Source organism: Somniosus microcephalus, chromosome 1 (assembly GCF_052327205.1).
Source record: "Somniosus microcephalus isolate GS21.2 chromosome 1, FLI_Smic_1.0, whole genome shotgun sequence".
Lineage (NCBI taxonomy): Eukaryota > Metazoa > Chordata > Chondrichthyes > Squaliformes > Somniosidae > Somniosus > Somniosus microcephalus.
The window spans coordinates 139,441,417-140,018,132 of NC_140987.1; the positions used below are offsets into that span (position 1 = coordinate 139,441,417).

At 48.7% G+C, this 576,716-nt stretch overlaps 1 pseudogene; it reads left to right on the forward strand.

The window, feature by feature from the left end:
- The first annotated feature begins 129,245 nt into the window (after positions 1-129,245).
- LOC147124381 (uncharacterized) lies at positions 129,246-429,821 on the forward strand (annotated as a pseudogene).
- The last annotated feature ends 146,895 nt before the right edge of the window (positions 429,822-576,716 follow it).

Here is a 576,716-nt window from a genome sequence, read left to right on the forward strand (position 1 = left end):
CTTACCCAACACCATATCCCTAGAGATACTAATTTCTGTCAGCTCCTCCCTCTCATTAGTCCCTATGTTTGCCGATATTCCTGGGAGGTTATTTGTGTCCTCCTTTGTGAATACAGAACCAAAGTATGAGTTTAATTGGTCTGCCATTTCCTTATTCTCCATTATATATTCTCCCGAATCGGACTGCAAGGGACCGACTTGGGATTTTACCAGTCTTTTCCTCCTGATATACCGATAAAAGCTTTTGCAGTCTGTCTTTATGTTTGCTGCAAGTTTACTTTCGTATTCTATTTTCCCCTTCCTGATTAATCCCTTTGTCCTCTTTTGCTGTATCCTGTACTGCCCCCAATCTTCCGGTTCTGGTGCTTTTTTTTGCCAGTTGATATGCCCTTTTTTTTGATTTTATGCTGTCCCTAATTTCCCTCGTTATCCACGGTTGAGTCACCTTTTTAGGTTTATTTTTATGCCAAACCGGTATAAACATGTTCTGGAATTCTTCCATTCTATCTTTGAATGCTTGCCATTGTCTCTCCACTGTCAATCCCCCCAGAAACACCACCCAATCAATCTTACCCAATTCCCGTCTCATACCCTCGTAATTCCCTTTATTTAAGTTCTGGACCTTAGTCTCTGATTCAATTTCCTCACTCTCCATCTCGACTGAGAGCTCGATCATATTATGATCGCTCTGACCCAAGGGGCCTCGTACAAGAAGATTGCTGATAAGTCCCTTCTCATTGCACAATACCCAGTCTAAAATGGCCTGATCTCGAGTCGGCTCCTCGACATATTGGTCCAGATAACCGTCCCGAAAACATTCCAGGAATTCCTCCTCCTCAGAATTTTTACTAATTTGGGTAGTCCAATCAATATGTAAATTAAAGTCACCCATGATGACAGCTGTGCTCTTATCGCACGCTTCTCTAATTTCCCTTTTTATGCCTTCCCTCACCTCCATATTACTATTTGGAGGCCTATATATCACACCCACTAACGTTTTCCTCCCCTTGCTATTTCTCATTTCTACCCATACAGATTCCGTTTCATCCGAGTTAATATCCTTCCTTTCCATTGCATTAATCCCCTCCTTTACCAGCAATGCTACCCCACCTCCCCTACCTTTTTGCCGATCCTTCCTAAATATTGTATATCCCTGGATGTTAAGTTCCCAGCCTTGCCCACCCTGCAGCCACGTTTCTGTAATCCCAATCAAATCATACTTGTTTACCTCTATTTCCACAACTAATTCATCCACCTTGTTCCTAATGCTTCTAGCATTAAGATACAAAGCCTTCAGGCTTGCTTTTTTCACACTCTCATTATGAATTAGTTTGGCCCTTTGTGTTTCTCTCCTTTGCTTATTGCTTCTCACCTTTCTACCATCTATTTCTGACTTCATATGACTTCCCTCTTTTCCACTACCTAGGTTCCCATCCCCCTGCCAAATTAGTTTAAATCCTCCCGAACCGCCCTAGAAAATATTACCCCGAGGACATCGGCTCCCTCACAGTTCAGGTGTAGACCGTCCCCTTGGTACAGGTCACTCCTCCCCAAGAACTGGTTCCAATGCCTCAAGAATTTAAATCCCTCTCCCTTGCACCACTGCTCAAGCCACGTATTTAGCTTATCTATCTTACTCTCTCTAAACTTATTAGCTCGTGGCACTGGTAGCAATCCAGAGATTACTACCTTTGAGGTCCTACTTTTCAATTTAGCTCCTAACTCCCTAAATTCAGCTTGTAGGACCTCCTCCCTCTTTTTACCTACATCGTTGGTACCTACATGTACCACGACAACTGGCTGATCCCCCTCCCCCTTCAGAATGCTCTGCACCCGCTCCGAGACATCCTTGACCCTTGCACCAGGGAGGCAACATACCATCTTGGAGTCTCGGTCTCGGCCACAGAAACTCCTATCTATCCCCCTTACAATTGAATCCCCTATCACTATAGCCCTATCCCTCTTTTTCCCGCCCTTCTGTGCAGCAGAGCCAGTCATGGTGCCCTGAACCTGGCTGCTGGTGCCTTCCCCTGATAAGTCATCTCCCCCAACAGTACCCAAAACGGTAAACCTGTTTTGGAGGGAGATGACCGCAGGTGACTCCTGCACTACCTTCCTGCCTTTACCCTGCCTTTTGGTCACCCATTTACTGTCTGAGCTAGCCTTTAACTGCGGTGTGACCAACTCACTGAATGTGCTATCCACAACATCCTCAGCATCGCGTATGCTCCAGAGTGAGTCCATTCGCAGCTCCAGTGCCGCCATGCGGTCCGCTAGGTGCTGCAGCTGGACACACTTCCTGCACACATAGTTGTCAGGGACAGTGTCCCTGATTTCCCACATGGCACAGGAGGAGCATGACACGGGTCCGAGCTGCCCTTCCATGACTTAACCCTTACAATACCCTTTTATTTACTACGATTTAGCTTAATTATTGAATTCTACTTAGAATAAGTTTGTGAAAGTACTCACCAACCAGTCACCTACCTGTTTTCTGGTGTTGTATTTTCACTGCCGCCTCCTGTCCTGGAACCTTTTCCACCTAGGTTAGGCTCCTGAAATAAAATAAATTGAACCTACCTTTTCAACTTCCCCTAACCCCTAAAAGGTTAGAGGAGGTGGAAGGGTGGGAGACACTACACTGTAGTGTTTCGGGTTTAGCAACAGCTCCACCTATATAAGAGTTACTGGCCTCCTGCTCTCCCGACTGCACCAGCTGTGAAAGAAAAAGCCCCCGAAAGGTGAGCTTTTAAACTCACCAGTTACTGGCCTCCTGCTCTCCCGACTGCACCAGCTGTGAAAGAAAAAGCCCCCGAAAGGTGAGCTTTTAAACTCACCAGTTACTGGCCTCCTGCTCTCCCGACTGCCCCAGCTGTGAAAGAAAAAGCCCCCGAAAGGTGAGCTTTTAAACTCACCAGTTACTGGCCTCCTGCTCTCCCGACTGCACCAGCTGTGAAAGAAAAAGCCCGCGAAAGGTGAGCTTTTAAACTCACCAGTTACTGGCCTCCTGCTCTCCCGACTGCCCCAGCTGTGAAAGAAAAAGCCCCCGAAAGGTGAGCTTTTAAACTCACCAGTTACTGGCCTCCTGCTCTCCCGACTGCACCAGCTGTGAAAGAAAAAGCCCGCGAAAGGTGAGCTTTTAAACTCACCAGTTACTGGCCTCCTGCTCTCCCGACTGCCCCAGCTGTGAAAGAAAAAGCCCCTGAAAGGTGAGCTTTTAAACTCACCAGTTACTGGCCTCCTGCTCTCCCGACTGCACCAGCTGTGAAAGAAAAAGCCCGCGAAAGGTGAGCTTTTAAACTCACCAGTTACTGGCCTCCTGCTCTCCCGACTGCCCCAGCTGTGAAAGAAAAAGCCCCCGAAAGGTCACAATCTATATGAATAACTGAGCAGAAAAGATTCAAAGTAGAGTTTCTAAGTTTGCAGTTGATAATGGCCCAAATATTCCAATCCCTACTGGTGTGTACGCGCTGTGTACCCACCCGTAGGGACATTGGAAATGCCGGTTTTAGGCATACACAGCGCATGGGCTGAAAACCAGCATTTCCGACCTGTCAAGAATGGTCTTGACAGATCCTCTGGCTGCCCTAGAGAAGGGCCTCTGCGGGTGGATAGTTCTGCTTTTTGGAGAACCTCCGCCCACAGAAAACCCTTACAATTCTTACACCTGGTAAAAGCAGGCGTAAGGCTTGCTTTTACCAGGATAAGAGATGAAATTAAAAAAAAAAAAAAATTTCATTGATTTATCATTTAAAAATACTTTAAAAAAAGGTACGTTTATTTTTAGCCCTGTAAAAAACTTTAATTATTTTTTTCAAAAAAATAAATTTTTGTTTAAAATACTTAATTTATTGTAATTTCAAGTCATTTTAAAAATGTGATTAAAAAAAAAATGTATTTAAAGTTTTACTATGTTTTTGGGGTGATCTCCATTCATATATTTGACAGGTCTTCCTGTCAATTGTATGAAGGAAGATTCCCTTCTTTGATTGGCTCCCCATGGCCCACGTGATCCCAGGGACACTGTGAACTACATGTGCCTCTGGGATACGTGGGCCCTGCACACTTGGAGTTTGGAGAGGCCCAGGAGCGGAAGCGTGTGCCTGTGGTAAGGGCGTAGATTTTTCCAGATCGCAGGCCTCTGTCCGTGGGAGGCCTGCGATCGGAAAATACAGGATTATGAATCTGGAGAGAACCAATAGTCCAGACCTTTAAAAATGTCTCTGCAGTGTGCAATAGTGACAAATATAGTCAAACTGAATACTATGGTAATTTACCAGAAACATCTAGTCCAACTCCAAGAGCGCATTATTATCTTTATTTAGTGCATCATAAGATGACTCCTTGAATATTGTACTAAACTTAGATTATGCATAATTCTGTGCTTCTGAACAGGCTTTGTGGCAAGCTCTTCCAGGTGTTGGTACTGTTTAAAATGCTTTAATGATGCCCAGAAACAGCAACATTGCATGCATCAAAATAATTGTCCATTAAGGATGGAGGTTACCAGTTTCCAACATAGGTTTATAATAGGGATACAATTCTGCATTAGAAATAATGGGGGAGAAATTGGGTATGTAGCGCCACCTATTAGCGCCTAAAGAGGGCAGTCAGTGGCTGGAGCGCCACTGGCCGCGCCTCCTGCGATATTCAGCGGGGGCACTAATGGTGGCGTTAGCCTGTTGCGCTGCGCCACCACTGATGATGTCATCGGTGTGCGCAGCGCCCCATTAGCGCCTCGGTCGTGATATTTGGTAGCGAACGCCGCTGTAGCGCCGTTCGCTACCCGCGCCCAGTTCATGGGGCCTTGCTGTGCTGGCAGTGGCGCAAGTTAAGGTGGAGGTGCGGGGCGGCCGCCTTTTTCGGTGGCCGCCTGCCAGCACCTCCATCCCCGGCCTCCTGAACCCACCCCCCACGGCATTGCCGGCTGTTTCCCGAGAGCCCAGCACTTCTCCTCGGTGCCGGGCTCTTTTGCCGGCACTCGCGATCGGGGATCGCGCTGTTGCAGGCCCCTCCCCCTTAACAATGGGAGGAAGGCCTGCAGTACCGCAGCATGCCATGCCGCAGCGTGTGGCGCTGCGGCATGTTGCGCTGCGATATTCAGTTTCAGCACCCTAAGGGGGACGCGGAGCGCCTCGAGCCTCGCCCCGTCTCCCTCTAGGGGCGCTGAAACTGAATTTCTGACGTTCGTTAATGCTCCGAACGCTGCGCAAAAATCAACGCCCAGGCGAACTTGGCGCCACTTTGGCGTCTCAACCCAATTTCTAGGCCATATGTTTAGTCATTAAGCAACTATTGGTGCAGTGAACAAATGATTTCTCATGCATGGACCATATTGCTGATGCCTGAACTAGCCGGCGGAGATGGAAAATTTTAGAGTACAAGATAGCTAGACTATGCGGAATCAGTGGTGGGTACTCCTAGTTTCACTGGAGCAAAATGGAAATGTTATGGAGAAAAATTAATTATTACATTTTGTAAGTTTGCCATCACTCCCAACAATGGTAAAATGCCAAAACCACTCTCTGTCTCTGTGTGTACCTGTAGTTCTACCTTTGTCCAAATATGCGCAGGTGATTTTCCTCCTATGCCAGTGTGTATCTGTGGTTTACTGTCCCTATAAGTATCTGTCATTCACTCTCTCAATGCTGCTCCTCTATTGACAGATTGATTGCTTCTGCTCCTGCAAGAGGTCCATGGCTCAGCATCAATTGAGCTTTAAAGAATCAATGGCCAATATCAAATTCTTGTAACATTTTTAAACACGACAAACTCAAATTTTAAATTTGCAAAAATATATGTGAATTTGTGATGGGATGCCCACCCTGAGAATGTTTGTTGCATGCTGCATACATTTGTGATTTAGAAGTACTTGAATTTCAACAGGATAAAGAATGCATCTATGCCATGGTTATAGATATGTGAAGAGAAAAAGATTGGTGAAGTCAAGCGTAGGTCCATTGCAGTCAGAATCGGAGGAATTTATAATGGGGAACAAAGAAATGGCAGACCAACTAAATACATATTTTGGTTCTGTCTTCACAAAGGAGGACACAAATAACCTCCCAGAGATGCCAGGGAACATAGGGTCTAATGAAAGGGTGGAACTGAAAGAAATCAGTATTTGTAGGGAAATGGTGTTAGGAAAATTGATGGGACTGAAGGCCGATAAATCCCCAGGGCCTGATAATCTACATCCAAGGGTACTTAAGGAAGTGGCCCTAGGAATAGTAGATGCATTGCTGGTCACCTTCCAGAACTCGATAGACTCTGGAACGGTACCCATGGATTGGCGGGTAGCTAATGTTACCCCACTATTCAAAAAAGGTGGTAGAGAAAAGGCGGGGAATTATAGACCGGTAAGCTTGACATCGGTAGTGGGTAAAATGCTAGAGTCCATTATAAAAGATGTAATAACAGAGCACTTGGAAAACAGTGACTGGATCAGACAAAGTCAACATGGATTTACAAAAGGTAAATCATGCTTGACTAATCTACTGGAATTTTTTGAGGATGTAACTGGTAAAATAGATAAGGGAGAACCAGTGGATGTGGTGTATTTGGACTTTCAGAAGGCTTTCGATAAGGTCCCGCATAAGAGATTAGCGTGCAAAATTAAGGCACATGGGATTGGGGGCAAGGTATTGACTTGGATAGAGAACTGGTTGGTGGACAGAAAGCAAAGAGTTGGAATAAACGGGTCATTTTCCGAGTGGCAGGCAGTGGGGTAACGCAAGGATCGGTCCTAGGACCCCAGCTGTTCACAATATATATTAATGATCTGGACGAGGGAATTGGATATAATATCTCCAAATTTGCAGATGACACAAAGCTTGGGGGGAGGGTATGCTGTGAGGAGGATGTCGTGAAACTCCAGCACGATTTGGACAGGTTGGGTGATTGGGCAGAAACATGGCAAATGCACTACAATGTGGATAAATGTGAGGTTATCCACTTTGGTGGCAAAAACAGGAAGGCAGATTATTATTTGAATGGTAATAGATTGGGAGAAGGGGAAGTGCAAAGACACCTGGATGTTCTTGTACACCAGTCGCTGAAGGTAAGCATGCAGGTGCAGCAGGCGGTTAAGAAGGCAAATGGTATGTTGGCCTTCGTAGCAAGAGGGTTCGAGTACAAGAACAAGGATGTCTTGCTGCAGTTGTACAGGGCCTTGGTGAGACCTCACCTTGAGTATTGTGTGCAGTTTTGGTCGCCTTACCTGAGGAAGGACGTTCTTGCCATGGAAGGAGTGCAGCGAAGATTCACCAGGCTGATACCTGGGATAGCAGGAATGACGTATGAGGAGAGATTGTGTCGATTGGGCTTATACTCACTGGAGTTTAGAAGATTGAGAGGGGATCTCATCTGTAAAGTCTGTGAGTTGTTTAGTTAATTAATACACAGACTACCAGAGTAACTTAAAACAGGACTTTACTATTCGAAGGTCAGGGCGAATCTGCCAAATAAATCCTGACACAGCACTTATATACCGGTGTGGTCACCATTGGTATTACAGTATACAGAAGCCAACAAAGTAGTGCCACACCTAAAATAGTTCTCTTAAAGGTGAACGGTTACATACAATGGTTTTCTTAAAGGTAGACGGATACATACACTACAACCCTCCCTTTTTAGCTTACAACATACTTAGTTCCCCATTAAACATAACATATATTCAACTTCATGTAAAACAATTCACAGGTATAATCTATGCGGGAAACAGTTTACAGATTCAGTCTCTGCGGGAACAGTTCACAGATTCAGTCTCTGGTCTTGACTCGGTCCGAACAACATCTCTGTGGTGTAGCCGGTTCACATTGCTAGCGTGACTCATCCAATAGTCTTTCCCTTGACTTAACAGCTTGAACTTCCGTCCTGCTGAACCAGTAGTGCTGACTTTTACAAACAGCTGGACTGCCTTGGTAATTTTTCCTACTTGCCAACTGATTTGGCTCCCTTCGTAGGGCCCACGTACATGATCTGGTAGAAGTGATAATGATTTAGATGGTTATCACCTTCTGCTTATTCTTTTCCTTTTCTGCTTCTTGGAGACTCTCGGGGCTCCCTTATCAGCTGCCAGCTGTAGCGCCACCATCTCCCTATGTTCCTTAGACTTTAAGTGCTTCATCCTGATTTCTGCACTTTGGGAGTTTTCATCACAAGCTGGGCAGACCAAGTCCTCGTAATATTCCGTGTCACTCAACAGGTCATGGTAATATTCGGTGTCGTCCTGAACTAGTCTAGCGAGAGGACCTGCTACTTCTTCCTTACCCAACTGGACGTTAGCCGACTGTTGTTCCCTCCCTAGACATCTTTCCTGAAGAGACTTCTTCATGCGTTCATATTCATCCCACTCTTCCTGGGTTTCCTGCAAATCCTTCACTAATGACCTCATTTGTGATTTCAACACTTCCCCTTCCATCGGGGATTGATTGATCGGGCTATTCAATCCTTCTACTGGAGCAGCTGTTTCAACATTCTGTTGTTCACATAGACGTGATTCAGCGTACTTTTGGCATCCCAGTAAAATCTGTGTTGCAACCTCAGCTATTTCCATAACTTTTGAGAGCTCCGAACTCCTTCCCTTTGAAGATTGAAGCTCGTGTTCAGATTGTTCCCATTGCAGAGTCTTGTCCCTCAGCATATGAAGGAGTTGGCTGACCGTTAACTCTTCCACGGGAACACTGTGGATCAGAGTCTTCTCCATTTCATCCACCTTTTCCTCCAATGCTTTCACCTTCTTTTCCTCTTGTACTTTGGCTTTCAGCGCTCGGAGAAGTTGCGCCTTGATGCTCTCTAGCTCATGTTCAGGGGCCATTCTTACAGTCTCTGTGTTTCTTACAGTTTCCTTTTCTTCCACTGAAAGGATTCCCAGTTGAATCTGTTCTTCAAGTTGTTGAACCTCGGTCATTGCCGCCTCATATTTGTCTTGGGTTTCCTTCAATATTTTTATGAGTTCTTGGACATCTTGTCTTTCATGTTCTGCCATGTCTTTCACCTCTAATTTCTCATCTATGGATGGAACTTCTACCGATGAGTCTGTCTTGGCCTTGAGCTCATCAAGAATTTCCTGCAGCCTTTGGACTTCTTGCTCATGTTCAACCTTTAGTTGCTCATATGCTTCTACTGAAACTAGCTTTTCGGAGGTTGCCGAGTTAATCCCCTCCAGGATTGTAGCCTGGGCCTGTTCATACTGTTCCTTCAACTTCTCAAACTCTGCTTGTAAGGAGTCGTAGAGAAGAACGGGAATAAAATCCTGGCTTCCTGAAGATTCCTCTTCATTTGCTCCTTCCTGCAAATATTCTAACTCCTGAACAGCATAAGGGAGATGTGATCGGTAATTGGTCACAATGGCTCTATGGTCGCTCTCTGCTTGAGCTAGCTGCTTCTGTTGTCTTTCCAGATTCTCCCATTTGGTGTCATAGAACTTTTTCATTGTTTTCACCTCTTGTTCGAGATGGTAACTCACTTGTTCTACTTGCTGCCGTAATTTGAAATAAAGTTGAGTCCGAGCTCGGTGTTCGTCAGTCATGGATATGTCCGTAAACTGAACAGACTCAGAATTCTCTGTCAAACTATGTTGTCGTTGTTCGGTGGAGTTCTGTTCTGAAACTTTGTTCTTCTCTGGAGCATAAGCCTTTATGCATGCTTTCGTTCTTCCAACCTTAGTCGGCAAGTCCATTTTAGCCTTGTCTTTCATATTTGGGTTGGTCTTATCGTCATCCGTTTCAGAATCTGAGCTGATTGTCTGCACCGAGTCCTCACTCGTTATGGCTTTTAGATAGTGCCATTCCATGTCTATTTTCTTGATCCACTCCCGTCCCAGAAGTGGTGGTCCTCCCTCAGGTAGTACGTATAAGTTCATTCTTGGGTGTTCTTTACCCCCATCTCTCACCTTGACTCTTATCTTCCCCATGGAGTATACTTTATGCCCCGTGTATGTCTGCAATATGAACTTGGTATCTCTTAAGGGTATATGTGAGAATAGCCGGTGGTAATCCCTTCGATTTATGACTGATAGAGCTGATCCAGTGTCCAACTCCACTTTCACTTGGACTCCAGCTATTTTTAGCATGACCCAGATAGTTTGTAGGTCAGCTTCCTTACTCACATTGTGAATTCTCAGACTGCCCAGCTCCTGGCCGTTTGGGTCTGAGTCCGAATTCTGTTCGTCTGAACTCTTCTCAGCCACCTTGTGTACCTTGTTGTACTTTTCCTGTGATGGCTTCCTTTGGTTGTTGGTCTTCTTCCCTGACCGGCATACCTTAGCTATGTGACCCAGTTTGCCACATTTCCTACATTCCTGGTTCTTAAACCAGCATTGGTTCTGGTCGTGTGTTGTCTTCCCACAACGACAGCATTTTGTTGTACTCGAGGTAATTCGATCCACACTGAGTGCCGCTGCCTTTAGCTGCATTTCCGTAGTTCCCTTCGCTGCGGCTTCGTGCGATGCTGCAATAAGGACAGCCCTGTCAAGTGTAAGGTCGTTCTCTTCGAGTAGTCGCTTTTGCGTTCCTTCCTTTGACAACCCGCACACGAACTTGTCTCGCAATGCCTCTGTCAGATTCCCTCCAAGCTGTCAGTGTTTCGCTAGTCTACGCAGTTCGACCAAGTATTCTGCGTTGCTTTCGTCTTTCCTTTGCGTTCTCGCATAGAATTTGAATCGTTCCGCCAACATCAACGGTGTGGGGCTCAAGTGATCCTTCAGAACAGTCACAATATCATCGAAAGTCTGATCTGCCGGTTTAGCTGGGGCTAGTAGATGCTTCAAGAGCCCGTATGTCTTCGCGCCCATCGAGTTTAGCAAGGTTATAGCTTTGTCATCTTCTTCTATTTTATTGGCCTCACAATAGATCTCAATGCGTTCCACATACGTGGCCCAGTCTTCTACCTCGGAATTAAAATCGTTGATGTTACCACGCTTTGGCATCTTCCTCTCTTCCTGATAACACCACGAATTATTTCTTTAAATTTTCTTTTATTTTTTTTTTCCAAGATGGCGGTTCCCGCGAAAATGGTGGTTTCCCGCGCTTATCTTTTCTCCCCGCCCACTTCAATGGCGGTTTCCCGCGTTTCTTCCCTAGCGGGAGGGGTACACTTTCCCCACGGGCGACGGCCGCTGGCTTTCAGGTTCACAGCCTGCGCGTCGGCTTCAGGGCTTTCCCTTTTCTCGGCAGGGCAACCGGCACTGGGTACACCCCGTTGACGGCGAACAGTTTCAGCCGCTGGGCTGGCTCTCGCTCGGTTCCCCTTGCTCGGGCTCTGTCTCTCTCCCGCTCGCTCGGCTCTACCGGCGCTGGGTACACCCCGTTGACGGAGAACAGTTTCAGCCGCTGTTCTGGCTCTCGCTCAGTTCCCCCTTGGTCGGCTCTGCCTCTCCCGCTCACTCGGCTCCCAATCGTGCCTCCCAGCCCTCTCGCAGTCCGGTGCTTCCCTCCCCAGCTGCGGCTGAGTTTATCTCTTCCCGCGCCTATGCTCCCGGTCGCAGCGCTTCGTGGCTTCGGTCGCTGCCCGGCCTTTTTCCCCGGTCGCGGTCTAGCTGTCTCATGACGCTGTTGCGTCCCCCAGCCTGTCTGTACCGCGGCTTCCTTGCTCCACGCTGCCCCAGTCTCAGCGCCTCTGGACCCGACTTCTGTCCGGCTCCTTTCCCCCTCGACCGTGGTCGAGTGCACCACCCTTATCCTCCGGTTATTCTTTTTACTTTCCCTTACTCACAGTCACCGTGGCCGCCTTGCTTCTCGTGCTGATCGGCTCACTCCTCACCGTGGCAGAAGGGACAGTCAGTGCCTGTTGCTGATGGAAGTCTTTGGCCTAGAAATTCGGTTGTGGGTCCGCCAGGGCTTTAGCACCCGAAATTTTGCGCCGGCGTTAATGCCGCTGCGCCCGACGAAAATTCGGTTGCCCCGGGCCCAGACGGCAGCGGGCGCTAATGGAGGGTTTTTGCGCCTCACAATGGGCGTTCAGTGCAGTTTTGAGGCGCTAATCCCCCGCTGCGGCACCCGAGGCGGTGCGGCAGGCTGGGGTACTGCAGGCCTCCTCCTTCTGTTAAGGAGGAGCTGCCTGCAGCCGACTGCTGGCCGGTCGATTCGCCCGACAAATGAGCCCGGCACCTCGGGGAAGAGCCGGGCTCGCGGGCCACACACATCAGTGCCGCGGGGGGGTGGTGGAGGAGTCCGGGGAGGGAGGTGCGGGCAGGCGGCCGCCGGGAAAGCGGCCGGCCGCCGCTCCACCTTTATGCGCCGGCGCAAAGGTGTGTAACATCCCTTTCAACAATCGTTGGTTGCGGCTGCCACGGGCGAGGCGGCCGCAACTGAATTTGGGCTTGGGGCCGGGTTACCACGGCAACCGGGACGCTGCGCACACCGATGATGTCATCGGTGCCGGTGCAGCGCTACCGGCTAATGCCGATGGTAGGGCCCAACGCAATTTCGTTACCAGCTATAATTCCGGCGCAAGACCCTCTAACGCCTCTAATTGGGCGCTAACCCCACCGAATTTCTAGGCCTTTGTCTCTAACTTCTTCTTCCTTTCTAGTTCTGCAGCCTCGAGTTTTCTCCCTGCAGAACGACGAGGGCGGTTGCCTCTTCTCGACGCTCGTTAACTGCTTCGGAAGTATTGTTGCCGCAGGGTATGATCTGACTCGTCGCCACTGTAAAGTCTGTGAGTTGTTTAGTTAATTAATACACAGACTACCAGAGTAACTTAAAACAGGACTTTACTATTCGAAGGTCAGGGCGAATCTGCCAAATAAATCCTGACACAGCACTTATATACCGGTGTGGTCACCGTCGGTATTACAGTGTACAGAAGCCAACAAAGTAGTGCCACATCTAAAATAGTTCTCTTAAAGGTGAACGGTTACATACAATGGTTTTCTTAAAGGTAGACGGATACATACACTACATCATCGAAACCTATAAAATTCTGTCAGGCCTGGACAGACTAGATGCAGAAAGGATGTTTCTGATGGCCGGGGAGTCCAGAGCCAGGGGTCATGGTCTAAGGATAAGGGGTAAGCCATTTAGGACTGAAATGAGGAGGAATTTCTTCACCCAGAGAGTGGTGAACCTGTGGAATTCTCTGCCACAGAGGGCGGTGGAGGCCAGTTCATTAAGTATATTCAAGAAAGAGTTGGATATATTTCTTAAGGCTAAAGGGATCAAGGGATATGGGGAGAAGGCAGGGACCGGGTACTGAATTTGGATGATCAGCCATGATCTCATTGAATGGCGGAGCAGGCTCGAAGGGCCGAATGGCCTACTCCTGCTCCTATCTTCTATGTATCTATCTATGTATGTATCTATGTTATGAGGGATAAAGGAGTCCTACTGCTTACACCAGTCGCATGAAACATTAAAAAAAAGTCTGCCTGCCACCCATTTCAGTAAATGAGAAGATTATTCTGGTAGTAATAACTTTGGTTCAAATTATATTAGAGAAAAATAATAAGCTCACAGTTGGGTAATGGAGTTGAGGCACAGGTCAGCCATGAACTAATTGCATGGCAGAACAAGCTTGAAGGGCTGAATGGCCTACCCTTGTTCATGTGTTCACCATTATTTTGTTTGATTTTTTTTGAGAAACATCACTTAATACCCAGTATGGAGATCCTCAAATAAGGGTTCTCTTCTGCTAGGCTGCTGATGAAAAATAGGAATTTGTATTGCAGAGTGGATCCATAGGAAACAGCAGGCCTCCCGACTTCAGGCTGGCCAGAGAGCTGCTCCATGGAATCCTGACATGCTGAGCTCCCAGTTAGTCGTATAATTTCCCAGGTTCTGGAGCAGCCTTTTGCTCACTTTGATATTGGGACTATAGGTCTGTTCCATGATACATGACGATGTTCCCTGCCAGTGACATCGTTGGAGCAGTCTAAAAGCAATGGAAACATGGTTCAAAGGTTTCCATACTGGCAATTAAATTGATGTTTATGCAAATTGTTGTCACTTTGAGTCTCAGTCTGGTCAAAAATACACATAAAAGATAGGGCAGAGATAAAAACGGTGATTTAAATCATTTTATTTTGTATTTTGCATGAATAGTATATGTGATTGCTATATGTATTTTGTGATCAACCACCTGTTGGATAGTCAGCTAGATGGCTGAAGGCCAGCTACTACTTAAGTTATTTTTATTTTACATCATGGAAGCATTTGCTGACTTCTTGCCAGGTTCTACAGGTGGCAAACATTGAACCTGCTGTTGATGTCCTCCTGGGCTTGTTTTCTGCATGTAGATTGGGGATATGTGGCTAAGGTTAACATTGCCACTCTGCCGACTAGAATATTTTCCAGGATGGTTGACACCTCAGTGTTAATAAAATGCTCTTTTCTTGGCAGTTTCTGAGAACTCATTTCTTTCTTAGAGGGAGCAGGAAGTTAATTTTCTATTTATCAAACTTTTGAACTGTGATACTGGTGATGCTGCACTGATTTATTTGTTGAACTTTATGAAGAGCAGGTTTCATGGGAAAATCAGAGGAAACTATATTTATGTTTGTAAATTTTTCACCTTGCACAAAAACAAGACTCAAATGGCCAACACCAGGAAAATCGCCCCATTTGTTACTGATCTATTTAAAATCGAAACATTTTAACTACAGATAATTTACAATTGGTACAGTCAGCATTAGATGTACAACAGTCTCTATCCAAGAATTGCACTGTAGCCGCTATAACGTTTTGTAGCAGAAGGTGATTATGAATAATTGAATGGTCCTTATACCATCTGTCCAGTGAAAGCGCCAGCTTACAAACCTTTCCATGCCTAGCAGCTTAGGACAGACAAGTGCATTCATTTAAAATTACTGAAGTTCCTCACACGATAAACATGAAGCTTCATGTGCCAAACCACATTAAATTAATTTGATCTACACCATGCATTTTGCGCTCCACTGAATGGAACCAATTAGCCTTGCTGTTTGTACCACTTGTCCTTATTAGACTGATAAACCAATACTGCAAAATAGTTCTACTGAACAACACTGTGGTGCTATCATCAACCCAATAAGCTGCACAGAAGTCATGTGATGTGTTAGACTAGAGTGTAGCAGATCAGTTGACATCCCAACCCATTACCCAACTTGAAATCATTCTTACTATGTTTACTTCCACAAATAGCTTCAATCAAATACATAGGGCTGAAAATTCAGTAGGGTTAGCGCCCCATTTGAGGCGCTAGAGGGCCTAGCGCCGGAGTTATGGCCGGTTTGTAAATTCAGTGGGGCCCTGCCATCGGCGTTAGACCAGTTGCGCTGCGCCGGCACCGATGACGTCATCGGTGTGCGCAGCGTCCCGGTTGCCGTGGTGACGGGCCCCAACGCCGAAATTGAGTTGCGGCCGCCTCGCCCGTGGCAGCCGCAACTAACGATGTTTTAGCAGAGTCCTACGCGAGTTAGCGCCGGCGCATTAAGGTCGCGCGGCGGCCGGCCGCTTTCCCGCCGGCCGCCTGCCCGCACCTCCCTCCCCGGACTCCTCCACCCCCCCCCCCGTGGAACAGATGCGCCTGGCCTGCGAGCCCGGCACTTCTCCGAGGTGCCGGGCTCATTTTTTTCAAGATTTCAATGGCCAGCGGGCGGGTGCAGGCAGCTCCTCCTTAACTGAAGGAGAAGGCCTGCACTTCCCCAGCCTGCTGCACCGCATCGGGTGCCGCAGCGCCGGAATTGCGCCACAATGCGGCAGTCAGCGCCCATTTCGAGGCGCTGACACCCTCCTGTAGCGCCGGCAGCCGTTTGGGCGCGGCGCTACTGAATTTTTGGCGCGCGCAGGGGGACTTAGCGCCGGCGCTAAATTTCCGGCGCTAAAGCCCTGGCGCGGCGCCAACTGAATTTCTAGGCCATAATATTTTGTCAGTGCCAGCTAGCAAACTAATACAGCAGCCATAAAATAAGGTGTCAGAAGCCATAAACAACAGCAACTTACATTTATATAATGCCTTTAACATGGTAAAACTTGCCAAGACGCTTCACAAAAGCATTATTGGACTAAATTTGACACCAAGCCACATAAAGAGATATTGGGACAGGTGACAAAAGGCTTGGCCAAAGAGGTAGGTTGTAAGGAGCGACTTAAATGAGGAGAACATAAGAATTAAGAGCAGGAGTAGGCTATGCGGCCCCTCAACTCTGCTCCGCCATTCAATAAGATCATGGCTGATCTTTGGCCTCAACTCCACTTTCCTGCCCGAACGCCATATCCCTTGATTCCCCTAGAGTCCAAAAATATATCGATCTCAGCCTTGAATGTACTCAATGGGGGCGATTTTCTCACTGGATGCGAGATGGAGGCAGGTTTCCGTTTGTGTGGGTTTGAAACCCGCCTCCACTGATAGTTATCAAAAATTTGTGATTTTCCCCTGATTGGCCAGTTGATTTCCGAGGTGTGGGATGCACTTGTTCAATTAGTGTTTTGGGACTGAAACCCGCCTCTGTTGACATCACTTTTCCAGTCTGATTTTATGGCTTCTTGCTCCCTTGGCTCATTCCACAGGATTTCTGCGTATCCTGCACCTCCTGCAAAATATTTTGAGAAACCACTGTGTCCAATTCCAAGCAAGGACCTCCCCGAGGCTCTCGGATGAGGTGCTGCAAAAGTTGTTTGCGGGGGTAACAGCTAGCATGGAGGTGCTCTTCCACTCATCTGGGAGGAAGAAGCCTACCAAATAAATCTCTGTGGGCACAGCTGACAAGGGATATAACCTGCAGATCTGTGTGCAGATTGGGAGAATGTTTATGTGTATTGATGAAATCCCATCCCTGTTGGAAAGCATTAAAATGATTTGAAGCCAAAATGTTGGCGTTATGGCATCTGTTCTTTCGCCTTAGGCAGCTCCAAATTATGACCTCCGCCACACTTACGTTGTCAGGTTGGTGGCCAGAGTGAAAGGAGGCCAGAGAGCCATGTCCATTTTCAATGATGTCCTAGGATGGAGCCAAGGACATGTGCAAACTTGGGCAACTTATGCAAATCTGGCCAGGATAAGTGCATCCCTTGCATCCCAGGCAGCCATGTGCTCGCATGCTGCCACTGCCGCTGGTCGATACACCGGCGCTCTAACCTCCTCCTGCTCCTCCTCCTCCACCTCCTCCTGCTCCTCCTCCTCCACCTGCACCTCCTCCTCCTCCAGATCCTCCAGATCCTCCTCCTCCTCCTCAGCCTCCTCCTCCTGCTCCTCATCCTCATCTGAGGTCCATGCAGAAAGAAAATGAATGGTTCCTGTTATGTTCATAAATAAATGGACGTTTTCATTATGAACAGCTAGCTTGAGCTAGTCATTTATTCAGCCATGTGGACCAGTGTACAGGCATCCATCTTGACTACTGCCTTGTGGGTAGCCCACTACTAAACATACAGCTCCACCTAGTGTACCATTCTAGAATGACATGTTACTGATCATTACATCCCCCTTCCTTAGAGGTTAAACAAAATCAATATCAATCAATCATAATGACATAAACATCTTCTCAACAGTCAACACATTTTCAAAGCTTTACTTGATGAACTCTAAGCTTTTCATTCTTTTATTATAGTTTTCTTTGTAATCAAAGGTTTAGTCTATCAGGCTTTTTTACTTCACGTGTGGATCTTCTCAGCACAGGTAAGTCTGATGTGTTTGTGTTAGATTGTTCTGGTGGTGAGTGACAAGATTCAGTTGCGGCATTGTCATCGATTTGCTCTTGGATAGTTTCTTGTGTTTTCAGGAGGGAATGGTGGTTCCTCCTGAGAATCTGTCCTTCCTCAGTTCTAACAGTGTATGACCTTGGTCCTACTTCCTCAAGAACTGTAGCTTTCCTGTTCCATGCATCTGGATCCTCAATCCTGACAACATCATCCCTTGTCAATGGTTTCAGAGTTTTGGATGACTTGTCATAGTGTGATTTCTGTTTCAGCTTTAACAGTTGAAGTCTCTGTCTCAGTTCCTTACTCTGCTTTTCTTTTGCACAGCAGGGTAGCGTGGTGCGCAACTTGCGACCCATTAGGAATTCAGCAGGTGAAGAACCACAGTCTAAAGGGGAGGCTCGGTAGCTCAGCAGGGCGAGATAAGGATCAGACTTGCTTTCTGTTGCTTTCTTCAGTAGCTGTTTGAGAACATGAACACCTTTCTCTGCCTTACCATTCGACTGAGCATACAGAGGACTGGATGTGATGTGTTGAAAGTCATAATGTGCTGCAAACTGTTGTCACTCCTTACAGTTGAAGCACGGACCATTGTCGCTAATGGCAATCCTGGGAAATCCATGTCTGGCGAAGATGGATTTAACATGCATTATGACAATGCTTGCTGATGTGCTTGAGAGCAGCGCCATCTCAGGATAGTTAGAATAGTAGTCAATCACTATAAGACAGTCTTTACCATTCAAATGAAAGAGGTCCATACCAACCTTTTGCCATGGTGCTGTTGGTAAGTCAGCTACTATCATTGGTTCCTTTGCTTGTTTGTTTTGGTGTTTCTGACATGTCTCACATATGCCTATCATGTTCTCAATGTCCTTATTTATGCCAGGCCAATAAACAGTGTCTCTTGCTCTCCTTTTGCATTATTCAATTCCGAGGTGTCCCTCATGAATTCTTTTGAGCATGTCTTGACATAGAGCCTGTGGAATGACTATTCTGTTCTGTTTTAGTAATAGTCCACTTGCGACACTTAACTCTGACCTGATGTGATAGTACTTTGGACAGGAACCTTTTGGCCAACCATGATGAATGTTCTCTATTACTGTTTATAACACTGTGGCCTAGAAATTCAGTGCCCTTAGCACCGATTTTGCGGCGCTAGAGGGCCTAGCGCTGCAATTGGCGCCGGTTCCTAAATTGCCTGGGGCCCTTCCACGGCGGTAGACCGGTAGCGCTGCGCCGGCACCAATGACGTCATCGGTGTGCGCAGCATCCCGGTTGCCGTGGTAACCCGGCCCCAAGCCGAAATTCAGTTGCGCCCGCCTCGCCCGTGGCAGGCGCAACTAAGACTCTGGCAACAGAATCTTCCCCCAGTGTGCGCCGGCGCATAAAGGTGGAGCGGCGGCCGGCCACGTTCCCAGCGGCCGCCTGCCCGCACCTCCCTTCCCGGACTCCTGCATTCCCCCCCCGCGGCTCTGATCAGTGTCTCATGCGAGCCCGGCACTTCCCCGAGGTGCCGGGCTCAGATGTCGGGTCAATCCGCCAGACAGTTGTCGGCTGCAGGCAGCTCCTCCTTAACAGGAGGAGGAGGCCTGCAGTTCCCCCGCCTGCCGCACCGCATCGGGTGCCGCAGCGGGGGATTAGCGCCGAGAAACCCAAGTTCACGCCCGTTTTGAGGCGCTAAAGGAGGGTTTTAGCGCCCGCCGCCGTCTGGGCCCGGCGCACCCGAATTTTCGTCGGGCGCTGCCACATTACCGCTGGCGCAAACTTTCTGGCGCTACAGCCCTGGCAAGACCAGAACCCAATTTCTAGGCCACTATCTTTAACTGTTTCTTCTGCTATTTGCTTTGATTTTGTGTCTGACACAGGCAGCGCAGCAGTGACCATACTCACATGAACATCCACGTCTTCCTCGGTAGAGCTCACATGACTCATTGTGGGTGCTTGGGATAGTGCATCTGCTAACACTATGTGCTTGCCTGGTGTGTAGATCAGTTCAAAGTCATATATTTGCAGCTTCATAATGAGTCGTTTAATCCTTGGAGACATCTCATTCAGATTTTTTTTTATGATGGCAACCAGTGGGCATTGGTCTGTCTCAACTGTGAAGGTGGGAAGTCCATATATGTAGCCATGGAACTTTTCTAGCCCAACTACCAAGCCTAGACATTCCTTTTCAATCTGGGCATATCGACACTCAGAATCAGTCATAGACCTGGAGGCATAGGCAACAGGCTTCCAATCTTCACCCTCTGCTTGTAGCAAGACCGCGCCTAGGCCATCTTTTGATGCATCCATTGACACTTTGATTCTCTTTGTTGGGTCAAAGAAGGTGAGTACAGGTGTGGTTGTCAGCACTGCTTTAAGGTTCATCCACTCTTGTTCATGTCTTTCTGCCCATGCGAACTCATTTCTTTTATGTAGCAGGTCTCGCAGACAGGCTGTCTTGGCTGACAAGTTAGGAATGAACTTTCCAATGAAGTTTATCATCCCCATGATGCGTGGCATTCCTTTTTTGTCAGTGGGTCGGGGCATTTTGAGTATGGCATTTACTTTTTCCATATCTGGCTCTATTCCTTTACCAGATAGATTATCTCCTAGGAAAGTGACTTCCTGGATGCCAAACTGATACTTGGCTTTGTTGAGCTTCAGTCCATTCCGGCGTATGCTCTGTAGCACTTTAGTCAGTCTCTCATTGTGTTTTTTCAGTGTGGAGCCCCAGATGATGATGTCATCAACATAGACCCAAACTCCTTCCAGACCTTCAATGATGTGTTCCATCGCTCTATGAAAGATTTCAGATGCAGATATTATCCCGAAAGGCATTCTGAGGAAACAATACCTGCCAAATGGTGTGTTGAAGGTACAGTATTTGGTGCTCTCTTCATCCAGTTTTAGTTGCCAAAATCCTTGTGAGGCATCGAGCTTTGTGATGTATTTGACACCTGACATTTCACTGGTGATTTCTTCTCGCTTGGGAATCTGGTAGTGTTCACGTTTTATGTTTGCATTTAAGTCCTTTGGATCCATGCATACTCTTAGATCATTGTTCTTTTTCTTTACACATACCTTGGAGTTAACCCAGTCTGTTGGCTCTTCGACTTTCCTGATGACTCCTAGTGTGGTCATTCTGTCCAGTTCTTTCTTGAGTCGGTCACGCAGGGGTGCTGGAACTCTCCATGGAGCATGTACCACTGGCTGAGCATCCTCCTTTTGCTGGATCTTGTAAGTGAATGGTGGAGCTCCAAATCCTTTGAACACACCCTGGAAATTACTCACTACAGAATCCACCGAGTCATCTGGTCTGCTTATGGCACAGTTTATACGGTAGACTCTCTTGACCAGTTCTAAGTCCTCACAAGCTTTGTCACCTAGTAGTGAATCAAGTCCTTCAGCCACAACAGAAAACATGAGATGATGCACTTTGTCTTTGACTGTCACTTTGAGTGTGCATACACCTAAGCTATCTATTTTCTGTCCATTATAGTTCTTCAGTAGTACTGACCTTTTCTGTATTTTGGGCTTTTCTTTCATATTTTTAATGTCACTCATACTGATTAAGTTTGCTTTTGCCCCAGTGTCTAGTTTCAATGTAACTAATGCTCCATTTACCTGCAGTGGCATTATTCATTTGTCCTCTTTTACTGCATTAACTTTATGCTCAGCTTTGTCCATTCCTGAGGGCTGCACATTTTCTGTATCCTTTTCGATATTGTCACATGACACCATTCCTACAAAAAATGTCTCACTTAAATCAGTGTCCTCAATCACATTGACTTGTTGCCCTTTCTTTGTTTTTACTTTTGAAAAGCATTGTTTGGCAAAGTGATTCTTTCCATTACATTTTGTGCACATTTTCCCAAACGCTGGGCATTGTCTTGACTGGTGGTGGTAACCACAACGTTTACAATTAAAAGTTCCATCCTCTGGTTGCTTTGCATTTCTGTTCTGCCCACGTTTCTTTGCCTTGTAGGACACAGCACCGACAGCAGCACTGTCATTCACTACAGTCGCATTATTATTAATTTCAAACAGATCTGTCAACTCAAAACTGGGCATCCATGAGGCGCTGTGGGCCATCGGCAGCAGCAGAATTGTATTCAACCACAATCTGTAACCTCATGGCCCGGCATATCCCTCACTCTACCATTACCATCAAGCCGGGAGATCAACCCTGGTTTAACGAAGAGTGCAGGAGAGCATGCCGGGAACAGCACCAGGCATACAGAAAAATGAGGTGTCAACCTGGTGAGGCTACAACACAGGACTACTTGCATGCCAAACAATGGAAGCAACATGCAATTGACAGAGCTAAGCGATCTCACAACCATCGGATCAAATCAAAGCTCTGCAGTCCTGCTGCATCCAGTCGTGAGTGGTGGTGGACAATTAAACAGTTAACAGGAGGAGGAGGCTCCAAAAATATCCCCATCCTCAATGATGGTGGAGCCCAGCACGTGAGTGCAAAAGACAAGGCTGAAGCATTTGCAACTATCTTCAGCCAGAAGTGCCGAGTGGATGATCCATCTCGGCCTCCTCCTGAGGACCCCAGCATCACAGATGCCAGTCTTCAGCCCATTCAATTCACTCCGCGTGATGTCAAGAAATGGCTGAAGACACTGGATACTGCAAAGGCTATGGGCCCTGACAACATTCTGGCAATAGTACTGAAGACTTGTGCTCCGGAACTAGCTGCGCCCCTAGCCAAGCTGTTCCAGTACAGCTACAACACTGGCATTGGTGCCGGCGCAGCGCTACCGGCTAACGCCGATGGTAGGGCCCAAAGCAATTTCGATCGCGGCTATAATTCCGGTGCAAGGCCCTCTAACGCCTCTAATTGGGCGCTAACCCCACCGAATTTCTAGGCCATTACCTCCAACCCCATGAGCCCTTATCTTGCATAGCAACCTTTTTGTACAGCACCTTATCGAATGCCTTTTGGAAATCCAAATAAACTACATCCATTGGTTCCCCTTTATCTACAATTTAAGTTACATCCTCAAAAAACCCTAATAAATTTGTCAAACATGATTTCCCTTTCATAAAACCATGTTGACTCTGCCTAATCATATCACTTCCTTAATAATGAATTCCAGCATTTTCCTGATGACTGATGTCAGGCTAACTAGCCTGTAGTTCCTTGTTTTCTCTCTCCCTCCTTTCTTGAATAGCGAGGTTATATTTTCTACCTTCCAATCTGTTGGGACCATTCTAGAATCTAGGGAATTTTGGAAGATCACAACCAATAAATCCACTATCTCTGCAGCCGCCTCTTTTAGAACACTACAAGAGGGGGGAGAGAGGTAGAGAGGCGGACAGATTTAGGGAGGGAATTCCAGAGCTTAGGACCTAGGCAGCTGAAGGCACAGCTGCCAATGGTGGAGTGAAGAAAGTTGGAGATGTGTAAGAGGTCAGAATTGGAGCAGTGCAGAGATCATGGAGGGTTGTAGAGCTGGAAGAGGTTACAGAGATAGGGAGGGGCAAGACCATGGATGGATTTAAACACAAGGATGAGAATTTAAAATCAAAGTAATGCCACACCGGGAGCCAATTTAGCTCAGAAAGCACAGGGGTGATGGATGAATGGAACTTGGTGTGAGTTAGGATATGGGCAGCAGAGTTTTGAGAGAACTCAAGTTTGTGGAGAGTATAGGTGAGAGGCCGGCCAAGAGAGCATCGCGATAGTCGAGTTTAGAGGTAACAAAGGCATGAGTGAGGGTAGCAAAAACTCAATGTGCCCATCTCTCTGAAATTTGATGGATTTTTCCATGATTGAAAAGTGCAACAATTTGCAGGAGTAAGCCTTTGCTTAAGAACTGTCATGGTTATTTTTGTTAAACTCCTGCAGTCATACATCTTGGAGGCTCAAAGTTAATGTCATATAAGAAAAATAAATATCTGCTTCACGCCATTAGCTTTGCCATCACAAATCTGCAACTATCCTTACCGAGGACAATCTAACATTAAAAAGAATAAACTGAACCAATCAAATTGCTCAATATGGGTTCTGAAAAATCTTTCATCTGCCAATTTTCTTCTTCGGAAATTGGAATGTCCAGCTGCTAAAATAAGAATTGCAGCATAAAAAGTTGTATTTTCCAAAAATGTGACTAATTTTTCCAAATGACAGTTTTTTCTTCCTTCTTCAAAAAAAGGTGTAAGAATAAACCCGGCAACTACATGAACAGAGAGACCTGGGGGTATATGTGCACAAATCATTGAAGGTGGTAGGGCAGGTTGAGAAAGCGGTTAATAAAGCATACAGGAACTTGGGCTTCATAATGGATTTTACTTACCGAGATGCATTGGGGGCGGGACTGCTGCCTTCCCGGTTCTAGTCCCGCCCTCAGCGATGTCTGACGCACAGACGCTATTTTCCCCTGATTGGCCTTGTTAAGCCCGCCCTGCGGGCTTGCTGGCCAATTAAGGGAAAGCCGGTGTCAGATGATATCAGTTGATGATGCTTCATCTGCCGGTTTTCTTAAAGGCACATGAACCATAAATTTTTGAGATGATTTGACAGAGATTGACAGCATTGAGGTGTTGTCAAACACTGACAATCACTGTACACAGGTGAGCCCTTGTACCCAGGCTCTCCAATGACTCTCTCCTTAGGATAAAACAGATGGCAGCTGCAGGTGAGGGAACAGAAGCGATCTGTCACTTCTCCCATTGAGGTGAGGCCACACAAACACTTCAAAGCTTGTCACCTACAGAAAAATCTAAACACATTCAAAATGACTTTCCCAACCTTTCCTTACCTCTGATACTCACCAGTGTCCCATTGCATCATTCACAACACTTCCGCAGCTGTCATCTATACACAAACATTACAACAGACTCACAGCACGCCTCACTTACCCTGGGGGAGTTTCCGACGTCGGGAAGCCTGCAGCAGAAGTCTAAAAATTGGAAAAAGCCTCTTAACTGCCTGTTAACTACCTGTAAACAGGCAGTTAAGTGGCTATAATCCTCTTCCTGGTGCTAGGTGTTGGGTCCCTGTGCAATTCGGGGACCCGACTCCCAGGAAGATTGATTGGAGGCAGGTTGGGAGCAGGTTCGGGACCCGCTCCCATTCTTTTTTACTTTCCCAGCAGTCCCGCCTCCAAACCCGCCTCCAAACCCGCCTCCTCAGGCTGGTAAAACCCAGCCCATAGAGTACAAAAGCAAGGAAGTTATGATGAACACTGATCCGGCCTCAACTGGAGTATTGTATCCAATTCTGGGCACCACACTTTAGGAAGGATGTGAAGGCTTTAGAGAGGGTGCACAAAAGATTTACAAGAACGGTTCCAGGGATGAGGGAATTCAGTTACATCGATAGACTAGAGAAGCTGGGATTGTTCTCCTTAGAGCAGAGAAGGTTGAGAGGAGATTTGATAGAGGTGTTTAACATCATGAGGGGTCTAGTCAGAGTAGATAGAGAGAAACTGTTCCCATTGGTGGAAGGGTCGAGAACCAGAGGACACAGATTTAAGGTGATTGGCAGAAGAACCAAAGGCGACATGAGGAAAAACTTCTTTAAGCAGCGAGTGGTGAGGATCTGGAATGCACTGCCTGAAAGGGTGGTGCAGGCAGATTCAATCATAGCTTTCAAAAGGGAATTGGATAAGTACCTGAAGGAAATAAATTTGCTGGGCTACGGGGAAAGAGAGGGGGAGTGGGACTAGCTGAAGTGCTCTTGCAGAGAGCCGGCACAGGCTTGATGGGCCAAATGGCCTCCTTCTGTGTTGTTACCATTCTATGATTCCATGATTCTATGAATATCTGCATTGATGTTTTTCTTCAGACTTCTACCCTTCTCAGAAGCCTGCAGCTATAGTTATCTCACTACTTCTCATTTTCCATTTTCAAGTAAACCATTTCCCATCCATTTATGTTCCCCAACCCCCTTTAATTTACCTGAAGCCCCATGCTCTCACTAGCAGCCCAACTGGGCCTCCTTCCCCACTAAACCTCCACCACTTCCTTTAACTGGTTAGTTACTTCTGAGTGGTTGTCATTCAGATCAATTACGTCAAGTTCTTCCATCTTCACCTTGGCTTCACAATGCAAATTAAGAATCCTTCCCTTCTGAGACTAAATAATATTCACAGGGCATGCTAGGATTTGCTGTTTGCAAGCTCCGAAAAGCCCATAAGCCTTTGACTTAACTGAGTTAAATTTTGTATAAAAACATTACATTTTGTATAAAAACTTCAAAACAATGTAAACCATGAACCTTAGGTTTGATTTGAGGTAGATTATCGGAATAACTATATTGAAACTTTTTTTTAATGCAGCCGACTTGTGCTATATATACTGATTCAGAAACTGATCCTTTCCACTCTATAGTCATCTTCTCACCATGTCACTGCAGCTGAGGGTGAGCAGTTCTGATCACTGCAACACATCATAGAGATCTGTACCAATCTCTCAACTCTTTGGCCAAGCTCATCAGTTATACTCTCCAATGTGGATCTAACTTTGCAGCCAAAGTCTTATAGCAGAAATCTGAGCAATCATGAAAGATGCTAAGACTGGCATACTGAGGGGTTACATTGCAGATGATCCTGGAGCTGCCACTCATTCCAAGGATTCCTCCATGCTTTCAGTGCCATTCATGAGCCGTCCACACATGCCTGTGTGGAATCCTCCACATTAGCCTCCATGTGTTGCAGGCTGCTTGCGCATCTCCCAATGACTTGAACAATCTCTCATGCTCCAAAAGCGTCCTTCTTTTAAAACCTGGATACCTCTCCTAGCAAGACAATGAGGCAAATTGCATGGCAATACATGACCGAGCATATGAACATAGTGTCCACCAGTTAGAGGAAAATTGGGAGATCTAGAAGATGCATAACCACCCTCTCCTCTCTATTCCACTGGCTTTGGCCTCTTGTGCATTCTCTCCCCCCACCCTGTGCCCCACGGCTGGTGGCCATGCCTTCAGCTATCTGAGACCATATTCCCAAAAGGCTGGGTCAATTAAAATTTTCATGTCTGCGATCGATAGATGTTAGGTAAGGGTATCAAGGGTTATGGATCAAAAACGGGTAAATGGAGTTGATGTACAGATCAGTCATGATCTGATTGAATGGCCATGAACTGATCGAGGATACTGAATAGCCTGCTCCTGTTTTTATACTCTGATATCCTCTCCATCACCAAGGCCGCCTACTTCCACCTCCATAAGATCACCTGTCTATGCCATGGCCTCAGCTCATCTACTGCTGAAATCCTCGTCCATGACTTTGTTACCTCTAGGCTAGACTATTCCTATGCTCTCCTGGCCACCTTCCACTTAAGTTCATTCAAAACTCTGCTGCCCTGGCCTACAATAACTTACAGCACCTTTAACGTAATAAAACATCCCAAGGTGCTTCACAGAGCGTTATAAGAAAAAATTGACACTAAGCCATATAAGGAGATGTTAGGGTGGATGAGCAGAAGCTTGGTCGAAGTGGTAGGTTTTAAGGAGCGTCTTAAAGGAGGAAAGAGAATTGGAGAGGCAGAGAGATTTAGGGAGGGAATTCCAGAGTTTAGGACCTAGGCAGTTGAAGGCATGACCACCAATGGTGGAGCATTTAAAATTGTCTATGTTCAAAAGGCCAGAATAGCTGGAGCGCAGAGGTTAATTGGGATTATAGGGTTGGAGGAGATTACAGAGATAAGGAGGGGCGAGGCCACGGAGGGATTTGAAAACAAGGATGAGAATATTAAAATTGAGGCATTACTTAACTGGGAGCCAATGTAGGTCAGCAAGTACAGGGGAGATGGGTGAGCAGGACTTGGTGTGAGTTAGCACAAGGACGGCAGAGTTTTGGATGACCTCAAGTTTATGGAGGGTAGGACTAGGGAGGCCAGCCAGGTGTGAGTTGGAGTAGTTAAGTCTAGAGGGTTTTGGCAGCAGAGAAGTTGAGGTAAGGGCGGAGACGGGCGATATTACAAAGCTGGAAATGGGCGGTCTTACTGATAGAATGGATATGAGGTAGGAAGCTCAATTCGTGATCAAATATGACACCAAAGTTGCAAACAGACTTGACCAGCCTTAGATAGTTGCCGGGGAGAGAGATCGAATCAGTGGAAAGGGAATGGAGTTCGTGGCGTGAACCGAAGACAATGGCTTCAGTCTGCCCAATATTTAGTTGGAGGAAATTTCTACTCATCCAGTGCCGGATGTCGGACAAGCAGTCTGATAGTATATAGATGGTTGAGGGTTCAAGAGAGGTGGAGGAGAGGTAGAGCTGGGTATCATTAGTGTACATGTGAAAATTGTAGGGTTCTCAAAATTCCCACATTCCCCAAAAGTTATGCATAAAGGGACCCTGTTTGGACAAGTTATTAAAAAAGGGTACCCAAAAGAAAATGGCTTCTGAAACCTCGTGACCGAGGCCAGCAGGATTTTAGAAAGCAAGGCCCTGCAAAAGGCAGGCCCATTCAAATCCTGAAATGAAACCTAATATGCATGGATCTGTGTGGAAGACTTTGTCATTTTTCTAAAAACCAGACAGCTAGGTAAACACAGAATATGCATCTTTCATCTCGAAACAGTTAACTCAGGATAGACGTAATCTTGAGGCCATTAACTTTTTGCATATATAATCGGTAACCGCTCAAAGGAGCCACCAAGCCAGAAAAAGATGATTAAACATTCATAAATGACAAACAGCCAGGATATTGAAGCCGTTAAAACCAGGAGACAACCGCCCCAAAAGCAATTAAGGTGAATGACTGTAAACACTTTCGACGAGCCCGCCAAAAATTAAACAAAGAACTGACCTGATTTGGCACGCAGATAAGGGAATGGAGAACTTGTATAATTATAGGCCCACCAGTAGCTCAGGATGTAGGTACGCACACACACACGGCCATCACAGGAGAAGAGGGCCAGCCATCGGGGTATATTGAAGAATAGAGCCAAACAGCAAGATCGAGGTTCAGCACGGCATAAGAGGGCCAGCCATCGGGGTACATTGAGGAATAGAGCCAAATAGCAAGTTTGAGGTAATAACTGAGGACAATTAGACCGCAACTGCAGCCTTACATGACTGAGCCGACTCTGAAGGCCACCAACCGAGCCCAGCCTCAACGAAATCCAACGACCACCACCAGAAGAACAACCATCCTGCAAGGTAAAGTACCCAAAAAAGACTTTACACTGCAAACTGAGGAAAAAGGGGGTACTTTACCCGGACGACTCCACCGCCATGCCCTGGGACCACGTGACGACGGCAGGCCCCAAAGGACACAAAGAGAGAACCCCAAAACCACAACCGGCTTAATCGACAGGTTTCGAACTGTCAAGGAAAACCCATTGGTGAGCATAAATCACTGGCCCCTCTTAGCTCAATCTAGTTAGGTATTGGGGGTGGGACAAGGGTAGGGAGATTATTCATGTAGTTGTTCCCTCATTGTGCCGTGTGTTCCCCATTCCCAACTAAGTGTAACTTTGTATGCCTGTAATTATTCTAGTGATTTTTCCAGTATTGTAATATTGTTGTGCCTTTTAATAAAATTACGGTTTTCTTGTACCAAACCAATTGTCTACTCTATTTCTGTATCGCCGCTTGTACCTAAGTCCGGTGTCTAGAACCCAGGGGTGTGGGAGTGATTCAAACCGCTCAGAGACAGTCAGGGGCAGAGCTGACTGGGCACACGCCACCCCCTACAGAAATGGCGACCGCGGCAGGACACCGGCAACAGGGGTGCGATACAGTAGACAATGGTTTGGAAGAGCAAACCATGATGGAGGAAAGGATTTCTGATTATGTGATTAGTAAGGTGAATATCACAAAGAAGAGGATCACCAATCTGTTAAAGGCTGGGCGTCCGGTAGATGCTGCAGCTAAGTGGACAGAAGGAAAGGAGCACAAGAAATCCCTAGAGAAGGCAGTCTGGCTGATGTGCTTCAAAAAGCAGGTCTAGTTCTTGGACAGACTCGTTGCAGCACAGGCAGCCGAGATAAGGGAGTCAGCCCTGGAGGTCCAGGACAAGGCTCTAGCAGGGGAGAAGTTACTGGTAGCGTTGCAGGCCCTAAACGAGGAAAGGGTACAGTTAATGGGGGAACATAAGGCCAGGTTGGAATACCTACAGTGCCAGGTCACTGAGGTCAAGAGCAGTGAGTTGAGGTTGCGGGAAAAGAATGCCCGCCTAGCGAGACAAGTAAGAGAGCAGGAGGAGAAAATAAAAGAAGTAAAGGCAGCCTATAAGTTGGCAAGTGAACAGGGGTTTGAAGATGCAGATCATGGCCCCTGCAAAGAACAAATAGAAAATCTGAGCCTGGCCCTAAGGAAGGCAAAGGGCATGGTGTGCCTCATAAGCCCGAAGACAGGCCAGGCGGATTTTACAGGGAACGAGGGGAGAACAGTTCAGACACCACAGGTAGTGCCAAGGGGCGACCCGGTTGAGGAACAGGAGGTCCCGCGACCACCACCCATAGCGCCAGGTTTTAGCGAGGTCTGGCAGCAAGGGGGGTGAGGTCAGGGGTAGAAGCGGAGGTGGAACAACCGCCACAAGAGAGGCTGGAGGAGCTTACTCTCCAAAGAGAACAGCAGCATTTTAGTCTGCTCAGCACCATCGCATTCGTTGACGCTGGCTGCCTGTTCCACTTCCCTGAAGTGGACTGAGGGGTCCTCTTTTTCGGTGAGCTTTGGGATATGGCTCACCATAGCCCTATGCTGTTGGGTGCTGTAGGATAATACGAACTGGTTTTGGAGGGGTCCCTCTTCCTCACCACTAACGGGTAGGCCGAACCTCCGATGCCGGGCTGGGCACATCGGTTCTCGTTCCAGCCTCTCTTGTGGGGGTTGTTCCACCTCCGCTTCTAACCCTGACCTCACCCCCCTTGCTGCCAGACCTCGCTGAAACCTGGCGCTACGGGTGGTGGTTGGGCAGGTATGAGGCACTCAGGGATGAAGTTCTGGAGGCCATGGGGATGAATGAGGGAAGTCCTTTCTCCCGTGTGGAGAAGACAGTGAAGCTCGCAGGGGAAACCCTGCAAGCTTTCGCGGACAGGTTATGGCCGGTGTACCGGAGTGCCTGTCCTGGGGCACCCAACCGGGCGTTCCTGAACCGGGATCAGCTGGTCCACTGGCTCCGCTGCCTGGTGGCAAACAGCTTGCCACAGATCCGGGCCAAGGCGGAAGTCTGGTTCGACCCTAGGAATCCCCTGACCACCAAAATTATGGTGATCAGACAGTTGACCCTAGCCTATAAGAATGGTAGGGGAACCGATGCACACCCACCTAAGGGGAAGGTGCATGAGGTAAAACCCGGACAGGGTAGAAGGAGTGGCATCAGGAAGGGAATAACCCTTCGAGCACAAAGCTCAATTGCTACGGGTGTGGGAAGGATGGACACTGGAGGAAGGAGTGCAAAAACTCTTGGAAAGATAACAAGGGAAAGAATTCCACAGCCCCAGCCCAAAAGATAGAGACAGGGATTCGTCCCGCTGTGGCCCAGTCATTCTTGGACACCATGAGGTCCCTATTGACTGGCCAGGGGAGAGTAGCAGCCGCTACCGGTGCTCTGACCCCGTCAGCCCCATCAAACCCACAGCCCTGACTAGAGCCAGCGCAGCCTGTTTACCTGTGTTCCCTTTGGTACGATGTATGGAAGATGTTGTGTATGTCCCTTTAAGGGAATAACTGGTCTCAGACTGCAGTACCGGCAGTGACCATCCCTGTATAAAAGGCCCTGGCAGGCTTCTGTATTTTCAGTTTCCAGATTGTCTCCATTCAGTAAAGACTTGTTAAACCAACTCCTGCATTCCGTGTCTCCATTAACACACGGATTTAATACTGGTGACAAGTAAGAAATGAACTTACCTGCAACTCGGCAGCACCTCAGACGACGTTATTGAAGGTCAAAGCCAGAAAAAAAAAAAAATAATCCAAAGAAACTCGAGAAACGGGCGTCGACCGTGGGCAACCGCCCTCCAAATCATCGGATTGAAAACTTGCAGGGGAGACTGTCAAGAGCCAGGCTTGGTTCCCCAGTCTGTGGTTTCCCAGCTAATCGGGCTGGTGGCAGGTAGTGCACTGATCCTTCCTGGGCTGCGGCGGGCTAGAGCTCGATCGGGTGGCTCTGCAACGGGGCCGGGCAGCGAGTCGGGAAGCAAAGAGAGAGAGAGAGGGTGGAGCACACAGGGCGCGGCCGGTGCTTCGCAGCCGGGCAGTGTTCGGACCTAAGAAGAGGGAGGGAAATGTCCCAGAGGGTCCACTCCACGACGGGAATGGTTAAAAATAAAAATACCGCGGAGAGCGGCGTTGGCAGCAGCGGCAGCGGCGGGAAAGCGCGGGAGGCGCCAACTTAACTCGGCGGGGAAGAAGGAAAAGCGCGGGAGGCGCCATTTTGATCCATCGGGGACGAAGGAAAAGCGCGGGAGACGCCATCTTAGGTTTTCAAGATGCCAAAGACTGGCGCTATCACTGCCTTCGATAATGCAATAGAAGACTGGACCACGTATGTGGAAAGAGTCGAGGTATATTGCGAGGCAAACAAAATAGCCGAGGAGAAAAAGGCATCGGTATTGCTAAATTTAATGGGCGCAAGAACGTACGGCCTATTGCGGGACCTGATTACTCCAGCCAAACCGAAGGCGAAGAGTTTTAACGAAATTGTTGCTATCCTACAGGAACACCTAAATCCTACACCGCTGCTGATAGCAGAAAGATTTAAATTCCACAGGAGAAATCAGCATAAAAATGAGAGCAATGCTGATTACCTTATGGAACTACGCAAGCTATCAAAGCACTGCCAGTTCGGAGCAGGACTGGCAGATACCTTATGGGACAAATTTGTCTGTGGACTCCTGAGTGAAGGGACCCAGAAGAGGTTACTCTCAGAGAAAGAGCTGACGCTAGCTAAGGCTTTCAGCGTGGCAGTATCGTACGAAGCAGCAGCAAGGGGAGCTGCGGAAATACAACAAAAGCCACAGGAATACGGCACCCATGAAATGACATGGGGATTTGCAAAATATTATCGCTGCAGCAGAACAAACCATGACCAGAAGGACTGCTGGTCCAAGGACAAAATATGCAGGCAATGCGGAAAGATGGGACACATTGCACGAGTTTGCAGGTCTGAGAAGAAGACCAACGACAATAAAAAGGCTACTAAGGAACCGTACAGGAAAGTACAAAAGATGACGGACAGTAGTTCCGAAGACCAGATGAGCGATAGTGAATCCGGGAACAAGAGACTAAGCTGTCTCAAACTTCACAACGTAATCGCAAAAGAGGATCACCGAACCATTTGGGTCACCCTCACGATAGCAGGGTCTCAAGTCAAAATGGAATTGGATACAGGATCAGCTCTAACCGTCATGAATCGACGAGACTACGAGCGGCTATTCTCACACATACCCTTGAGAGAGACATCCATTGTCTTGAGGACGTATACGGGGCAAAAAGTATACCCCAGAGGCAAAATAAGGGTGCCTGTCGAATACAACGGCAAGAAAATACGGAAATTGTATCTCTACATTCTGCAAGATGGTGGACCACCGTTATTGGGACGTGAATGGATCAGAAAGATAAGTTTAGACTGGCACTCCATTCAGGCACTGACGGTGGCTGGTAAAAAGGATGATGACGTCACTCCTGGACGATTGTCAACAATCTTAGCTGACGCCAAAGAGGTATTTCAACAAGAACTGGGCACTCTTAAAGGCATAACCGCCTCGATAAAAATAGAGGAGAATGCAATTCCCAAGTTTTTCAAAGCAAGACCGGTATCATATGCAATTCGCCCAGCCGTCGAGGCAGAGCTGGAGAATCTGGAGAATGCAGGCGTGTTACCTAAGGTAGACTGGAGCGAGTGGGTGACACCCATCGTTCCTGTCATGAAGAAAACGTTAAACAATAAGTCTGAGGAGCCAAGGAAGGTTCGCATCTGTGGGGACTTCAAGGTGACAGTGAACCCAGTCCTTCACACAGTACAATATCCTCTTCCAAGGATAGAAGATATCTTCGCCTCACTATCCGGAGGGAAGCGTTTTACAAAAATTGACCTAGCGCAAGCATATTTGCAGATGGAGGTTGAAGAATCCTTTAGGAAGTATCTCACAATAAACACTCACAAAGGTCTTTACCAGTATAATCGACTGGTATTCGGAGTAGCATCAGCTCCGGCGATATGGCAAAGAGCGATGGAACAAGTCCTGCAAGGGATTCCGAGGACTCAGTGTTACTTGGACGACATCCTAGTGACAGGTGAAGATGACAGTGAACACCTTGCCAACCGAGAGCAGGTGCTCACTAGACTACGTGAACATGGGCTACGAGCCAATCGCCCCAAGTGTGAGTTTTTTAAGAAACAGATATCGTATTGTGGCCACGTGATTGATGAAGAGGGGTTGCATAAGTCCCTTGACAAAATTGAAGCGGTAGTTAAGGCTCCAGCGCCTGAAAATGTGTCACAACTGAGGTCATTCCTCGGATTGGTGAATTACTACCATAAGTTTTTGCCGAATTTGTCCACAATTCTGCATCCACTGAACGCCCTACTACGAACGGGAGTAGCATGGAAATGGAGCAATGAATGTAAGCGGGCCTTTCAGAAGAGTAAGGACCTAACCACTTCAAGAGAAGTATTGGCTCACTACAACCCATCACTACCGATAAGACTGGCGTGTGATGCGTCTCCCTACGGCATTGGGGCGGTACTGTCACATAAATTCCTTGATGGTTCTGAGAGGCCGATAGTTTTTGCGTCACGCTCGTTAACTTCAGCCGAGCGTAACTACGCCCAGATTGACAGAGAGGCCCTCAGCCTGGTATGCGGGGTGAAGAAGTTCAATCACTACCTGCACGGTCAGAAATTTACTCTACTAACTGATCATCAACCTCTCGTCTCCATTTTCAACCCTCAGAAGGGCGTACCGATAATGACGGCACAACGGCTACAGAGATGGTCCCTTTTCCTAGGGGCACACCAATATGACATCGAGTACAAAGGAACTAAACAGCATGGGAATGCTGATGGATTGTCACGCCTACCGTTGCCAACGGTGGAAGAAGAACTGGCAGTGGATCCAGTGGAGTTATTCCACTCAACTATTGTCGAATGTCTCCCTGTGACGAATGCAAACATAGAAAAGGAAACACGAAATGACCCGACACTCTCCTGTGTCTATGATTTAACGGTGAAGGGATGGCCAGCACATGGCGAACCACTGCTGCCAGCATTCTCGCCGAGAAGAGAACAGCTGTCAGTGTGCAGAGGAACCTTGATGTGTGGATCCAGAGTAGTAATTCCACCCAAATTGAAGGATAGAGTGCTCAATGAGCTTCATGAGAGTCATCTGGGAGGGGTAAAAATGAAGAACTTAGCCAGAGCGTTTGTGTGGTGGGCAGGAATCGATAGAGAAATCGAAGAGATGACCAAGAGCTGTACAGGATGCCAGAAGGTCCAAAACGCCCCACCACAAGCCCCTCTACATCCATGGGCTTGGCCCTCATCTCCATGGCAAAGGGTGCACATTGATTTTGCTGGTCCCTTTATGGACTCGATGTTTTTAATTGTGGTGGATGCACATTCAAAGTGGCCAGAGGTAATAAAAATGTCCTCAACCATCACAGAAAAAACTATCACAGTCTTACGAACCATATTCGCCAGGAATGGGCTGCCTGAACATATTTGCTCTGACAATGGACCACAGTTTGTGTCTGAAGAGTTCCGGAGGTTCTTAAAGAACAATGGTGTTAAGCATTACACATCCACCCCATATCATCCAGCCACTAATGGATTGGCCGAAAGGTTTGTTCAAACATTCAAGAAGGCTATCAAGGCAATGTGTAATGAAGATATACCCCTACAACACAAGGTGGATAACTTCTTGTTTGCCTACAACACATGCGGTTACCAACCAAACTCCAGCCATGATGTTCTTCAATCGAAGACTATGATGCCGCTTGGATTTGGTTAAGCCAAACGTCAGAAGAGATGTGGAGAGCAGGCAGTTTCAGAATATGAATGAAAGGCCGACCAGGAGTTTTAAGATAGGTCAACCAGTTTTGGCTCGGGACTACCGCACAGAGAAATGGCAGCCAGGAACGATCTGTACACGGCAAGGACCTCTAATGTATACCGTGGACGTTGGAGAGAGCATTGTAAGACGCCATGCTGACCAGATTCTAGAGTCACGGGAAAACGTCAACTCCACACCACGATCTGATACACCTGGCGATGAAACCGACGTACCAATTGCATCTACCGCAGAATCTATGATATTGGAAGCAGATGAACCAAACAACGACATTGATCCCGACTCAACCTTGCCAGAAGAACCTGATACCCCAAAGAGGCGTTATCCAGACAGAATCAGGAAGCCTCCTCAAAGACTGAACTTATAATTGGTTAACCTCAACCAATATATCTAGCAACCATAATTGTGATTGTAATTAGTTATCATTTAGTTGTTAAATGAATGTTATGTATTGTTTATCTAAAAGGGGAGGAATTGTTGTGTATGTCCCTTTAAGGGAATAACTGGTCTCAGACTGCAGTATCGGCAGTGACCATCCCTGTATAAAATTCCCTGGCAGGCTTCTGTAGTTTCAGTTTCCAGATTGTCTCCATTCAGTAAAGACTTGTTAAACCAACTCCTGCATTCCGTGTCTCCATTAACACACGGATTTAATAGAAGAGACCCCTTGTTGAGATGGAGGTAGAAAAGGTGAAGGGGACCTATCTGTTGGATACGGGGGCATCATGCACCATTGTCCATTCAGCTAACCCCACTACCTCGCCTCTATCTAGCGGGGTCCCATACAATCTGCCGGGATGCACAGGCAGAGAACAGGCCGGCTCATTTTCCATCCCGCTCTCCAATCATTTGGGTTCACTCCGCTCTAAGTGGACCTGTATCCTAATGAAGTGGGAACAGGAGGGTGGAAAAGGGATCCTGGGAGCCGACTTTATTGTAGGCCACGGGATCCTGGTGGATTTAAGAAATAATTGCCTATGGGGGGCAAGTACAGGAAAGGAAGGCAAAGTAGTAGTCTTCCCAGGGAAAGAAGGGAAGGGGACCCTGTGCACCATGAAGCCCAAAGAGGGTTATAAGCTCAAGCTCATGGTCAGCAATACCCCAGAGGAGTTCCGGGCATTTGTGCGAGCCCACCTAGCCACATTTGCCACACACAAACATGACTGCGGGAGGGTCAGCGGTTTTGAGGTCAACGTAGATGGGGACGCCATGGCACGACCACAGAAACAGTACAACTTCCCCAGGGAAGCAGAGCCAGACATGGAAGCAGCCATGTCCTCCCTAGTACAGCAAGGGGTCCTGAGACCAATAGCCACCCACGTAAACTCTCCACTGTGGCCGGTTAGAAAGCCAGACAATTCCTGGAGGGCCACGGTGGACTATCGGGTGCTCAACAGCAACATCCCAGCCTGTGCACCCACGGTAGCAGCAGTTGCCGAACTGATAGGAAGTATCCCAGCATCCGCGACCACTTTCACGGTGCTGGATATTTCGAACGGGTTTTGGTCTATCCCTTTAAGGAGGGAGGACCAGTACAAGTTTGCCTTTACTTTTAAAGGGCAACAGTACACCTGGAACTGTTTGCCTCAGGGTTTCCACAAAAACCCCAGCATCTTCCATCAGTGCATAGCAAACAGTTTAAAGGGCTTCAGTCAGCCCAGGCAGCTGGTACATTATGTTGATGACCTGCTCCTCTTCACCGATTCGAGAGAGGAGCATGGCCCACTACTGGCCGAACTGCTGGAGTTGCTCAGTTTTAAAGTAAACCCAAAGAAAGCGCAGATCGGCCAGCAGGAGGTGAAATTCCTGGGCCTGAGCATATGCGCTGGGGAAAGGGCCATAGATAAGGCTAGGAGGGAGGCGGTACATTAGTTACCAGTCCCCAACACAGTCACGGGTGTGAGGTCGTTTCTAGGGCTGACCGGGTACTGCAGAGACTTCATTGAGGACTATGCAGCCACAGCAGCCCCTCTGCTCCGACTCCTACACAAGGGAGTGGACTGGGCTTGGATGAGGGTTGCCAGGCAGCATTTGTCAGGCTCAAGGTGGATCTGCAGACTGCACCAGCACTAGGGGCCATAGATGAGGGGAAAGAATTCTTCCTGGAGGTAGCAGCCAGCGGGGACAGCCTGAGTGCTGTGCTGCTCCAAGCGCAGCATGGCAGGCTGAGGCCGGTGGCCTACTCCTCCAGGATACCCACGGATGTGGAGAAGAGCTTGGTATATCCTGGAACAGCCATAGAAGGGGTTTGGGAAGTGGACATTTTAATGTGTATACCTTTAAGGGGAACTATCTTTTACAGCTCATGTATACTGCAATACCGGCAGTGACCACACCTGTATAATCTGTACAGATCAGTTCCCGAGTGAGCCACGTTGAGTAAACACCTGTTGTACTGTTTCTCCTGCAGTCTGTGTCTTATTATACACAGACGCAACATTGGCGACGAGGCAAGTTCGAACCTACCTGCAACTCTGCATCACCTCCCGGGGATTCGTTCCTGGAGATCAGTGGATTGGAGGTCAAGGCCAGAGACTCGGGCGTCGACCACGGGCAACCGCCCAGTCATCCAGCAGAGACTCGAGAATTGCGGGGGAGGCTGTCGAGAGCCAGGCTTGGCTTTCTAGTTGAGGCGGTCCAGTGAAACGGGCTGGCAACAGGTAGTGCACAGACCCTTCCCGGACAGCGGCAGGCTAGAGCCCGACCGAGTGGCACAGCAAAGGGCCGAGCAGCGTCGACGGGGGAGAGAGAGAGAGGGCAGAGCGCACAGGGCACAGCCGGTGTTCAGGGGCCGAGCAGCTTCGAAGAGAGGGAGAGAGAGAGAGGGCAGAGCGCACAGGGCGCAGCCGGTGTTCAGGGGCCGAGCAGCATCGGAGAGAGGGAGAGAGAGATGCACAGAAACCCGCGAGGCGCCGCCATTGCCACGAGGACCGCCGAGAGCGGCGTTGGCAGCAGCGCAGGAGAAGCGCACAAAACCTACAGGGCGCCGCCATTGCCACGAGAACCGCCGGGAGCGGCGTTGGCAGCAGCGGGGGAGGGAGGAAAGCGCGGGAGATGCCATTTTAAGTCATTGGGAGACGCCATTTTAAACCACACCCAAAATGCCGAAGAGTGGCAGTATCACCGCATTTGACAATGAAGCCGAAGATTGGACTACATATGTCGAATGAATAGAAGTGTACTGCAAGGCAAATGAGGTGTCAGATGACAAGAAAGCGTCGGTATTGTTAAATTTAATGGGTGCAAAGACGTACGGTTTATTACGAAATCTAGTAACCCCAACGAAGCCAATGGAAAAGAGTTTTGAAGACATAGTAACGACACTACAGGAACATTTAAACCCCACACCGCTGCTGATAGCAGAAAGATTCAAGTTTCACAAACGGAACCAGCATAAGGATGAAAGCAATGCTGATTATTTAACAGAACTGCGCAAACTATCGAAACACTGCCAGTTTGGAGCGGGATTGGCAGATACCTTAAGGGACAAGTTTGTGTGTGGGCTTCAAAGTGAAGGAACCCAGAAACGGCTTTTATCTGAAAAGGACCTTACACTGGAAAAGGCTTTCAGCATTGCGGTATCATATGAAGAAGCAGCACGGGGCGCTGCAGAGATACAACAGAGGCCGCAAGAATATGGCACAAACAAAATGTCATATGGAACAGAGAAGTGCTATCGCTGCGGCAGAAGAACGCATGACCAGAATGATTGCAGGTTCAAAGACAAAGTGTGCAGACAGTGTGGAAAAGTAGGACACATAGCACGAGTCTGCAGGTCGGGAAAGAAAACCAGCAATAAGAAACCTACCAAAGGAAAGTACAAGAAGGTACATAAGATGACGGAGAATAGTTCAGACGAACAAAAGAGTGATAATGACTCCGAAAGTAGGGAACTGAGTTGTCTGAAACTACATAATGTGATCACAACGGAGGATCACCGAACCATTTGGGTCACTCTCAAGATAGCAGGAGTCCAGGTAAAGATGGAATTGGACACAGGATCAGCCCTAACAGTCATAAACCGACAGGACTACGAGCGGCTATTCTCACACATCCCCTTGAGAGACACAAAAGTTATTTTGAAGACGTACACGGGGCAAAAATTCTACCCCAAAGGAAAAATAAGGGTGACCGTTATATATAACGGTAAGGAAGCACCAAAACTAGACCTGTATGTATTGCAAGATGGAGGACCACCATTACTGGGACGTGAATGGATCCAGAAAATACAACTGGATTGGCATTCTATACAGGCACTGACCGTGGCTGACAAAAAGGATGACGACGTCACACCTGGGCGACTGTCAAAGATCCTAACTGACATGAAAGAAGTGTTCCAGCAAGGACTCGGAACACTAAAAGGCATGACAGCGATGATTAAAATTGAAGAAAAAGCAAGCCCAAAATTTTTGAAGGCCAGACCGGTACCTTATGCGATCCGCCCAGCCGTCGAAGCAGAGCTGGAGAGTTTGGAACGTTCAGGTGTACTGTCCAAGGTAGACTGGAGCGAGTGGGCTACACCCATCGTCCCTGTGATGAAAAAGTCATTGAGCAGCACGCCTGGGGAACCAAGGAAGGTTCGCATCTGTGGGGGCTTTAAGGTAACAGTGAACCCGGTCCATCACACCGTACAATATCCACTTCCGCGGATTGAAGATATTTTCGCCTCGCTATCTGGAGGGAAACGCTTCATTAAGATTGATCTGGCCCAGGCATATCTGCAAATGGAGGTAGAAGAAGCATCAAAAAAATACCTCACAATCAACACCCATAAAGGTCTCTACCAATACAACCGGCTGGTAATCAGGGTAGCATCAGCTCCGGCTATTTGGCAGAGGGCAATGGAACAAGTCCTGCAAGGGATCCCAGGGACCCAGTGTTATTTGGACGACATCCTGGTCACGGGCGAAAATGACAGTGATCACCTTGCCAACCTGGAGCAGGTGCTCACTAGATTGCAGGAATATGGGCTCCGAGCTAACCGCCCCAAATGCGAGTTTTTTAGAAAACAGATCTCGTATTGTGGCCACGTTATCGATAAAGAGGGGTTACATAAGTCCCCAGAGAAGATTGAGGCAGTAGTCAAGGCTCCAGCACCGGAAAATGTGTCACAACTGAGGTCGTTCCTCGGGCTGGTAAACTACTACCATAAGTTCTTGCCAAATTTGTCTACAATACTACGCCCACTGAACACCCTACTGCAAACTGGGGTGCCATGGAAGTGGAGTGACGAATGTAGACGAGCTTTCCAGAAGAGCAAAACACTAATCACATCGAAAGAGGTATTGGCCCATTACAACCCGGCATTACCAATTCGGTTGGCATGTGATGCATCACCCTATGGCATTGGAGCGGTGCTGTCGCACAAATTCTCGGACGGCTCAGAGAGGTCAATAGCCTTTGCGTCACGATCACTAACCTCAGCCGAGCGTAACTACGCCCAGATTGACAGGGAGGCCCTCAGCCTAGTGTGGGGAGTGAAAAAGTTCAATCACTATCTGCACGGGCAGAAATTCACCTTGCTGACTGATCACCAGCCTCTTGTCTCCATTTTTAATCCGAAGAAGGGTGTTCCGGTGAGGACTGCTCAATGACTACAAAGATGGGCACTTTTTCTAGGGGCGCACGACAATGAGATTGAATATAAGGGCACGAAACAGCATGGAAATGCTGATGGGCTATCACGCCTGCCACTGCCTACTGCGGAGGAAGCACCAGCAGTGGATCCTGTCGAAATATTCCATTCGACTATAGTTGAATACCTACCGGTAACTAATGCTTGTATCGAAAAGGAAACCCGAAATGACCCGACACTGTCTCGGGTATATGATTTGACAGTGAAGGGATGGCCAGCACATGGCGACTCACTGTTGCCAGCATTCTCAACAAGGAGAGAACAGCTGTCAGTGTGCCGGGGAACCTTGATGTGTGGATCCCGAGTAGTAATTCCACCCAAGTTAAGGGATAGAGTGCTCAATGAGCTTCATGAGGGTCATCTGGGAGGGGTAAAAATGAAAAGCCTAGCCAGGGCTTATGTGTGGTGGCCGGGAATCGATAAACAAATCGAGGACCTGACCAAGAGCTGCTCAGGATGCCAGAAAGTCCAAAATGCACCACCACAGGTACTTCTACACCCATGGGAGTGGCCCTCATCTCCATCGCAACGCGTGCATATTGATTTTGCTGGTCCATTCATGGACTCAATGTTTTTAATAGCCGTGGATGCGCACTCGAAATGGCCTGAGGTCATCAAAATGTCCTCCACCACCACGGAGAAAACTATTGCAGTCCTACGGACCATTTTTGCCAGGAATGGCTTGCCAGAACAGATTTGCTCCGACAACGGACCACAATTTGTGTCCGAAGAATTCCGGAGGTTCTGGAAAAAGAATGGGTAAGGCATTACACATCCGCCCCGTATCATCCAGCCACAAATGGATTGGCTGAGAGGTTCGTACAAACCTTTAAGAAGGCAATAAAGGCTATGTGCAATGACAACATTCCGCTGCAGCACAAGGTGGACAATTTCCTGTTTGCCTACCGGAATGCGACACATGCAGTCACCAACCAGGCCCCAGCCATGATGTTCTTTAACCGAAGGTTAAGATCTCGCCTGGATTTGTCAGACCAAACATACGAAGACATGTTGAGAGTAAGCAATTCCAGCACATCCATGAGAAGCCAACAAGGAGCTTCAATGTAGGGCAACCAGTCTTGGCCTGCGACTACCGAACAGGAAAATGGCAGCCAGGAATGATATGCACACGGCAGGGCCCACTAATGTAAACAGTGGGCGTTGGGGAGAGCATCGTGAGACGCCATGCTGACCAGATCCTAGAGTCACAGGAACAAGTCAACCCCATGCCTCGCCCATACGTACCTGGTGATGAACCCGACGTACAGGTCGCATCTACCCCAGAAACAGTAGCATCGGAAGCTGATGAATCAACCGACGACAGGGGGTCAGAATCGCCTCCGCACCAAGAGCAAGACACTCGGGAAAAGCGCTATCCAGAAAGGATCAGGATGCCTCCCCAAAGACTGAATATATAAATAGACTATTTTCAGCTAATGTTGCATGTTAAAAGTGTTAATTGTAATTAGTTTGATTTTAATTGTTAAATGAGTGTTATGGTACTGTTAATCTAAAAGGGGAGGAATTGTAATGTATATACCTTTAAGGGGAACTATCTTTTACAGCTCATGTATACTGCAGTACTGGCAGTGACCACACCTGTATATAGCACTGAGTAGGAATCTGTACAGATCAGTTCCTGTGTGAGCCACGTTGAGTTAACACCTGTTATACCATTTCTCCTGCAGCCTGTGTCTTATTATACACGGACGCAACAGACATAGGTTTGCGAGCCGGGATACACCCCACAGGCCGCGAAATCTATATGGACGGCTCCAGCACAGTATCTGCTGGAGAGCGACTCACAGGGTGTGGAGTTTATGACCCAATGGCGAACATTGCCCTGGCAATTAAGCTCCCCAGCACCATGAGCGCCCACCAGGCTGAACTGTCCATGGTAGTGTACGTTGTTACACACCCCGAAATCTTCCCCATCCCGTACACGATTTGCTCAGACAGTATGTTCACATGCAATTCATGTACGGAGCACCTGGCCATCTGGTACCGTCGTGGACACACCTCCGCTGACGGGAGACCCCTCACAGTAAAACCCCTGCTGGAGAAAATCTTAGCAGCAGCGGGGGAGGAAGGGGAGCTTTTCATCCATAAGGTGAAAGCCCATTCCTCCGTGGAACCCTGTAGTCAGGGCAACCAGCAGGTTGACATTTTAGCTAAGGAGGGTGCCCGCTGTTATGTCTGACATTGGTGATAGGTACTTGATTGCCTTGCCTGAGCACATGGAGTTTGATAGTGCTGTTATCGTTGTATTGTGTCTGACATTGGATATAGGTATTCGGTTGCTTTTGCCTGGGAGAGTGTTTTTGGATCAGCCATTAAAAGCAACATGAACTGAGCTCTGCATACGGCCTCTGGATTATCTTTGCAAATGTAACACCCGCACCGGCACTTTCTGGGACCCATATGGATCCAGACCCATAGCAGCTTTCAGGGGTAGGGATAGAACACAAGGGAGTGCAGGGGTAGCTTTAGCCCCAGACCTCAACAAGGTCCAAACCCAAGACCCCGTCCTCAAGGCAGTCCTCAGTGCAGTGACTGAGTGAAAAAGGGTAGAGGGCCCTTACGGTACAGCCGCCCTCTCTGTGAAAGAAGGCATGCTGTTTAGGGGAGAACAATGGGTAGTACCACAGCAGCACCAGAGGGAATTCCTTCAACTGGCCCATGAGCGTCCAGGAGCAGAGCATCCCGGGCCTGAGACCACCTGGCAGCGGGTGGAACAGGCGGGATGGTGGCCAACTCTAGTGAAGATGTCCGCGAGTTCTGCGCCGGCTGTCTGGTGTGCGCAGCTAATAACCCTGACCCCCACAAAAGGTACCTATGGAGGGTAGAGGGACCATGGCAGTCAATACAGGTCGACTACATCGGGCCCCTGCCCACCGCCCAGGGAGGCTATAAGTACTGCCTAGTCCTGGTAGATGTGTTCACGAAATGGGTAGAAGCCATCCCCTGCAGAACAGCAACAGCTCTGGGTACAGCCGGGATCCTGATCCGGGAAGTGTTCTCGCAATGTGGGCTACCACAGTATGTGGAGTCCGACCAAGGGAGTCACTTCACCGGGCAGGTCATGCAGAATACCCTTATGCTGCTCGGCATCGAGGGGAAGTGGCACGTTGCCCACAACCCGCAGTCGTCATGGATTGTGGAGGGAATGAACAGGACCTTGAAGGAAAGGCTGAGGAAAGAGACAGTGGACTCGCCTAGAAAATGGGCAGAAGTTCTACCGTTGGTCCTGATGGGAACCTGGGCCAGCCAAACCAAAAGCACGGGGTTCTCCCCGCACGAGCTGATGACTGGCAGGGTTATGCGGACCCCCACCCATGTACTAACCCCAGTGCTCACAGAAGGTCAGCTCAGGGAGGTAAACTGGGACAGGTTCGCCTGGAACCTCTTTGAGCACCTTAAGCAGGTCCACGGGCAGGCGGCCGGGAACATGGGAAAGCAGCATCGGAGTAACCGATTGCTGTTAGAACCCCGAAAACACCACGAGTGGGAAATAGGGGATCAGGTTATGGTGAGGAATTTTGCTAGGGTAGGAAGTCTAGAACCGCTATACTGGGGCGCTACAGCATCGTAGTCAAAGCCAGCCCCATGGTATATGCCATTAAGATGCCTCGGCGCACCAAATGGTTCCATATTAATCAGTGTAAACTGTTTAAGCCCGAGAGGAGAGAACCGCCAGTTGGGATAAGGTCTGAGGATAGAAATCCTCAGCCTGCAGCAGGAGCAAGTTCACAGACAGGCGCTGTGGCTTGCTTAAGGGGCGGGGCCACCCCGCCCACCGATTGGGACACTCCCCCACTCTTCTGGGATTCAGATGAGGTGGGACCTGAGGGCAGAGACTCCGCCCCCGACCAAGGTTTAGGTGAAGTGGGACCTGAGGGTGGGGACCCTCAGCCTGCAGCACCAGGCTGCGAAGAGTTACCTGCCCCTAGCCCAGGTCCAGGAGAGGTAAAGCCTGAGGAGGAAGATCCTCAGCCAGCAGTAGTGGAAAGCCCACAGACCGCACCGGAGGGGGCAGTGGCTCGGGGTAAAGAACCACCAGCCAGAAAAACCCCACCTGCCAAAGTCCCCAGAGGGTCCCCACGGACGCCCCAGCCAAGGAAACCGTGGTCACCGGCTCCCCGTTTTAAAAGGGCAGCGTCCCATCGGTCTGAGGGCAGAGGTCCCCAGCCAGCAGCCACAGGCTGCAAGGGACCGAAAGTACAGGACAGTGCGGCCACACCAAAGGGAGCGGTGTGCCGCAGCCCAAACAGGAATTAGGCTGGCCGCCCGGAGACGGGCGGCGGATGTATATAGTTTAGGTAATTTAAGTGTAACATCGTTAAGTTTGGGTGTTTAGTTTAAGTTTAAACAAGGTGATTGGTAGTTTTATATTAGTAGTAGTATTGTTAAGAGTGTGTGTATTGAGTCGAGGTCGCAAGACTCGACTATGCTTCACCCAAGCCAAAGAATCTCCTCGGGACCTGGCTGTATGCTCTTGTGTCTCTTTGCAGGAGAGGATTTCAGGATGAAGGGGGGCATACTCCTACTCGCCCTGATAGGAATGAGCATTGGAAAGTGAGGTGACGTGGAGGACTCCCACGTCTATGGGTGCTCAGGAGAGAGAGCACCTATAGTTACCGATGGAGGTGGTGAACGGGATGTGGAGGAGCTTGCCATCTACTTCCACGAGGGAAGGTGGCCAGGGTGGCTGGGGTCCAATTCGACGCAGTACTCCAGCTAGACCGGGTTCACGTACGGGGAGGCCTCCCTCCTGTGCCCCAGGGTACAGGTCATTGCCACAAGGGTCAGCATCACCGTAGGGAAACGTGTATGCTTAACATGCAAGGGACAGATTCCTTTGGATAGGTGGTGGTGGCTCAGAAAACTGAGCAAGGATATGGGAAACCCCACAGTCAGGTGGGAACGGTTGGTGAACAATACCCATCGGACGATTACAGGGACTCACGGGGGATTGAGTGTGTGCTGGGACAAGGGTCAGGGGATTACTAACGTGGTTGTTCCCTCGTTGTGCCATGTGTTCCCCATTCCCAACTAAGTGTAACTTTATATGCCTGTAATTATTCTCGTGATTTTTCCAGTATTGTAATATTGTTGTGCCTTTTAATAAAATTACGGTTTTCTTGTACTAAACCAATTGTCTACTCTATTTCTGTATCGCCGCTTGTACCTAAGTCCGGTGTCTAGAACCCAGGGGTGTGGGAGCGATTCGAACCGCTCAGAGACAGTCAGGGGCAGAGCTGACTGGGCACACGCCATCCCCTACAAAATTCACATTGTGTTGCTGGATGATGTCACCAAGGGGCAGCAGGTAGATGAGATGTAGAAGGAGTCCAAGGATAGATCCTTGGAGGACACCAGAGATAACAGTGTGGGATCTGGAAGAGACTTGGTGCGAGTTAGGCTCCTGGTTTCATTCTTATCTTTCTTGCTGTAACCAAGTCCCATTCACCCATGGTGTGCTCGCTGACCTACATTGTCTCTTGGTCTGGCAATGCCTCGATTTTAAAAATCTCATCATTGTTTTTAAATCCCACCATGGTCTCACCCCTCCCTATCTCTGTAACCTTCTCCAGCCCTACAAACCTCTGAGTTTTCTGTGCTGCTCCAAATCTTGCCTCTTGTACGTCCCGGATTTTAATTGCTCCACCATTGGCGGTCATGCTTTCAGTTGTCCAGGCCCTAAGCTTTGGAATTCCTTACCTAAACCTTTCCACCTCTCTACCTCTCTTGCCTCCTTTCAGATGCTCCTTAAAACCCAACACATTGATCAAGCTTTTGGCCACCTAACTTAATATCTCGGTGTCAAATTGTATTTGCTAACGCTCCTATGAAGTGCCTTGGGATGTTTTACTATGTTAAAGGCACTATATAAATGCAAGTTGTTGTTGTTCCTATGTTCTTATTATTTTCTGGGAAGGTTGTATACTATTTGCATTCTGATGGAATAACAGCCCTTCCTATTTAATTATAAGAACATAAAAATATAAGAAAAAGGAGCTGGAGTAGGTTATTTGGCCCTTCAAGCCTGCTCCGCCATTCAATAAGATCATGACTGATCTTTTACCTCAACTGCTGCACTATCCCCATATCCCTTAATTCCCTTCATTCCCAAAAATGTATTGACCTCTGTCTTGAATATATTCAACGACTGAGCATCCACAGCTTTCTGGGGTAGAGAATTCCAAAGATTCACAACCCTTTGAGTGAAGAAGTTTCTCCTCATCTCAGTCCTAAATGGCCGACCCCTTATTCTGTGACTGTGGCCCTGTGTTCTAGATTCCCCAGCCAGGGGAAACATTTTCTCAGCATTAACTCTGTCAAGCCCCTTAATAAGAATTTTATGTTTCAATTAGATTACCTCTCATTCTTCTAAACTCTAAGGAATATAGGCCTAGTCTACTCAATCTCTCCTCATAGGGCAACCCCTCATCCCAGGAACCAGTCCAGTGAACCTTTGCTGCATGCCCTCTAAGGCAAGTATGTCTTTCCTTAGGTAAGGAGACCAGAAATGTACACAGTACACAGTTATGACTCTATTACTCTACTCCCGGTGTGACCTCATCAATGCCCTGTATAATTGTAGTGAGACTTCTTTACTCTTATACTTTAATCCCTTTGTAACAAAAGCTAACATACCATTTGCTTTCCTAATTACTTGCTGTATCTGCATGTTAACTTTCTGTGATTCCATGTACAAGGGCACCCAGGTTCCTCTGAGTGCAAACATTTCCCAGTCTCTCACCATTCAAAAAATATTCTGCTTTTTTGTTTCCCTACCAAAGTGGATAACTTCACACTTCCCCACATTGTATTCCATTTGCCATGTTCTTGCCCACTCAGTGAACCTGTCTATATCTCTCTGCAGACTCTTTGCATCCTCCTCACAGCTTATTTTCCCACCTAACTTTGTATCATCAGCAAACTTGGATATATTACATTTGGTCCCTGTAATGATCAGTAACATGTCATCCTAGAATGGTACACTAGGTGGAGCTGTATGTATATAAGAGTGGGCTACCCACAATGCACTAGGTTACCCACAAGGCAGTAGTCAAGATAGATGCCTGCACACAAAGTCCACATGGCTGAATAAAGTGACTAGCTCAAGCTAGCTGTTCATAATGAAAACGTCTAGTTATTAATGAACATAACATGGTAGCAGGATTGGTAAAATCTGCTGAATATTGTGAAACGCGACATGGAGAATTTGAAGCCACCGGAGGGTTTGAAACTCACGGGGAATGTCGACTGCAATTGGCGGACTTTCAAACAACAATTCGAACTCTACATTGCTGCCATCGGGTTCGGCACGAAGCCAGATGCAAGGAAAATAGCGTTACTGCTCACGGTTGCAGGCCCACAGGCGATAGAGGTATTTAATACGTTTCTATTTGATCAAGAGGAGGACAGAGAAAAAATTGACGATGTGCTAAAGAAATTTGATTCACATTGTTCTCCCAAAAAGAACGAAACCTATGAGAGGTACGTGTTCCATTCACGGACACAGCAGCAAAATGAGACATTTGATAGCTTTGTGACCGATCTGAAACTGAAAGCACAGACATGTAATTTCTCTGATCTGAAATCAGCCATGATTCGTGACCAGATTGAACATAAGAACATAAGAAATAGGAGCAGGAGTAGGCCAATCGGCCCCTCGAGCCTGCTCCGCCATTCAATAAGATCATGGCTGATCTGATCATAACTGCCAATCTACTATCACAGAACCATCTCCTGAATCTAACAGAATTAGACACATGAAATAGGAGCAGGATCAGGCTACACAGCCCCTGGGCCCGCTCCGCTACCCACAGGGCCATGTCTGATCCGAACCTAGACTCATGTCCAAATTCCTGCCCGCTCCCCATAAGCCTTAATTCCCTTTATTTCTAGGAAACTGTCTATTTCTGTTTTAAATTTATGTAATGATGTAGCTTCTACAGCTTTTTGCGGCAGCATATTCCATGGACCTACCACCCTCTGAGTGAAGTAGTTCCTCCTCATCTCAGCTTTGAAAGAGCAGCCCCTTATTCTAAGACTATGCCTCCTAGTTCTAGTTTCACCCATCATCGGGAACATCCTCCCCGCATCCACCCGATCCAACCCGTTCACAATCATATATGTTTCAATAAGATCGCCTCTCATTCTTCTGAACTCCAATGAGTAGATGGGTATTCATGATAAAAAGGTCAGGGAACGTCTGTTGAGAGAAACCGAACTAACATTGGAAAATGCTGTGAAAATATGCTATGCCAGTGAGCTAGCTCAGAAGCACGCAAAGACTTTCAGTGAAATTAATAATGGTGCGACTGTAATGAGTGACTGTGCTGCTGTCGGTGCTGTGTCCTACAAATGGAAGAAACATGGGCAGAACAGAAATGAAAAGCAATCGGAGGAAGGAATTTTTAATTGTAAACACTGTGGTTACAAACACCAGTCACGACAATGCCCAGCATTTGGAAAAATGTGCACAAAATGTAATGGAAAGAATCACTTTGCCAAACTGTGGTGATTATTCTTTATGTTTAGTAAGAAGTATTGTGATTGGTTGTTTGTTTCCTGCCTTGGGATATATGCTGTAATCTCATTGGTAGTTGATGTCATGTGATTTGTGGTGGCCATCTTAAATTCAGTTCTTTCCAGCCTTTAGTTGGGACTGGGTGTTGAAGATGTGCTATCGGATTTTTAAATGAATAAAGCCTAGATTAGAAAGGCAAATCTATTCTTTATTACAATTTATTAACTTTATGTCAGAATGGAGCGATATCTTCAACCAGAACGATTCAATGCTGACCCTAATTCTGCAGGAGTGGATGATAAATGGAAACATTGGTATTGTACATTTAAAAACTTTTTGGGCGTGTTGGATCAAGAGTCTCTAAATAAGCTGAATATGCTGATCAACTACATTTCTCCGGATGTGTATAAGTATATTTTGGACTGTAAAACTTACGAAGTGGCTATTTCTACATTGGAAAAGATTTTTGTTAAACCAAAGAATGAGGTATTTGCACGTCACCTTCTATCTGCCCGTAGGCAGCAGGTGGGAGAATCTTTGGATACTTATTTACAAGCACTTCGGTGCCTTAGTGTTAACTGTAATTATAAGGCCGTGACGGCTGAAGAATATAAGGAAGAATCGGTACGGGATGCTTTTATTAATGGATTACTGTCTAGATCAATTCGTCAGCGGTTGTTAGAAAATAAGACTTTGGATCTTAAGAGTGCTTTTGAGCAAGCTTCTACATTGGATGTGGCTCAGAGAAGTTCGGATTCTTATGCTCTTTTTAATCAGCCTGTGACTGTGGTTTCGGCAGTTCCGGATGAAAAGGAATTATGTGGACTTAATAGGAGTGGTTTACTAGATTCTGAAACAGTTTCTACTTCAGCGGCTGTTGCCTCTAGGGTTCAGAAGTGTTATTTTCGTGGGAACGTCCGGCACCCTCGTCTGAAGTGTCCTGCTCGGGAGGCTGTGTGTAGTAAATGCGGCAAGAGAGGTCATTGCGCATGTGTGTGTAAATCATCAGGTTCAATTACCTCCTCTGTGACTATTCAGCCTTTAGATAGGGCGTTTATTGCATCAATTTCTGCTGCATTTGCTCATGGCCTAAACAAAGCTATAGTTACGGCCCAAGTTAATGGGTTGGAAGTGAAGGCCCTTATAGATACGGGCAGTACCGAGAGTTTTATAAGTCTTCAGTTTGCAAAGGAGAAGCATTTGAAAATTTCGCCTGTTTCCTATCAGGTGTGTATGGCTCAGACGACTCTCACTTCACAAGCAGCTGGTTGTTGCCTTGTGAAATTGATTCTTCTAGGTAATACGTATACTGATATACGCCTATCTCTTTTGCCTAATCTCTGTGCGGATATTTTGATTGGTCATGATGTGCTTCAGTTACACGAGAGTCTCAGTCTTTCATTTGGAGGGACTAAGCCACCTTTATCTATTTGTGGATTAACCTCTTTACCCATTTCTCCATTATCACTTTTTTCCAATTTGATGCCAGATTGTAAGCCAATTGCTACCAAGTCAAGAAGGTATAGCAGTCAGGATAGAGAATTTATTAATTCTGAAGTTCAACGTCTCTTATTGGAAGGAATCATTGAACCTAGTTGTTCGCCTTGGCGGGCACAGGTAGTTGTCACGACTAACGAGAGACATAAGAAACGAATGGTGATAGACTATTCCCAAACTATTAATAGGTATACTCAATTAGATGCGTACCCTTTGCCTAAGATTGATGAGCTTATCAATAAAGTATCTCAGTATAAGGTTTTTAGCACTATTGACCTAAAGAGTGCTTATCATCAGATTCCTATTGTTAAGAAGGATCAACCATATACGGCCTTTGAGGCTGGTGGAAAGCTGTATCAGTTTTGCCGAATACCATTTGGTGTTACTAATGGTGTTGCTTGTTTTCAACGGGCAATGGATGCTTTTATAAGTGATAACTCTCTCTCTGACGCCTTTTCATATTTAGATGACATCGCGGTGTGTGGCAAATCAAGGGTGGAGCATGATTCTAATTTAGAAAGATTCCTTCAAGCTGTGGAAAAAGTTGGTTTAACTTTCAATAAAGAGAAGTGTACCTTTTCGACCACTGAGGTAAATCTACTGGGGTACATTATCTCGGGAAACAAGATTAAACCAGACCCAGAACGTCTGCAACCATTGATTGATTTACCTTGTCCTACTAATTCTAAGGCTTTGCAACGAGTTGTTGGACTGTTTTCTTACTATTCTAATTGGATTGCAAATTTTACACAGAAGATCCAGCCTCTTATTCGGGTTACGACATATCCTCTATCATGGGAGGCCAGGACGTGTTTTGATAATTTTAAAAAGGATATCCTTGGAGCAGTTGTGCATTCTATTGATGAGCAGGTTCCTTTTGTGATTGAGACGGACGCTTCTGATTTTGCAATTGGGGCTACTCTGAACCAAAATGGAAGACCTGTGGCCTTTTTCTCACGTACCTTGAACAATAGTGAAAAAAGGCATTCTTCAATAGAGAAAGAGGCGTATGCAATAGTAGAAGCACTGCGTAAATGGAGACATTATTTGTCGGGGCGACATTTTACATGGGTAACTGATCAAAAGTCTGTGTCCTTTATGTTTGATGTCAAACGTTTTGGAAAGATTAAGAATGATAAAATAATGAGGTGGAGGATTGAGTTGGCATGTTACCATTTTGATATAGTTTATCGTCCGGGGAAGGATAATGTTGCTGCTGATGCACTGTCGAGGGCTTATTGTTCTGTGATTCACGGAGATACGCTTATTAATCTTCACAATGCCTTATGCCATCCTGGGGTTACGAGGATGATACACTTCGTACGCAGTAAGAATTTGCCCTTTTCAGTTGAAGACGTCAAGCGGATGACTTCATCATGTTCTATCTGTGCTCGGTGTAAACCGAATTTCTTTAAGCCTCAACGAGCTCATCTTATAAAGGCTACTTCTCCTTTTTAACGTTTGAGCGTCGATTTCAAGGGGCCTCTTCCTTCAACTACTCAAAACCGATATATATTTACTGTTGTGGATGAGTTTTCAAGGTTCTCTTTTGCTTTTCCTTGCGCAGATGTATCAGCTGCTACAGTTATCAAATGTCTGACTCAACTTTTTGTCATCTTTGGGATGCCTGCGTATATCCATTTGGATCAGGGAAGTTCTTTTATGTCTTCCCAGTTGAAGGAATACCTTCAGAGTCAGGGAATTTCTACTAGCAGAACTACCCCGTATTATCCCCAGGGTAATGGACAATACAATGGGGTGATCTGGAAGGCAGTTATGTTGGCTTTGACATCCCGGAACCTTAAGAATACACAGTGGGAAATGGTACTGCCTGATGCCCTGCATTCCATTAGATCATTGCTTTCAACGGCTACTAATGTGACCCCCCATGAAAGGCTCTTTAACTATCCACGGAGATCTACTACAGGATATTCGGTACCTTCATGGCTTACTATGCAGGGACCTGTGCTGCTTTGACGCCATGTTAAATTGTCAAAATATGATCCTTTAGTGGAGGAGGTGGAGCTGTTGGAGGCAAATTCCCAATATGCTCATATTCGATTCCAAGATGGGAAAGAAAGTACCATTTCAATTAAAGACTTGGCTCCTTGTGGTGGCCAGCCCTCTTCTGAGGATATTAACAATAGTCATGATTCAGATAATGTGGATGCTGTTACAGATACTATGAATATTTCCAATCCGACTGCAGATAATTATACTTCTATTAGTCAGCCCTCGATGGATGTTCATGACCGTCCCAGTTTACCTCCTGATGGGATTTCTAATCCGGAAACTGTTGAAAATCGGGATATGGATAGCCTTCCTGCAGAAGATACTTCTGTGTCTCCTGGTGTGGGAGGGCAAGGAATTTCACCAAGGTTAAGAAGGTCGACATGAACAAGATATCCGGTCGACCGATTGAAAATGGACTTTTAAATTGATAGTAATGTTTTAAAATTGTTGAAATATTATATTATATTGTTTTAGTTGAGAGATACTTAATACTTATGTGCAATGTTACTATTTGTTGTTGCTCACTTAGTATTGTGTCATGTTGAATAGTTTTATTCTGTCTGTGCATAGTTTTAGTTGTAAATAATTAATTATAAATTGTAAAGGTTATTTAGGTTGGAGTATATTTTAAAAGGAGGGGTGAATGTGGTGATTATTCTTTATGTTTAGTAAGAAGTATTGTGATTGGTTGTTTGTTTCCTGCCTTGGGATATATGCTGTAATCTCATTGGTAGTTGATGTCATGTGATTTGTGGTGGCCATCTTAAATTCAGTTCTTTCCAGCCTTTAGTTGGGACTGGGTGTTGAAGATGTGCTACCGGATTTTTAAGTTAATAAAGCCTAGATTAGAAAGGCAAATCTATGCTTTTCAAAAGTAAAATCAAATAAAGGGCAACAAGTCAGCGTGATTGAGGACACTGATTTAATTGAGGCATTTTCTGTAGGAATATCATGTGACAATATCAAAAAGGATACAGAAAATGTGCAGCCCTCAGGAATGGACAATGCTGAACATAAAGTTAATGCAGTAAAAGAGGACAAATGGATAATGTCACTGCAGGTAAATGGAGCATTAGTCACATTGAAACTAGACACTGGGGCAAACGCAAACTTAATCAGTATGAGTGACATTAAAAATATGAAAGAAAAGCCCAAAATACAGAAAACGTCAGTACTACTGAAGAACTATAATGGACAGAAAATAGATAGCTTAGGTGTAAGCAGACTTAAAGTGACAGTCAAAGACAAAGTGCATCATCTCATGTTTTCTGTTGTGGCTGAAGGACTTGATTCACTACTAGGTGACAAAGCTTGTGAGGACTTAGAACTGGTCAAGAGAGTCTACCATATAAACTGTGCCATAAGCAGACCAGATAACTCGATGGATTCTGTAGTGAGTAATTTCCAGGATGTGTTCAAAGGATTTGGAGTTCTACCATTCACTTACAAGATCCAGCTAAAGGAGGATGCTCAGCCAGTGGTACATGCTCCATGGAGAGTTCCAGCACCCCTGCGTGACCGGCTCAAGAAAGAACTGGACAGAATTACCACACTAGGAATCATCAGGAAAGTCAAAGAGCCAACAGACTGGGTTAACTCCAGGGTATGTGTAAAGAAAAAGAACAATGATCTAAGAGTATGCATGGACCCAAAGTACTTAAATGCAAACATAAAACGTGAACACTACCAGATTCCCAAGCGAGAAGAAATCACCAGTGAAATGTCAGGTGTCAGATACTTCACAAAGCTCGATGCCTCACAAGGATTTTGGCAACTAAAACTGGATGAAGAGAGCACCAAATACTGTACCTTCAACACACCATTTGGCAGGTAATGTTTCCTCAGAATGCCATTCGGGATAGTATCTGCATCTGAAATCTTTCATAGGGTGATGGAACACATAATTGAAGGTCTGGAAGGAGTTTGGGTCTATGTTGATGACATCATCATCTGGGGCTCCACACTGAAAGAACACAATGAGAGACTGACTAAAGTGCTACAGAGCATATGCCGGAATGGACTGAAACTCAACAAAGCCAAGTGTCAGTTTGGCATCCAGGAAGTCACTGTCCTAGGAGATAATCTATCTGGTAAAGGAATAGAGCCAGATATGGAAAAAGTAAACGCCATACTCAACATGCCCCGACCCACTGACAAAAAAGGAGGACAAAAAAGCACGGTGGCATAGTGGTTAGCACTGTTGCCTCACAGCGCCAGGGACCCGGGTTCAAATCCGGCCTCGGGTGACTGTCTGTGTGGAGTTTGCACATTCTCCCCGTGTTTGCGTGGGTTTCCTCCGGGTGCTCGGGTTTCCTCCCACAGTCCAAAGATGTGCAGGTTAGGTTGATTGGCCATGATAAAAATTGGCCCTTAGTGTTAGGGGGGATTAAATACACGGGGTTATGGGGATAGGGCTTGGGTGGGATGGCTGTCGGTGTAGGGACCGGGTGCTAGGGTTTGGATGATCAGCCATGATCTCGTTGAATGGCGGAGCAGGCTCGAAGGGCCGAATGGCCTACTCCTGCTCCTATCTTCTATGTTTCTATGTTTCTACGCATCATGGGGATGATAAACTTCATTGGAAAGCTCATTCCTAACTTGTCAGCCAAGACAGCCTGTCTGCGAGACCTACTACATAAAACAAATGAGTTTGCATGGACAGAAAGCCATGAACAAAAGTGGATGAACCTTAAAACAGTGCTGACAACCACACCTGTACTCACCTTCTTTGACCCAACAAAGAGAATCAAAGTGTCAACGGATGCATCAAAAGATGGCCTAGGCGCGGTCTTGCTACAAGCAGAGGGTGAAGATGGGAAGCCTGTTGCCTATGCCTCCAGGTCTATGACTGATTCTGAGTGTCGATACGCCCAGATTGAAAAGGAATGTCTCGGCTTGGTAGTTGGACTAGAAAAGTTCCATGGCTACATATATGGACTTCCCACCTTCACAGTTGAGACAGACCAATGCCCACTGGTTGTCATCATTAAAAAAAAACCTGAATGAGATGTCTCCAAGGATGCAACGACACATGGGGCCAGTAATTCCTGTCCCAACGCGTGAGTACGGACGGGGTACTCACGCGTGGGCTGGGAGGAATTGCCGGTTTTCAGCATGCACAGCGCATGCGGGGAAAACCGGCATTTCCTCTCCTCTGACCCAAGGGGTTAAGAGGCGGAACGTGTGCAAGGTTTCAGGTAGCGCGTGCGCGCTGAACTTCTCTTTTTTTTTAAGAGTTGCCCGTGGGGAAAAGACTCCGGTTTTTACGCGTGGAAAAAGCAGCCGTAAGTAGTTACTTTTAACAGGTAAGTGGTCTATTAAGTAAAATTAGAAATTTTTTCCACAGTTTCATTTTTTTTGAAGGCTTTACAGTAAGGTACGTGCATTTTTAGCCCCAATTCTTTATACAATAATTTTTTTCAAAATTTAAAATTATTGTTTAAAATAGTTTTTTACAGTTATTTATAGTTTATTTAAGTAGTGCGATGTTTTTTAAAATTTTCTTTCAAGTTTAAGTAGTGTTTTGGGGCCAGGAGTTTTCATGAGTTTGACAGTTCTTACTATCAAACTCATGAATGAACTTTTGCAACCTCCCATTGGTTGCCCAGTGCTCACGTGATCCCAGCCAGCTCATCGCACTAAGTACGCCGCTGGGTCACGCACGCACAGCGCGGCAGGACCTGAAGTGGGCCAGTGACAGGAAATGCAATGCGGGCCAGGATTGAAATGTCAGAGCGCCGGGTAAGTGCACATCGGGGGCTTGCACGCGCGGCAAGCCCCCGAACCTAATTTCTGGGCCATTATGAAGCTGCAAAGATATGACTTTGAACTGATCTACACACCAGGCAAATACATAGTGTTAGCAGATGCACTATCCCGAGCACCCACAATGAGTCATGTGAGCTCTACTGAAGAAGATGTGGATGTTCATGTGAGTATGGTCACTGCTACGCTGCCCGTGTCAGACACAAAATCACAGCAAATAGCAGAAGAAACAATAAAAGATACAGTGTTACAAACAGTAATAGAGAACATTCATCATGGTTGGCCAAAAGGTTCCTGTCTAAAGTACTTTCACATCAGGTCAGAATTGAGTGTCACAAGTGGACTATTACTAAAACAGAACAGAATAGTCATTCCACAGGCTCTATGTCAAGACATGCTCAAAAGGATTCATGAGGGACATCTCGGAATTGAAAAATGCAAAAGGAGAGCAAGAGACACTGTTTATTGGCCTGGCATAAATAAGGACATTGAGAACATGATAGGCGAATGTGAGACATGTCAGAAACACCAAAACAAACAAGCAAAGGAACCAATGATAGTAGCTGACTTACCAACAGCACCATGGCAAAAGGTTGGTATGGACCGCTTTCATTTGAATGGTAAAGACTATCTAATAGTGATTGACTACTATTCTAACTATCCTGAGATGGCGCTGATCTCAAGCACATCAGCAAGCAGTGTCATAATGCATGCGAAATCCATCTTCGCCAGACATGGAATTCCGAGGATTGCCGTTAGCGACAATGGTCCATGCTTCAACTGTAAGGAGTGGCAACAGTTTGCAGCACAGTATGACTTTCAGCACATCACATCCAGTCCTTTGTATGCTCAGTCAAATGGTAAGGCAGAGAAAGGTGTTCAAGTTCTCAAACAGCTACTGAAGAAAGTAACAGAAAGCAAGTCTGATCCTTATCTCGCCCTGCTGAGCTACCGAGCCTCACCTTTAGACTCTGGTTCTTCACCTGCTGAACTCCTAATGGGTCGCAAGTTGCGCACCACGCTACCCTGCTGTGCAAAAGAAAAGCAGAGTAAGGAACTGAGACAGAGACTTCAACTGTTAAAGCTGAAACAGAAATCACACTATGACAAGTCATCCAAAACTCTGAAACCATTGATAAGGGATGATGTTGTCAGGATTGAGGATCCAGATGCATGGAACAGGAAAGCTACAGTTCTTGAGGAAGTAGGACCAAGGTCATACACTGTTAGAACTGAGGAAGGACAGATTCTCAGGAGGAACCGCCGTTCCCTCCTGAAAACACAAGAAACTATCCAAGAGCAAATCGATGACAATGCCGCAACTGAATCTTGTCAGTCACCACCAGAACAATCTAACGCAAACACACATGCAGGCTCTCATGAAAACACATCAGACTCACCTGTGCTGAGAAGATCCACACGTGAATTAAAAAAGCCTGATAGACTTAATGTTTGAGTATAAAGTAAAGCTTTGAAAATGTGTTGATTGTTGTGAAAATGTTTATGTTTATAGAGCACTAACAAAAGTGTTATTAATATCTTTATCGTGTTTCTTGAAAGTTGATTGATATTGATTTTGTTTAACCTCAAAGAAAGGGGGATGTAATGATCAGTAACATGTCATCCTAGAATGTTACACTAGGTGGAGCTTTATGTATATAAGAGTGGGCTACCCACAATGCACTAGGTTACCCACAAGGCAGTAGTCAAGATGGATGCCTGCACACGAAGTCCACATGGCTGAATAAAGTGACTAGCTCAAGCTAGCTGTTCATAATGAAAACGTCTAGTTATTAATGAACATAACAGTCCCCTCATCCAAATCATTGATACAAATTGTGAATATCTGAGGCCCAAGCACTGATCCTTGCGGTACCCCACTAGTTACAGCCTGCCAACCTGAAAAAGTCCCTTTTATTCCTACTCTCTGTTTTCTGTCTAATAACCAATCCTCAATCCATGCTAATATATTACCCCCAATACCATGAGCCTAATTTTGTGTAATAACCTCTTTTGTGGCACCTTATCGAATGCTTTTTGAAAATCCAGATACACTACATCCACTGGTTCCCCCTTATCCATCCTATTAGTTGCATCTTCAAAAAACTCTAACAGATTTGTCAAACACGATTTCCCTTTCAGAAAACCATGTTGACTCTGCCTAATCATATTATGATTTTTCTAAGTGCCCTGTTAGCACGTCCTTAATAATAGATTCTAGCATTTTGCCTACTATTGATGTCAGGCTAATTGGTCTATATTTCCCCATTTTTTCTCTTCCTCCTTTCTTAAATAGTGGGGTTCTGTTTGCTGCCTTCCAATCCTTGGGGACTGTTCTAAAATCTAGGGAATTCTGGAAGATTAATACCAGTGCATCCATTATCTCTGCAGCTACCTCCTTTAAAAACCTAGAATGCAGGTCATCAGGTCCAGAGGATTTATTGTCACTTAGTCTCATTACTTTCTCCAGCACTAGGGGGGCAAAATTTGGTTATGCCCCATTTGGGGGCGGTAACTGAATTATCGCTGGAGATTTAGCGCCCAGCGCGGAAGTACTGCCCCGGCCGCTAAATTCGGCATACTGCCCCAGTGAGGAAGCTGAGAGCTATCTTGGGTGCTCCACTTCCTGTCGGGGCGGTGTCGGCGGCGCAAAGCACGGTAGTGCTGAAGCGCTACGCAGCAGCTCCACAGAGTGCTGACGTATTTCAGCGCCCCTCCCCTTCTGTTAAAGGGGAGGGACGCTGCGAGCTCTGCAGGGTCTCCGATGGCCCATACTAGTGCACCAGGGCGACATGGTGCCATGGCTGCAGCCCGGCACCGAGATGCGGTGCCGGGCTGTGCAACAGCGGCCATGGACCATGTCAAGGGCCGCCACGGAGGGCTGACCTTGAGGTCGGTCAAAAAAATAAAATGATGGCACGGGTCACGGCCGCACCTCCCTTTAATTAGCGCCCCATGAGCGGAGGTTGGCCCGGCTTGCGACCCGTGAGGCTGGCGCTGACACCGCCCATGGCAGCCTTGCAGGGCGCAGCCAAATTTCTGCTGTGGTTCAGTAGGGGTCATGGCGGGACGCTAAGGGGTGGAGATGCAAGGTGATGACATCATCACCGGCGGCACAGCAGCCTGGGGCACTACCGGGGGTTGCAGCACTATCGGCTAGCGCTTCAGAAGTGACCTGATGAATTTCTCGGGAGGCCCGCCCTGAGGCGCTAACGGCAGGTGCAAAGCAGACGAATTTCACGGCCGATGTCTTTACTTATACTAATTTTTTAAGTTCCTCATTCTCACTAGAGCTTTGGTTCCCCATTATTTCTGGAATGTTTTTTGTGTCCTTTACTGTGAAGACAGATACAAAGGGCTGGATTTTGCCAATGGTGGCGGGTTGGGGGCGGGTCAGGTGGTTGGCGGGTCCCGATCCCGCGTCCGCTGTTGGGCAGGAGAAATTTGTGATTTTCCCTAATTGGGCAATTGAATCCCAGCGTGTGCGAACCCTTGGCACAATTAGATTTTGGACCTGAAACTCGCCTCTGATGACATCATTTCTCCAGCTGCATTTAACGGCTCCAAGTAGCCTTGGTTCATTTTCTGCCTATACGCTTGTGATTGCTTCTCTTCATAATAGTTTTGCAGCTAGTGGAATGTCGACTTCAAGGTCCAAGGCCTCACCACGCTTTAATGATGACTCACTCCATGCTCTGGTGGAGGGAACCAGAGCACAAAAGGAGGTGCCCTTTCCATCCTCTGGGAGGAAAAAGCCTCCTCAGCAGACCAAAGGTGTGTGGCTGCAAGTTGCCCAGGAGGTCAGTTCCAGATCGAAGTGCAGCAGAACCTGGCTGCTGTGCCAAAAGAGGTTGGATGACCTTATCCAAACAGGCAAAGTGAATATAGCATCACCTTTACCCACATCCTGCTCCCCATCTCCTCTCAGCCCCTTCACTCTGCATTGTCAACCTACTCCTACACATCCCATTTTACCATAACATCCCTTGTACCTGTAACCATTCCCTCGCTCTCTATGTGCACAATCACTTATCTATTCGACTATGCTGTCCTCAGACTCCCTATCACTGTTATGCTATGACAACAACTAACAACACACAGGGAGGGCCCTTAGTTTTGGGACCTCACTCTATCTTTGTGTCCTTCTACGCATCTATGCTATGGATTATCAACACTCACTCCATCATTCTCACACAAACTCCACTTGTGTCCCTCATTGCATGAAAAGAGAGCCAACAATAAGAGATAAAGGGCGAAGACTGGAGGAGTTCCAGCCTCAATAGCCCATCTTACCAGCGCAGAGGAGGCGGCCCTAGAGATCGCTGGTGCCGGGGAGGATGTGGAAGTGGGGGATGGACAGACAGGCACATCAGAGCAAGCTGGTGACAAAATAGTTTTGCATCTCTCTCATTGACATTGCATGAGTGACTGATATGGTTTCTAATGCTCAAACAGGTTGACTTATGATCATCTGCACTATTCCATCTGCATGCTACATTTATATCACATGTCTAACTCATGTCTTTACTCCCCACAGGACCATCGACAGCTCCCCTCCCCATGGTCCAGGAGGAAGAGGCTGAGCCAGAAGACTCCTCAAAGGAACCTGCAATCTCTGAGGGTGCAGCATCAGCTGAATTAAGCGCACCCAGCACCAGCGCAGATACGCACACCTCGATGCGACCTTCGGGACATAGAGTAGTGCTGTCACTATGTGTATCACATCTCACAGGTGAGCATCAGCAGGGACAGGAACAGCAGTGGAGAGACCTCGTCAGAGGCCACAGGGTGCTCCCAGCTCGGCTCTGCTGCATGTGGACCCTGTGCCTCTGGGTCCATCCAGAAGGAGAGCGGTGCTGGAACTCCAGGAACAGGTGCAGGAGTCTCTGGTAGGTTTTGTCTCCAGGGTCACTGCGAGTGTGGAGCGGATGGAGGAGTCCAACGCTAACATGAGCAGAGCCTTTGTGGAGGCATTGGCGAATGGACAAATCACCATGGAAAGGATGGCAACCTCTGTGGAAAGGATGGCTACCTCCGTGGAAAGGATGGCTACGGTAGAGGAGAGGATGGCTACAACCATGGAGGAGCTAAGTTGCCAGAGTGTTGAAAACATGGTCATTGTTCAGAATAGACTGACATCTCTGGAGGAGCGATGGGCAGCTATTGATCAGAGAAACCATACCTTCATGGAAGTCCTCTGGAGTAGGACTGCCAGTGCAGAAACGGGTCCTCATGGCCCCCCTGATGTGCAGCAAGGTGCTGTCAAGCCACTTGCTAGCTCTGAAGTTGGGCTGACCCATGATGGGGATGTTGGTGGCAGAGAACAAGGAAGTGGGGTCTCCTCTCCAAGTGCTCACACGACCATGCCACTGCAGAGCCCTCGGTCAGAGCTTCACCAGAGTCCTCACCCAACTGAGGTGGGCATCTCAGCCCCTGCACAGCCGTAGGAGGAGCAGACTGTTGGCGAGCCCTCACAGGCTCGCAACCCCAGAGGACGCCCGCCAAAGGTGTCGAAGCAGGAGCAGCATGAGAGTGAGCAAGGGGCCGCCACATCTGCTGAAGCCATAGGGGAAGCACCACGTAGGAACACGCGTAAGAGGAAGATAAAGCACAAGTAGTCACAAGGGTAGTCACTTGGGTGTTTTGTTGTGTTTGATTGTTAAATGCCATCCTTTAGTCAATGTATTAAAATGAAGCGATGGCAAACTGTTGAAGTTTTGGACTATGTCATTTGGGAAATGGAAGTTCCACATTGAGGGCTCAGGGCGAATTGTATTTATCATGATGGTGGTCAGAGTGATAGGAAGTTCTTGTCCATTGTCTATGTTGTGGTAAGAAGGTGCCAGGCACATGTGTTTGAATGGGCAACTAAAGTAAATCTGGCCAAGATGAGTGCATCCCTTGCATCCCGGGCAGCAATGTGCTCGCCTGCTGCTGCAGCTGGTTGATGCACATCTGCAAGGTCTTCGTTCTCATTCTCCTCCTCCTCCTCCTTATCCTCATCTGAGGAGGTTATGCGATGAGCCATTTGTTCCTCAGGCAGCTGCAAGCCACGATGCTGTGCGACGTTGTGCAGTGCACAGCAGACCATGATGATTTTGGAGACCCTGGCTGCTGAGTACTGCAGGGCTCCACCTGATCTGTCAAGGCATCTGAATCGCATCTTCCGCAAGCTGATGGTTTGTTGATGATGGATCTGGTCAAAATGTGGCTGCAGTTATAGCGCCCCTCAGCTTCGTTGGATGGCCTCCTGAACAGTGTTATTAGTCACTTCTTCAGGGGATAGCCCTTGTCTCCAAGTAGCCATCCCCAAACTTGGTTTGGCTGACTGAAGAGTGGAGGCACACTAGACTGCCACAGGATGATGAATCATGGCAACTGCCAGGGTACTTAGTGCAAACATGCAAAATGTCCTTGTGGTTACACACTAGCTGCATGTTGAGGGAATGGAAGCCCTTGCGGTTGACAAAAAGAGCTGGGTTGTGATGGGATGCCTTAAGGGCCACATGCGTGCAGTCTACGATGCCCTGCACCCTTAGAAAGCCTGCCATATTTGCAAAGCCAACCGAACATGCATGGTTATACTTGCTTGATCCATGGAGAAGTGTATGTAATTGTGCACTTTTGCAAAGAGGGTATCGGTAACCTGCGTGATGCAAGTGTATGCGACCGACTGGGAAATGCCGCTGATAGAAACATAAACATAGAAGGTAGGAGCAGGAGTAGGCCATTCGGCCCCTCGAGCCTGCTCTGCCATTCAATGCGATCATGGCTGATCATCCAAATTCAGTACCCGGTCCCTGCTTTCTCCCCATACCCCTTGATTCCTTTAGCCTTAAGAAATATATCCAACTCCTTCTTGAATATATTTAATGAACTGGCCTCCACCGCCTTCTGAGGTAGAGAGTTCCACAGGTTCACCACTCTCTGGGTGAAGAAATTCCTCCTCATTTCTGTCCTAAATGGCCTTCCCTTTATCCATAGGCTGTGTCCCCTGGTTCTGGATTCCCCGACCATCGGGAACATCCTTCCTGCATCTAGTCTGTCCAGTCCTGTCAGAATTTTATAAGTTTCAATGAGATCACCTCTCATTCTTCTAAACTCCAGCGAGTACAAGCCCAATTGACCCAATCTCTCCTCATACGTCATTCCTGCCATCCCAGGTATCAGCCTGGTGAATCTTCGCTGAACTCCTTCCATGGCAAGAACATCCTTCCTCAGATAAGGTGACCAAAACTGCACACAATACTCAAGATGTGGTCTCACCAAGGCCCTGTACAACTGCAGCAAGACATCCTTGTTCCAGTACTCCAACCCTTTCGCTACGAAGGCCAACATACCATTTGCCTTCTTAACCACCTGCTGCACCTGCATGCTTAACTTCAGCGACTGGTGCACAAGGACACCCAGGTCTCGTTGCACTTCCCCTTCTCCCAATCTATTGGCATTTAGATAATAATCTGCCTTCCTGTTTTTGCCACCAAAGTGGATAACCTCATATTTATCCACGTTATATTGCATCTGCCATGTTTCTGCCCAATCACCCAACATGTCCAAATCATCCTGGAGTTTCTTGACATCCTCCTCACAGCACACACGCCCACCCAGCTTTGTGTCGTCTGCAAATTTGGAGATATTACAACTATTTCCCTTGTTTAGATCATTAATATATATTGTGAATAGCTGGGGTCCAAGGACCGATCCCTGCGGTACCCCACTAGTCACTTCCTGCCACTCAGAAAAAGAGCCGTTTATTCCAACTCTTTGCTTTCTGTCCGCCAACCAGTTCTCTATCCAAGTCAATACCTTGCCCCCAATCCCATGTGCCTTAACTTTACATGCTAATCTCTTATGCGGGACCTTATCGAAGGCCTTCTGAAAGTCCAGATACGCCACATCCACTGGTTCTCCCTTATCTATTTTACCAGTTACATCCTGAAAACATTCCAGTAGATTAGTCAAGCACGATTTACCTTTTGTGAATCCATGTTGACTTTGTCCAATCCTGTCACTGTTTTCCAAGTGCTCTGCTATTACATCTTTTACAATGGACTCTAGCATTTTCCCCACTACTGATGTAAGGTTTACCGGTCTGTAGTTCCCCATTTTCTCTCTACCAACTTTTTTGAATAGTGGGGCAACATTAGCTACCCTCCAATCCATGGGTACTGTTCCAGATTCCATCGAATGTTGGAAGATGATCAGCAATGCACCTACTATTTCTAGGGCCACTTCCTTAAGTACCCTAGGATGTAGGTTATCAGGCCCTGGGGATTTATCGGCCTTCAATCCCATCAATTTCCCTAACACCATTTCCCTACAAATACTGATTTCTTTCAGTTCCTCCCTTTCATCAGACCCTATGTTCCCCGGCATCTCTGGGAGGTTATGTGTGTCCTCCTTTGTGAAGACAGAACCAAAATATGTATTTAATTGGTGTGGTGATTATTCTTGTTTTATAAGAAGCATTGTAATTGGTTGCCTGTTTTCCTGCCTTGAGATATATGCTGTAAACTTATTGGTTAGTTGATGTCTTGTGACTGGTGGTGGCCATCTTAAGTTCAGTTCTCCACAGTTTGGTGGAGACTGGGTGTTTAATATGTACTGCTGGTTTTATAAGGTTAATAAAGCCTAGCTTTTGAAAGGCAACCTACTCTTCATTTCAATTTATTAACCTTTTGCTATAATGGAACGATATCTTCGACCGGGACGATTTAATGCTGACCCTAATTCTGCAGGGGTGGATGATCAATGGAAACATTGGTATCGTACATTTAAAAACTTTTTGGGTGTGTTGGATCAGCAATCTCTAAAGTTGGATATACTAATCAACTACATTGCTCCGGATGTGTACAAGTATACTTTGGACTGTGAAACTTATGAATTGGCTATTGCTACGTTGGAATTTTTTTTTGTTAAACTCAAAAATGAGGTATTTGCACGTCATCTTTTATCTGCCCGTAGGCAGCAGGCGGGAGAATCCTTGGATGCTTATTTACAGGCACTCCGGCGCCTTGGTGCTAACTGTAATTATAAGGCCGTGTCTGCAGAAGAACATAAGGAAGAGTCGGTACGGGATGCATTTATTAATGGATTACTGTCTAGATCAATTCGTCAGCGGTTATTAGAAAATAAGACCTTGGATCTTAAGAGTGCTTTTGAGCAAGCCTCTACATTAGATTTGGCTCAGAGAAGTTCGGATTCTTATGCTCTTTTTGATCGGCCTGCGACAGTGGTTTCGTCAGTTCCGGATGAAAAGGAATTATGTGGACTTAATAGGAGTGGTTTACCAGATTCCGAAACAGTTTCTACTTCGGCAGCTGTTGCCTCTAGGATTCAGAAGTGTTATTTTTGCGGGAACGCCCGGCACCCTCGCCTGAAGTGCCCTGCCCAGGAGGCTGTGTGTAGTAAATGCGGCAAGGGAGGTCATTACGCACATGTTTGCAAATCGGTTGCCTCCTCTGCGACCATTCAGCCTTTAGATAGGGCGTTTATTGCATCAGTTTCTGCCGCCTTTGCCCATGGCCTAAACAAAGCTATAGTTATGGCCCAAGTTAATGGGTTAGAAGTGAAGGCCCTTATAGATACGGGCAGTACTGAGAGCTTTATAAGTCTTCAGTTTGTGAGGGAGAAGCGTTTGAAAATTTTGCCTGTTTCCTATCAGGTGTGTATGGCTCAGACGACTCTCACCTCACAAGTAGCTGGTTGTTGCCTTGTGAAATTAATTCTCCTAGGTAATACGTATACTGAAATACGCCTATCTGTTCTGCCTAATCTCTGTGCGGATATTTTGATTGGTCATGATGTGCTTCAATTACATGAGTCTCTCAGTCTTTCTTTCAGAGGAACTAAGCCACCTTTGTCTATTTGTGGATTAACTTCTTTATCCATTTCTCCATTATCACTTTTTTCCAATTTGATGCCGGACTGTAAGCCAATTGCTACCAAGTCAAGAAGGTATAGCAGTCAGGATAAAGAATTTATTAATTCTGAAGTTCAACGTCTTTTATCGGAAGGAATCATTGAACCTAGTTTTTCGCCCTGGCGGGCACAGGTAGTTGTCACCACTAATGAGAGACATAAGAAGCGAATGGTGATAGACTACTCTCAAACTATTAACAGGTATACTCAATTAGATGCGTACCCCCTGCCTAAGATTGATGAGCTTATCAATAAAGTATCTCAATATAAGGTTTTTAGCACTATTGACCTGAAGTGTGCTTATCATCAGATTCCTATCGCTAAGAGGGACCAACCATATACGGCCTTTGAAGCTGGCGGAAAGCTGTACCAGTTTTGCCGAGTACCATTCGGTGTTACTAACGGTGTCGCCTGTTTTCAACGGGCAATGGATGCTTTTATAAGTGATAACTCTCTCTCTGACACCTTTTCATATTTAGATGACATCACGGTGTGTGGCAAATCAAGGGTGGAGCATGATTTTAATTTAGAAAGATTCCTTCAAGCTGCGGAAAAAGTTGGCTTAATTTTCAATAAAGAGAAGTGTATCTTTTCGACCACCGAGGTAAATTTACTGGGGTATATTATCTCGGGAAACAAGATTAAACCAGATCCAGAACGGCTGCGACCACTGATTGATTTACCTTGCCCTACTAATTCTAAGGCTTTGCAACGAGTTGTTGGACTGTTTTCTTATTATTCTAATTGGATTGCAAACTTCTCACAGAAGATCCGGCCCCTTATTCAGGTTACGACATATCCTCTATCATGGGAGGCCAGGATGTGTTTTGATAATCTTAAAAAGGATATCCTTGGAGCAGTTGTGCATTCTATTGATGAGCAGGTTCCCTTTGTGATTGAGATGGATGCTTCCAGTTTTGCAATTGGGGCTACCCTGAACCAAAATGGAAGACCTGTGGCCTTTTTCTCACGTACTCTGAACAATAGTGAGAAGAGACATTCATCAATAGAGAAAGAGGCGTACGCAATAGTAGAAGCACTGCGTAAATGGAGACATTATTTATCTGGGCGACATTTTACGTTAGTAACTGACCAAAAATCTGTGTCCTTCATGTTTGATGTCAAACATTTTGGAAAGATTAAGAATGATAAAATAATGAGTTGGAGGATTGAGTTGGCATGCTACCATTTCGATATAGTTTATCGTCCAGGGAAGGATAATGTTGCTGCTGATGCGCTGTCGAGGGCTTACTGTTCTGTGATTCACGGAGATACGCTTATTAATCTTCATAATGCTTTGTGCCATCCTGGTGTTACGAGGATGATACACTTCGTACGCAGTAAGAATTTGCCCTTTTCAGTTGAAGACGTCAAGTGGATGACTTCGTCATGCTCTGTCTGCGCCCGGTGTAAACTGAATTTTTTTAAGCCTCAACGAGCTCATCTTATAAAGGCTACTTCTCCCTTTGAACGCCTGAGCGTTGATTTTAAGGGGCCTCTTCCTTCAACGACTCAGAATCGATATATATTTACTGTTGTGGATGAGTTTTCAAGGTTCCCTTTTGCTTTTCCTTGTGCAGATGTTTCAGCTGCTACAGTTATCAAATGTCTGACTCAACTTTTTGTCATCTTTGGGATGCCTGTGTATATCCATTCAGATCAGGGAAGTTCTTTTATGTCTTCCCAGTTGAAGGAATACCTCCAGAGTCGGGGAATTTCTACTAGCAGAACTACCCCGTATAATCCCCAGGGTAATGGACAGTGCGAACGATACAATGGGGTGATCTGGAAGGCAGTTATGTTGGCTTTGACATCCCGGAACCTTAAGAATACACAGTGGGAAATGGTATTGCCTGATGCCCTGCATTCCATTAGATCATTGCTTTCAACGGCTACTAATGTGACCTCCCATGAAAGGCTCTTCAACTGTCCGCGGAGATCCACTACGGGATATTCGGTACCTTCATGGCTTACTATGCAGGGACCTGTGCTGCTCCGACGCCATGTTAGACTGTCAAAGTATGATACTTTAGTGGAGGAGGTGGAGCTAATGGAGGCAAATTCCCAATATGCTCACATTCGATTCCAAGGTGGGAAAGAAAGTACGGTTTCAGTTAAAGACTTAGCTCCTTGTGGTGACCAGCCCTCTTCTGAGGACATTAACAATAGCCATAATTCAGATAATGTTGATGTCATCACAGATACTACGAATATTTCCAATCCTATTGCAGACACTTACAATTCTCTTAGTCTGCCCCCGATGGATATTCATGGCCCTCCCAGTTTACCTTCTAATGGGACTTCCAATTCGGATACTGTTGATAATCGGGATATTGATAGCCTCCCTACAGAAGATATTTCTGTGTCTCCTGGTGTGGGAGGGCAAGGAACTCCACCAAGGCTAAGAAGATCGACACGAACAAGATATCCGGTCAATCGATTAAAAATGGACTTTTAAAATAATTTAATAGTAAAATTTTAAAATTGTTGAAAGTATTATACATGTATTGTTTTAGTCATAAATAATTAATTATAAACTGTGAAGGCTGCCTAGGTTGAGGTATATTTTAAAAGGAGGGGTGAATGTGGTGATTATTCTTGTTTTATAAGAAGCATTGTAATTGGTTGCCTGTTTTCCTGCCTTGAGATATATGCTGTAAACTTATTGGTTAGTTGATGTCATGTGACCGGTGGTGGCCATCTTAAATTCAGTTCTCCACAGTTTGGTGGAGACTGGGTGTTTAATATGTACTGCTGGTTTTTTAAGGTTAATAAAGCCTAGCTTTTGAAAGGCAACCTACTCTTCATTTCAATTGGTCTGCCATTTCTTTGTTCCCCATTATAAATTCCCCTGATTCTGACTGCAAGGGACCTACACTTGACTTCACCAATCTTTTTCTCTTCACATATCTATAAAAGCTTTTACAGTCAGTTTTTATGTTCCCTGAAAGCTTACTCTCATATTCTATTTTCCCCTTTTTAATTAATCCCTTTGTCCTCCTTTGTTGAATCCTAAACTGCTCCCAAACCTCAGGATTATTGCTTTTTCTGGCCAATTTATATGTCCTCTCCTTGGATCTTATGCTATCCCTAATTTCCCTTGTTAGCCACGGTTGAGTCACCTTTTTTGTTTTATTTTTATGCCAAACTGGGATGAACAAATTCTGTAGCTCATCCATTCGGTCTTTGAATGTTTGTATTGCCTATCCACCGTCAACCCTTTGAGTGCCATTCCCCAATCAATCCTACCCAACTCGCTCCTCAGACCATCGTAGTTTCCTTTATTTAAATTTAGGACCCTAGTCTCTGAGTCAACTACTTCATTCTCCATCTTAATGAAGAATTCTATCATATTATGATTGCTCTAACCCAAGGGGCCTCGTACAACAAGATTGCTAATTAATCCTTTCTCATTACATAATACCCAGACTAAGATGGCCTGATCCCTAGTTGGTTTCTCGACATATTGGTCCAGGAAACCATCCTGTAAATACTCCAGGAATTCCTCCTCCACAGTATTGTTACTAATTTGGTTAGCCCAATCAATATGTAGATTAAAGTCACCCATGATGACTGCTGTGCCCTTATTGCATGCTTCTTTAATTTCCCTTTTAATGCCATCCCCGACCTCCACCTTACTGTTTGGAGGTCTATATACCACTCCCACTAACGTTTACTGCCCCTTGGTATTTCTCAATTCTACCCATACAGATGTCACATCATCAGAGCTAATATCCTTCCTTACAATTGTGTTAATCCCTTTTTTAACCAGTAATGCTACCCCACCTCCCTTTCCTTTTTGCCTATCTTTCCTGAATATCGAATAACCCTGGATGTTGAGTTCCCAGCCTTGGCCATCCTTGAGCCACGTTTCTGTAATCCCAACCAAATCATGTTTGTTTACCTGTATTTGCACAGCCAGTTCATCCACCTTATTACGAATGCTCCTCGCATTAAGACACAAAGCCTTCAGGCTTATTTTTTTAACGCTCTTAGACCTATTCGAATTATTATTTACTGTGGGCATGTTTGATTGAAACCGTTGATTTCTCTGACTGCCACTTTTGTTTTTCGCCTTTCTTTTGCTTTTATCCTTGTTTCCCTTTCCTCTGTCCCCCTGCTCAGGTTCCCAACCCCCTGCCATCTTAGATTAAACCCTCCCCCAGAGCACTAGCAAACACTCCCCCTAGGAAATCAGTTCCAGCCCTGCCCAGGTGCAAACCGTCCGGTTTGAACTGGTCCCACCTCCCCCAGAACTGGTTCCAATGTTCCAGGAATTTGAATCCCTCCCTGTTGCACCATTACTCTAGCCACGTATTAATCTGAAATATACTTCTATTTCTACTCTGACTAGCACGTGGCACTGGTAGCAATCCAGAGATTACTACCTTTGAGGTCCTATTTTTTAATTTACCTCCGAACTCCCTTTATTCAGCTTTTAGGACCTCATCCCAGTTTTTACCTATATCATTGGTACCTATATGCACCACGACAACTGGCTGTTCACCCTCCTCTTCCAAAATGTTCTGCAGCCGCTCTGAGACATCCTTGGCCCTTGCACCAGGGTGGCAACACACCATCCTGGAGTCTCGTTTGCGGCTGCAGAAATGCCTACCTATTCCCCTTACAATAGAATCCCCTATTACTATAGCTCTACCCCTCTTTTTCCTCCCGTCCTGTGCAGCAGAGCCACCCCTGGTGCCAGGAAGTTGGCTGCTGCTGCCTTCCTCTGATAAGCCATCCCCCCCAAAAGTACTCAAAGTGGTGTATCTGTTTGAGAGGGGGATGTCCACAGGGGACCCCTGCACTACCTGCCTACGCCTAGTACTCTGCCTGTTGGTCACCCCTTCCCATTCTGCCTGTCCAATCTCTACCTGTGGTGTGTCCAACTCCCTAAACGTGCTATTCATGACGTCCTCAGCATCGCGAACGCTCCAATATGCATCCAAACGCAGCTCCAGCGCCGCAATGCGGTCTGTCAGTAGCTGCAGCTGGATACACTTCCTGCACATGTAGTTGTCAGGTACACAGGAAGTGTCCCTGAGTTCCCACATAGCGCAGGAGGCGCATACTACGTGGCCGGGCTGGTCTGCCATGACTTACCCTTTAATTAATTGAAATTAAATTAAATCAAATCAATCCCACCAATTACACTACAGTTAAATGGTTTACCAACAATCTCCACTACACCAGACAGACCTTAGCAACTATAAACCACAGAGTTAAAGTTCAAAAAGAGAGAAATACTCACCAACCACTCACTTACCTGCTTTCTGGTGATGTCACACTTTGATTACTTTTTACTTCTCTCCCTCCCTCTGAGCTCGGAGACTACAGATTAGTAAGCCTACCTGGTCTAGGAGCCGCTTTTTAACCGCCGCCTCGGTCGCCTCGTTCCCTTGCAGATCTGCCTGCCTGCCGCCGCTGCTCTGAGGCTTACCTGGTCTCGGAGCCGCTTTTTAACCGCCGCCTCGGTCGCCTCATTCCCTCGCAGGTCCGCCTGCCTGCCGCCGCTGCTCTGAGGCAAATTCCTCTCTGACCCATCTAGGCGATCGAAACTCTTCCAGGAGATCACTCTGTCCCTATATTTTCTACAGTACATACCTTCTGTAAAGGCGATCTCCACTCCAGCCAGGAATAGGAATAAAACCATCTCCTGAAATCTAACACAGAATTAGAACACAAGAAGTAGGAACAGAACCAGGCTACATGGCCCCTGGGCCCGCTCCACTACCCATAGGGCCATGACCATTCCGAACCTAGACTCATGTCCAATTTCCTGCCCGCTCCCCGTAACCCTTAATTCCCTTTACTTCTAGGAAAATATCTATTTCTGTTTTAAATTTATTTAATGATGTAGCTCCCACTGATTTCTGGGGCAGCAAATTCCACAAGCCTACCACCCTCTGAGTGAAGAAGTTTCTCTTCATCTCAGTTTTGAAAGAGCAGCCCCTTATTTTAAGATTATGCCCCCTAGTTCTAGTTTCACCCATCATTGGGAACATCCTCACTGCTTCCACCCGATCAAGCCCCTTCACAATCTTATATGTTTCAATAAGATCGCCTCTCATTCTTCTGAACTCCAATGAGTAGAGTGCCAATCTACTCAACCTCTCCTCATATGACCACCCCCTCATTCCCAGGATTAACCGAGTGAACCTTCGTTGTACTGACTCGAGAGCAAATATGTCTTTTCTTAAGTATGGACACCAAAACTGTATGCAGTATTCCAGGTGTGGTCTCACCAATACCTTGTATAACTGCAGCAATACATCCCTGTTTTTATATTCTATCCCCCTAGCAATAAAAGCCAACATTCCATTGGCCTTCTTGATCACTTGCTGCACCTGCATACTAACTTTTTGAGTTTTGTGCACCAGGACCCCCAGATCCCTTTGTACTACAGTACTTTCCAGTTTCTTGCCATTAAGATAATAACTTGCTCTATGATTTTTCCTGCCAAAGTGCATAACCTCACACTTTCCAATATTGTATTCCATCTGCCAAATCTCTGCCCACTTACTTAGCCTGTCTATGTCACTTTGCAGGTTTTTTATGTCCTCCTCACTCAATACATTCCCTCCCATCTTTGTATCATCTGCAATCTTTGATATTTTACACTCGGTCCCCTCCTCCAAATCGTTAATATAGATTGTAAAGAGTTGGGGACCCAGCACTGACCCCTGCGGAACACCACTAGTTACTGATTGCTAGTCTGAGAATGAACCATTTATCCCAACTCTCTGCTTTCTGTTAGAGAGCCAATTCTCCACCCACGCAAGAATATTACCCCCAATCCCGTGATTTTGTATCTTGAGCAATAATCTTTTGTGTGGCACCTTGTCAAATGCCTTTTGGAAGTCTAAATACACTACGTCCACTGGTTCTCCTTTATCCACCCTGTATGTTACTTCCTCAAAGAACTCAAGCAAATTTGTCAAACATGACTTCCCCTTCATGAAACCATGCTGAGTTTGTCCTATTAAATTATGTTTATCCAAATGTCCCGTTACTGTCTCCTTAATAATGGACTCTAACATTTTACCAACCACAGATGTTAGGCTAACAGGACTATAGTTTCCAGCCTTCTGCCTACTACCCTTTTTAAATAAGGGTGTTATATTAGCAGTTTTCCAATCAGCCGGGACCTTTGCTGAGTCCAGGGAGTTTTGGAAAATTATTACCAATGCATCCACAATCCCTACCGCCACTTCCCTCAAGACCCTAGGATGTAAGCCATCAGGTCCAGGGGATTTATTCGGCTTACGTCCCATTATTTTACCAAGTACCACTTCCTTAGTGATTTTAATTATATTTAGCTCCTCTCCCCCTAGAGCCCCCTTTTTGTCCAGTGTTGGGATATTCTTAGTGTCCTCTACCGTAAAGACTGATACAAAATATTTGTTCAGCGTTATTGCCATCTCCATGTTTCCCACCATTAATTTCCCAGTCTCATCCTCTAAGGGACCAACATTTACTTTAGCCACCCTTTTTCTTTTTATATAACTATAGAAACTTTTGCTATCCGTTTTTATATTTTTTGCTAATTTACTTTCATAATCTATCTTCCCTTTCTTAATCAATCTTTTAGTTATTTTTTGCTGTCTTTTAAAGACTTCCCAATCTTCTATCTTCCCACTAGATTTGGCTACCTTATATGCCTTTGTTTTTAGTCGGATACTATCCTTAATTACTTTACTTAGCCACGGATGGCTATCTTTTCTTTTATACCCTTTTTCCTCAGTGGAATATATATTTTTTGGAAGTTGTAAAATAACTCCTTAAATGTACACCACTGATCATGTACCGTCTTACCCTTTAATCTATTTTCCCAGTCCACTCTAATCAATTCTGCTCTCATACCTTCATAGTCTCCTTTATTCAAGCTCAGCACGCTTGTTTGAGATCCAACCTTCTCACCCTCTACTTGAATATGGAATTCAACCATGTTATGGTCACTCATTCCAAGGGGATCCTTTACTAGGACATTTTTAATTAATCCTGTCTCATTACACAGGACCAAATCAAAGGTTGCTTGCCCCCTGGTCGGTTCAGTTACATACTGCTCAAGAAACCCATCCCTAATACACTCAATGAACTCATCCTCAAGGCTGCTCTGCCCAGTTTGATTTGTCCAGTTAATATGATAGTTAAAATCCCCCATAATTATAGCTGTTCCCTTATTACAAGCCTCAACTATTTCCTGATTAATACTCCGTCCAACAGAGTTGCAACTGTTCAGAGGCCTATAGACTACGCCCACTAGTGTTTTTTCCCCCTTATTATTCCTTATTTCTACCCAAACTGTTTCACTATCCTGCTCCTTTGACCCAATATCATTTCTCTGTATTATAGTGATTCCTTCCTTTATTAACATAGCCACCCCACCTCCCCTCCCTTCCTGCCTGTCCTTCCTGATTGTTAAATAACCTGGTATGTTTAATTCCCAGTCATGGTCACCCTGCAGCCATGTTTCTGTAATGGCCACAAGATCATACTCATATGTAGTTATTTGTGCCATTAACTCATTCATTTTGTTACGAATGCTATGTGCGTTCAGATAAAGAACTTTCAAATATGTTTTGTGACACTTAGTTCCTGTTTTTTCCTCTTTTACTACTTTACCTTTTACTCCATACCTTCTGTCCCTTCCTGGCACGTTCTGTTTTTTAATTTCCCCACTGCTACCTAAGTCTATGACCTTCTCCGTTGTCATTTCTGTTATTTGCTGTCTAGAAACCTCCCCCCCAGTAATTAGTTTAAAGCCCTCTCTACAGCCCTAGCATTGCGCAGATGTCATCGACTACCTCTCGCAAAAGTCTCAGCCTCCTTTAGCACTGCTGCTCAGTCATGTTGAGGAAGCTCATCCTCATCCTGTAAACCCTGTTTTGGAGGTATCTCCTGTGGCGACGTGCTTCCCTGCGCTGGCGTTTTCTGCCCTGTGCACCATCAGGTGGGTGAGCAGCAGGTTGGCATTCCTGTTGTTGTTGCTGTTGGTGCTACTGTTGTGTCTGGTTCTGCTGCTGCCCTGGTTGCTCGTCCTCCAAATCTGAGGACCAGGATGAAAGGAAATAAATGGTTCCCATACTGCTGGTAGATATTGCCATTGAGGAAGCGCCCAGTTAATGTGGGGAGAGGGTTTCCCAGGAGGTCACAGTGGCGATGGATCTCAGCTTCACCACTTCCAAGATTAGTGGACCTGCAAAATGTTCTCCAAGACCTGAAAAAACAAAGTTCTGCCAACTGATCCTTGTTGACAGCTCTGTTTTTATGGTGGAGCTGCAGCTGTTAGGAAGCCAGCCACTTGTCAACCCGACAGGATTAACTGGCGTGTTTCAGGAGAGATGTGCAGCATGCTGGAAATGTGGCAAAATTTGAAAGGCCTCTCAAAAATGGGATTATAGAGGTACTTTAGTGGAAGTTAAGTGCCTTAAGGGCTTATCCCGTTGCCTGAAGGCACGACCGAAGTGGACTCTGCAAGCCCAACTCTGGCAAAGTTGTGCGGAGGTGGATTGACGGCAGGATCAGAACCCGGCATCAGTTTTTTAAATTTTGCTGCTAGTCCCACCTCCAAACCCACCTCCTCAGGGCTGGTAAAATCCAACCCCAGGTATTTGTTTAATGTCTCAGCCATTTCCTTATTGCCCATTATAATTTCTCCTGTCTCTGCCTCTAATGGGCCCATGTTTACTTTCACTAATCTTTTCCTATTTATATACCTATAGAAACGTTTACAATCTGTTTTTATGTCTGTTGCTAATTTACTCTCGTATTCTTTTTTATCTTTCCTCATCAATTTCTTGGTCCTCCTTTGTTGAATTCTAAAATCCTCCCAATCCTCAGGCTTACTACTTTTTTGGCAACATTATAAGCCTCTTCCTTTGATCTAATACTATCTTTAACTTCTCTTGTTAACCATGGTTGGACCACTTACCCTGTGGGGTTTTTGTGCCTTAAAGGAATGTATATTTTTGTAAATGATGTATTAATTCTTTAAATGCTAGCCATTGCTTGTATGCTGTCATACCTTTTAATGTAGTTTCCCAATCTACCTTAGCCAACTCGCTCCTCATACCTACGTAATTTGCTGTGTTTAGATTTAAGACGCTAGTTTCGGATTTAACTAAATCACTTTCAAACTCAATATAAAATTCTATCATATTATGGTCACTCTTCCCTAAAGGCCCCTTTATTACAAGGTTATTAATTAACCCTTTCTCATTGCACAATGTTAGATCTAAAAAAGCCTGTTCCCTAGTTAGTTCCTCAATATACTGATCTGGAAAACTATCTTGTATACATTCCATGAATTCGTCCTCCACACTATTACTGCAAATTTGGTTTGCCCAGTCTATATGTAGATTAATGTCCCCCATGTATTACCTTTGTTACATGTGCCTCTAATTTCCTGCGTTATACTCTGCCCTACATTACAACTACTGTTTGGGGGCCTATAAACAACTCCCACCAATGTTTTCTGCCCCTTGCTGTTTCTTAGCTCCACCCAAACTGATTCTACTTCTTGATTTTTGGAGCTACGATCCTTTCTCTCTACTGTCTTTATCCCATCCTTTATTATCAGGGCTACCTCTCCTCCTTTTTCATTTTGCTTATCTCTTCTAAAAGTTTAGTATCCTGGAATATTTAGTTCCCAACCTTGGTCACTTTGCAACCCCATCTCCATTATGGCTATTAGATCAAACCTATTAATTTATTTCTGCGCTATTAATTCATTTATTTTGTTGCAAATGCTTCATGCAATCAGATATAGTGCCCTTAGCTTTGACTTTGTTCTATGTTTCCCTGATGTCACCTTAGTCACTGATGCCCTATTACCTTTGTTACTCTCTCTGTCCCTTCCTGACCCACTCAGCTAATTTTTACCCAAAACTCTACTCTGCTCTAGAGCATTGACATTTTTCTCACTGCTTTTAAATATTATTCTATCCTGAATCCTCCCACCCCCACCCTCGCTTCATTAGTTTAAAGCTTATTATTGGCGAGTGAATGAGTATAATAAATGATGCCTTGTTTTTTAATTACAACTCTGTGAAGCGCATTGGGACATTTCACTCTATAAAGGCAAGTTATTGTGGGCTAAATTCGATAGCTGCCTAAAACAGGGCGGGTATCACGATGCGCGTTTAGTCCATGCCTGTTGAGTCCGATGCAGGCAGCACACAAACTTCATTCTGCCTGCTAATTAAAATGATTGCAGCATTGTTTTTCAGTGGCTCAGCGCCTCAGAAGGGGATCAAGTTCATGTTAGGCTAGCATCACTTCAAGCTAGCCAGCACTTTTTAAAGCCAAACTGCACCTCTTAAAGGAGAGGTGCATTGTGGCTGGAGCAGGTGCTGGAAGTGGTTGGGGAAGAGAGCGTGAGCAAGAAAAACACTGAATTATGGCAGAACAGGGCAGAGAGCGTGCTCTAAGGTTCTCAGATGCTACACTGAAGGCCTTGGTGGAGAAGGTGGACAGAAAGCGCGAGATCCTCTATCCACAGGAGGCCAGGAGGCCCTCCAGACAAACTCAAAGGAGGCAGTGGGAGTGGATTGCCCTGACAGTCAATGCCAGAAATCAAGCCCCGAGGACCTGGATGCAGTTCCGCAAAAAGTTCAATTACCTCACACGAGTGGTCAAGGTCAGTGAATTCATCTTCAAATGCCATATCCCACCAACTGCAGCAGTAGCCTCACACATGGGTGTGCTCAATGCACCACACCCCCATCACTCACCTACCAACAATCACTATCAATCATAACTCATACCTCACTTTCATAGCTTCATCTCACCCTCACACACTTACCACTGCTGGAAGCCTCACACCCATGTCTCACAGCTGGCACACACAGCCAGCTATTCAACCTTGACAGGCAAATCAAGCAATCACATTGCACCACACTCACTGACACACTTCCCTCTCTCTTGCAGGACAAGTTGGCTGATAACTGCGGCAGCAGGGGTTACCCGCAGGGGGACAGGCATGTCTACATGACCTAACCGCCATGGAGGAGACAGTGCTGGAGTTTATTGGAGCGGCCGTCGCTGAGCCCGTAGCCAGCGGCGGGGCTGAAACAGTCGTAGATGACGGTATGCTCATACGTTATCTTCCTTCTCACATCCCACTTCCTCCCTCATCCCACAATCTCTCCTGATTTACAAGCATAAACCTCTTGCTTTCCCTCTCTCCCCTCACCACAACTCTACCCTTGTGCCTTTCTCTTTCAGATAGCCAAGATCTGCAACCTAGCCAGGCAGTGGTGGAAGAGCATGAATTGGAAGAGAAAGGAGGCAGAGATGCTGAAGACACAGCATCATTGCTCGATTTCACAGACGCAGTCACCAGCTCAGATATTGACACTCGGCGCACTTTAGAGGATAGCTTAGATGTGGGATTTGTACATACTGAGACACCGGGCGCAGGACAGGGGGGGCAAGCATGGAGCACGTGCCAGCTCCCCAGAGGTCGAGGTCGCACATGAGTTCTGCTGCAGAGGACTCCGATGAGCACTTCGATGGAGCAGGGTGCACAATGAAATGTTTGGTGCCTGCCAGAAAGCCTGCGTGCAATGTCAAGGAGAATGGAGGAGTCCGGCACCAATTTGGCATAGGCATTTGCACAGAGCTTGGAACCCATCCTTTTCAACATGATGGCCAACTCCATTACCACCGTTGCGGACCCAACCAGGATGAAGCGTCTAATGGCCGATGTCTCAGCTTCCATTGAAGAAAAAGAAAGACTTGCATTTATATAACGCCTTTCATGACCACCAGACATCCCACAGTGCTTTACAGCCAGTGAAGCACCTTTTGAAATGTCGTCACTGTTATAATGTAGGGAATGCAGCAGCCAATTTGCGCACAGCAAGCTCCCACAAACAGCAATATGATAATGACCAGAAAATCTGTTTTAGTGATGTTGATTGAGGGATAACTATTGGCTAGGACACAGGGGATAACGCCCCTGTTCTTCTTTGAAATAGTGCCATTTGATCCACATGAGAGGGCAGACAGGGCCTCAGTTTAAAGCCTCATCTAAAAGATGGCCCCTCTGACAGTGCAGTACTCACTCAGTACTGCACTGGAGTGTCAACGTAGAGTTTTCTGCTCAAGTCTCTGGAGTGGGATTTGAACCCACAACCTTCTGACTCAGGGGCAAGGGTGCTACCAACTGAGCCAGGCTGACATACATTGCAACACAAGCAGAAGCCACCCAAAATCTGGGTGCTACAGTGGAAGCTCAGCCTTCTGTGCCACGTAAGCTCAGACTGTTGCCATCGTGGCTGCAATTACCAGTGAGAACTTGCAGGGTGACGCAACAGTCTAGCAATCTGTCCTTCAACAGATTACTAGGATTGCTGAGGCGCCGCCCCGGGAGAGTGGCAGTGGCTCCGTGGAGCACGAACATGCTGTCCTCTTGCAGGATGACAGCATTTATCCTCCCACCACTACCACTCCGCCAGTGCCCTTGCTGTTGCCTGTCAGCCAGCCAACCCAGGCTGCTGCTGCCCATGTCGAGATGGTGTAGTCTGAAGCCGGGCCTTCTCGTACCAGATTTTCTTGAGTTCGTCCTCCAAGTCTCCTCCTCTGAAAGTCAGAAGCCTTGCACCAGCCATGCTGCAGCCACTGGGGTAGCACTGCGTAGAAACACTCGGACAGGCAAAGGTACACAGAAGACTTTGGGCTAGAAATTCATTATAGCCAAGGAATGGGTGGGGTCAGTAGAAAAGTTGGAGAATTAGCGCCAGGCGCAAATGCTTTAGACTGCACGCAAAACTCATGCTCACTGCTCAATAAAATGATTGGAGACCTAAATCAAAGGGTGGACCAATATTGGGTGCAGTCTAATCGCAACTCATTATTGCCACAGGCTTTTTTCGCTTCTTAAAGAGGAGGTTCATTGATGCTGGAGCACCTCATTCTCAGCATTGCTGGTTGTGCTGCTGCCTCAGCAAGCAGAAGAAGAACAAGGAGAAGGAGCCGGAGAACTGAACCAGGTGTGCTCATAGCAGATCCCCGCCCCAGGGAGAGAGCCCACAGATTCTGTGATGAAGCATTGGAGGCATTAGTTTTCACTGTGGAGAGACGGAGGGCGGTGCTCTACCCAGCAAGTGGCAGGAGGCACTTGCCACAGTTCTTCCGCCCCATGTGGAGGGAGGTAGTGCAGCACGTCTTGGGCAGCACTGTGGTCCGCAGGACCCACACACAATGCAGGAAGAAATGTAATTACCTCACTCGGTTGGTCAGGGTGAGTGAGTGCTTCAACAAATGCTACATACCACCAGCACTCATCCACCAACAAACTCTACATACCAACATTCACACCCACATCTCACACCTTGCACACAATGACAGCTATTCAACTATGGCAGGCACATCACCCAAACACATTGCTCCACAATCACTCACACACTTTCCTTTCTCTTGCAGGCCAAGGTGGCGCACAAAAGGAGGGAGCAGGAGCGCACAGGCGGGGGACATGTCAACACCCAACCACTGTCTGTGCTGGAGAATCAAGTGCTGCAGATTAGTGGGTGCCAGGTGGTGGGTGCCATGGCCACTGGCGACGTTGACCCTCTTGGGGACAACAGCAGTATGTTCATCCCAAATCCTTCTTCACACATCCTGCTTCCCCCTCACCCCACAAGCGTTTCACACTTTCCAGCTAATCATGCTGTGGGCATGCATTAATCCCTTCTTGCCCTCATCCCCTCACCTTAACCAGACTCTTGTGCCTTTATGCTTTCAGATAATCAGCAAGCACCTGAGCAGCCTATCCCTCAGGGCACGGTAGAGAGTGAGGCAGGAGAAGAGGAGGAAGAAGAGCACACCGCGTCACTGCATCCCTCACCCGCAGACACCAGCTGAGATACTGGCACTACGCATTCTTTAGAGGCTAGTATAGTAGCAAGATCTGCACAGGGTGAGGCACCGGGGATGAGTGGGCTGCAACAAGGCCAGGGGGAAAGGGTAGCTTGGGAGCCAGCTCCCTGGAGGATGAGTTCACGCACGAGTTCTGCTGCACAGGACTCAGATGAGGACCTCAATGGGGAGGCCTTTAGAAAAAGGGTGATGGGCATGCACACGGAGATGATAGGTGCAATGGCAAGGGTGCCCTAGAGCCTGTCAGCAATGGTAAGGAGCGTGGAGGAGCCTGCCTCCAACATTGCACAAAGCTCTGCGCACACCATGGAGCCCATCATTTCCAGTCTGCAAAGGATGGTGGACTCCCAGAGAGACCTTGGCGACCCAGACCTGATGTCGCGTATGATGGGCGATCTGGCAGCTTCCATTGCAGCACAGGTGGAAGTGATGCAATGTCTTAGTGCTGTAATACAGTCTATGCTTGGTGGCATCCAATCTCAGACTGCTCTCATGCAGTCTCAGCTTGATGCCACACAATCTCTGACTGCTGCCATCGTGGCTGGGTCTACCACCGTTGACCGGGGCTTTCACGGTGTCGCAGTAGGCCAGAAACCTGTGCTCCAACAGATTGCTAGGGATAGTGAGGTGCTGCCCCGGGGGAGTGGCAGTGGTCCAGTGGAGCAGGAACCTGCTGTCCTTTCTCAGGATGACAGCGTTCCTGCTCCCACCATTGCCATGTCGCCATTGCCCTTGTCGCTGCCTGTCATCCAGCCAGCCCAGACTGCTGCTGCCCATGCTGAGGTGGTGCAGTCTACAGCCGGGTCTAGCAGGTCCAGAAATAACAACAGAAAATGCTGGAAATACTCAGCAGGCCAGGCAGCATCCGTGGAGAGAGAAACAGAGTTAACGTTTCAGGTCTGGGGCCCTTCATCAGAACTGGAAAAAGCTGGAGATGTAACAGATATTAAGCAGGTGCAGAGACGGGGGGGGGCGGTGGTTAGGAGGGGAGGAAGGAGTAGAAAGAACACCCTGTGCTTTTGTAAGAGGCAGGAAAGATAAAATGTTGCAAATGGGAATGGCAAAAATCATACTGCATGAAAAATGGGGGCAGGGATAATTATCTGAAATTGTTAAACTCAATGTTGAGTCCGGCAGGCTGCAAAGTGCCCAATCGAAAGATGAGGTGCTGTTCCTCGAGCTTCATTGCAGCAATGCAATAGCCCGAGGACAGAGAGATCAGAGTGGGAGTGAAGCGGTGAATTAAAGTGACAGGCGACCGGAAGCTCAGGGTCACCCTTACGGACTGAACGGAGGTGTTCCACAAAGCGGTCACCCAATCTGCGTTTGGTCTCCCCAATGTAGAGGAGACTGCATCGTGAGCAGTGAATACAGTATATTAAATTGCAAGAAGTACACGTAAATCGCTGTTTCACCTGGAAGGGGTGTTTGGGGCCCTGGACAGTGGGAAGGGAGGAGGTAAAAGGGCATGTGTTGCATCTCCTGCGCTTGCACGGGAAGGTGCCAGGTGAAGGAGAAGGGCTGTTAGGGGGTGATTGAGGAGTGGACCAGGGTGTCGCGGAGGGAGCGGTCCCTTCAGAATGCTGAAAGGGGAGGTGAGGGGAAGATGTGTTTGGTGGTGGGATCACGTTGGAGGTGGCGGAAATGGCGGAGGATGATCCGTTGAATGTGAAGGCTGGTGGGGTGAAAGGTGAGGACAAGGGGAACTCTATCGTGGTTCTGGGAGGGCGGGGCAGGGGTGAGGGCAGAAGTGCGGGAAATAGAACGGACACGGTCAAGGGCCGTGTCAACCACGGTAGAGGGGAATCCTCAGTTGAGGAAAAAGGAAGACATGTCGGAAGCACTAGTATGGAAGGTGGCATCATCAGAACAGACGCGGCGGAGATGGAGAAACTGGGAGAATGGAATAGATGGAAATTGGAAGTAAATTGAATGAACTTATCTAGTTCAGGGCGAGAGCAGGAAATGGCACCAATACAGTCATCGATGTACCGGAAAAAGAGGTGAGGGAGGGGACCTGAGTAGGACTGGAACAAAGAATGTTCCACATATCCCATGAACAGGCAGGCATAGCTAGGGCCCATGCGGATTCCCATAGCAACACCTTTAATTTGGAGGAAGTGAGTGGAGTCAAAGGAGAAGTTGTTCAATGTGAGAACAAGTTCAGCCAGGCGGAGGAGGGTGGTGGTCCAATTTCCATCCTTCCCTCACCTTCACATGGTCCATCTCCAAATCTTCCCTTCCCTTCCTTGACTTCTCCGTCTCCATTTCTGGCGATCGGCTTTCAACAAACATCCACTACAAGCCCACCGACTCCCACAGCTACCTGGACGGCACTTCCTCCCACCCCGCTTCCTGTAAGGACTCTATTCCATTCTCCCAGTTTCTCCATCTCCGCCGCATCTGTTCTGACGATGCCACCTTCCATACTAGTGCTTCCGACATGTCTTCCTTTTTCCTCAACCGAGGATTCCCCTCTGCCATGGTTGACATGGCCCTTGACCGTGTCCATTCTATTTCCCGCACTTCTGCCCTCACCCCTGCCCCTCTCTCCCGGAACCACGATAGAGTTCCCCTTATCCTCACCTTTCACCCCACCAGCCTCCAAATTCAACTGATCATCCTCCGCCATTTCCGCCACCTCCAACATGATCCCACCACCAAACACATCTTCCCCTCACCTCCCCTTTCAGCATTCCAAAGGGACCGCTCCCTCCGCGACACCCTGGTCCACTCCTCAATCACCCCCAACAGCCCTTCTCCTTCACCTGGCACCTTCCCGGCAAAGTGCAGGAGATGCAACACATGCCCTTTTACCTCCTCCCTTCCCACTGTCCAGGGCCCCAAACACCCCTTCCAGGTGAAACAGCGATTTACGTGTACTTCTTGCAATTTAATATACTGTATTCGCTGCTCACGATGCGGTCTCCTCTACATTGGGGAGACCAAACGCAGATTGGGTGACCGCTTTGCGGAACACCTCCGTTCAGTCCGTAAGGGTGACCCTGAGTTTCCGGTCGCCTGTCACTTTTATTCACTGCTTCACTCCCACTCTGATCTCTCTGCCCTCGGGCTATTGCATTGCTGCAATGAAGCTCAACGTAAGCTCAAGGAACAGCACCTCATCTTTCGATTGGGCACTTTGCAGCCTGCCGGACTCAACATTGAGTTTAACAATTCCAGATAATTATCCCTGCCCCCATTTTTCATGCAGTATGATTTTTGCCGTTCCCATTTGCAACATTTTATCTTTCCTGCCTCTTACAAAAGCACAGGGTGTTCTTTCTATTCCTTCCTCCCCTCCTAACACCGCCCCCCCCGTCTCTGCATATCTCCAGCTTTTTCCAGTTCTGATGAAGGGTCCCAGACCTGAAACGTTAACTCTGTTTCTCTCTCCACAGATGCTGCCTGGCCTTGCTATGTATTGTGTGTTCTCCTCCCACCTGTGGTGGCGCTGTCACAGGAGATAAATGGTTGGGTACTCTCTCGGTTAAGCTTAGCTCTCTTTGTTCGGAACTTGCCAGAACTTCCTTTCCTTCCAATAAAGCACTTCATGTTTGAATCTCTGAGTTCTGAGTCCTAAATTGTGTCTAGGTAGAAAGGTACCGACACAACAAGTGGCAACGAGGAGCGGATGAATCTGCGTATGTTACGGGTGCAGTGAGTAAACAGAAAATTTAATTTAAAACGTGAGATGGCTACTATATTAGGAAACATCAGTGATTTTGATGAAAATGTGGAGCAATGGAGCGCATATATGGAACGTTTTGACTATTTTGTATTGGTGAATGCGGTGGCAAATGAAAAGGTCATGCCTACCTTTTTGAGTGTAATCGGGCCGAAGACTTTCAATTTACTTCGCAGCCTCGTGCAGCCAGATAAGCCAGGAACTAAAACATATAAGCAACTAATGGAAATTCTTGGAGCACATTTTTCACCAAAACCTCTGGTTATTGCTGAGAGATTTAGATTTCACAAACGGAATCAAGAGGAGGGGGAATCAGTGACGGTGTTTATTGCTGCTTTAAAAAGGTTGTCGGAACACTGCCAGTTCAAGGAGGTGCTGAATGACACCATTAGAGACAGACTCGTGTGTGGTCTGCAAAATGCAGCCACACTGAAGCGCCTTCTTACTGAGGACAACCTTACTCTTGAAAAGGCCATTGAAGTTAGTGTCTCCATGGAGATGGCGGACAAGGAGGCTCACCAGTTGAGTTCAACAGGGAGAGTTCACAAGGTGTCGTCTGAGCCTAAAGGTGCGCGGAACAGCACATGTTACCGTTGTGGGAAAACGGGCCATCACGCTAATGACTGCTGGTGTACGGAGCTGGAATGCCGAAATTGTGGCAAAAAGGGTCACATTGAACGCGCCTGCAGAGGTAAAAAAAGAACAGACAGAGCTGGGAAGCATGGAAGCAAAATGTCTGTATTTGGACAAGAGAGGAAAAAGAGTGTTCATTCAGTGCAGTATGATGGAACAAGCAAAACAGAGGGGAGCGACACCTCTGAGGAGGAAGAGGTGCATATACTGACGGTTGCAGGTGGTTCAAATGGCTACTGGGTGTCACCACTGGTGGAGGGACAATCAGTGCGGATGGAGGTGGACACAGGCGCGGCCGTGTCCCTTGTTTCAGACACTGTCTACAACAAAATGCGAAAGCATCTTACCCTTCAGTCAACAAACATTGTGCTAAAGACGTATACCGGCGAACCTGTGGCCATGAGAGGCGTCATTGAGGTGACAGTTAAATTGAATGGGCAGACTGCAAAACTGCCACTATATGTGGTAAAGGGAAATTACCCATCGCTACTGGGACGTGCGTGGCTAGAGAAAATCACGCTGGACTGGCCTGCAGTCCGCATGATGTCAAAAGGGGAGTCAGCTCTGACTGCAGTGTTAAACAAACATGCAGAACTCTTCAATGGGGAACTTGGGAGCATGAAAAAGATCAGCGTGAGACTGGACATTAAACCTGACAGCAAGCCAAAGTTTCACAAAGCCCGACCTGTACCCTATGCAATTAGGCCAAAAGTTGAGGCTAATTTGGAGGCCTTAGTCAAGAATGGAGTCCTGGAGCCTGTGAGCGTGAGCAAATGGGCTACACCCATTGTTCCTGTCCTGAAAAAGAATGGATCTGTTCGAATCTGCGGGGATTTTAAAGTGACTATTAACCCGGTGCTGTCTGTGGAACAGTATCCTCTTCCCCTCATTGATGATCTTTTTACGGGCCTGGCCGGAGGGCAAATGTTCAGCAAAATAGACTTATACCAGGGTTATCTACAAATGCATGTCGATGACAAATCAAAGAAGCTGCTGACAATTGTGACACACAAGGGGCTATACAGGTACTGCCGCCTTCCGTTTGGAATTACGTCGGCCCCTGCTCTATTCCAAAGGGCAATGGATCAGATTTTGAGTGGACTGCCAGGAGTCCAGTGCTACCTGGACGACATCCTTGTCACTGGGACAAATGAGGAGGATCATCTTCTGAACTTGGATGCGACACTATAACGACTGAAAGAGTACGGACTCAGAGTTCGTAAAGACAAATGTGAATTCTTTCAGTCTTCAGTTGAGTACCTGGGGCATGTGATTGACGCTACTGGCCTGCATAAGGCGCCGCCAAAGGTCAAGGTGATCGTGGAGGCCCCAGCAGCCCAGAATGTGAGCCAGTTACGATCATTTCTGGGGCTACTTAACTACTATGGGAAGTTTATTCCAGACTTAGCAACATTGCTGAAGCCGTTACATCAGTTGCTATGTCAAGGCAAAACATGGAAATGGACTGAACTGTGCAACGAAGCTTTCGCCCAAGCAAAGAAAGCATTGCTGAATTCGGAGGTCCTGACAAACTTCGACCCAAAGCTACCCGTGCAGCTAGCATGTGATGCATCACCATATGGTGTGGGAGCAGTCATATCCCACATCATGCCTTCGGGTGAAGAGAAACCTATCGCCTTCGCATCACGCACCTTGAACAAGGCCGAGAGTAACTATGCGCAGATCGAGCGCGAGGCCTTGGGAATCGTTTTTGGAATTCGAAAATTTCATCAGTACCTGTTTGGGAGAAGGTTCACACTCCTGACAGACCACCGTCCATTGACTTCAATCTTCGGGCCCCACACCGGAATTCCGTCTCTCGCTGCAAGCAGGATGCAAAGGTGGGCTTTACTGTTGTCAGGACACACATACGACATCAAATATCGCAAATCAGACTTGCACGGCAACGCAGACGGTCTCTTGAGGCTACCCTTGCCTGTTACTCCCCCAGAGCCTCATCAGATAGACATCTTCTACTTTAGACAAGTGGAGGGAGCACCTGTCACTGCAGTTCAGGTGCGAAGGTACACCCGCAACGATCCAGTCCTGTCTGAGGTAATGGACGATGTCATTCGAGGGAGAGCGATAGGAGATTCTCCTAGTTTGAAACCTTACGTTTCAAAAAGAAATGAGCTCTCCATCCAGGCAGGTTGTCTTCTTTGGGGACGCCGTGTCATCATTCCGCCACCTCTGAGGGAACCTGTACTGCAACAACTTCATACAGGCCAATTGGGATGGTTCGGATGAAGGAAATGGCAAGAAGCTACTTCTGGTGGCCAGGTCTCGATGGGAATATTGAGGAGAAAGCCAAAACATGTTCCCCATGTCAAAGGGTCCGGAATGTTCCACAGCTGGCAACCCTACACCCCTGGGATTGGCCTGCAAAAGTGTGGCAGCGAGTACATGTGGACTTCGCTGGTCCTTTCGAAGGGAAGATGTTTATGATGGTTGTGGACGCTCGTAGCAAGTGGCCGGAGGTCGCTGTGATGAGGTCTACCACGACAGAGAAGACAATTGAGAAACTTGGTGAGATGTTCAGCCGTTATGGCTCACCGGAACAACTCATAAGTGACAATGGTCCACAATTTGTATCACAGGAGCTTGCAACCTTCCTGCATGTGAATGGTGTCCAACACATCAGGTCTGCGCCCTATCATCCCTCTACTAACGGCCAGGCAGAAAGGTTTGTGCAAACTTTGAAGCACGCCTTGAAGGCATCGCAAGGTCAGGGCTCAATCCACCAATGTCTGAACAGCTTCCTGTTGTCCTACAGGAACGAGCCGCATGCCACAACCAAAACTTCCCCCGCTTCGCTCATGATGAAGAGGCAGTTGCGGACAAGTTTTGACTTACTCAAACCTCCAAGGGCAGAGCAGGTTGTCCATTGTCAACAACAAGCTCAAGTTGAAAAGAGAGAGAAAAGAGCCAAGGAGAGAGGGTTTCATCCGGGAGAGCAGGTCCTAGCTCGAAACTACAACACTGGACCGAAATGGGTTCCTGCTACGGTGATCGCGCAGACGGGCCCTGTGTCTTACACGGTTGAGACTGCTGAGGACGTCATCTGGAGAAGACACACAGATCAACTGTTGCTAGGAGCAGAGACAGCCACAGAGGCTCCAACGGCTGGTTGGCCTGAACTGTTTCCGAATGATACCGCAAACCAGCATCCTTTGCCACAGTGCTCTTCTCCAACACAGGAAGTCAAAGAGACTGTTCCACCTGTGCAAACTCCTGACTTTCAACTGACACAGGCACCTTCTCCATCCAGGCCTGCGTCAATGCCTACTGCTGTGGAAGCCAGCGATGACCGCCGGTATCCTGTCAGAGAGCGGCGGCCTCCAAGATGCTTGGATCTGTAGGCTTAGTGACTTACCCACAAGACTGGGGCAGAATAAACCCCAGGGTAAAGTCAGGGTTTGAGGCAGTCTACCTCTGCCCTAGGTTAGCTGAGTGTATTGAAAGTAACTTACCTATTGAGGAATAATGTGGACCTTCCATTTAAGAGGGGAGGAAATGTTATGTATTATGTGTTCTCCTCCCACCTGTGGTGGCTCTGTCACAGGAGATAAATGGTTGGGTATTCTCTCGGTTAAGTTTAGCTCTCTTTGTTCGGAACTTGCCAGAACTTCCTTCCCTTCCAATAAAGCACTTCATGTTTGAATCTCTGAGTTCTGAGTCCTAAATTGTGTCTAGGTAGAAAGGCCTGCTGAGTATTTCCAGCATTTTCTGTTGTTATTTCAGATTTCCAGCATCCGCAGTATTTTACTATTACACTAGCAGGTCCAGAGCTGTTCGAGGGCATCCTGCAAGGCCATCTGAAGTCTCCGCATGGACACTCAGCAGCCTTCCACCAGCCCTGCTGCAGCTACTGGGCGAACACTTTGTAGGAGCACTAGAGTAGGCAAAAGCACAGTAACAACAGGCACTAAGGGATTGCACAAGGGTGAATAGTTGATATTTTTGGTGTAAACATGTGTTCACTTATTTTTAATAAATTTATTAATTCAGTTTGGAATCTTTTGTGGTGTGTCTCATTTCAGCTGTGCATTGTGATATGGCCTGCGACAGGGATGGATTGATGGGGATGTGGTGAGCAACGGGGATCTGGGGTTCAATTCATTCGAACTGCAGTCTGATTAGGCGGTCACGGACCACCATTCCAGAAGGCCGATTGAGTGGCTGCCTCCTCCCTCACGCCTGTTCCCCCTCCTCCTCCTCGTCCTCCTCGTCATCTTCCTCATCTTCCTCTTTCTTCTCGTTCTCCTCCTCCTCCTCCTCTCCCTCCTCCTGAGGTGATCCCGCAATCCCTGATGGCAAGGGCTGGGCCCTCATGATGACCAAGTTGTGGAACATGCAGCAGACCACAACGAAATGGGACACCCGTTCAGCCAAGTACTGGAGGGCTCCTCCCGAGCAGTCAAGACAACAGAACCATTGCTTTAGTAAGCCAAAGGTCTGCTCGATGATGTTCCTGGTGGCAGCATGGCTCTCATCATATGAGTGCTGGGCAGGAGTATTGGGGTTGCGGAGGGGAGTCATGAGCCAGCTGGAGAGCGGATAGCCCTTGTCTCTGAACAGCCGTGAGCTTGACGTGGTGGCTGGAAGAGTGCTGACACCCCAGTCTGGCGCAGGATGAAGGCATCGTGGCTGCTGCCAGGATAGCGGCATTGATGGTGAAGATTCGCTGCGCCTGGTCGCACACCAGCAGTACAGTAAGTGAGTGGTAGCCTTTTTGGTTACGGAGGATCTCAGGATTGTTATGCGGTGCCCGCAAAGCCACGTGGGTGCAGTCAATGGCACACTGCACCATGGGGAAGCTCGCTATCCTGGCAAAGCCACATGCATGTTCATCCTGCTTCTCTCTGGTGATGGGGAAGGAAGTGTAGTCCCTTCTCCTACTGTAGAGAGCCTTTGTGACCTCCCACAGTGATGGACGGCGAACTGCGAGATGTTAGCTATATCTCCTGTTGCAGATTGGAAGGATCCGCTGGCAAAAAAATTGAGGGAGACGGTGACCTTGACTGCCACTGAGAAAGCTGTGGTCACCCTGATCTGAGGCTGGAGGTCTGGTTGCAGGAGGTGGTCACAGAACTTGGTGAAGTGGAGCCTTCTAATACACTGCTCCTCACTTAATTGGAGGTAGGAGAAGTGCTCTCGGAACACCCTTGGAGGGTAAGGCCTCCTGTTGAGAGGTCTGATGACCTTCCTACTCCTTCTGGGCACATGTTCCAATCATTCTCGCTGCCTCCGCTTCCTCTGCCATAGATCCGGGAGGGCGAGGTCGACTGCCAGTAAAGCCCCCATTAATGTAACCAAGTGTAGCAGTTTGATTCTTTGAAGAATAAATCTAGCTACGTTTTAGTTGCCACAAGACTCCTGATATAAAAGAACCTTGAAATTACTGAATTAAACTGTTGCAGTATGTGAAACTGACAAGAAAACACTGAAACTGCAATAACCTGACAGCTGCGAGTCATTACTGATGATCCCTTTACATAACATCCCTGGAGGTGGCTTCCTGGTGCTTCATGCCAGCTCTCCCTGTCATTATTTACTCCAGGCACTAAGGTAAGTGGTGAGAATCAATTTAGCAAATTGAGCAGTCAGTGAGCATTGCACACTCACTGACATCACAATCCACCTGCCATTGACGTTCCTGGTGATACCCCTTGCCGGCGGTGCTATGGGGGCATGTGGCGCTGGATTCGTCTTGCCCCGGTGATATTGATCTAGCACCCCATTAGTGCCATCTTCTGGCACTAATGGGAGGCGCTGAGGGGATGAATTTTCCCCGCTAAGGGAATGCACAAGGGTCATTAATTGACTTTGTTATGTTGGATTGGAATGAATCATTTATAAAGTATGTTTGGAATGTTTGTTTTGTGGTGGCTTTCATTTCAGCATTGTGGCCAAGAGGATGCTGTGATGTTCCGTGATGGATGGGTGGTAAGGTGAGGAATAGTTCAGCAACGGGGATCTGGGGATTCATTCAGGGAAAGTGGAGTCCGAATGTCCGGAACGTAGATTTGCAGGCTGCCTCCTCCCTTCCTCCTCCTCTTTGTCCTCTTCCTCTTCCTCCTCCTTTTCCTCCTCCTCCTCCTCCTGAGGTGGTCGTGGAACCCATGGTAGCAAGAGCTGCACCCTCATGATGGCCACATTGTGGAGGATGCAGCAGACCACCACGAATTGGGACACCTACTCCGGGGAGTACTAGAGGGCTCCTCCCGATCGGTCAAGGCAACAGAACCGATGCTTGGGCCCCTCGATGGTCTGCTCAATGATGTTCATCATGGCAGCTTATTCTATGAGTGTTGGCCATGAGTGGTGGGGTTGCAGAGGAGAGTCATCAACCAGGATAGCCCTTGTCGCCTAGCAGTCACCTTCGGGTTTGACGTGGTGGCTCGAAGATTGCTGGCACAGTGGACTGGTGCAGGATGAAGGCATCATGACTGCTGCCAAGAGAGCAGGCATTCACCATCATGATGTGCTGGGTGTGGTCACACACCAACTGTACATTAAGTGAGTGGTACCCTTTGCTGTTATGGTGTGAAGGAATCAGCCAAATAACCTATTCAGAAAAATACACTATCTTATGAAAGAATTCTGGCCTTATTAAAACATGACAAACTGGGTTCGGAAATTTAGAAACCTAACGATGAAATAGTTATGAAAGCACTCTGGCTATTGAGATAAGATAAGTTGTTGACCCTGAATAAATAACATTATTGAAACAGAAGGTGCATGGCTCCGGCAAGCTGACCTTTTGGGAACAAAAACAATGGTCCATACTGGATTAAGATGTTTTAATTGAAACTTTGTAAAGATGGCACATAAGATAAGGAACATCTGCCCTCGTAACAATGACATAAGATAAGGAACACCTGCCCTTCACACCATTTTATATGGTCAACCCAGAACACCTGGAGATGAGACAAGATTCTGGAATATTACAAGCTGATGTAGCAGTAAGAATTACAGACGTCGGCAGAAAGATGAATAGGGATAATTAACTTGCATCAGCAGAAAACCTTAAAGGAAATACAACTGAAAAGGGTATAAATATTAAAGTCTCAAATGGGATATCAGACTCGCTTTAATCGGGCAAAGTGATTCTCGACCACAGAGGCAGCTCTCTGGTCTCCAACTCCTTGTACCTCGGGGATCAAGGGTATTTGATATTGATGGATATCCTGTATAGAAAACTCTAAGAACTGTAATATTGTAGCGAAGTTACGATTTAAAATTAAGATTCTCTGTTAATAATAAGACAGTATTTTTTCTCTTTTTAGAACTGTTAATGTTGCGATTGACTGATTCACCAACTGTAAATTGCATGTCGGTTCTTTTAATAAATCTTTATATATGTTTAGAATTGTCTCACATAAGTCTTCTGTATCAATAACTCGCGAACTCAATCTCTGTACACTCTTTGGTGAAGAATTACAGAATTCTGAAGGAGTTCTCCGGACCCTCATAATATCCGGGACATTACAGTCTAGCTAAACTTATTAAAAGCGCTATCTGAAGGATGGTAACATTCTCGGGTTGTTTCTTTCCTTTTGAGAGAGATGGCACGGACCTTTAGACCCAATTAAGCGTCTTTAGGATTCTGCTACCTCAAACTTTAGTTGAAAGTGAACGTCTGAGAAATACGCCTGATCCGGGATAGCCCCAGAAGGGCTAGGACTAGTAAATATCCCTTCAATGGAAAATCTCACCATTGAGATGCGGTGCCCGCAAAGCCAAGTGGGTGCAGTCGATGGCGCCCTGCACCATGGGGATGCTCGATATCCTGGCAAAGCCACGTGTGCGCTCCTCCTGCTTCTCTCTGGTTAGAGAGAAGACAATAATGTCCCCTCTCGTAGAGTACAGAGCCTTTGTGACCTCTTGGCTGCAGCGATGGACAGCGAATTGCAAGATGTTTGCAATGCCACCTGTTCCAGCCTGGAAGTATCTGCTGGTGTAAAAATTGAGGGCCACGTTCACCTTGAGGACCACTGGCAGAGCCGTCATCGCCCTGCTCTGAGGCTGCAGTCTGGTTCCAAGAGGTTGCAGAGTTCTGTGACCACTGCTTTGGTGAAGTGGATCCACCGAACATACTGCTCCTGGCTTACATGCAGGTAGTGATTAGTTTATATTTGTATGCAATATGGCATGATTTCATTTATAAATTTGTTTTGGAATGTTTATTTTGTGTTGGATTTTATTTTTGCCTTAAGGCCAAGTGGACGCTGTGATGGTCAGTGACAGAGAGAATATAAAGTGTAGGACTGTTGGTGAATGTGGAATTAGGGTTACGTTTAACAGTATCGCAGCTGAATGAATCGGTCATGGACAGGCCAGCCAGAAAGGGGCTGTCTGGGTTGCCTCCTCCCTTCCTCTTCCTCCTCCTCCTACTGCTACTCAGCTGTTCACCATATGGCTGGTGGCGAGGGCTGTGCCCTCATGATGGTGAGGTTGTGCAGCATCCAGCAGACCACCACAGAACTCAACACCCACTCTGCCGAGTACAGCAGGGCTCCTCTAGATCAGTCCAGGCAGTGGAAGCTTTTCTTCAGCACTCCAGTAGCATGCTTGATGATGTTATGTGTGGTAGAATGGCTATTGTTGTATGCATGCTGCCCACATGTGCGTGGGTTGCGCATCGGAATCATGAGCCATGTTGTTAATGGATAGCCCTTGTCTCTCAGTAGCCACCCTCTGGTTTGTTATGGTGGCTGCTGCAGAATGAAGGCATCGTGACTGCTGCCAGGATACCGGGCATTGACCTGCATGCTTCGCTGAGTATGGTCACACACCAGCTGGACACTGAAGAAGCGGAATCCCTTTCTGTCGCTGTACATATCAAAGTTTAGATGCTGCACCCGCAAAGCGACGTGCACCCTGCACGATGGGGAAGCCTATTATCCTTGCAAAGTTGCGTGCTTGCTCCGCTTGCTGCTCTCTGGCCAGCAAGAAGGAAATCTATTCAGCTGTCTTGGAATACAGAGCCTGAGTTATCTCCCTTATGCAACAGTGCATGGCAAACTGGGTGAGGTTGCAAATATCTCCAGCTCCAGCCTGGAAGGAGCCTGGCACATTAAGGTTCATGGCCACCATGATCTTCACAGCCACTGGCAAAATGATTCTCGCCCTGCTCTGAGGTTGCAATTGTGGCTGCAGCAGGTGGCAGGTTTCAGTGAGGACCTCCTTGATGAAGCACAGACGTCTGACACACTGTTCCTCGCTGAGGTTCAGGTAGGAGTATTACTCCCTGAACAACCTGGGCCGATATGGCCTCCTGCTGAGAGACCTTTACCTCCTTCCTCCTCCCTCTGCCAGCAGCTTGTTCTGCTCTGTATTACCTCTGCTCATTCTCCCTGTTATGCTGTAGGTCAAGTGGAATACCTACTACTGCACCCATGTCTTGGAGCAAGTGGTCTGTGCAGAATCTTTGAAGTTAGGACAAAGTCCTTCAGCACCTGCAACGCCATTCCCTGCAGACCTTAGCAACTTGAAATAACTGTACAAATCACCAAACACTTCTACAAACAAGCAACAGCCAATAGAAATCAATCAGCAACTAATCTGCAAGTTGGTGATGATCCCTTTAAAAAACGCTGGTGGGGGTCCTTCCTGCTGCTGAACACGTGCTCAGCTGTGTGTGTTTAAGAGAGGGCGATAGCTGGAGCACTGGCATCAAATCACCAGTGTACGCTGATTGACGTCATTATCTGCCTGCTCTGCATACTTCCGGCGCACGCTCCCATTGTCTGTGCTAATGACCTGCCCAAAATGGCGTCTGGCATGCCCAAATAATGGGCGTTATGGAACCAAATTTTGCGGCCATAGTTGTTTGTTGTTGTACCTTGGGGAAGCCAACAGTTTTGAAAAATGTAAGCTGTATCTATTGCTGTTGTGGTGGCCACTATTCAAGTGCAGATAGTTAGGGCCATGGTAAAACTACATTTCAGTTACTTCCTTAGTGCAAGAGGGTATTGTGAAGTGGCTTATTGTTGTAATGGGTGTAAAAGGGTGTAAAAGAAAAGACAGCCATCCGTGGTTAAGTAAAGAAATTAAGGATAGTATTCGACTAAAAACAAGGGCATATAAGGTAGCCAAATCTAGTGGGAGGATAGAGGATTGGGAAAGCTTTAAAAGACAGCAAAAAATAACAAAACGATTGATTAAGAAAGGGAAGATAGATTATGAAAGTAAATTAGCAAAAAATATAAAAACAGATAGTAAGAGTTTTTATAGTTATATAAAAAGAAAAAGGGTGGCTAAAGTAAATGTTGGTCCCTTAGGGGATGAGACCGGGAAATTAATGGTGGGAAATATGGAGATGGCAAAAACACTGAATGAATATTTTGTATCAGTCTTTACAGTAGAAGACACTAAGAATATCCCAACACTGGACAAACAGGGGGCTATGGGGGGGAGGAGCTAAACACGATCAAAATCACTAAGGAAGTGGTACTCGGTAAAATAATGGGACTCAAGGCGAATAAATCACCTGGACCTGATGGCTTACATCCTAGGGTCTTGAGGGAAGTGGCGGTAGGGATGGTGGATGCATTGGTAATAATTTTCCAAAACTCCCTGGACTCGGCAAAGGTCCCGGCAGACTGGAAAACTGCTAATGTAACACCCTTACTTAAAAAGGGCAGTAGACAGAAGGCTGGAAACTATAGACCGGTTAGCCTAACATCTGTGGTAGGTAAAATTTTGGAGTCCATTATTAAGGAGATAGTAACAGGACATTTGGATAATCATAATTTAATAGGACAAAGTCACCATGGTTTTATGACGGGGAAGTCATGTTTGACAAATTTGCTGGAGTTCTTTAAGGAAGTAACATATAGGGTGGATAAAGGGGAACCAGTGGACGTAGCGTATTTAGACTTCCAAAAGGCATTTGACAAGGTGCCACACAAAAGATTATTGCTTAAGATAAAAAACCACGGGATTGGGGGTAATATTTTGGCATGGATAGAGGATTGGCTATCTAACAGAAGGCAGAGAGTTGGGATAAATGGTTCATTCTCAGACTGGCAATCAGTAACCAGTGGTGTTCCGCAGGGGTCAGTGCTGGGTCCCCAACTCTTTACAATCTATATGAACGATTTGGAGGAGGGTACCGAGTGTAACATATCAAAGTTTGCAGATGATACTAAGATGGGGGGGAAAGTAGTGAGTGAGGAGGACATAAAAAACCTGCAAGGGGACATAGACAGGCTAAGTAAGTGGGCAGAGATTTGGCAGATGGAATACAATACTGGAAAATGTGAGGTTATGCACTTTGGCAGGAAAAATCGTAGAGCAAGTTATTATCTTAATGGCAAGAAACTGGAAAGTACTGAAGTACAAAGGGATCTGGGGGTCCTGGTGCACGAAACTCAAAAGGTTAGTATGCAGGTGCAGCAAGTGATCAAGAAGGCCAATGGAATGTTGGCTTTCATTGCTAGGGGGATAGAATATAAAAATAGGGAGGTATTGCTTCAGTTGTACAAGGTATTTGTGAGACCGCACCTGGAATACTGCGTACAGTTTCGGTGTCCATACTTAAGAACGGACATACTTGCTCTTGAGTCAGTACAAAGAAGGTTCACTCGGTTAATCCCGGGGATGAGAGGATGGACATATGAGGAGAGGTTGAGTAGATTGGGACTCTACTCATTGGAGTTCAGGAGAATGAGAGGCGATCTTATTGAAACATATAAGATTGTGAAGGGGTTGGATCGGGTGGATGCGGTGAGGATGTTCCCGATGATGGGTGAAACTAGAACTAGGGGGCATAGTCTTAGAATAAGGGGCTGCTCTTTTAAAACTGAGATGAGGAGGAACTACTTCACTCAGAGGGTGGTAGGTCCACGGAATATGCTGCCCCAAAAAGCTGTAGAAGCTACATCATTACATAAATTTAAAACAGAAATAGACAGTTTCCTAGAAGTAAAGGGAATTAAGGGTTACGGGGAGCGGGCAGGAATTTGGACATGAGTCTAGGTTCGGATCGGTCATGGCCCTGTGGGTAGCGGAGCGGGCCCAGGGGCCGTGTAGCCTGATCCTGCTCCTATTTCGTGTGTCTAATTCTGTTAGATTCAGGAGATGGTTCTGCGATAGTGGATTGGCGGTTAGGATCAGATCAGCCATGATCTTATTGAATGGCGGAGCAGGCTTGAGGGGCCGATTGGCCTACTCCTGCTCCTATTTCTTATGTTCTTATGTTCTTATGCCTAGAAAGACAATGGCCCAGATATTTCGATCGCAGGCCTCCCGCAGGTGGAGGCCTGCGATCTGGAAAAACCTGCGCCCTTACCTGAGGGCTCCCGGGACACGCATACTTCCGTTCCTGGGCCTCTCCAATCTCCAAGTATGCAGGGCCCACATATCCCAGGGGCGCAGGTAGTTCGCAGCATCCCTGGGATCACATGGGCCATGGGAAGCCAATCACAGAAGGGAATCTCCCTTCATACACTTGACAGGAAGACCTGTCAAATATATGAGTGGAGGTCACCCCCAAAACATAGTAAAACTTTAAATTAAAAAAAGTCACATTTTTAAAATTACTTGAAATTGCAATAAATTAACTATTTTAAACAAAAATTAAAGTTTTTGAAAAAATAATTAAAGTTTTTTACGTGTCTAAAAATAAATTTATCTTTTTAAAAGTATTTTTAAATGATAATTAAAAAAAAACATTTTCCAACTCTTATCCTGGTAGAAGCAAGCCTTATGCCTGCCTTATGCCTGCTTTTATCAGGCGCAAGAGCATTCTTGACAGATTGGAAATGCCGGTTTTCAGCGCATGCGCTGTGCATGCCTGAAACCGGCATTTCTGACGTCCCTATGGGTGGGTTCACAGTGTGTACACACCCGTAGGGATCGGAATATCCAGCCCAATGTTACGTACAAGTTGAGAGTTGTGGTGGCCTTCATTGGCACTTTAGTGGAGTAGAGACTGTTATTCTAGGTCTTAGTGGAAAATGGCATATCTCAGTCAGAAACTGCCTGTTGAGAATAAACTTCATGATTTACTGCTTCTCCATTATACCCACGCATTTGATTCTGTTGCAGCATAACTGCTTCCTGGCATAATTCTGTGAGTTATGCACCTTCAATTTCCTCAACTATCATTTTGTCTTGCTCCTGCTATAGTAAGAGATATAAGGCAATGATTGCTCTTTAATAAAAGAGCTCAAGTCCAAAATCCTGCATGGGTACACTACAACAACAACAACTTGTATTTATATAGCACCTTTAATGCAGTAAAAGGTGCTTCACAGGTGTGTTATAAAACAACATTTGACACTGTACCCCATAAGGACATTTTAGGGCAGATGACCAGAAGATTGGTCTAAGAGGTAGGTTTTAAGGAGTGTCTTAAATGAGGAAAGAGAGGTAGAGAGGCGGAAAGGTTAAGGGAGGGAATTCCAGAGCTTAGAGCCTTGGCAGCTGAAGGCATGGCCACCAACGATTAAAATCGGGGATGTTCAAGAGGTCAGAATTAGAGGAGCCCAGATATCTCGGAGGGTTGTAGGGCTAGAGGAGATTACAGAGATAGGGAGGGGTGAGGCCATGGAGGGATTTGAAAATAAGGATGAGAATTTTAAAATCATGGTGTTGCTTAATCGGGAGCCAATGTAGGTCAGTGAGCACAGGGGTGATGGGTGAACAGGACTTGCAGCGAGCTAGGACACAGGCAGCAGAGTTTTGGATGACCTCAAGTTAATGGAGGTTATAGAATGTGGGAGGCTGGCCAGGTGTGCGTTGGAATAGTCAAGTCTAGAGGTAACAAAGGCATGGATGAGGGTTTCAGCAGAGGATGAGCTGAGGCAGGGGCAGAGTTGAGCGATGATCCGAAGATGGAAATAGGCAGTCTTAGTGATGGCGTGGATATGTGGTCGGACACAAGGTTGCAAACAATCTGGTTCAGCCTCAGACAGTTGCCAGGGAGAGGGATGCATTCAATGGCTAGGGAACAGAATTTGTGGCAGGAACCGAAGACAATGGCTTTGGTCTTCCCAATATTTAGTTGGAGGAAATTTCTGGATGTTGGACAAGCAGTGTGACAACCTGACAATCAGACACTAGAGGAGAGGTTGCGTATTCTAACCTTCTAGACTATCGTTTATGGATAATTAAGAATGCTTGTGTTTTGCAAATTTCAAAGGAACCAGAAAGGGTGACATTACCTAAGTATTGAGCCTCTACTCTGCCTCTTGCTCAATACTTGGTTTTTAATATGGGTGGAATATCTAATGTCACCTCCATTTATTAAATTTATTTAATTTTGTTTTCCATACATTTAACTGCATCTTATTATTCTAATTAAAAACTCATCTCTCATTCTGATGTAGTGTTAGAAATATATTCAGCCTAATTAATGCTGTCAGTCACTCTTATTAGCAGAAAAGTTATATTGAGTTCACAGGATGCTGAAAGTACATTATCCTCATTAGGGAACTTTACAATGTCAGAAATTCAAAAGCTTTTATTTATCTATTTTAACTACACTGGTTAGTTAGAATCATTCCCTGCTAATGTAAACCCTCCCCTAATAATTAGCCATGTAAAATGTGAAGGACTATTACAGCTAACTGAAAGGCAAACACTGCTCTTGCTTTTCAAGTTTGTCTGTATACAGCTAATGGAAGCTAAAGTCAAATCAATTATTCCATCTATGCAAAATATTTCTTTTAAATATATTCTAACAATGCATGAAATTTACTAACTTCAGCAGATAACCTGATCATTGATTTATTCTTTACAGAACAATGCAATTTTCAGTAATTTACAGGAAACTTTGTGTTATCCGGAGGCTAACTGTTCGGAATGCTCGAGCCACCGGCAAAAATCAGGTGCCGTTTTCGTCAGGTTTTTTTTTCTCGTTGCTTTTTTCCTCAACAGTCAAGCTCTGCAAGGTCTGCTGAAGCTGTTGCTAAGCTACAGAGACGCATGGACTGTTTCGAAGCTGCAACAGGGTTTGTTGACAGATAAGGAGCTCAGAAGCTTCCGTATCTTTCAACATTAGCGCTGGAGTGTCTGGCAGTTTTGAGGGAACGGCAACAGCTCGGTCCCGTCGGTGCCGGAAACCACAAAGTTTCCTGTACTCAGAAAAATAAATCCTCTGCCAAATGCTCTCAACCACATGTTGCAGTTTTGTTGACTGCATTGCCTTTGTTCTTAGACAAACACCAACATAATCTTGTGGTCTAGAGGGTCTGGGGGGGATACTATTTCTCATTTTCATGCAATATATTCTGAGAATTATTCATCGTAACCAACTGTTTTTTTTCAGCTTTGCTATGAAGCTTTCCGAGGAATTCTCTCACCTAACAAATCAATTTTAGCCTTTTTTAATGACCATAAATTCTGTGGAACGTAGCAAGGTATTTTTTTTGTATTTTGTTTTCGGCCTGGCACTTGGGTAATATTAAACAATAATACAGGCCAAGTCATTTATAGTGTAAAGTTTTACAGTACAGTTATAGAGGACCACTTGATCCCAATGGTGTAATCCTTTCCAGAATATATATCATGGCGTCTAAGCACTCCAGGTGGTAGAAAACGGCTGTGTTGCAAGCTGGATATCTCTACAATACAATAGGCCATGATTTAGATACTTGATTTAACAATAATAATATGTAGCAGTTATTCAACACCTTGTAACTCAGAGGTTAATAAATATTAGGGTGTGAGAAAATCATTGCCCAAATGCTTAATGTGCTTGTTATGTTTTTGGATTCATTTACTCTTTTTACTTTAGATATTTTTTGGCTTCAATGTTTCAGACTTCTCTTGAAGGTGAGCCCAAGGGGGAAAAATTGGGTCGTGCCTGCTTAGCAAAGTAGCGCCCCAAAAAAGTTAGCGCCCCCGCGCCCAAAATTCACCGGTAGCGCCCCAAGAGGGAGGCTAATGGAAATGCCCCGCCTCCCTCTTGGGGCGCTGCGAGTGAATATCACGGCACGTCGCGCCATGGTACTGCAGGCCTTCCTCCCCTTATTAAAGAGGAGCGGCCTAGCGCAGCGCGACCCAGGGCCCAGCTGGGCCTCCAGGGATCGAAGTGCCGGCACTCCACGGGGGAGGCTGCGCAGAAGGTTGGGGACGGCAGAGGGGGCAGGTGCTGGCAGGTGGCCAGCAACAAAAATGGCCGCCCAGCACCTTCCCTTTAATTTGCGCCGCCCTGGCTGTAGGTAGGCCCCCCTGACCCTGTTGGACATAGCATCCGGTGGTAAGTCAGGGGGCGCTACCGAAGATCGCAGCCGGGGTGCAATCGGGGCGCTACACACGGCAATGACATCATCGCTGGCGGCGCAGCTCCACGGGGCGCTAACGGTTACCACCGCCAATAACCTCCCACTGAATTTCATGGGAGGCGTTAGTGGCACCACACCCACATGCTAGTTGCTTTGCGCCCTGTTAGCGCCCTAAGAGCAAATCAACCACATTTTTCCCAGTTTCCTATGTCCTTGAGAGTACTTACACTTCCCTGTTATCTAACAATATTGCTAGTCTACAGGGATCAATAAACGGAGATCCTTTTTTAGAATCCTTTAGCTACTAATTCTATGGTGTCTTCAAGGAATCCTCTGTCTCTTTGAAAGCAGAAGAACAACACTACACGAGACCTTGCTTTGCCTTTAATTGCCAAACAAATGTATTAAACAGCAATAGAATGAGTGAATAATAACAGAGCTATGGCATATATATTTACAGTAGTTATTACACAATATTAGCTCCTTGTATATGGAAAACAATAAATAATTTAAAACTTCAATGCTAAAACTATGATTTCCATTACTCTTCCAGTTGCTCATTTTATATTCACATCAACTACAGAATTTGTCTGGTTTATCAAATACTCTGCATACTCTCCATTCATTAAACTCCCCTTAAAAAACTCAGGGGCTAATTTTCACTTTAGGTGTAGGAGGAAAACTAATGGATCATCCGCCATTATACACCCGGCCGGTCTTTCCTTTCTACTGAAGTTAATGGAAAGGAAAATTGGGCAGGGTGCATGACTAGTCACCTATCCACAATCACTAGTTTTTTGTCACTTCTGAAATTGAAAATGATTCCCTCTAGATCCAACTCATTGGAACGATTTTAACTCTACCAACCCGGTGGAAACCGCTTGGATGGCAGTTAAAATCACCCAAGTTACTTACCCACCTTGGAGCTGCTGGGAGCTGACAGGTTTGTATCTTAACCTGCTCTCCTGAGCAGGCAGCAAGGAGACCTGTCTATAGTAGGCGGGGTCCTTTTTAACATATGCATGTCAGATGCTGATGATGTCATCAGGATCTGACTGCAATTTTTACCTGAGGCCTAAGCAGGAAATGGCAATAAGTTTTCCACCAGGCTAAACCAGCGTGGGAATGGATTGGGGCCAGAAGTGCCCAAAAAAAGTATGTTCAAAATCTTTTTTTTATATATCTCCTTGTGGGGCCAGGAGGAGGAGGAGTGGCCTTTCAGGCCCCACAGGGAAATATTATGCCACCCCTACATGGGCAGGGAATCCCTACGGTATGGCCCGGCGGCATATCCTGCGCATTTCCCTGGTCTTGGTGGTGAATGTTTCACCCATGTGTCCTGGTGTTGAAAGGCCTAACCAACAGTCATTAAAATGGGACCACTGCTGGCTGCTCCTAAACTGCCCTAAAACTTTTCTCAAGTTATATTTTTGTGGAGCCAGGAGGAGAGATTGTGCTCATCCTCACACCACAAAAATACTGAGGGCCACTGCCTGTGACATGGAAATGAGTTAAAATCTGCCCCAGTATCTCTGACAATGAAGCACTCCCTCAGTGTTGCACTTAAGTGTAAACATAGATTATGTGCTCAAACACTGGAGTGCAGTTTGAACCCACTACCAACTGAGCCAAGCTGACATGTGTAAAAAGGAAACGCACAGTGTATAGTACTAAAAATATTGCAACATGTAGGCCTAGAAATTGGCTATGGCCCAAAAACGGGCGGTGTCATTGCTCAGCACTATTTAGCTGCGCCGGGTCAAAGTGGTCTAGGTAACATGCAAAATTCGTGCTCATTTACATGATTATAGTGCTGATCTCAGTTCTAAACCCGCTGCTCATTGGCTTACCACTCAACAAATGGGCCAATATCGGGTGCAGTCTAATAAAAAGAAAGACTTGCAATTATATAGCACCTTTCACAACCACCGGATGTCCCAAAGTGCTTTACAGCCAATTTTTGAAGTTTTAGTCACTGTTGTGATATACAAAACATGGCAGCCAATTTGCTTACAGCAATGTGATAATGAGAGAAAAATTGTGTTGATTTGCGGCTCTCGTTAGCACCCCTGGGGGTGCAGATCCCCTAGCGCCCGGGCGCGGCACCGCTTACGCATCCCATGAAATTCAGCGCCGTGCGCATTGCCCCGCTCAGGCCCTGACCGCAATCTTGGGTTGCGTCCCCTGACCTGTCATTTTTCTTTTGGCCGACTGCCAGCATCTGCCCCCTTCCCCTTTTTTTGGGGAGGTTTCAGCCGCGAACGCTCAGCCTGGCATTCCTCTTGAGTGCCTGGCTATCTTCACAGCACCCTGCTCCCCGGTGGTCCAGCAGGACCTTGGTGCGTGCAGCGCTAGCCCCTCCCCTTTAATCAGGAGAGGGAAGCCTGCAGTACTGCGGCACTACTTGCCGATGCGCGTGGCGCTGTTGCACGTAGTGCTGCGATATTCAGTTGTAGCACCCCAAGAAGGAAGCGGCACGCTTCCAGTAGCACTCCACCTCCTGCATGGGGCACTACAACTGAATCTCAGGTGGAGGGCTGCTAATTTTTTGGGGCGCTGGTGACGTTAGCGCCCCAGAAGGGGCAAAACCAAATTTATCCCCGAATCTGTTTTAGTGATGTTGGTTGAGGGATAAATATTGGCCAGAACACTAGGGATAACTCCCCTGCTGTTCTTCAAAATAGTGCCATGGTATGTTTTATGGCCACTTCAGAGAGCAGACGGGGACTCAGACCAACATCTCATTCGAAAGACGGTACCTCCCACAGTGCAGCACTCTCTCAGTACTGCACTGGAAAGTCACCCTAGATTTTAGTGATCAAGTCTCTGGAATGGAATTTGAACCCACAACCTTCTGACTCAAAGGTGAGGTACTACCAACTGAGCTACTGGCATTACAATTGCAAATAATGTTTGGTCTAGGCTTTCTCCACTACTTAAAGGTTAGGTTAGTTGATTCACCGGCACCTCATTGTCATTGGATTTGGAGCACCAGTTGGATTCAGTTGAATTGCAAGAGATGGCTGAGCAACAGCAGAAGGAAAGAGCTAGACGGTTCTCAGATGCGGCTCTAGATGCACTGTTGGTGGTCATGGAGAGGAGGTGGGCTGTCTTCTTCCAGCAGACTGGCAAGATACCATTTGCCTATGCGTCTAGAAGGCTCTGGCAGGAGATATCTGAAAACGTGCCAGCCAACAGTGTCGCCTCCAGACTACGCATACAGTGCCGCAAGAAATTTAATGACCTCACACGGCAGGTCAAGGTGAGTGAAGGCTTCAGCAAATGCCATATCCCACCATCTGCACCACAAGTCTCACATACTGCTCAGTGCACCTCACCCCCATCACTCACCTACCAAGAATCTCTACCTACCAGCACTCAGAACTCACAATCATAACTTCACGTCACCCTCACAACCTTACCACTGCTGCGCGACTCACACCCACATCTCATACCTTGCACACCCTGACAGTTAGTCAGCTATGGCAGGCACATCACACAAACACAATCCACACAATCTGACGCACTTTCTTTTCTCTTGCAGACTAAGATTGCTCACAATCTCTGGGAGCAGCAGTAAACGGGCAAGGGACAAGCCACAATACAGGCCTTGAGCTAACTAGTGCTCGACATCATTGGAGGGCAAGTCACTGAGGCCGTGGCAATGGACGAAGTTGAAGCCCTTGGGGACAACAATGATATGGGCATACTTATTCCTTCTTCTCACATCACACTTCCCCCTCACCCCACAATCTCTTTTCACTTACAAGCTGCTGATGGTGTATGCATGGATATCTTGCTTCCACCTGTCCCCCCTCATCACAACCCAACTCTTCTGCCTTTCTGCTTTCAGATTACCAAGAACTGCCAGCTGCAGAGCCTGTCCCTGAAGTCATGGAGGAGAGCGAGGGAGAAGTAGACAAACTGTCACTGCATCTGACACCCGCAGACACCAACTCACAAACTGGCACTGCGTGGAATTTAGAGGGTCGTGTAGATGCAGGAACCGCACATGATGGGCTGGATTTTAATTCAGGGGCGGGTTGGGGTCGTGTAATCCGCATTTTGTGTTATCCACACGAATCTAAATCGATGTGGGAGATTGATGCGAATTTAACTTAATTGGCCAATTGAGTTCCAGCGTGTGGGAACCCATGGCAAATGAGGTTTTCCAGTCTGAATGTCGCCTCCGATGACGTCATCATTGCTGCTGCATTTAAGGTCTGCAACAAGCCTTGCTTCTTCTGCAGACTGCCAACCTTTTGGCCTTTGCTGCTACAGGGACCCGGAGGCAGAATGGCCAGTGAAAGACCTAAGTCTGCTCCAAGATTTGACGATGTTGCCCTGCAGGCTTTAGTGGAGGGAGCAAGAGCTCATAAGGAGGTGCATTTCCCTTCATCAGGGAGGAAGAAGCCTCCCCAGCAGACCAAGGCTGTGTGGCTGCAAGTGGCAGAGGAGGTCAACTCCTTATCGGTAACCCACAGAACCTGGATATAGCGCAGGAAGAGATTTCATGACCTTCAGCACACTGGAAAAGTGAGTATTAATTTCCCATCACCCTCAATCTGATCCCCATTGCCTTTCCTCACCAGCACTCAGTTTTAGCAATCTCTTCCTCCACATCCCACTTGACACTGACATCCATGCACCCTTACCCATTCCCTTTCTCTCCATGGTCACATTCACCTAACTATTCGACTATGCAGTCCTCACACTCCCTATCACTGTGATGCTATGAAAACAACTGACAACACACAGGGAGGGCGCTTGGTCTTGCCACCTCACTCCATCTTTGTCTCCTTCTAAGTATCTATGTTATGGAATCTCTACACTCACTCCTTCATTCTCATTCAACCTCCACTTGTCTCCCTCATTGCAGGAAAAGAGAGCTCACAATAAGCGAGAAAGAGCGAGGACTGGAGGAGGGCCACCCTCAATAGCCCACCTCACATCCTGGGAGGAGGCGGTCCTGGAGATTGTAGGAGTGGAGGATGATGCGCAAGTGGGGGACGGACAGACGGGTGCAACACAGCAAGCTGGTGACAGAGTAGCTTTCCATCTCTCTCATTGACATTGCATGAGTCGCTGATAATGATTCTGAAGCTCTAACAGATGGACTAATGATCATTTGCAATATGCAATGTGCATGTAACCTTGGCATCACATCTCTGACTCCTCCGTTTACTACCCCACAGGACCATCGCAAGCACTCGTCCCCACTAGCCAGGAGGAAGAGCCTGAACATCAAGACTCCTCAGAGGAAGCTGCAACCTCAGAGGGCGCAGCGTCAGCAGAATTAAGCACACCCAGCACCAGCGCAGACACTCACACCTCGGTGGGACCTTCAGGACATAGAGTAGTGTTGTCACCTGGTGTATCACAGCTCACAAGTGAGCATCAGCAGATTGTGGAGACAGGGACAGCAGTGGAGAGTCCTAGTCGGAAGGCGCACGACTCTGCCAGCTCGGCTCAGCTGCATGTTGACCTCTGCCTCTGGGTCTATCCATAAGATCAGCGGTGCTGGAACTCCAGGAACAGATGCAGGAGTCTCTGGCAGGTTTTGTCTCCAGGGTCGCTGCGAATGTGGAGCGAATAGAGGAATCCATAGTGAACATGAACAGAGCCTTTGTGGAGTCATTGGCGCATGAACGCATCACCATGGAAAGGATGGGAACCTCCATGGAGGTGATAAGTCGCCAGAGTGCAGAAAACATGGTGAATGTTCAGAATAGAATGACATCTCTGGAGGAGCTATGGTCATCTATTGAACAGAGAAACCAGACCTTCATGGAAGTCCTTCTGAGTAGGACTGCCAGTGCAGATACGGGTCTCCATGGCCCCCCTGATGTGCAGCAAGGTGCTCTCAAGCCACTTGCAAGTGATGAGGGGGACCTGATCCATGAGAGGGAAGTTGGTGGCAGACATCAAGGAACTGGGGGCTCCTCTCCAAGCACTCACAACTCCATTGCCACTGCAGAGCCCTCGGTCAGAGCCCCACCAGAGTCCACACCCAACTGAGATCAACATCTCTACCCCTGCACAGCCGCAGGAGCAGCAGACTGTTGCCGAGCCCTCACAGGTTCCCCACCCCAGAGGACGCCCGCCAAAGGAAACTGAGCAAGGGGCCTCCATATCTGCTGAAGCTACTGTGGAAGCACCACGTAGGAGCACGCGTAAGAGAAAGATGCTGCACAAATAGTCACAAGGGTAGTCACTTGGGTGAAATTTGATGTTTTATGTGGAAAAGCCATCAGATAAATAATGTAAATAAAAAATCTGATGGTTACTGCTGTAGTTGTGGCATGTGTCATTTCGCTAATGGGACTTCCACATTGAGGGCTGTAAGAATTCGCAATAATTTACAGTTCTGAAGATTAACTTTTTTGATTAAAGAATCCCTGGGCGATGTGCCTTTAAATTTTTCAGGGATCAAAAATGGCCGTCAGACTGCATGGTTGAAGACAAAGGACTTGGAAAACAGCTTTGTGTGTCTGTGAAGAAAAGGTTCAATGGCAGTCAAATCTGTCAATCAAAGGGGAGTTTCCCCCTCCCTGCAGAGACAATCGATGTTTGTTTACAGGAACTGCTACTTTGTGTACACAAGGGATTATCCACTTCAGACTGCAGTTTCGGGTGACCACAGAACAATGGCCTTCTGTTTACACTCCTCCCAAGCTGTTTACATAGTAATACAGCTCCATTCAAAACCCATTAGGATGAATGGAAATGGTTCAATAGCCCATCACACACAATGAAGACACATCCAAACTGCAGCTTTACATTCAAAGCTCAGCACAGAAGAGACATTTGAACTAAGAAAAGGAACAGTTTAAAATGAATGGGTTTGGATGAATTACCCATTATTGGACAATGGGGCAGTTGGATCCCTTTTGTTTTAGCCCAGAAACCTCCAGAGCTGGGCGGGCCCAAAAAGGGGGTATAAAAGATAGCTTTCCAGAAGCTCTCTCGCTCTCTGGCCTTGCCTCCGTGTGCCTCTACAGCGTGGGAATCTGCCTGTGGAAGCGAAACACCAGCAGTTTACTTTTAAAACACTGGGGTGTTTTTCACTTCGGGGCAGTGAAGATCTAAGTTCGCAGGGCACAGAGCTGGCATTGCAGTGGTGAGCATATATTTTTCTGGCCTTCCACAAGGCAACTTAGAATAGGCATAGGGGTGGGAGTAAAGTGGGAATTTCGTTAGAATTGTGATTTTAGTCAATTTCCCTCGTTGTGTCCATTTTTTCTCCCCTATTTAAGTAAGACAGTGTTGCACCTAGCAGGGAAGTGCTATAGTGAACACTGGATTCAGTAGTTAAACCTGTATTAAAAGGGAGTAGCTGTTTTAAAGTACTGTATTTAAAACTGTATTAAAAGGGGTGTTGCACCAAGCAAAGGAGTGCTGTGGTGAACGCTGTTAGCTGTTTTTAACGTAACTGTATTAAAGTGCTGTGTTTTTAAGTAAAAGCCACTAACCTAAGGTGCTGTAGTGAGTAAAGGGTCTTTTAAGTAAAACGTACTGGATTTAAAATTAAAGCAATGTTGCACTGAGCAGGGAGCCCTCTAGTGGACACTGAGTGTACTGCGTGTATTAATCAAAGGAGATTTGCACTGAGTAGGGAGACCTCTAGTGGATACTAAGTGTACTGCATTTAAGCAAAAGTGTTGTACCAGGCATAAGAGCCATATTGATTATTTAAAGTTGTTTCTTTCTTTTGTTTTCAATAAATACTGCTCTGTTTTGCACCCAAACCATGAGTCACGTTGTTTTCTGTCCACATCGCCACCAAATAAGTCCGGGGATCAGAACTCAGGAATAGGGAGCGCTTCGAAACCGCAAGGGGGTCCCTGGAGCAGCTCAGAGGCTTTTGACTGGCCAGTGACAAATAACCCCAGCCCCGCTATTAATTCCTTACAGGGCTTAGGATTACTTGCAATTGTCAGTATGGTGGTCAAATTGCTAGGAATCAGCTGGTTCTTGGCCATTGTTGATGCTCAGTGAAGAAGCTGCGAGGCAAAAGTGCTTGAGTGGCAGCGCTAAGCAAATCTGGCCAAGATGAGTGCATTCCTTACATCCCGGGCAGCTATGTTCTTGCATACTGCTGCCGCTGATTGATGGGCCTCTGCAAGATGTTCATTTTCGCTCTCCTCCTCCTCCTCCTCCTCATCGGAGGAGGATATGTGAGGAGCCACTTGGTCCTCTGGAATCTGCAAACCACGACGCTGTGCCATGTTGTGAAGTGCACAGCAAACCACGACAATTCTGGAGACCCTGGCTGCTGAGCACTGCAGGGCTCCACCTGATCTATCCAGGCATCTGAAGCGCATCTTCAGCAACCGATGGTTTGCACGATTGTGGTTCTGGTGGACATGTGGCTGGAGTTGTTGCTCTCCTCAGCTTCATTGGATGGCCTCCTCAACGGCGTCATTAGTCATGTCCTCAGGGGATAGCCCTTGTCTCCAAGTAGCCATCCGTTAAGTTGGTCTGGTGGACTGAATAGCGGAGGCACACTAGACTGGTGCAGTATGAAGGAGTCATGGCAACTGCCAGTGTACTTGGCACAAACATGCAAAATTTCCTACCTGTGGTCACACACCAGCTGAACATTGAGGGAGTGGAAGCCCTTGCGTTTGACAAAAATACCTGGATTGCGATGGGTTGCCTTAAGGGCCATATGTGTGCAGTCAACGACGCCCTGCACCCTTGGAAAGCCTGCCAGATTGTCAAACCCAACCGCACGCATCGTGACACTTGCTTGATCCTTGGTGAAATGGATGTGATTGTGCGTGATGGCAAAGAGGGCATCGGTTACCTGCGTAATTCATTTGTGTGCGGCCACCTGGGAGATGCCACTGATGTCTGCTGCTGATCCCTGGACGGAGCCTGAGGCAAAAAATTTGAGTGTGGTGGTGACTTTGACAGCCACTGGTAAGGGTTGTCTACCTGGTCCTCTGGCCTGCAGGTCTTGTTGCAGCATTGCGCAGATGTAACCCACTACCTCTCGCGAAAGTCGGAGCCACCTTTGGCACTGCTGCTCAGACATGTTGAGGTAGCTGATCCTGTGTCTGTAGTCCCTGTTTGGGGGGTATCTCCTGTGCCGATGGGCTTCCATGCGCTGGCCCCTTCTGGCCTGTGCATCTTCAGGTGGGTGAGCAGCAGCTTGGCGCTCCTGCTGGTGCTGCTGCTGTTGGTTCTGCTGTTGTTCCTGGTTCTGCTGGTGCCGCAGCTGGTCGTCTTCCTCATCTAATGCCCAGAAGGGAAGGAAATAAATGGTTCCCATGCTTCTGGCATATGCCTCAGTTGAGGAAGCGCTCAGTGAAGGTGGCAAGAGGGGATTCCCAGGAGGTTACACTGGAGATGGGTGTCAGGCTTGTAAGGGGGGTGGCGGGTGTGGCGCGTGTGCCCAGTCAGCTATGCCCCTGACTGTTTTGTGAGCGGTTCGAATTGCTCCCAAGCCCCTTGGGTTCTAGACACCGGACTTAGGTACAGGTGGCGATACAGAAAGACTCGAGTAGACAGGTGGTTTTGATGTAAGTAAACCAGGATTTTTTAAACAGAAAATGAAACAGTCTTATGAGAAATTACTAGCATAAAATACAGGCAGATACAAAATAACTATAATTATACAGGAATAGGGGACACACGGCACATCGAGGGAAAACAAACTTTTTCGCTGCCCTGCTCTGCCTTATCGAGTTTTTATCGTCTTCTTCGTCTCTACTCGTCTTGTCTACCTGCTCAAATTTCGTCTTGCCTCCTTTTGCGGCCTGGGCATCCCAGATGACGAGGGACTCGGGTCTCGTTCTCCTCCCCGGCTGTTGGTATGGTGTACTTCACTGCTGAAATCTCACTGCAGGGAGCGAGGAGAGACCCGCCACGAGGCCAGGGCACGAGTGAGCCAGGAACCAAAAGTGAGGGCCAAGCGCAAGAGAGAGCAGAGAGAGAGCTAGATTGCTACCCGGGGCCTGCAGTTATACCCGTTGTTTCAGCCCCTATCTGCGCGCCAAATCAGGTTAGTTCATTGTTCCAATTTTGGCGGGCTGTTTTAAATAATTACAGCAATCTAAACTAACTGTTTTTAGATGGCCGTTTATCGCACCTAATGGCCTGATGTCCAAGCTGTAATGTTATTACTGCATTCTAATCGGCCTGCCTGGCCTCGATGGCTTCTGTAAGCTGTTTCCGATTATTTATGCAGATGACTCGATGGCCTCAAGTATAGGCCCAACTAGTTCTGATCTGTCTACGATCTGGCTTAATGCATATTCTAATGTTTGCTGTCTGCTTTTCCAAAACACAAAGTCCTTTTCACAGAAACTGCATTTTAAGTTTCGATTTCCCAAAGCTGCTTGTGAGCTGCAGAGTCCAAGCTTTTTAAAATCTTACAGGCTTTTGGTCATGAGGTGCGGACGCCATCTTTGGGTACCCTTTTTAAAATGTCCATGCAGGGTGCCTTTTATTAATAACTTTGGGGAAATGTGGAAATCTTGTGAATCCTACAGGCTCCAAACTTCCACAGATGTGGTTATGCCTTCTATAAGTTCCCCCAGACCTGAGACTACAAAGTCCTGCCACCTGCAAATGATGGCCAATCAAATCTACTATTTAATGGTTGAGCTGCAGCTGAGAGTCAGCAATCCAATTGTGCTCCCTCCAGGTTTCACCGCCGTGTTTCAGAACAGGCGTGTTTCACGTGGGAAAAGGGTTAAAATCGCAAAGGCATATCAAAATGGCATTTTGGAGCCAATTTAGTGCTTGTTAAGGGCCTTAACGGCCTATCCCACCTCTTGGAGGCGGGATGGAGACGGGACCACCAGACACAAATTATTTAAAATTGCTTGGATGTGGGATGGACGTGGGATTGGGCCCGCCTGCCAGTTTATGCAAGTTTAACCCCCCACACTCCTCCAATCCCGCCTCCATGGCCCAATGAAAATTCAGCCCAATGAGTCACTGGGCACAAGTGGGTTGCAGAAAGGCCAGGGGGAAAGTGTAGCTCAGGGGCCGGCTCCCTGGAGGGTGAGTTCACGTGCGGGTTCTGCTGCACATGACTCAAATGAGGACCTCGATAGGGCAGCCTTCAGAAGAAGCGTGGTGGGCATGCACATCGAAATGCTAGGTGCAATGGCAAGCTTCTTGGAAACGTCAAGGAGCATGGAGGAGTCCAGCTCCAACGTTGGCCGGGGCTTTGTGTAGAGCTTGAAACCCATGATTTCCAGGCTGGAAATGATGGACAACGCCAGGAGAGACTTTGTCGACCCAGACATGATGCTGTGTGTGATGGGCGATGTTGCAGCTGCCATTGCAGCACAAACAGAAGCAACCCAATGTCTTAGTGCTGCAGTGGAACCACAGATCACTCTCCTGCAGTCTCAGCTTGCTGCCACACAAGATCAGGCTGCTGCCATCATGGCTGGGTTTTCCAGTGTCAAGCGGGGCTTACTGGGTGTCGCAACAGCCCAGGAATTTTTCTTCCAACAGATTGCTATGAATGCTGAGGTGCCGCCCCGGGAGAGTGGCAGTGTGTGTGTGGAGTAGGAACCTGCTGTTCTCTCTCAGGATGACAGCATTCCTATTCCCACCACTGCCACTCCGTCATTTCCCTTGCTGCTACCTATCAGCCAGCCAGCCAAGGTGGTGCAATCTACAGACGGGCCTTCTCGGTCCAGATCTGCTCGAGGTTGTCCTGCCATCTTAAGTCTCCCCCACGGAAACCCAGCAGTCTTCCCCAACCAAGCTGTAGCCACTGGGGGACCGCTGCGTAGGAGCACCAGAGCAGGAAAGGGCACCTGAACGACAGGCACTAAGGGGTTGCACAAGGGTGATTAGTTGATATTGTAACGTGAATTGAATAGTAATAAATTTAGTAATTTTGTTTGGAATGTTTGTTTTGTGGTGGCTCTCATTTCAGCTTTATGCCCAGGTTTTCAAATGCTGTGGCTATGGTAACTGGTTCTGATGGGTAGGCTGGTAATTTGATGTTAATGGAATACTAGGCTGTCAATGTTGTTCACACAGCCTACTGTTCACAGCAGTGAGTTCTGCAAAAAGTATAGCAGTGGGAGAAAAGGCCATATTAGTGACAGTTTCCTATGCATGATAAGCACGAGGTGGGAGCAGATGGAAGAAGCCAGAAAAGCAAGAATGAAGGCAACAGAACAGTAAAGAGACAGATTATGCCCAGGAGCAGAAGACTAAGCCTGCAGAGAGATAGTGAACACTGGGGAAAAGAAAATAAGCTAGAGGAAAGGCAGAAAATTCTAGAGTAATAATAAACAAGCCAAGGAAACATGAAAAGCACTGGGGAGAATGGAACAAACTTGGAAAGAAGCAGAAAGTGACCACAGGGCATGAGATCAGAAGAGAGATGAAGCAGTTAGATGGATTAGAAAAAGACAAGGAATTTCTACTAATGACAGTGAAAATATATTTCCAGCAGCTGTTCCTGAGATTCATAAACCACTGATGGTAAACTTACATGTGCAGTGTAAAGTACAATAATAAAGAGTAACTTAACAAATATTTTGTATCGGTCTTCACAGTAGAAGACACTAAAAGCATCCCAATAATGGATAATCAAGAGGCTATTGGGGTGGGGTGGGGGAACTTAAAACAATCACTATCACTAGAGAGAAAGTACTAGGCATACTAATGGGACTAAAGGTGGACAAGTCCCCTGGATCTGATGGCCTGCATCCTAGAGTCTTAAAAGAGGTGTCTGCAGAGATAGTGGATGCATTGGCTGTAATCCCTGGATTCTGGAGAGGTCCCAGTGGACTGGAAAATCGCAAATGTAACGCCCCTATTTAAGAAAGGAGGGAGACAGAAAGCAGGCAACTATCGACCAGTTAGCCTAACATCTGTCATTGGGAAAATGCTGGAGTCCATCATTAAGGAAGTGATAGCAGGACATTTAGAAAATCATAATATAGTCAAACAGAGTCAGCATGGTTTTATGAAAGGGAAATCATGTTTGACAAATTTGCTGGGGTTCTTTGAGGATGTAATGAGTAGGGTGGATAAAGGGGAAAACGTAGATGTTGTGCATTTGGATTTCCAGAAGACATTCAATCAAATGCCACATAAAAGGTTACTACACAAGACAAGAGCTCATGGGGTTAGGGTTAATATGTTAGCATGGATAGAGGATTGGCTAACCAACAGAAAACAGAGAGTCGGGATAAATGGGGCATTTTCAGGTTGGCACACTGTAACTAGTGGGGTGCCGCAGGGATCAGTGCTGGGGCCTCAACAATTTACAATCTATATTAATGACTTGAATGAAGGGACCGAATGTAATGTAGCCAAATTTGCTGATGATACAAAGATAGGTGGGAAAGCAAATTGTGTGGCGGACGCAAAGAATCTCCAAAGGGATATAGATAGGCTAAGTGAGTGGGCAGGAATCTGGCAGATGGAGTACAATGTGGGAAAATGTGAGGTTATCCACTTTGGTAGGAAAAATAAAAAAAGCAAATTATTATTTAAATGAGGAGAGATTACAAAATGCTGAGGTACAGAGGGATCTGGGGGTCCTTGTACATGAATCATAAAAAGTTAGCATGCAGCTACAGCAAGTATTTAGGAAGGCAAATGGAATGCTGGCCTTTATTGCAAAGGGAATGGAGTATAAAAGTAGGGAAGTCCTGTTACAACTGTACAGGGCGTTGGTGAGACCACACCTGGAGTACTGCGTACAGTTTTGGTCTCCTTATTTAAGGAAGGATATACTTGCATTGGAGGCAGTTCAGAGAAGGTTCATGAGGTTGATTCCGGAGATGAAGGGGTTGTCTTATGAAGAAAGGTTGAGCAGATTGGGCCTATACTCATTGCAGTTTAGAAGAATGAGAGGGGATCTTATTGAAACAGCTGTCATCATGGGTGACTTTAATTTACATATTGATTGGACTACCCAAATTAGTAAAAATTCTGAGGAGGAGGAATTCCTGGAATGTTTTCGGGACGGTTATCTGGACCAATATGTCGAGGAGCCGACTCGAGATCAGGCCATTTTAGACTGGGTATTGTGCAATGAGAAGGGACTTATCAGCAATCTTCTTGTACGAGGCCCCTTGGGTCAGAGCGATCATAATATGATCGAGCTCTCAGTCGAGATGGAGAGTGAGGAAATTGAATCAGAGACTAAGGTCCAGAACTTAAATAAAGGGAATTACGAGGGTATGAGACGGGAATTGGGTAAGATTGATTGGGTGGTGTTTCTGGGGGGATTGACAGTGGATAGACAATGGCAAGCATTCAAAGATAGAATGGAAGAATTCCAGAACATGTTTATACCGGTTTGGCATAAAAATAAACCTAAAAAGGTGACTCAACCGTGGATAACGAGGGAAATTAGGGACAGCATAAAATAAAAAAAAAGGGCATATCAACTGGCAAAAAAAAGCACCAGACCGGAAGATTGGGGGCAGTACAGGATACAGCAAAAGAGGACAAAGGGATTAATCAGGAAGGGGAAAATAGAATACGAAAGTAAACTTGCAGCAAACATAAAGACAGACTGCAAAAGCTTTTATCGGTATATCAGGAGGAAAAGACTGGTAAAATCCCAAGTCGGTCCCTTGCAGTCCGATTCGGGAGAATATATAATGGAGAATAAGGAAATGGCGGACCAATTAAACTCATACTTTGGTTCTGTATTCACAAAGGAGGACACAAATAACCTCCCAGGAATATCGGCAAACATAGGGACTAATGAGAGGGAGGAGCTGACAGAAATTAGTATCTCTAGGGATATGGTGTTGGGTAAGTTGAGGGGACTGAAGGCCGACAAATCCCCGGGGCCTGATAAACTACATCCTAGGGTACTTAAGGAGGTGGCCCTGGAGATAGCAGATGCTCTAAGGATCATCTTCCGGAACTCCATTGACTCGGGAACAGTACCCGTGGATTGGAGGGTAGCTAATGTTACCCCAATATTTAAAAAGGGGGGTAGAGAGAAAGCAGGGAATTATAGACCAGTAAGCCTTACATCGGTTGTGGGCAAAATGCTAGAGTCCATTATTAAGGATAAAATAGCGGAGCACTTGACAAATGGGGAAAGGATCGGACAGAGTCAACATGGATTTACAAAGGGTAAATCGTGTTTGACTAATCTGCTGGAATTTTTTGAGGAAGTAACTGGTAAAATAGATGGGGGAGAGCCAGTGGATGTGGTGTACCTTGACTTCCAGAAAGCCTTCGATAAGGTTCCACACAAAAGATTATCATGCAAAATTAAGGCTCATGGGATTGGGGGCAAAGTATTAACATGGATAGAGAACTGGCTGGCGGATAGAAAACAGAGAGTTGGAATAAACGGCTCGTTTTCGGAGTGGCAGGCAGTGACCAGCGGGGTGCCGCAAGGATCTGTCCTGGGACCCCAGCTGTTCACAATATATATAAATGATCTGGATCAGGGAATTGGATGCAATATTTCCAAATTCGCTGCCGACACTAAACTAGGAGGAGGGGTGGGCTCTGATGAGGATGTCAGGAGGCTACAGTGCGATTTGGACAGGTTGGGGGAATGGGCGGATACGTGGCAGATGCACTATAATGTGGATAAATGCGAGGTTATCCACTTTGGGGGTAAAAACAGGAGGGTAGATTATTATCTAAATGGCAATAGATTGGGAGATGGGGAAGTGCAGAGGGACCTGGGTGTTCTTGTGCACCAGTCACTGAAGGAGAGCATGCAGGTGCAACAGGCGATTAAGAAGGCAAATGGTATGTTGGCCTTCATATCAAGGGGGTTCGAGTATAGGAATAGGGATACCTTACTACAGCTGTACAAGGTGCTGGTGAGACCGCATCTGGAGTATTGTGTACAGTTTTGGTCGCCCCATCTGCGGAAGGATGTTCTTGCCATGGAAAGAGTGCAACGGCGATTCACCAGGCTGATACCTGGAATGGCGGGAATGACCTACGAAGAGAGATTAAATAGTTTGGGCTTGTACTCACTGGAGTTTAGAAGATTGAGAGGGGATCTCATCGAAACATATAAAATTATGGCAGGCCTGGACAGGCTGAATTCAGAGAGAATGTTTCCAATGGCCGGGGAGCACAGAACCAGGGGCCACAGTCTAAAAATAGCGGGCAAATCATTTAAAACAGAGATGAGGAAGAATTTCTTCACTCAAAGAGTGGTGAGCCTGTGGAATTCCCTGCCACAGAGGGCTGTGAAGGCTAATTCAATAAATATTTTCAAGAGAGAATTGGATATATTTCTGAAGGCTAAGGGGATTAAGGGTTACGGAGAAAAGGCGGGGACGGGGTACTGAACTGGTAAGATCAGCTATGATCTCAGACGAAGATCAGCCATGATCTCATTGAATGGCGGAGCAGGCTCGAAGGGCCGAATGGCCTACTCCTGTTCCTATCTCTATGTTTCTATGTTTCTATGAAACATATAAGATTCTGAAGGGGCTTGACAGGGTAGATGCAGAGAGGATGTTTCCCCTCGTGGGGGAATCTAGAACTAGGGGGCATAATTTCTGAATAAGGGGGCACCCATTTAAATCGGAAATGAGGAGGAATTTCTTCTCTCAGAGGTTTGTGAATCTTTGAAATTTTCTTCCCCAGAGAGCTGTGGAGGCTGGGTCATTGAATGGCCCAGAAATTGGTGTCGGGGGCTTCCCGCGGGTGCAAGCCCCCGACCTACACTTACATAGCGTGCCGACAGTTGAAGCCTGGCCCTGCATGGATTTCCTGTCAGTGGCCCGGTTCAGCTCCCGGCATGCTGTGCTTGTGTGATCCAGCGGCGTAGTTGGTTCGATGAGCCGGCTGGGATCACGTGAGCACTGGGCAACCAATCGGAGGTTGCAAAAGTTCATTCATGAGTTTGATAGTAAGAACTGTCAAACTCATGAAAACTCCGGGTGCCCAAAACAGTACTTAAACTTCAAATAAAAGTTTAAAAAATCCCACTAATTAAATGAACTATTAATAAATCTAAAAAACTAATTTAAACAATTATTCAAATTTTTGAAAAAAATAATTTTTTTTTAAATCGGGTCTAAAAATACACTTACCTTACTGTAAAGTCTTTAAAAATAATAAACCTGTGGAAAAAAAATTCTAACTTTAATTAATAGACCACTTACCTTTTAAAACTAAGTACTTACGTCTGCTTTATTCTCGCGTAAAAACTGGAGGCATTATCGCACGGGCAACCCTGTAAAAAAAAGGAATTTCAGCGCGCACGCGCAGACTCCTGCGCGCACTCATTCCACCTCTGAACCCCTTGGTTCAGAGGAAAGGAAATGCCGGCTTTCCACGCATGCGCTGTGCATGCTGAAAACTGGCACTTCCATCGGGCCCACGCATGAGTACACGGTGCTTACTCACGCGTTGGGACCCGAATTACTGGGCCATTGAATATATTTAAGGTGGAGATAGACAGAGTTTTGAAAGGTAAGGGAGTCAAGGATTATGGGGAGCAGGCAGGGCAGTGGAGTTGAGGCCAAGATCAGATCAGCCATGATCTTATTGAATGGCGGAGCAGGCTTGAGGGGCAAAATTACCTACTCCTGCTCCTACGTCTTATGTTAAAGTTCAGACAAAAAAGGCTATTTACTGCAGCAAGCCTAGTCCTCTCCAGACCATGTATAATGTGCTATGCAGATCCTGCCCTGCCTTCATATGACTCACCCTGGGGGTAGGTTTAACGATTTGGGCAGCCGACCAGCGGAGTGAGCCTAAGGGTGGAACTGAAAGAAATCAGTATTTGTAGGGAAATGGTGTTAGGAAAATTGATGGGACTGAAGGCCGATAAATCCCCAGGGCCTGATAATCTACATCCCAGGGTACTTAAGGAAGTGGCCCTAGAAATAGTAGATGCATTGCTGGTCATCTTCCAGAACTCGATAGACTCTGGAACAGTACCCATGGATTGGAGGGTAACTAATGTTACCCCACTATTCAAAAAAGGTGGTAGAGAAAAAGCGGGGAATTATAGGCTGGTAAGCCTGACGTCGGTAGTGGGGAAAATGCTAGAGTCCATTATAAAAGATGTAATAGCAGAGCACTTGGAAAGCAGTGACAGGATCGGACAAAGTCAACATGGATTTACAAAAGGTAAATCATGCTTGACTAATCTACTGGAATTTTTTGAGGATGTAACTGGTAAAATAGATAAGGGAGAACCAGTGGATGTGGTGTATTTGGACTTTCAGAAGGCTTTCGATAAGGTCCCGCATAAGAGATTAGCATGTAAAGTTAAGGCACATGGGATTGGGGGCAAGGTATTGACTTGGATAGAGAACTGGTTGGTGGACAGAAAGCAAAGAGTTGGAATAAACGGGTCATTTTCCGAGTGGCAGGCAGTGACTAGTGGGGTACCGCAAGGATCGGTCCTAGGACCCCAGCTGTTCAAAATATATATTAATGATCTGGATGAGGGAATTGGATGTAATATCTCCAAATTTGCAGATGACACAAAGCTGGGTGGGAGGGTATGCTGTGAGGAGGATGTCGTGAAACTCCAGTACGATTTGGACAGGTTGGGTGACTGGCAGAAACATGGCAAATGCACTATAATGTGGATAAATGTGAGGTTATCCACTTTGGTGGCAAAAACAGGAAGGCAGATTATTATCTGAATGGCAATAGATTGGGAGAAGGGGAAGTGCAAAGAGACCTGGGTGTTCTTGTACACCAGTCGCTGAAGGTAAGCATGCAGGTGCAGCAGGCGGTTAAGAAGGCAAATGGTATGTTGGCCTTCGTAGCAAGAGTGTTTGAGTACAGGAACAAGGATGTCTTGCTGCAGTTGTACAGGGCCTTGGTGAGACCGCACCTTGAGTATTGTGTGCAGTTTTGGTCGCCTTTCCTGAGGAAGGACGTTCTTGCCATGGAAGGAGTGCAGCGAAGATTCACCAGGCTGATACCTGGGATGGCAGGAATGACGTATGAGGAGAGATTGTGTCAATTGGCCTTATACTCATTGGAGTTTAGAAGATTGAGAGGGGATCTCATCAAAACCTATAAGATTCTGTCAGGCCTGGAGAGACTAGATGCAGAAAGGATGTTTCTGATGGCCGGGGAGTCCAGAACCAGGGGTCATAGTCTAAGGATAAGGGGTAAGCCATTTAGGAATGAAATGAGGAGGAATTTCTTCACCCAGAGAGTGGTGAACCTGTGGAATTCTCTGCCACAGAGGGCAGTGGAGGCCAGTTCATTAAATATATTCAAGAAAGAGTTGGATATATTTCTTAAGGCTAAAGGGATCAAAGGATATGGGGAGAAGGCAAGGACAGGGTACTGAATTTGGATGATCAGCCATGATCTCATTGAATGGCAGAGCAGGCTTGAAGGGCTGAATGGCCTACTCCTGCTCCTATCTTCTATGTTTCTATGTTTCTATGAGGCCCGGCCCTCATAAAGAAAACCGTCGAGCTGCGGACACCACACTGGATTTGAGCTGAGAAGATCAAGAAAATTTGTGTTTATGTGCATTACAGTGCTTATGCACCATTACTGCACTAAATGCAAATTTCTTCAATTTTTTGACAGCTTTGAGAATCCCCCCATCAAAGCCCAGCGGGGCTCATTTGCATAGGAGTGCCAATCACCAGCCATAGCTCATGACTCCATTGAGGCAACCGAGAAAGCAGGCAAAGGGTGTATACAATCACACAGTAACAAGACCTGTGGGGAGGAATCTTGAACTATTGAAGAGCAGATTTCAGTGCCTGGTCAGATCCGCTGGAGCACTGCAGTACATGGCCCAAAATATTGCAAGGATCATCATAGCATGCTGCGCTCTGCAGAATTTTGTACTGCAGGAAGGCCATCAATTCACCTTCAATGACAAAGAGCCAGTACTGCCCGAGGAAAGGGAGCTGCAGGCCACTGTAATTCTGGAGGATGACCATACGGAGGTATTGTTTCTGGCTACTGCAAGGGCCATCCAAAAGCAGGTTGTGCAGGAAGTGTTCAAACAATGATTTCAAGTAAGTGATGATCCTTGAAACCACTATCAATCTTAGCACATAACAGCTGAGCAGCCCTCGGTGCCCCAACAGGACTGTATCAATATTCATCACATGAATATAAATGTCCATATTAGTGGACTGCTCCCTTTCAAATATTACTTTAATGTTCATGAACAAAAAAGTGCAAAATGTACAGTAATAAAGAAACATGTTTTCCATTTGCAACTAACAAACATAATACTAAGGCCTGGAGTTTCTGCTAGGTTGCGCTGGTATTTCCAGGGCAATTTGCACAAAATTGGCCAAACCAACGCAGAAGATCAAGGAGTTTCGAGCTCAAATTGCAACCATCACAAATCGAGTTTCTGTGATCTTTTGCACTGGTTTAAAAAACATTACACATGGAAGCCAGCCCCGCCCACTCAAAACTGGCCACGCCCCCAGATCAAATTAATCACCATGGCTTTTATTTTGGATAATAAGGGAATCAAGAGAAATGGGGATAATGTGGGAAGGTGGAGTTGAGGTAAAAGATCAACCATGATCTTATTGAATGGCAGAGCAGGCTTGAAGGGCCAAATGGCCTATTTCTGCTCCCATTTCTTATGTTCTTATGTTTTTATAGCAAGTTTCTGCTAATTGCCCCCGTTTGCAGGCCTTCGGAGAGGCTCTAAAAATGAAGCTTTTTTTTTAAGCGGGAAGATACTAATGGGCGTCTTTTAAAAGCTTTTAAATGTACATTTTTTAATTTACGTAAACTGGTTACTGTACATCAATGTAACTAATAAATGGTTGGGTATAGTTTTTTTCAAGTCATTTTCAATTATTTAATATTGGGTTACTCACAGGTGGTGGACTAGACTCTGATTTAAAAATGCTTATTTTTTGTGATAAACCCATTTTCAGTTGTGCTAATAAAACGAAGTTACCACTGCTAAATATATCAAGGAATATTTTTTAATGCAAAATTTAAAAAAAAATGTTCCAATTGCGTTGGTTCATGGAAGATTTTATGTTCATTAATATGCAAATGAGTTTGAGTGGAATCTTGAGAAAAAAATTCTTCTGAAAACTAGTGCAATTTTGAATGCAATTTTCTCTCAGAACGCTGATTGCACTTAAAGCGGTAACTCTTGGCCCATGTATTTATACCTTGATTCCCCTTGTTGACTGTTGTGTCTGTGTATAATAAGACACAGACTGCAGGAGAATGGTACAACAGGTGTTTACTCAACGTGGCTCACTCGGGAACTGATCTGTACAGATTACTACTCAGTGCTATATACAGGTGTGGTCACTGCCGGTACTGCAGTATACATGAGCTGTAAAAGATAGTTCCCCCCTTAAAGGTATATACATTACAATTCCTCCCCTTTTAGATTAACAGTACCATAACACTCATTAACAATTAAATATCAAACTAATTACAATTAACACTTTTAACATGCAACATTAGCTGAAAATAGTCTATTTATATATTCAGTCTTTGGGGAGGCTTCCTGATCCTTTCTGGATAGCGCCTTTCCCGAGTGTCTTGCTCTTGGTGCGGAGGCGATTCTGGCCCCCTGTCGTCGGTTGGTTCATCAGCTTCCGATGCTACTGTTTCTGGGGTAGATGCGACCTGTACGTCGGGTTCATCACCAGGTACGTATGGGCGAGGCATGGGGTTGACTTGTTCCTGTGACTCTAGGGTCTGGTCAGCATGGCATCTCACGATGCTCTCCCCAACGTCCACTGTGTACATTAGTGGGCCCTGCCGTGTGCATATCGTTCCTGGCTGCCATTTTTCTGTTCGGTAGTCACGGGCCAAGACTGGTTGCCCTACATTGAAGCTCCTTGTTGGCTTCTCATGGATGTGCTGGAATTGCTTACTCTCAACATCTCTTCGTACGCTTGGTCTGAACAAATCCAGGTAAGATCTTAACCTTCGGTTAAAGAACATCATGGCTGGGGCCTGGTTGGTGACTGCATGTGTCGCATTCCGGTAGGTGAACAGGAAGTTGTCCACCTGGTGCTGCAGCGGAATGTTGTCATTGTACAGAGCCTTTATTGCCTTCTTAAAGGTTTGTACGAACCTCTCAGCCAATCCATTTGTGGCTGGATGATACGGGGCGGATGTGTAATGCCTTACCCCATTCTTTTTCAAGAACCTCCAGTAATCTTTGGACACAAACTGTGGTCCGTTGTCGGAGCAAATCTGTTCTGGCAAGCCATTCCTGGCAAAAATGGTCCCTCTGTAGGGGGTTTCTCTTGCTTGCTCTGGTCTCCTGCCAGGCTTCTTGCAATAATTACCCGTGAGTGGTTCGACCCACTCGCCCCTACGGTTCTAGACCTTGGACTTAGGTGCAGGGAGCTGTAGTGCAGAAAAACTCAATAGAACAGGTCGAATAGCACGAAATGGATGCCTTTATTGAACAGTTTGCAGCATTATAAAATACATGTCATATGCACAGATTAAAGCAACTACAAGCATGCACACATCTATAAACTTAACTCTATAGAAATGGGGAACACACGGCACATCGTAAAAGGGGTAACACATTACAATTACCCTTAACCCCCTCCCCTAAACCTAACTAAGTTTCGATTTGAGGGACTCGGGATCATGCTCACCACTTTAAGAATTGCGAAAAAGGCTTTGCAGCCTTTCGATACAGCTTTCCGTCGTCATGTGGGTTTGGAAGCTTCTGGCGCAGCTTGTTTTCCTCTTGGTTCTCCTGCGATGAGCGCTCGCCGATGTGATGTTGAAGAACTGGAGTACCGGGCCCTGAGTGTCTTCTTCTCCGGCCAGGGTCGTCGATGATCTCCCGATGGTCTTCCCCGGGGCGGGACGCTGGTTCCGAAATGACTCTTTATACAGTCAGAATTGTCTTTCTGATTTCTCCAGCGGTGGAGCAGAACTGGGGTACCTGGGCCCTGAGTGTCTTCTTCTCCGGCCTGGGTCGTCGATGATCTCCCGACAAAAGTACCCGGGCCTCCCTCGTCGTCTTCCCGTCGTGGCCGGGCCTTGCCTGGCCGAGCTGGCTTCCAAGCTGAATTCTTCTCGTCGTCTTCTCGTCGTGGCCGGGCCTTGCCTGGCCGAACACCGAACACGTTCCGAACCGAAATTGTTCCGAAGGTCCGAACCGAAGTGCTTTCTAACCGAAGAGTCTGTCCCGAAGCGTACCGATGGACTTTACTCAATCCACAGTTATACCCTTTTGGAAAATTCTTATCTCCCGCCAAATCATAGTCCTGTCTTTGTAATAATTTTGGCGGGCAGAACTCTCTGCAGGGGTGTTTTGTCTTCATAACGAGAGTCGGTGATAGCTTAACTGGCCTTCCTGGGCCGATAATGTCTTTGCTTTGTTACCGTAACTTGGTTTGTATATTGATCGGTCTGGAGATTTCCCTGGATGGCTGTTAAACGGCTTCTCTTTGTACAGTGTAATGGGATAAAGCGTTCGTTCAATCGTCCGCCCATTTCTTGATGGGTCTCATCCTGCCACCCAAATCGGTCCTGTACTTATAATCTAATCAATATGTATGCTCAGTTCCATGAGTTTCGGCTTCCCGAAACTGGTTTCCGCGGGCTTTTAATGTCCTCAATCCACAAGCCTGTCTGGCTTGCAGTAACAGAAATTCAAATGGTCCCAGAAGCTGGTCACAAGGTCTGGCGGCCATTTTGTGTGCCCTTTTATCAAAGGTTTCTCTGTATAAGCTTCTTTTGGTCAATAAAGCGGTTGTATTAACCCTATTTTCCTGCATGATTAATTAATGAAAATTTCGCGAATCTTACAGTCCCTCCTGTGATACTGATAGCTTGCTTAAAGTATCAATAACCCTTGGTGAGCAAATTTTCCCTGATTCCCCACATCCAAACATTCCTGGTAATTAACTATCTATGACCCCCACGACACATGCATTTCCCATTTCAGAAAAATTACATTGTGTACAGTTGGACAACCATAGGCAGTACTACCTCAAACTATAACACATTCATCTTTCAGATGCGAAGGGGCCGATACCCCTTACACCACCTGCGTACACATTTTACTAATCAAAAATAGAAAACTGATCAACGGTTATAACACAACAGTATTCATACGCTTAAATCATATAGTAACCAAAACCAAGAGTGGAGGGATGCCTTATCCTTTAATACTTGGCAGCCTAAGCGAGGGTCTCGTCACACACTCGTACATAGCGTTCTCTCCATTCTCCTGTGTTCTCGTGCCTCTGGAGGCGTTTGCCTCTCTTGCAATGCACGAACAGTAAATATATTACAATCAAAACCTGACACACTACTAGGATGTGGGATGCTATTCTAATCCATGGCGGGATCTCTATATTAGTGAACAGGTCCCACCATGGTGGGGTGACTATGTCTAATATGTCTTTCCCTATCTCCAATGTCTTCTGCTCTAGTGTGTAAAAATGCTTCTGTGAGACTATTACGGCTTTTAAAATCTTGGTGAGGTGTTCGGGGAGAGGGGGAATGACATAACCAAAATGCGCAACGAATCGCTGTAATTTCCATGAAATTCTCTTTTACAGTGAGGTGAACAGTGGAAGGTACAGGAATGGGGACAATTCGTTGTTGTGCCACTTGAACTTCAGCCCTGGGTTTGAAACAGAAACTGCTGTCACTGACCGGACACCACCCGTGCTGTCCGTGGTGGTAGTGAGGCGCTGCAGTGGTAACACAGTATGTTCCACCTCCGATATATGCCACCTGCAGGGGCACATGGTCTTTTGCCATTGCCCCCATGGTGCAATTTACCGGCTTCGCGCTAGCGGCTCTGAACCCGCACTGTGGTTTTAAAAAGGCATTCAAGTGCTGGGGACACAGGATGATGTGCGCTCCCCGGCTTCGACACCCCGAGAGGTCGGTGCCTGTCATCGTACACTCCCATCTGATGACATAAGGCGGGACCACTGCGTAACAAATGTGCGCACCGCCCTGAATGACTCCAATGTTCTCCACCCTGTATACCGGGGCGGGTTTTGCTGTGGGACCCAACACCGGCATCCTCACCACTATTCCCATGATAGTGTGATGCGAGCGTCCACAGTCCACTGGGACTGGGTACGCCTCTGCAGCTAGTCTGAGCTGGCACGGACTTAATGCGTTCTCAAAAGGGTGGAGCGCTTGCAAGTGCTTATTGCTGATCCAGGACGGGACCAAACCTTGTTTTAAATCCTCCAGATTACTGCGGCCCTCACCCAGTAACCACGCCCCGTATAGCACACAAGCCTCGTTCTGTGCAGCCTGATCGGACGCATTCCGATCCTCCCTAATGAGTGCATTTACCGTTCTGGCGTGTTTCTCCAGCTCAACGATTATTTCTTTTAAGTGTAGTGTCATGGCCTGGTCCTCATGTAGCTCAGAACCCACTACCTTATTTTCGTTTGTCAGTATGTTCCTTAACTGGGCCTTTAGACCATTAATCTGTGTCTGCAGCTCCACATTGTCTAGAGCGTTGACAACAGACGTCCCGGTACTAAAAGCAGTGAAGATGTCATTTACAGTACCCCTTCTTTGCCTCCCTACCCGATCCAAAACTTCCTGTGGTGTGGTGTACAATTCGGCTTTGTCGATGTCGGCAAAGTCAAACTCATAAAATTGTCTGAACATCCTGGTTAACAGGACCTGGTACAATTGCTCCATTTCCTTGGGACACCACTCCGGCAATCGTACCTCAGTGAGGTTTAAAATCACTGAGGCCACCGCGTAGTGTACCCCTTGGTACAGCACCTGACCGGTGGGTATCAATACTAAACCGTTCCCAGGTCCCTTTGTGGTGGTGGGGCACCCTTCCTTTTGGGCTGGTGCTACCGGAATCGTGGGCAGGGGCTTGCATGGGCGGGTGATGAGTTCAGTGGCGTTTACCAGAATCGGGGAGAATGGGACTCCGCACGCCCGGGTGCTGACGTCCCACCTCATCTCTTTCCCTTCATCCTGCCACTGCCTCTGGAAAAAGATGGATATGCCTTTGGGGCAAATGTACTTCGAACCCCACATGCAGACATATATCCCTTCATCTGGTTCCCACCACTTGTCCCAACACACACGGAATTGTCCGTGAGTCCCCGTAATTGTCCGATGGGTATTGTTACCCAGTCGCTCCCACTCGATTGTAGAGTTCTTCATATTCTTTCCCAGCTTTCGAAGCCACCACCATCTATTTAGCGGTACGTTCCCATTACACACCAAACATATCCTCTTTCCCACGGTAACGCTGACTCTAGGTGCAATGATCCTCACCCAAGGGCACAGTAACGAAGTCTCTTGGTAGGCAAACCTGGATTTGCTGGAGTATTCTGTAGAATTCGACCCCAGCCATCCTGGCCATCTCCCTTGGTGGAAGTAGGTGGCGGTTTCCTCAACCTCTCGCTTCCCCGTCCCATCCGTCGCGATGGGGGCTGTGTCCCCGGAGCATCCGAACACAACGACGTCCTTGGTGCGGCCTCGGTAGGCCAGCCCGCACCCGATCGCCGCGAGCACCACGAGAATCCTCTCCATTGTATTCCTGGTTTCTGTAACCGATAAGATGATGTAGCCAGGCTCCCAATAGGCGCTGGCCTAATTAAACGAACGCTCGGGTCCCTTGACCCTGCTTCCAAACAAACACACATACTGGGCAGACTTTGAAAACTATCTTTTAAAACATCCCCATCATCTTAAACTTTACGGCCTAGAAATTCAGTATAGCCACTTTTGGGGCGGTAAAGTCGGGCGGCCGCTAAAGTTTGCGCCCGGCGCAAAGTGGAGGCCACTTCGCCGATATTCAGTAGCTTTGGCCAAGGAGTTTGCTCGAGCACTAAAACTGGCGATGCACGGCTATCTTTAGGCGCTAAGCCGGCGGTGCAGAGTGATACCGCCGAGGCCGGGCGCAGCGCAGGTGCGGTCATTTCTTGATTGACAGCAGACACCCTGGCGCCGGCCAGCTCTTAAAGGGGGAAGGGTCGACTTGGTCTGCTGCCACGCCCTGGATACTGCAGCCCTCCAGCTAGGCCTAAACACTGCTGCTGGAGAGAAATAGCGCCAGGAAGAATGCAGAGGGCCCGTGAGCGAGCGCAGCGCTTCTCTGCCCATGATTTAAAGGTGCTGGTTAGGGCTTTGGAGAGGAGACGCCATATCTTGTTCCCGGACAGTGGCAAGAAGCCTGCCACCAGGGTGTACAGGAAAGCCTGGAGGGATGTCGCCCAGAGGGTCACAGCCACCTGCGATGTCCCCAGGACCGGTGTCCAATGCCGGAAAAAGTTTAACGACCTCACTCGGATTGTCAGGGTGAGTACCCTTTCCAGTGTCCTCCTCATCCTTGCATGTGCACCTCACATTATGGGCAAAGGGACCTCAAAGCCCTAATGGCCATCCCTCCTCCCGCAGCTATGGCACTGGCATGAACATCAATTGCACTTTCTGCACTTTACACACTGGCCAAGCTATTCGACCATGGGAGGCAGTGCATACAGCAACAGGGCACCACACTGGCCAAGCTATTTGACCATGGGAGGCACTGCATACAACAACAGGGCACCACACTGGCCAAGCTATTCGACCATGGGAGGCAGTGCATACAACAACAGGGCACCACACTGGCCAAGCTATTCGACCATGGGAGGCAGTGCACACAACAACAGGGCACCACACTGTACTTAGAGGCCGTCCTTTCTCTTGCAGGCCAAGCTGGCCCAGAATCTGAGGAGCCGGGCTGACACCGGGGGAGGCCGTCCCCAGTTCCAGCAGCTCAGTGACCTGGAGGAGCGCGTGGGTCGACTCATGGGTGGCCGGCTGATTGGCCCCGTTGCATGTGGAGATGCCGACCCTGTGCTGGGCCCCAATGGTAAGGACATGACCTTTTGGACCTCTCTCGTTCCCCTTGCGCTTCAGATCTACATCCTTTGCCACTGTCCGACCAATGCGCTGAATGCCACCACTCATGCCTCCCTCGCTGACGCCCTGTCCTCACTCTAAAGCTACTCTTGTGCCTTCCTGCTTTCAGATGGTGAGGAGGAGGTCCCTGAAGCTGCCAGTGACAGTCCCTCGGAAGAGGAGGACGAGGAGGAGCAAGAGGAAGGCGGCCCATCGGGGGAACCCTCATCCGCGCCAGGGGATGGCAATGGAGGGGACACGTCTTCCCTGGAGGAGAGCCAGGGGGAAGTGTCGGAGGGGGGTGTAGCTCCTGTGCCCAGTGGCGTCCAGCCACGCGGGAAGGGTCGGGCAGCTCGGCGGCCTTCTCCCCAGAGTGGGGAAGTGTTGCAGGGGAGTGTAGTTCCTGTGCCCAGTGGCGTCCAGCCATGCGGGAAGGGTCGGGCAGCTCGGCGGCCTTCTCCCCAGAGGGGGGAAGTGTTGCAGGGGAGTGTAGTTGCTGGGCCCAGTGGCGTCCAGCCACGTGGGAAGGGTCGGGCAGCTCGGCGGCCTTCTCCCCAGAGGGAGAGTCCGGCCTCCAGTCCGGAGACGGTCCTCGCCCAGGAGGTGCGCCTCCTCGATCAAATGTCCGCGGACTCGGATCGCCTGCACACCGAGTTCATGGGGGTTGTGGCACGGTTGCCTGAGGCCATCGAGTCCCTGGCTCATAGTGTGTCCGATTTCGGGGCCTCACAGGCCAGGGGTTTCGAGCAACTCGGGGCAGCACAGGCCAGGGGTTTCGAGCAATTCGGGACAGCACAGGACGCGAGTCGGGCTGAATTCAGGGCAGCACAGGACGCGAGTCGGGACGACTTCAGGGCAGCACAGGCAGCGAGTGGCCAGTTGATCAGTGGTGCCGTGCAGTCACTGGCTGGTCTGATGCGGGCACAGACCAGGGCAGTACGGGCACTCACTGCTGCCACACTCGCTGTGTCAGCCAGGCATCGCCAGGGCACCCGCCGCGCTGCAGCAGCACAGCGGTCTGGCCTTCAGCAGATTGCTGCACTTGCTGCAGTGCCAGCCCGGCCGAGTGCCAGTGTCTCAGGCGAGCAGCGAGTGCCTGGCATCAGCCAGCTTGCCCCCATTGCTGCAGCCGCCACTGCCACTCCCCCAGTGAAGCTGCCACGAGCTGCTGGAGAGACTGATGCTGCCCAGCCACAGCTGCAGCAGCTAGCAGCCGGCCCCTCGAGGGCCAGAGCTCGTCTAGGCCGACCCCCAAGGGCATCTGCCGTCACGCCATGTGCCCCTCAGGAGCCTTCCCCCAGCCTTGCAGCACCCACAGGGCTCAGGTTGAGGCGGAGCAGCAGGTCGGCCAGGGGCCGGAAAAGGCTGGACAAGGACTCGCCCTCTCGGCACACAAAGTAGAGGGTGTTGCCAAATGTTTTTTTATATGGGGGTGGTTGTGTTGTCTATGGGGGTGGTTGTTTTGGTAAGGCCGAGGATGAAGGCCATTTGGATGGAAAAGTTTTGTTATTCCTCCCCAGGTTGTGGGAGTGAGTCATGTGTTTGACTGTTTTTTGGGGGTGTTGTCTGTTTTTGGGTTTCATGTGGGAAGGGCCCTGAGTTTGTTCAATAAAGCTTTTTCTTTATTCAGCTTGTCCATGTTTGATGTTTGAAGTGGTTGTTGCGTTAACCGGCTGAGGGCTTGTGGAGCGGCTGCATTCATGTCCCTTCATTGCCACAAGCCATTCCCTGACAGGGGGCCTAGAAGTGTCGTTCAATAAGCCGCCGACGGACGGCCCTTGGACCTTGTGGCTCCCTCCTGGGCTGGTACTCCTCCTCCTCCTCCTCCTCATGGTCCTCCTGCTCCTCCTCCTGAGGTGGTGGTCCAACGTGAGGTGGCAGTGCCTGAGTCCTGCGGATAGCCAGGTTGTGCAGCATGCAGCAAACGACGACGAACTGGGAGACTCTATCCGGCGAATACTGCAGAGATCCGCCGGAGCGATCCAGGCAGCGGAACCGTTGCTTGAGGACGCCAATCGTTTGCCCTATGATGTTCCTTGTGGCTTGATGGCTTTCGTTGTATGCCTCCTCAGCAGGGGTCCTGGGCGCGCGGAGCGGGGTCATGAGCCATGTACACAAAGGATAGCCTTTGTCCCCGATAAGCCATGCTCTTGGGGGAGTCTGTGCCTGGAACATGTCAGCCACAGTAGTCTGGCGCAGGATAAATGCATCGTGGCTGCTGCCTGGAAAGCGGGCATTGACAGCTAGGATGCGCTGCCTGTTGTCACACACCAGCTGTGCATTGAGGGAATGGTAGCCCTTCCGGTTGCGGTAATCCTCGGCATTGTCGATAGGTGCCCGCAAAGCCACATGAGTGCAGTCAATGGCGCCCTGCACCATGGGGAAGTCCGCGATCCTCGCAAATCTGACTGCACGCTGCTCCTGCCTCTCCAGGGTCATGGGGAAGGAGATGAATTGGTGTCTCCTTGTGAAAAGGGCATCGGTGACCTGCCGGATGCAGCGATGCACGGCGAACTGGGATATGTTAGCTATGTCCCCAGCAGCGGCTTGGAAGGAGCTGCTTGCATAAAAGTTCAGAGCCACCGTGACCTTCACTTCCACCGACAGAGATGTCCTGCACATCAGCTGTGGACGCAGATCTCTGTGAAGCAGCTGGCAGATCTCTGCAACCACCTCCCTTCTGAAGCGCAGCCTCTTAACACACTGCGCGGCAGTCATGGTGAGATAGGACACCTGCTGGCGGTATTCCCTGAGTGGGTAAGGCCTATGTTGCCGACGCCTGATGCCCCCTCTGCGTCTAGGCATGGCTGCCCCTCTCACACAGCGTCTGCGAGCCCTTCGCACATAATGCTGGAACTGAGGGTTGGCACCCCATGCAGCCCCCATAATATACTGGCAAACAATGAAATCACAATGAGGCAAATTTCCAAGCTCTGGCCAGAAGCCAAAAATACCTCTCCTATGTTGGGCCAAATCAGTAAGGTCTCTTCCTTGGTCTCTGTCCAGAAATCCGTTGCACAAAAGTCATTGCAGCAAAATGGCTGGCCTTTATAGTTCAGTATAAGTGCCCTTTAATTAGCGCTCCCCGAGACCCGCAGGGCCTCTGCTGCGTTCCACTTCACAGTTCTTAGCACCGCCACGCCCACATTGGGTGGGCGCGACTGAAGTTCCTGTTTGGGGTGCACAAAGGGCGTTGCACGACAAAATGACGTCATAAGCTGCGCGCGCAGCTGAGCGCGCGCAAACACTTTGCGCCGGCGCTAAATGTCTACTGAAGTTGGGCGTAGGCGCAGATCGCGCTGCGCCCGGCCGCTAAGTGCCTAGCGCTCGAAGTCTACTCCTCTTAAGGCGCTAACGGCTGGCGCACGCAACTGAATTTCTAGGCCTACATGCCTTAAACTAACATTAAAATTACTTAACTTAACTTATCATTAACTAAACTTAACATACCTAAACTTATGTACAGCGCCGCCCTCCTTCGGGCGGCCTACCTAATTCCTGTGAGGGCTGCAGCGTGCCGCTCCCTGTGGCGGGGCTGCACTGACCTTCGGCTTTGATCCCCCACAGCGTGTCGCTGCTGAACGGGAATCGTGTCTTTCCTGGGCTACCCTGGATCGATGTTGGGGGAAGTAAGGAGGATCTGGCCAATACTTTCTGGGCTGAGGCGTCCGAGCCGACCTACGAGGGCGCACCTTGGACGAGGCCCCCAGAGCTAACGGACCGGGGATCGGGACCTTCACCGTCGCAGCCTGTGGTCCCACCACAGCTGCCGACTCCGGCTCCCTTCCCTCAGGCTCCGCCCCCCTGGGGCTGGGATCCGTGGCATCCGACTCCACCCCACCTGTCCCCACAGGTGGTGAGTCTCCGCCCCCAATCCCTACCTCCCCTATGCTCGAGTCGGGGGCGGGACCTTCGTCCTCCGACTCCCCCTCCTCCGTGATCGGTTCAGGGGCGGGGTCGAGCTTTTCGGGCTCTTCCTCGTCCGAATCCCAAACTAACGGGGAGACCTCCCACTCCGATGGGATGACTCCTCCCCTTACGCAGGCTACAGTTCCAGCCTGTGTGGTCTGTGACCCTGTCTCAGGCTGAGGATTTCTGTCCTCAGACCTGGCCTCTGTTGTTGGCCCTTGTGAACCCGGCTTAAACAGTTTACACTGGTTAATGTGAAACCATTTAGTACATCGGGGCACCTTCACTGCGTACACCATGGGGCTGGCCTTGTCTACAATGCTGTAGGGCCCCATGTACAGTGGTTCTAGACTCCCTACTCAGGCATAGCTCCTAACCATGACCTGGTCTCCGACTTCCCACTCTTGCTTCTTACGGGGTTCCAGCAACAGTCGATTGCCCTGATGCTGTCTCCCCATGTTCTCAGCCGCTTGCCCATAAACCTGTTTCAGGCGCTCCAAAAGGGTTTGGACGAACTTGTCCCGATTCACCTCTTGGAGCAGGCCCTCAGTGAGCACCGGGGCTAGTACATGGGTGGGTGTTCGCATGATCCTCCCAGTCATTAACTCGTGCGGGGAGTGCCCCGTACTTTTGGACTGGCTGGCCCGGATCCCCATGAGGACTAGAGGCAGGATCTCCGCCCACTTCTGGGGCGAGCCCATTGCCTCTTTCCTCAGCTTTTCCTTGAGGGTCCGGTTCATGCGTTCAACAATCCCGGATGACTGGGGATTGTGGGCTACGTGCCACTTCCCTTCAATGCCCAAGAGCATGAGGGTGTTCTGCATCACTTGGCCGGTGAAATGACTCCCTCGGTCAGACTCAACAAACCGGGGGAGCCCCCACCGTGAGAACACTGGCAGTGATCTTGGCAGTACCCAGCGCCGTAGCTGTTCTACACGGGAAGGCTTCTACCCACTTGGTAAACACATCCACCAGGACAAGGCAGTACTTATAGCCTCCCTGGGCGGTGGGCAGGGGCCCTATGTAGTCGACCTGTATCGACTGCCATGGTCCCTCTGCCCTCCTGATGTGCCCCATGGGCACCTTCCTTTTCTGGGGGTCTGGGTTGTTTGCAGCGCACACAAGACAGCTTGCACAGAACTCGCGGACATCGTCTCGAAGTCCCGGCCACCATCCCGCCTGCTCTACCCGTTGCCAGGTAACCTCAGGCCTGGGGTGTCCTGCCCCTGGACCCTCATGGGCCAGCTGAAGGAATTCCCTCTGGTGCTGCTACGGCACAACCCACTGTTCCTCCCGGAACAACATGCCTTCCTTGACGGAGAGGGCTGCCGTACTGTACGGACCCTCTACCTGCTTGCCCTCAGCAATAGCATTGAGGACTGTTTTCAGGGCGGGATCCAGGGTTTGGACGGTCTTTAGGTCTAGGGGTGGTGTCACCCTTGTGTTCCCTGGAGTCCCCTCCCTGCCTCGGATCGCTGCCACGGGTCCGGGTCCATAGGGGTCCCAGAAAATGCCGTTGCGGGCACCCTCCCTGGCTAGCGCATCCGCCTGCTGGTTACCCTGACTGCGGGGTTCTGTGGTGGAATGAGCCTTCACCTTGTGGATGAACACCTCCCCTTCCTCCCCCACTGCTGCCAGGATCTTTTCCAGCAAGGGCTTAACTGTTAAAGGTCGTCTGTCCGCGGAGGTATATCCGCGACGAGACCAAATGGCCAGGTATTCCGTACACGAATTGCATGTGAACATGCTGTCCGAGCAAATCGTGTATGGGGTTGGGAAGATCTCGGGGTGGGTAACCACGTACGCCACCGCGGACAGTTCAGCCTGCTGTGCGCTTATAGTGCTGGGGAGCCTAATCGCCAGGGCAATGTTTGCCGCGGGGTCATAAACTCCACACCCTGTGAGTCGTTCGCCAGCAGATACCGTGCTGGAACCGTCTACGTAGATCTCGCAGCCTGTGGGGTGTATCCCGGCCCGTAAACCTATGTTGACCTCCCATACCCCTTCGACGGAACACCGATGGGCTGTTCCGGGATATACCATGTTGGCCACGAGCTTCGGCTCGCAAAGACCTCTAACCTTGAGATCCATCTGGGAAAGGAGGAGGGTCCAGCGCGCAATTCGAGCGCTGCTTACGGTCCCATCCTTAATCGTTCCATCCAGAAGCATCTTTGTGGGTGTGTGGTGGGTGAGGAGAGTGATGGGAGAGGTTCCTGTGAAGATCGCTGATCTGTTCACAGCCCAATGCGTGGCCAGGAGATGCCGTTCGCAATTGGAAAAACTCCTCTCCACATCCGTAAGCACCCTGGAGGAGTAGACCACCGGCCTCAGCTTGCCGTGTCGCTCCTGGAGCAGCACGGCACTCAGGCTGTCTCCACTGGCGGCTACTTCCAGGAAAAACTCCTCCCCCCCATCTATGGCCCCTAGGGCTGGCGCGGTCTGCAGGTCCCTCTTCAACTTCTCGAATGCTGCCTGACAACCCTCGTCCCAAGACCACTCGACTCCCTTGTGTAAGAGTCGGAGTAGCGGTCCTCGATGAAGTCTCTGCAGTACCCGGTCAGTCCCAAAAAGGACCTCACACCCGTTACTGTGTTAGGAATCGGCAAATCTTGCACCGATTCCCGCCTAGCCTTATCTATGGCTCTTTCCCCAGCGCGGATGGTCAGACCCAGGAATTTCACCTCCTGCTGGCCAATCCGTGCTTTCTTTGGGTTTACTTTAAAACCCTTCCTTTCCAGTAGCTCCAATAATTTGGCTAATAGTGGGCCGTGCTCCTCCTTTGAATCCGTGAACAGGAGCAAGTCGTCCACATACTGCACTATCTGATTGGGCTGGCTAAATTCCTTTAAACTTCCTGCCATGCACTGATGGAAAATGCTGGGGCTGTTGTGGAAACCCTGTGGCAAGCAGTTCCAAGTGTACTGTTGCCCTTTAAAGGTAAAGGCAAACTTGTACTGATCCTCCCGCCGCAACGGAATGGACCAAAAACCGCTCGAGATATCCAGCACCGTGAACGTGGTCGCGGATGCTGGAATACTCCCTATTAGGTCGGCAACTGCTGCTACCGTGGGCGCGCAGGCTGGGATGTTACTGTTGAGGACTCTGTAGTCCACCGTGGCCCTCCATGAATTGTCCGGCTTCCTTACCGGCCATAATGGGGAGTTCACGTGAGTGGCTATCGGCCTCAACATGCCCTGCTGCACCAATGAAGATATTGCTGTCTCCATGTCGGGTTCTGCTTCCTTGGGGAAGTTATACTGCTTTTGGGGTCGGATCATGGGGTCCCCGTCTACGCTGACCTCAAACCCGGTGACCCTTCTACAGTCGTGCTTGTGGGTGGCAAATGCGGTCAGATTGTCCGACACAAACGCTTGCAAGTCCGTTGGGACGTCTGCGACCATAAGCTCGAGGTCGTAACCTCCTGACGGCTTCATGGTGCACAGGGTCCCCTTTCCTCCCTTCTCTGGGATCACGACTACCTTGCCTAACCCATTCTCGGCTCCCCAGAGACAGTGATTTCTAAGGTCCACGAGGATCCCGTATTCCACCAAGAAATCAGACCCGAGGATGCCTTTACCACCCCCCTCGTTCCACTTCATCAGGATACACGTCCATGTGGTGTGGAGTGCTCCCAAATGAATGGAGAGCGGGATGGAGAACGCGCCAGCCTGCTCTTTGCCTGTGAAACCTGCTAATGAGAATGGAGCCTGGGTAGACAGAGGTGAGGCAAAAGGTTTAGCTGTGTGGATCACGGTACATGATGCCCCCGTATCCAACAGGTAACTACCCTTTTCCTTCTCTACCTCCATCTCCACAAGGGGTCTTCTCCACGCGTCATATCGGAGCAGACACAGGTAGACGGGCTGCACGGGCTTTAGTCATTGGGGCACTGCGGTTGGGGCTGGGGGAGCAACAGGGCCGTTGGCGACTGCCACCTTCCCCTGCGAGGTCATTAGAGACCGCATTGCCTCTAAAACTGACTCGATCGCATCGGGATGGATTGACACATCGGCTCCTTTCTCCCGGATGGGCGTTTGGGCTGGGGCTGGGGGAGCTTTTCCCTTTAAATCCTTCCAGGGATTTTTACAGTCCCGGCGCCAGTGACCTTCCTTCCCACACCCGTAACAACTATTCTTGGCTTGGGGAGGGCGATTCCCCTCCTGATGCCACTCTCTTTTAACAGGAGCTGCAGGCCTCACCTCATGCACCTTTCCCTTCGGGGGAGGCACTTCCTTACTCCTGCTGTTCCTGTAACCTATCGTGAGCTGATCAAGTACTATCTCCTCCGTGGAGCGGGGGTTATTGGGGTCAAACCATGTTTTGGCCTGCTCCCTCACCTGTGGCAAGCAATTGGTGACCAGGCACCGGAGCCAATGAGCCCTTTGACCAGCGTCCAGCATGTCCCGGGCCGGCCCGCCCGGGCAGCTGCGCCGATATACTGGCCACAACCTTCCGGCGAAAACCCGTGGGGGCTCTCCCTCTAGCTGTACCGTCCTACCCAATCGGAGGAACGGACTTCCATCATCTTCCCCCATAACCTCCATGACCTCGTCCCGTAAATCCTCACACACCCTGTGCCCTCTCTTGCTCTCGTCAGAGAGACACTGGAGGATCGAGCTGTCCAGGGAGAACAGCAGCATTCTGGACTGCTCTACCCCGTCGCAGTCATTAACTGCTGCGGTCTGCTCCACGTCCCTAAAATGGACGGAGGGATCTCCTGACTCGGAGAGTTTTGGGATGTGGCTTATCATTGCCCTTAGCTGTTGTGCGCTGTGGGGCATTACGATCTGATTCACGAGGGGTCCGTCATCGCCATTGTCGTTGTCCGGACCGAGCCTCTGGTGTCGAGCGGGACACATCGGTGCCGGCTTTGACCCTACTACCTGGGTTGCTCTACCTCAGGAATCTCTTCGTCTAACTCCACCATTTCCTCCCCCCTAACCCAAGACTCACTATATCTGGGAGGTGCCGAGGGCTCGGTGGTTGGTACCCAAACTGCCTCTGGCGGAATCGGTCTTTTGGATTCCCTGGCTAACTGTAGATGGCTCGCCGGTGGGTTTATGAGACACACCAAGCCGTTTGCCTTCGCTAGGGCCATTCTCAGGTCCTCTAGCTCCCTTTGGCAAGCACTATGGTCGGCGTTCTCAGACCTATCCTCGATGGCCATCTTGTACACTGCTCTAGCTCCCAGAATACTCTCCTCCTGTGTCTTTACCTGCTGAGCTAGGCAGACACACCTGTCTCTTATTCTTCCTTCACTGGACTTGGCCTCAGTGACCTGACACTCCAAGTAATCTATCTTGGCCTCATGGCGAGTGGTTACGGAGTGATGTTCCTGATTCAGCGCGTTGAGTGATGCAATCAGTCTCTTTCCTCCCGCAACCTTTTCCTCTACTTCTGCTAGTAACCCTTTGATCTGGGCCGTCTGTGCTACAACGACTTGGTCCAAAAGCTGGACTTGCTTCTTGTAACACATCAGCCAGACCGCTTTTTCTACAGATCTTTTGTGCTCTTTGCTTTCTGTCCACTTGATGGCTGCGTCTAGCGGGCGCCTATCTCTTAATAGGTCGGATATCCACTGTTTTGTAAGGTTTACCTTTCCAAAAACATAATCCGCTATTCTCTCATCCATCACATTTCGTTTATTCAGACCTTGATCTAAAACACTACATTCCTGCTGCCAAGGTCCTGCCGTGGTCGCCATCTCTGTAGGGGGTTTCTCTTGCTTGCTCTGGTCTCCTGCCAGGCTTCTTGCAATAATTACCCGTGAGTGGTTCGACCCACTCGCCCCTACGGTTCTAGACCTTGGACTTAGGTGCAGGGAGCTATAGTGCAGAAAAACTCAATAGTCCAGGTCGAATAGCACGAAATGGATGCCTTTATTGAACAGTTTGCAGCATTATAAAATACATGTCATATGCACAGATTAAAGCAACTACAAGCATGCACACATCTATAAACTTAACTCTATAGAAATGGGGAACACACAGCACATCGTAAAAGGGGTAACACATTACAATTACCCTTAACCCCCTCCCCTAAACCTAACTAAGTTTCGATTTGAGGGACTCGGGATCATGCTCACCACTTTAAGAATTGCGAAAAAGGCTTTGCAGCCTTTCGATACAGCTTTCCATCGTCACGTGGGTTTGGAAGCTTCTGGCGCAGCTTGTTTTCCTCCTGGTTCTCCTGCGATGAGCGCTCGCCGATGTGATGTTGAAGAACTGGAATACCGGGCCCTGAGTGTCTTCTTCTCCAGCCAGGTTCGTCGATGATCTCCCGATGGTCTTCCCCGGGGCGGGACGCTGGTTCCGAAATGACTCTTTATACAATCAGAATTGTCCTTCTGATTTCTCCAACGGTGGAGCAGAACTGGGGTACCTGGGCCCTGAGTGTCTTCTTCTCCGACCTGGGTCGTCGATGATCTCCCGACAAAAGTACCCGGGCCTCCCTCGTCGTCTTCCTGTCGTGGCCGGGCCTTGCCTGGCCGAGCTGGCTTCCAAGCCGAATTCTTCTCGTCGTCTTCTCGTCGTGGCCGGGCCTTGCCTGGCCGAACACCGAACACGTTCCGAACCGAAATTGTTCCGAAGGTCCGAACCGAAGTGCTTTCTAACCGAAGAGTCTGTCCCGAAGCGTACCGATGGACTTTACTCAATCCACAGTTAGACCCTTTTGGAACATTCTTATCTCCCGCCAAATCATAGTCCTGTCTTTGTAATATTGGCGGGCAGAACTCTCTGCAGGGGTGTTTTGTCTTCATAACGGGAGTCGGTGATAGCTTAACTGGCCTTCCTGGGCCGATAATGTCTTTGCTTTGTTACCGTAACTTGGTTTGTATATTGATCGGTCTGGCGATTTCCCTGGATGGCTGTTAAACGGCTTCTCTTTGTACAGTGTAATGGGTTTAAAGCGTTCGTTCAATCGTCCGCCCATTTCTTGATGGGTCTCATCCTGCCACCCAAATCTGTCCTGTACTTATAATCTAATCAATATGTATGCTCAGTTCCATGAGTTTCGGCTTCCCGAAACTGGTTTCCGCGGGCTTTTAATGTCCTCAATCCACAAGCCTGTCTGGCTTGCAGTAACAGAAATTCAAATGGTCCCAGAAGCTGGTCACGAGGTCTGGCGGCCATTTTGTGTGCCCTTTTATCAAAGGTTTCTCTGTATAAGCTTCTTTTGGTCAATAAAGCTGTTGTATTAACCCTATTTTCCTGCGTGATTAATTAATGAAAATTTCGCGAATCTTACACGTAGGACTGCAATAGTTTTCTCCGTGGTGGTGGAGGACATTTTGATGACCTCAGGCCATTTCAAGTGCGCATCCACGACTATTAAAAACATTGAGTCCATGAATGGACCAGCAAAATCAATATGCACCCGTTGCCATGGAGATGAGGGCCACTCCCATGGGTGTAGAGGGGCCTGTGGTGGTGCATTTTGGACTTTCTGGCATCCTGAGCAGCTCTTGGTCAGGTCCTCGATTTGTTTATCGATTCCCGGCCACCACACATAAGCCCTGGCTAGGCTTTTCATTTTTACCCCTCCCAGATGACCCTCATGAAGCTCATTGAGCACTCTATCCCTTAACTTGGGTGGAATTACCACTCGGGATCCACACATCAAGGTCCCCTGGAACACTGACAGCTGTTCTATCCTTGTCGAGAATGCTGGCAACAGTGAGTCGCCATGTGCTGGCCATCCCTTCACCGTCAAATCATATACCCGAGACAGTGTCGGGTCATTTTGGGTTTCCTTTTCGATACAAGCGTTAGTTACCGGTAGGTATTCAACTATAGTCGAATGGAATATTTTGACAGAATCCACTGCTGGTGCTTCCTCCGCAGTAGGCAGTGGCAGGCGTGATAGCCCATCAGCATTTCCATGCTGTTTCGTGCCCTTATATTCAATCTCATAGTGGTGCGCCCCTAGAAAAAGTGACCATCTTTGTAGTCGTTGCGCAGTCATCACCGGAACGCCCTTCCTCGGATTAAAAATGGAGACAAGAGGCTGGTGATCAGTTAGCAAGGTGAATTTCTGCCCGTGCAGATAGTGATTGAACTTTTTCACTCCCCACACTAGGCTGAGGGCCTCCCTGTCAATCTGGGCGTAGTTACGCTCGGCTGAGATTAGTGATTGTGACGCAAAGGCTATTGGCCTCTCCGAGCCATCCAAGAATTTGTGCGACAGCACCGCTCCAATGCCGTAGGGTGACGCATCACATGCCAACTGAATTCGTAATGCCGGGTTGTAATGGGCCAATACCTCTTTCGATGTGATTAGTGTTTTGCTCTTCTGGAAAGCTCGTCTACATTTGTCACTCCACTTCCATGGCACCCCAGTTTGCAGTCGGGTGTTCAGTGGTTGTAGTATTGTAGACACATTTGGCAAGAACTTATGGTAGTAGTTTACTAGCCCGAGGAACGACCTCAGTTGTGACACATTTTCCGGTGCTGGAGCCTTGACTACTGCCTCAATCTTCTCTGGGGACTTATGTAACCCCTCTTTATCGATAACGTGGCCACAATACGAGATCTGTTTTCTAAAAAACTCACATTTGGGGCGGTTAGCTCGGAGCCCATATTCCTGCAATCTAGTGAGCACCTGCTCCAGGTTGGCAAGGTGATCACTGTCATTTTCGCCCGTGACCAGGATATCGTCCAAATAACACTGGGTCCCTGGGATCCCTTGCAGGACTTGTTCCATTGCCCTCTGCCAAATAGCCGGAGCAGATGCTACCCCGAATACCAGCCAGTTGTATTGGTAGTAACCTTTATGGGTGTTGATTGTGAGGTATTTTTTTGATGCTTCTTCTACCTCCATTTGCAGATACGCCTGGGCCAGATCAATCTTAGTGAAGCGTTTCCCTCCAGATAGCGAGGCGAAAATATCTTCAATCCGCGGAAGTGGATATTGTACAGTGTGAAGGACCGGGTTCACTGTTACCTTAAAGTCCCCACAGATGCGAACCTTCCTTTGTTCCCCAGGCGTGCTGCTCAATGGCTTTTTCATCACAGGGACAATGGGTGTACCCCACTCGCTCCAGTCTACCTTGGACAGTACACCTGAATGTTCCAGACTCTCCAGCTCTGCTTCGACGGCTGGGCGGATCGCATAAGGTACCGGTCTGGTCTTAAAATATTTTGGGCTTGCATTTTCTTCAATTTTAATCATCGCTGTCATGCCTTTTAGTGTTCCGAGTCCTTGCTGGAACACTTCTTTCACGTCAGTTAGGATCTTTGACAGTCGCCCAGGTGTGAAATCGTCATCCTTTTTGTCAGCCACAGTCAGTGCCTGTATGGAATGCCAATCCAGTTGTATTTTCCAGATCCATTCACGTCCCAGTAATGGTGGTCCTCCATCTTGCAATACATACAGGTCTAGTTTTGGTGTTTCCTTACCGTTATATATAACGGTCACCCTTATTTTTCCTTTGGGGTAAACTTTTTGCCCCGTGTACGTCTTCAAAATAATTTTTGTGTCTCTCAAGGGTATGTGTGAGAATAGCCGCTCGTAGTCCCGTCGGTTTATGACTGTTAGGGCTGATCCTGTGTCCAATTCCATCTTTACCTGGACTCCTGCTATCTTGAGAGTGACCCAAATGGTTCGGTGATCCTCCGTTGTGATCACATTATGTAGTTTCAGACAACTCAGTTCCCTGCTTTCGGAGTCGTTATCACTCTTTTGTTCGTCTGAACTATTCTCCGTCATCTTATGTACCTTCTTGTACTTTTCTTTGGTAGGTTTCTTATTGCTGGTTTTCTTTCCCGACCTGCAGACTCATGCTATGTGTCCTACTTTTCCACATTGTCTGCACACTTTGTCTTTGAACCAGCAATCATTCTGGTCATGTGTTGTTCTGCCGCAGCAATAGCACTTCTCTGTTCTATATGACATTTCGTTTGTGCCATATTCTTGCGGTCTCTGTTGTATCTCTGCAGCGCCCCGTGCTGCTGCTTCATATGATACCACAAAGCTGAAAGCCTTTTCCAGCGTAAGGTCCTTTTCAGATAAAAGCCGTTTCTGGGTTCCTTCACTTTGAAGCCCACACACAAACTTGTCCCTTAAGGTATCTGCCAGTCCCGCTCCAAATTGGCAGTGTTTCGATAGTTTGCGCAGTTCTGTTAAATAATCAGCATTGCTTTCATCCTTATGCTGGTTCCGTTTGTGAAACTTGAATCTTTCTGCTATCAGCAGCGGTGTGGGGTTTAAATGTTCCTGTAGTATCATTACTATGTCTTCAAAAATCTTTTCCATTGGCTTCGTTGGGGTTACTAGATTTCGTAATAAACCATACGTCTTTGCACCCATTAAATTTAACAATACCAATGCTTTCTTGTCATCTGACACCTCATTTGCCTTGCAGTATACCTCTATTCGTTCGACATATGTAGTCCAATCTTCGACTTCATTGTCAAACGCGGTGATACTGCCACTCTTCGGCATTTTGGGTGTGGTTTAAAATGGCATCTCCCAATGGCTTAAAATGGCACCTCCTGTTCTTTCTTTCCTCCCCCGCTGCTGCCAACGCCGCTCCCAGCGGTTCTTGTGGCAATGGCGGCGCCCTGTCGGTTTCGCGCGCTTCTCCTGCGCTGCTGCCAACGCCGCTCTCGGCGGTCCTCGTGGCAATGGCGGCGCCTCGCGGGTTTCTGCGCATCTCTCTCTCCCTCTCTTCGACGCTGCTCGGCCCCTGAACACCGGCTGCGCCCTGTGCGCTCTGCCCTCTCTCTCTCTCCCCCATCAACGCTGCTTGGCCCTTTGCTGTGCCGCTCGGTCGGGCTCTAGCCCGCCGCTGTCTGGGAAGGGTCTGCGCACAACCTGTTGCCAGCCCGTTTCGCTGGACCACCTCGACTGGAAAGCCAAGCCTGGCTCTCGACAGCCTCACCCGCAATTCTCGAGTCTCTGCTGGATGACTGGGCGGTTGCCCGTGGTCGACGCCCGAGTTTCTGGCCTTGACCTCCAATCCACTGACCTCCAGGAACGAATCCCCCGGGAGGTGATGCAGAGTTGCAGGTAGGTTCGAACTTGCCTTGTCGCCAATGTTGTGTCTGTGTATAATAAGACACAGACTGCAGGAGAACGGTACAACAGGTGTTTACTCAACGTGGCTCACACGGGAACTGATCTGTACAGATTACTACTCAGTGCTATATACAGGTGTGGTCACTGCCGGTACTGCAGTATAAATGAGCTGTGAAAGATAGTTCCCCCTTAAAGGTATATACATTACACTGACGAGGCGTCATTTCCTACCTTCTCATATCTGGTTGCTTCTAAGTGCCACCTCAGAGCCAGGCTAGCAGGAGATGGGTGGCTCCACATGCTGTATAGAAGGGCCATAGGGCTCAGGTGGCCCTTGGATCATGGCACTGCATCCTGACAGTGAGACACTGCTGGCTGCACCCCTGGAGAGAGCTGCTGGATAGCCTGGTCTCGCTTGCCACAATCCACAGACATTGTGCTCTGAGAGGGACTGCCGGAGCCATGGCATTTGCTGCAGCCCTGAGAGATGGCAGTATGAGGCACATGGACTCCAGCCACTGCCATTCCACTGGGTCCTGGGTCTGCAGCCCCACTGATCTGTTGGATAGCTAATCTACAACAGCTATCAGATCTATCCAGCCCCAAGGAATGGCACTGACCATGGTCTGCAAGCCCCGATCAATACTATGCTCCAATCTGTCCCTAATTGGCTCCAGAGCTGCAGCCTGTGCTTCCATGGAGGTGGAGGCACCGACTAGTCCCTAGCTACCTCTCGTTCGGAGCATTATTGTCCAGGGTTAGTAGTGTGAGTGTTCCTTTAAGAGGGTTGAGAGCATGGTGGTGCCCAAGTGGGCATTAAAAAAAGGGATAAAGTGCTTTGCACCTTACCTTGCCTGCCCTGGTCAAGCTATTGCACTTCTTCCAGCATTGCTGTGTAGTCCTTGGTGTAAGGAAGCTGGCATTGAATGTCTGGGCCATCTCCCTCCAGGCAGCAAGGCTGGCAATCCTGGATAGCTGGCTGCCTGGCAGATCCTGGAGTCTGTCCCTCCTGTCTTCCAGGAGAGCGTGCAGGTCTTCTTGTGAAACATTCACAGTCATTTAGCAAATGGCATGGTGCTGCCGTGGGTGCAGTGGATCGAATGCAAAGGGAGTGAAGAAAAAATCTCTGCATCCTTCCCTTGTTGCTCCCAAGTGCTCTGAGGAAGACTGCAGACTTTACAGAGGTTGTTCTGCTTCTGCAATGAAATTTCTTGGGGCCGATGCGACTCACAGCACCTTTACAATACTATTATGGCACAACTAAAGCCACTTCATATGCAAATTAACTTACTCAGGAAATTTTTGTGCTACTTCCCTGCTGGTGAATGATATTATTTTCTGGCACTGTAACTGTGCTATGAGGAAATTCAGGACCCGTGTCTCTCAGAAATACATTAAAGTGTGTCACATACAATGAATTAATTTTTGGCGTTCAGTGACTGTTGTATATCCAGTAGAGAGGGAGTCTAAGCTTTATTAGGTAATCTAATGTTTACAACAGTAATTGTCCAGCTAAGCTACAGTAGACCTTAAGTAAAAAAAAACTTTCTGTAAAAGAATTCCAATAAATATTTTATGACTATGGCAGCTAGAATTTAGGGAATAAGAAATGGTCCAAGTGGACTTAAGGAAGAAAAGCAGTTTTATTTAGAAAAAAATCATATAGAGTGGAAAGGCACTTGATTTAGTAGCTCTGGGTTTGAAAATTCTGTCTGCACATATTTTGTTCATACAGCTTGGAATGTGAAAATATAAAGTAACTTACAAATGCAAATCAGTCATATCTAAGAAATGCACTGGAAATGTATATTGTAAATACATTTACATAATCACAGATATTTTGTAAACCGTGTCCAAACATTCTCTCCCGCTGTTCTAATGCTGAATATTATAAAATCAAAATACAGGTTATAGAGAACTGCACAGGATTTCTTAATTCACAGAGCTCTTAAAATTATTTCAAATTAGAACCTTGTTACATTTTGATTCAGGTACAGAAATGGCACTGCAGTCCTCAGAGGATTACATTTCGGATGCTTTCATTAAGGTTTCTAAAAAAGTGAAGCAATGCTGATTTGTTCCTTCTTGATTTTGTTTATTCATGTGCGAAAGACCCCATAACAAATTATTTAACAAAATTCAGCAAGTATCACATTTTTACTTACTGCAAGCAATGCTATTTCTGGTTTTAAAAAGATAGACAAAAGAACCCTTAAAATACTAACATCAGCTTAGAAAATTAACTAAGAAATTTATGTCTGATCATCATAAAAGAATAAGTAAAATAAATTGTATAAAATTCAGAGGGCTGGATTTTGTGGACAAATAGTAATGCTAACAATGTTATTAATGTATAAATCGGACAGCAACTTCCGGCGACTGCACATGCACAGCTAAATGTGTAAATCTAGAGGTTGCTGTCCGAGTTGCACTGCTCCTCCAGAAGCTGCGTGATAACGGCATCTTGCTGAGAGACGCACAATTGAAATACATTGATTGGCGTGAAGTTGCTGTACTTACCTGATATATCACACTAAACTCCCCAGAAAAAGCTAGGGCTTGTACATTCCAGTGTGATAAATCTTAATTACTGCCAAATAACCTCTTTGGCACTGAAAATTAACTTTAACAAGTGTGGAGTCTCATTCCTTCAGATTATAATTACTCTTGGAGATTAAAAAAAATAAAAACATTTAAATTAAAACTTTATTTTTTACTTTTTCTTTCTGTCTCTTATCTCTCTCTTAATCCCATCTTTCTTTCCCTTTCTTTATTTTGCTTTCTGTACCTGATTTGACATTGAGTTAAATAGTCTAACTGACATTTCCTAATTCAGATTCTGCGCTGCTCATTAATAATTCTTCAATCTGGTTGGTTAAAGAGATGCACAGTTGCTTTCCCTGTTCACATAGGTCCCAAATCCCTGTAGGGGGTGTTATGCTTTTTCGATAGTTGGCTGACAGGAATTTCCAGTGCAAAAGTCCATTAAGAAGTCTATGAGCAAATGCAAATGTAACAAATGGTTGGTGCCGTTCGTTCACCACTGACCAAATAAATCCGGCCCAATGTGATTTGAGTTTACCAGAATACGGGACTGGAATAGCACTGGACATCAAACAGTTATTGAAAATACATTTAAAATAAAAGAAAGACTTGCATTTCTATATCATCTTTCACGACCTCAGGATGCCCCAAAGCGCTTTACAGCCAATGAAGTACTTTTGAAGTGTGGTCACTGTTGTAATGTTTTGAAACTGGGCCCAAATGTGCTCTCCTGCTCTCCTAAGGCTAAATGTTATAAAGTCAATGTAGAAGTTATAGAGAACTGCACAACATTTCTGAATGTACAGTGCTCTTAAAATAAATTCAAATCAGAACCTCCTTATGTTTTGAATTTCAAAAGCTAGAATGAGTGAAAAAGGCTCAGGTTTGTTATTACTTTGGGGAGCACATTGCATGCTTCATTACATCTGCAATGATGAGGAAAGAGCTACAGTAATAGTCACAATCCTAACCAATACATTGGTTGAGAGCCACTTTTAAGAATGCTGCAATGTGTTGACTCATGGAATGATGTGAGCTTTTGATGCTCCACTCCGTGAGCACCTGATTTCCAGTATGGGTGCTTGTCAAGTTGAGGCAAATTACTTCCCCACAGAGAAAAAATACTATAAGACCAATAGGTCCATGCATAGTTCTATTTTAATAGGGATCTTTTTATTTGATTAGGGATGTTTCATCAGAGGCACCTGCAACAACAAATCTGTTGAGGGCTGTAGGCAGTAAATGGTCCCAGGCTGTTTTAGGAGTACCACAGAGCTGCAAGTTGGAACTTAATTTCCTTCGATATGTAATACTTAACTGTTTTGTTGAAAACTCCTATATGCATTATTTTAACACAGAAATTAACCCATTAAACAACTGGGTTAATGACTGCATTAAAATAGCACACTGAGGAATTTTGCACAAATATATTAAACAATGCAGTCCCAGAGGAAATTTGTGTTGTAGTGCTTGTTAGTGGCTACCTGAGGTGGCATGTACACTGTTGATTGCACAAGTGAAGCATATTTCATAACTTATAAGCAATGCATCCATATCTGAGTTACCTTAGGTTGATAAGGCTGTAAAAGAAGCTATTCTAGGTTTTATCTCAAGAGGTACAGAATATAAAAGGCAAAAGGTAACAATGAGTCTATATACAATCTTAATAAGAGTGCAGTTAGAGTACTGTGTGCAAGATTGGGCTCCACACTATAGGAAGGATATTAAGGCTTTAGACAAGGTGTGACACAGATTATAAGATGCTGTCAGGTATGAGGAAATAAAAATACAAAGAAAGACTTGAAAAGTTGGATCTTTTATCATTAGAACAATGCAGTATGTGGGGCAATATAATAGACGTTTTAAAAATTATTAAAGAATGGGGTAGGGTTGAAAGAAGCAGACTGTTTTTAATAGTTAAGGGTTAAGGACTAGGGGCTGCAGAAACAAAAATAAATGCAAGTGATTTAGAACAGAGGAGTGCAGAAAACTCTTCACACAGAGAATTGAGAGACTGGAATTCACTTAAGCCACGAATTTGCCGGCGCTCAGAGGGCAGGTTTGAAGGTGGACCCGCTGTCAAAATAGCAAAGATTGACAGCGGGCGGGAAACATTGCTGCTCGGGAGGCCAGCGATGGCATCACCATGGCCAGATTTACTTCACTTGATGATGTTAACCCTGGCTGCCACATGATGCGCCAGGTTGACACCATCCTACACCAGCACCGTGAAGCATCCCTTTAATGTCCAAGCCATTCCATGCTCACTCATCATTATAGCGGGGGGGGGGGTGGAGGGGCGAAGTTATGTCTGAGCATTCACTGGAACTCAATAAGACACTTCTCAAGGTGCGTTCAGATCTGTCCAATAAGGGGCAGTTTTAGAAAAATAGATTTCACTGTATGACAGCACATTACCAGAAACTTCACATGGGCATTGGCTAAACCTCTCAAGTGCTTACCCTTGTGTGTTGTTAGTTGGTATGCTTGCAGTAGGATGAGGGTGAGTGTGAGGGGTGGCTAGTGAGATGGGGAAGTGATAAAGTAGATAGAGAGGGTTGGGTGGAGGTGCAAGGTAAATTGGTATGAGTAAGGATGTGCAGGAGAAGGGTATGGAAGGCAGGGTGATGGGGATGTGTTAAGTGGCACAGCAGGGTGAGTTTGAGCGTAGCTTTGCAGTAACGTTTCGTGATCCATGGAGATCATTGAAAGGTTGGCGGCACTGCAGCCAGGGACCCCTGATGACATCCCTGCTTGTGCCCTGTGCAATGTGCAACCAGGCTGCGTTGGTGTCCTGGGGAGGTCTCTTCTGCCCTTCAAAGGGAAGAGAACCTCCCTGCTTGCTGTGACTCCCTCCATAAGGAGGGATTCATTGGAGAGCCTGGGTACAAGCATCGACCTTTGTGCAGTGCTTGTCAGTGTTTGGAGCACCTCAATGCTGTCAAACACTGACAGAACAACTGTCAAAATCCATGTGGACATGGTCCCTTTAAGGAAACTGGCTGATGACGCATCATCAAATGATGTCGCGTCATCAAATGACATCATCAGACCCGCTTCCTGTTAATTGGCCAGGAACCCCGCAGGGCAGGCTTAACAAGGCCAATCAAAGGAAAATCCTGATTACAGAGCGGCTGCAGCCAGGTTCGTGTCTGGAACCCGGAAACCAGCTTCCACACCACCATCCCGCCTCCGCTGGGAAATCCACGGCATTAGAATTAGCGGTGGAGGTAGAAACTGTGTCGATGTGTCAAGATTAGATTAAATAATTGGATGAAGGAAAAGGGGTTGAAGCGATGTGGGAACAGGGTGGGTAAATGTGATTAGAATTATTTGCTCGCATGGAGGGTAAACACCAACACGGATTGGTTGGGCTGAATTGCCTACTTCCGTATTGTAACTTCTATATATTTCTATGTAGGTCTGCTTCCCTAGTGTAATAAACAGCATGTTAAAGCAATAACAGAAAATGCTGGAAATACTCAGCAGGCCAGGCAGCATCTGTGGAGAGAGAAACAGAGTTAACGTTTCAGGTCTGGGACCCTTCATCAGAACTGGAAAAAGCTGGAGATGTAACAGATATTAAGCAGGTGCAGAGACAGGGGGGTGGCGGGGGGGGGGGGGGTTAGGAGGGGAGGAAGAAATAGAAAGAACACCCTGTGCTTTTGTAAGAGGCAGGAAAGATAAAATGCCATTCCCATTTGCAACATTTTATCTTTCCTGCCTCTTACAAAAGCACAGGGTGTTCTTTCTATTCCTTCCTCCCCTCCTAACCCCCCACCCCTGTCTCTGCACCTGCTTAATATCTGTTACATCTCCAGCTTTTTCCAGTTCTGATGAAGGGTCCCAGACCTGAAACGTTAACTCTGTTTCTCTCTCCACGGATGCTGCCTGGCCTGCTGAGTATTTCCAGCATTTTCTGTTGTTATTTCAGATTTCCAGCATCCGCAGTATTTTGCTATTACATGTTAAAGCAATACATCACATGACTGACAGATTAAATATATTGCATACCTTACTGATAATGAAACATATAAGCCTCACAGACATAATAGGGTAGATTTCCTGCTGGAGTTATGTTGCCTTCCTCTAGTGGGAGGGAGCAGGGAGCTTTTGCCATCTTCCAGCTGCCCAATTCCACTTCCACTTCCACTTCTAGGATTTTGTGGTGGAAATGACAGAAGTGATGTTGGGTTTTCAATACATGACTCAAATAAAAGCAGAATTATTGGAGAATACATGATATGAGGTATTTGCCATAATTTGCACCATAGCAAGGCTGGACACTAGGAATGTCCTGCACTCCTGACATGCATTGCTATGGTGTGCGATGGGGAATTTAAAATTTAAATCGATCATGAGGCAACTCCCTCTCACCCCATTTCTTTGAATTAGAAACAAATTTAAATGGGAGGAGGCTCATGTGGAGCATGGACCAGCTAGGTCCAATGGCCTGTTTCTGTGCTCTACATTCTAAGTAATTCTATGTAAAAATTGTTTCCTTCAGCGATCCTGGAGACAACCAGCCTGGCTGTTCTACTGCATGTTACTAGGACTGCAGTGGGAAACTCTGTCCCTTCCCCATGCGAATTACAGAAGTGCCCATGGGAAATCAGTTCAAATCAGCAGACAAGCATAGGGTAGGCTGAATTTCTTCCCCAGCAAAGTTGCGCTGGCATAGGGGCTAGGGCAAACATTGGCTCCAACATTTGCAATACTATTTACCAGCCACTTTACAAAGATGCAAACAACTTTGTTTGTCCTTCCCTCTTTAAAATGTTGTTGTGATCTGGAATACACTGCCTGAAAGAATGGTGGAAGCAGATTCAACAGTAACTTTCAAAAGGGAATTGGATATGTACTTGAAAAAGAAAACATTACAGGGCTATGGGGAAAGGGCAGGTGAGTGGGACTAGTTGGATAGTTCTTTCAAAGATCTGGCACAGGCATGATGGGCCAAATGGCCTCCTTCTGTGTTCTGTGATGCTATGTATTATTCTCCGTTAAAATATTTTGTTTATTATTCCCTTCTGAGTCACAAAATCCTTCTTCTTAGTTATGTTTCTCTCTTTACTTCTTGCTGATGCTGTTGATGTTGTAGCACTGGCCAGAGTGTTTTTTCAATCTGTTGTATCTCCATTGAGCTGCCCCTGAACAGATGTTTGCTTGTCAGCTCCACCTGCCTGCATGACTGCCTCTGGACACAGTGTATAATATCAGTATCAAAGGATATTCTAAATATTGCCTTCTGGCTCCAGAAGAGACATTGGTCAACTACAGTGACAGAACAAAACCTTCATCCCCAAATAACATCATTACAACAGAATTTTTATTTAATGACTTAAATAGTATGATCTTTTTATTCTTGACTTTTCTCCCCACCACTTATACCTTACAATTGCGATTTGAACATTTTCTGCCTGGATCTGGGTTCACAGCAGAAAGGTGAAAACTGCAACTCCCATGATGAATCTCTCTCACATTCTCTCACACGCATATAGAATTTTTCCAATTCTAGCTGGATAGCTCCAGTCCTTTTCGACCTGGTTGTCAGGTCACACAGGTTGTCATTACAGAGACATGGTTGCAGGGTAACCAAAGCTGGAAACTGAATGTTCCAGGGTACTCAACATTTTGGAAGGACAGACAAAAAGGAAAAGGAGGTGGTGTAGCGCTGTTAATAAGGGATGAGATTGGTACAGTAGAGATAAAAGATCTTGGCTCGGCAGATCGTGATGTAGAACTGGAATCAGTTTGGGTGGAGCTAAGAAACGGCAAAGGGCGGAAAACATTGGTGGGAGTTGTGTATAGGCCACCAAACAGTATTGGTAATGTAGGGCACAGTATCAATCAAGAAATTAGAAGAGCATGTAACAAGGGCAATACGGTAATCATGGGGGACTTTAATCTACATATTGACTGGGCAAATCAAATTACCACTAATGGTGTGGAGGATGAATTCTTGGAATGCATGCGAGATGGTTTCCTGGATCAGTATGTGAAGGAACCAACCAGGGAACAGGCTATTCTGGATCTGGTACTGTGCAATGAGAAAGGGCTAATCAATAATCTTGTGGTAAAGGGGCCTTTAGGGACAAGTGACCATAATATGATTGAATTTTATATTAAGTTTGAGAGTGATGTAGTCCAATCTGAAACTAAGGTCTTCAATCTAAACAGAGGAAACTACAAGGGTGTGAGCGAAAAGTTGGCCATGGTAGGTTGGGAGACTACACTAAAAGGTATGAAGGTGGACATACAATGGCTAACATTCAAGGAAATAATGCATAATTTGCAACAAACATATATTTCTCTAGGGCATAAAAACCCAAAAGGAAAAGTGATCCAACCATGGCTAACAAAAGAAATTAAAGCTAGTATTAAGTCAAAGGACAAAGCTTATAAAGTTGCCACAAAAAGCGGTCAGCCTGAGGATTGGGATCTTTTTAGAAATCAGCAAAGGGGGACCAAGAAATTTATAAAGAAAGGGAAAATGGAATATGAGCACAAACTAGCGAAAAATATAATAACGGATTGTAAAAGCTTCTATAGGTATGTGAAAAGGAAAAGACTGGCAAAGGTAAATGTAGGTCCTTTACAGTCAGAGACGGGAGAATTTATAATGGGGAATGAGGAAATGGCAGAGAAATTCAATAAATACTTTGTTTCTGTCTTCACGGAGGAAGACACAAAAAACCTCCCAGAAATATGTGAAAACCAAGGGTGTGGCAAGAATAAGGAACTTAAAGAAATTATTATTCGTAAAAAAAAGTACTAGCAAAATTAATGGGACTAAAAGTCGATAAATTCCAAGGACCGGATGACCTACATCCTAGGGTTGTAAGAAAGAGGTGGCTATTGGGATAGTGGACGCATTGGTTGTCATCTTCCAAAATTCTATAGATTCTGGAACGGTTTCTGCAGATTGGAGGATAGCAAATGTAATCCCGCTATTTAAGAAAGGAGGGAGAGAGAAAATGGGGAACTACAGACCTGTTAGTCTTACATCAGTAGTTGGGAAAATGCTGGAATCTATTATAAAGGATGCAATATCTGGGCACTTAGAAACTAATAGTAAGATTGGGCAGAGTCAACATGGATTTATGAAAGGGAAATCCTGTTTGACAAACCTATTGGAGTTCTTTGAGGATGTAACTAGTGGAGTAGAAAAAGGGGAACTGGTAGATGTGGTATATTTGGATTTTCAGAAGGCCATCAATAAGGTCCCACACAAGAGGTTGGTGAACCAAATTAGGGCACATGGAATTGGGGGTAATATACTAGCATGGATTGTGAATTGGTTAACAGACAGAAAACAAAGAGTAGGGATAAACAAGTCTTTTTCAGGATGGAAGGCTGTGACTAGTGGGGTACCGCAAGGATCGGTGCTTGGGCCCCAGCTATTCACAATCTATATCAATGATTTGGGTGAGGGGACTAAATGTAACATTTCCAAATGTGCTGATGATACAAAGCTAGGTGGCAGTGTCAGTTGTGAAGAGGATGTGAAGAGGCTTCAAGGGGATCTCGACAGGCTCAGTGAGTGGGCGAGAACATGGCAGATGGAAGATAATGTGGATAAATGTGAAGTTATCCACTTTGGTAGAAAAAACAGAAAGGCAGAGTATTTCCTAAATGGTGAAAGATTGGGGAATGCAGATGCTGAAAGGGACCTGGGTGTCCTTGTACATGAGTCACTAAAAGTGAATGTGTAGTTGCAGCAAACCATTAGGAAGGCAAATGGTATGCTGGCCTTCATTATAAGAGGATTTGAGTACAGGAGTAAAGAAGTCTTACTCCAATTATATAGGGCCTTGATGAGACCACACCTGGAGTACTGTGTACAATTTTGGTCTCCTTACCTAAGGAAGGATCTACTTGCCATAGAGGGAGTGCAACAAAGGTTCATGAGATTGGTTCCTGGGATGGCGGGACTATTGCATGAGAAGAGATTAAGTAAACTAGGCCTGTATTCTCTTGAATTCAGAAGAATGAGAGGGGATCTCATTGAAGCATACAAAATTATTACAGGGTGGATGCTGGGAGAATGTTTCCTTTGGCTGGGGAGTCTAGAACCGGGGGCCACGGCCTCAGGATAAAGGGTAGGCCATTCAGAGATGAGAAGAAATTTCTTCACACAGAGGGTGGTGAATCTTTGGAATCTCTAACCCAGAGGGCTGTGGAGGCTCAGTCATTGGGTATATTCAAAACAGAAGTCGATAGATTTCTGACTAGTAAGGACATCAAGGGATATGGCAATAGGGCTGGTGAATGAAGTTGAGGCAGTAGATCAGCCATGATCTCATTGAAAGGCGGAGCAGGCTCGAAGGACCGAATGGCCTACTCCTGCTCCTATTTCTTATGTTCTTATGTCATAGTGCACTCTGGGCAAGGTAATTCCACAGCAGCAGGAAGAAACTACAGGTCCCATGAAGCATCTTTCTTTTTCATTTGTAGAACTTGCCAACAGCATCTGGAATGTCCAACAGCCAAGGCACAGGTTAAATTTATAACTCAAGCACTAGGTTCCAGACAGAAGGGCAGGCCTATGGGGGGAGTGGGAACCTCATGCAGCCATTTTTAACATTAAGTCATCAATTTTATGGTTAAATTGTTATTTTTTCAGAGTCAAGTTGTCATTTCCCATGTGCTTATCATATTACATTGTTGTTATTATCTGTATACATGGATTTGAGTGAAAAAGGAGAATTACAACTATAAACTGTGAAGAAGTTATTTGAGTGATTTGAGTGGTTAGTTTTGTGGCACTTGTTGGTTTCTGAATCATAGATTTCAAGATACCTTTTGCTACTTTTGATACTTTCCCCATTAGTCAATATTTCATTAGTAACCTAACAAATAAGTAGTTATTTGACCCAATTCTGACTTTTTTGTCCTACCAATGTGCAGTACCTTAGGGTTTGACGACCTGAAGTGTGACACCTTTAAGGTCACATTTTCAGGCATGATTCCTTTGAAAGCTGTGATTTTAATAATATACATTAGATGCAAGATTTTTAACTATAAAGATACTTATCTTCTTTGCATGGCTACTCCATCTGTATTAACATTTGCAGACTTGTTACCTAAAACTTTATTTGCATCCCATATCAGCTGCCTCTGGGAGTCAGATTGGGGATCCTGACTGACAGTGGTGGAGAGTCTGATTCCAAAATGACAAATGGTGCGGGGTGGCTATATTGAGTGACAGAAAGTTGGGTCAGCAATTCCGGCTGACAGCAAGAATTGGGCTTTCTGGCTCACAGGAGATTGGGTCAGGGAGTCTTCCTGATGGCAAGGTAAACTTGGGAACTTGCAAAATCATCAATGTGAGGTAACAGAGCAGTTGAACATTGCATGGACATGTATCTTTCTTTCCCCACATGAAGCTCACAGTCGCTTGAAGGATACAAATCTGACACCCAGGTCTCAGGCTGTGAAATGCATTTTCTATATTCCAAACTATCACCTTTATTCACATTCTACAGCTGAATTCTTAGAAACTTTGCTATCAGAACCATTTTAATGACGCTTTGGGCAAGAACTTGTGATAGTAGTTCACCAGTCCAAGATATGATCTCAACTGAGACACATTTTCAGGTTAATCACAGCTTCAATCTTGTCTGGAGACTTGTGTAAACCGTCCTTGTCAATCACATGTCCACAGTATGAGATTTCCTTTTTGGAAAAACTCACATTTGTCTCGGTTCGCTCGGAGCCCATACTCCCGTAACCTGATGAGCACCTGTTCGAGGTTGGAAAGGTGGTCGTTGTCATTCTTGCCAGTAATAATGATGTCATCAAGATAACACTGAGTACCTGGTATCCCCTGCAGGACTTGGTCCATTGCCCTTTGCCAGATTGCAGGAGCTGATGCTATTCCGAATACCAGCCGATTGTACTGGTAAAGGCCTTTGTGCGTATTTATTGTCAGGTACTTCTTTGATGCATCATCAATTTCCATTTGGAGATAGGCCTGGGCCAAGTCAATCTTTGTGAAGCATTCCCCTCTTGACAGGGAAGCAAAGATGTCCTCAATGCGAGGCAATGGGTACTGTACTGTGTGGAGGACTGGGTTAACAGTCACTTTAAAGTCTCCGCAGATGCGCACTTTTCTTGGCTTTCCTGGTTTTGTGCTGGAGGTTTTCTTCATCACTGGAACTATAGGTGTGGCCCATTCACTCCAATCCACCTTGGACAGGACCTGTAACTGCTCCACGTTCTCCAGCTCTGCTTCTACTGCAGGGCAAATTGCATAAGGCACTGGCCTGGCCTTGTGAAGCTTTGGATTTGCGTTCTCCTCAATCTTAATTTTTGCTTTCATGCCCTTAAGTGTTCCTATTCCCTTCTTGAACACTTCCTGAGAGTCAGAGAGTATTTGTGACAGTCTCTCAGGAGTGGCGTTGCTGTCCTCCTTTGCTGACACAAACAGTGCTTGGATGGTGTGCCAATCCAACTGTATTTTCCTGAGCCATTCACGTCTCAGCAATAGTGGTCCTCCATTTTTCAGTACATAGAGGTTCAATTGCGGTATATTTTTTTTCTTTGTATGTCACTGTCACTTTTATTTTACCTTTGGGGCACACTCTTTGTCCTGTGTATGTCTTTAACAGTACTTTAGTTGGCCTTAGCGGTATGTGTGAAAACAGTCGTTTGTAGTCATGTACAGAGATCACTGTTAAAGCTGAGCATGTGTCCAACTCCATTTTCAGCCTAACTCCTGCCACTTCTGGAGTAATCCATATTATTCTGTGATCCTCTGTCTCTTTCACACTGTGTAGTTTCAGACAAGCCAAATCCTCTTCCTCTGAGTCTGTCACTTTTTTAAAAATCTGAACTGTTTCCAGTCACGTGGTGTACCTTCTTGTATCTTTCTTTGAAAGGTTTCTTGTTTTCAGTCACTTGGTATACCTTCTTATTACTCTGTATTGTATCAGTTTTCTGCTTCTTATTTGCTTTGCAGACTCTTTCAATGTGCCCTCGTCTGCCACATTGTCTGCAGTCTTTGGCCTAGAAATTCATTACAGCCACTTTTGGGGCGGTAAAGTCGGGCAGCCTCTAAAGTTTGCGCCCGGCGCAAATTCGAGGCCACTTCTCCGATATTCATTAGCTTCGCCCTAAGAGTTTACTTGAGCGCTAAAACTGGCGATGCACGCCTCTCTTTAGGCGCTAAGCCGGAGGTGCTGAGCGAGAGCGCCGAGGCTGGGCGCAGCGCAGGTGCAGCCATTTCTTGATTGACAGCAGACACCCTGGCGCCGGCCAGCTCTTAAGGGGGAAGGGTCGACTTTGTCTGCTGCCACGCCCTGGATAGTGGAGCCCTGCAGCTAGGCCTGAACACTGCTGCTGGACCCAAATAGCGCCTGAAACCATGGAGAAGGCCCGTGAATGAGCGCAGCGCTTCTCAGAGCTTGATCTGAGGGTGCTGGTTGGTGCTGTGGAGAAGAGACGCCATATTTTGTTTCCGGACAATGGCAGGAAGCCGCCGGCCCGCGTCTACCGGAGAGCCTGGAGGCATGTCGCCACCAAGGTGACATCCAACAGCGAGGTCCCCAGGAGTGGTGTCCAATGCCGCAAAAAGCTAAATGACCTCGCCAGGATTGTCAGGGTGAGTACCCTTTCCAGTGTCCTCCTCATCCTTGCATGTGCACCTCACATTATGGGCAAAGGGACCTGAAAGCCCTAATGGCCAGCCCTCATGCAGCAGCTATGGGACACTCATGAACATCAATTGCACATTGTGCACTTAACACACTGGCCAGGCTATTCGACCATGGGAGGCAGTGCACACAAGATCAGGGCTACACACTGGCCAGGCTATTCGACCATGGGAGGCAGTGCACACAGGATCAGGGCTACACACTGTATTAGAGGCTGTCCTTTCTCTTGCAGGCCAAGCTGGCCAATAATAAGAGGAGCCGGAATGCGACCGGGGGAGGTGGACCCCAGATCCAGCCGCTCACCGAGCTGCAACATCGCGTGGAGCGCATCATGGGTGCCCGGGTGATTGGCCCCGTTGCATCTGGAGATGCCGACCCTGTTCTGGGCACCAATGGTAAGGACATCACCTTTTGGACCTCTCTCGTCCCACTTGCGCATCAGATCTACATCCTTTGCCACTATCCGACCAATGCGCTGAATGCCACCACTCATGCATCCCTCGCTGACGCCCTCTCCTCACTCTAAAGCTACTCTTGTGCCTTCCTGCTTTCAGATGGTGAGGAGGAGGTCCCTGAAGTTGCCAGTGACAGCCCCTCAGAAGAGGAGGAGGAGGAGGAGCAAGAGGAAGGCGGCCCATCAGGGGAACCCTCAGCCGCGGCAACCCATGCCAATGTAGGGGACACATCTTCCCTGGAGGGGAGCGTGGGGGAAGTGTCAGAGGGGAGGGTAGCTCCTGGGACCAGCGGCCTGCAGAAACGCGGGAGGGGTTGGAAGCTCAGCGGCCTTCTCCCCAGAGGGGGGAAGGGTCGGAGGGGAGTCCAATTGCTGGGCCCAGCGGCATCGAGCAACGCAGGAAGGGTCAGCCAGCTCGGCGGCCTTCTCCCCAGAGGGAGAGTCCGGCCTCCAGTCCGGAGACGGCCAACGCCGAGGAGATGCGCCGCCTTGAGGACTTATCCGCGGACTCGGAGCGCCGGCACACGGAGCTCATGGGGGTAGTGGCACGGTTGCCTGAGGCCATCGAGTCCCTGTCTCGGAGTGTGACCGAGTTCGGGGCCTCACAGGCCACCAGTCGGGTGGAATTCGGGGCAGCTCAGGCAGCGAGTGGCCAGGTGATGAGTGGTGCCGTGCAGTCACTGGGTGCTCTGATGCGGTCACTGAACAGGTCAACACGGGCACTCGCTGCTGCCACACTCGCTGTGTCAGCCAGGCATCGCCAGGGCACCCGGCGCGCTGCAGCAGCACAGCGGTCTGTCCCTCGGCAGATTGGTGCGCATGCTGCAGTGCTGGCCCGGCCGAGTGCCAGTGTCTCAGGCGACCAGCGAGCACCTGCCATCTGCCAGCTTGCCCCCATTCCTCCAGCCGCCACTGCCACTCCCCCAGTGGAGCTGCCAGGAGCTGCTGCAGCGACTGATGCTGGCCAGCCACAGCTGCAGCATTCACCAGCCGGCCCCTCGACGGCCAGACCTCGTCTAGGCCGACCCCCAAGGACATCTGCCGTCACGACATGTGCCCCTCAGAAGCCTGCCCCCAGCCTTGCAGCAGCCAATGGCCTCACTTTGAGGAGGAGCAGCAGGGCGTGCAGGGGCCGCCAAAGTTTGCAGAAGGCATCGCCCTCGCGGGCCACTAAGTAGAGGGTGTGTCCAAATGTTGTGTTTTCTGGAATGTGTGTTTTGTGAAGGCCGAGGATGAAGGCCATTTTTGTTTACATCTTTTGTTAATGCTCCCCAGGTTGTGGGAGTGAGTCATGTGTGTGAGTGTTTTTTGGGGGTTTCGTCTGTTTTTGGTTTTCATGTGGGAAGGGCCCTGAGTTTGTACAATAAAGCATTTTATTTATTCACATTGTCCATGTTTGATCTTTGAAGTGTTTGTTGCCTTAACCGGCTGACGGCTTGCGGAGCGGCTGCAATCATGTTCTTTCATTGGCACAAGCCATTCCCTGACAGGGGGCCTAGAAGTGACGGTCAATAAGCCGCCGACAGGCGGCCCTTGGACCTTCTGCCTCCCTCCTGGGCTGGTACTCCTCGTCCTCCTCCTCCTCCTGCTCCTCCTCCTGAGGTGGTGGTCCAACGTGAGGTGGCAGTGCCTGAGTCCTGCGGATAGCCAGGTTGTGCAGCATGCAGCAAACGACGACGAATTGGGAGACTCGCTCCTGCGAATACTGGAGGGCTACCCCGGAGCGATCCAGACAGCGGAACCGTTGCTTGAGGACGCCGATTGTTTGTTCTATGATGTTCCTAGTCGCTTGATGGCTCTCGTTGTATGCCTCTTCAGCAGGGGTCGTGGGCGCGCGGAACGGGGTCATGAGCCAGGTACACAAAGGATAGCCTTTGTCCCCGATAAGCCATCCTCTTGGGTGAGGCTGTGCCTGGAACATGTCAGCCACAGTTGTCTGTCGCAGGATAAAGGCATCGTGGCTGCTGCCTGGAAAGCGGGCATTGACAGCTAGGATGCGCTGCCTGTGGTCACACACCAGCTGTACGTTGAGGGAATGGTAGCCCTTCCGGTTGCGGTAATCCTCGGCATGCTCCAGAGGTGCCCGCAAAGCCACATGCGTGCAGTCAATGGCGCCCTGCACCATGGGGAAGCCCGCTATTCTTGCAAATCCCACTGCACGCTGCTGCTGCTTCTCCAGGGTCATGGGGAAGGAGATGAATTGACATCTCCTTCTGAAAAGGGCATTGGTCACCTGGCGGATGCAGCAATGCACGGCGAACTGGGAGATGTTAGCGATGTCCCCAGCAGCGGATTGGAAGGAGCCGGTGGCATAGAAGTTGAGAGCCACCGTCACCTTCACTGCCACCGACAGAGACGTCCTGCGCATCAGCTGTGGATGCAGATCTCTGTGCAGCAGCTGGCAGATGTCTGCAACCACCTCCCTTCTGAATCGCAGCCTCCTAACACACTGCGCGGCAGACATGGTCAGATAGGAGGACTGCTGGCGGTATACCCTGGGTGGGTAAGGCCTCACTTGGCGACGCCTGTTGCCCCCTCTGCGTCTAGCCAGGGCTGCCACTCTCTCACGGCGTCTGTAAGCCCTTCCGGCATAAGGCTGAAACTCAGCGTTGGCACCCAATGCAGCCCCCATTATATGCTGGCAAACACTGAGATCTCAATGAAGGCAAAGATAATTGCTAAGCTCTGGCCTGAGCCAAAAATACCTGTCCTAATGTTGGGCCAAAGCAGTAAGCTCTCCTCCTTGGTCTCTCTCCAAAAAACCGTTGCACAAGAGTGAATGCTGCAAAATGGCTGGCCTTTATAGTGCAGGGTAAGTGCCCTTTAATTTGCGCTCCCCGCGGCCCGCCTCAGCTGTGTACCGTTCCACTTCACAGTCGTTAGGGCCGCCCGGCGCACAATGGGGCGGCGCGAGTGAAGTTCCGGTTCCGGGCGCACAAAGGGCGTTGCATGACGAAATGACGTCATGATCTGCGCACGCAGCAGGGCGCGCGCTAAGACTTTGCGCCGGCGCTAAATGTCTACTGAAGTTGGGGCGAGGCGCAGATCGCGCTGCGCCCGGGCGCTAAGCGCCTAGCGCTCGAGATCTACTCCCCCTAAGGCGCTAACGGCTGGCGCGCCCAACTGAATTTCTAGGCCTTTGTCTTTAAACCAACAGTCATTGTGGTCATGTGACATTTTGCCACAGCGATAACACTTCTTTTCTTGCTTCAGTGACATTTTATTAGTTGAATATTCCAGGGATTTTTGTTGAATTTCTAAAGCGCCACGTGCTGCTGCTTCCATTGATATTGCGATACTCAGAGCCTTCTCCAATGTGAGGTCTTTTTCAGACAGGAGCTTCTTTTGTGTGCTTTCATTTTGCATGCCACACACAAATCTGTCCCTCAATGCGTCTGATAAGCCCACTCCAAATTGGCAATGTTCTGGTAATTTGCGCAACTTTGCCAAATATTCAGAAATGCTTTCATTTTTGCCCTGGTTCCGTTTATGGAATTTAAATCTTTCAGCTATGAGCAGTGGTTTGGGGCTTAAATGGTCTTGGAGTGTGTCCACTATTTGTTTGAATGTTTTGTTTGCTGGCTTTTCAGGGGTTAATAAACTACGTAGCAGCCCATATGTCTTTGCACCCATAACACTCAGCAAAACAATGGCTTTCTTTTCTACCTCCACTCCGTTAGCCTCACAGCACAACTCCACTCTTTCAATGTAAGTTGCCCAGTCTTCAATGCTGCTATCAAATGCTGCAATAGTGCCAATCATCGCCATTTTTTTTTTCCAAACCCGTTTTTCTTTCTTTACTAGTTAGCTAGCGTCATGCAAGTCACTGTGCACTTTTCACTTGACTTACGTATCCCCTGCCTAGCTTAGCAAGCATACTCTGTTTTTTCTGCCTTCTCGCTCCTTTCTTCCAAGTTTCAGTGTCCTCTAGATGCGATGCCAGAATAGGAAGATGTAGGTTCATAATTCTCGTTGCCAATTTGTTGTGTACACAACTACATAAAATAATAAAGCAGCAGAGACTGAGAGTAACTTCAAGTGATCTTTACTGGTTAACTGGAACTTCAGCACTGACTATACAAATCGATACGCGTCTGTTATATACGCTTGCAACTAAGGATGTACATCCGTAAAACAAAGTAGTCCCTTCAATGTTGTATACATTACAGCCTTAACAAGAGTGAACACTCCATTATTACTGGCATGTGCTCTTTAGTCGGTTCACTTGCACTAACACTATCAAATTTGAAAAGCACACTGCAAATCAGAGGAAAATATTGCACAGGCACATTCCTCCATTGCTAGGCCAGGAGGCACATGCTATTAACCCATTCCCTGCAAAAGGGAAAATGTGGAGTGTGATAATGGCTTTTTAATCACATGGGATTTATTGAAACCCTGGTTGCATAAATTTCAGCTTCAATTCCCTGTATCTGATCAATGAATTTTAAACAATTACAATGCTATGCCTTAGCACTGGGGACACTGTGCAAATCATAAAATAAAGGAGAATTTTAGAATAAGAATAAGAGACTGAAAAAGGAGGAGGAAAGCAGAAGATCCTGAAGCACTACAGGCCTGGGGAGAAACCAATTAACAGCTCTTTCCCTAGATAGGTGAAAGACACCCAATTTACTCCACCTAGAATCTCTTCGAATTCAAACAGTTAAAAAAAAAGCAAAACAGATGCTGAACCTAGGGACGTTTTTCAACATGTACACTACATTTATTAGTATAATGATCTCTTGAACAAGTAATGGATTTTTAAAAAAGTTTAGCTTATAATGCTCTACTGATTTTAAATTAGTAAGCTAGCTAGCAAGGCACACAAGCATCACATTTACATAGAACTAAATTCCTGTATCAGAGTGCCAACATTTGTTTTACAGTTTCCCAGATTCATCAGAATTAGTATTTTCTCAGAGCTCAAGAATCCTTGTCGATTCCTCCTTCACCTCTAGCCAAACTGCATAATTATAGCATTTGTTCCAGTCACTACCAGATGACAAGAGCTGCCAAATATCTCAAGATTTTAATTAACAAGGACCAGTACAGGCAGATTAAATGTCAGATCATTCTTTGTAACTAAACATTGTTTTACTACTCACTTCGTAGTTCAAAAGATTCATTTATTGAAATGGATAAAATGCTGTGCCCTATTATTGACCCTGATTTTCTAATGATCAGAACTCTGTTGTTACATTTTAATTAAAACAATATTACCCTCTGGGCATCAAGCTGTATTCACTGCAATGTGGATTAAATGCTTTTGAGAAAATTAGTTTGAGGAAATCAACTGTATATGTTACCTACCTATTTTCTTTTCTTTTTATTCTTAATGTAAAGTGACAGAATGTGAAGTAAATTGTATTGCTTTGATGTTCAAGTGAATGGATATAAAATGAAAGAAAACTTCATGTTTAACCAAACAGGTACAGTATTGGGGTTCCCATGATGCACATATTTGAAGGGTACGGCCCTTTGGGATTTGTTTGAATCATGCAGAGCATCTTGATTTTATTTTTAATTCACCCAATTTGTTAGTGACTGTTTTTCTGAATTTACTGTGTCTTTTTCCTCTTAGTTGTACATTAATGGTGCCGTGGAAATGGAGCTACAAAATAGCAATGTCAGTTTTTTCTTCTGAAATTGATTGTCCTCTCACAGCATGATACTACAGTAAAGCATCATTTTGCAAAGCTTTGCTGGAGGCGGTGGAGGTGCAAATTGGAAATGGAACTATAACACAATAGTTTTGATTTTCTAACCCATGCTCATGGCTAGTGAAACCTCTCAAAATTACCCCTAATGACCTGATCAAAACTTGATAAACCCTTCTGTTAATGATAGCCGGCAGACTGAAGTGAAAGGCAGTTTGGAGATTTGAATCTGCACTTTCGTTAGTTTTGTTATGTTTTGTTTGATGAGAATACTAATTGTTCTTCAGTCAGTATGCTGGCAACGCTAGACTATCATTTGTACCATCTGCTCCTAGCTCCAGCTGTCCCAGGACCATGAACAAATCATGGGCTATGGGGAAAGAGCAGGGGAGTGGGACTAATTGGATAGCTCTTTCAAAGAGCCGGCACAGGCACGATGGGTCCAATGGTCTCCTTCTGTGCTGTAAGATTCTATGATTCTAAGTTGTTGAAATAATTTAAATCATGCTGATATTTCTTCTTCAGAACTTAGTACAAATTAACTTAGTAGCAGAGTAGACTTGCTTTTGCTATGTAACTTTTTACAGTTACATGGTTTGAGTCTATCTAATGTGTCCTTCTATGGCCTTAACACTACAGCTTAAACTCACATCTCAGAGATGTAATTGTACTTCTATTTTTGCTTCTGGAATAGACCATAGCACAACTACCTGACTAAGGGTCATCGACCTGAAATGTTACCTGAACTGTTTCTCTCACAACAGCTGCTGCCTGACCTGCTGAGTATTTCCAGCATTTTCTGTTTTTACTACCATAGTAACATCTTGCCAGTGGAAAACAATTGGCATATCTGTAGTTCTCCTCACATACAGAAATGCATCTCAGAACATTTTAAAGGTCAAAAAACAAAAATGGATACCAAGGAGAAGGGAGAGGGGGACAGAAAGATTGGCAGGGATTAAATCACAGTCAAAGAGAAGGGTTTTCAGGAGACATTAGAAAGCAGGAAGGAAGGCCATATGACACAAGTGTTTAGGGAGGCAGTTCCAAGGAGGTTGGCAGAGTGAATGAAAGAACAGTGTAAGTAATAGGAAGCATGACAAATGGCTATCTGGTACTTAGCTCTTGAATTAAAATAAACAAACTAATATCATTGTTATAATAGCAGACAAAGAAACCAATGTGTTAAGGAGCTATACACTAATCTTCGCACAGCATATTTTCAAGGCCTTAGAGAATAACAATATTTAATTCCTCATCAAGCTGGTGCTGGTTGGGAAAGACCCAGCACTGGACCAATTAGTAAATTGAAAGATATGCAATGTGTTGTCATACAAAATAATGACATTGCTCTGGCCCAGGACATAGCATGGGGCATTGTACTAATCTGGAAGCTTCCCGATGACATAATTAAAGGGAAATTACTTAATGACTTTATGCATGATTGACCAATCTTTATAATGTTGGTGGAAGGCCTACTGCAGGGATTCATTATCTCCTTTATCCTTTTAACATCTTTTTCTATAAGCTACTACATTTATTTGAGAAGAATGGAAACTGTCATGTATGACCAAGACTTGTACCTTCTACTGATAATTTTCTACTCTAATCCTCCACTAATACTTTCCATTTATTAATAAGCTTAGCATATATCTGCACCGCCAACTGTCCCTCATTTTCCCATGCTTTATATTCTGATGGCAGAGGTAGAATGGATTTGAGTGAAGTAACATAACTAGGGAAAATAGAATTTCTGATTTACCTATTTTCCTGCCACTTGCGCAGCTGTAATAAGGGGAATTTTAACTCCCAAAAAACAGGTGGGTTTGGGTTGGGTGGGATGTAAACAAATTTTAAATTTCAAATGCGAGCCTAACCCACCTTGAACCCGCCCACCTCTGGTTTTATACAGAGGCAGGTTGGGGGTGGCAACCAACCCACTTCCAGGAGGCGGGTTGCTCATTTAAATATTTTAATGCGGCTGCGTGCCTCACATTTTATCTCCATTTTAGGCATAACCCTGGCCGGCCAGGTTTCCTGGGTCTCGGTAACCAAAGGGAGGCAAGGGCTGCTGTGTGGAAGAGGTAAGTGCCTTTCCAGCACTGCTGGTGGGCCAGGAGGAGCAGGAATGTTTCCTCCCGGCCCCCAAAACTAACTTGCTTCCCTGCCCTTTCCTTCCCTCTGTTACTGACAATCACACCGTCCTCTTGGCCACATTGCTGAAATAAAAACCACCACAAAGCAAACCTGCTAATCCAACTTTATGGGCGGAATCTTACCTGGAAGGCCGAGTTCAAGGCGGGACTGCTGGTTTTTGGGTTCCAGTCCCGCCCCCAGCGACGTCTAACGGGCTGACACTATTTTCCCCTGATTGGCCTTGTTAAGTGGCTGTAATCCTCTTCCCGCCTCTAGGAGTCGGGACCCTGTCTAAGTCGGGACCCGACTCCCGGGAAGATTGGTTGGAGGCGGGTTGGGAGGGGTTTGCGACCTGCTCCCATTTTGGGGGATTTTCCCAGCAGTCCCGTCTCCAGACACGCCTCTTCAGGGCTGGTAAAATCCAGCCCTATGGGGCCGATTTTCCCGCAGGTGCGGGGAATTGTTGGGTTCCCCGAATGTCGGGTTCCAACACGAATCTAAATGGGTCAGCCAGCTGGAAGCAATTTTCGCTCAATTGGCTAATTAATTTCCAACGTGTGGGAACCCTTGCTAATTGACTATTTCCAGTCAGAAAGCCCCGTGGTGCTTTTAAAGTCTACAGCAAGCTTTTCAACCTCTGCAGGCTTCCCAACGAGCCGTCCAGAATGGCAGAGGAGCCTGCAGCAGCTGTTGCCAGTGGCAGACCCTGAGCTGCTGCCAAATTTGATGAAACCTCACTGCAGACATTAGTGGATGGGGTTAGGGCCCACAGGGAGGTCCTCTTCCCTAGCTCAGGGAGGAGGAGGCCTCCCAATGAGACCAGGACTGCTTGGATGGAGGTGGCAGCAGAGGTGAACTCTCAGGGAGTCACGCGAAGAACCTGGATGCAGTGCAGGAAGCGATTCCATGACCTTCACCGTACAGGAAAAGTAAGTATGAAGTTTCCATCACCCTCAGCCTGATCCCCATTGCCTTTCCCCAACAGCATTCAGCTTCAGCACTCTCTTCCTCCACATCCCACTTCACAGTCACATCCATGCACCCTTACCCATTCCCTCTCTCTCTATGCTCACATTCACAGAACTATTCCACCATGCAGCCCTCACACTGCCTCTCACTCTGATGCTTAGAACACAACTGACAACACATAGGGAGGGCCCTTGGTCTTGCAGCCTCACACCATCTTTGTCTCCTTCTAAGTATCTATGCTATGCAATCTCTACACTCACTCCTGCATTCTCACTCAAACTCCACTTGTCTCCCTCATTGCAGGAAAAGAGAGCTCACAACGGGAGAGAGCGAGCCAGGACTGGAGGAGGCCCACCTCAATCGCCCACCTGACTCCCTGGGAGGAAGGACTGATGGAGATTGTCGGGGCTGACGTGGCTGCGGAAGCTGGGGAAGGAGAGACAGGAGCAAGCCCGCAAGCTGGTGACAGAATAGTTTTCCATCTCTCTCATTGACATAGCATGAGTTGCTGTTATGATTCTGAAGCTACATCATTTGGACTTATGAGCATCTGCAAAATGCAATGTGCATGTAACCTTGGCATCACATCTCTAACTCTTTCCTTTACCCCCCCACAGGACCAGCCAGAGCCCCCGTCCCCACTGTCGAGGAGGAAGAGGCTGTGCAGCCAGACTCCTCAGAGGAAGCTCCAACCTCTGAGGGCGCAGTGTCAGCAGAATTCAGCGCACCCAGCACCAGCGCAGACACTCACACCTCGGGGGGGGCCTTCGGGACATAGAGTAGTGTTGTCACCTGGTGTTTCACAGCTCACAAGTGAGCATCAGCAGATTGTGGAGACAGGGACAACAGTGGAGAGTCCTCGTTGGAGTGCGCAGGCCTCTGCCAGCTCAGCTCAGCTGCATGTCGACCCTATGCCTCTGGGTCCATCCGCAAGAGGAGAGGTGATGGATCTCCATGCACAGATGCAGGAGTCTCTGGCAGGTTTTGTCTCCAGGGTCGCTGCGAGTGTGGAGCGAATGGAGGAGTCAATGGCGAACATGAGCAGAGTCTTATTGGGGTCATTGGCACATGAACGCATCACCACGGAAAGGATGGCTACCTCCGTGGTAAGGCTGGCTATCGCCAAGGAGAGGAGGGCTGCGGCCGAGGAGAGGAGGGCTGCGGCCGAGGAGAGGAGGGCTACGGCCAAGGAGAGGAGGGCTACGGCCATGGAGGAGCTTAGTCACCAGGGTATGGAAAACATGGTGAGTGCTCAGAATAGATTGACATCTCTTGAGGAGCGATGGGCATCTATTGAGCACCGAAACCAGACCTTCATGGAAGTCCTTCTAAGCAGGACTTCCAGTGCAGAGACGAGTCCCCATGGCCCCCCTGATGTACAGCAAGGTGCTCTCCAGCCACTTGCAGGTGCTGAGGGGGAGCTGACCCATGAGAGGGAGGTTGTTGGCACACCTCAAGGAAGTGGGGGCTCCTCTCCACGTGCTCACACTTCCATGCCACTTCAGAGCCCTCGGTCAGAGCCCCGCCGGAGTTCACACCCAAGTGAGATAGGCGTCTCAACCCCTGCACAGCCGCAGGAGCAGCAGACTGCTGGCGAGCCCTCACAGGCTCGCCACCCCAGAGGACGCCCGCCAAAGGTGTCGAGACAGGAGCAGCAGGAAAGTGAGCAAGGGGTCTCCACATCTGCTGAAGCCACAGGGGTACCACTACGTGGGAGCACGTGTAAGAGAAAAATAAAGCACCACTAATTACAAGGGTAGACACTTGGGTGAAAAGTTTTGTATATAGTTTTAATGCCACCAGTTTCTTGTACATAAAAAATCTGATGGCAACTGCTGCAGTTGGGGCGTCTGTCATTTGGCAAATGGGGATTTTACATTGAGGCCGTGAGGATTACTTGCAGATGTCAGCAAGCTGGTCAAATAGGTAGAAATGCGCAGGGATGGGCCACTGTCCATGGTCAGGTAAGAAGCAGTGAGGCTACGGTGTTGGATGTACCAGGCTAAGCAAATCTGGCCAAGATGAGTGCGTTCCTTGCATTCCGGCCAGCAATGTTCTCGCGTACTGTTGCCGCTGGTTGATGGGCCTCTGCAGGATGCTCGTTTCCGGCCTGCTCCTCCTCCTCCTCCTCCTCCTCAGCATCATCCTAGGCATCATCCTCATCCGAGGCAGCTCTGTGAGGAGCCTCTTGGTCCTGCGGAATCTGCAAGCCATGACACTGTGCCATGTTGTGAAGCACACAGCAAACCACGACGATTTTGGAGATGCTGGCCGCTGAGTACTGTATGGCTCCACCTGATCTATCGAGGCATCTTCAGCAATCCAATGGTTTGCTCGATAATGCATCTGGTGGAAATGTGGCTGGAGTTGTAGCGCTCCTCAGCTTCATTGGCTGGTCTCCTCAACGGCGTCATTAGCCAAGTCTGCAGGGGATATCCCTTGTCTCCAAGTAGCCATCCCTGAAGTTCATTTGGCGGACTGAATAGCGAAGGCACAGTAGACTGTCGCAGTATGAGGGAGTCATGGCAGCTGCCAGGGTGCTTAGCACAAACATGCAAAATCTCCTTCTTGTGCTCACACACCAGCTGAATGTTAAGGGAGTGGAAGCCCTTGCGGTTGACAAAAACTCCTGGATTGCGATGGGGCGCCAAAGGGCCACATGTGTGCAGTCAATGACACCCTGTACCCTTGGAAAGTCTGCCAGCTGAGCTAATCCAAGCGCTCGCGCCCTCACACTTGCGCGATCCCTGGTGAAATGGATGTGATTGTGCACGAGGGCAAAGAGGGCATCGGTTACCTGAGTGATGCAAATGTGTGTGGCCACCTGGGAGATGCCGCTGATGCCTACTGCTGATCCCTGAAAGGAGCCTGAGGCAAAAATGTTGAGTGCGGTGGTGACTTTGATGGCCACTGGTAAGGAGTGTTGACCTGGTGCTCTGGGCTCCAGGACTTGCTGCAGCATTGCGCAGATGTCAGTCACTACCTCTCGCGAAAGTCGGAGCCGCCTTTGGCACTGCTGCTCAGTCATGTTGAGGTAGCTCACCCTGCATCTGTAGACCCTGTTTGGGGGGTATCTCCTGCGCCGACGGCCTTCCATGCGCTGGCCCCTTCTGGCCTGTGTAGCCTCAGGTGGGTGAGCCGCAGCCTGTTGCTCCTGCTGCTGCTGCTGCTGTTGCTGGTGCTGCTGTTGTTGCTGGATCTGCTGCAGCCTTCTCTGCTGTTGGAGATCCTCTAATGCCAAGAAGGGAAGGAACAAAAGGCCTCCCATGCTTCTGGCAGATGCCTCCGTTGAGGAAGCGCTGAGTGAGGGTGGTGAGAGGGGCTTCCCAGGAGCTCACACTGTAGAAGTGTGTGAGGCTCCAACCTTCCACAGCTGTGCCTAAGCCTTGAACAAGTTGCCCCAAGCCTGAAACAGCAAGGTCCTGCAACCTACAAGTGCTGTCTGATTAAATTTCTTCTTCCCTGATCTGATTGACCTGCAGCCGAAAGTAAGCAAGCCGACATTGTTCACGCCAGGTTTCATCAGCGGTGTTCCCACCAGGCGTGGTTTACGTGGGGAAAGGCTGAAAATTGCAAGGGCCCCTTAAAATGGCATTATAGATGCCAATTATTGCTGATTAGGCTCCCGACGACCAGTCCCGCCTGCTGCGGGCGGGACTGATTCGGGTCGCTTTGAAATGCCGGGGCGAAAGTCAGACGGGGCAGGGAATCAGGCGGGGGTGGTCGCGGCCCCCCTATTTTTGCGATTTCCCTCCCCACACGCCTGAAACCCCGCCTGACAGCTCCAGGAAAATCGAGGCCTATACATCTATCCATTCAATATGACATCAAGAAATCAACTCATCACACTTATGCATTCTCTTAGTGACTGTCATATGTGTGCCTTTACCTATCCTACTGATGTCACACTGTGCTACCCCAGTGGCTGCAGCATGGCTGGTGGAAGGTTGCTGACTTTCAGTGGGGGACACTGCAAATGGCCTTGCTGGTTGACCTTGAGGAGCTGGTGGTTGGGTGTGTGAAATTGACTGATGGTATTTCTTCTTCTGCGCCTTCTTCTTCACTCTCCTCTTCATCATCTTGGTCAACTACTGGCTAGGCAGGCTGTATTTCTTGGGTGTGTGAATAAGGTAGGCACAAGGGTGGAGTTGTGGTGAGGGGAGGGCAGGAAAGCAAGAGGTGCATCCCCACCACCTGGCTCCAGTGCTCAAAGAAGCTTCATGATCTCAAACCAGTGGTCAAGGTCAGTGAAAGCATCTTGAAAAGCTGTCTCCTACCAACTGCTCCACTAGCCTCACAGACTCCTCAATTCATGACTCCCCCCTCTACACCTTGCCATCACTCACCTACCAACAATCTTTCTGATCAACACATCTGCATGGCAAATATTGTTTTGTTAAAGAGCGAAGTGGCTTATTTCCTACTTGTTAAGTTATGATAAACGCTGGTGCTTAACTTATATCCATACATGGTTACTTTCCAGAAGGAGTCACTAGAGAGTGTTCAGAGTAAAAAATCTAACTGACTTTTCTCCTTCCTAGCCCACAGGCCAAAATCAGTATGCTTACTGTCACCCCAGTTTAAATTAGCTAACGTTATTAAACTTAGCAGCTTGCTGGTCTGTATAGTTCAACACCACACTGGGCAATGCAGTTACCAACTGAACAACTTGGGAAGCCACTGGCATGGTTTCTGATTGAATGACTGAAAAATGGAAAACAAATTCCAAAGCATCTAGTAAGCTGTCTGTGGAGAATGCACCTTACAGTGTTTAATGTTTATTTAATTTGCAGGGACAGGACCAAACCCGCAATAAGATGTTAAAACCTCTCTAAATGAATTGCCACTTTACTAGAAACATAGGAACATTAGGAATAGGAGTAGGCCATTCAGCCACTTGAGCCCACTCTGCTATTCAATTAGATCATGGCTGATACGTACCCAACTCCATTTACCTGCCTTAGCTCCATATCCCTTCATATCCTTACCTAACAAAAATCTATCTCAGTCTCGAAAGTTCCAATGGTGCCAGCATCCATAGGCTTTTGGGGCAGAGAATTTCACATTTCAATTACTCTTTGTGTGAAAATGTGCTGCCTGATTTCCCTCCTAAATGGCCTAGCTCTAATTTTAAGATTATGTCACCTCGTTCTTGATTCCCCCATCAGAGGAAATAGTTTCTCAGTATGCATCCATTCAAATTCTTTAAATGCCTCGATCAGATCACCCCTCCATTTTCTAAACTCAAGGAAATACAAGCCAAGTTTATCTAACTGGTCCTCATAATTTAACCCTCTAAACCCTCGGTATCATTCTGCTACTGTTCATATTCAAAGTGGGTGATTTTGCCAATGGGGAGCTTTTGGATGTGGGTCTCCCACTTGTCGGGTTTCAGTCCCGCCTCCATCAACTTCTGGCCAACCCACGCTATTTTTCCTTGATTGACCTTGTTAAGCCCGCCCAGCGGGCTAAGCAGGCCAATCAAGGGAAAGCCAGTTGCAGAGAATGTCAAAATTTTTGACAGATGAATTGTCATCATTTGACAGCTCTGTGAAGCTATCAAGCACTGACATTCTCTGTAGTTTGATGAGTTCTTGAATTCAAGACATCATCAAACCTCTTTCTTTTGCAGAAATGAAATGGTTGTTGCATTGGAGAATGCAACGGCGATCTGTCATCTCTACTGTTGTTAGAATTCGCAATAATTTACAGTTCTGAAGATTAATTTTTTTTTGATTAAAGAATCCCTGGGATTTAAATTTCCAGGGATAAAAATGGCCGTCAGGCTGCATAGCTGAAGACAAAAGGACTTGGAAGCAGCTTGTGAGTGTGTCAGTGAAAAAGGGGTGATCAAAGATGGCTGACTAAACTGCCAATCAAAGGCAGTTCGGGGAGTTCCCTCCCTGCAGAGACAATCGATGTTTGTTTACACAAACTGCTACAAGAATGTTTGCACAACGGATTAACCACTTGACTGCGGTTTAGCCTGACCACAGAACAATGGCCTTCTGTTTACACTCCTCCCAAGCTGTTTACATAGTAATACAGCTCCATTCAAAACCCATCAGGAGGAATGGAAATGGTTCAATAGCCCATCACACACAATGAAGACACATCCAAACTGCAGCTTTATATTCAAAGTTCAGCACAGAAGAGACATTTGAACTAAGAAAAGGAACAGTTTAAAATGAATGGGTTTGGATGAATCACCCATTACTGGACAATGGGGCAGTTGGATCCCTTTTGTTTTAGCCCAGAAACCTCCGGAGCTGGGCGGGCCCCAAATGGGGGTATAAAAGATAACTTCCCAGAAGCTCTCTCTCTCTCTGGCCTTGCCTCTGTGTTCCTCTACAGCGTGGGAGTCTGCCTGTGGAAGTGAAACACCACCAGTTTACTTTTAAAACACTGGGGTGTTTTTCACTTTGGGGCAGTGAAGATCTAAGTTTGCAGGGCACGGAGTTGGCATTGCAGTGGTGAGCATATATTTTTCTGGCCTTCCACAAGGCAACTTAGGATAGGCATAGGGGTGGGAGTAAAGTGGGAATTTCGTTAGAATTGTGATTTTAGTCAATTTCCCTCGTTGTGTCCATTTTTCCTCCCCTATTTAAGTAAGACAGTGTTGCATATAGCAGAGAAGTGTGATGGTGAATACTGAATTTGGTATTTAAAACTGTATTAAAAGGGAGTAGCTGTTTTAAAGTACTGTATTTAAAACTGTATTAAAAGGGGTGTTGCACCAAGCAAAGGAGTGCTGTGGTGAACGCTGTTAGCTGTTTTAAAGTAACTATATTAAAGTGCTGTGTTTTTAAGTAAAAGCCACTAAGCTAAGGTGCTGTAGTGAGTAAAGGGTCTTTTAAGTAAAAAGTACTGGATTTAAAATAAAAGCAGTGTTGCACTGAGCAGGGAGCCCTCTAGTGGACACTGAGTGTACTGCATGTATTAATCAAAGGAGAGTTGCACTAAGTAGGGAGCCCTCTAGTGGACACTAAGTGTACTGTGTTTAAGCAAAGGTGTTATACCATGCATAAGAGCCATATCAATTATTTTAAGTTGTTTCTTTCTTTTGTTTTCAATAAATACTGCTCTGTTTTTGCACCCAAACCACGAGTCACATTGTTTTCTGTCTACATCACCACCGAATAAGTCCGGGGGTCAGAACTCAGGAATAGGGGAGCGCTTCAAAACCGCAAGGGGGTCCCTGGAGCAGCTCAGAGGCTTCTGACTGGCCAGAGACAAATAACCCCAGCCCCGCTATATTAATTCCTTACAAAATGGTGACCACGGCAGGACCCTCGGCAATGGTGTGCGATGTGGCAGACAGTGGTTTGGGTCTGGAAAGAGCAGCAGTTATTGGGTTTCTTTTTATCCCACTGGTTTGTTTGTGGTTAGGTTCCCGTAGGCTTGGGGAGGTTATCCGCAGGCTTAGGGAAGCCAGGGCAGAGAGTTGGGATAGGGAAAGGGAGGTTGAAGAATACCAGGCCAAGGTAGAGCGCCTGGTATTTCAGTTTAGTGAGGGCAAAAGCCACACGAGGCACGAGTCCTAGTACCTGAAGTGCCTAGTTGCAGAGGCAAAGAACAATGAGATGAGGGTGTGGGAGGAGAACGCTCACCTCATACAAGAATTGAAAAAGCAGGAGGAGAAGGTTAGGGAAGTAAAGGCAGCATATAAGCTGCCCTGCGAGCAAGGGTTTGAGGAAGCAGATCATGGCCCCTGTAGGGCAGAGATAGAAAGCCTGAATATGGCTTTAAAAAGAGCAAAGGGGATGATATGTCTAATCAGTCTGAAGGCAGGTCAGCCGGATTTTACTGGCAGCCCAAGTAAAGCTGTCCCACAGGCTTCACCCAAGGAAAGGTTGGTCAGGGAATCAGAGGTCCCACGATCGCCACCCACAGCTCCGAGAAACAGGAGGGGTATCGAGTCGCCCCAACCCAAGGGAAAAGTCCATGAGGTTAAACCAGGGAGACAGAGTAAGAAAGAGTGGCACCAGGAGGGGAACCATCCCTCCCAGGCTAGGTTAAATTGCTATGGGTGTGGGAAAGACGGTCACTGGAGAAAAGACTGTAAGAATCCCTGGAAGGATAGCAAGGGAAAGAATCCCACAGCCCCAGTCTAAAGGGTAGAGACAGGAATTTACATGCAACTCTGCATTTCCCTTCGAGGATTCGCTCCGGGAGGGCGGTGGAAGAAAGTCGAGGCCAGAAACACGGGCGTCGACCACGAGCAACCGCCCAGTCGTCCGGCAGAGAGTGAACATCGCAGGGGAGGGTGTGGAGAGCCGGGCTTGGTTCCCCAGCCACGAGGATCAGCAACAGACTGACGACAGGTACCAGGTACAGCGCAGACCCTTCACGGACAGCGGTGGCTGGAGCTGACCGACGGCAGAGAAAAAGCCGAGCAGCGTCGACGGGGTAAGATAGAGCATGAAGCGTACAGGGCGCAGCCGGGGGTTGAAAACCGAGCGGCGTCGAGGAAAAACAAAACGGAGAGAGAGAGGGTAAAGCAGCAGCCAGGTTCAGGAACGAGCGGCGGAAACGGGAAAGGCGCACAGAAAAAGAAACGCACAGAGTGCAGCCAGGGTTCAAGGGCTGAACAGTGTCCACGGGGAGAAGAAGGGAGAGCGCGGGAGATGCCATTGAGCCGCGGAGAAGAAGGAAGAGCGCGGGAGACGCCATTTTTAGAAGCCGCAGTGGAGAAGAAGGGCGAGCTCAGAAAGAAAGGAAAGCGCGGGAGACGCCATTTTGTGCCAGCGGAGAGGAAGGGAAAGCGCGGGAGGCGCCATTTTTGACAGTTAAATCACACCAAGGGATGACGAAGAGTGGCAGCATCTCTACGTTCGACAATGAAGTCGAAGATTGGGCGACATATGTGGAACATATTGAGGTGTACTGCAGGGCGAATGAAGTGCCAGATGCTAGGAAAGCACTGGTTTTGTTAAATTCCATGGGTGCAAAAACTTATGGGTTACTGCGAAACCTAATAACCCCAGAGAAGCCTGTGAATAAGAATTTCAAAAGCATAGTAGAAATCCTACAGGACCACTTAAACCCCACACCGCTGCTGATAGCAGAACGATTTAAGTTCCATAAAAGGAACCAACACAAAGACGAAAGCAATGCTGAGTACTTAACGGTACTGTGCAAGCTATCGAAACACTGCCAGTTTGGAGCGGGACTAGCAGATACGTTAAGGGCCAAGTTTGTGTGTGGGCTTCAAAGTGAAGGAACCCAGAAATGGCTTCTATCAGAAAAGGATCTTACACTGGACAAGGCTTTCAGTATGGCAGTATCACACGAAGCAGCCGCAAGGGGCGCTGCAGAGATACAACGGAGACCGCAAGAATATAGCACCAATGAAATGTCCTATGGAACAGGGAAGTGTTATCGCTGCGGCAGAACAACACATGACCAGAAGGATTGTTGGTTCACGGACCAAGTGTGCAGACAGTGTGGAAAAGCAGGACACATAGCAAGAGTCTGCAGGTCTGGGAAGAAAACCAACAGCAAGAAATCTCCACAGGAGAAATACAAAAAGGTACACAAGGTGATGGACAGTAGTTCAGATGAACAGAAAAGTGACACAGACTCCGGAAGCAAGGAGCTGGGTTGTCATTGAAATAAAGAATAGATTTGCCTTTCTAATCTAGGCTTTATTAACTTAAAAATCCTGTAGCACATCTTTCAAAACCCAGTCCCAACTAAAGGCTGGAAAGAACTGAATTTAAGATGGCCACCACAAATCACATGACATCAACTACCAATGAGATTACAGCATATATCCCAAGGCAGGAAACAAACAACCAATCACAATACTTCTTACTAAACATAAAGAATAATCATCACATTCACCCCTCCTTTTAAAATATACTCCAACCTAAATAACCTTTACAATTTATAATTAATTATTTACAACTAAAACTATGCACAGACAAAATAAAACTATTCAACATGACACAATACTAAGTGAGCAACAACAAATAGTAACATTGCACATAAGTATTAAGTATCTCTCAACTAAAACAATATAATATAATATTTCAACAATTTTAAAACATTACTATCAATTTAATAGTCCATTTTCAATCGGTCAACTGGATATCTTGTTCGTGTTGACCTTCTTAACCTTGGTGAAATTTCTTGCCCTCCCACACCAGGAGACACAGAAGTATCTTCTGCAGGAAGGCTATCCATATCCCGATTTTCAACAGTTTCCAGATTAGAAATCCCATCAGGAGGTAAACTGGGATGGTCATGAACATCCATCGAGGGCTGACTAATAGAAGTATAATTATCTGCAGTCGGATTGGAAATATTCGTAGTATCTGTAACAGCATCCACATTATCTGAATCATGACTATTGTTAATATCCTCAGAAGAGGGCTGGCCACCACAAGGAGCCAAGTCTTTAATTGAAACAGTACTTTCTTTCCCATCTTGGAATCGAATATGAGCATATTGGGAATTTGCCTCCAACAGCTCCACCTCCTCCACTAAAGGATCATATTTTGACAATCTAACATGGCGTCGAAGCAGCACAGATCCCTGCATAGTAAGCCATGAAGGTACCGAATATCCTGTAGTAGATCTCCGCGGATAGTTAAAGAGCCTTTCATGGGGGGTCACATTAGTAGCCGTTGAAAGCAATGATCTAATGGAATGCAGGGCATCAGGCAGTACCATTTCCCACTGTGTATTCTTAAGGTTCCGGGATGTTAAAGCCAACATAACTGCCTTCCAGATCACCCCATTGTATCGTTCGCACTGTCCATTACCCTGGGGATTATACGGGGTAGTTCTGCTAGTAGAAATTCCCCGACTCTGAAGGTATTCCTTCAACTGGGAAGACATAAAAGAACTTCCCTGATCCGAATGGATATACGCAGGCATCCCAAAGATGACAAAAAGTTGAGTCAGACATTTGATAACTGTAGCAGCTGACACATCTGCACAAGGAAAAGCAAAAGGGAACCTTGAAAACTCATCCACAACAGTAAATATATATCGGTTTTTGAGTAGTTGAAGGAAGAGGCCCCTTAAAATCGATGCTCAAACGTTCAAAAGGAGAAGTAGCCTTTATAAGATGAGCTCGTTGAGGCTTAAAGAAATTCGGTTTACACCAAGCACAGATAGAATGTGATGAAGTCATCCGCTTGACGTCTTCAACTGAAAAGGGCAAATTCTTACTGCGTACGAAGTGTATCATCCTCGTAACCCCAGGATGGCATAAGGCATTGTGAAGATTAATAAGCGTATCTCCGTGAATCACAGAACAATAAGCCCTCGACAGCGCATCAGCAGCAACATTATCCTTCCCCGGACGATAAACTATATCAAAATGGTAACATGCCAACTCAATCCTCCACCTCATTATTTTATCATTCTTAATCTTGCCAAAATGTTTGACATCAAACATGAAGGACACAGACTTTTGATCAGTTACCAACGTAAAATGTCGCCCCGATAAATAATGTCTCAATTTACGCAGTGCTTCTACTATTGCATACGCCTCTTTCTCTATTGAAGAATGCCTTTTTTCACTATTGTTCAAGGTACGTGAGAAAAAGGCCACAGGTCTTCCATTTTGGTTCAGAGTAGCCCCAATTGCAAAATCAGAAGCGTCCGTCTCAATCACAAAAGGAACCTGCTCATCAATAGAATGCACAACTGCTCCAAGGATATCCTTTTTAAAATTATCAAAACACGTCCTGGCCTCCCATGATAGAGGATATGTCGTAACCCGAATAAGAGGCCGGATCTTCTGTGAAAAATTTGCAATCCAATTAGAATAGTAAGAAAACAGTCCAACAACTCGTTGCAAAGCCTTAGAATTAGTAGGACAAGGTAAATCAATCAATGGTCGCAGATGTTCTGGGTCTGGTTTAATCTTGTTTCCCGAGATAATGTACCCCAGTAGATTTACCTCAGTGGTCGAAAAGGTACACTTCTCTTTATTGAAAGTTAAACCAACTTTTTCCGCAGCTTGAAGGAATCTTTCTAAATTAGAATCATGCTCCACCCTTGATTTGCCACACACCGTGATGTCATCTAAGTATGAAAAGGTGTCAGAGAGAGAGTTATCACTTATAAAAGCATCCATTGCCCGTTGAAAACAAGCAACACCATTAGTAACACCAAATGGTATTCGGCAAAACTGATACAGCTTTCCACCAGCCTCAAAGGCCGTATATAGTTGATCCTTCTTAACAATAGGAATCTGATGATAAGCACTCTTTAGGTCAATAGTGCTAAAAACCTTATACTGAGATACTTTATTGATAAGCTCATCAATCTTAGGCAAAGGGTACGCATCTAATTGAGTATACCTATTAATAGTTTGGGAATAGTCTATCACCATTCGTTTCTTATGTCTCTCGTTAGTCGTGACAACTACCTGTGCCCGCCAAGGCGAACAACTAGGTTCAATGATTCCTTCCAATAAGAGACGTTGAACTTCAGAATTAATAAATTCTCTATCCTGACTGCTATACCTTCTTGACTTGGTAGCAATTGGCTTACAATCTGGCATCAAATTGGAAAAAAGTGATAATGGAGAAATGGATAAAGAGGTTAATCCACAAATAGATAAAGGTGGCTTAGTCCCTCCAAATGAAAGACTAAGAGACTCGTGTAACTGAAGCACATCATGATCAATCAAAATATTCGCACAGAGATTAGGCAAAACAGATAGGCGTATATCAGTATACGTATTACCTAGAAGAATCAACTTCACAAGGCAACAACCAGCTACTTGTGAAGTGAGAGTCGTCTGAGCCATACACACCCGATAGGAAACAGGCGAAATTTTCAAATGCTTCTCCTTTGCAAACTGAAGACTTATAAAACTCTCGGTACTGCCCGTATCTATAAGGGCCTTCACTTCCAACCCATTAACTTGGGCCATAACTATAGCTTTGTTTAGGCCATGAGCAAATGCAGCAGAAATTGATGCAATAAACGCCCTATCTAAAGGCTGAATAGTCACAGAGGAGGTAATTGAACCTGATGATTTACACGCACGTGCGTAATGACCTCTCTTGCCGCATTTACTACACACAGCCTCCCGAGCAGAACACTTCAGACGAGGGTGCCGGAAGTTCCCACAAAAATAACACTTCTGAATCCTAGAGGCAACAGCCGCTGAAGTAGAAACTGTTTCAGAATCTAGTAAACCACTCCTATTAAGTCCACATAATTCCTTTTCATCCGGAACTGCCGAAACCACAGTCACAGGCCAATTAAAAACAGCATAAGAATCCGAACTTCTCTGAGCCACATCCAATGTAGAAGCTTGCTCAAAAGCACTCTTAAGATCCAAAGTCTTATTTTCTAACAACCACTGACGAATTGATCTAGACAGTAATCCATTAATAAAAGCATCTCGTACCGATTCTTCCTTATATTCTTCAGCCGTCACGGCCTTATAATTACAGTTAACACTAAGGCACCGAAGTGCTTGTAAATAAGTATCCAAAGATTCTCCCACCTGCTGCCTACGGGCAGATAGAAGGTGACGTGCAAATACCTCATTCTTTGGTTTAACAAAAATCTTTTCCAATGTAGAAATAGCCACTTCGTAAGTTTTACAGTCCAAAATATACTTATATACACATCCGGAGCAATGTAGTTGATCAGCATATTCAGCTTATTTAGAGACTCTTGATCCAACACGCCCAAAAAGTTTTTAAATGTACAATACCAGTGTTTCCATTTATCATCCACTCCTGCAGAATTAGGGTCAGCATTGAATCATTCTGGTTGAAGATATCGCTCCATTCTGACATAAAGTTAATAAATTGAAATAAAGAATAGATTTGCCTTTCTAATCTAGGCTTTATTAACTTAAACATCCTATAGCACATCTTTCAACACCCAGTCCCAACTAAAGGCTGGAAAGAACTGAATTTAAGATGGCCACCACAAATCACATGGCATCAACTACCAATGAGATTACAGCATATATCCCAAGGCAGGAAACAAACAACCAATCACAATACTTCTTACTAAACATAAAGAATAATCACCACAGTCTGAAACTACATAAGGTAACCAAAATGGAGGATCACCAGACTATCTGGGTTACATTCAAGATAGACGGAGTCCAAGTGAAAATGGAATTGGACACAGGATCAGCCCTAACAGTCATAAACCAAAGGGACTACAAGCGGCTATTTTCACATATACCCTTGAAAGCTACAGAGATTGTCTTGAAGACGTACACGGGGCAAAAAGTCTACCCCAAAGGAAAAATAAGGGTGAAAGTGAGATACAAAGGCCAGGAAATACCTAAAATGGACTTATATGTATTGCCAGATGGAAGACCACCACTGCTAGGGTGTGAATGGATCCGGAAGATACAATTAGATTGGCATTCCATACAGGCACTGAAGGTTGAGGCCAAAAAGGATGACGACATCACACATAGACGACTGTCAAAAATGCTAACTGATGCAAAAGCAATGTTCCAGGAGGGATTCGGAACACTAAAAGGCATAACAGCAATGATTAAAATAGAGGAAAATGCAAGCCCAAAGTTTCTTAAGGCCAGACCAGTGCCTTATGCGATCAGACCAGCCGTCGAAGCAGAGCTGGAAGGGTTGGAACGTTCAGGAGTTCTGTCCAAAGTAGACTGGAGCGAGTGGGCTACACCCATCATTCCTGTAATGAAGAGGTCATTGACTAATACGCCTGGGGAACCAAAGAAGGTCCGCATCTGTGGGGATTTTAAGGTGACAGTGAACCCAATCCTTCACACGGTGCAACATCCGCTTCCACGAATTGAGGATATTTTCGCCTTGCTATCTGGAGGTAAACGCTTCACCAAAATTGATCTAGCCCAGGCGTACTTGCAAATGGAGGTAGAAGAAGCCTCGAAGCAATACTTCACGATCAACACTCATAAAGGTCTCTATCAATACAACTGGCTGGTGTTCGGGGTAGCATCGGCTCCGGCTATTTGGCAAAGGGCGATGGATCAAGTCCTGCAAGGGATTCCAGGGACCCAGTGTTATTTGGACGAAATCCTGGTCACAGGCGAAAATGACAGTGATCACCTCGCCAACTTGGAGAAGGTGCTCACCAGATTAAAGGAATATGAGCTGCGAGCTAATCGCCACAAGTGCGAGTTTTTCCAGAAGCAGATCTCGTATTGTGGCCACATCATCGATGAAGAGGGGTTACATAAGTCCCCTGAAAATATTGAGGCAGTAGTCAAGGCTCCAGCACCGGAAAATGTGTCACAACTGAGGTCGTTCCTCGGGCTGGAAAACTACTACCATAAGTTCTTACCAAATTTGTCCACGGTATTACACCCACTGAACACCCTACTGCAAACAGGGGTACCATGGAAGTGGAATGACGAATGTAGACGAGCTTTCCAGAAGTGTAAAGAATTGATCACATCAAAAGAGGTGTTGGCCCATTTCAACCCAGCACTACCAATTCGTTTGGCATGTGATGCATCACCCTATGGTATTGGAGGGGTGCTGTCGCACAAATTCCCAGACGGGTTGGAGAGGCCAGTAGCCTTTGCGTCTCGGTCACTAACCTCAGCCGAGCGCAACTACGCCCAGATTGACAGGGAGGCCCTCAGCCTAGTATGGGGAGTAAAAAAATTCAACCACTATCTGCATGGGCAGAAGTTCACCTTGCTGACTGACCACCAACCACTTGTCTCCATCTTTAATCCTAAGAAGGGCGTTCCAGTGATGACTGCACAACGGTTACAAAGATGGTCCCTGTTTCTAGGGGCGAATCAATATGAAATAGAATATAAAGGCACGAAACAGCATGGAAACGCTGATGGGCTATCACGCCTGCCACTGCCTACTGTGGAGGAAGCACCAGCAGTGGACGCTATCAAGATATTTTATTCGTCAATAATTGAACGATTGCCAGTAACGAACGCGGATATAGAGAAGGCGACCCGCAATGATCCGACACTGTCTCGGGTATATGATTTGACGGTGAGGGGATGGCCAACACATGGCGACTCACTGTTGCCAGCATTCTCATCCAGAAGAGAACAGTTGTCAGTATGCCAGGGGACAGTGATGTGTGGATCCAGAGTGGTGGTTCCACCCAAGTTAAGGGAGAGAGTGCTAAATGAGCTTCATGAAGGTCATCTGGGAGGGGTGAAAATGAAAAGCCTTGCTAAGGCTTATGTGTGGTGGCCGGGGATCGATCAACTAATCGAGGACCTAACCAAGAGCTGCTCAGGATGCCAGAAGATCCAAAATGCACCACCACATGCCCCTCTACACCCATGGGAGTGGCCCTCCTCTCCATGGCAACGGGTGCACATTGATTTTGCTGGTCCAATCATGGACTCAATGTTCTTAATAGCAGTGGATGCTCACTCGAAATGGCCTGAGGTGATAAAAATGTCCTCAACCACTACAGAGAAAATGATTGCAGTCCTATGGACTATATTTGCCAGGAACGGCTTGCCAGAGCAGATTTGCTCTGATAATGGACCACAGTTTGTGTCCGAAGAGTTTCGGAAATTTATGAGAAGGAATGGGGTCAGGCATTACACATCCGCCCCATATCATCCAGCCACAAATGGATTGGCTGAGAGGTTCGTACAAACCTTTAAAATGGCGATAAAGGCCATGTGCAACGATGAAATTCCACTACAGCATAAGGTGAGCAATTTCCTATTAGCCTACAGAAATGCGACACATGCAGCCACCAACCAGACCCCGGCCATAATGTTCTTTAACCGAAGGTTGAGATCTCGTCTGGATTTGCTCAGACCAAATGTGCGAAGAAATGTTGAGGATAAACAATTCCAGCACATCAATGAGAAGCCGACAAGAAGCTTCAATGTAGGACAACCAGTCTTGGCCCGTGACTACCGAACAGAGAAATGGCAACCCAGAACGATATGCACAAGGCAGGGGCCATTAATGTACACAATGGATGTCGGGGAGAACATTGTGAGACGCCACGTCGATCAGATCTTAGTGTCACAGGAACGAGTCAACCCCATGTCTCGAGTACCTGGGGATGAACCCGACATACCGGTAGCATCTACCTCAGAACCAGTAGCAGTGGAAACCGATGAACTAACCGACGAAAAGGGGCCAGAATCGCCTCCGCACCAAGAACAAGAACCTCAGGAAAGGCGCTATCCCGAAAGGATCAGGAAGCCGCCCCAAAGACTGAATCAATAAATGGACTATTTTTGTTTAATGTACATGTTAAAGTGTTAATTGTTATTTGAATATTATGGGTACTGCTAATCTAAAAGGGGAGGAATTGTAGTGTATGTACCTTTAAGAGAGAACTACTTTTATAGCTCCTGTATACTGTAGTACCGGCAGTGACCACACCTGTATATAAGCCTTGAGCATGCCTCTGTACCCCCAGTCTTGAGACTACCCTACTCCAGTAAATACCTGTTGATTGTTAAGTTACAGAATCCGTGTGGTTATTGGAAAACATCATACTCTCAGAATCACGGATCTGACACTCCTCACACACCCACCCAGATGCTTCTGGATGGGAGGATTAAAGATGGGACAGTGAGCAGTGCCTGCATTGCGCGCTGGACCCTCCTCCTCTCGCAGATGGATCTGAGGGTAAGGGGCCTTTGCGACCTAAAGCTCGCGGCCAATATGGTATATCCTGGAACAGCCCATCGGTGTTCCATAGAAGGGGTATGGGAGGTGATACATCCCTCAGGCCGTGAGATCTATGTAGACGGTTCCAGCATGGTATCTGCTGGCAAACGACTCACGGGTTGTGGAGTATATGACCCAACGGCAAACATTGCCTTGACAATCAAGCTCCCCAACACCATGAGCGCCCAACAGGCTGAACTGTCCGCGGTGATGTACGTGGTTACCCACCCCGAAATCTTCCCTACCCCGTACACGATTTGCTCAGACAGCATGTTCACTTGCAACTTGTATACAGAATACCTGGCCATCTGGTCCCGTTGCAGATATACCTCTGCCGATGGGAGGCCCTTAACAGTAAAGCCCCTGCTGGAGAAAATCCTGGCAGCTGTGGGGGAGGAAGACGAGGTCTTCATCCACAAAGTGAGGGCCCATTCCTCCATAGAGCCCCGCAGCCGGGGTAACCAGCAAGCCAACATGCTGGCCAAGGAGGGTGCACACACCGGCACTTTCTGGGACCCGTATGAGTCTAGGCCCGTGGCAGCAGTTAGAGGCAGGGATGGGACCCAAGGGAGCTTAGGGGTAGTATTAGCCCCAGACCTCAAGACGGTCTAAGCCCAGGACACAGTCCTGAAAGTTGTCATGAGTGCAGTGATGGAGGGCAGGAAGTTAGAAGGCCCTTACAGCGCAGCCCCCATCTCCATAAGGGAAGGCATGCTGTTCAGAGAGGAACAGTGGGTAGTACCCCAGCAACACCGGAGGGAGTTCCTTCAGCTGGCCCATGAGGGGCCGGGAGCAGGACACCCCGGGCCTGAGACCACCTGGCAACGGGTGGAACAGGCGGGATGGTGGCCAGTACTCCGGGAGGACGTCCACGAGTTCTGCGCAAGCTGTCTTGTGTGTGCTGCAAATAACCCCGATCCCCACAGAAGGAAGGTGCCCATGGGACACGTTAGTGTAGTGTCCGAGAATCAATAATACTCAGACTGCAGGAGAACAATAAAACAGGTATTTACTGAACAGAGAGTAATTCAAGACTGAAGACAGAAGCCTGCTAGGGCTTTTTATACAGGTGTGGTCACTGCCGGTACTGCAGTATCAAATCAGTTCTTCTCTTAAAGGTACATACACAACAATTCCTCCCCTTTTAGATAAACAGTACATAACATTAATTTAACAACTAAATAATAGCTAATTACAATTACTATTTTCTCTGTACTATATACATCAACGGAAATAATTATTTATAAGTTCAGTCTTTGAAGAGGCTTCCTGATCCTGACTGGATAGCGCCTTTCTCGAGTATCCTGTTCTTGCGGCGGAGTCGATTCTGGCTCATTGTCATTGGTTGGTTCATCAGCTTCCAATACCACTGCTTCTGAGGTAGACGCAATCTGTACTTCGGGTTCATTACCAGGTGCACATGCTCGTGGTATAGGTTTGGCTTGTTCCTGTGACTCTAGAATCTGGTCAGCATGGCGTCTCACGATGCTCTCTCCAACATCCACTGTGTACATTAGTTGTCCCTGCTGTGTGCATATCGTTCCTGGCCGCCATTTTTCTGTTCGGTAGTCGCGGGCCAAGATTGGTTGCCCTATCTTGAAGCTTCTGGTTGGCTTCTCATTGATGTGCTGGAATTGCTTATCCTCAACATCTCGTCTTATGTTTGGTTTGAGCAAATCCAGGCGACATCTTAGCCTTCGGTTGAAGAACATTATGGCTGGAGCTTGGTTGGTGACTGCATGTGTCGCATTCCGGTAAGGAAACAAGAAATTATCCACCTTGTGTTGTAGTGGTATGTCGTCGTTATACATCGCCTTTATTGCCTTTTTAAAGGTCTGAACAAACCTCTCAGCCAATCCATTTGTGGCTGGATGATATGGGGCAGATGTGTAATGTTTCACCCCATTATTCTCAGAAACCTCCGGAAATCCTCGGAAACAAACTGTGGCCCATTGTCGGAGCAAATCTGTTCTGGCAAGCCATTCCTGGCGAAGATGGTCCGTAGGACTGCAATAGTTTTCTCCGTGGTGGTGGAGGACATTTTGATGACCTCTGGCCATTTCGAGTGTGCATCCACGGCGATTAGAAACATTGAGTCCATAAATGGACCAGCAAAATCAATGTGTACCCGTTGCCATGGAGATGAGGGCCACTCCCATCGGTGTAGCGGGGCCTGTGGTGGAGCGTTTTGGACCTTCTGGCATCCTGTGCATCTCTTGGTCATATTCTCGATTTCTTTATCGATTCTCGGCCACCACACAAACGCCCTGGCTAGGCTTTTCATTTTTACCCCTCCCAGATGACCCTCATGAAGCTCATTGAGCACACTATCTCTCAACTTGGGTGGAATTACCACTCGGGATCCACAGATCAAGGTCCCCCGGCACACTGACAGCTTTTCTCTCCTTGGTGAGAATGCTGGTAACAGTGAGTCACCACGTGCTGGCCATCCCTTCACCGTCAAACCATAGATCCGAGAGAGTGTCAGGTCATTTCGGGCTTCCTTCTCTATACTTGAGTTTGTAACAGGCAGACATTCGACTCTTGGGCAGCACGGTGGCATAGTGGTAAGCACTGTTGCCTCACAGCGCCAGGGACCCGGGTTCAAATCCAGCCTCGGGTGACTGTCTGTGTGGAGTTTGCACATTCTCCCCGTGTTTGCGTGGGTTTCCTCCGGGTGCTCCGGTTTCCTCCCACAGTCCAAAGATGTGCGGGTTTAGGTTGATTGGCTATGATAAATTGACCCTTAGTGTTAGGGGGATTAAATACGTGGGGTTACAGGGATAGGGTGGGATATGTGTTGGTGTAGGGGTTACGGGGATCGGGTGGGATATGTGTCGGTGCAGGCTTGATGGGCCGAAATGGCCTCTATCTGCACTGTGGGGTTTCTGTGATTCTGTGATTTCTGTGATATGGTCGCATGGAATATCTCAACAGGGTCCACTGCAGGTGCTTCCTCTACCATAGGCAACGGTAGGCGCGACAGCCCATCAGCGTTTCCATGCTGTCTCGAACCCTTGTACCCTGTGTCGTACTGATGTGCCCCTAGAAAAAGTGACCATCTTTGCAGCCGTTGCGCCGTCATCACCGGAACGCCCTCTTTCAGTTAAAAATGGAGACCAGGGGCTGATGATCAGTCAGTAGGGTGAATTTCTGCCCGTGCAGATAGTGATTGAACTTCTTCACCCCCCACACCAGGCTGAGGGCCTCCCTGTCAATCTGGGCATAGTTACGCTCGGCTGAGGTTAACGAGCGCGACGCAAAGGCTATTGGCCTCTCTGAACCCTCAAGGAATTTGTGTGAGAGCACTGCTCCAATGCCATAGGGAGACACATCACATGCCAACCGAATCGGTAGTGTTGGGTTGTAGTGGGCCAATACTTCTTTTGAAGTGATTAGGCATTTACATTTCTGAAAGGCACGCTCACACTCATCACTCCATTTCCATGTTACTCCAGTTTGCAGCAGGGCGTTCAGTGGGTGCAGAATTGTAGATAAATTTGGCAAGAATTTATGGTAGTAGTTCACCAACCTGAGGAACGACCTCAGTTGCGATACATTTTCCGGTGCTGGAGCCTTGACTACAGCCTCAATCTTGTCTGACGACTTATGCAACCCTTCCTCATCAATCATGTGGCCACAATACGAGATTTGTCTCCTGAAGAACTCGCATTTGGGGCGGTTGGCTCGTAGCCCATATTCCTGTAATCTAGTGAGCACCTGCTCCAGGTTGGCAAGGTGTTCACTGTCATTTTCGCCCATAACCAGGATGTCGTCCAAATAACACTGGGTCCCCGGGATCCCTTGCAGGACTTGTTCCATCGCCCTCTGCCAAATAGCCAGGGCTGATGCTACCCCGAATACCAGTTGATTGTACTGGTAAAGGCCTTTGTGAGTGTTTATGGTGAGGTATTTCCTAGATGCTTCTTCCACCTCCATTTGTAGATACGCTTGGGCCAGATCAATCTTCGTAAAGCATTTCCCTCCCGATAGTGAGGCAAAAATATCTTCTATCCGTGGAAGAGGATATTGTACTGTGTGCAGAACTGGGTTCACAGTTACCTTGAATTCCCCACAGATGCGAACCTTCTTCGGCTCCCCTGGCGTGCTGCTCAATGATTTCTTCATTATAGGAACGATGGTTGTGGCCCACTCGCTCCAGTCCACCTTGGCCAGCACACCCGAACGCTCCAGACTCACCAGTTCTGCTTCAACGGCTGGGTGGATCACGTACGGTACCGGTCTGGCCTTAAAACATTTTGGGTTTGCGTTATATTCGATTTTTATCATTGCCTTTACTCCTTTTAGAGTCCCAAGCCCTTGTTGGAACACCTCTTTTGCGTCAGTTAGAATTTTTGACAGTTGTCCAGTTGTGACGTCATCATCCTTTTTGTCAGTCACAGTTAGCGCCTGAATGGAATGCCAATCCAATTGTATTTTTCGGATCCATTCACGTCCCAATAATGGTGGTCCTCCATCTTGTAGTATATATAGATACAGTTTCTGTGTTTCCTTGCCGTTGTATTTAACTGGCACCCTTATTTTTCCTCTGGGGTAGACTTTTTGCCCCGTGTATGTCTTCAATACAATGGACGTGTCTTTCAAGGGTATGTGTGAGAATAGCCGTTCATATTCTCGTCGATTCATGACAGTTAGGGCTGATCCTGTATCCAATTCCATCTTTGCTTGGGACCCTGCTATCATGAGGGTGACCCAAATGGTTCGGTGATCCTCCTTTGTGATCACGTTGTGTAACTTTAGACAACTTAGTCTCCTGCTCCTGGAGTCATTATCACTCTCCTGATCTTCCGAACTACTGTCTGTCATTTTTTTTACTTTCTTTTACTTTTCCTTAGTAGTTCTTGTAGTGTTGGTTTTCTTTCCCGACCTGCAGACTCTTGCTATATGTCCCATTTTCCCGCATTGCCTGCATACTTTGTCCTTAAACCAGCAGTCCTTCTGATCATGGGTTGTTCTGCCGCAGCGATAGCACTTTTCTGCTCCATACGCCATTTCGTTAGCGCTGTATTCTTGTGGTTTCTGTTGTATTTCTGCAGCTCCCCGTGCTGCTGCTTCGTAGGATACTGCCACACTGAAAGCCTGTTCTAGCGTCAGGTCCTTTTCCGAAAGTAGTCGTTTCTGGGTTCCTTCACTCTGGAGCCCGCAGACAAACTTATCCCGTAAGGTGTCTGCCAGTCCTGCTCCGAACTGGCAGTGCTTCGATAACTTGCGTAGTTCCGTAAGATAGTCAGCATTGTTCACATCTTTGTGCTGGTTTCTTTTATGGAACTTGAATCTTTCTGCTATCAGCAGCGGTGTAGGGTTTAGGTGTTCCTGTAAGATATTGACAATCTCTTCAAAACTTTTCTCCATTGGTTTAGCTGGTGTAATTAAATTCCGCAATAGGCCGTACATTCTCGCGCCCATCAAATTTAATAATACCGACGCCTTCTTTCCATTGGCCACCTCATTGGCATTGCAGTACACTTCAATTCTTTCCACATACGTGGTCCAGTCTTCTACCTCATTGTCGAAAGCAGTGATAGTGCCACTCTTCGGCATCTTGGGTGATTTAAAATGGCGCCTCCCACGCTTTTTCTTCTTCCCCAATGTAATAAAATGGCGCCTCCCACGCTTTTCCTTCTTCCCCAATGGAATAAAATGGTGCCTACCGCGCTTTTCCTTCTTCCCCTTGCTGCCACGCTGCCCCTAGCGTTCTACAGGGTAATGGCGGCGACCCGCGGCTTCGGTGCGTCTCACTTTTCCTTCCCCGCGTTCTATCCTCTACACGCTGCCCTGGTCTTGAGCACCGACCGCGCCCTGTGCGCTCCACCCTCTCTCTCTCTCTTCCTCCCGACAACGCTGCATGGCCCCTTTGCAGAGCTGCTCGATCGAGCCCGAGCCCGCCGCAGTCCGGAAGTGTCAGTGCACTATCTGCTACCAGCATGACTTGCTGGAACACCTCGACTGGAGAGCCAGGCCCAGCTCTCCACAGCCTCCCCTGCAACTCTCCGATGGATCCCTGGGCGGTTGCCCGCGGTCGACGCCCGTCGTTCTGACTTCAACCTCCAAGAAGCTTCTCTTCAGGGAAAAGATCCCCGTGAGGTGATGCAGTACTGCAGGTGAGTTCAAACCTGCCCGTCGCCAGTGTAGTGTCCGAGGATCAATAATACTCAGACTGCAGGAGAACAATAAAACAGATATTTACTGAACAGAGAGTAATTCAAGACTGAATACAGAAGCCTGCTAGGGCTTTTTATACAGGTGTGGTCACTGCCGGTACTGCAGTATAAAATCAGTTCTTCTCTTAAAGGTACATACACAACAGTTAGGAGGGTAGAGGGACCATGGCAGTCGATCCAGATCGATTACATCGGGCCCCTGCCCACCGCCCAAGAAGGCTACAAATACTGCCTCGTCCTGGTTGACGTGTTTTCCAAATGGGTGGAAGCCTTCCCCTGTAAAACAGCCACAGCACTGGGGACTGCAAAGATCTTGGTACGGGAGGTGTTCTCGCGGTGGGGACTCCCCCAGTTTGTGGAGTCCGACCAGGGAAGCTACTTCACCAGCCAGGTCATGCAGGACACCCTCATGCTGCTTGGCATTCAGGGGAAGTGGCATGTAACTCACAATCCCCAGTCCTCAGGGATTGTGGAGCGCATCAACCGCACCATTAAGGAAAGGCTGAGGAAAGAGACAGTGGGGTCACCCCAAAAATGGGCCGAAGCTCTGCCCCTAGTCCTCATGGGGATCTGGGCCAGCCAGTCCAAGAGTACAGGGTATTCCCCACATGAACTCATGACCGGTAGGGTTATGAGGACCCCCACCCATGTCGTAGCCCCAGTCCTTATGGAAGGGCAGCTTCGAGAAATAGATCGCGATAAGTTCGCCCAAGAACTCCTCGAGCGCCTAAAACAAATTTTTGGGCAGGCAGCAGGCAGTATGGGGAATCAGCATCAGAATAACCGGTTGCTGCTCGAGCCCAACAAGAGCCATCAGTGGGAGATAGGGGACCAGGTCATGGTTAGGAACTATGCCCGGGTGGGGAGTCCAGAGCCACTGTACATGGGACCCTATAGTATAGTCGATAGAGCCAGCCCCATGGTCTATGCGATAAAATTGCCCCGGCGCACAAAATGGTTCCATGTGAATCAGTGCAAGTTGTTTAAGCCAGAGGCAAAGAAACAGGCAGCTGGGAGTGAACCTGAGAATAGAAATCCCCAGCCCCCAGCAGGTCCAAGTTCACAGGCAAGCACTGTGGCTTGCGTTAGGGGAGGAGCTATTCATGATTTTGAACAGGATTACTGGCAGGCAGCCAGTTATATCAAACAGTGCAGTTTATTTAAGCAGGGGGCAGGGGAACAGGCAGCTGGGATTACAGGAGCTCCCCAGCACTTGGCCCATGTAATTCCCCCTCTCTTGTGGGACTCCGGGTGTTGAATCCATGTGTTAATGGAGACACGGAATGAAGGAGTTGATTTAACAAGTGTTTATTGAACAAAGTCTGGAGGTGAACTAACTATACAAGACGCTGTACAGGCTTATATACCCGAGTGGTCACTACCAGTACTACAGTACACAGGGGCTTCAAAAAAAACACAGTTCCTCTTAAAGGTACATACACTACAATTCCTCCCTTTTTAGATAAATAGTACATAACATTTTAAGTAATCATTAAATAACATTTTTACAAGAACAATAATCTACACATTTGCTGAAGTTAATCAATTACAAATTCAGTCTCTCTGGAGGCTTCCTGACTTGGTCCGGATAACGCCTCGGTGGTGTAGTAGGTTTCGGTGGTGTAGTTGGTTCTTTTGGCAAGGTCGATTCGGCTTGAATGCCAGTGTCGGGTTCATCTGGTTCCAGTATCACCGGATTGGAGGTAGATATTATGGGTATTTCTGCTTCATCACTAGGCGTATAGAGTTGTGGTGTAGGTTGTCCCTTTTCGGATGACTCTATGATCTGGTCAGCATGGCGCCTTATTATGCTTTCTCCAATGTCCACGGTATACATCAGCGGTCCTAGTCGTGTGCAAATAGTTCCAGGCTGCCATTTCTCGGTACGATAGTCCCGGGCCAAAACTTGTTGACCTATCTGGAAGGTTCTAGTTGGCCTTTCATTCATGCTTTGAAATTGCCGGTTCTCTACGTCCCTTCTGATGTTTGGCTTGATCAAATCCAGCCGGCATCTTAGTCTTCCATTGAAAAACATCATGGCGGGGGTTTGGTTTGTAACCACATGTGTTGCATTCCTGTACGCAAACAAGAAGTTATCTACCTTATGTTGTAGAATTATGTCTTCATTACCCATGGCCTTTATGGCCTTCTTGAAGGTCTGGACAAACCTTTCAGCTAATCCATTGGTGGCGGGATGGTATGGGGCGGACGTGTAGTGCTTAACCCCATTGTTTTTTAAGAACTTCCTGAATTCTTCGGATACAAATTGTGGTCCATTATCAGAACAGATCTGTTCAGGCAGCCCATTCCTGGCGAATATGGTCCTTAATACTGTGATGGTTTTTCCCGTGGTGGGGGAGGACATCTTTATTACCTCCGGCCACTTGGAGTGTGCATCCACCGTGATTAAGAACATTGAGTCCATAAATGGACCAGCAAAGCCGATATGTACCCTTTGCCATGGAGATGAGGGCCACTCCCATGGGTGTAGAGGGGATTGTGGTGGGGCGTTTTGGACCTTCTGGCATCCTAGACAGCTCTTGGTCATTTCTTCGATGTCTCCATCGATACCTGGCCACCACACAAACGCTCTGGCTAAGTTCTTCATTTTCACTCCACCCAGATGCCCCTCGTGAAGCTCCTTTAGCACTTTATCCTGGAGTTTGGGTGGAATCACCACTCTGGATCCACACATCAAGGTTCCTCGGCACACTGACAGCTGTTCTCTTCTTTGCGAGAATGCTGGCAACAGTGGTTCGCCATGTGCTGGCCATCCCTTCACCGTTAAATCGTAGACTCGTGAGAGAGTCGGGTCATTTCTCGTTTCCTTTTCAATGGTAGAATTTGTCACTGGTAGACATTCCACTATGGTCGAGTGGAACATCTCCACTGGGTCCACTGTAGGCGCCTCTTCTACCGTTGGCAACGGTAGGCGCGATAAACCGTCAGCATTCCCATGCTGTTTTGTTCCTTTGTATTCTATGTCATATTGGTGTGCCCCTAGGAAAAGGGACCACCTCTGTAGCCGTTGCACTGTCATAATGGGAACGCCCTTTTTAGGGTTGAATATGGAGACGAGGGGTTGATGGTCAGTCAACAAGGTACATTTTTGTCCGTGTAGGTAATGGTTGAATTTCTTCACCCCCCACACCAGGCTGAGTGCCTCCCTGTCGATCTGGGCATAGTTACGCTCAGCTGAGTTCAATGAGCGTGACACAAAAGCTGTCGGCCGCTCCGAACCATCAGGGAATCTATGCGATAATACCGCTCCCACGCCGGAAGGGGATGCATCGCACGCCAGTATGATTGGCAGTGATGGGTTGTAATGAGCCAACAATTCCTTGGACGTGATCAAGCCTTTGCATTTATGGAAGGCACGTTTACAGTCTTCGCTCCATTTCCAAATTACTCCCGTTTGTAGCAGTGCGTTAAGAGGGTGCAGAACCGTTGACAAGTTCGGTAAAAATTTACGATAGTAATTTATTAATCCCAGGAACGACCTTAATTGTGAGACATTTTCAGGCGCGGGGGCTTTTACGACCGCTTCAATTTTTTCAGGTGACTTATGCAACCCTTCTTCGTTAATGACATGGCCACAATATGATATTTGTTTCTGGAAAAATTCGCACTTGGGGCGATTTGCTCGTAGGCCCCGTTCTCTCAGCCTCGTGAGCACCTGCTCTAAATTGGCAAGGTGCTCGTTGTCGTTTTCTCCTGTTACAAGGATGTCGTCTAGATAGCATTGAGTCCCCGGAATCCCTTGCAGGACTTGCTCCATAGCTCTTTGCCAGATAGCTGGAGCTGATGCTACCCCGAAAACCAGTCAATTGTACTGGTACAGGCCTTTGTGTGTGTTTATCGTGAGATACTTTTTAGAGGCCTCCTCAACCTCCATCTGTAGATATGCCTGTGCCAAGTCAATTTTGGTGAAACGTTTCCCTCCGGATAGTGAGGCGAAAATATCTTCTATCCTCGGAAGAGGATACTGTACCGTGTGAAGAACCGGGTTTACAGTCACCTTGAAGTCCCCACAGATGCAAATTTTTCTCTGTTCTTCAGATTTATCATTATTCAACGTTTTCTTCATGACCGGGACGATGGGTGTTGCCCACTCGCTCCAATCTACCTTGGATAACACGCCTGCTTTTTCCAAATTCTCCAGCTCTGCCTCGACTGCTGGATGAATTGTGTATGGCACCGGCCTTGCCTTAAAAAACTTGGGAATTGCTGCATCTTCCACTTTTATTGAGGCGGTGGCACCTTTCAGGGTTCCTAGTTCCTGTTGAAACACTTCTTTGGCGTTAGCCAAGATTTCTTTTAATCGTCCAGGTATGACGTCATCATCATTTTTTTTCTTACTGGTCACCGTCAGTGCCTGAATGGAGTGCCAGTCTAAACGTATGTTTCTGATCCATTCACGTCCCAACAATGGTGGACCACCATCTTGCAGAACGTATAAATACAACTTCTGTATTTCCTTGCCGTTGTATAAAACAGGCACCCTTATTTTCCCTTTGGGGTATACTTTCTGCCCCGTATATGTCTTCAAGATAATGGATGTGTCTTTCAAAGGTATATGCGGAAATAGCCGCTCGTAATCCCGTCGACTTATGACGGTCAGAGCTGATCCTGTATCTAGCTCCATTTTAACTGGGGACCCCGCTATCGTGAGGGTAACCCAAATGGTCTGGTAATCTTCTTTGGCAATTACATTATGTAATTTGAGACAGCTTAGTCTCTTGTTTCCGGAGTCGCTATCGCTCTTCTGGTCTTCGGAGCTACTGTCTGTCATCATTTGTACCTTTCTGTACTTTTCCTTATTGACCTTTTTACTGTCAGCGGATTTTTTTCCAGATCTGCATACACGTGCAATGTGTCCCATCTTTCCGCATTGCCTGCATGCTTTGTCCTTGAACCAGCAGTCCCTCTGGTCATGGGTGGATCTGCCGCAGCGATTACATCTCTCGAAACCCCGTGTCATTTCATGGGTGCCGAAGTCCTGTGGCTTTTGCTGTATCTCTGCAGCTCCTCTTGCTGCTGCTTCGTATGATACAGCCACACTGAAAGCCTTGTCCAGTGTCAAATCTTTCTCAGAAAGTAATCTTTTCTGTGTTCCTTCGCTTAGGAGAACGCAGATGAATTTGTCTCGTAGAGAATCTGCCAGTCCTGCCCCGAATTGGCAGTGTTTTGACAGCTTTCATAATTCGGTGAGGTAATCAGTGTTACTTTCATTCTTGTGCTGATTCCTCCTGAAGAATTTGAATCGTTCCGCTGTCAGCAGCGGTGTTGGGTTTAAGTGCTCCTGTAGGGTATCAACAATCTCATTAAAATTCTTGTCCATCGGTTTGGCTGGAGTGATCAAGTTTCCTAACAGCCCATATGTCCTTGCGCCCATCAGATTTAGAAGTACCGATGCCTTTTTATCATCCGCTACTTCATTTGCCTTGCAATATACCTCCACTCTTTCCACGTATGTGGTCCAATCCTCTATATCACTATCAAAAGCAGTAATATTGTCAGTCTTAGGCATCCTGAAAATCAAAAATGGCGCCTCCCGTGCTTTTCCTTCTTCCCTGCCGAGTCAAGATGGCGCCTCCCATGCTTTCCCGCCGCTGACGCTGCTGCCAGCGCTGTTCTCCGCGGTTCCCATTGCGACCTGCAGCTTTTCGCGGTATTTCTATTTTTTAATTTTTAAAAATTTATCTATATATTAAATAGTTTCTCCGTTACTTGGAGAATCGTTCTCGTCGGACCCTCTGGGACTTTTCCCTCCCTCTGCTCGGTCCGAACGCCGACCTGCTTTGCAGCGCTGGCCATCTCCTGAGCATTCCAACCTCTGTCTCTGTTTGCTTCTGCTTTCGGACTCGCTGCCCGGCCCCGCTGCAGAGCCACCCGATCGAGCCCCAGCCCGCCGCAGTGTAAGATTCGCGAAATTTTCATAAATAATCACGCAAGAATTTAGGGTTGATAAGACAGCTTTATTGACCAAAAGAAGCTTGTACAGAGAAACCTTTGATAAAAGGGCACACAAAATGGCCGCCAGACCTCGTGACCAGCTTCTGGGACCGTTTGAATTTCTGTTACTGCAAGCCAGACAGGCTTGTGGATTGAGGACATTAAAGCCCGCGAAAAACCAGTTTCGGGAAACCGAAACTCATGGAACTGAGTATACATATTGATTAGATTATAAGTACAGGACAGATTTGGGTAGCAGGGTGAGGCCCATCAAGAAATGAGCGGACAATTGAATGAACACTTTAACCCATCTACTGTACAAAGAGAAGCCGTTTAACAGCCATCAAGGGCCATCTCCAGACCGATCAATATACAAACCGAGTTACGGTGACAAAGCAAAGACATTATCGGCCCAGGAAGGCCAGTTCAGCTATCACCAACTCCCGTTATGAAGACAAAACACCCCTGCAGAGAGTTCTGCCCGCCAAAATTATTACAAAGACAGGACTATGATTTGGCGGGAGATAAGAATATTCCAAAAAGGTATAACTGTGGATTGAAAAAGTCCATCAGTACGCTTCACTTGACGCTTCACTTCACGATTCACTACGTTTCACTTCGGCTTCACTTCTTGGACGCTTCAAAAACGCTTCGGGACAGACTCCATCGGTACCAAGCAGCATTTCGGTTCGGACCGTGTTCGGTGCTCGGGCAGGTAAGGCCTGGCCACGACGAGAAGACGACGAGGGTGGCCCGGGTACTTTGGTCGGGAGATCATCGACGACCCAGGCCGAAGAAGAAGACACCCTGTACTCCAGCCCTTCCTTCAAATCAGAAGGACATTATGACTGTATAAAGAAAGCTTTTTGAGACCAGCGTCCCGCCCCGAGGAAGACCATCGGGAGATCGACGACCCAGGCCGGAGAAGAAGACACTCAGGGCCCAGCACTCCAGTATCTCGACATCACATCGGTAATGGATTCATCCATGTGCATCCAGTTCTTAAAGTCACGTCGGTAATGGATTCATCCGTGGTGAGCGCTCACCAAGGCTGTACCGGCTGCCTACATCGCAGGAGAACCAAGAGGAAAACAAGCTGCGCCAGAACTTTCCAAACCCAGGTGACGACAGAAAGCTGTGTCGAAAGGCTGCAAACCCCTTTTTCGCAATTCTTAAAGTGGTGAGCATGATCCCGAGTTCCTCAAGTCAAAACTTAGTTAGGTCTAGGGGAGGGGGTTAAGGGTAGTTGTAATGTATTACCCCTTTTACGATGTGCCGTGTGTTCCCCATTTCCATAGAGTTAAGTTCATAGATGTGTGCATGCTTGTAGTTTCTTTAATCTGTGCATATGACATGTATTTTATAATGCTGCAAACTGTTCAATAAAGGCATCCATTTCGTGCTATTCAACCTGGTCTATTGAGTTTTTCTGCACTACAGCTCCCTGCACCTAAGTCCAAGGTCGAGAACCGTAGGGGCGAGTGGGTCGAGCCACTCACGGGTAATTATTGCAAGAAGCCTGGCAGGAGACCAGAGCAAGCAAGAGAAACCCCCTACAGCAGCCCAGGAAGGATCAGTGCACTACCTGCCACCAGCCCTTTTAGCTGGTGAAACCACAGTTTTTTGTTTTTTTTTCTTCGACCTTCGTCTGAGGAATCGATCTCCTTGAGGTGCTGCCGAATTGCAGGTAAGTTTGTTTCTAACTCGTCGCCACTGTTGAATCCGCGTGTTAATGGAGACACAGAATGAAGGAGTTGATTTAACAAGTGTTTACTGAACAAAGTCTGGAGGTGAACTAACTATACAAGGCGCTATACAGGCTTATATACCCGAGTGGTCACTACCGGTACTACAGTACACAGGGGCTTCAAAAAAAACATAGTTCCTCTTAAAGGTACATACACTACACCGGGGAGGAGCCTGAACCAGGTTTTAGACCTGAAGGGGAAGGCTCTCAGCCACCGGCAGCTGGTGGCAAGGGATTGCCTGGCCCCAGCCCAGGTTTGGGAAGGGAGGGACTTGAAGGAGGAGGTCCCTGGCCAGCAGGGAGTGTGACCCGAGCTAAGGGTCTGCTCGCCAGGGTAGACCCCCCGGCAACACTCCCTAGGAGATCTCTTTGGGTGCCCCAGCCCAAGAAGGTATGGTCACCCACTTTACAGTGGAGTAGGGCGGTCTCCCGAACCAGGGAGAGGCCAAAGAACAGAGGTCCCCAATCAGCAGCCATGAGCTGCGAGGGAGTAGAAGCTGGAATCAGTCCAGCTACGCAGCAAGGAGCAGCCTGTGGCAGCCCAATCAGGGACTGAGTTGGCCGCCCGGAGACGGGCGGCGCTTGTATATAGCTTTGTTAAGGTAGAACGGGTTAATTTTGTTTTTTAAGGTAGAATGTGTGTTAAGGTAGAATGGGTTAAATTTTGTTATTTAAGGTAGAACGTGTATTAAGGTAGAATATGTTAATTTTGTTTTATATTGCAATTAATGTTAGTGTATAAGTTTTGAGTGTGGTATGGTTCCAGGATTGTATTGTGGATCAAGGTCACGGGAACTGATTACACTTCCCCGAGTCAGGGGACCTGGCAAGATGTTTTCTTTGTCTTTTTCAGAGTTCTGGAAAGCGCAGGGGACCGAGTCGTGGAATTCGAGAGAGGAAGCACCCCCTAGTCTGCGAAGAAAAGGGGACAGCAGGAAACAGAGGCCCACAGCATTTAAAACCTGCTGCTGGAAATACAATTTAAGAATTTATGGAACTGGTTAATTATTTCACTGCTTGTTTGTAGTTAAAGGAAGCTTGTTTGTCTTCCATCATTTTAGCAGACATGTTGGCTGGATGACAATCCCTTTAAAGATGTTAAAATTGTGTTACAAGCAGTGCAGGATGGTAGGACCCCCTCCATGCTTGACTTATTGTGAATATAAGTGGTGCAGGGGTATTGGGCCCCTCCGTGTATTGATCATTTAAATTAATTGTTGGTTTTTCTGTCAATAGATGCCTGCCGTACTACGATTCTCCCTGGGCAGGGGAGATGGAGGTGTCGGGGGATCAAGGATAGATTTAGTTAAATATAAGGGAAGGTTGTTTGTGGAGGGGTCAGAAATTATTGCTCACTTTTGGCAAGGATACTACAAGCAAGTTTTAGTATCCGATGGGGGACTGTAAGAATTCGCAATAATTTACATTTCTGAAGATTAATTTTTTTTTGATTAAAGAATCCCTGGGCGGTGTGCCTTTAAATTTCCAGGGATAAAAATGTCCGTCAGACCGCACGGCCGAAGAAAAAGGACTTGGAAGCAGCTTGTGAGTGTGTCAGTGAAAAAGGGGTGATCAAAGATGGCTGCCCGACCTCGTGTCAGGACACAGAGACAATCGACATGAAAAAGGAGGATCAAAGATGGCTGACTAAACTGCCAATCAAAGGCAGTTCGGGGAGTTCCCTCCCTGCAGAGACAATCGATGTTTGTTTACAGAAACTGCTACAAGAATGTTTGCACAAGGGATTAACCACTTAACTGCGGTTTAGCCTGACCACAGAACCATGGCCTTCTGTTTACACTCCTCCCAAGCTGTTTACATAGTAATACAGCTCCATTCAAAACCCATCAGGATGAATGGAAATGGTTCAATAGCCTATCACACACAATGAAGGCACACCCAAACTGCAGCTTTACATTCAAAGCTCAGCACAGAAGAGACGTTTGAACTAAGGAAAGGAACAGTTTAAAATGAATGGGTTTGGAGGAATCACCCATTACTGAACAATGGGGCAGTTGGATCCCTTTTGGTTTAGCCCAGAAACCTCCGGAGCTGGGTGGGCCCCAAATGGGGGTATAAAAGATAGCTTCCCAGAAGCTCTCTCTCTTTCTCTGGCCTTGCCTCCGTGTGCCTCTGCAGCATGGGAGTCTGCCTGTGGAAGTGCAACACCAGCAGTTTGCTTTTAAAACACTGGGGTGTTTTTCACTTTGGGGCAGTGAAGATCTAAGTTCGCAGGGCACAGAGCTGGCATTGCAGTGGTGAGCATATATTTTTCTGGCCTTCCACAAGGCAACTTAGGATAGGCATAGGGGTGGGAGCAAAGTGGGAATTTCGTTAGAATTGTGATTGTAATCGATTTCCCTCGTTGTGTCTGTTTTTCCTCCCCTATTTAAGTAAGACAGTGTTGCACCTAGCAGAGAAGTGCGATGGTGAACACTGAATTCGGTATTTAAAACTGTATTAAAAGGGAGTAGCTGTTTTAAAGTACTGTATTTAAAACTGTATTAAAAGGGGTGTTGCACCAAGCAAAGGAGTGCTGTGGTGAATGCTGTTAGCTGTTTTAAAGTAACTGTATTAAAGTGCTGTGTTTTTAAGTGAAAGCCACTAAGCTAAGGTGCTGTAGTGAGTAAAGGGTCTTTTAAGTAAAAAGTACTGGGTTTAAAATAAAAGCAGTGTTGCACTGAGCAGGGAGCCCTCTAGTGGACACTGAGTGTACTGCGTGTATTAATCAAAGGAGAGTTGCACTGAGTAGGGAGCCCTCTAGTGGACACTAAGTGTACTGTGTTTAAGCAAAGGTGTTGTACCAGGCATAAGAGCCATATCGATTCTTTTACGTTGTTTCTTTCTTTTGTTTTCAATAAATACTGCTCTGTTTTTGCACCCAAACCACGAGTCACGTTGTCTTCTGTCTACATCGCCACCGAATAAGTCCGGGGGTCAGAACTCAGGAATAGGGGAGCGCTTCAAAACCGCAAGGGGGTCCCTGGAGCAGCTCAGAGACTTCTGACTGGCCAGAGACAAATAACCCCAGCCCCGTTATATTAATTCCTTACACTGTGGAGGTGCGAGACTCTCCGCATACCCACCGACTGAAGCCTGCAGGAAGAAACAAAGGTAAGTGCACTTTTTCTAATACTTTGCACTTACCTCAGATGCTCATCTCTCCACACATGCACCTATCACTCTCCTCCACAGCACAATTTTTGACCCTCCGACCCCTGCAGACCCCTACTCGCCTCGGTGATCCTGGCGGCGTTCGGAGCCTTCGGGAAGCCCACACTTTTGTGTGAAAAATAGTGATAAGCCTATTTTCAGGCAGTTAAGTAGCCGTAATCCCTTCCCGCCTCCAAGGAGACGTGACCCGTTGCGGGATGGCTACCCACCTTCTGGCAAGATGGCATGGAGGCGGGTTGGGGGCGGGTTGGGCACCTGCCTCCAAATTCTGCCATTTTCCCGGCAGTCCCACCTCCATATCTGCCTCCCCAGATTTGGCAAGATTGCGCCTGAAGTGTGTGCTTACATGTTCCCCCTTTGATAGCATAATTCTAGCATTGACAAATCTGTGGAAAGTCAGATATTGAATCCTGCAAAGCTTATCATAATCAAGTGGCAAAGATGTGTTGTATTGGAGTATCAAGCTGAATTGAGTGAACAGGATGTGGGCAAAAATGTTCTCCCAAATATAGTTACATGCTTTGATTACCGGCACCAAATATGTTACATAATTGAACACTGGCTCCTTGCATTATTATGCTTCCTCAAGTAATGCTTTGCCCCAGAAGTTCGACTGCCACACAAAAGTTGCTGGTATCACCGCGGTCTCAGGTAACAGCCGTTGAAAATGGTGGCGCTGGTAGGAGTAAAAAATTCACGCTGGGGACTAAAGATTATATTAGCCCAGTGCTAAACTGACTGTGTAACGCCCTCCTGGTGGCATTAGTCCTGGCATCAGTCCCCGAATGTAGTGTTCAGAAGCAGCGTTGCATCTTCCAACAAGCTCTAAAAGCGAGGCTATGATTTTGCTAGGCATTGTGGGATATTAAAAGGGCAATGCATTGTAATTTTCCTTCTGAACTGATACAACTAAAAATGAAGTAAAAAGAAGCAGTTTTCAGCCCTTGCAACTCTACTGCCTTTTAAAAAAGAATTAACATTTGAAAAAATGTTGCAATTGGGAGTCTTCAGCTCTTCAAGCTGAATTCCCTTCAGCACCTCAAAAATGGGAAAAGTGCTTCAGCACTAACACTTAGCAAGCCAGGGAAGGGGCACCGAGGGTTTCGCACGTACCACTCCAGCTTTGTGCAGGGGTCAACACTGCAACAAAGATCCTCTACCCACAGGGGCCAGGAGGACCTTCAGAAAGCATGATGTGGGACCACATCACCGAGGCCGTTACTGCCAGCAGTGTCAGAATCATAGAATTGTTACAGCACAGAAGGAGGCCATTCGGTTCGTCGAGCCCATGCCGGCTCTCTGCAAAAGCACTTCCGCTAGTCCCACTCCTCCACCCTTTCCCTGTAACCCTGCAGTTTTTTCCTTCAGGTACTTACGCAATTCCCTTTTGAAAGCCATGATTGAATCTGCCTTCACCAGGTCATGCATTCCAGATCCTCAACACTCGCTGCGTAAAAAAGTTTTTCCTCATGTCGCCTTTGGTTCTTCTGCCAATCACTTTAAATCTGTGTCCTCTCGACCCTTCTGCCAATGGGAACAGTTTCTCTCTATCTACTCTGTCTAGATCCCTCATGATTTTGAACACCTCTATCAAATCTCCTCTCAACCTTCTCTGCTCTAAGGAGAACAACCCCAGCTTCTCCAGTCTATCCACGTAACTGAAGTCCCTCATCCCTGGAACCATTCATGTAAATCTTTTCTCCACCTTCTCTAAGGCCTTCATATCCTTCCTAAAGTGTGGTTCCCAGAATTGGATACAATACTCCAGTTGAGGCTGAACCACTGTTTTATAAAGGTTCATCATGACTTCCTTGCTTTTGTACTCTATGGGGGCGATTTTCTGAGCCCTGAGGAGGCAGGTTTGGAGGCGGGAAAATCGCAAAAAATGAGTGCGGGTTTGGAACCCGCCTCTGAGCGAATTTTCCGGTGTCGGTTTTGCAGGGTGGGAAACAGTCCCGCCTCTAGCAGAAAGTTAGAGCGGTTGTTAAGAGGCTTAAATGCTCCTTAAGGGCCTGTCTAATTCTATTTTAAGAGGACCTCGTTATTTTTCGACATTTCCAGTGTGTTCCATGACCTTCCTAAACCACGCCAGCTAAATCTGACGGGTTGACAAATGGGATGCCTCCTCATAGCTGCAGCTCCACCATTAAAACAGAGCTTTCATCAGGGATTAGTTGCAGGTGGCAGAACTTTGCTTTAAAAGGTCTTTCAGCACTTTTAGCAGGCCTTCCAAAGTCAGAGGGGCTGCTGCTTATATCTATCAACTGTGGGACCTCCTTGGAAGACCCTCTCCCCGCTTGCAATGAGTGCTTCCCCAATGGAGGCATCTGCAAGCTGCATGGGAACCATTCATTTCCTTTCACCATGGACCTCAGGTTTGGATGAGGAGCATCCACGGCAGCAGCAGAACCAGGCAGCTCAGCAGCAACAGCAGCCAGAGCCCCAACCTCCAGCTCACCCACCTGATGCTGCACAGGGCAGAAGGCGCCAGCCCATCGAGGCACCTTGTCGCAGGAGAGTTTACAGACAGAGGATGAGCTACCTCAACATGAGTGAGCAGCAGTGTCAAAGGAGGCTGAGACTTTCGCGAGAGGTTGTCTGAGAGATCTGCACACTGCTGCACCAACACCTGAGCCCAGAGGAATGGGTGGACACCCCTTACCAGTGGCTGTCAAAGTCACCACCACACTCAACTTTTTTGCCTCAGGCTCCTTCCAGGGATCATCAGCAGACATCAGTGGCATCTCCCAGTCGGTCTCCCACAGTTGCATCATGCAGGTTACCGATGTACTTTTCGCAAAGGCGCACAATTACATCCAGTTCTCAAGGGATCAAGCAAGTATAACCGTACGTTCGGTTGGCTTTGCAAATATGGCAGGCATGCCAATGATGCAGGGCGTCATAGATTGCATACATGTGGCCCTTAGGGCACCGCATCACAATCCAGCTAACTTTGTCAACCAAAAGAGCTTCCACTCCCTCAATGTATAGCTGGTGTGTAAACACAAGAATGAGTTTTTGCATGTTTGCGCCAAGTTCTGTGGTAGTTGCCATGACTCTTTCATCCTGCGGCACTCTAGTGTTCCTCCGCTTTTCAATCCGCCAAACCAACATAACAGATAGCTCCTTGGTGACAATGGCTACCCCCTGAAGAAGTGGCTAATGATGCTGATCAGGAGGCCAGTTAACAAGGCTGAAGAGCACTACAATGCCAGCCACACTTCGACCAGGTCCATCATCGAGCAAACCATTGGGTTGTTGAAGATGTCTTGACCGATCAGGTGTAGCCCTGCAGTATACACCACACAGGGTCTCCAGAATGGTCATGGTCTGCTATGCACTGCACAACATGGCACAGCGTCGTGGCTTGGATCTTCCTGATGAGCAAGTGGCTCAGTTCCAGGCCTCCTCAGATGAGGAGGAGGAGGAGGAGGGTGAGGTGGCTGAGTAGGAGGAGGAGCAGGAGGAGAAGGAGGAGCAGGAGGAGAACAGAGTGCCGGTCTATCGACCAGCAGCAGCAGAAGCACGCAAGCACATGGCTGCCTGTGATGCAAAGGATGAACTTATCCTGGCCAGATTTGCATAGGTTGCCCATGTTGGCAAATGTCCGTGGCTCCATCTTAAGGCAACATAGACAATGGACATGACTTTCTGGCCTCCTTTCACTCTGGCCACCAACCTGACAATGCAAGTTTCACAGAGCCCATAATGTGGAACTGCCTAAGGCAAAAGAACAGATGGCATAATGCCAACATTTTGCCATCAAATCATTTTTATGCTTTCCAACAGGGATGGCATTTCATCAATACACATAAACATTCACCCAATCTGCACAGAGATCTGGAGGTTATATCCCTTGCTAGCTGGACTCACACAACCTTGGTGTCTTTGGGAGGCCTCTTCCTCCCAGATGAGTGGAAGAGCACCTCCCTGCTAGCTCTCACCCCCTAAATCAACCTTTGCAGCGCTTCATCCGAGAAACTTGGGGAGGCCCTTGCCTTGGAAATGGACATAGTGGTTTCTCAAAATATGTTGCAGGTGGTGCAGCATCGACAGAAACCCAGTGGAATGATCCAAGGCAGCAAGAAGCCCTTAAATGAGGCTGGAAAAATGATGTCAGCAGAGGCGGGTTTCAGTCCCAAAACACTAATTGACCAAGAGCAACCCACACCTCTGAAATCAACTGGCCAATTAGGGGAAAATCACAATTTTTTCAAACCTATCAGTGGAGGCGAGTTTGGAACCCACCCAAACCGAAACCCGCCTCCAGTGGTAAAATTGCCCCCTATGCCTTGAAAGGTGCAGGGTTCTCAAAATTCCTGCACTCCCCGAATTATGAATCAAGGGACCCTGTTTTGGACAAGTTATTAAAACCAGGGTACCCAAAATGGCTTCTGTTACCTCGTGACCAAAACTGACAGGATTTTTAAAAAGCAAGGCTCTGCAGACAAGCAGGCCCAGAGAAGAAAATTAAAATGCAGGAATCTGTGAGAACAGGACTCTCTGGAGCCAGCCAGACAAAGTAAACACAGAATATGCATTCATTCGACTTGAATCTAATCAAGTTAGAATGGGCCTGTAATCGTGACCATTAGGTTTCTGCATGTTTTAATCGGTAACAGTTCACAGTAACCATCAAGTTAGGATGGGGACAATTAAGTCTTATCCATGACAAACAACCAGGACATCGGGGCCATTAGACCCGGAGACAACCACTCCAAAAGTCGTTAAAGTAAATGGTTGTAATCATTTAAACAAGCCCGCCAAAAGTTAAACAATGGACTGACCTGATTTGGTGCGCAGATAAGTAGTTGAAGAACGGGTATAATTGTAGGCCCATCAGTGGTAATCGCTCTCTTAGCTCTTAGCTCTCTTGCTGCCGCTCTCATCATTTGGCTTTTGGCCTGCTGCCGCTCGTGCTCACGCCCTGGCCTCATGGCGGGTTCTCTTCTCACTCCCCGCACCGCTCAACAACCAAGGATGCCCATTACACCGGGGCCAAACGGGGGAGGAAAACGAGACCCGAGTTCAAAGCCACACAGGACACACAGGCCACAAAGGGGCAGACGAGACGAGATGAGACGAGACGAAGAAGAAGGTAAACTGATAAGAGCAGAGAAGGGCAGCTAAAGATGCATTGGTAAAACCCAAACGCCTAGTTATAAGCTGGCGTTTGGTGAAGAAAGTGGCAGTGTATGTACGGACAGTGAGAATAAGTTGGTGTTTGAACATTGCGAATAAGCAGGGTTGGTGTTTGAACATTGCGAATAAGCAGGCGTTCGAAGAGTGGGCGGCAGCGCCCATGACGAATATACTGGCGTTCAAAGCTTGGGTAGTGAAATCATCTGAGCGGTAAAAACCGCCAATCGACTCTGACCGTAACATTACCGCCGCCGACCGCCCGAGGGAGAAGAAGAAGAAAATCCATCGCGACGAGACGACGATGGTAGCTGAGGAAAAGGGAGGGTGCTTCGCATCAATAACTTCAGCGCCGCGCCCTGAGACCCTATGGCGACGGGGTACCCCAAAGGACAGGGAGGACAGACCTCAAAACTCACAACCATTAAAGCAACAGGTTTTGGACTGGAGAGCATGAATTCCTGGCCCCTCATAGCTTAATCTAGTTAGGTATAGGGGGTGGGATAAGGATAAGGGGATTGTTAAGGTAATTGTTTTCCCTCGATGTGCCACGTGTTCCCCATTCCCACATAAGCGTAATTGCTTTATGCCTGTATTTTCATACCAGTAATTTTCTTAAGATTGTTGTCTTCTGCTCTGCTCAACAGGGGACAGCCAGAGGCGAAGCTGGCTGGGCACCACACACCACACCCTACAGAAATGGCGATCACAGCAGGACTCCGGCAACAGTGTTGCGATACAGTAGACAATGGTTCGGATGAGCAAATCGCGATGGAGGAAAGGTTTTCTGATTATGTGTTTAGCAAGGTGAATATCACAAAGAAGTGGATCACCACTCTGTTAAAGACTGGGCGTCCGGTAGCTGCAGCAGCTAAGTGGACAGAGGGGAGGGAACACAAGAAGTCTTTAGAGAAGGCAGTCTGGCTGATGTGTTTCAAAAAGCAGGTCCAGCTTTTGGACAGGCTCGTTGCAGCACAGGCAGCCGAGTTAATGGAGTCAGCCCTGGAGATCCAGGATAAGGCTCTAGCAGGGGAAAAGCTGCTGGTAGCATTGCAGGCCCTGAATCAGGAGAGGTTGTATTTAATGGGTGAACACAAGGCCCAGTTGGAATAACTACAGTGCCAAGTCACCGAAGCCAAGGGTAATGAGTTAAGGTTTCGGGAAAAGAACGCCCACCTAGCAAGACAAGTTAGAGAGCAGGAGGAGAAAGTAAAGGAGGTAAAGGCAGCTTACAAGCTAGCGAGTGAACAGGGGTTTGAAGATGCCGATCATGGCCTCTGCAAGGAGCAGATAGAAAATCTGAGCATTGCCCTGAGGAAGGCAAAAGGCCTGGTGTGCCTCATAAGCCTAAAGGCAGGCCAGGCAGATTTTATGGGGAACGAGGGGAGGACGGTTCAAACATCACTGGTAGTGCCCAGGGACGACCCGGTTGAGGAACAGGAGGTCTCACGACCACCGCCCGTAGCGCCAGGTTTTAGCGTGGTCTGACAGCAAGGGGGGGTGGAGCCAGAGGTGGGAGCGGAAGTGGAGCAACCCCCGCCAGAGAGGTCGGAGCCGGGACCGATGTGCCCAGCCCGGCATCGGAGGTTCGGCCCACCCATCAATGGCGACGATGATGGACCCCTCCAAAACCAGTTCGTATTACCCTGTAGCACCCAACAGCTTAGGGCTATGGTGAGCCATATCCCAAAGCTCTCCAAAAAAGGGGACCCCTTGATCCACTTCAGGGAAGTAGAGCAGGCAGCCAGCGTCAACAACTGCGATGGTGCTGAGCAGGCCAAAATGCTGCTATTCTCCCTGGAGAGTAGGCTCCTCCAATCCCTCTCTGACGAGTGTAAGAAGGGGCAGAGCGGGTATGAGGAGCTCAGGGATGAAGTTCTAGAGGCCATGGGGATGAATGAGGGAAGTCCGTTTTCCTGTGTGGAGAAGACCGTCCAGCTCACAGGGGAAACCCCGCAGGCTTTCGCGGACAGGTTATGGCCGGTGTACCGGAGTGCCTGTCCGGGGACACCTAACCGGGCATTCCTAAACGGGGATCCACTGGCTCATTGGCTCCATTGCCTGGTGGCAAACAGCTTGCCACAGATCCCAAGGCGGAAGTCTGGTTCGACCCCAAGAATCCCCAGACCACCGAAATTACGGTGATCAGACAGTTGACCCTAACCTATAAGAACAGTAGGGGAACTGATGCACACCCACCCAAGGGAAAGGTGCATGAGGTAAAACCCGGGCCGGGTAGGAAAGAGTGGCATCAGGAAGGGAATAACCCCCTCAACACAAAGACGAATTGTTACGGGTGTGGGAAGGACGGTCATTGGTGGAAGGAGTGCAAAAACCCTTGGAAAGACAACAAGGGAAAGAATTCCACAGCCCCAGCCCAAAAGGCAGAGGCAGGAATCCCTCCTGCAGTGGTCGAGTCATTCTTGGACACCATGAGGTCCTTATTGAATGGCCACGGGAGAGTAGCAGCCGCTACCGGTGCTCTGACCCCATCAGCCCCATCCAACCCACAGCCATGACTAGAGCCAGTGCAGCCTGTTTACCTGTGTTCCCTTCGATACAATGAATCGAAAAGACCCCTCGTGGAGATGGAGGTGGAAAAGGTGAAGGGGACCTATCTGTTGGACACAGGGGCATCATGCACCGTGGTCCATTCAGCTAACCCCATCACCTCACCTCCAGCGAACGGGGTCCCATACAGTCTGTCGGGGTTCACAGGCAAAGACCAGGCCGGCTCGTTTTCCATCCCGCTCGCCATTCATTTAGGACCGCTCCGCTCTAAGTGGACCTGTGTCCTGATGAAATGGGAAGTGGAGGGTGGAAGAGGGGTCCTGGGAGCCGACTTTAGTGGACCTGTGTCCTGATGAAATGGGAAGTGGAGGGTGGAAGAGGGGTCCTGGGAGCCGACTTTATTGAAGGCCATGGGATCCTAGTAGATTTAAGGAATCATTGCCTATGGGGGGCAAGTAAAGGAAAGGACGGTGAGATAGTAGTAATCCCAGGGAAGGAAGGGAAGGGGACCCTGTGCACCATGAAGCCTAAGGAGGGTTATAACCTCGAGCTTATGGTCAGTAACACCCCACAGGAGTTGCACGCATTTGTGCATGCCCACCTGGCCACATTTGCCACACACAAACACGACTGCGGGAGGATCAACGGGTTTGAGGTCAGCGTCGACAGGGACACCATGGCCCGACCACAGAAACAGTATAACTTCCCCAGGGAAGCGGAGCCAGACATGGAAGCAGCCGTGTCCTCCTTATTACAGCAGGGTGTTCTGAGACCGATAGCCACCCACGTAAACTCTCCATTGTGGCCGGTTAGAAAGCCGGACAATTCATGGAGGGCCACAGTGGACTATCGGGTGCTCAACAGTAACATCCCAGCCTGTGCACCCACGGTAGCAGGATTCGCCGACCTGATAGGAAGTATCCCAGCATCCGTGACCATGTTCACGGTGCTGGATATTTCCAACGGGTTTTGGTCCATCCCTTTGAGGAGGGAGGGTCAGTACAAGTTTGCCTTTACGTTTAAAGGGCAACAGTACACATGGAACTGCTTGCCTCAGGGCTTCCATAACAGCCCCAGCATTTTCCATCAGTGCATGGCAAACAGTTTAAAGGAGTTCAGTCAGCCCAGACAATTGGTCCAATATGTGGATGACCTGCTTCTCTTCACCGAATTGAGAGAGGAGCATGGTCCGCTATTGGCTGAACTGCTGGAGCTGCTGGGGCAAAAGGGTTTTAAGGTAAACCCCAAGAAAGCACAGATCGGCCAGCAGGAGGTAAAATTCCTTGGCCTGACCATACGCGCTGGAGAAAGGGCCATAGACCTGCTAATGTAACACCCTTATTTAAAAAGGGCAGTAGACAGAAGGCTGGAAACTATAGACCGGTTAGCCTAACATCTGTGGTAGGTAACATTTTGGAGTCCATTATTAAGGAGACAGTAACAGGACATTTGGATAATCATAATTTAGTAGGACAAAGTCAGCATGGTTTTATGAAGGGGAAGTCACATTTGACAAATTTGCTGGAGTTCTTTGAGGAAGTAACATATAGGGTGGATAAAGTGGAACCAGTGGACGTAGTGTATTTAGACTTCCAAAAGGCATTTGATAAGGTGCCACACAGAAGATTATTGCTTAAGATAAAAAATCACGGGATTGGGGGTAATATTCTGGCATGGATAGAGGATTGGCTATCTAACAGAAGGCAGAGAGTTGGGATAAATGGTTCATTCTCAGACTGGCAATCAGTAACTAGTGGTGTTCTGCAGGGGTCAGTGCTGGGTCCCCAACTCTTTACAATCTATATTAATGATTTGGAGGAGGGGACCGAGTGTAAAATATCAAAGTTTGCAGATGATACTAAGATGGGAGGGAAAGTAGTGAGTGAGGAGGACATAAAAAACCTGCAAGGGGACATAGACAGGCTAAGTAAGTGGGCAGAGATTTGGCAGATGGAATACAATACTAGAAAGTGTGAGGTTATGCACTTTGGCAGGAAAAATCATAGAGCAAGTTATTATCTTAATGGCAAGAAACTGGAAAGTACTGAAGTACAAAGGGATCTGGGGGTCCTGGTGCACGAAACTCAAAAGGTTAGTATGCAGGTGCAGCAAGTGATTAAGAAGGTCAATGGAATGTTGGCTTTCATTGCTAGGGGGATAGAATATAAAAATAGGGAGGTATTGCTTCAGTTGTACAAGGTATTGGTGAGACCGCACCTGGAATACTGCGTACAGCTTTGGTGTCCATACTTAAGAAAGGACATACTTGCTCTCGAGTCAGTACAAAAAAGGTTCACTCGGTTAATCCCGGGGATGAGGGGATGGACATATGAGGAGAGGTTGAGTAGATTGGGACTCTACTCATTGGAGTTCAGAAGAATGAGAGGCGATGTTATTGAAACATATAAGATTGTGAAGGGGTTGGATCGGGTGGATGCAGGGAGGATGTTCCCGATGATGGGTGAAACTAGAACTAGGGGGCATAGTCTTAGAATAAGGGGCTGCTCTTTCAAAACTGAGATGAGGAGGAACTACTTCACTCAGAGGGTGGTAGGTCCATGGAATATGCTGCCCCCAAAAGCTGTAGAAGCTACATCATTACATAAATTTAAAACAGAAATAGACAGTTTCCTAGAAGTAAAGGGAATTAAGGGTTACGGGGAGCGGGCAGGAATTTGGACATGAGACTAGGTTCGGATCGGTCATGGCCCTGTGGGTAGCGGAGCGGGCCCAGGGGCCATGTAGCCTGATCCTGCTCCTATTTCGTGTGTCTAATTCTGTTAGATTCAGGAGATGGTTCTGTGATAGTAGATTGGCGGTTAGGATCAGATCAGCCATGATCTTATTGATTGGCGGAGCAGGCTCGAGGGGCCGATTGGCCTACTCCTGCTCCTATTTCTTATGTTCTTATGTTATGTAGACAAGGCTAGGAGGGAAGCATTACAAGAGTTACCAGCCCCCAACACAGTCACGTGTGTGAGGTCATTTCTAGGGCTAACCGGGTACTGCAGAGACTTCATTGAAGACTATGCAGCCACAGCAGCCCCTCTGCTCCGACTCCTACACAAGGGAGTGGAGTGGGTTTGGGACGAGGGTTGCCAGGCAGCATTCATCAGGCTCAAGAAGGACTTGCAGACCGCACCAGCTCTAGGGGCCATAGATGGGGGGAAAGAGTTTTTCCTGCTCCAAGAGCGGCACGGCAGGCTAAGGCCGGTGGTCTACTCCTCCAGGATACTCACGGATGTGGAGAGGAGCTATTCCAATTGTGAGCGGCACCTCTTGGCCACACATTGGGCTGTGAAGAGATCACTCATCTTCACAGGCACCTCTCCCATCACCCTCCTCACCCATCAACACTCACCCAGATGCTTCTGGATGGGAGGATCAAGGATGGAACAGTGAGTAGTGCCCGCATTGCCCGCTGGACCTTGCTCCTCTCACAGATGGGTTTCAAGGTAAACCCCAAGAAAGCACAGATCGGTCAGCAGGAGGTAAAATTCCTCGGCCTGACCGTGTGCGCTGGAAAAAGGGCCATAGATAAGGCTAGGAGGGAGGCGGTACAAGAGCTATCGGTCCCCAACACAGTAACAGGTGTGAGGTCGTTTCTAGGGCTAACTGGGTACTGCAGAGACTTTATTAAGGACTATGCAGCTACCACAGCTCCTCTGCTCCGACTCCTACACAAGGGAGTGGAGTGGCTTTGGGTTGAGGGTTGCCAGGCAGCATTTGTCAGGCTCAAAAAGGACTTGCAGACCGCACCAGCTCTAGGGGCCATAGATGGGGGGAAAGAGTTTTTCCTGGAGGTAGCAGCCAGCGGAGACAGCCTGAGTGCTGTGCTGCTCCAAGAGCGGCACTGCCGGCTGTGGCTGGTGGTCTACTCTGCCAGGATACTCACGGATGTGGAGAGGAGCTACTCCAACTGTGAGCGGCACCTCTTGGCCACACAGGCACCTCTCCCATCACCCTCCTCACCCATCACACACCTACCCAGATGCTTCTGAATGGGAGTATCAGGGATGGGAGAGTGAGCAGTGCCCGCATTGCCCGCTGGACCTTGCTCCTCTTACAGATGGATCTGAAGGTGAAGGGCCTCTGTGAGCCAAAGCTCGCAGCCAACCTGGTATATCCTGGAACAGCCCGCCGGTGTTCCATAGAAGGGTTTTGGGAAGTGGACATAGGTTTACGGGCCGAGATACATCCCACGGGCCGCGAGATCTATGTAGATGGTTCCAGCACGGTATCTGCTGGTGAGCGTCTCACGGGGAGCGGAGTTTATGACCCAGTGGCAAACATCGCCCTGGCGATTAAGCTCCCCAGCACCATGAGCGCCCAGCAGGCTGAACTGTCCACGGTAGTGTACGTTGTTACACACCCCGAAATCTTCCCCACCCCATACATGATTTGCTCTGACAGTATGTTTACGTGCAATTCGTGTATGGACTACCTGGCCATTTAGTCCTGCCGTGGATACACCTCCGCCGACGGAAGACCCCTCACAGTAAAACCCCTGCTGGAGAAAATCCTGGCAGCAGTGGGGGAGGGAGGGGAGGTTTTCATTCACAAGGTGAAGGCCCAATCCTCCACAGAACCCCGCGGCCAAGGCAACCAGTAGGCTGACCTGCTCGCCAAGGAGGGTGCCCGTACAGGCATTTTCTGGGACCCGTATCGGTCCAGACCCATGGCAGCAGTCAGAGATAGGGACGGGACACAAGGGAGAGCCGGGGTAGCTTTAGCCCCGGGCCTTAAGATGGTCCAAGCCCAAGACCCCGTCCTCAAAGCAATCCTCAGTGCAGTGACTGAGGGAAAAAGGGTAGATGGTCCTTACGGCACAGCAACCCTCTCCGTCAAAGAGGGCATGCTGTTCCAGGGGGAGCAGTGGGTTGTGCCGCAGCAACACTGGAGGGAGTTCCTTCAACTGGCCCATGAGGGTCTAGGAGCGGGGCATCCTGGGCCTGAGACCACCTGGCAGCAGGTGGAACAGGTGGGATGGTGGCCGGGGCTCAGTGAAGATGTCCGCGAGTTCTGTGCTGGCTGGCTGGTGTGTGCTGCTAATAACCCTGACCCCCACAAAAGGAAGGTACCCATGGGACACATCAGGAGGGTAGAGGGACCATGGCAGTCGATACAGGTCGACTACATCGGGCCCCTACCCACCGCCCAGGGAGGCTATAAGTACTGCCTAGTCCTGGTGGATGTGTTCATCAAATGGGTAGAGGCCTTCCTCTGCAGAACAGCCACAGCTCTGGGTACTGCCAAGATCCTGGTCCGGGAGGTGTTCTCGCGGTGGGGCTACCACAGTGACCAAGGGAGTCACTTCACCGGACAGGTGATGCAGAATACCCTTATGCTGCTAGGCATCGAGGGGAAGTGGCACATGGCTCACAACCCACAGTCATCAGGGATTGTGGAGAGAATGAATAGGACCCTAAAAGAAAGGTTGAGGAAGGAGACGGTGGACTCGCCCCGTAAATGGGCCGAGGTCCTACCGTTGGTTCTGATGGGGTTCCGGGCCAGCCAATCAAAAAGCACGGGGTACTCCCCGTACGAGCTGATGACTGGCAGGGTTATGTGGACCCCCACCCATGTACTAGCCCCGGTGCTCACAGAAGGTCAGCTCAGAGAGGTAAACCGGGACAGGTTCGCCCGAAACCTCTTCGAGCACCTTAAACAGGTCCACGAGCAGATGGCTGGGAAGATGGGAAAGCAGCATCGGAGTAACCGATTTCTGCTCGAACCCCGAAGGCACCATGAGTGGGAGGTAGGAGATCAGGTCATGGTGAGGAACTATGCACAAGTAGGGAGTTTGGAACCATTATACATGGGGCCCCACAGCATTGTAGACAAGGCCAGCCCCATGGTATACGCCGTTAAGATGCCTCGGTGCACAAAATGGTTTCACATCAATCAGTGCAAACTGTTTCGACCCGAAAGGAGAAAACAGCCAGTTGGGGTAGGGCCTGAGGATAGAGATCCTCAGCCTGCAGCAGGAGTAAGTTCACAGACTGCACAGGCAGGCACTGTGGCTTGCTTAAGGGGAGGGGCCAACCCGCCCACCGATTGGGACACTCCCCCACTCTTCTGGGCTCCAGATGAGGAGGGACCCGAGGGCGAAGACCCCGCCCCTGACCCAGGTTTAGAGGAGGTGAAGCCTGAGGGCGAGGATCCCCAGCCAGCGGCAGTGGTGAGCCCACAGGCCGCGCCGGAGGGGGCAGCGGTTCGGGTTAAAGGCACATCAGCCAAGAAAATCCCACCTGCCAAAGTCCCTAGAAGGTCCCCACGGACGCCCCAGCCAAGGTAACCCTGGTCACCAGCTCCCCATTTTAAAGGGACAGACTCCCGAGTCTGGGGTAAGTCCAAAGACAGAGGTCCCCAGCCTGTAGGGGGTGGCGTGTGGTGGTGTTGTTTGGCGCGTACGTACACCCAGTCAGTTATGCCCCTGACTGTTTTGTGAGTGGTTCGAATCGCTCCCACGCCCCTGGGTTCTAGACACCGGACTTAGGTACAAGGCGGCGATACAGAGAAGACTCGAGTAGACAGGTGGTTAGATGTAAACATAAACCAAGATTTTATTGAAGAGGAAAAAACTCGATACAATCTTATGGGAAAAATTACTAGTGTACACTTCTACAGGCGAAAATACAAAAGAGTAATAATAATAATAATATACTTATACAGGGAATGGGGAACACATGGCACATCGAGGGAAAGCAACTATCTTAACAATCCCCTTATCCTTATCCCATCCCCTACACCTAACTAGATTAAGCCATGAGGGGTCAGAACTTCATGCTCACCAATCAAAAGGTTTGTTAGAATCAAAACAGCGGTTGGGTTCGGGGTTCACTCTTGGTGCTCTCTGGAGCCTGCCGTCGTCACGTGGCCTCCAGGCGCTGCAAGGGCGTTGTCCAGGTTCGAGTACCCCAAAGTTAAAGTCTCTGTTTGGGTACTTTACCTTGCAGGGATGATGCTTCGTCGACAGCCGCCAGATTGAGTTAGTGTGCAGGTATTCGAAGGTCGGCCGAGGCTGAAGGCCCAATAATTCGAACCCTTCCCTCAGTTCGTCTCCTCAGTTGGTCTTCCTCAGTTGGTCTTCTTCAGCCGGTCTTCCTCAGGTGGCCTTCCCTCCGGTGGTCTTCCCTCCTCCCCTCGTTGCGTCCCGCCTCGCCTGGCCTGAATTGTCCGTGTCCGCCCAACCCGGTGCCGGGGCTAGTTCCAGATGGAGTGGCAAAAGGGCACAGGCAAAGGCCAGGGGGTAAGTGCAGGGTGGGGAAAGAGCAGCAGCCACGAGGGTGAGGGGCCGAAGAGCAGCACCAGCACACCAACCAACAAGGACACCGAACACAAACACCTCACATCCCGATTGCTACCCGGGGGCCTTCAATTATACCTTTGTCGAAAACCCTTATCTGCGCACCAAATCAGGTTAGTTCTTTGTCTTAATCTTGGCGGGCTATTTTAAATAATGGTAGCAATCCATACTAACTGGTTTATAGATGGCCGGTAATCGCATCTACCGGCCCGATAATTGACTTGTATTGTCCTGAAAGTTCCTTGATGGGCCTGTCCAGCCTCGATGGCTCTGTTAATCTGTTTCCAATAATATATGTAGACTGCTTGATGGCCTTAACTATAGGCCTAAACTGAATTTAGATTTGCCTCCAATTCGGTCTAATGCATAATTCAGAGCCCTGTCTGGTTCCAAAATACAAAGTCTCTCTTCACAGAAACCTGCAGCTTGGTTTTGATTTCTCCACAAGCTGTCTGCATTGCAGAGTCCATTTTAAAATCTCACAGGCTTTCTGCCACGAGGCACGGACGCCATCTTGGGTACCCTTTTTGATTTAAAATGTCCACACAGGATCCTGTTTATTAATAACAGCCTTCGGGGAAATGCAGAAATTTTGCAAATCTTACAAGCTGGCAGCCACAGGCTGCGAGGGACCGACAGTGCAGGACAGTGCGGCCACACCGAAGGGAGCGATGTGCTGCAGCCCTAACAGGAGACGGGCGGCGGATGTACATAGTTTAGGTCCTTTTAAGTTTAGGTATTTAGCTTAAGTTTGGGTGTTGTAGCTTAAGTTTAAGTAAGGTATTGGGTAGTTTTAATTAAGTAGTAATCTGCTAAGAGTGTGTATTTGAGTCGAGGTCGCGAGACCCGACTATGCTTCACCCAAGCCACAGAATCTCTTGGGGACCTGGCTGTATGTTTTTGTATCTGTTGCAGAAAGACTTTCAGGATGAAGGGGCACATAATCCTACTTGCCCTGATAGGACTAAGCATTGGGAAGAGAGGCGACGTGGAGGACTCTCACATCTACGGGTGCTCGGGAGAGAGAGCACCTATAGCAACCAACGGAAGCGGCGAATGGGATGTGGAGGAGACTGCCATCTACGTCCACGAGGGAAGGTGGCCAGGGTGGCTGGGGTCCAATTCGTCTCACTCCAGCCAGACCGGGTTCATGTACGGGGAGGCCTCCCTCCTGTGCCCCAGGTACAGGTCGTTACCACAAGGGTTAGCGTCACCGTAGGGAAACGTGTATGTTTAACGTACAAGGGACACATTCCTTTGGATAGGTGGTGGTGGCTTAGAAAGCTGAGCAAAGATATGAGAGACCCCGCAGTCGATTGGGAACGGTTGGGGAACAATATCCACCGGACAATTACAGGGACTCACGGGGGATTAAGTGTGTGTTGGGACAAGTGGTGGGAACCGGGTCAAGGGATTTATATCTGTATGTGGAGGTCAGAGGGGGTCTGCCCTGCAGGCATATCTATCATTTTCCACTGGCAGTGGCGAGACGCTGGGAAGGGGATGAGATGGGATACCAGCTGGAAGGTGTTCGTGGTCACATACTCCCCGATCCCAGTCAATGCCACTGAGCTTGTGACCCGCCCCTGTAAGCCCCTGCCCACGACCCAGGCAGCGAGGACACACAGGGAAGGGTGCCCCGCCACCACCAAGGGACCAGGGAATGGGCTGGTACTAGTGCCTATGGATCAGGTACGATACCAGGGGGTACACTACGCGGTAGCCTCCGTGATTTTAAATCTCACCGAGGTACATTTACCAGAGTGGTGCCCCAAAGAAACAGAGCAGCTATGCCAGGCCCTATTAAAGGAGATGTTCAGGAAATTTTATAAGTTCGATTTCGCAAATGTCGACAAAACCGAACTGTACACCACACACCGTGAGTTTTTGGGTAATGCAGGGAGACAAAGAAGGGGAGTGTGCAATTATGTTTTTACTGCATTTAAAACTGGGTCCTCTGTCATCAACAGTCTGGATGACATAGAGCTGCAGACCCAGATAAACGGTTTAAAAACACAGTTAAGGAAGATATTAATGGATGAGAACAAAGTAGTGGGCTCGGAGTTGCACGAGGACCAGGCCATGATGGTCCATTTAAAGGAGATTATAGCGGAGTTGGAGAAGCATGCAAATACGAGAAATGCCCTCATAAGGGAGGACAGAAATGCTTCTGACCAGGCTGCGCAGAACGAGGTTTGTGTGCTCTATGGGGCGTGGTTGCTGGGCGAGGGCCGCAGTAATCTGGAGGATTTAAAACAGGGTTTAGTCCCCTCCTGGATCAGCAATGAACACCTCGCAGCCCTCCACCCATTTGAGAATGCATTAAGCCCGTGCCAACTCCGGCTGGCTTCCGAAGCCTACCAGTGCCAGTGGATTGTGGACGGTCTAACCACACGATCATGGGAATAGTAGTTAGGATGCCAGTCATGGGTAGGACAGCCTGACCCGCACTGGTATAGAGGGTTGAGAACATTGGAGTCATTCAAGGGGATGCACACATCCGTTTCACAGCGGTCCCACCTTACGTCATAAAGTGGGAGCACACTATGACAGGTACTGACCTCTCGGGGTGCTGGAGCCGGGGAGCACACATAATCCTGTGTCCCCAGCACTTGGACGCCTATTCAAAACCACAGTGCGGGTTCAGAGCTGCTGGCGCGAAACCTATAAATTGTACCATGGAGGCAATGGCACAAGGCTATGTTCCCCCACAGGTAGCATATATAGGAGGTGGGACATATTGTGTCACCACAGGAGCGCCCCACTACCAGCATGGATAGCATAGCTGGTGTCTGGTTAGTGACAGCGGTTTCTGTTTTAAACCCGAGGCAGAAGTTCAAGTGGCCCAGGACCGAATTGTCCCCATTCCTGAACCCTCCATTGTTCACCTCACTGTAAAAGAGAATTTTACCAATTTGCAAAAGTATGTAGCGCACTTCGGCTACGGAATTCCCTCTCTCCCAGAACACCTTACCAAAATACTCAAAGCCGTTATAGTTTCACAGAAACATTTTTACACTCTGGAGCAGAAAACAGTAGAGATAGGGGCTAAGATATTGGATATTGTGATCCCACCCTGGTGGGACATTTTCAATAATATAGAGGTCCCTTCGTGGATCAGACTGGCTTCCCATATTCTCGTGGTTTGCCAGTTGGGGATAGTGTTGTACCTAGTCTGCACTCAATGCAAGGGAAAAGGTCAAATACTAGAATTCCAAAACCAAAGGACCTGGAAGGAACATTATATTAGGATGGAGGGAGATAAACGTGTTTGAATTTGCTGTTTGTATCATTGATTAAAGATTGTGGGTTTTTTTTAATGTTCTTTTATTGTTTTAATAAAGATTGTTCGAACGTGTTTGTAATAAAGATGATGGGCTAGATTTTCAGTATAGACAGTTTTGGGGCGCTAAGCTTAGCGCCCGCCCGAAGTTATCGCCCGCCCCAAAGTAGCGCCCCGTTGCCGGAAATTCAGTGGCTTCGCCCTAAGAGGTTGGTGGAGCGCTAAAAGAGGCGTTCCACTAGTATCTTTAGGCGCTAAGCCGGCGGTGGAGAGCGCAACACCCGAGCTCGGGCGCAGCGCACGGCAGACACTCTGGTGCCAGTGAGCTCTTAAAGGGGAAGGGTGCATGTATTTTTTTCAAATGCAAAGTCTGGGGGGGGGGGGGGAGGAGGAGGAGGAGGAGGAGGAGGAGGAGGAGGAGGAGGAGGAGGAGGAGGAGGAGGAGGAGGAGGAGGAGGAGGAGGAGGAGGAGGAGTAGTAATAATAATGATGATTGGTGCCCGGAAACATAAATAGACCGTTCAGAACAACACACAGCTTACTTCCACACAACACATGCAGAGTGCCTTTTGTACGAGTGCCCTTTAATTTGCGCTCCCCAGGGTGTGTTGCGTTCCATTTTACAAACGCTCTGGACGCCAGGCGCACAATGGGGCGGTCCGACTGAAGTTTGGATTCGGGGCGGCCAAAGGGCGTTGCACGAGGATGTGACGTCATTTTCTGCGCGCGCATCCAGGCGGCCGCTAAACTTTGCGCCGGCGCTAACGGGCAACTTAATTTGGGGCGGGGCGCAAACTGCGCTGCGCCCAGGCGCTACACGCATAGCGCCCGAAAATCACTTCTCTTAAGGCGCTAACTGCTGGCGCAAGCAACTGAAAATCTAGCCCGATGTGTATTAAGTGGTGCAGGGGTGTCGGACCCCCTCCGTGCTTGGATGTGTGTAAACGACTGTAATATTATTCTATGTATGCTTATGTACACTACATTTTCGCGGGACGGGAAGTGCATGTGTCGTGGGTATCTTAGATAGATAATTACAGGGGAAGGTTGACTATGGAGGGTCGGAAATTTTGCTCACCTCATCAGGATGACACTTAAAGCAAATTTAGTATCAACAGTGGGGAGTGTAAGGTGCAGGGTTCTCAAAATCCCTGCACTCCCCGAATTATGGATCAAGGACCCTGTTTTGGACAAGTTATTAAAACCAGGGTACCCAAAATGGCTTCTGTTACCTCGTGACCAAAACTGACAGGATTTTTAAAAAGCAAGGCTCTGCAGACAAGCAGGCCCAGAGAAGAAAATTAAAATGCAGGAATCTGTGAGAACAGGACTCTCTGGAGCCAGCCAGACAAAGTAAACACAGAATATGCATTCATTCGACTTGAATCTATTCAAGCTAGAATGGGCCTGTAATCGTGGCCATTAGGTTTCTGCATGTTTTAATCGGTAACAGTTCACAGTAGCCATCAAGTTAGGATGGGGACAATTAAGTCTTATCCATGACAAACAACCAGGACATCAGGGCCATTAGACCCAGAGACAACCACTCCAAAAGTCGTTAAAGTAAATGGTTGTAATCATTTGAACAAGCCCACCAAAAGTTAAACAATGGACTGACCTGATTTGGCGCACAGATAAGGAGTTGAAGAACGGGTATAATTGTAGGCCCATCAGTGGTAATCGCTCTCTTAGCTCTTAGCTCTCTTGCTGCTGCTCTCATCGTTTGGCTTTTGGCCTGCTGCCGCTCGTGCTCACGCCCTGGCCTCGTGGTGGGTTCTCTTCTCGCTCCCTGCACCACTCAACAACCAAGGATGCCCATTACACCGGGGCCAAACACGGGAGGAGAACGAGACCCGAGTTCAAAGCCACACAGGACACACAGGCCACAAAGGGGCAGACGAGACGAGACGAGATGAGACGAGATGAGACGAAGAAGAAGGTAAACTGATAAGAGCAGAGAAGGGCAGCAAAAGACGCATTGGTAAAACCCAAACGCATAGTTATAAGCTGGCGTTTGGTGAAGAAAGTGGCAGTGTATGTACGGAAAGTGAGAATAAGTTGGCGTTTGAACATTGCGAATAAGCAGGGTTGGTGTTTGAACATTGCGAATAAGCAGGGTTGGCGTTTGAACATTGCAAATAAGCAGGCATTCGCAGAGTGGGTGGCAGCGCCCGTGACGAATATACTGGCGTTCAAAGTTTGGGTAGTGAAATCATCTGAGCGGTAATAACCGCCAATCGACTCTGACCGTAACATTACCGCCACCGACCGCCCGAGGGAGAAGAAGAAGAAAACCCATCGCGGCGAGACGACGATGGTAGCTGAGGAAAAGGGAGGGTGCTTCGCATCAACAACTTCAGCGCCACGCCCTAAGACCATTTGGCGATGGGGTACCCCAAAGGACAGGGAGGACAGACCTCAAAACTCACAACCGTTAAAGCAACAAGTTTTGGACTGGTGAGCATGAAATCCTGGCCCCTCATAGCTTAACCTAGTTAGGTATAGGGGGTGGGATAAGGATAAGGTGATTGTTAATGTAGTTATTTTCCCTCGATGTGCCGTGTGTTCCCCATTCCCACATAAGTGTAATTGTTTTATGCCTGTATTTTCATACCAGTAATTTTCTTAAGATTGTTGCCTTCTGCTTTTAATAAAATCTTGGTTTTCTTACACCAAACCACTTATCTACTCGATTTTCTGTATCGCCGCCTGTACCTAAGTCCGGTGTCTAGAACCCAGGGGTGTGGGAGCGACTCGAACCGCTCAAAAGGGGACAGCCAGAGGCGAAGCTGGCTGGGCACCACACACCACCCCCTACAGCCTCTGTTTATGAAGCCCAGGATCCCATATGCTTTTTTAACCACTTTCTCAACCTGCCCTGCCACCTTCAATAATTTTTGCACATATACCCCCAGGTCTCTCTGTTCATGCACGCACTTTAGATTTTTTTTTAAACAGACACAGAATGACACAGGACTGACAGCACAACCTTTTAAACAGGCATGAATGATCCCTTTTAAACAGGCACATGTAAAAGTAATTCAAAATCTTATCTGCATTCAATACAATAGCGATGGGTATGGATCACAATGGATTAGCAGTTCATTGCTTTAACCTCTCGGCCATCTCGACTCACTTAAAACCTTAGCCCCTGAGTTTACACATCAAACATTAGACAGCCGTGCAGGCCCCAAACTCCCAACTCCCTGATCACCAGCCAAGCAGGCCCCCAGCATCTGACCACGAGCTGGCCAGGCTCCAAGCCTCTAACCCACAGCCAAAGAACACAGTAAACACAGTAGCACTGCATGTTCTATTCATGGATACATTTTTGTAAGTTTCTGACTGTAACTTTGCTAATAAACTGATGTAGCAGCTACCTATACAAATTGTATCACTGTGCTTGAGCTTTCAGAGAAGATTTATGTTCATGTGTCGCCCCACCACCTGGCTCCAGTGACCAAAGAAACTTCATGACCTCAGACCAGTGGTCAAGTCAATGAATACATCTTCAAAAGCTGTTTCCTACCAACTGCATCACTAGCCTCACACACTTCTCAATGCACGACTCTCCCCCCAACCCCTGCCATCACTCAACTACCAACAATCAGTACCAGTTAAAGGGAACGGTAGCATAGTGGTAATCTTACTGGACTAGTAATCCAGAAGCCTGGACTAATGATTCGGAGACGTGAGTTTAAATCCCACCACGGCAACTGGAGAATTTAAATTCAGTTAATTAAATAAATTTGGAATAAAAAGCCAAATATCGGTAATGGTGACCATGGAACTATTGGATTGTCGTACAAACCCATTTGGTTCACTAATGACCTTCAGGGAAGGAAATCTGCCGTCCTTACCTGGTCTGGCCTATAAGTGACTCCAGACCTCCAGCAATGTGACTGACTCTTAACTGCCTTCTGAAATGGCCTAGCAAGCCACTCAATTATAAAAAACCACTGCGAAAAACAATAAGAATAAAACCGGACGGACCACCCGGCATCGACCTTGGCAACGGACACAATGGCACACCCAGCCCAGTCAACCCTGCAAAGTCCTCCTCAACAACACCTGGGGATTTGTGCCAAAATTCGGAGAGCTGTCCCACAGCCTAGTCAAGCAACAGTCTGACACAGTCATACTCACAGAATCATGCCTTTCAGCCAATGTCCCAAACTCCTCCATCACCATTACAACACAATAGCAAAATACTGCGGATGCTGGAAATCCGAAATAACAACAGAAAATGCTGGAAAAACTCAGCATCCGTGGAGAGAGAAACAGAGTTAACGTTTCAGGATGAAGACTCTTCGCCGGAACTGGAAAAAGCAGGAAATAGAATAGATTTAAAAGCAAGTTAGGGGCTGGGAAAAGGGGGAGGGGATGAAAGAACAAAAGGGAAGGTCAGTGATAGGATAGAAAGGAGGAGAGATTAAGAGACGTTGAGAGACATTAAGAGATATTCAAGGCAAGAGGAGGTGGTAATGGGACAGATTAAGGAACAAAGGATGGCTTTAGATGGAGTGTGAATTGCGCTGGCAGAATGAAGGACAGCTGCCATGTGGGAGGGGGAAAAAAATATATATATATGTATGTGCGATAGGGGCCGAGGTTATGATCTGAAATTGTTGAAATCTATGTTGAGTTTAGAGGGCTGTAGAGTGCCTAATCGAAAGATGAGATGCTGTTCCTCGCGCTTATGCTGAGCTTCCGTGGAACAGTGCAAGAGGCCGAGGACAGTGAGGTCTGAGTGGGAATGGAGCGGTGAATTAAAGTGACAGGTGTAAGATTCGCAAAATTGAACATTGTCCTATAAGGGTCTATTGGCAGAAAAGGCCTTGGGCTAGATTTTCAGTATAGACAGTTTTGGGGCGCTAACCTTAGCGCCCGCCTGAAGTTAGCGCCCGCCCCAAAGTAGCGCCCCTTTGCCGGAAATTCAGTGGCTTCGCCCTAAGAGGTTGGTGGAGCGCTAAAAGAGGCGTTCCACTACTATCTTTAGGCGCTAAGCCGGCAGTGCAGAGCGCAGCGCCCGAGTTCGGGCGCAGCGCACAGCAGACACTCTGGTGCCAGTGAGCTCTTAAAGGGGAAGGGTGCATGTGTTTTTTTTCAAAGGCAGAGTCTGGGGAATGATGATGATGATGATGATGATGATGATGATGAGGAGGAGGAGGAGGAGGAGGAGGAGGAGGAGGAGGAGGAGGAGGAGGAGGAGGCGGAGGAGGAGGAGGAGGTGGAGGTGGTGGTGGTGTCCGGAAACATAAATACGCCATTCAGAACAACACACACTGCATCCTTCCACACAACACATGCAGACTGCCGTTTATAGTGCAGGAGGAGTGCCCTTTAATTTGCGCTCCCCAGGGTGTGTTGCGTTCCATTTTACAAACGCTCTGGACGCCAGCCGCACAATGGGGCGGTCCGACTGAAGTTTGGATTCGGGGCGGCCAAAGGGCGTTGCACGAGGATGTGACGTCATTTTCTGCGTGCGCATCCGGGCGGCCGCTAAACTTTGCGCCGGCGCTAACAGGCAACTTAATTTGGGGCGGGGCGCAAACTGCGCTGCGCCCGGGCGCTACACGCATAGCGCCCGAAAATCACTTCTCTTAAGGCGCTAACTGCTGGCGCAAGCAACTGAAAATCTAGCCCCTTAACTTTTAAAGACTGTTTTAAAAGAAGCCCAGAAAAAGGGACACACAAAATGTCCACCAGACCCCGTGACCAGCTTTTGGGACACTTTAATGTGGTTCCTGCAGTCCCCAGACAGCCTTTGTGGATTCAGCCCACAGTAAGTTCTGGAAGGCCGTTTCGGAGAAAACGAAACCAGACAGACCCACATACATATGGATTGGATGCAGATCCAGTCAGATCGGCCTGTAGATAAAGGCCATCTAATTGTTTACCCAGACAAAGGGAAAACAGTTTCATATTCATAGGGGGAACATCAAGAACCGTTAAAGACATCAAGAGGACATTAAAAACAATACAGGGTCATTCCAGACCAGAGATGGCCATTACCGGCCATCCCAATGTAGTTTAAAACATAATAATTACCCTGCTGTGCTACAAGCCTGCCAAAAGTTAAACAAAGACTAACCTTGATTTGGTGGGAGATAAGGGCCTCCACGGAAAAGTATAACTGGAGTCCCGGGGTAGCCATCAGTAGCTTTTCAGCCTGGAGCCTGTAGCTGGTAGCTTTTGAGCTAGCTTGCTCTTTCGAGAGCCGTGGAGGAACGTCGATCCGGAGACCAGCCAAAAAGGTGATTCGAGTCTGCGTCCCACCCCGGGGTAACCATCGGGAGATCGTCGACAAACCCCGGGCCGTTGACGAGACGAAGGACAGCAGCCCTTCAGAAGAAACCTATCTGAAAATGGTAAACCAGCTGGGCTCTGCGAAGAAACCTATTTGACCATGATCAAATAGGTGGTCTCCATCCAAGCTGCCGTCCAGGCCCGCCAGCATCCAGCCTGTCCGTGACCTTCACCTCGAGGAAGAAGACAGAGAGTTGCAGTCCGCATCGTCGACCACGTGGAGACAGGACGCCTGAGAGGATCAAAACGCAGACCTTTCAAAACCTTGCACTTTCCAACTGGATTGGTGAGCATGTTTCTGGCCCCTCACAATCTGATCTAGATAGGCTTAGGGGGTGGGCATTTAAAGGGGTAATTTAATTATGAGTTGTTGTCCCTCGATGTTCCATGTGTTTCCACATTTCGTGATTACTTTTGTAAAGTATAATATGCCTGCATATATGTTGGTTAGTACTGTATTATGATTTGTTTCCCCTCCCATGTACCTTATTGGCTCACATTCAATTTGTTCCTTTATGCAATAAAGTTTCATTTTGTTTTCATTAAACCTGGTCTATAGAGTATTCTCTGCATTGTAGTTCCTGCATCAAAGTCCAGTGTATAGAATCTAAGGGGGAGTGGGTCGAACCACTCGAAAGTTTACTGTGCAAGAGAGAGAGGCCTCTGGAGAGAGAGAGAGACCTCTGCGATCTAAGAACCCCTTACAGAAATTGGCGACCGCGGCAGGACACTGGCAGCAGGATTGCAATGTATTAGACCCAGGTTTAAATGGACGAAATGTTATGGATGAGAGGATAGCGGATTATGTTTTTGGCAAGGTAAATCTCACTAAGCAGTGGATTTCCGATCTCTTACGGGATGAGCGTCCGGTAGACACAGACATCAGGTGGACAGAGAGCAAAGAACATAAGAAGTCAGTCGAGAAGGCAGTGTGGCTGATGTGCTATAAAAGACAAGTCCCAATTTTGGACAGAGTCGTTGCAGCGCAGGCAGCCAAGATCACAACCCAGGCAGCAGAAATAGAGGAAAAGGCCATGGGTGGGGAAAAACTCATCACAGCGCTCCAAGCACTTAATCAGGAACGCCAAGTTGTAGCCAGCCAACATCAGGCTAGAGTAGAGTACCTGGAATGTCAGGTTACTGAGGCAAAGATTCATGAAGTGAGGATACGGGAGAAAAACGCCCGCCTCGCACAACAGCTAAGAGCGCAGGAGGAGAGAGTAGTAGAGGTTAAGGCAGCTTACAAGCTGGCCCTTGAGCACGGGTTTGACAGCGCAGACCATGGCCCCTGCCAAAAGACGATAGAAGACCTAAGAACGGCCTTGGTTAAGGCAAAAGGCATGGTATGCCTCGTAAGCCCAAAAGTGAGTCAGATAGACTTTTTGAAGGAATCCAAAAACTCGATTCCATGCGAAGTAGTTGTGGTGCCAGCCACTGAGCCCTCAGCACCACAGAGCTATAGTGAGGTTTGGCCCGAAGGGGGGGGTGGTGGAAGAAAAGGAAGCCGAGGTGGAACAGGAGGAGGAACAACCCCTGGTAGTAAAGCCAGAGCCGGCACCAATGTGTCCCACTCGGCACCAGAGTTATGGTCCCACCGACACCAATGGCGCGGATGGACCCCACCTGAACCAAATTGTGCTGCCCCACGGTGCCCAACAACTCAGGGCGATGGTGAGCCACCTCCCAAAGCTCACCGAGAAGGGAGATCCCTCAGTCCATTTCAGGGAGATAGAGGAGACAGCCGCCGTTAATGATTGTGATGATCCTGAGCAGGCGAAGATGTTACTATTCTCCGTGGATAGCACAATCCTTCAGTGCCCCTCAGCAGGGAGCAAGAGGGGACAGAAAGGGTATGTGGAACTCAAGGATGAGGTCCTGGAAGTTCTGGGAGTGGACAAAGGTAATCCGTTCCTCCGTGTGGAAGGGACTGTGCAGCTAACTGGAGAACCCCCACGGGTTTTCGCAGAAAGGCTGTGGCCAGTGTATCGGCGCAACTGTCCGGGCATGCCTGAATGGGCTGCAATGAACTGTGTTCAGCGGGTTCATTGGCTCCGTTGTCTGGTTGCCAACAGCCTGCCGCAGATAAAGGCCCAAGCCAAATCTTGGTTTGACCCCCAAGGTCCCGGTGTAACGGAGGAGACGGTGCTCCGACAGCTCACCATTGCATACAAGAATTGTAGGAGTCAGGAGACACCTCCCTCTAAGGGAAAAGCGCATGAGGCAAAACCCGCAGCCCCAAGTAAAAAGGAGTGTCATCAGGAAGGGAATCGCCCTACCCAAGCCAAGCTCAATTGCTATGGGTGTGGGAAGGATGGACATTGGCGCAAGGACTGTAAAAATCCGTGGAAGGATAATAAGGGAAAATCTCCCGCAGCCCAAGCCCAAGCCCAGACCGCCGCCCCAGAAAAGGGAACCGGTGCAGCTATGGATCCCGCTGTGATAGAGTCGATTTTAGAGACAATGCGGTCTCTTATGATCACGCAGGGGAGGATAGCCGTCGCCACCGGTCCTGCCGTTCCTGCAGCCCCAACCGCTGCACCCAAATGACTAGCACCCGTGCAGCCCATCTACCTATGTCCGTTGCGATATGATGTATGGAAAAGACCCATCGTGGAGATGGAGGTAGAGGAGGTGAAGGGGACCTATCTATTGGATACGGGGGCATCGTGCACCATGATCCACTCAGATAACCCTACCACCTCACCTCTGTCGACCGGGGTTCCATATATGCTATCGGGCTTCACAGGCGAAGAACAGGCTGGCGCATTTTCCATTCCCCTCTCCATTCATTTAGGACCATTCCGCACCACGTGGAAGTGTACCCTAATGAAGTGAGAGGCGGGGGGGTGGAAAGGGGGTCCTTGGGTCCGATTTCCTAGTAGAACACAGGATTCTCGTGGATCTTAGCAATCATTGTCTCTGGGGAGCGAGTACAGGGGAGAAAGGAAAAGGGGGTTTCAAGGTGAAACCAAAGAAGGCACGGGTCGGTCGGCAGGAAATAAAATTCCTAGGTCTGACCATCCGCGCTGGAGAGAGAGCCATAGAAGAGGCTAGACAGGAATCAGTGCAAGACCCACTGGTCCCCGCCACCAGCATAGTAAAGTTGCCCCGACGCACTAAATGGTTTCACATCAATCAGTGCAAACTGTTTAAGCCGGGTGCAAAAGAGCCAACAACTGAAGCCAGGTCTGAGGGTAAAATCCTCAGCCTGAGGCGTGCAAAGAGTCACAGACCACACAGGCTGGAACCGCAGCCTGCTTGAGGGGAGAAGCTATCCCGCCCACCTGGGAGGTTTCCCCATTGGCCTGGGACTCAGACGGGGAAGAGCCTGAAGACCAGGGCCCTCCCCCTGATCCGAACGCCATCGAGGGGGGAGCCCGAACAGCTAGGCCCCGCCCCTGACACGATTCTGGAGGAGGTGGAGTCGGAGGACGGAGGTCCCGCCCTCGGCTCAAGCTTAGGGGAGGTAGAACTTGGGGGTGGAGATTCTCCACCTGTAGGGACAGGTAGGGAGGAGTCGTCTGCCACAGACCCAAATCCCAAAGGGACGGAGCCTGAGGGAAGGGAGCCGAAGCCGGCAGTCGTGGTGGAGCCACGGGCTGTGAGGGCTAAAGTCCCACCCACAGGTCCACTCGCTAAAGGAGCCTGGCCCAAGACACCCCTTCGCAGGTCGTCTCGAACGCCTCAACAAAGAAAACCCTGGCCAGGTTCCCCCTACGTCAGCAGACACCAACTTGGGAAATCCCTAGAAAGACGCAGTCCCCAATTGGCAGCAAAAGGCTGCAGGGGACCCAAGCTACAGGTCAGTGCAGCCCCGCCACAGGGAGCGGTGAGCTGCAGTCCAAACAGAGATAAGGTAGGCCGCCCGGGGACGGGCGGCGCTGTACATAAGTTTAGTTAAGTTTAAGATTGGTTAAGTTTGAGGTGTGTAATTTTAAGGCGATAGTATGTATAAGTAGCAGTTTTGGAATCTGCCCAGCATGTGTGTTTGTTTTGGATCGAGGTTGAAAGACCCGATCATGCCTTCACCTAGGCCAGAATCTCTCGGGAGCCTGGCTGTATCGTTTAATCTGTTGCAGGAACCAAAAGTACCATGGAAAAGATTCTCATCGCGCTCGCGGTGGTCGGGTGTAGCTGGGCCTATCGGGGCTACACCAAGGACTCCATAGTCTATGGGTGTTCCGGGGACACCGCCCCCATCGCGACGGATTGGTCGGACGCGCGTGACATTGAGGAGACAGCCACCTACTTCCACGAAGGGAGATGCCCAGGATGGCTGGGGTCGAACTCAACGGAATACTCCAGCCAGTCCGGGTTCGCATACAGAGAGACTTCTCTAATGTGTCCCAGGGCGAGGATCATCGCACCCAGAGTCAGCGTTACCGGCGGGAAGAAGATTTGCTTGGTCTGCACTGGACATGTCCCTTTGGACAGATGGTGGTGGCTCAGGAAGCTGAGCAAGACCATGAAGAACTCCACGGTCGAGTGAGAGCGACTGGGTAACAATACCCATCGGACTATTACGGGGACTCATGGGGGATTGAGTGTCTGCTGGGACAAATGGTGGGAACCAGATGAGTGGATTTACATCTGCATGTGGGGTTCAGAACGCGTCTGCCCCACAGGCGTCTCCATCTTTTTCCAAAGACAGTGGCAGGATGCTGGGAAAGGGATGAGGTAGGATGTCAGCACACGGGCGTGCAGAATCCCGTACTCTCAGATCCCGGTGAATGCCACTGAGCTCATCAACCGCCCCCGCAAGCCCCTGCCCATGATTCCGGTAGCCAAAACCTGCAAGGAAGGGTGCCCCACCACTACCAAGGGACCCGGGAATGGATTGGTATTAGTGCCCACAAGACAGGTGCTGTACCAAGGGGTGCACTACGCGGTGGCCTCAGTGATTTTAAACCTCACCGAGGTGCGATTGCCGGAGTGGTGCCCCAAGGAAACGGAGCAATTGTACCAGGTCCTGTTAACAAACATGTTCAGACAGTTTTATGAGTTCGACTTTGCTGATGTCGACAGAGCCGGACTGTACACCACACCACATGAGGTCTTGGACAGGGCAGGGAGACAAAGAAGGGATAGAGTCAATGATATTTTTACCGTTTTTAACACAGGGACTTCCGTCATCAACACTCTGGATGACATGGAGCTGCAGACTCAGATCAATGATTTAAAAGGGCGGTTAAGAAAGATACTGACGGACGAGAATAAGGTAGTGAGTTCTGAGTTACATGAGGACCAGGCCATGACACTACACTTAAAAGAAATTATAGCTGAGCTGGAGAAACACACGAAAATGGTAAATGCTCTCATCAGAGAGGATCGGAATGCGTCAGATCAGGCTGCGCAGAACGAAGCGTGCATGCTGTATGGGGCGTGGTTACTGGGCGAGGGCCGCAGTAATCTGGAGGATTTAAAACAAGGTTTGGTCCCCCCCTGGATCAGCAATAAGCACCTCGCAGCCCTCCACCCTTTTGAGAACGCATTGAGTCCGTGCCAGCTCAGACTAGCTTCAGAGGCCTACCCAATCCCAGTGGACTGTGGGAGGTCTAATCACACCATTATGGGTATAGTGGTAAGAATGCCAGTTATGGGAAAGACAGCTAAACCCGCCCCGGTATACAGGGTGGAGAACATTGGAGTCATTCAAGGGGGTGCAAACATTCGCTACACAGTGGTCCCACCTTACGTCATTCGATGGGAGCATGCAATGATGGGTGCCAGCCTCTCGGGGTGCCGGAGCCGGGGAGCACACATCATCCTGTGTCCCCAGCACTTGAATGCCCATTCAAAACCACAGCGCGGGTTCAGAACTGCTGGCACGAAGCCTATAAATTGCACCATGGAGGCAATGGCACAAGGCCATGTGCCCCCGCAGGTGGCATATATAGGAGGTGGGACATACTGTGTCACCACTGCAGCGCCCCACTACCAACATGGACAGCACGGCTGGTGTCCGGTCAGTGACAGCAGTTTCTGCTTCAAACCCAAGGCAGAAGTTCAAGTGGCCCAAGAGTGAATTGTCCCTATTCCTGAACCTTCCACTGTTCACCTCACTGTCAAGGAAATTTTCACCGAATTTCAACGATTCGTTGCACATTTTGGCTATATCATTCCCCCTCTCCCTGAACGCCTCACCAAGATACTAAAAGCCGTTGCCGTTTCACAGAAACATTTTTACATGCTGGAGCAGAAGACATTAGAAATAGGGGCAGACATATTAGATATAGTGACCCCACAGTGTTGGGACCTGTTCACTAATATAGAAGTCCCTTCATAGATTAGGATAGCCTCCCACATCCTTGTAGTGTGTCAGGTTTTTATTGTGATTTATTTACTCTTTGTACACTGTAAAAAGGACAAACGTTTACAGAAGTATGAGAACAGGGGAGAATGGAGGGAGCATTATGTGCGGGTAGACGAAGAAACACCAGTTTAGATTTTTGCTGCTATGTACAAAGTCAAAGTTTCCCTCCCTCCTCTATTTTTGATCGTATTCATGTGTGATTTTGTGTGTATTTTCTTTCTTTATTATTTTTATTGAAGTTTATTATGTGTGTGGTTGTTAATAAAAATAGTATGTATGAATCAGGTGGTGTAGGGGTGTTAGGCCCCCCTCCACGCCTGGAAATGTGTGTATCAGATTTTAATTCCAATGTATTGCCATCTATAGATGCTTAATGTACACTGCGGGTTTTCTGAAATGGGAAATGCATGTGTCGTGTGGCCGTAGATAGGTAAATACAGGGGATGGTTTGATTTTGGAAGAGTCAGAACATTTTTCTCACCCAGAATTATGATACTTCAAGCAAGTTATAGTATCATCAGGGGGGAATGTAAGATTCACAAAATTGAACATTTTCCTATAAGGTCTATTGGCAGAAAAGGCCTTAACATTTAAAGACTGTTTTAAAAGAAGCCCAGAAAAAGGGACACACAAAATGGCCACCAGACCCCGTGACCAGCTTTTGGGACACTTTAAAATGCTTCCTGCAGTCGCCAGACAGCCTTTGTGGATTCAGCCCACAGTAAGTTCTGGAAGGCCATTTCGGAGAAAACGAAACCAGACAGACCCACATACATATGGATTGGATGCAGACCCAGTCAGATTGGCCTGTAGATAAAGGCCATCTAATTGTTTACCCAGACAAAGGGAAAACAGTTTCATATTCATAGGGGGAACATCAAGAACCGTTAAAGACATCAAGAAGACATTAAAAACAATACAGGGTCATTCCAGACCAGAGATGGCCATTACCGGCCATCCCAAAGTAGTTTAAAACATAATAACTACCCCGCTGTGCTACAAGCCTGCCAAAAGTTAAACAAAGACTAACCTTGATTTGGCGGGAGGTAAGGGCCTCCACAGAAAAGTATAACTGGAGTCCCGGGGTAGCCATCGGTAGCTTTTTCAGCCTGGAGCCTGTAGCTGGTAGCTTTTGAGCTAGCTTGCTCTTTCGAGAGCCGTGGAGGAACATCGATCCGGAGACCAGCCAACAAGGTGATTCGAGTCTGCATCCCGCCCCGGGGTAACCATCGGGAGATCATCGACAAACCCCGGGCCGTTGACGAGACGAAGGACAGCAGCCCATCAGAAGAAACCTATCTGAAAATGGTAAACCAGCTGGGCTCTGCGAAGAAACCTATTTGACCATGATCAAATAGGTGGTCTCCGTCCACGCCGCCGTCCAGGCCCGCCAGCATCCAGCTTGTCCATGACCTTCACCTCGAGGAAGAAGACAGAGAGTTGCAGTCCGCAGTGTCGACCACGTGGAGACAGGACGCCTGAGAGGATCAAAACGCAGACCTTTCAAAATCTTACACTTTCCAACTGGATTGGTGAGCATGTTTCTGGCCCCTCACAATCTGATCTAGATAGGCTTAGGGGGTGGGCATTTAAAGGGGTAATTTAATTATGAGTTGTTGTCCCTCGATGTTCCGTGTGTTTCCACATTTCGTGATGACTTTTGTAAAGTATAATGGCCTAGAAATTCAGTTGGTTGCGCCAGCAGTTAGCGCCTTAAGAGAAGTGAATTTCGGGCGCTATGCGTGTAGCGCCCGGGCGCAGCGCAGTTTGCGCCTCGCCCCAAATTAAGTTGACCCTTAGCGCCGGCGCAAAGTTTAGCGCCCGCCCGGCTGCGCGCGCAGAAAATGACGTCACATCCTCGTGCAACGCCCTTTGCGCGCCCCGATTCCAAACTTCAGTCGGACCGCCCCATTGTGCGGCTGGCGTCCAGAGCGTTTGTAAAATGGAACGCAACACAGCCGACGCGGGCCCCGGGGAGCGCAAATTATAGGTCACTCCTCCTGCACTATAAAAGGCACTCTGCATGTGTTGTGTGGAAGGGTCCAGTGTGTTGTTGTGAACGGTGTATTTCTGTTTCCGGCCACCACCACCACCACCACCACCACCACCACCACCACCTCCTCCTCCTCCTCCCTTTGAAAAAAACACATGCACCCTTCCCCTTTAAGAGCTCACTGGCATCACAGTGTCTGCCGTCAATCACCAGCTCCCCGCACCTGCGCTGCGCCCGAGCTCGGGTGTTGCGCTCCAGCCTGACAGCTTAGCACCTGAAGATAGTCGTGCAATGCCTGTTTTAGCGCTCCAGCAACCTCTTAGGGCGAAGCGACTGAATTTCCGCAAAGGGGGCGCAATTTTGGGGCGGGCGCTAACATCGGGCGGGCGCTAACGTTAGCGCCCCAAAACTGGCTATACTGAATTTCTAGGCCAATATGCCTGCATATATGTTGGTTAGTACTGTATTATGATTTGTTTTCCCCTCCCATGTAACTTATTGGCTCACATTCAATTTGTTCCTTTATGCAATAAAGTTTCATTTCATATTCATTAAACCTGGTCTATAGAGTATTCTCTGCATTGTAGTTCCTGCATCAAAGTCCAGTGTATAGAATCTAAGGGGGAGTGGGTCGAACCACTCAAAAGCTACTGTGCAAGAGAGAGAGGCCTCTGGAGAGAGAGAGAGACTTCTGCGATCTAAGAAACCCTTACACAGGCCATCGGGAGCTCGGGGTCACCCTTATGGACTGAACAGAGGTGTTCCGCAAAGCGGTCACCCAATCTGCGTTTGGTCTCCCCAATGTAGAGGAGACCACATCGTGAGCAGCAAATACAGTATATTAAATTGCAGGAATTACAAGTAAATTGCTGTTTCACCTGGAAGGGGTGTTTGTGGCCCTGGACAGTGGGAAGGGGGTTGGTATCAGGGCATGTGTTGCATCTCCTGCGCTTGCACTGGAAGGTGCCGGGCGAAGGGGAAGGGGTGCTGGGGGTGGTAGCGGAGTGGACTAGGGTGTCGCGGAAGGAGCAGTCCCTATGGAATGCTGAAAGGGGAGGTGAGAGGAAGTTGCGTTTGATGGTGGGACCACGCTAGAAGTGGCGGAAATGGTGGAGGATTATCTGTTGAATGTGGAGGCTGGTGGGGTGAAAGATGAGGACAAGGGGAACTCTATCATGGTTCCGGGAGGGAGGGCGGGGGTGAGGGCAGAAGTGCGGGAGATAGAATGGACACGGTCGCGGTCCCTTGCTGTCAGAATCAGGGGAATTTGTAATGGGGAACAAAGAAATGGCTGACCAATTAAATACATATTTTGGTTCTGTCTTCACAAAGGAGGACACAGATAACCTGCCAGAGAGGTAGGGGAATATAGGGTCTGATGAAAGGGAGGAACTGAAAGAAATCAGTATTTGTAGGGAACTGGTGTTAGGGAAATTGACGGGATTGAGGGCCGATAAATCCCCAGGGCCTGATAATCTACATCCTAGGGTACTTAAGGAAGTGGCCCTAGAAATGGTAGATGCATTGCTGATCATCTTCCAACATTCAATGGAATCTGGAACGGTACCCATGGATTGGAGGGTAGCTAATGTTACCCCACTATTCAAAAAAGGTGGTAGAGAGAAAACGGGGAATTACAGACCGGTAAGCCTGACATCGGTAGTGGGGAAAATGCTACAGTCAATTATAAAAGATGTAATAGCAGAGCACTTGGAAAACAGTGACAGGATCGGACAAAGTCAACATGGATTTACAAAAGGTAAATCGTGCTTGACTAATCTGCTGGAAATTTTTGAGGACGTAACTGGTAAAATATATAAGGGAGAACCAGTGGATGTGGTGTATTTGGACTTTCAGAAGGCTTTTGATAAGGTCCCGCGTGAGAGATTAGCATGTAAAGTTAAGGCACATGGGATTGGGGGCAAGGTATTGACTTGGATAGAGAACTGGCTGGCAGACAGAAAGCAAAGAGTTGGAATAAACGGGTCTTTTTCCGAGTGGCAGGCAGTGACTAGTGGGGTACCGCAGGGATCGGTCCTTGGACCCTAGCTATTCACAATATATATTAATGATCTAGACAAGGGAACTAGATGTAATATCTCCAAATTTGCAGACGGCACAAAACTGGGTGGGCGTGTGTGCTGTGAGGAGGATGCCGAGAAACTCCAGGATGATTTGGATAGGTTGGGTGATGGGGCAAAAGCATCGCAGATGCAATATTACGTGGATAAATGTGAGGTTATCCACTTTGGTGGCAAAAACAGGAAGGCAGATTATTATCTGAATGGCAATAGATTGGGAGAAGGGGAAGTGCAATGAGACCTGAGTGTCCTTGTGCACCAGTCGCTGAAGGTAAGCATGCAGGTGCAGCAGGCGGTTAAGGAGGCAAATGGTATGTTGGCCTTCGTAGCGAGAGGGTTTGAGTACAGGAACAAGGATGTCTTGCTGCAGTTGTACAGGGCCTTGGTGAGACCACATCTTGAGTATTGTGTGCAGCTTTGGGCGCCTTATCTGAGGAAGGTTCTTCTTGCCATGGAAGGAGTTCAGCGAAGATTCACCAGGCTGATACCTGGGATGGCAGGAATAACGTATGAGGAGAGATTGGGACAATTGGGCTTGTACTCGCTGGAGTTTAGAAGAATGAGAGGGGATCTTATTGAAACTTATAAAATTCTGATGGGACTGGACAGATTAGATGCAGGAAGTTATTCCCGATGGTCGGGGAGTCCAGAACCAGGGGTCACAGTCTAAGGATAAGGGGTAGGCCATTTAGGACAGAAATGAGGAGGAATTTCTTCACCCAGAGAGTGGTGAACCTGTGTAATTCTCTACCACAGAAGGCAGTAGAGGCCAATTCATTAAATATATTCAAGAAGGAGTTGGATATATTTCTAAAGGCTAAAGGGAACAAGGGGTATGGGGAGAAAGCAGGGACCGGGTACTGAAATTGGATGATCAGCCATGATCGCATTGAATGGCGGAGTAGGTTCGAGGGGCCAAATGGCCTACTCCTGCTCCTATCTTCTATGTTTCTATGGACCGTGTCAACCACAGTGGAGGGGAATCCTCGGTTGAGGAAAAAGGAAGACATGTTGGAAGCACTGGTATGGAAGGTGGCATCATCATAGCAGATGTGCCGGAGACGGAGAAACTGGGAGAATGGAATAGAGTCCTTACAGGAGGCGGGGTGGGAGGAAGTGTAGTCCAGGTAGCTGTGGGAATCAGTGGGCTTGTAGTGAATGTTAGTCAATAACCTATCCCCAGAGATGGAGACGGAGAAGTCGAGGAACGGAAGGGAAGAGTCAGAAATGGACCATGTGAAGGTGAGGGAAGGGTGGAAATTGGAAGCAAAGTGAATGAAGTTTTCTAGTTCAGGGCGAGAGCAGGAGACGTCACTGATACAGTCATCAATGTACCGGAAAAAGAGGTGAGGGAGGGGACCCGAGTAGGACTGGAACAAAGAGTGTTCTACATATCCCACGAAAAGGCAGGCACAGTTAGGACCCAAGTGGGTACCCATAGCTACACCCCTTCCAGGTGAAACAGTGATTCACTTGTACTTCCTGCAATTTAATATACTGTATTCGCAGCTTGTGATGTGGTCTCCTCTACATTGGTGAGACAAAACGCAGATTGGGTGACTGCTTTGTGGAACACCTCCATTCAGTCTGTAAGGGGAACCCCGAGCTCCCGGTGGCCTGTCACTTTAATTCACCACTCCATTCCTACTCAGACCTCACCATCCTCGGCCTCTTGCATTGTTCCATGGAAGTGTAGGATTCGTAAAATTGGACTTTATATTATTAAGGTTCAAATGGCAGAAGAGGCCATGATTTTAAAGACTGTTTTAAAAGTAGCCCAGAAAAAGGGGCATACAAAATGGCCACCATACCATGTGACCAGCTTATTGGGACACTTTAAAATGGTTCCTGCGCAACCTCAGACAGATTTGTGGATTCAACCCACAGTAATTTCTGGAAACCGTTTCTGAGAGAACGAAACCAGACCCACATGTATGCATATGGATTAGATGCAGATCTAGTCAAGATCAGCCTGGAGACAGAGGCCATCAAAATATTGCCCCAGACAAAAGGGGACAATTTCATATTCATGAGAACAGCACCCAGGACTAGATAACGAGATCAGCAGGACATTAAAAACAATGAAGGTAATTCCAGACCAGAGATGGGCCTTTTACCAGCCTTTTAAGACATTAAAAAATATAATGACTACCCCACTGTGCTCCCAGGCCGCCAAAATTAAAACAAAGACTAATCTGATTTTGGGCGGGAGACGGAGGTTTCTGGAAGAAAGTATATCTGGAAGACTTTTTGGGCAGTTGGACACGCAGGCACACAGGCAGACACGCAGGCTTGGAGAGCTGGAAACACACAGCTTGAATCCGGACACCCAGAAGAAGAAGCAGGCAATCGCAGGAGGAAGAAGAAAGCCAACATCGAGAAGGCCGTCTCAAAACCGGCGTTCCGCCCCAGGGAAGCACATCGGGAGATCATCGACCATCCCCGGGCCATTGCCGGAACGAGAGGCTATTGACCCAACTTGGGAAAAGAGACAAAAAAATAAAAACCCCAAGAGAAGAAACCTTCCAGCCACCCCGGCTCGGGAGAAGAGAGAAAAGAAAACTGAAGAAGCGATGGGAGACAGCCCAGGGCTCCTCTAACCAGGGTCGAGCCGACGATCCTCGACCCCGCCGACATCCAGGCCCGCCGGTGTCCAGCCACCCCCGACCCCCACCTCAGGAGAGAGGTGTGGCGCAGCTCGCAGGGGCTCCACGATCCACGTGGAGACGAAACGCCTGAAAGGACCAAACACAGACTCGATTTCAAAACCTTGCACTTCCTAGTGGGATTGGTTAGCATGTTTCTGGCCCTTCACAATCAGATCTAGATAGGTTTAATAAGGGGGTGGATTTAAGGGTACAATTAACATGAGCTGTTGTCCCTCGATGTTCCGTATGTTTCCTTATTTCATGATCATCTTTGTAGAGTATAAGATGCCTGTATTTGCCTTAGTTAGTACTGTGTCGTTATGATTTGTTTGTGTGTTTTTCCCTCCCATGTACTCCCTTATCTGCTTGCATTTGATTTGATATTTTTCCTTATGCAATAAAATTTCACTTTGTTTCATCAAACTTGGTCTACAAGAGTTTTCTCTGCATTGTAGTTCCTGCGCCTAAGTCCAGAGTATAGAATCTAAGGGGCGAGTGGGTCGAACTACTCAAGGTTTTACTGTGCAAGAGAGAGAGGCCTCTAGAGAGAGAAACCTCAAGGAAACCTCTCGAGGAAAACCCCTTACAGAAGCTCAGTGTAAGCTCGAGGAACAGCACCTCACCTTTCGATTAGGCATTCTGCAGCCCTCTGGACTCAACATAGTGTTCAACAATTTCAGATCATAACCTCGGCCCCTATCACACATACATATATATATATTTTTATTCCCTCCCACATGGCAGCTGTCCTTCATCCTGACAGCGCAATTCACACTCCATCTAGAGCCATCCTTTGTTCCTTAATCTGTCCCATTACCACATCCTCTTGCCTTGAATATCTGTTAATGTCGCTCAATGACTCTTAATCTCTCCTGCTTTCTACCCTATCACTGACCTTCCCTTTTGTTCTTTCATCCCCTCCCCCTTCTCCCAGCCCCTAACTTGCTTTTAAATCTATTCTATTTCCTGCTTTTTTCCAGTTCTGACAAAGGGTCTTCGACCTGAAACGTTGACTCTGTTTCTCGCTCCACGGATTCTGCCTGGCCTGCTGAGTTTTTCCAGCATTTTCTGTTGTTATTCCTCCATCACCATCCCTGGGTATGGCCTGTCCCACCAGCAGGACTGACCCACCAGGGGTGGCAGCACAGCGGTATACAGTCAGGAAAGAGTGGCCTTGGGAGTCCTCAACATTGACTCCGGACCCCATGAAGCCTTGTGGATTCAGGTCAAGCATGTGCAAGGAGACCCCCTGCTGATTACCACCTACCGCCCTCCCTCAGCTGGTGAATCAGCACTCCTCCATGTTGAAAACCACTTGGAAGAAGCACTGAGCTTAGCAAGGGCACAGAATTTACTCTGGGTGGGGGACCTCAATGTCCATCACCAAGAGTGGCTCGGTAGCACCACTACTGACTGAGCTGGCCGAGGCCTGAAGGACATAGCTGCCAACCTGGGCCTGCGACAGGTGGTGAGCGAACCAACACAAGGTTTAAAACTACTTGACCACATCCTCACCAATCAACCTGTTGCAGATACATCTGTCCATGACAGCATTGGCAGTAGTGACCACCGCACAGTCATTGTGGAGACGAAGTGCCATCTTCACACTGAGGACATCCTCCATCGTGTTGTGTGGCACTACCACTGTGCTAAATGGGATAGATACTGAACAGAACTAGCAGCTCAAAACTGGGCATCCTTGAGGTGCTGTGGGCCATCAGCAGCAGCAGAATTGGATTCCACCACAATCTGTAACCTCATGGCCCGGCATATCTGTCACTCTACCATTACCATCAAGCCAGGGGACCAACCCTGGTTCAATTAGGAATGTAGAAGAGCATGCCAGGAGCAACACTAGGTGTACCTAAAAATGAGTGACAACCTGGGGAAGATGCAACGCAGGACTACACACATGCTAAAAAGCGGAAGCAGCATGCTATATACAGAGCTAAGTGATCCCACAATCAACGGATCAGATCAAAGCTTTGCAGTCCTGCCACATCCAGTCATGAATGGTGGTGGACCATTCAATAACTAACGGGAGGAGGAGGCTCCATGAATATCCCCATCTTCAATGATGGTGGAGCCCAGCATGTGAGTGCAAAAGACAAAGCTGAAGCGTTTGCAACCATCTTCAGCCAGAAGTGCCAAGTGGATGATCCATATTGATGTCCTCCTGAGGTCCCCACCATCACAGAAGCCAGTCTTCAGCCAATTCGATTCAATCCACGTGATATCAAGAAACGGCTGAGCGCACTGGATACAGCAAAGGCTGTGGGCCCTGACAACATCCCAGCTGTCATGCTGAAGACTTGTGTTCCAGAACTAGCTGTGCTTCCAGCCAAGCTGTTCCAGTACAGCTATAACACTGGCATCTATCTGACAATGTGGAAAACTGCCCAGGTATGTCCAGTCCACAAAAAGCAGGAAAAATCCAATCCAGCCAATTACCGCCCAATCAGTCTACTCTCAATCATCAGCAAAGTGATGGAAGTTGTCGTCGACAGTGGTATCAAGCAGTACTTACTCACCAATAACCTGCTCACTGATGCCCAGTTCGGATTCCGCCAGGACCACTCGGCTCCAGACCACATTACAGCCTTGGTCCAAACATGGACAGAAGAGCTAAATTCCAGAGGTGAGGCGAGACTGACTGCCCTTGACATCAAGGCAGCATTTGACTTAGTGTAGCATCAAGGAACCCTAGTAAAACTGAAATCAATGGGAATCGGGGGGAAAACTCTCCACTGGCTGGAGTCATACCTAGCACAAAGGAAGATGGTTGTGGTGGTTGGAGGTCAATCATCCCAGCCCCAGGACATCGCTGCAGGAGTTCCTCAGGGCACTGTCCTAGGCACAATCATCTTCAGCTGCTTCATCAATGACCTTCCCTCCATCATATAATCAGAAGTGGGGATGTTCGCTGATGACTGCATATTGTTCAGTTCCATTCACAACTCCTCAGATAATGAAGCAGTCCATGCCCGCATGCAGCAACACCTGGACAACATTCAGGCTAGGGCTGATAAGTGGCAGTTAACTTTTGTGCCACACAAGTGCCAGGCAATTATTATCTCCAACAAGGGAGCGTCTAACCACTGCCCCTTGACATTCAACAGCATTACCATTGCCGAATCCCCCAGCATCAATATCTTGGGGGTCACCATTGACCAGAAACTTAATTGAACCAGCCACATAAATACTGTGGCAACAAGAGCAGGTCAGAGGCTAGATATTCTGCGGCAAGTGTCTCACATCCTGACTCCCCAGAGCCTTTCCACCATCTACAAGGCATAAGTCAGGAGTGTGATACAACACTCTCCATTTGCCTGGATGAGTGCAGCTCCAACAACACTCAAGAAGCTCGACACCAACCAAGAAAAAGCAGCCCACTTGATTGGCACCCCATCCACCACCTTAAACATTCACTCCCTCCAACACTAGTGTACCGTGGCTGCAGCGTGTACCATCTACAAAATGCGCTGCAGCAACTCACCAAGGCTTCTTCGGCAGCACCTCTGTAGGGGGTGGCGTGTGTGCAGTCAGCTTTGCCCCTGACTGGTTTTGAGTGGTTCGAATCGCTCCCACACCCCTGGGTTCTAGACACCGGACTTAGGTACAGGCAGCAATACAGAATTGGAGTAGACAACTGGTTTGGTGCAAGAAAACCGTATTTTATTAAAGGCACAATAAAATTACAACACTGAAACTTACTGGAATAGTTACAGGCATATAAAGGTACACTTAATTAAGAATGGGGAACACACGGCACATCGAGGGAAAATCACATTAATAATCCCCCTACCTTTGTCCCACCCCCAATATCTAACTAAATTGTGTTGTAAGGGGACAGGGATTATGCTCACCAATAAGGGTTTCTGGACAGGTCGAATCCTGTCGATTAAGCCGGTTGTGGTTTCAGGGTTCGCTCTTTGTGTCCTTTGGGGCCTGCTGTCGTCACGTAGTCCCAGGGTGTGGTGGTGGAGTCGTCTGAGTAAAGTACCCTCTTTTCTCTGTTAGAGAAAGGGAGTAAAGTCTTTGTTGGGTACTTTATCTTGTAGAGTGGAAAACTTTGGGTTTTGTTCTTCTGTTGGTGTTCTGGTCGTCGAAGTTTTGTTGCGGTTGGGGTTTGGTTGGCGGTCTTCGGTGTTAGCTCGGTCGCGGTGGCCTAGATCACTACCTGTGCAGTGGTAATGATCTGAAGGTATGGATTACCCGGCCCTTTGTTGCCGCGGTGCTCGTGATCGTTCCTCGTGTAAGGCTGCGGTTGCGGCCTAGTCATCTTCGGTCAAGCCTGCCCCACCATGCCTGTCTGCTTCTTTGAGTTTTGAGTAACCCTGGACCTGAGCATGTGCCTGTTCATCCCCCAACACTTCTCCACACTGCCCTTCTCTGCTTGCTCGTCGGCCTTGCCGTTCGTCTCGCCTCGCTTGCCCGCTTGCTGAACCCTTTGTCTGCTTGCCTTTGGTTACCGGTGGGCCTACAATTATAAACTTTTGGAGTTCGCTATCTGTGCGCCAAATCAGGGTTAGTTCTTTGTCTAATTTTGGCGGGCTCGTCTAAGGTGATTATAGTCGTTCACCTTAACTGCTTTTTGGGTGGTTGCCCCATTGCTAAATGATCTTTAATGTCTCGGTGTTTGTTATTCATAATGTTTAATCGGTGTCTTCCTGGCTTGGTAGCTACTTCGAACTGTAACCGATTATTTATGCAAAGGTTTGATGGGTTCAAGATTAAGTCTTTCCTGAGTTGATTTGTTTCAAAATGAAGAATGCGTACTCTGTATTATCAATTATCTGGCTTCAGAAATAACAAGTCTCTCACAGGCCCAGGCATGTCAGGTTTTTTTTTCAAAGCCCTTTTGAATTTGACCTGCCGTTTTTGCAGGGTCCTGCTTTCCAATCTTGCAGGCTTCTGCCACGAGGTCCAGAAGCCATTTTCTTTAGGGTACCCTTATTAATAACTTTGTCCTTCAGGGTCCCTTTATTACTAACTTTGGGGAATGTGGGAATTTTGAGAACCCTACACCTCCCAAACCCGTGACCTCTACCACCTAAAAGGACAAGGGCAGCAGGCGCATGGGAACACCATCACCTGCAATTTCCCCTCCAAGTCACACACCATCCTAACTTGGAAATATATCGCCGATCCTTCATCATCGCTGGGTCAAAATCCTGGAACTCCCTCCCTAACAGCACTGTGGGGAGTACCTTCACCACACGGGCTGCAGCGGTTCAAGAAGGTGGCTCACCACTGCCTTCTCAAGAGCAACTAGGGATGGGCAATAAATGCTGGCCTTGCCAGCGATGCCCACATCCCATGATCGAATAACAAATAAATCACGAGGCACACCTCCCATTCCTAGCTTCACCTCACCCCCTTGGAGGATACAGTGTTGACTGCTCTTGGCTGGGGCATGGCTGAGCCCTTGGCCAGTGGCGGGGCTAAAAGAATACAAGGTGCTGCTTTCCTCATACATTATCCTCCTTCTCACATCTCACTTCCTCCTCATCCCACAATATCTTCTGATTTACAAGCTGCACATTGTGTAAGCATGCAACTCTTGCTCTCCCACCCTTCCCTCACCCCAACTCTACTCTTGTGCCTTCCTCATTTCTCACACCCAAGAAATCCAGCCTGCCCAGCCAATGGTTGATCAAGAAGGGGAGAAAGGAGAGAAGGAAGAAAGAGGAAGAAGGAGAAGGAGAAGAAGAAGAACTTTCGCCCAATTTGACATTCCCAGCCATCAGCTCCTCGAGGTCATCCTGCAAGGCCATCTGCAGTGTCCCCCACTGAAAGCCAGCAACCTTCCACCAGCCATGCTGCAGCCACTGGGGTAGCACTGCGTGACACCAGTAGGATAGGCAAAGGCACAAACAAGACAGGCACCAAGGGAATGCACAAGGGTGATTAGTTAATTTCTTGATGTCATATTGGATGCATATATGGATAAAGTTGGATTGGAAAGTTTGCTTTGTGGTGGCTTTTATTTCAGCATTTTGGCCAGGAGGATGTTATGATGGTCAGTAACAGATGGAAGGAAAAGTGTTGACCCCCTGCACAAAGCTGAAGTGCTGCTTGTAAGACCCTGGGTGCCCCTTCCCTGGCTTGTTGAGCTATTTGTGTTAGAGCTGAAGCACTCATACCATTTTTTCACATCTGGAAGGCAGTTCAGCTTTAAGAGCTGAAGACTGTGATTTGGGAATTATTTAAAAAAACATTTTAAAGGTAGTTGAGCTCCTAGGGCTAAAGACTGCCTATTTTTAAATGGTTTTAATTTTTTAATTTTAGATGGCAGTGCCCCTTTAAGGGATCAATACTGTTTTCTAAAATGACAGCCTTGCTTTAAGACAATGCTGCTCTTGTTCCAGGAACGTTATGGCCACGCTACATTGGGCCTCCTGCTGAGAGCACCACCAGAAAATCAGTCTTGCACTCCAGGTTTTGCATTGCGCTAATTTAAATTCGTAGGCAGCCCCAAAATACCAGTGCTGCCTGCGCCATTATTTCCGGCGGCCGTTAACTTTGGCCCGTTGTGGCACTGGCAGGTTTCTGGCCTACCCCAATGTAATCCTATGTAATGTTTCACCAATAGAGAAATTAATTTGATTAATTAAATGGATGTGGCCAATTGTCCATCAATACTTAACTCTAACCCTGCTGATCCACAGCAAGAAAGAAAATTAAAGGGTAGATCATCTATCAAGGCATGGTCATGTTCAGCACCCATAGAACATGGCAGGAAACCAGTAAGAAATCTTTTGATATGAAGAAGAAAATCAAGCAGAAACAAGGCTTTAATCACCCAGCATGCAAGATTACAGATGGTAGGTCATGTAAGATCAGAGTGCTGATACTACCTGAAAATGTTCTAATGGAATTATTTGGCCTGGAATGTCTTGAGGGGTTCACAGAAACTGAAATGGGTGAATCTGCCAATAATGATAGTAGGAGTCGTCCATCCCAGCTTATGTTTTCCCATGCATTTTGTCAGATTAAAAAGTATAACATCCAACAGTATGCACCAGGTACCAAAGTTCAATAGGCTACCTGTGTCTTTTGGATATCTATGACATTTTTGCATTTCTTGGATAGCAAACCTTACTGTAGTGAGCAGCTTCACTGATGCCTGGAATAGATACAATTTACAGCTTCCAGATTACAAACTCTCTTACACTAAAGACTAGCTATAGAATAGCTCTAAAAGGGTAGCAACTTTATTATTTCCTGGAGGCAGCACTACAAACAATGTTACAATCCATTCAGTCCAGTGAAGAATGTCTAATATGAAGAGGATTGCACTTTCTGCTGGACTGACAGAATGCATCAGATAACCAGGATCAAGGCAGCTCTCAGAAAAGCTACAGTCTTTGTATTCCCAAGAATTTTCTAACACCCAACCCATACTCACCTACAAGGAAACAGATGGAAAACTGGGGCATATGTTCGATAAATATATATTTATTTTTAACATTATCATCTAGGGAATAATATATCATTTGCTCCTGAGAATGTGCTCTATGGATTTAGTGGCAATTCCTGTAGGCATTCTGGACTACTGGACCATATATAACACTACACATGGAATGACATATTTGAAGTGACATGAATGGGTGGACCTTAAATAAGTGCCCTGTGCTTCCACAGTACAGTACAACATTATTTTTGCATGGCAGTCATGATGTGTCATTGCAAACAAATGCTGAAAACATGATGGCATTTCTCCATTAAGATATTGTGATTTTGACACTATTACATTCAAATAAAATGGCAAAAAGAAATCACTGTTAGCTTTGCCATTGCTTGTGCTTTCTTAAACACACCTAACCTAGTTATTTTTCAGTATGGTTTCCCTAGTTCCCAGAATATACAGTGACCTCAGTGTAACTCTTCACTGGTGAATAAATCAAGTTCAGTGCAGTAGAGAAAAAAATCCCTCAATATTTCTAGTTTAATTACCAGAATCAATGCTTTACATTCTAGGAATAAAAAAACATGAAATTAATTACATTTAATTCATTGTTCAAAGAGACCATAAACATGTCTGTATTTTTAGAAAGAAAAACACACCTTTATAATAAGCAGTACTGTTGCAGTAAAATATACATGAACAAAGGGTGCTAGTAAAGGGACTGCAAATTTGATTGCACACTCATTACTCTGGGCCAAAACTGATTCTTTATTATAATAATAAATGTTACAGAGTTGTTGAATTGCTTTTGTTTTCTTTCTTTAATGAGTTATGAAGAAAATAGACAATAGTAAAATGTTGAGTATTGTTACAGAGGCACCACATGGCAAAGCAGCATTGGAATGTCAGCAAAACAGGTAAAAGCTGCAGGGGCTTCCTGTAGATCAATCAGGATCAGATAATTCCACTCTAGTTTTTCAATGTAAAAACATGGCAATAGCAGCATGTCCATCAACACATGATTAGAGAGTTGAATTTACAGTATCCCAAGAGGGGAGGACCCCTGTGCCTTATTATGGAGTAGATTTACAAAATACCTTTTCTGTCATTCCCTTGCAGTCTTTCTGCTCTAAGGCCTGAACTAATAGACCATAAAAATGACAATCAGAAATGTTTCAGAGCTACTGCAATAAAAGGAACAAATTGATCACCAGGACCTTTGAACTCTCAGTTGTGACAGGTGACCTATTGCCTGCTTACAATTATATAATTACGTTTTGGAATTATCTACATACAAAGAGTTCAACTGAAATGTACTGTACTTCAGCACAATTTTCAATACAAAAGCCCAGAATTACTATATATAATACTGGAAGGATGCATATTGTTATTGACAAAATGTTTGTAATGTACACCATATTTCGCATATAGTTATTTGCTCAGAGGTTCTCCTGCTCTGCTATTGTAACTTTGGCGGAAGTTTGGTGGAAACCTCTTTTCTATATGTAAACGAGGTTTCCGCTGAAGTTACGTGGCGGTGTGTGAAAAGCCCCAAGGAAATTCATCCCTTGTGCCTTTAGCATATGCCTTTATATGAGCGCTTCTCCAATCTTTCAGTAGTGGGACTGAGAACACTTTGGTGAGACAGCACAGATGCTTTACAGACAGCAAGTCAATATACAGTGTAACAGTTAAAAGAAATCTCACTTTCTTCACTCAATCAAACTCCTCTTCTTGAACAAAATCAGAAAATAAATAATAAACCACACATCCTGTCCTTTTGCTGGATGATTCACTTGTTTTTGGCTTTCTTTTTAGATAACTTTTAACTGCAAAAACAGACTCTAAAAGCTTCTATGGGTATGTAAAAAGGAAAAGATTATCGAAAGTAAATGTGGGTCCCTTACAGGCTGAGAGAGGAGAAATTATAATGGGGAATAAGGAGATGGCAGAGAAATTAAACAAATACTGTGGGCTGGATATTGTCATGGGGACGGGTTGGGCGCGGGTCAGGTGGTTGGCAGGTCCCGCCCCCACCTCCGATGTGAGGCGGGCCATTTGAGTGATTTTGCCCTAATTGGGCACTTGATTTCCAGCATGTGGGAACCCCTGGGCCAATGAGTCTTTTGGTCCTGAAACTCGACTCTGATGATGTCATCTATGCAGCTGCATTTAAGGACTGCAAGCAGCCTTGGTTCTTTTTCTAACTTACAACTTTTTGATTAGATTTCTGAGGGATTAGGGCTCCAGCAATGGCGCGCTCCAGCAATGGCAAGCTCCAGACCAAAGTGTGCACCCCATTTTGATGAGGACTCCCTCCAAGCTCTGATGGAGGGAGCAAGAGCTAATAGGAAAGTGTTGTTTCCTTCCTCTGGGAGGAAAAACATAGAAACATAGAAACATAGAAGATAGGAGCAGGTGTAGGCCATTCGCCCCTCGAGCCCACTCCTGAGGAAGGATGTTCTTGCCATGGAAGGAGTACAGCGAAGATTCACCAGGCTGATACCTGGGATGGCAGGAATGATGTATGAGGAGAGATTGTGTCGATTGGGCTTATACTCACTGGAGTTTAGAAGATTGAGAGGGGATCTCATCGAAACCTATAAAATCCTGTCAGGCCTGGACAGACTAGATGCAGGAAGGATGTTTATGATGGCCGGGGAGTCCAGAACCAGGGGTCATAGTCTAAGGATAAGGGGTAAGCCATTTAGGACTGAAATGAGGAGGAATTTCTTCACCCAGAGAGTGGTGAACCTGTGGAATTCTCTGCCACAGAGGGCAGTGGAGGCCAGTTCATTAAATATATTCAAAAAGGAGTTGGATATATTTCTTAAAGCTAAAGGGATCAAGGGATATGGGGAGAAGGCAGGGACAGGGTGATGCGCTATCAATTACTCATAAAAGACTGAGGCCTAGAAATTCAGTTGGCGCCGCGCCAGGGCTTTAGCGCCGGAAATTTAGCGCCGGCGCTAAGTCCCCCTGCGCGCGCCAAAAATTCAGTAGCGCCGCGCCCAAACGGCTGCCGGCGCTACACGAGGGTGTCAGCGCCTCGAAATGGGCGCTGACTGCCGCATTGCAGCGCAATTCCGGCGCTGCGGCACCCGATGCGGTGCGGCAGGCTGGGGAAGTGCAGGCCTCCTCCTTCAGTTAAGGAGGAGCTCCCTGCACCCGCCCGCTGGCCGTTGAAATCTTGAAAAAAATGAGCCCGGCACCTCGGAGAAGTGCCGGGCTCGCAGGCCAGACGCATCTGTTCCGCGGGGGGGGGGTGGAGGAGTCCGGGGAGGGAGGTGAAGGCAGGCGGCTGGCGGGAAAGCGGCCGGCCGCCGCCGACCTTAATGCGCCGGCGCTAACTCGCGTAGGACTCTGCTGAAACATCGTTAGTTGCGGCTGCCACGGGCGAGGCGGCCGCAACTCAATTTCGGCGTTGGGGCCCGTCACCACGGCAACCGGGACGCTGCGCACACCGATGACGTCATCGGTGCCGGCGCAGCGCAGCCGGTCTAAGGCCGATGGCAGGGCCCCACTGAATTTACAAACCGGCCATAACTCCGGCGCTAGGCCCTCTAGCGCCTCAAATGGGGCGCTAACCCTACTGAATTTTCAGCCCTGAGAGTTAAGAGAGTAACTAAAGGCTTTTATTAACAAAAGAATGAAGGTCTGCCTCGAGTGGTCGACCGGTCCAGAAATACAAAGGGCTGGGGAGCAGTCACCTTTATACTAGGACTTGTGGGAGGAGTCAGCCGAGGCATGTCCAGGCATGTACACAGTGGAATACAAACAGTGGTTTACCACATTCACCCCTTGTTTAAAATTGAGTCCGGTGGGGTGAAGTGTATTAAAAGTTAGTGTATTGGAGTCTCTCCGGAGGTCTTGTCTGCCGCTGTGATCGGCGTGGCGACGGCAGGGGTAGTGCAGCTTCCGGCGTCGAGTCCTGCGTGGGCTGTGGCACAGGCGTGTCATCCTCGTAGATGTCGAGCGGGTCGCGGGGCCCAGGCCTGCCGTCTGCTGCGGCTGGATATCGGATCGTGGGGGGGGGTGGTAGTGAGTAGTGGGTTACTGCGGCCCCCGAGGGTGCAAGGTCTCTTATGGAGACTGTGTCCTCCCGCCCGTCCGGGTATGCAATGTAAGCATACTGGGGGTTGGCGTGGAGAAGGTCGACCCTCTCGACCAGGGGGTCCGTTTTATGGGTCCTCACGTGCCTTCTCAGTAGGACCGGCCCTGGGGACGTCAGCCATGGCGGTAGCGATGTCCCCGATGTGGACTTCCTTGGGAAGACAAACATTTTCTCATGAGGGGTGGCGTTAGTGGCAGTGCAGAGCAGTGACCGAATAGAGTGGAGCGCATCGGGGAGCACATCCTGCCAGCGGGAGGTTGGAAGGCCCCTAGACTTTAAGGCTAGCAGGGCGGCCTTCCAAACTGTCGCATTTTCTCTTTCCACCTGTCCGTTCCCCCGGGGGTTGTAACTGGTGGTCCTGCTTGTGGCAATACCCCTAGTTAGCAGGTACTGACGGAGTTCGTCGCTCATAAACGATGAGCCCCGGTCGCTATGGCTATAGCTGGGGAAACCGAACAGGGTGAAGAGGTTGTTCAGACATTTAATGACCGTGGCACTGGTCATGTCCGGGCAGGGGATGGCGAACGGGAAACGGGAGTACTCATCAATAATATTGAGGAAGTACACATTGCGGTCGGAGGAGGGGAGAGGCCCTTTAAAATCAACGCTCAGGCGCTCGAAGGGGTGAGTGGCTTTTATCAGGTGGGCCCTGTCTGGTCTATAAAAGTGCGGTTTGCACTCAGCGCAGACTTGGCAGTTCCTGGTCATGGTCCTGACCTCCTCAATAGAGTAAGGCAGGTTGCGGGCCTTGATGAAGTGGAAGAACCTGGTGACCCCCGGGTGGCAGAGGTCATTGTGGAGGGCCCGCAGTCTATCGATCTGCGCGCTGGCGCAGGTGCCACGCGATAGCGCATCCGGGGGTTCATTGAGCTTCTCGTAATTGTAGGTGGAAAGTTCGATTCTCCACCTCAAAATCTTGTCATTTTTGATTTTGCCCCTCTGCTTGTTGTTAAACATGAAAGCAACTGAACGTTGGTCAGTGAGCAGGGTAAATCGTTTTCCGGCCAGGTAGTGCCTCCAATGACGCACAGCCTCCACAATCGCCTGGGCCTCCTTCTCAACAGCGGAGTGTCTGGTCTCCGGGCCTTGGAGGGTTCGTGAAAAGAAGGCCACGGGTCTCCCCGCCTGATTGAGGGTAGCGGCCAGGGCAAAGTCGGACGCGTCGCTTTCCACCTGGAAGGGGATGGATTCGTCCACTGCGTGCATGGTGGCTTTGGCAATGTCTTCCTTGATACGGTGGAAGGCTAAGCGGGCCTCTGCCGTCAAGGGAAAAGAGGTGGACTTGATCAGCGGATGGGCCTTGTCCGCATAGTAGGGGACCCACTGGGCATAATAGGAGAAAAACCCTAGGCACCTCTTCAGGGCCTTGAGGCAGTGGGGCAGTGGGAGTTCCATAAGGGGACGCATCCGGTCGGGGTCGGGGCCGATGACTCCGTGTTCCACAACACAGCCAAGGATGGCGAGGCGGTTTGTGCGGAATATGCACTTCTCCTTGTTATATGTCAGGTTCAGCAGTTGGGCGGTGCGGAGGAATTTTTCGAGGTTTGCGTCATGGTCCTGCAAGTCACGGCCGCAGATGGTCACATTGTCCAGATATGGGAAAGTGGCCTGCAACGCATTTTGATCTACCATCCGGTCCATCTCCCTTTGGAAGACGGAGACCCCGTTGGTGACGCCAAAGGGAACCCTAAGGAAGTGGTAGAGGCGGCCGTTTGCCTCAAAGGCAGTATACTGGCGGTCCTCAGGGCGGATAGGGAGCTGGTGGTACGCTGATTTCAGGTCAATGGTCGAGAAGACGCGGTACTGCGCGATCTGGTTGACCATATCAGCTATGCGGGGGAGTGGGTAGGCGTCCAGCAGGGTGTAGCGATTTATTGTCTGGCTGTAGTCGATGACCAGGCGCTGCTTCTCGCCGGTCTTAACGACCACAACCTGGGCTCGCCAGGGGCTGGTGCTGCCCTCAATAATCCCTTCCTTCAGGAGCCGCTCCACTTCGGTTTTAATGAAAACCCTGTCCCCGGCACTGTATCGCCTGCTCTTTGTGGCGATGGGCTTACAGTCGGGGGTGAGGTTAGCAAACAGTGGGGGGGGGGTGACTCTGAGTGTGGAGAGGTTGCACCTGGTGCGCGGCGGGCAATTTGGGAGCTGCTGGCTGCGGACTGTGAGTGGGGGTAGGGGTCCACCGTACGCCATCGTAACACTTTTAAGGTGGCACTGAAAATCTAACCCCAGCAGGACGGCAGCGCAGAGGTCGGGCAGGACCAGAAGTTTAAAATGATCGTACATGGTCCCGTCTACTACGAGTGTCACTACGCAGTAGCCGCCGATGTCCGCCTACTGGGACTCGGAGGCCATAGAAATCCGCTGGTGCGCAGGCAGGACTGGGAGAGAGCAACGCCGCACCGTGTCGGGGTGGATGAAGCTCTCCGTGCTCCCAGAGTCAAAAAGGCAGATGGTATCGTGCCCATTTACCTTAATGTCCATTGTGGAACTGGCCAGCTGGTGCGGTCTCGCTTGGTCCAGTGTAACGGATGCCAGCGTAGGGGTCGGTGTGTCGCTGCGGGTATCAGATGAGGTGGTGTTGGGGGCCTGCTGCGTTCCGGCTGTCATCCAAGATGGCGGCGGCCATGATCCCCATGTGGCTGGAGGCGTCCAAAATGGCTGCTGTACCGGTGGTTCGCACATGGCCGGGGAGGCCCAAGATGCCGGCCCGCATGGCCCACACGCGGCGCTGCTGGGGTTCGGGGTGGCTTTGGCCCTGCAGACGTTAGCGTAGTGTCCCTTCTTCCCGCAGCCCGAGCAGATCGCGTTTTTCGCCGGGCAGCGCGCTCTGAGGTGTTTTGCCTGGCCACAGAAGTAGCATTTCTGGCGTTGGGGCACTGCTGTCTGGCCTTGGGACACTGCTGCGGTAGTTGGGCCGTTGCTGGGGTGTGGCTGGGGTGGCACGGCGCTATGAGGCGGTCCTACCGTGTCCCAGGCTGTCATTCCCCGCGGCGTCCACGGTGCAGAGGAGTAGGCATCCATGCCCCGGTAGGCTGCATCCAATGATAGTGCGAGTTCAGAGGCCTTGTTGAGGTCGAGGTCACTCTGCTCCAACAGTCGCTGTCGGGTGTAATTGGATCTGTGGCCCGCTACAAAAGCGTCCCGGATAAGTTCCTCTGTGTACACGGCGGCCTTTACATCCTTACAACCACAGGCCCGGCCAAGCACAGACAGTGCCTGAAGGTATTCCACGGTCGATTCCCCAGGTTGTTGTTTACGACTCCCCAGAAGGTGCCTGGCGTACACTTCGTTCACTGGGCACGTGTACTGGTCCTTGAGGAGCTTGATAGCGTCCGCGTACGAGGTCGCGTCTTGGATGACCGAGTACACTCGGTGGTTCACTTTGGAGGTCAGGACATCCAGTTTGTCCTCGTCCGATTTGATTGCTGCGGAGGCGTTCAGGAATTTTTCGAAACACTTAAGCCAGTGAGTAAACTTGGTGGATGAGTCCGCCTCCCGATGATCTAAGTCCAGGCATGCTGGTGTGAGGATCTTCTCCATTATAAAAATTTTGTTAATAAAATTGATGCGCTATCAATTACTCATAAAAGACTGAGAGTTAAGAGAGTAACTAAAGGCTTTTATTAACAAAAGAATGAAGGTCTGCCTCGAGTGGTCGACCGGTCCAGAAATACAAAGGGCTGGGGAGCAGTCACCTTTATACTAGGACTTGTGGGAGGAGTCAGCCGAGGCATGTCCAGGCATGTACACAGTGGAATACAAACAGTGGTTTACCACACAGGGTACTGAATTTGGATGATCAGCCATGATCTCATTGAATGGCGGAGCAGGCTCAAAGGGCCGAATGGCCTACTCCTGCTCCTATCTTCTATGTTTCTATGTTTCTATGCCATTTAATGAGATCATGGCCGATCATCCAAATTCAGTACCCTGTCCCTGCCTTCTCCCCATATCCCTTGATCCCTTTAGCCTTAAGAAATATATCTAACTCCTTCTTGAATATATTTAATGAATTGGCCTCAACTGCCTTCTGTGGTAGAGAATTCCACAGGTTCAACACTCTTTGGGTGCAGAAATTCCTCCTCTGTGCTAAATGGCTTACCCCTTATCTTTAGATTGAGACCCCTGGTTCTGGACTCCCCTGCCATCGGGAACATCCTTCCTGCATGTCGTCTATCTGGTCCTGTTAGAATTTTATAAGTTTCAATGAGATCCCCTCTCATTCTTCTAAACTCCAGTGAGTATAAGCCCAATCGACCCAATCTCTCTTCATACGTCATTCCTGCCATCCCAGGTATCAGTCAGGTGAATCTTCGCTGCACTCACTCCATGGCAAGAACAACATTCCACAGATAAGGCGACAAAAACTACACACATAGAAACATAGAAACATAGAAGATAGGAGCAGTAGTAGGCCATTCGGCCCCTCGAAGCTGCTCTGCCATTTAATGAGATCATGGCTGATCATCCAAATTCAGTACCCTGTCCCTGCCTTCTCCCCATATCCCTTGATCCCTTTAGCCTTAAGAAATATATCCAACTCTTTCTTGAATATACTTAATGAACTGGCTTCTACCGCCCTCTGTGGCAGAGAATTCCACAGGTTCACCACTCTCTGGGTGAAGAAATTCCTCCTCATTTCAGTCCTAAATGGCTTACCCCTTATCCTTAGACTATGACCCCTGGTTCTGGACTCCCCGGCCATCAGAAACATCCTTCCTGCATCTAGTCTGTCCAGGCCTGACAGAATTTTATAGGTTTCGATGAGATCCCCTCTCAATCTTCTAAACTCCAGTGAGTATAAGCCCAATCGACACAATCTCTCCTCATACGTCATTCCTGCCATCCCAGGTATCAGCCTGGTGAATCTTCGCTGCACTCCCTCCATGGCAAGAACGTCCTTCCTCAGGTAAGGCGACCAAAACTGCACACAATACTCAAGGTGCGGTCTCACCAAGGCCCTGTACAACTGTAGCAAGACATTCTTGTTCCTGTATGCAAACCCTCTTGCTATGAAGGTCAACATACATAGATACATAGATACATAGAAGATAGGAGCAGGAGTAGGCCATTCGGCCCTTCGTGCCTGCTCCGCCATTCGATGAGATCATGGCTGATCCTTTAATTCAGTATCCCGTCCCCGCCTTCTCTCCGTAACCCTTAACCCCTTTTGCCCGTAGAAATATATCTAATTCCCTCTTAAATATATTTAATGAGCTGGCGTACACTGCCCTCTGTGGCAATGAGTTCCACAGGTTCACCACTCTCTGAGTGAAGAAATTCCCCCTCATCTCTGTCCTAAATGGTTTAGCCCTTATCCTTAAATTATGTCCTCTAGTTCTGTTCTCACCCGCCAAGGGAAACATTCCTTCTGCATCCAGTCTGTCTAGACCTGTCAGAATTTTATACACTTCTATGAGGTCCCCTCTCAATCTTCTAAACTCCAGTGTGTACATCCCTAAACTACATAGTCTCTCCTCATAGGTCATTCCCGCCATTCCTGGTATCAGCCTGGTGAATCGCCGCTGCACCCCCTCCATGGCAAGAACATCCTTCCTCAGATGAGGCGACCAAAACTGTACACAGTACTCGAGGTGTGGTCTCACCAGTGCCCTGTACAGCTGCAGCAAGGTATCCCTGTTCCTGTATTCTAACCCTTTTGCTATGAAGGCCAGCATACCGTTTGCCTTCTTGACCGCCTGTTGCACCTGCATGCTCGCCTTCAGTGACTGGTGTACAAGAACACCCAGGTCTCTCTGTACTTCCCCCTCTCCCAATCTATTGCCATTTAAATAATAATTTGCCCTCCCGTTCCTGCACCCAAGGTGGATAACTTCGCACTTGTCCACATTATAGTGCATCTGCCATTTATCCGCCCAATCGCCCAGTCTGTCCAAATCGCTCTGGAGCTTCCTGGTCTCTTCCTCTGAGCCCACCCCCCCTCCTAGTTTAGTGTCGTCTGCAAATTTGGAAATGCTGCATCCGACTCCCTGATCCAGGTCATTAATGTAAATTGTGAACAGCTGGGGGCCCAGGACAGATCCCTGTGGTACCCCACTTGTTACTGCCTGCCATTCAGAAAATGAGCCGTTTATTCCAACTCTCTGTTTTCTATCTGACAGCCAGTTCCCTATCCACGCCAAAACTTTCCCCTTTATCCCATGAGCCTCAATTTTCCATGCTAATCTTTTATGTGGGACCTTATCGAAGGCCTTTTGGAAGTCCAGGTACACCACATCTACTGGCTCTCCCCCATCTATTCTACCAGTTACTCCCTCAAAAAATTCCAATAGATTAGTCAAGCACGATTTACCCTTTGTAAATCCATGTTGACTCTGTCCTATCCTGTCCCCATTTGCTAAGTGCTCCGCTATTTCATCCTTAATGATGGACTCCAGCATTTTGCCCACAACTGATGTAAGGCTTACAGGTCTGTAATTACCTGCTTTTTCCCTACCCCCCTTTTTGAATAGTGGGGTAACGTTAGCTACCCTCCAATCCATCGGCACTGTTCCCGAGTCTAATGAATTCTGAAAAATCATCCTTAGTGCATCCGCTATCTCTAGGGCCACCTCCTTCAGTACCCTAGGATGCATGTTATCAGGCCCTGGGGATTTGTCCACCTTCAATCCCTTTAGCTTCCTTAACACCATATCCTTAGAGATATTGATTTGCGTCAGTTCCTCCTTTGCCAATGTCCCTATTTTTCCCGATATCCCAGGGAGGTTTTTTGTGTCTTCCTTCGTAAAGACTGACCCAAAGTATGCATTTAGTTGATCTGCCATTTCCTTATTTCCCATTATATATTCCCCCGTATCTGACTGCAATGGACCAACTTTGGTTTTCACCAGTCTTTTCCTTTTGATATATTTATAAAAGCTTTTGGAGTTAGTTTTTATATTTTCCGCCAGCTTGTTTTCGTAAGCTATTTTGCCCCTCTTGATCATGCCCTTTGCCCTCCTTTGCTCTATCTTAAACTGTTCCCAATCTTCCGCTCTGGCGCTTTTTTTGGCTATTTTATACGCCCTATCTTTGGATTTTATGCTGTCTCTAATTTCCCCTGTTATCCACGGTTGAGTCACCTTTTTAGATTTCCTTTTATGCCAGATTGGTATAAACAATTTTTGCAATTTTGTCATTCTATCTTTAAATGTTTGCCATTGTTTATCTACCTCCAGTCCTCCCAGGAACGTTGTCCAATCAGACCTACTCAGTTCCCGTCTCATGGCATCATAATTCCCCTTGTTTAAATTCAGGACCTTAGTCTCTGAGTCAATTTCTTCGCTCTCCATTTCGAGTGAGAAATCGATCATGTTATGATCGCTCTGACCCAAGGGTCCCCGTACAACAAGATTACTGATTAGTCCCTTCTCATTGCACAGTACCCAGTCCAATATAGCCTGTTCCCGAGTTGGTTCCTCGACATATTGATCCAGATAACCATCCCTCAGACACTCAAGGAATTCCTCCTCCTCATTATTTTTACTGATTAGGCTAGTCCAATCTATATGTAAGTTAAAGTCACCTATGATGACAGCTGTGCTCTTATTGCACGCTTCTCTAATTTCCCTCGTGATGCCCTCCCTAACCTCTATTTTACTATTTGGAGGCCTATATACCACTCCTATTAATGTTTTTCGCCCCTCGCTATTTCTTAGCTCCACCCATATAGATTCTGTATTAACTGAGTTAATATCCTTCTTTTCAATTGCATTTATCCCCTCTTTTACTAGCAATGCTACCCCTCCTCCCTTTCTTTTTTGTCGATCCTTCCTAAATACTGAATACCCCTGTATGTTAAGCTCCCAGCCCTGCTCACCCTGCAACCATGTTTCCGTAATCCCAATTAGATCATAATTATTAACCTCTATTTCCACAGCTAATTCATCTACCTTGTTCCTGATGCTTCTCGCATTAAGGTATAAAACCCTCAGGCTTTTTTTATGCTCACATTTTTTATGAATTAGTTTGGCCCTTTGTTTTTTGTTCCTCACCCTTTTACCATTTATTTCTGTCTGCCTTTCACTTTCCTCTATTTCACTACATAGGTTTCTAGCCCCCTGCCATACTAGTTTAAATGCTCCCGAACTGCTTTATCAAAAATTACCCCGAGAACATCAGTTCCATCTCTGCACAGGTGTAGACCGTCCCTTTTGTATAGGTCACACCTACCACAAAACTGGTTCCAATGCCTCAAAAATTGCCTTCTTAACTGCCTGCTGCACCTGCATGCTTACCTTCAGCGATTGGTGCACAAGAACACCCAGGTCTCTTTGCACTTCCCCTTCTCCCAATCTATTGCCATTCAAATAATAATCTGCCTTCCTGTTTTTGCCACCAAAGTGGATAACCTCACATTTATCCACATTATAGTGCATTTGCCATGTTTCTGCCCAATCACCCAACCTGTCCAAATCGTACTGGAGTTTCACGACATCCTCCTCACAGCATACCCTCCCACCCAGCTTTGTGTTGTCTGCAAATTTGGAGATATTACATACAATTCCCTCGTCCAGATCATTAATATATATCGTGAACAGCTGGGGTCCTAGGACCGATCCTTGCGGTACCCCACTAGTCACTGCCTGCCACTAGGAAAATGACCCGTTTATTCCAACTCTTTGCTTTCTGTCCGCCAACCAGTTCTCTAACCAAGTCAATACCTTGCCCCCAATCCCAAGTGCCTTAATTTTGCACGCTAATCTCTTATGAGGGACTTTATCGAAAGCCTTCTGAAAGTCCAAATACACCACATCCACTGGTTCTCCCTTATCTATTTTACCAGTCACATCCTCAAAAAATTCCATTAGGTTAGTCAAGCACGATTTACCTTTTGTAAATCCATGTTGACTTTGTCCGATCCTGTCACTGTTTTCCAAGTGCTGTGCTATTACATCTTTTATAATAGACTCTAGCATTTTCCCCACTACCGATGTCAGGCTTACTGGTCTATAATTCCCCGTTTTCTCTCTACCTCCGTTTTTGAATAGTGGGGTAACATTAGCTACCCTCCAATCCATGGGAACTGTTCCACAGCCTATAGAATTTTGGAAGATGACCAGCAATGCATTGACTATTTCTAGGGCCACTTCCTTAAGTACCCTAGGATGTAGATTATCAGGCCCTGGGGATCTATCGGCCTTCAAGCCCATCAATTTCCCTAACACCATTTCCCTACAAATACTGATTTCATTCAGTTCCTCCCTCTCATTAGAACCTATGTTCCCCGACATCTCTGGGAGGTTATTTGTGTCCTCCTTTGTGAAGACAGAACCAAAGTATGTATTTAATTGGTCTGCCATTTCTTTGTTCCCAATTATAAATTCCCCTGATTCTGACTGCAAGGGACCTATGCTTGACTTCTCCAATCTTTTTCTCTTCACATATCTATAGACACATTTACAGTCAGTTTTTATGTTCCTTACAAGCTTACTCTCATAATCTATTTTCCCCCTCTTAATTATTCCCTTTGTCCTCCTTTGCTGAATCCTAATCTGCTCCCAATCCTCAGGTTTGCTGCTTTTTCTGTACAATTTATATATCCTCTCCTTGGATCTTATGCTATCCCTAATTTCCCTTGTTAGCCATGGTTGAGTCACCTTTTTTGTTTTATTTTTGTTCCAGACTGGGATGAACAAATTCTGTAGTTCATCCATGCGATCTTTAAATGTTTGCCATTGCCTATCCACCGTCAACATTCCCCAATCCATCCTACCCAACTCGTGCCTCATACCATCATAGTTTCCTGTGTTTAAATTCAGGACCCTGGTCCCTGAGACAAATACTTCACTCTCCATCTTAATGAAGAATTCCATCAAATTATGATCGCTCTTTCGCAAGGGGCCTCGCACAACAAGATTGCTAATGAATCCTTTCTCATTACATAATACCCAGTCTAAGATGGCCTGATCTTTAGTTGGTTCCTCGACATATTGGACAGTATACACTACAGGAATTTGTCCTCTACATTATTGTTGCTAATTTGGTTAGCCCAATCTATATGTTAATTAAAGTCACCCATGATAACTGCTGTGGTCTTATTGCACGCGTCTCTAATTTCCCGTTTAATGCCGTCTCCAAGCATTACTGTTTGGGGGTCTGTATACAACTCCCACTAACGTTTTCTGCCCCTTGGTATTTCTCAGCTCTACACATACAGATTCCACATCATCAGAGCTAATATCCTTCCTTACTATTGTGTTAATCTCCTCTTTAACCAGCAATGCTACCCCACCTCCTTTTCCTTTTTGCCTGTCTTTCCTGAATATTGAGTACCTCTGGATGTTGAGTTCCCAGCCTTGGTCACCCTGGGGCCATGTTTCCGTAATCCCAATTATATCGTATCCATTTACATCTATTTGTGCAGCTATTTCATCCACCTTATTACAAATGCTCCTCGCATTAAGACACAAAGCCTTCAGGCTTGTTTTGTTAACACTCTTAGGCCTTTTAGAATTATTATTTACTGTGGCCATGTTTGATTTAAACCCTTGATTTCTCTGACTGCCACTTTTGCTTTTCTCCTTCCTGTCTTTTGCTTCTATCCTTGTTTCCCTTTCCTCTGTCTCCCTGCACAGGTTCCCAACCCCCTGCCATTTTAGTTTAAACCCTCCCCAACAGCACTAGCAAACACTCCCCCTAGGACATCGGTCCCAGTCCTGCCCAGGTGCAAACCATCCAGTTTGTACTGGTCCCACCTCCTCCAGAACCGGTTCCAATGTCCCAGGAATTTGAATCCCACCCCTTGCACCATTCCTCTAGCCATGTATTCATCTGAAATATTCTTCTATTTCTACTCTTGCTCCCCAACAGACCAAAGCTTCGTGGCTGCAAGTGGCACAGGAGGTGAGTGCCATCTCAATGTGCAGCAGAACATGGCTGCAATGTAGAAAGAGGTTTAATGACCTTCTCCGCACAGGTCCATGACCCTCAATCTGATCCCCATCGCCTCTCATCACCAGCACTCTGCTTTGTCAACCTCCTTCTCCACAACCCACTTGACCCTTACATCCCTGCACCCTTAACCATTCCCTCTCTCTGTATGTTCACATTCACTTAACTATTCGACTATGCAGCCTTCATACTCCCTATCACTGTGATGCTATGACAACAACTTACAACACACAGGGAGGGCCCTTGGTCTTGGGACCTCCATCTTTGTGTCCTTCTAAGCATCTATGCTATGGATTCTCTACACTCACTCCTTCATTCTCACTCAAACTCCACTTGTGCCCCTCATTGCAGGAAAAGAGAGCCCACAATAAGAGAGAAAAGGCAAGGACAGGAGGAGAGCCACCCTCAATAACCCAGCTCACCAGTGCAGAGGAGGCGGCCCTGGAGATTGTGGGAGTCAAGGACGATGTGTAAGTGAGGACGGACAGTCATGCGCATCAGAGCAAACTGGTGAGAGATTAGCTTTTCATCTCTCTCATTGACATTGCATGAGTGACTGATATTAACTCTAATGCAGTAACAGATTGACTTATGATAATCTGCACAATTCAATGTGCATGCAACATTTATCTCACATGCCTAACTCTTTCCTTTACTCCCTCACAGGGCCATCGACAGCTCCCCTCCCCACTGTCCAGGAGGAACAGCCTGAGCCACCAGACTCCTCAGAGGAAGCTGCAACCTCTGAGGGTGCAGCATCAGCAGAATTAAGCGCACCCAGCACCAGCGCAGACACTCACACCTCGGCGGGACCTTCAGGAGATAAAGTAGTGTTGTGACCTGGTGTATCACAGCTCACAAGTGAACATCAGCAGATGGTGAAGACAGGGACAGCAGTGGAGAGTCCTCGTCAGAGGCCGCAGGGTGCTCCCAGTTTGGCTCAGCTGCATGTCGACCCTGTGCCTCCAGGTCCATCCAGAAGGAGAGCGGTGATGGAACTCCAGGAACAGGTGCAGGAGTCTCTGGCAGCTTTTGTCTCCAGGGTCGCTGCAAGTGTGGAGCAAATGGAGGAGTCCATCGCTAACATGAGCAGAGCCTTTGTGGAGGCATTGGTGCATGAACGCACCACCACAGAAAGGATGGCAACCTCCTTCTTGCCATGGAAGGATTTCAGCGACGATTCACCAGGCTGATACCTGGGATGGCAGGAATGACGTATGAGGAGAGATTGGGATGATTGGGCTTGGACTCGCTGGAGTTTAGAAGAATGAGAGGGGATATTATTGAAACTTATAAAATTCTGGCAGGACTGGACAGACTAGATGCAGGGAGGATGTTCCCGATGGCCGGGGAGTCCAGAACCAGGGGTCACTGTCTAAGGATAAGGGGTAAGCCTTTTAGGACAGAAATGAAGAGGAATTTCTTCACCCAGAGAGTGGTGAACCTGTGGAATTCTCTACCACAGAAGGCAGTAGAGGCCAATACATTAAATATATTCAAGAAGGGGTTGGATATATTTCTTAAGGCTAAAGGGATCAAGGGGTATGGGGAGAAAGCAGGGACCGGGTACTGAACTTGGATGATCAGCCGAATGGCCTACTCCTGCTCCTATCTTCTATGTTTCTATGTTTCTCCGTGGAAAGGATGGCTACCTCCGTGGTAAGGCTGGCTACCGTACAGGAGAGGGTGGCTACGGTAGAGGAGAGGATAGCTACAACCATGGAGGAGCTAAGTCGTCAGGGTCTTGAAAACAGGGTCAATGTTCAGAATAGGCTGACATCGTTTGAGGAGCGATGGTTTAGCTATTGAGCAGAGAAATCAGACCTTCATGGAAGTCCTCTGGAGTAGGACTTCCAGTGCAGAAATGGGTCCACAAATCCCGCCCCCCCCGAAGTGCAGCAAGGTGTTGTCAAGCCACTTGCTAGCTCTGAAGTGGGGCTGACCCATGAGGGGGATGTTGGTGGCAGAGAACAAGGAGGTTGGGTCTCCTCTCCAAGTGCTCACACGACCATGCCACTGCAGAGCCCTCGGTCAGAGCACCACCAGAGTCCTCACCCAACTGAGATTGGTGTCTTAGCCCCTGCACTGCCACAGGAGTAGCCGACAGTTAGCGAACCCTCACAGGCTCGCAACCCCAGAGGACGCCCGCCAAAGGTGTCAATGCAGGAGCAGCAAGAAAGGGAGCAAGGGGCCTCCACATCTGCTGAAGCCACAGGGCAAGCACCACGCAGGAGCACGTGTAATAGGAAGATAAATCACAAGTAGTCACAAGGGTAGTCACTTGGGTGTCCCGTTGTGTTTATTTTTGAAAAGTCATCCATGCATTTATGTGATAAAAAAACTTGATGGCAAACTGTTGAAGTTGTGGGCTGTGTCATTTCGCAAATGGGACTACCACATTAAGGGCTCAGGGCGACTTGGAATTGTCAGTATGGTGGTCAGAGTGATAGGAAGCCACATTGTTGATGGTGTGGTAAGAAGGTGCGAGGCAAATGTGTTTGATTGGGCAGGCTAAGCAAATCTGGCCAAGATGAGTGCATCCCTTGCATCCCGGGCAGCAATTTGCTCGCGTCCTGCTGCCGCTGGTTGATGCGCCTCTGCAAGCTGTTCATTGTTGCTCTCCTCCTTCTCTGTCTCATCCTCATCCTCATCTGAGGTGGCTAATGTGATGAGCCACTTGTACTTCAGGCATCTGCAAACCACGATGCTGTGCCATGTTGTGAAGTACACAGCAGACCACGATGATTCTGGAGACCCTGGCTGCTGAGTACTGCAGGGCTCCACCTGATCTATCAAGGCATCTGAATCACATCTTCAGCAAACTGATGGTTTGCTCGATTATGGATTTGGTGGAAATGTGGCTGGAGTTGTAACACCTCTTCAACAGCTTCATTAGCCACATCTTCAGTAGCCATCCGCAAAGTTGGTCCGGCGGACTGAAGAGTGGAGGAACACTAGACTACCGCAGGATGAAGGAGACATGGCAACTGCCAGGGTACTTGGCGCAAACATGCAAAATTTCCTTATTGTGGTTACACATCAGCTGCACGTTGAGGGAATGGAAGTCCTTGCGGTTGACAAAAATACCTGGGTTATGATGGGGTGCCTTAAGGGCCACATGTGTGTAGTCTACGATGCCCTGCACCCTTGGAAAGCCTGCCAGATTAGCAAATCCAACCGCACGCGTGGTTACACTTGCTTGATCCTTGGAGAAGTTGATGTAATTATGCGTGTTGGCAAAGAGGGCATCGGTTACCTGCATGATGCAAGTGTATATGGCCGCCTGGGAGATGCTGCTGATGTCTGCTGTTGATCCCTGGAATGACCCTGAAGCAAAAAAGTTGAGTGCGGTGGTGACTTTGACGGCCACTGGTAAGAGGTGTCCACCTGCTCCCCTGGCTCCAGGTCTTGCTGCAGCATTGCGCAAATGTCACCCACTACCTCTCGCGAAAGTCTGAGCCTCCTTTGGCACTGCTGCTCACTCATGTTGAGGTGGCTAATCCTCTGACTGTAGACCCTGTTTGAGGGGTATCTCCTGTGGTGATGTGCTTCCATGCACTGGTGCCTTCTGGCCTGTGCAGCTTCAGGTGGGTGAGCAGCAGCTTGGCACTCCTGTTGTTGCCCCTGCTGTTGGTGCTGCTGTTGTTCCAGATTCTGCTGCTGCCGCGGCTGGTCTTCATCCAAATCTGATGTCCAGGAGGAAAGGAAATAAATGGTTCCCATAATGCAGGTATATACCTCAGTTGAGGAAGTGATCAGTCAAGGTGGGGGGAGGGGTTTCCCAGGAGGTCATACTGGAGATGGATCTCAGCTTCAAAACTTCCACAATGAGTAGGCCTGCAAAAAGTTCTCCCAAACCTGAGAAAACAAAGTTCTGCCACCTGCAAATGATCATTGTTGAAAACTCCTTTTTAATGGTGCAGCTGTTAGTAAGCCATCCACTTGTGAGCCCACCAGGATTAACTGGCGTGTTCCAGAGGAGACGTGCAGCACGGGGGAAATGTGTTAAACTTAGAAAGGCCTCTCAAAATGGCATTATAGAGGCACTTAAGTGCTTGTTAAGGGCCTTAAGGGCCTATCCTGCCTCTTGGAGGTGGGATCGAAATGAGGTCTGAAAGCCCGCTTTTGGGAAAGTTGCTCAGAGGTGGGCTGGAGGCGGGATCAGAGCTGCCCACCATTTTTTGCAACTTTCCCACCTCACACGCCTCCAAACCCGCTTCCTCGGGCTTAGCAAAATCCAACCCTTTGTGTCTGTCTTCACGGAAGAAGACGCAAAAACCTTCCCGGAAATAGCGTAGAACCAAGTGTCTAGCGAGAATGAGGAACTGAAAGAAATTAGTATTAGTAAAAAATAGTGTTGGAGAAATTAATGGGACTGAAAGCCAATAAATCCCCTGGACCTGACGGCCTACATCCTAGGGTTTTTAAAGAGGTAGCTATAGAGATAGTGGATGAATTAGTTGTCATTTTCCAAAATTCCATAGATTCTAGAATGATTCCTGCGGATTGGAAGGTAGCAAATGTAACCACACTATTTAAGAAAGGAGGGAGAGAGAAAACAGGGAACTACAGACCAGTTAACCTGACATCAGTAGTAGGGAAAATGCTAGAATCTATTATTAAGGATGTGTTAACAGGGCACTTAGAAAATAATAATAAGATTGGGCAGAGTCAACATGGATTTTTGAAAGGGAAATCGTGTTTGACAAATCTGTTAAGAGTTTTTTAAGGTTGTAACTAACAGAATAGATAAGGGGGAAGCAGTGGATGTGGTGTATTTGGATTTTCAGAAGGCATTTTATAAGGTGCCACACAAGAGGTTATTATACAAAAGTAGGGCTCATGGGATTGGGGGTACTATACTAGTATGGATTGAGGATTGGTTAACAGACAGAAAACAGAGAGTAGGAATAAACGGGTAATTTTTGGGTTGGCAGGCTGTAATTAGTGGGGTACCGCAAGGATCAGTGCTTGGGCCTCAGCTATTCACAATCTATATCAATGATTTGGATGAGGGGACCAAATGTAATATATCCAAGTTTGCTGATGATACAAAGATGGGTGGGAATGTAAGTTATGAGGAGGATGCAAGGAGGCTTCAAGGGGATATAGAGAGGCTAAGTGAGTGGGCAAGAACATGGCAAATGGAATATAATGTGGAGAAATGTGAAGTTATCCACTTTGGTAGGAATTACAAGAGGATTTGATTACAAGAGTAAAGATGTCTTACTGCAATTATCTAGGGCCCTGGTGAGACCGCACCTGGAGTATTGTGTACAGTTTTGGTCTCCTTGCCTAAGGAAGGATATACTTGCCAAAGAGGAAGTGCAACAAAGGTTCACCAGATTGGTTCCTGGAATGGGGGGATTGTCCTATGAGGAGAGATTGAGTAGACTAGACCTATATTCTCTAGAGTTTAGAAGAATGAGAGGTGATCTCATTGAAACATACAAAATTCTTACAGGGATTGACAGGGTAGATGCAAGGAGGATGTTTCCCCTGACTGGGGAGTCTAGAACCAGGGGTCACAGTCTCAGAATAAGGGATCGGCCATTTAGGACTCAGATGAGGAGAAATGTCTTCACTCAGAGGGTGGTGAATCTTTGGTATTCTCTACCCCAGAGGGCTGTGGAGGCTCAGTCGTTGAGAAATCGATAGTGTTAAATCCGTGAATCTTAAGGTATGGTGTTCTTCAATAAATAGACGAAGACTGCAGATCAACAATCAACAGGTGTTTACTGGATGAGGGTAGACTAAAAACTAACAGTACAGATCCCTGCTCAGGCTTATATACAGGTGTGGTCACTGCCGGTACTACAGTATACAGGAGCTGTAAAAGTAGTTCTCTCTTAAAGGTACATACACTACAATTCCTCCCCTTTTAGATTAACAGTACCATAACATTCAAATAATAGTTAACACTTTTAACATGCACATTAACTGAAACAGTCCATTTATAGATTCAGTCTTTGGGGTGGCTTCCTGATCCTTTCTGGATAGCGCCTTTCCTGAGTGTCTTGTTCTTGGTGCGGAGGCGATTCAGGCCCCCTGTCGTCGGTTAGTTCATCAGTTTCCGATGCTACTGTTTCTGGGGTAGATGCTACCGGTATGTTGGGTTCATCACCAGGTACGCTAGACATGGGGTTGACTCGTTCCTGTGACGCTAGAATCTGGTCAACATGGCGTCTCACAATGTTCTCCCCAACATCCACTGTGTACATTAGTGGCCCCTGCCGTGTGCATATCGTCCCTGGTTGCCATTTCGTGTTCGGTAGTCGCGGGCCAAGACTGGTTGTCCTACTTTGAAGCTCCTTGTCGGCTTCTCATTGATGTGCTGGAATTGCTTATTCTCAACATTTCTTCGTATATTTGGTCGGAGCAAATCCAGACGAGATCTCAACCTTCAGTTAAAGAACATCATGGCCGGGGTCTGGTTGGTAACTGCATGTGTCGCATTTCTGTAGGCTAACAGTAAATTGTCCACCTTATGCTGCAGTGGAATGTCGTCATCGCACATGGCCCTTACTGCCTTTTTAAAGCTTTGTACGAACCTCTCAGCCAATCCATTTGTGGCTGGATGATACGGGGTGGACATGTAATGCCTTACCCCATTCCTTCTCATAAATTCCGAAACTCTTCGGGCGCAAACTGTGGTCCGTTATCAGAGCAAATCTGCTCTGGCAAGCCGTTCCGGGCAAATATGGTCCGTAGGACTGCAATCGTTTTCTCCGTAGTGGTGGAGGACATTTTGATCACCTCAGGCCATTTTGAGTGCGCATCCACTGCTATTAAGAACATTGAGTCCATGAATGGACCAGCAAAATCAATATGCACCCGTTGCCATGGAGAGGAGGGCCACTCCCGTGGGTGTAGAGGAGCATGTGGTGGTGCATTTTGGACCTTCTGGCATCCTGAGCAGCTCTTTGTTAGGTCCTCGATTTGTTTATTGATTCCCGGCCACCACACATAAGCCCTAGCGAGGCTTTTCATTTTCACCCCTCCCAGATGGCCTTCATGAAGCTCATTGAGCACTCTCTCCCTTAACTTGGGTGGAATTACCACTCGGGATCCACACATCAAGGTCACCTGGCATACTGACAGCTGTTCTCTTCTGGATGAGAATGCTGGCAACAGTGAGTCGCCATGTGTTGGCCATCCCTTCACCGTCAAATCATATACCCGAGACAGTGTCGGGTCATTTCGGGTCTCCTTCTCTATATCCGCGTTAGTTACTGGCAAGCGTTCAATTATAGACGAATAAAATATTTCGACAGGGTCCACTGCTCGTGCTTCCTCCGCAGTAGGCAGTGGCAGACGTGATAGCCCATCAGCATTTCCATGCTGTTTCGTGCCCTTATACTCTATTTCACATTGGTTCGCCCCTAGAAAAAGGGACCATCTTTGTAGCCGTTGCGCAGTCATCACCGGGACGCCCTTCTTTGGATTAAAGATGGAGACAAGTGGTTGGTGGTCAGTCAGCAAGGTGAATTCTGCCCGTGCAGATAGTGGTTGAACTTTTTCACTCCCCATACTAGGCTGAGGGCCTCCCTGTCAATCTGGGCGTAGTTGCGCTCGGCTGAGGTTAGTGACCGAGACGCAAAGGCTACTGGCCTCTCCAACCCGTCTGGGAATTTGTGCGACAGCACTGCTCCAATACCATAGGGTGATGCATCACACGCCAGCCGAATTGGTAGTGCTGGGTTGAAATGAGCCAACACCTCTTTTGATGTGATCAATTCTTTGCACTTCTGGAAAGCTCGTTTACATTCGTCATTCCACTTCCATGGTACCCCCATTTGCAGTAGGGTGTTCAGTGGGTGTAATACTGTAGACAAATTTGGTAAGAACTTATGGCAGTAGTTCACCAGCCCGAGGAACGACCTCAGTTGTGACACATTTTCCGGTGCTGGAGCCTTGACTACTGCCTCAATCTTTTCAGGTTGACTTATGTAACCCCTCTTCATCAATAACGTGGCCACAATACGAGATCTGCTTCTGGAAAAACTCGCATTTGTGGCGATTAGCTCGTAGCCCATATTCCTTCAATCTAGTGAGCACCTGCTCCAGGTGGGTGAGGTGATCACTGTCATTTTCGCCCGTGACCAGGACGTCGTCCAAATAACACTGGGTCCCTGGAATCCCTTGCAGGACTTGATCCATTGCCCTTTGCCAAATAGCCGGAGCCGATGCTACCCCGAACAGCAGCCGGTTGTATTGGTAGAGGCCTTTGTGAGTGTTGATCGTGAGGTATTGCTTCGAGGCTTCTTCTACCTCCATTTGCAGGTACGCCTGGGCCAGATCAATCTTAGTGAAGCATTTTCCTCCAGATAGCGAGGCGAAAATATCTTCAATCGGCGGAAGCGGATATTGTACCGTGTGAAGGATTGGGTTCACTGTCACCTTAAAGTCCCCACAGATGCGAACCTTCTTTGGTTCCCCAGGCGTATCACTCAACGACCTCTTCATTACAGGAACGATGGGTGTAGCCCACTCGCTCCAGTCCACTTTGGACAGTACTCCTGAACGTTCCAACCCTTCCAGCTCTGCTTCAACCGCTGGTCTGATCGCATAAGGCACTGGTCTGGCCTTCAGAATCTTTGGGCGTGCATTATCCTCTATTTTAATTGTTGCTGTTATTCCTTTTAGTGTTCCTAGTCCCTCCTGGAACACTTCTTTTGCGTCAGTTATCATTTTTGACAGTCGCCCAGGTGTGACGTCGTCATCCTTTTTGGCCTCTACCATCAGTGCCTGTATGGAATGCCAATCTAACTGTATCTTCCGGATCCATTCACGTCCTAGTAGTGGTGGTCCTTGTAGTGTATGTGCCTTTAAGTCAGAGCTACTTTTACAGCTTTTGTATACTGTAGTACCGGCAGTGACCACACCGGTATATAAGCTTGCGCATGCCTCTGTAACCCCAGTCTAGAGATTACCCTCCTCCAGTAAAGACCTGTTATTTGTTAATGTACAGCATCCGTGTGATTATTTATCCATTGAACCACGGATCCAACAGTGGCGACGAGTGTCGATTCGAATCTACCTGCAACATAAAAGAAAAAAAAAATAGTCGAGGCCAGGAACACGGGCGTCGACCACGAGCAGCCGCCCAGCAGTCAGGCAGAGATCCAACTTCGCATGGGAGGCTGTGGAGAGCCGGGCTTGGTTCCCCAGCCACAACGAGCAGTAAGAGACCGACGACAGGTCCAGCGCAGATCCTTCCCAAGCAGCGGCGGCTGGAGTTGACCGACGGCGGAGAGAGAGCCGAGCAGCGTCGACGGGGTAAGACAGAGGGTGACGAGCGCAGGGTGCAGCCCGGGGTTGAACACTGAGTGGCGTTGAGGAAAATAAAACAAACCGGAGAGAGAGAGGGTAAGAAACAGCCGGGTTCTAGACTGAGCGGTGTCGAAAAATATCAAAAGAAGAACGCGCAGAGCACAACCAGGGATCACGGGCTGAACAGGGTCCGCGGGGCGAAGAAAGGGGAGACGCCATTGAGCCGCGGACAAGAAGGAAGAGCGCGGGAGGCGCCATTGAGCCGTGGAGAAGCAGGGAGTGCGCGGGAGACACCATTGAGCCGCGGAGAAGCAGGGAGAGCGCGGGAGACGCCATTGAGCCGCGGAAAAGAAGGAAGAGTGCGGGAGACGCCATTTTGAGAAGCCGCAGCGGAGAAGAAGGGTGAGCGCGGGAAGGAAGGAAAGATCAGGAGACGCCATTAAGTGATAGCGGAGAAGAAGGGGAAGCGCGGGTGGCGCCATTGGTGATAGTTAACTCACACCCAAGGATGTCGAAGAGTGGCAGTATCTCTACGTTCGACAATGAAGTCGAAGATTGGGCGACATATGTGGAATGTATTGAGGTGTACTGCAGGGCGAATGAAGTGCCAGATGGTAATAAAGCACTGGTTCTGTTAAATTCCATGGGTGCAAAAACTTATGGGTTACTGCGAAATCTAATAACCCCAGAGAAGCCGGTAAACAAGAATTTTGAAAGCATAGTAGAAATCCTACAGCACCACTTAAACCCCACACTGCTGCTGATAGCAGAACGATTTAAGTTCCATAAAAGGAACCAACACAAAGACGAAAGCAATGCTGAGTACCTAACGGAACTGCGCAAGCTATCGAAACACTGCTAGTTTGGAGCAGGACTAGCAGACACGTTAAGGGACAAGTTTGTGTGTGGGCTACAAAGTGAAGGAACCCAGAAACGGCTTCTATCGGAAAAGGAACTTACGCTGGACAAAGCTTTCAGTATGGCAGTATCACACAAAGCAGCCACAAGGGGCGCTGCAGAGATACAACGGAGACCGCAAGAATATGGCACCGATGAAATGTCCTATGGAACAGGGAAGTGCTATCGCTGCGGCAGAACAACACATGACCAGAAAGATTGTTGGTTCAAGGACCAAGTGTGCAGACAGTGTGGGAAAGCAGGGCACATAGCAAGAGTCTGCAGGTCTGGGAAGAAAACCAACAGTAAGAAATCTCCACAGGAGAAGTACAAAAAGGTACATCAGGTGATGGACAGTGGTTCAGACGAACAGAAAAGTGACACAGACTCCGGAAGCAAGGATCTGGGTTGTCTGAAACTACATAAGGTAACCGAAATGGAGGATCACCAGACTATCTGGGTTACACTCAAGATAGACGGAGTCCAAGTGGAAATGGAATTGGACACAGGGTCAGCTCTAACAGTCATAAATCAAAGAGACTACAAGCGGCTATTTTCACACATACCCTTGAAAGCTACAGAGATTGTCTTGAAGATGTATACGGGGCAAAACGTCTACCCCAAAGGAAAAATAAGGGTGAAAGTGACATATAAAGGCCAGGAAATACCTAAAATGGATATATATGTATTGCCAAATGGAGGACCACCATTGCTAGGCCGTGAATGGATCCAGAAGATACAATTAGATTGGCATTCCATACAGGCACTGAAGGTTGAGGCCAAAAAAGATGACGACGTCACACCTGGACGACTGTCAAAAATGTTAACTGACACAAAAGAAGTGTTCCAGGAGGGATTAGGAACACTAAAAGGAATAACGGCAATGATTAAAATAGAGGAAAATGCAAGCCCAAAGTTTCTGAAGGCCAGACCAGTGCCTTATGCGATCAGACCAGCTGTTGAAGCAGAGCTGGAAGGGTTGGAACGTTCAGGAGTACTGTCCAAAGTGGACTGGAGTGAGTGGGCTACACCCATCGTTCCTGTAATGAAGAGGTCGTTGAGTAATACGCCTGGGGAACCAAAGAAGGTCCGCATCTGTGGGGATTTTAAGGTGACAGTGAACCCAGTCCTTCACATGGTACAATATCCGATTCCACGAATTGAGGATATTTTCGCCTTGCTATCTGGAGGTAAACGCTTCACCAAAATTGATCTAGCCCAGGCGTACTTGCAAATGGAGGTAGAAGAAGCTTCGAAACATTACCTTACGATCAACACTCATAAAGGTCTCTATCAATACAACCGGCTGGTGCTTGGAGTAGCCTCGGCTCCGGCTATCTGGCAAAGGGCGATGGATCAGGTCCTGCAAGGGATTCCAGTGACCCAGTGTTATTTGGACGACATCTTGGTCACGGGCGAAAATGACGGTGATCACCTCGCCAACTTGGAGAAGGTGCTCACCAGATTAAAGGAGTATGGGCTATGAGGTAATTGCCACAAGTGCGAGTTTTTCCAGGAGCAGATCTCGTATTGTGGCCACGTCATCGATGAAGAGGGGTTACATAAGTCCCCTGACAAGATTGAGGCAGTAGTCAAGGCTCCAGCACCGGAAAATGTGTCACAACTGAGGTCGTTCCTCGGGCTGGTAAACTATTAACACAAGTTCTTACCAAATTTGTCTATGGTATTACACCTGCTGAACACCCTACTGCAAACAGGGGTACCATGGTAATGGGATGACGAACGTAGACGAGCTTTCCAGAAGTGTAAAGAATTGATCACATCAAAAGAGGTGTTGGCCCATTTCAACCCAGCACTACCAATTCGTTTGGCATGTGATGCATCATCCTACGGCATTGGAGTGGTGCTGTCGCGCAAATTCCCAGATGGGTTGGAGAGGCCAGTAGCCTTTGCGTCTCGGTCACTAACCTCAGCCGAGCGCAACTACGCCCAGATTGACAGGGAGGCCCTCAGCCTGGTATGGGGAGTAAAAAAATTCAACCACTATCTGCATGGGCAGAAGTTCACCTTGCTGACTGACCACCAACCACTTGTCTCCATCTTTAATCCTAAGAAGGGCATGCCAGTAGTGACTGTACAGTGGTTACAAAGATGGTCCCTGTTTCTAGGGGCGAATCAATATGAAATAGAATATAAAGGCACGAAACAGCATGGGAACGCTGATGGGCTATCGCGCCTGCCACTGCCTACGGTGGAGGAAGCACCAGCAGTGGACCCTATCGACATATTTTATTTGTCGATAATTGAACGATTGCCAGTAACAAATGCGGATATAGAGAAGGAGACCCGCAATGGTCCGACGCTGTCATGGGTATATGAATTGACGGTGACCGGATGGCCAACACATGGCGACTAACTGTTGCCAGCATTCTCATCCAGAAGAGAACAGCTGTCAGTATGCCAGGGGACAGTGATGTGTGGATCCAGAGTGGTGATTCCATCCAAGTTAAGGAAGAGAGTGCTAAATGAGCTACATGAAGGTCATCTTGGGGGAGTGAAAATGATAAGCCTTGCTAGGGCTTATGTGTGGTGGCTGGGAATCGATCAACAAATCGAAGACCTAACTAAGAGCTGCTTAGGATGCCAGAAGGTCCAAAATGCACCACCACATGCCCCTCTACACCCAAAGGAGTGGCCCTCCTCTCCATGGCAACGGGTGCATATTGATTTCGCTGGTCCATTCATGGACTCAATGTTCTTAATAGCAGTGGATGCTCATTCAAAGTGGCCTGAGGTGATAAAAATGTCTTCAGCCACTACAGAGAAAACAATTGCAGTCCTACGGACCATATTTGCCAGAAACGGTTTGCCAGAGCAGATTTGCTCTGATAATGGACCACAGTTTGTGTCCGACGAGTTCCAAAAATTCATGAGAAGGAATGGGGTAAGGCATTACACATCTGCCCCGTATCATCCAGCCACAAATGGATTGGCTGAGAGGTTCGTACAAACCTTTAAGAAAGCGATAAAGGCCATGTGCGATGATGAAATTCCACTACAGCATAAGATGGACAATTTCTTATTAGCCTACCGAAACACGACACATGCAGTTACCAACCAGACCCCGGCCATGATGTTCTTTAACCGAAGGTTGAGATCTCGTCTGGACTTGCTCAGACCAAATGTGCGAAGAAATGCTGAGGACAAACAATTCCAGCACATCAATGGGAAGCCGACAAGGAGCTTCAATGTAGGGCAACCAGTCTTGGCCCGTGACTATCGAACAGAGAAGTGGCAACCAGGAACGATATGTACAAGGCAGGGGCCATTAATGTACACAGTGGATGTCGGGGAGAACATTGTGAGACACCACGTTGATCAGATCTTAGCGTCACAGGAACGCGTCAACCCCATGTCTCGAGTACCTGGGGATGAACCCGACATACCGGTAGCATCTACTTCAGACCCAGTAGCAGTGGAACCCGATGAACTACCCGATGAAAAGGGGTCAGAATCGCCTCTGCACCAAGAACAAGAACCTCTGGAAAGGCGCTATCCCGTAAGGGTCAGGAAGCCGCCCCAAAGATTGAATCTATAAATGGACTTTTGTTGTTTAATGTACATGTAAAAATGTTAATTTTTATTTGAATATTAGGGGGTATTATTAATCTAAAAGGGGAGGAATTGTAGTGTATGTGCCTTGAAGTCAGAACTACTTTTACAGCTTCTGTATACTGTAGTACCGGCAGTGACCACACCGGTATATAAGCTTCCGCATGCCTCTGTACCCCCAGTCTAGAGATTACCCTCCTCCAGTAAAGACCTGTTATTTGTTAATGTACAGCATCCGTGTGATTATTTATCCATTGAACCACGGATCCAACATTCCTCCATCTGGCAATACATATAGATCCATTTTTGGTGTTTCCTGGCCGTTGTATATCACGTTCACCCTTATTTTTCCTTTGGGGTAGACATTTTGCCCCGTGTACGTCTTCAAGACAATCTCTGTATCTCTCAAGGGTATATGTGAGAATAGCCGCTTGTAGTCCCTTCGGTTTATGACTGTTAGAGCTGATCCTGTGTCCAATTCCATTTTCACTTGGACTCCGTCTATCTTGAGCGTGACCCAGATAGTCTGGTGATCCTCCATTTTGATTACATTATGTAGTTTCAGAGAACCCAGCTCCTTGCTTCCGGAGTCTGTATCACTTTTCTGTTCGTCTGAACTACTCTCCGTCACCTTATGTACCTTTTTGTACTTCTCCTGTGGAGATTTCTTGCTGCTGGTTTTCTTCCCCCACCTGCAGACTCTTGCTATGTGTCCTGCTTTTCCACACTGTCTGCACACTTGGTCCTTGAACCAACAATCCTCTGGTCATGTGTTGTTCTGCCGCAGCGATAACACTTCCCTGCTCCATATGACATTTCATTGGTGCCATATTCTTGCGGTCTCCATTGTATCTCTGCCGCGCCCCGTGCGGCTGCTTCGTGTGATACTGCCATGCTGAAAGCCTTGTCCAGCGTAAGATCCTTTTCTGATAGAAGCCGTTTCTGGGTTCCTTCACTTTGAAGCCCACACACAAACTTGTCCCTTAACGTATCTGCTAGCCCCATTCCAAACTGGCAGTGTTTCGATAGCTTGCACAGTTCCGTTAAATACTCAGCATTACTTTCATCTTTATGCTGGTTCCTTTTGTGAAACTTAAATCTTTCTGCTATCAGCAGCGGTATGGGGTTTAAGTGGTCCTGTAGGATTTCCACTATGCTTTCGAAATCCTTATCCACTGGCTTCTCTGGGGTTATTAGGTTTCGCAGTAAGCCATACGTTTTTGCACCCATGGAATTCAACAAAACCAGTGCTTTCCTGGCATCTGGCACTTCATTCGCCTTGCAGTACACCTCAATGCATTCCACATATGTCGCCCAATCTTCAACTTCATTGTCGGACGCTGTTACACTGCCACTCTTCGGCATCCCTGGGTGTGGTCAGACTGGCTAAAATGGCGTCTCCCGCGCTCTCCCTTCTTCTCCGCTGGCTCAAAATGGCGTCTCCCGCGCTTCCCTTTCTTCCCGCGCTCGCCCTTCTTCTCCGCTGCGGCTTCAAAAATGGTGTCTCCCGCGCTCTCCCTTCTTCTCCGCGGCTCAAATGGCATCTCCCGCGCTTCCTTTCTTCCCCCGCGGACGCTGCTGAGCCCTTGAGCCCTGGCTGCGCTCTGCGCGTTCTCCTGTGCGCCTCTCTCGTTGCCGCCGCTCGGTCCTGAACCCTGGCTGTGCTTTACCCTCTCTCTCTTTTTGTTTTCCGTCGACGCCGCTCGGTCTTCAACCCCCGGCTGCGCCCTGTGCGCTTTACCCTCTCTCTTACCCCGTCGATGCTGCTCGGCCTTTTCTGTGCCGTCGGTCGGCTCTAGCTGCCGCTGTCCAGGAAGGGTCTGCACTGTACCTGTTGCCAGCCTGTTGCTGGATCGTCATGGCTGGAGAACCAAGCCCAGCTCTCAACAGCCTCCCCTGCGATGCTCACTCGCTGCTGGATGACTGGGCGGTTGCTCGTGGTCGACGCCCGAGCTTCTGGCCTCGACTTTCTTCCACTGTCCTCCAGGAGCGAATCCCTGGGAGGAAATGCAGAGTTGCAGGTAGGTTCGAATCGACCTTGTCGCCACTGTTAAATCCGTGAATCTTAAGGTATGGTGTTCTTCAATAAATAGACGGAGACTGCAGATCAACAATCAGCAGGTGTTTACTGGATGAGGGTATTCTAAAAACTAACGGTACAGATCCCTGCTCAGGCTTATATACAGGTGTGGTCGCTGCCGGTACTACAGTATACAGGAGCTGTAAAAGTAGTTCTCTCTTAAAGGTACACACACTACAGATAGATTTGTGAATATTAAGGGAATCAAGAGATATGGGGATAGTGCGTGAAAGTGGAGATGAGGTAGAAGATCAGCCATGATCTTATTGAATGGCGGAACAGTCTCGAATGGCCAAATGTGATGTGCTCCTAACCAATTTCCAACCCAAGTCAAAAGGCTACCTCCAATTCTGTGGGCTCTCATTTTTACTAATAATCTCTTGTGTGGAAACTCATCAAATGTCTTCTGGAAGTCCAGGTTGACAACATCCATAGACACTCCCTGAGTCCTAAATGGCCGACCCCTACTCCTGCTCTTATTTCTTATGTTCTTTTGTTTTCCTGCATCTTAGCTTCCAGGCCCAGGCTTGCCTCTCGCAGTGTCCTGTTTGGAACCTGACTGAGAAACATAGGGCTAGGCATAGGGATAAACAGATCAGGAAAGTGAATGTGTGGTTGAAATAAGGGTTCCACTTCATGGGACATTGGCACCTGAACTGGGACAGGAAGGGCTGCACCATAACTGGGCTGGGACCAAGTTCCTAGCTGAAAGAACAAATAGGGCTCTAGAAAGGACTTTAAACCAATAAAGGAGGGGGAGGGTTTGGATAGAAATAATGATAAAACTGATAATAACTTACATATGTGATAAAGAAGGGATGAGAGCAAAGGTCAGTGTGCATAAAGTGATCTAAATAATCCAAGTTCAGATATTGGTATAGGAATTAATTATATACCCGATATAAATAAAAGTAAGATGAATAATGAAGTCAATGGGAATAAAAATCAGGAGAGATGTAAAATGGGGTGCTGATTTGCTATCACTTGTTTTATACTATCACACAAAGTCAAAATTACCTCCTATAATTTTTAGAACTGACAAGGGAACAGGCCATACTAAATTTGATCATGTGTAATGAGCCAGAATTATTTAATAATCTGACAGTAAAGAAGCATCTTGAAAACAGTAGCCACAACATGATAGAGTTTGACATTACGTTTGAGGAGGAGGAAGATCACAGACAAACCAAGAATTTAAATTTATGTAAGGCTCACTTCGAAGGAATGAGACGTAAGCTGAATATGTTAAACTGGGCTGAGCTGTTAACAGCTAAACCTACAGATAAACAGTGTAGGTATTCAAAGAAGTATTTAGTACAATACAATACCAATACATACCCCTAAAGAGCATACATTCCACTTGTGCAGTCAAGCAACCATGGTCAACATGTGAGGTAATACACAGTATAAAGCTAAAGGAAATGGCTTACACTAATGCCAAGAAAAGTTGAAACCCAGACAACTGGGAGAAATATAGAAAGCAACAAAGGGACACAAAGAAAATATTAAGAGCTGCAAACAGGAGTACAAAAAAAGCCTTGCAAATAATACAGACCTGTCAGTTTAACATCAGTTGTGGGGAAGCGACTAGAATCTGTCATTAGGGATAGAGTGACTGAGCACTTGAACAAATATGAGCTGACCAGAGAGAGCCAACGTGACTTTGCTAAGAGTGTGTCATGTCTGACTAATCTAGTTTAATTTTTTGAGGAGGTTACTAATAAAGCAGATAAGGGAGTGTCTATAGATGTTGTCAATCTGGACTTCCAGAAGCATTTGATGAAGTTCCATACAAGAGATTATTAGCAAAAACGAGAGCCCACAGAATTGGAGGTAGCCTTTTGACTTGGGTTGGAAATTAGTTAGGAGGTAGGAGACAGAGAGTGAGGATAAAGGGCATGTAATCTGATTGGTGGGATGTGACATGTGGTGTTCCCCAGGGATCTGTTTTGGGGCCTGAAATTTTCACCATATTTATTAATGACTTCGATGAAGGAATAGAGAGATGTATATCCAAATTTGCAGATGACACTAAGGAGAAACAGTAAGTACTGCAGATGGAAGTTGCAAAGAAACACAGACAGATCAAGTGAGTGGGCAAAACTACAACAAATGGAGTTCAATGTGGGCAAGCTTAACCGAATCCGCACAGGGCATGGATGAAGGCGGCCACCTGCTCCACAAGTGGAAGATGAGGGATGACCCGAAGTGCGACTGTGGACATGAGTCCCAGACCATGGAACACATCACATCAACATGCCTACTAAGATCTGTTGCGGAAGGCACCTCATTTCTCCACTTGGCATCTCAGGAGGCTATCGAATGGATAGTCAAACTAGATATTCTGTAATAAGCTTTTCCAGTCAATCAAAAGTAGTAGTAATGTGGGCAAGTATAAGGTCATTCATTTTGGACTCAAGAAAGATAAATTAGAGTATTTTCTAAATGGTGAGAAACTAGGAACTCTAGCGGAACAAAGTGATTTGGGAGTCCAAATATAGAAATCATTAAAATGTAGTAGACAGGTACAAAAAGCAACCAAAAAGGCTAATGGACTGTTGGCCTTTATCTCAAAGGAACTGGAATACAAAGAGGAGGAAGTTATGCTTCAGTTGTATAGAGCCTAAGTCAGACCCTAACTGGAGTACTTTGTTCAGCTTTAGGCACTGCACCTCAGGTGGAACATATTGGTTTTGGAGGGGTGTCGCACAGAGCACTGTTGCCTCACAGCGCCAGGGACCCGGGTTCGAATCCGGCCTCGGGTGACTGTCTGTGTAGAGTTTGCACATTCTCCCCGTGTTTGCGTGGGTTTCCTCCGGGTGCTCCGGTTTCTTCCCACAGTCCAAAGATGTGCGGGTTAGGTTGATTGGCTATGATAAATTGACCCTTAGTGTTAGGGGGATTAAATACGTGGGGTTACGGGGATAGGGTGGGATATGTGTTGGTGTAGGGGTTACGGGGATCGGGTGGGATATGTGTCGGTGCAGGCTCGATGGGCCAAAATGGCCTCTATCTGCACTGTGGGGTTTCTGTGATTCTGTGATTCTGTGATACCAGGGCTCAGAGAGCTAACTTATGAGGACAGGGTGCATTAACTTGGCTTGTATTCCCCGAGTATAGAACAATTTTTGGGGGGTGGGGGGGTGGGCGGTGGCGATTTGATCAAGGTGTTTAAGATGTTAAACGGATTTGATGGGATAGATACATAGATACTGAAGGAATTTTAACCCCCCAAAATGGGTGGGTTTGGGTCGAGTGAGATGTGAAAATGTAAAAAATCTGAAATCCGCCTCCAACCCACCATTTCTGGTTTTAACAGAGGTGGGACGGGGGTGGGCCGGCAACCAACCCACTCATAGGTGGTGGGTTGGTCATTTAATTATTATAATGAGGCTGCGTGCATCAGAATTAACCACCATCCTAAATTTAACCCTGGCTGGCTGGGTTTCCCAGGCCTCAAGAAACCCGACAGCTAAAGGGGGGCGAGGACTGCTTGATCCAGGAGATAAGTACATTTCTACTTACCCGCTAGATCCAATTTACCTGCTTCACTCACCACTCGCGATCGGACACCCTCCTGACCCTTCCGATCTCCCCTCTGACCTCCGATCTCCCCTCTGCTCTGGACCCCAATCTTCCCTCGACCCCAGTCTCCGATCTCCCCTCTGGCTTCCAATCTTATCGCAACCCCACCCCTCCCCACCCCGACCTTTGCAATCCCTCCCTCCCTCCTCTCCAATCCCCAGCTGCAGCCTGTGCCGAAGGCCTACCCACCCGACAGCTAGCCAGCCTCTCAATCTGGCTGGCTGCAGCTGAGAAACGGAGAATTTAACGGCAAAACCCGAGGGGAAACCCATTCTGTAGTGTCCGTGTGTAGATAAAGACACTGAAGACAGGAGTTGGTTCATAGCTATTTACTAAGCAAGTCTGGGGGGGGTTCTAAAGGATATACACAATACACAGGCTTATATAGCCCAAGTGGCAATTACCGGCATTACGCACACCTGGGGCTCTTAAAGGCACATACACCACAATTGCTCTTAAAGGCACATACACCACAATTCCTCCCCTTCTAGCTAACCAGTACATCATATTTTAAGTAATTATTAATTACATGTTATATGCAAAATAATATACATTGCTGTATTAATTAATTATAAGTTAGTCTCTCAGGAGGCTTCCTGACTCGGTCCGGATAACGCCTCGGGGGTGTAGTAGTTTCTGGTGGTGTAGTAGGTTCTTCTGGCAAGGCTGATTCGGCTTGAAGGCCAGTGTCGGGTTCATCGGGTTCCAGTATCACCGGATCGGAGGTAGATATGGGTATCTCTACTTCATCGTTAGATGTATAGCGTGGTGGTGTAGGTTGTCCCTTTTCGGATGACTTGATGATTTGGTCAGCATGGCGCCTTATTATGCTTTCTCCGATGTCCACGGTATACATCAGTGGTCCTAGTCGTGTGCAGATAGTTCCAGGCTGCCATTTCTCGGTACGGTAGTCCTGGGCCAAAACCGGTTGGCCTATCTGGAAGGCCCTAGTTGGCCTTTCATTCATGCCCTGAAACTGCCGGTTCTCCACGTCCCTTCGGATGTTGGGCTTGACCAAATCCAGCCAGCATCTTAGGTTTCTATTGTAGAACATCATGGCGGGAGTTTGGTTTGTAACCATATGTGTTGCATTCCTATATGCAAATAAGAAGTTATCCACCTTGTGCTGAAGTTTTATGTCTTCATTACCCATGGCCTTTATGGCCTTCTTAAAGGACTGGACAAACTTTTCAGCCAATCCATTGGTGGCGGGATGGTATGGGGCGGACGTGTAGTGCTTTACCCCATTGTTCTTTAAGAACTTTCTGAATTCTTCGGACACAAATTGCGGTCCATTATCAGAACATATCTGTTCCGGCAGCCCATTCCCGGCAAATATGGTCCTTAATACTGTGATGGTTTTCTCCGTGGTGGTGGAGGACATCTTTATTACCTCCGGCCACTTGGAGTATGCATCAACTGCGATTAAGAACATTGAGTCCATAAATGGACCAGCAAAGTCGATGTGCACCCTTTGCCAGGGAGATGAGGGCCACTCCCATGGATGTAGAGGGGCCTGTGGCGGAGCATTTTGGACCTTCTGGCATCCTAGGCAGCTCTTGGTCATGTCTTCGATGTCTCCATCGATACCTGGCCACCATACAAACGCCCTAGCTAGGTTCTTCATTTTCACTCCACCCAGATGCCCCTCGTGAAGCTCCTTTAGCACTTTATCCTGGAGTTTGGGTGGAATCACCACTCTGGATCCACACATCAAGGTTCCTCGGCACACTGACAGCTGTTCTCTTCTTTGCGAGAATGCTGGCAACAGTGGTTCGCCATGTGCTGGCCATCCCTTCATTGTTAAATCGTAGACCCGTGAGAGAGTAGGGTCATTTCTGGTCTCCCTTTCAATGGCAGAGTTTGTCACCGGTAGACATTCCACTATGGTAGAGTGGAACATCTCTACTGGGTCTACTGTAGGTGCCTCTTCTATTGTTGGCAACGGCAGGCGCGATAAACCGTCAGCATTCCCATGCTGTTTTGACCCTTTGTATTCAATGTTGTATTGGTGTGCCCCTAGAAAAAGGGACCACCTCTGTAGTCTTTGTGCCATCATAATGGGGACACCTTTCTTAGGGTTGAATATGGAGATGAGGGGTTGATGGTCAGTCAGCAAGGTAAATTTTTGTCCGTGTAGGTAATGGTTGAATTTCTTCACTCCCCATACCAGGCTGAGTGCTTCCCTGTCTATCTGGGAATAGTTACGCTCAGCTGAGTTCAATGAGCGTGACGCAAAAGCTATCGGCCGTTCCGAGCCATCAGGGAATCTATGGGACAATACCGCTCCTATGCCGTAAGGGGATGCATCGCACGCCAGTCTGATTGGTAGTGATGGGTTGTAATGAGCCAAAACTTTCTCGGATGTGATTAAGTCTTTACATTTATGGAAGGCACGTTTACAGTCTTCGTTCCATTTCCAAATCACTCCTGTGTGTAGAAGATCATTAAGAGGGTGTAGAATAGTTGATAAGTTCGGTAAAAATTTATGATAGTAATTTATTAATCCCAGGAATGACCTCAATTGTGAAACATTTTCAGGTGCTGGGGCTTTTATAACTGCTTCAATTTTCTCAGGTGACTTATGCAACCCTTCCTTATTAATTATGTGGCCACAATATGATATCTGATTTTGGAAAAATTCGCACTTGGGGCGATTTGCTCATAGGCCCCGTTCTTTCAGCCTAGTGAGCACCTGCTCCAAATTGGCAAGGTGCTCGTTGTCGTTTTCTCCTGTTATAAGGATGTCGTCTGGGTAACACTGAGTCCCCGGAATCCCTTGCAGGACTTGCTCCATAGCTCTTTGCCAGATAGCTGGAGCTGATGCTACTCCAAAAACCAGTCGATTGTACTGGTACAGGCCTTTGTGTGTGTTTATTGTGAGATACTTTTTAGAGGTCTCCTCAACCTCCATCTGTAGATATGCCTGTGCCAAGTCAATTTTTGTGAAACGTTTTCCTCCGGATAGTGAGGCGAAAATATCTTCCATCCTCGGAAGAGGATACTGTACCGTGTGAAGGACCGGGTTTACAGTCACCTTAAAGTCCCCACAGATGTGAATTTTTCTCTGTTCCTCAGAGTTATTTTTCAATGCTTTTTTCATGACTGGAACGATGGGTGTTGCCCATTCGCTCCAATCTATTTTGGATAATACGCCTGCCTTTTCCAAATTCTCCAGCTCTGCCTCGACTGCCGGACGTATTGCGTATGGCACCGGTCTTGCCTTAAAAAATTTTGGAATTGCTGCATCTTCCACTTTTATTGAGGCGGTGATGCCTTTCAAGGTTCCTAGTTTCTCTTGAAACACTTCTTTGGCGTTGGCCAAGATGTCTTTTAATCATTCAGGTATGATGTCATCCTTGTTTTTTTCCTTACTGGCACCGTCAGTGCCTGAATGGAGTGCCAGTCTAAACGTATCTTCCTTATCCATTCACGTCCCAACAACGGTGGACCACCATCTTGTAGAATGTATAAATACAACTTTTGTATTTCTTTGCCGTTGTATACCACAGGCACCTTTATTTTTCCTTTGGGGTATACTTTCTGCCCCGTATATGTTTTTAAGATGATGGATGTGTCTTTTAGAGGTATATGCGAAAAGAGCCTCTCGTAATCTCGTCGATTTATTACGGTTAGAGCTGATCCTGTATCTAGCTCCATTTTAACTGGGGACCCTGCTATTATGAGGGTAACCCAAATGGTCTGGTAATCTTCATTGGCAATTACATTATGTAATTTGAGAGAGCTTAGTCTCTTGTTCCCGGAGTTGCTATCGCTCTTCTGGTCTTTGGAGCTGCTGTCCGTCATCATTTGTACCTTTCTGTGCTTTTCCTTATTGATTCTTTTCCCGTTAGTGGATTTTTTATTTTCAGATCGGCATACATGTGGAATGTGTCCCATCTTTCCGCATCGCCTGCATGCTTTTTCTTTGAACCAGCAATCCCTCTGGTCATGGTTGGATCTGCCGCAGCGATAACATCTCTTGAAACCCCGTGTCATTTCATGGGTGCCAAAGTCCTGTGGCCTTTGCTTTATCTTTGCCGCTCCTATTGCACTGAAAGCCTTGTCCAGTGTTAAATCTTTTCCAGAAGATACCTTTTTTTGTGTTTCTACACTTAGGGGATCGCAGATGAATTTGTCTTGCAGAGAATCTGACAGTCCTGCCTCGAATTGGCAGTGTAGGGTATCAACAATCTCCTCAAAATTCTTGTCCATCGGTTCGGCTGGAGTGATTAAGTTGCGTAACAGCTTGTATGTTTCTGCGCCCATTAGATCCAGAAGCACTGAAGCTTTTTCTTCATCTTTTATTCCATTTGCGGTGCAAAACACCTCCACTCTTTCTACATATGTGGTCCAATTCTCTATCTTGTTATCAAAAACATCAATATTGCCAAAGTTAGGCTCTGTTTCGTTATCAAAAGCATCAATATTGCCAGACTTAGGCATTTCAAAAAAAAGATGTGGCGCTTCCCGCGCTTTTTTTTTCTCTCTGTAGCAACGATATGGCGCTTCCTGCGCTTTCCCACCGCTGCTACCAATAACAACGCTGTTTTACTGTGGTTTCCGTTTATTCACTGTTGGAGACTCGTTCCCGACGGAGGTCTAAACGCTGACCTGCTTGCCACGCCGGCCGTCTCCCGAGTGCACCCTCCCAGTCCGTTATTGCTTGCCTCCGATTTCGCTGCCTGTCTCAGCTGTAGAGCCCGCCGCTGGAGCCCCAGCCTGACGCCCAGGAAGGATTAGCGCAGTACCTGCCACCAGCTTGGCCAGCTGGTGAAACCACAGTTTCTATAACTTCCTTGAGTCTTCTGGACGCTGGAGGAATCGATGTCCTTGAGGTGCTGCCGAATTGCAGGTAAGTCCGTTTCCACTTCGTCGCCACTGTAGTGTCCGTGTGTAGATAAAGACACTGAAGACAGGAGTTGGTTCATAGGTATTTACTAAGCAAGTCTGGGGGGGGTTCTAAAGGATATACACAATACACAGGCTTATATAGCCCAAGTGGCAATTACCGGCATTACGCACACCTGGGGCTCTTAAAGGCACATACACCACACGTTCTTCCAGGTTTCCCAACTGCAAAATTGTCCCTCGCTCTCTTTGGAGATAAGATCAGGGCCGTTATTTCCTCTGGCAAAGGAATCAAGGACATGGGGACATAGTCTTAAAATTACAGCTAGGCCATTGAGTAGCAAAATTAGAAAGCACTTTTTCACACAAAGGGTAGTAGAAATCTGAAACTCTCTCACCTAAAAGGCTGTGGATGCTAGGACAAATGGAGCATTCAAGACTAAGATAAATTTTTGTTAGGTAAGGATATCAAGGGATATGGAGCAAAGGCGGATAAATTGAGTTGGGGTGCAGATCAACAATGATCTAATTCCATTGCGGACCAGGCTTGAGGGGCTGAATGGCCTACACCTGTTCCTAATGTTCTATTGCACTTTCTACCCAACTTCCTGTTGTCTTGATTTTTCATCACACAGTTATGTCAACATTAACACTGAAACTGGCTATGCAAACATTCAGGGGGAGAAATTCGGTATCGCCCTGTTTGGGGCGCAATTATCGGCTGGGTGCAAAGGTTAGTGCCTGGCGCTAATTATCGCCTCCGACTGCCAACTTGGCTTCTGTCGCCCCGGGAGGTGATTGGAGCGCTAAATCAGGAGCTACACACCTCTCTTAAGACGCTAACGCCGAGGAGCGAGGTGCTACATCAGAGCGCTGGCGAAGCTCATGTAATGTCAGTCAGCAATGGAACACAGACACACTGGCGCTGGCCAGTTCTTAAAGGGAAGGGTCGATCTTGCTCTCCAACAACACCCTGATCATTACAGCCTTGTATCTTGGTCTGGAGAGACCTGTACATCAAATCTGCTGGAAAGAGCAATGGAGAGGCCCAGGGAAAGAGCTCAGAGTGCAGCCCCCATAGTCTCTTCCAAATTGATGCAAGGAAGGTCAAATCAAAATGAACCTGCAAAGTGCTGCTCAGTACCTAAAACTCCTTCACACAGCGTTGAATCTCTCCAGAAGTCTCTCTCTCTCTCTCTCAGAATGCGTGGTGCAAAAATGTTGCAGACAGAAAAAGGCAGGAAGCGGTCGCCTTTAAATAGCGCTCCCTCAGTCCCTTCCTGACTGCAAAACACTCCCCTCAACCTGTCATTGCTAGCGGCAGGCGGTAATGCAGGGTGCGCTACTCAATATCCGCTCCGAGGCGCTACTGGGGCGTTGCACGCTCGACTGACGTCATGATCTGCGGGCGTAGGAGATCGTGGCAGTAGTGTTTAGCGCCGATGCAAAATGTCTGGTCAATTTCACGAGCGGCACAAACATCGCTGCGTCCAGGCGCTAGTTGCTTTGCGCCCCATTAGTGCTCTCTTGGGGCGCTAATGGGAGGCGCAAAGCAACCAAATTTTTCCCCCTGAATAAAATCCTGCAGGCAAACAGTTGCCAGTTGTAACAATGCAGTTGCAGGCTATGGCCAAGTTTCTGAAGTCACTCTCCCAACTCTGCTACCATCTTGGGTATATATATATATATGTGTGTGTGTAAACATATTCACCATCTGACTGTGGGCAATGCCATAGGCAATTTACTAATATCACTGAGAGCATTTAATAACCATCTGAATTCTAATCTTATTTCAAATTAATTTGCTTCTCTTTAGGCCTTTACATCCTGTATAATGTTCTAGTAGAGCTGCAGTAGTATTTTCTTGTCATACATTCTGATTTATTCATTTATTTAATATGAGTCAGTGATCATTTCAGTGTCTTGCCTACTGAGATGATACTAAATAATTAATTCACTAGGCATCGTCCCTCAGAGATTAACGTGTGTTTTAGGTTTGTAGTAAAGATTGCAGAAAATGTTCTGTTACAGCTTTAAATACAAAACATAAAAACACAAATGTAGGGGAAAATATACATTTTTTTTCAGAATCTGTCAACTAAAAAGTTCATAGAGCTAAATGTGGAGTTTTATATGTAAGACGGCAGCTTGATTTAAAAAAATCATGTAGAATTTTGACACTGTCAACCAGGGTCTTGATTTGGTCACAAAAGACATATGAAAGCTGCTGTAAGTAGTGTGTTCATCTAAGTGTGTGTTTATGAAGACCCAACTGAAAACTTGCTCATTCAATCGATCTGGAACCCTCTTTGATGCCATTGAACTAGCAGTCCTCTGTGAACAGGAGTGTCAAGGTATAATGAATTGTATAAACATAGGCCAGGATTTTGCGGAGGAAGGCGGGATGGGGGTGGGGGCCCTCTGTTGCCGTGTTTCCCGCAGACCCTGCCGACTTTAATAGCAGGGCCTGATTTGCATGTGAGGCCTCAATTTCCCACTTGCAGCCAGCCAGATTGAGATGCTAAAACCAGAAGTGGGTGGGTTGGAGGCGGGGTCAGTTCGGGAATCACATTAAAAATTTTTTAACTGCGTGCACGCTCCAAACCCACCTGTATTTTTAGCTTAAAATTCTGGCCATAGCTTTTTTATCCCTTCCAAGCTTTGAATGATCTCTTCATATTGTAGATACAGCTCATTACAGACATATAACATCTATAAAATAAAAACAGAAAGTGCTGGAGATACTCAGCAGGTCAGGCAGCATCTGTGAAGAGAGAAACAGAGTTAACGTTTCGGGTCGATGACCTTTCGTCAGAACTGGAAAAAAGCAGGAAGTGGAACAGATTTTTAAGCAAGTGTAGGGGCTGGGAAAAGGCAAGGGGACAAAAGAACGAAAGGGAAGGCCTGTGATAGGATAGAAGGCAGGAGAGGTTAAGAGACATTAAGAGATATTCAAGGCAAAAGGAGATGGTAATGGGACAGGTTAAGAAACAAAGGATGGCTCTAGATGAAGTGTAAATTGCGCTGGCAGAATGAAAGGCAGCTGCCATGTGGGAGAGAAGAACAGAAGGCACAAACAAAAAGGGCAGGATTTTCATTGGGCCATGGAGGTGGGATTGGAGGCATGTGGGGGGTTAAAATCCCGAAATCGGAGGGCACGAACCCATCCCGCACCCAACCCACCTCCATGCCAGTTTCAAAGGAGGCGGGTACCCGACCCGCAATGGGACCCACCTCCCCGAGGCGGGAAGGAGATTAGTGCCAATTAATTGCTTGTTAACAGGTAGTTAACAGGAAGTTTTTGCCTAATTCCTATTTTTAATGTTGAAGTGTGGGATTCCCGACAGCTCCAAACCACGCCAAGTTAGAGGAGGCGGACCATCGGGATGAAGGGCTTGGAGGGGTAGAGATGTCTGGTGTTCAGGTGAGTGATGGGTGCATGAGTGCAAAGGTAAGTGTGTTTGGTGTGTGTAGAGTGTTTAAATAAGTTTTACATACCTTTACTTACCTTTACAGCCTTCCTTCCTTCAGGTCTCGGGAGTCCCTCATCTCACCAGCACAGAAAGCAGAATGGCTGCGAGCTGTTAAAAGTTCCAGTATTCAGCTTTCTGTTCTGGGGAGATCTCTAAAGCAGCCTGAGAAGACGGAATTAACCTGGAGTACAGATTGTCAGTGTTTGACAGCTTCAAACAGCTGTGAAACGCTGATATTTCATCTGTCAAAAGGTCTCGACAGATGAAATATCAAGCTGTGACATCACCTGTTGCTGGATGGCCCTTAATTGGCCTACTGAGCCCGCTGGGCGGGCTCAACAAGCTCAATCAATTCAAAATCGCATGGGTTGGCTAGAACTCAATGGAGGCGGGACTATAACCCCAAAAATTGTAGTCCCGCCTCCTACCCGACTCCTCAATGAAAATCCAGCCCAAAGTGTGGATAAAAAATATATATATGATAGGGGCCAGATTATGATCTGAAATTGTTGAACTTGATGTTGAGTCCAGAAGGCTACAAAGTGCTTAATCGAAAGATGAGGTGCTGTTCCTCGAGCTTACACTGAGGTTCAGTGGAACAATACAAGAGGCCGAGGACGGTGAGGTCTGAGTTGGAGTGGAGCGGTGAATTAAAGTGACATGCGACCGGAAGCTCGGGGTCACCCTTATGGACTAAACGGAGGTGATCTGCAAAGCGGTCACCCAATCTGTGTTTGGTCTCCTGAATGTAGAGGAGACCATATCGTGAGCAGCGAATACAGTATACTAAATTGCAAGAAGTACAAGTAAATCGCTGTTTCAGCTGGAAGGGGTGTTTGGGGCCCTGGACAGTGGGAAGGGGAGAGGTATAAGGGCATGTCTTGCATCTCCTGCACTTGCACGGGAAGGTGCCGGGCAAAGGGGAAGGGGTGTTGTGGGTGAAAGAGGAGTGGAATAGGGTGTCATGGAGGGAGCGGTCCCTACGGAATGCTGAAAGAGGAGTTGAGGGGAAGATGCAATAATACACATGCCCTTATACCTCCCCCCTTCCCACTGTTAAGGGCCCCAAACACTCCCACTCAGACCTCACTGTCCTTGACCTCTTGCATTGTTCCACGGAAGCTCAGCGTAAGCTCGAGGAACAGCACCTCATCTTTCGATTAGGCACTTTACAGCCTTCTGGACTCAACATAGCGTTCAACAATTTCAGATCATAACCTGGCCGCTATCATATATATATTTTTAGTCACACTTTTTGTTTGTGCCTTCTGTACTTTCTCCCACATGGCAGCTGTCCTTCATTCTGCCAGCACAATTTACACTCCATCTAGAGCCATCCTTTGTTTCTTAACCTGTCCCATTACCATCTCCTTTTGCTGCGAATATCTCTTAATATCTCTTAACTTCTCCTGCCTTCTATCCTATCACAGACCTTCCCTTTCGTTCTTTCGTCCCCTCCCCCATTTCCTAGCTCCTAAACTTGCTTAAAAATCTGTTCTATTTCCTGCTTTTTTCCAGTTCTGACAAAAGGTCAACGACCTGAAACGTTAACTCTGTTTCTCTCTTCACAGATGCTGCCTGGCCTGCTGAGTATCTCCAGCATTTTCTGTTTTTATTTCAGATTTCCAGCATCTGCAGTATTTTCTTTTTGTAACATCTATAAAAGACTTGTTTGGATCAGTTGCATGGTACAGACCCCAATAATCATGCTCTGCCATTTGTCTAAAGATGATTAATTTAGCATTTAGTCTTCCACAGTATTGCAAGGAAATTCTGCTTCCATCCAATTCTAGAATATTCCTTTGCTGTAAATTGAAATATATCAATATCTTTTAATCAGGCTTTACATATGGCAGCAACAAGCTGCTGGGGTAAAACGGGTTGGATATTCATCTGAGCAGCAACCATAAACCATTTTAAAAATCCTGTTATGCCCCTCCATTTGGCCTGACCTTACTTGGGGCTGTTTAGAACACATGTCTTGAGTGATCTTCCAGTCGAAATATTAATATTGGCCCAGTAATTCCTGTCACAATGCGTGAGTACGGATGGGGTACTCACACGTGTGCCCGGAGGAATTGCCAGTTTTCAGCATGCACAGCGCATGCGCTGAAAACCGGCATTTCCTGTCCTCTGACCCAAGGGGTTAAGAGGCAGAACGCTTGTGACTTGTGATGCAGCGCGTGCGTGCTGAAATTCCTTTTTTTTTTCAGAGTTGCCCGAGTGTAAAGGCCTCGGGTTTTTACGCGTGGAAAAACCAGACGTAAGTATTTAGTTTTACAGGTAAGTGGTCTTTTAGAACAATTTAGAAAAAACATTTCCACAGGTTTATTATTTTTAAAGAATTTACAGTAAGGTAAGTTTAGTTTTAGACCCTATTTTTAAAAAATTTAATTTTTTCAAAAATTTGATTAATTGTTTAAAATATTTTTTTAAACTTATTTATAGTTAATATAATCAGTGGCATGTTTTTTAAAATTTTATTTAAAGTTTAAGTATTGTTTTGGCAGCCCATACTTTTCATGAGTTTGACAGTTCTTACTCTCAAACTCATGAATGAAGTTTCCCCTCCCCTGATTGGCTGCAGAGTGCTCACCTGATCCCAGCCGGCACATCGCACTAACTACGCCGCTGGATCAGGTAAGCACATCGCGCCGACATCTGAACCGGGCCAGTGACAGGAAATGCAAGCAGGCCCAGGCTTCAGATGTCGGCGCGCCGGGTGAGTGCATATCGGGGGCTTGCACGCGCGACAAGCTCCCGATCCTAATTTCAGGGCCATTGAAAATGTCAAAATTCTGAGATTACATCCATAGAAAAAAGTCATCAGAATTTGGGACAGATTCTGGATCAGCTGAGTTTCCAGCCTTTGCTAACACAGACAACAAATTCTGCTTGACAGGAAAGGTGCTTCTTCTGTGATGTGCCTCAATAATTCCGAGACTCGAAGTTAGCAGAACAAAAACAAGGCTTTTATTAACTTAGAACATAACACATAAAAGAGAGTGATGTCTTCCTTCTGGGGACTGAGGCCAGACTGAGCCAGCCTACAAACGGGGCCAGGTATGGGCAGAGCCCTACACACAGCACATTCCAGTATACAATACAGCACATTCCAGTACACAATACAATGAGGTCTGGGGGAAGGGAAATGACACTGAAACCGATCTCAGTCACAGGCAGTGATGATGATGAATATTTCATCACATTCACCCCTTCTATAGATTTAGTCTGTTCGGGGGTTTGATAGTCCTCTGTGACCGACGTGGCTGTTGCGGTGCCGCGGGTGTCGGCTGGGTGTCCCCGGTAGCCTCCTGGGTCTCTGCCGGGGGTGCCGCCAGGGTTGTTGAAGGGGTAGTTGGTGGGGGTGCCGTTGGTCGGTGTTCTTCCGGGGGTGATGAAAGAGTAGTGGGTGGGTAAGAGTTGCTGCGATCGTCGTTGCCGCTATTGCCGTGGTTGTTGTCGATGCCGGCTGGGGCGACGTCTTTTATGGACACGGTGTCCTCCCTTCCGTCGGCGTGCCGGACATATGCGTATTGGGGGTTGGCGTGGAGTAGGTGTACTGGCTCCACGAGAGGGTCCGTCTTGTGGCCCCTCACATGCCTTCGCACGAGTACCGGACCTGGGGTGGAGAGCCATGACAGCATGGATACGCCCGAGGTAGATTTCCGGGGAAAGACAAACATTCGTTCATGAGGCGTGGTATTAGTGGCCGTACACAATAGCGACCGTATCGAATGGAGCACATCCGAGAGGACTTCCTGCCAGCGGGAGATAGGGAGGCCCTTGGTCCTTAGAGCTAGAGTGACTGCTTTCCATACTGTCCCGTTCTCTCGCTCCACTTGGCCGTTACCCCGGGGGTTGTAGCTGGTGGTACGGCTCGTGGCGATCCCCTTGGACAGCATGTACTGGCGTAGCTCTTCACTCATGAAGGAAGCCCCCCTATCTGTATGGATGTAGCTCGGCATACCAAACAGGCAGAACAGGCTGTTGAGGCATTTAATGACCGTGGCGCTGGTCATGTCTGGGCAGGGGAAGGCGAATGGGAACCGGGAGTATTCATCCACAATGTTCAGGAAGTAAACATTGCGGTCGACGGACGGGAGGGGGCCCTTGAAATCTAAGCTGAGCCGCTCAAAGGGCCGTGTAGCTTTGATTAAGTGGGCTCTATCTGGGCGGTAGAACCGAGGCTTGCACTCAGCGCAAGTGCGGCAGTTCCTGGTCAGGGACCGAACTTCCTCAATCGAGTAGGGTAAGTTACGGGACTTTATGAAGTGGAACAGCCGCGTGACCCCTGGGTGGCAGAGGTCGTTGTGGAGGGTCTGTAGCCGATCCCCGGTGGCGCTGGCACACATCCCTCATGAGAGGGCATCAGGGGTTTCGTTAAGGGCCCCTGGCCGGTAAATGATGTCGTACTCGAAGGTCGAGAGCTCGATCCGCCACCTCAGAATCTTATCATTTTTAATCTTCCCCCTCTGTTTATTATTGAACATAAACGCTACCGACCGCTGGTCGGTAAGTAGGGTGAAGCGTTTGCCGGCTAGGTAGTGGCGCCAGTGGCGCACTGCCTCCACGATGGCTTGGGCCTCCTTTTCCACGGAGGAGTGTCTGATCTCGGGCCCTTGGAGGGTCCTCGAGAAGAAAGCTACGGGCCGCCCCGCCTGGTTGAGGGTGGCCGCCAAGGCGAAGTCAGACGCATCACTTTCCACTTGAAATGGAGTGTTCTCGTCCACTGCCTGTAGCGTGGCCCGCTCAATATCCTGCTTAATGCTTTTGAAGGCGGCGTGGGCCTCAGCAGAGAGCGGGAAAGAGGATGCTTTTAAGAGGGGGCGGGCTTTGTCGGAGTAGTTGGGGACCCATTGGGAATAATAAGAAAATAACCCCAGGCACCTTTTCAGGGCTTTGGGAGTGTTGGGCAGGGGCAGCTCCCGTAGGGGGCGCAATCGGTCGGGGTCTGGTCCGATTTCCCCATTCTCCACCACGCTGCCTAGTATGCAGAGGCGCGTGGTGTTGTAAACGCACTTGTCCTCGTTGTAGGTGAGGTTGAGTTTTTGTGCGGTTTCCAGGAACCTCTCGAGGTTCGAGTCGTGATCCTGCTGATTGTGGCCGCAGATGGTGACGTTGTCGAGGTAGGGGAAGGTTGCCTGCAAGTGGTGGTCATCGACCATGTGGTCCATCTCCCTCTGGAAGACCGAGACCCCATTCGTCACGAAGGCGGTGAACGGGCGGTCCTCTGGTCTGATAGGGAGCTGGTGGTACGCTGACTTGAGGTCGATGGTGGAGAACACCCGGTATTGGGCGATTTGGTTCACCATTTCTGATATGCGGGGTAGCGGGTAGGCGTCTAGTAGGGTGTACCTGTTGATCGTTTGACTATAGTCGATCACCATCCGTTTCTTCTCGCTACCCCTTACCACTACCACTTGGGCGCGCCACGGGCTGTTGCTGCGTTCAATAATGCACTCTTTCAGGAGCCTGTCTACCTCGGTCACGATAAACCGCCTGTCCTCCCAGCTGTACCTCCTGCTTTTGGTCGCTATTGGCCGGCAGTTAGGGGTAAGGTTCGCGAATAGCGAAGGCGGCTTTACCTTCAGGGTAGCCAGACCGCACACTGTGAGGGGCGGCTGGGACCCACCGTACTTGAGCGTGATGCTTTGGTGGTTGCACTGGAAATCCAGGCCCAAGATCACGCTCGCACATAGGTTCTTCATGATTAATACTTTAAAATTATCATATACAGTTCCATTAACGCACAATTGTACCGTGCAGTAACCCAGAATGGTCGATGTCTGGGTTTTGTCAGCCATAGAGATGGTACCCTGAGTAGGGACCACCTTTAGGGAGAGTTGTTGTGCCAGTTCTGGGTGGATAAAGCTCTCCGTGCTTCCACTGTCAATTAAGCATTTAACCCGGCACCCGTTTACCTCGATGTCCACCATTGATCTGGGTAGCGGGTGCGGCCTGGTCTGGTCCACTGTGACCGATGCCACTGTAGGGCCCTGATCGATACAAGATGGCGTCCACGCTGTCTGCTCACAAGATGGCGGACCCCACGAGGTCGGGCAAGATGGCGTCCAAGATGGCCGCTCCCACGGCGCACACGCGGTGGTGGCGGGTTTTCCGGCGGTTGGTTTTCCGGCGGTGTTCCCTCTGCACACCTTCCCGAAGTGCCCCTTCTTACCGCACTTAAAGCAGGTGGTGCCTTTCGCCGGGCACAGGTTTCTGGTGTGCTTTGGCTGCCCGCAGAAGTAGCAGTTGGGTCCCTGACGCGTCGCGGCCGTCGTAGGGCTTCTGGGGGGAGAGCGGGGCCCAGCCGGTGTCGGGCTGTCGGGCGGGGAAGATGCCTTCCAAGATGGCGGCACCCTCGGTGCACACGTGGCGGCGTGGGCGGCGCGGGCTGAAGAGTAGGCGTCCGAGTTTCTCTGGGCCACATCCAGGGATCGCGCGGTGTCCGCAGCCTGTTTCAGGTCCAACCCCGTTTTTTCCAGCAGTCTTTGCCGGATGTAAGTGGAGCTGAGGCCTGTGATGAAGGCATCGCGAACAAGCTCGTCAGTGTACACTGCGGCTTTTACATCTCGGCACTTGCAGTCTTTGCCAAGCATTTTCAGGGTGCTTAGGAACTCCTCCACCGATTCCCCAGGTCGCTGTGCGCGGGTAGTGAGCAGGTGCCTAGCATACACCTCATTCGTAGGCTGCTGGTAATGCGCCTTTAAGATGTCGCAGGCGGCCAGGTACGTCTTGGTGTCTTGGACGAGGGGGTAAACCCGGCGGCTTACCCAATTCCGCAGAATTCCGAGTCTCATCCTCGCAGCGTCCGTAGTGTCTTTGACGGCTGCGGAATTGTCCAGGAAGAATTCCATACACTCAAACCAGTGTCCGAAGCGTGCTGATGCGTCCGGAGCATGTTGATCCAAATCCAAACGTTCGGGTTTCAGGAGTTGATCCATAGTGTTGAAAAATAAGTTAATAAAATTGATGTGCCTCAATAATTCCGAGACTCAAAGTTAGCAGAACAAAAACAAGGCTTTTATTAACCTAGAACGTAACACGTAAAAGAGAGTGATGTCTTCCTTCTGGGGACTGAGGCCAGACTGAGCCAGCCTACAAACGGGGCCAGGTATGGGCGGAGCCCTACACACAGCACATTCCAGTATACAATACAGCACATTCCAGTACACAATACAATGAGGTCTGGGGGAAGGGAAATGACACTGAAACCGATCTCAGTCACAGGCAGTGATGATGATGAATATTTCATCACATTCTGCCTACGATCCTTACTTTTCAGAAGGCAGTTTAAGGGTAACTCTGGAGTGGGAGGGGGGGGGCCTTCCTGGGAATCCAGCCAGATTCACCTCTGATAGGCCTAATATTACCTACATCTACTGAGGGCAGGTGTAAGTGTTGTTCTGGGTTGCAATAGGCCTTACCAAGTACAAATTAAATGCTAATTAATCCAAGAGAGATTAATTTCTATTGCACCAGGGAGTGATCACATAAGGATAAATGTGTCCCATTTATCATCAGCCTGACTGAACTGTTGCACTCTCCTTTGGAACGGCAGGATGCTGCTCCGATTTTTGTTGCTATCACTGTGTAGGCACACTGTTGCAAAGCTACATGCAGCAGCACCCAACCCTAGCATGGTAATGATCCCATCCCCAGCATTTGGCAAGAGGTCATGGCAGGGCAAAATTGGTAGACATAAGTTTTGCTTGCTGCACCTCCAGTGCCCAATGACACCATCAAAACTTCTACTCTATGTAGGCCATTTTGTATTCATCCTGATATGCCTGACACCTTTTCTAGCCAATCCTGGAAATGGGTGTCCAATGTGCTCACCTGCTTCAGGAGGGCAACTCATTAAGGCATGCAGATCGGAGACCTATGACATACATAGAACCCGAAGCAATTTTCAGGTACCAATTGGTAGAGCGGACGCTCAGCCTACTGAAACTATGCTTGGAGTGGTTTAACCAGTGTCCTTAAAGAGATTGCTGCAGGCCATTCACAAAAACAGCAAAGGTAAGTTTTTTAAAGATTTTTCTGGGGCCAGGAGGAGCATGAATGCTCCTAATAGCTACACAAAAATATTACTAATTGCTGCTGGCCGCTTTGTGCTCCCCTCCTGCATTTTTCTCTCCCCCCCCTCCCCGCCCACCCCTTAACCTTTAATTCCGCAAGGCTCCAAGACTGCCAGCCTGCTAGAAATCCCAGTACCTGTTGCCATCCAAGGGGTGAGGGTCCCCAGTTCCCCACTCCTTATAAAGGGGCAGATCCTCATTTTTTGAATCTTTTCTTTGAGGTTCCAGGCTGCTTCCCTACCCCAGAATCCTTCAGCTGATAGTGATATGCCTGGGAATTTGCATAAATGCAAGTTTCAGGCTTTTCACATAGGCACAGGTCTCTGATAGAAAACAGTTTTATAGGTATTGCAACCAGAAAAAAAAAATCCAAGTTTATAAGTGAGATTAATTGTTGCCTTGTAAATGTTGTAGCTTTTATGTCTTTATTTTCTCCCAAACATTATTTTACACAGATCAATGAAGAAACATATTGGTCACCCTACTTTCTGTTATTAGTCAATTTTGCTGACTGCCAATGCTTGATTCAGTGCTTTGCAGGTCCTTAGTAGTGCGCCTAACTATTTTCCTCATGTTTGGTTCATATCGTCTCTATCGTCTGCGCTCACTCGGAGGTCGAACTCCAAACCATCATCAACACCTTCACCGAAGCGTATGAGAGCATGGGCCTTACACTAAACATCCGTAAGACAAAGGTCCTCTACCAACCTGCCCCCGCCACACAGTACTGCCCCCCGATTATCAAAATCCACAACAAGGCCTTGGACAACGTGGACCACTTTCCATACCTCGGGAGCCTACTGTCAACAAGGGCAGACGTCGACGACGAAGTCCAACACTGCCTTCAGTGTACCAGTGCAGCCTTCGGTCACCTGAGGAAGAGAGTGTTTGAAGACCAGGACCTCAAACCCGGCACTAAGCTCATGGTCTACAGAGCAGCAGTGATACCCGCCCTGCGTATGCCTCAGAGACATGGACCATGTACAGCAGGCACGTCAAGGCACTGGAGAGGTACCACCAACACTGCCTACGCAAGATCCTGCAAATCCATTGGCAAGATAGGCGCACCAATGTCAGTGTTCTTGCTCAGGCCAACATCCCCAGCATCGAAGCTTTGACCACGCTCAATCAGCTCTGATGGACGGGTCACATTGTCCGCATGCCCGATATGAAACTCCCAAAACAAGCGCTCTACTCGGAACTCCGACATGGCAAGACAGCCCCAGGTGGGCAGAGGAAACGCTTCAAGGACACCCTCAAAGTCTCCTTGAAAAAGTGTAACATCCCCACCGACACCTGAGAATCCCTGGCCCAAGACCGCACAAAGTGGAGGAGAAGCCAAACACCTCAAGTCTCTTCGCCAGGAGCAAGCAGAAGTCAAGCGCAGGCAGCGCAAGGAGCGCACGTCAACCCAAGCACCCCACCCACCCGCCCCTTCAACCACCATCTGCCCCACCTGTGACAGAGACTGTAGGTCCCGCATTGGACTCATCAGTCACCTGAGAACTCATTTTTAATGTGGGAGCAAGTCATCCTCGGTTCCGAGGGACTGCCTAAAAAGAAGGTTTGGTTCATATCGTCTCTATCTTCTTAGTTGTGAGTAGTTGGGTGATGTTGGAAGTGAGATATGACAGATAAAACATATGATGGTAGAACATTTTTATAAGTAATAGAAGATCTCTCATGGCAATGCTGATGTTGAGTCAGTGGGTATGTTATTGCAAAGGGGCTCTGGGATGTGGAAGTGGGAGAGGAATGCACACCTCCAGCAAAGGGATTTAGATACAACTTTGTAAAAAAAACTCCCCAGAGACTGAAGTAAGTGTTTTTTGATTGCTTTCTGGAAACTAAATAAACAGTATGTTCTTTACAGACTGCATGTAGATAAATGAATACCACAGTTCTGGAAATTAATCTCTGGATGTAACATTGCAGAAGAACTCTTTATTGTTCTTACAAAAAGCAGCTAGATAAATAAACAAATTTGTTTCCCTCACATACCACACTAGTTACAGTATATGAATATTCTCTGCAGGTAATATAGGGGAGCAGCTTCCTTTATTGTCCACTATTTCGCGTATTGCATTTAAATGAAGGCTAATTAATATATAAAACTTTAAAATAAACTTTTAATTTAAATATTATTACATCTTCTTTACTAAATATCTGCAACTGAATTGTATTTAAGCAGAATCTTCTGGTAAAACATTTTAAATTCAGGAGTTTTATACACAACCTTCCTGCACACTTGAATAATAATATAGTCCTTCCAAGTCTGCTATCTGTTTACATGAACAATCATTATTTTTGAAAGTTGGGTAGCAGGAACAGTTGCCAGGACCTCATCATCAAGTGGAAGTAGTTGTTTTAAGGGAAGCTGCTTCCAGACATTTGGGCCCAGAAATTCGGGTCGGAGGCTTCCTGCGGGTGCAAGCCTCCGACCTGCACTTACCTAGCATGCTGGCCGTTGAGCTGTGGGCCCGCGTGGTATTCCGATCCTGGGCCTCCTCCAACTGCCGGCGTGCAGTGCTTGCGTATCCCAGGGGCGCAGTTAGTTAGGGTCTTGAGAGAAGTGGCAGTAGGGATTGTGGATGCATTGGTGATTATTTTCCAAAACTCCCTGGACTCAGGAAAGGTCCCGGCAGATTGGAAAACTGCTAATGTAACACCCTTACTTAAGAAGGGAAGTAGACAAAAAGCTGGAAACTATAGATCAGTTAGCCTAACATCTGTGGTTGGCAAAATGTTGGAGTCCATTATTAAGGAAACAGTAAAAGAGCATTTGGATAAACATAATTTAATAGGACAGAGTCAGCATGGTTTTATGAAGGGGAAGTCATGTTTGACAAATTTGCTCGAATTCTTTGAGGACGTAACATACAGGGTGGATAAAGGGGAACCAGTGGATGTAGTGTATTTGGACTTCCAAAAGGCATTTGACAAGGTTCCACACAAAAGATTACTGATCAAGATAAAAAATCATGGGATTGGGGGTAATATACTGGCATGGGTGGAAGATTGGCTATCGAACAGAAAAAAGAGAGTTGGGATAAATGGTTCGTTCGCGGGCTGGCAATCAGTAACTAGTGGTGTTCCGCAGGGGTCAGTGCTGGGACCCCAACTCTTTACAATCTATATTAACGATTTGGAGGAAGGGACCGAGTGCAACATATCCAAGTTTGCCGACGATACAAAGATGGGAGGGAAAGCAGTGAGTGAGGAGGACATAAAAAACCTGCAAAAGGACATAGACAGGCTAAGTGAGTGGGCAGAGATTTGGCAGATGGAATATAATATTGGAAAGTGTGGGGTTATGCACTTTGGCAGAAAAAATCAAAGAGCAAGTTATTATCTAAATGGAGAGCAACTGCAAAGTGCTACAGCACAAAGGGATCTGGGGGTCCTGGTGCATGAAACACAAAAAGTTAGTATGCAGGTGAAGCAGGTGATCAGGAAGGCCAATGGAATCTTGGCTTTTATTGCAAGGGGGATGGAGTATAAAAACAGGGAAGTCTTGCTGCAGTTATACAGGGTATTGGTGAGGTCACACCTGGAATACTGCGTGCAGTTTTGGTTTCCATATTTAAGAAAAGATATACTTGCTCTCGAGGCGGTTCAGAGAAGGTTCACTCGGTTGATTCCGGAGATGAGGGAGTTGACGTATGAGGAAAGGTTGAGTAGGTTGGGCCTCTACTCATTGGAGTTCAGAAGAATGAGAGGCGATCTTATCGAAACATATAAGATTGTGAGGGGGCTTGATCGGGTGGATGCGGTGAGGATGTTTCCACTGATGGGTGAGACTAGAACTAGGGGGCATAATCTTAGAATAAGGGGCTGCCCTTTCAAAACTGAGATGAGGAGAAACTTCTTCACTCAGAGGGTAGTAAATCTATGGAATTTGCTACCCCAGAGAGCTGTGGAAGCTGCAACATTAAATAAATTTAAAACGGAGATAGACAGTTTCCTAGCAGATAAGGGAATTCGGGGTTACGGGGAGAGGGCAGGGAAGTGGACGTGAGTCTAGATTCGGATCAGCTATGATCCTATTGAATGGCGGAGCAGGCCCGAGGGGCCGTATGGCCTACTCCTGCTCCTATTTCTTATGTTCTTACATGGACCATGGAAAGCCAATGGCAGCAGAGAAATGCCCATTCATAAAATTGACAGGAAGAGCTGTCAAAACTATAAATACTATAAGCCCCAAAACATCACTAAAAATTCAAATAAATTTTTTAAAAAATCACATTTTTAAAATAACTATAAATTACATAAAATAACTATTTTAAACAATAATTTAATTTTTTTAAAAAGTTAATTACATTTTCTAACAGGGCTAAAAATAAACTTACCTTTCTTTAAAGTATTTAAAAATAATAAACCTGTGGAAAAAATGTTTTAATTTTAATAAATTCACCACTTACCTTGTTAAAAGCAGGCCTGGAGACTTACCCTCCCAGAGAAACCTGCAAAAAAAACGTAAGTTCCATGTGCACGCGCTGCCTCTCCGGCGTACGCGTTCGACCTCTGACCCCTTTCCTTTAAGGGAACGGAAGTTCCGGTTTCCCACGCATGCGCAGTGGGAAATCCTGCCTCGGGTGACTGTCTGTGTGGAGTTTGCACATTCTCCCCGTGTTTGCGTGGGTTTCCTCCGGGTGCTCCGGTTTCCTCCCACAGTCCAAAGATGTGCGGGTTAGGTTGATTGGTCATGATAAAAAAAAAAATTGACCCTTCGTGTTAGGGGGGATTAAATACGTGGGGTTACGGGGATAGGGCTTGGGTGGGATGGTTGTCGGTGTAGTGACCGGGTGCTAGGGTTTGGATGATCAGCCATGATCTCGTTGAATGGCGGAGCAGGCTCGAAGGGCCGAATGGCCTACTCCTGCTCCTATCTTCTATGTTTCTATGTTTCTATGCATGCATGAAACCAGCACTTCCATTGGGCCTACAGGCGAGTACCCCGTGTGTACTGACCCGTGGAGACCTGAATTTCTGGGCCTTGGTCATTTCTTGGACTTGACTGCAGGTATCTGATAACATTATGCACCATTGTACTCAGGAAGCCTTCACCTAACTTCTCCATTAGCCACGGAGAGCCTTGTACCTAATGGTAATTAGAAAGCAACTACCTAAAGGCTGCATAGGACCATTGGAACAGGAGTAGGGCATTGAGCCCCTCGAGCCTGTTCCACCATTAATTGAGATCATGGCTGATCTGCGAACTAACTCCATATACCCACCTTTGGCCCATAACCCTTAATAACTTTGATCAACAAAAAGCTATCAATCTCCAATTTAAGATTAACAATTAATTCAGCATCAATTACTATTTGCGGAAGAGAGTTGTGTGTAGAAGTGTTCCTAATTTCACTCATAAAAGGTCTGGCTCTAATTTTGAGACTATGCCCCCTCGTCCTAGAATCCCCAACCAGTGGAAATAGTTTCTCTTTATCTACCTTATCTGTTCCCCTTAATATGTTGGAAATGTCGATCAGATCACCCCTTAACCTTCTAAATTCTAGGAAATACAACCCTAATTTGTGTACTCTCTCCTCGTAACTTAACCCTTGAAGTCCGGGTATCATTCTGGTAAACCTATGCTGTACTTCCTCCAAGGCCAATATATCCTTCCTAAGGTGCTCACAATACTCCAGGTGTGGTCTAACCAGGGTTTTGTATAGCTGCAGCATAACTTCTACCCCCTTGTATTCTAGTCCTCTAGATATAAAGGCCAGCATTCCTTTAGCCTTTTTGTTTATTTTCTGTACCTGTTCATGACATTTTAATGATCTATGTACCTGGACCCCCAAGTCTCTTTGGACTTCCACTGGTTTTAGCGTTTCACCATTTAGAAAGTACCCTGTTCTCTCCTTTTTAGGCCCAAAGTGGATGACCTCACATTTGCCAATATTGAAATCCATTTGCCACAGTTTTGCCCATTCACTTAATCTGTCAATATCCCCTTGTAATTTTTATGCTTTTGTCTACACTGCCTACAATGCTGCCTATCTTTGTGCCATCAGCAAATTTGGATATATGACTTTCTATGCCATCATCTAAGTCGTCAATAAATATTGTGAATAGTCGAGGCCCTGACACAGATTCCTGCGGGACACCACTAGTCACATCCTGCCAATTTGATTACCTACCCATTATCACTACTGCCTGTCTCCTGCCGCTCAGCCAATTTCCTAACCAGGTCAATCATTTGCCCTCAGTTCCGTGGGCTTCTACGTTAGCTAACAGTCTCTTATGTGGGACTTTATCAAATGCTTTTTGGAAGTCCATATAAATAACATCCATAGACATTCCCCTGCCCACTACTTTAGTCACCTCCTCAAAAAATTCAATCAGGTTTGTCAGGTGTGACCTACCTTTCACAAATCCATGCTGGTTCTCTCTGATCAACTGAAAATTTTCGAGTTGTTCAGTCACCCTATCCTTAATAATAGACTCTAGAAATTTCCCGACAACAGATGTTAGGCTAACTGATCTATAATTCCCTGGTTTCCCTCTCTCGCCATTCTTAAATAGCAGAGTGACATGCACAATTTTCCAATCTAAAGGAATGGTTCCTGAATCGAGAGAACTTTGGAAAATTATAGTTAGGGCATCTGCAATGTGCTCACCTACTTCCTTTAAAATAACAACAGAAAATGCTGGAAAAACTCAGCAGGTCAGGCAACATCTGTGGCGAGAAATTTGAGTTGACGTTTTGGGTCGAAACCCTTCTTCAAAACTGGAAATAAAATAAAATAGATTGAAGGCAAGGCTGCGATCGAACAAAAGGGACAATAAAAGGTATTCGAAGCCAGACGAGATGGTAATAGGTCCGTGGAGACAAAAGGCAGCTGAGATTAGGTGTGAAGTGTACTGGCAGGTAAGAGACAGCTGCCAGGTGAGAGAGAAACAAAAGGAAAGGAGGGGGGTTGGAAAGGAGGACCCAAAACAAAGGGGTGGAAAAAATTATAAGTAAAAAAGTAACAGGGGCCGAGGTTATGATCTGAAATTGTTGAACTCGATATTGAGTCCGGAAGGCTGCAAGGTGCCTAGTCGGAAGATGAGTTGCTGTTCCTTGAGTTTACGTTGAGCTTCCATGGAACAATACAAGAGGCCAAGGACGGTGAGGTCCGAGTGGGAATGGAGCAGTGAATTAAAATGACAGGCGACCGGAAGCTCAGGGTCACCCTTACGGACTGAATGGAGGTGTTCCACAAAGCGGTCACCCAATCTGCGTTTGGGCTCCCCAATGTAGAGGAGACCGCATCGTGAGCAGCGAATACAGTATACTAGATTGCAAGAAGTACAAGTAAATCGCTGTTTCACCTGGAAGGGGTGTTTGGGGCCCTGGACAGTGACGTCAACTCAAATTTCTCTCCACGGATGTTGCCTGACCTGCTGAGTTTTTCCAGCATTTTCTGTTGTTATTTCAGATTTCCAGCATCTGCAGTATTTTGCTATCGTACTTCCTTTAAAACCCTGGGATGGAAACCATCTGGTCCTGGGGATTTGTCACTCTTTTGTGCCATTATTTTCTTCATTACTGTTATTTTACTTATGATAATTTTATTGAGTCCCTGTCCATGATTCAATATTAGTTTCCTTGGGTATTCTGGCATGCTATCCTCTTCCTCTACTGTAAATACTGACACAAAGGGCTGGATTTTGTGAATGGAGGTGAATTGGAGGCAGGACTGCTGCTTATCGAGTCAATGTCCTACCTCCATCCTCGCCTGACCAACCAGAGGGATTTCTCCCTGATTGAGCTTGTTAAGCCCACCCTGTGGGCTCAGCAGGCCAATTAGGGAGGAAGTCACTGACAGAGCACGTCAACGTCAGACATGCTATCTGTCAAGACTTCTTGAAAGAAGAAATGTCAGCGTTTGACAGCTCTGTGAAGCTGTCAAACACTGACATTCTCTTTAGTTTGCTGAGTCCTTGTGTTCAGGACCCATCAAACCTTTCAACTTTGTAAATTTCACATGGCTGTTGGTTCAGAGGTTCCAACAGCCAGTCTGTGAAATTGACAAGGAGAATGTCGGCTCCCCCAATCCAACGCGGCTGAAGGCTGTAGGAAGAAAACAAGGTAAGTGAACACTTTTTAAAACTTATCATTCACCTTGCATACTTACCACTCCACACTTGCACCCATCACTCACCTCTACATCTTACTTCCAGGTGCCTCCAGCCACCGCAGACCTCCTTCACGTCTCCTCCAACCCGACGGGGTTCTCCGAGGTCGGGAAGCCTTCACCTGTGAAGGTAAAATGGCACTAATCCTTTTTTCTGCCTGTTAACTACCTGTTAACAGGCAGTTAAAAGGATTAAATGCCTTTCCCGTCTCCAGGAGACGGGACCCGAAGCTGCACATCCTCCCGCCTTCTGGCAAAAGGGCACGGAGGCAGGATGGGGGTGGATTTGCCAGCCGCCCCCACTTTCTCCTAATTTACCAGCTGTCCCGCCTCCATGCCCACCTCCTTGGGGCTTGGAAAATCCAGCCCAAAGTAATTATACAACATGTCCACCATTTCCTTATTATCATTGGCAATATTACCGGTTTCACTTTTTAAGGGCCCCACATTGCTCCTAACTACTCCCTTTTTCCTGATATAGTTGTAAAAATTCTTTGTGTTAATTTTGATATCCCTGCAAAATGGGCTTCCTAATGGGAATGTTACAGGTAAAGAGGAGCAGCAGGAGACTGTAAGGGGAGACTGGTTAATCAGGCAGCACCAGATGATAGCCAAGCTATCCTGGTAGTACATGTCCAGCAGCATGCATCAACCCAGTTGCAGTTGACAAGGCCTTTCTGGCGGCTGTGTTTCAATCATGGAACTTTGGAAGAGCTCTGTTTGTTTGCTGCAGGTAGATCTGCAATCAAGGTTCACAGGATGGACAACTCCTACTGTGGCAGAGAAAGTGACCACTTTTACATTACAGGCTCATTCCAGATAGCTACAGGGAACTTTTGTTAGATCAGCCAATTTGCTGTACATTCATATACAAGGCAAACCACCAATGTCCTCTTTGCCAGGGCAGCCCAGTTTATACACTTCAGATCTATTCAGAAAGATGACTGAGAGCGCAATAGATTTTTTCAGAATTGACAGATTCCCCATGATTGTTGGCCTACTGATTGCACTCATTTTGCATTGCATATTTATATCAACCACAAAAGCTTCCATTTCCGAAATGTGCAGGTCATAGGCACCAAGTGAAGACATTTCTCCTCATCTCAGTCTTAAATGGCTAGCCACTTATTCTGAGAGTGTGACCCCCTAGTTCTAGACTCCCAGCCAGGAAAAAACACCCTCCCAACATCTACCCTGTCAAGCACCTTAAGAATTTTATGTGTTTCAATGAGATCACCTCTCATTATTCTAACCTCTAGGGAATATAGGCCTAGTCTACTCAATCTCTCCTCATATGACAATCCCCCCATCCCAGGAATCAGTATCATGAACCTTTGTTGCACTCCCTCTAAGAAAAGTTTTTTCTTCCTTAGGTAAGGAGGCCAAATTGTACACAATTCTCCAGATGTGGTCTCACCAAAGCCCTATATAATTGCAGTAAGACTTCTTTACTCTTATACACCAATCTTTTTGTAATAAAGGTTAACATACCATTTGCTTTCCTAATTGCGTGCTGTACCTGTATGCTAACTTTCAATGATTCATGTACAAGGACACCCAGGTCCCTCTGAACGCCAACATTTCCCAATCTCTCACCATTTAAAAAATATTCTGCTTTTCTATTCTTCTTACCAAAGTGGATAACTTCACATTTCTCCACATTATATTCCATCTGCCACTCACTTAACCTGTCTATATCCCTTTGCATCCTCTTTGCCTCTCCTCACAACTTAATTTCCCACCTAGCTTTGTATCATCAGCAAATTTGGATACATTACACTCGGTCCCCTCATCTAAGTCATTAATATAGATTATAAATAGCTGAGGCCCAAGCACTGATCCTTGCGGTACCCCACTAGTTACAGCCTGCAAATCCGAAAATGACACTTTTATTCCTACTCTCTGTTTTCTGTCTGTTAACCAATCCTCAATCCATGCTAATATATTATCCCCAATCCCATGAGCCCTAATTTTGTGTAATAACCTCTTGCGTGGCACCTTATCGAATGCTTTTTGAAAATCCAAGTACACTACATTCACTGGTTCCCCCTTATCTATTCTGCTAGTTACAACTTCAAAAAACTCCAACAGATTTGTCAAACATGATTTCCCTTTCATAAATCCGTGTTGACTCTGTTCAATCATAATATGATTTTCTAAGTGCCTTGTTACCACATCCCTAATAATAGATTCTAACATTTTCCCTACTACTGATGTTAGGTTAACTGGTCTGTAGTTCCCTGTTTTCTCTGTCCCTCTTTTCTTGAATAGCGGCGTTACATTTGTAATCTTTGGACAATGCGTTGATCACTTTACATGGCCAATACTTTTGCCCAACTGATGCCCAGAAAAAACGTGGCTAAATATTATTGGGTTACTTTGAATTTTAGCACAAATATAATTCAAAAGTTTGTGAGCTGAGGTTTTAAAATTCTTAAGCACAGTCTTAATGGAGGGTTGTGTACACCATGTTGTGTAAATCTCTAGTGTGTTTCAAGAAAGTTTCTCTTGAATTGAGGGTTAAACACAAGCAAATTGTGTTGACAACACTTTTACTCAACAGTGACTATATTAGAGGCTCTAATTTCACTGCAGTAGATGTAGAAGAAAAAATTGCACTGAAGCTATAATACTAATTAACAGCTCAGTGCTTGCTACTGTAGTTCATTATCATTTATCATATATTGTGTCTGCCAAGCTTGCAAACAATAGGGCAGTATCTAAAGTCTCCTGGGGTTTTAAGTATTAAAGCAGTTTTTTTTGTTATTTCTGTTCACTTAATTAGATCTACATCCCATTTTACAGCTTAATTAGGGCACTCACCTTTTTCTGTATAACGTTAATTTGAACATTATAGCTGTGTAGTGTGCAGAGATTATACTTTGCATTGCTGCACCCTTTTTGTTTATTAGAATTCCTCCTCCATTATTTATTTTGTTGTCTCTCCCCTCAGATTTCTGCCATGCCATGCACCTTTCTCCAGCTGAGAAGGTGAATAGCCAACATGTTACCAGGCCTCTGCCAGTCATGTTCTGTATCTGTGTACCAGAAGATGCATGAGAAACAGTGTGGACTAATTTGTACTCCAGTTTTTGTTCCTATAGGAAAATACCTGGATGCCTTCCCTGAATTGACTGGATGACTGAAAACACACAATGTGAGGATTCACTGGTCTGAATCTATTTCATAACCACTGATGCACAAACATTATGCACCACTAATTCAACCAAGAAGGACGAATCATCACTAAACAATGCGGTGTTATTTATTTTTTTCCTTCTGTAATCTAAGATGAAACCATCAGCATGCCATGTATATTTTTCTAATTATCAGAAGAATTCATGCAGAAACATTAAAAAATGTTCTGTTTCAAACATCACTGACACAATTTTAACAGCAATTTTAAGATATAGATGGTTTCTTATAATGTTGCATTTTGGTAGGAAGTCAAAAGCATCCCATAACTGTTTTGTAAGCTGTGTAGGATTTCTATCCTCCCTTGTTCAGAATACAAAAGGTCAAGTATCAAGCAAGACACTGTAGTTATTTTCTAACTTTAAAGAATTTAATTTGACATACAACATGACAGTTTTTACCAGAAAGAAAGTTATGGCTTTTCATACAACCTTTGTCAAGCGAGTATAACTCAAGACAAAGAATTGATCAAGTTCTTCGTTTTTGGGAGAAAAAGTTCCTCTCCTGTGCCATTTTGTCCTGACGTCACATGTAGCTCTCCTGAAAACCCTTGTAGAATAGGCTGTGTTATATGGTTTTCCTTCAAGATCTGCTGTTTGACCATCATACAATTATGATCTGTTTTAAACACTAATAAATCTAAACTAGCTAAACTTAACTAATGGGACAGACATCGTGAGACCCGTATGGTATGTTGCCTCCTTGGTGCCAGGGTAAGGGACATCACGGAGAGGGTGCAGAACATTCTGCCGGGGAAGGAGAAGAAACAAAAGTCGTGGTCCCTGTCAGAACCAACAGCATAGGGAGGAAGAGGGTTGAAGTCCTGCAGTCAAGGTTTAAGGAGCTAGGGAGGAAGTTAAAAAGCAGGATATCAAAGGTAGTAATCTCTGGATTACTTCCGGTGCCATGCACTAGTGAGAGTAGAAATAGGAAGATATGGCTGGTTAATGCGTGGCTAGAGACATGGTGCAGGAGGGAGGGTTTCAGATTCCTGGGACATTGGGACCAGTCCTGTGGCAGGCAGGAAGGACCTGCTCATGAGGGACGGGTTGCACCTGAACAGAGCTGGGACCAATATCCTTGTGGGCAGATTAACTAATGCTGTGGGGGTGGGTTTAACTTAAGTGGCCAGGAGGTTGGGCACCAGGATGTAGTATTAAAAAGTAGAAATAAGGTGCATAGGGGACTGGGAGAGACAACGAGAGTTAGAAATAATGCAGAATTAGGTGGGATCATGGAAAATACATAGAGGTCTAAGTTAGTTTTGGAGTGCATGTGTATAACATAGAAACATAGAAACATAGAAGATAGGAGCAGGAGTAGGCCATTCGGCCCCTCGAGCCTGCTCCGCCATTTAATGAGATCATGACTGATCATCCAAATTCAGTACCCTGTCCCTGCTTTCTCCCCATATCCCTTGATCCCTTTAGCCTTAAGAAATATATCTAACTCCTTCTTGAATATATTTAATGAATAGGCCTCAACTGCCTTCTGTGGTAGAGAATTCCACAGGTTCACCACTCTCTGGGTGAAGAAATTCCTCCTCAGCTCTGTCCTAAATGGCTTACCCCTTATCCTTAGACTGTGGCCCCTGGTTCAGGACTCCCCCACCATCGGGAACATCCTTCCTGCATCTAGTCTGTCTAGTCCTGTTAGAATTTTATAAGTTTCAATGAGATCCCCTCTCATTCTTCTAAACTCCAGTGAATATAAGCTCAATCGACCCAATCTCTCCTCATACCTCATTCCTGCCATCCCAGGTATCAGTCTGGTGAATCTTCGCTGCACTCCCTCCATGGCAAGAACATCCTTCCTCAGATAAGGCGACCAAAATTGCACACAATACTCAAGGTGTGGTCTCACCAAGGCCCTGTACAACTGCAGCAAGACATCCTTGCTCCTGTACTTGAATCCTCTCGCTATGAATGCCAACATACCATTAACCTTCTTAACCGCCTGCTGCACCTGCATGGTTACATTCAGTGACTGGTGCACAAGGACACCCAGGTCTCGTTGTACTTCCCCTTCTCCCAATCTATTGCCGTTCAGATAATAATCTGCCTTCCTGTTTTTGCCACCAAAGTAGATAACCTCGCATTTATCCACATTATACTGCATCTGCCATGCATCTGCCCAATCACCCAACCTGTCCAAATCATACTGGAGTTTCTTGGCATCCTCCTCACAGCACACACACCCACGCAGCTTTGTGTCATCTGCAAACTTGGAGATATTACATCTAGTTTCCTCGTCTAGATCATTAATATATATTGTGAATAGCTGGGGTCCTAGCACCGATCCCTGCGGTACCCTACTAGTCACTACCTGCCACTCGGAAAAAGACCCATTTATTCCAACTCTTTGCTTCCTGTCTGCCAACCAGTTCTCTATCCAAGTCAGTACCTTACCCCCAATCCCATGTGCTTCAACTTTACACGCTAATCTCTTATGCGGGACCTTATCGAAAGCCTTCTGAAAGTCCAAATACACCACATCCACTGGTTCTCGCTTATCTATACTATCAGTTACATCCTCAAAAAATTCCAGTAGATTAGTCAAGCATGATTTACCTTTTGTAAATCCATGTTGACTTTGTCCGATCCTGTCACTGTTTTCCAAGTGCTCTGCTATTACATCTTTTATAATGGACTCTAGCATTTTCCCCACTAGTGATGTCAGGCTTACCAGTCTATAATTCCCCATTTTCTCTCTACCACCTTTTTTGAATAGTGGGGTTACATTAGCTACCCTCCAATCCATGGGAACTGTTCCAGAGTCTATAGAATTTTGGAAGATGACCAGCAATGCATCTACTATTTCTAGGGCCACTTCCTTAAGTACCCTATAAATGCACAAAATGTGTTTAATAAGGTTGGTGAGCTGCAGGCACAAATAGCCACATGGGAATATGATGTAGTGACAATAACTGAGCCCTGGCTCAAAAAAGGAGTGGATTGGATGCTTAATATTCCTGGGTACAAGGTATTCAGGAAAGATTGGGAAGGAAAAAAAGAATGAGGTGTAGCAGTTTTGATTAATAAAACATATTGCAGTGCTAGAAAGAGAGAATGTCCTTGACGGATCAAAGACTGAATCTATTTTGTTGGAGTTGAGAAACAATAAAGGAACTATCACACTACTTGGTGTATTTTATAGGCTACCAAATAGTGGGAAGGAGATAGAGGAGCAGATTTGGAAAGAAATTACTGAGAGGTGAAAGAAGTGTAGAGTAGTGATAATGGGAGACATTAACTATCTCAATATTAAATAGGGCAGTGCTTGTGTTAAGGGCAGAGAAGGGGAGGAATTTCTGAAGTGTGTTCAGGAACATTTTCTTGATCAGTATGTTTCCTGCCCAATGAGGAAGGAGGCATTGCTGGATCTACTCCTGGGGAATGAAATGGGTCAAGTGGAGAATGTCACAGTTGGAGAGCATCTTAAGAATAGTGATCATAGTATTGTAAGGTTTAGATTAATTATGGAGGAGGACAAGGAGCAATCCAGAATAAAAATACTTAACTGGAAGAGGGCTAATTTCAGCGAATTGAGGAAGGATCTGGCCCGGGTAAGTTGGAGTCAAAGACTGGCAGGCAGAAATATAATGGAGCAATGAGCGACCTTTAAAGTGGAACTGGTTCGGGTACAGTCTTGCTACATTGCCAAAAGGGGGAAAGGGAAGGCAAACAAAGCCAGAGCTCCCTGGATGACGAAGGATTTGGAGAGTAGGATGAAGCAGAACAAGCGATGTTTGCGCCGCTCGCGAAATTAACTAGACATTTTGCGGCGGCGCTAAACACTACCGCCACGATCTCCTGCGCCGGCAGATCATGACGTCAGTCGAGTGCGCAACGCACCGGTAGCGCCCCGGACCAGATATTGAGTGGCGCCCCCTGCCTTACCCCCTGCCGCTAGCAACAACAGGTTCAGGGGTGCACTTTGCAGTCAGAAAGGAACTAGGGGAGCGCTATTGAAAGGTGACCGCTTCCTGCCTTTTTTTGTTGGTGACATTTTTGCACCACGCATTCTGAGAGAGAGAGAGAGAGAGACTTCTGGAGAGATTCAATGCTGTGTGAAGGAGTTTTGGGTACTGAGCAGCACTTTGCAGGTTCATATTGATTTGCCCTTCCTTGCTTTGCCAGCGCTCACAGGTAGTGCCTCGCTCCTCGGCCTTTGCGCCTTAAGACAGATGTGAAGCGCCTGATTTAGCGCTCCAATCACCTCCAGGGGCGATAAAAGCCAAGTTTCTCGTTGGAGGCGATAATTAGCACTAGGCGCTAAACATTGCGCCCGGCCGATAATAGCGCCCCAAATGGGGCAATACTGAATTTCTCGCCCATAATGTCTTGAAATCCAATGTTATAAAAAGCAATTTAACTTACTCAGTCACAGACAAGGACCCACCAAACCCTCACACACAGATTCGCTCCACCACTTGAAAATCCTCAAACGGAGGGAGAGCGCGAGACCTCGGAAGCTGATTTATAGGTAAGCGGGGGCCCACAGGAACGGCTGGAGAGTGCGATACTTTGGCGGCTGATTTAAAGATGAGCGGGGGCCTATGGGAGCGGCTGATTTAAAGGTGAGCGGTGCCCACGGGAGCAGCTGATTTAAAGGTGAGTGGGGCCCACAGGGGGGCGGCTGATTTAAAGGTGAGCGGGGCCTATGGGAGCGGCTGATTTAAAGGTGAGCGGGGCCCACGGGAGTGGCTGATTTAAAGGTGAGCGGGCCCCATGGGAGCGGCTGATTTAAAGGTGAGCGGGGCTCCACGGGAGTGGCTGATTTAAAGGTGAGCGGGCCCCATGGGAGCGACTGATTTAAAGGTGAGCGGGGCCCACGGGAGCGGCTGATTTAAAGGTGAGCGGGGCCCATGGGAGCGGCTGATTTAAAGGTGAGCGGGGACCACGGGAGTGGCTGATTTAAAGGTGAGCGGGCCCCATGGGAGCGACTGATTTAAAGGTGAGCGGGGCCCACGGGAGCGGCTGATTTAAAGGTGAGCGGGGCCCACGGGAGCGACTGATTTAAAGGTGAGCGGGGCCCCAGGGGAGTGGCTGATTTAAAGGTGAGCATGGCCTACGGTGCGGCTGATTTAAAGGTGAGCGGGGCCCACGGGAGCGGCTGATTTAAAGGTGAGCGGGGCCCATGGGAGCGGCTGATTTAAAGGTGAGCGGGCCCCAAGGGAGCGGCTGATTTAAAGGTGAGTGGGGGCCCACAGGAGCGGCTGATTTAAAGGTGAGCGGGGGCCCACGGGAGCGGCTGATTTAAAGGTGAGCGGGGCCCACAGGAGTGGCTGATATAAAGGTGAGCGGGGCCCACGGGAGCGGCTGATTTAAAGGTGAGCGGGGCTCACGGGAGCGACTGATTTATAGGTGAGCGGGGCCCCATGGGAGTGGCTGATTTAAAGGGGAGCCGGTCCATGGGAGCGGCTGATTTAAAGGTGAGCGGGGCCCATGGGAGCGGCTGATTTAAAGGTGAGCAGGGCCCATGTGGAGCGGCTGATTTAAAGGTCAGTGGGGCCCATGGGAACGGCTGATTTAAAGGTGAGCGGGGCCCATGAGATGTGGCTGATTTAAAGGTGAGCCGGGCCCAAGTGGAGCAGCTGAATTAAAGGTGAGCGGGGCCCACGTGGAGCAGCTGATTTAAAGGTGAGAGGGGTTCACGGGAGTGACTGATTTAAAGGTGAGCGGGGCCCACGTGGAGCGGCTGATTTAAAGGTGAGCGGGGCTCCACGGGAGTGGCTGATTTAAAGGTGAGCGGGCCCCATGGGAGCGACTGATTTAAAGGTGAGCGGGGTCCACGGGAGCGGCTGATTTAAAGGTGAGCGGGGCCCACGGGAGCGACTGATTTAAAGGTGAGCGGGGCGCAGGGGAGCGGCTGATTTAAAGGTGAGCGGGGCCTACGGTGCGGCTGATTTAAAGGTGAGCGGGGCCCACGGGAGCGGCTGATTTAAAGGTGAGCGGGGCCCATGGGAGCGGCTGATTTAAAGGTGAGCGGGCCCCAAGGGAGCGGCTGATTTAAAGGTGAGTGGGGGCCCACAGGAGCGGCTGATTTAAAGGTGAGCGGGGGCCCACGGGAGCGGCTGATTTAAAGGTGAGCGGGGCCCACAGGAGTGGCTGATTTAAAGGTGAGCGGGGCCCACGGGAGCGGCTGATTTAAAGGTGAGCGGGGCCCACGGGAGCGACTGATTTATAGGTGAGCGGGGCCCCACGGGAGCGGCTGATTTAAAGGGGAGCCGGCCCATGGGAGCGGCTGATTTAAAGGTGAGCGGGGCCCATGGGAGCGGCTGATTTAAAGGTGAGCGGGCCCACGGGAGCGGCTGATTTAAAGGTGAGCGGGGCCCACAGGAGTGGCTGATTTAAAGGTGAGCGGGGCCCACGGGAGCGGCTGATTTAAAGGTGAGCGGGGCCCACGGGAGCGACTGATTTATAGGTGAGCGGGGCCCCACGGGAGCGGCTGATTTAAAGGGGAGCCGGCCCATGGGAGCGGCTGATTTAAAGGTGAGCGGGGCCCATGGGAGCGGCTGATTTAAAGGTGAGCGGGCCCACGGGAGCGGCTGATTTAAAGGTGAGCGGGGCCCATGGGAGCGACTGATTTAAAGGTGAGCGGGGCCCAACGGAGCGGCTGATTTAAATGTGAGCAGGGCCCATGGGAGCGGCTGATTTAAAGATAAGCGGGGTCCATGGGAGCGACTGATTTAAAGGAGAGCGGGGCCCACGGGAACGGCTGATTTAAAGGTGTGCGGGGACCACAGGAGCGGCTGATTTAAAGGTGAGTGGGGCCCACGGGAGCAGCTGATTTAAAGGTGAGCTGGGCCCCATGGGAGCAGCTGTTTTAAAGGTGAGCGGGGCCCACGGTGCGTGTGATTTAAAGGTGAGCGGGGCCCACAGGAGCGGCTGATTTAAAGGTGAGCAGGGCCCACAGGAGCGGCTGATTTAAAGTTGAACGGGGCCCACGGGAGCAGCTGATTTAAAGGTGAACGGGGCCTTCGGGAGCGGCTGATGTAAAGGGGAGAGGGGGCCCACGGGAGCGGATGATATAAAGGTGAGCGGGGGCCCATGGGAGCGGCTGATTTAAAGGTGAGCGGGGCCCACGGGTGCGGCTGATTTAAAGGTGAGCGGGGCCCACGGGAGCGGCTGATTTAAAGGTGAGCGGGACTCCACGGGAGTGGCTGATTTAAAGGTGAGCGGGGCTCCACGGGAGAGGCTGATTTAAAGGTGAACGGGGCCCACGGTGCGGCTGATTTAAAGGTGAGCAGGGCCCATGGGAGCGGCTGATTTAAAGGTGAGCGGGGCCCACAGGAGCAGCTGATTTAAAGGTGAGCGGGGGCCCACGGGAGCGGCTGATTTAAAGGTGAGCGGGGACCACGGGAGATGCTGATTTAAAGGGGAGCGGGGCCCACAGGTGCGGCTGATTTAAAGGTGAGCGGGGCCACACGGGAGCGACTGATTTAAAGGTGAGCGGGGCCCACGGGAGTGGCTGATTTAAAGGTGAGCGAGGCCCCACGGGAGCGGCTGATCTAAAGGTGAGCAGGGCCCCACGGGAGTGGCTCATTTAACGGTGAGTGGGGCCCCACGGGAGCGACTGATTTAAAGGTGAGCGGGCCCCACGGGAGCGGCTGATTTAAAGGTGAGAGGGGCCCACGGGAGCGGCTGATTTAAAGGTGAGCAGGACCCACGGGAGCGGCTGATTTAAAGGTGAGCGGGGCCCCACGGTGTGGCTGATTTAAAGGAGAGCGGGGCCCATGGGAGCGGCTGATTTAAAGGGGAGCGGGGCGCACGGGAGCGGCTGATTTAAAGGTGAGCGGGGCTCACGGGAGCGACTGATTTAAATGTCAGCGGGGCCCACGGGAGCGGCTGATTTAAAGGTGAGCGGGGCCCATGGGAGCGGCTGATTTAAAGGTGAGCGGGGCCCACGGGAGCAGTTGATTTAAAGGTGAGCGGGGCCCATGGGAGTGGCTGATTTAAAGGTGAGTGGGGCCCACGGGAATGGCTGATTTAAAAGTGAGTGGGGCCCATGGGAGCGGCTGATTTAAAGGTGAGCGGGCCCCATGGGAGCGGCTGATTTAAAGGTGAGCAGGGCTCCACGGGAGTGGCTGATTTAAAGGTGAGCAGGCCCCATGGGAGCGACTGATTTAAAGGTGAGCGGGGCCCACGGTGCGGCTGATTTAAATGTGAGCGTGGCCCACGGGAGGCTGATTTAAAGGTGAGCGGGGCCCACAGGAGCGGCTGATTTAAAGGTGAGCGGAGCCCACGGGAGCGGCTGATTTAAAGGTCAGCGGGGTCCACGGGGGCGGCTGATTTAAAGGTGAGCGGGGCCCTACGGGAGTGGCTGATTTAAAGGTGAGCGGGGCCCACGGGAGTGGCTGATTTAAAGGTGTGCGGGGACCCAAGGGAGCGGCTGATTTAAAGGCACGCGGTGGCCCATGGGAGCAGCTGATTTAATGGTGACCGGGGTCCCATGGGCGCGGCTGATTTAAAGGTGTGCGGGGCCCACGGGCGTTGCTGATTTAAAGGTGAGCAGGGCCCACGTGGAGCGGCTGATTTAAAGGTCAGTGGGGCCCATGGGAGCGGCTGATTTAAAGGTGAGCGGGGCCCACGTGGAGCAGCTGATTTAAAGGTGAGCGGGGCCCACGTGGAGCAGCTGATTTAAAGGTGAGCGGGGCTCACGGGAGTGACTGATTTAAAGGTGAGCGGGGCCCACGTGGAGCAGCTGATTTAAAGGTGAGCGGGGCTCACGGGAGTGACTGATTTAAAGGTGAGCGGGGCCCACGTGGAGCGGCTGATTTAAAGGTGAGTGGGGCCCACGGTGCGGCTGATTTAAAAGTGAGCGGGGCCCCACAGGAGCGGCTGATTGAAAGGTGAGCGAGGAACATGGGAGCGGCTGATTTACTGGTGCGTGGGGTCCGCGGGAGCGGCTGTTTTAAAGGTGAGCGGGGCCCACAGGAGCAGCTGATTTAAAGGTGAGCAGGGCCCACAGGAGCAGCTGATTTAAAGATAAGCGGGGCCCACGGGAGCGGCTGATTTAAAGGTGAGCAGGGCCCACAGGAGCAGCTGATTTAAAGGTGAGCGGGGCCCACGGGAGCGGCTGATTTAAAGGTGAGCGGGGCCCACGGTGCGGCTGATTTAATAGTGCGCGGTGTCCACGGGAGCTGTTGATTTAAAGGTGAGCAGGGCCCACGGTGCGGCTGATTTAAAGGTGAGCGGGCCCCACGGGAGCGGCTGATTTAAAGATGAGCGGGGCCCATGGGAGCGACTGTTTTAAAGGTGAGCGGGCCCAACGGGAGCGACTGATTTAAAGGTGAGCGGGGCTCACGGGTGCGAATGATTTAAAGGTGAGCGGGGCCCCACGGGAGCGGCTGATTTAAAGGTGAGCGGGGCCCCTGGGAGCGGCTGATTTAAAGGTGACCGGGGCCACGCGGGAGCGGCTGATTTAAAGGTGAGCGGGGCCCATGGGAGTGGCTGATTTAAAGGTGAGCGGGGCCCACGTGCAGCGGCTGATTTAAAGGTGAGCGGGGCCCACGTGGAGCAGCTGATTTTAAAGGTGAGTGGGGCCCACGGGAGTGACTGATTTAAAGGTGAGCGGGGCCCATGTGGAGCGGCTGATTTAAAGGTGAGCAGGGCCCATGGTGTGGCTGATTTAAAGGTGAGCGCGGCCCCATGGGAGCGGCTGATTTAAAGGTGAGCGGGGAACATGGGAGCGGCTGATTTACAGGTGCGTGGGGCCCACGGGAGCGGCTGTTTTAAAGGTCAGTGGGGCCCACAGGAGCAGCTGATTTAAAGGTGAGCGGGGCCCATGGGAGTGGCTGATTTCAAGGTGAGCGGAGCCCATGGGAGTGGCTGATTTCAAGGTGAGCAGTGCCCACGTGGAGCGGCTGATTTAAAGGTCAGCGGGACCAACGGGAGCGGCTGATTTAAAGGTGAGCAGGGACCACGGGAGCGGCTGATTTAAAGGTGAGCGGGGACCACGGGAGCGGCTGATTTAAAGGTGAGAGGGACCCACGGCAGCGGCTGATTTAAAGGTGAGCTGGGACCACGGGAGCGGCTGATTTAAAGGTAAGTGGGGCCCACGGGAGCGACTGATTTAAAGGAGAGCGGGGCCCATGGGAGTGGCTGATTTAAAGGTGAACGGGGCCCAGAGGAGCGGCTGATTTCAAGGTGAACGAGGCCCATGGGAGCGGCTGATTTAAAGGTGAGCGGGGGCCCACAGGAGCGGCTGATTTAAAGGTGAGCGGGTCCCACGGTGCGGCTGATTTAAAGGTGAATGGGGCCCACGGTGCGGCTGATTTAAAGGAGAGCAGGGCCCACGGGAGCGGCTGATTTAAAGGTGAGCGGGGCCCATGGGAGCGGCTGATTTAAATATGAGCAGGGCCCACGGGAGTGGCTGATTTAAATGTGCGCGGGGCACATGGGATTAGCTGATTTAAAGGTGAGCGGGGCCCAGAGGATTGGCTGATTTAAAGGTGAGCGGGGACCACGGGAGTGGCTGATTTAAATGGGCGCGGGGCCCATGGGAGCGGCTGATTTAAAGGTGAGCGGGGCCCATGGTGCGGCTGATTTAAAGGTGAGCGCGGCTCGTGGGAGCGGCTGATTTAAAGGTAAGCGGGGCCCACTGGAGCGGCTGATTTAAAGGTGAGCGGGGAACACGGGAGTGGCTGATTTAAATGTGCGCGGGGCCCATGGGAGTGGCTGATTTAAAGGTGAGCAGGGCCCATGTGGAGCGGCAGATTTAAAGGTCAGTGGGGCCCACGGGAGCGGCTGATTTGAAGGTGAGCGGGACCCATGAGATGTGGCTGATTTAAAGGTGAGCGGGGCCCACGTGGAGCGGCTGATTTAAAGGTGAGCGGGGCCCACGGGAGTGGCTGATTTAAATGTGCGCGGGGCACATGGGATTAGCTGATTTAAAGGTGAGCGGGGCCCAGAGGATTGGCTGATTTAAAGGTGAGCGGGGACCACGGGAGTGGCTGATTTAAATGGGCGCGGGGCCCACGGGAGCGGCTGATTTAAAGGTGAGCGGGGCCCACGGTGCGGCTGACTTAAAGGTGAGCGCGGCTCGTGGGAGCGGCTGATTTAAAGGTAAGCGGGGCCCACTGGAGCGGCTGATTTAAAGGTGAGCGGGGAACACGGGAGTGGCTGATTTAAATGTGCGCGGGGCCCATGGGAGTGGCTGATTTAAAGGTGAGCAGGGCCCATGTGGAGCGGCAGATTTAAAGGTCAGCTGGGCCCACGGGAGCGGCTGATTTGAAGGTGAGCGGGACCCATGAGATGTGGCTGATTTAAAGGTGAGCGGGGCCCACGTGGAGCGGCTGATTTAAAGGTGAGCGGGGCCCACGTGGAGCGGCTGATTTAAAGGTGAGCGGGGCCCATGGTGCGGCTGATTTAAAGCTGAGCGGGTCCCCATGGGAGCGGCTGATTTAAAGGTGAGTGGGCAACATGGGAGCGGCTGATTTACAGGTGCGTGGGGCCCACAGGAGCGGCTGATTTAAAGGTGAGCGGGGCCCACGGGAGCGGCTGATTTAAAGGTGAGCGGGGCCCATGGGAGCGGCCGATTTAAATGTGAGCGGGGCCCACGGTAGCGGCTGATTTAAAGGTGAGCGGGGCCCATGGGAGCAACTGATTTAAAGGTGAGCGGGGCCCCACGGGAGCGGCTGATTTAAAGGGGAGCCGGCCCATGGGAGCGGCTGATTTAAAGGTGAGCGGTGCCCACGGTAGCGGCTGATTTAAAGGTGAGCGGGCCCACGGGAGCGGCTGATTTAAAGGTGAGCGGGGCCCATGGGAGCAACTGATTTAAAGGTGAGCGGGGCCCACAGGAGCGGCTGATGTAAAGGTGAGCGGGGCCCACGGGAGCGGCTGATTTAAAGGTAAGCGGGGTCCACAGGAGCGACTGATTTAAAGGCGAGCGGGGCCCACGGGAACGGCTGAATTAAAGGTGTGCGGGGGCCACGGGAGCGGTTGATTTAAAGGTGAATGGGGCCAACTAGAGCAGCTGATTTAAAGGTGAGCTGGGCCCCACGGGAGCCGCTGCTTTAAAGGTGAGCGGGGCCCATGGTGCGGGTGATTTAAAGGTGAGCGGGGCCCACAGGAGCGGCTGATTTAAAGGTGAGCGGAGCCCACGGGAGCGGCTGATTTAAAGGTCAGCGGGGTCCACGGGGGCGGCTGATTTAAAAGTGAGCGGGGCCCTACGGGAGTGGCTGATTTAAAGGTGAGCGGGGCCCACGGGAGTGGCTGATTTAAAGGTGTGCGGGGACCCAAGGGAGCGGCTGATTTAAAGGCACGCGGTGGCCCATGGGAGCGGCTGATTTAATGGTGACCGGGGCCCCACGGGCGCGGCTGATTTAAAGGTGTGCGGGGCCCACGGGCGTTGCTGATTTAAAGGTGAGCAGGGCCCACGTGGAGCGGCTGATTTAAAGGTCAGTGGGGCCCACGGGAGCGGCTGATTTAAAGGTGAGCTGGACCCACAGGAGCAGCTGATTTAAAGGAGTGCGGGGCCCGCGGGAGCGTCTGATTTAAAGGTGAGCGGGGCCCACGGTGCTGCTGATTTAAAGGTGCGCGGGGCCCACGGGAGCTGCTGATTTAAAGGTGAGCAGTGCCCAACGTTCGGCTGATATGAAGGTGAGCGGGGCCCAAGGTGCGGCTGATTTAAAGGTGCGCGGTGCACAGGGAACGGCTGATTTAAAAGTGAGCGGGGGCCCACGGGAGCGGCTGATTTAAAGGTGAGCGGGCCCCACGGGAGCGGCTGATTTAAAGATGAACGGGGCCCATGGGAGCGACTGTTTTAAAGGTGAGCGGGCCCCACGGGAGCGACTGATTTAAAGGTGAGCGGGGCCTACGTGAGCGAATGATTTAAAGGTGAGCTGGGCCCCACGGGAGCGGCTGATTTAAAGGTGAGCGGGGCCCACGGGAGCGGCTGATTTAAAGGTGACCGGGGCCCCACGGGAGCGGCTGATTTAAAGGTGTGCGGAGCCCACGGGAGTGGCTGATTTAAAGGTGAGCAGTGCCCACGTGGAGCGGCTGATTTAAAGGTCAGCGGCGCCCACGGGAGCGGCTGATTTAAAGGTGAGCGAGGCCCATGGGAGCGGCTGATTTAAAGGTGAGCACTTCCCACGGTGCGGCTGATTTAAAGGTGAGCGGGGCCCTACGGGAGCTGCTGATTTAATGGTGAGCAGGAAACATGGGAGCGGCTGATTTACAGGTGCGTGGGGCCCACGGGAGCGGCTGTTTTAAAGGTGAGCGGGGCCCTACGGGAGCTGCTGATTTAATGGTGAGCGGGGAACATGGGAGCGGCTGATTTTAAGGTGAGCGGGGCCCACAGGAGCGGCTGATTTAAAGGTGAGCGGGGGCCCACAGGAGCGGTTGATTTAAAGGTGAGTGGAGCCCATGGGAGCGACTGATTTAAAGGTGAGCGGGGCCCACGGGAGCGGCTGATTTAAAGGTGAGCGGGGCCCCACGGGAGCGACTGATTTAAAGGTGAGCGGGGCACACGGGTGCGGCTAATTTAAAGGTGAGCGGGGCTCATGGGAGCGGCTGATTTAAAGGTGAGCGAGGCCCACGGTGCGGCTGATTTAAAGGTGAATGGGGCCCATGGTGCGGCTGATTTAAAGGTGAGTGGGGCCCACGGGAGCGGCTCATTTAAAGGTGAGCAGGGCCCACGGGAGTGGCTGATTTAAAGATGAGCGGGGCCCACGTGGAGCGGCTGATTTAAAGGTCAGTGGGGCCCATGGGAGCGGCTGATTTAAAGGTGAGCGGGGCCCACGTGGAGCAGCTGATTTAAAGGTGAGCGGGGTTCACGGGAGTGACCGATTTAAAGGTGAGCGGGGCCCACGTGGAGCGGCTGATTTAAAGGTGAGTGGGGCCCACGGTGCGGCTGATTTAAAAGTGAGCGGGGCCCCACAGGAGCGGCTGATTTAAAGGTGAGCGAGGAACATGGGAGCGGCTGATTTACTGGTGCGTGGGGTCCGCGGGAGCGGCTGTTTTAAAGGTGAGCGGGGTTCACAGGAGCAGCTGATTTAAAGGTGAGCGGGGCCCACGGGAGCGGCTGATTTAAAGGTGAGCGGGGCCCACGGTGCGGCTGAATTAATAGTGCGCGGTGCCCACGGGAGCTGCTGATTTAAAGGTGAGCGGGGCCCACGGGAGCGGCTGATTTAAAGGTGAGTGGGCAACATGGGAGCGGCTGATTAAAAGGTGAGCGGGGCCCACGGTGCGGCTGATTTAAAGGTGAGTGGGCAACATGGGAGCGGCTGATTTACAGGTGCGTGGGGCCCACGGGAGCGGCTGTTTTAAAGGTGAGCTTGACCCACAGGAGCAGCTGATTTAAAGGAGTGCGGGGCCCGCGGGAGCGTCTGATTTAAAGGTGAGCGGGGCCCATGGTGCGGCTGATTTAAAGGTGAGCGGGGCCCATGTGGAGCGGCTGATTTAAAGGTGAGCGCGGCCCCATGGGAGCGGCTGATTTAAAGGTGAGCGGGGAACATGGGAGCGGCTGATTTACAGGTGCGTGGGGCCCACGGGAGCGGCTGTTTTAAAGGTCAGTGGGGCCCACAGGAGCAGCTGATTTAAAGGTGAGCGGGGCCCATGGGAGTGGCTGATTTCAAGGTGAGCGGGGCCCATGGGAGTGGATGATTTAAAGAGCAGCGGGACCAATGGGAGCGGCTGATTTAAAGGTGAGCGGGGCCCATGTGAGTGGCTGATTTCAAGGTGAGCGGGGCCCATGGGAGTGGCTGATTTAAAGGTGAGCAGTGCCCACGTGGAGCGGCTGATTTAAAGGTCAGCGGGACCAACGGGAGCGGCTGATTTAAGGGTGAGCAGGGACCACGGGAGCGGCTGATTTAAAGGTGAGCGGGCACCACGGGAGCGGCTGATTTAAAGTGAGAGGGACCCACGGCAGCGGCTGATTTAATGGTGAGCGGGGACCACGGGAGCAGCTGAATTAAAGGTAAGTGGGGCCCACGGGAGCGACTGATTTAAAGGTGAGCGGGGCCCATGGGAGTGGCTGATTTAAAGGTGAACGGGTCCCACAGGAGCGGCTGATTTAAAGGTGAGCAGGGCCCACGGGAGCGGCTGATTTCAAGGTGAACGAGGCCCATGGGAGCGGCTGATTTAAAGGTGAGTGGGGGCCCACAGGAGCGGCTGATTTAAAGGTGAGCGGGTCCCACGGTGCGGCTGATTTAAAGGTGAATGGGGCCCACGGTGCGGCTGATTTAAAGGTGAGCGGGGCCCATGGGAGCGGCTGATTTAAATATGAGCGGGGCCCACGGGAGTGACTGATTTAAATGTGCGCGGGGCACATGGGAGTAGCTGATTTAAAGGTGAGCGGGGCCCAGAGGATTGGCTGATTTAAAGGTGAGCGGGGCTCGCGGGAGTGGCTGATTTAAAGGTGAGCGGGGCCCACTGGATCGGCTGATTGAAAGGTGAGCGGGGACCACGGGAGTGGCTGATTTAAATGTGCGCGGGGCCCACGGGAGCGGCTGATTTAAAGGTGAGCGGGGCCCACGGTGCGGCTGATTTAAAGGTGAGCGGGGCTCATGGGAGCGGCTGATTTAAAGGTAAGCGGGGCCCACTGGAGCGGCTGATTTAAAGGTGAGCGGGGAACACGGGAGTGGCTGATTTAAATGTGCACGGGGCCCATGGGAGTGGCTGATTTAAAGGTGAGCAGGGCCCATGTGGAGCGGCAGACTTAAAGGTCAGTGGGGCCCACGGGAGCAGCTGATTTGAAGGTGAGCGGGACCCATGAGATGTGGCTGATTTAAAGGTGAGCGGGGCCCACGTGGAGCGGCTGATTTAAAGGTGAGCCGGGCCCACGTGGAGCGGCTGATTTAAAGGTGAGCGGGGCCCCATGGGAGCGGCTGATTTACAGGTGCGTGGGGCCCACGGGAGCGGCTGTTTTAAAGGTGAGCTGGACCCACAGGAGCAGCTGATTTAAAGGAGTGCGGGGCCCGCGGGAGCGTCTGATTTAAAGGTGAGCGGGGCCCACGGTGCTGCTGATTTAATGGTGCGCGGGGCCCACGGGAGCTGCTGATTTAAAGGTGAGCAGGGCCCACCGTTCGGCTGATATGAAGGTGAGCGGGGCCCAAGGTGCGGCTGATTTAAAGGTGCGCGGTGCCCAGGGAACGGCTGATTTAAAAGTGAGCGGGGGCCCACGGGAGCGGCTGATTTAAAGGTGAGCGGGCCCCACGGGAGCGGCTGATTTAAAGATGAACGGGGCCCATGGGAGCGACTGTTTTAAAGGTGAGCGGGCCCCACGGGAGCGACTGATTTAAAGGTGAGCGGGGCCTACGTGAGCGAATGATTTAAAGGTGAGCTGGGCCCCACGGGAGCGGCTGATTTAAAGGTGAGCGGGGCCCACGGGAGCGGCTGATTTAAAGGTGACCGGGGCCCCACGGGAGCGGCTGATTTAAAGGTGTGCGGAGCCCACGGGAGTGGCTGATTTAAAGGTGAGCAGTGCCCACGTGGAGCGGCTGATTTAAAGGTCAGCGGGGCCCACGGGAGCGGCTGATTTAAAGGTGAGCGAGGCCCATGGGAGCGGCTGATTTAAAGGTGAGCGCTTCCCACGGTGCGGCTGATTTAAAGGTGAGCGGGGCCCTACGGGAGCTGCTGATTTAATGGTGAGCAGGAAACATGGGAGCGGCTGATTTACAGGTGCGTGGGGCCCACGGGAGCGGCTGTTTTAAAGGTGAGCGGGGCCCTACGGGAGCTGCTGATTTAATGGTGAGCGGGGAACATGGGAGCGGCTGATTTTAAGGTGAGCGGGGCCCACAGGAGCGGCTGATTTAAAGGTGAGCGGGGGCCCACAGGAGCGGTTGATTTAAAGGTGAGTGGAGCCCATGGGAGCGACTGATTTAAAGGTGAGCGGGGCCCACGGGAGCGGCTGATTTAAAGGTGAGCGGGGCCCCACGGGAGCGACTGATTTAAAGGTGAGCGGGGCACACGGGTGCGGCTAATTTAAAGGTGAGCGGGGCTCATGGGAGCGGCTGATTTAAAGGTGAGCGAGGCCCACGGTGCGGCTGATTTAAAGGTGAATGGGGCCCATGGTGCGGCTGATTTAAAGGTGAGTGGGGCCCACGGGAGCGGCTCATTTAAAGGTGAGCAGGGCCCACGGGAGTGGCTGATTTAAAGATGAGCGGGGCCCATGGGAGCGAAAGTTTTAAAGGTGAACGGGCCCCACGGGAGCGACTATTTAAAGGTGAGCGGGGCCCATGGGAGCGACTGATTTAAAGGTGAGCGGGGGCCCACAGGAGCGGCTGCTTTAAAGGTGAGCGGGGCCCACGGGAGCGGCTGATTTAAAGGTGAGCGGGGCCCCACGGGAGCGACTGATTTAAAGGTGAGCGGGGCCCACGGGTGCGGCTAATTTCAAGGTGAGCGGGGCCCATGGGAGCGGCTGATTTAAAGGTGAGCGAGGCCCACGGTGCGGCTGATTTAAAGGTGAATGGGGCCCACGGTGCGGCTGATTTAAAGGTGAGTGGGGCCTATGGGAGCGGCTCATTTAAAGGTGAGCAGGGCCCATGGGAGCGGCTGATTTAAATGTGAGCGGGGCCCACGGGAGCGGCTGATTTAAATGTGCGCGGGGCCCATGGTAGTAGCTGATTTAAAGGTGAGCGGGGCCCACAGGAGTGGCTGATTTGAAGGTGAGCGGGGACCACGGGAGTGGCTGATTTAAATGTGCGCGGGGCCCATGGGAGCGGCTGATTTAAAGGTGAGCGGGGCCCACGGTGCGGCTGATTTAAAGGTGAGCGGGGCTCATGGGAGCGGCTGATTTAAAGGTGAGCGGGGCCCACTGGAGCGGCTGATTTAAAGGTGAGCGGGGACCACGGGAGTGGCTGATTTAAATGTGCGCGGGGCCCATGGGAGTGGCTGATTTAAAGGTGAGCAGGTCCCACGTGGAGCGGCTGATTTAAAGGTCAGTGGGGCCCACGGGAGCGGCTGATTTAAAGGTGAGCGGGGCCCATGAGATGTGGCTGATTTAAAGGTGAGTGGGGCCCCCGTGGAGCGGCTGATTTAAAGGTGAGCGCGGCCCACGTGGTGCAGCTGATTTAAAGGTGAGCGGGGCTCAAGGGAGTGACTGATTTAAGGGTGAGCGGGGCCCACGTGGAGCGGCTGATTTAAAGGTGAGCGGGGCCCACGGTGCGGCTGATTTCAAGGTGAGCGGGGCCCCACGGGAGCGGCTGATTTAAAGGTGAGCGGGGAACATGGGAGCGGCTGATTTACAGGTGCGTGGGGCCCACGGGTGCGGCTGTTTTAAAGGTGAGCGGGGCCCACAGGGGCAGCTAATTTAAAGGTGAGCGGGGCCCACGGGAGCAGCTGATTTAAAGGTGAGCGGGGCCCACGAGGCGGCTGATTTAATGGTGCGCGGGGCCCACGGGAGCTGCTGATTTAAAGGTGAGCAGGGCCCATGGTGCGGCTGATTTAAAGGTGAGCAGGGCCCAAGGTGCGGCTGATTTAAAGGTGCGCGGGGCCCAGGGAATGGCTGATTTAAAGATGAGCGGGGACCCACGGGAGTGACTGTTTTAAAGGTGAGCGGGCCCCACGGGAGCGACTGATTTAAAGGTGAGCAGGGCCCACGGGATTGGCTGATTTGAAGGTGAGCAGGGCCCACGGGAGCGAATGATTTAAAGGTGCGCGGGGCCCACGGGATTGGCTGATTTAAAGGTGAGCAGTGCCCACGTGGAGCGGCTGATTTAAAGGTGAGCGGGGCCCACGGGACTGACTGATATAAGGTGAGCGGGACCCACGGGGAGCAGCTGATTTATGGGTTAGCAGGGCCCACGGTGCGGCTGATTTAAAGGTGAGCGGGGCCCCATGGGAGCGGCTGATTTACAGGTGAGAGGGGAACATGGGAGCGGCTGATTTACAGGTGCATGGGGCCCACGGGAGCGGCTGTTTTAAAGGTGAGTGGGGCCCACAGGAGCAGCTGATTTAAAGGTGATGGGGCCCACGGGAGCGGCTGGTTTAAAGGTGAGCAGGGCCCACGGTGCGGCTGATTTAAAGGTGCGCGGGGCCCACGGGAGCTGCTGATTTAAAGGTGCGCGGGGCCCAGGGAACGGCTGATTTAAAGGTAAGCGGGGGCCCACGGGAGCGGCTGATTTAAAGATGAGCGGGGCCCATGGGAGCGACTGTTTTAAAGGTGAGCGGGCCCCACGGGATCGGATCATTTCTAAGTGAGCGGGGCCCACGGGAGCGGCTGATTTAAAGGTGAGCAGGGCCCACGGGAGCGGCTGATTTAAAGGTGAGCAGGGGCCCGATGGGAGTGGCTGATTTAAAGGTGAGCGGGGCCCACGGGAGCGGCTGATTTAAAGTTGAGCGGGGCTCACAGGAGCGGCTGATTTAAAGGTGAACGCGGCCCACGGGAGCGGCTGATTTAAAGGTGAGTGGGGGCCCATGGGAGCGGCTGATTTAAAGGTGAGCGGGGGCCCACGGGAGCAGCTGATTCAAAGGTGAGCGGGGACCACGGGAGATGCTGATTTAAAGGTGAGCGGGGCCCACGTGGAGCGGCTGATTTAACGGTGAGCGGGGCCCACGGTGCGGCTGATTTCAAGGTGAGCGGGGCCCCACGGGAGCGGCTGATTTAAAGGTGAGCGGGGAACATGAGAGCGGCTGATTTACAGGTGCGTGGGGCCCACGGGAGCGGCTGTTTTAAAGATGAGCGGGGCCCACAGGAGCAGCTAATTTAAAGGTGAGCGGGGCCCACGGGAGCGGCTGATTTAAAGGTGAGCGGGGCCCACGATGCGGCTGATTTAATGGTGCGCGGGGCCCACGGGAGCTGCTGATATAAAGGTGAGCAGGGCCCACGGTGGGGCTGGTTTAAAGGTGAGCAGGGCCCAAGGTGCGGCTGATTTAAAGGTGCGCGGGGCCCAGGGAACGGCTGATTTAAAGATGAGCGGGGGCCCACGGGAGCGGCTGATTTAAAGGTGAGTGGGCCCCATGGGAGCGGCTGATTTAAAGATGAGCGGGGCCCATGGGAGCGACTGTTTTAAAGGTGAACGGGCCCCACGGGAGCGACTATTTAAAGGTGAGCGGGGCCCATGGGAGCGACTGATTTAAAGGTGAGCGGGGGCCCACAGGAGCGGCTGATTTAAAGGTGAGCGGGGCCCACGGGAGCGGCTGATTTAAAGGTGAGCGGGGCCCCACGGGAGCGACTGATTTAAAGGTGAGCGGGGCCCACGGGTGCGGCTAATTTCAAGGTGAGCGGGGCCCATGGGAGCTGCTGATTTAAAGGTGAGCGAGGCCCACGGTGCGGCTGATTTAAAGGTGAATGGGGCCCACGGTGCGGCTGATTTAAAGGTGAGTGGGGCCCACGGGAGCGGCTCATTTAAAGGTGAGCAGGGCCCATGGGAGCGGCTGATTTAAATGTGAGCGGGGCCCACGGGAGCGGCTGATTTAAATGTGCATGGGGCCCATGGTAGTAGCTGATTTAAAGGTGAGCGGGGCCCACAGGAGTGGCTGATTTGAAGGTGAGCGGGGACCACGGGAGTGGCTGATTTAAATGTGCGCGGGGCCCATGGGAGCGGCTGATTTAAAGGTGAGCGGGGCCCACGGTGCGGCTGATTTAAAGGTGAGCGGGGCTCATGGGAGCGGCTGATTTAAAGGTGAGCGGGGCCCACTGGAGCGGCTGATTTAAAGGTGAGCAGGGCCCACGTGGAGCGGCTGATTTAAAGGTCAGTGGGGCCCACGGGAGCGGCTGATTTAAAGGTGAGCAGGGCCCATGAGATATGGCTGATTTAAAGGCGAGTGGGGCCCACGTGGAGCGGCTGATTTAAAGGTGAGCGCGGCCCACGTGGTGCAGCTGATTTAAAGGTGAGCGGGGATCAAGGGAGTGACTGATTTAAAGGTGAGCGGGGCCCACGTGGAGCGGCTGATTTAAAGGTGAGCGGGGCCCATGGTGCGGCTGATTTCAAGGTGAGCGGGGCCCCACGGGAGCGGCTGATTTAAAGGTGAGCGGGGAACATGGGAGCGGCTGATTTACAGATGCGTGGGGCCCACGGGTGCGGCTGTTTCAAAGGTGAGCGGGGCCCACAGGAGCAGCTAATTTAAAGGTGAGCGGGGCCCACGGGAGCGGCTGATTTAAAGGTGAGCGGGGCCCACGATGCGGCTGATTTAATGGTGCGCGGGGGCCACGGGAGCTGCTGATTTAAAGGTGAGCAGGGCCCACGGTGCAGCTGATTTAAAGGTGAGCAGGGCCCAAGGTGCGGCTGATTTAAAGGTGCGCGGGGCCCAGGGAATGGCTGATTTAAAGATGAGCGGGGGCCCACGGGAGCGGCTGATTTAAAGGTGAGTGGGCCCCACGGGAGCGGCTGATTTAAAGATGAGCGGGGCCCATGGGAGCGACTGATTTAATGGTGAGCGGGGCCCACGGGAGCTGCTGATTTAAAGGTGAGCGGGGCCCACTGGAGCGTCTGATTTAAAGGTGAGCGGGGCCCATGCGAGCGACTGATTTAAAGGTGAGCAGGGGCCCTACCGGTGCAGCTGATTTAAAGGTGAGCGGGGCCCACGGGAGCTGCTGATTTAAAGGTGTGCGGGGCCCACGGGATTGGCTGATTTAAAGGTGAGCAGTGCCCACGTGGAGCAGCTAATTTAAAGGTCAGCGGGGCCGACGGGAGCGGCTGATTTAAAGATCAGTGGGGCCCATGAGAGCGGCTGAGTTAAAGGTGAGCGGGGCCCACGGGACTGACTGATATAAGGTGAGCGGGACCCACGGGGAGCAGCTGATTTATGGGTGAGCAGGGCCCACGGTGCGGCTGATTTAAAGGTGAGCGGGGCCTCATGGGAGCGGCTGATTTACAGGTGAGAGGGGAACATGGGAGCGGCTGATTTACAGGTGCATGGGGCCCACGGGAGCGGCTGTTTTAAAGGTGAGTGGGGCCCACAGGAGCAGCTGATTTAAAGGTGATGGGGCCCACGGGAGCGGCTGGTTTAAAGGTGAGCAGGGCCCACGGTGCGGCTGATTTAAAGGTGCGCGGGGCCCACGGGAGCTGCTGATTTAAAGGTGCGCGGGGCCCAGGGAACGGCTGATTTAAAGGTAAGCGGGGGCCCATGGGAGCGGCTGATTTAAAGATGAGCGGGGCCCATGGGAGCGACTGTTTTAAAGGTGAGCGGGCCCCACGGGATCGGATCATTTCTAAGTGAGCGGGGCCCACGGGAGCGGCTGATTTAAAGGTGAGCAGGGCCCACGGGAGCGGCTGATTTAAAGGTGAGCAGGGGCCCGATGGGAGTGGCTGATTTAAAGGTGAGCGGGGCCCACGGGAACGGCTGATTTAAAGTTGAGCGGGGCTCACAGGAGCGGCTGATTTAAAGGTGAACGCGGCCCACGGGAGCGGCTGATTTAAAGGTGAGCGGGGCCCACGGGAGCGGCTGATTTAAAGGTGAGTGGGGGCCCATGGGAGCGGCTGATTTAAAGGTGAGCGGGGCCCATGGGAGCGGCTGATTTAAAGGTGAGCGGGGGCCCACGGGAGCAGCTGATTTAAAGGTGAGCGGGGACCACGGGAGATGCTGATTTAAAGGTGAGCGGGGCCCACGTGGAGCGGCTGATTTAACGGTGAGCGGGGCCCACGGTGCGGCTGATTTCAAGGTGAGCGGGGCCCCACGGGAGCGGCTGATTTAAAGGTGAGCGGGGAACATGAGAGCGGCTGATTTACAGGTGCGTGGGGCCCACGGGAGCGGCTGTTTTAAAGATGAGCGGGGCCCACAGGAGCAGCTAATTTAAAGGTGAGCGGGGCCCACGGGAGCGGCTGATTTAAAGGTGAGCGGGGCCCACGATGCGGCTGATTTAATGGTGCGCGGGGCCCATGGGAGCTGCTGATATAAAGGTGAGCAGGGCCCACGGTGCGGCTGGTTTAAAGGTGAGCAGGGCCCAAGGTGCGGCTGATTTAAAGGTGCGCGGGGCCCAGGGAACGGCTGATTTAAAGATGAGCGGGGGCCCACGGGAGCGGCTGATTTAAAGGTGAGTGGGCCCCACGGGAGCGGCTGATTTAAAGATGAGCGGGGCCCATGGGAGCGACTGTTTTAAAGGTGAACGGGCCCCACGGGAGCGACTATTTAAAGGTGAGCGGGGCCCATGGGAGTGACTGATTTAAAGGTGAGCGGGGGCCCACAGGAGCGGCTGATTTAAAGGTGAGCGGGGCCCACGGGAGCGGCTGATTTAAAGGTGAGCGGGGCCCCACGGGAGCGACTGATTTAAAGGTGAGCGGGGCCCACGGGTGCGGCTAATTTCAAGGTGAGCGGGGCCCATGGGAGCTGCTGATTTAAAGGTGAATGGGGCCCACGGTGCGGCTGATTTAAAGGTGAGTGGGGCCCACGGGAGCGGCTCATTTAAAGGTGAGCAGGGCCCATGGGAGCGGCTGATTTAAATGTGAGCGGGGCCCACGGGAGCGGCTGATTTAAATGTGCGCGGGGCCCATGGTAGTAGTTGATTTAAAGGTGAGCGGGGCCCACAGGAGTGGCTGATTTGAAGGTGCGCGGGGACCACGGGAGTGGCTGATTTAAATGTGCGCGGGGCCCATGGGAGCGGCTGATTTAAAGGTGAGCGGGGCCCACGGTGCGGCTGATTTAAAGGTGAGCGGGGCTCATGGGAGCGGCTGATTTAAAGGTGAGCGGGGCCCACTGGAGCGGCTGATTTAAAGGTGAGCGGGGACCACGGGAGTGGCTGATTTAAATGTGCGCGGGGCCCATGGGAGTGGCTGATTTAAAGGTGAGCAGGGCCCACGTGGAGCGGCTGATTTAAAGGCCAGTGGGGCCCACGGGAGCGGCTGATTTAAAGGTGAGCAGGGCCCATGAGATATGGCTGATTTAAAGGCGAGTGGGGCCCACGTGGAGCGGCTGATTTAAAGGTGAGCGCGGCCCACGTGGTGCAGCTGATTTAAAGGTGAGCGGGGATCAAGGGAGTGACTGATTTAAAGGTGAGCGGGGCCCACGTGGAGCGGCTGATTTAAAGGTGAGCGGGGCCCACGGTGCGGCTGATTTCAAGGTGAGCAGGGCCCCACGGGAGCGGCTGATTTAAAGGTGAGCGGGGAACATGGGAGCGGCTGATTTACAGGTGCGTGGGGCCCACGGGTGCGGCTGTTTTAAAGGTGAGCGGGGCCCACGGGAGCAGCTAATTTAAAGGTGAGCGGGGCCCACGGGAGCGGCTCATTTAAAGGTGAGCGGGGCCCACGATGCGGCTGATTTAATGGTGCGCGGGGCCCACGGGAGCTGCTGATTTAAAGGTGAGCAGGGCCCACGGTGCAGCTGATTTAAAGGTGAGCAGGGCCCAAGGTGCGGCTGATTTAAAGGTGCGCGGGGCCCAGGGAATGGCTGATTTAAAGATGAGCGGGGGCCCACGGGAGCGGCTGATTTAAAGGTGAGCAGGGGCCCGATGGGAGTGGCTGATTTAAAGGTGAGCGGGGCCCACGGGAACGGCTGATTTAAAGTTGAGCGGGGCCCACGGGAGCGGCTGATTTAAAGTTGAGCGGGGCTCACAGGAGCGGCTGATTTAAAGGTGAACGCGGCCCACGGGAGCGGCTGATTTAAAGGTGAGTGGGGCCCACGGGAGCGGCTGATTTAAAGGTGAGTGGGGGCCCATGGGAGCGGCTGATTTAAAGGTGAGCGGGGCCCATGGGAGCGGCTGATTTAAAGGTGAGCGGGGGCCCACGGGAGCAGCTGATTTAAAGGTGAGCGGGGACCACGGGAGCGACTGTTTTAAAGGTGAGCGGGCCCCACGGGATCGGATCATTTCTAAGTGAGCGGGGCCCACGGGAGCGGCTGATTTAAAGGTGAGCAGGGCCCACGGGAGCGGCTGATTTAAAGGTGAGCAGGGGCCCGATGGGAGTGGCTGATTTAAAGGTGAGCGGGGCCCACGGGAACGGCTGATTTAAAGTTGAGCGGGGCCCACGGGAGCGGCTGATTTAAAGTTGAGCGGGGCTCACAGGAGCGGCTGATTTAAAGGTGAACGCGGCCCACGGGAGCGGCTGATTTAAAGGTGAGTGGGGCCCACGGGAGCGGCTGATTTAAAGGTGAGTGGGGGCCCATGGGAGCGGCTGATTTAAAGGTGAGCGGGGCCCATGGGAGCGGCTGATTTAAAGGTGAGCGGGGGCCCATGGGAGCAGCTGATTTAAAGGTGAGCGGGGACCACGGGAGATGCTGATTTAAAGGTGAGCGGGGCCCACGTGGAGCGGCTGATTTAACGGTGAGCGGGGCCCACGGTGCGGCTGATTTCAAGGTGAGCGGGGCCCCACGGGAGCGGCTGATTTAAAGGTGAGCGGGGAACATGAGAGCGGCTGATTTACAGGTGCGTGGGGCCCACGGGAGCGGCTGATTTAAAGGTGAGCGGGGCCCACGATGCGGCTGATTTAATGGTGCGCGGGGCCCGCGGGAGCTGCTGATATAAAGGTGAGCAGGGCCCACGGTGCGGCTGGTTTAAAGGTGAGCAGGGCCCAAGGTGCGGCTGATTTAAAGGTGCGCGGGGCCCAGGAAACGGCTGATTTAAAGATGAGCGGGGGCCCACGGGAGCGGCTGATTTAAAGGTGAGTGGGCCCCACGGGAGCGGCTGATTTAAAGATGAGCGGGGCCCATGGGAGCGACTGTTTTAAAGGTGAACGGGCCCCACGGGAGCGACTATTTAAAGGTGAGCGGGGCCCATGGGAGCGACTGATTTAAAGGTGAGCGGGGGCCCACAGGAGCGGCTGATTTAAAGGTGAGCGGGGCCCACGGGAGCGGCTGATTTAAAGGTGAGCGGGGCCCCACGGGAGCGACTGATTTAAAGGTGAGCGGGGCCCACGGGTGCGGCTAATTTCAAGGTGAGCGGGGCCCATGGGAGCTGCTGATTTAAAGGTGAATGGGGCCCACGGTGCGGCTGATTTAAAGGTGAGTGGGGCCCACGGGAGCGGCTCATTTAAAGGTGAGCAGGGCCCATGGGAGCGGCTGATTTAAATGTGAGCAGGGCCCACGGGAGCGGCTGATTTAAATGTGCGCGGGGCCCATGGTAGTAGTTGATTTAAAGGTGAGCGGGGCCCACAGGAGTGGCTGATTTGAAGGTGCGCGGGGACCACGGGAGTGGCTGATTTAAATGTGCGCGGGGCCCATGGGAGCGGCTGATTTAAAGGTGAGCGGGGCCCACGGTGCGGCTGATTTAAAGGTGAGCGGGGCTCATGGGAGCGGCTGATTTAAAGGTGAGCGGGGCCCACTGGAGCGGCTGATTTAAAGGTGAGCGGGGACCACGGGAGTGGCTGATTTAAATGTGCGCGGGGCCCATGGGAGTGGCTGATTTAAAGGTGAGCAGGGCCCACGTGGAGCGGCTGATTTAAAGGCCAGTGGGGCCCACGGGAGCGGCTGATTTAAAGGTGAGCAGGGCCCATGAGATATGGCTGATTTAAAGGCGAGTGGGGCCCACGTGGAGCGGCTGATTTAAAGGTGAGCGCGGCCCACGTGGTGCAGCTGATTTAAAGGTGAGCGGGGATCAAGGGAGTGACTGATTTAAAGGTGAGCGGGGCCCACGTGGAGCGGCTGATTTAAAGGTGAGCGGGGCCCACGGTGCGGCTGATTTCAAGGTGAGAGGGGCCCCACGGGAGCGGCTGATTTAAAGGTGAGCGGGGAACATGGGAGCGGCTGATTTACAGGTGCGTGGGGCCCACGGGTGCGGCTGTTTTAAAGGTGAGCGGGGCCCACAGGAGCAGCTAATTTAAAGGTGAGCGGGGCCCACGGGAGCGGCTCATTTAAAGGTGAGCGGGGCCCACGATGCGGCTGATTTAATGGTGCGCGGGGCCCACGGGAGCTGCTGATTTAAAGGTGAGCAGGGCCCACGGTGCAGCTGATTTAAAGGTGAGCAGGGCCCAAGGTGCGGCTGATTTAAAGGTGCGCGGGGCCCAGGGAATGGCTGATTTAAAGATGAGCGGGGGCCCACGGGAGCGGCTGATTTAAAGGTGAGTGGGCCCCATGGGAGCGGCTGATTTAAAGATGAGCGGGGCCCATGGGAGCGACTGATTTAATGGTGAGCGGGGCCCACGGGAGCTGCTGATTTAAAGGTGAGCGGGGCCCACTGGAGCGGCTGATTTAAAGGTGAGCGGGGCCAATGGGAGCGACTGATTTAAAGGTGAGCAGGGGCCCTACGGGTGCAGCTGATTTAAAGGTGAGCGGGGCCCACGGGAGCTGCTGATTTAAAGGTGTGCGGGGCCCACGGGAGCGGCTGATTTAAAGGTGAGCGGGGCCCCACGGGAGTGGCTGATTTAAAGGTGAGCGGGGCCCACGGGAGCGGCTGATTTAAAGGTGAGCGGGGCCCACAGTGCGGCAGATTTAATGATAAGCGGGGCCCATGAGAGCGGCTGATTTAAAGGTGAGCGGGGCCCACGGAAGCGGCTGATTTAAAGGTGAGCGGGGCCCACGGGAGTGGCTGATTTAAAGGTGAGCGGGGCCCACGTGGAGCGGCTGATTTAAAGGTGAGTGGGCCCCACGGGAGCGGCTGATTTAAAGATGAGCGGGGCCCATGGGAGCGACTGTTTTAAAGGTGAATGGGCCCCACGGGAGCGACTGATTTAAAGGTGAGCGGGGCCCACGGGAGCGAATGATTTAAAGGTGAGCGGGGCCCCACGGGAGCGGCTGATTTAAAGGTGACCGGGGCCACATGGGAGCGGCTGATTTAAAGGTGCGCGGGGCCCACGGGAGTGGCTGATTTAAAGGTGATCAATGCCCATGTGGAGCGGCTGATTTAAAGGTCAGTGGGGCCCACGGGAGCGGCTGATTTAATGGTGAGCGGGGCCCATGGGAGTGGCTGATTTAAAGGTGAGCGGGGCCCACGTGGGGCGGCTGATTTAAAGGTGAGCGAGGCCCACGTGGAGCAGCTGATTTAAAGGTGAGCGGGGCCCATGGGAGTGGCTGATTTAAAGGTGAGCGGGGCCCACGTGGAGCGGCTGATTTAAAGGTGAGCGAGGACCACGTGGAGCAGCTGATTTAAAGGTGAGCGGGGCCCATGGGAGTGGCTGATTTAAAGGTGAGCAGGGCCCACGTGGAGCGGCTGATTTAAAGGCCAGTGGGGCCCACGGGAGCGGCTGATTTAAAGGTGAGCAGGGCCCATGAGATATGGCTGATTTAAAGGCGAGTGGGGCCCACGTGGAGCGGCTGATTTAAAGGTGAGCGCGGCCCACGTGGTGCAGCTGATTTAAAGGTGAGCGGGGATCAAGGGAGTGACTGATTTAAAGGTGAGCGGGGCCCACGTGGAGCGGCTGATTTAAAGGTGCGTGGGGCCCACGGGTGCGGCTGTTTTAAAGGTGAGCGGGGCCCACAGGAGCAGCTAATTTAAAGGTGAGCGGGGCCCACGGGAGCGGCTCATTTAAAGGTGAGCGGGGCCCACGATGCGGCTGATTTAATGGTGCGCGGGGCCCACGGGAGCTGCTGATTTAAAGGTGAGCAGGGCCCACGGTGCAGCTGATTTAAAGGTGAGCAGGGCCCAAGGTGCGGCTGATTTAAAGGTGCGCGGGGCCCAGGGAATGGCTGATTTAAAGATGAGCGGGGGCCCACGGGAGCGGCTGATTTAAAGGTGAGTGGGCCCCATGGGAGCGGCTGATTTAAAGATGAGCGGGGCCCATGGGAGCGACTGATTTAATGGTGAGCGGGGCCCACGGGAGCTGCTGATTTAAAGGTGAGCGGGGCCCACTGGAGCGGCTGATTTAAAGGTGAGCGGGGCCAATGGGAGCGACTGATTTAAAGGTGAGCAGGGGCCCTACGGGTGCAGCTGATTTAAAGGTGAGCGGGGCCCACGGGAGCTGCTGATTTAAAGGTGTGCGGGGCCCACGGGAGCGGCTGATTTAAAGGTGAGCGGGGCCCCACGGGAGTGGCTGATTTAAAGGTGAGCGGGGCCCACGGGAGCGGCTGATTTAAAGGTGAGCGGGGCCCACAGTGCGGCAGATTTAATGATGAGCGGGGCCCATGAGAGCGGCTGATTTAAAGGTGAGCGGGGCCCACAGAAGCGGCTGATTTAAAGGTGAGCGGGGCCCACGGGAGTGGCTGATTTAAAGGTGAGCGGGGCCCACGTGGAGCGGCTGATTTAAAGGTGAGTGGGCCCCACGGGAGCGGCTGATTTAAAGATGAGCGGGGCCCATGGGAGCGACTGTTTTAAAGGTGAATGGGCCCCACGGGAGCGACTGATTTAAAGGTGAGCGGGGCCCACGGGAGCGAATGATTTAAAGGTGAGCGGGGCCCCACGGGAGCGGCTGATTTAAAGGTGACCGGGGCCACATGGGAGCGGCTGATTTAAAGGTGCGCGGGGCCCACGGGAGTGGCTGATTTAAAGGTGATCAATGCCCATGTGGAGCGGCTGATTTAAAGGTCAGTGGGGCCCACGGGAGCGGCTGATTTAATGGTGAGCGGGGCCCATGGGAGTGGCTGATTTAAAGGTGAGCGGGGCCCACGTGGGGCGGCTGATTTAAAGGTGAGCGAGGCCCACGTGGAGCAGCTGATTTAAAGGTGAGCGGGGCCCATGGGAGTGGCTGATTTAAAGGTGAGCGGGGCCCACGTGGAGCGGCTGATTTAAAGGTGAGCGGGGCCCACAGGAGCGGCTGATTTAAAGGTGAGCGAGGCCCACGTGGAGCAGCTGATTTAAAGGTGAGCGGGGCCCATGGGAGTGGCTGATTTATAGGTGAGCGGGGCTCATGTGGAGCGGCTGATTTAAAGGTGAGCGGGGCCCACTGGAGCGGCTGATTTAAAGGTGAGCAGGGCCCACGGGAGCGGCTGATTTAAAGGTGAGCAGGGGCCCCACGGGAGCGGCTGATTTAAAGGTGAGCGGGGACCACGGGAGATGCTGATTTAAAGGTGAGCGGGGCCCACAGGAGTGGCTGATTTAAAGGTGAGCAGGGCCACACGTGAGCGGCTGATTTAAAGGTGAGCGGGCCCCATGGTAGCGACTGACTTAAAGGTGAGCGGGGCCCCATGGGTGCGGCTGATTTAAAGGTGCGCGGGGCCCAAGGGAGTGCCTGATTTAGAAGTGAGCGGGGCCCCATGGGAGCGGCTGATCTAAAGCTGAGCAGGGCCCCACGGGAGCGGCTGATTTAAAGGTGAGAGGGTCTCACGGGAGCGGCTGACTTAAAGGTGAGCAGGACCCATGGGAGCGGCTGATTTAAAGGAGAGCGGGGCCCATGAGTGCGGCTGATTTAAAGGTGAGCGGGGCCCACGGTGCGGCTGATTTAAAGGTGAGCGGGGCCCACGGGAGCGGCTGATTTAAAGGTTAGCGGGGCCCATGGGAGCGGCTGATTTAAAGGTGAGCGGGGCCCACGGTAGCGGCTGATTTAAAGGTGAGAGGGGACTCACGGGAGCGGCTGACTTAAAGGTGAGCAGGACCCATGGGAGCGGCTGATTTAAAGGAGAGCGGGGCCCATGAGAGCGGCTGATTTAAAGGTGAGCGGGGCCCACGGTGCGGCTGATTTAAAGGTGAGCGGGGCCCACGGGAGCAGCTGATTTAAAGGTTAGCGGGGCCCATGGGAGCGGCTGATTTAAAGTTGAGCGGGGACCACAGGAGTGGCTGATTTAAATGTGCGCGGGGCCCACGGGAGCGGCTGATTTAAAGGTGAGCAGGGGCCCCACGGGAGCGGCTGATTTAATGGTGAGCGTGGCCCACGGAAGCTGCTGATTTAAAGGTGAGCGGGGCCCACTGGAGCGGCTGATTTAAATGTGCGCGGGGCCCACGGGAGCGGCTGATTTAAAGGTGAGCAGGGGCCCCACGGGAGCGGCTGATTTAATGGTGAGCGTGGCCCACGAAAGCTGCTGATTTAAAGGTGAGCGGGGCCCACTGGAGCGGCTGATTTAAAGGTGAGCGGGGCCCATGGGAGCGACTGATTTAAAGGTGAGCAGGGGCCCTACGGGTGCAGCTGATTTAAAGGTGAGCGGGGCCCACGGGAGCTGTTGATTTAAAGGTGTGCGGGGCCCACGGGAGCGGCTGATTTAAAGGTGAGCGGGGCCCACGGTAGCGGCTAATTTAAAGGTGAGAGGGGACTCACGGGAGCGGCTGACTTAAAGGTGAGCAGGACCCATGGGAGCGGCTGATTTAAAGGAGAGCGGGGCCCATGAGTGCGGCTGATTTAAAGGTGAGCGGGGCCCACGGTACGGCTGATTTAAAGGTGAGCGGGGCCCACGGGAGCGGCTGATTTAAAGGTTAGCGGGGCCCATGGGAGCGGCTGATTTAAAGGTGAGCGGGGCCCACGGTAGCGGCTGATTTAAAGGTGAGAGGGTCTCACGGGAGCGGCTGACTTAAAGGTGAGCAGGACCCATGGGAGCGGCTGATTTAAAGGAGAGCGGGGCCCATGAGAGCGGCTGATTTAAAGGTGAGCGGGGCCCACGGTGCGGCTGATTTAAAGGTGAGCGGGGCCCACGGGAGCAGCTGATTTAAAGGTTGATACGCTTATCAATTACTTCATAAAAGGTGATGAGTCGAAGAAGAGATGATGAGTCGAAAGAAGAGATGAATAAGGCTTTTATTAGCTAAGAAGAGACCATGCTTCTTCGTGAGTGACTGAACAAGTCTGAACGAAACCCACACAGTGGTGGGTGGAGTCAGCTGAGGCATGCCTCCATACACAGCGCCACCCAGAGGTGGCAATATACAATACAGTGGTTTACCACATTCACCCCTTGTTTAATGTGAAGTCCGGCGGGGTGAAGGGTACTACAAGTTAAGTCTATCAGGAGGCCTTGTCTGACGTCCTGATCGTCGTGGTGGCGGCGGTGGTGTTGCAGCATCCGACGTCGGGTCTGGTGTCTGGGTGGTTGGCGAAGATTCCTGGGGCTTTGGCATGCCGTCTGCAGGGGTTGGGTTGGGAGGGGTGGTGGGGGATAACAGTGGTAAGGGGGATAACGGTGGTAAGGGGGATAACGGTGGTAATTCAGGGGTACCCGAGGGTGCGAGATCTCGTATGGAGACCGTGTCCTCCCGCCCGTCTGGGTATGTCACCCAGGCATACTGGGGGTTGGCGTGTAGGAGGTGCACCCGCTCGACCAGGGGGTCCGTTTTATGCGTCCTCACGTGCCTCCGCAGTAGGACGGGCCCAGGAGAAGTCAACCATGCCGGTAGCGAGGTTCCCGATGTAGACTTCCGGGGGAAAACGAACATTTTCTCATGAGGGGTCACATTAGTGGCAGTACAAAGCAGTGACCGAATGGAGTGAAGCGCTGCAGGGAGGACCTCCTGCCAGCGGGAGGTCGGAAGGCCCTTAGATTTTAGTGCTAAGAGGACTGCCTTCCAAACCGTCGCGTTCTCCCTTTCCACCTGGCCGTTCCCCCGGGGGTTGTAACTGGTGGTCCTGCTCGTGGCGATACCTCTTGTTAGCAGGTACTGCCGAAGTTCGTCGCTCATGAACGATGAGCCCCTGTCGCTATGTATATAGCTGGGGAACCCGAACAGAGCGAAGATGTCATTCAGACACTTGATGACCGTGGTACTGGTCATGTCTGGGCAAGGGATGGCAAAGGGGAAACGGGAGTACTCATCAACTATGTTGAGGAAGTACACATTGCGGTCAGCGGAGGGGAGGGGCCCTTTAAAATCGACGCTCAGGCGTTCGAAGGGGCGGGTGGCCTTGATCAGGCTTGCTCTGTCCGGCCTATAGAAGTGCGGTTTGCACTCGGCGCAGATTTGGCAGCTCTTGGTCATGGTCCTGACCTCCTCGATGGAGTAGGGCAGGTTACGGGATTTGATAAAATGGAAAAACCTGGTGACCCCCGGGTGGCAGAGGTCATTGTGGAGGGACTGCAGCCTATCACTCTGCGCGTTGGCGCATGTACCACGTGATAGGGCATCTGGGGGCTCATTGAGTTTCCCTGGCCGATACAAGATATCATAATTGTAGGTGGAGAGTTCGATTCTCCACCTCAAGATCTTGTCGTTCTTGATTTTACCCCTCTGCTTATTATTAAACATAAAAGCTACTGAACGCTGGTCAGTGAGCAGGGTAAATCGTTTCCCGGCCAGGTAATGCCTCCAGTGACGCACCGCTTCTACAATAGCCTGGGCCTCCTTTTCGACGGAGGAGTGTCTCGTCTCGGGGCCCTGGAGGGTCCTTGAGAAAAAGGCCACGGGTCTGCCCGCCTGGTTAAGGGTCGCGGCTAGGGCGAAGTCGGAGGCATCGCTCTCCACTTGGAAGGGGATGGACTCATCCACCGCGTGCATTGCGGCCTTCGCGATATCGTTCTTGATAAGAGTGAAGGCTGCACACGCCTCTGGTGTCAGGGGGAAGGAGGTGGCTTTGATGAGGGGCCTGGCTTTGTCTGCATAGAGGGGCACCCACTGGGCGTAGTAGGAGAAAAACCCCAGGCATCTCTTCAGTGCTTTTTGGCAGTGGGGAAGGGGTAGCTCCATTAGGGGGCGCATTCTGTCGGGGTCGGGCCCGATGACTCCGTTCTCCACCACGCAGCCGAGGATGGCCAGGCGCTTGGTGTGAAACATACATTTTTCCTTATTGTACGTTAGGTTCAGCCGTTGGGCCGTACGGAGGAAATTTGCTAGATTAACGTCGTGGTCCTGCTGGTCGTGGCCGCAGATGGTGACGTTATCCAAATAGGGGAAGGTTGCCCGCAGCGCGTTCTGGTCAACCATTCGGTCCATCTCCCTTTGGAAGACCGAAACCCCGTTGGTGACGCCGAAGGGGACCCTAAGGAAGTGGTAGAGGCGGCCGTTTGCCTCGAAGGCAGTATACTGGCGGTCCTCATGGCGGATGGGCAGCTGGTGGTACGCTGACTTAAGGTCGATGGTGGAGAATACTTTGTATTGCGCAATCTGATTGACCATATCAGATATGCGAGGGAGGGGGTACGCGTCCAGCTGGGTGTACCGGTTTATGGTTTGGCTGTAGTCGATTACCATGCGGCGTTTTGCAGTGGTTTTAACGACTACAACCTGGGCTCGCCAGGGGCTAGTGCTACCTTCGATAATGCCCTCCTTCAAGAGCCGCTCCACCTCAGAGCTGATAAAAGCTCTGTCCCCGGCACTGTACCGCCTGCTTTTGGTAGCGATGGGTTTACAGTCGCGGGTGAGGTTAGCGAACAGGGGAGGGGGGGGGACTTTTAATGTGGAAAGGCTGCAGGTGGTTTGCAGCGGGCGATTTAAAAGTTGTTGGTTGCAGACTGTGAGTGGGGGGAGGGGTCCACCGTATGCTAGTGTGACACTCTTAAGGTGGCACTGAAAATCCAACCCTAGCAGGACGGCAGCGCAAAGACGGGGCAGGACTAGCAGTTTAAATTTTTGATATTCAGTGCCCCCTACTGACAGGGTCACCACACAGTAGCCGCTGATGTCCATTGACTGGGACTTGGACGCCATAGAAATGCGATGGTGCGTTGGCAGAATCGTGAGGGAGTGGCTACGTACCGTGTCGGGGTGGACGAAACTCTCTGTGCTCCCGCTGTCGATCAGGCAACTGGTGGCGCGGCCGTTTACCGCGATATCCATCATGGAGCTGGATAGATGGTGAGGGTGGCCTTGATCCAGCGTCACGGAGGCCAGTATGTGGCTTAGTGAGTCACTATAGTCATCCGCCGAGACGGTGGTCGGTTCCGGTGACGAAATGGCGGTTGAGTGCGTTGGATACGATGGCGGCGGATGCCATGCGGCCGGGGGTACACAAAATGGCGGATAAGATGGCTGCTCCCACGGCCCGCACGCTGCGCTGCTGGCTGGCTTCCCCTTGCAGGCGTTAGCGTAATGGCCTTTCTTCCCGCAGCCCGAGCAGGTAGCTGTCTTAGCTGGGCAGTGCGCTCTGGGATGTTTTAACTGGCCACAGAAATAGCATTTTTGGGCCTGGTTACTGGGCATCGAAGCAGTTCTTACCGGAGGCTGCTGTCTCGGTTGGGTCGCTGCAGCGGTTGGTGCCGGGGGCGGCGGTCCCGTGTCCCACGGTTTCGATTGCCATGTCTCGGCGCCGTTACGGGGGTATGCCTCGAGGTTTCGGTGGGCCTCCTCTAACGAGAGCGCAAGGGCAATGGCCGTCTTCAGGTCGGGTTCCTTGCTTTCTAGCAGTCTCTGCCGGGTGTGGTCTGACTGGAGGCCCCTGACGAAGGCATCACAGGCGAGTCCCTGCGCGTGCTCCACAGCCGTTACCGCTTTACAATCGCAGTCTCTGCAGAGTGCCAGTAGCGCCCGTGCAAATGCCCCTACCGATTCTCCCGGTTGCTGCCTGCGGGATCCCAAGAGGTGTCGGGCGTAAATTGTGTTCACTGGGCGCGTATATTGCCCTTTTAGTAGCTCGAGGGCCGCCACGTACGTATTAGAGTCCCGGATTAGCATATATACTTGATGGCTCACCTGGGCGGTCAACATTTTCAGTTTGTGATCCTCCTCTGTAACCTGTGAGATTGCGAGGAAGGATTCAAAGCAGCTCAGCCAGTGTTCAAACTTGGCTGATGCACCCACATCTTGAGGGTCGAGGTCCAGGCGTGGTGGTCTGAGGGCTCTCAGCAATGTCTGCTGTATCCGTTGCTGTTGTTGCTCCTCAGGTGTCGCCATTTAACTTTTAGCTAATAAAATTGATACGCTTATCAATTACTTCATAAAAGGTGATGAGTCGAAGAAGAGATGATGAGTCGAAAGAAGAGATGAATAAGGCTTTTATTAGCTAAGAAGAGACCATGCTTCTTCGTGAGTGACTGAACAAGTCTGAACGAAACCCACACAGTGGTGGGTGGAGTCAGCTGAGGCATGCCTCCATACACAGCGCCACCCAGAGGTGGCAATATACAATACAGTGGTTTACCACAAAGGTTAGCGGGGCCCATGGGAGCGGCTGATTTAAAGGTGAGCGGGGCCCACGGTGCGGCTGATTTAAAGGTGAGCAGGGCTCACGGGAGCGGCTGATTTAAAGGTGAGCGGGGCCCACTGGAGCGGCTGATTTAAAGGTGAGTGGGGACCACAGGAGTGGCTGATTTAAATGTGCACGGGGCCCATGGGAGTGGCTGATTTAAAGGTGAGTGGGGCCCAGAGGAGTAGCTGATTTAAAGGTGAGCGGGGCTCACGGGTGTGGCAGATTTAAAGGTGAGCATGGCCCACAGGCGTGGCTGATTTAAAGTTGAGCGGGGACCACAGGAGTGGCTGATTATAATGTGCGCGGGGCCCACGGGAGCGGCTGATTTAAAGGTGAGCAGGGGCCCCACGGGAGCGGCTGATTTAATGGTGAGCGTGGCCCACGGAAGCTGCTGATTTAAAGGTGAGCGGGGCCCACTGGAGCGGCTGATTTAAAGGTGAGCGGGGCCCATGGGAGCGACTGATTTAAAGGTGAGCAGGGGCCCTACGGGTGCAGCTGATTTAAAGGTGTGCGGGGCTCACGGGAGCTGCTGATTTAAAGGTGAGCGGGGCCTCACGGGAGTGGCTGATTTAAAGGTGAGCGAGGCCCACGGGAGCGGCTGATTTAAAGGTGAGCGGGGCCCACGGTGCGGCTGATTTAAAGATGAGCGGGGCCCATGAGAGCGGCTGATTTAAAGGTGAGCGGGGCCCATGGGAGCGGCTGATTTAAAGGTGAGCGCGACCAACGGTAGCGACTGATTTAAAGGTGAACGGGCCCACGGGAGTGGCTGATTTAATGGTGAGCGGGACCCACTGGAGCGGCTGATATAAAGGTGAGCAGGGACCACGGGAGTGGCTGATTTAAAGGTGAGCGGGGCCCACGGGCGTGGCTGATTTAAAGGTGAGCAGGGCCCACGTGGAGCGGCTGATTTAAAGGTCAGAGGGGCCCATGGGAGCGGCTGATTTAAAGGTGAGCGGGACCCATGGGAGTGGCTGATTTAAAGGTGAGCGGGGCCAACGTGGAGCGGCTGATTTAAATGTGAGTGGTGCCCACGTGGAGCAGCTGATTTAAAGGTGAGCGGGGCCCACGGGAGTGAATGATTTAAAGGTGAGCGGGGCCCACGTGGAGCGGCTGATTTAAAGGTGAGCGGGGAACATGGGAGCGGCTGATTTACAGGTGCATGGGGCCCATGGGAGCGGCTGTATTAAAGGTGAGCGGGGCCCACGGGAGCGGCTGATTTGAAGGTGAGCGGGGCCCACGGGAGCGGCTGATTTAAAGGTGTACGGGGCCCACGGTGCGGCTGATTTAAAGGTGCGCGGGGCCAGGGAACGGCTGATTTAAAGATGAGCGGGGGCCCACGGGAGCGGCTGATTTAAAGGTGAGCGGGCCCCACGGGAGCGGCTGATTTAAAGATGAGCGGGGCCCATGGGAGCGACTGTTTTAAAGGTGAGCGGGCCCCATGGGAGCGACTGATTTAAAGGTGAGCAGGGCCCACAGGAGCGAATGATTTAAAGGTGAGCGGGGCCCCACGGGAGCGGCTGATTTAAAGGTGACCGGGGCCACATGGGAGCGGCTGATTTTAAGGTGCACGGGGCCCACGGGAGTGGCTGATTTAAAGGTGATCAGTGCCCACGTGGAGCGGCTGGTTTAAAGGTCAGCGGGGCCCACGGGAGCCGCTGATTTAAAGGTGAGCGGGGCCCATGGGAGTGGCTGATTTAAAGGTGAGCGGGGCCCACGTGGGGCGGCTGATTTAAAGGTGAGCAGGGCCCACGGGAGCGGCTGATTTAAAGGTGAGCAGGGCCCACGGGAGCGGCTGATTTAAAGGTGAGCAGGGGCCCCATGGGAGTGGCTGATTTAAAGGTGAGCGGGGCCCACGGGAACGGCTGATTTAAAGTTGAGCGGGGCCCACGGGAGCGGCTGATTTAAAGTTGAGCGGGGCTCACAGGAGCGGCTGATTTAAAGGTGAGCAGGGCCCACAGGAGCGGCTGATTTAAAGGTCTACGGGGCCTACGGGAGCAGCTGATTTAAAGGTGAGCAGGGCCCACGGGAGATGCTGATTTAAAGGTGAGCGGGGCCCACAGGAGTGGCTGATTTAAAGGTGAGCAGGGCCACACGTGAGCGGCTGATTTAAAGGTGAGCGGGCCCCATGGTAGCGACTGACTTAAAGGTGAGCGGGGCCCCATGGGTGCGGCTGATTTAAAGGTGCGCGGGCCCAAGGGAGTGCCTGATTTAGAGGTGAGCGGGGCCCCATGGGAGCGGCTGATCTAAAGCTGAGCAGGGCCCCACGGGAGCGGCTGATTTAAAGGTGAGATGGTCTCACGGGAGCGGCTGACTTAAAGGTGAGCAGGACCCATGGGAGCGGCTGATTTAAAGGAGAGCGGGGCCCATGAGTGCGGCTGATTTAAAGGTGAGCGGGGCCTACGGTGCGGCTGATTTAAAGGTGAGCGGGGCCCACGGGAGCGGCTGATTTAAAGGTTAGCGGGGCCCATGGGAGCGGCTGATTTAAAGGTGAGCGGGGCCCATGGTAGCGGCTGATTTAAAGGTGAGAGGGTCTCACGGGAGCGGCTGACTTAAAGGTGAGCAGGACCCATGGGAGCGGCTGATTTAAAGGTGAGCGGGGCCCACGGTGCGGCTGATTTAAAGGTGAGCGGGGCCCACGGGAGCAGCTGATTTAAAGGTTAGTGGGGCCCATGGGAGCGGCTGATTTAAAGGTGAGCGGGGCCCACGGTGCGGCTGATTTAAAGGTGAGCAGGGCTCACGGGAGCGGCTGATTTAAAGGTGAGCGCGGCCCACTGGAGCGGCTGATTTAAAGGTGAGTGGGGACCACAGGAGTGGCTGATTTAAATGTGCACGGGGCCCATGGGAGTGGCTGATTTAAAGGTGAGTGGGGCCCAGAGGAGTGGCTGATTTAAAGGTGAGCGGGGCTCACGGGTGTGGCAGATTTAAAGGTGAGCATGGCCCACAGGCGCGGCTGATTTAAAGTTGAGCGGGGACCACAGGAGTGGCTGATTTAAATGAGCGCGGGGCCCACGGGAGCGGCTGATTTAAAGGTGAGCAGGGGCCCCATGGGAGCAGCTGATTTAATGGTGAGCGTGGCCCACGGAAGCTGCTGATTTAAAGGTGAGCGGGGCCCACTGGAGCGGCTGATTTAAAGGTGAGCGGGGCCCATGGGAGCGACTGATTTAAAGGTGAGCAGGGGCCCTACGGGTGCAGCTGATTTAAAGGTGTGCGGGGCCCACGGGAGCGGCTGATTTAAAGGTGAGCGGTGCCTCACGGGAGTGGCTGATTTAAAGGTGAGCGAGGCCCACGGGAGCGGCTGATTTAAAGGTGAGCGGGGCCCACGGTGCGGCTGATTTAAAGATGAGCGGGGCCCATGAGAGCGGCTGATTTAAAGGTGAGCGGGGCCCATGGGAGCGGCTGATTTAAAGGTGAGCGGGGCCTACGCGAGTGGCTGATTTAAAGGTGAGCGGGGCCCACGTGGAGCGGCTGATTTAAAGGTGAGCGGGCCCACGGGAGCGGCTGATTTAATGGTGAGCGGGACCCACTGGAGCGGCTGATATAAAGGTGAGCAGGGACCACGGGAGTGGCTGATTTAAAGGTGAGCGGGGCCCACGGGCGTGGCTGATTTAAAGGTGAGCAGGGCCCACGTGGAGCGGCTGATTTAAAGGTCAGAGGGGCCCATGGGAGCAGCTGATTTAAAGGTGAGCGGGACCCATGGGAGTGGCTGATTTAAAGGTGAGCGGGGCCAACGTGGAGCGGCTGATTTAAATGTGAGTGGTGCCCACGTGGAGCAGCTGATTTAAAGGTGAGCGGGGCCCACGGGAGTGAATGATTTAAAGGTGAGCGGGGCCCACTTGGAGCGGCTGATTTAAAGGTGAGCGGGGAACATGGGAGCGGCTGATTTACAGGTGCATGGGGCCCATGGGAGCGGCTGTATTAAAGGTGAGCGGGGCCCACGGGAGCGGCTGATTTGAAGGTGAGCGGGGCCCACGGGAGCGGCTGATTTAAAGGTGTACGGGGCCCATGGTGTGGCTGATTTAAAGGTGCGCGGGGCCAGGGAACGGCTGATTTAAAGATGAGCGGGGGCCCACGGGAGCGGCTGTTTTAAAGGTGAGCGGGCCCCACGGGAGCGACTGATTTAAAGGTGAGCAGGGCCCACAGGAGCGAATGATTTAAAGGTGAGCGGGGCCCCACGGGAGCGGCTGATTTAAAGGTGACCGGGGCCACATGGGAGCGGCTGATTTTAAGGTGCACGGGGCCCACGGGAGTGGCTGATTTAAAGGTGATCAGTGCCCACGTGGAGCGGCTGGTTTAAAGGTCAGCGGGGCCCACGGGAGCCGCTGATTTAAAGGTGAGCGGGGCCCATGGGAGTGGCTGATTTAAACGTGAGCGGGGCCCACGTGGAGCGGCTGATTTAAAGGTGAGCGGGACCCACGGGAGTGGCTGATTTAAAGGTGAGCAGGGCCCACGGGAGCGGCTGATTTAAAGGTGAGCAGGGGCCCCAGGGGAGTGGCTGATTTAAAGGTGAGCGGGGCCCACGGGAGCCGCTGATTTAAAGGTGAGCGGGGCCCATGGGAGTGGCTGATTTAAAGTTGAGTGGGGCCCACGTGGGGCGGCTGATTTAAAGGTGAGCGGGGCCCACGTGGAGCAGCTGATTTAAAGGTGAGCGGGGCCCATGGGAGTGGCTGATTTAAACGTGAGCGGGGCCCACGTGGAGCGGCTGATTTAAAGGTGAGCGGGACCCACGGGAGTGGCTGATTTAAAGGTGAGCAGGGCCCACGGGAGCGGCTGATTTAAAGGTGAGCAGGGGCCCCAGGGGAGTGGCTGATTTAAAGGTGAGCGGGGCCCACGGGAGCCGCTGATTTAAAGGTGAGCGGGGCCCATGGGAGTGACTGATTTAAAGTTGAGTGGGGCCCACGTGGAGCAGCTGATTTAAAGGTGAGCGGGGCCCATGGGAGTGGCTGATTTAAACGTGAGCGGGGCCCACGTGGAGCGGCTGATTTAAAGGTGAGCGGGACCCACGGGAGTGGCTGATTTAAAGGTGAGCAGGGCCCACGGGAGCGGCTGATTTAAAGGTGAGCAGGGGCCCCAGGGGAGTGGCTGATTTAAAGGTGAGCGGGGCCCACGGGAACGGCTGATTTAAAGTTGAGCGGGGCCCACAGGAGCGGCTGATTTAAAGTTGAGCGGGGCTCACAGGAGCGGCTGATTTAAAGGTGAGCAGGGCCCACAGGAGCGGCTGATTTAAAGGTCTACGGGGCCTATGGGAGCAGCTGATTTAAAGGTGAGCAGGGCCCACAGGAGCGGCTGATTTAAAGGTGAGCGGGGGCCCATGGGAGCGGCTGATTTAAAGGTGAGCGGGGCCCACGGGAGCGGCTGATTAAAAGGTGAACGGGGCCCACGGGAGCGACTGATTTAAAGGTGAGCGGGGCCCACGGGAGCGGCTGATTTAAAGGTGAGCGGGGGCCCATGGGAGCGGCTGATTTAAAGGTGAGCGGGGCCCACGGGAGCGGCTGATTTAAAGGTGAGCGGGGGCCCATGGGAGCGGCTGATTTAAAGGTGAGCGGGGCCCACGGGAGCGGCTGATTTCAAGGTGAGCGGGGGCCCACGGGAGCGGCTGATTTAAAGGTGAGCAAGGCCACACGTGAGCGGCTGATTTAAAGGTGAGCGGGCCCCATGGTAGCGACTGACTTAAAGGTGAGCGGGGCCCAAGGGAGTGCCTGATTTAGAGGTGAGTGGGGCCCCATGGGAGCGGCTGATCTAAAGCTGAGCAGGGCCCCACGGGAGCGGCTCATCTAAAGGTGAGTGGGGCCCCACGGGAGCGGCTGATTTAAAGGTGAGCGGGGGCCCCACGGGAGCGGCTGATTTAAAGGTGAGAGGGTCCCACGGGAGCGGCTGACTTAAAGGTGAGCAGGACCCATGGGAGCGGCTGATTTAAAGGAGAGCGGGGCCTATGGGAGCGGCTGATTTAAAGGTGAGCGGGGCCCACGGTGTGGCTGATTTAAATGTGAGTGGGGCCCAAGGGAGCGGCTGATTTGAAGGTGAGCGGGGCCCACGGTGCGGCTGATTTAAAGGTGAGCAGGGCTTACGGGAGCGGCTGATTTAAAGGTGAGCGGGGCCCACTGGAGTGGCTGATTTAAAGGTGAGCGGGGACCACGGGAGTGGCTGATTTAAAAGTGCGCGGGGCCCATGGGAGTGGCTGATTTAAAGGTGAGTGGGGCCCAGAGGACTGGCTGATTTAAAGGTGAGCGGGGCCCACAGGAGTGGCTGATTTAAAGTTGAGCGGGGACCACAGGAGTGGCTGATTTAAATGTGTGCGGGGCCCATGGGAGCGGCTGATTTAAAGGTGAGCAGGGGCCCCACGGGAGCGGCTGATTTAATGGTGAGCGGGGCCCACGGGAGCTGCTGATTTAAAGGTGAGCGGGGCCCATGGGAGCGACTGATTTAAAGGTGAGCAGGGGCCCTACGGGTGCAGCTGATTTAAAGGTGAGCGGGGCCCACGGGAGCTGCTGATTTAAAGGTGTGCGGGGCCCACGAGAGCGGCTGATTTAAAGGTGAGCGGGGCCCACGGGAGCGGCTGATTTAAAGGTGAGCGGGGCCCACAGTGCGGCAGATTTAATGATGAGCGGGGCCCATGAGAGCGGCTGATTTAAAGGTGAGCGGGGCCCACGGAAGCGGTTGATTTAAAGGTGAGCGGGGCCCACGGGAGCGGCTGATTTAAAGGTGAGCGGGGCCCACGGGAGTGGCTGATTTAAAGGTGAGCGGGGCCCACGTGTAGCGGCTGATTTAAAGGTGAGCGCGACCCACGGGAGCGACTGATTTAAAGGTGACCGGGCCCACGGGAGCGGCTGATTTAATGGTGAGCGGGACCCACTGGAGCGGCTGATATAAAGGTGAGTGGGGACCACGGGAGCGGCTGATTTAAAGGTGAGCAGGGCCCACGGGAGCGGCTGATTTTAAATGTCAGCAGGGGCCCCATGGGAGTGGCTGATTTAAGGGTGAGCGGGGCCCATGGGAACGGCTGATTTAAGGTTGAGCGGGTCCCACGGGAGCGGCTGATTTAAAGTTGAGCGGGGCTCACAGGAGCGGCTGATTTAAAGGTGAGCAGGGCCCACAGGGGCGGCTGATTTAAAGGTCAACGGGGCCTACGGGAGCAGCTGATTTAATGGCGAGCGGGGCCCACGGGAGCGGCTGATTTAGAGGTGAGCGGGGGCCCATGGGAGCGGCTGATTTAAAGGTGAGCGGGGCCCACGGGAGCGGCTGATTTAAAGGTGAACGGGGCCCACGGGAGCGAATGATTTAAAGGTGAGCGGGGCCCACGGGAGCGGCTGATTTAAAGGTGAGTGGGGGCCCATGGGAGCGGCTGATTTAAAGGTGAGCGGGGCCCATGGGAGCGGCTGATTTAAAGGTGAGCGGGGGCCCACGGGAGCGGCTGATTTAAAGGTGAGCGGGGACCACGGGAGATGCTGATATAAAGGTGAGCGGGGCCCACAGGAGCGGCTGATTTAAAGGTGAGCAGGGCCACACGTAAGCGGCTGATTTAAAGGTGTGCGGGCCCCATGGTAGCGACTGACTTAAAGGTGAGCGGGGCCCCACGGGTGCGGCTGATTTAAAGGTGAGCGGGGCCCCATGGGAGCGGCTGATCTAAAGCTGAGCAGGGCCCCACGGCAGCGGCTCATCTAAAGGTGAGTGGGGCCCCACGGGAGCGACTGATTTAAAGGTGAGCGGGGCCCCACGGGAGCGGCTGATTTAAAGGTGAGAGGGTCCCACGGGAGCGGCTGACTTAAAGGTGAGCAGGACCCATGGGAGTGGCTGATTTAAAGGAGAGCGGGGCCCATGGGAGCGGCTGATTTAAAGGTGAGCGGGGCCCACGGTGCGGCTGATTTAAAGGTGAGCGGGGCCCACGGGAATGGCTGATTTAAAGGTTAGCGGGGCCCATGGGAGCGGCTGATTTAAATGTGAGCGGGGCCCACGGGAGCGGCTGATTTAAAGGTGAGCGGGGCCCACGGTGCAGCTGATTTAAAGGTGAGCGGGGCCCACTGGAGTGGGTGATTTAAAGGTGAGCGGGGACCACGGGAGTGGCTGATTTAAATGTGCGCGGGGCCCATGGGAGTGACTGATTTAAAGGTGAGTGGTGCCCAGAGGAGTGGCTGATTTAAAGGTGAGCGGGGCTCACGGGAGTGGCAGATTTAAAGGTGAGCGGGGCCCGCAGGAGTGGCTGATTTAAAGTTGAGCGGGGACCACATGAGTGGCTGATTTAAATGTGCGCGGGGCCCATGGGAACGGCTGATTTAAAGGTGAGCAGGGGCCCCACGGGAGCGGCTGATTTAATGGTGAGTGGGGCCCACAGGAGCTGCTGATTTAAAGGTGAGCGGGGCCCACTGGAGCGGCTGATTTAAAGGTGAGCAGGGCCCATGGGAGCGACTGATTTAAAGGTGAGCAGGGGCCCTACGGGTGCAGCTGATTTAAAGGTGAGCGGGGCCCACGGGAGCTGCTGACTTAAAGGTGTGCGGGGCCCACGGGAGCGGCTGATTTAAAGGTGAGCGGGGCCCCACGGGAGTGGCTGATGTAAAGGTGAGCGGGGCCCACGGGAGCGGCTGATTTAAAGGTGAGCGGGGCCCACGGTGCGGCTGATTTAAAGATGAGCGGGGCCCATGAGAGCGGCTGATTTAAAGGTGAGCGGGGCCCACAGGAGCGGCTGATTTAAAGGTGAGCGGGGCCCACGGGAGTGGCTGATTTAAAGGTGAGCGGGGCCCACGTGGAGCGGCTGATTTAAAGGTGAGCGCGATGATGTGCCTCAATAATTCCGAGACTCGAAGGTAGCAGAACAAAACAAGGCTTTTATTAACTTCGAACGAAACACGTAAGCGAGAGAGATGTCGTCCTTCTGGAGATTGGGGCTAGACTGAAGCTAGCTTACAAACGGGGCCAGGTATGGGCGGAGCCCTACACACAGCACATTCCAGCACATTCCAGTATACAATACAGCACATTCCAGTACACAATACAATGAGGTCTGGGGGAAGGGAAATGACACTGAAACCGATCTCAGTCACAGGCAGTGATGAATGGAAATATTTCATCTCATTCACCCCTTCTATAGATTTAGTCTGTTCGGGTGTTTGATAGTCCTCTGCGACCAACGTGGCTGTTGCGGTGCCGCGGGTGTCGGCTGGGTGTCCCCGGTAGCCTCCTGGGTCTCTGCCGGGGGTGCCGCCAGGGTTGTTGAAGGGGTAGTTGGTGGGGGTGCCGTTGGTCGGTGTTCTTTCGGGGGTGATGAAAGAGTAGTGGGTGGGTAAGAGTTGCTGTGATCGTCGTTGCCGCTATTGCCGTGGTTGTTGTCGATGCCGGCTGGGGCGACGTCTTTTATGGACACGGTGTCCTCCCTTCCGTCGGCGTGCCGGACATATGCGTATTGGGGGTTGGCGTGGAGTAGGTGTACTGGCTCCACGAGAGGGTCCGTCTTGTGGCCCCTCACATGCCTTCGCACGAGTACCGGACCTGGGGTGGAGAGCCATGATGGCATGGACACGCCTGAGGTGGATTTCCGGGGAAAGACAAACATTCGTTCATGAGGCGTGGTATTAGTGGCCATACACAATAGCGACCGTATCGAATGGAGCACATCCGAGAGGACTTCCTGCCAGCGGGAGATAGGGAGGCCCTTGGTCCTTAGAGCTAGAGTCACTGCTTTCCATACTGTCCCGTTCTCCCGCTCCACTTGGCCGTTACCCCGGGGGTTGTAGCTGGTGGTACGGCTCGTGGCGATCCCCCTGGACAGCATGTACTGGCGTAGCTCTTCACTCATGAAGGACGCCCCCCTATCCGTATGGATGTAGCTCGGCATACCGAACAGGCAGAACAGGCTGTTGAGGCATTTAATGACCGTGGCGCTGGTCATGTCTGGGCAGGGGAAGGCGAATGGGAACCGGGAGTATTCGTCCACAATGTTCAGGAAGTAAACATTGCGGTCGACGGACGGGAGGGGGCCCTTGAAATCTAAGCTGAGCCGCTCAAAGGGCCGTGTAGCTTTGATTAAGTGGGCTCTATCTGGGCGGTAGAACCGAGGCTTGCACTCAGCGCAAGTGCGGCAGTTCCTGGTCAGGGACCGAACTTCCTCAATCGAGTAGGGTAAGTTACGGGACTTTATGAAGTGGAACAGCCGCGTGACCCCTGGGTGGCAGAGGTCGTTGTGGAGGGTCTGTAGCCGATCCCCGGTGGCGCTGGCACACATCCCTCGTGAGAGGGCGTCAGGGGATTCGTTAAGGGCCCCTGGCCGGTAAATGATGTCGTACTCGAAGGTGGAGAGCTCGATCCGCCACCTAAGAATCTTATCATTTTTAATCTTCCCCCTCTGTTTATTATTGAACATAAACGCTACCGACCGCTGGTCGGTAAGTAGGGTGAAGCGTTTGCCGGCTAGGTAGTGGCGCCAGTGGCGCACTGCCTCCACGATGGCTTGGGCCTCCTTTTCCACGGAGGAGTGTCTGATCTCGGGCCCTTGGAGGGTCCTCGAGAAGAAAGCTACGGGCCGCCCCGCCTGGTTGAGGGTGGCCGCCAAGGCGAAGTCAGACGCATCACTTTCCACTTGAAATGGAGTGTTCTCGTCCACTGCCTGTAGCGTGGCCCGCTCAATATCCTGCTTAATGCTTTTGAAGGCGGCGTGGGCCTCAGCAGAGAGCGGGAAAGAGGATGCTTTCAAGAGGGGGCGGGCTTTGTCGGAGTAGTTGGGGACCCATTGGGAATAATAAGAAAATAACCCCAGGCATCTTTTCAGGGCTTTGGGAGTGTTGGGCAGGGGCAGCTCCCGTAGGGGGCGCAATCGGTCGGGGTCTGGTCCGATTTCCCCATTCTCCACCACGCTGCCTAGTATGCAGAGGCGCGTGGTGTTGTAAACGCACTTGTCCTCGTTGTAGGTGAGGTTGAGTTTTTGTGCGGTTTTCAGGAACCTCTCGAGGTTCGAGTCGTGATCCTGCTGGTTGTGACCGCAGGTGGTGACGTTGTCGAGGTAGGGGAAGGTTGCCTGCAAGTGGTGGTCATCGACCATGCGGTCCATCTCCCTCTGGAAGACCGAGACCCCATTCGTCACCCCAAAGGGGACTCTGAGGAATTGGTAGAGGCGTTCGTTCGCCTCGAAGGCGGTGTACGGGCGGTCCTCTGGTCTGATAGGGAGCTGGTGGTGCGCTGACTTGAGGTCGATGGTGTAGAACACCCGGTATTGGGCGATTTGGTTCACCATTTCTGATATGCGGGGTAGCGGGTAGGCGTCTAGTAGGGTGTACCTGTTGATCGTTTGACTATAGTCGATCACCATCCGTTTCTTCTCGCTACCCCTTACCACTACCACTTGGGCGCGCCACGGGCTGTTGCTGCGTTCAATAATGCGCTCTTTCAGGAGCCTGTCTACCTCGGTCGCGATAAACCGCCTGTCCTCCCAGCTGTACCTCCTGCTTTTGGTCGCTATTGGCCGGCAGTAAGGGGTAAGGTTCGCGAATAGCGAAGGCGGCTTTACCTTCAGGGTAGCCAGACCGCACACTGTGAGGGGCGGCTGGGACCCACCGTACTTGAGCGTGATGCTTTGGTGGTTGCACTGGAAATCCAGGCCCAAGATCACGCTCGCACATAGGTTCTTCATGATTAATACTTTAAAATTATCATATACAGTTCCATTAACGCACAATTGTACCGTGCAGTAACCCAGAATGGTCGATGTCTGGGTTTTGTCAGCCATAGAGATGGTACCCTGAGTAGGGACCACCTTTAGGGAGAGTTGTTGTGCCAGTTCTGGGTGGATAAAGCTCTCCGTGCTTCCACTGTCAATTAAGCATTTAACCCGGCACCCGTTTACCTCGATGTCCAACATTGATCTGGATAGCGGGTGCGGCCTGGTCTGGTCCACTGTGACCGATGCCACTGTAGGGCCCTGATCGATACAAGATGGCATCCACGCTGTCTGCTCACAAGATGGCGGACCCCACGAGGTCGGGCAAGATGGCGTCCAAGATGGCCGCTCCCACGGCGCACACGCGGCGGTGGCGGGTTTTCCAGCGGTTGGTTTTCCGGCGGGGTTCCCTCTGCACACCTTCCCGAAGTGCCCCTTCTTACCGCACTTAAAGCAGGTGGTGCCTTTCGCCGGGCACAGGTTTCTGGTGTGCTTTGGCTGCCCGCAGAAGTAGCAGTTGGGTCCCTGACGCGTCGCGGCTGTCGTAGGGCTTCTGGGGGGAGAGCGGAACCCAGCCGGTGTCGGGCTGTCGGGCGGGGAAGATGCCTTCCAAGATGGCGGCGCCCTCGGTGCACACGTGGCGGCGTGGACGGCGCGGGCTGAAGAGTAGGCGTCCGAGTTTCTCTGGGCCACATCCAGGGATCGCGCGGTGTCCGCAGCCTGTTTCAGGTCCAACCCCGTTTTTTCCAGCAGTCTTTGCCGGATGTAAGTGGAGCTGAGGCCTGTGATGAAGGCATCGCGAACAAGCTCATCAGTGTACACCGCGGCTTTTACATCTCGGCACTTGCAGTCTTTGCCAAGCATTTTCAGGGTGCTTAGGAACTCCTCCACCGATTCCCCAGGTCGCTGTGCGCGGGTGGCGAGCAGGTGCCTAGCATACACCTCATTCGTAGGCTGCTGGTAATGCACCTTTAAGATGTCGCAGGCGGCCAGGTACGTCTCGGCGTCTTGGATGAGGGGGTAAACCCGGTGGCTTACCTAATTCCGCAGAATTCCGAGTCTCATCCTTGCAGCGTCCGTAGCGTCTTTGACGGCTGCGGAATTGTCCAGGAAGAATTCCATACACTCAAACCAGTGTCCGAAGCATGCTGATGCGTCCGGAGCATGTTGATCCAAATCCAAACGTTCGGGTTTCAGGAGTTGATCCATAGTGTTGAAAAAATAAGTGAATAAAATTGATGTGCCTCAATAATTCCGAGACTCGAAGGTAGCAGAACAAAACAAGGCTTTTATTAACTTAGAACGAAACACGTAAGCGAGAGAGATGTCGTCCTTCTGGAGATTGGGGCTAGACTGAAGCTAGCTTACAAACGGGGCCAGGTATGGGCGGAGCCCTACACACAGCACATTCCAGCACATTCCAGTATACAATACAGCACATTCCAGTACACAATACAATGAGGTCTGGGGGAAGGGAAATGACACTGAAACCGATCTCAGTCACAGGCAGTGATGAATGGAAATATTTCATCACACGCGACCCACGGGAGCAACTGATTTAAAGGTGAGCAGGCCCACGGGAGCGGCTGATTTAATGGTGAGCGGGACCCACTGGAACGACTGATATAAAGGTGAGCGGGGACCACGGGAATGGCTGATTTAAAGGTGAGCGGGGCCCGCGGGAGTGGCTGATTTAAAGGTGAGCAGGGCCCACATGGAGCGGCTGATTTAAAGGTCAGAGGGGCCCATGGGAGCGGCTGATTTAAAGGTGAGCGGGACCCATGGGAGTGGCTGATATAAAGGTGAGCGGGGCCAACGTGGAGCGGCTGATTTAAAGGTGAGTGGTGCCCACGTCGAGCAGCTGATTTAAAGGTGAGCGGGGCCCACGGGAGTGACTGATTTAAAGGTGAGCGGGGCCCACGTGGAGCGGCTGATTTAAAGGTGAGCGGGGCCCACGGTGCGGCTGATTTAAAGGTGAGTGGGGCCCCACGGGAGCGGCTGATTTAAAGGTGAGCGGGGAACATGGGAGCGGCTGATTCACAGGTGCGTGGGGCCCATGGGAGCGGCTGTATTAAAGGTGAGCGGGGCCCACGGGAGCGGCTGATTTAAAGGTGAGCAGGGCCCACGGGAGCGGCTGATTTAAAGGTGTACGGGGCCCACGGTGCAGCTGATTTAAAGGTGCGCGGGGCCCACGGGGGCTGCTGATTTAAAGGTGAGCAGGGCCCACGGTGCGGCTGATTTAAAGGTGAGCGGGGCCCAAGGTGCGGCTGATTTAAAGGTGCGCGGGGCCCAGGGAATGGCTGATTTAAAGGTGAGCAGGCCCCATGGGAGCGGCTGATTTAAAGATGAGCGGTGCCCATGGGAGCGACTGTTTTAAATGTGAGCGGGCCCCACTGGATCGACTGATTTAAAGGTGAGCGGGGCCCACGGGAGCGGCTGATTTAATGGAGAGCGGGGCACACGGGAGCGGCTGATTTAAAGTTGAGCGGGGCCCACTGGAGCGGCTGATTTAACAGTGAGCAGGGCCCACAGGAGTGGCTGATTGAAAGGTGAGCAGGGCCCACGGGAGCGGCTGATTTAAAGCTCAGCGGGGCCCACAGGAGCGGCTGATTTAAAGGTGAGCGGGGCCCACGGGAGCGGCTGATTTAAAGGTGAGCAGGGGCCACGGGAGTGGCTGATTTAAAGGTGAGCGGGGCCCATGGGAACCTCTGATTTAAAGTTGAGCGGGGCCCATGGGAGCAGCTGGTTTAAAGGTGAGCGGGGCTCAAAGGAGCGGCTGATTTAAAGATGAACGGGGCCCACGGGAGCGGCTGATTTAAAGGTGAGCGGGAGCCCACGGGATCGGCTGATTTAAAGGTGAGCAGGGGCCACGGGAATGGCTGATTTAAAGGTGAGCAGGGGCCCCACGGGAGTGGCTGATTTAAAGGTGAGCGGGGCCAACGGGAACCTCTGATTTAAATTTGAGCGGGGCCCACGGGAGCGGCTGATTTAAAGGTGAGCGGGGCTCAAAGGAGCGGCTGATTTAAAGGTGAGCAGGGCCCACAGGAGCGGCTGATTTAAAGGTGAACGGGGCCCACGGGAGCAGCTGATTCAAAGGTGAACGGGTCCCACAGGAGCGGCTGATTTAAAGGTGTGCGGGAGCCCACGGGAGTGGCTGATTTAAAGGTGAGCGGGGGCCCACGGGAGCGGCTGAGTTAAAGGTGAGCGGGTATCACCGAAGCGGCTGATTTAAAGGTGAGCGGGGCCCACGGGAGCGGCTGATTTAAAGGTGAGCGGGATCCCACGGGAGCGGCTGATTTAAAGGTGAGCAGGGCTCCACGGGAGCGGCTGATTTAAAGGTGAGCAGGGCCCACGGTGCGGCTGATTTAAAGTTGAGCGGGGCCCATGTGAGCGGCTGATTAAAAGATGAGCGGGGCCCACAGGAGCGGCTGATTTAAAGGTGAGCGGGGACCACGGGAGATGCTGATTTAATGGTGATCGGGGCCCACAGGAGCGGCTGATTTAAAGGTGAGCGGGGCCACACGGGAGCGGCTGATTTAAAGGTGAGCGGGCCCCACGGGGGCGGCTGATTTAAAGGTGAGCGGGGAGCATGGGAGCGGCTGATTTACAGGTGCGTGGGGCCCACGGGAGCGGCGGTTTTAAAGGTGAGCAGGGCCCACAGGAGCAGCTAATTTAAAGGTGAGCGGGGCCCACGGGAGCGGCTGATTTAAAGGTGAGCGGGGCCCACGATGCGGCTGATTTAATGGTGTGCGGGGCCCACGGGAGCTGCTGATTTAAAGGTGAGCAGTGCCCACGGTGCGGCTGGTTTAAAGGTGAGCAGGGCCCAAGGTGCGGCTGATTTAAAGGTGCGCGGGGCCCAGGGAACGGCTGATTTAAAGATGAGCGGGGGCCCACGGGAGCGGCTGATGTAAAGGTGAGCGGGCCCCACGGGAGCGGCTGATTTAAAGATGAGCGGGGCCCATGGGCGCGACTGTTTTAAAGGTGAGCAGGCCCCACGGGAGCGACTGATTTAAAGGTGAGCGGGGCCCCACGGGAGCGACTGATTTAAAGGTGACCGGGGCCACATGGGAGCGGCTGATTTAAAGGTGCGCGGGGCCCACGGGTGTGGCTGATTTAAAGGTGATCAGTGCCCACGTGGAGCGGCTGGTTTAAAGGTCAGCGGGGCCCACGGGAGCGGCTGATTTAAAGGTGAGCGGGGCCCATGGGAGTGGCTGATTTAAAGGTGAGCGGGGCCCACGCGGGGCGGCTGATTTAAATGTGAGCGGGGCCCACATGGAGCAGCTGATTTAATGGTGAGCGGGGCCCATGGGAGTGGCTGATTTAAAGGTGAGCGGGGCCCACGTGGAGCGGCTGATTTAAAGGTAAGCGGGGCCCACGGGAGCGGCTGATTTAAAGGTGAGCAGGGCCCACGGGAGCGGCTGATTTAAAGGTGAGCAGGGACCCCATGGGAGTGGCTGATTTAAAGGTGAGTGGGGCGCACGGGAACGGCTGATTTAAAGTTGAGCGGGGCCCACGGGAGCGGCTGATTTAAAGTTGAGCGGGGCTCACAGGAGCGGCTGATTTAAAGGTGAGCAGGGCCCACAGGAGCGGCTGATTTAAAGGTCAACGGGGCCTACGGGAGCAGCTGATTTAATGGTGAGCGGGGCCCACGGGAGCGGCTGATTTAAAGGTGAGCGGGGGCCCATGGGAGCGGCTGATTTAAAGGTGAGCGGGGCCCACGGGAGCGGCTGATTTAAAGGTGAACGGGGCCCACGGGAGCGACTGATTTAAAGGTGAGCGGGGCCCACGGGAGCGGCTGATTTAAAGGTGAGCGGGGGCCCATGGGAGCGGCTGATTTAAAGGTGAGCGGGGCCCACGGGAGCGGCTGATTTAAAGGTGAGCGGGGGCCCACGGGAGCGGCTGATTTAAAGGTGAGCGGGGACCACGGGAGATGCTGATATAAAGGTGAGCGGGGCCCACAGGAGCGGCTGATTTAAAGGTGAGCAGGGCCACACGTGAGTGGCTGATTTAAAGGTGAGCGGGCCCCAAGGTAGCGACTGACTTAAAGGTGAGCGGGGCCCCACGGGAGCGGCTGATTTAAAGGTGAGCGGGGCCCAAGGGAGTGCCCGATTTAGAGGTGAGCGGGGCCCCATGGGAGCGGCTGATCTAAAGCTGAGCAGGGCCCCATGGGAGCGGCTCATCTAAAGGTGAGTGGGGCCCCACGGGAGCGACTGATTTAAAGGTGAGCGGGGCCCCACGGGAGCGGCTGATTTAAAGGTGAGAGGGTCCCACGGGAGCGGCTGACTTAAAGGTGAGCAGGACCCATGGGAGTGGCTGATTTAAAGGAGAGCGGGGCCCATGGGAGCGGCTGATTTAAAGGTGAGCGGGGCCCACGGTGCGGCTGATTTAAAGGTTAGCGGGGCCCATGGGAGCGGCTGATTTAAATGTGAGCGGGGCCCACGGGAGCGGCTGATTTAATGGTGAGCGGGGCCCACGGGAGCTGCTGATTTAAATGTGAGCGGGGCCCACTGGAGCGGCTGATTTAAAGGTGAGCGGGGCCCATGGAAGCGACTGATTTAAAGGTGAGCAGGGGCCCTACGGGTGCAGCTGATTTAAAGGTGAGCGGGGCCCACGGGAGCTGCTGATTTAAAGGTGAGCGGGGCCCACGGGAGCGGCTGATTTAAAGGTGAGCGGGGCCCACGGGAGCGGCTGATTTAAAGGTGAGCGGGGCCCACGGTGCGGCTGATTTAAAGATGAGCGGGGCCCATGAGAGCGGCTAATTTAAAGGTGAGCGGGGCCCACGGGAGCGGCTGATTTAAAGGTGAGCGGGGCCCACGGGAGTGGCTGATTTAAAGGTGAGCGGGGCCCACGTGGAGCGGCTGATTTAAAAGTGAGCGCGACCCACGGGAGCGACTGATTTAAAGGTGAGCGGGCCCACGGGAGCGGCTGATTTAATGGTGAGCGGGACCCACTGGAGCGGCTGATATAAAGGTGAGCGGGGCCCAAGGGAGTGCCCGATTTAGAGGTGAGCGGGGCCCCATGGGAGCGGCTGATCTAAAGCTGAGCAGGGCCCCACGGGAGCGGCTCATCTAAAGGTGAGTGGGGCCCCACGGGAGCGACTGATTTAAAGGTGAGCGGGGCCCCACGGGAGTGGCTGATTTAAAGGTGAGAGGGTCCCACGGGAGCGGCTGACTTAAAGGTGAGCAGGACCCATGGGAGTGGCTGATTTAAAGGAGAGCGGGGCCCATGGGAGCGGCTGATTTAAAGGTGAGCGGGGCCCACGGTGCGGCTGATTTAAAGGTTAGCGGGGCCCATGGGAGCGGCTTTTTTAAATGTGAGCGGGGCCCACGGGAGCGGCTGATTTAATGCTGAGCGGGGCCCACGGGAGCTGCTGATTTAAATGTGAGCGGGGCCCACTGGAGCGGCTGATTTAAAGGTGAGCGGGGCCCATGGAAGCGACTGATTTAAAGGTGAGCAGGGGCCCTACGGGTGCAGCTGATTTACAGGTGAGCGGGGCCCACGGGAGCTGCTGATTTAAAGGTGTGCGGGGCCCACGGGAGCGGCTGATTTAAAGGTGAGCGGGGCCCCATGAGAGCGGCTGATTTAAAGGTGAGCGGGGCCCACGGGAGCGGCTGATTTAAAGGTGAGCGGGGCCCACGGGAGTAGCTGATTTAAAGGTGAGCGGGGCCCACGTGGAGCGGCTGATTTAAAAGTGAGCGCGACCCACGGGAGCGACTGATTTAAAGGTGAGCGGGCCCACGGGAGCGGCTGATTTAATGGTGAGCGGGACCCACTGGAGCGGCTGATATAAAGGTGAGCGGGGACCACGGGAGTGGCTGATTTAAAGGTGAGCGGGGCCCACGGGAGTGGCTGATTTAAAGGTGAGCAGGGCCCACGTGGAGCGGCTGATTTAAAGATCAGAGGGGCCCATGGGAGCGGCTGATTTAAAGGTGAGCGGGACCCATGGGAGTGGCTGATTTAAAGGTGAGCGGGGCCAACGTGGAGCGGCTGATTTAAAGGTGAGTGGTGCCCACGTCGAGCAGCTGATTTAAAGGTGAGCGGGGCCCACGTGAGTAACTGATTTAAAGGTGAGCGGGGCCCACGTGGAGCGGCTGATTTAAAGGTGAGCGGGGCCCACGGTGCGGCTGATTTAAAGGTGAGTGGGGCCCCACGGGAGCGGCTGATTTAAAGGTGAGCGGGGGCCCATGGGAGCGGCTGATTTAAAGGTGAGCGGGGCCCACGGGAGCGGCTGATTTAAAGGTGAGCGGGAGCCCACGGGAGCGGCTGATTTAAAGGTGAGCGGGGACCACGGGAGATGCTGATATAAAGGTGAGCGGGGCCCACAGGAGCGGCTGATTTAAAGGTGAGCAGGGCCACACGTGAGCGGCTGATTTAAAGGTGAGCGGGCCCCAAGGTAGCGACTGACTTAAAGGTGAGCGGGGCCCCACGGGAGCGGCTGATTTAAAGGTGAGCGGGGCCCAAGGGAGTGCCCGATTTAGAGGTGAGCGGGGCCCCATGGGAGCGGCTGATCTAAAGCTGAGCAGGGCCCCACGGGAGCGGCTCATCTAAAGGTGAGTGGGGCCCCACGGGAGCGACTGATTTAAAGGTGAGCGGGGCCCCACGGGAGCGGCTGATTTAAAGGTGAGAGGGTCCCACGGGAGCGGCTGACTATAAGGTGAGCAGGACCCATGGGAGTGGCTGATTTAAAGGAGAGCGGGGCCCATGGGAGCGGCTGATTTAAAGGTGAGCGGGGCCCACGGTGCGGCTGATTTAAAGGTTAGCGGGGCCCATGGGAGCGGCTGATTTAAATGTGAGCGGGGCCCACGGGAGCGGCTGATTTAATGGTGAGCGGGGCCCACGGGAGCTGCTGATTAAATGTGAGCGGGGCCCACTGGAGCGGCTGATTTAAAGGTGAGCGGGGCCCATGGAAGTGACTGATTTAAAGGTGAGCAGGGGCCCTACGGGTGCAGCTGATTTAAAGGTGAGCGGGGCCCACGGGAGCTGCTGATTTAAAGGTGTGCGGGGCCCACGGGAGCGGCTGATTTAAAGGTGAGCGGGGCCCACGGGAGCGGCTGATTTAAAGGTGAGCGGGGCCCACGGGAGCGGCTGATTTAAAGGTGAGCGGGGCCCACGGTGCGGCTGATTTAAAGATGAGCGGGGCCCATGAGAGCGGCTAATTTAAAGGTGAGCGGGGCCCACGGGAGCGGCTGATTTAAAGGTGAGCGGGGCCCACGGGAGTGGCTGATTTAAAGGTGAGCGGGGCCCACGTGGAGCGGCTGATTTAAAAGTGAGCGCGACCCACGGGAGCGACTGATTTAAAGGTGAGCGGGCCCACGGGAGCGGCTGATTTAATGGTGAGCAGGACCCACTGGAGCGGCTGATATAAAGGTGAGCGGGGCCCAAGGGAGTGCCCGATTTAGAGGTGAGCGGGGCCCCATGGGAGCGGCTGATCTAAAGCTGAGCAGGGCCCCACGGGAGCGGCTCATCTAAAGGTGAGTGGGGCCCCACGGGAGCGACTGATTTAAAGGTGAGCGGGGCCCCACGGGAGTGGCTGATTTAAAGGTGAGAGGGTCCCACGGGAACGGCTGACTTAAAGGTGAGCGGGGCCCATGGAAGCGACTGATTTAAATGTGAGCGGGGCCCATGGAAGCGACTGATTTAAAGGTGAGCAGGGGCCCTACGGGTGCAGCTGATTTAAAGGTGAGCGGGGCCCACTGGAGCGGCTGATTTAAAGGTGAGCGGGGCCCATGGAAGCGACTGATTTAAAGGTGAGCAGGGGCCCTACGGGTGCAGCTGATTTACAGGTGAGCGGGGCCCACGGGAGCTGCTGATTTAAAGGTGTGCGGGGCCCACGGGAGCGGCTGATTTAAAGGTGAGCGGGGCCCCATGAGAGCGGCTGATTTAAAGGTGAGCGGGGCCCACGGGAGCGGCTGATTTAAAGGTGAGCGGGGCCCACGGGAGTAGCTGATTTAAAGGTGAGCGGGGCCCACGTGGAGCGGCTGATTTAAAAGTGAGCGCGACCCACGGGAGCGACTGATTTAAAGGTGAGCGGGCCCACGGGAGCGGCTGATTTAATGGTGAGCGGGACCCACTGGAGCGGCTGATATAAAGGTGAGCGGGGACCACGGGAGTGGCTGATTTAAAGGTGAGCGGGGCCCACGGGAGTGGCTGATTTAAAGGTGAGCAGGGCCCACGTGGAGCGGCTGATTTAAAGATCAGAGGGGCCCATGGGAGCGGCTGATTTAAAGGTGAGCGGGACCCATGGGAGTGGCTGATTTAAAGGTGAGCGGGGCCAACGTGGAGCGGCTGATTTAAAGCTGAGTGGTGCCCACGTCGAGCAGCTGATTTAAAGGTGAGCGGGGCCCACGTGAGTGACTGATTTAAAGGTGAGCGGGGCCCACGTGGAGCGGCTGATTTAAAGGTGAGCGGGGCCCACGGTGCGGCTGATTTAAAGGTGAGTGGGGCCCCACGGGAGCGGCTGATTTAAAGGTGAGCGGGGCCCACGGGAGCGGCTGATTTAAAGGTGAGCGGGGCCCACGGGAGCGGCTGATTCAAAGGTGAGCGGCGCCCACGTGGAGCGGCTGATTTAAAGGTGAGCGCGACCCACGGGAGCGACTGATTTAAAGGTCAGCGGGCCCACGGGAGCGGCTGATTTAATGGTGAGTGGGACCCACTGGAGCGGCTGATATAAAGGTGAGCGGGGACCACGGGAGTGGCTGATTTAAAGGTGAGCGGGGCCCACGGGAGTGGCTGATTTAAAGGTGAGCAGGGCCCACGTGGAGCGGCTGATTTAAAGGTCAGAGGGGCCCATGGGAGCAGCTGATTTAAAGGTGAGCGGGACCCATGGGAGTGGCTGATTTAAAGTTGAGCGGGGCCAACGTGGAGCGGCTGATTTAAAGGTGAGTGGTGCCCACGTGGAGCAGCTGATTTAAAGGTGAGCGGGGCCCACGGGAGTGACTGATTTAAAGGTGAGCGGGGTCCACGTGGAGCGGCTGATTTAAAGGTCAGAGGGGCCCATGGGAGCAGCTGATTTAAAGGTGAGCGGGACCCATGGGAGTGGCTGATTTAAAGTTGAGCGGGGCCAACGTGGAGCGGCTGATTTAAAGGTGAGTGGTGCCCACGTGGAGCAGCTGATTTAAAGGTGAGCGGGGCCCACGGGAGTGACTGATTTAAAGGTGAGCGGGGTCCACGTGGAGCGGCTGATTTAAAGGTGAGCGGGGCCCACGGTGCGGCTGATTTAAAGGTGAGTGGGGCCCCACGGGAGCGGCTGATTTAAAGGTGAGCGGGGAACATGGGAGCGGCTGATTTACAGGTGCGTGGGGCCCATGGGAGCGGCTGTATTAAAGGAGAGCGGGGCCCACGGGAGCGGCTGATTTAAAGGTGAGCGGGGCCCACGGGAGCGGCTGATTTAAAGGTGTACAGGGCCCATGGTGCAGCTGATTTAAAGGTGCGCCGGGACCACGGGGGCTGCTGATTTAAAGGTGAGCAGGGCCCACGGTGCGGCTGACTTAAAGGTGAGCGGGGCCCAAGGTGCGGCTGATTTAAAGGTGCGCGGGGCCCAGGGAACGGCTGATTTAAAGGTGAGCAGGTCCCATGGGAGCGGCTGATTTAAAGATGAGCGGTGCCCATGGGAGCGACTGTTTTAAATGTGAGCGGGCCCCACTGGAGCGACTGATTTAAAGGTGAGCAGGGCCCACGGGAGCGAATGATTTAAAGGTGAGCGGGGCCCTACGGGAGCGGCTGATTTAAAGGAGAGCGGGGCCCACGGGAGCGGCTGATTAAAAGCTCAGTGGGGCCCACAGGAGCGGCTGATTTAAAGGTGAGCGGGGCCCACGGGAGCGGCTGATTTAAAGGTGAGCAGGGGCCACGGGAGTGGCTGATTTAGAGGTGAGCAGGGGCCCCACGGGAGTGGCTGATTTAAAGGTGAGCGGGGCCTACGGGAACCTCTGATTTAAAGTTGAGCGGGGCCCACGGGAGCAGCTGATTTAAAGGTGTGCGGGGCTCAAAGGAGCGGCTGATTTAAAGGTGAGCAGGGCCCACAGGAGCGGCTGATTTAAAGGTGAACGGGGCCCACGGGCGCAGCTGATTCAAAGGTGAACGGGTCCCACGGGAGCGGCTGATTTAAAGGTGAGCGGGGCTCCATGGGAGCGGCTGATTTAAAGGTGAGCAGGGCCCACAGTGCAGCTGATTTAAAGATGAGCGGGGCCCATGAGAGTGGCTGATTTAAAGGTGAGCGGGGCCCACGGTGCGGCTGATTTAAAGATGAGCGGGGCCCATGAGAGTGGCTGATTTAAAGGTGAGCGGGGCCCACGGGAGCGACTGATGTAAAGGTGAGCGGGGCCCACGGGAGTGGCTGATTTAAAGGTGAGCGGGGCCCACGTGGAGCGGCTGATTTAAAGGTGAGCGCGACCCACGGGAGCGACTGACTTAAAGGTGAGCGGGCCCACGGGAGCGGCTGATTTAATGGTGAGTGGGACCCACTGGAGCGGCTGATATAAAGGTGAGCGGGGACCACGGGAGTGGCTGATTTAAAGGTGAGCGGGGCCCACGGGAGTGGCTGATTTAAAGGTGAGCAGGGCCCACGTGGAGCGGCCGATTTAAAGGTCAGAGGGGCCCATGGGAGCGGCTGATTTAAAGGTGAGTGGGACCCATGGGAGTGGCTGATTTAAAGGTGAGCGGGGCCAACGTGGAGCGGCTGATTTAAAGGTGAGTGGTGCCCACGTGGAGCAGCTGATTTAAACGTGAGCGGGGCCCAAGGGAGTGACTGATTTAAAGGTGAGCGGGGTCCACGTGGAGCGGCTGATTTAAAGGGGAGCGGGGCCCACGGTGCGGCTGATTTAAAGGTGAGTGGGGCCCCACGGGAGCGGCTGATTTAAAGGTGAGCGGGGAACATGGGAGCGGCTGATTTACAGGTGTGTGGGGCCCATGGGAGCGGCTGTATTAAAGGAGAGCGGGGCCCACGGGAGCGGCTGATTTAAAGGTGTACAGGGCCCACGGTGCAGCTGATTTAAAGGTGCGCGGGGCCCACGGGGGCTGCTGATTTAAAGGTGAGCAGGGCCCACGGTGCGGCTGATTTAAAGGTGAGCGGGGCCCAAGGTGCGGCTGATTTAAAGGTGCGCGGGGCCCAGGGAACGGCTGATTTAAAGGTGAGCAGGCCCCATGGGAGCGGCTGATTTAAAGATGAGCGGTGCCCATGGGAGCGACTGTTTTAAATGTGAGTGGGCCCCAATGGAGCGACTGATTTAAAAGTGAGCGGGGCCCACGGGAGCGAATGATTTAAAGGTGAGCAGGGCCCTACGGGAGCGGCTGATTTAAAGGAGAGCGGGGCCCACGGGAGCGGCTGATTTAAAGGTGAGCGGGGCCCACTGGAGCGGCTGATTTTACAGTGAGCGGGGCCCACAGGAGTGGCTGATTGAAAGGTGAGCAGGGCCCACGGGAGCGGCTGATTTAAAGCTCAGCGGGGCCCACAGGAGCGGCTGATTTAAAGGTGAGCGGGGCCCACGGGAGCGGCTGATTTAAAGGTGAGCAGGGGCCACGGGAGTGGCTGATTTAAAGGTGAGCAGGGGCCCCACGGGAGTGGCTGATTTAAAGGTGAGCGGGGCCCACGGGAACCTCTGATTTAAAGTTGAGCGGGGCCCACGGGAGCAGCTGATTTAAAGGTGAGCGGGGCTCAAAGGAGCGGCTGATTTAAAGGTGAGCAGGGCCCACAGGAGCGGCTGATTTAAAGGTGAACGGGGCCCACGGGAGCAGCTGATTCAAAGGTGAACGGGTCCCACGGGAGCGGCTGATTTAAAGGTGAGCGGGAGCCCACGGGAGTGGCTGATTTAAAGGTGAGCGGGGGCCCACGGGAGCGGCTGAGTTAAAGGTGAGCGGGTACCACCGAAGCGGCTGATTTAAAGGTGAGCGGGGCCCACGGGAGCGGCTGATTTAAAGGTGAGCAGGGCCCACTGTGCGGCTGATTTAAAGTTGAGCGGGGCCCATGTGAGCGGCTGAATTAAAGGTGAGCGGGGCCCACAGGAGCGGCTGATTTAAAGGTGAGCGGGGACCACGGGAGATGCTGATTTAAAGGTGATCGGGGCCCACAGGAGCGGCTGATTTAAAGGTGAGCGGGGCCACACGGGAGCGGCTGATTTAAAGGTGAGCGGGCCCCACGGGAGCGACTGATTTAAAGGTGAGCGGGGCCCCACGGGAGCGGCTGATTTAAAGGCGAGCGGGGCCCACGGGAGTGGCTGATTTAAAGGTGAGCGGGGCCCCACGGGAGCAGCTCATCCAAAGGTGAGTGGGGCCCCATGGGAGCGACTGATTTAAAGGTGAGCGGGGCCCCACAGGAGCGGCTGATTTAAAGGTGAGAGGGGCACACGGGAGCGGCTGATTTAAAGGTGAGCAGGACCCACGGGAGCGGCTGATTTAAAGGTGAGTGGGGCCCGACGGGTGTGGCTGATTTAAAGGTGAGCAGGGGCCCACGGTTGCGGCTGGTTTAAAGGTGAGTGGGGCCCACGTTGCGGCTGATTTAAAGGAGAGCGGGGCCCAGGGGAGCGGCTGAGTTAAAGGTGAGCGGGGCCCGTGGGAGCGGCTGATTTAAAGGTGAGCGGGGACCACGGGAGTGGCTGATTTAAAGGTGAGCGGGGACCACATGGAGCGGCTGATTTAAAGGTGAGCGGGACCCACGGGAGCGACTGATTTAAAGGTGAGCGGGCCCACGGGAGCAGCTGATTTAAAGGTGGGCGGGACCCACTGGAGCGGCTGATTTAAAGGTGAGCAGGGACCACGGCATAGGCTGATTTAAAGGTGAGAGGGACCCACGGCAGCGGCTGATTTAAAGGTGAGCGGGGACCATGGGAGTGGCTGATTTAAAGGTGAGTGGAGCCCACGGGAGCGACTGATTTAAAGGTGAGCGGGGGCCCACAGGAGCGGCTGATTTAAAGTTGAGCGGGGCCCACGGGAGCAGCTGATTTAAAGGTGAGCGGGGCCGCACGGGAGCGGCTGATTTTAAAGGTGAGCAGGGGCCCCACGGGAGCAGCTGATTTAAAGGTGAGCGGGTCCCACGTGAGCAGCTGGTTTAAAGGTGAGCGGTGCCCTCAGGTGCGGCTGATTTAAAGGTGAGCAGGGCCCACGGTGCGGCTGATTTAAAGGTGTGTGAAGCTCCACGGGAGCGGCTGATTTAAAGGTGAGCGAGGCCCACGGTGCAGCTGATTTAAAGGTGAGCGGGGCCCATGGGAGCGGCTGATTTAAAGGTGAGCGGGGCTCACGGGAGTGGCTTATTTAAAGGTGAGAGGGGCCCACAGGAGCGGCTGATTTAAAGGTGAGCGGGGCCCACGGGAGCGGCTGATTTAAAGGTGAGCGGGGCCCATGGGAGCGGCTACAAGGAACCAGTGAATGTAAAGAAGTAAAAAGTAATCGAAGTGTGATGTCTCCAGAAATCAGGAAAGTGATTGATTGGTGAGTATTTCTGTATTTCTCGCTTTTTTCCAAACTTGGGCGTCTAAATTGAAGTGCCTTGGTGTAGATTAAAATATATACCTGTTCCAAATTTTAAAAACTAATTAATTAATTAATTGAGATGGGAGACCAGGCAATGTGTTGTTGATGTTGCATGTGGGAGCTGGTGGACACCATTGAGGTCCAGGGCGACCACATCTGCAGCAAATGTTGGCTGCTCAAGGAGCTTCGGCTCAGTGTTGATGAGCTGGAGTCTGAGCTTCCGACACTGCGGCACATTAGGGAGGGGGAGCGTTACCTGGACACTATGTTCCAGGAGGTAGTCATTCCACTAGAGTTAATACTTCCAATTTGGTCCATGGTCAGGGACAGGAGGGTGTAACTACAAGCGAGGCCGGTATTGGGATCCAGGAGGTAGTGATGGAGGAGCCTCAGCCCTTGCTCTTGTCGAACAGGTACAAGATTCTTGCTCCCTGTGTGGACGAGGGCAGGAATGGCAGGGAGAATGAGCTATCTGACTACAGCACCATGGTACAGGGAGCCATTCAAGTGGGGTGAGTAAAAAGAAATGTTATAGTGATAGAGGACAGTATAGTTAGGGGGATAGATTCTGTTCTCTGCAACCCAGATCATGAGTCCCAAAGGCTGTGTTGCCTGTAGTGCCAGGGTTAAGGACATCTCCTCTAGGCTGGAGAGGAACTTGGAGTGGGAGGCGGAAGATCCAGTTGTCATGGTCCACATAGGTAGCAATGACATAGGTAGGACAAAGAAAGAGGTTTTGCTGAGGGAGTATGAGCAGTTAGGGGCTAAATTAAAAAGCAGAAATACAAAGGTAATAATCTCTGGATTACTACCTGAGCCATGAGTGAATTTGCATAGGGTAAATAAGATCAGAGAAATGAACGAGTGGCTCAAAGACTGGTGCGGGAGAAATGGGTTTTGATTTGTGGGGCACTGGCACCAGTAAACATAGAAACATAGAAACATAGAAGATCGGAGCAGGAGTAGGCCATTCGGCCCTTCGAGCCTGCTCCGCCATTCAATGAGATCATGGCTGATCATCCAAATTCAGTACCCTGTCCCTGCCTTCTCCCCATATCCCTTGATCCCTTTAGCCTCAAGAAATATATCCAACTCTTTCTTGAATATATTTAATGAAATGGCCTCCACCGCCCTCTGTGGCAGAGAATTCCACAGGTTCACCACTCTCTGGGTGAAGAAGTTCCTCCTCATTTCAGTCCTAAATGGCTTACCCCTTATCCTTAGACTATGACCCCTGGTTCTGGACTCCCCGGCCATCATAAACATCCTTCCTGCATCTAGTCTGTCCAGACCTGACAGAATTTTATAGGTTTCGATGAGATCCCCTCTCAACCTTCTAAACTCCAGTGAGTATAAGCCCAATCGACACAATCTCTCCTCATACGTCATTCCTGCCATCCCAGGTATCAGCCTGGTGAATCTTCGCTGCACTCCCTCCATGGCAAGAACGTCCTTCCTCAGGTAAGGTGACCAAAACTGCACACAATACTCAAGTTGCGGTCTCACCAAGGCCCTGTACAACTGTAGCAAGACATCCTTGTTCCTGTACTCGAAACCTCTTGCTACGAAGGCCAACATACCATTTGCCTTCTTAACCACCTGCTGCACCTGCATGCTTACCTTCAGCGCCTGGTGCACAATAACACCCAGGTCTCTTTGCACTTCCCCTTCTCCCAATCTATTGCCATTCAAATAATAATCTGCCTTCCTGTTTTTGCCACCAAAGTGGATAACCTCACATTTATCCACATTATAGTGCATTTGCCATTTTTCTGCCCAATCACCCAACCTGTCCAAATCGTACTGGAATTTCACGACATCCTCCTCACAGCTTACCCTCCCACCCAGCTTTGTGTCGTCTGCAAATTTGGAGATAGTACTGGGATAAGAGGGAGCTGTTCCATTTGGACGGGCTTCACTTGAACCATGCTGGGCTAAAGTCCTGGTGAATCGAATAACTAGGGCTGTAGAGAGGGCTTTAAACTAAATAGTGGGGGTGGGGGCGGGGGGAGGGTCTAGGTCAGCGGGAATTTAAAAAGTCAATAAGAAATGAGAAAACAATAGAGCAGGATAGAAATGGGGGAAATAATAACCAGGGTGTGACAGGAAGGGACAGAGGGGGAAAAATTCAGTTGTTTGCGCCTCCCGTTAGCGCCTTAAGAGGGCGCCAATTGGGGCGCAAAGCAACTAGCACCCGGGCGCGGCGATGTTTGTGCCGCTCGCGAAATTAACTAGATGTTTTGCGGCAGCACTAAACACTTCCGCCACAATCTCCTGCACCAGCAGATCGTGATGTCAGTCAAGTGCGCAAAGCCCCGTTAGTGCCCCGGACTGGATATTGAGTGGCGCCCCCTGCCTTACCGCCTGCCGCTAGCAACGACAGGTTGAGGGGAGCGTTTTGCTGTCAGAAAGGGACTGGGGGAGCGAATTTAAAGGCGACCGCTTCCTGCCTTTTTTTGTCGGTGACATTTTCGCACCACGCATTCTGAGAGAGAGCGAGAGAGACTTCTGGAGAGATTCAATGTTGTGTGAAGGAGTTTTGAGTACTGAGCAGCACTTTGCAGGTTCATTTTGATTTGCCCTTCCTTGCTTCGCCGGCGCTCTGAGATAATGCCTCGTTCCTCGGCCTTTGCGTCTTAAGACAGGTGTGAAGTGCCTGATTTAGCACCAATCACCTCCAGGGGCGATAAAAGCCAAGTTTGCCATCGGAGGCGATAATTAGCGCCAGGCGCTAAAGTTTGCGCACGGCTGATAATGGCGCCCCAAATGGGGCGATACTGAATTTTACCCCCAGATTGTTTAAAAATAAGAGTGCAACGGAAAATGGGGCCAAAACAAGGAGAAATGGTAAAAAGACAAAGTTAAAAGCTCTATATCTGAATTCAAGCAGCATTTGTAACAAGATAGATGAGTTGACGGCACAAATAGATACAAATGGATATGATCTGATCGCCATTACAGAGACATGTTTGCAAGGTGACCAGGGCTGGGAACTGAATATTCCAGGGTATTTGACAATTCGGAACGATAGACAGAAAGGAAAGTACTGCAGTAGTTATTTTTCCGGAGTAATAATCTAGTAATCGTCAGTTGAAAATAATGGCAGTTTGAGAATTTGAATTCAGTTAAAAAAAATTCTGGTAATGAAAGGCCGGATTCAGTCATAGTGACCATAAAGCTATTGGATGGCTTTGTTGGTAAAAGATGGGATCAGTGCAGTGGTGAGAAGTGATATTAGCTCAGAAGATCAAGGTGCAGAATTGGTTTGGGTGGAGATAAAAAATAATAAGGGGAAAAAGTCTCTGGTGGGCGTAGTCTACAGGCCCCCAAACAGTAGCAATACTGTTGGACAGAGTCTACATCAACAAATAATGGAGACCTGTAAAAAAGGTACGGTAATAATTATGGGTGATTTTAATCTCCATATTGATTGGACAAATCAAATTGGTCATGGTAGCCTGGAGGAGGAGTTCATAGAGTGTATCTGAGATGGTTTCCTAGAACAGTATGTATGGAACCAACCAGGGAGCAGGCTATCTTGGATCTGGTACTATGTAATGAGACAGAATTAATAAATGATCTCATAGTAAAGGATCCTCTAGGAAAGAGTGATCATAACATGATTGAATTTCAAATTCAGTTGGAGGGTGAGAAAGTTGTATCTCAAACCAGTGTCCTGATCTTAAACAAAGGCAACTACAATGGCATGAAGGTAGAACTGGCTACAGTGGACTGGAAAAATATATTAAAAGGTAAGGCAGTTGAAATGCAGTGGCAGACATTTAAGGAGATGTTTCATAACTCTCAACAAAAATATATTCCAGTGAGAAAGGAAGATTTTAAGAGGAAGGAGCACTATCCGTGGCTAACTAAGGAAGTAAAGGATGGTATCAAATTGAAAACAAAGGCATACAATGTTGCCAAGATTGGTGGGAGGCCAGGGGATTGGGAAATTTTTAAAAACCAGCAAAGGATGACTAAAAATATAATAGAGAGAAGATGAATTATGAGAGTAAACTGGCAAGAAATATTAAAACAGTAAGTAAGAGCTTCTAAAGGAAGAGACTAGCTAAAGTAAATGTTGGTCCCTTAGAGGATGATACTGGGGAATTAATAATGGGGAACGGGGAAATGGCAGAGACTCTGAACAAATATTTTGTGTCTGTCTTCACTGTAGAAGACAATAACAACATCCCAATAATGGATAATCAAGGGGCCACAGGGAGGGGGGAAATAAAGACAATCACTATCACTAAGGAAAAAGTGCTTGGTAAAATAATGGGACTAAAAGATGACAAGTCCCCTAGACCAGATGGCTTGCATCCCAGGGTCTTAAAAGAAGTGGCTGCAGAAATAGTGAATGCATTGGTTGCAATATACCAAAATTCCCTGGACTCTGGAGAGGTCGCAGCAGATTGGAAAACTGCAAATGTAACACCCCTATTTAAGAAAGGAGGGAGACAGAAAGCAGGAAACTATCAATCAGATCTGTCATTGGGAAAATGCTGGAGTACTTTATTAAGGAAGCAATAGCAGGGCATTTGGAAAATCATAATGCAATCAAGCAGAGTCAGCATGGTTTTATGAAAGGGAAATCATGTTTAACAAATTTGCTGGAGTTCTTTGAGGATATAATGAGTAGGGTGGATAATGGTGAGCCAGCGGATGTGGTGTATTTGGATTTCCAGAAGGCATTTGATAAGGTGCCACATAAAAGGTTACTGCATAAGATAAGAGCTCACAGAGTTGGGGGTAATATATTAACATGGATAGAGAATTGGCTAACTAACAGAAAGCAGTGAGTCGGGATAAATGGGTCATTTTCCGGTTGGCAAACAGTAAATAATGGGGTGCCACAGAGATCGGTGCTGGGGCATCAACTATTTACAACCTACATTAATGACTTGGATGAAGGGGCCAAGTGTAAGGTAGCCAGGTTTGCGGATGATACAAAGATGGGCGGGAAAGCAAGTTGTGCAGAGGACTCAAAGAATCTGCAAAGGGATATAGACAGGTTAAGTGAGTGGGAAAGGATTTGGCAGATGGAGTATAATGTGGGAAAGTGTGAGGTTCTCCACTTTGGCAGGAAAAATAAAAAAGCAAATTATTATTTAAATGGAGAGGGATTTGTTTCAGTTCAGAGGGACTTGGGTGTCCTTGAGCATGAAACACAAAAAGTTAGCATGCAGGTACAGCAAGTAATCAAAAAGGCAAATGGAATGTTGGCCTTAATTGCAAGGGGGTTCGAGTATAAAAGCAGGGAAGTCCTGCTGCAACTGTACAGGGTATTGGTGAGACCACACCTTGAGTACTGTGTACAGTTTTGGTCTCCTTATTTAAAGAAGGATATACTTGCATTGGAGGCAGTTCAGAGGCGATACACTCGGTTCATTCATGAGATGAGGGAGTTGACTTATGAAGAAAGGTTGAGCAGGTTGGGCCTTTACTCATTGTAATTTAGAAGAATGAGAGGTGATCTTATTGAAACATATAAGATACTGAGGGGGCTCGACAAGGTAGACGCAGAGAGGATGTTTCCCCTCGTGGGGAAATCTAGAACTCAGGGGCATAGTTTCAGAATAAAGCGTCGCCCTCTTAGAACTGAGATGAGGAGGAATTTCTTCCCTTAAAGGGTCATAAATCTGTGGAATTCTCTGCCCCAGAGAGCCGTAGAGGCTGGGTCATTAAATACATTTAAGGTGGAGATAGACAGATTTTTTACGTTAAGGGAGTGAAGGGTATGGGGAGCGGGCAGGGAAGTGGCTTTGAGCCCAAGACCAGCCATGATCTTATTGAATAGTGGAGCAGGCTTAAGGGGCCAAGTGGCCTATTCCTGCTCCTATTTCTTATGTTCTTATGTTCTGTAGGGGCTCGCAAAATTCCCCTATTTTCCCTGAAGATTGAAAAATATTGGTCCACATCGTGGATGAAGAATCATGTGTTTTGAATTGCCTCTGGGTAGGACAGTGTTTTTAAAACATACCCAGAATCGTGAAAAGCTGCGTTGGGCAGAGCAGCACTTGGGCAACATCAGGATCTAAGACATTACATTTTATTAAAAATGGTACCTCTGAGTTTCGAACTGTGTATATTCCAAGGAGGTTTGAAAATGGCCGTCAGAAAGCATGGCCAAAAGACAAAAGAAAGCAGCTAGCAGCTTGGAGTATGTCTGTGTGGGAGGATCTAGCAGTGGCTGTGAGTAAGACCTGCCAATCAAAGGGAGGTTCCCTTCTAAGCACTCAAAGTTGTTTCTTGACTTAAGGGATTAACCCACTTGAGACTAACTGCAAGAACAATTAGCTCTGTGTACACAGTAGTTTCAAACCCATTCAAAGCACTCACACACAATGGAGATACTGAAGCCATGGAACGGACTTTTGTTATGGAACAGATCAGTATGAATGAGGTTTTGAATCACCCATCATTCTGAACAATAGGGCAGTAGGATCCCTTTTGTTTTAGCCCAGGTGAGCTCTGGATGTGGGCCGGATCATTTTGGCCCCACAGTGCAGACACATTAACCCATTCCAACCACTTTGAATCAGCCAATCACAGCGTTTCTCTTGTGTATTGGAACTTTGGGTGCAAATTTTGCAGACAGCAATACAGCAGGAGCTCACAAGGTATAAAGATAGCTCCTGAGAAGCTATCGCTCTCTCTTACTTCACTGGACCACAGGTGAGCAGGGTTTCTGACTCCTCAGCAAGGCAACCTAGTAAGGAGTTAGGGGGTGCTGATTAAGGGGGTATTGCTAAGATTGTTAAATCAACATTGTAGCCACTTACCCCTCGTTTTTGCCATCTGCCTTCCCCCATTCAAGCAATGTTATTGTAATTACTGTGTTCGTGTGGTATAGTTTAAAATTTGATTATAGTTTCTTTAGTTTAATAAAAGTTTGACTTTCTCACACCCAGACCAGTTGTCCATTTTAATATATCATTAATTATAAGCCCTCCAGTCAGAACTGGAAGGTGGGGTAGTGATTCGAAACCGCTGTTTGGGAATTGGTTTACAGTGTAGCAGCAAAAGGGCTGCTGACCAGGTGAATTACCGTAAACCAGGTAAAAGGTTGGAATTGGTCAGAGTGCAGGTAAAGCTGCCTGACCGGGTAAATTACCATAAACCAGTTAAAAGATGCCCCCCTACAGTTCTTATGAAGTAGTGGCATTGGTCTTAAGCCTGTGCTATGGGCTATTTTTCAGCTGTACAGTGTTTTTTGAGTTGTCAGCCTTTTGGAAGTTGCATCAGCTTTTTTTTCAAGGTGTTGATCAGCTTTTCCAAGTTTGTAGGTTGTCAAGTATGTGTGCTCAATAATGATCTGTTTGGTGTTGATGTATCTGCACTCACCTGGAGTGGAAGAGCCACTTTAATTACCACCAGCCTGTCAAGTACCTACTCTTTATCTGCACTCACCTGCTGTTTGTAGTTGTCAGATGGGTGTCATAAGCAAGGGCTTCATGAGAAAGGGCTGAAGAGGGCAGTCTACGTTCTCTAGGAGCTATTCCAATCTGCCTTCCCCTGCAAATGAAATGAACTTGCATTTATATAGAACATTATTATGTCACCCAGAAATGTGCCAAGGCGCTTCACATGCCAGAAATTACCTTGAAGTATGTTCACTTGTAAGAAATGCAGAGAGCAAAATCTCATTAACAGTAAGGAAGTGAATGACCAGTTAATTTAGTCTAGGGTGGCGTTCATTAAGGGAAGAATGTTGGCCAGGACACCAGGATCCATATTCTTCTTTAAATAAATGAGATATTTAATGTCCACCTAAACAGACAGGCTGTTTGGTTTAATATCTCATCTAACAATGCAATACTCCTTCGGTATGCACTGAAATGTCAGCCCAGATTATATGCTTGAGGCCTGGAGTGGGGCTTGGACCCACATTTTTTGACTGAAAACAAGTGCGCTCTCAATTGAGCTAAATTGACACTCAAGCACAAAGAATTTCCTTAAAATAAAGAAATCGTGACTGCTACCTGGGAAGCGAGTATTGACTTGTATTGTGCTGGTCACTAATCACCTCGATGGAGTGGGACCCACTGCAGTTCATGACTGCTACGACATTCTGTATAAGGGCAGAATGACCACATAGGTACTATTAATATCCCCTGGGCTTTGGGAAATCTTGAAAAATAGAAGAATTAAAGTACCCTCTTATTCTGCTTTCTCTTTTCCATGGGGAAAATTATAAATTTGTTTGCCCTAGTGAATAATGCATCAGTGACCTGTTTGATGCATCTGTACACTGCAGATTGACTGATGTTGCATAAATCCCCTGCAGTAGCTTGGAAGGACCCAGAGGTGTAAAAGTTTAAGGTTCTGAATGCTTCCAGTGCCACTGGCAATCTCATCACTGCCATTCACTGTTTGCAGGCCAGATTTTAGCAGACGGCACAACTCAGTTACTGTCTCCTTGGTGAAGCCTGCAAAGGTAGTTGTCATACATTCCCAGATATGTGTACTTGGGTCTGTTCACACTGCTGTGTGGGTGAGTGAGGATAGATGTGGGCAGTCCACCGCCAGAGCAAACAAACTGCCTCACAACCCTCCTTTCATCCTCATCTTTCTCATCTCAAAAACTCATTGATATGACTCAGCGCAATGCCTATTGCTGAATTTAGGTTGAGCAACCAAAAAAAAAGCAGTTCAGCGTTAAATAATTACTTCCCAAAAGGCCAGAATATCACTGCCATTTCACACTATTTTATATTTTATAAGTAAATAACACATTCTCAGAGTAAAGGCAAGATAACTGCATAAGGAGGCATCATCATGTAATTTTCATCAAATTGAACATTCAAATCAAGCTCTCACACACTGAGAACACATTAACTAGTTTAAAAGGTGAAGCAAGCTGCGCAAGTCAAGTGGGGCTATGACAAAATGGATCCCTGGCTGATTTTCCAGGCTTCGTACACCTGTTCTACACTTGCAGGAGCAATTGAACTGACCAGAAAATCTGCGCTATAAGATAGAAAGTAAAACGAAAAATAACTGGAAGCACTTAGCAGGTTGATAGAATGATAGCTGAAACTTTCAGATGGGACCCAAAATTAAATAACTTACTGGAGAGGCTCCTTTAAAGGGCTGACCAAAACCAAGATGGATGGGAAGAACACCAGGTCAAGAGTTGAAATGTGGCTTCAATGGAGAGTAAAATTGGGAAGTGTGTAAAGCCCGCATTGTACCTGATTTCATCGGTTTCCTGACAGGCAGGTAAGGTTTAAATTGCCTTCATAATATCTATTATTACAGATAGGCGACCTTCAGGTTTTGTAACCTGAAACTGGATTTTAAAATAGTAGAAGACGGTGTAAAAGTTTTGAGGCCCACTCAAAATGTTCAACTATCTTTCTCTTTCAGATGCTAACTAAATTGCTTTACATTTCCAGCAGCTTGATTTCTTTTTATTACAGCATCCACAATTGATCTTTTTAGCTGAAGTCTAAGACTGGATAATTCGGGATGTTCCTGCGATCCTGCACTCCCAGCAGGGAAGCCACTCTTGAAGCGAGTGCAGGCGGTAGAATGGGCCGCAACTTTGCAGCCTTGGGTTGCAAAATTTGGCATCTTAGTGCTAGCTGATGAGGCCGGTTTTGGAGAAAAATTGGCGGCCGCCTCACTTACATCCACTTCCGGTGGGTCCCGCAGTGGCTGTCATTTTGGTCAGGTTGGCAACGCAGCCATTGCCTGCACTCACTAGAGAAATGGTACTGAGGCAGATTGTGATGTCAATCAGTGTGCAACTCTGATTTGATACATGACCAGTCATTTTTGACATCGCCACTCCATTCAACGTCCTCTCCAAATCAAGAAGAGCTGGGCATGTGTTCAGCAGCAGGAAGGACCCCCCACAAGCGCTATTTAAAGGGATCATCAACAACATGCAGCTGACTTGCTTTTTGATTTTTACTGGCTCTGTGTAAGTTTGTGCAACTTATTGGCGCTTTCTACAGTTATTTATAGTTGGTGAGGCGACAGGGAGTTTTGCTGCAAGTGGAGAATGCCGTGCTTCTGATTTAAAGAGTTCCGCTCACACCACTTGCACCTAGTCATTGGAGCTCTACTTGCGGCGCCCTCATGCTCGGGTATGACTAGGAGATGGAGTACAGGCAGTGTGGAACAAAAGAACATAAGAAAAAGTGTAATGATCAAAACATGTCATTCTATAGTGGACACTAGGTGGAGCCGTAGAGCTGTGTAGAGCGGTATATAAGACTACACTACCCAGCTGTATATATATTAAGACTACATTACCCATGAGGCACTAGGCTACCCATAAGGCAGCAGTCAAGATGGCAGCCTGCACACAGGAGCACACATGCAGCATCTCTACAGATACTGTACCTAGAGAACGTGTACTGAATAAATGACTAGCTAGAAGCTAGCTGTGTTCATAATAAGAATGTCTATATATTAATGAACATAACATGGTACCAGGGTGGTGAAGATCTGCTGAAAATTGTGAAAAGCGACATGGAGAATTTGAAGCCACCAGAGCGTTTGAATCTCACAGAAAAAATCGACTACAAGTGGCAGACTTTTAAACAGCAATTCAAACTCTACATTGCAGCCATCGGATTCGGTACGAAGCCAAACGCAAGGAAGGTAGCGTTGCTGCTCACGGTTGCAGGCCCACAGGCGATAGAGGTATTTAATACATTTGTATTTATTCCAGCGGAGAACAGAGAAAAGTTAGAAGATGTGGTAAAAAAATTTGATGCACATTGCTCTCCCAAAAAGAATGAGACGTATGAAAGATATATCTTCCGTTCTCGGACACAGCAACAAAATGAGACTTTTGTTAGCTTTATAACTGATCTGAAACTGAAAGCACAGACATGTAATTTCTCTGAGCTGAAATCATCCATGATTCGTGACCAGATTGTCTTTGGTATTCATGATAAAAAAGTCAGGGAACGTCTGTTGAGAGAAACCGAACTAAATTTGGAAAATGCAGTGAAAATATGCCAAGCCAGCGAGCTAGCTCGAAAGCACGCGAAGACTTTCAATGAAATCAATAATGATGCGATTGTAATGAGTGAAAATGCTGCTGTCGGTGCTGTGTCCTACAAGGGGAAGAAACGTGGGCAGAACAGAAATGAAAAGCAATCGGTGGATGAAATTTTTAATTGTAAACGCTGTGGTTACAAACACCAGTTAAGACAATGCCCAGCATTTGGAAAAATGTGCACAAAGTGTAATGGAAAGAATCACTTTTCCAAACAATGCTTTTTGAAAGTAAAAACAACGAAAGGGCAACATGTTAATGTGATTGAGGACACTGATTTAAGTGAGACATTTTTTGTAGGAATGGTGTCATGTGACGATATCAAAAAAGATACAGAAAATTTACAGCCCTCAGAAATGGACAATGCTGAACATACAGTCAATGCAGTAAAAGTTGTCAAATGGATGATCCCACTGCAGATAAATGGAGCATTAGTTACATTGAAACTGGACACTGGGGCAAAAGCAAACTTAATCAGTATGAGTGACATAAAAAATATGAAAGAAAAGCCCAAAATACAGAAAAAGTCAGTACTACTGAAGAGCTATAATGGACAGAAAATAGATAGCTTAGGTGTATGCAGACTTAAAGTGACAGTCAATGACAAAGTGCATCATCTCATGTTTTCTGTTGTGGCTGAAAGATTTGATTCGATACTAGGTGACAAAGCTTGTGAAGACTTAGAACTGGTCAAGAGAGTCTACCGTATAAACTGTGCCATAAGCAGACCAGATGACTCAGGTGATGAAGCAGAGAGCCCATCAAGGATCAAAAGGTCAAAGGGTATCCATGTCTTCAAAAAGCCTATTTTCTCCAAGAAGAAAGAAAAAGACTTTAAGGTCAAAGAGAAGCCAAAGGAAGAAAAGCACAAAGAGGAATAACACAAGGAGAAAAAGTCCAAAGATATAACCGCAGCTGATGCTGTTAAGCAGTGGAAAGAGAAAAAGAAAAAGAAGAAGCCTGCACTAGAGCAGGAAGCAGTTCCGGTGGATACTCCTTCTTCCCTCAGGCCAATCATTGGTGTTCCATTAGCCGAGGCTGCTGAGAGGACTATGCTGTATGATGGGATCCAGCTGCCAGCAGTTTTTCGAGAGTGCATTGAATACATTGAGAGTTATGGCATGAAGAGTGAAGGAAACACTGAAACTCTCTCCAAGCAAAGATCGCAAGGAGACCTCGATCTATACAAGAGCAGATCGATGAGAATGCCGCAACTGCATCTTGTCATTCACCACCAGAACAATCTCATGAAGACACATCAGACTTACTCGTGTTGAGAAGATCCACATGTGAAGTAAAAGAGCCTGATAGACTTAATCTTTGAGTACAATTTAAAGCTTTGAAAATGTGTTGACTGTTTTTAAAATGTTTATGTTTATAGAGCACTAACAAAAATGTTACTGATATTATCTTTATTGTTTTCTTGAAAGTTGATTGATATTGATTTTGTTAAACCTCAAAGAAAGGGGGATGTAATGATCAATAACATGTCATTCTATAGTGGACATTAGGTGGAGCCGTAGAGCTGTGTAGAGCTGTATATAAGACTACACTACCCAGCTGTATATATATTAAGACTACATTACCCATGAGGCACTAGGCTACCCATAAGGCAGCAGTCAAGATGGCAGCCTGCACACAGGAGCACACATGCAGCATCTCTACAGATACTGTACCTAGAGAACGTGTACTGAATAAATGACTAGCTAGAAGCTAGCTGTGTTCATAATAAGAATGTCTATATATTAATGAGCATAACAAAAGGAGCAGGAATAGGCCACTTGACCCCTCGAGCCTGCTCCGCCCTTCAATAAGATCATGGATGATCATTGGCTCAAAGCCACTTCCCAGCCCGCTCCCCATAACCCTTCACTCCCTTATCTTGCAAAAATGTGTCTATCTCCACTTTAAATGTATTTAATGACCCAGCCTCCACGGCTCTCTGGGGCAGAGAATTCCACAAATTTACGACCCTCTGAGAGAAGAAGTTCCGCCTCATCTCAGCTCTTAAAGGGCGACCCTTTATTCTGAGACTGTGCCTCCGAATTCTAGATTTCCCTATGAGAGGCATCTACCCTGTCGAGCCCCCTCAGTATCTTATATGTTTCGATATGATCACCTCTCATTCTTCTAAATTCGAGATGAAGGGCTTGGAGGGGTCGAGGTGTCTGGTTTTCAGGTGAGTGATGGGTGCATGAGTGCAGAGGTAAGTGTGTTTGGTGTGTGTAATGTGTTTAAAGAAGTTTTACTTATATGTACTTGTGGCAGAGCCACCAGGGGGAATCTGATCTAATGTACATAATTATCTTCAACAAATTATTAGCTACAGAATGAATCTGTATCTTTGTTCATATCATTGCATGTACATAGCACGGTCCCTTTAAGAATGAGACCAAACGCGATGACGTCATCACGTTGATCACGTGATCCTCCAGCGGCGGGAAAACGTGATGACGTCATGACATCAGGCTGGGGAGCCGCCCTAGCCAGTCCTCGTGGAGCCAGCAAAGAGTACAGACCTGTAATGTAGTTCTCCTGTGTTTTCGTTTTAAACTCTATTGATTAGTATTAAACATTGTTTGTTTGATAGACTAACTCAACCTCAGTCCTTTAGTTAGGAATCTAGCCATTCCTACAGTGGTGACCCCGAATTTTCGTGAACAATTTTCGCGGAAGAAGCGAAGCGCGACGAAACATGGAAGCGAACTCCGTGGCTTTGAAGCTCCCACAGTTTTGGGAACAACAGGCGGCCTCCTGGTTCGTCCAAGCAGAAGCACAATTCGATCTCCGAAACATCATTGCGGATCAGACCCGTTACCTTTACGTGGTCTCCGCACTCGACAGCTCCACGGCCTCATGGATCATCAGCCTGCTCGAAAGCCCCCCGGTTGACAGCAAGTATAATACTCTTAAAGCGCGGTTAATACAGGTCTTCGGGCTCACGAAGGCGGAGCGTGCCCGCCGGCTACTCGCTTTGCCCGGGCTTGGCGATTCCAAGCCATCTGAGTTAATGAGCCAGATGCTCACGCTCCTTGGCTCAGAACCACAATGATTCCTCTTTCGGGAGTTATTTCTGAGTCAACTACCCGAGCAGGTTCAGGCTGCCCTCGCCAGATCGGAAGCCACAGATTGCGCAGCACTTGCTGCAGAAACAGATACGGTTTATGCAGTCACGCAGCAAGACTGCGCCGCCACAAGGCACCCCTCCCCCGCGAACGCCGCCCCGACGCCTCCATCCCCCGGCTTGTGTTTTTACCATGCCCGTTTCGGCGCGAAAGCCAAAGGCTGCCGCCCTCCCTGCAGTTTCGCACCTAAAAAAAAAAAACGACATCAACACCAGCAGCAACTCCAGAAAAGGAGGACCGAGTCTGAGGGACGTTCCGCGGCCGCGATGGCGATTGGAAATTCTGGGAAGCTCCTCTACATTACAGATTCCCTCTCAGGCCGGCGCTTTTTATGCGACACCGGGGCGCAGTGTAGCATCCTTCCTGCCTCAGCAATCGATATTCAGCCTGGGATGCACTGCCTCTCCCTCGAGGCAGCTAATGGTGGGGCCATTTGTACCTTTGGCAAATGACGGGTCCAGGTGTGCTTCGGCGGGCAACGGTTTCAGTGGGAATTTATTACAGCCAGGGTTTCGCAAGCCATCCTTGGCGCGGATTTCTTATGCGCCAACAGCTTCTTGGTGGATGTAAGAAATCGTCGATTGGTCAACGCGGCCACCTTCTACTCCATCCCTTGCTTCCGCAGTTCCGCAACGTCGCACACTGTCTCCTGCGTGTTGTCCTCGCCGGACGAGTTCACTCACGTATTAGGTGAATTCCTGGAGCTGACCAAGCCCACTTTCTCCTCCTCGGCCACTAAGCATGGTGTTGAACACCACATTACTACGACTGGCTCTCCGGTTTACGTGTGAGCTCGGCGCCTGGAACCCGGCAAGCTCGCGGCTGCGAAGGCAGAGCTTGCCACGATGGAACGGCTGGGGATTATTCGCCGGTTGAATAGTCCCTGGTCCTCGCCTCTCCACATCGTCCCGAAGCCCGGCGGTGGATGGCGGCCATGCGGGGACTACCGACACCTTAATGACGCCACTACTCCCGATCGGTACCCGATCCCGCATATACAGGATTTCTCCGCCCATTTGGCGGGAAACTCAATCTTCTCCAAGGTCGACCTCGTCCGTGGCTACCACCAAGTTCCCGTACACCCACAGGACATCCAGAAAACGGCTGTCATCACTCCCTTTGGACTGTTCGAGTTTCTACGGATGCCATTTGGGCTCAAAAACGCTGCACAGGCTTTTCAACGACTAATGGACTCGGTCCTGCGGGATCTTCCCTTTTTATTTGTCTACCTTGACGACATCCTGATAGCCAGCTCTACCAAAGAGGAACACGTCTGCCATCTCCGCACCCTCTTTCGGCGCCTCAGCCAACATGGCCTCATAATCAACCCGGCCAAGTGTCAGTTCGGCCTACAACAGATTGACTTCTTGGGCCACCGCATTACTTCGGAGGGCGCAATTCCGCTGCAGTCAAAGGTCGAAGCAATTACGGCATTCCCAAGGCCGCAGTCCACCAAGGCTCTTCAAGAATTCCTGGGCATGGTGAATTTCTACCACTGCTTTGTGCCCAAGGCAGCACGACACATGCAGCCCCTCTATGAGGCCCTCAAAGGCAAGGCCAGAAAGGATACAATAGCCTGGACGGTCAAAATGGACAATGCTTTCGACAACACAAAAACCGCTCTAGCCAATGCAACTATGTTGGCGCACCCTCTGCCAGGTGCCACCATCGCCCTTACCACCGACACTTCCGATTATGCCATAGGCGCTGTGCAGGAACAGTGGGTCAACGGGACGTGGCAACCACCGGCATTTTTCAGCCGCCAACTCCGGCGCAACGAACGCAAATACAGCACTTTCGACCGGGAGTTGCTGGCGCTGTTCCTGGCTATCCGCCATTTCCGTTTTTTGTTAGAAGGACGTCCCTTCACTGCGTTTGTAGATCACAAACCACTGACCTTCGCCATGGCCAAGACCGCCGAACCGTGGTCGGCTCGACAGCAGCAACAGCTAAATTTCATTTCAGAATTCACGACAGACGTCCAACACATAGCTGGCAAGGACAACTTGGTAGCTGATTGCCTTTCTCGCATGACCGTACGGGCGGTCCAGCTGGGCATCGATTATGCCCTCATGGCTACTGATCAGGCATCCGACCCTGAAACACAGGCGTGTCGCACCGACACCTCTAGCCTCCAACCGACCGATGTGCAATTCCACGCTGCAGGCACCTCGTTACTCTGCGATGTCTCCATGGGAGATCCCCGCCCGATCGTTCCAGTCGCCTGGTGCCGCAAAGTTTTCGACGCCATACATGGGCTTTCACATCCTGGCGTGAAAGCATCTCAAAAATTAATGTCGGCTAAGTTCGTCTGGAGAGGAATGCGTAAGGATATCCGTGACTGGGCTAACACCTGCGTCGTCTGTCAAACGTCTAAGGTGCAACGTCACGTTAAGGCCCCATTGGCCACATTCGCAGTACCAGAACGTCGATTCGACCATGTCAACGTGACCCTCGTCGGGCCGCTTCTACCGTCGCAGGGGTTCACACACATCCTCACTATGGTCGATCATACTACTAGTTGGCCAGAGGCAGTTCCTCTGGCGTCTACTACGTCCGCTGATGTCGCCAGAGCATTCCTCTCCTCATGGGTCGCAAGTTTCGGCGTTCCGGCAGACATTTCTTCAGACCGTGGTCCACAGTTCTCTTCCGAGCTCTGGAACGCTGTGGCCCAGGGTCTTGGCACCAAGCTTCACTGCACCACGGCCTATCACCCGCAAGCAAACGGTTTGTGCGAACGTTTCCACAGATCGTTAAAGGCATCACTGAGGGCCAGCCTCCAAGGCGCCTGATGGGTGGATAAACTTCCGTGGGTCATGTTGGGTCTCCGCACGACACCCAAAGAGGACCTGCAATCGTCCGCCGCGGAGCTCGTGTACGGCCAGCCACTCCGCGTACCGGGAGATTTCCTGCCGCTTCCAACTGAGCCGTGGTCCGCAGCCGACCAACTCAGCAGCCACCGGGAAACAGCCAGGGCTTTTGCGCCTATCCCAACTTCGCGTCACGGCCTTCCATCTTCACACGTACCAGCAGAGCTAAAGAATGCTGAATTTGTAATCATTCGTCATGATGCCCATAGGGATCCGCTCAAGGCCCCTTACACAGGCCCTTTTCGCGTACTGGAGACAGGCAACAAGAGTTTCTCTGTAGTCATCAGTGGTAAACCCGACCACATATCCATTGACCGTCTCAAACCGGCACACCTGGACATCGACCGGCCAGTAGAGACCGCACAGCCACCACGACGTGGTCGACCTCCCGCTGCATCCACGCCAGACCGAAGGCTTCCATCCGCCAGCCCGCCCGCTGTTCAACAGCGTCCGCTCCAAGAATACAGGAGTCGTTCTGACAGGCTTGTCAGACCTCCTAGTCGATTGACTTTTACTGTTAAAGACAATTCTGGGGGGGCGCATGTGGCGGAGCCACCAGGGGGACTCTGATCTAATGTACATAATTATCTTTAACAAATTATAAGCTACAGAATGAATCTGTAACTTTGTTCATATTATTGCATGTACATAGTGCGGTCCCTTTAAGAATGAGACCAAACGCGATGACGTCATCACGTTGATCACGTGATCCTCCAGCGGTGGGAAAACGTGATGACATCATGACATCAGACTGGGGAGCCGCCCTAGCCAGTCCTCGTGGAACCAGCAAAGAGTACAGACCTGTAATGTAGTTCTCCTGTGTTTTCGTTTTAAACTCTATTGATTAGTATTAAACATTGTTTGTTTGATAGACTGACTCGACCTCAGTCCTTTAGTTAGGAATCTAGCCATTCCTACATACTTACCTTTACAGCCTTCCTTCCTTCAGGTCTCGGGAGTCCCTCATCTCACCGGCACAGAAAGCAGAATGGCCGTGATCTGTCAAAATCTGCAGCATTCAGCTTTCTGTTCTGGAGAGATCTCTAAATCATCCTGAGAGGAAATAATTAACTTAGAGTACAGATCGTCAGTGCTTGACAACTTTAAACAGCTGTGAAATGCTGATATTTCATCTGTCAAAAGCGTCTGTGACGTCACATAGAAACATAGAAACATAGAAGATAGGAGCAGGAGTAGGCCACTCGACCCCTCGAGCCTGCTCCGCCATTAAATGAGATCATGGCTGGTCATCCAAATTCAATACACTGTCCCTGCCTTCTCCCCATATCCCTTGATCTTAAGCCTTAAGAAATATATCTAACTCCTTCCTGAATATATTTAATTAATTGGCCTCAACTGCCTTCTGTGGTAGAGAATTCCACAGGTTCACCACTCTCTGGGTGAAGAAATTCCTCCTCATCTCTGTCCTAAATGGCTTACCCCTTATCCTTAGACTGTGACCCCTGGTTCTGGACTCGCCCGCCATCGGGAACATCCTTCCTACATCTAGTCTGTCTAGTTCTGTTAGATTTTATAAGTTTCAATGAGATCCCCTCTCATTCTTCTGAACTCCAGTGAGTATAAGCCCAATCGACCCAATCTCTCCTCATACGTCATTCCTGCCATCCCAGGTATCAGTCTGGTGAATCTTTGCTGCACTCCCTCCATGGCAAGAACATCCTTCCTCAGATAAGGTGACCAAAACTGCACACAATACTCAAGGGGGGGTTTCTGTGATTCTGTGTGATTCTGTGTGGTCTCACCAAGGCCCTGTACAACTGCAGCATGACATCCTTGTTCCTGTACTCAAAGCCTCTCGCTACGAAGGCCAACATACCATTTACCATTTGCCATCTTAACCGCCTGCTGTACCTGCATGCTTACCTTCAGCAACGGTTGCACAAGGACACCCAGGCCTCATTGCAATTCCCCTTTTCCCAATCTATTGCCATTCAGATAATAATCTGCCTTCCTGTTTTTGTCACCAAAGTGGATAACCTCACATGTGTCCACATTATATTGCATCTGCCATGCATATGCCCAATCACCCAACCTGTCCAATTCATACTGGAGTTTCTTGGCATCCTCCTCACAGCACACATGCCCACTCAGCTTTGTGTCGTCTGCAAACTTGGAGATATTACATCTAGTTCCCTCGTCTAGATCATTAATATATATTGCGAATAGCTGGGGTCCTAGGACCGATCCCTGCGGTACCCCACTAGTCACTGCCTGCCACTTGGAAAAAGACCCATTTATTCCAACTCTTTGCTTCCTGTCTGCCAACCAGTTCTCTAGCCAAGTCAGTACCTTGCCCCCAATCCCATGTGCCTTAACTTTACACGCTAATCGCTTATGCGGGACCTTATCAAAAGCCTTCTGAAAGTCTAAATACACCACATCCACTGGTTCTCCCTTATCTATTTTACCAGTTACATCCTCAAAAAATTCCAGTAGATTAGTCAAGCATGATTTACCTTTTGTAAATCCATGTTGACTTTGTCCGATCCTGTTACTGTTTTCCAAGTGCTCTGCTACTACATCTTTTATAGTGGACTCTAGCATTTCCCCCACTACTGATGTCAGGCTTATCGGTCTATAATTCCCGTTTTCTCTTCACCACCTTTTTTGAATAGTGGGGTAACATTAGCTGCCCTCCAATCCATGGGAACTGTTCCAGAGTCTATAGAATTTTGGAAGATGACCAGCAATGCATCTACTATTTCTAGGGTCACTTCCTTGAGTACCCTAGGATGTAGATTATCAGGCCCTGGGGATTTATCAGCCTTCAATCCCGTCAATTTCCCTAACACCATTTCCCTACAAATACTGATTTCTTTCAGTTCCTCCCTCTCATTAAACCCTATGGCCTAGAAATTCAGTTGTTTGCGCCAGCCGCTAGTGCCTTAGGAGGAGGAGATGTAGGGCGCTAGGCGGCTAGCGGCCGGGCACAGCGCGATCTGCGCCTCTCCCCAACTTCAGTAAAGATTTAGCGGCGGCGCAAAGCCTTTGCGCGCGCTCAGCTGCGCGCGCAGATCCTGACGTCATTTCATCGTGCAACGCCCTTTGTGCGCCCCAAACCGGAAATTCAGTGGCGCCGGCCTATTGTGCGCCTGGCGCCCCTAGCGACTGGTAGAGGGGAACGGTTCCCAGTTGCTGCGGGGCGCGGGGGGCGCAAATTAAAGGGCACTCCTCCTGCAGTAGAAATGGCAGCCATTTTGCAACATTCCTTCTTTGTGAGAGACGGATCTTTGCAGAGAGACAAAGGTAGAGAGCTTTCTGGTTTGGCTCAACACTCGCACAGATACTTGTGGCTTCAGGCCACAGCTTTGCACTTGTCTTTAACTTCAGAGCCATAGCATTGATTGGAAACATATAATGGGGGCCGCAATGGGTGCAAACGTTGGCCTTCTCCATAGTCCTGGGCATTGTACAGATCAAGCAGCAGTGGTCAGGCCTTGCTTCAGGGCTGCAGTGTGCAGGGCGTGGCAGGCAAGCAAATCCACCCTCCCCCTTTAAGAACTCACCGGCGCCAGAGTGTCTGCCGTCAATCAGCAACTCGCCGCACCTGCGCTGCGCCCGCCCTCGGGGGTATCGCCCCGGGCCACCGGCTTAGCACCTAATGATAGTCGTGCATCGCCTGTTTTAGCGCAGCAGCAACCTCTTGGGGTGATGCCACTGAATATCGGCGAAGTTGGCGCGAAGTTGCGCCGGGCGCAAACTTTAGCGGCCGCCCGGCTGTAGCGCCCCAAACGTGGCTATACTGAATTTCTAGGCCTATGTTCCCCGAAATCTCTGGGAGGTTATTTGTGTCCTCCTTTGTGAAGATAGAACCAAAGTATGTATTTACTTGGTCTGCCATTTCTTTGTTCCCCATTATAAATTCCCCTAATTCTGACTGTAAGGGACCTACGCTTGACTTTTCCAATCTTTTTCTCTTCACATATCTATAAAAGCTTTTACAGTCAGTTTTTATGTTCCCTGAAAGCTTACTCTCATACTCTATTTTCCCCCTCTTAACTAATCCCTTTGTCCTCCTTTGTTGAATCCTAAACTGCTCTCAATCCTCAGGTTTGCTGCTTTCTCTGGCCAATTTATATTTCCTCTTCTTGGATCTTATGCTATCCCTAATTTCCCTTGTTAGCCACGGTTGATTCACCTTTTTTGTTCTATTTTTATGCCAAACAGGGATGAACAAATTCTGTAGCTCATGCATGCGATCTTTAAATGTTTGCCATTGCCTATCCACCGTCAACCTGTTGCTGCGTGTCCCTTAATTGGTCTGCTCCGCCCGCTGGGCGGGCTCAACAAGGTCAATCAAGTGAAAATTGCATGTGTTGGCCACAACTCGATGGAGGCGGGACTACAACCCCGAAAGTTGTAGTCATGCCTCCTACATGCCTCCTCAATGAAAATCTCACCCACTGACTCTGTTTGACTGCAGTATGTTTTTCTAAATGCCCTGCTACTGCTTCCTTAATGAAGGACTCCAGCATTTTCCCAACGACTGATGTTAGGCTAACTGATCTATAGTTTCCTGCGTTCTGCCTCCCTCCTTTCTTAAATAGGGGTGTTAAATTAGCGGTTTTCCAATCTGCTGGGACCTCTCCAGAGTCCAGGGAATTTTGGTATATTGCAACCAATGCATCCACTATCTCTGCAGCCACTTCTTTTAACACCCTGCGATGCAGGCCATCTGGTCCAGGGGACTTGTGTCTTTTAGTCCCATTATTTTACCGAGCACTATTTCCTTAGTGATAGTGATTGTCTTAAGTTTCCCACTCCCTGTGGTCCCTTGATTATCTATTTTTGGGATGTTGTTAGTGTCTTCTATAGTGAAGACAGATGCAAAATATTTGTTCAGAGTCTCTGCCATTTCCCCATTCCCCATTATTAATACCCCAGTCTCATCCTCTAAGGCACCAACATTTACTTTAGCTGCCCTCTTTCTTTTATATACCTTAGAAGCTCTTACTATCTGTTTTAATGTTTCTTTCCAGCTTACTCTCATGATTCATCTTCTCTCTCTTTATTATATTTTTATTTATCCTTTGTTGGTTTTTTAAAATTCCCCAATCCTCTGGTCTCCCACCAATCTTAGCAACATTGTATGCCTTCATTTTCAATTTGATGCCATCCTTTATTTCCTTAGTTAGCCATGGATGGTGCTCCCTTCTCTTAAAATCTTTCTTTCTCACTTGAATATATTTTTGTTGAGAGTTATCAAATCAAATCAAATCAACTTTTATTGTCATTGTTAGTGCACAAGTGCAGTACAACGAAATGTAGGCTTGCGGCTCCCGAGAGTGTACATTTAGATTAAGACATTTAAACATTCAGCATACATTTGGCTTGTAATACATTAACATAAACATAACCATAATAAAGTGCATTGGCAGATGTGCAGGCTTTAGAGTTTATTTGTGGAGTTCAGTAGGATGACATCCCTGGGAAAGAAGCTGTTCCTAAATCTGGTCGTACGGGTGCGAATGCATCTGTAGCGTCTCCCAGATGGCAGGAGGGCAAACAGACTGTGGCTGGGGTGGGTAGGGTCTTTGATGATGAAATATCTCCTTAAATGTCTGCCACTGCATTTCAACTTTCTTACCCTTTAATTTGCTTTTCCAGTCCACTTTAGCCAGTTCTGCCCTTATGCCATTATAATTGCCTTTGTTTAAGATCAGGACACTGGTTTGTGATGCAACTTTCTCACCCTCCAACTGAATTTGAAATTCATCCATGCTATGATCACTCTTTCCTAGAGGATCCTTTACTGTGAGATCATTTATTAATTCTGTCTCATTACATAGTACCAGATCCAAGATAGCCTACTCCCTGGTTGGTTCCATTACATACTGTTCTAGGAAAACATCCCGGGTGCACTCTATGAACTCCTCCTCCAGGCTACCATGGCCAATTTGATTTGTCCAATCAATATGGAGATTAAAATCACCCATGAGTATTACTGTACCTTTTTTACAGGCCTCCATTATTTGTTGATTTATACTCTGTCCAACAGCATTGCTACTGTTCGGGGGCCTCTTGACTATGCCCACCAGAGACTTTTTCCCATTATTTTTTATCTCCACCCAAACTGATTCTACATCTTGATCTTCTGAGCCAATATCACTTCTCACCACTGCACTGGTCCCATCTTTTACCAACAAAGCCACCCCACCTCCCTTTCCTTTCTTTCTATCCTTCCACATTATCATATACCCTGGAATATTCAGTTCCCAGCCCTGGTCGCCTTGCAACCACGGAGGAGGATATGATGCTCACAGAGAGAGGAAGGGGAGGGCAGAAAGGCTCCCAGCAGGAGCATTTCTCTTACATGCACTTAAGCCAGGAGCAGTGTATTAGGAGGCTCCGCTTCACCAAGGAGGTGGTCACTGAACTCTGCCACCTCCTGGTACCAGACCGGACCTGCAGTCTCAGTACAGGGCAATGACGGCACTGCAAGAAGCCCTCAAGGTCAGCGTGGCACTGAAATTTTTCCCCACCAGATCCTTCCAGTCTGGAACGGGAGACATAGTTAACATCTCCAAGTTTGCCATCCATCGCTGTATCCAGGAGGTCAAACTAGCTCTGTACTCCAGGAGAAGGGACTTCCTTGTGATCTCTCTGAACAGAGAGAAACAGGAGGAGTGTGCATTTGGCTTTACCAGGATATTGGGCTTCCCCCCGGTGTAGGGTGCCATCGACTGCACACACGTGGCTTTGCGGGCACCGCATATCAATCCTCAGATGTACTGCAACTGCAAAGGCTACCACTCACTAAATGTGCATTTGGTGTGTGACCACACCCAGCACATCATGATAGTGAATGCCCAGTATCCTGGCAACAGTCATGATGCCTTCATCCTGCGCCAGTCCGGTGTGTCAGCAATCTTCCAGCCACCATGTCAAACCCGAGGGTGGCTGCTCGGAGACAAGGGCTATCTGCTCTACACCTGGCTAATGACACCCCTCTGCAACCCCACCACATGTGGCCAGCACTCATATAATGCGAGCCATTAAGCAGCACATCAGGGTTCTGAAGCAATGGTTCCGCTGCCTTGACCACTCGGGCAGACCCCTCCAGTACACACTGGAACGAGTGCCCCATTTCATGGTGGTCTGCTGCTTCCTCCACTGTTTGGCATTAATAAGGGCGCAGCCCTTGCCACCATGGGTTCCACGACCACCTAAGGAGGAGGAGGAGGGGGAGGAAGAGGAGGATGAGGAGGAGGAAGAGGAGGAGGAGGAGGGAGGAAGCAGGCAGCAGATCCCTGTTCCGGATGGGCTGTCCGTGAGCACCTCATCAGAATTGGTTCATCTGAATGAAATCCCAGATCCCTGTTACCACTTCCCCACCTTACCATCCCCCTCTCACAGAACATCACAGCTTCCTCTTGGGCACAAATCTAAAATGAGAGCCTCCACTAAACAAACATTCCAAACATATAATTTATAAATTAGCCAATGCCAAATTACACAACAATGTCAACTAATCACTCTTGTGCATTCCCTTAGTGTCTGACTTTCGTGTTCCTATGCTTATTATAGTGCTCCTGTACAGTGCTACCCCAGTGGCTACAGCATGACTGGTGGAAGGCTGCTGACCTTCCATGGGGGAGACTGCAGATGGCCTTGAAAGACAACCTCGAGCAGCTCTGGGACTAGAAGGACCGGCTGTAGACAGCACCATCTCGGCATGGGTGGCAGCAGTTTGGGCTGGTTGGCTGATAGGCAGCAGCAAGGGCCCTGGCAGAGTGGCAGGGGTGGGAGTAGGAATGCTGTCACCCTGAGAGAAGACAGCAGGTTCTTGGTCCACAGAGCCACTGCCACTCCCCCCAGGGGTGCACCTCTGCATTCCTAGCCATCTGTTAGAGCACAGATTGCTGGACTGCTGTGAGACCCTGCAAGCTCCTTTCTACACTCATAAACCTAGCCATGATGGCATCAGTCTGAGCTTGCATGAAAGCATGCTGAGCCTGCATGAGAGCAATCTGAGCTTCCACTGCAGCACTGAGACGTTGGGTCACTTCCGCTTGTGCTGCAGTGGAACTGGCAACATTGCCCATCCCATTATGGTTGGTTCCATAAGTCTCCAAGCTCCGCACAAAGCCCCATTCAATGTTGGAGCCGGACTCCTCCATGCTCCTTGATATTGAAAAGAGGCTCTCTGGCAGGCTTACCATTGCACCAAGAATTCTGGAATGCAAAGATAAACCCCAACTTCTATTCTCCACTGCTAACCATCTTCGTAAACCCCTCTCCCCTGTCACCTCCATCCTCACCTCTGACAACAAGTGAGAGGAGCTCATGGACTTCTTTGTCTCTAAGATTGAGACCATCCGTTCAGCTGCCTCTGCCACTTCTCTTCCTTCCCCTAGCCCACTGGGCCAAACTCCCTTTAAGGTTCACCCCTGCCCTAGCCCAAGAAATCTCATCTTTCTCCAATTTCTCTCCTATCTTCCCTCATGACCTCTCTGCACTCATCTTGTCCATGCGACCCTTTTCCTGCTCGCTCGATCCTATTCCCACCAAACTGCTGACCACCCAACTTCCTTTTCTGGCTCCCATGTTAGCTGACTTTGTTAACGGTTCTCTATTCTCAGGTACTGTCCCCCTCTCCCTCAAATCTACCACAACCGCCCCTCTCCTCAAAAAAAAACCCGTCCTTTCAAACTACCACCCCATCTCCAACCTCCCTTTCCTCTCCAAGGTCCTTGAATGTGTTGTCGCCTCCCAAATCTACACCCATCTTTCCCGCAATTCCATTTTTGAATCCCTCCAATCAGGTTTCCGCCCCTGCCACAGTACCGAAATGGCTCTCATCAAAGTCACAAATGACATTCTTTGTGACTGTGACAAAGGTAAACTATCCCTCCTCATCATTCTTGACTTGTCTGCAGCCTTTGACACAGTTGACCACACCATCCTTCTCCAACGCTTCTCCACTGTCGTCCAGCTGGGTGGGACTGCACTCGCCTGGTTCCATTCTTATCTATCTAATTGTAGCCAGAGAATCACCTGCAATGGCTTCTCTTCCTGCTCCCACATCATTACCTCCGGTGTCCCCCAAGGATCTATCCTTGGCCGCCTCCTATTTCTCATCTACATGCTGACCCCTTGGCAACATCACCCAAAAACACAGCGCCAGTTTCCACATGTAGGCTGCCGACACTCAGCTCTACCTCACCACCACTTCTCTTGACCCATCCACGGTCTCTAAATTGTCACATTGCTTGTCTGACATCCAGTTCTGGATGAGCAGAAATTTTCTCCAATTAAATATTGGGATGACTAAAGCCATTGTTTTCGGTCCTCGCCACAAACTCCGTTTCCCTAGTCATTGACTCCAACCCTCTCCCTAACATCTGTCTGAGGTTGAACCACACTGTTTGCAACCTTGGTTCATATTTGACCCTGAAATAACTTTCTGACCACTTATCCGCAGCATAACTAAGACCGCCTATTTCCACTTCCATAACATTGCCCGTCTCCGCCCTTGCCTCAGCTCATCTGCAGCTGAAACCCTCATCCATGCCTTTGTTACCACTAGACTTGACTATTCCAATGCACTCCTGGCTGGCCTCCCACATTCTACCCTATGTAAACTTGAGGTCATCCAAAACTTAGCTGCCTGTGTCCTAACTTGCACTAAGTCCCGTTCACCCATCACCCCTGTGCTCGCTGACCTACATTGGCTCCCGGTTAAGCAACGCCTCGATTTGAAAATTCTCATCCTTGTTTTCAAATCCCTCCATGGCCTCGCCCCTCCCTTTCTCTGTAATCTCCTTCAGCCCCACGACCCCCCAAGATATCTGCGCTCCTCTAATTCTGCCCTCTTGAGCATCCCTGATTATAATCACTCAACCATTGGTGGTCGTGCCTTCAGTTGCTTAGGCCCTAAGCTCTAGAATTCCCTGCCTAAACCTCTCTGCCTCGCTACCTCTCTTTCCTCCTTTAAGACGCTCCTTAAAACCTACCTCTTTGACCAAGCTTTTGGTCACCTGCTCTAATTTAACCTTATGTGGCTCAGTGTCAAATTTTTTGTCTTGTAATACTCCTGTGAAGCGTCTTGGGACATTTTACTATGTAAAAGGCCCTATATAAATACAAGTTATTGTTGTTGTTGTTGAATTTGGAGTTGATAATAAGTATAATGACCTTTGCAACCCTTTATAATGAAGATAATGGCCCAGATTCTATGGTGGTAATGATGGTGAACTGGCACTTTCGCCGTCATTACCCCTCTGAAACTGACCAAAACTTCAGGATGTAGTGCATGCGCAGTTAAATGTGGAAATCCTGAAGTTGCGGTCAGTCATTCCCTGCTCCCACACTGGCTGCACTGTGGAACTCCCCATAGCCGGCAATCAGTGAAATCAATCTAACTGAAAAAACCTTAAGCTTTTCCACACTAATATCGCTGTTAAATACCCCATTAAATATTACGCCTTATGGAAGAGGTGTAACTGGGGTAACGGTTACTAAACAACCATTCTGGCCCTGTTCATGGTATTTCTGCTTCTATCTTAATGTGTATCTCCTAATCTATATTTCTCTCTCTGTAACATTTTTAAAAAGTGCAGATCATCAGTGCTTTTCATTTCCTGGTTTGTTGTCCGTGAGAATTCATCAATGTGATTGGCTGCTTAGACTGCTTAATGACATCACTGCTGCTCTTTGCTGGAGTTCCCCTTTTGACAGTGCTACAATCAACTTCACATTGAGGAAGCTAAGGTTCTCACCTCAGAGACTGCAAGATCTCTGTGGGCAGCTTTCTTCGAGGTCAGTGGCGATCACCGTCGCTTTGCTGCTGACCACAAATTATGGGCCAATGAAGATTTCCCCATCACATGACAAGCAGACCAGAGTTTCCTCATGTTGGTCATGTGATCCGGAAGTAGAACTAGTCACATGACCAACCTTACAGAACCTAAACACTTTGGGGTTCAAATTGACCTTCGCAATAGCACTTTGGTGATGATGAATTGGCAGCCCGCTTTACACCCCACCCGATTTTATTTTCTATTGACTTTGGACAAAGACCAATTTCACCCCCTTTGAAGGAGATAATGATGTAACTTTGTTTCTTGCACAGAGGTTTAGCACGGCTAACTAAACAGATAAGACCTTAGAAATTCCTCATGTAATGATCCTGGTGGTTATGCTGTGATCGTGCCCAACGGTCCCATCCAGCAGTGACCACAGCAGAGCTGAGGGAGGTCAGTAGGAGGGCACCTCCTTTACAGGGGGCAGTTGGGTGAAAGTGCAGATCTCTGCAACCCACCAGTCTCATGTCTACAAAAACTCATCTGCCCCTGGTAGAAGGTCCTTGACAATGTTCTTAACAGCTCCCTGATCAAGGGAGCTAATCTGGTTCAAATGATAAAAAAAGATTTTCTCCTAATAGCATTTAACAAATTATGCATAAAATATGAACTACGTTTATTGGATAAAAATAATTTAGTTGTGGATAAATTCACAAGTGCTTTGACATTGTCAAACTGAAGACTCATGTTGTTGTCAGAAATACTTCAGCCATGGTACCTGCCTGATTCAGCTGTGCTAAAACCATTCACAAAGGAATACATTAACTTCAAAGGCTGAACAAGTAAAAACAATTATGTGCCAGAAATGTATTCAAAAAAGTGATTCTCGATAGCTTTTGATTTATTTTGTTTTCCATAGAATCATTATGTAAAGTTTATTTTACCCATTTTCTTAAATCACACTATTGTACTTTGTTCATATGCATAGACAGTAGATAGACAAAGTGATAGATGCTGTTTGCTGGGTAGAAGTGTGTTGGCAGTAATCCAATTTTCGATCAGCTGATGAATAAATCACAAGAGTGAAGGTTTGTAATGTCATCTGAGCCCCTCGATTGGATTATAGTTTTATAATTCACTGTCAGCCATCCGGTTTCATCTATGTATTCAATAATCAAAGCTTGCTATATTAGATATTGTAAAATATACAGTCTCCATGTTTCTGATTCTCATTATTTTTTTCACAACTTGATAAGATTTGCTTTTTGGATTCCTATCTTTCATTGCCACCATTGTACTTTTCTGCAGCCAACTAACATTGAGACAAGAACACTTATAGCGTCATATCATAGGAAGAAAAAGTGACCAGTTACATTTTGCAGTACATTGACAAATTATAAGATTGGAGGTGGTCTTAAAGTCATGGTTCATAATTTCATTCTGGGGATGGTCTGTGCAGGTAAGCAAGTGCAAAACCTCCACACTGGCTTGTAAGGATGGACTAAGCTGCTTAGCCTACCCATTGTTCAAAAAGACTAGCTGCCTCCAACAGGAATGTTTATATCATCATTACAAGCAGTGATATTTTCAAATGCAGCAATAGACTATGGGTGAAATCTTCTGTCTTATTACCACCCCATTTGTGCTCAAAGCCTGGATAATGGTGACTTGAAAATGGAGTGGTTACCATTCCCGCCCACCTATAGCTGCTTTTACATGCGGTCTGAGTTTTAAGCAGAGATCAATCCTGGTGGCCATCTGAAATAGATGGGAGCCTTATTGATACATGCACATAGGGATCAAGTGATGTCATTTTGATCCTAACACCATTTTCCACCCTCATCACCTGACTACCGTCAGTTTCTGCTCCCACCTACCAATCATGTGCGGTACAAGCCGCCCATTTGGAGTGATATTTAAATGAATTCTCAACAGTTTTGAAGTGAAGCTGTCTACAGGTTTTGGAGACATTCATCTTGCAGTGGGTTGCGATGTTGTTTAAAGTGTCTGTAGTTGTTGCTGTAGGTTCGGAACTCATGTTGCCTGTTGCTCTAGAGTTGGTTCTCTCTGTGCCAAACAAAAAATGCGCATCCCATTTAAGCTGATGCTGAAGGGTCTTGAGAAACAGCTACACAGTCTGATTTCCCACCTGTAAATCAGCAAGCGTTGTGTGTTGTCAGCTCGCCTACTGCATACTAATGTAAGATGAGCCAGAAAATCGCACGAGTTCCCTGCCAGCTCCTGCTGGAGGCCACTGTTCTTGCCCCACTTGCTGTCTGCCCCTTTACTGCTCTGACATGAAAATCACCCTCCATCTCCTTTGGTGTATCTTGGACCCTCAGAAAGCAGCTGTGCCATCTTGTACACTTTACTGCATCTGCCAGGTTGTTGTTGGTGGTACCATTGCCAATTATATACATTATATATAATAGATAAAAAGACCTCTTTAGTAAGAGGAAAAAGGTATGACATAGATTCTAAATGGCTCACTTTTAAGTTTTACTGAAAAGGAAGGTTTCTATTGAAGGAGGAGCTATGTGGGCTAAATGGCCTTCATTATCTTTACTTATCTTTGTAATCTTAATGAATGCTTCAGTCCCTGCAACCAAGAGTGGGGAACCAATTGTCGCTGGGTCAAAATCCTGGAGCTCCCTACCTCATGCACTGTGGGAGTACCTTCAACACATGGACTGCAGCGGTTCAAGAGAATGTTCACCACCACCTCCTTGAGGGCACCTAGGGATGGGCAATAAGCCCACATCCTAAGAATGAATATAAAACAAATCTTGGAGGGTGGGGAGTTGAATTACTGAGTTAATAAGTGGAATAGTTATTAAGAAATTGGAAAGTAATAAATGGATAATAGCTTAAACTTTACACTATAAGTCTAAGGGCATTTATACAAAAAAAGGAAGAAATTGGAGGCATATTAGCTGGAGATTTTAGCTAGAACAATACCATAATTTAAGAAGAAATGGCAGCATGACCCTGGAACTACAGGCTGGTTACTTTACCTTCAGTTCCAGTTAGTGTATTAAAGCCCATGATAAGACATGTAATTCAGGGACAATTGCCTAAATAGAAGATGGTAAATGAAAGTTAATATGGATTTGGGGAATACAAGTCATGCCTGACAGACTATTGAATTTTTTGAGGATGTCACAACTACTGTAAACTAGGGAAATTTAGATTTACACAAGGTGTTTGGTCTAATCTTTCATGGGATACTTGACACGAAATAAGGAAAATATGGAATTAAAAAGTAATACAGAGGATTATATAGACAGGGGATAATCAGGTTGGAACAGACATGATAGATGGGAGTGTCAGATGTGAAGGGTAGGACCAGTATTTTTCAGGCTACACTGCTGATGTGGGACCATACTGTGGGCTGAGTACCTGGTACATGCATAGTACAGGCATTCCATTCCTGTAAATGGACATACTTTAGTTAACATTAACTTGGCACTCTTCCTCAGTCCAGAGAACTTTTTGCTCTGTGCAAATGGGAAACTACATTGCCTCTGCTGTCCCGACATTATTTCATATATATAGTCACATAAATTGCAACTTTCTTTTCCTGTGCTTTCTCTGGGCTTTCTTCTTTGACAGGGGCAGTTCTGACAGTTCTTGTAGTCATCTTATTAGGTAGGGCAGTCAGACTCCAAACCCTGCACCCCAAGTTCCCCGGAAATAAATCCGATGCCATATTGGCCTTAGGCGATTATCAGGCATCCTGAGCGGCCACCTTAAACAGATGTTAGGCCCTTTGTATATGCTAATAAGGTTTATGGATCCCTCAGCAAGCTATTTCAATGCTCCACTGCTTTATTGCCATGAAAGGATGAGAGGGTGAGAGGGTACCTGGTTGCAAAATGTGGATATGTTTTCTTTGCCACTTCTGATATCCGAAAATTCTTTGTTCATTTGATCTCACACCTGGGAAACTACATTTATTCTCTCGACCATCTCCATCTATACAGTTTGCACTTCTGCTTTCATAGAGTGGTGCCCTTGAGCTCCTAAGATGGATGCCCTCCCTTTCTTCCCCTCCTGCAGCAGGATCTCCAACACATCTTCATCAAAAAGGGAGATTATTCCCACACTAGACCGCTGTTTCTAGACATTTATTGCAGCAGGCCACTCCTCCAAAATTTGTAGAAAGCAATCAGGACTTCTTGTAAGCAAAAAGAAAAATTTGGCCACATGAATAAAATCACATCCCTTTACTGGCAAGCAGTAGCTTTTTAAGAACTGTTGACTGCTCAGGTTTGCCCCCGCTCTCCTGACAATAGTTTTGACTACAAAATTGGGTTGTGGGCCCTGGAAATCAACAGCTGTTCCAATGGACACCCAGTCTTAAGCATATGTTTCTGAAATGGCCTTGTGGGGCCAATCCTCTGCCTGTCCCTTACAAGTCCATAATCATAAAAAGGGGGCATGAACTCCAACCTTTGGAGTTCCCTTGCCTAGGGCCTTTTTTGGGACCCAGGGGTACCTCCCATTCCATCTGCAGGTATGTGGCCCACCTAGAGGTCCAGGCTGATCAAGGCTTGCATCCCCAATGACGTAGCCATAAATTTACTTTCAAATTTAAAAGTGGCCGCCTTTATAGGCAGGTGGCTGTGGCACCTGCAGCTTTTTTATTGGGAGTGGGGAAACCCAGCAGCTCCCACTGGTGTAATGCTCCTCCAGCAAACTTTCCCATTTCTTTGATGGGGGTTGCGGGGGGGGGGGTGGTGGGTGGGGTGGGTGCGCAGTGCGGGTGGTTGGTGGATTGACTCAAATGTCCCTCTCATTGTTGAAGTCACTTAAATCATGGGATCTCCTCCTGACCCTGTAACGATCAATAACATGTCATTCTATAGTGGAAACTAGGTGGAGCCGTAGAGCTGTATATAGCTGTATGTATAAGACTACACTACCCAGCTGTATATATATTAAGACTACATTACCCATGAGGCACTAGGCTACCCACAAGGCAACAGTCAAGATGGCAGCCTGCACACAGGAGCACACATGCTGCATCTCTACAGATACTGTACCGAGAGAACGTGTACTGAATAAATGACTAGCTAGAAGCTAGCTGTGTCCATAATAAGAATGTCTAGTTATTAATGAACATAACATGGTACCAGGATGGTGAAGATCTGCTGAAAATTGTGAAAAGCGACATGGAGAATTTGAGCATTTGAATCTCACAGAAAAAATCGACTACAATTGGCAGACTTTTAAACAGCAATTCGAACTCTACATTGCAGCCATCGGATTCGGTACGAAGCCAAATGCAAGGAAGATAGCGTTGCTGCTTATGGTTGCAGGCCCACAGGCGATAGAGGTATTTAATACATTTGTATTTAATCCAGCGGAGAACAGAGAAAAATTAGAAGATCTGCTAAAAAAATTTGATGCACATTGCTCTCCCAAAAAGAATGAGACTATGAAAGATACATCTTCCGTTCTCGGACACAGCAACAAAATGAGACTTTTGATAGCTTTATAACTGATCTGAAACTGAAAGCACAGACATGTAATTTCTCTGAGCTGAAATCATCCATGATTCGTGACCAGATTGTGTTTGGTATTCATGATAAAAAAGTCAGGGAACGTCTGTTGAGAGAAACCGAACTAAATTTGGAAAATGCAGTGAAAATATGCCAAGCCAGCGAGCTAGCTCGAAAGCACGCAAAGACTTTCAGTGAAATCAATAATGATGCGATTGTAATGAGTGAAAATGCTGCTGTCGGTGCTGTGTCCTACAAGGGGAAGAAACGTGGGCAGAACAGAAATGAAAAGCAATCGGAGGATGAAATTTTTAATTGTAAACGCTGTGGTTACAAACACCAGTTAAGACAATGCCCAGTGTTTGGAAAAATGTGCACAAAGTGTAATGGAAAGAATCACTTTGCCAAACAATGCTTTTCAAAAGTAAAAACAACGAAAGGGCAACAAGTTAATGTGATTGAGGACACTGATTTAAGTGAGACATTTTTTGTAGGAATGGTGTCATGTGACGATATCAAAAAAGATACAGAAAATGTACAGCCCTCTGAAATGGACAATGCTGAACATAAAGTCAATGCAGTAAAAGTGGACAAATGGATGATCCCACTGCAGATAAATGGAGCATTAGTTACATTGAAACTGGACACTGGGGCAAAAGCAAACTTAATCAGTATGGGTGACATAAAAAATATGAAGGAAAAGCCCAAAATACAGAAAAAGTCAGTACTACTGAAGAGCTATAATGGACAGAAAATAGATAGCTTAGGTGTATGCAGACTTAAAGTGACAGTCAAAGACAAAGTGCATCATCTCATGTTTTCTGTTGTGGCTGAAAGACTTGATTCGATACTAGGTGACAAAGCTTGTGAAGACTTAGAACTGGTCAAGAGAGTCTACCATATAAACTGTGCCATAAGCAGACCAGATGACTCAGGTGATGAAGCACAGAGCCCATCAAGGATGAAAAGGCCAAAGGGTAACCATGTCTTCAAAAAGCCTAGTTTCTCCAAGAAGAAAGAAAAAGACTTTAAGGTCAAAGAGAAGCCAAAGGAAGAAAAGCACAAAGAGGAAAAACACAAGGAGAAAAAGTCCAAAGATATAACCGCAGCAGATGTTGTTAAGCAGTGGAAAGAGAAAAAGAAAAAAAGAAGCCTGCACCAGAGCAGGAAGCAGTTCCAGTGGCTACTCCTTCTTCCCTCAGGCCAATCTTTGGTGTTCCATTAGCCGAGGCTGCTGAGAGGACTATGCTGTATGATGGGATCCAGCTGCCAGCAGTTTTTCGAGAGTGCACTGACTACATTGAGAGTTATGGCATGAAGAGTGAAGGAAACACTGAAACCCTCTCCAAGCAAAGATCGCAAGGAGACCTCGATCTATACAAGAGCAGATTGATGACAATGCCGCAATTGCATCTTGTCATTCACCGCCAGAACAATCTCATGAAGACACATCAGACTTACCCGTGTTGAGAAGATCCACGCGTGAAGTAAAAGAGCCTGATAGACTTAATCTTTGAGTACAATGTAAAGCTTTGAAAATGTGTTGACAGTTTTGAAAATGTTTATGTTTATACAGCACTAACAAAAGTGTTACTGATATTATCTTTATTGTTTTCTTGAAAGTTGATTGATATTGATTTTGTTAAACCTCAAAGAAAGGGGATGTAACGATCAATAACATGTCATTCTATAGTGGACACTAGGTGGAGCCGTAGAGCTGTATATAGCTGTATGTATAAGACTACACTACCCAGCTGTATATATATTAAGACTACATTACCCATGAGGCACTGGGCTACCCACAAGGCAACAGTCAAGATGGCAGCCTGCACACAGGAGCACACATGCTGCATCTCTACAGATACTGTACCTAGAGAATGTGTACTGAATAAATGACTAGCTAGAAGCTAGCTGTGTTCATAATAAGAATGTCTAGTTATTAATGAACATAACAGACCCTGCAAAGTTTTCTGGGTCCAGAGCGGAGGTTCAGTACAGGCACACCTTTATACATATACCGAGATGCACCGTCCTGTGGATTTTTGGGGTCATGACGTTCTTGTCCTGTAACCAGGATATTAGTATTGATAAAATCACTATCTGAACTGCTGCACTGTCTGTCCCATTAACATCTGCTGCGATGACATATTTCAATTTTACATTGGCTTTTAGATCACCTGTGGATGCCTTTTATCTAATTCCCACTCAAAGATAGGAACACCATCATCTCCAAGTTCTCTTCCAAGTCGCACGTTATTCAGACTTGGCATAAAATCACCATTCCTTCATCATTGCTGGGTCAACATCTTGAGATTCCCCAAGGACTGCAGAGCTCCCAGTAGACCTTCTCATGGCAACTAGGGATGGGCAATAAATGCAGCCTTTCCAGCATCATCCATATCCCAAGAACAAAAAATGAAAAAAAATACCTTGTATTGCAATGAAGTTCCATGTACACTATGTGCCCTCACCAGCTTAGCTTCTTCTCTGTAACGATCAGTGGAAAAGGCCCATTTTCTGAACGTTATTTTATTCTTAGGGCTCACACGACAATATGATTTGAAACTGCGTACAAATATTCGCATACTACACTTCATTCTTTAACTGCTGGTGTCAGTATTACCAACTAGCAAGGAGTCTCTCACTAAATTAACAGTACACCCATTTGCTTGAATGAGTTTTGGACAAGACTTTACATATGCAAGGTCTTATTCTATAATAATTACTTGTGCTCTCTGGAGAGATAATAAATAATTTTTTCAACAAGATTTCCAATTTCTGCCATGACACCACTGTCAAAAACAGGCTCCTCACTGTTTGGTTTGGGCCGAAATGATAACATTTAATTGGTCACCTGGTGGTTAACCAATAACCCTATCCTACAGGAGGTAATGCTTGGATGGTTGTTAATAGGCTGGAGGCATACTGTTCCCCCCCTCCCAGGAGACTCAGCAGAGCTGGGAATAAAGCAATTTCCTATGTTGTACTGTGTACCCAGTAGTTAATCCTCTCCACTTATGAAAAGCACAGTATTTAGCGCCATGTGTTATTGTAGGCCTACTAACTGCTGGGATGATAATAGGCAGTAATTCGGCAGTGTGTGTTCTTTTGCATAGAAATCTGCAGCAGCTTGCTGATTTCTAATTAAGTTCAACACCTAGTGTGGAATGACAGGCTAAACCAGTTAGGGCTTCACTAGATCTTAATAAATATTTGGGAACCCATGTCTTCCATTTAATTTCCTTGGTTTTATTTAACCAGAAACTACATGCATTATATCAGTCAGCTAAACACGTTTATAAAGAAGGCCACTAACAGCAAACAGAGGAAACTTTTCCAAACATGTTTACAATTCTACTACAAAGAGCGGACAGAGGAAATCTGCCAATAAGGTGATACGTTACAATCACAATCAATGTTCAAATTCCGGTTTGTATGGTTCTGTGTCTATGTGCTTATTGGCACTCACACAAAGCTGATTAATGTTATTCTTCCACTTTGTGCGCAATGATATCGTCAGGCACTCACAAGTTGCATAAGCTGTGTTGCACAATTTTATTGAACGCTCAATGCACTTCAACTCCAGCCTCAGAAAGATGCTTTTTACAATACCAGGTTGAACTTTTCACTCAACCAGCTTACTAAATCTGGGGTATTTGAAATGGTTGGTTGGGTTTTCGTTAGTTGGAACTAGATTAAGATTAATATTATTTAAGTTTAAATAACCTGCAATCCAATAAATTATTGACACATACTCCAATTTTGTAACCTGGGCTACTGATACAGGCTCAGAAGAAGATGAATAGATTGTTTAGATTTACTTAACATAGAGAAAGGTGAAGGAACAGTGCAGGTAGGTAGTGTCAGCAAATCCAAGAGGGAACAGGATAGTTTTTAATGAAAGAAGTGACTAATGGGTGTAAGATATAGTTTTGAATTTTCACAATGGCCAGATGGACTGCAATGGTGTTTTCTGGTGCTATTCACTCCCACAATTTTTTTAAGGTAGTCCAAGCTCATGACCTATGAATATGCCCCTTGCTAGAGTTGAGAGTTTTTTTTAATTATTCGATCCTGGGATGTGGGCGTTGCTGGCAAGGCCAGCGTTTATTGCCCATCCTTAATTGCCTTTGAGAAGGTGGTGATGAGCCGCATTCTTGAACCGCTGCAGTCTGTGTGGTGAAGCTACTCCCACAATGCTGTTCTTGAACTGCTGCAGTCTGTGTGGTGAAGCTACTCCCACAATGCTTTTAGGGAGGGAGTTCCAGGACTTTGTCCCAGCGACGATGAAGGATCAGTGATATACTTCCAAGTCAGGATGATGTGTAACTTGGAGGGGAACTTGGAGTGTTCCCAGGCACCTGCTGCCCTTGTCCTTCTAGGTGGTAGAGGTCACGGGTTTGGGAGGTGCTGTCGAAGAAGCCTTGGTGTGTTGCTGCAGTGCATCTTGTAGATGGTACACACTGCAGCCATGGAGCACCAGTGGTGGAGGCAGTGAATGTTTAAGGTGGTTGATGGGGTGCCAATCAAGCAGACTCCTTTGTCCTGGATGGTGTCATGCTTCTTGAGTGTTGTTGAAGTTGCACTCATCCAGGCAAGTGCAAAATATTCCATCACACTCCTGACATGTGCCTTGTAGATGGTGGAAAGGCTTTGGGGAGTCAGTAGGTGAGTACCTGGCCTCTGACCTGCCCTTGTAGCCACAGTACTTATGTGGCTGGTCAGTTAAGTTTCTGGTCAGTGGTGACCCCGCAGGATGTTAATGGTGGGGGATTCTGCGAGGGTAATGCAGTTGAATGTCAAGGGGCAGTGGTTAGACTCTCTCTTGTTGGAGATAGTCATTGCCTGGCACTTGCGTGGCGTGAATGTTACTTGCCACTTATCAGCCCAAGCCTGAATCTTGTCCAGGCCTTGCTGCATGCGGGCATGGACTGCTTCATTATCTGGAGAGTTGCGAATGGAACTGAACACTGTGCAGTCATCAGCAAACATCCCCACTTCTGACCTAATGATGGAGGGAAGGTCATTGATGAAGCAGCTGAAAAGGGTTGGGCCTAGGACACTGCCCTGAGAAGCTCCTGTAGCAATGTCCTGGGGCTGAGGAGATTGACCTCCAACAACCACAACCATCTGCCTTTGTGCTAGGTATGACTCCAGCCAGTGGAGAGTTTTCCCCCTGATTCCCATTGACTTCAATTTTACTAGGGCTCTTTGATTCCACACTCTGTCAAATGCTGCCTTGATGTCAAGTGCAGGCACTCTCACCATGATTTGACCAAAGATGTAATGAGGTCTGGAGCTGAGTGGTCTTACTCTCTATCTCTTTTGTCATCCAGGGAGCTCTGACTTCGGTTGCCCTACCTTTCCTACTTGTGTGAATGTACCTTGACTGTACCTGAACCATCTCCTCTTTAAAGGCAGCCCGTTGTCAATTACAGTTTTGCCTGCCAACCTTTGGTTCCAATTTACCCGGGCCAGATCCGTTCTCAACCCACAAAATTTGCTCTTCCTCTAATTAAGTATTTTTACTCTAGATTGCTCCCTGTCCTTTTCCATTGCTAGTCTAAACCTTATGATACTGTAATCACTGTTCCCTAAATGTTCCCCTACTGACACTTGCTCCACTTGACTCACCTCATTCCCCAGAACCAGATCCAGCAATGCTTCCTTCCTCATTGGGCTGGAAACATACTGATCAAGAAAGTTCTCCTGAACACACTTCAGAAATTCTCCCCCTTCTCTGCCCTTTACACTATTACTATCCCAGTCTATATTAGGATAGTTGAAGTCCCCCATTATCACTACTCTATAGTTCTTGCACCTCTCTGTAATTTTCCTGCTAATTTGCTCCTCTACATCCTTCCCATTACTTGGTGGCCTATAGAATACACCTAGTAGTGTAATGGCACCTCTATTGTTTCTTAACTCTAACCAAATAGATTCTGTCCTTGACCCCTCCAGGACATCCTCTCTCTCCAGCACTGTAATATTCTCCTTAATCAATACTGCCACCCCACCTTCTTTTTTTCCTTCCCTATCTTTCCTGAACACCTTATATCCAGGAATATTTAGCACCCAATCCTGCCCTTTTTTGAGCCAGGTCTCCGTTATCACCACAACATCATATTTCCATGTGGCTATTTGTACCTGCAGCTCACCAACCTTATTTACCATGCTTTGTGTGTTTACACACATTCATCAGCTGAAGGAGGTCGGTAGGTGGTAATCAGCAGGAGGTTTCCTTTCCCATGCTTGACCTGAAGCCATGAGACTTCATGGGGTCTGGAGTCAATGTTGAAGACTCCCAACTGTATACCACTGTGCCATCATCCCTGGTGGGTCTGTCCTGCCGGTGGGACAGGACATACCCAGGGATGGTGATGGAGGAGCCTGGGACATTGGCTGAAAGTTATGATTCTGTGAGTATGACGATGTCAGGCTCTCCCAATTTTGGCACAAATGTTAGTTGAGGAGGACTTTGCAGGGTTGACTGGGCTGGATGTGCAGTTGTTGGTGCCGGGTGGTCTGTCCGGTTTTATTCTTATTATTGTTTTCTGTAGCAGTTTGTTACAACAGCTAGGCCATTTCAGAGGGTAGTTAAGAGTCAACCACATTGCTGTCGGTCTGGAGTCACATATAGGTCAGACCGGGTAAGGACAGCAGATTTCCTCCCCTAAAGGGCATTAGTGAACCAGATGGATTTTCACGACAATCTGTTAGTTTCATGATCGCCATTACTGATACTAGCTTTTTTTTAAAGATTTATTTAATTAAATTCAAATTCCCCAGCTGCCTTGGAATTTGATCTCGTGTCTCTTGGATCATTAGTCCACGCCTCTGGATTACTATTATGTTTATTACCATTATCATTATGCTACCATTCCCTTTAGTGACAGGGAAGAAGATAATTGTCTAGGCTACATTCATATGCTTACTATTATACTGTGCCATCCAATAAAGAGGCGCTATCATTTGGAAAAATATTTGGCAAAAATACTCTTTATTTAGGGAGGTAAAAGAACTATCACCACATTACCTTCAAGTAGAAGTAATGAGATTTCTGTGTCATTTATGTTTGTACATTATCCCCCAAAAGGCTTGACAAATACTCTTTCATGAAGACAGTGCTTCTTTAGCTCCCAGAAGCGATCAATTATTTCCTTACTTTTAGGACTAAAATCTAAAAGAAAAACTTCAAAAGGAATCCCCAAGTTCCATAACAATGGTTTGAATTGTGTAGGAGAAGATGATTTAGAAACCATGTCCAAAGTGAGTTACTGAATTTATAGTTCTCCACTCCGACATTACATTTAAGTAACCAGCATGCGATCACTACTGAACAACTCTATTTAATTATGTCTATGACAAATTATATTAATCAATACAATTACCATAAGCATAACCATTAAAAGCATAACCATATCACAAATAACCTACTTGAAAGATACCATTCCACTTAGCTACTGTCCAATATGCCCTTAAATGTGCCATGGAGTCACAGTTATTATTTTATTATCATTTTTTTGCAGCTCCTTCCTGTTGCACTTTTATTCTGATACTTTGAGTGTGCTCTGTTACCAGAGTGCTACAGCATTTTCTCTTTACTTACTGGTGTTGCATGGATGAAAAGCACAAGATCACCTACTTTAGGTAGGATCCAATATACAAGTTTAATATTTATTGTTGATATTGTTCTGGAAACCGCATGAGAAATAAGATCCCATTTTCTTCACATTAAATTTAGCTTGTACCCTCGAGGTTATTTCATAACTTCTAGACTCTTAAAACATCAGTGCTTCATTTTTTATCAGCCTATTTAGCTTGATTTATGATTTGAAAGTTCTGTATTTAGCATACATCTTGATATATTGATTATAATTATTACAAAGTAGGGATTTTTAACAGTTGTAAGCCCTTACAAGCTTAAAATATATGTGAACATTATTTGACTTCGAATGGAATAATTTGTAAAATATAAAAGAGTGGAAATTCCTTTTGGTCATTTTCAGTTTTGAAATGGGTGCCACACATGGAGCTATGCCCCAACTGGGAGGCCTGAGGCCAGATGAAATTTGGGCCTAGGTCCTTATTAACATTATTTGGACCAGATGCCAAAGCCTGTTGCTCCTACAGAGGCAGCTCACCCATATGGAGAAGATCAATGTTGGGCCACTTGCCTCACCACTAGCAGCCCAAAGGTAAGTCCCGGGAAGGTGTGGGGTGTGGCAGTGGAGGGGTGGGCCATTCAGGAGTACTGTGGAACAGGAGAGCACTCCTGCTCTTCCTGGCTCCACAGCAATGATTTAAAAAACTTTAAAAAAAATGAATTCACCTTTTGTTGGTGGCCACTGCTTATGCTGCAGCAGCCACTGAAGAATCCTGAGCGGAGCCAGCCCGGCTCATCCTCTCCTCCAATTTCACATAGGGGGCCTAAACAGGCATTTTGACCCTCATATGTAAGGGGCCTAACTCCTGTTTTAGGTGCTGAATGTGCCACCCTAATATCGTTCAAGTGTACTTTGGACAGGGGACACTGGTCCCTGAAATTGGTCCTCATTGCGCCTATTTTACGTCTGGCATTTGGACTTTTAAATTAGTTTCATGAAGACTACTGCTAGATAAATGAAAATAATCAAATAAACAATATGTTATGAAAATAAATTCTATTTCTAAGTTAGCTACAGTGTTTGATAAACATCAGCATTTTTTAGATATATTTATATATGAATTTCTTATGAATTGCAACTGACACAGATGGGTTGCCACCATATTTGCCTTAAAATCAATAAACTAAAGCGAGAGGAACAGATAAATCCGCTTTTGTTTCTAGTACACTGAAAGGTTTCTATTTACAGCTATAATTTTTCCACAGTTGTAATTTTGTCGGTATTCTAACGTAATGCAATGCAGTTGGTGTTATCGAGGATAATGCCTATCAAACAGCATTCCTACACCTCACTGAGTCACAGCTACCAGAGAAATAAAGACATTTCAATATCCTGTATCTCAATGGATGACATTAAGACTGTAGTTTGTTGATAAAATGTACGGTATGTCAGGTTTCTCTTCTGAGCGGCTTTTTATTACCATAATTTCCAACTGCCTCCTGAATACCAATGTTTGACTTAACTGATACACCGTCTGATTGATAATTAAACAGTTTAGAAGGAAGCAAACAGGCTGGGGCTCATGTGCACTCGCCTGCTGAGAGTTATTTGATGATTCAATTGCTGTGACAGGAACATGGTCATCACATTATTTGCACATCTGCAGAGATCCTGCTTCCTACAACGCACTCAGTAAGCTGGAAAATAAAATAAAAATTAACCTTTGTCAGATCAGTAAATCCAGCACAGTTGTACAATGCTCAGGCCTAGCCTTATGACTTGTAAAATCCAATACAATTAATGAAGAAAATGACAAATGATATATATGTACCATAAATTAAACAGCTTGTACATATGTAAATATTTGTAAGCAAGCAAATATTATATTTGAGTAAATTGCAATATGATAAAGCTTTTCCTAATGGTGAGAGGTAATTTCTGATGTATTTTACAACAATCAAAGCATTTACTAACCATTGCATTCTCATTTACATATGGTAGCCTTATGATAAAGTTCCTTGTATTGGTTCTGCAAAATGCTAGAATCTATGAATGTATAATAAGTGAATAAAGATGGTGCCTAGCAATCCTGCTGTCATTGGCAGTGTTTTAAATGTCACAGAATTTGCTTAGTTAACAACTAAGTTAAACCCAGGAATGTTCTGCATACTACGGATGCATTTGAGACATTTTCATTATTACTTTTCATCACAAGAGAAGTAGAAGCAATAGCATATACATATTTAAGATTGTCTGTTTTGTGTTACAAAAGGAAAAGTAATTTAGCAACATGCTTACATCTATGCAAGACGCTTTATTTTGAAAGGATAAGCTACTGGTCTATTAAACCAACATTTTTAGGTTGTTCTACTGCTTACATTATCTGGTCATATGCAATCAAGTAAATTGTAAATAGAGATGTACCAGATTAGTATGAAGAAGTATCTGAGGTTAGCAGCTGTAATTTCAGTAAAGTGCTGCTGACTAATCTATCATGTGGACAGCGCTTTAAAAAATCAATAATTTAAGGAAACAGCTCTTGCTTTTCTACATGGACAATTTCCTAAAACTGTGAATAACAACCTATTTTAAGTACCTGGATTTTCCCAGTGAAATGTCATTGTTACAATAGTGCAAGGAGATACTATGTTAAGAAAATGAGTGCCTAACTCACTTATATTACTTCTCAGCTGAACTTTAGTTTAAATAAGACATTAAAATGTGACACTGCTGTACGAGAAGCCCTTGAAGGGATTGCACTCACTACACTACAAATCATTCACTGGGGTCATTTACATTTAGTTTGCCTTTATTTTTATATTTCACTTTTACGCCATAATCATTGTTAGGAGATGCATGAGAGTGGCCTGAGGCCGACTCACCCATCAGTTCTCTTTCTTCCCTCAGGAGAATTGCGCTGCCTCTACTTGATGGCTTTCTCCAGAGGCCCCGCAGAATTTGGGAACTAGCACTGTAATGAACCATGCACTGCATAGCACAACTCCTAGGTAGCCTAGCATAATGTGGCATTGGCATTCCTCTTTGTTCTCAATCTCTTGGCTGACACATGAGTAGTGCTGATATTAATGTGGTTTACACTAACACTGATAATAAACATTTAGTGCTGGAATGTTACCTCATTATGGTTAACGAGAACTCAGGAATGGTACCCAAGATGTCACCTGAATTTGTGTCAGCATTCCTTTTGATGAAAAAGACTGAAGAACATTATTTTGTCAGAAACATACTGGTGATTGGATTTTGATGGTGATGCAGCTACAGCTCTTTCAATACTTCAAATCTATTATTTACAACACAGCATAGTCTGGAATCTTCTACAAGGCGGTCAAGCATTGAGGGACTGAGAATACTCTGTAAACATGAGTGCAAGCTCAAGCATTTTACCAACATCATGTTAACCCCAAGATGTACTACTGCCACAAAACATGCTCTAGAGCACACTATTAATTAAAATATACACAAATATAAAAAAAATATTGTTTTCATTTTTATTTTCAATTGCTAATGGGGACAGTAATGATCAATGATGACTGGCTATCACTTGTGTATCATATTGTTAGGGGAGAAGTGACATTACATGTTTAATTAGGTCAGAGATGATACTGGAACTTATTTTATTGAATGGTACTGATATATAGCTTCTATATGCATTATAAATTCCAACAAGATGATTTTCTTGTTCAGGTGAATGAGACCATTGTGCTTATCACATTGATTTGAAATAAGTTATTATGATTTCAATATAATTATTATATTTAATATGTTCTATATAGTTAAATATATTAATTGTTATTTTATATTAATCAATTTTAGATTGTCACCAATAAATTTTCAGTGATTATATAACAATTGTTAATTATTAATAGAGCTGTATATTTCTCATAGGCTGCATTATTTTATGCAGAAATCTTGACATTCCACAAAGTCAGGAAGGGGACATGACAAATTTTATAGAAGATTTTAGGAGACTTCTATGAAATTCACTGGGGGCTTTGACTTCGTGGAACTTGAGGGACTCTGCGCAAACACTGTTGCCCTTGAAAAACATACTGCCCTGTAATCAATAACGTGGAGCACTCTAGCTGTCAACATCTAGAATGATACTTGCTGCTAGCAGCAAAACAGTTCCAGAAGACAAGAAAGATGCCTCTTGTAAAAATAATAGGTACCAAAATATGATCACAAGCTTATCTTAGGGTTTAGGCTGTAAAATGTTAAAGATTCAGTCTTGCAGTTATTGGTATTCATCAGAACATTTTCATTCAATAAAAGAGCTTTCATAGTGTGGCATCTGTGTATTTCAAAATGAAGTCAACAGAGGTGTCATTTCGATTCCTGTATAAGATAATTTGCCATATTAACCAAAATATAAAGGTACTGAGCGTTTTCATAAATTAATGTGGTAATTGGTCAAGGTTGTTTACTGCCCAGCAAACTTAGATGTTTTTTCCATCCAATTTTCACCTGGACATTTTTCTCTTGTTCCTCTTTGAAGTCAGTGACCTATTCTGAGGTTATAAGTTATGTGAGGGGGTGGGTGGACGTGGTTGTGTTTGGGGAGGATATAAAGGTCTGAGGCGGAGATGGGCCTTCAGTACCTCAGCCAAGCATTCACTCTTCATGCATGAGGCTAGTTAGTAAACATTACAGGGGCCCATAGAAACATAGAAACATAGAAGATAGGAGCAGGAGTAGGCCATTTGGCCCTTCGAGCCTGCTCCGCCATTCAATGAGATCATGGCTGATCATCGAAACCCTAGCACCTGGTCCCTACACCGACAGCCATCCCACCCAAGCCCTATCCCCGTAACCCCACGTATTTAATCCCCCCTAACACTAAGGGTCAATTTTTATCATGGCCAATCAACCTAACCCGCACATCTTTGGACTGTGGGAGGAAACCGGAGCACCCGGAGGAAACCCACGCAAACACGGGGAGAATGTGCAAACTCCACACAGACAGTCACCCGAGGCCGGATTTTAACCCGGGTCCCTGGCGCTGTGAGGCAACAGTGCTAACCACTATGCCACCGTGCTGCCCCTTTGCTGTATCCAGTGCACTCAGCTGCTTCTTGATATCATGTGGAGTGAATCGAATTGGCTGAAGACTGGCTTCTGTGATGGTGGGGACCTCAGGAGTAGGCCGATATGGTTCATCCACTTGGCACTTCTGGCTGAAGATGGTTGCAAACGCTTCAGCCTTGTCTTTTGCACTCATGTGCTGGGCTCCATCATCATTCAGGATGGGGATATTCATGGAGCCTCCCCCTCCCGCTAGTTGTTTAATGGTCCACCACCATTCACGACTGGATGTGGCAGGACTGCAGAGCTTTGATCTGATCCGTTTATTGTGGGATCGCTTAGCCCTGTCTATAGTGTGGTGTATGTGCCTTTAAGAGCAATGGTGGTGTATGTGCCTTTAAGAGCCCCAGGTGTGCGTAATGCCAGTAATTGCCACTTGGGCTATATAAGCCTGTGTATTGTGTATATCCTTTAGACCCCCCCCAGACTTGCTTAGTAAATACCTATGAACCAACTCCTGTCTTCAGTGTCTTTATCTACACACGGACACTACAGTGGCGACGAAGTGGAAATGGACTTACCTGCAATTCGGCAGCACTCAAGGACATCGATTCCTCCAGCGTCCAGAAGACTCAAGGAAGTAATAGAAACTGTGGTTTCACCAGCTGGCCAAGCTGGTGGCAGGTACTGCGCTAATCCTTCCTGGGCGTCAGGCTGGGGCTCCAGCGGCGGGCTCTACAGCTGAGACAAGCAGCGAAATCGGAGGCAAGCAATAACGGACTGGGAGGGTGCACTCGGGAGACGGCCGGCGCGGCAAGCAGGTCAGCATTTAGACCTCCGTCGGGAACGAGTCTCCAACAGTGAATAAACGGAAACCACAGTAAAACAGCGTTGTTATCGGTAGCAGCGGCAGGGAAGCGCGGGAAGCGCCATATCGTTGCTACAGAGAAAAAAAAAGCGCGGGAAGCGCCATATCTTTTTTTTGAAATGCCTAAGTCTGGCAATATTGATGCTTTTGATAACGAAACAGAGCCTAACTTTGGCAATATTGGTGTTTTTGATAACAAGATAGAGGATTGGACCACATATGTAGAAAGAGTGGAGGTGTTTTGCACCGCAAATGGAATAGAAGATGAAAAAAAAGCTTCAGTTCTTCTGGATCTAATGGGCGCAGAAACATACAAGCTGTTACGCAACTTAATCACTCCAGCCGAACCGATGGACAAGAATTTTGAAGAGATTGTTGATACCCTACACTGCCAATTCGAGGCAGGACTGGCAGATTCTCTGCAAGACAAATTCATCTGCGATCCCCTAAGTGTAGAAACACAAAAGAAGGTATCTTCTAGAAAAGATTTAACACTGGACAAGGCTTTCAGTGCAATAGGAGTGGCAAAGATAAAGCAAAGGCCACAGGACTTCGGCACCCATGAAATGACACGGGGTTTCAAGAAATGTTATCGATGCGGCAGATCCAACCATGACCAGAGGGATTGCTGGTTCAAAGAAAAAGCATGCAAGCGATGCGGAAAGATAGGACACATTCCACGTGTATGCCGATCTGAAAATAAAAAATCCACTAACGGGAAAAGAATCAATAAGGAAAAGCACAGAAAGGTACAAATGATGACGGACAGTAGCTCCAAAGACCAGAAGAGCGATAGCGACTCTGGGAACAAGAGACTAAGCTCTCTCAAATTACACAATGTAATTGCCAATGAAGATTACCAAACCATTTGGGTTACCCTCACAATAGCAGGGTCCCCAGTTAAAATGGAGCTAGATACAGGATCAGCTCTAACCGTGATAAATCGACGAGATTACGAGAGGCTACTTTCGCATATACCTCTAAAAGACACATCCACTATCTTAAAAACATATACGGGGCAGAAAGTCTACCCCAAAGGAAAAATAAGGGTGCCTGTGGTATACAACGGCAAAGAAATACAAAAGTTGTATTTATACATTCTACAAGATGGTGGTCCACCGTTGTTGGGACGTGAATGGATAAGGAAGATACGTTTAGACTGGCACTCCATTCAGGCACTGACGGTGACCAGTGAGGAAAAAAACAATGATGACATCATACCTGAACGATTAAAAGACATCTTGGCCAACGCCAAAGAAGTGTTTCAAGAGAAAGTAGGAACCTTGAAAGGCATCACCGCCTCAATAAAAGTGGAAGATGCAGCAATTCCCAAATTTTTTAAGGCAAGACCGGTGCCATACACAATACGTCCGGCAGTCGAGGCAGAGCTGGAGAATTTGGAAAAGGCAGGCGTATTATCCAAAGTAGATTGGAGCGAATGGGCAACACCCATCGTTCCAGTCATGAAAAAAGCATTGAAAAATAACTCTGAGGAACAGAGAAAAATTCGCATCTGTGGGGACTTTAAGGTGACTGTAAACCCGGTCCTTCACACGGTACAGTATCCTCTTCCGAGGATAGAAGATATTTTCGCCTCACTATCCGGAGGGAAACGTTTCACAAAAATTGACTTGGCACAGGCATATCTACAGATGGAGGTTGAGGAGACCTCTGAAAAGTATCTCACAATAAACACACACAAAGGCCTGTACCAGTACAATCGACTGGTTTTTGGAGTAGCATCAGCTCCAGCTATCTGGCAAAGAGCTATGGAGCAAGTCCTGCAAGGGATTCCGGGGACTCAATGCTACCTAGACGACATCCTTATAACAGGAGAAAACGACAACGAGCACCTTGCCAATTTGGAGCAGGTGCTCACTAGGCTGAAAGAACGGGGCCTACGAGCAAATCGCCCCAAGTGCGAATTTTTCCAAAATCAGATATCATATTGTGGCCACATAATTAATAAGGAAGGGTTGCATAAGTCACCTGAAAAAATTGAAGCAGTTATAAAAGCCCCAGCACCTGAAAATGTTTCACAATTAAGGTCATTCCTGGGATTAATAAATTACTATCATAAATTTTTACCGAACTTATCAACTATTCTACACCCTCTTAATGATCTTCTACAAACAGGAGTGATTTGGAAATGGAACGAAGACTGTAAACGTGCCTTCCATAAATGTAAAGACTTAATCACATCCGAGAAAGTTTTGGCTCATTACAACCCATCACTACCAATCAGACTGGCGTGCGATGCATCCCCTTACGGCATAGGAGCGGTAATATCCCATAGATTCCCTGATGGCTCAGAACGGCCGATAGCTTTTGCGTCACACTCATTAAACTCAGCTGAGCGTAACTATGCCCAAATAGACAGGGAAGCACTCAGCCTGGTATGGGGAGTGAAGAAATTCAACCATTACCTACACGGACAAAAATTTACCTTGCTGACTGACCATCAACCCCTCATTTCCATATACAACCCTAAAAAAGGTGTCCCCATTATGACGGCACAAAGACTACAGAGGTGGTCCCTTTTTCTAGGGGCACACCAATACAACATTGAATACAAAGGGTCAAAACAGCATGGGAATGCTGACGGTTTATCGCGCCTACCGTTGCCAACGATAGAAGAGGCACCTACAGTAGACCCAGTAGAGATATTCCACTCTACCATAGTGGAATGTCTACCGGTGACAAATTCTGCCATTGAAAGGGAGACAAGAAATGACCCTACTCTCTCACGGGTCTACGATTTAACAGTGAAGGGATGGCCAGCACATGGCGAGCCACTGTTGCCAGCATTCTCGCAAAGAAGGGAACAGCTGTCAGTGTGCCGAGGAACCTTGATGTGTGGATCCAGAGTGGTGATTCCACCCAAACTCCAGGATAAAGTGCTAAAGGAGCTTCACGAGGGGCATCTGGGTGGAGTGAAAATGAAGAACCTAGCTAGGGCGTTTGTATGGTGGCCAGGTATCGATGGAGACATCGAAGAAATGACCAAGAGCTGCCTAGGATGCCAGAAGGTCCAAAACGCTCCACCACAAGCCCCTCTACATCCATGGGAGTGGCCCTCATCTCCCTGGCAAAGGGTGCACATCGACTTTGCTGGTCCATTTATGGACTCAATGTTTCTAATCGCAGTTGATGCACACTCCAAGTGGCCGGAGGTAATAAAGATGTCCTCCACCACCACGGAAAAAACCATCACAGTATTAAGGACCATATTTGCCAGGAGTGGGCTGCCGGAACAGATATGTTCTGATAATGGACCGCAATTTGTGTCCGAAGAATTCAGAAAGTTCTTAAAGAACAATGGGGTAAAGCACTACACGTCCGCCCCATACCATCCCGCCACCAATGGATTGGCTGAAAGGTTTGTCCAGACCTTCAAGAAGGCCATAAAGGCCATGAGTAATGAAGACATAAAACTTCAGCACAAGGTGGATAACTTCTTATTTGCATATAGGAATGCAACACATATGGTTACTAACCAAACTCCCGCCATGATGTTCTACAATAGAAACCTAAGATGCCGGCTGGATTTGGTCAAGCCCAACATCCGAAGGGACGTGGAGAACCGACAGTTTCAGGGCATGAATGAAAAGCCAACTAGGACCTTCCAGATAGGCCAACCGGTTTTGGCCCAGGACTACCGTACCGAGAAATGGCAGCCTGGAACTATCTGCACACGACTAGGACCACTGATGTATACCGTGGACATCGGAGAAAGCATAATAAGACGCCATGCTGACCAAATCATCAAGTCATCCGAAAAGGGACAACCTACACCACCACTCTATACATCTAACGATGAAGTAGATATACCCATATCTACCTCCGATCCGGTGAGACTGGAACCCGATGAACCCGACACTGGCATTCAAGCTGTATCAGCCTTGCCAGAAGAACCTACTACACCACCAGAAACTACTACACCCCCGAGGCGTTATCCGGACCGAGTCAGGAAGCCTCCTGAGAGACTAACTTATAATTAATTAATACAGCAATGTATCTTATTTTGCATATAACATTTAATTAATAATTACTTAAAATATGACGTACTAGTTAGCTAGAAGGGGAGGAATTGTGGTGTATGTGCCTTTAAGAGCAATGGTGGTGTATGTGCCTTTAAGAGCCCCAGGTGTGCGTAATGCCAGTAATTGCCACTTGGGCTATATAAGCCTGTGTATTGTGTATATCCTTTAGACCCCCCCCCCAGACTTGCTTAGTAAATACCTATGAACCAACTCCTGTCTTCAGTGTCTTTATCTACACACGGACACTACATATAGCATGCTGCTTCTGCTTTTTAGCAAACTTTTTAGCAGCTTTCCCAGGTTGGCACCTCATTTTTAGGTTCACCTGGAGCTGCTCCTGGCATGCTCTTCTACGCTCCTTATTACACCAGGATTGGTCCCCTGGCTTGATGGTAATAGTAGAGTGAGGGATATGCTGGGCCATGAGGTTACAGATTGTGGTGGAATACAATACTGCTGCTGCTGATGGCCCACAGCACCTCATGGATGCCCAGTTTTGAGCTGCTATATCTGTTTGGAATCTATCCCATAGTGCCACACAACATGATGGAGGGTGCCCTCAGTGTGAAAATGGGACTTTGTCTCCACAATGACTGTGCGGTGATCACTGCTACCAATACTGTCATGGACAGATGCACCTGCGACAGGTAGATTGGTGAGGATGAGGTCAAGTAGGTTTTTCCCTCGTGTTGGTTCTCTCAACACCTGTTGCAGGCCCAGACTGGCAGCTATGTCCTTCTGGACTTGGCCAGCTCAGTCAGTAGTGGTGCTACTGAGCCACTCTTGGTGATGGACATTGAAGTCCCCGACCTAGAGTACATTCTGTGCCCTTCCAAGTGGTGTTCAAATTGGAGGAGTACTGATTCATCAGCAGAGGGAGGGTGGTAGGTGGTAATCAGCAGGAAGCTTCCTTGCCCATGCTTGACCTGAATCCATGAGACTTCATGGGGTCCGGAGTCAATGTTGAGGACTCCCAGGGCCACTCCTTCTTATCTCTTCATAGCACAAACTATTAGTCTTCCTAATAATTCTGTCCTGGTAGTCAGTAATACACCTTTGGCGTTCACTTTCACCTTTTCACATTAAGACCATCTAGCCAGAGTAGTTCACTGTGTAAATTCCCACGTCCCTCAGTAACAACTTCTTTAAAATTCCAGGTGTCCGTGACATATTAGGCTACAGAACCTACTTTCCCATCTATTTTATCATTCTTGAATGTTCTTTAATCCCTGACATTTGTAGTGATTACTGTCTTCTAGGTCAGCCATGTCTCTGAGATTCCTACTATATCGAGCAGCATTATTCATTTTACGTTCTAAGGAAGAATAAAAGAGAACATCCTCAAAGCACAGTTTTATTCAGTGAATGAAGTGCTGTTTCACACCATCAAATACATGCAAACAAGTTAATATGAATGCGTTCTCATGGTGCATTCATTAGCGAGGAAATGGTTTCACACAGCATATTAAAAATATTGATAATTTCTTTACCATTTGAAGTATATATAAGTTGTTTTTTTTTACAAAAGAAACATTAACAAAATTTGTAACTTTAACTCTACTCAGAGAATGGAGAGCAACATTGTGCCCTACATTGGCCATTGGAAGTTCACACAAAAATGTTTTTTTATATGTTATTGAAAAACCAAGGTGAAGGGCCAAAACGTGTAGTGCAGGGGACTGTCAAGTCTGTAAACAATAAAAGAGGTGAGGTAAATCTGGAAGTTGTGATTAGGCAACACTGAGCTTGAATTTCAAGGGTCGGAAGAGTATAGGAAGGAAGAAAGACCGAGAAAGGCAAGACATCCCCTAATTTTGAGATAGTGTGATGAGTCCTGAACAAGAGAGGAGCAATGATCATTGTATTCTCAATAAAATAGAGAGAGACAGACAAGAAAAGTTGTGTTGGAGAGAGAGGCTGTTTGCAGGATAGATGTGAGAGAGCGATCACCTATCACTGAACAGCACTGAAATGGCCCCATAGGAAACTAATTTCTGAACACTTAACATGTTTCAGTAGTTCTGCCCCATTGTTCTGCCCTAAACCTTGCCCCCAGGCAGCACTGTTAAATAAATTAAATGTGTCAGATGGTGGAGGAGGGGGATGGGGGAAGTGGTTAGGGGTAAAAAAATAACATTATGTGTGTGTCCTACAAAAGTATATTTGCATTATGAATTCGTAACAAATGTATTTTCCAAGACAAAAATAAATTAGAATTCATTATGCCCACATTCTTTACCTTGTGCATAAAATCAAAATTCCTTAAAATCATATTCCAAAACATAATACTTCTATATTTTTTGTGTGTAAGCAATACTTGTATAATGATTACTATCACTACTGTAAATATTACAGAAATAGGCAAGCACTGTGCTATCATTACTAAGGTTCAGTTCCAAGTATTGTGTTTTTTTCCCAGTCACTGAAATACAGACTTTGTATCTTTTTTTCTCCATGTTTCTGCTAATTTGCTCAATAGGAAAAGAAAGTTTCCAGCTCTATATATTTTTCAAAGAAATATGATCCTACTCAATAATGAGGCAAGCAGAGTTCAGTTATGTCCTGGCTAGACTGAACTGAAGACATTTTGATTAGCTTAGATTTATGACCCTAGAACAGCACTCCTACTTTAACTTTTTTTCACCATTTTCAGTGTAATTGTAGGCTACAATACTTGTTCAGTGCCAAAAAATCTGCTACAAACATATGGCTTGTTACAGTGCTAAGCAGTCCTCCTCACTACAGATGTCTGTATTGGTGTAACTTAATCTTTGGCCAGATAAGTGACAGGCCTAAACAATAGCAGTTTGCGATTTTGGGAGTGATCATTCGAGTTGCGGTGCACTAAACTCTTTAGATAATCTGTGCGGTAGCAGATCACAGATAGCGTTTGATTGCTGAATTTTCTGCAAAGCGCCAGCATAAATTACTCCCAAGCAGCTCAAAGCCCCAGTAATCACAGTTTAGCACCTTAACAATCCATTATTGGTGTTGCTGACTCCTATAAAAGACTGGGTGGTAACCTAACCAGCAGAACTGATTGGAATTTCACTCTAATGGTTGCAAATGTACTGAATCAGAGGTGGCTCTGTCTGTGGATGAGGAAGTGAACAGAAAGAATCACCATTTATAGTGACTACACACATCTGCCTAAACCAAAATCAGGAGAGAAGGGTGAAAGGAAGTTGTTTAATGCTTCCACACAATCACTTACAATTTGGAATTAGAATTAGATAGGTTCAGATGAAGAAGACCCTCTGGCCCATTTAATCTCATCCTTCCAGAATACCATCACAAGTATCTTTGCATTAAGGCTTTTCATAATGCCCACCTGAACAGGAAAACAGAAGCTCACTGTAACAGAGTGGGGCAAGGGACAGAGGTTCAAACTAATAAAAGGCAACTTTAGGACTGATATCAGAAAGTTATTCTTCACACAGAGAGTGATCAACACTTGGAATGGACTAGATTATTGGGGCGAAAACCCTTAGACCATTTAAGAAACAATCAGATGCTGCAATAGGGTGTTTCTGGAAGGATGAATTAAATTGGCTAAATGTTCTTCCTCATCTGTATTTATCGTGATCTCATCTGAAGGTCATCACCTTCAACAATACAACACCTCCTCAATATAGCCTAGATTATGTACTCAAGTCCTAAAGTAGGACTTCAACCAGACTATTCAACACTCGCGTAGATGGGTGCAATCGCAACACTCATATAGCTTGACACTATCCCAAGACAGAGCAGTTCACTTGATTGGTGTCACTACAACAAGAATCAGTATTCACCCTGCTCAACCATTGGCTGGAGCTGCAAATGTACAGTGTGCACTGCAGTAACTACCAAAAATACTTTGGCAGCATCACCCTCCCCTATGAGCTCTACCAATAAGAAGGACAAAAGCAGCAATTTCATGGGAACACCATCACCTGCAAGTTCCCCTCCAAGTCACACACCATTCTGATTTGGAAATATATCGCCATTCCTTCATTGTCGCTGTGTCAATATCCTGAATTTCCCATTTTGAGTGCATCATCACCACAAGGACTACAGTGGTTCAAGGAGAAGGTCCACCATCTTTTTAGGCAATAAATGCAGCATTTCTTGTGTTGCCCACATCCTGAAAACAAATTAAAAAAAAGCAAGGGTGCGGCCAACTGAACCAAGGTTACACTACTGAGTGAAGTTGACACTTCATTTGATTCTACCTCCAGCAGTATGAGTCTATTACAAGGGGGCAATGCTGCCGCTGGAAGAGATACTGCACAGCAAATTTAAAGGGCCCGCACCGTGGGAAAAAACATTAAAGGGACATTGATCCACAGTATCACATCGGATATCATTTCCTTTCTTCTTGAGTGCTAATGATAGGAACCTACCGCCAGACTCAAGAAAGGCAATGGAAATGGAACATCTTCATTCACAATATTTAACCAAATAAATAACAGTAGCCCACATACACAAATTCAAACAAAACCTCCTTCTATTCTACACATCAATGCATTCACATATCAATGAATTCCCTCATTATGACTTGCACACTCATTACAAATAATAAATGCACAGATGATAAGTACCACAACGAGCAAGTGAACGACTGACCAGGTAATCTGTTTTTGGTGGTGTTGTTTAAGGGATGAATGTTGGCCAGCACCGTGGACTAGTTTTGATTGCCTAAGGGGGTCAGAGAGGATTTTTCCAGATTTCTTTTCCCTAATTGGCATGGGGTTTTATCTGTTTTTTCACCTCTCCCGGGAGCTTGCATGGTTCTGGCTGGGTAGAGAACATCTATCATGATGCATAAGGCATCACAACTATATGAGACAAGTTAGTTGGACCAATGGGTCTTTTTTTGTTCATCATTTCGTATGTTCATATGTTTGGTCTTTATTCAGGGCTTTTCATAAATCATGGAAAATTATGAGGGAATAGCATTGAACATTTTTGGAGATATTGGGGTCAAATCAAACTCAATTAGTAAAGCGAAGACAGTCATAAAGCAGAAGTCTATGTTAGACACACTGAGATCCCCTTACAAAGCCATTGGAGATATCATTCACAATGTTCTGAGTGAAGAGGATGAGATTGTAAACAGTGCAACAGCACCTGAATTCACCACCTGAAATGAGTTTGTTAGTTAAATGGACACTTACAATAGCTCTTTGTTGAATGGGAAAATGGATTCGAAAGGAAATTTAGTTCAAGTTGGCAATTTCTTCAGATGTTCTGTTTTGAGGTTATGCTTAATTGCATTAGTTCTAATATGTATTTAAGGAATATATTTGCACTTTTTTGTATACTGGGTAGCAAAGTTACAGTGTGCCATTGGAAATATGTTAGTGTAATCTACTTAGTCAGTGGCCATAGCCTGTATTTTAGAATGGATTGTATTGAGGCAGTTAATAAGTTGGTACAATATTGAGTGGGTTGTCTTATTATGTTTATTCTACAGGGCATTAGGAGTAAGGGGTTGAGAAATTGGTTAAGGCCTGAATATGTGTGTGGGCAGCGCGAAGCGTGAAGTGCGATGTGCCTGCGCCCATTCAAAGTGGTGCAGGCACCACACCCACATCACTCAACTATCAACAATCTCTAGCAATCACCACTCATACCTCACAATCATAGCTTCACCTCACCCTCACACACTTCCCACTGCTGCAAGACTCACACCCACATCTCACACCATGCATACACTGTCACCTATTCAAACATGGAAGGCACATCACCCAAACACATTGCACCACATTCACTCACACACTTACTTTTCCCTTGCAGGCAAAGGTGGCTGGGAGCAGCAGCAGATGGGTGGGGGGGAAGCCCGACTGCAGAACTTGACAGAACTGGAGCAAGCAGTGCTGTAGATCATTGGAGGGGCTGTCACTGAGTCCGTGGTGAGTGGGGAAGTTGAAAGCATTGATGATGATGATGGTATGTTCATACCTAATCCTTCTTCTCACATCCCACTTCCCCCTCATCCCACAATCTCTTCTGATGGTTTAACCACACACATCTTGCTTCCCCCACCCCTCCCGCCCACCCTCGCCACAACCCGACCCGAGTGCTTTTTTTCTTTCAGATACCCAAGATATCCCACCAGCACAGCCAGTCCCCGAAGACATGGAGGAGGAGAGTGAAGGAGAAGAGGAACCGTCACTGTATTTGACACTCGCAGGCACCAGCTCAGAAAATTACGCTGCGTAGACTTTAGAGGGAAGTATAGAGGAGGGATCTAACACAGTGAGTCACCAGGCATGAGTGGCCTGCAGCCAGGCCAGGGGGAAAGGGTAGCTCAGGTGCCAGCTCCCCGGAAGGCAAGTTCGTGCATGAATTCTGCAGCACAGGGCTCAGATGATGACCTCGATGGGGTAGTTCTCGGAAGAAGGGTGATGGGCATGCACACAGAAATACTTGGTGCAATGGCAAGCCTGCCGGAGAGCCTCTTGCCAGTATCAAGAAGCATAGAGGAGTCCCGCTCCAACATCGCACAGGGCCTTGCGCAGAGCTTGAAGCCATTGGTTTCCAGGATGGAAATGATAGACAACTCCATGAGAGACCTTGTGGACCCAGTCATGATGCTGTGTATGGTGGGCGATGCCGCAGCTTCCATTGCAGCACAGGAGAAAGCAACCCAACGTCTCACTGCTGCAGTGGAAGCTCAGACTGAGGCCATCGTGGCTGGGCTTACGAGTGTGGAAAGGAGCTTGCAGGATCTCACAGCAGTCCAGCAATCTGTCCCCCAACAGAAGGCTAGCAATGCTGAGGTGCCGCCCTGGGGGAGTGGCAGTAACCTGTAGTACTGTGCAACTTCGCTCACCAAATCTGGGGTGAACAGGCAGTCACCCCGTACGGCCTTTGCCCCAAAATAATTCTAATTAGCTGAACCTGAAACATGGCCAGGGTCAGCCAAGGTCAAGTTGGCTATGTACGAAAAGTACATCACCTCTATTATGATGGGCAAGGTTTGGGGATGGGGCAGTGATGTAAATCTACGCTGAAGCTGAGTTTAAAAGGCACATGGAACACCACATGAAAGTCTTCTTACACAAAAAATGTAACAGTTCAGTCTGTTAATTATCCTGTTAACCCCTTCCTGGTCTCAGAGTGCTGGATTTTGATACTGGAGGCGTGTAGGAGGCGGGACTACAACTTTTGGGGTTGTAGTCCCGCCTCCATCGAGATGTGGCCAACCCACGTGATTTTCACTTGATTGACCCTGTTGAGCCCACTGGGCAGGCGCAACAGGCCAATTAAGGGCCACCTGGCAACAGGTGATGTCAGATTGACATTTCATCTGTCAAGACCTTTTGACAGATGAAGTAGCAGTGTTTGACAGCTCTTTGAAGCTGTCAAACACTGACATTCTGTACACTAAGTTAACTCCTTCCTCTCAGGCTGATTTAGAGATCTCTCCAGAACAGAAAGCTGAATGCTGCAACTTTTGACAGCTCGCGGCCATTCTGCTTTCTGTGCCGGTGAGATGAGGGACTCCCGAGACCTGAAGGAAGGAAGGCTGTAAAAGTAAGTAAAGGTAAGTAAAACTTATTTAAACACTTTACACACACCAAAGACACTTACCTCTGCACTCATGCACCCATCTCTCACCTGAACACCGGACATCTCGAACCCTCCAAGCCCTTCAGCCCGACGGTCCCCCTCGCTAACTTGGTGTGGTTTGGAGCTGTCGGGAATCCCACACTTCAGGGATAAAAATAGGGATTAGGCTAAAAACTGCCTGTTAACTACCTGTTAACAGACAGTTAATTGGCACTAATCCCCTTCCCGCCTCAGGGAGGCGGGTCCCAGCACAGGTCGGGTATCTGCCTCCTTTGAAACTGGCATGGAGGCGCGTTGGAGGCGGGATGGGTTTGTGCCCCCCGATTTTGCGAATTTAACCCCCCCACACGCCGCCAATCCCACCTCAACGGCCCAATGAAAATTGAGCCCTTTATAAGCTCTGACATCTGTGAACTTCCGGAAGCAGCGATGGACGGTGAACTGGGAGATGTTAGCTCTCTCTCCTGCTCCAGACTGGAAGGATCTGGTGATGATAAAATTGAGGGCCGCTGGCAGAGCCGTCATCACCCTGCTCTGACGCTGCAGGTCTGGTTGCAGGAGGTGGCAGCATTCAGTGAACTCCTCCTTGGTGATGCGGAGCCTCCTAATACACTTCTCCTGGCTTCGATGCAGGCAGGTGAAGACCCTAGGTGGGTAAGGCCTCCTGCTGAGAGCCCTCCAGCCCCTCCTCCTCCTCCCTCTGTGAGCATCTTGTCCTCTTCTTTGCTGCCTCTGCTCCATCTCCATGTCATACTCGAGCATGAGGAAGACTACAAGCACAGACCCCATGACTGTGAGCAAATGGTGTGAGCAGAACCCTTTAAATGAGAAGCAAGGTGTTCTCCACTTGCAGCAACACTCCCTGTCACCTCACCAACTTTAAATAACTATAGAAAGCTTCAAACAGTTGCACAAACTTACACAGAACCAGTACAAATGAAGAAGCAAGTCAGCTGCAAGTTGTTGATGATGCCTTTAAACAGCACTGGTCAGGGGGTCCTTCCTGCTGCTGAATGCATGTTCAGCTGGTCGTGATTTGGAGGGGGCGTTAAAAGGTGCGGCGACATCCAAAAAGGCAGGTCGTGCATCAAATCAGCATTGCACACCGATTGACATCACGATCTGCCTCATTTCCATATCTGTAACGAGCGCAGGCAATAGCAACGCTACCGACCGGCCCAGAATGGCAGCCACCGCAGGACCTGCCAGAAGTGGGCAGAATCCACGGTAATTTTTTCATCCAAACCGGCCTGATCGGCTGGTGCAAATGGGCCCAATTTCACGGCCATAGTCTTCTCCTTCTCTATGGATAAATAAAAACAAAGCTTTGAGCAGAAGGTAGACAAAAGCTTGAGCTAAGGGAGGCATGGGATGCTTCAGAAAGATAAACTTGTTAAATTCAGCAGAAAAGTGACCTTGTTGGTAAGGAATGACATGCTATCTTAAAAGAGGGTGGAAATAACAGCCGAAGGGACAATGTTAGAAGTAATTCAGATAGAAATAAGGGCAACAAAGTAATATTGGAGAACTGCTATGGGCAGCCAGTGAAAAGGAGAACAGGTGGATAGTGAATCATTTAGGCAAGTAAGGGAAGCAGCAAGGAATCAGAATGTCCCAGAGGTAAGGTGGACAAATCAGGGGCAATTGAAAGGAAGAGGTGAAAGTACAAGCAATTTCATCGAGGTAATCAGTGACTGCTCCTTAGCACACCCCATGGAGCAGGGTACTGGGGCAGATGCTATGAATTAGATTTTTAGCAGTCCATCAGAAAATATTTTTACCTTTGTGAATCCAAGAGAAGTTAGAGGATGAATTCTTGGGTTCTAATGATCACTGTATCATGAAGCTCAATACTGTAATAAAATCTGTAAAATAATACAGATGTACAGGCCATTAGAAGAATCATCTCTAAGCTATGAGGAGTGTTTGGGGGGAGGTTATGTAAGAAACAAAGCTTGAAAATAAAATCCCAGAAGAAAAGTGGCATTTTTTGCAGAATTGTTTAAGGGTTGTGAAAAATATGTTCTGTATGAGAAAAAAAGAATATAGAACATTGAAGATGGCAGCGACTGATTAAGAAGGCTAAAACAAATTAAATGTTATGAAGAGTTGCTTTAAAAGAAGATGGGGTGCAAAAATTAAAACAATTAGGAATGATACAAATGCCAGTTGAGCATAATTAAATATGGGTTTGTGACAGGATAAAGGGAATTGAAAGAAATATTTTTAACCACATACAAAATGCACGAGGGTTAAGGACCAGTAGATTCATTCAGAATAAAGTTGGTGTCAAATATTTGGCTACATTCTCTGTGCAAAAGGGTCAATTGAAATCCAAATAGATTTGCTGAACCATTCATAGTCAATGTAGCCCATTTTAAGAATCAGAATATGGTAGGACATATTAAAAGAATTCTTCATAAATAATGACTGTGAACTAAAAACAGATAGAAACATAGAAACATAGAAGATAGGAGCAGGAGTAGGCCATTCGGCCCCTCGAGCCTGTTCCGCCATTTAATGAAATCATGGCTGATCATCCAAATTCAGTACCCTGTCCCTGCTTTCTCCCCATTTCCCTTGATCCCTTTATCCTTAAGAAATATATCTAACTCCTTTTTGAAGATATTTAATGAATTGGCCTCTACTGCCTTGTGTGGTAGAGAAGTGCACAGGTTCAGCACCCTCTGGGTGAAGAAATTCCTCCTCATCTCAGTCCTAAATGGCTTATCCCTTATCCTTAGCCTGTGACCTCTGGTCTGGACTCCCCGCCATTGGGAACATCCTTCCTGCATCTAGTCTGTCTAGTCCTGTTAGAATTTTATAAGTTTCAATGAGATCCCCTCTAATTCTTCTAAACTCTAGTGAATATAAGACTAATCGACCCTTCATACGTCAGTCCTGCCATCCCAGGTATCAATCTGGTGAATCTGCACTGCACTCCCTCCATGGCAAAACATCCTTCCTCAGATAAGGTGACCAAAACTGCACACAGTACTCAAGGTGTGGTCTCACCAAGGCACTGTACAACTGCAGCAAGATATCCTTGCTCCTGTACTCGAATCCTCTCGCTATGAAGGCCAACATACCATTTGCCTTCTTAACCGCCTGCTGCACCTGCATGCTTACCTTCAGCGACTGGTGCACAAGGACACCCAGGTCTCATTGCACTTCCCCTTTTCCCAATCTATTGCCATTCAGATAATAATCTGTCTTCCTGTTTTTGCCATCAAAGTGGATAACCTCGCATTTATCCACATTATACTGCATCTGCCATGCATCTGCCCAATCACCCAACCTGTCCAAATCATACTGGAGTTTCTCTGCATCCTCCTCACAGCCCACACGCCGACCCAGCTTTGTGTCGTCTGCAAACTTGAAGATATTACATCTAGTTCCCTCGTCTAGATCATTAACATATATTGTAAATAGCTGGGGTCCTAGCACCGATCCCTGCGGTAACCCACTAGTCACTGCCTGCCACTCGGAAAAAGACCCATTTATTCCAACTCTTTGCTTCCTGTCTGCCAACCAGTTCTCTATCCAAGTCAGTACCTTACCCCCAATCCCATGTGCTTTAACTTTGCACGCCAATCTCTTATTGTAGTGTATGTGCCTTTCAGAGCCCCAGGTGTACTGTAATGCCGGTAATGGCCACTCGGCTATATAAGCCTGAGTATTGTGTTGTATCCGTTAGTTCCCCTCCAGACTTTGTTTAGTAAACACCTATCAAATCAACTCCTGTCTTCAGTGTCTCTATCAACACACAGACACAACAGTGGCGACGTGGCGTCCAGAAGAATCAAGAAGTGAAAGAAGCTGTTGTTTCACCAGGTGGCCAAGCTGGTGGCAGGTACTACGGTAATCCTTCCTGGGCGTCAGGCTGGGGCTCCAGCGGCTGGCTCTACAGCTGGGCCAAGCAGCGAAAGCGGAGGCAAGCAGTAACAGATGGGGAGGGAGCACTCGGGAGACGGCCGGCGCTGCAAGCTGGTCGGCGTTCAGACCTAGAGAGAGAGTCCGGCGGGAACGAGTCTCCAGCTGTAAATAAATAAATAAATAAAAAAGAACGGAAACCGCGGGAAACAGCGTTGTCAATGGCAGCAGCGGCGGGAAAGCGCGGGAAGCGCCATATCTTTTCTGCAGAAAAGAAAGAAAAGCGCGGGAAGCGCCATATCTTTTCTAAGATGCCTAATTCTGGCAATATTGATGCTTTTGATAACGAGATAGAGGATTGGACCACATATGTGGAAAGAGTGGAGGTATATTGCACCGCAAATGGAATAGAAGATGAAAAAAAAGTTTCAGTACTTCTAAATCTAATGGGCGCAAAGACATACAAGCTGTTACGAAACTTAATCACTCCAGCCGAACCGATGGACAAGAATTTTAAGGAGATTGTTGATACCCTATAAGGCCAATTCGAGGCAGGACTGGCAGATTCTCCACGAGACAAATTCGTCTGCGGTCTCCTAAGTGTAGGAACACAAAAAAGGCTACTTTCTGAGAAAGATTTAACACTGGACAAGGCTTTCAGTGCAAGAGGAGCTGCAGAGATACAGCAAAAGCCACAAGACTTCGGCACCCAGGAAATGACACGGGGTTTTGAGAGATGTTATCGCTGCGGTAGATCCACCCATGACCAGAGGGACTGCTGGTTCAAGGGCAAAGCATGCAGGCAATGCGGAAAGATGGGACACATTACACGTGTATGCCGATCTGGAAACAAAAAATCCACTAACAGGAAAAAATCAATAAGGAAAAGCACAGAAAGGTACAAATGATGACGGACAGTAGCTCCGAAGGCCAGAAGAGCGACAGCGACTCCAGGAACAAGAGACTAAGCTCTCTCAAATTACATAATGTAATTGCCAAAGAAGATTACCAGACCATTTGGGTTACCCTCACAATAGCAGGGTCCCCAGTTAAAATGGAGCTAGATACATGATCAGCTCTGACCATCATAAATCAACGGGATTACGAGCGGCTATTTCCGCATATACCTTTAAAAGACACATCCATTATCTTGAAAACATATACGGGGCAGAAAGTATACCCCAAAGGAAAAATAAGGGTGCCTGTTGTATACAACGGCAAGGAAATACAGAAGCTGTATTTATACGTTCTACAAGATGGTGGTCCACCGCTGTTGGGACGTGAATGGATCAGGAAAATACGTTTAGACTGGCACTCCATTCAGGCACTGACGGTGACCAGTAAGAAAAAAAATGATGATGACGTCATACCTGAACGATTAAAAGACATCTTGGCCAACGCCAAGGAAGTGTTTCAAGAGAAACTAGGAACCTTGAAAGGCATCACCGCCTCAATAAAATTGGAAGATGCAGCAATTCCCAAGTTTTTTAAGGCAAGACCGGTGCCATACGCAATTCGTCCAGCAGTCGAGGCAGGGCTGGAGAATTTGGAAAAGGCAGGCGTATTATCTAAAATAGATTGGAGCGAATGGGCAACACCCATTGTCCCAGTCATGAAAAAAGCATTGAAGAACGATAAATCTGAAGAACAGAGAAAAATTCGCATCTGTGGAGACTTCAAGGTGACTGTAAACCCGGTCCTTCACAAGGTACAGTATCTTCTTCCGAGGATAGAAGATATTTTTGCCTCGCTATCCGGAGGGAAACGTTTCACCAAAATTGACTTGGCACAGGCATATCTACAGATGGAGGTTGAAGAGGCCTCTAAAAAATATCTCACGATAAATACACACTAAGGTCTGTACCAGTACAATCGACTGGTTTTCGGAGTAGCATCCGCTCCAGCTATCTGGCAAAGAGCTATGGAGCAAGTCCTCCAAGGGATTCCGGGGACTCAATGCTACCTAGACGACATCCTTGTAACAGGAGAAAACGACAACGAGCACCTTGCCAATTTGGAGCAGGTGCTCACTAGGCTGAGAGAACGGGGCCTACGAGCAAATCGCCCCAAGTGCAAATTTTTCCAAAAGCAAATATCATATTGTGGCCACATAATTAATAAGGAAGGGTTGCATAAGTCACCTGAAAAAATTGAAGCGGTCATAAAAGCCCCAGCACCTGAAAATGTTTCACAATTAAGGTCGTTCCTGGGATTAATAAATTACTATCGTAAATTTTTACCGAACTTATCAACTCTTCTACACCCTCTTAATGAACTGCTACAAACAGGAGTAATTTGGAAATGGAGCGAAGACTGTAACCGTGCCTTCCATAAATGCAAAGGCTTAATCACGTCCAAAGAAGTTTTGGCTCATTACAACCCATCACTGCCAATCAGACTGGCGTGCGATGCATCCCCTTATGGCATAGGAGCAGCATTATCGCATAAATTCCCTGATGGCTCGGAACGGCCGATAGCTTTTGCGTCACGCTCATTGAACTCAGCTGAGCGTAACTATGCCCAAATCAACAGGGAAGCACTCAGCCTGGTATGGGGAGTGAAGAAATTCAACCATTACCTACACGGACAAAAATTTACCTTGTTGACTGACCATCAACCCCTCATCTCCATATTCAACCCTAAAAAGGGTGTTCCCATTATGACAGCGCAAAGGCTACAGAGGTGGTCCCTTTTTCTAGGGGCACACCAATACAACATAGAATACAAAGGATCAAAACAGCATGGGAATGCTGACGGTTTATCGCGCCTACTGTTGCCAATGGTAGAAGAGGCACCTACAGTAGACCCATTGGAGATGTTCCACTCAACCATAGTGGAATGTCTACCAGTAACAAATTCTGCCATTGAAAAGGAAACGAGAAATGACCCGACTATCTCACGAGTCTACGACTTAACGGTGAAGGGATGGCCAGCACATGGCGAACCACTGTTGCCAACATTCTCGCAAAGAAGAGAACAGCTGTCAGTGTGCCGAGGAACCTTGATGTGTGGATCCAGAGTGGTGATTCCACCCAAACTCCAGGATAAAGTGCTAAAGGAGCTTCATGAGGGGTATCTGGGTGGAGTGAAAATGAAGAACCTAGCCAGAGCGTTTGTATGGTGGCCAGGTATCGATGGAGACATCGAAGAAATGACCAAGAGCTGCCTAGGATGCCAGAAGGCCCAAAACACTCCACCCCAAGCCCCTCTACATCCATGGGAGTGGCCCTCATCTCCCTGGCAAAGGGTATACATCGACTTTGCTGGTTCATTTATGGACTCAATGTTCTTAATCGTGGTTGATGCACACTCCAAGTGGCCGGATGTAATAAAGGTGTCCTCCACCACCACGGAAAAAACCATCAGAGTATTAAGGACCATATTTGCCAGGAATGGGCTGCCGGAACAGATCTGTTCTGATAATGGACCGCAATTTGTGTCCAAAGAATTCAGGAAGTTCTTGAAAAACAATGGGGTTAAGCACTACACGTCCGCCCCATACCATCCCGCCACCAATGGATTGGCTGAAAGGTTTGTCCAGACCTTAAAGAAGGCCATAAAGGCCATGGGTAATGAAGACATAAAACTTCAGCACAAGGTGGATAACTTCTTGTTCGCATACAGGAATGCAACACATATGGTTACAAACCAAACTCCCGCCATGATGTTCTTCAATAGAAGCCTAAGATGCCGGCTGGATTTGATCAAGCCCAACATCAGAAGGGACGTGGAGAACCGACAATTTCAAGGCATGAATGAAAGGCCAACTAGAACCTTCCAGATAGGTCAACAAGTTTTGGCCCGGGACTACCGTACCGAGAAATGGCAGCCTGGAACTATCTGCACATGACTAGGACCGCTGATGTATACCGTGGAAATAGGAGAAAGCATAATAAGGCGCCATGCTGACCAAATCATAGAGTCATCCGAAAAGGGACAACCTACACCACAACTCTATACGCCTAACGATGAAGTAGAGATACCCATATTTACCTCCGATCCAGTGATACTGGAACCCGATGAACCCGACACTGGCATTCAAGCCAAATCAGCCTTGCCAAAAGAACCTACTACACCACCAGAAACTACTACACCACCGAGGCGTTATCCGGACTGAGTCATAAAGCCTCCAGAGAGACTGACTTATAATTAATTAACTGCAGCAATGTATAGATTATTTTTCTTGTAACATGTAATTAATAATTACTGAAAATATTATGTACTGGTTAGCTAAAAGTGGAGGAATTGTAGTGTATGTGCCTTTAAGAGCCCCAGGTGTACTGTAATGCCGGTAATGGCCACTCGGCTATATAAGCCTGAGTATTGTGTTGTATCCGTTAGTTCCCCTCCAGACTTTGTTTAGTAAACACCTGTGAAACCAACTCCTGTCTTCAGTGTCTCTATCAACACACAGACACAACACTTATGCGGGACCTTATCAGAAGCCTTCTGAAAGTCCAAATACACCACATCCACTGGTTCTCCCTTATCTCTTCTACCAGTTACATCCTCAAAAAATTCCATTAGAAAACGGGAAATTATACATCGGTAAGTCTGACATCGGTAGTGGGGAAAATGCTAGAGTCCATTATAAAAGATGTAACAGCAGAGCACTTGGAAAATAGTGACAGGATCGGACAAAGTCAACATGGATTTATAAAAGGTAAATCATGCTTGACTAATCTACTGGAATTGGGGGTAAGGTACTGCAAAGTGCTACAGTACAAAGGGATCTGGGGGTCCTGGTGCATGAAACACAAAAAGTTAGTATGCAGGTGCAGCAGGTGATCAGGAAGGCCAATGGAATCTTGGCTTTTATTGCAAGGGGGATGGAGTATAAAAACAGGGAAGTCTTGCTGTAGTTATACAGGGTATTGGTGAGGCCACACCTGGAATACTGCGTGCAGTTTTGGTTTCTATATTTAAGAAAAGATATACTTGCTCTCGAGGCGGTTCAGAGATGGTTCACTCGGTTGATTCCAGAGATGAGGGGGTTGACGTATGAGGAAAGGATGAGTAGGTTGGGACTCTGCTCATTGGAGTTCAGAAGAATGAGAGGCGATCTTATCGAAACATATAAGATTGTGAGGGGGCTTGATCGGGTGGATGCGGTGAGGATGTTTCCACTGATGGGTGAGATTAGAACTAGGGGGCATAATCTTAGAATAAGGGGCTGCCCTTTCAAAACTGAGATGAGGAGAAACTTCTTCACTCAGAGGGTAGTAAATCTATGGAATTTGCTACCCCAGAGAGCTGTGGAAGCTGCAACATTAAATAAATTTAAAATGGAGATAGACATTTTGCTAGCAGATAAGGGAATTAGGGGTTACGGGGAGAGGGCAGGGAAGTGGACGTGAGTCTAGGTTCAGATCAGCCATGATCCTATTGAATGGCGGAGCAGGCCCGAGGGGCCGTATGGCCTACTCCTGCTCCTATTTCTTATGTTCTTATGTAACTAGATGTAATATCTCCAAGTTTGCAGATGACAAAAAGTTGGGTGGGCGTGTGTGTTGTGAGGAGGATGCAGAGAAACTCCAGTATGATTTGGACAGGTTGGGTGATTGGGCAGATGCATGACAAATGCAGTATCATGTGGATAAATGCGAGGTTATCCACTTTGGTGGCAAAAACAGGAAGACTGCTTATTATCTGAACGGCAATAGATTGGGAAAAGGGGAAGTGCAACGAGACCTGGGTGTCCTTGTACACCAGTCGCTGAAGGTAAGCATGCAGGTGCAGCAGGCGGTTAAGAAGGCAAATGGTATTTTGGCCTCCATAGTGAGAGGATTCAAGTACAGGAGCAAGGATGACTTGCTGCAGTTGTACAGGGCCTTGGTATTGTGTGCAGTTTTGGTCACCTTATCTGAGGAAGGATGTTCTTGCCATGGAGTGAGTCACCAGACTGATACCTGGGATGGCAGGAATGACGTATGAGGAGAGATTGGGTCGATTAGGCTGATATTGACTAGAGTTTAGAAGAATGAGAGGGGATCTCATTGAAACTTATAAAATTCTAACAGGACTAGACAGACTAGATGCAGGAAGGATGTTCCCAATGGCGGGGGTGTCCAGAATCAGGGTTCACAGTCAAAGGATAATGGGTAAGCCATTTAGGACTGAGATGAGGAGGAATTTCTTCTCCCAGAGAGTGGCGAACCTATGGAATTCTCTCCCACACAAGGCAGTTGAGGCCAATTCATTAAATATATTCAAGGAGGATTTAGATATATTTCTTAAGGCTAAAGGGATCAAGGGATATGGGGAGAAAGCAGGGACAGGGTACTGAATTTGGATGATCAGCCATGATCTCATTAAATGGTTGAAAAGACTCAAGGGGCCGAATGGCCTACTTCTGCTCCTATCTTCTATGTTTCTATGTTTCAATGTCAAGCATGATTTACCTTTTGTAAATCCATGTTGACTTTTTCCGATCCTGTCACTGTTTTCCAAGTGCTCTGCTATTACATCTTTTATAATGGACTCTAGCATTTTCCCCACTACTGATGTCAGGCTTACCGGTCTATAATTCCCCATTTTCTCTCTACCACCTTTTTTAAATAGTGGGGTTATATCAGCTACCCTCCAATCCATGGGAACTTGTTCTAGAGACTATAGAATTTTGGAAGATGACCAGCAATGCATCTACTATTTCTAGGGCCACTTCCTTAAGTACCCTAGTATGTAGATTATCAGGCCCTGGGGATTTATCGGCCTTCAATCCCATCAATTTCCCGAGCACCATTTCCCTATAAATACTGATTTCATTCAATTCCTCCCTCTCATTAGACCCTATGTTCCCTGACATCTATGGGAGCTTATTTGTGTCCTCCTTTGTGAAGACAGAACTAAAGTATGTATTTAATTGGTCAGCCATTTCTTTGTTCCCCAATATAAATTCCCCTGATTCTGACTGCAAGGGACCTACGCTTGACTTCACCAATCTTTTTCTCTTCACATATCTATAGAAGCTTTTACAGTCAGTTTTTATGTTCCCTGCAAGCTTACTCTCATATTCTATTTCCCCCCTCTTAATTAATCCCTTTGTCCTCATTTGCGGAATCCTAAACTATTCCCAGTCCTCAGGTTTGCTGCTTTTTCTGGCCAATTTATATGTCCTCTCCTTGGATTTTATGCTATCCCTAATTTCCTCTGTTAGCCATGGTTGAGTCACCTTTTTTGTTTTATTTTTATGCCAAAAAGGGATGAACAAATTCTGTAGTTCATCCATACGATCTTTAAATGTTTGCCATTGCCTATCCACCGTCAACCCTTTAAGTAACACTCCCCAATCAATCCTAGCCAACTCGCACCTCATACCATCGTTGTTTCCTTTATTTAAATTTAGGACCCTAGTCTGAGTCAACTACTTCACTCTCCATCTTAATGAAGAATTCTATCATATTATGATCGCTCCTCCCCAAGGGGCCTCGGACAACTACATTGCTAATTAATCCTTTCTCATTACATAATACCCAGTCTAAGATGGCCTAATCTCTAGTTGGTTCCTTGACATATTGGTCCAGGAAACCATCCCGTATACACTCCAGGAATTCCTCCTCCGCAGTATTGTTACTAACTTGGTTAGCCCAACCTATATGTAGATTGAATTCACCCATGGTAACTGCTGTGCCCTTATTGCATGCATCTCTAATTTCCCATTTAATGCCATCCCCAACCTCAGCATTACTGTTTGGGTGTCTGTATACAACTCCCACTAACGTTTTCTGCCCCATGGTATTTCTCAGCTCTACCCATACAGATTCCAGATCGTCAGAGCTAATATCCTTCCTTACTATTGTGTTAATCTCCTCTTTAACCAGCAATGCTACCCCACCTCCTTTTCCTTTTTGCCTGTCCTTCCTGAATATTGAATACCCCTGGATGTTGAATTCCCAGACTTGGTCACCCTGGAGCCATGTCTCCGTAATCCCAATTATATCATATCCGTTTACATCCATTTGTGCAGCTAATTCATTCACCTTATTACGAATGCTCCTTGCATTAAGACACAAAGCCTTCAGGCTTGTTTTTTTAACACTCTTAGTCCTTTTAGAATTATTATTTACTGCGGCCCTGTTTGATTTTCACCCTTGATTTCTCTGCCTTCCACTTTTCCTTTTCTCCTTCCTGTCTTTTGCTTCTATCCTTGCTTCCCTTTCCTCTGACTCCCTCCACAGGTTCCCAACCCCCTGCCATTTTAGTTTAAACCCTCCCCAAGAGCACTAGCAAACACTCCCCCTAGGACATCGGTGCCAGTCCTGCCCAGGTGCAAACCTTCCAGTTTGTACTGGTCCCACCTCCCCCAGAACCGGTTCCAATGTCCCAGGAATTTGAATCCCTCCCCTTGCACCATTCCTTTAGCCACGTATTCATCTGAAATATCCTTCTATTTGTACTCTGACCAGCACGTAGCACTGGTAGCAATCCTGAGATTACTACCTTTGAGGTCCTATTTTTCAATTTACCTCCTAACTCCCTATATTCAGCTTTTAGGACCTCATCCCGGTTTTTACCTATATCATTGGTACCTTTATGCACCATGACAACTGGCTTTTCACCCTCCCCCTCCAGAATGCCCTGCAGCCACTCCATGACATCCTTGACCCTTGCACCAGGGAGGCAACATACCATCCTGGAGTCTCATTTGCGGACGCAGAAATGCCTATTTATTCCCCTTACAATAGAATCCCCTATCACTATAGCTCTACCGCTCTTTTACTTCCTGTCCTGTGCAGCAGAAGCACCCATGATGCCAGGAAGTTGGCTACTGCTGCCTTCCCCCAATAAGCCATCTCCCCCAACATTATCCAAAGTGGTATATCTGTTTGAGAGGGGGATGGCCACAGTGGACCGCTGCACTACCTGCCTGCACCTACTACTCTGCCTGGCGGTCACCCATTCCCTTCCTGCCTGTGCAGCCTTTACCTGCGGTGTGACCAGCTCCCTAAATGTGCTATCCACGATATCCTCAGCCTCATGAATGCTCCAGTATGTATCCATTTGCAGCTCCAGCGCCACAATGCGATCTGCCAGTAGCTGCAGCTGGATACAATTCCCGCACACATGGTCGTCAGGGACACAGGAACTGTCCCTGATTTCCCACATAGTACAGGAGGAGCATGCCACGGGACCGAGCTGTGCTGCCATGATTATCATTTTAATTAACCTAAATTAAATTAATTCAAATCAATACCACTAATTACACTACAATTAAATGATATACTCAAGGGCCCTTGTTTACCAGCACTCCCCGCTACACAACAGAGACCTTAGCAACTATAAACCACAAAATTAAGACCTTTTAAACCTTATAAACTATTAACCTTAATTGTCAAACTATTGTGTAGTAAAAACACTCACCTGGCCATACTCACCCAATCAGCTGCTTCCCCTGCACCAGCATCACTTTTTGTACTGTGACGTCACTCTCGAATTCTGCCACCGCTCCCGCTGCTGCCGCTGCTTTATTGGGCCTGAAAATCGGCGACCTTTATTTTCACCCACAGCCGCTGCTCCCTTGCAGGTCCGGCACTCCCGCTGCTGCCACTGCTCCAGATCCAGTTAATCTGCCTTGAGAATCCGTAACATATCTTCTTCTTCTTAGGCAGTCCCTCAGAACCGAGGATGACTTGCTTCCACATTAAAAATGAGTTCTTAGGTGACTGATGAGTCGAATGCGGGACCTACAGTCTCTGTCACAGGTGAGGCAGATGGTGGTTGAAGGGGCGGGTGTGTGGGGTGCTTGGGTTGATGTGCGCTCCTTCCGCTGTTTGCGCTTGGCTTCCTCTTGCTACCGGCGAAGAGACTCGAGGTATTCGGTGCATTCTCGGATGCTTCTCCTCCACTCTGTACGGTCTTGGGCCAAGGATTCCCTGGTATCAGTGGGGATGTTGCACTTTTTCAAGGAGGCTTTGAGGGTGTCCTTGAAGGATTTCCTCTGCCCACCTGGGGCTCTCTTGCCGTGTCGGAGCTCCGAGTAGAGCGCTTGTTTTGGGAGTCTCTTATCGGGCATGTGGACGATGTGACCTGTGCATTGGAGCTGATTGAGCATGGTCAAAGCTTTGATGTTGGGGATGTTGGCCTGAGCGAGAACACTGACATTGGTGCGCCTATCCTGTCAATGGATTTGCAGAATCTTGCGGAGGCAGCATTCGTGGTACCTCTCCAGTGCTTTGAGGTGCCTGCTGTACATGGTCCATGTCTCTGAGGCATACAGGAGGGCGGGTGTTACTACTGCCCTGTAGACTATGAGCTTGGTGCCGGGTTTGAGGTCTTGGTCTCCAATCACTCTCTTCCTCAGGTGACTGAAGGCTGCACTGGCACACTGAAGGCAGTGTTGGACTTCGTCATTGACATGTGCCCTTGTTGACAGTAGGCTCCTGAGGTATGGAACGTGGTCCACGTTGTCCAAGGCCTTGTCATGGATTTTGATAATCGGGGGTGTGGTGGGGGCAGGTTGGTAGAGGACCTTTGTCTTACAGATGTTTAGTGTTAGGCCCATGCTCTCGTATGCCTCGGTGAAGGTGTTGACGATGGTTTGGAGTTTGACCTCCGAGTGTGCGCAGACGCAAGCGCCATCTGCATACTGTAATTCGATGATAGAGGAAGGGATGACCTTGGATCTGGACTGAAGGTGACGGAGGTTGAACAGTTTCCTGTTTGTTCTGTAAATTAGCTCCACTCCAGCGGGGAGCTTACTGAGGGTGAGATGGAGCATTGCCGCAAGGAAGATCGAGAAGAGCGTTGGTGCAATGACACAGCTTTGCTTGACCCCGGCCCGTACGTGAATTGGGTCTGTGGTGGAACCGTTGGTCAGGATCACGGCTTGCTTGTCGTCGTGAAGCAGGCGGAGGATGGTGACAATCTTTGACATCCGTAACATATGGTTGGGTCAGCAAGGCCTATGTACAATGAAACTCAAAGCATTAATATCTAGTGGGCAGTTGAGAACAGATGGTATATGATTTGAATGAGCAAAAAGATGGGACTCTGGTTAGAATTTAACAAGTTTTAGAACTGTATTAGACTACAGGAATATCAGTGTAATATTCATAACAAAAAGTGCAAATGAATCAAAACTGTTGTGTATGTACCTTTAAGGGAAGAACTGATTCTATACTGCAGTACCGGCAGTGACCACCCCTGTATATAAAGCCATAGCAGGCTTCTGTACTTCAGTCTTAAGTTACCCTCTGTTCAGCTGCAAGCACGAGCAGAGGGAGCAGCCAGACTTTGGAGAGTGGATTAAAGTGGTGGTCCCCTGACCAGGAAGAGGAGGAGAACGTTGGACCACCACCACCACCAACTCCACCATCATTACATCAACTGAGGTGCCTGGAGAGAGAGGACAGAGGAGGAGAAGGAGAAAGGAGGCCTACATCAACATCAACCAGGGGAGAGGCCTTTTCTATCACTGCCTCCGCAAATTGGCCTCCACTTCAGGAGAGGGAGAGAGGGGAGAGAAACCAACTGCTTGAAAGGAGGGAAGAAAACTTCATCCGGAACATCTACCGGTGGGTGTTATTTGGGGCACTCTCCCAAGACTTTGTATTTTAGGTGGGGGGAGAAAAGAAGAAGCAAGGCTGGATCATCAAGGGGTGTAGTGTGTGTGTGTGTGGCTCTTGTTAAAAGCTAGGCCACACACACCACTAATTAGCATCCCTTCTATTGCCTGCCCTGGGAGAGCTTGGAGCTGCCCAAGGTGAAGTCCTTAATTTAATTTAATTACATCGTTAAGACCTGTTGCAGGACTGAGCCTGGGCTTCTCCAGCTTTTCCAGGTGAAGACGTCTTCTCCCCTTGCCAGAAGACCACCACCACCAAAGACTTTTTCCATCGGAGAGTGCAACCCTGCCAACACCCACCCACCATCCTGAGTGGCAACACTGCCCTTTGCGGCCTCCCTCCTTCCCACCCCCCCACCTCTCTCTCTCTCTTTGTCTCTCTCTGCCTGTCTTTCTAAGGCACCTTAGTTTCATCTATTTTATTAATTGCCAATTGAGCAGAGGGGAGAGGGCCCCTCTCCCAATTTAAATCAATAAGGAGAGAGGTGTGTCCTCATTTTAATCAGCTCCCTCTGCTCAATAGAGGACAAAAAAAATATATATACACCGAGGCCATTAACACCTTCAGGCCTGTGACTTGGGGTGAGTGTAGCCCTTAAAAAAAGCACCCCAGAATGGCGACTGCGTCTTCGCCGGTGGCGGGGCCAGCCAGGACCTATGCGAGAGTGGTAGCCACAGCCACAGCTGCTCCCGCTGTTCCTGCTGCCCCGTCACCTTTTCGATTAATAACAAAAAAGCTTGGGGTGAAGAGCTACACTCACCCCACTATGACCATCGAGGCCTGCGTCAAGGCCATGGCTGGGGTTGTCGGCCCCTCAGCCATCGTCGCGGCCTCGAAAATGTATGGGAAGGCTGTGTTCTTCCTGGGGTCGGAGCGGGCGGTGTCCCTGGCTGTCGCCAAGGGGCTCACCGTGGGCGGGACCTTCCTGCCGGTGGATCCTCTCGAGGCCACCGCGCAGAGGATCATTATTTCCAACGTCCCGCCCTATGTTCCTGGTGAGCTCCTCCTTCCCCATTTGCGACAACTTGGGGAGGTGAGGTCGGGGATCACACCCATCCCGCTCGGCTTCCGGGAGGCCAGCCTTCGCCACGTCATCTCCTTCCGGCGCCAGCTGTTTATCCAGCTGGCGCGGGAGGAGGACACTGACGGGGCGTTCGTCGTCCTCCACGAGGGGACCACCTACCGCGCCTTTTGGACGTCGGACGGTGTGAGGTGCCAAGCCTGCAGGGAGGTGGGGCACATCAGGAGGAACTGCCCTGCCTCCAAGGCCGCCGGATCATCTCGTGCGGCCGAGGCTGGCGCCACCGCCGCCGCCCTTCCCCCCGGATCTGCCCGCGCGTCAAGTACGTCTGATGCGCGGTTGACGTCGGGGGCCGATGCCACCAAGGCCTCCGGCGGGGTGGAGGGAGCGTGTCCGGCCGGAAAGAAGGCGCGGGGAAAAAAGAAGCACCTTAGGGCGGGTCCCCCCATGGATGGCGAGCCCTTGCCCCTTGAGCCCCTTACACACGCGCTCCTCGCGGAGTTGATCAGGGCAGATGTGAGCGGGAGGGGCCTCGTGCCCGAGCCTGTGGCCGCAACCGCCGCAGTGGTAATGCCAATACCTGCGGCCGGGCTCGGGCCCGAGGAACCCGACAAACCTGCTCCGCCGGAGGGAGTCGAGGAGGAGGCCTTTGCAGGAATGAGGGTCTCCCTCGCTCCCTCCATGCTAAAAAGAAGGCGCGACCCCCTGGATGAGGAGGAGGACCGGGAGGAAGAAGGTCCCTCTGAGCAGGGGGAGTCGTCGCCCGCCGCGGGTACTGCGCCCCCCCCCCCAGCGCTGTCGTCATCACCAGTGATCGGCAGGGGTTGCCTGTCCCTCGGGAGGCTGAGGCAGATGTGTCTGTCCAGCACGTGCCTCCCGGGGATGGGGATGAGACCCTGCCCGTGGGGGGGGTTGCGGAACAACCCGCGGCAGTAATTGAAATTGACCTTTTATCGGTGCCGTTACCCCTCGCCGGGTCGGGCAGCCTGGGGGCTGGGTCGGGCGAGCTCGAGGATAATGAGCTCGCCCAATGCGACCCGGACGTCTCCCAGGGGATGCTCGTCCTGGTAGAGCTTTTAATTCAAAACCCCCCGTCCGCTGGGTCGGAGGTTGGTGGCGGGGAGGAGGATGGCCCCCTGGCTGCGTCTCTGGTGCCGGACGTACTGGAGGAGCTGGAAATTGTTCTCTCCCCGGTTTCTCCGGTCGTTCCGGCGTCTGAGGTGGAGGGGAGCTCTGAACCGCCGCCGTCTTCTGGCCCGGCACCCCTAGAGGAGCCCAGGGAGAAATCCTCTGCCGCCGATCCTGGGGGTGGGATCCGGGCGGAGGCGGGGCTGGCTGGCGCAGCCGAGTCGTTCGCTTCGCACTGCGCGGCGGACGGGTCGGCCGCTGGTGACGACCCCCTGGAGGAGGATGGGGACTCGGTGATGGGCACGGAGGACGATTCGGACTCCAGCGCCGACGTGGTGATGGATGACCTCGTGCCCCTTGCCGAGTATCCCCTCATTTCCGTAAGGGAACTCCAGGATTTTATGGCCACGTGCCTGGGTCAGCACAATAAGGTCCGGCTGGCCCTCGACAGGTGGTCGGAGCTGGCGCTGCTCATCGATTCCGTCCGCGCCGCCGTTAAGATCATGGGCGCGGACGAGGGTGTGAACCCGCTCGAGCTGCGTCAGCTCACAACGTTTCTCACTGGGCTGCTGAGGAAGTGGCGGCTGACCAGCGGCTACGCTTCCTCCCCCCGTTAGGTGTAGGTAGAGGTTGCACTATGCTTCTGACATGAAGATAACCATAGCCAGCCTCAACATCAACGGCAGCAGGGAGGCGCGCCGCAGATTCAATAACTTCTCGGTCCTTCGGGACGGGAAGTATGCGGTGTGCTTCCTGCAAGAAACCCACACCGTTCCGGGAGACGAAGCCACGTGGCTCCTGGAGTGGCAAGGAGGCGTCAGCATGAGTCACCTCTCCAACAATTCCAGCGGGGTGGCTAGCTTGCTGGCCCCGCATTTTCAGCCGGAGATCTTGGGGGTCAAGGAGCACGTGCCGGGCCGCTTGCTCCAGGTCACTGTTCGCCTGGGGGGCGTGCCGCTCCATCTAGTGAACGTGTACGCCCCTCAGACCAGTGCGCAGCAAGTGCGCTTCTTCGAAGAAGTGTCCGCTCTCTTGGGCTCCATCGACGTGGGCGAGTGCGTCATCCTCGGGGGGGATTTTAACTGCACCCTCGAGGCGAGGGACCGTTCGGGTCCCCCGCAAAGCCCGGCGGCGATGGAGAAGTTGAGGGACCTGGTTGGGTCCTTCGACTTGGTGGACGTCTGGCGAAATCTCCACCCCGACTCCAGCGCCTTCACTAGCGTGAGATCTGGGGGAGGAAGGTCCAGAATCGACCGCCTCTACATTTCCCGGGCGTACGTCTCCTGCGTTCCGGCAGCTTCCATGCGGCCGGTGCCGTGCATGGACCACCACCTGGTGTGGGCGGAGCTCGCTCCGCTGCACGCGCGGGGGTGTCCGTGTACTGGCATTTTAACAACCTGCTGCTGGAGGACGCACGGTTCTGGGATTCGTTTCATCGATTCTGGGCCGACTGGAGAAGGAAGCAGGGGGGCTTCCCCTCCTTGAGGCTATGGTGGGATGTGGGCAAGGCTCACATCTGTCTCTTCTGTCAGGAGTACGCGAAGGGGTCGACCAAGAAGCGGGAGGCCCGGGTCGGGCGGTTGGAGAAGGAGGTGCTCGACCTGGAGTCCCGTCTCGGTCAGGTCGTCGAGGACCCGGCCCTGCGGAAGGTGTACGAAGAGAAGAAGGGCACGCTGAAGGACCTGCAGCTCGTCGGGTCCCGAGGCGCGTACGTGCGGTCGCGGATCCAGCTCCTGCGGGACCTGGACCGCGGCTCCCCCTTCTTCTACTCACTGGAAAAAAGACGGGGGGTCCGTAAGCAGCTCTTGGGGCTGCTGGCCGATGATGGATCTCTGGCCTCGGATCCGGAGGGAATCAGCGCGGAGACCCGCGCCTATTACGGGGCTCTGTTCTCTCCGGATCCGTCCAGCGAGGATGCGCGCAGAGTTTTGTGGGTGGACCTGACGAAGGTTGGCCCGGAGGGCGCCGAAAAATTGGACGCTCCGCTAAGTCTGGCGGAGCTGACCGGCGCCCTCCGCCAGCTCTCTAGGGGAAAGTCCCCGGGGCTGGACGGGCTGACCGTGGAGTTCCACAGGGCGTTCTGGGACGTCCTGGGGGGCGACTACGCGCGGGTCCTGGGGGAAAGTTTGGCGACCGGGGAGATGCCCCTCTCTTGGCGCAGGGCGGTCATTGTCCTGCTCCCTAAGAAGGGCGATCTCCGCCTCCTTAAGAACTGGCGCCCGGTCTCCCTCCTCAGCACGGACTATAAAATCTTTGCCAGGGCCATGTCTGCTCGCCTTGGCACCGTGCTGGCCCACATGATCCACCCCGACCAGTCCTACACGGTCCCGGGCCGGACCATCCACGATAACATCCATCTGGTCCGGGACCTGGTCCACCACTCCCAGAGGGCTGGTCTGTCGGTCGCCTTCCTTTCCCTGGATCAGGAGAAGGCGTTCGACAGGGTGGATCACGAGTATCTCTTCGGGACTCTGCGCGCATTCGGGTTCGGGACGCATTTCGTCGCCCGGATCCGACTTCTGTACGCCGCCGCGGAGTGTCTGATTAAAATTAACGGGTCCTTGACGGCGCCCCTTCGCTTCGGGAGGGGGGTGCGTCAGGGATGCCCCATGTCCGGTCAGTTATATGCCATTTGCGTGGAGCCTTTCCTGCGCCTCTTGCGGAAGAGGTTGACGGGACTGGCTCTGCAAGGGCCGGGCGTGGAGGTGGTCCTCTCGGCTTACGCCGATGACGTGCTCCTCATGGTCACGGATCCCGCTGACTTGCGGAGGATGCGGGAATGCCAGCAGATTTACTCGGACGCATCCTCCGCCAAGATCAACTGGGAGAAATGTTCCGGACTCCTGGTGGGTCAGTGGCGGGTGGACTCCCTGCCGGAGGAGTTCAGGCCTTTCGCCTGGAGCACCACGCACCTCCTCTATTTGGGAGTCTACCTTAGCCCTGCCGAGGACGCTTGGCCGGCGAACTGGCAAGAGCTGGAGGCCAAAGTCACCGCTCGCCTAGGACGCTGGACAGGACTGCTCCGAGTGTTGTCCTACAGGGGTCGAGCGCTGGTCATAAACCAGCTGGTGGCTGCCATGTTGTGGTACCGGTTGGTCACTTTGATCCCTCCCCCTGCGTTTGTCGCCAAGATTCAGAAGAACCTCATCGACTTCTTCTGGGACAAAAGGAAGCACTGGGTCTCTGCCACGGTTCTGTGTCTCCCGCTTAGGGAGGGCGGTCAGGCGCTGGTGTGCCTTCGCACCCAGGCTGCGACTTTCCATCTTCAGACGCTGCAGAGATACCTGTACGTCGAGAATCCTCCGAGATGGTGTGCGCTGGCGACGTTTTTCTTCCGCCAGCTGCATGGCCTCAATTACGACACGCAGCTCCTGTTTGCGAAAGTGGGCAGCAGGCGTGCCGGCCTGCGGGAGCTGCCTGTCTTCTACCAGGAACTACTATGGGTTTGGAACTACGTCGCTTCCAGGCGGAGCTCTCCCCCGTCAGGAGCGGCGGCTCTCCTTCGGGAGCCGCTGCTCAGGAATCCGCACCTCCACGAACATGGGTTCGGGCGGCTGGCGGAGGGTAGGGCTGTGGCTGGCAAGGTGACCAGAGTCGGGGACCTGCTCGATGGCGGAGGAGCGGGCTGGATGGCGCCGGAGGAGCTGGCGCGGCGCCTGTCCTGGGCCAACGTGCGGCTCGCGGTCGAAACCATCGAATCGGTAAAAGCGGCACTGGGCCCCAACTCCACTTGGTGTATCGAGGCGGCTCAAGCATGTGGGGCGATCCCGTCCGAGCTTACCCCCGTTCGGACGGAATTCCTCATCGGCGCCCGGCCCTGAAACTCCCCTCGGGAACCGGCGCCTCACAACTTGAGCCGTCTCGAGGAAATACCCTCCGTGCCTTTTCATTCCGCGCGGAGGGGTTTCCTGTACGGGCTGCTCCTGCACACTCTCCACTTTGCCATCTTCGTCTACCGTCCGGACACGCCTTGGCATGGCGTTTTGCCGACCGGCGGTAGCGGAGGTCCCCAATGGAGGGCTCTCTATGCGGGAGTCCTCCCTTGTTCCATCGGGGACTTGGCCTGGAGGGTGTTGCACGGAGCGGTCCCGTGCAATAAGGTTTTAAGTAGGTTCACGGACTTCCAGGCTGCCTGCATTTTTTGCGGCCTGGAGGAGTCCGTGTTTCATGTTTATATGGATTGTGAGAGGTTGCAGCCCCTCTTTCACTACTTGAAGGGGCTGCTCCTCGATTTTTGGTTGCACTTCAGTCCCACGCTCTTGATCTACGGTCACCCGGTGCGGAGGGGAGCGGACAGGTTGGAGGACCTCCTTGTGGGCCTGCTCCTGGGCCTGGCTAAAAGAGCCATCAATTGGTCCAGGCAGCGGGCGGTCGAGGGGGTCGTCCAGCCGGATTGCCTGCATCTCTTCCGCGGCCATGTTCGCGCCCGGGTGGCCCTGGAGATGGAGCACGCGGTGTCCGCCGGTGCGCTTGAGTATTTCCGCGACCGATGGGCGCCCCGGGGACTGGAGTGCATCATCAACACAGAAAACCAAATTTTAATTTGATTTGTTAAGCTTTAGTTGAACTTTTGTTTATTTACAGTTGAATTGGGTTTTTTTTTTGTTTGGGTCCAAATAAAAGAGTACGCTCTGTTCAGTAAATTCCTGTTATTATTGTTCTCCTGCAGTCTGTGTATTATTTATATACTCGGACACTACATTGGCGACGAACAGGTTCGAACTCACCTGCAGTACTGCATCACCTCATGGGGATCTTTCCCTGAGAAGAAGCTTCTTGGAGGTCGAAGTCAGAACAACGGGCGTCGACCGCGGGCAACCGCCCAAGGATCCATCAGAGTTCGGAGAGCAGGAGAGGCTGTGGAGAGCTGGGCTTGGCTCCCCAGTCAAGGTGTTCCAGCAAATCGTGCTGGTAGCAGGTAGTGCACTGACCCTTCCGGACTGCGGCGGGCTTGAGCTCGATCGAGCGGATCTGCAAAGGGGCCGTGCAGCGTCGTCGGGAGGAAAAGAGAGAGAGAGAGAGAGGGTGGAGTGCACAGGGCGCGGTCGGTGCTCAAGAACCGGGCAGCGTAGCGAAAATAAAACAAGGGGAAGGAAAAGTGAGATGCGCCGAAGCCACGGGTCGCTGCCATTACCCTGTAGAATGCTAGGAGCAGCGTGGCAGCAAGCGGAAGAAGGAAAAGTGCGGGAGGCGCCATTTTATTCCATTGGGGAAGAAGGAAAAGCGCGGGAAGCGCCATTTTAATCCATTGGTGAAGAAGAAAAAGCGCGGGAGGCGCCATTTTAAATCACCCAAGATGCCGAAAAGTGGCAGTATCACTGCTTTCGACAATGAGGTAGAAGACTGGACCACGTATGTGGAAAGAATTGAAGTGTACTGCGAGGCAAATGAAGTGGCCGATGGAAAGAAGGCGTCGGTATTATTAAATTTGATGGGCGCGAGAACGTACGGCCTATTGCGGAATTAATTACCCCAGCTAAACCAATGGAGAAAAGTTTTGAAGAGATTGTTAATATCTTACAGGAACACCGAAACCCTACACCGCTGCTGATAGCAGAAAGATTCAAGTTCCATAAAAGAAACCAGCACAAAGATGAGAGCAATGCTGACTATCTTACGGAACTACGCAAGTTATCGAAGCACTGCCAGTTCGGAGCAGGACTGGCAGACACCTTACGGGATAAGTTTGTCTGCGGGCTCCAGAGTGAAGGAACCCAGAAACAACTACTTTCGGAAAAGGACCTGACGCTGGAACAGGCTTTCAGCGTGGCAGTATCCTACGAAGCAGCAGCACGGGGAGCTGCGGAAATACAACAGAAACCACAGGAATACAGCACTAACGACATGGCGTATAGAGCAGAAAAGTGCTATCGCTGCGGCAGAACAACCCATGATCAGAAGGACTGCTGGGTTAAGGACAAAGTATGCAGGCAATGTGGGAAAATGGGACACATAGAAAGAGTCCGCAGGTCGGGAAAGAAAACCAACACTACAAGAACTACTAAGGAAAAGTACAAGAAAGTAAAGAAATTGACAGACAGTAGTTCGGAAGATCAGGAGAGTGATAAGGACTCCGGGAGCAGGAGACTAAGTTGTCTAAAGTTACACAACGTGATCGGAAAGGAGGATCACCGAACCATTTGGGTCACCCTCATGATAGCAGGGTCCCCAGTAAAGATGGAATTGGACACAGGATCAGCCCTAACTGTCATGAATCGACGAGACTATGAGCGGCTATTCTCACACATACCCTTGAAGGACACGTCCATTGTATTGAAGACATACACGGGGCAAAAAGTCTACCCCAGAGGAAAAATAAGGGTTTAGTTGAATACAACGGCAAGGAAACACAGAAACTGTATCTATATATACTACCAGATGGAGGACCACCATTATTGGGACGTGAATGGATCCGAAAAATACAATTGGATTGGCATTCCATTCAGGCGCTAAATGTGACTGATAAAAAGGATGATGACGTCACACCTGGACGACTGTCAAAAATTCTAACTGACGCGAAAGAGGTGTTCCAACAAGGACTTGGGACTCTAAAAGGAGAAACGGCAACGATAAAAATCGAAGATAACGCAAACCCAAAATTTTTTAAGGCCGGTACCTTACGCGATCCGCCCAGCCGTTGAAGCAGAGCTGGAGAGTCTGGAGCGTTCGGGTGTGCTGTCCAAGGTGGACTGGAGCGAGTGGGCCACACCCATCGTTCCTGTAATGAAGAAATCATTGAACAGCACGCCTGGGGAACCGAAGAAGGTTCACGTCTGTGGGGACTTCAAGGTAACGGTGAACCCAGTCCTGCACACAGTACAATATCCATCTCCACGGATAGAAGATATTTTCACCTCACTATCTGGAGGGAAACGCTTTACAAAGATTGATCTGGCCCAAGCATATCTACAAATGGAGGTGGAAGAAGCATCTAGGAAATACCTCACGATAAACACTCACAAAGGCCTTTACCAGTACAATCGACTGGTATTCGGGGTAGCATCAGCCCCGGCTATTTGGCAGAGGGCGATGGAACAAGTCCTGCAAGGGATCCTGGGGACCCAGTGTTATTTGGACGACATCCTGGTTACGGGTGAAAATGACAGTGAACACCTGGCCAACCTGGAGCAGGTGCTCACGAGATTACAGGAATATGGGCTACAAGCCAACCGCCCCAAATGCAAGTTCTTCAGGAGACAAATCTCGGTATTGTGGCCACATGATTGATGAGGAAGGGTTGCATAAGTCGTCGGACAAGATTGAGGCTGTAGTCAAGGCTCCAGCACCGGAAAATGTGTCGCAACTGAGGTCGTTCCTCGGGTTGGTGAACTACTACCTTAAGTTCTTGCCGAATTTATCTACAATTCTGCACCCACTGAATGCTCTACTGCAAACTGGAGTAACATGGAAATGGAGTGATGAGTGTAAGCGTGCCTTTCAGAAATGTAAATGCCTAATCACTTCAAAAGAAGTATTGGCCCACTACAATCCAACACTACCGATTCGGTTAGCATGTGATACGTCTCCCTGCGGCATCGGAGCGGTGCTGTCACACAAATTCCTTGACGGTTCAGAGAGGCCAATAGCCTTTGCGTCGCGCTTGTTAACCTCAGCCGAGCGTAACTACGCCCAGATTGACAGGGAGGCCCTCAGCCTGGTGTGGGGGGTGAAGAAGTTCAATCACTATCTGCACGGGCAGAAATTCACTCTACTGACTGATCATCAGCCCCTGGTCTCCATTTTTAACCCAAAGAAGGGCTTTCCGGTGATGACGGCGCAACGGCTGCAAAGATGGTCACTTTTTCTAGGGGCATATCAGTACGACATAGAGTACAAGGGTACGAAACAGCATGGAAACGCTGATGGGCTGTCGTGCCTACCGTTGCCTATGGTAGAGGAAGCACCTGCAGTGGACCCTGTTGAGATATTCCATGCGACCATAGTCGAATGTCTACCTGTTACAAACTCAAGTATAGAGAAGGAAACCCGAAATGACCCGACACTCTCTCAGGTCTATGATTTGACGGTGAAGGGATGGCCAGCACATGGCGACTCACTGTTGCTAGCATTCTCGCCAAGGAGAGAACAGCTGTCAGTGTGCCGGGGGACCTTGATGTGTGGATCCCGAGTGGTAATTCCACCCAAGTTGAGAGATAGAGTGCTCAATGAGCTTCATGAGGGTCATCTGGGAGGGGTAAAAATGAAGAGCCTAGCCAGGGCGTTTGTGTGGTGGCCGGGAATCGATAAAGAAATCGAGGATATGACCTAGAGATGCACAGGATGCCAGAAGGTCCAAAACGATCCACCACAGGCCCCGTTACATCCATGGGAGTGGCCCTCATCTCAATGGCAACGGGTACACATTGATTTTGCTGGTCCATTTATGGACTCAATGTTCCAAATTGCTGCGGACGCCCATTCGAAATGGCCAGAGGTCATCAAAATGTCCTCCACCACCACGGAGAAAACTATTGCAGTCCTACGGACCATCTTCGCCAGGAATGGCTTGCCAGAACAGATTTGCTCTGGTAATGGGCCACAGTTTGTGTCCGAGGATTTCCGGAGGTTTCTGAGTAATAATGGGGTGAAACATTACACATCTGCCCCATATCATCCAGCCACAAATGGATTGGCTGAGAGGTTTGTTCAGACCTTTAAAAAGGCAATTAATGCCATGTATAATGACGACATACCACTACAACACAAGGTGGATAATTTCTTGTTTGCTTACCGGAATGCGACACATGCAGTCACCAACCAAGCTCCAGCCAGAATGTTCTTCAACCGAAGGCTAAGATGTCGCCTGGATTTGCTCAAACCAAACATAAGACGAGATGTTGAGGATAAGCAATTCCAGCACATAAATGAGACGCCAACCAGGAGCTTCAAGATAGGGCAACCAGTCTTGGCCCGCGACTACCGAACAGAAAAATGGCAGCCAGGAATGATATGCACACAGCAGGGACCACTAATGTACACAGTGGACGTTGGAGAGAGCATCGTGAGACGCCATGCTGACCAGATTCTAGAGTCACAGGAACAAGCCAAACCCATACCACGAGCAGGTGCACCTGGTAATCAACCCGAAGTACAGATTGCGTCTACCTCAGAAGAAGTGGTATTGGAAGCTGACGAACCAACCAATGACAATGAGCCATAATCAACTCCGCCGCAAGAACAGGATACTCAAGAATGGCGCTATCCAGTCAGGATCAGGAAGCCTCCTCAAAGACTGAACTTATAAATGATGATTTCAGTTGATGTATATAGTACAGAGAAAATTGTAATTGTAATTAGTTATTATTTAGTTGTTAGATGAGTGTTATGTGCTGTTTATCTAAAAGGGGAGGAATTGTTGTGTATGTACATTTAAGAGAAGAACTGATTCTATACTGCAATACCGGCAGTGACCACCCCTGTATATAAAGCCATAGCAGGCTTCTGTACTTCAGTCTTAAGTTACCCTCTGTTCAGATCAAGTTCAGAACCTCATTCACAGCATTGCTGGCTGTGCAGCTGCAAGCAGAAGGGGAAGGAGCAGCCAGACTAGGAGAGTGGACTAAAGTGGTGGTCCCCTGACCAGGAAGAGGAGGAGAACGCTGGACCACCACCACCACCTCCATCTCCACCATCATTATAGCAACAGGTGCCTGGAGGGAGAGGACAGAGGAGGAGAAGGAGAAAGGAGGCCTGCAATAACATCAACCAGGGGAGAGGCCTTTCCTATCACTGCCTCCCCAAATTGGCCTCCACTTCAGGAGAGGGAGAGAGGGGAGAGAAACCAACATCAGCAGAAAACAACCAACTGTTTGGAAGGAGGGAAGAAACATCTTTCTGAACATCTACAGGTGGGTGTTATTTGGGGCACTCTCCCAAAGATTTTGGGCTAGAAATTCAGTTAGGCCCCGCCAGCTCGCTAGCGCCCAGAAGTTAGCACTGGGCGCGGAGCCACTCGCGCCCGTCGGATAGACAGTTTCAGCGCCCCGAGTTGAAGACGGCCGCTGTTCAAGGGTGTGGCCGCCCCCGCTTGGGGCGCTGAAACTGAATTTCGGCGCGCTAGTTGCCGCAGCGCCACCCGCTGCACAGCGGCAGGCTGCGGTACTGCAGGCCTTCCTCCCTCTCTTAAGGGGGAGGTGCCTGCAACATCGAGATCGCCGCTCGCTAGTGCTGGCAAATGAGCCCGGCACCACGGAGAAGTGTCGGGCTCTCGGTAAACAGCCGGCAATGCCGCGGGCGGGGGCGGGGAGGAGGCCAGGGAAGGAGGTGCGGGCAGGCGGCCGCCGAAAAAGCGGCTGGCCGCACCTCCACCTTAACTCGCCCCACTAAGTCTGCAGCTCGGCCCCGGTCTCTGAACGTTGTTTGCGGCCGCTACGGAAGAGGCAGCCGCTACTCAATATGGCGGTCGGGCTGGTATCGGGGCAGTAGCGGGGCACTGCGCACACCGATGATGTCATCGGTGGCGGCGCAGCGCTACTGGCTAACGCCGCCATTACCGCAGCGCTGAATATCGGCGCAACCTCATCAAGTGGCGCAAAACCCCTCTTTGGGCGAAAACTGGGCGCAAAGCCTACTGAATTTCTAGCCCTTTGTATTTTAGGTTGGGGGAGAAAAGAAGAAACAAGGCCTTCTATTGCCTGACCTGGGTCAGCTGGAGCTGCCTAGGTGAAGTCCAATTACATCGTTAAGACCTGGTGCAGGACTGAGCCTGGGCATCTCCAGCTTTCCCAGGTGAAGACATCTTCTCCCCCTGCCAGAAGACCACCAGTTTTAGAGACATTAAATTTCCATCAGGAGAGTGCAAACCTGCCAACACCCACCCGCCATCCTGAGTGGCGACCCTGCCTTTGCGGCCTCCCTCCTTCCCACCCCCCCCTCTCTCTCTCTCTTTGTCTCGCTCTGCTCTCTCTCTCAAGAGGCACCTCTACTAAATCTTTTTATTAATTCCACTTGAGCAGAGGGGAGAAGGCCCCTCTCCCAATTCCAATCAATAGGGGGAGAGGTGTGCCTTCAATTTAACAGCACCCTCTGCTCAAGGGAGGACTTTTAACCCGAGGCCATTAACACCTTCAGGCCTGTGACTTGGGGTGAGTGTAGCCCTTATAAAAACACCCCAGAATGGTGACTGCATCTTCGCCGGTGGCGGGGCCAGCCAAGACGTGTGTGGGAGTGGCAGCCACAGCCACAGCTGCTCCCGCTGCTTCTGCTGCCCCGTCACCATTCAGACTAATAACTAAAAAGCTTGGGGTGAAGAGCTACACTCACCCCACTATGACTATTGAGGCCTGCGTTAAAACCATGGCTGGGGTTGTCGGCACCTCAGCCATCATCGCGGCCTCAAAAATGTATGGGAAGGCTGTGTTCTTCCTGGGGTCGGAGCGGGCGGTGTCCCTGGCCGTTGCCAAGGGGCTCACCGTGGGCAGGACCTTCCTGCCGGTGGATCCTCTCGAGGCCACCGCGCAGAGGATCGTCGTTTCCAACATCCCACCCTATGTTCCTGGTGAGCTCCTCCTTCCCCATCTACGTCAACTTGGGGAGGTGAGGTTGGGGATCACACCCATCCCGCTCAGCTTCCGGGAGGCCATCCTTCACCACTTCTTCTCCTTCCGGTGCCAGCTGTTTATCCAGCTGGCGCGGGAGGAGGACACTGACGGGGCATTCGTTGTCCGCCACGAGGGGACCGCCTATTGCATCTTCTGGACGTCGGACGGTGTGCGGTGCCACGCCTGCAAGGAGGTGGGGCACATCCGGAAAAACTGCCCCGCCTCCAAGGCCGCCGGATCATCTCGTGCGGCCGAGGCTGGCGCTGCCGTCGCTCCTCCCCCCGGATCTGCCCGCACGTCGGGAACATCTGATGCGCGGTCGACGTCGGGGGCCGATGCCACCAAGGCCTCCGGCGGGGGGGGAGGGAGCGTGTCCAGCGGAAAGAAAGCGCGGTGAAAAAATAAACACCTTAGGGCGGGTTCCCCCGTGGATGGCCAGCCCTTGCCCCTTGAGCCCCTTACACCCACGCCCCTCGCGGAGTTAATCGGGGCGGACGCGAGTGGGAGGGGCCTCATGCCTGAGCCTGTGGCTGCAACCGCCGCAGCGGTAACGCCGATACCTGCGGCCGGGCTCGGGCCCGAGGAACCCGACAAACCTGCTCCGCCGGAGGGAGCTGAGGAGGAGGCCCCTGCAGACATGGAGGTCTCCCTCGCTCCCTCCGTGCTAAAAAGAAGGCGCGACCCCCTGGAAGAGGAGGAGGACTGGGAGGAGGAAGGTCCCTCCGAGCAGGGGGAGTCGTCGCCCGCCACTGGTACTGCGCCCCCCCCGCCGCTGTCACCATCACCAGCGATCGGCAGGGGTCGCCTGTCCCTCGGGAGGCTGAGGCAGATGTGTCTGTCCAGCACGTGCCTCCCGGGGATGGGGACGAGACCCTGCCCATGGGGGGGTCGCGGAACAACCCGCGGCGGAAATAAACATTCTATCGGTGCCGTTACCCCTCGCCGGGTCGGGCGGCCTGGGGTCTGGGTCGGGCGAGCTCGAGGATAATGAACTCGCCCAATGCGACCCGGCCATCTCCCAGGGGCTGTTCGACCTGGTAGAGGGTTTAAGTCAAAACACCCCATCCGCTGGGCCGGAGGTGGGTGGTGGGGAGGAGGATGGCCCCCTGGCTGCGCCTCTGGTGCCGGACGTACTGGAGGAGCTGGGATTTGTTCTCTCCCCAGTTTCTCCGGTCGTTCCGGCGTCTGGGGCGGAGGGGAGCTCTGAACCGCCGCCATCTTCTGGCCCAGCACCCCTAGAGGAGCCCAGGGAGAAATCCTCTGCCGCCGATCCTGGGGTGGGATCCGGGCGGAGGCGGGGCTGGCTGGTGTGGCCGAGCTGTTCGCTTCGCACTGCGCGGCGGACGGGTCGGCCGCTGGTGACGACCCCTGGAGGAGGATGGGGACTCGGTGATGGGCACGGAGGACGATTCGGACTCCAGCGCCGATGAGGCGATGGATGACCTCGTGCCCCTTGCCGAGTCTCCCCTCATTCCCGTAAGGGAACTCCGGGATTTTACGGCCACGTGCCTGGGTCGGCGCAATAAGGTCCGGCTGGCCCTCGACAGGTGGTCGGAGCTGGCGCTGCTCATCGTATCCGTCCGCGCCGCCGTTAAGATCATGGGCACGGACGAGGGTGTGAACCCGCTCGAGCTGCGTCGGCTCAGAACGTTTCTCACTGGGCTGCTGAGGAAGTGGCGGCTGACCAGCGGCTGCACTTCCTCCCCCCGTTAGGTGTAGGTAGAGGTTGCACTATGCTTCTGACATGAAGATAACCATAGCCAGCCTCAACATCAACGGCAGCAGGGAGGCGCACCGCAGGTTCAATAACTTCTCGGTCCTTCGGGACGGGAAGTATGCGGTGTGCTTCCTGCAAGAAACCCACACCGTTTCGGGAGACAAAGCCACGTGGCTCCTGGAGTGGCAAGGTGGGGTCAGCATGAGTCACCTCTCCAACAATTCCAGCGGGGTGGCTATCTTGCTGGCCCCGCATTTTCAGCCAGAGATCTTGGGGGTCAAGGAGCACGTGCCGGGCCGCTTGCTCCAGGTCGCTGTTCGCCTGGGGGGCGTGCCGCTCCATCTAGTGAACGTGTATGCCCCTCAGACCGGTGCGCAGCAAGTGCGCTTCTTCGAAGAAGTGTCCGCTCTTTTGGGCTCGGTCGACATGGGCGAGTGCGTCATCCTCGGGGGGGATTTTAACTGCACCCTCGAGGCGAGGGACCGTTCGGGTCCCCCGCGAAGCCCGGCGGCGATGGAAAAGTTGAGGGACCTGGTTGGGTCCTTCGACTTGGTGGATGTCTGGCGAAATCTCCACCCCGACTCCAGCGCCTTCACTAGCGTGAGGTCTGGGGGAGGAAGGTCCAGAATCGACCGCCTTTACATTTCCCGGGCGTACGTCTCCTGCGTTCCGGCGGCTTCCATGCGGCCGGTGCCGTGCTGGGACCACCACCTGGTGTGGGCGGAGCTCGCTCTGCTGCGCGCGCGGTGGGGGTCCACGTACTGGCATTTTAACAACCTGCTGCTGGAGGACGCACGGTTCCGGGATTCGTTTCGTCGATTCTGGGCCGACTGGAGAAGGAAGCAGGGGGGCTTCCCCTCCTTTAGGCTATGGTGGGACGTGGGCAAGGCTCACATCCGTCTCTTCTGTCAGGAGTACGCGAAGGGGTCGACCAAGAGGCGGGAGGCCCGGGTCGGGCGGTTGGAGAAGGCGGTGCTCGACCTGGAGTCCCGTCTCGGTCAGGTCGTCGAGGACCCGGCCCTGCGGAAGGTGTACGAAGAGAAGAAGGGCACGCTGAAGGACCTGCAGCTTGTCGGGTCCCGAGGCGCATACGTGAGGTCGCGGATCCAGCTCCTGCGGGACCTGGACCGCGGCTCCCCCTTCTTCTACTCGCTGGAAAAAAGACGGGGGGTCCGTAAGCAGCTCTTGGGGCTGCTGGCCGACGACGGATCTCTGGTCTCGGATCAGGAGGGAATCAGCGCGGAGACCCGCGCCTACTACGGGGCTCTGTTCTCTCCGGATCCATCCAGCGAGGATGCGCGCAGAGTTTTGTGGGAAGAGCTGCCGAAGGTCAGCCCGGAGGGCGCCGAAAAATTGGAAGCTCCGCTAAGTCTGGTGGAGCTGACCAGCGCCCTCCGCCAGCTCTCTATGGGAAAGTCCCCGGGGCTGGACGGGCTGACCGTGGAGTTCCACAGGACGTTCTGGGACGTCTTTGGGGGGCGACTATGCACGGCTCCTGGGGGAAAGTTTGGTGACTGGGGCGATGCCCCTCTCTTGGCGCAGGGCGGTCATTGTCCTGCTGCCTAAGAAGGGTGATCTCCACCTCCTTAAGAACTGGCGCCCGGTCTCCCACCTCAGCACGGACTATAAAATCTTTGCCAGGGCCATGTCTGCTCGCCTTGGCACCGTGCTGGCCCACATGATCCACCCCGACCAGTCCTACACGGTCCCAGACCGGACCATCCACGATAACATCCATCTGGTCCGGGACCTGGTCCACCACTCCCAGAGGGCTGGTCTGTCGGTCGCCTTCCTTTCCCTGGATCAGGAGAAGGCGTTCGACAGGGTGGATCACGAGTATCTCTTCGGGACTCTGCGTGTATTCGGGTTCGGGACACATTTCGTCGCCCGGATCCGACTTCTGTACGCCGCCGCGGAGTATCTGATTAAAGTTAACGGGTCCTTGATGGCGCCCCTTTGCTTCGGGAGGGGGGTGCATCAGGGATGCCCCATGTCCGGTCAGTTATACGCCGTTTGCGTGGAGCCATTCCTACGCCTCTGGCGGAAGAGGTTGACGGGACTGGCTCTGCAAGGGCCGAGCGTGGAGGTGGTCCTGTTGGCTTACGCCGATGACATGCTCCTCACGGTCACGGATCCCGCTGACTTGCGGAGGATGCAGGAATGCCAGCAGATTTACTCGGACGCATCCTCCGCCAAGATCAACTGGGAGAAATGTTCCGGACTCCTGGTGGGTCAGTGGCGGGTGGACTCCCTGCCGGAGGAGTTCAGGCCTTTCGCCTGGAGCACCACGCACCTCCTCTATTTGGGAGTCTACTTTATCCCTGCCGAGGACGCCTGGCTGGCGAACTGGCAGGAGCTGGAGGCCAAAGTCACCGCTCGCCTAGGACGCTGGACAGGACTGCTCCGAGTGTTGTCCTACAGGGGTCGAGCACTGGTCATAAACAAGCTGGTGGCTGCCATGTTGTGGTACCGGTTGGTCACTTTGATCCTTCCCCCGCGTTTGTCGCCAAGATGCAGAAGAAGCTCATCGACTTCTTCTGGGACAAAAGGAAGCACTGGGTCTCTGCCACAGTTCTGTGTCTCCCGCTTAGGGAGGGCAGTCAGGCGCTGGTGTGCCTTCGCACCCAGGCTGCGACTTTTCGTCTTCAGACGCTGCAGAGATACCTGTACGTCGAGAATCCTCCGAGATGGTGTGCGCTGGCGACGTTTTTCTTCCGCCAGCTGCACGGCCTCAATTACGACACGCAGCTCCTGTTCGCGAAAGTGGGCGGCAGGCGTGCCGACCTGCGGGAGCTGCCTGTCTTCTACCAGGAACTACTATGGGTTTGGAACTACGTCACTTCCAGGCGGAGCTCTCCCCCGTCAGGAGCGGCGGCTCTCCTTCGGGAGCTGCTGCTCAGGAATCCGCACCTCCACGAACGCGGGTTCGGGCGGCTGGCGGAGGGCAGGGCTGTGCCTGGCAAGGTGACCAGAGTCGGGGACCTGCTCGATGGCGAAGGAGCGGGCTGGATGGCGCCGGAGGAGCTGGTGCGGCGCCTGTCCTGGACCAACGTCCGGCTCGCAGTCGAAGCCATCGAATCGATGAAAGCGGCACTGGGCCCCGACTCCACTAGGTGTATCGAGGCGGCTCAAGCATGTGGGGCGATCCCGTCCGAGCTTACCCCCGTTCAGACGGAATTCCTCATTGGCGCCCGGCTCCGAAACTCCCCTCGGGAACCGACGCCTCACAACTTGAGCCATCTCGAGGAAATACCCTCTGTGCCTTTTCATTCCGTGCGGAGGGGTTTCCTGTATGGGCTGCTCCTGCACACTCTGCACTTTGCCATCTACGTCTACCGTCCGGACACGCCTTGGCGTGGCGTCTTGCCGACTGGCGGTGGCGGAGGTCCCCAATGGAGGGCTCTCTACGCGGGAGTCCTCCCTTGTTCCATCGGGGACTTGGCCTGGAGGGTGTTGCACGGAGCGGCCCCGTGCATAAGGTTTTAAGTAGGTTCACGGACTCCCAGGCCGCCTGCATTTTTTGCGGCCTGGAGGAGTCCGTGTTTCACGCTTATATGGAGTGTGAGAGGTTGCAGCCACTCTTTCACTACTGCTCCTCGATTTTTGGTTGCACTTCAGTCCCACGCTCTTGATCTACGGTCACCCGGTGCGGAGGGGAGCGGACAGGTTGGAGGACCTCCTTGTGGGCCTGCTCCTGGGCCTGGCTAAAAGAGCCATCAATTGGTCCAGGCAGCGGGCGGTCGAGGGGGTCGTCCAGCCGGATTGCCTGCCTCTCTTCCGCGGCCATGTTCGCGCCCAGGTGGCCCTGGAGATGGAGCACGTGGTGTCCGCCGGCGCGCTTGAGTATTTCCGCGACCGGTGGGCACCGCGGGGACTGGAGTGCATTATCAAACCGGAAAACCAAATTTTTACTTGATTTGTTAAGTTTTAGTTGAACTTCTGTTTATTTACAGTCCAATTGGTTTTTTTTGGGGGTCCAAATACCTGTTATTATTCTCCTGCAGTCCGTGTATTATTTATACTCGGACACTACAAAAACCTTATAGATTAGACTACTTAAGAATAGAGGTGATTGGGTAAGACCTTAGCCTGTCTTTCTTGACTTAGGGCAGGAATTTCCTCAGAACTGTTCCAGTTCCGCTGCTATATCTTCATTCAGAAATCACAGGAATCACAGAAACCCCACAGTGCAGATAGAGGCCATTTCGGCCCATCGAGCCTGCACCGACACATATCCCACCCGATCCCCGTAACCCCTACACCAACACATATCCCACCCTATCCCCGTAACACCACGTATTTAATCCCCCTAACACTAAGGGTCAATTTATCATAGCCAATCAACCTAACCCGCACATCTTTGGACTGTGGGAGGAAACCGGAGCACCCGGAGGAAACCCACGCAAACACGGGGAGAATGTGCAAACTCCACACAGACAGTCACCCGAGGCCGGATTCGAACCCGGGTCCCTGGCGCTGTGAGGCAACAGTGCTAACCATTGTTTAATTTTACAAGTTTAGAACAAAGCAAGTAGTGTAAAATCAAACTTTTATATATAAAAAGCATTGATATTGCATTTATCAGTAAACATGTCTACTTCACAATAATTATTATCTATACACATTGATATCTGCTAAACTGATACATGATGGCAGGGAAATTATGTTGAAATTTGTCTGTCACTAAGCTACAACAGTCACTATTTTAGGGAGAAGTTTAAAATACTGGATTCATAATTCCAAGAGTTCCACTCCACTGGCACAAGCATAGCAAAGCGGAACTCCCAGCCAGTCATGGAAGAAGATGCCGATCCTGTCCCAAATTGCAGGGATGAGGCCATTAATATATGGTGACCTACGCTTGTCCCATTCCACTGGCAGATGTCAGAGTGGCCCACAGCTGCACTGATGGGGGAACACAGAAGCCCCACCAAAGCTGAAGAAAAAAAGAGAGCTTTTATATCTTCAGCTCATAAGGGATCCAAAATACATTTTTATAATTCAACTGTAGCCTTTGGGATGGAATGACTTAGTCCTGGCAAGTTCTGGGGCATTTCCAAAGGCTTCAATTGAATTCACGCCAGCTCTCTGCGGCAAATTTTGTTTCCCCGCACTCCCCAGCGATGCTTCTGATGTCCACCCTCCCAGCTCAGGCTTTTCAGGCCCACTAAGTGCATGTATGGAAACTGGATGAAATATGCTGTGATTTGTTTTGATAATGTACACAGTATGCAAAATATACTCAGGATAAAACAACCCCAACGTTTTATTATCTTGGCAATCAAAAGCTAACAGAATAAATTGTTCATCACTGAGCTCAAACATGAACATTCCTTTAATACACTTCAGCTAAATATTATATTATTTCAGCGACTTTCTGAAATATCAATAAATGGCTGAAGGTGGCCCCAGTTAACATAATTCACCTTGACTGGAATTGCATACTATTGAGTTGATGGGCCAAATTTTTTTCTTCCTAATTTTCTGTGTGTGCCAATTCTAGGGGTATTAGGAAGAGGAAATAGGAGTGCAGACCTGTAATTATGAGACTCCACCCTGTTTGCATTTGACGCACATTTCTTAGGGCATCTCTGGTGTAGGCGAGAGCAAATGACAAGGGAGCAGATGACACTAAGATTGAGACCATTTGTTCAGCTGCCTCCATTGCATCCTCCACTTCCCTTTGCCAACCAAGCCAGACCTCCCACCCAGCCTCCCCCTGCCTTCGAACCCATCTCTCTCTCTCTCTCATTTTTCTTCCATCTTCCCTCATAACCACACCAAGCTCATTTCATGCAGGAGATCTACCTTGACCCCATTCCCACTAAACTGCAGAGCACCCAACTTTCTTTCCTGTTCCCCCATGCTACCGGACAGTGTAAATGGTTTCCTTTCATCATGTATTGCCCCCTCTCTTTCAAAACTGCCATCATCAACCTTGTTGTGAATGTACCTTTAAGGGAATAACTGGTTTTAGACTGCAGTACCGGCAGTGTCCACCCCTGTATAAAAGGCCCTAGCAGGCTTCTGTATTTCAGTCTGACGTTGCCTCCTGTTCAGTAAAGTACCTGTTAAACTGTTCTCCCGAAGTCCGTGTATTATTGAGGCGCGGACTTTACAGTGGCGACGAGTAAGTTCAAACTCACCTGCAGTGTGGCATCATCTCACGGGGATCTCGCCTTGAGAGGAGGGTTCTTGGAGGTCGTAGTCTGAGCAACGGGCGTCGACCGCGGGCAACCGCCCAAAGAATTCATCGGTGTTCGGAGAATTGCGGGAGAGACTGTGGAGAGCTGTGCTTGGCTCCCCGGTTAAGGTGTTCCAGCAAATCATGCTGGTAGCAGGTAGCGCGCTGACCCTTCCGGACTGCGGCTGGCTCAAGCTCAATCGAGCAGCTCTACAAAACGGGCTGCGCAGCGTCACCGGGAAAAGAAAACAAGAGAGAGAGAGGGTGGAGCGCACAGGGTGCGGTCGGTGCTCAAGAACAGGGCAGCGGAGAGAAAATAAACGGGGAGGAGCAAAGCGAGATGCGCCAAAGCCGTGGGTCACCGCCATTACCCTGTAAAACGCTAGGTGCAGCGTGGCAGCAAGGGGAAGAAGCAAAAGCGCGGGAGGCGCCATTTTAAATCACCCAAGATGCCGAAAAGTGGCAGTATCACTGCTTTCGACAACGAGGTAGAAGACTGGACCACGTATGTGGAAAGAATTGAAGTGTACTGCAAGGCAAATGAGGTGGCCGATGGAAAGAGGGCGTCGGTATTATTAAATCTGATGGGCGCGAGTACGTACGGCCTATTGCGGAATTTAATTACCCCAGCTAAACCAATGGAGAAAAGTTTTGAGGAGATTGTTCATATCTTACAGGAACACCTAAGCCCTATACCACTGCTGATAGCAGAAAGATTCAAGTTCCATAAAAGAAACCAGCACAAAGATGAGAGCAATGCTGACAATCTTACAGAACTACGCAAGTTATCGAAGCACTGCCAGTTCAGAGCAGGACTGGCAGACACCTTACGGGATAAGTTTGTCTGCGGGCTCCAGCGTGAAGGAACCCAGAAATGACTACTTTCGAAAAAGGACCTGATGCTAGAACAGGCTTTCAGCGTGGCAGTATCCTACGAAGCAGCAGCATGGGGAGCTGCAGAAATACAACAGAAACCACAAGAATACAGCGCTAATGAAATGGCGTATGGAGCAGAAAAGTGCTATCGCTGCGGCAGAACAACCCATGAGCAGAAGGACTGCTGGTTTAAGGACAAAGTATGCAGGCAATGCGGAAAAATGGGACATATAGCAAGAGTCTGCATGTCGGGAAAGAAAATCAACACGACAAGAACTACTAAAGAACAGTACAGGAAAGTAAAGAAACTGACAAACAGTAGTTCGGAAGATCAGGAGAGTGATAAGGACTCCGAGAGCAGGAGACTAAGTTGTCTAAAGTTACACAACGTGATCGCAAAGGAGGAGCACCGAAACATTTGGGTCACCCTCACGATAGCAGGGTCCCCAGTAAAGATGTAATTGGACACAGGATCAGCCCTAACTGTCATGAATCGACGAGACTATGAGCGGCTATTCTCACACATACCCTTAAACCATTGTATTGAAGACATACACGGGGCAAAAGGTTTACCCCAGAGGAAAAATAAGAGTGCCAGTTAAATATAACGGCAAGGAAAAGCAGAAACTATATATGTATATACTACGAGATGGAGGACCACCATTATTGGGACGTGAATGGATCCGAAAAATACAATTGGATTGGCATTCCATTCAGGCGTTAACTGTGACTGACAAAAAGGATGATGACGTCGCACCTGGACGTCTGTCACAAATTCTATCTGACGCGGAAGAGGTGTTCCAACAAGGACTTGGGACTCTAAAAGGAGTAAAGGCAACCATAAAGATTGAAGATAATGCAAACCCAAAATTTTTTAAGGCCAGACCGGTGCCATACGCGATCCGCCCAGCCGTTGAAGCTGAACTGGAGAGTCTGGAACGTTCAGGTGTGCTGTCCAAGGTGGACTGGAGCGAGTGGGCCACACCCATCGTTCCTGTAATGAAGAAAGCATTGAGCAGCACGCCTGGGGAGCCGAAGAAAGTTCGCATCTGTGGGGACTTCAAGGTGACTGTGAACCCAGTCCTGCACACAGTACAATATCCACTTCCGCGGATAGAAGATATTTTCGCCTCACTATCTGGAGGGAAACGTTTTACAAAGATTGATCTGTCCCAAGCGTATCTACAAATGGAGGTGGAAGAAGCATCTAGAAAATACCTCACGATAAACACTCACAAAGGCCTTTACCAGTACAATCGACTGGTATTCGGGGTAGCATCAGCCCCAGCTATTTGGCAGAGGGCGATGGAACAAGTCCTGCAAGGGATTCCGGGGACCCAGTGTTATTTAGACGACATCCTAGTTATGGGCGAAAATGACAGTGAACACCTTGCCAACCTAGAACAGGTGCTCACGAGATTACAGGAATATGGGCTACGAGCCAACCACCCCAAATGCGAGTTCTTCAGGAGACAAATCTCATATTGTGGCCACATGATTGATGAGGAAGGGTTGCATAAGTCGCCGGACAAGATTGAGGCTGTTGTCAAGGCTCCAGCACCGGAAAATGTGTCGCAACTAAGGTCGTTCCTCGGGTTGGTGAACTACTACCATAAGTTCTTGCCGAATTTATCTACAATTCTGCACCCACTGAACGCCCTACTACAAACTGGAGTAACATGGAAATGGAGCGATGAGTGTAAGCGTGCCTTTCAGGAATGTAAATGCCTAATCACTTCAAAAGAAGTATTGGCCCTGTTAGATCCGTGGTTCAGTGGATGAAGAATTACACGGATGCTGTACATAAACAAACAACAGGTCTTTACTGGAGGAGGGTCATCTCTAGACTGGAGTACAGAGGCATGCGCACAGCTTATATACCGGTGTGGTTACTGCCGGTACTACAGTATACAGGAGCTGTAAAAAGTAGTTCTGACTTAAAGCACATACACTACAATTCCTCCCTTTTTAGATTAATAATACCCCCTTAATATTCAAATAACAATTACATTTTTACATGTACATTCAATAACAAAAAGTCCATTTATAGATTCAGTCTTTGGGGCGGCTTCCTGACCCTTTCGGGATAGCGCCTTTCCGGAGGTTCTTGTTCTTGGTGCAGAGGCGATTCTGACCCCTTTTCATTGGGTAGTTCATCGGGTTCCACTGCTACTGGGTCTGAAGTAGATGCTACCGGTATGTCGGGTTCATCCCCAGGTACTCGAGATATGGGGTTGACGCATTCCTGTGATGCTAAGATCTGATCGACGTGGCGTCTCACAATGTTCTCCCCTACATCCACTGTGTACATTAATGGCCCCTGCCTTGTACATATCATTCCGGGTTGCTACTTCTCTGTTCGATAGTCACGGGTCAAGACTGGTTGCCCTACATTGAAGCTCCTTGTCGGCTTCTCGTTGATGTGCTGGAATTGTTTGTCCTCAACATTTCTTCGCACATTTGGTCTGAGCAAGTCCAGACGAGATCTCAACCTTCGGTTAAAGAACATCATGGCCGGGGTCTGGTTGGTAACTGCATGTGTCGCGTTTCGGTAGGCTAATAAGAAATTGTCCATCTTATGCTGTAGTGGAATTTCCTCGTCGCACATGGCCTTTATCACCTTCTTAAAGGTTTGTACGAACCTCTCAGCCAATCCATTGGTGGCTGGATGATACAGGGCGGATGTGTAATGCCTTACCCCATTCCTTTTCATGAATTTTTGGAACTCGTCGGACTCAAACTGTGGTCCATTATCACAGCAAATCTGCTCTGGCAAACCGTTTCTGGCAAATATGGTCCGTAGGACTGCAATCGTTTACTCTGTAGTGGTTGAAGACATCTTTATCACCTTAGGCCACTTTGAATGAGCATCCACTGCTACTAAGAACATTGAGTCCATGAATGGACCAGCGAAATCAATGTGCACCCGTTGCCATGTAGAGGAGGGCCACTCCCATGGGTGTAGAGGGGCATGTGGTGATGTATTTTGGACCTTCTGGCATCCTAAGCAGCTCTTAGTTAGGTCTTCGATTTGTTGATCGATTCCCGGCCACCACACATAAGCCCTAGCAAGGCTTTTCATTTTTACTCCCCCCAGATGACCTTCATGTAGCTCCTTTAGCACTCTCTCCCTTAACTTGGGTGGAATTACCACTCTGGATCCACACATCACTGTCCCCTGGCATACTGACAGCTGTTCTCTTCTGGATGAGAATGCTGGCAACAGTGAGTCGCCATGTGTTGGCCATCCCCTCACCATCAATTCATATACCCGTGACAGCGTCGGATCATTGCGGGTCTCCTTCTCTATATCCGCGTTTGTTACTGGCAATCGTTCAATTATCGATGAATAAAATATCTCGATAGGGTCCACTGCTGGTGCTTCCTCCACCGTAGGCAGTGGCAGGCGTGATAGCCCATCATTGTTCCCATGCTGTTTCGTGCCTTTATATTCTATTTCATATTGATTCGCCCCTAGAAACAGGGACCATCTTTGTAACCGCTGTGCAGTCATTACTGGCACGCCCTTCTTAGGATTAAAGATTGAGACCAGTGGTTGGTGGTCAGTCAGCAAGGTGAACTTCTGCCCATGCAGATAATGGTTGAATTTTTTTACTCCCCATACTAGGCTGAGGGCCTCCCTGTCAATCTGGGCGTAGTTGCGCTCAGCTGAGGTTAGTGACCGAGACCAAAGGCTACTGGCCTCTCCAACCCATCTGGGAATTTGTGCGACAGCACCGCTCCAATGCCGTAGGGTGATGCATCACATGCCAAACAAATTGGTAGTGCTGGGTTGAAATGGGCCAACACCTCTTTTGATGTGATCAATTCTTTACACTTCTGGAAAGCTCATCTACGTTCGTCATCCCACTCCCATGGTACCCCTGTTTGCAGTAGGGTGTTCAGCGGGTGTAGTACCATAGACAAATTTGGTAAGAACTTGTGGTAATAGTTTACCAGCCCGAGGAACGACCTCAGTTGTGACACATTTTCCGGTGCTGGAGCCTTGACTACTGCCGCAATCTTGTCAGGGGACTTATGTAACCCCTCTTCATCGATGACGTGGCCGCAATACGAGATCTGTTTCTGGAAAAACTCGCACTTGTGGCGATTAGCTCGTAGTCCATATTCCTTTAATCTGGCGAGCACCTTCTCCAAGTTAGCGAGGTGATCACCGTCATTTTCGCCCGTGAACAAGATGTCGTCCAAATAACACTGGGTCCCTGGAATCCCTTGCAGGACCTGATCCATCGCCCTTTGCCAGATAGCCGGAGCCGAGGCTACTCCAAACACCAGCCGGTTGTATTGATAGAGACCTTTATGGGTGTTGATCATAAGGTAATGTTTCGAAGCTTCTTCTACCTCCATTTGCAAGTACGCCTGGGCTAGATCAATTTTGGTGAAGCGTTTACCACCAGATAGTGAGGCAAAAATATCCTCAATTCGTGGAAGCAGATATTGCACCATGTGAAGGACTGGGTTCACTGTCACCTTAAAATCCCCACAGATGCGGACCTTCTTTGGTTCCCCAGGCGTATTACTCTATGACCTCTTCATTACAGGGACAATGGGTGTAGCCCACTCACTCCAGTCCACTTTGGACAGTACTCCTGAATGTTCCAACCCTTCCAGCTCTGCTTCAACCGCTGGTCTGATCGCATAAGGCACTGGTCTGGCCTTCAGAAACATTGGGCTTGCATTATCCTCTATTTTAATTGTTGCTGTTATTCTTTTTAGTGTTCCTAGTCCCTCCTGGAACACTTCTTTTGCGTCAGTTAGCATTTTTGACAGACGTCCAGCTGTGACGTCGTCATCCTTTTTGGCCTCCACCTTCAGTGCCTGTATGGAATGCCAATCTAAATGTATCTTCCGGATCCAGTCACGTCCTAGCAGTGGTGGTCCTCCATTTGGCAATACATATATATCCATTTTAGGTATTTCCTGACCTTTATATGTCACTTTCACCCTTATTTTTCCTTTGGGTTGACTTTTTGCCCCGTATACGTCTTCAAGACAATCTCTGTAGCTTTCAAGGGTATGTGTGAAAATAGCCGCTTGTAGTCTCTTTGATTTATGACTGCTAGAGCTGACCCTGTGTCCAATTCCATTTCCACTTGGACTCCATCGATCTTGAGTGTAACCCAGATAGCCTGGTGATCCTCTATTTCGGTTACATTATGTAGTTTCAGACAACCCAGCTCCTTGCTTCCGAAGTCTGTGTCACTTTTCTGTTCGCCTGAACCACTGTCCATCACCTGGTGTACCTTTTTGTACTTCTCCTGTGGAGATTTCTTACTGTTGGTTTTTTCCCCAGACCTGCAGACTCTTGCTATGTGTCCTGCTTTCCCACACTGTCTGCACACTTGGTCCTTGAACCAACAATCTTTCTGGTCATGTGTTGTTCTGCCGCAGCGATAGCACTTCCCTGTTCCATAGGTCACTTCGTTGGTGCCGTATTCTTGCGGTCTCCGTTGTTTCTCTGCAGCGCCCCTTGCGGCTGCTTCGTGTGATACTGCCATATTGAAAGCTTTGTCCAGCGTAAGGTCCTTTTCTGATAGAAGCTGTTTCTGGGTTCCTCCACTTTGTAGCCCACACACAAACTTGTCCCTTAACGTGTCTGCTAGTCCCGCTCCAAACTGGCAGTATTTCGATAGCTTGCGCAGTTCCGTTAGGTACTCAGCATTGCTTTTGTCTTTGTGTTGGTTCCTTTTATGGAACTTAAATCATTCTGCTATCAGTAGCGGTGTGGGGCTTAAGTGGTCCTGTAGGATTTCTACTATGCTTCCAAAATCCTGGGGTTATTAGATTTCGCAGTAACCCATAAGTTTTTGCACCCATGGAATTTAACAGAACCAGTGTTTTATTAGCATCTGGCACTTCATTCGCCCTGCAGTACACCTCAATACGTTCCACATATGTCGCCCAATCTTCGACTTCATTGTACAAGGGTACGAAACAGCATGGAAACGCTGATGGGCTGTCGCGCCTACCGTTGCCTACGGTGGAAGAAGCACCTGCAGTGGATCCTGTTGAGATATTCCATGCGACCATAGTCAAATGTTTGCCTGTTACAAACGCAAGTATTGAGAAGGAAACACGAAATGACCCGACACTCTCTCGGGTCTATGATTTGACGGTGAAGGGATGGCCAGCATATGGCGATGCACTGTTGCCAGCATTCTCGCCAAGGAGAGAACAACTGTCAGTGTGCCGGGGGACCTTGATGTGTGGATCCCGAGTGGTAATCCCACCCAAGTTGAGAGATAGAGTGCTCAATGAGCTTCATGAGGGTCATCTGGGAGGGGTAAAAATGAAGAGCCTAGCCAGGGCATTTGTGTGGTGGCCGGGAATCGATAATAAAATCGAGGATATGACCAAGAGATGCACAGGATGCCAGAAGGTCCAAAATGCTCCACCACAGGCCCCGCTATATCCATGGGAGTGGCCCTCATCTCCATGGCAACGGGTACACATTGATTTTGCTGGTCCATTTATGGACTCAATGTTTCTAATCGCTGTGGATGCCCATTCGAAATGGCCAGAGGTCATTAAAATGTCCTCCACCACCACGGAGAAAACCATTGCAGTCCTAAGTGTTGTGTATGTAATATGTAAGTTACTTTAAACCTATGGCCAAGGCGGCACTACTTTGTAGGGTGTAGTGATACCATAGTACCACTCCTGGCCATAGGGGTATAAATAGTACTGTGGATACTGATCTCCCCTCAGTTTCCGCCTGTTGGTATTAAGTAAAGACCTACGTTGAATCTTCCAAGCTGTCTCTTCATTATTGGATTAAGTATAGACACATACTTTACACTGGCGACGAGTAAGGTTCGAACTCACCAGTACACGGTGCAACAAAGGAACGGCAGCAGTACGGAGAGAGAAGGAGAGAGGTTTCTTACCAGCCAGCCTGCAGAGCCAGCGTCGACCAAAGGAAACCGCCCAGCACTCCAGGTTCGGGAGGAGCAGCAGCAACAGAGAGAGAGAGAGAGGGTTCCAATGGAGGCTGCAGCAGCTGAGAGAAGAGGCTGAACGGGCGCGCCAGCCACGGGGCAAAAGTCCACCCAGGGCCAGGTAAACTGAAATCCTTCCCGGGGAACGGGAGCTGCAAGGGCCAGAACGGGCAGGCGATCTGGGGAACAAACGGAGCCACGAGGACTAGCAAGCCATGAGAGGGGAAGGTCGTTGTTAATAGCAGCGGTGGCAATAACGGGAGCTGCAAGGGCCAAAAATAACGATGCTGGAGAGAGGTCGTTAGCAGCAGCAGGAGAAAAGGCGGGAAAAACGCCATCTAGTGGACAAAGGGGATAAGTTTTTTCTCTTCAGCAGTTTAAAATAAAAAAATAAAACAAACGCCATCTAGTGGACAAAGGCGGGAAAAGCTCTTCAGCAGTTTAAAATGTCTAAAGAAGGTTGGTTGTCAGAATTTGTTGAGGACACAGAAGAGTGGGATGCCTATGTCGAAAGGCATGAACTTTATTGCATAGTACACAAGGTGAAAGATGACGAAAAGGCAGCAACCTTATTAAATTTTATGGGGGCAAAAACATACGGTCTGCTGAGGAATCTTCTTACTCCAGAAAAGCCAGCAGACAAAACGTATGCCCAAATTGTTGATACGTTAAGGGAACATTTAAACCCTAAGCCACCATTTATAGTGGAAAGGTACCGCTTCTACAGACGCGACCAAAGGAATGATGAGTCGCAGGCAGCCTATTTGGCTGAGCTCAGAAGGTTGTCCAAACATTGCCAGTTTGGAGCCTTTTTGGCGGACGCGATCAGAGACAGATTTATCTGTGGCATGTTAAATGAGAGTACACGAAAATGGTTGCTAGCCAAGAAACAGCTCAGCCTAGATCAGGCGATTGAAATAGCATCGGTCCATGAAGCAGCAGCACAGGGTGCTGCTCAAATGCGACAAAACACAACCTGCTATGACACCCATGAGGTGACATTTCACAAAGGTAAATGCTACCGTTGTGGCAAAACCACCCACGACCAAAGTAATTGTTGGTTTCGTGATAAAATATGCCGGCAGTGTGGGAAAAAGGGGCATATAGTGAAAGTTTGTCGGTCGGGTGCGGAACCCAATAGTGGGGGCAGTCTGAGCAGTAACAAGGCAAGGACAAAAATACATAAGATGTCTGACAGTAGCTCAGACGAGTCACAGGAAGGCACAAAAGCAGAGACTAAAGGTCTGGGATGTCTCAAGTTATATGGTGTAGACAAAATGGAGGACCACAGCACAATGTGGGTTAAAATGAATGTAGCAGGCGTCGAAGTTAATATGGAGCTGGACACAGGTTCAGCCCTATCATTAATTAATGAACAAGATTATAACAGGCTGTTCAAACGCATTCCCTTAAAGGATACGGAAATTAAATTAAAAACATACACGGGACAAAAAGTTTACCCGAAGGGAAAAATGCAAGTAACAGTTAAATACAACAGCAGAAAAGTGCTAGGACTTTATTTATACGTCCTACCAAACGGTGGACCACCACTTTTGGGTAGGGAATGGATAAGAAAAATCCATTTCGACTGGAAGTCGATACACGAGTTAAAAGTAGAGACCACCAAGGATGGTACAACCATTACAAGCAGGCTGTCGAAAATATTGGCAAAAACGCCAGAGGTGTTCCAACAAGGGCTGGGGACCTTAAAGGACATTAGAGCAAAAATAACTTGCTCAAGACGCAAACCCCAAGTTTTGTAAGGCCAGACTGGTGCCTTACGCCATTCGGCCAGCTGTGGAAGCAGAACTGGATGCCTTAGAGAGTGCAGGTGTCCTTACAAAGATTGAGTGGAGTGAGTGGGCCATGCCCATCATCCCAGTTACAAAGATATCTGCAAATAACACACCGGTGGAACCAAAAAAGGTTCGCATTTGCGGGGATTTTAAGATAACTATTAACCCAGTCCTGCATACGGTACAGTATCCGCTGCCGCGGATAGAGGACATATTCGCATCGTTAGCTGGGGGTAGACACTTTACGAAGATTGACCTTTGTCAAGCTTATTTACAGATGGAGGTGGAACAGGACTCGAAAAAGCTCCTAACGATTAACACACACAAGGGATTGTACCAGTACAATCGCCTGGTATTTGGTGTGGCGTCCACCCCGGCAATATGGCAGAGGACCATGGAACAGGTCTTACAGGGCATTCCAGGAACGCAATGCTACCTGGATGACATCCTGGTGACAGGACAAATGGATAACGACCACCTCGCTAACCTGGAGCGAGTACTTCTGCGGTTACAACAATACGGACTCAGGGCGAACAAGCAGAAATGTGAGTTTTTCCAGGAACATATCTCATACTGTGGTCACATTATAGACAAGGAAGGCCTGCATAAGTCCCCGGAAAAGATCGAGGCAGTAGTGAAGGCCCCGCCCCCTGAGAATGTATCTCAGTTACGATCATTCTTAGGCCTTATAAACTATTACCATAAGTTCCTCCCGAACTTATCGTCCATTTTACATCCACTAAATTCATTGCTGCAAAGGGGAGTCTCCTGGAATTGGGACGAAGCGTGTGAGGCTGCTTTTAAAAAGGGTAAACAACTCATTACATCAAAGGAAGTGCTCGCACACTTTGACCCAAAAATGCCAATGAGGTTGGCATGTGACGCCTCCCCGTATGGTATAGGGGCAGTGTTGTCACACAAATTTCCCAATGGGACGGAGAGGCCAATAGCATTTGCCTCAAGGTCGTTAACTACAGCTGAAAGAAACTATGCGCAAATCGACAGGGAGGCCCTCAGTCTGGTGTGGGGTGTAAAAAGATTCCACCACTACCTACATGGGCAACGTTTCACACTACTGACGGATCATCAACCGTTGGTGTCGATATTTAATCCAACAAAAGGGGTGCCCCTGATGACGGCCCAAAGGCTACAGAGATGGTCACTGTTCTTAGGCACACACCAGTACCTTATCGAATATAAGGGTACCAAACAGCACGGCAATGCGGATGGCCTGTCGCGGCTACCATTGCCTGCCGAGATCGAAGAGATAGTACAGGACCCCGTGGAAATATATCATACGGCTGTTATGGAACACTTGCCCATCACTAGCCAATGTATCGAGCGGGAAACACAGAACGACCCGACACTGGCAAGGGTTTACGAATTGACCGTGAAAGGCTGGCCGGCGCAGGGTGACGCATCATTGCCGGCATTTTCGGCAAGGAAGGACCAGTTGTCCGTCTGCCGGGGCACATTGATGTGCTGAGCCAGGGTGGTGGTCCCTCAAAAATTACAACATAAAGTGTTGCGGGACTTACACGAAGGTCATCTGGGGGGTGTCAAAATGAAAAGCCTCGCCAGAGCCTACGTCTGGTGGCCCGGCATTGACAGGAACATCGAGGAAGTAGCAAAAGCGTGCCAAGGGTGCCAGATGGCACAGAACGTACCACCCCAAGCCCCACTACATCCATGGGAGTGGCCCTCAACACCATGGCAAAGGATCCACGTGGACTTCGCTGGGCCCTTCCTGGATGCGATGTTCCTTATTGTAGTGGACGCCCACTCAAAATGGCCGGAGGTCATAAAGATGTCATCAACGACAGCCGAAAAGACGGTCGCAGTCTTAAGGACCATTTTTGCCCGAAACGGGGTGCCCGAGCAAGTCTGTTCGGACAATGGGCCACAATTTGTGGCAGAAGAATTTCAAGCATTCCTAAAAAGGAATGGAGTGTGACATTATACGTCCGCACCATATCATCCGTCTACAAATGGGCTGGCAGAGCGCTTTGTACAGACTTTTAAAAAGGCCATCAAGGTGATGGGGGAGGAAAGGTTGCCACTACAACACAAGGTGGACAATTTCCTATTCGCGTACCGTAATGCTGCACATACGGTGACCAACCAGGCCCCTGCCGTCATGTTCTTTAATAAAAGGTTAAGGTCTCGCCTTGAATTGCTCAGACCAAACATCCGGAGAGATGTGGAAAACCAAATATTTCGTAGGGCTCCTGACAGACAGACACGGAGCTTCGAGGTGGGGCAGCAAGTGTTGGCCCGTGATTATAGAAATGAAAAGTGGCGGTCTGGTACGATAAAGGCCCGCCAGGGACCTTTGATGTACACAGTGGATACAGGGGACGGCATAATCAGATGACATGCTGATCAACTTGTGGAGTCCAGAAACCCAACTGATTCACTACCTCAAACGTCTCAGCACATTGTTACAGCGGAATCACGGCCCAGCTCGTCGTTACAGAGGTCTCAGGATTGCGAGGAGTTCAGCACTCCAGTGATCTCCACGGCACAGGATGTGCCATCAGACACCGACGACTCCAGCGATGAAGTGGTGACGGAAGTACCGCCGCCTACACCGAGACCGACTAGAGAAAGACGTTATCCTAGTCGAGACAGGAGGCCTCCTCAGAGACTGAATCTATAACATGTTTCTTTTTATATATATATATAGGTAGACAACTCTGATGTAAATATGTTATGTATATTGTGTTACCAAATGTTATTAGCCCTAGTTATGGTGCATCTGTTGACTTAATTGCACGGGTACATTTTAATTAAAAGGGGAGGAATGTTGTGTATGTAATATGTATGTTACTTTAAACCTATGGCCAGGGTGGCACTACTTTGTAGGGCGTAGTGATACCATAGTACCACTCCTGGCCATAGGGGTATAAATAGTACTGTGGGTACTGATCTCCCCTCAGTTCCCGCCTGTTGGTATTAAGTAAAGACCTACGTTGAATCTTCCAAGCTGTCTCTTCATTATTGGATTAAGTATAGACACATACTTTACACTAAGGACCACCTTCGCCAGGAATGGGTTGCCAGAACAGATTTGCACCGACAATGGGCCACAGTTTGTGTCTGAGGATTTCCGTAGGTTCCTGAGGAATAATGGGGTGAAACATTACACATCTGCCCCATATCATCCAGCCACAAATGGATTGGCTGAGAGGTTTGTTCAGACCTTTAAAAAGGCCATAAAGGCAATGTATAATGACGACATACCACTACAACACAAGGTGGATAATTTCTTGTTTGCTTACATGTTTGCGACACATGCAGTAACCAACCAAACTCCAGCCGTACTGTTTTTCAACCGAAGGCTAAGATGTCGCTTGGATTTGCTCAAACCAAACATAAGACGAGATGTTGAGGATAAGCAGTTCCAGCACATAAATGAGAAGCCAACCAGGAGCTTCAAGATAGGGCAACCAGATTTGGCCTGCGACTACCGAACAGAAAAATGGCAGCCAGGAACGATATGCACACAGCAGGGACCACTAATGTACACAGTGGACGTTGGAGAGAGCATCGTGAGACGCCATGCTGACCAGATTCTAGAGTCACAGGAACAAGCCAAACCTATACCACAAGCATGTGCACCTGGTAATGAGCCCGAAGTACAGATTGCGTCTACCTCAGAAGCAGTGGTATTGGAAGCTGATGAACCAACCAATGACAATGAGCCAGAATCGACTCCACCGCAAGAACAGGATACTCGAGAAAGGCGCTATCCAGTCAGGATCAGGAAGCCTCCTCAAAGACTGAACTTATAAATGATTATTTCAGTTGATGTATATAGTACCGAGAAAATTGTAATTGTAATTAGTTATTGTTTAGTTGTTAAATGAATGTTATGTACTGTTTATCTAAAAGGGGAGGAATTGTTGTGTATGTACCTTTAAGGGAATAACTGGTTTTAGACTGCAGTACCGGCAGTGACCACCCCTGTATAAAAGGCCCTAGCAGGCTTCTGTATTTCAGTCTGACGTTGCCTCCTGTTCAGTAAAGTACCTGTTAAACTGTTCTCCCGAAGTCCGTGTATTATTGAGGCACAGACTTTACAAACCTCTCCTCAAAAAACCCGCCCTTGACACCTCAGTCCTTGTAAGCTACCAGTCCATCTCCAATCTCCCTTTCTCCTCCAAGTCCTTGAATGTATTGTAACCATCGAAATCCATGCCCAACTTTCCCACACTTCCTGTTTGAATCTCTCCAATTGGGTTTTTGCCCCTGCCACGTCATCGAAATGGCCCTAACCAAAGTCACAAAGAACATCCTCTGTGACTGCCACGATGGTGCATTATCCTCCTCAACCCCTCTCCAGCCTTTGACATGGTTGATCACACCATTCTCCTCCAATGCCTCTCCTCCATTGTCCAGTTTAAGGTCACTGCTTTCATTTGGTTACCTCTTAGCTATCCAATCATAGCCAAAGTATCTCCAACAATGGTTAGTCTTGCTGCCCCCGCATTGTTACATCTGGAGTCCCTCAAGAATCTATCCTTGACCCCCTTCCTCTTCTTCATCTACGGACTACCCTTGGCATCGTCATCCATAGTCATGGGGTCAACTTTGACATGTACACTGACAACACCCAGCTCTACTTCAAAATCACTCTCGATCCCTTCGCTGTCTCTGTGTTGCCAGACTGCTTGTCTGATCTGCAGTCTAGGATGAGCTACAATTTCTTCCAGCTAAACATTAGGAAGACGAAAACCAATATTGGCCTGGATTTTGTGGTAGAAGTAACGGTGAGGCTATCAGCGCTCACTGTTATTAGGGAGTAAATTGAACAGCAACTTCCGGCATCCGCACATGTGTAGTTAAACATGGAAATCAGGATGCTGCTGTCCAAGATGCTCTGCTCCTCCAGAAGCTTCGCTATACCGGTATCTCGCCCAGAGACTCAGCATACACATATATGGAAGGGCGTGAATATGTGGTACTTACCCACTAGTTACCCACTAAACATGCCAGAATAAGTTAGGGTTTGACCATTGAAGTGACATGAATCTTGTCATTCATGTGGAAATGACTTATTAAATAATACTGGGCGGCCTGCTGGTGGCGCAGTCCAGGGAGAGTATAAATACTCGGGCATGGGCCCAGCTTGCTCAGGACATTCTTTAACAGGAACTAGTGAAGGACACAACTAGACCTCCATGTTGTAAAACAGTTGATTAAAGCTTTGTTTAACGCTTAGACCAAGTGCCTAGTAGTTTTCTTACGTCATGAAGTGTGAGTGAATTTTTAACAGTGCAATAAGTCTTAATTATTGTCAAACAACCTCTCTGGCACTGAAAATTTACTTCTAAAAGTGTGGAGTCTCATTCCTTCCGATTTGAATTATGATTGGAGATTTTAAAAAAATTAAAATTACAATAAATCTTTCTTTAACTTTTTGTTTCTGTCTCTTTTATCTCTCTCCCTTAATCCCATCTTTCTTTCCCTCTCTATTTCTCTTTCTGTACATGATTTGGCATTGAATTAAATATTCTAATTTACACTTCCTGGTTTAGACTCTACGGGCCAGATTTTCAGTGTGTCGTGAGGCGGGCTTTTAGGCATGCAGGGGGCAAAAATCCCGAATTCGGGGGTCCCGACACCATCCCGTCCAAAACCCGCCTCCACAAAAGTTTCAAAGGAGGCGGGCACCCACCCCGCACTGGGACCCGCCGACCCGAGGCGGGAAGGGATTAGTGCCAATTAACTTCCTGTTAACAGGAGCTGCCCATTCAAATGGATACAAGTAAGTTTTTTAAATTCTTGAATGCAACAGAGCAACACTTTAGGGATGGAGGTTATTTGGCTGCTGTTTCAGGCAGCGGGCCAAAGCTCCCCCTGAATATGCACTGCTAATAGGCCTGCAAAGCCTGTAGTACTGCACAACTTCACTCACCAAATCTGGGGTGAACAGGCAGTCATCCCATACGGCCTTTGCCCCAAAATAATTCTAATTAGCTAAACCTGAAACATGGCCAGGGTCAGCCAAGGTCAAGTTGGATATGTTCAAAAAGTAAATCACCTCTCTTATGATGGGCAAGGTTTGGGGATGGGGCAGGTGGTGAAAATCTACCCTGGAGCTGTGTTTAAAAGGCACATGGAACACCACATGAAAGTCTTCTTACACAAAAAATGTAATAGTTCAGTCTGCTAATTATCCTGTTAACCCTTTCCTGGTCTCCGAGTGTTTATAAGCTCTGGCATTTTTATCTGAATATAAACCTAATCCCACAAACCCTTTTACTAGCTAAAACTGCTTATAGAGGCAAAATGCCAATAGGAAAGTGCTGAAGCAATTGACATGCTACTAAACTGAATACTTAAATTTCAGGTGATAAAATAGAGTTAAAATGTTTAACGAGATACGCTTTGTACCTTTTAAAGTCATGAAGTGGTAGCACTAATTAACTGATCATGACTTATAATCAATTAGAGAATCAGATGGCCAATCAATAAGTTCAAACAACATAATTAGTAGATAGTTAATTAAAGTGAAGTGATCCATTTGGCTGGCCAGTGAACTCTAATTCCCAGTGTGGGCCCACTTTCTTCAAACCTCATTTAAATATAAAAGGAGTACTCTGTAAATTACTGAAGAGCTCACTTGCCATGGATAATTCTGATTATTATAGTGTAGAATTTACAGCATCTAGATCAGAGCACTTTTGGCTGTTGCCTTGAATTTTAATTAATTCCCTTGCCCCTATCCTTTATTGAACTGGTGTATAAAATTGTCCAAGTACTGAATTAGTCATGTTGTAAAGAAGGGCCAAAATATTGATGGTTAAATTTTGCCTTTGCGTACAGAAATGAATGAATCTTTTGTTAAACTAAGACAAACATGATTCCTGCACCGAATGCTGCAATTTTTTCTTCTGGTTTGGCAAAAATATCACTGATAGGATATTTCTAGTCCATTCAAAGGTAAGCTGTCAAATAGTTGAACACTGCTGATGAAATGCTAAAGAGGAAATTGATTGCTAAAGCAGGAGTCATGGTAATGCCACTAGTGGAATAGTGGACCACAGAATACAACATCAATGTATGTGGAGTTTTTCTGAGATGGGTGCAGGTTCGCTACAAGCATTTAAAAGGGAGATAGACAAGTATTTGGAGGAGGCTGATGTCGCTGTATACAAAGGATAGATGGAATGCTGGGTAAAGTCCTTTGTGCATATTAGGGTTGCCAACTCTGGTTGGACATAGTCTCGGAGGTTTCACCACATAACCTCCCGACCTGTCCAGTCAAACAGCCTTTATTCGCATCTCCAATATTTTTATAACTAATAAACAAAAATGTTCAAAGTAAATGGAAAAAAAACCCACACAATTCTTTTAATGCCGCTATGATTTTTTCTCCCAAGTTGCTTGCAGCAGTTTCCAGGAAATTAATCTTTAATTCCTGGAGACTCCAGGTCAATCCTGGAGGGCTGGCAACCCTAGTGCACATTGTTATCTCCTGGAAATCATTTTTGATCACCTTCAAGGATCAGAGAGGAATTTTGCAGAATTACTTTTTTGCTTCAATTGGTGCAGGTTATAGGTCATAGGTTATTAGATATAGTGCGGAGACAGGAGAAAATCTTCTAAAAAGAAATCCTGCTCTAATTTATACTGAGTGAAAAGGCATTGATTAAAAAGTATATCCCCTGTAAAAAAATGGAGAAAATTGACAAATTGTCTCTGTGGTATATAGCACTGTTACATTTGAGTGTTTTTACAACCTTCTCAATATAGATTGTTTTGGTTCTTGTATTTTAGATCAGTCCCAAGAGGTGAATCGCAACATCCCATAAATTTGAGAATACATTGCTTTATCTTTAGATCTAGGTAAGCTTTTGTTAATGCACCCATGTATGCAAACATTGGGAGAGGTGGGTTGCCAATTAACCTATGTTAATCACTCAATTAGAGCGATGTTTACACAGACATTTGAATTTAACATCTGGTTCACAGGTTTCCCGGGCTTCCTGAAACTCGCCAATGAAAGCAAGGTGAGTACACAACGACAATTGAGGGGGGTGAATCAATCCCAGGGAAAAATGGCAATAAATATTCAGCACTCACAGCTACTTTCTTACCTGCTAGTGGGAAAGAGTGTTCACTGTACTTTTGCTAAGAGTTCACATTCTACACTTTGGAAGTTTCTTTGACACTTTGGAGGCTATGGGCTGGATTTTCATTCAGGGGACGTGATGGAGGCGGGACTACAACTTTTGGGGTTGTTGTCCCGCCTCCATCAAGATGTGGCCAATTCACGCGATTTTAACTTGATTGACCTTTTTGAGCCCGCCCAGCAGGTGACATCACAGACTGAAATTTCATCTGTCAAGAGGTTTTGACAGGTGAAATATCAGTGTTTGAAAGCTCTTTGAAGCTGTCAAAAACTGACAGTCTTACTTCTAACATGAGTCTTTCTCCACAGACTCAGTTAGAAATCTCTCCTGCACAGAAAACTGAAGGCTGTCACTTTTGACAGTTCACAGCCATTCTGCTTTCTGTGCCGATGAGATGAGGGACTCCCAAGACCTAAAGGAAGGAAGGCTGTAAAGGTAAGAAAAGGTATGTAAAACTTATTTAATCACTTTACACACACCAAACACACTTACCTTTGTACTCATGCACACATCACTCACCTGAACACCGACATCTCAACTCCTCCATGTCCTTCAACCCGACGGCCCGCCTCCTCTAACTTGGCGTGGTTCGGAGCCATCGGGAATCCCACACTTCAACCTTAAAAATAGGGATTAAGCTAAAAACTGCCTGTTAAGTACCCATTAACAAGCAGTTAACTGGCACTAATCCCCTTCCCGCCTCGGGGAGGTGGGTCCCAGTGCGAGGCGGGAACCCGCCTCCTTTGAAACTGGCATGGAGGCGGGTTGGGGGCGGGATGGTGTCAGGACACCCGATTTCAGGATTTTAACCCCCCCCCCCATGCCTCCAATCCCGCCTCCACGGCCCAATGAAAATCGAGCCCTTGATCTAGAATTTGGAGGTTTGTTCTATCACATCATTCAACTCAGCATTCAACACTATCGTCCCCAACAAGCTGGCCACCAAACTCCAAACTCTTGGCCTGAACACTTCCCTCTGCAACTGGACCCTGGACTTCCTAACAAACAGACCCCAGTCTGTCAAATTAGGTAACCACACCTCCCCCCCCCGACCCTGAACACGGGGGCCCCACAAGGATGTGTGCTGAGCCCCCTCCTCTACTCCCTCTCCACCCACGACTGTGTGGCTGTTAATGGTTCCAACACCATCATCAAGTTTGCGGATGACACCACGGTAGTAGCTCAGATCACCAACAACGATGAGTCAGCCTACAGGGAGGAGGTCCAGCATCTCGTGAAGTGGTGCACCGATAACAACCTGGCCCTTAACATCAAGAAAACCAAAGAAATCATTGTGGACTTCAGGAAGTCCAAAGGCGGAAGTCACACCCCCATCCACATCAATGGGGCTGTGGTGGAAAGGGTGGACAGCTTTAAGTTCCTCGGAGTCCACATCACGGAAGACCTCTCCTGGTCCCTCAATACCTCCTCTCTGGTGAAGAAGGCCCAGCAGCGCCTATATTTCCTAAGGAGGCTGAAGGGATGTAACCTGTCACCCCTGATCCTCTCTAACTTTTACCGCTGCACTATAGAGAGCATCCTGACAAACTGTATCACAGTATGGTATGGCAGCTGTAGCTACTATGACTGGAAAGCCCTGCAGCGGGTAGTCAAAACTGCCCAACGCATTACCGGCACCCGGCTACCGACCATAGAGCACATATACCAGAAACGCTGTCTACGGAGGTCACGGTCCATCATCAAAGACCCTACCCACCCCAGCCACAGTCTGTTCACCCTCCTGCCATCTGGGAGACGCTACAGATGCATTCGCACCCGTACGACCAGATTTAGGAACAGCTTCTTTCCCAGGGCTGTCATCCTACTGAACTCAACAAATAAACTCTAAAGCCTGCACATCTGCCAATGCACTTTATTATGGTTATGGTTATGTTAATATACTACAAGCCAAATGTATGTTGAATGTTTAAATGTCTTAATCCAAATGTACACTCTCGGGAGCCGCAAGCCTACATTTCGTTGTACTGCACTTGTGCACTAACAATGACAATAAAAGTTGATTTGATTTTGATCAGGATGAGTGCCACTTATGCTGCCTTAGATTGGACGTCAGATGAGGAGCAACATGACCAGCAGGAGCAGCAGCAGCAGCACCAGCTGCTGGTCACAGACCTGTAGCTACACACCACAGAGAAGGGACCAGCAGAGAAGTACAGCTCGCAGGAGGTACTACCTGTATAGGCAGAAGCTGCGTTTCCATGACCTCTCTGAACAGCAGTGCCTCAGGAGGCTCAGGTTGTCGTGTTAGGTGGTGGCAGACATCTGCAGCCTCTTAGAAGAAGACCTGTTCCCTGTTGGGCCTGGTGGCCACGCATTACCAGTGGCTGTCAAAGTCACCACTGCCCTCAACTTTTTTGCCTCCGGATCCTTCCAAGGTTCTGCTGAAGACACATCCAGAACCTCCCAGTCGGCAGCACACAAATGCATAAGACAGGTGATTGATGGCTTATGCAGTTATATGAACTTTGACTGCGATGATGCCAGTCAGAATGAGCAGGCACTCAGGTTGCAGCTCTGGCTGGCTCCCACAGGTGCAGGGCGTCATCAACTGCACACACGTAGCAATCCGGGCATCCTCAGATCAACCAGGAGTATTCGGCAACAGCAAGAGCTTCCATCCTATCAATGTAAGATAGTTACCAAGAAATCCAATAGGGAATTCAGAAGAAACTTCTTTACCCAAAGAGTGGTGAGAATGTGGAACTCCCTACCACAGGGAGTGGTTGAAGTGAATTGTGTTGATGCATTTAAGGGGAGGCTAGACAAGCATATGAGGGAGAAAGAATTAGAGGATTACGCTGATAGATTTAGATGAGGAAAGACGGGAGGAGGCTCGAGTGGAGCATAAACGCTGGCATGGACTGGTTGGGCCGAATGGCCTGTTTCTGTGTTGTATATCCTATGTAATCCTATGTAATGTGCAGCTGGTGTGCAACCACACAAAGACCTTTATGCAGGTGTGTGCAAGATTCTTGGGGAATTGCCATGATGCTTTCATCCTGTGGCAGTCCAAGCTCCCTAATGGCTTCGGACCTGCAAGCAGACTTAAGGGGTGGCTGCTAGGCGACAAGGGATACCCATTTCAAACTTGACTGATGACACCTGTCAGAAACCTGACCAATGAAACCCAAGAACACTACAATGAATGCCATATGACCACCAGATATGTGATTGAACAGGCTATTGGCATGCTGAAGATGCAAGTCAGATGACTAGACAGATCTGGAAGCACCCTTCAATATGCACCAGCTAGGGTGTCCAGAATGGTCATGGTTTTCTGTGCTCTGCACAACATTGCACAGCAGCGAGGCTTAAACCTGCAGGAGGAACAAGTCAAACAGCTCAGACCCTCCTCGACTATTTGGAAGGGGGAGGGGAAGAAGAGGAGGAGGAGGCGAATGGTAATGAGGGCAATGCACCCCCAGCTGCACACATTGCTGTTTGGGATGCTAGGGATGCAGAGCTCACTTAGGTTGTACCAATGGATCCAAGTCAGAAGGAAATGCAACTGCCACTCCTTCTGCCCGCCAGCCCCCCCATGCCATTGACACAAAGCCATCCTGCAAACAACCACTCACCCTTGAACATCCCCCCATTGTTGCCCATCAAATCATGTCTTCACATTCATCATCAAACAAGGTCAAAGGCAACTTACCACCCAGCTCCCAAGAATGGACAAGATGGGAAAGTGGTGAAAAAGAACGACAATTATGTGAGCTAAATAAAAAACAGAAACTAATACAAAAGCAAAATACTGCGGATGCTGGAAATCTGAAATAAAAACAGAAAATGCTGGAACTACTCAGTAGGTCAGGCAGCATATGTGGAGAGAGAAACAGTTAACGTTTCAGGCCGATGACCCTTTGTCAGAACTGGAAAAAGCTGGAGACGGAACATGTTTTTAAGCAAGTGCAAGGGCAGAAAAAGGGGGGAGGGGAGGAAAGAACAAAAGGGAAGGTCTCTGATAGGATGGAAGGCAGGAGAGATTAAGAGAAATTAAGAGAGATTAAGAAATGTTGCAAGGCAAAAGAAGATGGTAATGGAATATTAAGAAACAAAAGATGACTCTAGATGAAGTGTAAATGGCACTGGCAGAATGAAAGACAGCTGCCATGTGGGAGAGAAAAAAAATGAAATAATTGGGTAATAAAAAGGATAGGTCTGAAATTATTGAACTCAATGTTGAGTCCAGAAGGCTATAAAGTGCCTAATCAAAAGATGAGGTGCTGTTCCTTGAGCTTACGTTGAGCTTCATAGGAACAGTGTAAGAGGCCGAGGACGGTGAGGTCTGAGTGGGAGTGAAGCGGAGAATTAAAGTGACAGGCGACCGGAAGATCGGGGTCACCCTTACGGACTGAACAGAGGTGTTCTGCAAAGCGGTCACCCAATTTATATTTGGTCTCCCCAATGTAGAGGAGACTGCATCATGAGCAGCGAATACAGTACACTAAATTGCAAGAAGTACAAGTAAATCGCTGTTTCAATCTTATCAGCACAACATTTTCAAAGACATCCATGTGCATACCCTTGTGCAACTACAAGCCTTACTCTTGCTTTTCCTGCTACTTCTACATGGTGCAACCCCTGTGGCTTCAGCAGAGGTAGAGCCAGGCCACTCAGATCCTTGCTGTGATTGCTGAGATACTCTTGGCCAACGTCACTGGGCTTTGGAACCCAAGAGGGCCCTGCCAAAGACTGTTCCACCTGCACCTGTGCAGGGGCAGACTCGGTCATTGGGAGACAAGGCAGCATATGAGCTACAGACTGAGAGGGGGACAGTGAGTTTGAAGTGGAAGTGCTTTGAGTGGAGTCCCAACTTCCATGTTAGGAATCCATAGGGGATTCCAAGTGCAATGCAGCCGTAACATCATCAAGCTTTCTAAGCATCACATTGTAGGGATTTCGCAATAATTTTGAGATTTCCTACAATTCCGAAGATTGAATTTTGATTAAAGAATACCTGGGTAATATACCTTTAAAAATCCAGGGATCAAAATGGCCACCAGACCGCGTGGCAGAAGACAAAAAGGACTTGAAAAGGCAGCCTGTTGTGTCTGTGAAAAAGGTTCAATGGAGCAGTTAAACTGCCAATCAATGGCAGTTCAGGGAGTTCCCCTCCCTGTAGCAGACAATCGATGTGTTTACAGAAACTGCTACAATGTTTACCCAAAGGATTAACCACTTGAGACTGCGGTTTCAGTCTGACCACAGGACAATGACTTTGTTTCCAAGGCTGTTTACTCAAGCAATTAAGGAAATGGACATGCTATTTTTCAAACCAAGACAGCTCTATTCATACCCAGTATGATGAATGGGAATACATTCACAAACACATCATGATAAATGGGTAATTCATCCAAACCCATTACAGACAATGGGGACAGTTTGGATCCCTTTTGTTCAGCCCAGATGCACCTGGATTTGGGCGGGAAGGTTACGGCCCCAAATGGGGTATAAAAGATAGCTTCTCAGAAGCCATCTCTCTCTCTGTGGCCTCGCCTCCATGCCCTCTACAATGTGGGAGCCTGCCTAAAGGAGTGGAACACCAGCAGTTTACTTTTAAAATACTGGGGTGTTTTTACTTCAGGGCAGTGAAGATCAAAGATTGCAGGGCACGGAGCAGGCAGTTTTCATTGGTGAGCATATATTTTTCTGGCCCATTATAAGGCAACTTAGAATAGGTATAGGGGTGGGAATTAAGGGGAATTTTGTTAGAACTGTAATTTTAGTCGATTTTCCCTCGCTGTGTCTGTTTTTCTCCTCCCCTATTTAAGTAACAGTGTTGCACCAGCAAAGAAGTGCTGTAGTGAACATTAAGTGATCTGTAAGAAGTAAAGTGCTGTATTTGAGTAACAGTGTTGCGCTAAGCATAAAGGTGCTTCAGTGGACACTAAGTAGCTGTATTAAAGTGCTGTATTTAAGTAAAAGCCACTAAGCAGAGGTGCTGTAGTGAGCAAAGTGTACTGTATTAAAGGTGTGTTGCACTAGTTAAAGGTGCTGTATTTAAGTAAAGCAACTAAGCAAAAGAGTGCTGCAGTAAACAATAAGTGAACTGTGTTAAGCAAAACTGCTGTACCAGGCACAGGTGTGCTGTATCGATTATTTTAAGTTGTTTCTTTCTTTTTGTTTCAATAAATGCTGGTCTGTTTTGCACCCAAACCACGAGTCAAGTTTTCTGTCTACATCGCTACTGAATAAGTCCGGCGGTCAGAACTCCGGAATAGGGGAGCGCTTCAAAACCGCACAGGGGTCCCTGGAGCAGCTCAGAGGCTTCTGATTGGCTAGAGACAATAACCCCAACCCCACTAGCGCGTATGCTAATTCCTACAAAATTAAGACCGCGGCAGGACCGTCGGCCACGGTGTGCGATGTGGCAGACAGTGGTTTGAGTCTGGAGAGAGCAGCAGTTATTGGGTTTCTTTTTATCCCACTGGTTTGTTTGTGGTTAGGTTCCCACAGGCTTGAGGAAGTCACCCGCAGGCTTAGGGAAGCCAGGGCAGAGAGTTGGGATAGGGAAAAGGAGGTTGAGGAATACCAGGCCAAGGTAGAGCGCCTGGTAGTTCAGTTTAGTGAGGGCAAAAGCCACACAAGGCACAAGTCAGGGTACCTGAAGTGCCTAGTTGCAGAGACCAAGAGCAATGAGATGAGGGTGCGGGAGGAGAACGCTCGCCTCATACAAGAAATAAAAGAGCAGGAGGAAAAGATTAGGGAGGTAAAGGCAGCATATAAGCTGGCCTGCGAGCAAGGGTTTGAGGAAGCAGATCATGGCCCCTGTAGAGCAGAGATAGAAAGCTTGAATATGGCTTCAAAAAGAGCAAAGGGGATGTTATGTCTGATCAGCCCGAAGGCAGGTCAGTCGGATTTTACTGGCAGCCCAAGTAAAACCGCCCCACAGGCAACACCCAGGGAAAGGTTGGTCAGGGAATCAGAGGTCCCACGACCGCCACCCATGGCTCCGAGCTTTCAGGAGCTCTGGCAGCAAAGGGGAGTGGAGGATGAGGTGATAGAGGAAGCACAGCAGACCCCACTAGATAGGCCGGGACCAGGACCAGTTTACCCCCTCCGACAACGGAGGTATATCCGCCTGTTGATGAAGATGACCCAGGGGCCATCCAGATTCAGTTTCTGGTGCCGTATGGCACCCACCAGCTCAGGGACATGGTTAGCCACATCCCCAAGCTCACTAAAAAGGGAGACACCTCTCTGCACTTCAGGGAGATAGAGCAAGCAGCTTGTGTAAATGACTGCAATGAGGCAGAGCAAGCAAAACTGCTGCTGTTTTCCCTGGCAGGTGGTCTCCTCCAGTCCCTATCTGGCGAGTGCAAAAGGGGGCAGAGGGATTATGAGGGTCTCAAGAATGAGGTATTGGAGGCCATGGGACTCAATGATGGTAGCCCGTTCGCTCGGGGGGAAAGAACAGTGCAGTTCCCAGGGGAGTCCCCGCAGGCGTTCGCAGACAGGCTGTGGCCAGTCTACCGGAGTGCATGCCCAGGAATGTCAGGGCAGGTAGCACTGGACCCAGTCCAATTAACTCACTGGCTCCGGTGTCTCATGACAAACAGCCTACCCCAGATTCAAGCCCAGGTCATGGCTTGGTTTGACCCCCGAAACCCCCAGACCACAGAAGAAGCGATGATCCACCGGCTCACAGTAGCCTTCAGGAACATGAGGGGTATCGAGGCTCCCCAACCCAAGGGAAGAGTCCATGAGGTTAAACCTTGGAGCCAGAGTAAGAAAGACTGGCACCAGGAGGGGAACCGGCCCTCTCAGGCTAGGTTAAATTGCTATGGGTGCGGGAAAGACGGTCACTGGAGAAAAGACTGTAAAAATCATTGGAAGGACAAGGGAAAGGATCCCACAGCCCCAGCCCAAAAGGCAGGGCCAGACCTCCCTCCCGCAGCAATTGAGTCATTTTTACAGTCCCTACGGTCTCTTCTGACTGGCCAGGGGAGAGTAGCAGTCACCGTCTGCCCCACCTCACTCCCAGCAATGACTAGAGCCAGCGCAGCCTGTTGACCTGTGTCCCCGCAAAAATGCTGAGGGGAGCAGGCCCTATGTTGAGATGGGGGTGGAGATGGTGCAGGGGAGATATTCGGTGGACGCTGGAGCCTCCAGCACGGTGGTCCACTCGGAAGACCTGACCAATTCACCCCAGTCTAACGGGGTCCCATCTAGCTTAATGGGATCCACAGGGAAACAGGCAGCTGGGAGTGAACCTAAGAATAGAATTCCCCAGCCCACAGCAGGTACAAGCTCATAAGCTGCACAGGCAGGCGCTGTGGCTTGTGTTAGGGGAAGAGCTATTCATGATTTAGAACAGGATTATTAGCAGGCAGCCAGTTATATCAAACAATGCGGGTTGTTTAAGCAGTGGGCAGGGGAACAGGCAGCTGGGATTGTAGAAGCTCCCCAGCACTTGGCCCGAGCGATTCCCCCTCTCTTGTGGGACTCCGGAGAGGAGCCTGAACCAGGTTTTAGATCGGAAGGGGAAGGCTCTCAGCCACCGGCAGCCGGTGGCAAGGGAGTGCCTGTCCCCAGCCCAGGTTTGGGATGGGAGGGACCTAAAGGAGGAGGTTCCCAGCCAGCAGGGAGTGTGACCCGAGCTAAGGGTCTGCTCGCCAGTGTAGCCCCACCAGCGACACTCCCTAGGAGATCGCTTCGGGTACCCCAGCACAAGAAAGTACGGTCATCCACTTTCCAGTGGAGTAGGGCAGACTCCCGAGTCAGGGAGAAGCCAAAAGGCAGAGGTCCCCAACCAGCAGCCATAAGCTGCGAGGGACTGGAAGCTGGAATCAGTCCAGCCACGCCACAGGAAGCAGCCTGGGGCAGCCCAACCAGGGATTAGGCTGGCTGCCCGGAGACGGGCGGTGCTTGTATATAGCTTTGTTCAAGTAGTGTGTATAAAGTTAAGGTAGAACATGTATTAAGGTAGAACGTGTTAATTTTAATTTTTATATTGCAATTCAGTAGTGATATTATTAGTGTATAAGTTGTAAGTATTGTACCATTCCAGAATTGTATTGTGAATCGAGGTCGCGGGACTTGATTACACTTCCCCTGAGCCAGGGGGCCTGGCTAGATTTTTTTTAAAGTCTATTTCAGAGTTCCGGAATGCACAGTGGACCAGCGTGTCGATGAGTGCTCAAGGAAGGAGCACTCCCAACCCACGTAGGAAGGGGTCTGCAGGAGGTGGATGCCCACAACATTTAAACTGTTACTGGAAATTCAATTTAAGATTAAGAATTTACAAAACCTTGTTCAGATATATTGGCTGGGTGACAATCCCATTAAAAACCTTGGTATCATGTTAAAATTATGTTACAAGCGATGCAGGGGCGTCGGACCCCCTCCATGCTTGGGTTACTGTGAATATAAGTGGTGCAGGGGCATTGGTCCCCTCCGTGTATTGATTATTTAATTAATTTTGGTTTTCTGTCGATAGATGCCTACCGTACTGCGATTCTCTCTGGGCAGGGGAGATGGAGGTGTTGAGGGATCAAAAATAGATTTAGATAAGTATAAGGGAAGGTTGTTTGTGGGGGGTCAGAAATTATTGCTCACTTTTGGACAGGATACTACAAGCAAGTTTTAGTATCCGATGGGGGACTGTAGGGATTTCGCAATAATTTCGAGATTTCCTACAATTCCGAAGATTGAATTTTGATTAAAGAATACCTGGGTAACATACCTTTAAAAATCCAGGGATCAAAATGGCTGCCAGACCATGTGGCAGAAGACAAAAAGGACTTGAAAAGTCAGCCTGCTGTGTCTGTGAAAAAGGTTCAATGGAGCAGTCAAACTGCCAATCAACGGCAGTTCAGGGAGCTCCCCCTCCCTGCAGCAGACAATCGATGTGTTTACAGAAACTGCTACAATGTTTACCCAAAGGATTAACCACTTGAGACTGCGGTTTCAGTCTGACCACAGGACAATGACTTCGTTTCCAAGGCTGTTTACTCAAGCAATTAAGGAAATGGACATGCTATTTTTCAAACCAAGACAGCTCTATTCATACCCAGTATGATGAATGGGAATACATTCACAAACACATCATGATAAATGGGTAATTCATCCAAACCCATTACAGACAATGGGGACAGTTTGGATCCCTTTTGTTCAGCCCAGATGCACCTGGATTTGGGCGGGAAGGTTTCGGCCCCAAATGGGGTATAAAAGATAGCTTCTCAGAAGCCATCTCTCTCTCTGTGGCCTCACCTCCGTGCCCTCTACAAAGTGGGAGCCTGACTAAAGGAGTGGAACACCAGCAGTTAACTTTTAAAATACTGGGGTGTTTTTACTTCGGGGCAGTGAAGATTAAAGATCGCAGGGCATGGAGCAGGTGGTTTTCATTGGTGAGCATATATTTTTCTGGCCCAGTACAAGGCAACTTAGAATAGGTATGGGGTGGGAATTAAGGGGAATTTTGTTAGAACTGTAATTTTAGTCGATTTTCCCGCGTTGTGTCCGTTTTTCTCCTCCCCTATTTAAGTAACAGTGTTGCACTAGCAGAGGAGTGCTGTAGTGAACACTGAGTTCTGTATTGAAAGTGCTATTAAAAAGGGTGTTGCACTAAGCAGAGAAGTGCTGTGGTGAACACTAAGTAGCTGTATTAAAAGTGCTGTATTTAAGTAAAAGCCACTAAGCAGAGGTGCTGTAGTGAGCAAAGTGTGCTATATTAAAGGTGTGTTGCACTAGTTAAAGGTGCTGTATTTAAGTAAAGCCACTAAGCAAAAGAGTGCTGCAGTAAACAGTAAGTGAACTGTGTTAAGCAAAAGTGCTGTACCAGGCACAGGTGTGCTATATCGATTATTTTAAGTTGTTTCTTTCTTTTTGTTTCAATAAATGCTGGTCTGTTTTGCACCCAAACCACGAGTCACGTTTTCTGTCTATATCGCTACCGAATAAGTCTGGCGGTCAGAACCAGGAATAGGGGAGCGCTTCAAAACCGCACGGGGGTCCCTGGAGCAGCTCAGAGGCTTCTGACTGGCCAGAGACAATAACCCCAAACCCGCTAGCGTGTGTGCTAATTCCTACACATTGAAGACTTCTCACAGACAGCAAACCAGGAAATGAAAAGCACTGATTATCTGCAGTTTTTAAAAATGTTACAGGGAGCAAAATAAAGATTGGGACATACACATGGGGTTAAGGTAGAAGCTGAAATATCATGAACAAACTTTAGAAAAACACAGAAAAGTTTTTTTTAATCTAGTAATTTATAATCATAATGGAGAAATTTGACATTCCACAAATATAAAAATTAGTTTTCCAGGGCCATAACGTTTTTTTAGCAGTCAATACTCTGTGTTAAAACCCCAGTTACACCAATTTCAACAAGGCTTAACATTTAATGGGACATTTAACATCGATATTAGTGCAGAAAAACTCAGGTTTTCATCAGTTCCACTGATTTAACTGATTACCAGCTCTGGGGGAATTGGGGGTCCACAGTGCAGCCCATGTCGGAGCAGTGAATGACTGATTGCAATGTCATGAGTTCCGCGTTTAGATCTGCTAAATCCTGCAGTTACATTCAGTTATAGAGGAGTAATGACACCGAACGCTGAAAGTTCGCCGTCATTACCCACCGCAAAATCTGGGCCATGACCTCATTGGTCTGCGACATCAACCCACTCATGCTTGAGGGGGACTCCTCCATTCTCTTTGCAACCATGGTGAGTCTACTTGGAAAGTCTGTCACTGCATCACACATTTTCTGCTGCTGCTCGATGATCCTCCTTTTTATTGATGGTCCCCAGGGTACAGCATCTGTGTCCAGCTGAGCAGAGCTTGGAGAGGGCTATGCCCTCCACCATGGACTCTCCACTACTGTCCCTGCCACTACCATCTGCTCTTGCTCACTTCTGAAATGTGAGTCACCAGGTGAAAACCTAACCATGTGCCTTACTGGTCCCACTGAAGTGTGAGTATCTGAGCTGGTGCACGGTTTGCATGAGTCCTGTGATGGTGCACCCTCAGAAATATTCAGCTCCTCTGAGGATTCATCGTCGGTCGCCTCCAGCGACTGCTGCTACACACGTGAAGGCCCTGTTGGAGATAAAAGACATGAATTTGTCCTGGCAAGGTAAGTATGCTGCAAGTTATCATTATGCAGATGATTATATTTCACTCACTGTTGAAACCATGTCAACATTGTCTGAGTGCCATATGACATGTGGGTCGCTGATATTTAAATGTGTACCAGGTAGCTGGGAGCTCCTCGTCTCCCCATCTTGGACAGCCAGGGTCGCCGAAGCTCCATTGATTTCCAGTGCCTCCTCCTCTGCAGTTATCAATTAGGAAATGTGTGGAGGGCTACCTCTGGTTCTCTCCCTTTCCCTGGTGTTTTGCGCTCTCTTCTCATGCAAGGAGGGAAAGAACAGACCCATGAGTGAGTGTAATGGCATGTGTTCAGCGATGGAGTGCATTTGTTGAGGGTGACTGAGGGAGAGGCATGAAATTGCATAAGGACGATGGTGAGTGGGTGTGGTAGATGGATAGATGGGGATGTGAGGAAGCGCTTAGAAAGAGAAGGATGGGTGCACCTGCAAGTTAAATGGGTGTGAGGAGAGATGTGATGGAGTAGGCTTGAGAAGGCAGAGTGAGGGGGTAGGGTGATGCACACAGCAGGATGCAGCTGAATGTGCCTCTGTACTTACCTTTCCTGATCTACTTAGGACATTAAACCACTTCCTACACTGAATCCAGGAGCGTGCCACTATGCTCATGCTGCTGACCTCCTCTGCCACCTCCAACCACGCCTTCTTTGTTTCAGCTGCAGGCTTCTTCCTCCCATTGCTAGGGGAAAGTATCACTCTCCTACTCCTCACAGCTCCCCAGCAACACATTAAAGGAGGCGTCAGTAAAGCGGGGCGCAGCCTTTGAGCATCTGAACTCCATTGTGAGACTTCCTTTTCTCTTCCTGCCAACTTCAACTGCTCCAACTTCCATCTTTGGATTGGCTGTTTAAATACTGGAGTTGAGATTGCGTCGTGCAAGTCCTCATCACGCCCACTGCCGCTGATTGGATGGGAAGCCCAGAAGTAAAATGATAATGAGGTGGCTGCGTTAAAAAGCCACGGACAGATGCGCTGAACTTACTTCCGGGTTTCCCGTACGCTATTGGAGCCCTCTGTTTCCAGTTCATCTCCAAATTACTATCAGGGCCATTGGGCTCGATTTTAATGGAGGAGGCGGGATGGAGTCGGGTAGCTTGGTGGGTGGGTTCCGGTTCCACTGTCGGTTTAATCCGCTCCAGCTTTGCAATTTTAATTCAATTGGCCTATTAAGCACCGGCGGGCATGCTGGCTGCTGCAATGAGTGGGAGCCGGTTTGTTGCTCTCCATTAATGAGCCCTTTGCTGCAGTGGTTCTTAAGGGGCCCAGTTAGCCCCATCCTCTCATTTATCCTTTTGCTGCAGTTTGGATGGTCCCTGGCTGCAATGAGTGCCGGCAAATCAAAGGCTGTTTCCAGATTCGATGAGGCCTCCCTCCAAGTTCTTGTGGAGGAATTAAAAGGGCGCAGGGATAACCTGTTCCCTCGGGATGGCCGGAGGAAGCCTCCTCAGCAAACAAAGACAGCCTGGCTGCACATTGCTGAGGAGGTCAGCGCAAGGTCTGTCTGTTCACGCACCTGGCTCCAGTGCCAGAAACAATTTAATGATGATCTGCGATCATCAAAAGTGAGTATCACATCACACTTACCTTCACTTTGCTTCCCTCCCCTTCTCACCAACAGCACTCTGCTTTGTAAGCCTGCTCCTCCACATCCCAACTTACCCTTACTTCCCTTGCACCCTTACCTATCCATCTCTCTCTCTGTACTGAATCAATTCACCATCCTACTATGCAGCCCTCACACTCGCTCTCACTGTTATGTAATCAAAACAACTAACAACACACAGGGAGACTCCTTCCTCTTGCCACCTCACGCCATCTTGGTCTCCCTCTAAGCTTCTATCTTTTGGATTCTTCGCACTCACTCCATCACTCTCGTTAAAACTCCATTTGTGTCACTCCTTGCAGGAAAAGATAGGCCACAATAAGAGGGAGAGATCCAAGACAGGAAGAGGCCCTCCATTCCTCGCTACGCTTACATTGGCTGAGGAGTCTGCTCATGAAATCATGGGAGGCGGTGAGGACCTGGAAGTGGGGGATGGAGAGACAGGCACAGTGGAGGAACCTGGTGACAGAATGCATTTTCAATCCCTCCCATTAAGATTTCATGATTGACTGCAATGGCACAAGATCTTCATAGAGATTAACTTCTGAGCATCTGCACAATAGGAAGTGTCTGCTACCTAAAAATCAGATGTCTAACTCATACCTTTACTCTCCCAGAGAACCATCGAGAGCCCCCCTCCCCACTGTCCAGGCAGAAGAGCCGGATGACGCCTCAGAGGAACCTGCAGCCTCTGAGGGAGCAGCATCACCAGGACTTAGCACACCCAGCACCAGCGCTGATACGCACACCTTGGTGGGTCCTTTGCGACACAGAGTAGTTTTGTCACCTGGTGTATCACAGCTTACAAGTTAGCATCAGCAGATGGTGGAAACAGCGACAGCAGTGGAGACTCCTCATTGGAGGTCGCAGGACGCTCCTAGCTCTGCTCAACTGCATGTAGACGCGCTCTGCTCAACTGCATGTAGACGCTGTGCCTCTGGGGCCATCAAGAAAGAGAGCAGTGCTGGAACTCCAGAAACAAGTGCAGGAGTCTCTGACAGGGTTTGCATCCAGGGTTACTGCGAGTGTGGAGAGAATAGAGGAGTCCATCTCTAACATGAGCACTGTCTTTGTGAAGGCAATGGCGCATGAACGTGCCTCCTTGGAGAGGGTGGCAACCTCCTTGGAGGACATAAGTCGCCAGACACAACAGAGCATGGTGACTCTTCCAAATAGATGATCAGCTATGGAGGATAGATATGCACCTATTGAGGAGAGACACCAGAAGTACATGGTCGTTCCCGTTATGAGGACTCTCAGTACTGAGACGGGTCCTCCTGGCCGCACTGATGTGCAGCAAGGTGCTCTCCAGCCACTTGCTAGCAGTGAAGTGCAAGTGACCCATGAGAGGGATATTGGTGGTAGACAACAAGAAAGTGTGGGCTCCTCTCCAAGCGCTCACATGACCATGCCACTGCGGAGCCCTCGGTCAGAGCCCCAGGTTCCTCACCCAACTGAGATGGCTGTCTCGGGCTCTGTACAGTTGCAGAAAGAGCAGACTGTGGAGGAGCCCTCCCAGGCTCCCAAGCCCAGAGGATGCCTACCAAAGGCATCTAAGCAGGTGCAGCATCAAATTGAGCAAGGTGCCTCTACATCTGCTAAAGCCACAGGGGAACCACCACGTAGAAGCACGCGTAAGAGGAAGTTGAAACACAAATAGTCACAAGTGTAGTCACTTTATTGTTTTGTTATGTTGTTATCTTTACAATGTCATCCTTTTGTGATGTTATTAAACTAAAGTGATGGCAAAGAGTTTAAGTTCTGGCCTGTGTGCTGTGGGAAGTGGAGGTTGTTTGCGCTCAGACAAAGTGGCCAGAGGGTATTCCAAGGAGGTCACACTGCAAATGGTTTCCAGCTAGAACACTCACAAGATTAGTAGAGCTGTAAAAAACTTGGACAAACCTCACACAACTAATTGTGGCATCTGAAAGGCAGAGATGTTGCAGGAAAACTGTGAAGCTGCTCGAGCAGCTGACAACAGTTCAAGCCCTCGCTGAACCTGGCTCGATTCAGCGGGTGTGTTTTTGTGGAGGCAGGCAGAATGCTGAAAAACCGCCAAAATTGGAACAAGCTGTGAAAATAGGATTATCCAGGCAGTTAACAAGCTCTTAACTGCCTGTCCCACCGTTTGCTGTCGGGTCAGTTTAGGAGCGGGTGACCCGTGTAGGGTTCTCAAAATTCCCACATTCCCCGAAAGTTATGGATAAAGGGACCCTGTATGGACAAGTTATTAAAAAGGGTACCCAAAATGGCTTCTGAAACCTCGTGACCTAAAGTACAGGATTTTAAAAGCAAGGCCCTGCAAAAGGCAGGCATTTTCAAAACCTGAAACAAAACCTAACATGCATGAATCTGTGAAAGACTTTGTGAAGCCAGACAGCTAGGTAAACACAGAATATGCATTCTTCACCTTGGAACAGATCAAGTCAGAATGGGCCTAATCTTGAGGCCATTAAGTTTCTGCATACATAATCGGTAACAGCTTACAGTAGCCATCAAGCCAGGATAAGGACAATTAAATTTCATAAATAACAAACAGCCAGGATATCAGAGCCATTAAACCAGGAGACAACTGCCCCAAAAGCCGTTAAAGTGGATGACCGTAATCACTTTGGACGAGCCCGCCAAAAGTTAGACAAAGGACTGACCTGATTTGGCGCGCAGATAAGGGATGAAGAACCGGGTACAATTGTAGGCCCACTGGTAGCCAAGGTCTCTTGCTCTCTCTTGCTCTGGCTTCTTGCTTCTTGACGCTCTTGCCCTGGCCTCGTCGCAGGCTCTCTTCTCCCTCCCCGCGCCGCTCAACAGCAAGGACGCCCATTACTACACCGAGGGCCAAACACGGGAGGTGAACGAGACCCGATTGAAAGACGCACAGGACATACGGGGCCACGAACGGGCAGATGAGACGAGGTGAGATGAGATGAGAAGAAAACGGTAAACCAGTAAAGGCAGAGAAGGGCAGCGGAAAGACGCATTGGGGGACAAACGGCCTAGTTATAAGCTGGCGTTTGATGAATAAGTTGGCGTTCGAAGAATGGATAGTAAAGTCATATTGACAATATAAACCGCCAACCGAGCCCCAACCATGATAAAACCGTCGGCGACCAAACCGCTATTAGAAGAAGACCCATCGTGACAAAGTACTCAACGAAGACGTTAACGGAGGGTGCTTCGCACAAACAACTCCATCGCCGCACCCTGTGACCACGTGGCAACGACGCACCCCAAACGACAGCAAGAGTGAACCACAAAACCCACAACCAGTTAAAATCAACAGGTTTTGAAATTGGTGAGCATGAATCCCTGGCCCCTCATAGCTTAAATCTAGTTAGGTATTGGGGGTGGGATAAGGATAAAGGGATTTTAATGTCTTTGTTCCCTCGATGTGCCGTGTGTTCCCCATTCCCAAATAAATGTATTGTTTTTTATATGCCTGTAATTATCCGAGTAATCCTCAGTATTGTGATGTTGTTTTGCCTTTAATAAAAATTACGGTTTTCTTGCACCGAACCAGTTGTCTACTCTATTTTCTGTATCGCCGCCTGTACCTAAGTCCAGTGTCTAGAATCCAGGGGTGTGGGAGCGATTCGAACCGCTCAGGGACAGTCAGGGGCAGAGCTGAGTGGGCACACGCCACCCCCTACAGAAATGGCGACCGCGACAAGACATCGGCAACAGGGGTGCGATACAGTAGACAGGAAGAGCAAACCGTGATGGAGGAAAGGATTTCTGATTATGTGTTTAGCAAGGTGAATATCACAAAGAAGTTGATCACCAATCTGTTAAAGGCTGGGCGTCCGGTAGATGCCGCAGCTAAGTGGACAGAAGGGAAGGAGCACAAGACATCCCTAGATAAGGCAGTCTGACTGATGTGCTTCAAAAAGCAGGTCCAGCTTCTGGATGGGCTCGTTGCAGCACAGGCAGCCGAGATAAAGGAGTCAACCCTGGAGATCCAAGACAATGCTCTAGCGGGGGAGAAGTTACTGGTAGCATTGCATGCCCTGAATCAGGAAAGGGTGCAGTTAATGGGAGGCCAGGTTGGAATAGCTACAGTGCCAAGTCACTGAAGCCAAGGGTAATGAGTTGAGGTTATGGGAAAAGAACGCCCACCTAGCGAGACAAGTAAGGGAGAAGGAGGAGAAAGTAAAGGAAGTAAAAGCAGCCTATAAGTTTGCGAGCGAACAGGGGTTTGAAGACGCAGATCATGGCCCCTGCAAGGAACAGATAGAAAATCTGAGCCTGGCCCTAAGGAAGGCAAAGGGCATGGTGTGCCTCATAAGCCCAAAGGCAGGCCAGGCAGATTTCACAGGGAACGAGGGGAGAACGGTTCAAACACCACAGGTAGTGCCAAGGGGCGACCCAGTTGAGGAACAGGAGGTCCCGCGACCACCACCTGTAGCGCCAGGTTTTAGCGAGGTCTGGCAGCAAGGGGAAGTGAGGTCAGGGGTAGAAGCGGAGGTGGAACAACCCCCGCAGGAGAGGCTAGAACCAGGACTGATGTGCCCAGCCCGACATCGGAGGTTTGGCCCATCCGTAGATGGCGAGGAAGAGGGACCCCTCCAAAACCAGTTCGTATTACCCTATAGCACCCAACAGCATAGGGCTATGGTGAGCCATATCCCAAGGCTCATCGAGAAAGGAGATCCCTCGGTCCACTTCAAGGAAGTGGAACAGGCAGCCAGCATCAACGAATGCGATGATGTTGAGCAGGCAAAAATGCTGCTGTTCTCTTTGGGGAGAAAGCTCCTCCAATACCTATCTGACGAGTGTAAGAGGGGGCAGGGCGGGCATGAGGCGCTCAGGGATGAAGTTCTGGAGGCCATGGGGATGAATGAGGGAAGTCCTTTCTCCCGTGTGGAGAAGACGGTGCAGCTCGCAGGGGAAACGTTGCAAGCTTTCCCGGACAGGTTATGGCCGGTGTACCGGAGTGCCTGTCCTGGGATACCTAACCGGGCATTCCTGAACGGGGATCAGCTGACCCACTGGCTCCATTGCCTGGTGGCAAACAGGTTGCCACAGGTCCGGGCCAAGGCGGAAGCCTGGTTTGACCCCAAGAATCCCCTGACTACCGAACTTACGGTGATTAGACAGTTGACCCTAGCCTATAAGAACGGTAGGGGAACCAATGCACACCCACCTAAGCGGAAGGTGCATGAGGTAAACCCCAGACAGGATAGGAAGGAGTGGCATCAGGAAGGGAATAACCCTTCTAGCAATAAGCTCAATTGTTACGGGTGTGGAAAGTATGGCCATTGGAGGAAGGAGTGCAAAAACCCTTGGAAAGATAGCAAGGGAAAGAACTCCACAGCCCCAGCCCAAAAGGTAGAGGCAGGGATCCCTCCCGCCATGGTCGAGTCATTTTTGGACACCATGAGGTCCTTATTGACTGGCCAGGGGAGAGTAACAGCCGCTACAGGTGCTCTGACCCGTCAGCCCCATCCAACCCACAGCCATGACTAGGGCCGGCGCATCCTGTTTACCTGTGTTCCCTGCGGTACGATGTATAGAAAAGACCCCTCGTGGAGATGGAGGTAGAAAAGGTGAAGGGGACCTACCTGTTGGATACGGGGGCATCATGCACCATGGTCCATTCAGCTAACCCCACCACCTCGCTTCTATCTAGCAGGGTCCCATACAGCCTGGCAGGATTCACAGGCAGAGATCAGGCAGGCTCGTTTTCCATCCCGCTCTCCATTCGTTTTGGTACACTCTGCTCTAAGTGGACCTGTATCCTAATGAAGTGGGAACAGGAGGGTGGAAAGGGTGCTCAACAGCAACATCCCAGCCTGTGCACCCACGGTAGCAGCAGTTGCCGACCTGATAGGAAGTATCCCAGCATCCGCGACCACATTCACGGTGTTGGATATTTCCAATGGGTTTTGGTCCATCCCTTTAAGGAGGGAGGATCAGTACAAGTTTGCCTTTACATTTAAAGGGCAACAGTACACCTGGAACTGTTTGCCTCAGGGCTTCCACAACAACCCCAGCATTTTCCACCAGTGCATGGCGAACAGTTAAAAGGGCTTCAGCCGGCCCAGACAGTTGGTGCAGTACATGGATGACCTGCTCCTCTTCACCGATTCGAGAGAGGAGCATGGCCCACTACTGGCCGAACTGCTGGAGCTGCTCAGACAGGAGGGTTTTAAAGTAAACGCGGAGAAAGCGCAGATCGGCCAGCAGGAGGTGAAATTCCTGGGCCTGACCATACGTGCTGGGGAAAGGGCCATAGATAAGGCTAGGAGGGAGGTGGTACAGGAGTTACCCATCCCCAACACAGTCACGGGTGTGAGGTCCTTTTTAGGGCTATCCGGGTACTGCAGAGACTTCATCGAGGACTATGCAGCCACAGCAGCCCCTCTGCTCCGACTCCTACACAAGGGAGTGGAGTGGGCTTGGGATGAGGGTTGCCAGGCAGCATTTGTCAGGCTTGTAATGATCAATAACATGTCATTCTATAGTGGACACTAGGTGGAGCCGTAGAGCTGTGTAGAGCTGTATATAAGACTACACTACCCAGCTGTATATATATTAAGACTACATTACCCATGAGGCACTAGGCTACCCACAAGGCAGCAGTCAAGATGGAAGCCTCTACAGATACTGTACCTAGTCCACATGTGCTCAATAAAAGTGTCTAGCAAAAGCTAGCTGTGTTCATAATAAGAATGTCTATTTATTAATGAACATAAGGCGGCTCAAGGAGGATCTGCAGACCGCACCAGCTCTAGGGGCCATAGATGGGGGGAAAGGGTTCTTCCTGGAGGTGGCAGCCAGCGGGGATAGCCTGAGTGCTGTGCTGCTCCAAGAGCGGCATGGCCGGCTGAGGCCAGTGGTCTACTCCTCCAGGATACTCATGGATGTGGAGAGGAGCTGCTCCAATTGTGAGCGGCACCACTTGGCCACACATTGGGCTGTGAAAAGATCGCTGACCTTCACAGGCACCTCTCCCATCACGCTCCTCACCCATCACACACCCACCAAGATGCTCCTGGATGGGAGGATCAAGGATGGGACAGTGAGCAGTGCCCACATTGCTCGCTGGACCCTGCTCCACTCACAGATGGACCTAAAGGTGAAGGGTCTCTGCGAGCCAAAGCTCGCAGCCAACCTGGTATATCCTGGAACAGCCCACCGGTGTTCCATAGAAGGGGTTTGGGAAGTGGACATAGGTTTACGGGCCGGGATACATCCCACGGGCGGCGAGAACTATGTGGACGGCTCCAGCACGGTATCTGCTGGTGAGCGACTCACGGGGTGCGGAGTTTATGACCCGGCGGCAAACATTGCCCTGGCAATTAAGCTCCCCAGCACCATGAGCGCCCAGCAGGCTGAACTGTCCGTGGTAGTGTACGTCGTTACACACCCCGAAATCTTCCCCACCCCGTACACGATTTGCTCGGACAGTATGTTCAAGTACAATTCGTGTACGGAGTACCTGGCCACCTGGTCCCGCTGCGGATACACCTCCGCCGACGGGAGACCCCTCACAGTGAAACCCCTGCTGGAGAAAATCTTAGCAGCAATGGGGGAGGAAGGGGAGGTTTTCATCCATAAGGTGAAAGCCCATTCCTCCACAGAACCCCGTAGTCAAGGCAACCAGCAGGCTGACATGCTAGCTAAGGAGGGCGCCCGCACAGGCACTTTCTGGGACCCATATGGGTCCAGACCCATAGCAGCAGTCAGGGGTATGGATGGGGCACAAGGGAGTGCAGGGGTAGCTTTTGCCCCGGACCTCAAGACGGTCCAAACTCAAGACCCCGTCCTTAAGGCAGTCCTCAGTGCAGTGACTGAGGGAAAAAGGGTAGAGGGCCCTTACGGCACAGCAGCCCTCTCCGTGAAAGAAGGCATGCTGTTCAGGGGGGAGCAGTGGGTTGGCCAATGAGGGTCCAGGAGCGGGGCATCCCGGGCCTGAGACCACCTGGCAGCGGGTGGAACAGGTGGGATGGTGGCCAGGACTCAGGGAAGATGTCTGCGAGTTCTGCACCGGCTGTCTGGTGTGTGCTGCTAACAACCCTGACCCCCACAAAAGGAAGGTACCTATGGGACACATCAGGAGGGTAGAGGGACCATGGCAGTCGATACAGGTCGGCTAAATCGGGCCCCTGCCCACCGCCCAGGGAGGGTATAAGTACTGCCTAGTCCTGGTAGATGTGTTCACAAAATGGGTAGAAGCCTTCCCCTGCAGAACAGCCACAGCTCTGGGTACAGCCAGGATCCCGGTCCAGGAAGTGTTCTTGTGCTGGGGGCTACCGCAATATGTGGAGTCCGACCAAGGGAGTCACTTTACCGGGCAGGTAATGCAGAATACCCTTATGCTACTCGGCATGGAGGTGAAGTGGCACGTTGCCCACAACCCACAGTCATCAGGGATTGTGGAGAGGATGAACAGGGCCTTAAAGGAAAGGTTGAGGAAAGAGATGGTAGACTCGCCTCGAAAATGGGCAGAGGTCCTACCGTTGGTCCTCATGGGGATCCGGGCCAGCCAGTTGAATAGCACGGGGTTCTCCCCGCATGAGCTAATGACTGGCAGGGTTATGCGGACCCCCACCCATGTACTAACCCCGGTGCTCACCGAAGGTCAGCTCAGGGAGGTAAACCAGGACAGGTTCGCCTGAAACCTCTTCGAGCATCTTAAGCAGGTCCACGGGCAGGCGGCTGGGAACATGGGAAAGCAGCATCGGAGTAACCGATTGCTGTTAGAACCCCGAAAACACCATGAGTGGAAGGTAGGGAATCAGGTTATGGTGAGGAATTATGCTCAGGTAGGAAGTCTAGAACCGCTATACATGGGGCCCTACAGCATTGTAGACAAGGCCAGCCCCATGGTATACGCCATTAAGATGCCTCGGCGTACCAAATGGTTCCATATTAATCAGCGTAAACTGTTTAAACCTGAGAAGAGAGAGCAGTCAGTTGGGGTGAGGTCTGAGGATAGAAATCCTCAGCCTGCAGCAGGAACAAGTTCACAGACTGCACAGGCAGGCGCTGTGGCTTGTTTAAGGGGAGGGGCCATCTCGCCCACCGATTGGGACACTCCTCCACTCCTCTGGGATCCAGATGAGGAGGGACCCAAGTGCGAAGACCCTGCCCCTGACCCAGGTTTAGAGGAGGAGGGACCCGAGGGCGAAGACCCCACCCCTGACCCAGGTTTAGAGGAGGGACTCGAGGGTGAAGACCCCGCCCCGGACTCAGATTTGGGACCTGGGGGCGGAGACCCTCAGCCTGTAGCACCAGGCTGCGAAGAGTTACCTGCCCCTAGCCCAGGTTCAGGAGAGGTAAAGCCTGAGGAAGAAGATCCCTAGCCGGCGGTAGTGGTAAGTCCACAAACCGCACCGGAGGGGGCAGTGGCTCGGGTTAAAGGCCCACCAGCCAGAAAACCCCCACCCGCCAAAGTCCCTAGAAGGTCCCCACGGACGCCCCAGCTAAGGAAACCGTGGTTCACCGGCTCCCCATTCAAAAAGGGCAACTTCTCGAGTAAGGGATCGGTCTGAAGGCAGAGGTCCCCAGCCAGCAGCCACAGGCTGGGAGGGTCCGAAATTGCAGGACAGTGCGGTCACACTGAAGGGAGCGGTGTGCCGCAGCCCAAACAGGAATTAGGCTGGTCGCCCGGAGACGGGCGGCGGATGTACATAGTTTAGGTAATTTAAGTTTAGGTATTATTAAGTTTGGGTGTTTGGTTTAAGTTTAAACGAGGTGATGGGTAGTTTTAAATAAGTAGTATTGTTAAGAGTGTGTATTGAGTCGAGGTCGCAAGACTTGACTATGCTTCACCCAAGCCAGAGAATCTCCTCGGGACCTAGCTATATGTGCTTGTATCTCTTTGCAGAAAAGATTTCAGGATGAAGGGGGGCGTACTTCTACTCGCCCTGATAGGAATGAGCATTGGAAAGTGAGGTGATGTGGAGGAATCCCACATATATGGGTGCTCAGGAGATAGAGCACCGATAGTGACCGACGGAAGCGGCGAACGGGATGTGGAGGAGCTCGCCGTCTACTTCCACGAGGGAAGGTGGCCAGGGTGGTTGGGGTCCAATTCGTCTCAGTACTCCAGCCAGACCGGGTTCACATACGGGGAGGCCTCCCTCCTGTGCCCCAGGGTACAGGTCGTTGCCACAAGGGTCAGCGTCGCCGTAGGGAAACGGGTATGCTTAACATGCAAGGGACAGATTCCTTTGGATAGGTGGTGGTGGCTCAGAAAACCGAGCAAGGATATGGGAAACCCCGCAGTCAGGTGGGAACGGTTGGGGAACAATACCCACCAGACGATTAGAGGGACTCACGGGGGATTGAGTGTGTGCTGGGACAAGTGGTGGGAACTGGATCAGGGGACTTATGTCTGTATGTGGGGGTCAGAGAAGGTCTGCCCCACAGGCATATCCATCATTTTCCACCGGCAGTGGCAAGACGCCGGGGAGGGGGTGAAGTGGGATTCCAGCCTGAAGGCATGCGCGGTCCCATACTCCCCGATCCCAGTCAATGCAACTGAACTTGTAACCCGCCTCCAAAAGCCCCTGCCCAACACCCAGGCAGCAAGGACACACAGGGAGGGGTGCCCTGCCACCACCAAGGGACCAGGGAATGGGCTGGTACTAGTGCTTACGGATCAGGTGCTGTACCAAGGGGTAGACTACGTGGTAGCCTCCGTGATTTTAAACCTCACTGAGGTACACTTACCAGAGTGGTGCCCAAAAGAGACAGAACAGCTATACCAGGCCCTGTTAAAAGAGATGTTTAGGAAATTTTACGAGTTCGATTTTGCCAATGTCGATAAAACAGAACTGTACACCACACACCATGAGTTTTTGGGTAATACGGGGAGGAAAAGAAGGGGAGCATGGAATGATGTTTTTACTGCATTTAACACAGGGACCTCTGCCATCAACAGTTTGGCTGACATAGAATTACAGACCCAGATAAACGGTTTAAAAACACAGTTAAAGAAAATCTTAATGGATGAAAACAAGGTCGTGAGCTCAAAGTTACATGAGGACCAGGCCATGACGGTCTATTTAAAAGAAATTATAGCTGAGCTGGAGAAGCACGCAAAGACCGTAAGTGCCCTCATAGGAGAGGACAGAAATGCTTTGGATCAGGCTGTGCAGAACGAGGTGTGCGTGCTGTACGGGGCGTGGTTGCTGGGCGAGGGCCGCAGTAATCTGGAGGATTTAAAACAGGGTTTAGTCCCCTCCTGGATCAGCAACAAGCACCTCGCAGCCCTCCATCCATTTTGAGAATGCATTAAGCCCATGCCAACTCCAGCTAGCTTCTGAGGCCTACCCAGTCCCAATACATTGTGGACGGTCAAAACATACAATCATGGGTATAGTAATTAGGATGCCGGTCATGGGTGGGACAGCCCGACCTGCGCCGGTATACAGGGTAGAGAACATTGGAGTCATTCAAGGGGGTGCACACATTCGTTTCACAGCGGTCCCACCTTATGTCATAAAGTGGGAGCACGCTATGACAGGTACTGACCTCTCGGGGTGCCAGAGCCGGGGAGCACACATAATACAGTGTCCCCAGCACTTGAACGCCTATTCAAAACCACAGTGCGGGTTTAGAGCTGCTGGCACAAAACCTCTATACTGTACCATGGAGTTAATGGCACAAGACCATGTTCCCCCACAGGTAGCATATATAGGAGGTGGGACATATTGTGTCACCACAGGGGCTCCCCACTACCACCATGGACAGCATAGCTGGTGTCCGGCAAGTGACAGCAGTTTCTGCTTTAAACCCGAGGCAGAAGTTCAAGTGGCCCAGGAATGAATTGTCCCCATTCCTGAACCCTCCACTGTTCACCTCACCGTAAAAGAGAATTTCAGCAACCTACAAAAGTATGTAGTGCATTTCGACTACAAAATTCCCCCTCTCCCAGAACATCTTACCAAAATACTCAAAGCAGTAATAGTCTCCCAGAAACATTTCTACACTCTGGAGCAGAAAACAGTAGAGATTGGGGCCAAGATATTGGACATTGTAGTTCCACCCTGGTGGGACATTTTTGAAAATATAGAGGTCCCTTCGTGGATTAGACTGGCTTCCCACATTCTCGTGGTTTGCCAGCTGGGAATAGTATTGTACCTAGTGTGCACCCAGTGCAAGGGAAAAGGCCAAATACTAGAATTCCGAAACCAAAGGGCGTGGAAAGAGCATTATGTTAAGGTGGAGGGAGATACACCTGTTTGAATTTTGTTGTTTGTGTTTCTGAATAAAGATTGTTGTTTTTTTTGTGTTCTTTTGTTGTTTTTAATAAAGACTTTTTCGATTTGTTATTTTTAATAAAGATGATGCGTAGCAAGTGGTGCAGGGGTGTTGGACCCCCTCCATGCTTGGATGTGTGTAAACGCCTGTAATCTGTCTATGTATGCTTATGTAAACTACATTTTTACAGAAAGGAAATGCATGTGTTGTGGGATTATAGGTAGGTAATTACAGGGGAAGATTGACTATGGAAGGTCGGGAATTTTGCTCACCTTGTCAGGATGATACTTAAAGCGAGTTTACTATCAACAGGGGGGAGTGTAGGGTTCTCAAAATTCCCACATTCCCCAAAAGTTATGGATAAAGGGACCCTGCATGGACAAGTTATTAAAAAGGGTACCCAAAATGGCTTCTGAAACCTCGTGACCAAAAGTACAGGATTTTAAAAGCAAGGCCCTGCAAAAGGCAGGCATTTTCAAAACCTGAAACAAAACCTAGCATGCATGAATCTGTGAGAGACTTTGTGAAGCCAGACAGCTAGGTAAACACAGAATATGCATTCTTCACCTTGGAACAGATCAAGTCAGAATGGGCCTAATCTTGAGGCCATTAAGTTTCTGCATACATAATCGGTAACAGCTCACAGTAGCCATCAATCCAGGATAAGGCCAATTAAATTTCATAAATAACAAACAGCCAGGATATCGGAGCCATTAAACCAGGAGACAACCGCCCCAAAAGCCGTTAAAGTGGATGACCGTAATCACTTTGGACGAGCCCGCCAAAAGTTAGACAAAGGACTGACCTGATTTGGCGCGCAGATAAGGGATGAAGAACCGGGTATAATTGTGGGCCCACCGGTAGCCAAGGTCTCTTGCTCTCTCTTGCTCTGGCCTCTTGCTTCTTGACGCTCTTGCCCTGGCCTCATCGCGGGCTCTCTTCTGCCTCCCCGTGCTGCTCAACACCAAGGACGCCCATTACTACACCGAGGGCTGAACGCGGGAGGAGAATGAGACCCAATTCAAAGACGCACAGGACATACGGGGCCACGAACAGGCAGATGAGACGAGACAAGATAAGACAAGAAGAAAATGGTAAACTGGTAAAGGCAGAGAAGGGCAGCGGAAAGACGCGTTGGGGGACAAACGGCCTAGTTATAAGCTGGTGTTTGATGAATAACTTGGCGTTCGAAGCATGGATAGTAAAGTCATATTGACAATATAAACCACCAACCGAGCCCCAACCGTGATAAAACCGTCGGCGACCAAACCGCCAGTAGAAGAAGAAGACCCATCGCGACAAAATACTCAACGAAGACGATAACGGAGGAAAAGGAGGGTGCTTTGCACAAACAACTCCATCGCCACGCCCTGTGACCACGTGGAAATGACGCACCCCAAAAGACAGCAATAGTGAACCCCAAATCCCACAACCAGTTAAAATCAACAGGTTTCGAAATTGGTGAGCATGAACCCCTGGCCCCTCATAGCTTAAATCTAGTTAGGTATTGGGGGTGGGATAAGGGTAAGGGGATTTTAATGTGTTTGTTCCCTCGATGTGCCGTGTGTTCCCCATTCCTAAATAAGTGTATTGTTTTTCATGTGCCTGTAATTATCCTAGTAATTCTCAGTATTGTGATGTTGTTTTGGCTTTAATAAAAATTAGGGTTTCCTTGCACCGAACCAGTTGTCTACTCTATTTGCTGTATCGCCGCCTGTACCTAAGTCCGGTGTCTAGAATCCAGGAGTGTGGGAGTGATTCGAACTGCTCAGGGACAGTTAGGGGCAGAGCTGACTGGGCACACGCCACCCGCTACACCCGACACTTGCGAAAATCGTGTGGAGGTGGGATGAAGGCGGGTTCGTATCCCATCGGCAGTTTTTCCGCTTTTCGCTCATGACCCAACTCCAAACCCGCCGCTCAGTTGAATTAAAATCGAGCCCATTGCCTCTGTTGCAGGAATGAGAGTTCCAGACACAGGGGGGGCAATTTTAACCCCCAAAAAAGGATGGGTTGGTGTTTCATGGGAAGTTAAAGGGCTCGATTTTAACTCAGCCATCAGGCAGGCTTTGAGGCGTGTGGGGGGTTAAAATCGCAAAAACTGGGGGTCGGGACACCCCCCCACCTGGTTCCTGACACCTAGCCATTTTAACCCAGGTGTGTCTGATGGTCCCGAATCAGTCCCGCCTGCAACAGGCGGGACTGGTCTTTAGGGCTGTTAAACAGCACTCGTTGGCCTTTATAATCCCATTTAAACAGGCCGTTGCCTGTTTAACCCTTTTCCCACGTAAAACACGCCTGGTGGGGATCACGCCTGTGGAACCTGGTGTGAGCACTATTGGCTTACTGACTATCAGCTGCAGGTCAACCATTAAAGAGAGCATTTGAGCAGTCATCATTTGCATGTGGCAGGACTTTGTTGTTTCAGTCCTGGGGCATCTTATACCAGGCTTAACCACAGCTGTGGAAGGTTGGAGCCTCACACACTTCTCCAGTGTGACCTCCTGTGAAACCCCTCTTGCCAGCCTCTCTCAGCGCTTCCTCAACTGAGGCATCTACCAGAAGCATGGGAGGCCTTTTTTTCCTTCCCTTCTTGGCATTAGAGGACCTCCAGCCCCATTCGCAAAATGACACACGCCACAACTGCAGAAGTTGCCATCAGAATTTTTATGCAAAAGTAACAACTGATGGCATTTTTACAGAATATACAACATTTCATCCTTGTGACTACCCTTGTGACTATTGGTGCTATATTTTCCTCTTACGCGTGCTCCTATGTAGTGGTTCCCCTGTGGCTTCAGCAGATGTGGAGGCCCCTTGCTCACTTTCCTGCTGCTCCTGTCTCGACACCTTTGGCGGGCGTCCTCTGGGGTTGCGAGCCTGTGAGGGCTGGTTAACAATCTGCTGCTCCTGCGGCTGTGCAGGGGTTGAGACGTCTATCTCACTTGTGTGTGGACGTCAGCTGGGCTCTGACCGAGGGCTCTGCAGTGGCATGAAATGTGAGCGCTTGGAGAGGAACCCCCATTTCCTTGAGGTCTGCCACCAACCTCCCTCTCATGGGTCAGGTCCCCCTCAGTGCCTGCAAGTGGCTTGAGAGCAATTGCTGCACATCAGGAGGGCCATGGGGACCCGTATCTGCAATGGCAGTCCTACTCAGAAGGACTTCCATGAAGGTCTGGTTTCTCTGTTCAATAGATGCCCATCGCTCCTCAAGAGATGTCATTCTATTCTGAACACTCACCCTGTTTTCCATACCCTGGCGACTAACCTCCTCCATGGCCGTAGCCCTCCTCTCCTCTACCATAGCCAGCCTTACCACGGAGGCAGCAATCATTTCCACGTAGGTAGCCATCCTTTCCGTGTTGATGCGTTCATGTGCCAATGACTCCACAAAGGCTCTGCTCATGTTCGCTATGGACTCCTCCATTCGCTCCATACTCGCAGCAACCGTAGAGACAAAACCTGCCAGAGACTCCCGCATCTGTGCCTGGAGTTCCATCACCTCTGATCTTACGGATGGACCCAGATGCAGAGGGTCGACATGCCGCTGAGCCGAGCTGGCAGAGTCCTGCACCCTCCGACGAGGACTCTCCACTGCTGTCCCTGTCTCCACAATCTGCTGATGCTCACTTGTGAGCTGTGATGCACCAGGTGACAACTCTACTCTATGTCCCGAAGGTCCCACCGATGTGTGAGTGTCTGCGCTGGTGCTGGGTGCGCTTATTTCTGCTGACGCTGCGCCCTCAGAATTTGCAGATTCCTCTGAGGAGCCTGGCATCTCAGGTTCTTCCTCTTGCACACTGGGGATGGGGGCTCTCGATGGTCCTGTGGGGGAGTCAGGGGAAAAGCTAGAGATGTGATGCCAAGGTTACATGCACATTGCATTTTGCAGATGCTCATAAGTGCATATGATGTAGCTTCAGAATCATTATCAGCGACTCATGCAATGCCAATGAGAGAGATGGAAAACAATTCTGTCACCAGCTTGCGGGGATGCACCTGTCTGTCCTTCCCCAACGTCCACATCTATGTCAGCCCCGACAATCTCCAGGATGCCTTCCTCCCAGGGAGTGAGCTGGGCTAATGAGGGCGGCCCTCCTCCTGTCCTTGCTCGCTCTCTCCTGTTGTGAGCTCTCTTTTCCTGCAATGAGGGAGACAAGTGGAGGTTGAGTGAGAATGAAGGAGTGAGTGCAGAGATGCCATAGCATAGATACTTAGAAGGAGACAAAGATGGAGTGAGGTTGCAAGACCAAGGGCCCTCCCTGTGTGTTGTCAGTTGTGTTCAAAGCATCAGAGTGAGAGGGAGTGTGAGGGCTGCATGGTGGATTAGTTCGGTGAATGTGAGCATAGAGAGAGGGAATGGGTAATGGTGCATGGATGTGAGTGTCAAGTGGGATGTGGAGGAAGAGATTGGTAAAGCTGAATGCTGGTGAGGAAAGGCAATGGGGATCAGATTGAGGGTGATGGAAACTTCATACAGTACTTACTTTTCCAGTGCGATGAAGGTCATGGAATCTTTTCCTGCACTGCATCCAGGTGCGCCATGTGAGCCCCAAGGAGTTGACTACCCCAGCCACACAGCCTTTGTCTGACTGGGAGGCCTCTTCCTCCCTGAAGAAGAGAACAGGACCTCCCTGTGGGCCCTAGCACCATCCAGCAATGCCTGGAGTGAAGCCTCATCAAATTTGGGGGCAGCTCTTGCACCCCCGCTGGCCGTTGCTCCTGCAGGCTCCTGTGCCATCTCAATGTTAAAGCTTGGAAGCCTGCAGAAGAAGCAAGGCTTGCTGTGGGCCCTGTTACGTCCGTGTAATAATAAGAAAAGGACTGCAGAGAATGGTACAACAGGTGTTTACTCAACGTGGTTCAAACTGCAACTGAAACAACAGATTACTACTCAGCTTTATATACAGGTGTGGTCACTGCCGGTACTACAGTATACATGAGCTGCAGAAAATAGTTCCCCCCTTAAAGGTACATACATTACAATTCCTCCCCTTTTAGCTTAACAGTACCATAACGCTCATTTAACAATTAAATATCAAACTAATTACACTTAACACTTTTAACATGCAACATTAGCTGAAAATAGTCTATTTATAAATTCAGTCTTTGGGGAGGCTTTCTGATTCTTTCTGGATAGCGCCTTTCCCGAGTGTCTTGCTCTTGGTGCGGAGGCGATTCTGGCCCCCTGTCATCGGTTGGTTCATCAGCTTCCGATGCTACTGTTTCTGGGGTAGATGCTACCTGTACGTCGGGTTCATCACCAGGTACGTATGGGCGAGGCATGGGGTTGACTTGTTCCTGTGACTCTAGGATCTGGTCAGCATGGCGTCTCACGATGCTCTCCCCAACGTCCACTGTGTACATTAGTGGCCCCTGCCGTGTGCATAACGTTCCTGGTTGCCATTTCTCTGTTCGGTAGTCGCGGGCCAAGACTGGTTGCCCTTCATTGAAGTTCCTTATCGACTTCTCATTGATGTGCTGGAATTGCTTACTCTCAACATCTCTTCGTACATTTGGTCTGAGCAAATCCAGACGAGATCTCAACCTTCGGTTAAAGAACATCATGGCCGGGGCCTGGTTGGTGACTGCATGTGTCGCTTTTCTGAAGGCTAACAGGAAATTGTCCACCTTATGCTGCAGTGGAATGTCGTCATCGCACATGGCCTTTACTGCTTTTTTAAAGGTTTGCACGAACCTCTCAGCCAATCCATTTGTGGCTGGATGATACGGGGCGGATATGTAATGCCTTACCCCATTCCTTTTCATAAATCTTCGAAACTCTTCGGACACAAACTGTGGTCCGTTATCAGAGCAAATCTGCTCTGGCAAGCCGTTCCTGGCAAAAATCGTCCGTAGGATTCCAATAGTTTTCTCCGTGGTGGTGGAGGACATTTTGATCACCTCAGGCCATTTCGAGTGCGCATCCACGGCTATTAAAAACATTGAGTCCATGAATGGACCAGCAAAATCAATATGCACCTGTTGCCATGGAGATGAGGGCCACTCCCATGGGTGTAGAGGGGCATGTGGTGGTGCATTTTGGACCTTCTGGCATCCTGAGCAGCTCTTTGTCAGGTCCTCGATTTGCTGATTGATCCCCGGCCACCACACATAACCCCAGCAAGGCTTTTCATTTTCACCCCTCCCAGATGACCTTCGTGAAGCTCATTGAGCACTCTCTCCCTTAACTTGGGTGGAATTACCACTCGGGATCCACACATCAAGGTTCCCTGGCATACTGACAGCTGTTCTCTTCCAGATGAGAATGCTGGCAACAGTGAGTCGCCATGTGCTGGCCATCCCTTCACCGTCAAATCATATACCCAAGACAGTGTCGGGTCATTTCGGGTCTCCTTCTCTATACCAGCGTTAGTTACTGGCAAGCATTCAATTATAGTCGAATGAAATATTTCGACAGGATCCACTGCTGGTGCTTCCTCCGCAGTAGGCAGTGGCAGGCGTGATAGCCCATCAGCGTTTCCATGCTGTTTCGTGCCCTTATACTCGATTTCATATTGGTGCGCCCCTAGAAAAAGGGACTATCTTTGTAGCCGTGCACAGTCATCACCGGAACGCCCTTCTTTGGATTAAAGATGGAGACAAGTAGTTGGTGGTCAGTCAGCAAGGTGAACTTCTGCCCGTGCAGATAGTGATTGAACTTTTTCACTCCCCGCACTAGGCTGAGGGCCTCCCTGTCAATCTGGGCGTAGTTACGCTCGGCTGAGGTTAGTGACCGAGACGCAAAGGCTACTGGCCTCTCCGAGCCATCCGGGAATTTGTGCGACAGCACCGCTCCAATGCCATAGGGTGATGCATCACACGCCAACTGAATTGGTAGTGCTGGGTTGAAATGAGCCAACACCTCTTTTGATGTGATCAATGCTTTGCTCTTCTAGAAAGCTCGTTTACATTCGTCACTCCACTTCCATGGCACCCCCGTTTGCAGCAGGGTGTTCAGTGGGTGTAGTACGGTAGACAAATTCGGCAAGAACTTATGGTAGTAGTTCACCAGCCCGAGGAACGACCTCAGTTGTGACACATTTTCCGGTGCTGGAGCCTTGACTACTGCCTCAATATTTTCAGGGGACTTATGTAACCCCTCTTTATCAATAACATGGCCACAATACGAGATCTGCTTCTGGAAAAACTCGCATTTGTGGCGATTAGCTCGGAGCCCATATTCCTTCAATCTAGTGAGCACCTGCTCCAGGTTGGCGAGGTGATCACCGTCATTTTCGCCCGTGACCAGGATGTCGTCCAAATAACACTGGGTCCCTGGAATCCCTTGCAGGACTTGTTCCATTGCCCTTTGCCAAATAGCCGGAACTGATGCTACCCCGAACACCAGCCGGCTGTATTGGTAGAGACCTTTATGAGTGTTGATCATGAGGTACTGTTTTGAGGCTTCTTCTACCTCCATTTGCAGGTACGCCTGGGCCAGATCAATCTTAGTGAAGCGTTTCTGTCCAGATAGCGAGGTGAAAATATCTTCAATCCGCGGAAGCGGATATTGTACAGTGTGAAGGACTGGGTTCACTGTCACCTTAAAGTCCCCACAGATGTGAATCTTCTTTGGTTCCCCAGGCATATTACTCAATGACCTCTTCATTACAGGAACGATGGGTGTAGCCCACTCGCTCCAGTCCACTTTGGACAGTACTCCTGAACGTTCCAAACCTTCCAGCTCTGCTTCGACGGCTGGGCGGATCGCATAAGGTACCGGTCTGGCCTTAAAAAACTTTGGGCTTGCATTTTCCTCTATTTTGATCGTCGCTGTTATGCCTTTTACTGTTCCGAGTTCCTGCTGGAACACTTCTTGTGTGTCAGTTAGCATTTTTGACAGTCGTCCAGGTGTGTCGTCGTCATCCTTTTTGGCATCTACAGTCAGTGCTTGTATGGAATGCCAATCTAGCTGTATCTTCCGGATCCATTCATGTCCTAGTAGTGGTGGTCCTCCATCTGGCAATACATATAGGTCCATTTTTGGTGTTTCCTTGCCGTTATATATAACGTTCACCCTTATTTTTCCTTTGGGGTAGACTTTTTGCCCCGTGTACGTCTTAAAGACAATCTTTGTATCTCTCAAGGGTATATGTGAGAATAGCCACTTGTAGTCCCTTCGGTGTATGACTGTTAGGGCTGATTCTGTGTCCAATTCCATTTTCACTTGGACTCCTGCTATCTTGAGCGTGACCCAGATAGTTTGGTGATCCTCCGTTTTGATCACATTATGTAGTTTCAGACAACCCAGCTCCTTGCTTCCGGAGTCTGTATCACTCTTCTGTTCGTCTGAACTACTCTCCGTCACCTTATGTACCTTCTTGTACTTCTCCTGTGGAGATTTCTTGCTGCTGGTTTTCTTTCCCAACCTGCAGACTTTTGCTGTTTGTCCTACTTTTCTAAACTGTCTGCACACTTTGTCCTTGAACCAGCAATCATTATGGTCGTGTGTTGTTCTGCTGCTGCGATAGCACTTCACTGTTCCGTATGACATTTAATTTGTGCCATATTCTTGCGGTCTCCATTGTATCTCTGCAGCGCCCCGTGCTGCTGCTTCGTGTGATACTGCAATGCTGAAAGCCTTGTCCAGCGTAAGATCCTTTTCTGATAGAAGCTGTTTCTTGGTTCCTTCACTTTGAAGCCCACACACAAACTTGTCCCTTAAAGTATCTGCTAGTCCCGTTCCAAACTGACAGTGTTTCGATAGCTTGCGCAGTTCTGTTAAATACTCAGCATTACTTTCATCTTTATGCTGGTTACTTTTGTGAAACTTAAATCTTTCTGCTATCAGCAGCGGTGTGGGGTTTAAGTGGTCCTGTAGGATTGACACTATGTTTTCAAAATCCTTTTCTACTGGCTTCTCTGGGGTTACTAGGTTTCGTAGTAAGCCATACGTTTTTGCACCCATTGAATTCAACAATACCAGCGCTTTCTTGTCACCTGGCACTTCATTCGCCTTGCAGTATACTTCTTTGCGTTCGACATATGTCGTCCAATCTTCGACTTCATTGTCGAACGCTGTGATACTGCCACTCTTCGGCACTTTTGGGTGTGGTTAGACTGGCTTAAAATGGCGTCTCCCGCGCTTTCCTTTCTTCCCCGTTGTGGCTTAAAATGGCTTCTCCCGCGCTGCTGCCAACGCCGCTCTCGTTGGTCCTCGTGGCAAATGGCGACACCCTGTGGGTTTCATGCGCTGCTCCTGCGCTGCTGCCAATGCCGCTTTCTGCGGTCCTCATGGCAATGGCAGCGCCTCGTGTTTTCCTGCGCGCCTCTCTCTCCCGTTGATGCTGCTCGGTCCTTGAACACCAGCTGCGCTCTGCTCTCTCTCGCCTCTCTCCCCCGTTGACGCCGCTCGGTCCTGAACACTGGCTGCCCCCTGTGCGCTCTGCCCTCTCTCTCTCCCCCTGAGATAAAGAGTAGATTGCCTTTCAAAAGCTAGGCTTTATTAACCTTAAAAAACCAGCAAGTACATGTTGAGCATCCAGTCTCAACCAAACTGTAGAAAACTGAATTTAAGATGGCCACCACAGGTCACATGGAATCAACTAACCAATAAGTTTACAGCATATATCTCAAGGCAGGAAAACAGGCAACCAATTACAATGCCAAGAATAATCACCACACCCCCGTTGACGCTGCTCGGCCTTTTTCTGTGCCGCTCGGTCGGGCGCTAGCCCGTCGCTGTCCGGGAAGGGTCTGCGCAGTACCTGTTGCCAGCCCATTTCGCTGGACCACCGTGACTGGAAAGCCAAGCCTGGCTCTCGACAGCCTCCCCTGCGATGCTCAAATCTCCGCTGGATGACTGGGCGGTTGCCCGTGGTCGACGCCCGTGCTTCTGGACTCGACCTTCTTCCACTGTTCTCCAGGAGCGAATCCCTGGGATGTGATGCAGAGTTGCAAGTAGGTTCGAACTTGCTCATTGCCACTGTTACGTCCATGTAATAATAAGAAAAGGACTGCAGAGAACGGTACAACAGGTGTTTACTCAACGTGGTTCAAACTGCAACTGAAACAACAGATTACTACTCAGCATTATATACAGGTGTGGCCACTGCTGGTACTACAGTATACATGAGCTGCAGAAAATAGTTTCCCCCTTAAAGGTACATACATTACAGGCCCTAAAAGCAGCAGCAATGATGACGTCATATTCTGCGACTTTCCGACTGGAAATACGCAATTGCCAAGGCTTCCCACACGTTGGAAATCAATTGGCCAATTGAGTGAAAATTGCACCAATCTCTCAAACCCATTTAGATTCGTGTGGGAAACACCAAATTCGGGGAACCCGACAATTCCCCGCACCTGAGCTGAAATCGACCCCAAAGCGTTACAAATCTGAATCCCGACCAGAACCCGCCCACTTCCCGTTTTAATGGAGATGGGAGCGGGGTGGGGGGTGTGGGGGGGGGCGGCATCCATTCAATTATTATATTTAAATCTGAGGCTTCCATACCTCAGATTTAACCTCCATTTTAAATTTAACTCTGGCTGTTCGGGTTTTGCTGGCCTCGTGAAACCTGTCAGTTAATGGAAGGCTAGGACTGCTGGATCCAGGGGGTAAATGGCTTTACACTTACCTTCTGGATCCAGCATCCCTGCCTAACCCACCCCTCACAATCGGAGACCCCCCCCCCGCAGAGGTCTACGATTTTCCACCCCCAGGCCACCGATTTCCACCCCGCCCCAGCCACCCATGCTCCTCCGGCCCCCAATGTCATCTGCCTACCCCACACCCACCCCCTCCCCTTCCCCGCCCATGGTCCTCCAGCCACAAACTTCTAATATTTGCACAGATCAGCACAGCTCTGCTGAAGTAAAAAAGTGGATCTGAGGGCAACCAGTGCAGGCAGCAGGCATTTACATTTGCTGCTGGTAGCAGTTTGCCTCTTGAGGAAGGGAATAAATGTAATTTTAAAGTAGGCTGCCTCATTTATATTACAATGCTGTCTCCAAAAGCAGGGTAGAGCCTGGGGGAGGAGACAAACATCCCTCAGATAAATCAGCGCTTCTGAGCCCCCCACTCCCAGCCTGCCAAACTATTAAAATTCAGGCCAGAGTTTTTTGCTTATAGATTTATTAGAGGAAATAATACTCAGAAGCAACACATACAATTGTGCAAAGGTTGTGGAAAACCTTATGTTATAGTTGTTGATCTCAAAAGGGTGGCCAACCCTTAATTTTTTTTATTCATTCCTGGGATGTGGGCATCGCTGGCAAGGCCAGTATTTATTGCCCATTCCTAATTGCCCTTGAGAAGGTGGTGGTGAGCTGCCTTCTTGAACCGCTGCAGTCCGTGTGCTGATGGTACTCCCACAGTGCTGTTAGGGAGGGAGTTCCAGGATTTTGACTCAGTGACGATGAAGGAATGACAATATATTTCCAACTCAGGATGGTGTGTAACTTGGCGGGGAACTTGGAGGTGGTGGTGTTCCCATGCGCCTGCTGCCCTTGTCCTTCTAAGTGGAAGAGGTCGTGGTTTGGGAGGTACTGCTGAAGAAGCCTTGGCAAGTTACTGCAGTGCATCTTGTAGGTGGTACACACTGCAGCCACGGTACGCCGGTAGTGGAGGGAGTGAATGTTTAAGATGGTCGCCAACGTCGTGTTACATTGGTTTGGTTATTACACCCTCAACTCAGGCCCTTATATCATAACGTTTGTTCGATCTTTACCGTTGGTTTACATTAACTTCCCAAACTCAGCTTGCCAGAGACTCATTGTGGCTATGGTAGAGATCCATGGCTTTAACTCATGGGGTCGATTTTAACTCAGGTGTGGGGAATTGGCAGGTTCCTCGAATTTAGTGATTCCCACACGATTCTAAATGGGTCTGTGAGATTGATGCAATTTTAACTCAATTGGCCAATTGATTTCCAGTGTGTGGGAAGCCTTGGCAATTGAGTATTTCCAGTCAGAAAGTCGCAGAATATGATGTCACCATTGCTGCTGTTTCTAAGGGCAAAGCAAGCCTTGCTCCCAAACTTCACCATTAAGATGGCACAGGAGCCTGCAGGAGCAATGGCCAGCGGGAGGGCCAGATCTGCCCCCAAATTTGATGAGGCTTCACTTCAGGCATTACTGGATGGTGCTAGGACACAAAGGGAGGTCCTGTTCTCTTCTTCTTCAGGGAGGACGAGGCCTTCCAGTCAGACCAAGGCTGTGTGGCTACAGGTGGCAGGTAAAGTCAACTCCTTGGGGCTCACACGAAGAACGTGGTTGCAGTGCAGGAAAAGATTCCATGACCTTCTTCGCACTGGAAAAGTAAATACTGTATGAAGTTTCCATCACCCTCAATCTGATCCCCATTGCCTTTCCTCACCAGCACTCAGCTTTACCAATCTCTTCCTGCACATCCCACTAGACACTCACATCCATGCACCATTACCCATTCCCTCTCTCTCTATGCTCGCATTCACATAACTATTCCACCATGCAGCCCTCACACTCCCTCTCAATCTGATGCTTTGAACACAACTGACAACACACAGCGAGGGCCCTTGGTCTTGCAACGTCACTCCATCTTTGCCTCCTTCTAAGTATCTATGCTATGCAATCTCTGCACTCACTCCTTCATTCTCACTCAACCTCCACTTGTCTCCCTCATTGCAGGAAAAGAGAGCTCACAACAGGAGAGAGCGAGCCAGGACCAGAGGAGGGCCGCCCTCAGTAGCCCAGCTCACCCCCTGGGAGGAAGGCGTCCTGGAGATTGTCGGGGCTGACCGAGATGTGGAAGTTGGGGAAGGACAGACAGGAGCATCCCCGCAAGCTGGTGAGAGAATAGTTTTCCATCTCTCTCATTGGCATTGCATGAGTCGCTGATAATGATTCTGAAGCTACATCATATGGACTTATGATCATCTGCAAAATGCAATGTGTATGTAACCTTGGCATCACATCTCTAACTTTTTCCTTGACTCCCCCACAGGACGATCGAGAGCCCCCGTCCCCACTGTGCAGGAGGAAGAGGCTGACCAGCCAGACTCCTCAGAGGAATCTGCAACGTCTGAGGGCACATCGTCAGCAGAAATATGCGCACCCAGCACCAATGCAGACACTCACATCTCGGTGGGAACTTCAGGACACAGAGTAGAGTTGTCACCTGGTGTATCACAGCTCACAAGTGAGCATCAGTGTTGTGTCTGTGTATAATAAAACAAAGACTGCAGGAGAATGGTACAACAGGTGTTTACTCAACGTGGCTCACACTGGAACTGATCTATACTGATTACTACTCAGTGCTATATACAGGTGTGGTCATTGCTGGTACTGCAGTTTACATGAGCTGTAAAAGATAGTTCCCCCCTTAAAGGTATATACATTACAATTCCTCCCCTTTTAGATTAACAGTACCATAACACTCATTTAACAATTAAATATCAAACTAATTACAATTAACACTTTTAACATGCAACATTAGCTGAAAATAGTCTATTTATATATTCAGTCTTTGGGGAGGCTTCCTGATCCTTTCTGGATAGCGCCTTTCCCGAGTGTCTTGCTCTTGGTGCGGAGGCGATTCTGGCCCCCTGTCGTCGGTTGGTTCATCAGCTTCCGATGCTACTGTTTCTGGGGTAGATGCGACCTGTACGTCGGGTTCATCACCAGGTACGTATGGGCGAGGCATGGGGTTGACTTGTTCCTGTGACTCTAGGATCTGGTCAGCATGGCGTCTCACGATGCTCTCCCCAACGTCCACTGTGTACATTAGTGGGCCCTGCCGTGTGCATATCGTTCCTGGCTGCCATTTTTCTGTTTGGTAGTCGCGGGCCAAGACTGGTTGCCCTACATTGAAGCTCCTTGTTGGCTTCTCATGGATGTGCTGGAATTGCTTACTCTGAACATCTCTTCGTACGTTTGGTCTGAGCAAATCCAGGCGAGATCTTAACCTTCGGTTAAAGAACATCATGGCTGGGGCCTGGTTGGTGACTGCATGTGTCGCATTCCGGTAGGCGAACAGGAAATTGTCTACCTTGTGCTGCAGCAGAATGTTGTCATTGTACATAGCCTTTATTGCCTTCTTAAAGGTTTGTACGAACCTCTCAGCCAATCCATTTGTGGCTGGATGATACGGGGCGGATGTGTAATGCCTTACCCCATTCTTTTTCAAGAACCTCCGGAACTCGTCGGACACACACAAACTATGGTCCGTTGTCGGAGCAAATCTGCTCTGGCAAGCCATTCCTGGCAAAATGGTCCGTAGGACTGCAATAGTTTTCTCCGTGGTGGTGGAGGACATTTTGATGACCTCAGACCATTTCGAGTGCGCATCCCTGGCTATTAAATACATTGAGTCCATGAATGGACCAGCAAAATCAATATGCACCCGTTGCCATGGAGATGAGGGCCACTCCCATGGGTGTAGAGGGGCCTGTGGTGGTGCATTTTGGACTTTCTGGCATCCTGAGCAGCTCTTGGTCAGGTCCTCGATTTGTTTATCGATTCCCGGCCACCACACATAAGCCCTGGCTAGGCTTTTCATTTTTCCCCCTCCCAGATGACCCTCATGAAGCTCATTGAGCACTCTATCCCTTAACTTGGGTGGAATTACCACTCGGGATCCACACATCAAGGTCCCCCGGCACACTGACAGCTGTTCTCTCCTTGTCGAGAATGCTGGGAACAGCGAGTCGCCATGTGCTAGCCATCCCTTCACCGTCAAATCATATACCCGAGACAGTGCCGGGCATTTCGGGTTTCCTTTTCGATACAAGCGTTAGTTACCGGTAGGTATTCAACTATAGTCGAATGGAATATTTTGACAGGATCCACTGCTGGTGCTTCCTCCGCAGTAGGCAGTGGCAGGCGTGATAGCCCATCAGCATTTCCATGCTGTTTCGTGCCCTTATATTCAATCTCATAGTGGTGCGCCCCTAGAAAAAGTGACCACCTTTGTAGTCGTTGCGCAGTCATCACCGGAACGCCTTTCTTCGGATTAAAAATGGAGACAAGAGGCTGGTGATCAGTCAGCAAGGTGAATTTCTGCCCGTGCAGATAGTGATTGAACTTTTTCACTCCCCACACTAGGCTGAGGGCCTCCCTGTCAATCTGGGCATAATTACGCTCGGCTGAGGTAAGTGATCGTGACGCAAAGGCTATTGGCCTCTCTGAACCGTCCGAGAATTTGTGCGACAGCACCGCTCCAATGCTGTAGGGTGACGCATCACATGTCAACCGAATTGGTAATGCCCGGTTGTAATGGGCCAATAACTCTTTTGATGTGATTAGTGTTTTGCTCTTCTGGTAAGCTCGTCTACATTCGTCACTCCACTTCCATGGCACCCCAGTTTGCAGTATGGTGTTCAGTGGGTGTAGTATTGTAGACAAATTTGGCAAGAACTTATGGTAGTAGTTTACCAGGCCGAGGAACGACCTCAGTTGTGACACATTTTCCGGTGCTGGAGCCTTGACTATTGCCTCAATCTTCTCTGGGGACTTATGTAACCCCTCTTTATCGATAACGTGGCCACAATACGAGATCTGTTTTCTTAAAAACTCACATTTGGGGCGGTTAGCTCGGAGCCCATATTCCTGCAATCTAGTGAGCACCTGCTCCAGGTTGGCAAGGTGATCACTGTCATTTTCGCCCGTGACCAGGGTGTCATTCAAATAACACTGGGTCCCTGGGATCCCTTGCAGGATTTGTTCCATTGCCCTCTGCCAAATAGCCGGAGCTGATGCTACCCTGAATACCAGCCGGGTGTATTGGTAAAGACCTTTATGGGTGTTGATTGTGAGGTATTTTTTTGATGCTTCTTCTACCTCCATTTGCAGATACGCCTGGCCAGATCAATCTTAGTGAAGCGTTTCCCTCCAGATAGCGAGGCGAAAATATCTTCAATCCGCGGAAGTGGATATTGTATGGTGTGAAGGACCGGGTTCACTGTTAGCTTAAAGTCCCCACAGATGCGAACCTTCCTTGGTTCCCCGGCGTGCTGCTGAACGACTTTTTCATCACAGGGACGATGGGTGTAGCCCACTCGCTCCAGTCTACCTTGGACAGTACACCTGAACGTTCCAGACTCTCCAGCACTGCTTCGATGGCTGGGCGGATCGCATAAGGTACCGGTCTGGCGTTAAAAAATTTTGGGCTTGCGTTTTCTTCAAGCCTTTTAGTGTTCCGAGTCCTTGCTGGAACACTTCTTTCGCATCAGTTAGGATCTTTGACAGTCGGCCAGGTGTGATGTCGTCATCCTTTTTGTCAGCCACAGTCAGTGCCTGTATGGAATGCTAATCCAGTTGTATTTTCCGGATCCATTCACGTCCCAGTAATGGTGGTCCTCCATCTTGCAATACATACAGGTCTAGTTTTGGTGTTTCCTTACCGTTATATATAACGGTCACCCTTATTTTTCCTTTTGGGGTAGACTTTTTGCCCCGTGTACATCTTCAAAATAATTTTTGTGTCTCTCAAGGGTATGTGTGAGAATAGCCGCTCATAGTCCCATCGGTTTATGACTGTTAGGGCTGATCCTGTGTCCAATTCCATCTTTACCTGGGCTCCTGCTATCTTGAGAGTGACCCAAATGGTTCGGTGATCCCCCGTTGTGATCACATTATGTAGTTTCAGAAAACTCAGTTCCCTGCTTTCGGATTCGTTATCACTCTTTTGTTCATCTGAACTATTCTCCGTCATCTTATGTACCTTCTTGTACTTTTCTTTGGTAGGTTTCTTATTGCTGGTTTTCTTTCCTGACCTGCAGACTCGTGCTATGTGTCCTACTTTTCCACACTGTCTGCACACTTTGTCTTTGAACCAGCAATCATTCTGGCCATGTGCTGTTCTGCCGCAGCGATAGCACTTCTCTGTTCTATATGACATTTCGTTTGTGCCATATTCTTGCGGTCTCTGTTGTATCTCTGCAGCGCCCCGTGCTGCTGCTTCATATGATACCGCAATGCTGAAAGCCTTTTCCAGCGTAAGGTCCTTTTCAGATAAAAGCCGTTTCTGGGTTCCTTCACTTTGAAGCCCACACACAAACTTGTCCCTTAAGGTATCTGCCAGTCCCGCTCCAAACTGGCAGTGTTTCGATAGTTTGCGCAGTTCTGTTAAATAATCAGCATTGCTTTCATCCTTATGCTGGTTCCGTTTGTGAAACTTGAATCTTTCTGCTATCAGCAGCGGTGTGGGGATTAAATGTTCCTGTGGTATCGTTACTATGTCCTCAATATTCTTTTCCATTGGCTTTGTTGGGATTACTAGATTTCGTAATAAACCATACGTCTTTGCACCCATTAAATTTAACAATACCGACACTTTCTTGTCATCTGACACCTCATTTGCCTTGCAGTATACCTCTATTCGTTCGACATATGTAGTCCAATCTTCGACTTCATTGTCAAACGCGGTGATACTGCCACTCTTCGGCATTTTGGGTGTGGTTTAAAATGGCGTCTCCCAATGGCTTAAAATGGCATCTCCCGCGCTTTCCGTCCTCCCCCGCTGCTGCCAACGCCACTCCCGGCAGTTCTCGTGGCAATGGCGGTGCCCTGTAGGTTTCGCGCGCTTCTCCTGCGCTGCTGCCAACGCCGCTCTCGGCGGTCCTCGTGGCAATGGCGGTGCCTCGCGAGTTTCTGCGCGTCTCTCTCTCCCTCTCTTCGACGCTGCTCGGCCCCTGAACACCGACTGCGCCCTGTGCGCTCTGCCCTCTCTCTCTCCCCCGTCAACGCTGTTCAGCCCTTTGCTGTGCCACTCGGTCGGGCTCTAGCCCGCCGCTGTCCGGAGAGGGTCTGCGCACTACCTGTTGCCAGCCCGTTTCGCTGGACCACCTCGACTGGAAAGCTAAGCCTGGCTCTCGACAGCCTCCCCCGCAATTCTCGAGCCTCTGCTGGATGACTGGGCGGTTGCCCTGGTCGACGCCCGAGTCTCTGGCTTGACCTCTAATCCACTGATCTCCAGGAACCAATCCCCGGGAGGTGATGCAGAGTTGCAGGTAGGTTCGAACTTGCCTTGTCGCCAATGTTGTGTCTGCGTATAATAAGACACAGACTGCAGGAGAACGGTACAACAGGTGTTTACTCAACGTGGCTCACACTGGAACTGATCTGTACAGATTACTACTCAGTGCTTTATACAGGTGTAGTCACTGCCGGTACTGCAGTATACATGAGCTGTAAAAGATAGTTACTCCTTAAAGGTATATACATTACAATCAGCAGATTGTGGAGACAGGGACAGCAGTGGATAGTCCTCATTGGAGGGCGCAGGACTCTGCCAGCTCGGCTCAGCTGAATGTCGACCCTCTGCCTCTGGGTCCATCCGTAAGATCAGAGGTGATGGAACTCCAGGCACAGATGCAGGAGTCTCTGGCAGGCTTTGTCTCCACGGTCGCTGCGAGTGTGGAGTGAATGGAGGAGTCCATAGCGAACATGACAGAGCCTTTGTGGAGTCAATGGCGCATGAACGCATGAACACGGAAAGGATGGCTACCTATGTGGAAATGATTGCTGCCTCCATGATAAGGCTGGCTACGGTAGAGGAGAGGAGGGCTACGGCCATGGAGGAGGTTAGTCGCCAGGGTATGGAAAACATGGTGAGTGTTCAGAATAGAATGACATCTCTTGAGGAGCGATGGGCATCTATTGAACAGAGAAACCAGACCTTCATGGAAGTCCTTCAGAGTAGGACTGCCATTGTAGATACGGGTCCCCATGGCCCCCGTGATGTGCAGCAAGCTGCTCTCAAGCCATTTGCAGGCACTGAGGGGGACCTGTCCCATGAGAGGGAGGTTGGTGGCAGACCTCAAGGAAGTGGGGGCTCCTCTCCAAGCGCTCACACTTCCATGCCACTGCAGAGCCCTCAGTCAGAACCCCGCTGGAGTCCACACCCAAGTGAGATAGACGTCTCAACCCCTGCACTGCTGCAGGAGCAGCAGACTGCTGACGAGCCCTCACAGGCTCACCACCCCAGAGGATGCCCGCCAAAGGTGTCGAGACAGGAGCAGCAGGAAAGTGAGCAAGGGGCTTCCACATCTGCTGAAGCCACAGGGGAACCACTATGTAGGAACACCCGTAAGAGGAAAATAAAGCACAAAGAGTCACAATGGTAATGAAATTTGGGTGAAATGCTGTGTATTTTGTAAAAATGCCATCAGTTGTTTGTTTTTCATAAAAATTCTGATGGCAACTTCTGCAGTTGTGGCATGTGTCATTTCGCGAATGGGTCTGGAGGTCCTCTAATGCCAAGAGGGGAAGGAAACAAAGGCCTCCCATGCTTCTGGTAGATGCCTCCGTTGAGGAAGCGCTGAGTGAGGGTGGCGAGAGGGGTCTCGCAGGAGGTCACACTGGAGAAGTGTGTGAGGCTCCAACCTGCCACAGATGTGGTTAGGCCTGGTAAATGTTGCCCCAGGCCTGAGACAACAAAGTCCTGCCACCTGCAAATGATGGCTGATCAAATCTCCTCTTTAATGTTGGGCCTGCAGCTGCTAGTCAGCAAGCCAATAGTGTTCACGTCAGTTTTCACAGGCGTGATCCCCACCAGGCGCGTTTTACGTGGGACAAGGGTTAAACAGGCAAACGCCTGTTAAAATGGGATTATAAAGGCCAATGAGTGCTGTTTAAGGGCCCTAAAGACCAGTCCCGCCTGTTGCAGGCGGGACTGATTCGGGTCCATCAGGCACACTTAGGTTAAAATGGCGTGGAGGCGGGAACCAGGCGGGAGGTGTCCTGACCCCCAGGTTTTGCGATTTTAACACAACACACACCTAAACCCCGCCTGTCGGCTGCGTTAAAATCGAGCCCATAATCTCCCTGCCTAACTACATCTAGGAGAAAGGGTAAATGCACTCCTTATATGGTTGTATGGTAGACCTTTTGTACCAGAAGTTCAGAACTACATAAAGAACAGAAAAATATCTTTCATGACCCCAGTTTTACCAGCCACGAAGGGATCTTGATGATTTGAGCTGACTTTGGACATGTTCTATATAATGCTTGCTGTTTCTTGAAGATGTCTGTTCATTACAAAATTAAGTCTTTAACTAAAAATGGCTTCCTTAATATAACCTTTCTCACCAGCACTCCTAACATTTCCATAAGATCCACTTCCAGTCTTCGAAAGTGGTAAAGAATCTTGAGAAGTTTGAAATATCAAACAATTGTATTAAATAAACAAGTGGATAATCTTACAATTATACACATTAATAGTTAGATGCCTACAGCAGGAATTCTTTTATCTAACTTTATGATTCGACAAATTAATAATTAGATCCCAAAGACAATTTTCAACTACCACCCGTCTAGTTTACACTGGACTGTGCCACAGGGGGAATGTATATAAGACCAAAATATTGGCATCCTGCTCAAACCAGAATTGAATTTGAAACCAAACACCCTATCCATCGCTGGCAGCTATTTCCACCAACACAATATTGCACCTCTTTGCTGCTACCTCAACCTGTTTGTCACTGAGATCCTTATCCATACTTTTGTCACTGAGCCAAAGTGTCAGTCAATGTGGTCGCACTCTCTCCCCTGAGTCAGAAGGTCATGGGTTCAAGTCACACTGCAGAGACTTGCGCACATAATCTAGGCTGACATTTCAGTGCAGTACTGAAGGAGGCCTGCACTGTCGGAGGTGCCATCTTTGAGTTGAGATGAGATGTTTAATTATTTAATTATTTAAATGGTGAGGGATTACAAAATGCTACAGTACAGAGGGACCTGGGGGTCCTTGTGCATGAAACACAAAAAGTTAGCATGTAGGTACAGCAAGTAATCAAAAAGGTAAATGGAATGTTGGCCTTTATTTCAAAGGGGTTGGAGTATAAAAGCAGGGAAGTCCTGCTGCAACTGTACAGGGTATTGGTGAGACCACACCTTGAGTACTGCGTACAGTTTTGGTCTCTTTATTTAAGGAAGGATATACTTGCATTGGAGACAGTTCAGAGATGATTCACTAGGTTAATTCCAAAGATGAGGGGTTAACTTATGAGGAAAGGTTGAGCAGGCTGGGCCTATACTCATTGAAATTTAGAAGAATCAGAGATGATCTTATTGAAACATATAAGATACTGAGGGGGCTCGACAAGGTAGATGCAGAGGATGTTTCCCCTCGTGGGAAAATCTAGAACGCCTCGCTCCTCGGTGTTAGCCCCTTAAGAGAGGTGTGTAGCGCCTGATTTAGCGCTCAGATCACCTCCAGTGGCGGTAGAAGCCAAGTTTGCAGTCGAGGTGATAATTAGCGCCAGGCGCTAAACTTTGCGCCCAGCCGATAATTGCGCCCCAAGTGGGGCGATACCGAATTTCTCCCCAACAGCATCTTAATGAACCATCTTAATTCATCTATCCAAAAGAACCATGCACTCTCCTCATTGCTGCACTTAGTTGTTTCTTAAATGATTTCAGGGTTTTTTCCCTTCACCACTCTGCTCGGAATTCCATTCCAAATATTGATCACTCTGTGTGTGAAGAAGAGCCTCCTGATATCAGTCCTAAAAATACCTTTGACCTGTGACCTCCTGTCCTACACCCACTGTTTAATTTAAAGTAGTATTCTGGATTAACCTTTTCATTGCCATTTACTATTGTATACCTCTATATGATCACCTCTCAGCTGCCTCCTTTCCAGGCTGAAAAGCCCAAGACTCTCCAGTTTTTCCTTTTAACTCAGTCCCCCGAATGTCTCCCTTGTTTCTTGGCAATCAAAAATGGACACAGTAGTCAAGGTGTGGTTTTGTGGCAAAACCACCAATGAACTCCTGTACAAACGCATAACTGTCTTTAAACCAATGTTACAGCATCTATGTTTGTTTGCTGAGTGTAAACAGGCTTTCTGTAAAAGCCCTGAAACAACGCGATGACGTCATCACGATAGTCACGTGATGCCCCGAATGGCGGGAAACGTGATGACATCATGACGTCAGAGAGTGGGAGGTCCTGAGTTCAGACCTCATGGAACAAGCTGCTGTATAGACCTGTTTGCTGTTGCTCCTGCATGTTTTTGTTTTGTTCACTTGTTTAATTAAATTCGGTTAATTTACTGAACTGACTCGACCTCAGTGATTCAGTTAGGAATCCGTTGATTCCTACATTGGTGACCCGAAGCTTCGCAGATGATTTTCGCGGAGGCAAGCTCGAGAACAAGATGGATGTGAAAGCAGCAAGTTTGAAGCTCCCTCAATTTTGGGAACAACAGGCAGCCTCCTGGTTCGTGCAAGCGGAGGCTCAGTTCCAACTGTGAAACATAGTGCTGGATCAGACCTGTTACTTTATGTGGTCTCCGCACTGGACAGCTCGACGGCTTCCCAAATTATCAGCCTGCTGGAGACCCCGCCCGTGGAGAACAAGTACGAAATGCTCAAGGCGCGCCTCATGCAAGTATTCGGTCTCACGAAGGCGGAGCGCGCGCGACGCTTGCTCGCACTCCCCGGGTTAGGCGATGCTAAGCCTTCCGAGTTGATGAGCCACATGCTCACCCTCCTCGGGTCTGAGCCGCAGTGTTTTATATTTCGGGAACTGTTCCTGATCCAGCTCCCTGAGCAGGTGCAAGCATCCCTGGCCAGGTCGACGGCTACGGATGATGTGGTGCTCGCGGCCGAAGCCAACACCATTTACGCGGTGATGCAGCAGCACTGTGCCACCTCGACGCGTCCCGCCTCCAAGAACCCAGCCTCGGCGCCTCCACAGACCAGCCTTTGCTACTACCACGCCCGTTTCGGTCAGAAAGCCAGATGCTGCCGACCCCCATGTAAATTCGTGCCGCCGGCACCGAGAAAGCAGCAAAACCGATTGCGCGACCGGAGGGGAGACCCTGAGGTTGGTTTCGCGTCCACGCTGACAGTTGGTGATTCCGGGAATATCGGAGTCGCTCTGACAGGATTGTCCGACCTCCTCTGCGATTGACTTTGACGATTAAAGACACTTCTGGGGGGGCGCATGTGGCAAAACCACCAATGAACTCCTGTACAAACGCATAACTGTCTTTAAACTAATGTTACAGCATCTATGTTCGTTTGCTGAGTGTAAACAGGCTTTCTGTAAAAGCCCTGAAACAACGCGATGACATCATCACGTTGGTCACGTGATGCCCCGAACGGCGGGAAACGTGATGACGTCATGACGTCAGAGAGTGGGAGGTCCTGAGTTCAGACCTCGTAGAACAAGCTGCTGTATAGACCTGTTTGCTATTGCTCCTGCATGTTTTTGTTTTGTTCACTTGTTTAATTAAATTCGGTTGATTTACTGAACTGACTCGACCTCAGTGATTCAGTTAGGAATCCGTTGATTCCTACAGTTTGACAGTTTGATCATGACTTCTGCTGACTTGTATTCTACAGTTTTGGCCATGTAGTTCAACATTCAATTGAATTTGTTATTTGCTGCTCTGTATTGACTGGACATGTTGAGCATTGAGACTCCAGGACCTCGATTTCCCCTACCTCGGCAGGTCCGGTGCGGCTGGGGTCAGTGGTGGATTGCGACCCTGCTGCTGGCTCCAGCCCGCTCTCCAAAGTGATCTTACATTGGTTGGGCTTGTTAAGCCCGCACAGCGTGTTTCCTGGTCAATTGAAGGAAGTGGATCTGATGACATCATGTGATGACGTGTCATCAGCCCGTTTCCTTAAAGGGACCATGAGCAAATTGATTTTGACTGATCTGCTGTCATTGTTCTATAGCACTGAGGTGCTGCAAACACCGACAAGCACTGCACAAAGGTGCACAGCTGCACCCAGGCTCTCCCATGACTCCCTTTATGGAGGGAGTCACAGCATGCAAGGAGGTCCTCTTCTCTTCCTATGGGCAGAAGAGACCTCCACAGGAGATCAACGCAGCCTGGTTGCACATTGCACAGGAGGACTCAAGCTGGGATGTCGTCAGGGGTCCCTGGCTGCAGTGGCGCAAACCTTTCAATGATCTCAGTAGATCACGAAACATTACTGCAAAGCCACACTCAACTTCATCCTGCTGTGCCACTCATCAGGTCCCCATCACTCTGCCTCCCCTACCCTACTCCTGCACATCCTTACTCACACCAACTTACCTTGCACCTCCACCCATCCCTCTCTATCTACATTATCACTTACCCATCTTACAAGCCATCCCTCACACTCACCCTCATCCTACTGCAAGCATAACAAGTAACAACACACAGAGATAGGCACTTGGGTGTTTTAGCCAATGTTCATGTGAAGTTCTGTTAATATGCTGTCAAACATTGAAATCTTTATTTTCAACACTTTGCGCTCTTGGACAGATTTGTGTGCACCTTTAGAAGTGGCTTAGTGAGTTGCAGTGAATGGTGAGACATAATGGTACCCCACCAGTGGTGGTGTGTGTGAAAGGAATGGCTTAGGCATTGTAGAGATGCTTTATGCTGTTGGTGTGGGGTGGTGCCAATCTGGTGCATCATGTGGCAGACAGGGTGTACAGCGTCAAGTGAAGTAAATCTGGTTATGGTGAGGCCATCCCTGGCCTCCTGGGCAGCAATGTGGTTGGGTACTGATGCCCTGTATCCTGTGCAGCATCATTTGATTGCGGAGAAGGTTGGTGTTGTTGTTGGTGCTGCTGGTATGCCTGGTGCTGCTGGTGTTGGGGCTGATTGTGCTGGGATTCTGATGACCAAGGTGAGATAGTTTCAAGGGCACTAATGCTGATGGAATAGATGGCAGGTGAAGTTGAGATGACAGAAGCGATCTGTCAATGGTGAGAGAGGTTGTTCCGATGAGGTGACACTGGATACAGAGCTTGTTCCAAACACTTGCAAGCTGCATAAACCTCAATCTGCCTTCCAAATGCAGTAAGCAACAGCTTCTGACCTTGGAAAGTGTACAGCTATGAAATGGGAGCTTTTATAGAACATTTGCAACTGTCAAGTTAAGAAATCATCCCATCCTGACATAACACCCGACCGCCTTACCTGGCGTGATCCCCGAGCAGCGGGGAAGCCGTGGGCGAACTCTTAAAATCTAAAGGTGAGCTTAAAATACTTTTTAAATGCCTGTTAACAAGCCCTTAATAATCTAAATTGCCCCCCCGCCACTTGGTTTCAGGTTTGTTCAGCAATGACAGACCTGACATCTGGGAAACTAGTGTGGAGGCGGGTTGACAGCGGGTGCCCTACCCGCTGTCAAAAAAAAATTCCCACCCGACCGCCACCAAATGTGCCCGCTGACCCCCAAAAAATTCCCCCCCAGTTCTCCTTCAACTTCATCCGTAGCTATTTCAGCACCATTCATGAAGTGCCCATTTTCCGACCTATGACTTTACACTTGTCTGCATTCAATTTTACCTGCCATTGTTCAGCCCACTCACATATTTAATTTAGCTCATTCTGTAGTTTTTGGGATTCCTTCTTCAATTGCCCCTCCTAAATCAGTATTATCTGCAAATCTAACCAATTTGCATTGTATTTCAGAATCCAAGTCATTGATGTAAATTAGAAACAATAGTGGTCCCAACATGCAATTTCATGAACATAGAAGATAGGAGCAGGAGTAGACCATTCGGCCCCTTGAGCCTGTTCTGCCATTTAATGAGATCATGGCTGATCATCCAAATTCAGTGCCCTGTCCCTGCTTTCTCCCCATATCCCTTGATCACTTTAGCCTTAAGAAATATATCTAACTCCTTCTTGAATATATTTAATAAGTTGGCCTCAACTGCCTTCTGTGGTAGAGAATTCCACAGGTTCACCACTCTCTGGGTGAAGAAATTCCTCCTCATCTCTGTCCTAAATGGCTTACCCCTTATCCTTAGACTGTGACCCCTGGTTCTGGACTCCCCGGCTGTAGTGTATGTACTTTGCAGAAGGAACTATATTCTGCAGCCCCTGTATACTGCAGTACCAGTAGTGACCACCCCTGTCTATAAGCCTGTGTAGTAACTTTTGCATAGTAGTTCCAGTTTGTCTGCACTCAGTAAAGACCTGTTATAACCAACTCCTGCAGTCCGTGTCTCAAGTACACATGGACATAATACTGGCGACGAGCAGATCTGAACTTACTTACAGTTTGCACCACCTCATGAGGATCCATCCCTGAAGCGAAGTTGTCAGAGGTCGAGGCCAGAAGGAAGAAAGAAAAAAAAACAAATAAAACAAACAGAAGAAACGGGCGTCGACCGTGGGCAACCGCCTCTGATTCATCGGAGTTGAAGATTTGCAGGAGAGGCTGTCGAGAGCGGGGCTTGGTTATCCTGTCAATGGTGTTCCAGCTAATCGGGCTGGTGGCAGGTAGTGCACTGATCCTTCCTGGGCTGCGGCGGGCTAGAGCTCGATCGGGTGGCTTTTCAACGGGGCCGAGCAGCGTTGTCGGGAAGAGGAGAGAGAGAGAGAGGGTGGAGCACACAGGGCGCGGCCGGTGCTACGAAGCCGGGCAGCGTACAGACCCGAGAAGAGGGAGGAAAGTGTCCCGCAGGGTTGCTCCGACGACGAGGAAATAAAAGAAATTAGAAGCGCAGAAAGCCGCGAGGAGCTGCAGTTGCCACGGGAACCGCGGAGAGTGGCGTTAGCAGCAGCGCGGGAGGAAGTGCGCGAAGACCATAGGGCGTCGCCATCAAGGCATAAAACGCTAGCAACAGCGCTAGCAGCAGCGGGAAAGACGGAAAGCGCGGGAGGCGCCATTTTGTTAAATCGGGGAAGAAGGCAAAGCACGGGAGGCGCCATCTTAGATTTCCAAGATGCCGAAGACTGGCAATATCACTGCCTTCGATAATGCAATAGAAGACTGGAACACGTATGTGGAAAGAGTCGAAGTATATTGCGAGGCAAACAAAGTAGCCGATGAGAAAAAGGCATCGGTACTACTAAACTTAATGGGCGCAAGAACGTATGGCCTATTGCGGAACCTGATTACTCCAGCCAAACCGATGGCGAAGAGTTTTAACGAAATTGTTGATATCCTACAGGAACACCTAAATCCTACACCGCTGCTGATAGCAGAAAGATTTAAATTCCACAGGAGAAATCAGCATAAAGATGAGAGCAATGCTGATTACCTTACGGAACTACGCAAGCTATCAAAGCACTGCCAGTTCGGAGCAGGACTGGCAGATACCCTACGGGACAAATTTGTCTGTGGGCTCCTGAGTGAAGGAACCCAGAAGAGGTTACTCTCAGAGAAAGAGCTGACGCTAGATAAGGCTTTCAGCGTGGCAGTATCGTACGAAGCAGCAGCAAGGGGAGCTGTGGAAATACAGCAAAAGCCACAGGAATACGGCACCCACGAAATGACACGGGGATTTGAAAAATGTTATCGCTGCGGCAGAACAACCCATGACCAGAAGGGCTGCTGGTCCAAGGACAAAATATGCAGGCAATGCAGAAAGATGGGACACATTGCACGAGTTTGCAGGTCTGGGAAGAAGACTAATGACAACAAAAAGGCTACTAAGGAACAGTACAGGAAAGTACAAAAGATGATGGACAGTAGTTCCGAAGACCAGATGAGCGATAGTGAATCCGGGAACAAGAGACTAAGCTGTCTCAAACGTCACAACGTAATCGCAAAAGAGGATCACCGAACCATTTGTGTCACCCTCACGATAGCAGGGTCCCAAGTCAAAATGGAATTGGATACAGGATCAGCCCTGACCGTCATGAATCGACGAGACTACGAGCGGCTATTCTCACACATACCTTTGAAAGAGACATCCATTGTCTTGAAGACGTATACGGGGCAAAAAGTATACCCCAGAAGGAAAATAAGGGTGCCTGTCGAATACAACGGCAAGGAAATACAGAAATTGTATCTGTACATACTGCAAGATGGTGGACCACCGTTATTGGGACGTGAATGGATCAGAAAGATAAGTTTAGACTGGCACTCCATTCAGACACTGACGGTGGCTGGTAAAAAGGATGACGACGTCACACCTGGACGATTGTCAAAAATCTTAGCTAACGCCAAAGAGGTATTTCAACAAGAACTGGGAACTCTTAAAGGCGTAACCGCCTCGATAAAAATAGAAGAGAATGCAATTCCCAAGTTTTTCAAAGCAAGACCGGTACCATATGCCATTCGCCCAGCCGTCGAGGCAGAGCTGGAGAATCTGGAGAATGCAGGCGTGTTATCTAAGGTAGACTGGAGTGAGTGGGTGACACCCATCATTCCTGTCATGAAGAAAACGTTAAACAATAAGTCTGAGGAGCCAAGGAAGGTTCGCATCTGTGGGGACTTCAAGGTGATGGTGAACCCAGTCCTTCACACAGTACAGTATCCTCTTCCGAGGATAGAAGATATTTTCGCCTCACTATCTGGAGGGAAGCATTTTACAAAAATTGACCTAGCACAAGCATATTTGCAGATGAAGGTTGAAGAATCCTCTAGGAAGTAACTCACAAAGGTCTTTACCAGTGTAATCGACTGGTATTCGGAGTAGCATCAGCTCCGGCGATATGGCAAAGAGCGATGGAACAAGTCCTGCAAGGGATTCCGGGGACTCAGTGTTACTTGGACGACATCCTAGTGACAGGTGAAGATGACAGTGAACACCTTGCCAACCTAGAGCAGGTGCTCACTAGACTAAGAGAACAAGGGCTATGAGCCAATCACCCCAAGTGCGAGTTTTTTAAGAAACAGATATCGTATTGTGGCCACGTGATTGATGAAGAGGGGTTACATAAGTCTCCTGACAAAATTGAAACGGTAGTTAAGGCTCCAGCACCTGAAAATGTGTCGCAACTGAGGTCATTCCTCGGATTGGTGAATTACTACCATAAGTTTTTCCTGAATTTGTCCACAATTCTGCACCCACTGAATGCCCTACTACAAACTGCAGTAGCATGGAAATGGAGCGATGAATGTAAGCGGGCCTTTCAGAAGAGTAAAGACCTAGGCCTAGAAATTCAGTGGGCTTTGTGCCCAGTTACCGCCCAAATAGGGTTTCTGCGCCAGTGTAAGAGGGTGCGCTGATATTCAGCGCTGCGGTAATGGCGGCGGTAGCCGATAGCGCTGCGCCGACACCGATGACGTCATCGGTGTGCGCAGTGCCCCGGTTCCGCCCCGCTTCCGGCCCAAACCCCATATTTAGTTGCGGCCGCCTCTTCTGCAGCGGCCGCAAACAGCGCTGGAAAAACGGGGCCGTACTGCTGCGCTACTGGGGCGCTTTAAGGTGGAGGTGCGGCCGGCCACTTTTTCGGCGGCCGCCTGCCCGCACCTCCTTCCCTGGCCTCCTCCACCCCCCCCCCCCCGCGGCATTGCCGGCTGCTTTCCGCGAGCCCGGCACTTCTCCGTGGTGCCGGGCTCATTTGCCGGCACAATCCAGCGGCGATCTCGCTGTTGCAGGCACCTCCCCCTTAAGAGAAGGAGGAGGCCTGCAGTACCGCAGCCTGCCGCTCCGCAGCGGGTGGCGCTGCGACACCTAGCGCGTCGATATTCAGTGTCAGCGCCCCAAGCTGGGGCGCCGAAACCCTTGAATAGCGGCCGCCTTCGAGTTGGGGCGCTGAAACTGAATTTCCGGCGGGCGCAAGTGGCTCCGCGCGCAGCGCTAACATTTGGGCGTTAGCCTGCTGGCGGGCCTTAACTGAATTTCTAGGCCCTACTTACTTCAAGAGAAGTATTGGCTCGCTACAACCCATCACTACCGATAAGACTGGTGTGTGATGCGTCTCCCTACGGCATTGGAGCGGTACTGTCACATAAATTCCTTGATGGTTCAGAGAGGCTGATAGCTTTTGCGTCACGCTCGTTAACTTCAGCCGAGCGTAACTACACCCAGATTGACAGAGAGACCCTCAGCCTGGTGTGGGGGGTGAAGAAGTTCAATCACTACCTGCACGGTCAGAAATTTACTCTACTAACTGATCATCAACCTCTTGTCTCCATTTTCAACCCTCAGAAGGGCATCCCAATAATTACAGCACAACGGCTACAGAGGTGGTCCCTTTTCCTAGGAGCACACCAATATGACATCGAGTACAAAGGAACTAAACAGCATGGGAATGCTGATGGATTGTCGCGCCTATCGTTGCCGACGGTGGAAGAAGCACCTGCAGTGGATCCAGTGGAGATATTCCACTCGACCATAGTCGAATGTCTCCCTGTGATGAATGCAAACATAGAAAAGGAAACACGAAATGCCCCGACACTCTCCTGGGTCTATGCTTTAACGGTGAAGGGATGGCCAGCACAAGGCGAACCACTGTTGCCAGCATTCTTGCCGAGAAGAGAACAGCTGTCAGTGTGCAGAGGAACCTTGATGTGTGGATCCAGAGTAGTAATTCCACCCAAATTGAAGGATAGAGTGCTCAATGAGCTTCATGAGGGTCATCTGGGAGGGGTAAAAATGAAGAACTTAGCCAGAGCGTTTGTGCGGTGGCCGGGAATTGATAGAGAAATCGAAGAGATGACCAAGAGCTGTACAGGATGCCAGAAGGTCCAAAACGCCCCCCCACAAGACCCTCTACATCCATGGGAGTGGCCCTCATCTCCATTGCAAAGGGTGCACATTGATTTTGCTGGTCCATTTATGGACTTGATGTTTTTAATTGCGGTAGATGCACATTCAAAGTGGCCAGAGGTAATAAAAATGTCCTCAACCACCACAGAAAAAACAATCACAGTCTTACGAACCATATTCACCAGAAATGGGCTGCCTGAACAGATTTGCTCCGACAATGGACCACAATTTGTGTCTGAAGAGTTCCGGAGGTTCTTAAAGAACAATGGTGTTAAGCATCACACATCCGCCCCATATCATCCAGCCACCAATGGATTGGCTGAGAGGTTCGTTCAAACATTCAAGAAGGCTATCAAGGCAATGTGTAATGAAGACATACCCCTACAACACAAGGTGGACAACTTCTTGTTTGCCTCCCGGAATGCGACACATGCGGTTACCAACCAAACTCCAGCCATGATGTTCTTCAATCGAAGACTAAGATGCTGCTTGGATTTGGTTAAGCCAAACATCAGAAGAGATGTGGAGAACAGACAGTTTCAGAATATGAATGAAAGGCCGACCAGGAGTTTTAAGATAGGTCAACCAGTTTTGGCCCGGGACTACCGCACAGAGAAATGGCAGCCAGGAACGATCTGTACACGGCAATACCATGGACGTTGGAGAGAGCATTGTAAGACGCCATGCTGACCAGATTCTAGAGTCACTGGAAAACGTCAATTCCACACCACGATCCGATACACCTGGTGATGAAACTGAAGTACCAATTGCATCTACCTCAGAATCAGTGATATTGGAAGCAGACGAACCAAACTACGACGTTGATCCTGAATCAACTTTGCCAGAAGAACCTGATACCCCAAAGAGGCGTTATCCAGACAGAATCATGAAGCCTCCTCAAAGGCTGAACTTATAATTGCTTAACTTCAGCTAATGTATCTAGCAACTGTAATTGTAAATATGTTATTTAATTATTAATCGAATGTTATGTACTGTTTAGCTAAAAGGGGAGGAATTGTAGTGTATGTACTTTGCAGAAGGAACTATATTCTGCAGCCCCTGTATACTGCAGTACCAGTAGTGACCACCCCTGTATATAAGCCTGTGAAGTAACTTTTGCATAGTAGTTCCAGTTTGTCTCCACTCAGTAAAGACCTGTTATAACCAACTCCTGCAGTCCGTGTCTCAAGTACACACGGACATAATACCAGCCATCGGGAACATCCTTCCTGCATCTAGTCTGTCTAGTCCTGTTAGAATTTTATAAGTTTCAATGAGATCCCCTCTCATCCTTCTAAACTCTAGCAAATATAAGCCTAATCGACTCAATCTCTCTTCATATGTCATTCCTGCCATCCCAGGTATCAGTCTGGTGAATCTTCACTGCACTCCCTCCATGGCAAGAACATCCTTCCTCAGATAAGGCAACCAAAACTGCACACAATACTCAAGGTGTGGTCTCACCAAGGCCCTGTACAACTGCAGCAAGTCATCCTTGCTCCTGTACTCAAACCCTCTCGCTACGAAGGCCAACATATCATTAGCCTTCTTAACCGCCTGCTGCACCTGCATGCTTACCTTCAGCGACAGGTGCACAAGGACACCCAGGTCTCGTTGCACTTCCCCTTTTCCTAATCTATTGCCGTTCAGATAATAATCTGCCTTCCTGTTTTTGCCACCGAAGTGGATAACCTCACATTTATCCACATTATACTGCATCTGCCATGCATCTGCCCAATCACCCAACCTGTCCAAATCATACTGGAGTTTCTGTACATCCTCCTCACAGCACACATGTCCACCCAGCTTTGTGTCGTCTGCAAACTTGGAGATATTACATCTAGTTTCCTTGTCTAGATCATTAATATATATTGTGAATAGCTGGGGTCCTAGCACTGATCCCTGCGGTACCCCACTAGTCACTGCCTGCCACGCAGAAAAAGACCCGTTTATTCCAACTCTTTGCTTCCTGTCTGCCAACCAGTTCTCCATCCAAGTCAGTACCTTACTCCCAATCCCATGTGCTTTAACTTTGCACGCCAATCTCTTATGCGGGACCTTATCGAAAGCCTTCTGAAAGTCCAAATACACCACATCCACTGCTTCTCCTTTATCTATTCTACCAGTTACATCCTCAAAAAATTCCAGTAGATTAGTCAAGCATGATTTACCTTTTGTAAATCCATGTTGACTTTGTCCGATCCTGTCACTGAATTATTTATTGATTTTGCACTAGTCTTTTAATGCAATAATTGATGAAGATGTGAAACAATTCTCTCTCTCTCTGTTCTATACTAATGGATTATGCATTCCAAAATGAAAATCAATGGATCATTTAATGACATTGTGAGTGTTGAAAGTGCTGGGCCTGTATGGGGCCATTGTGAGCTTGGTGATCTTTTGTGCTGTGAATGGAGTTTAATAGAGTATGTTTACACATGTATTTGTGTCACATTGTGGACTTCAGACTGCCATATTTCCCATTCAATGGCCTAGAAATTCGGGCCGGGGGTTCCCGCCGGTGCAAGCCCCCGACCTGCACTTACCTTGTGCGCCGCCAGTTGAGCTCTGGGCTCCCATGGAATTCCGCTCCGGGGCCTGCTCCAACTCCCGGCGTGCTGTGCTTGCGTGACCCAGGGGCATAGTTAGTGCGATGCGTCCCCTGGGATCACATGAGCCATGGGCAGCCAATCAGAGGAGGGAAAAGCCCATTCATAAGATTGACAGGAAGACCTGTCTAAACTTATGAATATACGGCCCCAAAATAACAGTAAACCTTCAAATAATTTTTTTAAATCACACTTTTTAAATAAACTATAAATTACATTAAATAACTATTTTAAACAATAATTTAAATTTTTGAAAAAATAATTTTATAAAAAAACGGAGCTAAAAATAAACTTACCTTGCTTTAAAGTATTTAAAAATAATAAACCTGTGGAAAAAATGTTTTAATTTTAATTAATTGACCACTTACCTTTTAAAATGCAGGCCTTAGGCCTGGTTTTTACATTTCTAAAATCTAAAGACTTACCCTCATGGAAAAACCTGTAAAAAAAACGTAAGTTCAAAGTGCACGCGCAGACTCCCGCACGCACGTGTTCGACCTCTGAACCCCTTCGTTCAGAGGAACGAAAGTGCCGGTTTCCCGCGCATGCGCAGTGCATGCAAGAAACCGGCACTTCCATCGGGTCCACGCGTGAGTACCCCATGCGTACTCACGCGTTGGGACCCAAATTTCTGGGCCATTAAGATTGGGCAGGCTCCTCTACAGCCTCCTCACCCAATCTTCCTCTATACTCTGTGCCAATGTTCCCTTTGAGCTACACAGGCCACTTGCCAGCTCTACAATAGGAAAAAACGTGCATGCGCTGGAATTTGAATGCGCCACAGAGCCCATTAAAGGGCCGCGCCCCCAAAAATAAATTAAAGTGAACATTGTAAATCTGTGCCCAAGTGATCCAATTCACCCAGGTATATGAACAAGAAAATCTGCCCCAGTAAGATTTTCTGACAGCCCAGTATTGAAGTGTTGGAGGCAAAGGTTCATCTCCTCAGACATGTCCAGCTAGTTGCACCTTGGTCTGTAGAAATGGGTAGTTGTAGAAAAGTGGTTCCAGCAACAGCACCTTGGGTGTAAATGCACAATCCTCTTTTTCCTCCTTCAAAATAAGAAAATAGAGAGGAATTCCCAGCAGGATGCTTATCTTCAGAACTGTGTTGTAGCAAATTAAATTGCAGCTGGCAACAAGTCGCACCTGGAAAATAGGAACCATAAATAAAACCAAAAAGGCAATGAAAAACTAGGCCATAACTTAAACAAACAGCAAAGTGATATAAAGAATTCAGAAGAACTGAATAAACAATAAATACAGCAACACAACAAAGTTCTACAGCTAATAATGGCACTCCTTTTTAAAAATGCAATCTCCAAAATGGTCGAAAGGACCTTAAATGTAGTCTCTATTTTAACTGGACTAAACTGATGCCAACGGGTAATTGACATAATTTGTGAACCATTCATGAGAGTTGCAGATGAAAAGTGTGATAGCTCTCTGTGTAAAAGCCCGGCTGATCACAGAATGGTGCTCTTGGCACATCAGACAAGAAACAAGCCTAAGGTCTGCTCAGCCAACCCCCTGCCCCAGCTTGCCTGATCAGTGCTGGCACTACTGGTGCACTTGACTGGATAATCAGCAGTAACTGTATTCCTTTTCACATAAAGGAGCTTTCTCAACATTTTTATTTTATTACTTCAACCTTGAAATGAAAGAACTATTTGAGAAAGTCATTTTCACGTGCTCAGATAATGACATATGGTGCACACATCCTTGCTGCATATAACTTTGAACTGCAACACAGCTTCAAAAATTAATTTGTTTAACATTGCTTTAATGCTGAAATGCCATGTTTGGAGCTTTGTTACCAGCCCCAGTTCCTGTTTGTCTGCCCCTGATCACATGTCCCCAGTTCACGGTTGCTCACTGTGGCTTCAAATGTACAGGCGAACAAAGCTTTGAAGGTTTGGTGTAAGATATATTGAGTTTTGAAGCTACGCTACTACCTAATTATAGAAGGTATCCTACCAAGGCCCTGAGGAAGTGCCAGGTTAGAATTCTGTTTTCTTTTTGTTTGAGAAAAAATGAGTCTTTTTGAAAAAGATTTCCTCTTACAGGATTAATGGCTGCTTTTTTGGTGTCTATGTTACAGCCGAAAGCTACAAAGCGCAACAACACTTCTTCATTTGGGGAGGATAGTATGCAAATCAAATTATTTATTACTGTTGCTACTTGAAGACAGTTAAAATGAACACAATTGCATCAGAAAATAAGGTACATCCCAAAAACATTAATAATTGTTAATATTTTTGTTCTATTGGAAAAAATGAAAAGTAGCTGATGACGATTAATTAGCTTAAAGTATAATTATCCGTTTATGTTCTTGATGATTTTAAATTACATATTTTGCCCTTATCTCATGAAACATTGTAGGGACAATGACCTTATCAGTTCTTATCAGTGCAATCGTTACCAAATTAATGCCAGAGGCAGCCCTGTCCTATTGTTTTCATCTCGGCCTGTAAGGTCTAATAAAAGTCACCAGTGTAATAGCATATTTAATATATCACTGGTGGTGTCTTCATTATTTATTCTGTTTGTTAATTAAAACTTCTTCCTTCATTAAAGTACATGCACTCAATTTTCACAGTGAAGCCAGATATGTTTCCTGTGCTTTACTAAAATTTCACACGCAAGCTGAATGTATGGATATTGTGTGAATAAATGAGGGACAGTTGGACTATTAGTCTTTCTAGTAGAGAGGCTAGAATTTTTTTTAATGAATTAAAACAGCTGGGTGTTGACACTTTCTTACTGAGGTCTGAGCACACAGTCATAAATCAACAATGATTCTGCTCTACTGATGATGTATAAATATGCACATACATATACATATACATATTTATTTAGAGGAATTTCCTCTTCAGGCAAAATGCTTTGGTTTAATCCTTGGAGCATGGATTGGAGATGAAGTTGCTAAGCTTGCCTTTCCTCTTGAGACTGACATGTCCTGATATAGAAAGTGGCCAAGGACTTTAGCTTATAGCGGTCAAGTCTATCATTTATTACTGTTCCGACATCGACTTCAGTTTGTATGTAGTGCCATTACCTACAAGGTTAGTTCAGCATATACTTTTATGACTCCTTCTCCAAGTTAGACATTTGCTGCAGGCCTTTTGATTTCCACCCAGTAGGAAATTATTGCATCAGCTGCAATGAAACACATGTGATTAGGGGTTGTCAGTGTCTTTTTTCAATAAAATAAAATGCTAAATAGAAAAGTTACTACATTGCTCGAACCTTTATAACATCCTATTTTAAAGCTTCTACTAATGGAAATTTCATACAGTTCCTGCAGAGTAGTTGGCAGATAAATATTTTATAGTGGTTGCAACCACAAAAAGCTAATTAGACAATTTAATTTATAGCATAAATAAAGAAAAAGAAAAATAAACCTCCTCCTCTCAGCACACTACTGTTATGGCACAGTTAGTTATACAGCCCAGCTCTATTCAGCATAATTGTTAATTAATTAAATGAGCATACATAGGCAAATGTATCAGATTCCCCAGGGCCTGACATAATTTTTATTTATTATATTCTACTGGCTGTTAGGCCCCTTCTTATTATACACCAGCTTCTAGCTAAAAGGGTGCATACAACCTGCTCCCAGGCCCTGCTCATTTTATTCTAGAACTGGCTGCGAGTATATGCAAATTAGAGCCCTGGGTGACTTCTTTTTAGTTTGTTCTATCTCTGGGAAGCTTTCCAGTTTACTGAGTGCTTTCCTCTACCAGCATGAGTGATTGTGAACTCACCATAAGAGTTAAGCTTCTCTGTGTGTTGGAATTCAGCAGACAGGTGAAGTGTACCTTAAGGTGTGGTAAAATCCAGCATAATTGTTCAGAGAAGAGTTGAAGACTTCTGTCTACTCCTAAAATTACTCTGGTATAACACAAGTTAATTGTTAGATCTTCTGTTAACATTTTTTTGCTTGTTAAGGGTTTGTTGAGCAGCAATTAAGTGGATTTGCACAAAATGACTCAGGCTTGACCGCAATCATGCATCACATTAATAATGCTGTAATAAAACCCGGTGTTCCAACAGCAGAGGGAGCTAGCAGAGATCCAGTGCAGAATAGATCAAGAGAAACTGGGGTAATTTTAATTATGGGTGATGATGTAAAATGGACAATATCATATTGGCCGCCCATTTTACACCATGCCCAATTACCCCTTTCATTGACTTCAAAGGAATCACTGGAGTTTGACAAGGACAAAGACAAGGCATAATAACAGGTTTAGGGTGAATTTCTACAGGGCACGAGGAGCATTAATGTTCTTCCTGTGACTCCTCAAAAATCCTATCAGCTGTTGCCTGATCTTCCAGCAATGACCCCCTCTCCCCTCATCCCATCATCCCTTTTGCTACAAGTTGAGTGACCAGTTCAACTCTGGGGATGGGCTGAGGATTTCCTGCCCTGGTCCCTCCTCCCTCCCCAATTGGTGAGATGCTTATCAGTGCTCATTTAGCATGTGCAGCTTGATTGGTTTGTGTGGTGTATGTAACTTGTTCCACCTTAAGAGAACTTAAACCTGTTCCACCTTAAGAGATGTACTACTTTCTCTGGCTGCTGTATACGGTAATACCGGTGGTGACCACACCGGTATATAAGTGCTGTGTAGTAATTTGCTGGGTAGTACAGCCCTAACCTCCGAATAGTAAAGACCTATTGAAAAGTTATTCTTGTAGTCTGTGTCAGTAATTTCCCTTAAATATAACTGGAACACACAGACTTAACAGTGGCGACGAGTCCGATCTTACCCTGCGGCAGTTTACATCCACGGCAGCTTCGTCCTCAGAACGGGCGTCGAGGAGAGGCATCCACCCTCATCATCCTGCTGAACAGCACGTCGCGCGGGAGGCATCGAGGACCCGGAGTGAAGAAGAGAAATTCTGAACTCGAAGCCCCCATCAGCGGCAGACAGCTATCTTCCTTCTACCATGGTGGTGGGTAAGCCAATCAGCGAAAGTCGGCCGCGTTGGCTGTAGCGAAGGGGAGGGAAGACGGAGGAAAGAGGGCAGTGAAATCGACCGCGGCCGGTGAAAAGGGCCGGGTCGCATTCGGGCCGAAAGGCGCAGCGACTGGGGCAGCTGAAGGCGCGAGAGCCGCGGTGAATTCGAACGCAGCGGGTGCACATAACCGGGCTGCAAGAAGGGCTGCGAGGCGCGATGGCAGGGAAGCGCGAATGCCCACGGGAACCGCGGTGGAGTAGAAGCAGCGTCGGGGGAGTTGTTAACCACTGGGGAGGCGAGACCGGCAGCAGCACAGCAATCGCCATTGCAGCCAGTGGGTGAAGAAGACGAGCACGGGAAAGACCGCCAAGCGCGGGAAGCCGCCATTTTGGAAAAAAAAAAAATTGCAAAGCTGCCTAAACATGGGAACATTAATACTTTTGATAGTGACATCGAAGATTGGACCACGTATGTAGAATGCATAGAAGTTTATTGTAGAGCAAATAAGATACCAGATGGGGAGAAAGCACTAACCTTATTAAACTTAATGGGTGCGAAGACATACGGGCAATTGAAACACGTTCTATCACCAGAGAAACCGGCGGATAAGACTTTCGCGGATATTGTTACCGTCCTGAAAAATCATTTAAGCCCCACGCCGCTGATGCTAGCGGAACGATTTAAATTTTACAGCAGAAAGCAGCTGAAAGATGAAAGCAATGCTGAATTTTTAATTGAATTGCGTAAGCTAGCAAAGTACTGTCAGTTTGGAACAGGACTAACAGATGCGCTAAGAGATAAATTTGTGTGTGGATTGTTAAAAGAAGAGACACAAAAGTGACTGCTTGAGGAGAATGAGCTGACGCTTGATAAAGCTGTCGCTATGGCAGCATCGCACGAAGCCGCAGCGAGAGGCACGGCGGTAATGCAGCTACGGTCACCGGAACTCAGCACAAATCAAATGGTCTTGGGTACAGTAAAATGTTATCGTTGTGGAAAGACAACGCACGATCAGAACCAGTGCTGGTTCAAAAATAAGGAATGCAGAAAATGTGGCAGGCTTGGTTACATAGCTAAAGTATGCCGGTCAGGAGAGAAGACCAGCAACAAAAAGTCACCGCAGGGAAAGTACAGAAATGTACACAAGGTGACAGAGAACAGTTCGAATGAACAGAAGTCAGATTCAGACGCCAGCAGTAATGAACTGGGTAGCTTAAGAGCACACAACGTTGGTAAGGAAGCAGACCTCCAAACAATTTGGGTCACACTTCAGATAGCAGGAGTCCAAGTGAAGATGGAATTGGACACTGGATCGGCATTGACGGTCATGAATAAGAAAGATTACAAAAGGTTATTCCAGCATATTCCCCTACGGGATACGGAGATTGTATTGAAAACATACACGGGGCAAAGAGTATACCCCATCGGAAAGATAGAGGTAAAGGTGGTCCACAAGGGCAAAGAAAGCCGAGGAATGGACTTATATGTGCTACCTGAAGGAGGTCCACCACTACTGGGACGGGAGTGGATTAGAAAAATGAATATGGACTGGCATTCCTTAAAAGCACTAACGGTAGATGCCAGGGAAACAGATGTCAAACCTAAACGATTGTCCAGAATATTGGACGATGCTAAAGAGGTGTTCCGGCAGGGACTGGGAACACTGAAAGGAATTACGGCAAACATCAAGATTGAAGAACATGCACAACCAAAATTTTTCAAAGCCAGACCGGTACCCTATGCGATACGACCTGCTGTGGAAGCGGAGCTGGAAACGCTAGAACGTTCAGGAGTACTGTCTAAGGTAGACTGGAGTGAGTGGGCTACGCCCATTGTTCCCGTGATGAAACGTCCTTCGAGCAACAAGCCGGGAGAACCAGGGAAGGTTCGCATCTGTGGAGATTTCAAGATCACTGTTAATCCGGTGCTTCACACGGTGCAGTATCCGCTTCCGCAGATTGAGGATATCTTCGCTTCATCGTCGGGCGGGAAACACTTCACCAAGATAGACCTGGCGCAGGCGTACTTACAGATGGAAGTTGAGGAAGAGTCACGCCAGTACCTCACGATCAACACGCATAGAGGCTTGTACCGGTATAATAGATTGGTTTTTGGAGTGACATCGGCTCCAGCAATTTGGCAGAGGGCCATGGAGCAGGTATTACAGGGAATTCCAGGCACACAATGTTACCTGGATGATATTCTGATTACAGGAGATGGTGACGAGGAACACCTCGCAAATTTGGAACTGGTGCTCATCAGATTGAAAGAATATGGACTTCGAGTAAATCGGCAGAAATGTGAGTTCTTTCAGAAGCGGATCTCGTACTGTGGCCATGTCATTGACCAGGAGGGACTTCATAAGTCTCCTGACAAGATCGAAGTGGTTGTGAAGGCTCCCGCTCCGGTTAATGTATCGCAGTTGAGGTCGTTCCTAGGATTGATTAACTATTACCATAAGTTTCTGCCAAATTTATCCACGGTACTGCACCGGCTGAACGCTCTTTTGCAGAAGGGAGTACCATGGGAGTGGAGCGAGGACTGTAAGAAGGCCTTTCGCAAAAGCAAGGAATTGATAACCTCAGAGGAAGTGTTGGCTCACTTCAACACAACACTGCCTATTTGTTTGGCTTGTGATGCTTCTCCATATGGTATTGGGGCAGTACTCTCACACAAGTTGCCAAATGGCACGGAGAGGCCAGTCGCGTTCGCATCCAGATCATTGACCTCTGCTGAGCGCAACTATGCTCAGATAGATAGGGAGGCTCTCAGCCTTGTGTGGGGAGTAAAGAAGTTTAATCATTACCTGCAGGGCCAAAAGTTTACGCTTCTGACAGACCATCAGCCGTTGGTATCCATTTTTAACCCTAAGAAGGGTGTGTCGGTGATGACAGCACAGAGACTCCAGAGATGGTCCCTTTTCCTAGGGGCACATCAATATCAGATAGAATTCAAAGGTACAAAGCAGCATGGTAATGCTGATGGGCTGTCGCGCCTGCCACTACCTGAAGAACAGGAGACAACGAAGGTTGACCCTGTTGAGTTATTTCACTCGACCATCATCGAGTGTTTACCAGTCACCAATGCAAGTATTGAAAGAGAAACCAGGAACGACCTGACACTGTCCCGAGTCTACGAGGTGACAGTGAAGGGATGGCCAGCACATGGTGATTCTCTGTTACCGGCATTCTCGGCAAGACGAGACCAGCTGTCCGTCTGTCAAGGAACATTGATGTATGGAACGAGAGTGATTATTCCTCCTAAGTTAAGGGAAAGAGTTCTAAAGGAACTGCATGAAGGTCATCTGGGGGGAGTCAAGATGAAAAGCCTTGCTAGGGCTTATGTGTGGTGGCCGGGTATCGACCAACAGATAGAGGAGCTGACGAAAAGCTGCTCAGGGTGCCAAAAAGTGCAAAATGCGCCTCCGATTGCACCGCTGCATCCATGGGAATGGCCTTCAGCCCCATGGCAACGCATACATATTGATTTTGCTGGTCCATTCATGGACTCCATGTTTCTAATTGCGGTGGACGCACATTCTAAATGGCCAGAAGTGATCAAGATGACTACCACTACTTCAGAAAAGACAATTGCGGTGTTGAGAACGATATTCGCAAGGAACGGATTGCCAGAACAAATATGTTCCGACAACGGACCACAGTTCGTGTCAGAAGAATTCCAAAAATTCTTAAAGAAGAATGGGGTGAAACATTATACCTCTGCCCCATATCATCCGGCTACAAATGGGTTGGCCGAGAGATTTGTACAAACATTCAAAAAGGCAATAAAGGCCATGAGCGAAGATCAGATTCCATTACAACATAAGGTGGACAAGTTTCTACTGGCATATCAAAACGCCGCTCATGCAGTGACAAACCAAAGTCCTGCCATGATGTTTTATAACAGGAGGTTGCGGTCCAGGTTGGACTTGTTAAAACCAAATGTGCGGAGGGAAGTTGAAAACAAACAGTTCCAGCATATAAATAACAAGACCACTCGGAGTTTCGAGGTAGGACAACCAGTGTTGGCCAGGGACTATGGAAACGAGAAATGGCAATCCGGAACAATTCGGGCCAGACAAGGACCCCTGATGTACACGGTAGATGTTGGTAAAAATGTAATACGGCGTCATGCTGACCAACTGGTAGAATCGAGAACAAGGGTCGAACCCATGGTTATGACAGAGACAACCGTGGAAGAAGTTAGTGAACCTGAAGCAGCTACCTCGGCAGTGAATGTACCTGATGATGATGTCCAAGACATAAGAGACCAACTAGAGGAGTCACCTCAGCAACAAGAATCAGAGACCCCTGAAAGGCGTTATCCAACTCGAATCAGGAGGCCTCCTGAGAGACTGAACCTTTGAACTGTTTCTACATGAAGTTGTATATGTATATATGTTATTATGTTATGTTAAATGGGGATATAACTGTTAAGCTAAAAAGGGAGGATTGTGGTGTATGTAACTTGTTCCACCTTAAGAGAACTTAAACCTGTTCCACCTTAAGAGATGTACTACTTTCTCTGGCTGCTGTATACGGTAATACCGGTGGTGACCACACCGGTATATAAGTGCTGTGTAGTAATTTGCTGGGTAGTACAGCCCTAACCTCCGAATAGTAAAGACCTATTGAAAAGTTATTCTTGTAGTCTGTGTCAGTAATTGCCCTTAAATATAACTGGAACACACAGACTTAACAGTTTGGACCTCCAGTGAATTTCATCAAGCAGGAGGTGGGCTCGATCTGCCCTCTGATTAATGGATCCACGTGAAAATCATTCCCAATAAGTTTGAAGATAGTTTAGAATGGGTTAATCAGTCAGGCAAATCCCTTTGAATTCTTCATACAAACCTCAAGCTGCACTCGTGTCCGTTAGTGAAAACAAAATATGGTCTTTGTAAGAAGAATGTACACATAACTGATGGAACTTAATTCATCCCTGAACTCCACAAACTGCACTGATAACACAGGAAACCAACTGTTTTAAATACTCAGAATTCCTTTGAAGGACAGACACTTGCTTTCAAAGCTGGTCTCTCAGAGAAATGTGGTTGTCTGAGCAACAATACAGAAAACACAAGGATAACCACATAGGGTGGTAAGGACTATAAATGTACATTATCTGGGTTAGGGCAAATTGGCACAATTTCATCCCAAAGTGGACTTTATTGACCATTTTTCCACAGAAAGGAATTGGACAAAAAGAGTTACTGTTGTTTTTTTTTAAAGCAAAGTATATTCATTACAAGTTTTTAACAAAGGCACTGAGACAATTGGGGTGTAATTCATTTTGGCCAGTAGCACAAAACAGGCGATAGCATATTAGCAGCAGTTTTACACTCCACCCAATTTTCTTTTCCATTGATTTCAATTACACATTGATAGAGTGGAGTCCTTTTCTGTTCATGAGTGTTGCTGGCTCGTGTTCTGGTGCCCTGATGACCATGTGTGTACAGTCAGTCATGCCTTGCGTGTGAGGAAAACCAGCCACTGCTGCAAAGCCATGAGCTCTGTCCTGTTGACTGCTGAGGTCAGTGGGGAAGGTGACGTACTGCTCGTCCCGGGCAAATAAGAAATTGGTCACCTGCTTAATGCAGCTGTGAACTGCAGCCTGCAAGATGTGGCTGATTTCCCCTGTTGCAGACTGAAAAAAGCCAGTGGCATAGAAATTCAGGGCTGCGGTGACTTTGAAGTCCACTGGCATGGCACCCCTTGGTCCAGCCGGCAGCAGGTCATGTTGCAGGAGTTCACAGAGGTCTGTGGATGCACAGCAACCTGATGCACTGCTCCTCAGATAGGTTCAAGGAGAAGAGTCTTGCCCTGTAAATGCAGTGTGTTGGGTATGGCCTCCTCTGCAAAGCCTCCTCACCTGCTGTATTCTGAGAGACCCAGGTGGTGGTGCTTGCTGAGGCTGCTCCTCCAAGTCTTGCTCCATCCAGATGAAAGAAGCAAGAATGTCACCCATAATAAGTAGAGAAACCTGACTAAAGGGTTGTAAGGCAACAAAAGTGTAGAGGTCACGATCTGGAAGCTGGAAACACTCCTGGCAATCCAGACAGCAAAAGATCCTGTGATCTGCAGCTGAAAGCCCCTTTCATACTGATTCAGGAGTTCTCAGACACAAATCCAGCCAAGTCTTGTGTGTGGGTAAGAGAGCAGACAGAGGATCCACAAATTCAAGTTAGAAAGAAAGACTTGTATTTATATAGCATCTTTCATGACTTTAGGATGTCCCAAAGTGCTTTACAGCCAATTAAGTACTTTTGAAGTGTAGTCACTGTTGTAATGTAGGAAACGCTGCAGCTAATATGTGCACAGCAAGCTCCCACAAACTGCAATGAGATAATGACTAGATAATCTGTTTTTTTAAAGTGGTGTTGATTGAGGGATAAATATTATCCAGGGCATCAGGGATAACTCCCCTGCTCTTCTTCAAAATAGGGCCATGGGATCTGTTACGTCCACTAGAGAGGGCAGACGGGGCCTTGGCTTTTTAACGTCACATCTGAAAGACGGCACCTCAGACAGTGCAGCACTCCCTCATTACTGCACCGGAGTGTCAGCCTAGATTTTAATGCTCAGGTCTCTGGAGTGTGACTTGAACCCACAATCTTCTAGACTCAAAGGCGAGAGTGCTACCAACTGAGCCATGTTAAAATGCAGTGCAACTTTGACCTTTTAAATAGAACCCGCTTGTCTGGGATGGGTACCTGATACGCAGCCAGAAACAGTTCATTTAAAATGCTGGAGTTGGGAACGATGCTGGAAGGTTGTAGAAAGGCTGCAGATGCAATTTTAATCCCTCACGCCATCATCGTTCCCATCGTGCTGGCTGGGTTAAAATCGTCCCTTAGAATTCTGGGTGTGAACACGTGACCTAATACTTTATAGTATAGCACAATGTCAACACACCACCTGATACAATCTATTACAAACTAACAGCTTGCAGAGGAGCTATACACCATGCTTTCTGGGAGCTTGGCAGCTCTCTAACTGAAATAGTGCATAGAATTATGTGATATTTGTCAGAGATTTTCACAATGGATTTTGAACTATTATAACAGTGCAAAAGGAATTCAATATGATGTCTTCTGAAAGAGTACATGAAATTATGCGTAATACATCAGGCAGCTTATTTCAATGAACTTTCAATGGTTGTTCCCAAGGGTGATGTTGTCACAGCTTCAGCTCAGCAGCTCAGTACAGGAAACTCTCATTTAAACAGCACCTAAATATCCGGAATTCTCTATTAACCGGCAAAATTCATACTCCGAAAACAACACCTCAATAACCGGAAATGTTGCCGAGTCCGACTCTTCTGTGGTGGCCGAGTTAGTCAGTGGGGGTAGTTCTCCAAACTGCTACTACTCGGCTTCTTGGCGCTGTCGGAAATCCAAACACCTCAATAACAGGAGTCTGACTCTCCCACGCTGCCGGTAGTCTCTTCCGATCCGCCATTTTCCTGTGTGTCTCCCGCGCTGCCGGTAGTCTCTTCTGATCTGCCATTTTTCTGTGTGTCTTGCCATCTTTATCGTGAATTATCTCCCCCATCTTGCATTATGGGATTCTGTAGGTGAGTACCCAATTACTGTATACTGCACATTTCTTGATTTTTTAATTTTTGTTTGTTAAAAATAGCCTCGGTAAATAACCCTCTCCATCATCCTGAATTTTTAATCAACCGGCACCATCCTGGTCCCGTCGGTGCCGGATACCAAAGAGTTTCCTGTATATTTAAAAGGGCACCAAAGGGTTAAATGTGATATTCTGTCCTGTTGAGTTTCAACAGCTTTCTGAATCATTTCTTTATCTTTCTCACTCAATTATTTTTAAAGTGTCTTAATATGATGGCACAAAATATATAATAATGCATTTTCAAAAGGAATGTATGTCTCTAAAAATGAAGAAAATAAAAGCATTTATATCACACATTATCACTTCACTCAGAAACATCTCTAAGCACATTCCTGATGAAGGGATACGTGAGCTTCCTTATCTTTTTATAGACGGTGACTGACTTGTATTTTCTACTTCTGCTTCAGGCGTTCAATGTTTGCTGATTTCTTTCTTTTTCTTGATAAAATTCCTCAGTTTTTCACTAACATTTGCTCAAAGTAGCAACTTGTCTTGATCATTTCCTGGATCTCATTGAAACCCCAGGGTGCAGGAACTCTCGACCAAGAAAGTTCAGCTTCCTTGACCTCTCAGAGCAGTGTTTCCGCAGGCTGAGATTGTCACGTCAGGTGGTGACACAGGTATCTGCAGCCTTCTAGAGGAAGACCTTTCACCTGCTGGACCTGATTGTCACGCATTACCAGTGGCTGTGAAAGTGACCATCACCCTCAACTTACCGGAGACATAACCAGGATCTCCAAGTCAGCTGCACATAAATGCATAAGGCAGGTCACTGATGGCTTATTTGCCAGGATCGACAATTATGTAAATTTCCCCTGTGATAACTGTGTGGAGTTTGCACATTCTCCCCGTGTTTGCGTGGGTTTCCTCCAGGTGCTCCGGTTTCCTCCCACAGTCCAAAGATGTGCGGGTTAGGTTGATTGGCTATGATAAATTGACCCTTAGTATTAGGGGGATTAAATACGTGGGGTTATGGGGATAGGGTGGGATATGTGTTGGTGTAGGGGTTACGGGGATCGGGTGGGATATGTGTCGGTGCAGGCTCGATGGGCTGAAATGGCCTCTATCTGCACTGTGGGGTTTCTGTGATTCTGTGATTCTGTGATAACAGTAGCCAAAATGAGTGGGCACTCGCATTCATCTCTCTGGCTGGATTCCCATAGGTGCAGGGTGCCATCGACTGCATACACATGGCAATCCGAGCACCGCCATAGCAACCAGGAGTTTTCAAAACCACAAGGGATATTTGTCCATCAATGTGCAGCTGGTGTGCAATCACAAGAAGATGTTCATGAAGATGTGCACCAGCTTCCCTGGGAGCTGTCATGATGCCTTCATACTGCGGCAGTCCAACATCCCAAAGCTTTTTATTCCATGAAGCAGACTTAAGGTTGGGCTTGCAGGAGACAAGGGATACCTCCTTCAAACTTGGATCATGACACCTATGAGGAACCTCACCAATGAGGCATGGAAGCACTACAACGAGAGCCATGTGAACATCAGGTATGTCATAGATCAAGCCATTGGAATGTTGAAGATGCGCTTCAGGTGCCTAGATAGGTTTGGAGGCGCTCTTCTGTACCTGCCAGCGAGGGTGTCTGGAATCTTAGTGCTGCGTCCTGCACAACATTGTTTAGCAGAGAGTATTGCAGGTGGAGGAGGCTCATTAATCACCTTCAGATGAGGAGAACATAGAGGAGGAGGAGGTTGAAGATGGGGCACGCATCGCCAGATCTGCCTCTTACATTGCTGCCCTGGATGCCAGGGTTGCACTAATATCATGAAGGTTCACCTAGTGTAAAACATAAGAAACAAAATCCTGTGGTACGCTCCTAAACAATCCTTCAACCATTCATCCTTCCATTGCACATCTGCCCATGGGTTCCGTTATGTACTGACAGTCATCATGAAACAAGTGAAAGGGCGAGTTGACACTTGGGAAGCAATAATGGGAAAGACGTTGAAGTGGTGCTAATCAATAAATTTTAAGTGTCATTACAAAAAAAGGTATCTGAACAACATAATGGCCTAGAAATTCGGTGGCGCCCCAAGCTCACCTGGGCGCCGGAGGTTCCACCCTGGAAGGAGCCAATTGCGCCAGCGTGGTATTCAGTTTCAGTGTCCCAAACGGAAGCGGGGCGCTGCTCGAGGCGCCCCATGTCCCTCTTGGGGCGCTGAAACTGAATATCGCAGCGCAACGTGCCACAGCGCCACACGCTGCGGCACAGCGTGCTGCAGTACTGCAGGCCTTCCTCCCCTCCTTACTGCCCAGGGGGGGGGGGCTCAGGAGGCCGGGGACGGCGGCGCAAGGAGGTGCTGGCAGGCGGCCAGCAAAAAAAATGGCCGCCCTGCACCTCCCCTTTAATTAGCGCCACTACCGCCGCAGGTCGCCCGGGGGCACGACCCAATATCGCGATTGGGGCGGTAGCGGGGCGCTGCACACACTGATGACATCATCGGTGGCGGTGCAGCGCTACAGGCTAACGCCGCCATTAGCGCCCCGCTAAATTTTGCGGGGGGCGTGGCCAGTGGCGTTAAAGCCACTAAGTGCTCTCTTTGGGCGCTAACTGGTGGCGCAGCCCACTGAATTTCTAGGTCAATATTTTCATCAAACACTCATTTGCATACCCATGGTGAATTACAACTTCTTCAATTTACACTTCCTACCGTTTCTACGTGGTGCATCCCGTGTGGCTTCAGCAGAAGTAGAGGCAGGCTGCTCAGATCCCTGCTTTGACTGCTGAGATGCTCTTGGATGATGCCTTCTGGGTTTTGGAGCCCCTGTGGGCCCTGCCAAAGACTGTTCCACCTGCACCTGTGCAGGTGCAGACTCAGTCATCGGTAAATGAGGCAGCATGTTGGGTACTGGCTGAGGTGAGGGTGCAACAGATGAGGTGGGAGTTCCCACTTGCACGTCCCCTTTCATCATCATCCCTCTTCTGGGCCAGAGCCACATCACTCCTACCACTATGCTGCAAACCAGCTTGGTGAAGTCCAGTGATGCGTTGTAAGGCCACAAATAAAGTATCTGTCATCCTGGTTAAAGCTACAAACAAGTTGGCATCTAAAGTCTGCACGGCTGTGGCCAGGGCCTACATGGACTCATTTGCGTACCATGCTTGAAGCTCCATATGCCAGCCACTCTCTCCATGGCAGACATTCTCGCAATTTCCTGTGCCACCAATCCACTAGCGATCGAGTTGGACTCCTCCATCCTCTCCAGCTATTGTGAAAAGTGTATATGGCATGTCTGTCAGTAATTGGCTAAGTTACTGATGCACCTCTAGCATTCTCCTTCTCAACAATAGCTTCGGGGTTCAGCCTCTGTATCCACCTGAATAGAGTTTGGAGAGGAGTGCGCCCACCAATGCAGGCTCCCCACAGCTTTCCCTGCCACCAGTGTCTGCTTGTGCTAACTTGTGAGGTATGATTGACCAGGTGAAAACCCAACTAACTGTCTAAGTGGACCCATCGAAGTGTGAGTACCTGTGCTGGTGCATGGCTGTACGTCCTGTGATGGTGCACCCTCAGAAGGAATGAGGTCCGCTGAGGAAACATCCTCATGTTTAGATGTCCTGTGACAGTTGCTGTACGCATGAAGGCCCTGGAAGGCAAAACACAGGGATATGATTTAGTCATGGCAAAGCCACAATCTTGACAATCACCATACTCAGTCTTCCCATAGTTAAGTCATTGATGAAATAAAGTCAGCATATGTGCAGCAGAGCTATTTGTATATCTATCACCAGATATCTGTGAGCTCCCTATCTCTCCATGTTCAACTGAGAGGGACGCAGATGTGCCGCTTAACTCCAGAGCATCTTCCTCTGCATCAGTGAGATGGACTATTTGTGGTGGCCCACCTCCACTCCTCTTGCTCTCCCTTGCATTTTGCGCTCTCATCTCCTACAGAGCTGTGAGTGTGTGAAGGTCAGGTATTCACCCGATGGATGCAGTGCATTTGGTGATGGTGACTATGAGACAGATGCAACACATCCTGGAAATTATGGACTCCAAGCTCGGCACAAAGCCCATACAATGTTGGAGCCGGACTCCTCCATGCTCCTTGACACTAATAAGAGTCGCTCTGGCAGGCTCGCCATTGCACTAAGCATTTCTGTGTCCATGCCCATCATATTTCTTCTGAAGGCCACCCCATCAAAGTCATCATCTGAGTCCTGTGCAGCATAACCCGTGCACGAACTCGCTCTCCAGGGAGCTGGCAGTCGACCTCCCTTTCCCCCTGGCCTGGCTGCAGCCCACTCATACCCATGCAGATCCCGCTCTATGCAACCTTCTAAAATCCGCGCAGTGCCATTTTCTGAGCTGGGTGTGTCAGATTGAATGACAGTGCCGCTTCTTCTCCTTCACTCTCCTCCTCCACAATGTCGGGGACAGGCTGGGCTGGTGGCAAGTCATGCGTATCTGAAAGGAGAAAGGTTCAAGGGTTGGGTCATGATGAGGGCAGGAGGCGAAAGCAAGATGTGCATGGTTACACAATCAGCAACTTGTAAGTGAGAAGAGATCATGGGATGAGGGGGAAGTGGGATGTGAGAAGAAGGATTAGGTATGAGCATACCGTCATCAGCAATGCTTTCAGCCTCGCTAATCGCCATGGCCTCCATCACGGCCCCTCCACTGTCTTCTCCAGCTCAGTGAGGTTCTGAAGACGGGCTTTCCCTATGCCCATCTGCTGCTGAAAGGGAAGTATGTCAGTGAGTGTGGTGCAATGTGTTTGGGTAATGTGCCAGCCATCGTTGAACAGATGGCAGTGTGTGCAAGGTGTGAGTTGTGGGTGTGAGGCTTGCAACAGTAGTAAGTGTGTGAGGGTGAGGTGAAGCTATGATTTTGAGATATGAGTCGTGATTGCTAAATATTGTTGGTAGGTGAGTGATGTGGGTATGGTGCATCAAGCAGTGTGTGAGGCGAGTGGTGCAGTTGGTGGGGTGTGGTGTTTGAAATGCATTCACTCACCTTGGCCACGCGTGTGAGGTCATTAAACTTCTTGCGGCGCTGGATTCAGGTCCTGGGGGCAACCCACGTGGCACTGACAGCTTCTGATATCTCCTCCCACTGCCTTCTGGTGTGGTGCCTGGAAGGCCTCCTGCCCCCTGCCGGTAGAGGACCTGTCATCTTCTGTGCACTTCCAGGACCAAGCCCTCCAGTACCGCATCTGAGAACCTCCTTGCCCTCTTTCTTCCCTGTTGATCTATGGCTTCAGAGTGATAATGAGGTGGTTCTGCAAAAATGCACCACCCCTTTAAGTAGTGCAGAGAGCCTAGGCAAAATTTTATTGGCCAGTAGACTGCACCCGATATTGGCCCCCCTGTTGAGCGCTAAGCCAACCAGCAGCGCCTTTAGCGCTGAGATCAGCACTCCAATCATGTAAATGAGCCAGGCAGCACTAATTTTGCAAAATTGAGATCAGTAGCACCCGCTTTTGTGACAGCTAATGCCGTCTCTTAAGCCCGTACAGCTGAACATGCATTCCGCAGCAGGAAGGATCCCCCACCAGTGCTATTTAAAGGGATTATCAAACACTTGCAAGTTAGTTACTGATTGAACTTTCTCCTCAGTTCAAGGCTTCTGCACACATCACTTGCTCCCAGTCATGGGTGCAGTAGTCAGCTTTCCCCTTGGAATACAGCATGACTAGGAGAATGAGCAGAGGTGACACAGAGCAGGGCAAGCTGCTAGAAAAGGGAGCAGGAGGAAGGGCTCTCCGCAGGATATCATATCTGCCCAGGGTGTTCAGGGAGCAATTCTCCTACCTGAACCTCAGTGAGGAACAGTGTGTTAGACATCTGCACTTCACTAAGGACGCTGTCATTGAAATCTGCTACCTGCTGCAGCCACAACTGCAACCTCAGAGCAGGGCGAGGACTGCATTGCCAATAGCTGTGAAGGTAACCGCAGCAATTAACTTTTATGCATCAGGCCCCTTCCAGGCTGGAGCTGGAGATATTTGCAACATCTCGCGGTTTGCCATTAACTGTTGTGTAAGGGAGATCACTGATACTCTCTATTCCGAGAGAGCTGACTACATTTCAGTCTTTCTTGCCAGAGAGCGGCAGGTGGAGCGACTTTGTGAGAATTGCAAGCTTCCCTATGGTGCAGGGTGCCATTGACTGCACGCATGTTGCTTTGCAGGTGCCGCATGTCAACTCTGAGATGTACCACAACCAAAAGAGATTCCACTCCCTCAATGTCCGGCTGGTGTGTAACCATACGCAGTGAATCATACAGGTCAATGCCTGGTATCCTGGCATGTGTCATGATGCCTTCATTCTGCGGCAGTCCACTGTGTCATCTGCATGTGAACGACCATGACAAACCAGAGGGTGGCTACTGGGTGACAAGGGCTATCCGTTGACGACATGGCTCATGACTCCAGTGCACAACCCATGTACACGTAATCAGCATGCATACAATGAAAGCCATGCTGCCACACAAAATGTTATTAAAACACACCATTGGAATGCTGAAACAACGCTTCCACTGCCTGGACAGCTCTGGAGGAGCAGTACTCAGCAGAATGGGTGTCAAGATTCATGGTGGTCTGCTGCATGTTGCACAACCTCGCCATAATCATAAGGGCACAGCCCTTGCCATCAGTCATATGGCAACTGTTGAGTCTGTGTGTTCCAGATATACTTATTTTAAATAAGTGGACACAGACAACAGGAAAACTTAAACAGGTCTTTACTACTTGAAGGTCAGGGCTGAACTGCTTTACAAATTACTACACAGAGCTTATATACCGGTGTGGTCACCACCGGTACTACAATATACAGTAGCAAGAGAAAGTAGTCCATCTTCTTAAGGTAGTTCTTGTAGTGTATGTACCTTTAAGAGCCCCTGTGTGCTGTAATACCGGTAGTGACCACTCGGGTATAAAAGCCTGTATAGCATCTTGTATCTTTTAGTTCAGCCCTGACCTTCGACTAGTAAAGACCTGTTAAAGTTATTCTTGTGGTCTGTGTGCAGTGATTCATATTAACCATAACTGGAACACACAGACTTAACAGTGGCGACGAGGATGGGAAATGTTATCGTTGTGGAAAGACAACACACGATCAGAACCAATGCTGGTTTAAAAACCAGGAATGTAGAAAATGTGGCAAGCTTGGTCATATAGCTAAAGTATGCCGGTCAGGAAAGAAGACCAGCAACAAAAAGTCACCGCAGGAAAAGTGCAGAAAGGTACATAAGGTGGCTGAGAAGAGTTCGGATGAACAGAATTCGGATTCAGACTCCAACAGCAAGGAACTGGGTAGTCTGAGAATTCACAATGTGAGTAAGGAAGCTGACCTACAAACTATCTGGGTCACACTGCAGATAGCAGGAGTCCAAGTGAAGATGGAATTGGACACCGGATCGGCGTTGACGGTCATGAATAAGCAAGATTACAAAAGGTTATTCACACATATTCCCCTACGGGATACGGAGATAGTATTGCAGACATACACGGGGCAAAGAGTATACCCCATCGGAAAGATAAAAGTCAAGGTGATACACAAGGGCAAAGAACACCAAGGAATGGACTTATATGTACTACCTGAGGGAGGTCCACCACTTCTGGGACGGGAGTGGATCAGGAAAATAAATATGGACTGGCACTCCCTAAAAGCAATAACGGTAGATTCCGGAAAAAAAGATGTCAAACCTGAACGATTGTCCAGAATATTGGATGAGGCTAAAGAGGTGTTCCAACAGGGACTGGGAACGCTGAGAGGAATTAAGGCAAAAATCAAGATTGCAGAACATGCAAACCCAAAATTTTTCAAAGCCAGACCGGTACCTTATGCGATACGACCTGCTGTGGAAGCTGAGCTGGAAGGGCTAGAACGTTCAGGAGTACTGTCTAAGGTGGACTGGAGTGAGTGGGCCATGCCCATTGTTCCCGTCATGAAGCGTTCATCGAGTAACAAGCCAGGGGAACCGGGGAAGGTCCGCATCTGTGGAGAATTCAAGATCACAGTTAATCCGGTGCTTCACACGGTGCAATATCCGCTTCCACGGATTGAGGATATCTTTGCTTCATTGTCTGGCGGGAAACACTTCACCAAGATAGACCTGGCGCAAGCGTACTTACAGATGGAAGTTGAGAAAGAGTCGCGCCAGTATCTCACAATCAACACGCACAGAGGCTTGTATCGATATAATAGACTGGTTTTTAGAGTGGCTTCGGCTCCAGCAATTTGGCAGAGGGCCATGGAGCAGGTATTACAGGGAATTCCAAGCACTCAATGTTACTTGGACGATATCCTGATTACAGGAGATGACGATGAGGAACACCTTGCAAATTTGAAACTGGTGCTCACCAGATTGAAGAAATATGGACTTCGATGTAATCGCCAGAAATGTGAGTTCTTTCAGAAACGGATCTCGTACTGTGGTCATGTCATTGACCAGGAGGGGCTGCACAAGTCACCTGACAAGATCGAAGCTATTGTGAAGGCTCCCGCTCCGGAAAATGTATCCCAGTTGAGGTCGTTCCTAGGGTTGATTAACTATTACCATAAGTTTCTGCCAAATCTATCCATGGTGCTGCACCCGCTGAATGCTCTTTTGCAGAAAGAAGTACCATGGAAGTGGAGCGAGGACTGTAAGAAGGCCTTTCGCAAAAGCAAGGCATTGATCACCTCAGAGGAAGTGTTGGCTCACTTCAACCCAACGTTACCTATTCGTTTAGCTTGTGATGATTCTCCTTATGGTATTGGAGCAGTACTCTCACACAAGTTGCCAAGGAAAGGCCAGTCGCATTTGCATCCAGATCATTGACCTCCACTGAGCGCAACTATGCTCAGATAGATAGGGAGGCTCTCAGCCTTGTGTGGGGAGTAAAGAAGTTTAATCATTACCTGCAGGGCCAGAAGTTTACACTGCTGACAGACCACCAGCCGTTGGTGTCCATATTCAACCCTAAAAAGGGCGTTCCCATTATGACAGCGCAAAGGCTACAGAGGTGGTCCCTTTTCCTAGGGGCACACCAATATGACATAGAATACAAAGGATCAAAACAGCATGGGAATGCTGACAGTTTATCGCGCCTACCGTTGCCAATGGTAGAAGAGGCGCCTACAGTGGACCCAGTGGAGATGTTCCACTCAACCATAGTGGAATGTCTACCAGTAACAAATTCTACCATTGAAAAGGAAACGAGAAATGACCCGACTCTCTCACGAGTCTACGATTTTACACCACAATTCCTCCCTTTTTAGCTTAACAGTGTACACCCCAATTTAAACATAACATGGATAACATATATACAACTTTCATGCAACTGTTCAAAGATTCAGTCTCTGAGGAGGCCTCCTGATGTGAGTTGGATAACGCCTTTCAGGGGTCTCTGATTCTGGTTGCTGGGGTGACTCCTCTAATTGATCTCTTATGGATTGAACATCCTCATGTACATTCGCGTTTGAGGTAGATGCTACAGGTTCAATAATTTCTTCCACTGGTGTCTCTGCCGTAGCCATGGGTTCGACCCTTGTTCTCGATTCTACAAGTTGGTCAGCATGACGTCGTATTACGTTTTCACCAATCTCTACCATGTACATCAGGGGTCCTTGTCTGGCATGAATTGTTCCGGATTGCCATTTCTCATTCTTATAGTCCCGGGCTAACACTGGTTGTCCTATTTCGAAACTCCGAGTGGTCTTGTTATTTACATGCTGGAACTGTTTGTTTTCGACTTCCCTATGCACATTTGGTTTTAACAAATCCAACCTGGACCGCAACCTCCTGTTATAAAACATCATGGCAGGACTTTGATTTGTCACTGCATGTGTGGCGTTTCGATATGCCATTAGGAAATTGTCCACCTTGTGTTGTAGTGGAAGATGGTCTTCGCTCATGGCCTTTATCGCCTTTTTGAACGTTTGCACAAATCTCTCGGCCAACCCATTTGTAGCCGGATGATATGGGGCAGATGTATAGTGTTTCACCCCATTCTTCTTCATGAATTTCTGGAATTCTTCTGACACGAACTGCGGTCCGTTGTCTGAACATATCTGTTCTGGCAATCCATTTCTTGCAAATATGGTTCTAAGAACTGCGATCGTCTTTTCCGAGGTAGTGGTCGCCATCTTAATCACTTCTGGCCATTTAGAATGTGCGTCTACCGCTATCAAAAACATGGAATCCATGAATGGACCTGCAAAGTCGATATGTACACGCTGCCATGGGGTTGACGGCCATTCCCATGGATGCAGCGGTGCAATTGGAGGTGCATTTTGAACTTTTAGGCACCCTGAGCAGCTTTTAGTCAGATCCTCTATTTGTTTGTCGATACCTGGCCACCACACATAAGCCCTAGCAAGGCTTTTCATCTTGACTCCCCCCAGATGACCTTCATGCAGTTCCTTTAGAACTCTCTCCCTTAATTTCGGAGGAATAATCACCCTTGTTCCATACATCAATGTTCCTTGACAAACGGACAGCTGTTCTTGTCTGGCTGAGAATGCCGGTAACAGTGGTTCGCCATGTGCTGGCCATCCCTTCACTGTCAATTCGTAGACCCGAGACAGTGTCAGGTCGTTCCTGGTCTCTCTCTCAATACTCGCATTGGTGACTGGCAAACATTCGATGGTGGTCGAGTGAAATAACTCAACAGGGTCAACTGTCGGTGCCTCTTCCGCTGTAGGTAGTGGCAGGCGCGACAGCCCATCAGCATTACCATGTTGCTTTGTACCTTTGAATTCGATCTCATATTGATGTGCCTCTAGGAAAAGGGACCATCACTGGAGCCTCTGCACTGTCATCACCGACACACCCTTCTTAGGGTTAAAAATGGAAACCAACGGCTGGTGGTCTGTCAGCAGCGTAAACTTTTGGCCCTGCAGGTAATGATTAAAATTTTTTTACTCCCCACACGAGGCTGAGAGCCTTCCTATCTATCTGAGCATAGTTGCGCTCAGCAGAGGTCAATGATCTGGATGCGAACGCGACTGGTCTTTCCAAGCCATTTGGCAACTTATGTGATAGCACTGCCCCAATACCATATGGAGAAGCATCACAAGCTAAACGAATAGGCAGCGTTGGGTTAAAGTGAGCCAACACTTCCTTAGAAGTGATCAATGCCTTGCTTTTGTGAAAAGCCTGCTTACAGTCCTCGCTCCACTTCCATGGCACTCCCTTTTGTAAAAGAGCGTTCAGCGGGTGTAGCACCGTGGATAAATTTGGCAGAAACTTATGGTAATAGTTAATCAACCCTAGGAACGACCTCAACTGGGATACATTTTCCGGAGCGGGAGCCTTCACAACAGCTTCGATCTTGTCAGGTGACTTGTGAAGCCCCTCCTGGTCAATGGCGTGACCACAGTACGAGATTCGCTTCTGAAAGAATTCACATTTCTGGTGATTAACTCGAAGTCCATACTCTTTCAATCTGGTGAGCACCTGTTCCAAATTAGCAAGGTGTCCCTCATCATCATCTCCTGTAATAAGAATGTCGTCCAGATAGCATTGTGTGCCAGGAATTCCCTGTAATACCTGCTCCATGGCCCTTTGCCAAATCGCTGGAGCCGATGCCGCTCCAAAAACCAGTCTATTATACCGATATAAGCCCTTATGTGTGTTGATCGTGAGATACTGGCGTGACGCTTCATCAACTTCCATCTGTAAGTACGCCTGTGCCAGGTCTATCTTGGTGAAGTGTTTCCCGCCAGACAACGAAGCGAAGATATCCTCAATCCGCGGAAGCGGATATTGCACCATGTGAAGAACCAGATTAACAGTGATCTTGAAATCGCCACAGATGCGAACCTTCCCCGGTTCCCCCGGCTTGTTGCTCAATGAACGCTTCATGACGGGAACAATGGGCGTGGCCCATTCGCTCCAGTCCACCTTTGACAGTACTCCTGAACGTTCTAGCTCTTCCAGCTCAGCTTCCACAGCAGGTCGTATCGCATAAGGTACCGGTCTGGCTTTGAAAAATTTTGGGTTTGCATGTTCTTCAACCTTGATGTTTGCCGTAATTCCTTTCAGTGTTCCCAGTCCCTGTTGGAGCACCTCCTTAGCATCGTCCAATATTCTGGACAGTCGTTTAGGTTTGACATCGTCCTTTTTACCGGAATCTACAGTTAGTGTTTTTAAGGAATGCCAGTCCATATTTATTCTCCTGATCCATTCCCGTCCCAGTAGTGGTGGACCTCCCTCAGGTAACACATACAAGTCCATTCCTTTGCTTTCTTTACCCTTGTGGACCACCTTTACTTTTATCTTTCCGATGGGGTACACTCTTTGCCCCGTGTATGTTTTCAATACAATCTCCGTATCCCTGAGGGGAATGTGTGAGAATAACCTTTTGTAATCTTGCTTATTCATGACCGTCAATGCCGATCCCATGTCCAATTCCATCTTCACTTGGACTCCTGCTATCTGGAGTGTAACCCAAATAGTTTGGTGGTCTGCTGTGTTACCCACATTATGTATTCTTAGACAACCCAGTTCCTTACTGCTGGAATCTGAATCCGTCTTCTGTTCATTCGTACTGTTCTCTGTCACCTTGTGTACTTTTTTGTACTTCTTCTGTGGTGACTTTTTGTTGCTGGTCTTCTTTCCTGACCGGCATACTTTCGCTATGTGACCGAGTCTGCCACATTTTCTGCATTCTTGATCTTTGAACCAGCACTGGTTCTGATCGTGCGTTGTCCTTCCGCAACGATAGCACTTTACTGCACCCAATGCCATTTGATTGGTGCTGAGTTCCGATGGCCTTAGCTGCATTTCCGCGGTGCCTTGTGCTGCCGCCTCGTGCGATGCTGCAATGGTGACAGCTTTATCTAGCATAAGGTCCTTTTCCTCTAGCAGTCGCTTCTGAGTTCCTTCTTTTAATAGTCCACACACGAACTTATCTCTCATAGCATCTGCTAGTCCTGTACCAAACTGACAGTACTTTGATAGCTTGCGCAGTTCAATTAAGAATTCAGCGTTGCTTTCCTCTTTCAGCTGCGTTCTTCTGTAAAATTTAAATCGTTCCGCTATCAGCAGCGGCGTGGGGTTTAAATGCTCTTGCAGGATAGTAACAATATTCGCGAAAGTCTTATCCGCCAGTTTATCTGGTGTTACAAGGTGCCTTAATAACCCGGACGTCTTCGCACCCATCGAGTTTAATAGGGTTAGTGCTTTCTTTTCAACCGGTATCTCATTTGCTGTACAATAAACTTCAATACTCTCCACATAAGTGGCCCAATCTTCGACATCGCTATCAAAAGCAGTGATGTTACCGTTTTTAGGCATCCTTGTAAGTTTCTTTAAGTATTTTATTTTTTTCCAAAATGACAGCTTCCTGCGCTTGGCGGCTTTTCCCGCGCTTGTCTTCTTCCTGCGCCGACTAAAATGGCGGCTTCCCGCGCTTGGCTTCTTCCCCCGCTGGCTACAATGGCGATTACCGCGCTGTTGCCGTTCTTGCCCCCCAGCGGTCCTTAATTTCCACCGACGCTGCTGCTTTTACTCCCCGCTGTCCTCGTGGGTATTAGCGCTTCCTTTCTTGCTGCGCATCTGTTCCGATTGCAGCCCGGCCCCTTACACCGGCTGCGGTCGAGTTCTCCGCCCTTTTTCCTCCGGTCTCGCCCCCCTTCTCCACTGACAACGCGGCCGACTTTCTGCCCGTGTCGCTAGATCGGCTTACCCACCGCCGTGGAAGAAGGATGATCACTGCCTGTCGCTGATGGTGGACTTCGTGGTCAGCAATTCCAACCCGGGTTCTCGATGCCTCCCGTGCGAATGCGGTGCTCAGCAGGATGATGAGGGCGGATGCCTCTTCTCGATGCCCATTCTGGGGACGAAGCTGCCTTGGATGCAATTGCCGCTGGGTAAGATTGACTCGTCGCCACTGTTGAGTCTGTGTGTTCCAGATATACTTATTTTAAATAAGTGGACACAGACAACAGGAAAAACTTAAACAGGTCTTTACTACTTGAAGGTCACGGCTGAACTGCTTTACAAATTACTACACAGAGCTTATATACCGGTGTGGTTACCACCGGTACTACAATATACAGTAGCAAGAGAAAGTAGTCCATCTTCTTAAGGTAGTTCTCTTAAGGTGGTACAGGTTACATACACCACAGCAACCAACTGAGGAGCAGGAGGAGGACCAGGAGGAGAAGGAGGAGGAAGAGGAGGAAGAAGAAGTGGAAGAGAGGAGGCAACCCAGACAGTCCCTTTCTGGCTGGGCAGCCCTTGAACAACTTATGTGACTGTAATACCAGTAAATGCAACCCCAATTATCCTTTCACCAAAATCCCTCACCTTATGTTCCCTCTGTTACTGGCCATCACAGTGTCCACTTGGCCACAATGCAAAAATAAAAGCCAACACAAAATAAACATTCCAAATCAAATTTATAAATCAAAGCATGCCATATTGCATACAAACATCAACTAATCACCATTGTGCATTCCCTTAGTGCCTGTCTTTCGTGTGCCTTTGCCTGTCCTAGTGCTCCTATGCAGTGCTACCCCTATTGGCTGCAGCATGGCTGATGGAAGGCTGTTGACTTTCAGTGGGGGAGACTGCAGATTGGAGGATGGCCTCGAACAACTCTGGGCCTAGAAGGCCTGGCTGCACATTGCACCATCTCGGCATAGGTGGCAGCAGTCTGGGCTGGCTGGCTGACAGGCAGCAGCAAGGGCACTGGTGGAGTGGCAGTGGTGGAAGTACGAATGCTGTCATCCTGAGAGAGGACAGCAGGTTCATGCTCCACGAAGCCACTGCTACTCAACCGGGGCGGCGCCTTAGCAATCCAATAAACTGTTGGAGGACAGATTGCTTGACTGCTGTGATATGCTGCAAGCCCCTTTGAACACTGGTATCTGCAGCCATGATGACAGCACTCTGAGCTTGCAAGGCAGAAGTCTGATCTTCCATGGCAACACCCAGATATTGGGTGGCTTCTGCTTGTGCTGCAATGGAAGCTGAGACATCGCCCATCAGATGCTGCATTATGGTTGGGTTTGCAAGTGTGCTATTGGAGTTGGCCACCACTTCCATGCTCTAAAGGATTGGCTCCAAGCTCTGCACAAAGCCCTGTGCCAAGTTGGTGCTGGACTCCTCCATGTTCCTTGACATTGCACGCAGGCTTTCTTGCAGGCCTGCCAATGCACTAAGCATTTCATTGTACATACTCATCAGCCTTCTTCTGTAGCCCACCTCATCGAAGTGCTCATCTGAGTCCTCTGCAGCAGAACTCTTATGCGACCTGGACGTCCGGTGAGCTGGCACCTGCGCTATCCTTGCCCTTGTCCTGACTGCAGGCCACTCGTGCCCACCATGTGCAGATCCTGCCTCTATATTACCCTCTAAAGTATGTGCAGTGTCAGTATCTGAGCTGCTGGCTCAGATTGTCTGAAGGACCTCTTGGTCCTATGTGGATAGGGCACATCTCTCCATCTCTCCACCTCCTCCACCAAGGCCTCCAGTGCAGCATTGAAAATTCTTGGAGCCCGCACTATGTCATGCTCCAGCCAGAATGCAGCTCTCCTATAAGAGGTGCAGGCTAACTTTAAGTGGTGCTAACCTCTCATGATTTAGCCTGCTGCTGATGCATGCAGCCAATGAACAGCGCAGTTAGCGCTGGCTGCATGTTACAATAATTTAAATGAGCAGGCAGCACAAAGTTGGCGTGCTGCTTGCATCGGACTTGTGGGTGCAAGTTAATCGTGCATCACGATCCCCGCGCCCATTTTCGGGGGTATTGAGTTTTATAGCCAATGGCTTTGTCTATGACATATGATTCGTTACTTTTATTATTATTATTAATTACACCGAAAACACATTGAGACGTGTATTTGTTGTAACTTAAGCTGTAAGTGTAGCCAACATTCTATTATATGTATTGCACAGAGAAATTAAAGTATGCAACAGTACATTTCTGCAGTGGTGGATAACATAAAAATGAAATTAGGAAAGCAATCAAATAGAATGAAAGGCTGTGGTATAATCATCTGAAGCTGAATGAGAAGTAATGAGTCAAGAATCACTTAAAACTAGGTAAATGGTAATAAGGCACTAATTTGAAGGTCAAGGATACTGACATGTTAATGCATCATGTGTAAGGTATTTGTGAGATTAAAGATTTCATTGGGCTTCTTATACCCTGGTTTGGCATGTTTACCATAAACACATTTATAGCTAAAATGCTAATATGACACCAAATGAGATAAATTATGAATTTAGCTGCCAGGAGAGAACCTCAGAGCCACAAATCTTTAGTTCCCCTATCACCACTAGGTGCATCTGTATTTCTGAGCTGTGTCAGGTGCTTGTGAGCAAGCGAGCCACCAGATCGTGCGGAGGATCCACGCATACACAGATAAGGTTTGCCCAGCAGCATTCTGGGGAAATCTTGCTGCAGCACGCAAAGCTTAAATTCGGTGTTGATACTTGTCGGGAAATGCTGACAAGTGAATACCACTGGGGAAATACTGATCCTCAGCATGAAACACATGACCATTTCATACTTATGTACAACCTCATCGTGAAGTACAGCTATTCTGTTCACCTTAAAAATGGACATATCCCCTTTCCATGTTTTAAAATCTCCTGTGTTTACAGCAAAATCTGCTGAAAAAGGCTGCCTTTAGTTTTTTTTAATGTAGATAGATTGGGCTGAAACATGTATTTATTGTTTGGACTTACATGCATGAAATAATGAGGTGGGCTGTGTGAACATGGGATCTTTAAGACAAGCTGACTGTAATTGAGCAGCCTTGAATAACCCAGGCAGCAGTCGAAATGGAAAAAGATCAGATAACAGCATGTTCTTCAGTGTACACTTTCTTGATGAATCAGAGGGGCTGCAGAGTTGTTAACAGGTTATGTAACTGACATTTATACCACACAGTCTGCCAATTATATTAGATCTCGTTTATCCTTTGTGTACATTATTTAAACAGACAATTTACTACACTGCGTTAATCTAAAATAGTGAAAGAGAGGCACTATAATATATTGAGACCCGAAGGAACTGTAAATCCATTTGAACAGAGATTGTAAGAAGAGTTTTGAAGAGAAAAAAAGCATCTTAGCAGGCCACTCTGGACATCACTGTTCACCCAGGAATCCTGTGCTCTTCCATTCACATGATGAAAACACAGCTTAAAGCACATAAACCATTCTCAAGAGATTAGGACAAAAGCAGGTTAGTAGAGCGGGTTGCTAGGAGACCAGTGCACACATCACCACTGTCCTTGCAGGCAGTGAATTTGTATAGATTTTCTTGAGCTTAGTGGTACACTCAAGCTCTCGTCTAAAAGAAGGCTGTTAAGGGCAAGGGAGGAACCTCACTGACGTACATAAGATACATTAAGAAGTGTTTGAATAAGGTAAATAGATACACCTTATTTTCAGTAATCCAAGAGAGTAAATTTAAGATCGCCACCTAAACAATGAAGGGAGAGGTTAGGAGAATTTTCTCTACATGGATTACCCTACCAGAAACAACTTCTGTAATAGCTTTTAAAAGGGAAGCGGATAAATATTTAAACATGAAAAAAAATTAAAAGGGTAAAAGTAAACGGCAGGGGAATTGGACTAAGTGGTTGGCTCTTTAAGAGAGCTGACATTGGCATGATGGACTGAATGGTCTCCTGCTGTGCTGTAAAATTCTGTGAATAAATGGTATAGATAAGAAAACCCCCAAATGTAACTTCAAATTAAGGAAAGCAGAACCGAAGGACATAAAAGTAAATTAATAAAAAAGTAAATTTAAAACTGATAGTTGGAAGAATTTATTTGCTCAAAGAGTGTTAAATGTTAGGAACAATCTGCTTAGTGGGGCAGTAGATGCAAAATCATTAGGATTGCTGGGAATAAAAAGAATGCTGAGATGGAGAACCTCAGGTACTACAAGCATAAGCTTCAGTGGGCTGATTGGTTTTTTTCCATCCTTGACTTTTCTTTCACTCTCATCTCAAATCTTTCCTCTGTAACCTGTCCAAGCTCCATGGTGTTACCAGTGCTTATACCAGACATATCTCAACTGACACTTATTGAAACTGCAAACAAAAGTGCAAACTCTAGTCATTATACCAATGCTGCTCAAAGGTTGAAATTCTACTGCTCTCACCACTGTCAGTTCCTCAATAGCCCATGCCTTTACTAAGTGAATATATGGTAACTTAAAGTTGTATTGGTAACAGAATGATATAAACTTATAAACAATTTGTAACTTTTACCAAAGGTATTTATTGAGAAAAAAACCAGACGGACCACCCGGCATCGACCACAACACCGGCTACGGACATGAAAATGGCACACCCAGCCCAGTCGACCCTGCAAAGTCCTCCTTACCAACATCTGAGGACTTGTGCCAAGATTGGGAGAGCTGTCCCATAGACTAGTCAAGCAACAGCCTGACATAGTAATACTCACAGAATCATACCTTTCAGCCAAAATCCCAAAATCCTCCATCACCATCTCTGGGTATGTCCTGTCTCACTGGCAGGACAGACCCACCAGGGGTGGTGGCACAGTGGTATACAGGCAGGAATATGTGACCCTGGGAGTCCTCAACAATGACTCCAGACTCCACGAAGTATCATGGCTTCAGGTTAAGCATGGGCAAGGAAACCTCCTGCTGATTACCACCTACCGCCCTCCCTCAGCTGACGAATCAGTACTCCACCATGTTGAACACTACTTGGAAGAAGCACTGAGCTTAGCAAGGGCACAGAATGTACTCTGGGTGGGGGACTTCAATGTCCATCACCAAGAGTGGCTCGGTAGCACCACTACTGACCGAGCTGGCCGAGTCCTGAAGGACATAGCTGCCAGTCTGGGCCTGCGAAATGTGGTGAGAGAACCAACACAAGGGAAAAACCTACTTGACCTCGTCCTCACCAATCTACCTGTCGCAGATGCATCTGTCCGTGACAGCATTGGTAGCAGTGACCACTGCAGTCATTGTGGCGACGAAGTCCCATCTTCACACTGAGGACACCCTCCATCGTGTTGTGTGGCACTACCAGCGTGCTAAATGAGATAGATCTAGCAGCTCAAAACTGGGCATTCATGAGGCGCTGTGGGCCATCAGCAGCAGCACAATTGTATTCCTTCACAATCTGTAACCTAATGGCCCAACATATCCTTCACTCTACGACTACCATCAAGCCAGGGAACGAACCCTCGTTCAATAAGGAGTGTAGAAGAGCATGCCAGGAACAGCACCAGGTGTGCCTAAAAATGCGGTGCCAACCTGTGGCAGCTGCACAAACGACTACTTGCATGCTAAAAAGCAGAAGCAGCATGCTATAGACAGGGCTAAGTGATCCCACAATCAATGGATCAGATCAAAGCTCTGCAGTCCTGCCACATCCAGTCGTGAATGGTGGTGGACCATTAAACAACTAATGGGATGAGGAGGCACCATGAATATCGCCATCCTGAATGATGGTGGAGCCCAGCACGTGAGTGCAAAAGACAAGGCTGATGCGTTTGCAACCATCTTCAGCCAGAAGTGCCGAGTGGATGATCCATATCAGCCTCCTCCTGAGGTCTCCACCACCACAGAAGCCAATCTTCAGCTAATTCGATTCACTCCACGCGATATCAAGAAAGGGCAGAGCGCACTGGATACAGCAAAGGCTATGGGCCCCTACAGCATCCCGGCTGTCGTGCTGAAGACTTGTGCTCCAGAACTAGCTGCGCCTCTAGCCAAGCTGTTCCAGTACAGCTATAACACTGGTATCTATCCGACAATGTGGAAAACTGCCCAGGTATGTCCTGTCCACAAAAAGCAGGACAAATCCAATCCGGCCAATTACCACCCCATTGGTCGACTCTCAATCATCAGCAAAGTGATGGAAGATGTCATCGACAGTGCTGTCA